General features: G+C 35.1%; 1 protein-coding gene across 3 annotated transcripts; it reads right to left on the bottom strand.

Moving 5' to 3' along the window:
* Positions 1 to 65,911: 65,911 nt before the first annotated feature.
* On the bottom strand, positions 65,912 to 510,079 carry LOC150103247 (uncharacterized). Of its 3 annotated transcripts, XM_090397399.1 has the most exons (15): positions 509,541 to 510,079; positions 457,980 to 458,142; positions 435,791 to 435,884; positions 416,442 to 416,585; positions 333,747 to 333,938; positions 295,256 to 295,398; positions 256,113 to 256,263; positions 243,290 to 243,430; positions 188,136 to 189,454; positions 159,463 to 159,591; positions 137,245 to 137,343; positions 120,562 to 120,705; positions 100,653 to 100,745; positions 74,125 to 74,271; positions 65,912 to 66,156 (listed from the first exon to the last, which is right to left on the bottom strand). In XM_090397399.1, exons 2-15 carry the CDS (start codon positions 458,103 to 458,105, stop codon positions 66,142 to 66,144), a joined length of 2,937 nt encoding a protein of 978 aa, XP_090253525.1. In that variant the 5' UTR covers positions 458,106 to 458,142; positions 509,541 to 510,079; the 3' UTR covers positions 65,912 to 66,141. The 3 variants fall into 3 exon arrangements, with proteins under 3 accessions (XP_090253525.1, XP_090253523.1, XP_090253524.1); XM_090397397.1 differs by lacking the exon at positions 65,912 to 66,156 and having other exon boundaries at positions 74,092 to 74,271; XM_090397398.1 differs by lacking the exons at positions 65,912 to 66,156; positions 509,541 to 510,079 and adding an exon at positions 509,237 to 509,352 and having other exon boundaries at positions 74,092 to 74,271.
* Positions 510,080 to 526,645: the final 16,566 nt, after the last annotated feature.

Genomic DNA, 526,645 nt, shown 5'->3' with positions numbered 1-526,645 from the left:
AATATTATAATACATATTTATCAGCTTTTGGAAGAAATTTAGAGCTTTGTAGGCCCAGAACAAATAATGCCTTCCCTCTCCCAATGAATATCATTAAATAAGAAATAGTAAGAGCCTACATACAGATTTGTGCAGTAAGAAATGTTATTCTTGCCTTTCAGCCTTTTTTGGTGTGTATAAAAAATGCTGTCATGCAGAATTAATGAATCCTGTGTGCATGCATCTATGTGTATTAATTCCACACGAGGGTTGCAAAAACCTGTAGCACATCAGTGCTGTGTGGTGCATAAGTGGTTAAGGAGAAACTTATGTTTCTTGACCAGCTTGAAGTTGTAGTCTTTAGAGTTAAAAACAGTGAAGAAGGCTGTTTCAAATAACAGGAATAGATGGAATTACATAAAGAATAAGAAGTTGGCTTGATAGATTTGAAGCTGACAGTGAATGAGTATTAAACAGTAGTTACTCATGTTCTTAGTCTTAGTAAGGAAAGTGGAGCAATGATAGTGACCTCTTCAGCATGAAAATGCTATAGAAAGGGAAGAAACAGAACATCTGTAAAAATGTGATTGGAGAGTGAATTTTTGAAAGAAGAATAGTCTATTAAGCTTTTTTGTTTATTTTTACTAAATTTTGCAATCGTTAATAACTTTCAAAGAACTGACAGTTGGCCTCCAGTTGGAAAGACCTGATTCAAATCCTATCTGGGATGTAGGGATCTTTTGAAGATGAATTAATCTGATACAGAGTTATCAGGCAACAGCACATGCATTATTGACCTTATGACTTTAGTTCCTTCAGCTATATTCCAGCCAACCTGCCAGCTTACTATCAGTAATTACTGAACCAAATCTTTGTTAGGTTAATTGACCTCAGTAGATTCTATAGATATGGTGTCAAGTTGATAGTGAGTTATATTACAAGATTAAAAGCTTTTGTATATTGAAGGAACTGCACTCCAGGAAACTGATAAAGCTGGAGATTTGGGGTTATTCATGGATAAGAAGTCGAAGGTCAAGGGACATATTACAAAAGTGATTAAAGTAACTTATGGATTAATTGGTTACTGAAAAAGAAACAAGCAGAGATAAAAATAAAAAATAAAAAAAAGTTATCATTCTTTTAGGCCATATATAGGGAGAATTCCACAAATGATCTTGGAACTCTCCCTACATGGTCAGACTGAGAGCTTGTGGGTTGCAAAAGTTGGTTGATACGTGCGAAAGAGAGTAGCAAATATGATAGAATTGTTTCAGTTATTAAAAAGATTTTTAGTATTGATGCAGAGGAAATTTTTTAGTACTGGATTGGAGGGGACAGAACAAAGGGGATCATCCCTGATAATTGAGCAAGAGTGTAGTTGGGTGGAGCACTGAGATTTTTCACCCAGAGAGTGGTGAACGAGTGTAAGTGCTTTGTCAGTGAATGTGTTCAAGTTGAGTTATAATAGGAATTGTATGGATAAAGTTAGTCTGTGCCTTCCATGATAAGACTTCAGACTCTATGGAAATAAATGCCTGTGCAATAATAATAATAAAGGCACATGATCATCCTAATAAAATTAATGCAAGTCATTTCTTAGAACTAAAATGAAGGGAACCATTTAACTTTTGTTATGTCACCACTTTCGTGGCTTTGTTTTATTTTATACTTGTTTTCCTTATTTAGATCTAAACTTTGCTTTTACCCTAATTACTTTCAAGATCCAAACCTAAAATTTGCCTTCAGTACACAATATAGAAAGACTATCTATATATCTGGCCGATTTCTAGATTAATCACGTGTATCAATTACTCGGACAAAGGGTTTACCCTTTGTTAGTGACAAAATCCTTTGTGATTACTGTCTGAGATTGTCTCCCGATCAGATACTGGCAAATTTATTTGTTACGCTGCGGCAGCCAATATCTGTAGATTAGAAGGAATTCTTAACCAGGGAAACTCTCGCAGATAACATACAGAGATGAAGAATCTAACTTTTATTCTTAGTACCGAAATTCTCAACATCAACTAAGTTTAATATCGTTTGCAATCGTGACTTGTAAACATCTATTCTACTCCTCTTGGGTTCCGTTTTTATGAGTGGTAATTTGAATTCATTCTCAGGCTAATGTCAGGTACAAAACATAAAACACATTTATTGAGATCTTAAGGTTATACATTTACATTCATGCATTCAGTCAATTTCATGTCATTCTAAAGTAAAGAACTAGTTAAACCAACTAAAACACAACTGGATACAATCATTAACTCCTTCACTACACATTATACAAGTCTTAAATTTCATCCATTCAGTTCTCTTCAAAAATACGTTAGTTATTCACATAAATTAATAAAATACCTGTTGCAAATCATCTATAAACTTTCTCTAACAAAATGCTGTGGAGTTAAGCCTTTGCTATCATCGTTAACCACCGAAGAGTTCTATACTACATTGTCTTGTTCACTAACTATATAATATTTCTTCACTCTAAGTGGGAAAGGAATAACAAAATTCTGTACGTTACCAGCTCTTGGGAAGATTAACAGATCCGTCACTTAATTCGCATTTTCGTCTTAAACAGCCCAATCCTTCTTCCTTGAATTGGGGTCAGAACATCTCCTCTTGGCCTTTATCCACGTGGTCACTCATAGAGGTCATCCTACTTGGCTTTCCCCGAACGTCTGGCGATATGCCCACATCTGTCTGGTTCTGATGCCGCTAGTCTTTGTCTGAGCTGCCGGTTCAGCTATTCCGTCCCGAGGAGATAGCTAGTCAGGGCACTGGAACTGCGGGTGCTGACATCTAGCATCTCAGGGCGATCCGGAATCCATCCAAAGGCGAGAGAGAGAGAGAGAGGCCCAACATCCAACCACGTAAAAACACCCAGAAAAGGTCAGGAGAAAAAAACAAAAAAGCCTTGAGAGAGGGGAGCAAACCCCTTTTATTCTGCATCCTTGGCGCCCTCTTTACTGCCACGTTCTTCCGCACGACTCGTCTCCTTTGCCTGCAAGATGATCCGGTATACCACGTCTCCTTGTGTAGCGTCTTCCAGGAAAATGAGCTAGTGCCACTTTCCGTGTAAATGCTTATGCCTCAAGCCAAACGTTCACCTGAACAGTTCGCCTGCAAATTTTGGACTTTTGTTTACATCTTGATAAACATTTCATTTCACTTAGAATACCCTTTTATAGTTACATTTTACAAACTGGAAATCTTTACTTAGATTTGAATAAACAAGTTTTCTTTTATAATTCTACATTTAAAGGTATTTATAGCCCTATTTACAATCCTTTTGTTTGCCTAAGTACAAGTTTCTCCTTGTTGATATGTTAGACTTGTTAAATCTTGAATGAATTAATTTTTTTATAAATTCTCCCTTTCAAGATCTAACCTCTTTCATTGTCAATGCTTGTCTTTCTTCCTCTGATGGCTTTGTGCCAGATCTTTTTTTTTCAGAGTTAAACGTAATTTGTTATTTCTTAAGTAATTGCAGTGGCATATTGGGATTACTTTCTTGATTCCTCCCCCATCTGCTCACAAAATATGCACATTCTACCTATGCCATAAAGAGAATCTTAACGTTCTCAGAATGTATGTTTTTTGTTTTTAAAAATTTAGCTATTTGGCGATTTTTAATTAGTTTTTTTTGTCTCTACTCTCTATACAAGGCTTGGCTTATCAGAAGCATGCAATTGGTAATATGAGTGAACTTTACTTTGTATCCATAAAAATTGTCACAACACATTTTTATGTATACTTGCTTCTTTTGGGCGAGATTTTTAAAATCATGCTTGACTAACAGAATAAAAATATCTTGGCAAAACACAGGTATGACTCGGTTTACAGTGCTTCAATTTACACCTACTTCACTTTTGTGCCTCTCATAGATCACGATTGGAAGGGGATGGAGTCACGACTCTGCCCGACTTCCTAGCCATCGATTGTCCCAACACTGTAATAAAACTGTAATACCAATTGGTTAAACTACAGACTAAAATTTAAATAATTAAACAGAAAAGAATATAAAATGTGCCAAGAAAAAGCAAATTATATTAACCACGGATTAAGGACTGCAAATGAATGGACAAACATGCACTAGTGTCTAGACAACAGGATGCCGAAAGGTTGTCTGACTGATCCTACTCCCACCCTTGACAGCCGCCACTCCTACTACTCTAGTGTTTTAAAAAGTGCCTCCCTTTATCAGAAAAGAAAACCAAACAGACATCTGTTTTATTGTTTTTTAAAGAAGTAAATTTCCTTTCTTTTTCTTAAACATACAATTTTCAATATGCAAATTTCATAAAATAAAATTTTTCAAGTATTTTGTCGCTTAATGGAATGAAACCTAATATTTACGTATGTTCTCATTATATTTTTGCTTCAATTTACATCACTTCATTTTACATTGGAGCTCGGGAACCTAACCTTGGCATAAACCAAGTGATACCTGTACATATTTGTTAAAAGCAGATAGAACTCCATGCTATTAAACAAAGCAAAAGGCCAAATGATGAGGAGCTTGTACCACCTGTGCATGAATTATTCTAAAATAGAAAATGTCAGAGTAACTTAGCACAAGAGGCTCTTGTTTACTAAGTTATCCCTATCAAAAATTTTGATTACTTAGTGCAAACCTCATGCTTTTCTATTTAACTTACTATAACAAACTCCTGAAAAGTCCTAGCCAAAGCACTATAGCATCAGTGGTGTGTCAAAGGAAATTTGCTATAGCAAAGCCATTCATCATACCAAAGTGTTTATTCGGTTTGAATTTGCTGTAATGAAAGTGGACTGTATTTACAAATACATAATCAGCATATGCAGAATTTTTCTTAACTGAGGTCCATGTGCTCTGATTTTCCTTGATGTCTAGCTTGTATATAATTTTTCCAGATATATAACAAGTGATGATAATTAAACATGATTACTACTAGCTTCTTACCAACAGTTATCTTTCAAATTAACCTTTTTTTTTTTTTTTCCTCAGTGTAAGTTTGATATTTCTCTCTTTTAGGCCCATCCTTTACTGTGTTCTTCCTTTGGGCTTTTTTTTTTTGCTAATTTTTTTAAATTTCCTATTCCATAAAAAACACCTTAAATCAGCTCTACTTACTTGCTTACTTACATACTTGAATGCTAATAATATTCTGACAGCTTCATTTTATTGTGGTTCTACCACTAATGCTTATGTTTGTTACCATAATTATTCTTAAATAGAAAGTGAATTTGGATGGTTTCATACAGGATTTTCCTCTGGAAGCTCAGATTTTCAACCCCAAAACAGAACTGGCCAGAAGACCTACACTCAGCAATCACGAGAGTCCACACAGCATTAGTTATCTAGCTGTAATTGAAACCAAATCTCAGAACGACTCTTGTATTTGATTATTTGTAACCCTTTACAAATAGGTTGTAAAGTGCTGGGTTAAAAATAATCCTTTGATTATTTGTAACCCAGCACCTTGGATCCATACATTAGAATTACTTTGAACACTACCTTCTGTGCTGCATGTTTGGTGTTTTGACTGATCCTCTTGTTTGCAAATAGTTTACAAATTCACTTTTAAATTTTCCTTATTATGTTATCTGTTTTCATATCTAATTTGTCATTTTCATTAAAAATAGTGTCAAAATAGCCAAAATATTTTATTTGCATTATAGAGAAAGTGCAGTTCATCTTTTCTGTTTTCTTGCTATTTTCATAGTTTTTCTTACTGCTAATTTTAATAAAATAATGAACTGGCTTACAACTTCCAGTTTTTATTAGATTTAGAATCACTTTATATAATGATATCCCTAATCCTAGGGAATTTTTCCACCCCCTTTCATTGCAATAATTTTTAAATAATTATTAGGATAAGTATTTTATATATCTAAAAAGTATTAATAAATCTTATATAATTAATACATATATATTGCAAGTAATAACTGAGACTAATCACATTGTCCTTTACATAATTCAAAAATATGTTAATATTTGGACTTTTTTTCAGTACAGTTTCCCATATTGTAGTGTTCTCATCATTTCTGACATGTATCGTGGGGGGGGGTGTATAGGATATTGTGATAGTACTGCATGAAAAGATTACATCATTACTAAATCCCTGTTGACAGTTTTCCTCCAAATTAATCTTATCTGTCAAGATTTTGGTATTGCCAGATCTTACATTTTGTTCTTCAAGGACACTTATTGTATCAGTCTATCAAAATCTTAGTATTTCTCAGGGTCTTTTTCCCTGTCATCCTGCAAAAAACACTTGTTCTGCTAACATTTTCTCTCCCATTCTATTTAAGTGACTATACCACTTGATCTAGATGCTCGACTCACACATTCTTAAATGCTAACAATGTCAGGTTCATTCTTAATATCTTCATTTTTAATGATACTGCATTGATGCCATGTGTTAATTTCCTAATCTTTCTCATAACGCTCATTATTTATGGTCTGCAGTCTTTGATTAAATGTTTTATTTCTGATCAAACTTAAGATTCATAAGTTTAAAATTGGTTTGTATGCTGTCTTGTGTATAGCTAGTTTGGTGTTTTGAATAATTTCTCTTATTCTGTATAAACTTATTTGGTTGATTTCTTATTATACCAGCTTTAGTAATTTTGTTGTATATTTTCATATTTAATATTGATATTGTCGTGACGACTCCTTTCTGTCGTGTTCTAAATCTATCTAGTTTCAAGTCACTTTTATGAATAATACAACTAATTACGAAATGATCACCGATCCAAAAGTAGGGAAATTTATATTTATACTGCGCCACCCTATTCTTAGATTAGTCTATATAAATAGTAGGATCAGTTCTAAATTAAGTTAACAGTCATCTCATTAGGCCGAATCATCAATTATCATTTTTACTTGGGGTTCCCGCAAGATTCGAACATTTATGAACGGTGCAATAATAAGGAATTCAGGCAAACACAATATTTAGATCAACAAAACAAAACATTTAATATATGATATGGTTAACAAATACAAGAACTCTATTTTAAAATGGAACTATACAATTAACTTAACACATCTTCTTAGGTCACTGATGCTAATTCAATGTTCTAACTTTAATATACTATTCACAGTCCCAAAAACACAAATCTTCTTATCTCAAGTTAATATAACAATTTCACATCTTATTCAGTCTTCACAAATCTATCAGCTCAATGTTTATATTCACAGCAGGCAATAAACTACGTAAGCTATATTCCAAGCAAATATATTCCCGGACCTTGAGCATCGGAGGTATATTACAGTTAATGCTAGAATAGAGAAACTTATACAACCACTCTTACCAGACAAATTCTTCAATACATCAAATTATTGAGAGAGCACTTATGAATTAACTTAATTAACATTAGCGGAACACGCATAACAAATATTCTCCATAGTTTAAACTGTATTACTGTAAGTCGCACTTCACTATTCCAAACAACAGTAATTAGGTACTAATATCTTTTCCTGTTCACTTTTCTCCAAGTAACCAATATAACCTTTTCCTAGGGCAACATAGAATTTAATCGTAATCCAGATTAACTGGAACTAATCAGAATTTTCGCATTGACTGTCCAGTTTCCTTTTATCTGATTATGGCATCAACCTTTCTTCATAATAACAGCAGATTTCGCTTATAACATTAAACTTTATGTTTCACTACTTATAGGTTCACTTCCGAACACTATACTCATAAATCTCTGCCCTGAGGATTATATATTCTTGGTTCCGCAAAACTCTCTCCTCCTTCTTAATAATAATTCTTCTCTATCTCTTTTCTTTTCTATGACCTTCCCTCTTCTCTATATATCTATCTATCTGACCTTCACTCCCACCTTACGTTCGAACGCCACGCTCTCTTCACTCGTGGTTGTTTACGCGTGCGTCTCCATGACAACAGACTGCACGTAAACATTTCGCTAATGTAATGTATGGTCTAATATTATTCATGAGTGATTACATAACATTAAATATTTCACAAATAAAAACAACAGAATATTTAAGCTACTTCTTTAACTTTTTGATTACGTATATAGTTAAATATAAATTAACACTTTATGTTACACCACATATATTTAGTTATACAAAATTCTAAACATATTATTTTATAAGTTAATAGCAGGTCAGATTTTGAGTAAATATTTAATTAGTAATTCTTAATTAAGGAATAATAAACAATTTTATATAAACCATGATTAATATTTAATAAGCAATGTTAAATGTGAATGAAAATAATAAATTACATAACATAGCTTCATTCACAATTTAACATAGGCTCACCCTTTCTTTGAAAAATTTTTATTATAAGAAAAATTTTTCTTTTTACACTAGGCTCCTTTAAAAAAACTTGATTACATATTTCCTTTTCGATTTTTCAAGTAATAGCCAGTTTTACTAAAACTTGGTTCTTTATTATGTTTTGTGCCTTTATTCTCTTTCACTTTATCATCAATTCTCTTATTACTATTATTATCACTTTCTGCATGTCTTTCAAGTTTGTAGTATAGGATTCTCTTCTTTGAAATAAATTCACGTTCTCCATTATTAGAATTAAGTCTTTGTTGTCTCACAACCTGGCGGTTTGTTCTACGATATAGATTAGACATTTTACCAAAATTGACTTCAACCTTTAGTTTACTATCAGTGGTAACTTCTGATTTGGGCTTTGTCACTACTACTTTTTGTTCATCAGTAAGAAGAGGAGTATCAGATTGAATATGTACATAAGAGTTATCACCACTATCTCTATTAGATGATTGATTCACAGCTGATTTTTCTTCAGTAGATGGTCCTGATTCAAGTGGCAATCTAAGCTGTTTTGTTTGATACTTAGACTTATCATAATTATGAATTTCATTTCTTCTAGTACACTTCCTTTTGTTCATCAGGGTTATTTCCTCCTTAGAAAAGTCACAAGAAAATTTATATCTTGCTAAGAAGTTTGTTCCCAAGATAATGTGAGAACTTAGATTGGAAGTAGTGGGAACAACAAGTAGGTCTTGCCACACGTACAGTCCAAATTCTGGCAGGTATATTCTTGCTCGAAGCTTTTCATATGCCACAAAGTTTGAGTCTGAGAGAGAAGTAATCCTTACAGGTTGTCTCAGCTTGGCAGTGCTCTTCCACAGTTTGTTTTTTAATGTTAGGAAATAATCCATCCTGATGGTAGAGGCATTGCATCCTGTATCTAATAAGATATCACATTTAGAACCCAGGATTTCTCCTCTAACTGTCATCATTCTTTCATTAGGTGCCTGGTGTTTCTGAATTCCATTATTTCTTCTGTGGTTCACATATCCAAATTTTGAATTCCATCTGTTGTTATAGTAGTTTTCTTTGTTATGGAAGCAGTTCCTGGCATAATGTCCAACTTTGTTGCAATTGTAACACCTAAGAGGATTTCTTTGCTTTATCTCTGTCTTGGATTGAGGAATAGCAGACATTTGTTGTCTAACATCATTTAATCCTCGCATTACCCTATCTAGACAACTTAAAATAGGTTGACTTTGTTGTTCAACTTGATGTTTGATCATCTCATCAATTTTATGTGTAGTAGGGTTTTGATTTTCTTGAGATTTCAGAGTAATAGCTGATAACTGTCTCACAACTTCATTAAGACTATCCATTATAGGCTGATTTAACTTATTCACTTCCTGGTGAATTAAAGTTTTTACTTCTGTCATCAGTTTCCTGTCCAATTGCTCTTTGCTCTCTGTCACGTAGTTTACACTATTTGAATTTTCTCCAGTATTCTTTGCTTTTCCCTTTTCAACTTTACTTCTCCTTTCTATTTCTGATTGGTTGAATGAACTATCAGTTTTATTCACGACATTCACAAGACTTGCATTGGTTGAGGGATAAAGGTCACCTAGTATTTGTTCTTTTTCCTTAACACTTTTGAGACACTCTTCTAAAGTAGAAATTTTCTTCTTGTAGGCTGTTTCTCTTAATTCTTGCCTAACACCTTGTCTAAATTGTTGGATCACAGCCCAATCTAAGTGAGGTTTATCTTCACCAGTAACATTCAAACTGTTGGCCAATGTTAATAACCGATTGTGAAAATCAGTAACAGTCTCTTTATCCTTTTGAACAATTTTCTGCAATTTCCACAAGTTAGGACCTACACTTCTAAGTTTACAAAGTTGAGACAATAAGGTGTCTTTAAATTTGGAATACTCAAAGGTTTCTCGAAGTATTGGAGAAGAATGCAAAAATGTTTTTGCTTTACCTACCAATTTACTTCTAATCAGAACTAGCAATTGAAAATCAGTCCAACCTGCAATTTCTCTAAGTTTTTCAACATAGGTAAAGAAAAATAGTACATCATCTGATTCTTCACCTGAATATTGGGGAAAAACCTGTTGCGGGTTTACCGTACGAAAGAATTCACTGTCATTCATTTCAGAGCTTGATGTGACAGCCATAGTGATTAATAAATTACTATCTCAATTAATTCAATTTTTTTACTTTAAAATTAACTTTTATCTTTGCCTGAGTCCAGATTATAACCAGTTCACTGTGATTTAATTATTTCACTTTCTAAAATTTCAGGGAGTAATTCTACGATTATTATCACTAAACTTAAATTCAATTTCTTATCTTATAGTTGTTAAATTTAATTCCTACCTATTAAATCACATCCTGTCGACTGCTGCGCCATTTGTCGTGACGACTCCTTTCTGTCGTGTTCTAAATCTATCTAGTTTCAAGTCACTTTTATGAATAATACAACTAATTACGAAATGATCACCGATCCAAAAGTAGGGAAATTTATATTTATACTGCGCCACCCTATTCTTAGATTAGTCTATATAAATAGTAGGATCAGTTCTAAATTAAGTTAACAGTCATCTCATTAGGCCGAATCATCAATTATCATTTTTACTTGGGGTTCCCGCAAGATTCGAACATTTATGAACGGTGCAATAATAAGGAATTCAGGCAAACACAATATTTAGATCAACTAAACAAAACATTTAATATATGATATGGTTAACAAATACAAGAACTCTATTTTAAAATGGAACTATACAATTAACTTAACACATCTTCTTAGGTCACTGATGCTAATTCAATGTTCTAACTTTAATATACTATTCACAGTCCCAAAAACACAAATCTTCTTATCTCAAGTTAATATAACAATTTCACATCTTATTCAGTCTTCACAAATCTATCAGCTTAATGTTTATATTCACAGCAGGCAATAAACTACGTAAGCTATATTCCAAGCAAATATATTCCCGGACCTTGAGCATCGGAGGTATATTACAGTTAATGCTAGAATAGAGAAACTTATACAACCACTCTTACCAGACAAATTCTTCAATACATCAAATTATTGAGAGAGCACTTATGAATTAACTTAATTAACATTAGCGGAACACACATAACAAATATTCTCCATAGTTTAAACTGTATTACTGTAAGTCGCACTTCACTATTCCAAACAACAGTAATTAGGTACTAATATCTTTTCCTGTTCACTTTTCTCCAAGTAACCAATATAACCTTTTCCTAGGGCAACATAGAATTTAATCGTAATCCAGATTAACTGGAACTAATCAGAATTTTCGCATTGACTGTCCAGTTTCCTTTTATCTGATTACGGCATCAACCTTTCTTCATAATAACAGCAGATTTCGCTTATAACATTAAACTTTATGTTTCACTACTTATAGGTTCACTTCCGAACACTATACTCATAAATCTCTGCCCTGAGGATTATATATTCTTGGTTCCGCAAAACTCTCTCCTCCTTCTTAATAATAATTCTTCTCTATCTCTTTTCTTTTCTATGACCTTCCCTCTTCTCTATATATCTATCTATCTGACCTTCACTCCCACCTTACGTTCGAACGCCACGCTCTCTTCACTCGTGGTTGTTTACGCGTGCGTCTCCATGACAACAGACTGCACGTAAACATTTCGCTAATGTAATGTATGGTCTAATATTATTCATGAGTGATTACATAACATTAAATATTTCACAAATAAAAACAACAGAATATTTAAGCTACTTCTTTAACTTTTTGATTACGTATACAGTTAAATATAAATTAACACTTTATGTTACACCACATATATTTAGTTATACAAAATTCTAAACATATTATTATTTTATAAGTTAATAGCAGGTCAGATTTTGAGTAAATATTTAATTAGTAATTCTTAATTAAGGAATAATAAACAATTTTATATAAACCATGATTAATATTTAATAAGCAATGTTAAATGTGAATGAAAATAATAAATTACATAACATAGCTTCATTCACAATTTAACAATATCTTCACTAAAAATTGTGCAAAAATAGCTGAAATGTTTTACTTGTTCTGTAGGTTTGCCATTCAAGATGCAGTTGTTTTCAATTTTTCTGCCTGTTTTCATAGGCTTTGTTTTTATATTGCTTGTTTTCATATCAGATTCATTACAGTAGTTGGGGAATCCTGCAGACTTATTCTCTCTTAACATACAAATTCACAGAGTATTGAGGTTAATGCACATAACTGGAATGGTACTATAGGTTCAAACCTTTATTACCATCTTATATTGAGTGCATATTTTTGTTTAATGTTTTTTTATGGTATGATTTATGGTTTATTTCCATCTTATGGAAATAAACTTTATTCCCAAGTATGCACCTGTCACTATAGACAATGCAAATTTGCACTTGTTTCAATTGTGTGTGTGTGTGTGTCTGTGTGGAAGACTATTGTGCCGTATGGATTTGACTTTGATTGCGTAAATGTATCACAGTAATGCAGATGCTACATTAAACAGATAATCAGTGTATTATGATTTCCTTTTTTCTCCATTGTGAGATTTTTGTTTCAATGTGTTCCAAAAGAAGAATCACAATAATGCAGATTATCATGTTGAGAAGATATCCAATGTTTACAATTTCCTTGTTTCCCCTTAACATTTTTCAGATTTTAATTATTGTCTCTTGTTTAATGAATCCCTTAATATTCTCTTTTCATCTTAATATTTTTCCTGATTGTTTTATTTATTTCTTTAAGTTCTGTTATATATATTTTTTTTTTCATTCTTCATTCAGCATTCATCTTTGAAACATGTTCATTTTCTTCAAAATGAATAACTTTATTTTCCATATATATATATTTTTTTGTAACCCTTATCTATATTTCCTGTAATTTTTAAACTAAGATCTTTGTACTGTCCAGTTAGATTTCTTTGATCTTGTAATTATTTTGCAGTTTCTTCTTGGTATCATTTTGTGATGGTTGAATCAGATGAATTCTGTTCATAATAATCCTGCACATAGAAAGTGACAAACCTCTTATTATATTAGCACTGTGAGTGGGCTAAGAGTTAGATCATCAAAGACTCATGCTCTAGAGACTAAAGGCTGGCCTGTTTAGCAAATCTGCTCTTCAACCAAGCAGGCTGCAGGTTTGAATCCTGCTGTGAGCATGGATTTTTGTGATTGTTCTTAGGTGGGAGATGAATTTCATTGCCTGGTGTGAGACCACTGCACCTCTTATTGAACTGAAGTGACTTGAAAAAAAAAAGTTCTGTGTTTTTGGTCTCTAGAGAAAGGTTTCTGGATTATATAAAAAAACAGTAACAATACAAAAATATCATAAAAATTAATAAAAAATTCATAGCCTGCTAACAGGATGGTAGTGATGGTCTTATACTGTGCAGGTGAAAATCATCCGTCACCTAAAGATATTCATAAAACATTGTACCACAATGGGCTTCAAAGCCTATAGCCTGTTGGAAGGAGAGAAGAGACATGATCCACACATCAGACTGATAAAAATATACTAAAAATGTTCTATTTTTAGTATATTTTTTGCCAGATTGAAAAAACTGCATATGCATGGATTGTTGTTACTCAATAATCCAGTCATTTTGCTGAAATAGCATTCCTTTCTCTTCTGCCCAGTGGCAGAAAGTATGCTTCAATATAGCCATTGAGTGTGCTTATGTAATTCAGTAATTTATTTTATTTTTTTTTTTGCTAGTTTATTTAAGTGTGTGTGTCCATAATAAATGTGTGTCCATATTCCTTGGGTGTGACTAGGTGAATTTTATTGAGATTTGATATTTGGAATTTACAAAAGTTTGTAAATTCCAAATATGCAAGCTATCTCAGGTTTTGTTTCAGACTATTTGCATGTACCATTTTTGGTAAAACATGTTTTGACAAAAATGATTTAAAATTTTTAAATTAAAAAAAAATATAAAGCAGTAATTCCACTTTGTCCAGATAGCAATTAAATGAAATTTGGTATATTCAGGATAAACAATGAAATGTATCAATTTAGCTCAATTTTTGTTTCATTTGAAGCATTTTTTTCAGAAAAATTAGGCAAAACTGCCTGTCTGCACTAAATGATGTTATTTGGTTCTTGGCTATTTTACCAGGTAAATTTTATTGAAATTCTTTGCTTGGAATCCTGACTTTTGTCAGTCATTTTAGTTTTTGTTTTATTTTGATTGTGTGCAGGGAGAAAATCTGTCAAAATGTTTTGATATTGTATAAAGCAATAACTCTTCTCTGCTGGCTGGATATTTATAAGTTGGGATTTTAAGTTGCTGAAGATACTCCCATTCAGTTTTGGTTTCAATTGAAATAATTTTATTGGCAAAAAATTTCAAAATGATTTCAATAATACTGCTCCTGGCTTGATGAAATTTCATATTTAGAATATTTACTGAAGTAAAGTCCAGTCACCTGAGTTTTGGTTTTAGTTGAACCACTTTTAATAGCTAAATTGGAAAAAACAAATATATATATATATTGGGGGGGGGGCTCTTACCCCCCCCCCCCGGTGCCTATGGCGCCCAACCCCCGAGTTCCGGGCTGGTATATATATATATATGTGTGTGTGTGTGGTTGCAGTACATAGCAAAAAACACTTTAGGTTCAGTTGTTGTGAATGATGTTGTTATAAAAGAATGTTATTATGAAGTGAACCATTTTTATCTCTGTCTCAGATTATTTCTTTACTTGTTTAATTATACAGATAATAAATATCTAGTAACCAAACATTATTTTTCCAACTACAGGCAGTCCCTGACTTACAGATGGGTTGTATTCTGGAGATTGTCCATAGTTGGAACGGCCTCAGAAGCTGATCATATACAATAGAAATTCACTGTATAAGTTAGAAACATTTATAATTATGTTGAGCTAAAAAGAGAAATTTAAAATACATGTGCATGGCGAATAGTATAAATAAAATAAACAATCATAAATTTAAAACATGGAAAGTACAGTTTATAAAAATAGAAATTTTGTAAATAGAAACACCAGTTTATTATATTATATATACATTACCTTAATCATGAAATAACTGAAGCCTGTGAATTTAGTGATAATTATCTATTTCTTTAATTTAGTGTTATTTATTTAATTTGTTGATGAACAAGGAGATCTTGCAGTGCCTTGATCACCTTCATACTACTTGATGATATTCATTTTCATTTCCTGATCGGTCTTATTACATTTTTGAGTAGGTGCACTGCTCATATCACTTGGTCTTTTAATTGCCATTATTTAAACCTGTTAAGGAGAAAAAAAAATGCAACAATACTGTAGCTATCCAGTATTAGAGACTACATTGAACAAATGAGCCTGTCATGAATTGGACAAAATGCTGCTAGTCTCCAAAATACATAATTTCATGGGAGCTTGACTTAGATTGTCTGCAACTCTTGATTGGCATAAAGTTACATTGTTTCATTGAAAGCTTTCCTGACATTCTCTAACTCTGGATCAGCATAGGTTGGGGACTGCCTGTACAGTGATTTCCAGGGAGGTAATTCATACATTCAATAAGGATAGGTTATGCACTAGCAAATGATTCAGGTATAATAATAGTATCTCAACCTTAAATTCCTTTGAACATATGTAGAATCATTTAGAAAAGCACTTTTTGAGATTTTCAAGAAATAAGTTTTTTTTTTGTTCTATTATTCAAGATTGATTAGCTTGTAATCACTCTAAACCAGTGATTTTCAACCTTTTTCATAATATGGCACACCTAGACTAATTATTAAAATTCTGCGGCACACTAAAAATATATTATTTTCATTTTTTTTGATGATCTGACAAAAAATAGGCATAATTTTGATTGATTTACACAGATAGAATATTAATAATAGTAATTACTTATCCTTTTTGCTCAAAATGCTTTTTGCTTTAAAAAAATTTTAAACTATATTTTTGATATTTTGAGTAAGAAAAACAATACTCAAAATTATTTTTAAAAATTTGTATTGATTTTTCAAATGAATATATAATATCCATGTTAAAGGAATACTATTGAATAAAATTAACTGAATGAAAAAAAAAACAATAAAAAACTTACCAGTTACCTTAAAAATATGTAAAAATTAAAAATATGTAATATTTTTGTATTTTCCTGATACATTTAACAAATTTTAAACTATATTTTTGATATTTTGAGTAAGAAAAACAATACTCAAAATTATTTTTAAAAATTTGTATTGATTTTTCAAATGAATATATAATATCCATGTTAAAGGAATACTATTGAATAAAATTAACTGAATGAAAAAAAAAAAAACAATAAAAAACTTACCAGTTACCTTAAAAATAAGAGAATTAAATGAAATTATTTGAACACACTTATCAAAAGATTAAAGCTAATTAACACACAATTTTAAACCGATTCACCAACCGTAAGTTTCGTAAAATATAAATAAGGGAACTTCAGGTGTGGATGGAAGATCAGACACTAATAAATAAAAGCACAAATTGAAATAATTTACAACATTATTTCTTTCAATTAATTTGTTTTCACAAATCTCGCGGCACACCTGAAGACCTCTCGCAGCACACTGGTTGAAAATCGCTGCTCTAAACATCTGTAGCATATGGGAAGTAGCATTGCCAAATTCTAATTAGGATGTCTTATTAGAAGATGGTGAATATGTAATATTTTTGTATTATCCTGATACATTTAACAAAACAGTATATCATATTATTGTTTGATACATTGTTCTATGCTATTGACTACATGCCATAATAAAATGTGAAGGTTTTCTTTAGCTAATCCGATTGATAATATTCAGAACAAGATCCATATATTTTGTGTCTTGTGAGGATTTTATTTATATCTAAATATGGAAACTCATTACATGAGTATGCAAACTGGATAAAATACATGCTCAACATAAAACTTTTCTGTGAATCTCAAACTAAGTATTGATTATGTAGATTCATGTGCAAGATCTGGCTCATTATATTTTTACCCAATTTTCTAGCATCTGCTACCCTTAAGTGATATACCAGATATAGTACTGTCACTATAGTGAATAGCTCACAGTGTACCGTACCTATGAGACTTTGATCAGGACTTTTCAAGTTTTAATGAATAGGTTTGTTTGGTGTGTGTATGTGTTAGCAGCATTGTGATAATATGCCACAATCAGTATATTATAAATAGTTTCCTATTAACAATTTTCTTGCAAACCAAATTGAAATTTGAAAAAACTGAAAGTAAGAGTTGATTAACTGCTACTTTTCATTCTTGTAAAACATTCCTGACTGCATCACCCTACATTTATCTTGGACTTTCTCTGGATTATTTCCTCGTTTTTTGCTTCAAACATATTTGAATAATCTTTCATTTCCCATTCTGTTTATTATTGATGTATCATTTAAACTGGTTCTGCTTACACATTTGTGAATATATTCACTGATACCATTTCTTCACTGCTAATTTTCTGTAGAATTCTTGTATATGTGGCTCTTATATCTGGTCTTTGAGAAACCAACCAGAAAATGTGCAATTAAGTAACATAATAACACTGACCTCCATAACTTTGGCTTTAATTCCAATCCTTGATTAACCATTTTATTTAAACCAGTGTTTCTCAACGTGGGGGTGTATGCCCCACAGGGGGGGTTGAATATTTTGGGGGGCAATTAGAAAATGTGCATATTTATACATATTTATATTATACTTTTTCAGAACTTGGCTGACTATTATGCTGGGGGGGGCATCAAAATCTTTGAGACGTTGAGGTGGGGCATGATCTAAATAAGGTTGAGAAACACTGATCTAAACCCAAACTCTCAGTTCCATTCGTTAAAATTGGTAACTGTTTTCTTCACTTTTAGTGTTTTGATTGATTTTTTTCCTTTCTTGTTCATCATATTTATTCAACAATTAATATTTTCTGTTTTCCTGACTTTTACATTGGTTTAATCTATTGCTGATTTTCATTGCAAATTTGTCTTAGCAATTATTTAATTTAGCTAATAATGCTTGAAAACTTGCAGCAAGTTTTTAAAAAGATAAAATTATAAGTAAAGCTTAATATTTCCTGAGTTGAGATAGGTTTAACATCACTTTCCTTTCTATATCGATTATAAATTATGGTGTGAGTTTTAAAAGAGGTAAACCGTGAGTAGACATAACTATACATAATAAATAACGGAAAAACTCACGTAGAAATATTATTTAATAGTATAATTTTCGCCTGTGTGTCACAGGCATCTTCAGTACAATTAGGCACAAAAATTAAACATTAACTGACAATTCCAAAAAGCGCCACCTAAGTAGCTGGTGTAAGATAACTAAAAAGGTCAATAACTTTCCTAAAAAAAAAAAAAATAATAATAATAATTTAATACAATAAAAAGTTAGGAAAGATTAGCTGATTTGTAAAGTACTATCTCCCATAAAGGGGATAGACGTAAGCCGTCGGATCTGTTTAAGTTAGGAGAATGAAGTAGAGTTTCACATGCTTCTTTATAAAGGCGTTCCATGAGAAACTGACTTTTGTGAAGAACTCTTGTCTTTCTCCAATGAACTCTGTGTCTAGTGAAGATGGCATGTTCTGCAAGTCCAGACTTTTCAGGTTTAAAGTATTCAATATAAGATTGGTGTTCTTCTAGCCGAATGGAGGCAGATCTTCCCGTTTGTCCGAAATAACATAATCCACAAGAGCACGGAATCTGGTAGACACCTGGATGATTAAGATGTGGAAGCTTGTCCTTTGGAGAAGCGAGAAAGGTGGAGATTTTTCTAAACGGTCGAAAGGCAACAAAAATATTCAGTGGTTTTAAAATTTTTGCTATACGTTCACTGATGCCTTGTATATAAGGGATGGTAATGCGCGTTATTTCCTCTGTGTTTCAAGAGGGAGACATATTAAATCTACTCAAAGTTCTTTTAATGAAGCAATTCTTATAGCCATTAGATAGAAAGGAAGAAGTTATATATCGTATTTCTTTCTGTAAAAGATCGTCTGTAGAACAAAAGGAGTGGGCCCGATGAACCAGTGTTTTAATAGTTCCTGCCTTTTGACTGGGATGGTGATGAGATTCCGCATGGGTATAATGGCCTGTATGAGTCTTCTTTCTATAAACTGAGAAATGTAGGTTACCATCTGGTTGGCGAAGAATTAGAAGATCTAAAAAGGCTAACTGCTTATTTGATTCTACTTCTAGGGTAAACTTGATCCTAGGATGAAATGCGTTTAACTTATTGAGAAATTGTTGAAGTTCATCAGAAGAGCCATTCCATACAGCAAAAATGTCATCGACATATCTGAACCAATGAGTAGGTCTGGGAGAAATATTGTCAAAGATACGTTGTTCAAAATGTTCCATAAAGAAATTGGAGATAGCAGGAGAGAGAGGATTACCCATTGCTGTTCCTTCAATTTGTTGATACAACTTATTTTTAAAAGAAAAATAACCAGAATTTATTACAAAATCAAATAAGTTTACAATGTCTGAAGGAAATTCCTGTTGTAGTAATTCAATACTTTCCGAAAGAGGCACATTTGTAAATAAAGAAACAACATCTAAACTGATCATGATATCAGAAATGTCCAAATGAAGATCTGAAATTTTATTTTTAAAATCCAAAGTATTTTTTATATAAGTATCAGTTCTTCTAGTTGAAGAGGAGAGTAAATTAGATAAAAATTTTGAGATTTTGTAAGTTGGGCAACCTATACAATCTACGACTGGTCTTAACGGAATGCCTGGTTTATGAACTTTTGGAAGACCATACAATCTAGGTGGACGACCGAAGAAGGTTTTAAGTTTTTTCTTTTGATCTTCATTCCATGTAGATACATTATCTATAAGAGAATTAAGTCTCTTCAATTGACTCCGGGTAGGATCCGATGTAAGAGGCCTATAAGTTGAATAGTCACGAAGTAAAAGAGACATTTTTCTCTCATATTCCTTCCTATCTTGAATCACTACAGCCTTCCCCTTATCAGCTTTCGTAATTATTAAATTATTGTTATTCTTCAGTGATTTCAATGCTTTAAATTCAGAGTAAGAAAGATTAGGACGAGGAGGCTTGATTAAGATGTGGAAGCTTCTCCAAAGGACAAGCTTCCACATCTTAATCATCCAGGTGTCTACCAGATTCCGTGCTCTTGTGGATTATGTTATTTCGGACAAACGGGAAGATCTGCCTCCATTCGGCTAGAAGAACACCAATCTTATATTGAATACTTTAAACCTGAAAAGTCTGGACTTGCAGAACATGCCATCTTCACTAGACACAGAGTTCATTGGAGAAAGACAAGAGTTCTTCACAAAAGTCAGTTTCTCATGGAACGCCTTTATAAAGAAGCATGTGAAACTCTACTTCATTCTCCTAACTTAAACAGATCCGATGGCTTACGTCTATCCCCTTTATGGGAGATGGTACTTTACAAATCAGCTAATCTTTCCTAACTTTTTATTGTATTAATTTTTTTTTTTTTTTTTTTTTTTTTTAGGAAAGTTATTGACCTTTTTAGTTATCTTACACCAGCTACTTAGGTGGCGCTTTTTGGAATTGTCAGTTAATGTTTAATTTTTGTGCCTAATTGTACTGAAGATGCCTGTGACACACAGGCGAAAATTATACTATTAAATAATATTTCTACGTGAGTTTTTCCGTTATTTATTATGTATAAAATTATGGTGTGAAATAGTTGCACAATCCCATCTTATGTTTGATTTAACATCAAATCACCTTGTGCATAATTCATTTCTAATTTATAACTAAAGTACAAGTAATAAGGTTCTATTTACAGCATACAGATTTACCAGGATTATGATAAAATCCTACTCACCATAAAAAAAAATGCACTTGCCCAAGATCCCCCATGCACACACAATTTTTTTAATAATATATCTCAGTAATTCAATAAGACTATAAAGTGATTAGTGGTGCTGTTTTGTTGTTTGGAGAACAATGATGTAAAAACAGCATATATTAGAAACAACATTGATTTTTTGGAAATATAATTCATTACATTAATTTTTATTACTGGAATAATCTTTTATATTAAGCATATTCTGTGAAAGATTTTGTTTAGGAAGATATTTTTTTTATTAAATATAAAAAATATCGTATTTTGTCCAGGCAGCCACTTGCCTGGAGAGCTAATATTTTGAACAATTCTTTCTGGATCAGTGAAGCTTATATAGAGATCCTTATTATATTCCAATGATTTCACGACTGTCTTATAACAAAAATTTGGTCTCTGCAATCCATCTTTAGTTGAAATCCTGATTGTTCCTTACTAGTCTTCCCTTATAACTCTTTCCTAGATCATTTAATAGGGAAATACCTTTATAATCATTATCTTTTTGTTTTTATTTTTTAATAGTACATTCATCTGCAATTCGACTCTGATCAAGCCTCCTAAATGTAGTTACTGTCAAACTATTGTTCCACCATATGAAAGGCAATTCATATTGAATATACCTCAGTGGCGCACTCAGGATCTAATCTTGGGGGGAGAGTTAAGTAGACGATTTGAGAATACAAACTACGCATCACATACGACCTATGACTAAGCATCTGCAATGATCGCTAATTCATAAGTAGCATAGAAATAGAAGACACAACGCAACATAAATAAAAAAAAATGAATTTTAATTAGGAAAAGATTTTTGGAAAATTTTCTAGTGTTTTTTTACTTTTTCTTTTGGAGGGGGGCAGGGCCCCTTGGCTCCCTCCCTGGGTGTACCACTGATATACCTACCCCACTGCTCTCTACATTTCAGGTTTCTAATAATTTTTTGTTTCTCAGATATTGAAATATGCCCCTCATTTCATTTCTCTCACTTATCTTATTAATTTTTTATACTTTTACTTTATACTTTTATACTAACAATTACTCCAGACATTCAGAATATTTCTGTTGTCAGTTTTTGTTACTATAATATCTTTGATTTTTTTTTTTGTAGTACTGTTTCCACCATTTCTAAACTTCATTAAATATTTTGCCACATGGGTGGTATTTATCTTCTAATGTTCTTTTCAAAATTTTCTCTTTATATTCTTTTAGAGCACATGTTGACCTTATTAACAAGAAACAAATGATTTCCACTTCTCATGGATTGTTTCCTTAAATTCTATTTTTAATGTGGAGCTCTTATATTTCTATTCTTGTAGGCATCTTCACCAGATGCTTCTCTGTAAGTCAATCAATACTGCCTTCAGATTGAGGTTTGGTTATTGTATTCACTCTTGCTGTTTTCCCAGATATCTGTATATTTGAGTCCACAACTGGTTTATAAAAGTCGTTTAACTTATAAACCTTTTGTGTGAATCTCAAACTAAGTATTGATTATGTAGATTCATGTGCAAGATCTGGCTCATTATATTTTTACCCAATTTTCTAGCATCTGCTATCCTTAGGTGGTATACCAGATATAGTACTGTCACTATAGTGAATAGCTCACAGTGTACCTATGTTGATCAGGACTTTTCAAGTTTTAATGAATAGGTTTGTTTGGTGTGTGTGTTAGCAGCATTGTGATAATATGCAACAATCAGTATATCTTAAATAATTACTTTTTGTAAACTCAGATGTTTCCTTTAAAAACTTTCTTACATGTTTTCTTTTCGGTGCGTTATTCATTTTTATTCTGCTCACCAGCAGTAGATGCTCACTGCTATTTCAAGTCCTATGTGTATCTTTGAACAATCTGATATACAAGAGCATAGGGGAAATTGGAAACTAGAAACTGGCATTGATCAAAATATTAAAAGGACTAAAGTTTTGAAAAGAATGATCACCATATATATATATATATATATATATATATATATATATATATATTTTTTTTTTTTTTTTTTTTTTTTTTTTCATATGTTGGTTTTAGCAAAAACTTATATCTGTGGATAGTAACTTATTCTCTCTAGGTTTAGTAACATGAAAAATAAAAGTAAAAAATGAATGCCATTAATAATGTTTGTTATTTTGATATTATTTTAATATTCCATTTTTAATTTTTATTTTAAAAATGTACCATAAAATGCTGTGATATCTAATGCATCCATTTTGAGCATGACAGTTTTGATGGCATAACCTAGATTCAGTTGCTGATTTATAACTTTATAAACAATACTAAAGTACTGTATTTGCCAGCGTATAAGACGCACCCCCTTTTTTGTACGCATTTTTTATGAAAAAAACTTTATCACTGAATATTATAATGAATTTACAGTATTTCAAATATAAAATAATAAGTAGATCTACTTTCAACAAATACCTAATCTAACTAGGAAAAGTACCCACCTTTTAATCTTTTACATCAAAACCCAGAAATTCATCCCCAGAGCTAAATGAAGAGACACTTGAAACCTCTTCTAAATTAGAATCTGAGTACTCATACAACAAATTGTGCATTACTAATGCACAATTTGTTGTGTATGAGTACTCAGATTCTGATTTAGAAGAGGTTTCAAGTGTCTTTTCATTTAGCTTCTTAGATGATTTAACCACTGTCTCAATTTTCACAGCATCCCATGAAGCTTTGACCAACTCTCAAACTTGTGAAATGCTAGGCTTCTTCCTGATGGCATAACCACAAAATCTGCATCCAACTGTTCCACTTCTCCTTCATAAATCCCTTAAATGGTTTATTAATGCAGTCATCTACAGGTTGAAACTGACTAGTTAGACCTCCTGGAATTACAGCTAACTGAGTTTTCAATTCCTTGAGTTTATTTTTAACATCTTCAGTTCTATGAAAATGAAACTGATCCCAAAATAGCAGGGCAGGCTTCTTCAACAGTCCACCAGGGCGAATAGACCAAATTTTATCTATCCATAACTTCATTCCTCCTCCATCCATCCAGCCTGGAACTGGAATGCTCTCACACACTGCAAGAAAGCAAGAAAAAAATCGCTTAACTCTGAACAGAGAAAATTTCCAGAAATGAAAGTAATAAAAAACTGAGTATCGGCGTATAGGACGCACCCTGTTTTTCAGACCTATTTTCAAAGAAAAAAGTGCATCTTATACGCGGGCAAATATGGTAATTTATTTTGGCAAATATTTAATTATATGCATTTTTAGGTAGGGCTACATTAGACAGTCTGTATTTTTCTGCCATAAAACAGGCGAACCAACCTGTGTACACATTTTAGGCTTTCTTAATGGCATGCTCACAAAAGATTGCAAACCTACAGAACATCAGCACCACAGGGTAGGTTAAAGATTAAATAATCTTGGAATAATATGATTCTTATATCATATTTCTTATACGTATTTCATTTGTATAATTATATATAGGTATGAAATGTATTTTTATTATAAAAAAGTGCTTTTATTTCAGTATTAAAAAAATACAGTATGTATGCAATTATTTCACTTATATTTTAGTGTTGTGATTGTAGAATATAAACTCAGTAAGATGCTTGTTAGTTTTTATAATAATTTTTGTCATAGAGAAAATTGTTGTTGTATATGAAATATACTTAAATCATACTGAGAGTTATGTTATTTAAGTATTACATATAGTAATTGTAATACTTGTTTATACTTGAAAGTCTGTACAGGCAAATGAATGTAACTTGAAGTGACAATTTTATTTTCAAAAGCTTGAGATTTTTCACTGTCTATATACAACTGAAATCATAATCATCTTTTTAATATGAAATAAATTGGAACAATTAACGATGCTGTGTCTCCTCCCTTTAAAAAAAAAGTGAAATGTTGTTGATATACATAATGTTTTAGATATGTGCTTGCTTTTTTTTTTTTTTTTGTAGATAAAGCTTTATATTTTTATAAAAATATTTACCATTAGTTTTTATAATGTATTGTATTTTTTGAAATAGAAATATTGTAAAAATCATTAGTGACTTTTTTTTCCCCAAATAAAAGCATACCACTGCTCTGTAATGAGTATTAAGTAATTGTGCTTATTTTTACTCTTTTTAATTCCAATAATTCTAAGACATATCCTTATAGATTTCCAGTGAAAGGACTAAGTTAACCATGTTCTCCTTTCTGGCTCATTTTCTTTTATAATTTAAATTTAAAAAATCACATGAAAAACTTCAGGTTATTTGTTTCTTCAGTTGAAGTTTCACCAGAATTAAATAAATCTGCTAATGCCTTTTATTCCCATATAAGGGAATAAGTGAGGCAGTTTTAGCCTTATCTAACTGTTGGAGACTGAGGGAGCAGTTCAATCTCCACCATTAGCAATCAGATGTAGTTGGCCCAAGACTATCACTGCTATTTTATAAAACTAATTAATGATGGAACACTTACATAAAAATTGTTTATTTGTAGAATTTTTGGCTATGTTTCATAACCATTTTCAATACATGACATAAAGAACAATTTAATTGAAAATGTGATGATATATGTTCTATTGGATGTAGGGGAGTACTTCATCTGAATTAATAGATAACAAGAAATAACTTAAAATATTTTTAATAAACAATTATTACAATTATTACTTTGGTATTGTTCCACTGAATTCTGTGTTTTGTAGATAAGGTGTGGTTTGCTAAACTGGATTTATTGGCTCCTTAAGTGAAATATATTCTTCATGTTCTTCAAGACGAATTTGTGCAGAACAACCAGTCTTTCAATAATAACGTAAGCCATAAGAGCAGGAGATTCTCTAAACTCCAGGATAAGAAAGAGGAGGACATTTGTCTTTTGGAGAGAGATAAGGAATTTATTTAGTTTATGAACTAGATGGAAAGAGATTTGTAAGTAAATTTGGAGAAGTTGCATTGTTTTCTGAAAGTCCTTTAACATATGGAAGACAAATTCTGGAAATTTCTTGAGAATGATTAAGATGAAGGCCATAATTATTGATTATTTTATTGATAGTTTTTATATTATAACTATTAGAGTTAAAGGTAGCACTGATAATAGACAATTCCAATTCCTTACTTAGAAGAGAATCTGTTGACTAAAGATTTGACTACACTATATTTCTGACAAGAGTGATATGAGTTAGAATCAATGTATTTGCCAGTAAGAGTTGGTTTTCTATATACTGAGAACTGCAGACTGCTGTTTAAATGATATAGAATGAGACTGTCCAGAAAAGGAAGACATCTGTTTACTTCTACTTCTAGAGTAAACTTGATTCTTGGGTTTACTGAATTAATTTTCTCAAGAAATTCATGAAGATTGTAAAAAAGAGGAGTTCCATACAGCTAAACCATCATCAATATATCTGTACCAAATTAGTTATTAAGTGAAAAAACTTCAAGAATATTTGTTCAAAATGTTCCATAAAGAAATTAGCTAGAGTAGGGGAATTGGGAGACCCCATAACTGTTCCCTCCTATCTGCTTGTATAATTTGTTCTGACAACTGAAGTATTCTAAATTAATAATAGTCAGATAATTTTACAATATCTGGAGGAAAATCATTATGAAGTAATTCAATTGTATCAGTCAGAGGGATATTTGTAAAGAGAGAGACTGCATCAAAACTTACTAGAAGATTTATGGATTGTAAGGATAATCCTGAAATTTTATTCTTAAAATCTGTTGATTTTTTTATGAAAAAAGCAGTTTCCTGTAAATGCAGAGAGATTAATTAGGTATCTATAGATCTTAATGGAACATTTTCTTTATATAATTGGGAAGGCCATTAAGTCTTGGAAGAAAAGCATGATGAACTTTTGGCCTTTTGTTTTTTCATCCTAGGAATGAACTTCATCTAAGAGATTTGAGTGTATTGATTTGCAATTGAGTTGGATCTTTATCAATGCATCTGTATGTAGTCAGAGTAGATCTCAATATTTTCTAAAGTAATTGTTCTTATCATGAACAACTGTGTAACTTTTGTCAGTATATCTTTATCAGAACATAGTTATTACTATGGCCTTATTACATTTCAGGGAAGATAAGGCTTGAAATTCTTTAAATTCAATAGAGATTGAAACTTCTGTATATGATGCTTAACTGTCATGAAAACTCCGTGTTTAGTCAGATGAAATCTTGCAGGCAGTATAGTTCTTCAATAGATAGGATATTAGATAATTTGGTCATAATAGAAAATCAATATTATCATTGATAAAAAATAATGTTTCTTTGCTTCATGGATCTGATTAATTATGAAAAACTTGCACACCTCTAAATGCAATGCGCTAGAGAGGAATGAAAACATTTAATTTTGCAACAAGTTGGAATTAACTGTACTCTCCTGCAGCATTTTAGAAAAGTTATTCTATTTACAGGGCTGTACTTATGTGCATGAGGATCTAGCTGGGGGTCACAAAAAATTAGGGCCAACTTAAAGGCCCAAAACAATGATGCGGAGCACTCTAGTATCTCGGACTCTGTCATCCGCAGAAAAAGTGCAAGTACAGCCTGATCTATTTATATATTTAACTCTCTTTAACAGAGAACCTGGGTGGTGAGCAAATTGAAATTGGCATTTTGAATCAATACATAGTCTTCCACTCTGAATGTGTTTGCGTGAAGGATACTTGTGAAGCATACTTTGCCTGAGTAGCTTTACCTCATCTTGAGAAGCAACCTGCACACTATTAGTCCACTGGCCATAGTGCATGGTCCTCCTATATTGTGGAAATTTTGACATAATATGAAAATATATTGACTATCCAGGAGCTTCAAAAACTAGCAGATAGGCAAAGAAGCAGTTATTAAAAGAGTTATAGGATTGACACTAAAGACTTTTTTCCAGCACATGGTAAGAGGAGAGAGAACAAGGGGTCACCAGCAGAAGTTGGGTAAGCATGTTGTTAGCAAGGATGTTAGAACTAGATTTTTTGCTTGGAAAGTGTTATGGGTGCTTCATCAATGAATGAGTTTAAGGAAAGGTATGCTAGGTATTGTGTGAATGAAGGTTAAGGTATGAATAACCGATCTCCCACGATGAGTCTGATGCCATGGAGATACCTATACAATAACAATTATTTTGTGCATCGGCACCACGATGCATAATAGAGTACAAGAAAACAAATATTAAGCCTTTGAAAGTTGCAAAATTAACCACTGTACCTTTAGCTTTAATCAATCAAACACTCAAAATAATGCAGAAAGAATGAGTTAATTATCACTAAATACTTTCAAAAAGAACTTATCTTTCATAACCGAAAATCACCGTGTGTAGAATCCTCTGCCTTCTCTCGGCCTATATATTATTATTATTATTATTACTATTATTACGGGCAACTCCAGGGAGTCGTTAGACTCATCGAGGGAGGCCCCAAATCATATTCATCACAACTATTTGACATTCATACAGTATCTATCATACCTCGCCTTAAACTCATTCACTGTCACAGCATCCACCACAGACTCAGGGAGCGCATTCCACTCATTCACTATAAAAGTAAAGATAACACCTTTACTAACCACACTTTTGCCCAGTTTCCATGGATGTCCCCTAGTCCTCCCACAACCAGCCCTGTTCTCAAAAACATCATCTGAATTAATTTTATAGAAACCCTTCAGTAATTTGAATGTCTCAATCATATCTCCCCTCCTCCGCCTATCAACCAATTTTTGCAACCCACAAATCCTCAACCTGTTCTCATACGGTTCATTCCACAGACCTGCTATCATCTTGGTCACTCGCCTCTGGATCCTCTCCACCTCCTCCCCATCAAGAAGAAACCTAGGTGACCAAATCTGAGCATAGTAGTCTAGATGGGGTCTTATCAAGGCTCGATACAGAGGAACAATAACCTGCTTGTCTCTGCTTGTCAACGTATTCTTCAGCAACCAAGTGATTTGATGAGCTGTTTTGGTCACTTTTGCAATGTGTCCCCTATGCAATGTGTCCCCTAAATTTCAATTCCTTATCTACCAACACTCCTAAATCTCGTGCCTCATCAATTTCCTGGAGCAGGGATCCACCAATGCAGTAAACTGCCGCCAATCTTTTCACCCCAAAATGCATAACCTTACATTTTGCCACATTAAACTGACATCCATTCTCCTTAGCCCAGACCTCCAATCTATCCAAATCATCCTGCAAAATTTGACGTCATCTGCATTCACTATTGCCCTACCCAACTTCGCATCATCCGCAAACAAATGAACTGTTCCTCAGATCATTTCCTATATCATTTATGAACAAAGTAAACAGCAGTGGTCCAAGAACAGATCCTTGTGGCACACCACTAGTCACAGGCCGTCTTGTGGACTCTACTCCCGAGTAAACCACTCTCTGATATCTCTCCGTCAACCACCCTCCTATCCATCTCACCAACCCTATGTCCATTCCCATATGCTGCAATTTACTGATTAGAATTCCATGTGGAATCCTGTCAAAGGCCTTGGCAAGGTCCAGTAGAATCACCGTAAACCCATTACCCTTATCCAGTTCAGCCGTCACTGTGTTATAATACGTGAGCAAGTTACTGAGGCATGACCTACCCTTCACAAAACCATGCTGTCCCCGATACAGTATCCCATTTTCTTCTATCCAATCTTGTATTTTCCTCTTGACTATTTTCTCTAAGACCTTGACAATGATTCCTGATATGCTAATCGGTCGGTAATTTACAACAGTAGTCTTGGAACCACCTTTATGCAGTGGAACTATTTTCCCCTCTTTCCACCCGCTCGGAACTAACCCAGACCCGAGACTCAAATTAAACAAAATGGTCAAGGGTACAGACAATTCTTTAGCTGCTTCTCGTACAACGCGAGCTGGTATACCATCCAATCCCACAGATGTATTGACATTGAGGTTATGCAATAGACTACTCACCTCGACTTCATTAACCACAATTCCCGTATAATCTACTGATTTATTCGTTCCTGCAATGTCACCACCTGGATGATATACTTTTGCAAAGTGCTCACTCAACTATCTCAACTGATTCATTTACCTCCCTACCATCGGCATTCTTTAAAATCAATCTGCCATGTACATTTTTCCTTTTACTTGCTACATATCTAAAAAACTGTTTAGGATTCTCTTTAGCCTGCATGGCCAATGTTCTTTCGTAATCCTTTTTTGCTTTTCTTACCACACTCGTTACCCTTCTGGCCTGCGCTTTATACCGTTCGTGTGCCTGCCGGTCACCTTTCTCCTTAAATTCCCTCCATAGTTGTTTCTTTTTTTGCAGCTCAAGCTTAATGGTGCTATTCATCCATTTAACCCCTACTTGATTTATTATTCGGACTCTAGGTCAGCCATTGCTTCAAGCAAACACTTCTTAACTTCCTCCCATGCACTATCGACTTCTAGTCCTTGCAGTTGTACATGCCATGACACTGAACCAATCAAACTCCTAAGCTTGTCATACTTTCCAGCCCGATAATTCCACGTGTACCCTGTCTTAATTGAAAATTCTACACCTTTAGCCACCTCCCAAGTCAAGACCCTATGATCACTCTCACCGATTGGTGGCAATGTGGTCATATTTGTTACAGTCAAATCCTCAGATGTAATTACTAGGTCAAGCACTCTCTGACCCCCCTAGTATTTTCCATTACATGCTGTCGCAGATAGTTATCCCTTAATAACCGCATAAAATCCAATTCCTTCCTCCCGTGTGTCCTCTCCTCACTCCAATCAATGCGACCATAGTTGAAATCTCCCATAATAATCACCCTCCTTCCACTCATTTCTGTCACCACCATCTTTTCCATCACCTGGTTTATAGCAGCACCCAATTGTATATTTAGTTCTGCTAGCCACAATCTCACACCAAATGGCCTCAAATGTGCTCTTTTCTATATCCTGCAATTCAACTTCTATTCTCCTTGGCTGCAGCTCATTAGCTATCATCAACAATACTCTTCCCCCCATTTTATTCTCCCTGTCATTCCTGAACACACTATACCCATCACATTCAATCCCACTAGCTATATCACCTACAGTCAGCCATGTTTCACTAATACCAATAACCTGTGGTCTGGAAGTGCCAACCATGGCCAAAAACTCTTCCTTCTTGTTCCTAATACTCCTAGCATTAGTGTACATGAATTTAAGACCCCCATTAGCCACAACCCTACCTTGATGCCTTATATTAACTATCCGACTCTGATTTGTTGTCCTTATTTGCTCGGGCATATTATATTCATTCTTACATTCAACTGCCTCCCTAAGGACTGTATATCTATTCCCCCCCCCTTAATAAATCTAGTTTCCCTGAATTTGCACATCCACCACATTCAGCAACACTTTCTCAAGTCTTCTTACACCGTAACCATTCAAATGCAAGCCATCCATCTTATATAGATCCTTTCGCCGTCGAACTCACTCCACATGTCCACAAATTCCACACCACTCGTCATACATAACCCACGCATAAAGTCATTCGCAATTATGGCCCTCCTTTTAAACATTTCACTGTCATACCGTGGCAAAAGACTAATCATTCTAACTCTTTCACTCTTTTCTTTTGCTACCTCAAACAATTCATTCAGGTCTATCATTTCCATTTTATCTCCTTTCAAATCATTCGTACCTGCCACAACAATCGTTTCTTTCACCCTTTCCTTTTGCTCTCTAATAGACGCAGTTACGTCCTTTATGGTCGCACCAGGTTGGTACGATTTTGTCAAATCCTCTACTAACACACCTCGTACTAACGAGTATCCATACAGCACCCTATTCTTCATTTTGTTCATGTTCACATTCATACGTCTATTTTTCCTGTCATACCTTTTATTATTGGTTGGATCATTCAGTCTACTTTTGTTCATGCACTCTAGCTGCTGTTTTGCTCTTTCTATCGCACTATTCAACAACGCGATCTCACTCAATGCATCTATCTCATCTTTTTTGCTCTCTGAGAAACCATTTATACTATCATTCACACTTTCTACATTCACACTCTCACAATTTTCATGTACAACCTTGCCGTTTCTTGTCATATCCCTATTTCCTTCATTCTGAAGGTTGACAAAAATATCACACTCACGATCCGAAATACACTTCAATTCCGCATTCTCCCTACATTTTCTACACACATTCAATCCTTTATTATCATCTAACCACACTCTGACCGCACTCCGCAAAGCGTACATTTCACAGCTAGTACACTGACTCATTTCTTTTATGCTACCGTTCTTTGATAACGATGGCGAACCTTCATTACTGGCCGCCATTTTCCTTCGCACAGGTGCCATACTTATCTGTAATGTGTTTTGTCAAATTATACGTTATAACACACCAAAAATAGACGCACTAAAATACACAAGGCAAACAAAACAAAACTACACAATATTAAGTAATTTGTATCGATAACTGAAAATGATACTTATCTTATCTGGAGCTTGCATTAACACTACACATTACGAATTCATCTAGCGGCGACTTCCCGACATAGATTATGTTATAAAACACTTTAGTACACTAACCACGCTAATAAAGCTCCAATAATATACCAAAATTAAACACTTAAGTCCATTAAATTGAATCCAAAACACTAATAAATCAACAAAAACACAAATCTCTCAGGAGCTCTCCGATAGCACGTCCGTCCGATATGTTTAACACTCCCGAGGAATTATTATTACTTGACACCTCCAAGAACTCGTTGCCAGAGGGCACTCTACTTTCCTAAATACATCTCACCCTCTCCACTACTTAATTCTCCTGCTACTACCATCAATGCCATCACGAACATCAGTATTTTTTGTCTAAATTGTGTGTTCTGAAGGCCGATTTGTCTGTGTGCAGGATGAAAAACCTGAGTTTTTGGGAGGAAAAAACCCTGCTATCTCAGTATGAGAGACTTATCTGCTTTATTTTCTTGGAATAATTAGTTTTTATAGTAATAAATATTTACTGATGATTTTTGTGTCTATAGTATTTGCTATATTTCCTGATATCTTGGAATACCCTTACTGAGGTGAACAGGGCCGGCCATCTCTGGGGTACAATGCACCCGAGCCCCACGATCGAGTGGGCACCGTCGATACACATTTGCGGAAACGTATTTTTTATTTTATTTTATTTCTTATAATTTTGCTTATAACTAAGGATTTCATCGATAGGAGTTTAGGGCCCCTGGTATTAATAATATCTGTGTTTCTCTGTTATATTAGTGTTTTGTGTTCAGTAAACGTTATGTTAACCTGTTATATTTCGAATGTGCTTTTTTTTTGTTTTCCTGTGCCAAAATCATTTGCAAGTAAGAGGTTTTACAATACGTTTATTTCGAATCCTTTAATTTTTACCTTGGAACAATATTTTAGGTTCCCAAAAGGTTTCTTGCACCCGGGTCCCTTTACAGAGAAGGTCGGTCCTGGGAGTGAATGCTGGTTTTGAAATTCACGCTTGCACTTGTTATCATTCAGGGAGTGAGAGGAAAGTGATTGAAGTCTGATTAGCAGAATAATGAATTACTGACCATTTAAAACTATACTGTATTTAGAAATTTATGTACATTTTATCATACCAATACAACATTTATTTTACAAATGATATTCTGTCTTTTTTAATTTAGCTACTTGAATACAAATTCTACCCTATGGTTCTTTTTTATGAACTGGTCAATAACGTCATAAAAAGTTGGTTGTAACTTAATTTTCCACAGCAACACATGCACTTGTAAAGGCTGGCTGAAGCTCATTCGCTAGAGCTACTTTGACTGTGTATGGCCTGTGTTTAAGATGACGTGAAGGGAGTGGAAATGGCTATGCGCGCGCACATGAAATCACAGTGCAGCAGCAAGGACCTGGAAGCTCCGACAACCGAGCAAGCAAAGGTAGCTTTGACTAGACGTGCAAGCATCGGCCTTTGATACACAAACCAAAGCTCAATTATTGTCGCGCAAGATTAAGACGTCTTCTGTCTACAAAAATAAAAGCCTAAATGGAATGCTTATAAATGGATGCATTTATTAACAAATAAATATTACTTCAATTATTTAAATTAAGGGATATTACATCCCATATTGTTTCACCGCCGAAGGTCTTCGGCACGAAACTCAAGGAGTTTCATGCCGAAGAAACTATATATAAAGTTCGGCGAGTCCAAGCGTAAGCAAATACCCGGATAGTGCAACACAGGGCAACTCATAGTAAGGGTGGAGCAAGCTCCGTTCACTATTGGTATTTTCCCATAATGTGAAACCCAGCTCCTAGGAGCTGTATTACTGTTCTACATTATGAGAGGTCACTACCCAGACCAATTTCAACCTTTATTGAGGTCTCATCAGTGAGTAGCTAGACCTAGATAATACCAAGTTTGTAGCGAACAGAACTTACATACCCTACTATAAGAATTGCCAAGGAGGTGTACTAATAAATTACTAAATATATGAAGAGCCAAAAGCTTGAATTCGGTGACGTAAAATTATTTAAATTAAGGGATATTACATCCCATATTGTTTCACAGCCGAAGAAGAAACTCAAGGAGTTTCGTGCCGAATATAGAAAATATAACTATATGTGTTCACTATCCAGGTATTTGCACAATATATTTAATGTCTGAAAATAGTGTGGGTTCGACGGCTGATTTTCTTGAGTTTATGGAACGAAAAACCCGAGTTTCCGGGAGGAAAAACCCGTTAGCCCGTGCCAGAGATCGACTAACTCTGGAACCGGTCGAGAAAAGGCTTAGAAAAAGTTCCTCTAGTCGGAGACTAGAGTCGAACGCCTTTCGTCGTGCGATCAAGCGCTGTAGAGTGCAAACGCCACTTCTACCGAGCTACACAGGCTCCTCAACTAACAAATAAAAAAAATTTATAATTTTTCTTAATTTTCTATTGTTTTTAATTTAATTTTTCAATTAACTACATTGCTGTTCAGCAATGTAGTTATATTTATATTACCTTGTCAGAAAATTTAAAAAGATACAAAAGAATCAACTGACATTACAGACCAACCACAATTAGCAATTTTTATTCATTTCGTTCTTGAGGACGAAGTGACGCGAGAATTATTAAATTTAACAGCATTAAAAGATAGTACTCATGGCATTGATATTAAGGAAGCTTTTGATGTTGTCCTTAAAAACGTTCCAAAAAGTAAATTTGTGGCTCTTAACAATTTCTAATAGGTAACTATGGCTCTTGATGCAAAAACTCTGGCCACCCTTGTTATATGGTATGGAAATCGAATAATAAAATATGCGATTGGTGACTGATTACTTCCAGTTTTCATTAAGAACAAACGATTTTTTGTGGTGTGAGCTAAAGTATAAGAAAGGATATGAAAGGGCTGTTGTAGTAAACGTGTAAGGAGTGATAAAGTGAACATGGTATATTAGCTATTAATGATAGAATATAGAAATGAATTTTAAAAAAAATAAGAGTACTGTATATGATGGCAAACAATTAGATTGTGTTTAAAAGAATGGTTGCAAGTATTTGAATATATGTGGGATGGATTGCTATCTTCGTTACTTCTTCTTCTTCAACCTTCTGGTTCTGTCCACTGTTGGACCACGGTCTCCCCATGATTTTCCAGATCACTCGGTTTTCTGCCTCTCCCATCCATCTCACTCCTGCAATTTGTTCCAGTTCATCTCTACACCTTCTTCTCAGTCCTCCTCTTTGTCTTTTTCCATCCATTGGTCTTCACTTTGTTGTTTTTCTAGTCCATCTCTCATCACTGCATCTGGCAATATGGCCAGTCCATCTCCACTTAACATGTTTAATGTATTTTACAATATTCATGACACCTGTTTGAGATCTTATCCAGATATTTGGCTTCCTATCTCTTAATGTTATTTTTAGCATACTTCTTTCCATGCGATGTGTTGTTCTCAGCTTTTTGTTTAGGACTTCTGTTAAAGTCCATATTTCTCCTCCATATGTTAGGACAGGAAGTATGCACTGGTCGAAAGTTTTCCTTTTTAGATAGGGATGTTACTTCTGAATATGTCTCTCATTTTCCCATAAGCCATCCATCCAAGGTGAATTCTTCGTTCAATCTCTTTTCTTTGGCACTCCTCAAAGGATAACAATTGGCCCAAATATACATATGAAGTAAATTGTTCTATTTCATGGTTTTCAACTTTGATAGTTCTATGGTTTATGTATTCATTTATCATTATTTTTGTTTTTTTTCTCTATTTATTTTTAATCCAATTTCTCTGGAGGCTTCATTTAGCTGATTTAGCCTTTCTTCCATATCTTCAATATTATCTGCTATCAGGACAATATAATCTACAAATTTCAGATGATGCAGCCTTTCTCCATTTACGTTTATTCCTTTTGTTTCCCAATCAAGGCTTCTAAAGACTTCCTCTAGTGCAGTTGTAAATAATTTGGGAGATATGGTGTCACCTTGCCAGATGCTTTTTTTGTATTGGGAACTTTTCACTGTTTTTATATAATTTAATTACAGAAGTTGCATTATTGTAAATATGTTTTAGTTTTTCAATGTATGGTTTCTCAGTTCCCTTGGTATCAAGTGCTTTTAGTGTTGCAGATGTTTTAACTGAATCAAATGCTTTTTCATAGTTTATATCAGTGGCGCACGCAGGATTTAATCTTGGAGGGGGCCGAGCGCTCAGGATTTAACCTTCGGTGGGGGGGGGGGGGCCGAGGTGAGTAGACGTTTTCCGAATACACACTACACATCGCATACGACCTATAACTGAGCATATGCAGTGATCGCTAATTCATAAGTAGCACACAACATAAATAAAAAAATGAATTTTAATTAGGAAAAGATTTTGGGAAATTTTTCTAGTGTTTTTTCCTTTTCTTTGGGGTGCCCGGGCCCCCCTCTGGGTGCGCTACTGGTTTATATTGTGCTTGAATGGAACCGACTTGCAAGCTGACCTGCCATGATGTGCCGATTACCTTTTGCTGTTATAATCAAACATTTGTCTTCATGCTTCGCAGTAGAGTGCAGGTGACCTCTTAGCAAACGTCTTGAACACAGTCCATTGTTTTGAAAGTTTCTCAGAGCCTGGATGAAACGCTATGTAAGATTCCAAACTCTGGTAATTCTGCGGCCTTCAAGCTTTCCAATAATTCTTTGCCGCGTGAAATCATCAAAGTGACATCTTTGAGACATTACAAGTCATCCAAATTTGCGACTTGATTCCTTCACGAAAAGAGCTTTCAAACACAATTCGCTTAGCGCAGCCTTTTGTCTGTTATCCTGTTGAGTGTCACCACGTGATCGCTTTGCGCGCGATTCGAAAATTTGAATGTGTACCGCTTTCTACTCGAAATCATAGAAATACAATTTGCCACAAGCTGATTCGTCTGAATTTGTGGTTGTAATCTTCAGTAATATTGTTCGTCCTCAGGTTTTGGACACCAGTGGATTAACGAGACCTAAATATCAGAGGCAGATACCTAGTATCAGGGTTTAAAGGGTACATTATTTTTAGGAATGATAGATATAACAGGAAAGAATGAGTGTGCTGCTAATGATACTGAATGATTTGAATCCATTTACGGTAGAAAGTATGACTGCAATACTAATAAGAATTTTTTATGTGGCAGTGAGCTTGAAGCCATCTAGTGTGAGGTGGATTCTAACAAGATCAATCAAGTACACGATGGGATGCTGTTGCACTGTTGTCTTCAGTAATATTCTTCGTCCTTAGGTTTTGGACACCAGTGGATTAATGAGACCTAACTATCAGAGGCAGATACCTAGTATCAGGGTTTAAAGGGTACATTATTTTTAGCAATGATAGATATAACAGGAAAGGATGAGTGTGCTGCTAATGATACTGGATGATTTGAGTCCATTTACAGTAGAAAGTAGGACTGCAATACTAATAAGAATTTTTCATGTGGCAGTGAGCTTGAAGCCATCTAGTGTGAGGTGGATTCTAACAAGAACAATGAAGTACACGGTGGGATGCTGTTGCACGCCTAGTGCATCAGTTGCGAGTGATAACGAAATGTGTTACCAAATAAACATGATGCGTGGGAAACCAGTGACCATCATGGATGACTTTAATTGTCTAAACATTGATTGGAATAACAGTGAACTCTCATGAGAAGAAAGACACCGAATTTATTCAGCTGTTGCAAGACAACTTCCTCGAGCAGTATGTGACAGAAGGAACTGCAGGTGAAAGAGTGTTAGATTTAATTATAGTGTCCGAGGAGAATTTCAAGTAAAGACGCGATAGTCATTATGCTATATTGACTTGTGAAGTGGCTAAGTTCGTGGATGTTTTGTTCAGAAAATGTTACATGCTGAACTACAAGCAGGTAATTATGACCAACCGAGGAATATACTTAATATAATAATAATAATAGTAATAATAATAATAATGATAGATACATTGATATAGAAGAGAAATCGGGAGAATAAATGTTGTTTGATTCAGAATCCAACATAATTTTCCATCACAAGGGCTACGTTTGTAAATATTATTTAATGTAAATAACATAAATTATAATTTGATATCATATAACCACCTTAATTATATCAAATATTTAATTATTTAATCAAAGAAATGTGTTAATGGTAATAAGATTCTGTATTAAATATTATTAAGCTATTCTATTTATTGTTATGTCAATATTATAAAAACTTGTATTTGCAACATTAACTACGCATTTATTGAAAAGCAAATATTCTAATTATTCCTATTTGTGTATAAAGCTTAACGGTTGTAATGACTCAATGTAGTAGTATATCCTTGTCTAACATTGGCGAGAATGTTTATGTTCGTCTGTTGTCATGGAGACGCGTGAAATAAACGAGTGCGAGTGGAACAGAGCGTGGACTAAAGAGAGAATAAAAAAAAAATGTAAAAAGTAAGAAGAGGGGACAGAAACTTGCAAGTGAGAGGAAGGAAGCAGGGTGATAAAATAAAGAAGTAGAAGTAAATAAAAGGTTCTTAAGGGTAGGAGTTAAGTGGATAATTTTTATAAGTGAGCAAGAACGTAACGAATTTATAGTTAGCTGAAAGTGAAATCAGCAGTAATAATAGAAGGGAAATTAAAGCTACAATCGGATAAAATAAAAAGCTGAACATTCAAGGAAGAATTCTGAATAAACCCAGCTGATCTAGTATTGCAGCTTATTTCCGATTTGCCCTAAAGAGAACCTCACAGTGTTTTAATTAATTTATGAGTGGTAATAAGGATGGTTGAAGTGCCCTGTAATTGATGTCAAGAATTCTGAAGCGTAATTGATAGTGCTTTAAGTATAACTGCGGATAAGTTTTGTAGATGTATTTTTTTCTTTAAGTGTGATAAGTGAATTCCAGAAGTTTGCTCACAACATAATAGATGTTCTAGGAACCATTTCCGGTAAGGTCTATCATAGTGTATTATTAACTTTAACTGTGGAAACCCTTCGTGATTGAGAGTTGGAGATAGGAATTGTTTGAAAGATATTTTCAGCTATTAGATCCTGTAATATTTTGAACTTATAGCATGACTGAAAAATGTGTGAAAAATAATTAGATTGGATGTTCAGTTATATTCATTTAAGTGTAAAAACTTTATAACCCAGAAGCTAAGAAGGTGTATGTGAAGACTTGGAAGATTGTGCTAATGTAATTGACTTGACTTAATGTTTGACATATTTCTATTGTTTAAAAATTAGAAGTAAAATTTAAGTAAGTGTTATATGACCTATATTAAATGTTTTATTTGTTAACCTAACTGTTGTATTTGCCTGAAATTCTTTTTACTGCACCGTTCACAAAAATTCGAATCTAGCGGGAATCCCAAAGAGAGAGAAAATAAATACTTCGGCCTGAATGAATGATAAGACTGCTAACTAACTTTGAATTGATCCTACTATTTCATATAGACTTATCTAAGGATAGAGTGGCGCAGTATAATAGAAATTTCTCTAACCTTAGATTAGTGATCAATTTACATTTAGTTTTCTTTTATTTTATGAAAGTGACTTATAACAAGATGGCGGATTCGAACATCAAGAGAACAACGTCACGACATGTTACATGCTGAACTACAAGCAGGTAATTATGACCAACCGAGGAATATACTTAATATAATAATAATAATGATGATAGATACATTGATATAGAAGAGAAATCGGGAGACGTATAAAACAGGTGAAATTGTTGACCTTAAAATAAATATGCCTAAACAAAAGTTCTTAAATTGAACAACAAATGCCACACAAAATAAATAAATAAAATAAAATCAATCAACATGCACTAGAAAACCTAAGAATTTTTACATACTTTGAAGCAAATGTTACTGATGGTAGAACTAACAGAGATAAAATGCAGATACTGACAAAACTAAATATCCTTTCAGAAAATTTAATAATATATGGAAGTATTCAAAATTCCATAATAAAACCAAAGCAAAGATCTTCAATAGCAATGTTAGGAAAGCTATCGTATAAATTAGAGACATGGAAACTAGCCAAAAAAAAAAAAAGGGAGTAACTTTCACATGGATCCCAAAAGAAAAAGGAGGAAACCTAAATGAACTCTACAGAGAAAAGCAAAGAAAATGGCTAACTGGGGGAGCTGGAGAGAAGCTGAAGTGCTGGCAGAAGACAGGTATCTGGAAGAAACGAATCTTAGTCTTATGTGCCATGAGTCACGAAAAAGGTAAGAAAGGAAGAGGAGTATACTAGGTTCGATCCCATGGAATCATTCGCTAGATGGGAAGGATATCAGCAGTGCATGTGAAACATTTAAAAATGTATAAATGATGTAATATCGGAATATGTCGTAAAGTTCGAAGAATAAATAGGGTGGGAGTGAAATAGATGTGTAATCTTATTAAGAGATTTGTAATAAAAAGAGGATGGGAAGGAATATTGTGTGTATAAGGGTGATGTCAGTTATTAAAATTATAAACAGCAGGCAATAAATAATGTTAATTGAAAGGCTAGTCTAATTATGAAAAAAGCTGGCTCTGCAGGCTAAAGAAAATTGAATATCATTCTACTGCATGTAAAAAAAAATGAGCATGGCAAAACTACAGAACTGTTGTAAAAACTGAATAAGAATCTGCAATAGGGACTGATGGGATATCAGCATGGATTGTGAAAGTGTGCTCAGCCGAACTGGCTGTTCCTTTTCTGCAACTATCTTACGTTTTATAATGTTATCGAGTTGGACAATGGAAATAGATACCCACGATACTTTTACTTTGATAAGGATTTTGACAGGATACAGATGGAAGACTGTTTCATGAAGTAGGACTGGATTATAAAATATTAGTGTCGATCAGAGGATGGCTGACTGACAGATATCAAAAAGTCATATATGGCGATGTGAGACTGAAAGATTGAAGGTAACCAGTGGTGCACACCAAGAATCAGTTCTTGGTCCATTGTTATGCAATCTGTACATTTCAAGTGGTATCAGAATTTTGTCCAGACTGAAGGAGGTGTGATTTTTTAGGAACTCTTACGATTTTTTTGAAGTGTGGCATACAGCGAGATCCTGTTGGAAGAGGAGTTCTTTGTCTTTCTGAATCTGTGGGACAACTCTCTTCTCCAATATTTTTATGTAGTGGTCACTTTTCATCATACCGTCAACAGGCACAAGTGATCCTGGACCGTCACGTGTAAAACAACTTTAGAATATCTTTTTTAGGTAGATGTTTAGGAATTTGTTGAAGGTGGACGGAACGAACATAGGATACCCGCTCTCATTGGAGAAAGAAATGGCTCACGTCTGAGAATATGTCCTTACACTTCATTACAGTCCAATCTTTGTACACTTTTGCCCTGGAGCCTTTTTTTTCTGCATAGTCTTCATGACCAGTTGTTTCTTTTTTTGTCTGTGGGCAGTCCTCCCTGCTTCAATCTTGGACTATCATGTCCAAAATATTAATCCCATTTTGCTTTTACTTAATAGTAAATGATTTTGAGTAAGTGTAGTTTTACTTTTTCACTCACGTTTTTCTTTTCGGTCAGGAGAAAAGTTAGCTGCCTTCCTAAACCAATTTAAAATCCTATTAACAGTACCCAAACCAGCAACACACTCATTGGTAATTTATCTTTGAGTCATGGTGTGTGCTGAGAAAGAGTACATATTTTTGAATGCTTTCTAGGAGATGTATCCTTTTTATAGCTACACAAAATGAATAAAATACTGAATGGTCATTTGCTTACACTATTTATACGGGAACAAAAAGGCGTTAGATGATTTTTTTTATTAATAAACATCATAGAGAAATTAAAACACGCAGAACTAAAACAAAATAGTGATCTGAAACAAAAACCAAACCCAAACCAAAAACTTTATGAAATTTCGGCATGTTCGGATTAGTTTGTTCACTATTGTTATATATATTAAAGATACCAAGAAATTATATACTTGGTTTTAATCAGTGGTGAGCTATGGAAATTTTAACGAAGGGCTCACATCGTCGGAAAAAAAAAAAAAAGCCTAACTTAGCCCTTATAATACTTCTGTTTCGACTTTGTAGAGCTTCTGGTATGATAATTCCTCTAGGATAGGGGTGTCAAACTGGCGGGCTGCGTGTGGTCCCCGACGCCTCAAGGAAAGATTTAAAAAAAGGATGGTTGCTTTTTTATAATAAAACAAAAATACCGTATTTACTCGAATATAACTCGCCCTCGCATATGACTCAAACCCCTGTACCCTGATTTTACTTTATGAAAAAAGAAATTAAAAAGTTTTGCATGACTGCATGTATATCGCACACGAAAATAAAGTTTAACCACTTCCACGTCAGGATGAGAACTCGCTCCCCACGGTAAACAGCACACCTGCTCCACCTGCGATTAGAGACAACTGGTATAAAAACGGCACTAACTAATGAATCGCATGTCCCCTCCCACATTAACCATGCTGTTTAGACTAAAGAAAAACCATATGTTTCACCGGCAAACACAGTATCTAACTAAAATCTACGGTTTTTAGATAGATGTGTGTGTGTGCCCCACTAACGCAAACAGAAAGCTACAATAAAATTCCTAAACGTGTTAAAACTAAGACATATAGAGCGAATGTTGTTATGACAGTTTCAGATATTATGGAATTTGGTTGAAGAAAATTAGCGTTTCAGCTCAAAAATGTTGGCGTGACTTTCTGTTTTGGTAACGCAATCTTTTGTTAATACCACGCCAATCATATTCCACATCTTCATCTCTATTGGCCTACCATTACTGTCTATTTCGTTTTGCTTTCACTTCTCAGACATTCGTGAAGGGTGTTCATTACGTATCTAAAATCTTGTAAATTGCTTGTAATTTTTACTTGGAATAATGAGAAAGAAGATGATTCTGTTTGGATAGATGACTTTGACAATGCACACAAGGAAACCACTCTCGAGGCAGGAAGTAACTATAACGAAGAGGAGATTCTTGGTAAGTCATCCACATTTTCAGTTTTTCTTCTGAAAAGTTTCTGGGGATTTTTAGAAACTGAAAACTTTAGTTTCTAAAAATCCCCGCATATACCTCGCACCATGATTTTTTAGCTTTAATTTTGATGAAAAAAGTGCGAATTATATTCGAGTAAATACGGTATCGATTTATTCGTTTTCATACGACATTTATAGTTATATGGATGCAACAACCTGCTATAATATAATTGCAGTAATAAAAATTTATATCGCAATTTCAATGTTAGATCCAATCCTAATCAATTGTAAACTATATTTATGCTTTCATTGTTAATTTATAGCACGCTGCTGGTAGCGGAAAAAGTTGAATTCTATTGGCTATCAGCTGTTCACATGACGCGCACTCATGGGAATTCCGCTGAGTTTATAATTGCCTGCTACAGTCAATCAGTGATCTTTGAAGTCAGTGCGCCAAACACGATTCAACGACAACATAGCAGTGAGAGAATTCCTTTTATTATTATATTTTATTTTTATTTGCAATAGTATCGTGCACTGGTCTAGTTTTGTGCGTTTTTATTCAAACGTTTTTATAAAAATTGTTAATTATATTAATAATATATTTATTCACAGAGCCAATGTCCCTTTCCAAGCCAACAAGAAAAAGAAAAATTGCTGATGAGAGGAGAAAATTTCAAGAAAAATGGGAATTAAATTACTTCTGCACTGAAACAAAGGACAAAATTGTGTTTATTTGTAACGAAACAATTAGTGTCGCCAAAGAATATAATATAAAAAGGCACAACGATAAAATTCACAAAGAACAATATTCACGCTTTGAGGGTAAACTGAGAGAAGAAAAATTAAGTATGAAGAATTCACTTCAAAGTCAACAAGTATTTTCAAAAATTATGAAAGATAATGCATCAGCAGTGAGAGCCAGTTATGAAATCAGCTATTTATTGGCAAAACATTCCAAACCATTTAGTGATGGTTCCTTGGTTAAGGAGTGTATGATAAAAGCAGCCGAAAACGTCTGTCCCAAAAATGTGCAAGTATTTCAGGATATTTCTTTGTCCAGAAATAGATAATCTGCTTGACCAGTTGCAAGAAATATCCGCAAACGTACGGTGCTTTTCAACTGCACTTGACGAAAGTTTCGATATTTGCGACGACAATATGAATGACAAAATGACAATACGAAGAGTTTTTGGAAATGATTCCCATCCATGGAACCACTACAGGGGAAGACATTTTTGAAAAATATCGACTTCCTCTGAACAGGCTCATAGCAGTGACAACCGATGGGTTCTCGAGCAATGACAGGCAAAAACAAAGGTTTTGTGTCAAGATTTGCAGCAAAGTTAAAGGAAATGTATCCAGACATTCCAAAACTGCAATCTTTTCACTGCATTATTCATCAGCAGGTCCTGTGCTCAAAAGTGTTGGAAATGAGCAGCATACTCAAGCCTGTGACAAATGCAGCGAAAAGATCCAGAGGCCTCAATCCAGAGTGAAAAGATCCATCCGATCCAGAGGCCTCAATCACCGCTAGTTGCACAATTTCTAAAAGACTTGGAGAGTGAATTTGAAGGGCTACTTTATTACACAGAGATTCGTTGGTTATCTTGTCATAAGGTCCTAAAAAGCATTTTTTTTTTTAAACTTTTAGAGATCAAATTGTTCCTAGAAATGAAAAATCATGGTGTTGCATTTCTTAATTATCAGACATGGGTACAAGATCTAGTATTCTTAGTTGATATTACAGGACATTTGAATGATTTAAATATCAAACTTCAGGGGAAAGATCAGTTAATAACACACATGTATGATGCACTGACAAGTTTTAGATGTAAGTTAGTTTTGTTTCAAAATCATTTAAAAGAGAATATTCTAAATTACTTTTCTATGTGTGAGCAGTTGAACAATAAGAATCAAAGTTTTATCATTTCTCAATATTGTTCCAAACTAGAAAAGCTAAAAAAAGAATTTGATAGGCGATTTAAAGATTTCAAGGAGTAGCAAGAAGCTTTTTCGTTTTTTACGGATCCTTTTTCCTTTAATTTCGAAAAAGCTCCTATTTGTATTCAAATGGAATTTATTGATTTCCAAAATGATTCCATTCTAAAAGCGAAATACCAAGAAATTGGTGTACCAAAAATATACAGTCATTTAGGTCAAAAATATCCGGAAATAAAAAAAGTTTGCAGCAAATATTGTATGTTATTTTGGAAGCAACTTTTTATGTAAACAATTATTTTCGTGTTCACATAAAGATAACAAAAGATAATTTTGTTATCTTTCATGTATGAAAGATAACAAAACAGCCCACAGGTCAAGATTAACCGACGTCAACCTTTCTGCCATAATCAGATGTGCCATTGACTGATGAGAGTATAGAGATAGATGAAATTGGGGTGCTTAATATATTAAAGAACCTTAATACTAACACTGCCATTGGGTTAGATGACATAACGGCCCATGTGTTACGAGAATGTGCAAGAGAATTAGCAACTCCTCTAACCAGGATGTTTAATTTAAGCCTCAGTTCTGGTAAAGTGCCAATAGAGTGGAAAGAGGGGAAAATAGTTCCATTGCACAAGGGAGGCTCTAAGACTGATGTTGCAAATTATAGACCAATCAATATATCTGGAGTGGTGGTTAAGATTTTGGAGAAATTAGTTAAAATTAGAATTCAGGACTGGGTGGACAGCAATATGATACTTTATAAGGGGCAACATGGTTTTGTGAAGGGTAGGGCTTGCCTAAGTAATTTGCTTACGTTCTATAATAAAGTAACAGTGGAGTTGGATAAAGGAAATCCTTACTCAGTGATACTGCTTGACTTTGCAAAGGCTTTTGACAGGATTCCACATGGAACTCTGTTACATAAATTAGAGCAAATGGGTTTGGATCCGAAGATGGTGATTTGGATTAAAGGATGGCTGGTGGACAGATATCAAAGAGTGGTTTACGGAGGAGCTGAGTCCAGGAAAAGGCAAGTGACTAGTGGTGTACCTCAGTGCTCAGTTTTTGGTCCTCTATTGTTTAATTTGTACATCAATGATATTGGAAATACCTTTAATGGAAATATCCACTTGTTTGCTGATGATGCAAAATTGGGAAGAGCGATAATCAATTCAAATGATGTCGATATTTTATAGGATGACTTAAATAGGCTGACGCTATGGACTGAGGTAAATGGCTGTCAGTTCAACGTGGCTAAGTGTAAGGTGATGCACTTCGGGAGGATGACATCCCATGCTGTTTACTATATTAACGGAACTGAACTGCAAGAAGTTGATGAGACAAGAGACCGGGGAGTTATTGTGGACAGAGAACTTAAGTTTAAAGGGCATATTGCAAAGATTGTCAAAACATCACATCAAATTACATGGTTGTTGAGGAGCACACTAACAAGCAGGGATAGGGAAGTTGTTGTTCCACTCTATAAGGCATTAATAAGGCCGCATTTGGACTATTGTGCACAGATCTGGTCGCCAGGATTTCTTGGTGATGCGGAAGTGGTAGAGGATTCAGAGACGGGTTACAAAGATTGTTGCAGGTCTGTGGGATGTTCCCTATGAGGATAGATTGATGATCTGTGGGCTCCAAAAACTAGCTGATGACGTAGGAGAGGAGATATGATAGAGGTATTTAAATTGATAAAAGGGATTTTACAGGATTGATACTGATGATATTCTTAAGACCAATGCAGGATGTGAGAGAATGAGGGGCCATTCCTGGAGATTGTGTAAGAGTGTGGTTAACAAGGGTGTTAGGACTAGATTTTTTACTTGGAGGGTTGTGAATGGGTGGAATGCTTTGCCAGAACTGGTTGTGAATGCTTCAACTGTGAATGAATTTAAGGAGAGGTATGACAGGTATTGTGTAAATAATGGTTAGTGTGTCAATGTCGGGTCTCCCGCGATGAGTCTTTTGACTCCATGGAGACACCGTTAAAATAATAATAATAATAATAATGAAGATAGTATGCTCACAATCTTTGAGTCCAAATTTTGACAGGCTGGTTAATAATAAACGTTGTCAAGTGTCGGCAAAAAAAAAATACTGAAATTAAATTACTATAATAGTCCTTATAAGGACTGGCTTAAAGGGGCGAAGCAAGAATGCTTTTCATCTTCCCCGTTATCTGTAGAGGACAGTGTAGGGATAAGGTGTTATTGAGCTATTAAAGCTCTGATCATGGCAGGATGGTAATAGCAATAGCCGAGCCTCAGTTGGAGCTTCATTGGCTACAGCATTGCATACATTACCCTCCAATGGTAGTAAGTCAAGGTCAAATTCCCATTCTAAATTACTATAATTATATTATGCAAGTATATATATACATATTTTAACCCGAAAATATTTTCAATAACATTTAAGAACTCCTTTAAAAATTCAAAATATAGCCCCTCCCCACAAAAAAAATATAGAAGTTTAAGTTAAGGGATATTACATCCCATATTGTTTCTTAGCCGAATAAGAAACTCAAAAGAGTTTCATGCCGAATATAAAAATTATATAAAGTTCGGCGATTCCAAGCGTAAGCAAATACCTGGATAGCAGCAACTGACCCTTAAGGTAGTGCAAACTGAGGCAACTCATAGCAAAGGTGGAGCAAGCTCCGATCACTATTCTTGATATTTACCCATAATGTGAACTTAGCTCCTAGGAGCTGTATTACTGTTCAACATTATGAGAGGTCACTACCCAGACCGATTTCAACCTTTATTGAGGTCTCATCAGTGAGTAGGTAGACCTAGTTAATACCAAGTTTGTAGCGAACAGAACTTACATCCCTTCTATGAGAAGGGATGTAAGTTCTGTTCTCACTGATGAGACCTCAATAAAGGTTGAAACCGGTCTGGGTAGTGACCTTCTCTCATAATGTTGAACAGTAATACAGCTCCTAGGAGCTAAGTTCACATTATGGGTAAATATCAAGAATAGTGATCGGAGCTTGCTCCACCTTTGCTATGAGTTGCCTCAGTTTGCACTACCTTAAGGGTCAGTTGCTGCTATCCAGGTATTTGCTTACGCTTGGAATCGCCGAACTTTATAATTTTTATCTTCGGCATGAAACTCTTTTGAGTTTCTTATTCGGGTAAGAAACAATATGGGATGTAATATCCCTTAATTTAAACAAGTTATATGTCGCCGAAATGAAGCCTTTGGCTCTTCATATATTTAATTAAATATAGAAGTATTTTATTTCAACACAAACAAAAAATTTCAAACTAACAGGACGCTCTGTAAATTTTTGTGACGGTTATTAATGAGGGTTTATACTTTTTTTTTAGAATGTATAAATATATAAATATTTGATTTATTCAAATAAAATTTAATTTAGGTTTAATTTGGATTAAATGCTATATATTGTAAATATTAATATAATAAAAATATTCTTTATATTATTTTTTTTTGAGTTGTTATAATCATTATACTATTATTTTATGTCTTGTAATGCTTAGAATAAATAAAATTTTTGTTATTAATTTTCCAATTTATTTATACTCATTTTTTCATTTCCCTTAGATTCTAATTAGCGCGAGTTTTTTTTAGTCGAAAATCTTTTGCGGCCCACTTGAGATGCAGTTTTATAGTATATGGCCCGCGGTCCAATTTGAGTTTGACACTCCTGCTCTAGGATATCAATCATTAATGCTAGATCGTCTAAAAATTCCAAATTGAGAAGTTGGATTAAAAAGCCCTTATATTTATCGTTCGATTCAAAATGCTTGCATAAAGCTGGGTAATTTCTCTACAAAGCAAGAGCGGTTCGTAAACTGCAAGCTGCCCATTGTGGTCCAAACACACGGCCGATCTTTAAAATTTCGATACCAAGGTCTTTTGAAATCGTATTTAATTCTCATTGATTTTTTGGTGAGTGATGATAAAAGGCATATAATTTATCCAATAAATATTTCAAAATGATTTATTTCTTTAATGTTTTTTTTTATCGAATCGTCTAATGCTAAGTGTAAACGATGAGCGCAATGTCAAATCACAACGTTGGGAAATTTTTGTAGAACTCTGATTGCAACACCAGATTTGTTTCCTAACATTACACTAGCTCCATCAGAACAAAATGTAGTGAAATAATTTTTATATAGTTATCAGAAAATCCATATGAATTTAAAGTAGCAATTATAGTAGCATGTATACATTCCACAGTGGTATTTTCTAGTTCTACAAGATTATTAAACAAGAACAAGGTGCTCGCAAATATGAGAAATATTTAACAAACCAGTGGTGAGCCCCTTATAGATCACCACTGATTTTAATCCTTTTCCACAAGCAAAACAATGTTTTGTGCGTGAAATATATTCGTCAAATTACAAGTTAAACCATGAGACTTTGGCATTTTCAATACATTTCGATATGGCATTTTTTTTTCGAAAAAAATCATAAACTAGAACCACGTGTAAGAGATGTACATCTTTTCAGATTATTATTTAATAGTTTCCCAAATAGAAATAATACTACAGGTTTTGGTGGAAGCCACGCTTGTATCCTCTGCACTAGGCTGCCCGAAATAGACTTCAATTCAAGTCTAGTAGCTGACTGGAGGACCTTTTTCTTAGCATATCTTCGACCGGTTCGGATTAATTTATTCATTGTTATTTGCTCCCGAGTTCATTGATCTCTGGCACGGGCAAGGGTTTTTTTTCCTCCAGGAAATTCCAGTTTTTCGACCCGTAAATTAAAAAAAAAAATCAACTGTAAAACCCACATTACTTCAGACATGTTAGGGTTAGGAGCAAAGAGATGGTAGCACTTGTTTGTCCATCTGTTTAACGGTTACTGCTTATAATCAGTGATAGTCATGGACCAGCTATCTCTAATTGGCTACCGGTGGAAGTTGAACTGCACACTCAGTCTCCAAAAGTTAGGCAGGGTTTAAAGGCATCACTTACTCGCTATAAGGGAATAAAAAGCGATAGATTATTAGATATACTAACAATATCAAGAAAAGAAATAAACAGTGAGAAAAAACATATCTATTACAAGTAGGGTTGCCACCTTTTGGTAAGTCTAAAGAGGGACACACTTATCGAATATGAAAGTTTTCTCCTCCTCTAAATGCATAAAATGAAAATGCCAAAGTTGAATATGTAATTCGAACCTTATAAAAAATTAAAAGATTGAATACATTGGTACCGGTATTAGTGATTTAACAATATTTGTATTTTAAAATTTAATTTCTACGATTTTACCTTAAAAATGAACAAAATTCACTATAATATAACTTGAAACACTTTTAATGGGAAGAAAATACTGAGGAGCACGAGTCTACCTGTTCTTGAAATTGATACTTCTTATTTGATTTAGCTGCTTCTAAAAGCGGTCTGTTTTGTTTCACTCTCGCAAAATAGTTCTTGAAAGTATGTGTAACATTTTTTGAAATGATTTCACTTTTTATGAGGTCAGCTGAGCACTTGTTTCTTGAGTCTGTCCATTTTAAGTTCATAAGAGAGAACATCCTTTCTACAAAGGCATTACTACTAGGAATGCTTAAAACAAATCGTATGAGCTTATAGAGACTGGGAATCTTTACCAATATTCTGAATAATCTCCTTCCATTTCATACTCAAGGTCTCGCCTCCTGTGTAGTCCACTTTAGTGGTATTTATTGTCACAACTCAAGCAGAATTCCTCGTATAACTCATCCAGGCTAATGTCGGATTCCAGATTAAGTGCCTTCAGTCTCTTTGAGATGCTTGAAAGACAATTCACTTTGGAGGTTAAGTTCTTCAGCAGACTAAAACGATTGTTTTCTGTGAAGTCATGATTTCTCCAAATAGCTTAAAGCTTTCTCATAGAACTTAAGAAAGTCTGACATGCACTGATTGCTTTCTTGAGGGATCATAGCTTCTAATACCGCCTCAGTGGCATTTCCGAAGAACATGTCCTCTTGTCTTTTAAGAAGTTTGTTTCTTAAAACACTGACTACTTCAAATGCTTCTGATGCAGTTAAATCTTCTTTTTCTATGAGTTTAATACATTCTTCAAAAATTGGCTTGCTGGATGGCTTTCTTGTCATCAAATAGTTTTCTCAACAAAACAGGACATTCTTCAATGCTTTTAAAGTAGCTCTCAGTGGCATCCCAGCTAAATAAAAGTCTATCAGCTGCAGGTTGCAAAGAAAGCCATCTAGTACAAACATACCTCAGAACCTCTTGCCATTCTAAATGAACAAACTCAAAATGACTCTTCTCTCCTTTTGGCGGAAGAAGAAAAGTAGTTATAAACTTTGAGAACTGTTTCTATATCTATATTTAGTGCATCACATGCTTGCTTACACGTGTTATGTATGATGTGGGCTGAACAATTGGCTTTTATTATTTTGTTATTTGCCTTAGATAATAACTGATACACTGAATGTTTCCTCCCAAAATTAACATCGGCATTGTCTGCGCTGTAGGTTGTGACATGTCTAGGACTCTAGGCTTAGGAAATGCTCTTAAAGCCTACTTTTTATATTTTAAAAAAATAAATCTGAAGTCTCTTCTGGATCCTCATAAAAATCAAGAACCTTACATTCAATGCCCTTTTCAGCTGTGAACTAGCTTACACACAGCTTTCTGTTACTTGCATCAGTAGCTACTTTTAGATCTCTGGTAACTTCGGAGACTCATGCAGAGGCCATTACATTGTAGACAAGCATTTCAGCCTTTGTCCTACCACACTGAACCTTTAAAGCAATTTCAGAGTAATTAAATATAACAGGACACATTTTATTGGCACAATCCATACTTCAGTATGATAAATTATACTTCACTGTGTGATAAACCAAACCTAATTCTACAGCTGTTACTGATTTTCTTTCCGTTTAGGATGATACGAAAAAAATCTCTAATTTCATTCCGTTTGCTACTGTTCTCTTTCTTTGTTTGGATATCACTGTTTGAATGTTTTTTAGCATCATTTTCTCCGTCATGTGCAATACTGAATTCACGGAAGCAAAAATTACAGAATGCTTTAAGAGTTTGTTCCACATGGCTTCAACATGGATATTTCCCTTCCAAAACACTTCTATACACACATAAACGCTTCATTTTTTTTGCTTTTCTTCTCTTTTTCACTGTCACCTGAGGAACTAGACATCGTGAAAGTAATGTTATGCAATACTCCAGTTCACTATCGGTGACTAATGTTGCGGAGAAAGCAATTCTGAAAAAAAAAAAGAAAAATAATAGTAGTATCTCAGAAAACTTAAGAGCACGCTACCTCTCAATCATCGATCATAATAATAACTTACCTCTTTCTCTGAAAAAATGCCACAACTTCTCTTTTAAACAATGAAAATTCAAGTCAAACTCGATGTAAAAAACAACCGACTCAAAGCGTTCATTCGTTCACGTTCAGCAAAGTCATATGTATCTAGATTTTAGAAGGCTATGATAATATATAACATCACTGGTAGTAATTTCACTGCTGCCAACATAACATACAATAATTATGGTAATAAATCACATAAACACATTACATAGGCCATGAACGCGCTTATTTCATATTACAAGTAAAGATTACAAGTTAATCAACTTACAATGAGCATTGCAATCTACATCATCTAAGCAGAATTTGACCAATGAGCCCCCCCCAACAGATATTTTTGCATGGTGCACATTATGGATACAAACTTACAAATGTCGCAAACGCTCACTAAGAATTTCTTTCGCATATTTTGCAAGTCTTTGGGATAATTTGGCACCTCTCGCCATATAAGTTTTCCTGCTTAGGTGTAATTCGGGACACTGAAAATTTTCTTAAAATTCGGGATGTCCCGCCTAATTTGGGACAGGTGGCAACCCTAATTACAAAAAGGTATTAGAATATAGCTGTTGCGTTTACCTAAAAGAAGTCAAATTTATGAACAACTAGAAAAAATAATGAAAAACTAATAAAGATATATAAAAAAATAAAATCAGCTAATGCCTTTTTGTTCCCATATAGGGAGTAGGCGAGGCCGTTTTAGCCCTATCTAACTTTTGGAGACTGAGTGGGCAGTTCAATCTCCACTGGTAGCCAATCAGAGATAGCTGGCCAAAGGCTCTCACTAATTAATCGGTACTCAGTGAAGGTGGCGGCTAGCAAGTGCCGCCATCTCGTAGTACCTAATCCTAACACAATATTTTTAATGTCTGAAAATAGTGAGTTCGACGGTTGTTTTTCTTAAGTTTACAGGATGAAAAAACCCGAGTTTCCGGGAGAAAAAACCTACTTGCCCATGCCAGAGATTGACTAACCCTGGAACCGGTCGAGAAAAGGCTTAGAAAATGTTCCTCTAGTCGGCGACTAAATTCGAACGCAAGTCTTTCGTCGTGCGGTTAAGCGCCATAGAGTGCAAATGCCACTTCTGAGTTACACAGGCTCTTTTATGGAACAAAAATATAGAAAATGAAGTAAAAGAAAAACAATCAACATACATATTATTCTTTCAAAAATAAATGAAACTAAAGAAATATATAACTAAAAGCATAGCAAAGAAAGCTCAATCTCATCTTCCTAGATTCTTGGGAGAGAAAAAAATCAGCTAACGCTTTTAATTCCCTTATACCCTGAGAAATGACTATGTGAGGGGAACAGAAGAGGACTTGAGGATGAAGAACTTGGATGTGTGACAGCCCAAGACAGGAGGAGACTCATCATCAACAGTGACCCCATTTAAGTGGGAGAAACTGCAGAAGATACCCTATCTAGCTTTTGGAGACCTAATGGGCAGTTCAATCTCCACTGGTAGCCTATCAAAAATAGCTCGCCCATGTCTATCACTAATTATAACAGCCACCGATTAAAAGGCTGGCAAACAAGTGCTGCCATCTCTTAGTACCTAACCCTAACAAGATATGTTGCTGTCTGAAATAATGTGGATACTACGGTCGATTTTCTTGAGTTTACAGGATAAAAAACCACCGCTTGTCCGTGCCAGAGATTGACTAACTCTGGAATCGGTCGAAGAAAGACTTAGAAAAAGTTTCTCCAGTCGGCAATTTGTCGAGTCAAATTTATTTTGACTTTGTTGCAATATTCTATCTTTATTTCTAAATTTTAATAACCATTTTGACAAGCAGTTATCCCCAAAGGTTTTTTTTCCTAGTCCAAAGAGAGCAATGTCATCATTCTAAGTTCAATATTCATGACTCAAAGTGCTTTGCCCTTCTCTAATCAGTGTTCAAACGACAAGAAATACTGAGGTGTTTGCTGTTAGTGACGATATTAACAATAAATGTCCTACTTACTAGAATACTGGCTAATCCCTAGTATCTTCCCAACACTCCAGATCTTTTCGTAACAAGCTTTCTTCTTCATGCACATTTCCTTTTCTACGGAACATTTTCACCTATTAGCCAGTATGAATGGATACTTGATCTACTGCAAAACAGGCAAACTAGCTGGAATACACACTGAGATATAATATAATACATCGGTCTTCTAGTTGCTTCGTCAATGTAATAATAACAGTCATTTTGTGCTCTTTGGCACAGTAAAATAATCTGTTAATCTTTCCTATTTTTTAAGGTCTTATTGTTACTGCTGTTCTGGACATTGACTAAATCTTTAAAAATGACCATTCCTGGAATAAAAGCTTTTAACCCCACTCAATCCAAACTTTAGTTCTCAAGCAACTGACAATAAAAATTCGACATTTCTCTCAAAAATTTCAAGCTGAAATCTTTAGTTCACACTCAGCCTACACACCTGCCAGCAAGATCTGTAACATCCAAATCTGGTAATGAATGGATCAAATGCAAAAATCTCGGTGCTTTTTTTTTTGTCCAAATCATGGTCAAGCATTCTAGTGTCCTTTGTCAAGGAGCCGTGGGCAAAACTGCCTTCCAGCTCTCACATATCAAAATGTACCTTTTAACACGTTCATTGCCAATCACGCGATGCGAGTTCTCACCAAACGGCCGATCACGCGTTATCGCTAACTAAATAAAAAAAAAAAATTGACCACCACACGAAATTCCAATTTTCAGCTTGGCAATGAACGATATCGCGCGATTACGCGATGCGAGTTCTCACCAAATGGCCGATCACGCGTTATCGATAACTAAATAAAAAAAAAAATTGGCCACCACACGAAATTCCAATTTTCAGCTTGGCAATGAACGATATCGCGATGCGAGTTCTCACCAAACGGCCGATCACGCGTTATCGCTAACTAAATAAAAAAATATGGCCACCACACGAAATTCCAATTTTCAGCTTGGCAATGAAAGTGTTAAAATGCATGGTAAATCACCACTTATTACACGAAGAACAGCAGCTGTCTTCTGTGCACTGACCAGAAAAACGAAATTCTTAAACCCACAAGTTTCATAATCCTGATGGCATCGCCCTTTGTATTCAAAATTGATACCTCCAGAATCTTAGTCTGTAAAAGTTGTCATCTCATCTGGCATCTCCCTGACAGCATAGAAGAAATCACATATTCAGCCCCTCTCAAAATAGGATATTGAAATGGAATAAGGAACTTGCCATTTCAAAAGTTATCTTCATCCAGAGAAGAGGAATAATTAGTGGGGTATATGATGTCTGTTTCTTTTTTTTGTTTACTATTTTAATTACTTGTTGTTCATGCGAAATTATATAAGTTAAATAAATCTTCATTCTGCCAAACTAATTTTGTATTGTTTCTTAATCTCGGAAGTATAATCTCCCAATCCATCTGTTCATTGGGCATCGATTCAGATGCTCCATGTGCCACACCAGTTCTTGCCAAGTGGTCCTGTTGTATACTTTTTCTGGAGACCAACACTAAAGATTATTCACTCCAGACATACCATCCATCTCATCAAGTCCATTCCCTTCTTTTTTCCAGGAACTTTATCTTTTATTACTCTTTTACTAACCTTAAATCCTATTCATAATTCTGCTTATTTGCTACTTTCTAGTATTCAAATATTTGAAGATTCAAAATGCTCCACAATCAATGTGTTAAACATTGATCCTTTGTATCTTTCGATGGAGTGAAAAGAGTTCGATTAATTTCAGTGCTATTAAAATAGCCTAATTTCTCATAAGATGTTATTTACTTACAATACCCAGATCTTAGGTACAATCACATTTCTCTTCTTGGGAAGACTCGCACCTTCAGATTTTAGTGGCATAAACACAATATCCATAGCTTTCCAAAATCTTAGTATCCTTTTCCGCTCAAGACACTTTTTTTGTAACTTGTACAATTTTTTTTAACAAACCACATAAATCCCACATTTGCTCATCCTTGGAACACTATTTTGTGTTGGTGGTGCATTATTCCCTAAAAATGGTTGGCTGCTATCCTGAAATATTCACTCCAACCACTCTTCCTCATAAATCTGTTCCTTATACCTTTTCTAGTTATTTTCATGAGTTTATTCCACCAGTATCCCTCCATTTTCCTGTATGTAAAATCCAAGCAATACCGGTTAACATTCATATGTAGCTCAGCTTCAAACTCACTTAACTTATTGTCTTCTCTTTCACATCATTCACTCCAGCTATTCAACAAACACACCAACACAGGTTCCTTTTTTCCCTTAACCACTTGCCAATGCATTATATAAGTTTCGCAACCTCTCGTGTGACATACGTATCAAATTCAGTGATATGTATACCAGTGGCTGGTATACGTATATCACTTAACTAGAAACCTTTATGCAGATACACGTATACATCACATGGCATTTATGCAAAAATACTCAGCCACAAGCGTCATCATGTACTGCAAACACCTATTTAAGAATGCAGCTAGTCAGTAATCGCCAATAGTATCAATCATAATCTTTCAGAGTTCGATAAAGGACTTATTGTGAGTGCCTCTCTGGCTGGCGCCACGATTTTGAAAACAGCAGAGCTGCCTGGTTTCTCAAAAGGGAAGATAAACCCCGGTGTTAAGCAGTTGAAAAATAACCAACATTGCTTATTTGAAGAATAACTAATGCTAAAAACGAATAACTGTGATCTAGTTCTGAACAGTCACCGAAGCATTTAATGAAGGCTGTTCCTGACCATATCTCACCAACTATGCGCAAGGAATTGAACAGGATCAGTATTGGCAGTCACATGCAACATGGAAGCCACCGATTTCTGTGAACTGGAAAGTTCAATAGTGGTGTCACACATTACTGAACACTGGAAAAGTCATGTGGTCCGAGTCACAGTACATCTTGATCAGTACCAATGGCAGGCAGAGTTTGGCCAGATGAAGCAATGAACTAAGCTTGCCTTGTAAACATAACTCAAGGTTCTGGAGGTAGTGCATGTTCTGTTGGCATAGAACGGCCATTATCACTGGAAGGTTGGGTATCATCTAAAGAACATTGTTGCCGATGAAGTTGATCCTACAATGCTGGCTTTTTATTCAGCAGGCAACAGTTGTTTGATGTACAAAACTGCTACTGTTCATTACATAAGAATTTTCAATAAATATGACAGTGACTTCCACCATCTTTCCTGGCCACCACAAAAGCCTGGATCTGAACCCCATCGAGAATGTATGGACATGTTAGATAAACAGATCCAGGAGTCAAGTCCTCTTCCTTGAAATCTGAGGCAGTTAAAGGACTGTCTGGAAAATGCCTGGTACATCGTAGATGCAATCTGACACCTTTATAAATGCAATACTGTCCATCAGTGGTTGTTAATACTTGGTCTAATATTCTGTTTAATGAATTGATTATAACTTTTAGGATATCTTTAACGTATTCCAATCCATCTGCACTACTATCACCCATTAATTTTATTTGAATTGCTTCCAGTGAAATGTTACTGCAATGTTTAAAATTGCAGTACAAGATCATTGGAGAAGCTGATCACATAATTTGTGAAAACTGGTTGACCTATTAAAATTAAAACGATTTTCATAAAATAAATATATCCAGCTTTTAATTTCAATGCAAAAGTGTCAAGTAAAATAATAGTGGTCATGGTCTGACACAGTAATCACAATGTAATTCTAAACTCTACACATTGCACCACTTATTCCAAAGAGCTCATATATTCACCTTTTATCAGTCTTACAGCCAACTCTCAATGTAGAAAGCTTTGTTACAGTAGACAGTCTGACTATAACTGTGTGGTGAAAGTAGTGATTAAAATTCATGGCATCAAGGTTTATTCTAAAATTAATTCATCACATAGCCAACTTAGTATAATACTAGAAATACTATAATACTTATTTTCTATGAATTCACTGTAGTAATTACGATTCCACTAGCCTTCATATCTGTTAATCAAAAGTTCGAGAGAAATCTGTGATGCAACACAGCATTTGAGAGTAAAAGGTGGATATATTCAGATCTCAAAAACAATTGCACTACCCTCACGCATATCTAATGGCTCTTGACAAATGAACAGTTTATACATTGCTGATTTCTGCTTATGAATAGCTAAAATATTCATAATGCATACAATGTCTTAATAAAACAAATGAATTTTAGTAAATGGAATAAGTTTATTTTTAATAATATTAAGTGACCAAAACACTGTTCAACTAAAATACATCAGTTTATTTACAACCAGAGAGTATCACAAATGCAAAATAAAAAGAAACTAAGTTTACACACTACATTACTGTCTGTATGCACCCATGTTTCAGCTGCACATTAGGTAACAAAGTATTATCTCTAGAAGTAACCTGATGATGAGTATAATACAATTCATGAGAATGAGTTTGGCATTGCCAAATATATGCATGTATTTATAATATTTATATAATATATATACAAAATTCAGGCAACAGTGTTCACTATACATCTCTACGACTTAGGGTGATGCCCTGCCTGTGCTGACACCTATGGCGCAAAGTAAACAAAGATCACCTCAAAGGGATGGGAAGACTAGTAATTCTGGAAGAACTAGCTCATTCTTCTATAATGAAAAATACTGGAAATATACAAACTGAAATGTAATTTCATGCAGAAATTACAAGACACAATCTAAAACTAGTTTTTTTTTTTTTTTTTTTTTTTTTTGCACACACATAACTTGGCACTTAGACTGACTTTAATTCAATTTATCATTAATGAAACAAAAAATAATATGATGAAATGAGTTATCTATTATGAAGCAACTAAGTTGCTAGCCCCATTTTTTTAAACATTTAATAACTAATTTTAGTGTTCCCTTCCCTTTAAGCAAAAAATTATATAATAAAAAATGTCCCCACAAGCAGGGCCATAACTATTCATTTTTGTCTATTATCAGGAACTGCACATTATTATGAGGTAATATTTGGAGTTTAAACTAAAATTATTTATACCCCCACATATTTTTGTAACATTTACTTAGTATATAACATTTTTCGAGTTAAAACTTAAGGCTAATACTTTTTTTTTTAAAGTTTCAGCTATTTAAAATTACAATGCTTTGAAATTATTACATCATTACAATTCACGTTCTGAATAATATTAGACAGTTTTTCTAGTTACTCAATTTGTGACCATTTTAACCATCCTTAGTTCAGAACTATGTATGTGTGCCATCTTTTAACCATTATTAAATGGTGTGTAGAGAAAAAAACAAATAAATGTAAATCCAATATTAAGTATTATAGGTTATTAGTATATTTCCCATATTGCAAATTTAAACACAAATAATGCCAACAATTAAAGTTTTTTTCTTCTTTTTCCCCCAATAATTAAGTTGGACATTTCCGTGGTCAATTATTAAATTAAAAAGATGTCCAGATCAGTCAGGCTACAAAACAGCAAAATATACATAACACTTCGAAACCAGATAATTACAAATAAACTCCATAATTTTTTTTTTTTTTTACTGTTCTACTACTATGACATTGAATGTTTCCTACTTATATTCTAATGATTGCATCACAATGGTTTATCATTGGAAGTGATAATTTGTAAACTCCTTTATTTTAAAACTTGGTTAAGTTTTTATTAGTAAAATATGCAGAAAAATGATATATATTTTCTCTAATTCACAGTATAATTTTTTCCCCATCTTATACTTGTTTTTACTGAATAACCTAACACCCATTATACTTTTAAAATTGATCTAGCAGTTTATGTAATCCTATTAAGAGTGTGAATCAAATCAGTTTAAAAGAGAAACTTATTTCTGCAATTTATTTTAAATAATTTCATTTACATTAAAGAAACTGATTTCTTTGGGAGTGTGTCTTAAAAATATCACTCACACACACAATATATATATATATATATTACTTATGCTACACACAGGTTATTAAGTCTCCATGTTGCTTTGGAAGACAAACTTATGTGCCATTTAATCAGATCTTCTACAACAAATGTCTGGGTATATTTTTTAATTCATGTTAGAAACAGGTTCAGTCTCTAAAAAAGGATGAGTAACTGGAAAAAACTCAGAACTGAAATCTATTTCAGATTTTGCTATTTATTTGTTTATGAAATTGTATTTTCACTAATTTATTAACTAGACTCAACAATGATAAATTATGATACTTGCTGCACAGCTAACAGAAAAGCAATCTGCATTAGAGAATATGAAAATAAATCAATTAGCTGTAATGCTGATTTTATCAATGCAAAATAAAGAATATTAGAGAAATATCCCACATGACAAATAGACTGACAAGAATGAATGTTAATATCCATTTCAAGAAAATCTGTGCCAAAAACTCTTGTGCTCTATACATCAGCATTTATAAACATAATAGGCTGGATTAGTGTTATTTCCTGGATGCCTCTTTTGGAATGGCATTCTACAACACAAGCAAGGTTCAGATTCCAATTTCCATTTCTGTGAATATACTCTTCATCATATATAATGAGAAAGTTATGGAATTTGATTCAAATAAGTGTTCCATGATATCAGAATCCATTAGAACCAGGAAAGGTAGATATATTGATGTGCACTTTTGCTGAGAAATATCAAAAAACAAGAAATGTTCTGAGCCATTCTTCCCAATTTGTTTATGTTCTAGATAGTACTGCTATATTTTATTTCACAAGTCAAATTTAGACTACATCACATTTCCTTCAATTATCTAGTTCGTTTATTCTTGTAGGCTTAAAGAAGTATATATATAAACAGCTCTGACTAATATGCCACACTACAAAATATGAAAAATGGAGATAACCATTTCCTAGAATGGCAGATTCTGTGTGTTCCTCTACTCAGCTGAGAAAATAACCACAAGAAGGGGTGAAGACAGAAAAAAAACTTTCTTTACTTCCATGAGATTCCAAAAATTTGAACTCCTTAAATTATGAAAATCTCAAATGTGATGAAACTTTTGTGTTGCTGTAAGTCTTTTATACATGTTACACAAGGAAGAAATGAAATGTAAACGACCAGTGAGGCAAAGAAAAGGAGAGTAACAAGATGAAAATGCAGATGTGTTAGTCAAATTATGTAACAATAAGTGAAAAACATTAGTAGTTCAATTAGGTTTTTTTTAAAACAAAATATACTTGAGAATATACTTAATGAAACTTAAACTATGAACTGAAATAAATGAGGTAATAAACATAAGGATATTTGAATATGTTTGGCTTTCACTCTCTCTCGATAAGATAACAGTATCCTGTAAAGAATGAAAGCCAAATATATTTCTGATGGGGTAGGAAGTAATTTAAATTCCTTAAACTTGTCTGATTTTGATGCATATAGAGTACAATGCCTCAAATTTAATATTTCAAAAACAGACCCACCCCACTTCAAGATATTTGGAATTTGGATTTTTTTTTTTTTTGGCAATGCATTTGAAATAAAAATAACTTTAAACCATACATGAACAATTAGGGCATCCTTTTAATACTATAATCAGCATCCAGTTGATTTGTGTGTGATGTAAATTCTGTGGTACTAGCTGGAAACTACATAAGCATATCAAAACCTTAAAAAAATGCAGAAAAATAATAATAGTGTTTCTTAAAACCTAACTCCTCATATATATATATATATATATAAAAAGGTTTAATGACTATTACCGAGAGAAAAGATATATTTAACAAGATACTACTAGTTTACTAGTTTCGTTACATGAACATCCTCAGGTATCATAATCAAAAAAGTATATAAAAAATTACAGAGACTTAAAATTGTACTAACAGAACAAGTATAAAAAACAGTAGCGTATAAAAAATGCAAGTATGAGTTCCAAACAAACGAATACTATGCGCTGTCGCGAGTGCGCCAGTACCGAACAGAAGCAACGTGTGCGTCAGAGAGATTGTAACTCAGGCTGTTGTTGATATGAGAGGAATCTAGAGAAATTTCCCTAGATTCAACAATCTTTCTTTCGAGTTCATCGTAGCACACATGGATGTTAGTAGTTTGAGTCCAGTTTACAATGTGCTGGCGGCCTTCGTCTGAGTTAGCTGAAAAGAGAACGTGGCTAGAGAGAGCGCTAGCTCTAGTCCTGTTATAGGAGATATCTCTACGGTGTTCATCCAAACGTAGAAGGATGGATTTAGCAGTCTGTCCATAGTATGGCTTTCCGCAATCACACAAAATCTTGTATACTCCTGGAAACTGAGGGAAGATGTTTCTGTTTATGTTTGCAAAGTAATGAACGAAGTTTTGGAAGCGTAGTGAAGCATATTTTGAAGTTGAATTTCTTGAGAATCTTTGCCAGTTTTGGTGAAAGAGAGTGATGTAAGGCAAGGAGATGAAGGCTCTTGGGGAAGAGGGATCTTCAGAAGTAATCTTCTCAAGAAATTCAACTTCAAAATGTGCTTCACTACGCTTCCAAAACTTCGTTCATTACTTTGCAAACATAAACATCTTCCTACTCAGTTTCCAGGAGTATACAAGATTTTGTGTGATTGCGGAAAGCCATACTATGGACAGACTGCTAAATCCATCCTTCTACGTTTGGATGAACACCGTAGAGATATCTCCTATAACAGGACTAGAGCTAGCGCTCTCTCTAGCCACGTTCTCTTTTCAGCTAACTCAGACGAAGGCCACCAGCACATTGTAAACTGGACTCAAACTACTAACATCCATGTGTGCTACGATGAACTCGAAAGAAAGATTGTTGAATCTAGGGAAATCTCTCTAGATTCCTCTCATATCAACAACAGCCTGAGTTACAATCTCTCTGAAGCACATGTTACTTCTGTTCAGTACTGGCGCACTCGCGACAGCGCGTAGTATTCGTTTGTTTGGAACTCATACTTGCATTTTTTTTTAACACGCTACTGTTTTTTATACTTGTTCTGTTAGTACAATTTTAAGTCTCTGTAATTTTTTATATACTTCTTTGATTATGATACCTGAGGATGTTCATGTAACGAAACTAGTAGTATCTTGTTAAATATATCTTGTCATCTTTTCTCTCAGTAATAGTCATTAAACCTTTTTTTATAATATTCCAACTGAGTAAAAATGAATTTTGAAAAAATATATATATATATATATATATATATATATATATATATTATCTTTCCCCATTATTTTAACATGTGAAAGTTATTAAACTGTTATGGCAGCCATAAATACATGCCATATCATTACTCAGCTACTGTCTTTCATAATAAAAGATCAATGTTCAATTCCCTAAAATCTTATCCAATTTTATTAATCAGTCAGCCAAACAAAATTTTTCTAAATTTATGTGTTTGAAACTCAGGTTATGATTTAGCACAGAGATTAATTAACAGTTTAACTTTAATTGAATTCATTATTTAATTTTTTTTAATTATTCATAATTTTTAAAAAATTTAAAATATATTTAAGAATAATTTACTTTGGTATGCTATTATTTTCACTTCCTTAACTGTAGCTGTTAGATGAATTACTATAATTAAAATTCTAAACTAGGAACCTCAGACAGTACATAACAATCTTTTCAATGTGGAGATGCACAGAACTACCTGCATAAGCATGTCCCCCCCCCCCCCCCCAATGAAAGTAAACATTCAGAAGTTTGGCTCTAAAAAACACTCTTTTGTATATAAAGCAATACTCTGGTAAAAAGTTCTTCTCAGTTAAAAAAATATACTTAGCAGTAACTTGCAAAAATTATCCCTTTGCCAATTCTTAGTTATGATGTTACTAATGTATCATTATCTACCTTAGTAACTACGAATTTTTACTTGCTTGCAATTCCATTCCATTAATCAACAATTTCTCTCATGTAGAGAAAATAAACAGAAAAAAAAAAAGTACAGTATTTTTTAGTACACCTTTACTGGCAATTTCACATACCCAAAAATGAAATTAGAAAAATATTTATCAGCATGTCAAAATAATGGCACAACTGATTTCACTTATCTTTTAACATTTTTAAAGGGTATGCAGAACACCGAATTTTTATCTTCTTTTATGTGAACAGAATTCCTCATCTTTCTCACATTAATCTCCTCTAAAATTAAATTTCAAGCTGGTATGGATTTAAATTAATTTGCTTAAGCTGCAAAACCAATGAAAACATCTCACACACTAAACAATTTCTTAAGTTTAAAAATTGATGCTTGATTATTCAGGAAAACAACTCTATAAATATGTTATTCATGATGAAAACAGAATCCCTTTTTTTTTCTTTTCGAAAATGGCATTATATGGTATTCTCTCGGATAAATGCTAATTTATTAAAGCTACATTAAGGTTATAATACTATCAAAGAATTATAACTTTAATACAAAATTATGAGGACGGGCAATTTATACTTCAGACATGATAATATATTGTGACAAAATGCTCATTTAAAAAAGTAACATTATTGCATTTCTTTAAAAGAAATAATGATTAACAGCAATACACCTTTAAAGATCTTGAATTTACTATTAAGCATGAACAGCTTTCATGCAATGCTGTTTTATACTAAGTATAAAACAGCATTGTATGAAATTGTGCATATCAGTATTTTCTTAACTAAAGCAAACATATAGTAATAGATTCTATAAATGACTAGCAATTATTACTGCTGTTTTATCCAAGAGAAATGTTCTGCATTATGATGAAGAATTTTCTTATGTAGAATCTAAATTCAAGTCAAAAATATGCTATCACTAAGGGTTATGCAAAATTCCTCCTTTAAATACTGCCAGTGCAATTTTAAAGTGGAAACACCTAAATCCACTTTTCACTTTTAAATTAAATAATCCACACAATTATGGATACTTCAAGATTAGCGATAAAGTGGCTATGGCCCATAGCATATAACTCTTGTGTAAGAAGTGCTAATCTGATCATCAAAAATCTTTTAACAAGATGCATTTTTTCCAAAATTAATGTATGAGCTCATTTATAAACTCACATAGTTAAGGATTCATTCTTAACTATATAATCAGTCTGAAGCTGATATAAACATGGAGACAGCCTTAATGAAGTCGAATTACAGTTCAAATACCATTTAGTGAAGAAGAGAAAAATCAGTGAGAAAATTGATTTTATCCTTTATCAATAAACACAAGAAGTCAAGCACATTATTATTAAAAAAAAAAAAAAAAAAAAGCAATGGGGTTATCATTTCTTAAATTTTTTTTCATACCGCCTAGGCTTTTTTTTTATTTAAAAAAATCTAGACCACATTATATTCCAAAGGGGGGAGGGGGGGAGTAGCCATATTTAATGCTGATACCAGATGTTTTGTATTACATGGGGGGGGGAGAGGAAATAGTAATCTAAATTTGATGTTCTACTTTTTTTTTTTTTTTAATTCCACAACTTTGGGAATCAAACACTTAATATTCACCATCATCCAACTTGCTTTGCACTTGAGGTTTATGAGCATCAATAAACAGATGTATTGGAAGATAAGGTCCCATTCTTTGACACTCCAGGTCACCTGACCTTCTATTACTTGACTTCTACCTATAGGGATATATCAAAAGCCAATATAACAAAATATTTAACAGAGGATTTAAAACAAAAAATAACAGATGAATTCGCACATGCCAAGAACACTTCCTGTGAAGTTTTGTAAAATTTCTTTTCTATATGATTTATGTTAGTTTTTATAAAATAGCTTGTTTAATTTTAGTATTTTTTAAAGTCTAAAAATATATACAAACAACTGCAGTATTAAATATATCAAAACAACAAAATGTTTTGATAGTTTAACTACCAAAACATCTTCTTAAGAGTAAATGTTTTGATAGTTAAAAAAGTGACAGCATATAAAATAATCTTAAAAAACAAGAAATTAACATACAGATCCCTCCTCCTCAATGTGAATTTGGATTCAAAGAAGAATTAGAGATTAACTATCTTCAATTATATGTTATTAGGAACAATATAATTTAGAGACATACAGTTGAACAGAGGCAGTATGTGTACCTGTTCACTCCACTTATAACAAAGTTTCATGAATGTTTGATCCTACCTCTCTCCTGATGGAAAAATCAAAATAATAATAATAAATTACAAGACAGTTTTGAGGTGAAGTTGGTAAGAATCAAAGTGTAGTTTTTTTTTTTTGCACAAACCGAAAAAACACTAATCACATTGTTTATATAACATTCAAATGGCTACCTAAGTAGAAAACAGTTTGGGTATTTGATCTTTTCATACCATATTTGGCCTTGAACATTTTACATAACATAATACACAAAAATGCCACTGGAGAATGAAGTCAGAGAATGGCTGAAAAATAACTGCAGACACAAAGGCATACTCTTAGCTTGTTATAAATGGCACAACATATATGTTATATATACATACAGTATATATATTTGATCCTATTTATGAAGCCATGATTCAAAATTGCTCATTAAAGATGAAACAATACCAACATAACAGGACGTCAGCCCTTAATCCTCTGCTTAATATTTATAAACCATAAAAAAAAAAAACCTGGCAGATCAGCAATTAAAAATATAATATCTTTTCAGCTACATATCTATTCATTTAGATAATTGGTTCTGAAAGAAACTTTGAGTTCTAAGTTAAAATTAGCAAAACAACATGCTCATAGGCTGAGGTAAACCCATGTGTATATGCCAGCAATCTGAAATTTATGTCTATCCACTTTTACCTAACACACATAATTAGGAAAGTTTTTTAATCCAGGCAACAGGAAAAATAACACTGTTATAAAAAATAGATTGAGATAAGCTTGTCAACTCTATAGACATGACTGCTTATATGTACCACTAAGAAACACCACAAAACTTTTTTTTTGCACAGGTATAAATATGTTAAGCGTATATCAATTTTATTAATTTATAGTGATTATTACTTATGCATAGCAAATACCAGTTTGGTAACTTATTTTAATTTTATAAACTACGGGTTTATAAAGCAATTTTATGTAAATACTACTAATTATCAATAAATATGTGATATTTTTATCTTTCTTAAAGAGTTAAAAATTTAGGCTTATAATAATAATTAACTGTTATCAACATCATCACTCAAACAATTCGATTTGAATTTTATAAGCATTTAATTATGATTATGTATGGTGGAATTCAACTAAAACAATTTCATTTTTGTATTTTTTTGGAATGGTTATCAATGCTAAAAATAAGTAATGTTCCATTGCATTACACATATTACCAAACTTAGATATTACGTGATATGAATGAATCCTTAAAAAAAAAAAATCTTACAGAAGTAATGAAGTCCTTAATATAGCATTCAGCAAATTGCTAGGACAAAAAAGTGCTGTTTAACTTTGACCTTTTTAATAGTGCCAGAATGAGTGAAATTTTATTTTAAATTTGTGTAATATTATTTTCTGATATATCAATTCAGCATAAATGAAAGCCACTTATGGGAATGTTCAAATGTGATGATTATGCTATCATTACATCTGTGTTAATTTCAGTACACATATGTGTTCAGGTCAAAGAGATTATCGACCATTTTTTTTTTTTTTTAAAGACAAATAATTGAGACTATGTAGCTGAGCTGATAAAATGACTACTCTTTTGTTTGACTGGAAAGACCTGGGTCCGAGTCCCATCTAGGATGTCAAGAATTTTAAAGGTCTTTTCAAGTGAAGGCAGGTTATCTGGTTAGAAAGGTTTTTCTCAGGAAAACTCAGTTTTTTTTTTTTTTTTTTAATCCTGAAAAACCATAAAGATGCCAAGAAGCCAAGTTATTTAGTCATTATAAAGCACTGAGCTTAACACAGGGGAAGATAAGACAAATAGTGATATTATAAAGACATACCAAGGATCTATTTTTAAATTTTGCAGATCTAGAAAAGATATATGACAAGGTATTAAAATAAATTTGTTCAGAATGCTACTAGTTATATATATGGAACATTCTGCAGAACTATATATATAGGTTAGACTTATGTCAGCAATTAGAAAACAAAGTGCATTCTAAATGATGAACCTATAGAAGCACATTTCGGCACAAATGTTTTATTGAACATGGCAAAGTAAATTTGGAAACAAGATAGAACAAGCAAAGCTGGTACTGCAGGGAGATAGATTAAATTTCTATGTCATATCAGAGAAATAACAGACATTCAGAGAGAATTGGGGGGAGGGGGCATCTGTGGCAAAATCACTTTAAAAGGAAGGTACTGGAAAGTAACTTGACATTACTGGCATACAAGAAGAAAAAAATAATAATCTAAGATGATATGATTACTTGGACAGAATGGGAGATGAAATGTTTGCTAAGTAAGCATTTGATGCCAGAAGAAGACTAAGATCCTGATGAATCAAATCCTGACAACACATTAACTGTGGAGAAAATTGTTGATAAGAAGTTAGCAATTATGTCAACTTAATTATGTAGTACCATCATAGAATCTTATGCACCTCTTGAGGGTACATATCAGGAAGTAATGATTATATATTTACTTTACATGCTTGGTTTTTCTACTTCACAAAAACAACAAAAATGCTAAGACTTGATATAAATTAATAAAAATAATATTATAAGGATTAATGTTTTTTTTTTTTTTAATTTTAATCAGAACATACTGCTTTAACTGATGATACCATGTGGACTTGGGTATTTTCAGAAAGGAGAGGACAGGATATTGCTATATACAGGAGTTATTAATACTGATATATAACAGATGTGTAGCTCTCTTGCCTATTTCTACAGCTGGCTATCACTCTAATAACATTTAAGTTCAGTTATAGAAGTGGTAATAATTTGATTTTCAGATTTAAGTACTATATGCCTGATATATATACATGTGCAGGAGTTGGCCATCTTTCCGATTTATAAGACAAAAATCAGAGCAGTTCAAAAGCTATAGAAAAGTTTCTCAAAGAAATAGTGTAACTATAATTAGTTTTCTCCTCTTCAGTCACTGGTCAAGGCAATAACCATCAAAATAAACTATGGTTTCCATGGTAGAACTTTCTACCACATTAAATTTATCATAATATAAAATAAATTAAAGATACCAAGAAATTATATACTTGGTTTGATCCTTTATCCAAGTGTAAGCAAACAAAGTTTGCACCTGAAGTAATTTCAGGACTGGGACAACTCGTGGTAAAGGTGGTATGACCATAATGCAAAGCACATCTCCTTGCGGACATGTATAATGCTATGCATTATGGGAAGGGTCACTACCCAGACAGGTTATGAGGTCTCGTCAGTGGAAGCCAGATCTAGAGGTGATACCAAGGTTGAAGTAATGTAGAAGTCATATTTTCATATACCAGTTGCCAATAGGTGTCACACTTTATTATTAAAATACTCTGGATTAGAGATAGTTAGTTGTTTAAAGTTTTTCCACTTGGTTATACTGCAAATTAAAGATACCAAGAAATTATATACTTATATAATTATAAATTATATAAAGTATATAATTTCTTGGTATCTTTAATTTACAGTATAACCAAGTGGAAAAACTTTCAACATTGAACAACATTTATCATAATATATTTAAAGCTTAAGTCAGACAATAGAATAAAAGATAGCAAAGCATCATAAGACAAGTGAAAATGAAAAGAAAATAACAGAACATTGCATTTTGTCAGTAATTATTATTTTTGAAGAAAAAAAAAAACAAAAAACATTCTACCTAACTATTTGTTAACGAAAATAAAAAGTTTATGGTTGGCCATTAAAAGATATCCATATAATTAAAGTAATTTCTAAGCTTGAGGCAGAAGATGTATGGATGAAACCATGAAATGCACTGACACGATTATAAAAGATGCCAATCACTATAATGTATAAAAATTACAAGAACTTCATTTAAAAATGTCTAATAATGTTTATCACAGCTTGCAAAATATTACAAAGCATCTAACTCATAGGATACAAGGAATGGTGAAAGTTAAATGTGGGATTCTGTATCTGCTCACAATCAAATCCATGTCTGATATGTTAATTGAACATCATTCAGTAAAAATATCGGGCATATGAATTACTATCTCAATGCTTTCACAAAACACAATTTGAATATACTGTGCTTTTACTAAATTCTTTCTCTCTCTCTCCATCATACTCTGTGTAAGGGGGGGGGGGGGGAAGAGAGAGAGCTTATGGCAACTGAAATAAGTTTTCATATAATTTGCATATTAATTATTAGACCACAATTATATTGTACTCAGATATGGCTACTTAACTTCTGTGGAGGACAGTGAAGAAAATCTGAAGATAGTAATAAAGATGTCAAATTTTGAGAAGATATTCAGGAATGCAGCTTTAAAGTTTGGTAGCTAGATCAAAGAAAGAGGGATACAACAGAAAATACATGTTGAATGGATTTAATGATACAGATGTAAGGTAATTTTTTCAATACATGGAAAATGGGAAGAGAATACAGGGACTATCCCTGGAAGTTGAGTAAGAGTGGTGGTCAAAGTGCGAAGCTGGCTTTTTTTTTCATGGCACATGTTACATGAGCAGAATGAGTTACTGTTGGTTGCAAAGAATATTTCTTCATTCATTACTAATTTACATAATTTCAGTGAATGAGAAAGGGAGGTTTTGCTGAGTGTGTATCAAGAGGCCTAACAGAAAATATTGTTGAATGGATTTAATGATACAGATGTAAGGTAATTTTTTCAATACATGGAAAATGGGAAGAGAATACAGGGACTATCCCTGGAAGTTGAGTAAGAGTGGTGGTCAAAGTGGGAAGCTGGCTTTTTTTTTCATGGCACATGTTACATGAGTAGAATGAGTTACTGTTGGTTGCAAAGAATATTTCTTCATTCATTACTAATTTACATAATTTCAGTGAATGAGAAAGGGAGGTTTTGCTGAGTATGTATCAAGAGGCCTACCAATGAATCCATGGAGGTGACACAACAGTACAATAATACTATAAATAAAATTTGTTAACATACACTCATTTGAATTACTATTGTTTTTTTAGAGCATTAAAGAAACAAACCAAGTACTACCAAGATATATATATATATATATATATATATATTGAAGAAACTTAAACACTAAAATTATGTTGCTCCACGATCTGAAACTTCTCTTATTGGATTCTCCGAAATGATGACGCTATACCCTATTCAGATGTGTGAAAATCATTGTTTCACACCAAGTCTATGATTTCATATCAAGACTGAAAATTATAAAGAAGGACTGCAACTTGAAGAAAGCTACTTTTAAAAAAATGCTTTAGATATCTACTTAAAGGATCTGAAGAAAAAATAAGTTTGTCAGATGTTACAATTCATATATTGAAGAGAATGTCCTTTAATAATATCAGTAATGTATATATATAATATGTTTACTAATATAGTATGAGAAAATAAATACCATTTTGGAATTAGCTACAAGGATCAAGTGAAGAGTGATGAAAAAATAAACAAGAATCAGAAATTTTACTAAATCATGGGAATAAAATTAGTTATAAAAATGTAATGAAAAATGTTATATATGTAGGGAAATTTGAAACAACTATTTATGGAATGCATAGTTACCGCTATAATCAAGAGAAATACTATATTCTTGTAGAGACAAATATTTTTCCAATCCCCTCCACAAACATCTAAAACCACCATATGTTGCTTGTTATTATTCTTAGACAGTATAGCAATTTTCACTCCCCCTTTCTTAAAAATATTTATGCATAATATATCATTTATGTTTCTGATACTTTTAACACATATATTATTATTCCCCCCCCAATGCAAATTCTGTTACAAAATTTGGGGTGCACATTGGGTATCAGCAAAATATAGTATTCAAACTGCGAGTTTATTTCTTTCAGTATCATGACCATAAAAATCAATGCATATCATTTATAGACATACAATATAAATATCTTTTTTCTGTTAGTTTATTTAATTTCAAATTTCATTATCATTAGGTAAATTTCCTAATTAAAAGAAAATTCGTTCACAATAGATATCTCTTCAATACAGATAAATGCATTCTATTACAGCATATATATTATATAAGCTGTAATAGAATTTTTAAATATTATAAATTATATTAAACTGTCACTATTCTAAAATCTAATTATTTGCAAAATAATATCCTAAAACACAATGAATGTTCTTCCTAATACATGAAATTAACTTCCACTAATTCTCAATTGCAACTGAGGTCATTCAGTGTCTGTATGCTGGGTTAAAACATTATCACTCTGACATATATCACCAAAGTGATAGGTTTCTACCTCTTTAAAAATTAAATCATGAGAAATAATGAAAGGTATTATAGTTAAGTAGTAATGGGCTATATTTATATGATAAAGAAAGAACAATGAACAAATTTTGTTTAATTCAATCTATTATATAGCCACTTATTTATGCATATAATGTATGCTTCTCAAATAGTGTGTGTACCCATGTTGAGGCACAAAAACTTCTCAAATTTTTGTATGAGAAATTCTAACACTTGAGAAATTTATATATATAAGACTATAAATGAGCAATTATGTTCTAGTTTGATTTTAAGATTCTAAACTGAACGTGGATTCATTTTACATAACTTATGGTAGAAAACTTGCTGTCTGTAAATTACAAACATAAGAATTTCCATGAGAATTTTATTTTATTAAGGGTAATAAAAAAAAAATCACAGATTCTGCCAAAAGTACTATCCAATTATAATGATGTATAATAACTCACAAGAATGACTTCAATTTAAATTTTGCCTACTTTTTGGACAAATACTACCACATATTAGTGTCTTTTCACCTGTTATAATACATATACCCTTTTCCCCGTCCCTCAAATTTATCCATTATTTTCAGTTGACAATATAATTAGTAAAAACAAGAAATAACTAATAAATGTCTGGAAAATGAATATGCACAGAATGCATCCCCCATTCATAAAAAAAATAAAAATTAAAGTGCAAAACCATAATGCAGATTTATATTATTTCTTACTTTTAACTTTATGGCTTCATAGTATAGTGGAGTCTAATGATAAAAAGTGGTTGTTCTCTTTTCAAAAATTAAAAAAAAAAGCAGTTTAGCTAAAAAAAAAGTATTTAAGTTTTAGAAACAAATTTTCAATGTTCTATTTCCAAAATTACCTATTTAAACAGAAGTAACAATGTTAAGCATAAACAGAATAAACTTTATCCAATACACCACAAACTCTTAAATTATGCATTCCTAAAGTATTAATAAATTATTTATCATCACATTTATGCATTTTATTATGAAGTGATATTATGTAGAGAACAGAAGGACAGAGGAGAGAAGTGTCACCATTACTAAATACGTTGTATCTAAAAGACTTATGAAGCAAAAAATATAATCATAACTCAAAATTTAGTTATGTATCGTACAGAACAGACTGAACTGGACTTCTTTTCCCCCTCCCCCATTTCCCAAAAAGCAGCCTATGCCAGATTTCTTTAACAGTAAAATGTCAATTTCTATTAACAGAATATTTGTTATGCTGGTAAAAGGTCAAAATCATCACTAACATGCACCATTGGGACATATATGTCATCTATTACTGGTGTAGCTTTTACATCACACATTCCTAGTTCTTTCATTTTCCATTCCCAATCTAATTTTTGGACAGCATGTAATGACTCTGCTTCATTATGATGACGAAGTAGCATGGCTTCCTAAATTTACAACAGAAGAATAGAATTAAACAGTGTTAATATTAATTAATATTTAATACAAAATTAGAATGAACTATACTTGAAGGTATATAATAAATAACATTAAAAAAAAAAAAAGAAAAAAAAAAGACATCCGTTCTTGGGCATTGTGAAAGAAATGAATCTTAGAACTATATAACTGCAGGGGAAAAGGTTAATACAAAGAAGTATTAAATAATCATACATTAATATTGTAAATATATTAATAATTTCTACAAGACAAAGATAAGCAATGATTTTTAGTAATAAGAGTGGAATAAAAGTTTAAATACCACAGTACTTTTGGTCAGAAAAAAACATTATTAATGCATTGTAAAATATTTTTATATGATTATCTTCAGAGAGTCAAAAGATTCATCATAGGAGATGTATGTCAACCTTCATACACACAATACCTATCATAATTCCATTTAAATTCATTCACAATCAGGGCACTCAACTAATTCCACTCACTCATCACTCTCCAGTCATCCCTGCAATTGACTACAAGACTACATTGAATTAAGAAGATAGAACCATTTAAAAAAACTGTCATAGCAAAAATAGACAGAATTTTAATCCCCCCCCCCCCCCCCGGTGAATATTACATAATGTGGGTGGTCTATACAAATAGCCAAAAATTTGATATTTCCTAGAATGCTTCTTTCTAAATATAAAAATCGTCTGACTGAACAATAAAATTTCCACAATACAATATTATAAAGCATTGGGATATCATATTGCTGGTTTTCAAATCCATGTTTCTTTCTAACCTTCCACAAATTCTTTAATTTGTTAATTATAAAAATCAAAATTCTCTTCCCGTTGCTGAGAGGTGGTGGGTACTGCAAAAAAAATAAAAATAAAAATAACCCGTTCTGTTGTAAGTAATGGAAATGCCCAACACATTACATAATCTGTTCCAAATACTCAGGGCAAGAGGACAGCTGTAGAATGCATGTTCAACTGTTTCCAATTGGTAAGAGATGTCACAGATTGGATCTCTGATGTTAAAGTACCTCCATTTGATGATACTGACTGGAAGGCGATCATGTGCAATTCTCCAAGTAAGATCCATCCTCTTAGGGCATCCTTGGAACTTCAAATAAGTTATGAAACCAAGTGTTATTGTCAGTACTCAACTGCAGAAGTTGGTGGTGAAAGAGATTAAAATTTTCTTTATACTAAATTTTACTTTTTTTTAATGGAAAGAATGTTGATGCCAGAGTGTTGTAGTAGTCTTAAAGTTAAGCACAGAATGTTGAAGTATTCAGGAACAATCTCAGCTTTTGGACCTTTATAATCATTTACACCAAACAAGGAAAGATGAAAACCCAGGTAGTAGAGGAAAAGGTCTGCACATGTGTGATTGCTCTACATGTTGATGCCAGAGTGTTGTAGCAGTCTTAAAGTTAAGCACAGAATGTTGAAGTATTCAGGAACAATCTCAGCTTTTGGACCTTTAGATCATTTACTCCAAACAAGGAAAGATGAAAACCCCGGTTGCAGAGGAAAAGGTCTGCACATGTGTGATTGCTCTGCATGTTGATGCCAGAGTGTTGTAGCAGTCTTAAAGTTAAGCACAGAATGTTGAAGTATTCAGGAACAATCTCAGCTTTTGGACCTTTATGATCATTTACTCCAAACAAGGAAAGATGAAAACCCAGGTAGCAGAGGAAAAGGTCTGCACATGTGTGATTGCTCTGCAATCGGCACAGGCTCCTTTGAGAACGGATAGCAGCTTTTTACCCACACCTATTTGCTGGAGGATGTGGAACAGAAAGGGATGCTGGACATTATCAAATGCTTGAGTAAGATCTACTGATAGCACTGCTATTGACTGCTTTATTTTATTTTATTTTTTTTTTTATTAACTAAGTGGAGTAGATCAATTAGCAGAAATAGACTAAATTCTAATGCTTGGCCTGGAACTTCATACACCTGTGTGCTTTTAATTATGTATTTCATTCCCACTTTGAGTTTGTTAGAGATAATGCAGAAAAAATAGTATTAGAGTATTAGAGAGTATTAGTCAGTTTTAGAGAAATAGGTCTCTAGCTGCTGATTAAGGTGTGATTTCTTTTTGGAATGAGGACTGTATGGCTTGCTACAAACTCACTTGATATGTGTCCTGACGAGAGAAAAGAAACAGTATAACCAGAATGGATTAAACCAAGAATATAATTTCTTGGCATCTTTAATTTATAGTATAACCAAGTGAAAAAACTTTTGACTACTTGGTTATACTATAAATTGTAGTATAACCACAATTTATAGTATAACCAACTATAAGGAAATATGACTTCTGTACCTACTCCAGAATAATTTTTAAGTGAAGATGGCAAATTCAATATGAAAGTAAACAGAAAACAAATAAAGCTGGTACTGTAAGGAGTTCGGCACTGTCAGCATTCAGGAAATGTGAGTAGAGCTAATCTCAGATGTTGTCATGAAAACAGAATGAAAGAGAGAGGAGAAGTTAGTAAAACAGGTGTCATGGCAAGAAAGAGACACAGAGAAAGATCAAGATGTAAGTCGACTGATGCAGTTAGAAATGCATTAGAAGAAAGAAATATAAAATCTAGCAATGCTAAAATACTGACAGATAACAGACAGACTAATCTGAAGAAAAATTGCTGATAGGAGTTATTACTACATGAAGAGTTTACATTATTACTATCATAGTATTCAGTACACTCTTTGATGGTACAGAATGCATTTGCAGATATGATGATAATGCAGATGTTGCATACTGCAATATAAGTTGAGTGTTAGAAGATTTTCTTGGACCAGCTTGGCAGACTCAAAGATCAATGCTTATATACTGTTTTGCAGTTGTGGTAGATGTACAAACAAAATAAAACTGGCAAGAATTATTTCAGTTATTTGGTCAAAGTAAATGATATCAAGAGAGACAGATCCATAACCAGAAGAAGAAACTATAAAGGTGAGTCTGACACCACTGACACAAATTTGAGAGTGATTGAGTGAAGGATGTTCTGCAGAAAAGATAACTAGGACAAGGATACTGCCTGAGTTACAAAGAGGAGAGCAGACATCTTCAGGAGCTGGCTATGAAAAGTCCAGGGTATTGAGAGGATTATCTGGTATTCTAGTAAATATACGAATAATTTGCATTCAATCAATGCTAACAGGATATGCTATAGAATTCATTCTAGCTTAATGGAACTTGAGAAGGGAAATCAGTATGACTTGTGAACAAACATCCCAAGAAAGGATACCACTGTTTGAGTATTAAGATTGCAAGAAATCATACTTAAGAAATAAATAATTAAAAAGGTAAGAATGGTTACCAGAATATGGAGAGTAATACAAACAGCAAATGAACAGAAAAGTATAGAACAAGGAAATTTTGAGTCACAGCAGCCCAAAAAGGGAATTCAGTTTTTATTCTCTGACATGAGATGTTATATCTATCAAATGCATAAACAAAACAATATTACTGCATTTCATATCTGCTAAAATGGATTGAAGGTAGGTAGGTGTATTGTGTGTGTAGAGTGGAATTATTGTTCCCGAAGAACAAGTAACCTTTCCATATTTTATTTGAGAATATTAGGTTAACTTCTTGTAGTTATAGTTTTAAACAGGTATGGAATTGACTGAGTTACTCAGTTTGTAAGTAAACATATATATATTTATTTAAAAAAACAAAAACAAAACGTTATTGCTGGCAGCAATATTGTATTTGTGCGTGGACAAACAATGGCTGCAAAGAACGTTGTCAGGTGTTTTGAATTTGTCGAGAAAATTAAGGAATATGTGGAAGGAAATTGAAACTGGAGAGATAGTGTGTATTAAGTGTTTCAAAAGCGAGTGTCTGTTAGGTGACAAGAATGCAGGAAATGCTATTAATGTCAAACATGCAGCAATGGAAATAGAGGAGAACAAAATAAACATTAATAAAAAAATTGCACACTTGAAAGTTATCCTTCATAGAACAAAGTGCCAAACTGAAAAATTGCAGAAGCAGCAAGAGATTACTAGGTGCAAAAATTCATGATATTAGCCATGCCATCTGAATGCAAAAAGTTGAAGGAAATGATTGTCTTGGTAGTACAAATTATTTGAAAGGCGAGAAGTATTCTATGAGGAAGGATGTAAAGGAGTTGTTAGAAGAGGCAAAACTGAAGTTGAAGCAGCAAGAAGGTAAAGACTGTAAGTCTCCTACAATGCTATGAAAGAGGCGAACTGAGGAGGAGGGCATTGATAACCAACAGGTCCATATGTAGATTGTATAGAAGGAATGATGTAGAATTTAAGGATCTGTGGTCTGTCTTTGACGGAAAGAAGGATTTGTACAATGCAGACAGACTGCATTTAAATGGTTTTGGTGCTAGGTGTCTAGGAGAGAAAAAGAGAGAGAGTTTTGTTCACTGAGCATGATGAAGCACAAATTCAGGGAAACTTAAGCAATTAGGGTGGAAGCAAGTAAGTTTGTGAGAAGGCACATGAAGCAAGTGTGTGAGGATGAATTTAATCTCTCTCAAGCCAAAATATTGAATAGGATAGTCACAATTCAGGAAGTAAAGGTGGGTGGGAGTCTAAAGTGGTGTTGCAGTTTCTATATACTAATGCCAAAAGTATCAGGAACAAGAGGAAGGAATTTTTAGCATTGGTTAGTGCAACCTTGCCAAAAGTTATAGGCATTAGTGAGACTTGGCTAACAACAGATGATGTAGTTACAGGGATTGAATGTGAAGAATTTAGTATTTTCAAGGAAGACAGAGAAGATAGGAGGAACGGGAGGAGTACTACTGATGATATCAGATGAATTGCAACCAAAAAGAATAGGAGACAGGTGGGAGGGTGGCTGTTCATTTGAAGCAATCGGGTGTGAGACTGGTAAGACAAAATATACAGTTGGTTGTTGCTATAGATCAGGGAGTTCCACAGATGATCTGGAAGACATCTATTAGTGCAATGAGTACAGGTTGAATGATCATTATGAGGAACTTCAACTATGGAAATTTAGACTGGAAGGAAGAAAGATCACATGGCAGGAAGGAAATAAAATTTACACCTACTAAGAGATAATTACTTAATGCAGCATGTGATGGAAGGGACTAGGCATGGGAGAGTATTACAGCAGTACCTGGTCAGAGGATCAGAAGAGTTATCCATAACCAAGGCAACCACATTGCCTCCAATTGGTGAAAGTGACCATGTGGTCTTAACTTGGGAGATTGTAAAGCACGAGGAATATTCTGTCAAGAAGGGGTATGTATGGAACTATAAGACGTGATTATAAGCACAGGAAGAAGCTTAAATCTGTATCATGGCATAAAACAGTGGAGGGTAAGGATGTTAGTAGCAAGTGATATAGTTAAGTGTCATCTAGAGGGAGCAGTATTAAATTGTATACCTAAGGTAATCAGGGTTAATCAGATAGGAGTTAGATGGATGAGTACTATCATTAAGCATGAGCTGCAGAAGAAGAAAATGCTGTGGAGGATATATAAAGAGAAAGGTGACCTGCATGGCAAGGAAGGCAAAATCAGATTATGAGCAGAATCTAGCAAGCAAGCCAAAGGAAATCCCAGAGTTATTTTGTTACGTGGCAAGTAAGATGAAGAATGACTGTGAAAGAGTAACCTTAATGAGTGATGATAATGGTAACAAGGAGCCAGAATCAGATAAAATAATTGAGTTATTGAGTGACCACTTTGTACGGGTATATTATCCTAGTGAAGTTACAGCTTTAACATATGTGACAGATGCTAATACAGGAACAGATTTGGATGAATTAGAGGTTCTTAGGATATTACTGAATCTTAATTTAAATACAGCTGTGGGATTAGATCAGCTCAGGTTTTGCGAGAATGTACTCTGACTAGGCTGTTAATTTAAGCCTCAGCTCTGGTAGAGTTCCAACAGAGTGGAAAGAAGGTAAAATAATTCCCTTGTATAAGGAAGGTTCTAAGTCTGCAGTGGCAAATTAAACACTAATCAGTATCTCATGGGTAGTGTTAATGATATCCACAACACCAGCTGGCTGTCTCCCTTCAAATGCACAGATCAAGCAGTAGAGAGGCTGAGACTTTTGCAATCACAAATGATCTCACACAAATTTTCCACATTTCCCAGAATACCAGACAATCTCAACTGGTCCCCAAACACTTTGAATGTCTTCCTCACTAGTGACCTATTGAAGTACACTGTGAATGTTGTCTGCCCTCTAGCTCAGACCATAATATAGTGCAGATCTTTTCCCCCATGGAGCAACACACAAAATCACTCACATCCACGCATTGTATGGCATTGCCAGAAAGTCAAGTGGGACAATCTTCACAGCTTCTACACTTAATTTCCTTGGATCAGATTACTGTTTCTTTCCAGCCACCTAAACCGAACCTGAGTGAAGAAAAAAGAATCACTGAAAATTCTCATTCGCATGGAAACACTTATTCCCCACTTCACCCTAAATAATCCTTGGTCTCCCACAAGCACCAAGGCTGTACAAAAGAAGAGTCATACCACAACTGGCTTGCATCCAAAACTCCATCTTCCTATACAGCCTACAACAAAGCCTGGAATAAATGCAAGAAATTTATCACCACATCGAAAACTGATTTTGAGAGAGCTAAAAGCAGGAAACATGAATCCTTGCCCAAATGCAGCCATACCTTCTGCCCAACACTACCTCCACCACTATTACACCCACCAACAGAAAAAGCCAACCTACTGGTTTCCTACTACTCCTCTAAGTCTTATATAGTGATCATGATAAATGTCCCCCATCTATTACAAACACCAAACACTCAATGCTCTGTTTGACCTTTTGCTAGAAGGAGACCAGAAAAATTTTGCTCAAACTGGATATGAAAAAATCTCCTGGCTCTGACGGCATCCTTTCAAATGTTCTAAAGGTCTGTGCCCCGGAGATAACTCTCACTTTCTTATTCCATTGGTATCTTATCCTGCAGTTTGGCTCATATACAACCTATTCCTAAGAAAGGTGACAAATCCTTACCTTCTACAGATAAGAAGTTCATCTGTAGAAGAGGCATAAGGCAGAAACTGAATTCTATCCTCTTCTGGATAGAATTGAGCAATCTTAGAGAGGATTTTAGTGCACCATCCCAAATATGGGAGCAATATTCCATGGCTGGGCAGATTTGGGCTTTGTATAGAGTTAGCAGCTGTGAAGTAGTGTCTTGTGCAAAAAAGTATACCAAGTATTTTGGCAGGCAGTTGCAGAAGCTATAGTTGAAATATGGGTGTGTGCCAGAAAAGATCGAAAGTGCAAGTCAGTCCAAGAAGAGAAATCTGATTGTGTTTGGATATCTCAGTATTACTGAAGCTAAGGAGGAGGGACGTGAGCTCTTTCTTGCAAGAGATCAGGCAGAACTGGATTTTGGTGGCATTGTAGATCTTAAGGATTCTAATACTTGAGTACTTACAGGTTTGTCAGATGAAAAGGAGGAATGGAGTGCACTATCATCGACAAAGCTATGGATAAAATTGGAAGTCTGTGAGAGCAGGTTGTTTATATACAAGAGGAAGAGAGTAGATGAAAGAACAGACATTGGTGGGGAAATTTGAGGAGAGAAAACCATCCACCATGATACATAGTGAGGAAGGCAGACCATAGGATGGCGGTTTGGTGAGTAGGCCCATGTCAAACCCACTCAAATGCCTTTAAGATGCTGAGGGCAACCATGTGAGTTTCTCCATGGCCTGTGTCCATAAGTGGGTGGTGAAAGCAAGAAGATCAGCTGTAGATCGCTAGTGGCAGAATCCATACTGCTAGTCACTGATTAGTTGATATGTCTAAGTGGTTCAAGAGTTGGTTGTGGATGACCCTCTCCATAATTTTTATGAGAATAGAACTGAGAGCAATTGGACGGTAATTCAATGGTTGACTTTTTTTCACCTTTTTTTGGGATGGGTTGGATGTGGACCTGTTTCCATGTTGTTGGGTAGATGCCAGTGGAATAGGATAGATCAAAGAGACTATCTTCTTTTTGTCGGAAGACTATGGGAGACATGGAGGGAGCTGTTCTTTGTGAGTGGAGGAAACTTTTCCCAGGTCATCAACGCAGGAATTGGAAGAAAAGAGCGATGCAAATAAGTTGGCCTTATCTTTTGGTGTGGTGACTACAGTACCATCTGAATGTGAGAGTTATGGAAAACTGGGTGAGCAGAAGTTGTGCCCAATGGCCCTGGGAAGGGACCAGAAGGAGAAACTGCCATTTGGGCAGGAGGCAAGTTTGCAGCATTTAGTCCTTTCAGGGTCTGACTTAGACTTGATGATGATTCTTTTGCAACTGTTGTGGGCTGCAGTATAGGCAGAGAGGGCAGCTAGAGTTTTGGTCTTGAGCCAATTGTGGTAAGCAGGGGTTTTTTCTTTTACAGCATTGGCACACTGAACAAAGTTACCGTTGAAGAATTTCAACTGGAAAATGTGGAACACTTCACATATCTTGGATGCCATGATGCATGACTTGGATCCAAAAAAAAAGAGGTAAAAATTAGAATAGCCAGAGCAACAGCTATCTTAAAAGCCATGGACAAAATAAGGAAGAGCTGAGCTAAAAAGATACACATTAAACTGCGCATTGTGGAAACCTGTATCTTCAGCAGCATGCTCTATGGATGTGAGGCCTGGGTACTGCTGAGAGAATCTGAAAGGAGGATATTGGCATTCGAGAGGAAGTGCTATAGAAAGATAGTGAGGATAAGCTGGATCCAGAAAGTGAGCAATGAGGAAATCTGTAGAGGAATACAACCAAAAGAAAACCTGATACAGAAAACAATCAAAAGGAAACTACATCTATTTGGCCATATATGTAGAATGAACGATGAGAGAAAAAAAACGTTGTTGTTTGGAATGATTGAAGGAAAGAACAAAAGAGGAAGACCAAACAGAGAATGGGAGATGACATTGTCAAATGGTGCGAAAATCCTATACATAAACTGAGTCATCTTGCGCAAAATAGAATGCAGTGGAAGAATTTTATCAAGATGGCATCAGACACCTACGGACGTTGAACCCATGGTTGTTGTTGATTGAGCCAATAGTGTTATAACAATCAAAAGAATTATAGTTCCTTTTATGAAATCTGTCATTGAATGGCATGCTGAATTTCTCTAGAAAGCCAATATTTTGTACATTATCAACAGTGGGGATATAGGCTTGTAATTATTATTTTTACTTTTTTTTTTAATGCAATAAAATTATTACACTGGCTTATAGGTAGTGGTATTTTGCATTGCTGGAAAATTAAGTCTGGCAGTTTGGGATTATTATTATTATTGAAAAAAACAGTAGTGTGTTTTGATATCCCTAGGGCTTAAACATTCAAATCCAGGTTTAATTTATTGATTTATTGCAGATATTTCGATGGTATTCTAACCAGCATCTTCAGACCCAAAAAACACTTTGTCACAGTGCGTGAGACAACAACAATCTGTTGTAACAATGGGATTAGTTAGAACAATTGTAGCTACAACACAAAGACTCAAATCCTAATCAGGTGCCCTCTATGTTTTATATATATATATATATATATATATTGTTGAAATTAGGATTTACTCGGGATGTATACATTTATAAAAATAAATTTAACTGACTAGAACCCGAGAAAGTATAACAAAAACCTTTAATACATCACAACTAGTTTCATCGGAGCACCGATGAAACTAGTTGTGATGTTCTAGTCAGTTAAATTTATTTTTATAAATATATATATATATATATTTTCAAAATTCATTTTTACTCGGTTGGAATATTATAAAAAAAGGTTTAATGACTATTACCGAGAGAAAAGATGACAAGATATATTTAACAAGATACTACTAGTTTACTAGTTTCGTTACATGAACATCCTCAGGTATCATAATCAAAGAAGTATATAAAAAATTACAGAGACTTAAAATTGTACTAACAGAACAAGTATAAAAAAACAGTAGCGTGTTTGAAAAAAATGCAAGTATGAGTTCCAAACAAACGAATACTACGCGCTGTTGCGAGTGCGCCAGTATTGAACATAAGCAACGTGTGCATCAGAGAGATTGTAACTCAGGCTGTTGTTGATATGAGAGGAATCTAGAGAAATTTCCCTAGATTCAACAATCTTTCTTTCGAGTTCATCGTAGCACACATGGATGTTAGCAGTTTGAGTCCAGTTTACAATGTGCTGGCGGCCTTCGTCTGAGTTAGCTGAAAAGAGAACATGGCTAGAGAGAGCGCTAGCTCTAGTCCTGTTATAGGAGATATCTCTACGGTGTTCATCCAAACGTAGAAGGATGGATTTAGCAGTCTGTCCATAGTATGGCTTTCCGCAATCACACAAAATCTTGTATACTCCTGGAAACTGAGTAGGAAGATGTTTCTGTTTATGTTTGCAAAGTAATGAACGAAGTTTTGGAAGCGTAGTGAAGCATGTTTTGAAGTTGAATTTCTTGAGAATCTTTGCCAGTTTTGGTGAAAGAGAGCTGATGTAAGGCAAGGAGATGAAGGCTCTTGGGGAAGAGGGATCTTCAGAAGTAGTTGAGTGACTGGGGGAAAGAAATTTGTCAATTTTCTTTGGAGAGAAACCATTGTTAATAAACGTTTTTTTAAGAAAACGGAGTTCATTTTCAATTTCTGTTTCTTCTGTAAGTAATGATTTGGCTCGGTGGGCTAAAGTGGAAATAATACCACATTTTTGTGGGGGATAATGATGGGAGGAAGCATGAAGGTATCTGTCAGTATGAGTAGGCTTTCTAAAAATTGAGATTTTAATGCTCTCAGCACATCTGGTAAGTTTGAGGTCTAAAAAGGGAAGGCAGTCATCTGATTCCAGTTCGAGGGCGAAAGAGATTTTTTCATGGCACTTGTTTAGGTGGTCTAAAAATAAATAGAGGTTATTGACGCCGTCTTCCCAGATGAGGAAAATATCATCAATATAGCGGTACCAGACTTTTGGTTTAAAGTGAAAGGAGTTAATAGCTTTTCCTTCAAATTCGTTGAGAAATATATCCGCAAGAATCGGAGAGAGTGGGCTGCCCATAGCCAGACCTGAGTTTTGTAAGTAGATCTTGTTTTCATATTTGAAGTATCCTGACTTTATGCAATGGGAAAGAAGAGCAAAGAGTTTTTTTGATAATTTGTTCTTGAGAAGATCGAGGACTTCTTGAGCAGGAACATTTGTAAAGAGAGAAACAATATCAAAACTGGCCATTAAATCTGTTTTTTTAAGTTTGACGTCCTTGATTTTAGAAACAAAATCTGCAGAGTTTTTAATATGTGAAGAAGAAATTCCAGAAAGATTTCTTAGAAAACTCGCTAGAAATTTGGAGAGATTATAAGTGGGAGAGTGTATGCCCTCAACTATAGGTCTGAGTGGGCAGTTATTTTTGTGAATCTTGGCAAGACCATACAGTCGAGGTATCAAGGGATGAAGTGACTGAAGAGAAAGCCGAATGTTTCTTTGTAACTCTAAGGTGGTTTTTAATAAATTATTAGTTCTATTGTGTAGTTCCATCGTAGGGTCATTAGCAATTTCTGAGTAGGTATCACTATTTAAAAGTTCCAAGATTTTATTATGGTAATCAGACTTGTTTAAGATGACAGTTGCATTCCCTTTGTCTGCCGGAATGATAACTATGTTACTATTATCTTTTAAGGACTTGGTAGCTTTCCTTTCAGAGTAAGAAATGTTGTCAGGTGGCAGTCTAGCTTTATTTATACAGAAAATTGCTTCCATACGGAGGAGGTTAGCGTCTTTGTTTGGTAATAAAGAAGCTGCCTTTTCTATCTTTGTTAAGAGATGTTCTCTAGGGATGGATGTAGGAGCAGTGACAAAGTTGAGACCTTTAGCAAGTATGCTTTCTTCTGCCAAAGATAATTGATGGGAAGACTTATTGATGACAACTTTTTTTAGATAGGTAGAGTCAAAATGAGAAGTTTTGCTATCCTGATTATATTTAAGAGAATCATATTTTCTAATGAGTTTTATTTTATTTAAATTCTGTATTTTAGAAGCCTGAAGAGTGCTAATTTCTTTTAAACGGTTCCAAGATGAACTGTCTAGAGAATGAGAAAAACGTGTTTCGTGATAGGTCTTCTTGGAAAAATAAGCAGCAAGACGTTTGGTATCACAAATGCGTTCCGATAAAAGATCCAGTTTTGCACTCCTATAAATTCTTTCAGCTCTAGCGGTTTTTATCGATTCTTTAAAATTAAGGAAGCGTGGAGTAATAGAATTGCACTTACATCTTTTTAAGAAATACAAGTCTGTTGATGTACAATCCAATCGCTCTGAGATTCTTCTGATATTCTTTGACCAGTGAATTTAATTCCTCGTCATCAGGAAAGTAGATATTTTCAAAATTTTCAAAGACGCTAACCTCCTCCATATGGAAGCAATTTTCTGTATAAATAAAGCTAGACCGCCACCTGACAACATTTCTTACTCTGAAAGGAAAGCTATCAAGTCCTTAAAAGATAATAGTAACATAGTTATCATTCCGGCAGACAAAGGGAATGCAACTGTCATCTTAAACAAGTCTGATTACCATAATAAAATCTTGGAACTTTTAAATAGTGATACCTACTCAGAAATTGCTAATGACCCTACGATGGAACTACACAATAGAACTAATAATTTATTAAAAACCACCTTAGAGTTACAAAGAAACATTCGGCTTTCTCTTCGGTCACTTTTCAGCTAACTCAGACGAAGGCCGCCAGCACATTGTAAACTGGACGCAAACATCCATGTGTGCTACGATGAACTCGAAAGAAAGATTGTTGAATCTAGGGAAATTTTTCTAGATTCCTCTCATATCAACAACAGCCTGAGTTACAATCTCTCTGACGCACACGTTGCTTCTGTTCAGTACTGGCGCACTCGCAACAGCGCGTAGTATTCGTTTGTTTGGAACTCATACTTGCATTTTTTTCAAACACGCTACTGTTTTTTTATACTTGTTCTGTTAGTACAATTTTAAGTCTCTGTAATTTTTTATATACTTCTTTGATTATGATACCTGAGGATGTTCATGTAACGAAACTAGTAAACTAGTAGTATCTTGTTAAATATATCTTGTCATCTTTTCTCTCGGTAATAGTCATTAAACCTTTTTTTATTATATATATATATATATAAAAAGCGAGAGATAACAGGTATTAGTTATATCTTAAGATGACTGTCTTCCAAATCTTAGGTAATTTATACAGCCATACTTGTTGAGGTTCACAGTATGTTTCAAGGCTTCTGTACGTACTTTAGTTTTCTTCCAGTTGATCTGTGTGCCGAGGTATCCAGAGCATGGTCTGCTAGACCCGACTTGCCATAGTGATAGTGGGATGTATTTTCTATGTTCACTAACGGCTAAGATTTGGGAGACAGTCATCTTAAGATATAACTAATACCTATTATCTCTCACGTTTTTTTTTTTCTTAACATAAGAAAAAAAATATATATGTGTCTCTTAACATAACTTAAGAGGGGTGCCTGATTAGGACTTGTCTTTGCTATCAAAAGCAGATATAATAATTGGCATTGGGTGTAAAGGGGACAGTAGTTTTAGAAAGGGAGGATAGGATAATAGAGGAGGGAGGGGGGGGACATGCTGCTAATGATACTGGATGACTCGAATCCAGTTAGAGTTGAGACCTGTTGACTGTACTATTAGTAAGTTTTCATGTGTCAATGTGTATGAAACAATCTGGTGTGAGATGGAGTCTAACAAGATCACATACATAGTGGGGAGTTGTTATAGACTTAGTGGATTGGTTGCTAGTGATGAAGAAATGCATCACCAAATAAAGATGATGGGTGCAAAAAGAGTAATCATTATGAAGGACTTTAAAATTATCCAAACATTAATTAGGTAGCAATAAAATCTCATGAGAAGAATGAAATTGAATTTAATAAGCTGTTGTGAGGCAATTTTCTCAAGCAGCATGTGGCAGAAGGAACTTGAGGTCAGAGTGTTAGATTTGATTACAATGTCAGAGGAAGTTATTCTGCCTCTGGGTGGTGACAGTGATCATGCAGTACTCACTTGGGAGGTGGCTAAGTTTATGAATGTTCCATTCAGAAAAAAATTACATGCCGAACTACAAAGCAAGAAATTATTACCGTCTGAGGAGTATCCTGGGTTCCGTGCTATGGTATTAGTTGTTGGATGGAAAGGATATCAGCAATGCATGGGAAGTGTTTAAAAATTACTTAAATGATGCAATATCAAAATGTGTTCCTAGAGTTCAAAGAATAAATAGAGAAGGAGTGAAATAGATGTGTAATCTAATTAAGCAAGAGATTTGAAATAAAAGGATGATGTGGAAGGAATACTATGTGCATAAGGATGATGTCAGTTATAAAAATTATAAGAAGCAACCCAGAAGAGTCAAACTGGTCTGCAAGCTAAAGACAACTCCAAAGAATTTTATTGTTATGCTGCAAGTAACAGAAAGAAACAACGTGGGTGTCAGATACAGAAGAGGTTGTTCACTAGTGAGTGTTTTGCTAAAAGCTATCAACATCGTGAATGCAACATTGTGCTCACTGTTACCTCGTCACTGGATGAAGAAACTCAGCTGTATGAGGAGGAGGTATCAGAGCTGTTGTATAAACTGAATAAAAATTCAGCAATAGGACTGATGAGGATGTCAGCATGGATGTTAAAAGAGTGTTCAACTGAACTAGCTATTTCTTTGAACAGGGTATATAATATGAATCTCAGAACAGGGAAGATTCCACAGGAGAGGAAAGAACGTATGGTAATCCCGTTGCACAAGGGTGGAACAAAGACTGATGTATCAACTATTGACCTATCAGTATCTCTGGAGTGGTGATGATGATTTTGAAAAAGTAATATGACTTTTCAAGGGTAAGGACTCACATTCAGAAATAAGTTGACATAAAACCTCTACTCTGAAATGAATGCTATAGGTTTACTAAATGAAGGTTATGTTTCAGCAACTTGCTCACATTCCATATAAAATGTTAACAATGAATTAGACAAGGGGAATGGATACACCACAGTAATTTACTTTGATTATACAGTACTTGCAGAATGATTTGAATATGCTAGAATTTTCACACACCCATAATTCTTATGGGTGTGTGAAACTGGCTGCAGTTTAATATAAGTAAATATAAAATAATGCACACTTTGGTGTGATTAGTTATCCAGTGTCATATTATATTTGTGGAGTTATGCTAGAAGAAATTGATCAGGCCTAAGGATCTTGGAGTTTTAATAGATTAGAAGTTGAAGTTCAATTGCCATATAGCAAAGATTGCAAATACAACACAGGGGATAATTGCAACGCTGAAACAAACTCTGACATATAAAGATAAGGGAGTCATTTTGCTTCTTTACAAGGCTAGTGAGATAAGATCTCACTTGGACTATTGTGTGCAGGTCGCCTGGTTTCTTGTATTTTCTGTGGTGATTCAGATACAGTGGGGGGAGAGAAAGAGAGAGCAAAGAAGAGTGTTAAAAATGATATTAGGATTATGGAATACAATTATGAAGACGGATTGAGACTTTGTAGACTGCAGACACTAGCAAAAAGGAGAAAGATGGGCGATATGATCGAGACTTCTAAATTTCTGAAATGTTCATAGAGGATTTCAGTAGATGGAATTTTTCATTTTGATGAATGCCATCAAACAAGGGGTGGGGGCAAGATTTTCACTCAGAGTGGTGCGTGATGAATGGATTGCCACTGGATTTTGTGTTTGTAAGTAATTTGAATGAATTCAAGAACAAGTATAACAGTAGGTGTGGGGAGTATGCAACCTCCCTTGATGAATTCCTGACTCTCCAGAGGTGTCTCAATAATAATAGATATAAAGAGAGATTTTCTTCCTTTTGTTGGCCCTTTTTTGGATTAGGAGAAACAAATGATACGGGTATGAAACTGATAGAATTTGCTTTGCAGAATGATCTCACCATAACCAATACATTTTTTCCACATAGAAGATTACAAAAATGGACTTGGATCTATCTCCCAGATGAAAGAACTCAGAATCTAATTGATTATAAACTTATAAAAACTAAATATAAAACATGTATAAACTCAGAAAGAACTAGATCTTTCCCAGGTGCTGACACTGGAAGTGACTATAATTCAGTCGTAGTAACGTTAACGTTAAAATTTGGAATTAGAACCACACGAAAAATAAGACAAAAGTTTAACTCTACATGACTGAAATAGTTGATTTCAGTTATGTAGAGTTAAGAACTGTTTAAACTAAATGTTAAGACTAAAGAACTATTTAAAAACAAATACTGCTTCTATTTCTGAAATCCCTTCTGACTCTCTCAATCCTGATATCTCTTACAAACAGTTTTTAAGGATGTTTATTGAAGAAGCAGCTAAAAATATCCTAGGTAGAAAATGCAGTATTAACAAGCCTAGAATTACCCAAGAAATATTAGAGCTTTGTGATTAGCAGAGAAGATCACAAGCAACAATTCAGCACATTGGGAACAACAATGAACAGCATAATTATCTGAATAATGCAAAGAAACTGAAGATAATCTTCATAGGAATAACCATACAGCAGTATACCAAATAATTAAGAAATTAACAAAGCCTTTTGATTGTAAAACTGGATAACTTAGGATGAGGATGGAACAAATATTATTGATCACGAAAAAATTGAAAGGATGATATGATTATTCATGTAAACTATTTGAGTATGATGATAGCTTGGACCAACAAAAATTAGAGAAAACTGTTTCAATGATAATAGAGAAAAGTGATTATTCTATGCTTAGAGAAGAGGAAAAAAAAATCCATCTTATTATCAAAAACAGGAGGAATTGACAATATCCAATCAGAATGAACAGAATCTATTGTTAGTGTGCTTCACAAAACTTACCATCATTTTAGGACAATTAGCCTCATCAACCATCCAAAAATATTTTTGGAAATTTTACTCTCATACATCGAAGAAAACATGGAATCCAATTTTTTAGACTTACAGGCTCGATTCAGAAAGAACAGGAGTACAACTGACCATATATTTACACTCCATATTATTGGAGAAAAATACATAGAACATAAAGTAATGTGTCATAATTTTATTGACCTACAGAAAGTCTTTGCCTCTATTTGGCATGATGCCCTTTAGAAAATTCTGCAATATGGAATAGATGGCAAAATAATGTCTGATTGAATCCCTGTACACATTTTCTGAAACAGTTGAAATCAAGGGTAATAATAAATACTCCTTTTCCAATGGAGTGAGACAGAGATGCAAATTATCACCAATGTTATTTAACTGCTTCCTCAAATATGTTATAAATTAAGCCCTGCAGAACTGGGATATTATAACAGTAAGAGGAAGAAAAATAAACCATTTAAAGTTTGCTGATGATATTTTTCTCTTAATAGAAAACAAATTAGATCTTCAGGAAATCACATCTGTTTTTGGAAATCAAAAACAGATGGAAAGAATACTCTGAGGAATTGTACAGCAGAGTGGATAAAGAAAATGTTGAGCCCTCTCACAGGAAAATTTTGATTTGGAACCTCCTCCACTCAGGCATGAAGTTGAAAGAACAGTTAAGCAGCTTAACAGCAATAAGGCCCCAGGTGCAGATGAAATCCCAGCAGAGTTAATTAAGGCCACAGGGGATGGAGGGATAAGAATGTTTCATAGATTGATTACAAGAATATGGGAGACAAGATCATGGCCTAGAGACTGGCAGAAGTCAGTTTTCATACCACTACATAAGAAAGGTGATATGAAGGCATGCAAGCAAAGTTTTATTAAAGATCATGCTAAATAGGATTGAGGTCAAAGTTGACACAGAGATGCCCGAGGAACAAGCAGGTTTTAGGAAAGGTAAGGGCACCAGAGATGAGATCCTTTGCCTTAGACAGATCATAGAAAAATATAAAGAATTCAGACTCCTTCTGGTAATGTGTTTCTTAGACTACTCTAAAGCTTTTGACTGTGTTGAGCATGTGAAACTGTGGGAATTAATGAAAAGAATGGGTTTTCCTCAACACACTATCAGGTTGATAGCCAACTTGTACAGGGAGCAAGAAGTCACAGTAAGAACAGGTGTTGGATAGACTGATTGACTTCAAATTGGAAAAGGAGTTAGACAAGGATGTTTACTTTCTCCTCACTTGTTTAGTATATATGTGGAGGACATCATAGGTGAATCACTGAATGAGCTCAAGACAGGAATTAGGATAGGAGGTAGTTTGATCAGTAATCTGAGGTATGCTGATGATACAGTACTCCTTTGTAATGACATGGAAAAACTAGGACTAATTCTTGACAAAGTTAACAAGATCAGTAATAACAGAAGACTTCAACTCAATCCTAGCAAGACAAAGATTATGGTTCTTAAAGGAAATACAAACAGAGAAGCTCTTGAGAAACAAGTGTACCTTAATGGAGAGAGAATTCAGGAAGTCAACAAGTTTGAGCACCGGGGATTCATTATTAATGTGAAGAATTGCTGTTCAGAAGATGTCAGAAAAAGGTTAGGAATGGCTAAAACAACAGTCAGAGACCTGTCTAAAATCTGGAAGGATGGATCTTATCCATAGGAAGAAAGTTGAGGATTTTGGATGCAGTTGTTTTTCCAATAGCAACTTATGAATGTGAGACTTGGAATCTAAAGAAGTCAGATAAGAAATGGATATCTGCTTTTGAGATGTGGTGTCACAGAAGGCTGTCAAGGATATCATACACTGAAAGGAGTACAAATGAATGGGTGTAAGAAAAGATCAGCAGAACTTTAAGGATGTTGAGAGAAGAAAGTTAAAATATTTTGGACACATTTATTTATTCATATGGAGTTTCCTCCCTTTTCTCCCCCATCCCTATTGGGGCGAGTTGAGCCCCCCCATGGGGGTGTTTTGACCAGTTTAAATACCTAGGCAAGATCTTTAATAAAGATGGAAGATCATGACAGGATATTAGAACAAAAATAGCAAAAGCAACACCACCATTCCAAAAACTAAACCACTATGGACATAAAACAAGCTGACAATTACAAACAGATTATGTCTTATTGACACACTAGTAAATTCAATACTTCTATACAGAAATGAAACTCAGACCCTTCCCTAAAAGAAGATGTGGCATTTAAAATGAGGTGCAATAGATCAGTGCTTCTTAAACTTTTTCTACTCGTGACCCTTTTCGCCCGAGAAATTTTTACGTGACCCTGGATATATAGGTATATAAAACAGGTATACAAATCAAACATTTACTGATGATAAATCATAAAGAAATTTATTTTAAAAACAGTTCTTTGGTATACATATAATTTTATCATTTTCATAAAGAATTACAAACAATAGCCTTGAATCTGAATTAATTTTTGGTCGTTGTACATTCAGAAACCTTTTACTGTTGCCAAATTTTTCGCGACCCCCACATTCGGTTACGACCCACAGTTTAAGAAGCTTTGCTATAGATGATTCCTAAAGATATCGTAAACTGATTATGTCACAAATTTTGAAGTAAAACAAAGAATCAGGTCTTTTGCCAGTCTAAGAAATCACATCATAACTAAGATTCGAAGTTAACTTATCTGGCTTGGTCATATCAGCAGATCAATAGTCTTCCAATGCAAGTTCTTGAAGGAACTATTCCAGGAACTTGAAAAAGAGGCAGACTTACAATAAATTGGATAGACAATATAAAATATTGGACAGGTACTTACTTCACAAATTGTCAATCTAGGACTGAATGGAATATTTCCTGATATCTACTCGATGGTCCTTTATGGACTATCAGAAAATCTTTCAATACACTTTCTTCTTTTCAATGACTGACTCTCTTACTATCTGATTTTTTCTATTTTTGCAGACAACTTCACTAAATGATTCTATTGCTACGTTTTCATGGTTTCATTCTTGTTTTCAAAGTTTTTTCCCCCCTTCCGGTAACATTTATTTGACTCTACAGTTCACCTTTGAAAGCTGCCTAACTTCGATCTTTTTTGAAGCTTTTGTATATTATATTTCTTTTCAACACAAAGTTCAGTTTTGTCCTACTCAAAACTAAATGGTGATCACTTCATATTTCAAATATCCTGCATACTTGTGTCATGAACCAGCTTGAGTTATTGCTGTGAATAATAATGGCTCGTGAGACTTTTCTTGTTCTCATGTCTATTCTCTCTCCATATAAATTTATTAATATTATTAATAGAGACCTCCAGGAAGTCTGGGACTCATCAAGAGAGGCCACGTACTACATGCACCAGCTATCACACTTGTTCTTGAATTCATTCACACTACATCCAATGGCAATCCATTCCAATCACACACCACTCTACGAGAGAAAAGTCAAGATTTCACCACATTCTCAGCTTCCAAGGATGTCTCTTGTCTTTTCCCCACTTTCCATAAAACAAAAAATTCCATTAAAGGAAATCCTGTATTACCCTTTCAGAAGTTTGGAAGTCTCAATCATATTCGCCCCCTACTCTTTTCTCCTGTTTGCTAGTGTCTGCAGTCTACAAATTCTCAATCTGTTTGCATAATCAGTATTCCACAATCCGGATATCATTTTTAACATTCTTCTTTGCACTCTGTCTCCAATGTATCAGAATCACAATGGAAACCAGGAGACCAGACCTGCACACACCAGTCCAAGTGAGGTCTCATCACGGCCTCGTGAAGAGGAATAATTGACATCCTTATCTTTACATGTGAACGTTCGTTTTGCATTGCAATCATCTTTTGAGTTGCAATCTTTGCTACATGGTCCATGAACTTCAACTTCCTATCATTTAAAATTCCAAGAATTTTAAATGATAGGAAGTTGAAGTTCATGGACCATGTAGCAAAGATTGCAACTCAAAAGATGATTGCAATGCAAAACGAACGTTCACATGTAAAGATAAGGATGTCAATTATTCCTCTTCACGAGATCTATGGCCTGATATCTAATCATGCAGAAGTGAATGACTTTGCATTTAATGACACTGAAGTGACATCCAATTTCCCATGCCCACAATTCCAGCCTATTTAAATCAATCACTCCACAAGTACTGCATATCTGGTAATCAGGAATGTTCATTCCTAATTACCCTTCCTATCTTTGAATCATCAGCAAATAGCTTATGTCACTTGACAAATGCTTCCCAATAATCATTAATCTACAGATTGAATAGTGGACCAAGCACTGACCCTTGTAGTACACTAGTTACCTTAAATCTTGCATTTGCATCCCCAGTATATCACTTTTTGATATCTGTCAGTCGGCCATCTTCTTATCCAAGCTAATATTCTATAACACAAACCCATTTTTTTCCCCAATTTATGCAACAGTCTACCATACTGTATTCTGTCAAAAGCCATAGCAAAATCCAAAAGTATCATTGTGTATCTATTCTCCTTGTCTAGTTCAATGGTAACGTCATCATTATCAAATTCCTGACATTTACTCTCAAGGGGTGTACAGGATATGATAGTACTACATGAAAAATTAACATCATTACTAACTTCCTATCTACAATTTTTCTCCAACTCAATCTATTACCTGTCAAGGCTTCAACATTGGCAGATCTATATTCTAAGGCACTTTTTACAGTATCAATCCACCTTTATCTTGGGTCTTTTTCCTGCCAACCTGGCAGAGAACACTTGTTTTGCTAATCTTTCTCACCCATTCTATTAAAGTCACCACCTGAAATTAGCTCTGATAACACATTCCTGAATGCTAACAATGTCAAGTTCATTCCTGATATCCTCATTTTTAATATGATATTGCCATTGATGCCATCTGTTCACACCACTAATCTTTCTAAGTACTCTCATATCTGTGGTCTCTAGTCTTTGGTCAAGTGTTTTACTTCTAACCCAGCTCTCAGAACCATAAGTTAAAACTGGTTTGAACACTGTCTTGTATACAGCTAATTTAGTTTTTTGGCTAATTTATCTCTTATTCCATATGAATTTATTCAATTGACTGCCTACCATATCAGATTTGTTGATTCTGTTGTCTATTTCCATATTTAATTTACCATCTTCAGTAAAAATCATGCATAAGTAGCTGAAATGTTTTACTTGTTCCACAGGTTCTCCATTCACAACACAGTTGACATTTTCAATGATTCTGCCTATTTTCATTGTCTTTGTCTTTTTAATGCTGACCTTCATACCATATCTATTACAACAGTTATTCAATTTAATCAGGGAATCTTGCAAACTTGTAGCAGATTTATCTGCCTACAAGTTTGTCCGCATAAAGCAAAGATCTGACATTAACATCTCCAATTCTGATGTCATATTTAATACCACTTTCCTTCATAATGTGATCCATATAGATAATGAATAACAGAGGGGATAATGTACATCCTTGTCTCACACCAGATTTAACATTAAACCATCCTCCTGTACTTCCTTGAATTCTAAATGCTGATGCTGACTTATAACTCAAATAAAGACTAAGTATTGCTTGACATAACACCCCCACTGAAACCATACGATTGTAGCGTTTTGAATAGCTTCTCTCTTGGCACCTTGTAATATTGCCTTTTCCAGATCTACAAAACTTAAAAATACAGATCTTTGTTACCTTTTCATGATTTCTCAACTATTTGTTGTAAAGTGAAAATCTGATCCTGACAGTCTCTATTTGGACTGAATCCAGCTTGTTCTTCACCAAACTTCTCTTCCACAATCCTTCTCAACTGTTTCTCAAGTATATCTCATAAATCTTACCAGTAACATTCAGTAGAGAAATACACCTCTGTAATTCTCAAATTCAGTTTTATTTCTCTTTTTATATATGGGTACTATGAGAGCTCTACTCCAATCATCAGGAATTCGTCCCTCTGTCCACGCACTCTGAACTATGCAGAGCAACCACAGTAATACTTTTATACCTCGTACTTGAGCATTTTTGGATGAATATCATCTAATCCAGCTGCTGCCTTTCCAGATTTCAGGCCAGTGTCACTGTTTTTTTATCACTATGCCAGCATCACTACTAGTTTCATTTAGCAATTTTTCAAAGTAATTATTCCATACTTCAAGGATATCCTTTTCTCCAGTTTTCATATCGCCATTATCATCACTAATTCTGAGTTTCTTCAACAACCTCAGAATATCTTGCCGCCTTCTTGATATTTATTTTCAATGTTCTTACTGAAGTCTTCCCATGACTTTCATTTAGCTAGTTTTACACGGTGTTCAGCTTTCTTATATTTGTCTCTGTATTCTCTAAGAGCATAATCTGACTTATTTGCAAGGAACTTTTGATATGCTTTCTTCTTTTCCTTCACTGCCTGTGTTCACCATGGAGTTGTGATTTTTCTATCTTGCACACAACCTCACCACATGCCTCTCTGGCTGAATCAATCAGTTTTCTTCGGCGCCTGCCACTGAATCTCCAAGGTTTGATTCTTGTTCTCAAAGTGTTTCATTTTTTCTTGACTAATGTTTGTGTTTAGTCTACAGCTTACATCTGAGAGCTGCTCAAACTTTTATTCGCTTTAAAACTTTCTTACATGTTTTTCTTTTCAATATGAAATTCAATCTTATCCTGCTCAAGACTAAATATGATCACTTCCAATTTCAAATCCTCTGTACACTCTAGTCTCCTGCACAAGGGAGAAAACATCACTATCAACAATAACATAGTCAGTGAGACTTTTCTTATTCCTTGCATGTTCTCTCCATATGAATTTGTGCACATTTTTATATTGGAACATAGTGTTAGTAATAGCCAGTTAATGTCCTGAGCAGAAATCCAACAAGTATTTGCCATTATTATTAACTTTGCTCTTTCCTCAAAATTTTCCCATAATATTTTTGTATGTCTGACAATCATTTCATACTCTGCTATTTATGATCACCAACAAGGACCAACTTTTCCTTTTTCATTGTGTCAGTTTCTTTCTCTAAAGCCTCGGAAATTTCATCTCCTTTTACCTTAGTAGAATCTTCTGTGGGACCATAGGCGCAAATAAGTCTCATTGTCCAGTTCCCCATTCTTATATATCTCCACATCACTCTACTTGAAATTGCCTGCCATTCAAGATTAGTCTCGCATTTAGTGCTGAATACTACAGCTACTCCTTCTTTTCCTTGATTGTCATTGCTTGAATATAAAATTTTGTATTTATTGCTCAGAAAGATCTCACCAGTGTTTGTCTTTTTTGTTTCAGTCACCCTATTATGTCAATCTATTACTTATCCAATTCCTCGGTAGCGCCATTTCGTTGTCATTCAAGCTTCTTATGTTGATAGTACCAATCTTCAACTCTGGTGATATTGAGTTGGGGTGTGTTTTAAGGTTTGTTCCAGTAGCTGATTTTTCACTGTTTGCCCTGATTCCTTGGTGAAAACAATGGGGGACCTTGTTTATCTGGGCGACACCCCATCTGGCATGAAATTCTGTTATGTTGTACCATTATTTAACATTGTGGTTTAAGCCAATAAGAATACAATTTGGTCAACTAAATCCCAAATTGCAATCCCATCCTTGTTCATTCAGTATCCAGGTAGATACCTAACAGGGTGCACCATGAGAAGGTGAGGATTGGGCATTAGGTCAGAAGCCCTGGTCGGTTCTTTGCATTCCTTTAAAAGCTATGTGGAAGTCTCCTCTCAGTTATACAGCTTTAACCCTTAAGCAAACATTGTTATAGAATGTGAGCAAGTTGCTAAAACATGACCTTCCCTTAGTAAAAACATGTTGCTCATTGCAAAGTAGAGATTCTTTGTCAACCCATTTCTGAATGCAAGCCTTAACCAATTTTTTCAAAATCTTCACCACCACCACTCCTGAGATACTAATTGGTCGATAGTTGGATATATCAGTCTTTGCATCACCCTTGTGCAATGGAATCTCCATACAATCTTTCCATTCCTGCAGAATTTTTCCTGTTCTGAGACTCATTTTAAACAGCCTGGTCAAAGGAATAGCCAGTTCAGCTGAACTCTTTTTTAGCACACTTGCTGATATCCTATCAGTCCCTGTTGCTGAATTCTTATTTAGTTTGTGCAACAGCTCTAATACCCCATCCTCATAGAACTTAGTTTCTTCATCCAGTGAAGAGGTAACAAAGAGCACAATGTTGCATGTACCAGGTTGATGGCTTATAGCAAAATGGGGGGTGGGGGTTGCTTATATCCGTCCATCCCAATAGCCAATTCAGTTACTATGAAGGAAACATACGAAAACATGAAAATAGTGCTGGGAAACATTAATTATGATGCCTACAATTGGAACATCTGTGCTGATCTTAAAGTCATTGCCATTTTGCTTGGGTTACAAATAGGATACAGTAAGCACTGTTGCTTCCTTCGTAAATGAGAGAGAAGGACCAGGAGTAATCATTATGTTGTTAAACAGTGGGCTTTGCATACACATTTCGCACCTGGAGAAAAAGAATGTTACACATGTATCACTGGTAGACACAGAAAAAATCTATTTGTCACCACTTCACATCAAATTCAGATTCATGAAAACCTTTGTGAATTAGGAAGAAGCAGGATGTCAGTATTTGCAACAAAAATTTCCAAAAATAAGTGATGAAAAGGAAAGCATTTTCATTGGGCCAGAAATCAGATTGTTAATGAACAATCCCAAATTTGAACAAGTTCTAAACCAAAAGGAAGTTAATTGTGGAAAACTCTTTGCGCAACCACAGATTCAGATTACAAAGAAATCATTTCTAAGCATATCATGACATGCGATGCAAGATGTCTCTGAAAATACACTATCTGAAATCACCTAGACTTTTTCCCAGAAAATCTCTGGGTCCATAAGTGATGAACACGGTGAAAGGTTTCATCAGCAGATTATGAGGATAGAAGGCAGGTATAAGTGGAAGTGAAGTTATGCTATATTAGCTGATTACTGTTGGGAGGGGTCTGAAACAGGAAACACCAAGTTCATCTCTTATAAACAGAAGGTGTTAGGACAGTCATTCTATTTGATTTTCATTCTGCATGTATGATATTGTTAATAGTGTTTATATCATAAAAATGTATAGACTTGTTTCTCAACTATAAGTGATAGGAAAAAAATTAAAATCATATTTGAAATCAGCATGAGAAATTGAGTAAGAATTACGTAAAGCTGAAAAGGAAACAAAAAACCTTAAAATGTCGGATAGTTGGAGATAATTATTACTCCAATGCAGTGGAGACTCCAAAATCTTGCCAGAATGAAAAATTAAGATGGCATGCTTCATAAATTTTTGTAAGGATTCTAAAATATCTAATAGTAATAAAATGCATCCAATCAGAGTCCAGGAAAAAAAAAAAAGAAAAAGAGATGGATGAGAAGAATAAATCTAATGAATAAAGACACAATTAATGTACCCAGTTAATGATTAAGGCAACATGAAACTTTGCAAAAAACTACTTCATAAATGTCATTTAATGGTGTTTATCTTACCTTAATTTTTTCCCACTTGTCATCAACATCTTGTAACCAAGAAAGGAAGAGTCGCCCATTATAACGTGATCGGACATTTTTATCTTTGTCTTCCTACAAAATATATACAAATTAGAGCTATACTGAGATTATTTAATGCTGACATTATAAAAATTCTTAATATGATATTAAAAGAAAGGCCTTGAAGTGTTTAATTAGCTAAGAGAAAATATTTTGATCACACACATATGCACACATGATGTATATGTATGATCTAGTGTTATTACCAGGCATCTACAAAAAACCTTTTATCTTTGTGATTTAAGCATAAATTACCATTATGCACAAAATTTCATGATGACCCTCCCCCCATTCAGCTTTGATAATACACTGGTGCCAAAACCTAAGGATGAACAATATTTCTGAAGATTACAACTGCAAATTCAGATGAACCAGCTTGTGACAATTTATATTATTGACAATTTCGAGTAGAAAGTGGATATACATTCACATTCTTGAATTGCACGCGGTAGAACTCAACAGGATAACAGGCAAAAGGCTGTGCTAAACAAATTGTGTTTGAAAGACATTCTTTTCGTGAAAGAATGCAGTTGCAAATTTGGATGACGTAATGTCTCAAAAACATCATCTAGATGATTTTATATTGGGAAGAATTAGTGGAAAGCTTAAAGAGGGCCACAGAATTACTGATATTACCAGAGAGGATGGAATTTTACATAGCGTTGTATCCAGGCTCTGGGCAGCTTTTCAAATGTTTGTTAAGAGGTCGTCTTTGCTCTACCACAAAACATGAAGACAGATTTTTGCTTATAATAGCAAAATGTAATCGACAGACCATGGCAGTTCAGCTTGCAAGTTGGCTCTATTCAAGCATGGGTATGGAGATATCTTGATAAACTGTGAGAAGTAGGCCTACAGTCTGTGTTCCTTTATCCACAGCTCATTGTAGAGAACATTTTCAGTGGTGTTGTGCCCACAAAAATTGGACAAAATGCCAATGGTCTAATGTACTCTTTACAGATTAGTTGTTTTAGTCTTTCCTCCAATTCTAGATGACACTTGTGATGTGAAAGTGGTACTGCTTAGCATCACGAAAATGTTCTTGAAAGGGATAGTATGGCAGTGCTGAAGTCATGGTTTGGAGGCATTATGCTTAATGGGTGCATTGAGTGACAAGTGTTGGAAAAAAAGGTACTATGACTGATGAACGATATTGCAATGAAGTTCTTCAACATCATGTTCAATTGTTCCATGGTGCTGTAGGCGAAGAATCCATTTTTATGGATGACACAAGCAGTGGAGATACTTCTGGAGACTGAGGATATTAATAGTACAACATAGATCTTTCCTGAATCATTTGGTGCTAAGCATGTTGCGATGATATGAGAGATACAAAGTCATTCGGGGTGAACATATTCCATACTGAAATGTCTCTCTGCATAGTTTTCTGTAAGCATTGAATATTAATTCCTTAACTATGTCCTTAGGAAATTTGTAACTTTTGCCAAAAATGTAATTGCAATTTAATTTGTATGAAATTTATAACACATTTTTTGTATAATATAATTTATTAGTGTGCTGGCAATAAATTTATATCCACATTTGGCTGTAGCCATGAAAATTTTTTCATATACAGGTAAAAATATAGTTCATCCTTAGCTTTAGGACACCAGTGTATTTACTGTGAAATAACAATTGTGTTGGACTATTACAATAACCAGTTCTCCCCATGGACAGTATATGATAAAAATGATATTTCTGTATATTTTCACTTGTTGTTTATTACATCTTTGTGTACAAGAAAAAAAAAATTCCACTGCAGGTTAGAAATTACCTTTAACCTATCTGCAAAAAAAAATATCCTGTAAAATAACAAAAAAGTCAATTATAATCCTCTGCACAAGACAGAGATGATTTACTAAAGGTAAATACTATATTTATGAATTAAATCCAAGGTTCTCAGCTTGGATTTCATTTAGCAGAAATGTACAAATAAAGAAGCATCATATGCCTGAAGAGAGTTCTAGGACTTGCTGCTACAAAAAAATTGCCATATATCATACAAAAACAGCAATTTTTAAGATGTGCTGATGCAGTTCCTTAACATATTCATGCTGGACTATGTTTTGCACATCTGGCAGTAACTCACTTGACCTTGTAAAACATTCCTACTGCTGTTGGTGGGGTGGGCACAATTTTACACTTCTGGTATGATAATAAACCTAATTTGCTGAATGCCGGAGAATTCTCTACAGAGAAATATCATCATATCTAGAGATTTCAGTGTTTTTGGAAGTAAGACTGGAAGGAAAGAGTTTTTTTTATGAGAAACAACACAGGAGTGAGTTTGACTAGCACTTAAATTAAATTTATCCCAACTTCTGAATAGTTTGGAGAAAGTTTCTTGGAAGTTTTGGTGATTTGTGTAGTGCAAGGGTTGTTGAATGAGAAAAAGAAGTATAATATACCATAATCAGTTTTCATTCTAGGAAAACTGGAGATCGTTCTTGGTTGCTTTCTCTTTATAATCTTCTTCTAAGCCCTCTTCATAACCTCTTTTGGTTGTAGGTTTCTCCAACCATCTCCACACCAAAAGGTCATCTTTCCATCTTCTCTCAGATCATCTAGGCATTTGTCTTCCTTCATATGGATGGCACTGGGTGAATGGCATTACCATTTATTGCTTTTCACCCATGCAATATGCCCTATCTAACTCCATTTTAATTTTAAAATCTCCCTCCTATGTTCAACACTTGTTTCTTTTCTTATGTCTTCATTCTTTGTCTCACAATTTTATTTATTCTTTATTTTGTCTGATGTTTAGCATGGCTCTCTGCATTCTACACTCAGTTTTTGCATTCTGTCCAGCATTTGTATGGTTATTTGGCACATCTCTGATCCATATAAATGGGATGACAAATTGGTTGCAAAGTTTGGCTTTATATTCATAATTACTTTTAAAATACATGGTATTTTATAGAAATTAAAATACAAAACAAAACAAAAAATAAATAAATAAATAAAAAGATAAAATAAAAATTAATGATTATCCCACCTACTTAATACTTTATTTTTATTTGTATGGGGTTCCTCCAGTTCCTCATCCATCCCTTAGGACTGGTTGAGCCCTCCTATTGAGGGATTAAGCATCTCTTTATGACTGTAAATGTGTGTGTGTGTGTGTTCATGGCCGGTTTGGCTGTTCTGAGGGACGAAAAACCTGAGTTTCTGGGTGAAAAAATCCTCTGCCTCCATATGAGACCAGCTAACTCAGATTTAGTTGAAAGAGACCAGATAAAGGTTCCTCACATCACAGACAGGAATTGAACCCAGGCCTTTCTGACCACAGGGCTTTGTCTAAACTGACTGAGCTATGGAAGCTTACTAATGTACTATAAGTATGCAATGCTTTGTGGATAAGGATAGCAATACTGGTAAACAGGTTTAGTGGTAAATGGTGCAAAAATTCTTTAAAAATTTATCAGTAATTTGGTGTTTTCTACTGGTTTTTCAGTAAATAAAAAACATTCTTAATGCACACTGTAGTAATTTTAAAGTTGACTGATTTAGTAAAATAGAGTTCCTTATTTGAATAAATCACTCGATTTTAATTAGCTTTATGGCTGTGTAGCTACATGCTTATGTCAGAAGTTGACTTCTTGCATTATCATCTCGAATATTTCATGTTTATTTACTTTGCAGTACTAGTAACTCCTAAAATTAATACGTTTATGCCAGGCTGTGTCTTGCATGAGTTGTGTATCAGGTGAGAACTTGCTTGACTGGATAACATGTCCCTTTGCTAGGCAGGTGCATTTTAACAAATGGTTAAATATATATGACATGTTAATTTCAATTCAGTAGATGAATCATCTTAATGGTATTGAAAATCCAAGATGTAATGTTATCTTATTTCAAGTCATACAAAAAAGAAAAAAAAGCAGTATTTGCTTTACATAGATCTGTTTGTTTTTGCACTTAGTGAAGTATGTATATGAGTTAATAATTTTATTTATTTATTTATTTATTATTATTATTTTTTTTTTTTAGCCATGGATAAAAATTCACCATGGTATTATTTTGAATGAACTGAAGGAGAGAACAATGCTAAAAATCAAAGCAGGTGGAGGAACTAGTGGCTTACAGAACCTTCTTAAAAGTCAGTGCAACATTATTAACTTATTAAAAACAGGGAGAGAAAAGGCTGATGATACAATACCTACAAATGAAATTATCAATGCTAATGCTGGTTTAGATTCTTGATCAAAAATTGCCTTATATTTTAACAAACCAATGACTTTTTTTTGCTGTAGTAGAATGTGACAGTAGGGATGGGTTTCCTTCTAGTAAATTTTGTACATTTTAAGGATCTGTGAAAGTTATTAATTGTGAAGGGATATAAAGGCATTCCTAAATCTTCACACATGATAAGAAAAACTGTCAAGGAATATGCAAAAAAATTAGCAAAGTAATCAATAAAATATCACAGCATAAATTTTGGTAAAATATTTAGTTTAGCAATTGATGAGTAGACATATGTTAAGAATTAACCCTTCTTCAAAATAAAATGAAAGAATTTGGTTTTTTGAGGTATTGTATCTATTACAACAGATGAAACTTCAATAATGAAGAAAGTAGTAAAGCTAATCAATGCAAATCATCGATTATGTTTAGCTCATGGCATGCAATTAGTCACAATCAGAGTTCTGTATAGTAAAAATAATTTACAAGAAAATAATGTTGACAAACAGGAAAAGAGAGCCATTGAATTAACTAAAACAAATGACTGTAACAACTCCCATGATGATAATCAAATTTTTGATGCCTTAGAGGTGATGTGTGATGCATCTGTATATTCTCAAATTCTATACAAAAATGTACAAATGAGTTCTCTGTTAGCAAAGATGCAAAACGTATTTTATAATATTCTGTAGATTATAGAATATTACAAGTGATATACTCCCAAAAATAAAGGAAGAATTTGATAATGAACTTTCATTAAGATTTTCAAAACTTGTTGGATTAGGTTGCAGGTTATATTGAAGTGCTTTTCAGTGGTTAAAAACTGTGTCAGAAAGTCATGTATTTGGAATCATGAGTGATCCTGCTCAAGACTAAATGGAAGTGATCACCATTTAGTCATCCGCAGAATAAAATTGAATTTCATATGAGTTTTAACGAACTTGAACTGCTCTCTCATCTAATATTATACATTACAATGCTATAGAAGCATTATGTTGTGAAAACGTGAATTTGTACATTGTTGATGTAACATTAAAATTTATGCTTGATGAACTAACAAATAAAAATGCATTTTTAAGCTAAACATAAAGATACAGTGATAGCTCACATAAAGGAATAACAAACATCTTATTATTGTTGAATTCTGAATATATAGAGATTTAAGTAATTATTATTTGCTTCAGAATCCAACATGATCTTCCATCACAAAGGCTAGACTTGTAATTAATAATTAATGTAAATCACTTGTTTATAATTTAATATTCATATAACTACCTTTAACTTTATTTGATTTTTAATTAATCAAAGATATATGTATTAATAATGAAAAGACTGTATTAAATATTATTAAGCAATTTTATTTATTACTATATTAATATTATAAGAACTTGTATTTGATAATTTAACTGCGCATTAATTGAAATGTAAATATTCTCTATTTATTCCTATTAGTAGAAGTTTAACGTTATGCAATAGCTCAATTTTATTATGTTTTGTTGTCATGGAGACGTATGTAAATGAGCGAGCGCAAGTTTGGAACAGTGCGTGAGGAGAATGTTGAAAGTTTATTGAAAAGCATTTTAGTTAAAGAGATCACGAGAACAATTTAGGCAGGAAGCACAGATATATAAGCGAGGAATGCTGAAAAGATTAAGAGAAGGTGAGAGAGAAGGAGATAGATAGGAAACAGAGAGAGAGAGAATTGGCATTCGGTTGGAATTGGGGTATTCAGCATTCGGGGAATCAGAGTGCGATATTAGAGAGTCGGCAAGTCACTCAAGCAGCTAATTTAAGTCTACTAGTCGAGAAGCAGTTAGCTAATAAGTTGTAGAATAACAATTATAGCTACGGAAAACAGCTGAGAGACTATTAAATAGACTAGCGATACTTGAGTTGAGATTTAATTTCAGCGCTGACCTTTCAAGGACATATGCAACCTTGAAGCAAAGCACGAAGTTACTAGAGAATAGTAGAGGCTGTAAAGTTGAAGTTTACCATTAGCTGTGTTTAGAATTATAGTGCCTAAAGAATTATTTGAATGCAGAAGGAATGAACAACTGTGCATATAAAACCTCAAGATAACAAATTATTGTGTATTGCCTTAATTCATGATCAGCAGTACTTCATGCAAGAACGTTTGTTTATGTGTATTGTGACTGATGATTAATTCAGTTATTGCTTAGAAGATTTATTTTAATAAGTGCTGTATACTGTTTAAAATGTTTACGGTTATAAAAAGTGTTTGTGTGTAAGTCGATGAAGAAAGAAGATTATCGATAAGATTATTCCAACCATTAATATTCCTATACAGAGAAGTGTGTGAGTTTCATCCTAGATTTTCCCTATACTAACAGTAACTATTGCGGAGAATTAGCTGAAGTCTAAAATTAAAGATGTTCGTTTGTGAAGAGGTGTTACTGCAATTTTTATTGTATTTTGCAACTTAAGGAACTGTGAGAAGACTGTATTATAGAGATAACAGATTTACCTTTGTCTGAGTCTGTATGATTGAACTTATCAGAGAAGATAAAATGTTTGTGATATCTTAATTACTGATTTGAACTTAAGTGTAAAATTTGTGATTCTAAAATTAAATGTTTGTTTTTATTAATCAAAAGTTATATTTTGCCTGAATCTCTTTTACTGCACCATTCATAAAACATTCGAACCAAAGCAGGTAAATTAAGTAAGTTAAATATTCTCGGCCAGTATACATAATAACAACATATAAAGGAAAGGTAGTTGAGAGTTGGTTTTTCTTCAATTCTTGAACTAATTCAGATATAAAGTGCCGCAGTCTTTAAATATAAATTTTCTTTATATTTGAATTAGAAATCAACTTGCAACCTATCAACTAGTTAAGAACATCGTAATAACTATATATCGGATCCAAAGCATAGATTGAGAAGAAGAAGGATCCAACATTATCATGTTTTGCATTACCTTTATGATCCCCAAAATCAAATGATGATGATGATAAATCTGGATTTCCTGAAACGCTTCCCGCATCACTTTACTTGAGATTGCCTGCCATTCAAGAAGATTAGCCTCATATTTAGCGCTGAATACTATGGCTACTCCAAGGAAAAGAAGGAGTAGCCATAGTATTCAACACTAAATAGCTAAAAAAGCTAAAAGAGGCTAATCTTCTTGAATGGCAGGCAATCTCAAGTAGAGTGATGTGGGCAAATATGTGAATAGGGAACTGGACAATGAAACTTATTTGTGCCTAAGGTCCCACAGAAGGTTCTACTAAGCTAGAAGTGGAGGAATTTTTTTGAGGCTTTAGAGAAAGCAACTCACAATGAAAAAGGAAAAGTTGGTCCTTGTTAAGGATCTAAACAGCAGAGTAGGAAATTATTGTCAGACATACAAAAATATATTGGGAAAATTTGGAGAAAAGAGCAAAGCTAATAATAATAATAATGGCAAATACCTGTTGGATTTCTGCTCACGACATGGACTGGTTATTACTAACACCATGTTCCAACATAAAAATGTGCACAAATTCACATGGAGAGAAGACGCAAGGAATAAGAAAAGTCTCATTGACTATGTTATTGTTGATAGTGATATTTTCTCCCTTGTGCAGGACACTAGAGTGTACAGAGGATTTGAAATTGGAAATGATCACCATTTAGTCTTGAGCAGAATAAAATTGAATTTCATATTGAAAAGAATAACATGTAAGAAAGTTTTAAAGCGAATAAAAGTTGAGCAGCTCTCAGGTGTGAACTGTAGACTAAAATACACAAAGATGATTGAAGAAAAAATGAAACAGTTTGAGAACAGGGACCAAATCTTGGAGATTCAGTGGCAAGCCCTGAAGAAAACACTAATTGATTCAGCGAGAGAGGCATGTGGTGAGGTTGTGTGCAAGGATAGAAAAATTAGAACTCCATGGAAGTTAAAGAGGTAGTGAAGGAAAAGAAAAAAGCATATCAAAAGTTCCTGGCAAATAAGTCAGCTTTTGCTCTTAGAGAATACAGACACAAATGCAAGAAAGCTAAATACAGTATAAAACTAGCTAAACAAAAGTCATGGGAGGACTTTGGTAAGAACATAGAAAATAAATATCAAGAAGGTGGTAAGATATTCTAGAGGTTGTTGAAGAAGCTCAGAAATGGAGGAAAGAGTGCTGTGCTGTAAAAGGAATTAGAGATGACAAAAGGTGACATGAAAATAGGAGAAAAAGATATTCTTGAAGTATGGAGTAATTACTTGGAAATATTGCTAAATAAAACAGGCAGTGATGACTGCACAGTGATAAAAACACTGACTAGGCATGTAGTCAAGAATACATATCCATACTCGTAGTAGAAAAAGCCATCAAAGGCTTGAAATGTGGAAAGGCAACAGGAGTAGATGATATTCGACCAGAAATGCTGAAGTATGGTGGTATAAAAGTCTTACAGTGACTGCATAGTTCAGAAGGTTTGGACAGAGAAACAAATTCCAGATGATTGGAGTAGCGCTCTCATATAAAAAGAGGGAAATAAACCTGAATGTGAGAATTACAGAGGTATTTCTCTAATGAGTGTTCCTGGTACGATTTATGCAAATATACTTCAGAAAAGGTTGAGAAGGATTGCGGAAGAGAAGCTTGGTGAAGAACAAGCTGGATTCAGGCCATGTAGAGAGGCTGTCAGGATCAGATTTTCACTTTATGACAACAGTGGAGAAATCATGCGATTATAACAAAGGTCTGTATTTAAGTTTTGTAGATCTGGAAAAGGCATATCACAAGGCCAAGAGAGAAGCTATTCAAAATGCTACAGTTATATGGTGTCAATGGGGCATTATATCAAGCAATACTTAGTCTTTATTTGAGTTGTAAGTCAGCAGTTAAAATTGAAAGAAGTACAGGAAGGTGGTTTAATGTTAAATCTGGTGTCAGACAAGGATGTACATTATCCCATCTGTTATTCATTATCTGTATGAATCATATTATGAAGAAAAGTTGTATTAAACCTTATATCAAAATTGGAGATGTTAATCTCAGCTCTTTGCTTTATGCAGATGATGTTATACTTCTAAATAAATCCGCTACCAGTCTGCAAGATTTCCTGACTAAAATGAATAACTCTTGTAATAGATATGGTATGAAGGTCAGCATTAAAAAGACAAAGACAATGAAAATAGGCAGAAACATTGAAAATATCAACTACATTGTGAATGGAGAACCTATAGAACAAGTAAAACATTTCAGCTACTTAGGCACGATTTTTAGTGAAGATAGTAAATTAAGTATGGAAATAGACAACAGAATCCACAAAGCTGGTATGGTAGGAAGTCAACTGAATAAATTTATATAGAATAAGAGAGAAATTAGCTGCATACAAGACAGTATTGAAGCCAATTTTAAGTTATGGATTTCAGAGCTGGGTCAGAAGTAAAACACTTGACCAAAGACTAGAGACCGCAGATATGAGAGTCCTGAGAAAGATTGGGGAATGAACAGATGGCATCAATGGCAATATCATATTAAAAACTAGGATATCAGAAAAGACTTGACATTGTCAGCATCCAGGAGTGCATTAGTTGGTCACTTGAACAGAATGGGAGAAGAAAGATTATCAAAACAAGTATTCTCTGCCAGGCTTTCATTAAAAAGACCCAGAGGAAGACCAAGATATAGGTGGATTGATACGGTAAAAAAGTGCCTTAGAAGATAGAAATATAAGATCTGATAATGTTGGAGTCTTGACAGGTAACAGACTGATTTGGAGGAAAATTGTAGATAGGAAGTTGGGAATGGTGTAATTTTTCATGTAGTACTATCATATCCTGTACACCCCTTGAGGATATCGATAAGGAATTTGATGATGATGATGATATATATATATATAATATATATATATATATATATATAAATCAACTGTGAATAATTCCATGTCTGAGGGTGCTACAATTTCAGAATCATTTCCTTTGACATCATTTAAATCAATGAAAGACGAATTTCAACTGAGATTAAATAAATAAACTGAAGTAACTTGTGAAGATCCAACTCAAAACCAAAAAGCCCAGAAGACCTGACACAACTTGTTGGAAAGGAACTGACATATTTCTGAGAATTAAAGAGGAGAAATAGCAAGAAGAAAATTGCTTAATGACCAGCCAACCAACATGTGTCAAACGTGAGAGAGCTTTTCCACTGCTGGATTAATTTGTACAAAACTTAGTTCACATTTAGGGAACCATAGGCTCAAGAAATGATGTTTTCTATTGACTCACATTTAATAAAAGCAACACTAAACAAAAAAAAGTTTGTTAAATTATGTAAGTTTGTGTTTTTTTTTATCATTGAAGTTATTGACGTTGTGAAATAAAAATTTTGTTTTATGATTGTCTTTCGATAGAACTTTTTTTTGGAAAATGTAACAAATTATCAGTAATTGAAAAAATTCAGTAAATTTAGAATCTCTAAGTGGGTTGAAATCATATAAAAAAATATTACACTTCATATATAAATGATGTCCAATGAGAGCATTGCTGTTGATCTCACTGGTGTATTATTTTTCATATTCCACTTCTTCTATATCATATATTTCATAAGTGCCTAGTGTGTAGGTGAATGAATCATTTCTTGGTGAGGACAGGTTTTCGTAACTATTTTACGAAATGTAACACATTACGGTTTTCAGCAAAAAATGCCTTTTCCTGGTTGTGTGAAAGGTTAAGTCAGATTTGTGTGTCCCCTTTCTTTCTTTTTTTTTTTTTAAATATGTACATTCATGAGTTTCTCCCAAGTACCCAGCCTAACATGACAAATTCTGTTAGGCATATAGCATATCATCATCAAATCCCTGAAATCTGCCCTCAGAGAGAGTACAAAATATTATGATAACGCTACATGAAAAGTTACATCATTCAGGAATGCTGACATTGTTAGCATTCCTGAATGCTAACAATGTCATGTTCTTTCTTAATATCCTCATTTTTGATACTGCCATTGATGTCTTCTTATAACTCTCTTTTAACAGTATAAAACTTTTATACTTATTATAAGTCAGAAGGTCATATTCTGGATGGCTGTAGCAGAACTCTTAGTCCCAGTATGAACTAAAACTGAATTACAGAGGAATTTTCCTACTGAGTGTTTATAGTAAGAACATAAGTTATCTTCATAACTCTGTTACTCGTATGTTCTTTTTTGTAATTATATCAGTTGCTTTAACATCATTTTTGTTCTAGGTGCTTATTCAAATTTTTCGTCCCCCCCAATACCTGAAACCACTGTAATAAACTATATATGTACAGTCTATATATTAAAATAATCCAAAAACTTAAGCAGTCAGTCAATTTATAACTGGTGTCACTGCCAATTACAAAGAGGAAGAGGGATACAAGTGATGAACATTAGGAAGCATTGGTCAGCTGCTAAATGGAAAAACCTAATGATGGAGAGATCACATAATAGTTTTCTTAGAACTGTAAATTAAAGAAATACAGCACAATATAAAGTATTTCTTATGTTGTTTTGTGTTCTCTATATTGTTCCTACCAATTCTTTGTGTTTTTTTCATCAATGGATGATTTTGTATAATTTCCTTTGTTTACCGACTATAATGTCATCTGCAGTAAATGACATTACAGTCAATAATGTCATTTAACATGAAACTTTTACTGTCAGTAACAGTGAGGCGGGTTCAGGACAATATAGTTGCCAAGATGGAATTTTTACTTTAAAAGAAACATCGAAAATCATGGAAAAAAACAGGATCTATGTTGAAATTTTGTAGATTTGGGAATAACACATGATAAATGAAAGAGATAAAGATGTTCAGAATGCTACAATTATATTATGTAAATCGAATATTATGCAGAGTAATACACAGTTGGGTCTCCATATTCATGGGGGTTATGTGTTAACACATCTCGCTAAAATGTGAAATTCTGTGCCAGATGTTTTCTGTATATGCCTAAACACTTACGCAACCATTTACAATTAAGGAAAAATGTTTAAATGTCTTTAAAAGGTTTTAGTGGTGTTTTACGTTTTAGACCTGTTTCAAAAATACTGTATTAAAATTTATTACACTTTTGATTTCATTAGGCTTTGTCCCATGGCCTGCTGCATTGCTACAAACTAGCAGTGTAACCAGTGGTGAGCTATGGAAATTTTAACAAAGGGCTTACATCGTTGAGAAAAAAAAAAGAAAAAATGCCTAACTTACCCCTGTACTTATATTGCGACTTTGTAGAGCTTCTGACAGATATGATAATTCCTGTAGGATATCAATCATTAATGCTAGATCTTTTAAAAATTCCAAATTGAGAAGTCTGCTTAAAAAGCCCTTATATTTATCGTTCGATGCAAAATGCTTGCATAAAGCTGTGTAATTTCTTTACAAAGCAAGAGCCATTCGTAAACTGCAAGCTGCACATCGTGGTCCAAACACACGGCCGATCTTTAAAATTTTGATACCAAGGTCTTCTGCAATCGTATTTAATTCTCATTGATTTTTTGGTGATTGATGTTAAAAAGCATATAATTTATCCATAAATATTTCAAAATGATTTATTTCTTTAATGTTTTTTATCAAATCGCCTAATGCTAAGTGTAAACGATGAGCGCAATGCCAAATCACAACTTTGGGAAATTTTTGTAGAAGTTTGATTGCAACACCTGATTTGTTTCCTAACATTACACTAGCTCCATCAGAACAAAATGCAGTGAAATGATTTTTATATAGTTATCAGAAAATTCATATGAATTTAAAGTAGCAATTATAGTAGCATGTATACATTCCACGGTGGTATTTTCTATTTCTACAAGATTATTAAACAAGAGGAACAGGAGCTAGCAAATTTGAGAAAAATTTAACAAAGGGCTCACGCTAGCCCCTTATAGCTCACCACTGAGTGTAACCCAATCTCATGCTGCCTTGAATCTTTGGGGCCTTCTGTTCGATGCTATATAGGTGCGCTGAGGCTTCTTCTTCTTCCAGAATAATGCCGTATCATCAGCATCGAAACCTGTTAAGGTTTATATCCCTTCTCCTCCATGAGCTTCTTGAGTTGCATAGGACAGGCCTTAGCAGACTCGTGATAAGTGAAGCAAACTTGCCCTGTAATCGTTTACATTACAGAGCGAATAATGCCTTGAATTTCTGGAGTTACTCTTTGCTGCAAATGAAATGGTTTCTGCGCTACATTGATACCAAACACGTGGCCTAAAGCTGCATATGTGAGCCCTTCTCGACATTTATAAAGAATCTGCACTTTATCATTAAAAGTCATCACTTTCTTAGCCCCTTCAGGCTTTTGTCCATCACTAGATGCACTTTGTTTAAAACCCATGAGCATTCAACGTAAGCACAATAATATTTTAAGCATGAGTAGTCTAATGCTGAAACACACATACAATACAAAAAAAGCCACCCTACTCGGATGATGCTCACTGTGAGATTGAAGATATGTGGTTTTGCAACCACCAAGTCTCCATATTTGTGTTTTCACAAATATGGAGACCTGGCTATATTTAAGTTGTTAGCCACAAGGTAGAAGTGAAAGTGTTCAGTAAGATGATTTGATACTAAATCAGGTGTAAGACAAGGATACATACCATTTACACTGTCACTCATGAATTTACAAGGATCAGTGGCATTAAACCAGATACTGAAATTGAGATGTTTAATCTGGCTTCTAACTTTATGCAGATGTGGCCATCTTCCTATATAAATCTGAACCTAAAACAAAGCATCAGCAAGAAACTCTTTGATTGCAATCTTTGAGTTTCTTATTGGGTTTTGAAACAATGTGGGATTTGATATCCCCTTAATTTAAAATAAAGCATCAGGATTCTTTAACTAAACTGAGTAACTGCTATAACAAATCTGGTGTGAAAATCAACAATAATAATAATAATAAAAAAAAAAAACTAAAAGGCTGAAATATGGAAAGCATCAATTACATTCTGAATGAAAAAATGCATCAGCAATTTAGGTACAAAGATAGCAATTAAAATTTGAAAATAGATAATAGAAAAAGAAAATGGGGTGCTTAAGGGTCAAAACTGTATAACCGAGAAGAGACCACCACGTAGCCTTTAAAGGAATGCGGAGAACCACCAGGGCTTCTGACCAAATGTCCAATCCTCACCATTTCATTCTGGATACCTAATGAAATAGGATGGGATGGCAATTTGGGATTTAGTTGACCAATACAACATGACAGAATTTCATGCCGGATGGGGCATCACCTGGTTAAACAAGGGCCCCGTTGTTTTCGCCAGGGAACAACAAAAAGTCAGCTACTGGAATAAATCCTGAAATACATCCCAACTCAACATCAGCAGAGTTGAAGATGGTACTATCAACATAAGAAGCCTGAATGGCAAAGAAATGTAGCTAGCTGAGGAATTGGATATGTATCAGATTGACATAATTAGGGTAACTGAAACAAAAAAAGACAAAAACTGGTGAGATCTTTCTGAGCAAATAAATACAAAATGTTATATTCAGGCAATGACAATCAAGGAAAAGAAGGAGTAGTTGTAGTATTCAAAACTAAATATGAGGCTAATCTTGAATGGCAGGATTTCAAGTGCCTATGGTCCCACAGAAGGTTATACTAAGGTAGAAGTGGAGGAATTTTTTGAAGCTTCAGAGAAAGCAACTGACACAATGAAAAAGGAAAACTTGGTCCTTGTTGGGGATCTAAATAGCAGAGTAGGATGCGATTGTCAAAATATTGGGAAACTTTGAAGAAAAGAGCAAAGCTAATAATAATGGCAAATACCTATTGGATTTCTGCTAACAACATAAAAATGTGCATAAATTCACATGGAGAGAAGAGACAAGGAATAAGAAAAGTCTCATTGACTATGTTATTGTTGATAGTGATGTTTTCTCCCTGGTGCAGGACACCAGAGTGTATAGAGGATTTGAAATTGGAAATGATCACTATTTAGTCTTGAGCTAGATAAAACTGAATTTCATACTGAAAAGAATAACATTTAAGAAAGTTTTAAAGCGAATAAAAGTTGAGCAGCTCTCAGATGTGAACTGTAGACTAAAATACACAAAGATTATTGAAAAAAATAAATGAAAGAGTTTGAGAACAAGAACCAAACCTTGGAGATTCAGTGGCAAACCTTGAAGAAAACCCTGATTGATTCAGCCAGAGAGGCATGTAGTGAGGTTTTCTGCAATTTCTCAAGAAAAATCAGAACTCTATGGCAGACACGGGCAGTTAAAGATGCAGTGAAGGAAAAGAAAAAAGCATATCAAAAGTTCCTGGCAAATAAGTCAGCTTGTGCTCTTAGAGAATACAGACACAAAATGTAAGAAAGCTAAACACCGTTTAATGATAAGAACATAGAAAATAAATTTCAAGAATGTGGCAAAATATTCTAGAGGCTGTTGAAAAACTCAGAAATGGAGGAAAGGAATTAGATGATAAAGGTGACATGAAACTGGAGAAAAAGATATCCTTGATGTATAGAGTAATTACTTTGAAAAACTGCTAAATGAAACAATCAGTGACAGCACAGTGGTAAAAAACACTCAACAGGCATGCAATCAAGAATACATATCCAAACTTGAAGTAGAAAAAGCCATCAAAAGCCTGAAATGTGAAAAGGCAGCTCGAGTAGATGATATTTGACCAGAAATGCTCAAGTAAGGAGGTATAAAAGTCTTACAGTAGCTGCACTGCATAGCTCAGAAGGCTTGGACAGAGGGACAAATTCCAGATGATCGAAGTGGAGCTCTAATAGTACCTAGAGACTGCAGATATGAGAGTCCTGAGAAAGATTAGTTGTATGAACAGGTGGCATTAATGCCAATATCATATTAAAAACAAGGACATTAGGAAAGAACTTGACATTGTTAGCATCCAGGAATGTGCTAGCAGAGCTAATCTCAAGTGGTATGGTCACTTAAAACAGAATGGGAGAGGAAAGATTAGTAAAACAAGCAAGGTTGGCAGGAAAAAGACCAAGATATAGGTGGATTGATACAATAAAAAGTGTTTTAGAAGACAAATATAAGAACTAATAATGTTGGAGTCTTGACAGGTGACAGATTGATTTGGAGGAAAATTGTAGATAGGAAGTTAATAACGATGATGTAAGTTTTTCATGTAGTACTATCATATGCTGTACATCCCTTGAATGTACATGTCAGAAATTTGATGATGAAAAAGAAAATGATGGGCAGCCAATCAAAAAATTTATATGGAATTTGAAGAAACTAGCAGTATGCTAGACAATTTTTGAACCAATTTAAATTCATGATCTCTGAGTTAGACTAGAAACAGAATAGTTTACCAATGATCACAGGTATGAGATAAAAAGGCGGGAATGAATACAATTTCTCCAAAAAACCTAAATTGCTCCCTTTCCAAAATCCAGATCACAAAAAAATCCATTGCTGTCCCTTATATTTGGAGAACTTCGGAAAAATTTTATATGCATTCAAAAGATACTCAAATCCTTCAAGTCTTACCAAATATTAGCTACCCTTTCCAAAAGATCCACTCCATCACCTAGATATAGTATACAGGCATCTAATTCCTTGTTCCTGAAAATTAAAATATTCTGGTCAAACTGGAAGAACAACGAATATTAAACTTGAAGAACAAAGAATTTATGTGAAATATTTACACTACAGCTGCTCTGTAGTTGCAAACCATACCAATATACAGACCACAGAACACAGTGAAGAAAAAACACTTAAAAGTAAATATAAATTTGAGAGAGTGTGTCTTCAGAATCTGCCACAGCTGTACAATATTCTCCTAATGGGAATAAATGTGTTTGCCTTTACCAAAAATCTGGGAGACTGTTAGCAGAACAATTAAGATCCCCTCCCCATGCAAACAGACTGGCCCCAGTTAGGAATATAGCATGCCATTTTGAACTTAGTCTGTGTTTGCTTTCTGCTGTTATGTCTGTGTGTATGTGCATATCTCACATCACTGTGCATATGAAAATGGCTTGTTGACTAAGCCAAAATATCAGCTAATAATGAGTAAATAAACACTAATTATTGTCCCCAGATGTTTATTTCCTCTGTTAAAGAAAAACATGAGTAGGTGAGGAAAGGTTAGCAGAACAGGTATTTGATGACATGTGTATCTGACAAATAACAGATGACCAGATAAAGGAAGGAGGTCATGCCTGAGCACACTGCTCATATTTTATAATAATGTTATGGCTGAGTTGGATAAAGGGAATGACTAAACTATGATACTGCTAGACTTTGCTAGGGCATTACAGAATACCACACAAAAGGCTTTTGCATAAACAATGGGAACATGAGATTGAAATATAAACAACTGATTTGGATAAATGGTTGGCTGAGGGACAGGTATATCAGAAAGTGGTATAATGGGGATGTAAATCATCGTTTAAACCATTGTTTTTCATTCAATCGATATATTAATGATATTAGAAAGGATCTGACAAGAGATGTTCAGTTATTTGCTGCTGCTGCTGATGATGCAAAGGAAGGCAGAGAAATCAGATATGCTACTGATATACAGAACTTACAAAATGATTTGAACAGGTTGGAAGTGTAGGCAAAAGATAATGGCTGTCATATCAATGTTAATAATTGTCAAGTTATGCACTTTGACATGATGAGACAATGTTTCAACTGGGAGTTATGGTAGAGAGGGATTTGAAGTTCAAATGTCACATAACAAAGATTGCAATTACAACTCAGAGAATAATGAAATGCAGAAATGAACTGCCATGTGAAGATAACGAAGTCATTATGCCACTTTACAAGGCTTTAATACACTGCACACATTTGGTCTCCTGGATTCTGGAAGCTGCGGAAAGATTTCAAAGAAGAACTACAAAGATGGGATTATGGAATATACATTATAAGGACAGACTGAGAGTTATGTGAACTGCAAATACTGGTGGGCAGGAGAAAGAGGGATGACAGAGGTCTTTACTTCTGAAAAGGGTGTTGTAATTTTCTCTCACAGAACAGTGATTGAGTGAAACAGTTTGCCTTTTTAAACAATGGGTGCATCTAGTGTGTAAGTGTCTGCATGCACATGTGTGTGATGTATGGCCTTCCCTTAGTGAATCCTTAAATTCCTGCAGATATGATGTTTCTTTCAATAATTTGAAAGAAAATTGTGAATTGGCTACAGCAAGCTAGTAATAATGTAAACTTAATTATAGTTTTTTTCCACTTGGTACTGCTTGTTTCAATGGAAAGGCACAATTATAATTCGTGGTGTGGCTGCTTGGTACATATAACATGACATGAACCTGTTAAATCATTCATAAGGCAGGTTTGTATAATATCTCCACTGCTAATTATGATCTACATTATAAAGGAAAATAATGAAACCTCATGTCAACATATGAGATATTACATTTGACTGTTCAGGTGTGAGTAATCAAGCATATTTATCTAAAATCAGAATAGTCACCATCTATGATTTTAGACAGACATAACATCTTTATGATAGTGGTTCAGCAAGATATTTATTTTATTAAATACACAAGTCAGTATTATATCAAAGAAATTATCGTTTCCTGATATATATATATATATACTGTCAAGTGTTTACCATATATTATGATAGCCTAAAACACAATTACTGTTTCATATTCAGTTTCTCGTCAACAGTTTTTTTTTTTTTTTTTGCAAATTGGACTGTTATTGATCAGACTGTTCTCTTCTAATGCTCTCCTAACTTCATAAACTCATCTTTGTCCTGTTCTTTCTCACTACATTTTTACTTTAAACCTCTCCTATGACCAATGAACTCTTTTAGATCTAATCCGAGAGATTTATTTGTTAAAACTGCTTAAATTATTATCTTTTGTCTTATATACTTCTAGCTTGTTGTTTTAGCTGATCTCTCTCTCTCTCTCTCTCTCTTATTCTTATTAAAGTCACATTTCATTAACATCTTGAATGCAAATTCTGCTTAAATAGCTAAAATGAGCCATCTGTTTTGTAAACACATTTACTAGGAATGGAGTGGCTTCCTTTTTTCACATAACAAATTTATTTGCTATTTGACCTTCTGCACATCAGTGGTTGGTGGTGTCCTACTATTAACCTATTACCCTGTAGATTTTTTTGAACTTTTGGCTGAGCATTTCTACACTGAACTGTCAAGATTTCTTTACAACACTTTTGAATATTTTTTGGGTGTTAGTTTCATGTATGTTTCAGCTGAGGCGGTACCCTCACATTTCTGCTGATAATGTTGACTATCATTCATTTTTGATAATAATGCAGTCTTTTACCAGTTTCATGAATTTATTTTGTTTGAAAGCAATATGTTTCATTCTAAAATGGGGGATGCCACAGTATGATTTATGACATCAGATCATATCTGTTTTAGCACAAGTGGAAAGGTCTAAATTACTGTTTTGAACAACTGGAGTAGTGCATTCATTTGTGATAATGACGAATATTCATAATAAGAATATGCTGTACATCGTTATTATACCATTATTATGGTTATTTTGTACATCACAGGAGGATCCTCTTCCTGTGATTAACAAAAAGCATTTGTTGAGATAATATTGAAGCAACTTCATCAGGAATACAATAAATGAAGTCACCAACTTGTAACATCAATTATGACAATTTTGTTAACAGCATGTTTAGTTTAGAATATGATTATAAATTTCTTTCAAACAAAAATACTTAACAGCTATATAACAACAAGCAATGCTTACTTGTTCTACTTCTAAGACATTATATATCTCTTCATCTTTGAGAATACTACAGACTGAAAGAGGAACTGTCTGATTAACCATGGCACGTGCTGCTCTTCCATGAACCCTCAAGATTTCTTGTTCAGCAGACAGCACAAGTTTTTCCTACAAAATTGAGAATAAACTGATCGATATAATATTTTCTGAAAGAATATATTTCAGAAATTAAATTAATGTATATACATAAAAAATTTGAAATGCAAACAAAATCTGAAATATGTAGAGTAAATTACACATCAATATAAGATGGATCTGTCAAACATGTGGTTTATTTAATATATTGTATGAGGGTTTTAATGTCACCCCCCCCTTTAGCTGTTGTAAAATTTAATAAAAATATTTTTGTTGTCAAAAAAGCATCCTACTATATTGATAATAGATGTGCCATGTGTATGGTTCATGGCATTCTCTGATCTTTTCATGTAATTCTCTGCTTCTGTGTTTTCTATCAAGGTTTTTGATATCTTTACATTTATTCCTAATCCATTCCTCTTTGGTTTTCCTGCATTCTTTTTTATTTCTTTATTCATACTTTTATATTCAGGTTTGTGCTTTAATTTTTTTCTTTGTTCCATCAACTTCAATATTTTTTCATTTATCATTTCCTTTTCCTTATTAACTGTAGGAGTGCATCCCCGGCTGCTTCGCTGATGCTATTTTTGAATGTTTGCCAGTTCATGTTAATTTCATCAGTTAGCTTTTTATTTCGACTAAACATACGTAACCACAGTAATGAGATTTTTTACTAAGTAAATATTTCGTCCTAAGTATCATAGGACATCATCAGTAAGTTAATTCAAATGATACTAGGAATCACATACAGTTAGGGAGCATGATTACAATGGAATCCCTCTATGCATGAAGTAGCATGTTATAGAATTAAATTAAAATATATCTGGGGAAAAAAAAAAAAAAAAAATACCATTAAAATGAGATAATTATTTTAGACAATTTTGGATGACAATTTCCCAGACTTTACGGATGGTAAGAATATCATAATGGTTCAAATTGGGACTGTGACGTAGGGCTTCAGCACTTTCTTTATATAAACGTTCATGTTTATATAAAGATTTATGAAGAAGTTTGGTCTTTTAACAATGGATTCAATGGTTTGGGTTTTCAATTCCGTGTTGTGCGAGGCCAGATTTCTGCAGTTTTATAAGACGGATATGGTCTTGATGTTCCAAAATGTGTTTGCTAATAGATCTACCTGCCTGTCCATAGTAGGACAATTTACAGGAACATGCCAGGTACCATCAGAGGTGAGTTAGGAGAAAATAACCAATTGTAGATCTGGTTGATTGGTTTGTAGGTAGCAGTCAATTTATATTTCTTCATAATTTTTGAAAGACGTTCGGAGATGTCTTTGACATAAGGTATGGGAATCCTACTGGCTTGTTCTTGTCTAGGTTGATGTGAGGGGAAGTGACTGTTGATTTTTTGAGTTGTTTTTGTATTGTATTCATTTTGTATGGCTGTATTTTTGATTATTTCCAATTCTTGGTTTAAAGATTCTTCAGTGAAACAGAATTTGTTGCTCTGATTACTAATGAGTTAATGCGAAATTTTTGAGATGGATGATGAGCCAAAGAATTGTGAATGTAGCGACCTGAAAATATTGACAGAAGTGGAGATAGGACCATCTTCTTTTCTTTGGATGTGTACACCCAGGAAGGAGATATTTGATGCGAGGATGAAGAAGGTTTATTTTATCTAGAAACAAATGCAGTTCTTGTTCAGAATGACCCCAGACATCAAAGATGTCGTCGATATGTCGACGACATGTGAAAAATATTTCTTCAAGGTGTTCAAGAAAAAGGTTGGTTAAGTTTGGTGATAACAGAGACCCCATTGCTGTTCCTTCCTCCTGCTTGTAAATTTTCTCTTTCCAAGTGAAGTATCCAGTGGTAATAACAAATTTGAATAGTTCAACAATATCGGATGGAAATTTTTGAGTTAGCAAGTCTATTGTTTCCTTATGGGGAGTATTAGTGGAGAGGGAGACAATGTCGAAGCTAATTAGCATGTCAGTTTCCAACATTTGAATGTCTTTTATTTTTGCATGAAATTTTGTGCAATTCTTAATTGATGAGGCTCAGTGATCTATGAGAGGAAGGAGAAGGTTAGATAAAAATCTTGATAATTTGTAAGTCGGGCTGCTAATAGAATCCACGACAGGTCTGAGGGGAACATTATTCTTGTAAAGTTTAGGTAAACCGTATATTCTAGGAGGCCTAGCATGGTATATTCTGTTTTTTCTATTGTTTCTTGAACTGTCTTTTTGTAGGATCATAATCAAGTTGGGTATATGTATTTCAATCTCAGAGTAATAAATTAATTTTTTGGTCATATGAATTGGTATCTAGGACGACAGTGGTATTTCCCTTGTTGGCTCTGGTGATGATTATGTTCTATTACATTTTAAGGAGGTAAGAGCTTTCAATTCTATGGTGAGATAGTCAAGTCCGAAGGTTTGGCACCATAGATTGTTTTTGCAATTCTATATACTTCTCGCCTCTCAAATCATTTGTACCAACCAAGACAATCATTTTCTTTAATTCATGATATTAGCCACGACATCTGTATGGCGTGGCTAATATCATGAAATTTTGCACCAGGGAAACATGATTTTGTCATACTTTCCTTAAGTACTCCCCTGATTGATGAGCCTCCGTACATAATTTTCTCCTTCACTTGTTTTTCTTGTTCGTTTGGTCGGTCTTTATTATTCTTTCAGATCACCTGCTTCTTTCTTTTTTTTCAGCCCTGCTGAACTTTTGTTGTTTCTGCAATTTTGCACTTTGTCCTATGAAGGATAACATTTAAGAGCGGTATTTCTTTTATTAATATCCATTTCATTGGCTTCTATTTCCACAGCCACATGTTAAACATCATTTTCCATCTTACTGTGGGTATTTGTTGTATTCTCGTCACCTAACAGACACTGAGTTTTGAAACACTTAATACATACTCTCTCTCTCCACTTTCAATTTCTTTTCACATATTCTTTAATTTCCCCGAGGAATATATTTCACACACTGCACCACTGAATAATATCCCGCAAATTCAAATCACTGAATTTGCGGGATATTGCTTAAATGAGGCAGTATCTGAATGTATTCCTAGTGCTTGAAGAATAAATCGGTTGGGAGTGAAATGGATATGCAACCTTATTTAAGCAAGGACCCATAAGAAGAAGATGATGTGGAAAGAATATCATCAGAATAAGAGTGAGAGGAGTTATGAAATATAGAAAGCTCAGGCCAGAAAAGTAACAAGTACTGTGCAGAAAAAACTAAATCTGAGCTTGAAAAGAAATTGGCTATGCAGGCTAAAGGCAATCCAAAGGAATTTTATTGTTATGCCACAAGTAAAAGAAAGAATGAATGTGGAAAAATAACTTTAACTGAATGCAGATGGTACTCTAGTGTCAAAACCTAATGAGATTGTTCACAGTTAATGAGTGCTCACTTCACTAAGATATATCAACCAGTTACAATAGTCACCTCCCTTTATCTGCAGGCAATATGTTCCAAGACCCTCCCCCCTCTGTGGATACCTGAAAACCGTGGATAGTACCAAATCCCATATATACTGTGTTTTTTTTTTCCTATACATACTACATACCTATGATAACTAATAATAAAATAGAACAATTATAGCAACATACTGTAATAAAAGTTATCTGAATATGAATGGAATCTTAGCAATCTCAGCATATGATTTTTATTATTTATTTATTTTATGAAGTCGAGAACTTTCACCTTTCAACTTAAAAGAAAGCACTTTACGGCTTCTCTTTGGCATATCCGAATTGCCAGCATCACTACTCTTAAGCTTTGGGATCATTATTAAGTAAAATAAAGGCTACTTGATCGACTGTTGCAAAATCGCAAGCCGATCTGATAACCAAGAACTACTCAGAATGGCATGCAATAATTGTTGATTTCTGGAATTTAAATATTTTCGGAGCCATTAAGTGACTAACAGGGTAGCATATATGGTACAGCATGGATATGCTGGACAAAGGGGTGATTCACGTCCCAGGCAGGAAAGCATGAATGGTGCACAATTTAAAACGTATAAATTGTTTATTACTAAAAGAAAGAGCCATAGGCTTCATTTCAGCAATGTAAAATTACATAGACAAAGTGGATACAACATTATTTCAAAGCCGAATGTTTGTAAAATCTATGAAAGTTTTTGTAAGTTGGCCTGAGAGCTTACAAGAATACTTAACTCAAGTAGTGCAAGCTAAGGCAACTCAGGGATGCCAAGGATTGTGTTCTCATAAGTTCTCAGGTCAACTTATGAAACTTTCATAGTTTCTACAAACATTCGGCTTTGAAATAATGTTGGATCTAGTATTCACTTTGCCTATGTAATTATAAATTGTTTATTTTGGGAATTTTCTATTTAATATTTTTGGGCCAGGATTGATCAAAGATAACTGAAACTACAGATAGTGAACCCGCAGATAAGGGTGGGCCAACTGTATATGTAACATGGTATACAAGAGCTGTTGAATAACCTGGATAAGAATTTGTTAATAGGGAGATGGAATATCAGCACATTTGCTAAAGGAATGTTCAACCAAACTGGCTAGACCTTTCATCTATTTGTATAACTTGAGTCTCAGCTCAGGAATTATACTGTCGTGACGTTCTATTTTCATGTTATGATCTAAATCCGCCATCTTGGTTCAAGTCACTTATCAATATAACAACTAATTGCAAATTGATCACCGATCCAAAAGTAGGGAAATTTATAATTATACTGCGCCACCCTATTCTTAGATTAGTCTATATAAAATAGTAGGATCAATTTTTAATTAAGTTAGCAGTCTCCTCATTTATTTAGGCCGAATTATTTACTATTCCACTCGGGGTTCCTGCAAGATTCGAATATTTATGAACGGTGCAATAAAAAGGAATTCAGGCAAACACAATATTTAGATTAACAAAATAAAACATTTAATATATGATATATATAACAAATACAAGAATTCTGCTTTAAAATGAAACAATACAATCAACTTAATACATCTTGCTAAGTCACTCATGCCAATTCAATGTTCTAAACTTTCACACACAATTCACAGTTTCAAATCACAAGCTTTCTTGACCCAAGTTAATAAAACGAAACTTCTTATTTAATCAGTCTCCACATATCCATCAGCTGTACTTAATGTTTAAAATTCACAGGAAGCACTAATCAAGGTAGACAATATTCCAAGCAATCTTATTTCGGACTTTGAACTTCGAAGATATGTTAATGTTAGAACAAACAAACAAGTATGACTACTCTTACCAGATACAATCTTCAATACATCAATTAATTGTGAGCACACCTATAAATTAACTTATTTACGTTAGCGGAACACATTAATAAAAATTCTCCAATGATTTAACTGAACTACTGTTAGATGCGCTTCACTACTCTAAAAAAAGGCACATCAATAAGGCATTGATAATTCTCCTTGTTTACTTTTCTCAAACTAGTTAATTTCAATATAATTCTTCTCAGGGCAACATAGAATTAAGACGTAATCCTAGACTAACTGGAACTAATCAGAATTTTTCATTGAATGTCCAGTTCTTTATTTATCCGGTTACGGCATTAATTTTCCTTACAACACAGCTGACTTCACTTGCAGCTAAGTATATTGTTCACTATGTTTTGGCTCACTTCTAAACACTATTCTCATGAATTTCTGCCCTAGAGAACTTATAATTTTCTTCCACTTCCTTTGCTTGTATCCTACCTTCCTTTCTGCTCCGCAAAAACTTCCTCTCTTCTCTCTAATTAAAATTCTTCTGTCTTTTCCTCTCCTTTCAGTCTGAAGGTCACGCTCTATTCGACTCGTGCTTGTTTATTTCATGCGTCTCCATGACAACAAATGAAGCAAACACTTCGCTAATGTAATACAATGCTGTACAACTACATGAGTGATTACATAATGTTAAATTTTCACAAATAAGAATAAACAGAATATTTAAGCTACTTAATCAGTTTTTTCATTACGTATAGAATTAATTATATTAATACTTTTCGTTACATCATATATATACTTTAGCTATTATAAATTCTGCACATATTATTGCTTAATAAATTAATAGTAGGTTCAGTTTAGAATAAATATTTAAATAGTAATCCTAAATTAAGGAATAATAAATAATTTTTATACAAATCAAGATTAATATATAATAAGCAATGTTAAATGTGAATGAAAAAAAATAAATTACACAACATAGTTTCATTCACAATTTAACAATACCACAGGAATGGAAGGAATGTATGACAATTCCATTGCACAAGGGTAGTGCAAAAACTGATGCATCTACTACTGACCAATCAGTATCTGTGGTGTAGTAGTGAAAATTTTAGAGAAGTTGGTAAGAACTTGCATACAGAAATCAGTAGACAAACAAGCTATACTCTGAAAGCAGCAGCATAAGCTTACTGAAGGAAGGTCATGTTTTAGCAATATGCTCATATTTTATAATAATGTTAGGTTTTTGCTAACACACGAAAGGCTGTTGCATAAACCGGAGTCAGGGGTAGGAACTTCAACAATTTCAGGTATGCAGATGACAGTCCTTATAGCTGAATCTGAAGATGATCTTCAAAACTTATCACAGAAATTTACAACAGAAGCTTAGACATGGGATTAATTATAACCTAAAAAAAAACAAAGTGCATGATTATATCAAAAGAACCAACAAATAAGAAATTAGACATAACTGTTAACAAAAAGAAAATTGAACAGGTTCAGTCTTTTATATATTTGGGACAAATGTTTACAGATGGAAGAAATTCCCTTAAAGAAATAAAAAGAAGAACAGAGATAGCAAGAAAAGCCTTTATTGATATGAAAACTGTTCTAACATCCAGAGACATTAACATAGACACAAGAAAAAGATTAATAAAATGCTATATCTGGTCAAGTCTTCTCCATAACAGTGAAACATGGACTCTAAATAAAGAAGCAGAGAAAAAATTAGAAGCTTTCAAAATGTGGACTATCAGAAGAATGCTGAAAATATCATGGACAGAGAAAATAAAAAATGAAGATGTTTTAAAGAAAGCAAAAATGAAAAGAACATTAATGAAAATAATTAAAGAATGAAAACTTAAATATACTAGACAAAAAGGTATTCAGAAATTAATATTAGAGGGGAAACTGGATGGAAAAAGAGGGCTAGGTAGACCCAGGGGAATGTGGTTTGAATACATTAAGGATTGGATTTGAAGAAGAAGTAGTGTAACTAAGGGTCCAGTACTTGGACTACTGTTCTTCAATCTATACATTAATGACGGGTCTAACATGGGAATGTGGAATTGTTTGCCAATGTTGCAAAGATGGTAGGGCAATCTGGGATACTACTAATATCCAGTACTTTACAAAATGATTTGAATAAGCTTGAAATTTGGGCAAATGAAAATGACTAACAGTTTAATGTTAGTAAGTGTAAAGTTATGCACCGTGGTGTAATGAGATTTCCACCAGCATATTATATTAGTGGAATTATGCTACTAGAAACTGATGAGGCTAGGGATCTTTGGCATAATGGTAGATAGGAATTTGAAGTTCAAAGGTCACCTAGCAAAAGTTGCAAAATACAACCCAAAGGATAATTTCGATGTTGAAGCGAATCTCAATGGAAGTCACACCTGGATTATTGTAAGTGTTCCAAGAGGATAACGAAGCAGTAGAAAGGATGCAAAGAAGAGTTACAAAGATTATATCTGGAGCAGGAGAACAGATCGCAAGTATATAGATTACAGACTCTGGTTAACAGAAGAAAGAGGGGTGATATGATAGGAGGTTTATAAACTTCTCAATGGGTGTTATAGGATATAGACTGGTGAAATTTTTTGTTATATGGAAGGTAAGGAGAGAATACAGGGGGAGGAATCCATGGAAGTTAAGTTTGTTCGCAGTCAAGAAAGGAGTAAGAGGATAACGAGGTTTTTCTCTCACAGATCAGTGTGAGTGAAATTTTACACTAGATATTTTACAGAATAGTTTGCCTTTATAGATAGTGAGTGCATCTAGTGTGATGCACTCGCTATCTATTTAATTTAAGGGAAGGTATGACAGCTGGTTTGGGTGATGTATAGCCACCCTGGGGGGTCTCAGATAATAACTTCAGACTATACATAAAATATTCTGTTGCACTCTGCTGAATCAGACTCAGAAAATGCAATGAAGAGAGAGTGAAGAAGGGGAGAACAAATACATGAAGTTATTTTACTATTAGAGTAGAAAAAGAAACATATCATGGCACAAGTATCTGTTAAACAACAATTAATAATCCTTCATAGGAAAGAAATAACCAAGACTGATAAACTTGGAAAATTATCAGTGTTACAAGGTAAGCTGCGAGCTAGGATTTCCTTTCTCAAAAAATGCTACGATCTCAATATTATTTCAAATTTTGCAAAGCTGAAGGAATTGATCAAGTCCCCAAGTGCTCATAATATTTATTTCAATGCAAGCCTATCACTCATCTGCAATCAACTATGAGCTGCTAAATGTGAACTAGCTATTAATATACATCTTATTTCTGATCTCCAGAATTTTATTATCTCGACTGTAAACTCTCAACGTTCCAATATAGTTCTCACTGTGGCTAATTGCTCTCTGCACCATTCATTTAATCAACACAACAAACATTTAGATTGTACATTCAATTCCCTTGTCATGAAGTAAAGCACACCTCATATTGCTCCAGAAAATTGGTTACTACCCAATATGAGGTAAAAGTAAAAGTGAAACCGTTATTCTTTCAAAAGGACATGACTTCTCCATAGTTTCTAAAAGGATACCTTACTTGGATTTCCTGTTCAACATTGAACAGAACTTATTCACTCTATCTAGTGAGGATGCTAATAGACTTCATTTGGAAATTTCATTAGTCATACTGAAATCAAAGCTTCCATCTACAAGCTGGCCTGATTGGATGAGTGGTTAGTGTATCTGCTCTCCAGACAAGAGGCTATAGGTTTGAATCCCACCAAGGGCATGGATGTTTATGATTGTCCTACTAAGCTATCACCATATGTACTGCTATGACCTGTGTCCTAGTGCAGTATGACCTTTGATGTCTTTGTGTCATAAAAATCCCCCTACAAACACCACTTTAGCTGAAATGAAAGTGTTGCAATCCTTAAGACACAACAGTCATCTCATTATTACTAAGTCTGACAAGGGCAATACTACTGCTGTTATGGATTCTGCAAATTATAAAAGAAAAGTCGCTCTTTTATTATGGAATCAATCAACATCACCAAGAATTGGATCACACTCCCACTAACAGACAGCTCAGAAAACTGAACTCTTTACTAGATGAAGTTGCAAGCCTCGATGGAGACATCACAGAAAAACATAAAAAAATTTATTTTGCCCAAATACCAAAGTTCTATGGTTTACTCAAGGTACATAAAAAAGATATTCCTCTTCATCCAATTGACTGTAGATTCACCTATTTACTGAATAGCCCACCTATTGAAAGATAAAAAATAAAAATATCTAGAAAGATATTTCTAGATAAAGTAAAAAATGTTTCTCTACAACCCAATGATATAATGGTTAGCTTTGATATAGAATCTCTTCACAAATATTCCTCTTGAGGACACATTAAATCTACTTTCAGAAGCATATCTACAGGATATATTGAAATTATTCGACTTTGTTATGCACTGCAGACATTTTATTTGTCAGAATAAGTTTTATAGACAAGTTGAAGGAATCACAATGAGAAGAGTCCGCTCTACCCCACACTTACTTTTATTTACAACATTTAGAAGATATCCTTTTCTTGTCTGTATACCCTCAGCCTTCATTATATAGAAAATGTTTTGCTATCTGGCCACATAATGAAGACACATTATCTACTTTTGGTTTATTAGTCCCATAAATATTAAAAGATCTACACAATTATCAACAAGTTTCACCAGCTATTCTGTCTGGCTTCTTCAGGACAAGAAAGTCGGTACAACAACGTCTGCTAGTAAAAAAGAAGAATGGAGTAGCACAGTCAAATCCATTTGACTGTGCTACTCCATTCTTCTTTTTTTTTTCCTGAAAAAAAAAAAAAGCCAGACAGAATAGCTGGTGAAACTTGTTGACAATTGTGTAGATCTTTTAATATTTATAGTCGACTAATAAACCAAAAGAATATAACTCAATTTCAATGTTAAGTGACCAAATAAACAATCTACATCCATAAATTAAATTTACTATAGAAATGGAAAAAAACAACAAATTGTCTTTTTTAGATATTCTACTCCTTTGTTCACTATCTGGTGAATTAATTACTTCTGTTTATCAAAAGCCTACTTTCAATGGCTGCTACATTCAATAGCAATCAGCTCACCATCCATCATAGAAAACTGGAATTAATAAAAACTTTACTGTAATGTGTTCATACTATTTGTTCTAAACCTCAACTATTACAGCAGGAACTCTTAAACATCAAAGAATATTTAAAACTCAATGGCTTCTCAGAAAGGACCATGCATCAGCTTTTTAATTCCTATAATCCTTGCTCAAATAACAAGGAAACAATACGTTGAATTCCAATTCCTTACATTTCTGGTACCTCGGAACCCATTTCCAGAATTCTTAAGAAATGCAATTTAGTGGCTACTTTTTTTTCCTATCAACAAACTTCCATCTTCAAAAGATAAATGGTATCCTCTAGCTCTCCCTGGTGTCTACCAAGTTCTGTGTGACTGTCACTGTTCTTACTTTGGAGAAACTGGTTGCTCTGTAGAAAAGAGAATACAAGAACACCAATCGTACATTAGCAACAGTAAATTTGAAAAGTCTGGCTTGGCACAGCATTGAATAGATATAGACAACAACATCTAATGGCCTGAAACACACTTCATCATGTCAATATAAATTTGAATGCTTGCTTAAAGAAAGTGCTGAGGCCTTACTTCACCATTCGAACTTAAACAGAACTGTCTCTCTCTCTATATCTAAGATATGGGAAAGTCTTATTTTGATCACATATCAATTAAAAAAAAAAAAAAGCTAATGAATTATTAATATTGCAATATTTGTCAGTTATACTATTGTGTTTTATGTATAACATAAAACACAATAGTATAACTTTCTACTTTGTAATTAGCTATTATCACCACTGATGATGGCCTATAATATTCAGGCTGAAATATATGGCCTTAAATAAATAGTATTACTTATCCCTAGTGTTTTTTTTCCTGTGTTAATTGAAGAAACACATACAGAGTGATAGTCAGTGTTGTTAAGGGGTGGGAACAAAAAAGAGTAATAGTAATTCAGTCAGATTGCACAGGAAGATTCATTTTATCAATTAAAAGTTAATTTAATAACTTTTAATAATTTAATATTAAAAGTACAATTTCAGGGATCGGTTGACTTACAGATCAAAACAATGAAGGAGACTGCTGTGTTCAAGGCTGAATAAACAGTAAATTACTGTATATGATTCTTCTCCTTCTCAACTCTGCTTTTATAACTTTCTGTATTTATCAAGAAATTCTCATGTTTCAATTATATTTCACTACCAGCATTCATTGCTGAGTCTTACAAAACATTTTCTTTAGATTATGGCATTCATTATCTAAAGTTTGATTCTTATCAAACAGCGACACTTGGAGTATGCATGGTGCATCCACAAATGTTTAGCATGATATACACACGCTCAACAATGAAGTAATAATAAAACTTTTTCTCCTATCTTGTTATTAAAGACCTTCATATGAATTTATACATGAACATGTTAGTGCTAGTAGCAGCAGGTATTTGCTGTTATTATTGTAATTATTGACACCCCCCCCCCCCTTCAAAGAAGCATTTTCTAGGTTAAGGTATCATTTCCTACTCTGTTGCTTAAAAAAATCGCCAATTCTTTTTTCAATAATGATGGCTCTCCTTTTTTAACCAAAACTTAAAAAGAATCAAAAGTTTCAAAGAATTATATTCTATTTGCAGACTAATTCAAATTAATTCCATACTGCCGATGGAAATGCTGATGATGTGGCGATTTGCACAGTCTGAGCAGGAAGCAAAAGGACTTGAACAATGGAGGAAAGCTTTGGAAGACAGCGGTTTGAGGATCAGTAGAAATAAGAGTACATGTGTTGTATTGAAGCAGCATCAAGTATAACATTGCAAGGCATAGGCATGCCACAGGTGTCTAGGTTCACATATCTAGGATTATGTGTCCACAGTGATGAATATCTGGACTCAGAACTCAACAGGAGGAGCTAATCAGAGTGGATAAACTGGAAAAAGGTTTTGGGTATCTTGTACAATACAAAAGCGTCCAGTAAGTGGTAGCAAGATCTGCACTGATGTATAGCAGTAAGACCTAGCAGATGACCAGGAGATGGGAGAAGAGAATGGACGTAGCTGAAATGAGAATGCTGAGACTTACAAGTGGTGTAACAAGATTGGACAATATCAAAACCTCACTGATCAGGGGAATAATGAAGGTAACCTAAGTATCTGGAAAGATTAGGTCAAGGCTAAGGAGGTTTTGGTCATGTTATGTGGCAAGATAAAAGCTACATGGGAAGGAGAGTGCTAGAGATGAAACCATCAGACAAAAAAAAGTAAGGGGACTAAACAACAATGGTTGGATAACTTGAGAGGGGACCTCCAAGACCTCAGACAAGAAGAGAAAATAGCCTTGGACAGAACAGGGTGGAGGAAGTTAATCTGCTGCAGTAACCCTACTTGAGTGGGAATGAAACTGAAGAAGTATTTTGATACCAATTTATTTACATTTATTGGATACCTGATATTATTATAAAAACTTGGTCACTGTAGTCATTTGTGTGAGCAGGAAAAATACCTAGCAGGAAGAGCAGCTGAACCTCTCCCCAACATCGAGAAGAAAAAGAAAATTCGTAAGAAAAGATGTGTGTACAGGTAAGTACTTAAAAAAAAAAAATGTAGTTAATAATATTAAGTAAATAATAGCTTTAATGGAACATGTGCACTGGACATGCAAGGGTGGTCTGAAAAGTTCTCAGCCTAACAATGACAAAACGAATTTCATTATCCTGTCTCTGTAGTGGTTTACAGCAAGATCTGCAAAATACCCCTCTACAACTGCAATCATCTCTTGATTTAAAAAAAAAAAAAAAAAACTGCTGACCAGCGAGGAAGAGTTTTAGTTTTGGGAAGAGATAGAAGTCAGAGGGAGCCAAATCTGGGGAATAGGGTGGATGTTCCAACAATTCATAGTGCAGATCCCTTAATTTTCCAATTGCCAAAACACCTTTGTGGATAGGTGCATTGTCCTGATGAAAGATGATTTTTTTCTTCTGCAAACCAGGTCTTTTCTCACGAATTTTTTTGTCTAGCATGGTTAAAAGATCGGAATAATATTCCCCAGTTATTGTTTTACCCTTTTCAAGATAATTAATAAATGAAACCCTTAGCATCCCAAAACACTGATGTCATGACCTTTCCTGCTGATGGAACCAACTTTGTTTTCTTTGGCACTGACCAACTGGCTTCTGTCCACTGTTTTGACTGCTGTTTGGATTCTGGTGGGTAATGGTGTATCCAAGTCTCATTCATAGTAATAAATCGACGTACAAAATCAGTTATATTCTTGTTAAAACGCTCCAAGCACTGTTTACAGATTTTCATGTGAGTGCATTTTTGATCTGCTGTGAGCAAGTGTGGCACCCATCTGGCACAAAGCTTTTTCATATGCAATGCTTCATGCAAAATATATCTTACATGTTCTTTTGAAATGCCTATAGTCTCAGCAATTTCACGAACTTTGACATGTTATCCAATACCGTATCATGCACTTGATCAATGATTTCTGGTGTTGCTTTTTTGGACGTCCTACATGTGGATCACCTTCAAGGCTGTTACGGCCATGTTTAAACTCAACAGCATATTTCTTAATTGTCGAAAAGGATAAGAGTGCCCATAAGCTTTTATGAACTTCAAATGAATTTCTTTTGGTGTTAAACCCTCTTTTACAAAGAATTTTATAACTGCACGATACTCAATTTTATCCATTTCAAGAGATACAAACAGCTTATAAAACAAACTACTTGATAGAATGACTTGCAATTTCCCATAGATGCTTATGACAGATGTACCAACTTAAAAAAAAAAAAAAAAAAAATCTTGCCGACAGTGTTGCCATCTATGGTCGAGGCCGTGAACTTTTCAGACCTACCTCATATTAAAGTAACCTTCATGTCTTATACATGTAACAAAAATTATATAGAATTTATTCAAACCTCCAATATATTTCATCCAAAGTTATGTGGACATTAATTTTAATATTAAGTAAAATTTATTGTAATTTTTTTGTTTTATATACACATGTGATAGAGCGTTTATATTTAAGAAAAACTTGTATATTCATATTAAAGTAGATACAGTTGGTATGGCACCATATATATAGCAGAACAATGGTTGCCAAGATGTCTTTGTTGGGTAAACTGAAAGTGCAAGATTTTATTCAATACAGTGTGTATGAGATGTATTCATTGCAAGAGTTTAAAGACTTTTGGAAGAAAAGCGAGACTGATGAACAAATATGAAGTAAGGGTACTGAGAGTGAATGCAAGTTTGGCAAAGAGAGCAAAACATGTGATAGTAGTGTATGATGATATTGACAGAAGCTTAAAAAAAAGCTAATGTTAGTGATAATGTTAAAAGTGCAGTGGTGAAAAGTCAACAGAATGAAGAGGACCTCAAGAAGGAAAGAGTGCCCTTAAGTGTAGCCCTTCATAGGAGAAAGCACAAAATTGAAAGATTGTAGAAGAACAAGAGGTTAGTAAAGCTGAGAAGAGAAAAGAGTAGGTAAGAAACAGCATTGTATGAATAAAACAAGAGGATAAAGAGAAAGTTTTTTTACGATTCTATGATAAGAGGAGTACTTAATGAAAGCATGACTAAGTATTATTTCCCTAGTGTAAAAATTTATAAATATTAGTGAAGCAGTAAAGATGTAAAAAAGTGAAAAAATATTGTATGAGAGAAGATTATTAAAGAAGAGTGGGAAGGTGAAGACTAAGTCTGCTGCCATGCTATGATAGAGGCAAATTGAGGAGTTGGTGCAGAGGATGTATTTCCATGGCTGATCTCAGGGTATGACCATAATAGGATAAGTTGCAAGAACAAGGAATCTTGGAAACATCTGGAACAGAGAGGAAAGGAAGCATATCCTTATGAGAGCTGATAAGTGCAGCCAGCTTCAGATGAGGTATGAAAGCAGTGCAGAGATATTTCTTCCAAGTTCTAGGTATTTTTTTGAGGTGTCCTGGTTATAGAGAATAGTAACAGCATTGCTGCAATTTGTTATGTTGAGAGGGATGTGAAGATATGGTTGATCTTTTTGCATTGCAGCCACTAGATAGGAAGGTCCAGTGAATAAAGGATAGTTCAGTTATAAGGGAAGCCTAGTTGGAATAGAGGGTGGAGGAAGTTCTGTTGCAAGGGTTTAATAATGCAATATTGTTGAGAGGAGAAGGGAGATGATGGGATAAATTATGTATGTATCAACCAGTGTGGGTAACCCTTCTTATTAACCTGAGTTAAAGATCTCCGAAGACTATAATTTTTTTTTTAAGTGTTTTTCTTTTATTTTTTACAAGTAGAATTATCAGTGACATTATTCTTGAAACTCTAATCGCACATCTTCCCAATGCATCCTTTCTTTCTCAGTTTACAGCTATCACGCAGGTATGTATGATAAATGTCCATCTCATCTCCATACATCTCTCTCAACATACAGATTATAGCAAAGCTATTACTATTCCCTATATAACCAGGATACCTCAGAAAAAATACCCAAAACTTTTAAAGAAATATAATCTCTGCACTGTTTTCAAACCTTGTCAGAAGCTATCTGCACTCGGTTGCCTAGGGATGAGGATATAGTGGATAGGATGCAGAGGTGAGTGGCCAAGTGGTTTGTGGAATGCTCTCAATGACAAGAGATTGAGGGTTTGTGAGTTGCAAAAGTTGGTTGATAGGCAAAAAAAGAGGGATATGATAGAAACACTTATGCTTATAAGAGTTTTTGATGCTGAGGATATATTTCAGCATTTGACTAGAGAGGCCAACAAGAGGTCACCTCTGGAATTTGAGTAAGTGTGGCTAGCAAGGGTGCGAGGACTAGATTTTCTGCTCAGAGAATGATGAATGAGAGGAATGCATTGCCAGTCAGTTGTGCTTTGTGTGTCGATGGGTTCAAGGAGAAGGTATGATAAATATTGCATGGATAGTTTGGGTCTCCTGAAATAAGTTTTTGGATTTGAATAATAAAATAACCAGAACAGTATAGGTTAAACTCTTTTTCCAATTTTTTCTAATACCAAATATTTTCTTCACATTCATGGCCACTTCCCATACTTCAATGTATTACTGAAAATTCACTGCTAACATTTTGTCTGATTATCCTGTGAGTGTTTGTGTAAGTATTAAATGGTAGTACTGAAGAAGATCTTAGCTGAAGAAAGGATGGATATATGGCTGAGTAAGGCTGAAAAGCACTGCTCTAGAATTATGATAGAGGAGCTAATATAGTTATTTTTGTCATTTATATATAATTATAATCAGAACATAGTAAAGACATCAAGTAAGCATTATATTAATTTGCTTACCCTTTCAATTAGATGCTGAAGCCTTAGCCTATACCTGTCTTTTTCTTGAAGTACAAAGAGGTCTCTCATAGAGCCAGTCAAGGATTGCGGAGGAGGAATCTACAAAAAATTATGTATATATGCAACTACAAATGCACGCACACATACTAAGGCAACATACATTTTATGTATCTGGAGTTAGACTAACTTATGGATTAGAGAGATAATTTAAGTAATACAAGTTGAACGATTATAACATAAAAACTCATATCGTGAGATACTATTCTTGTAGAGAGGCTTATACGCTGGTTAAACACGATAACTAATAATTAAGGAATTGATAGCGTACACTAAGAAATATAAATTAAATAAACTTTAATATATACTTTCCGATATTTCGACAAACGTCACGTGCACACAAGTACTACATAACAGCAAATGAGAACCAAAGTTGGAAGCTAACGTTTTCCTAAAGTCCTGATGGTGCCCCCTGGCAGGCTATATTGGTAGTTCTTGGCCTTTGGGCTGAAGTTCTTCTGATAAATGTTTCCCAAATTTGGGGCAGTCTCGTGCATCCAAATTTGTTGAGGTTTGGCATGTTCCTAAGGGCCGAGGCTGATTCCATGAATAGTCTTCATATTTGAACTTGCCGCGGTGTATTACTGTGGCTTTCTTCCATCTTATTCTGTGGCGAGTATCCAGAGCGTGGTCTGCAAGCCCAGAGTGGCTGTACTGGTGAAATTGGATGTAATCCTTGTGTTCTGAGATTCCGATATTTGCTGTCCTGCCTGTTTGGCCAAAGTAGGACAATTTACAGCTGCAAGGGACCTGGTATACACCAGGTAGGTCTAGGGGAAGTGGTTGGTCTTTAGTGGAGCAGATAAGGGATGCCAATTTTCTGTGTGGTCTGTAACAAGTGGTCAAGTCATGTTTTTTTAAGATTTTGTTGATTTTTTCCGAGGTGCCTCGGATGTAGGGAATGGTGATGGATTTAGAGTAATCTTTTTTTGTGAAAGGGGGGAGAGGAAGGTGGGTTGTGGATAACTGGTTTAAGTATTTTTTGGATTCTTTTGGGGGAGTAGCCATTGGCTGAGAAAGTGTCATGGATGTGATTTAGTTCAGTGGTTAGGGCTTGATCATTTGAACAGATTATTTTTGCCCTATTGAATAGTGTCTTAATAACTCCATATTGTTGTGAGGGGGGGGGGATGATGGGATTGTTGGTGAATGTATCTGCCTGTATGGGTGGGTTTTTCTATAAACTGAGAAAACCAAGGTTCCATCAGGTTGGCGGGTGACTAGTGTGTCTAGGAAGGGGAGGTTATTGTTTTCCTCTTTTTCCAGGGTGAACTTGATTCTAGGGTGTTGGTTGTTTAAAAGTGTGAGAGCACTTTGGCTAAATGCTTGGCTAGTTTGTAAGTGGGGAAATCAATGCCATCCACTATGGGAGGTAATGGCACATATTCTTTATGTATTTTAGGGAGCCCATATATGCGGGGGGTGGTCTAGGTTTCAGTCTGTTGGTAATTTCCACAGGCCAAGAAGTGACCTTCTTAAGGAGCCTATGGAGTTTTCTAATTTGAGAGTTGGTGGGTTGGTTTATGGAGACTTTTGAAGAGGAAGCCTTAAACTCAGCCCCACAAAAACCTACCATATGGCTTTGCTACGTTGATGATGTGTTCGCTATTTGGCCACATGGCCCGGATTCACTCCTCTCCTTCCTAACACATTTAAACAACCAACACCCTAGAATCAAGTTCACTGTGGAAAAAGAGGAAAACAATAACCTCCCCTTCCTAGACACACTAGTTACCCGCCAACCTGATGGAACCTTGGTTTTCTCAGTTTATAGAAAACCCACCCATACAGGCAGATACATTCACCAACGATCCCATCACCCCCCACCCTCACAACAATATGGAGTTATTAAGACACTATTCAACAGGGCAAAAATAATCTGTTCAAATGATCAAGCCCTAACCACTGAACTAAATAACATCCATGACACTTTCTCAGCCAATGGCTACCCTCCGAAAAGAATCCAAAAAATACTTAAACCAGTTATCCACAACCCACCTTCCTCCCCCCCCCCTTTTCACAAAAAAGATTACTCTAAATCCATCACCATTCCCTACATCCGAGGCACCTCTGAAAAAATCAACAAAATCTTATAAAAACATGACTTGACCACTTGTTACAGACCACACAGAAAATTGGCATCCCTTATCCGCTCCACTAAAGACCAACCACTTCCCCTAGACCTACCTGGTGTAAACCAGGTCCCTTGCAGCTGTAAATTGTCCTATTTTGGCCAAACAGGCAGGACAGCAAATATCAGAATCTCAGAACACAAGGATTACATCCGATTTCACCAGTACAGCCACTCTGGGCTTGCAGACCACGCTCTGGATACTCGCCACAGAAAAGATGGAAGAAAGCCACAGTAATACACCGCAGCAAGTTCAAATATGAAAGACTATTCATGGAATCAGCCTCGGCCCTTAGGAACATGCCAAACCTCAACAAATTTGGATGCATGAGACTGCCCCAAATTTGGGAAACATTTATCAGAAGAACTTCAGCCCAAAGGCCAAGAACTACCAATATAGCCTGCCAGGGGGCTCATCAGGACTTTAGGAAAACGTTAGCTTCCTAGCTTCGGTTCTCATTTGCTGTTATGTAGTACTTGTGTGCACATGTCTTTGTATTAAGTTCCCAAGAAGATGGCAACGTGACGTTTTCCGAAATATCGGAAAGTATATATTAAAGTTTAATTTATATTTCTTAGTGTACGCTGTCAATTCCTTAATTATTAGTTATAGTGGGATACTAATGGATCAGTGAAGTGCAACATATTCTCTCAGTCAACTGCCCACTTCACCCTTCTTGTAGTATGTGGTCTCTTGCAACAAAAACAGTTCTGGCATGTGCTACTAAAAGCAACATAATGAGCATTACCAAATAACTTTTCCTTATCCTTCAACATCAGTGATCTACTTAGTCATTTGCAGTTAACTCCAAAGTTAGGGAAAAAGGAATCTCTCCAACAAAAGACAATGCATTATATAATAAAAAAAATAAAGTCAAACAAAAAATTATCCTCACATCTATGGTCCTAAAAACATAAATAATGTTTAATTATGAAATGCTACAACAGAAGCATGCAGTAATGACCTTAAAAATCGATTTTAAGGTCGTTACTGCTGTTGTAGCATTTAATGTTAATGTAACCATTCTCGTCCTGAAGAAGCCAAACAGACCCAAGCTGGCGAAACTGTTTGACGATTGTATACATATATTTATATAAAAAATCACGGTCCAATAAAATCCAAAGAAAATATCTCATAATTTGTAAAAAAAAGGACCAAATATCAACAATCAAAATAAATAATGTTTATGAACCTAGATTTTCTGTTAGGAATATTTATGCACTTTTGCATTCACATGCTCTACTGTTCCACTTTTTGAACTTCTTCGGTTCAAAATTTTTTTGCATTTAGAAATAACCATGAATGGCAACAAATAGAAAACAAGATATGAAATAATAAGGTCATAAAATTTGGATTATTGGTTATATAAGAAAACAGAAAGAATATGTCATGCAATTTGAAGAGTTCTACTTTTAATGCAATATTCTGAATACTATTATTATTGAGCTTACATGATAAACTTAAACAAGTGAATCAGTTAAAACAATTATTGGAATGTGACAATTGAGTAGATTAATTGTTGTGAGAAGTGGGAGGCTCAATATGAAATAGTTTTGTTAAATTAAGCACTAAGTAATGAGATGAGACAAATAAAAAAATAAATTTAATAACAAACATGTACCTTTTATGAGTTGAATAAAATTAAGACTATATCTCACTTACACTCTGCCATCTCCATGATATGTTCCAACTCACCATCAAGGATTCTAAATTCTGCATAGACTTCAGCTGAGGAACAGTTTGTTCACAGGTACAAGTTCAATAATGTTAAATAAAGAATTAAGTTATATTATAAATTTAAACCAAAAGCAAGGTAAGTTCAGTCTACAAATTAACAAATCACACAATCCTTTTATGAGTAAACTGCCATTCATTACTGAAGTTTTGCAAAGTGCATACTACTGTTATATATATATGGTCAATGAAATGGAAACAAAAACAAATAGAAATCTACATATACAATTTAATAAAGCTGTGAATGGAATAACTATTTCTTAATTAACTTCTTTAAGATTAGATATCGTATCATTTATTTATTTTATCATTTTAATGGTAATAATCCCATCCAAGAGAAATTGTTCAACCTCTAGCACATTAGTATCATGGATGGGTAGAATGGCTAGAAGAAACCTTTTAACACTGGATTTGAAGACCTGTCAGATTGTACTCCTTAAGCATTACATAATTAAGACCATTTCAAAAGACAATACTGAATCAAGATGAAACATTTGTGATAAGTTTGAACAGTGAACTTAATCTCGAGGAATTACTGATGCCAATTCTGATGAACAGAATCCATGTAGAAAATGTAATCAATAGAACTGAATACCTATTTCATATTTCAAAGAGATTGGAGTATATCAATGAGAGATGGGTCATTAATCAATCTAATTGCTCTCTTAAGGCACCATCTGAAATGTGAGAACAGCATTCAGTGGGGTTGGATTTGTGATTTGTAGAGTTAATAGCTAATTCTGAAATAAATAAAAATAAAATAGTTAATAAAATATTTTTAAATTTAACTAATTAATTATAATTTATGAAACACATGAATGGTGAGCATTAGTTAGGATAACTTCCCAAAATTGAGAAAATTTAAGGCAGTCTTTTCTGTTAAGGTTGGAGATTGTGAATGTGTGCTTCACAGCTTTCTCTGTACAGGCTTTCCAGAAGAAAACAGCTTTTGTGTAATACTTGAGTATTGTTCCACTGAATTCTGTGTTCTGCAGATAAGACCAGGCTTGCTAAAATGGATTTATTGGTTTCGTAAAGTGAAATATATTCTTGATATTCAAGATGAATTTGAATTCTGCACAAATTGACTACTCAAAACCATCATTAATAATATTTATGGCCATCCTTTATCCCAGGGTTTCCCAAACTGTGTTCTGTGAAAAATTATCAAAATTAATATGAGCCTGGAATGGCTTTAAATGCTGCGACAAGTTCAAACATGTTTGAAAATCAGGTGCTCCTCATTTTGCATGTGGATTGTGCTATTAAGGCCAGTGCATGCTGGCCTTGACTCAGCCTTCGGTTGTGGACATCTCCAAGCAAGGTCAATGCGATGCGATACAGCCTGCTTCGGCGATAGTGAGCACTTAGCTTTGCACTGAATACGAGACCGATGATACTCAACTCTAACTAAGGTGTCCCGTTAAAATTTCAGGATTTGTGAAGTGTTCGTCATAGGAAAAATTTGGGAAATGTTGCTTTATCCAATAATTATCAAATAATATATCAATATCACCATGGACTTTATGTATAATGTAGATAAAGGCCTTTGTAACTGCTCATATATTTTAGTTAGTAAAATTAATTTCAATCAGTATATATTTTATTTAAATTAATATCCACTCAAAGCAATCTATCTAAAAAGAATTTTAAGTCTTATCTTCTCTGAAATGTAATAAGAGTATAGTTATTACTAATTACCAAATGTTGCACAGTTGTTGTTCATGATAAGAAAATTACTTTAGAAAACTTAATCTTATACTTCAAGATCATACTACATACAGAAGCACTGATAAGGACCAAACTCAAAAACAAATCAAATCCATAACCTCAAGAGTCTCTTATACAATGTTCATTCCTGGGATGAAGAAACAATAAAAAGGCTAGAAGTTCACATGCTTTTCCTCCAAGACTGGCCTTCCTAAATTACATCAAGAACATGTTCTGTTAAGATCTATAGTGAACTGCATAAGATCTCCAACTTATCAACTCACAAAATATCTATCTAATCTTCTCTCTGCATTTACAGGAAACTCTGTGTCTTTCATAAAAAATTCAATGTATTTTAAGAATAAATTTTCAGGTTTATCCTTATAACCCACAGATGTAGTAAGATTTGGTGCAGTCTCACTCTTTACAAACATCCCTCTGACTGATATAATTGAGTTACTTAATGATTTTCCCCCTGTTATTGTATATTTATTTGACTTATCATTAAGCTATGGGATCTCTCAATTCCCCTATGAAACATATTCTCAATGTTACTTCACCTAAACCATCAATTTGGTACGGATATGTTGATGTTTTTGCTGTATGGAACTCCTTTTTGCCTGATCTTCATGAATTCTTGAGAAAATTAATTCAGTAAATCCAAGAATCAAGTTTACCCTAAAAGCAGAAGATAATAAATAGATGTCATCCTTTTCTGGACATTCTCATTCTAAATCAACCAAATAGTAATCTGTAGTTCTCAGTATATAGAAACCAACTAATACTGGCAAATACATTGATTCTAACTCACAGCATCACTCTTGTCAGAAATATAGTATAGTCAAATCTCTAGTTGACAGAGCTCATAAAATAGCTAACAGATTCTCTTCTAAACAAGGAACTGTATTATCAAAGCTCCCTTTAATCTAATGGTTATAATACAAAAATTATTGAAAAAATAATAATTATGGCCTTCACCTTAATCCTCCTCAAGAAGAAGTTCCTAAATTTGTCTTCCATATGTCAAAGGACTTTCAAAAAAAAAGAAAAAAAAAAAAACCAGCAAGACTTCTTCGTCAGATTGACTCACAAGTCTCTTTTCATCCACTTTGTAAACTAAATACCATAGTTCCCCCCCCTTATCTGCAGTCAATCCCGATCCGAAAATATTAAATGGAAAATTCCAGAAATAACCAGTTTATAATTACATCGGCAAAGTGGATATTAGATCCAACATTATTTCAAAGCCGAATGTTTGTAGAAACTATGAAAGTTTCACAAGTCGACCTGAGAGCTTACAAGAATACGATCCTCAGCATGCCTGAGTTGCCTTAGATATGTAGTCAAATAGCGCAAGATAAGGCAACTCGGGAATGCAGAGGATCATATTCTCGTAAGCTCTCAGGTCAACTAAAAAAACTTTCATAGTTTCTACAAACATTCAGCTTTGAAATAATGTTGGATCTAATATCCACTTTGCTATGTAATTTTACATCACCAAAATGAAGCCGCATGCTCTTTCTTTTAGTAATAGACAATTCATAAGTTTTAAATTGCATGCCATTCTGAGTAGTTCTCAGTTATCAGATCGACTGTTGCGGTATCACATTGCATGTGTTCAAGTAACTCTTGAACACATGCTATTATTAAGTTACATTATTTTACTTAACAATGGCCCTGAAGCACAAAGAGTAGTAATGTTGGCAATTCGGATATACCAAAGAGATGCCACAAAGTGCTTCCTTTTAAGCGAAAAGGATGAAAGTACTCGACTTAATAAATAAATAATAATAAAAAAAAGTATGGTGAGGTTGCTAAGATTCCATTCACAATCAGATAACTTTTATTAAAGTATTTTGTTATATTTGATCTATTTTATTCTTAGTTATTGTTGCTAATCTCTTACTGTGCTGCCTAATTTATAAATTTATCATGGTATGTATGTAAAACATAGTATACGAAGGTGTTCTGAAAAGTTCTCGGCCTAACAATGAAAAAACGAATTTATAATTTCAAAATTATTTTTATTTTTCAACATAATCTCCCTTAAGACTAAAACATTTATTGCAGCGATGCTCCAGCGCCATTATCCCGTCCCTGAAGTGGTTCTCAGTAAGATCTGCAATCACCTCTTGATTCGAAGAAAAACGCTGACCAGCGAGGAAGAGTTTTAGTTTTGGGAAGAGATAGAAGTCAGAGGGAGCCAAATCTGAGGAATAAGGTGGATGTTCCAACAATTCATAGTGCAGATTCCATAGTTTTTCCATTGCAAAACACCTTTGTGGGCAGGTGCACTGTCCTGACGAAATATGATTTTTTCCTCCTGCAAACCGGATCTTTTCTCACGAATTTTTTCGTCTAGTCTGGTTAAAAGATTGGAATAATATTCCCCAGCTATTGTTTTACCCTTTTCAAGATAATTAATAAACAAAATGTCTTTAAGCATCCCAAAACATCGATGCCATGACCTTTCCTGCTGATGGAACCAACTTTGTTTTCTTTGGCACTGACCAGCTGGCTTCAGTCCACTGTTTTGACTGCTGTTTGGATTCTGGTGGGTAATGGTGAGTGCAGGTCTCATCCATAGTAATAAATCAAAACACAAAATCAGTGTTATTCTTGTTAAAATGCTCCAAATACTGTTCAGATTATCATATGAGTGCATTTTTGATCTGCTGTGAGCAAGCGCGACACCCATCTTGCACAAAGCTTTTTTATTTGCAATTCTTCATGCAAAATATATCTTACATGTTCTTTTGAAATGTCTATAGTCTCAGCAATTTCAGACACTTTGACTCACTGTTCATCCAATACCATATTGTGCACTTGATCAATGATTTCTAGTGCTTACACTTTTTGGACGTCATTCACGTGGATCATCTTCAAGGCTGGTATGGCCACGTTTAAACTTGGCAGCCCATTTCTTAATTGTCGGAAACGAAGGAGAAGAGTGCCCATAAACGTTTATGAACTTTGAATGAATTTCTTTTGGTATTAAACCTTCTTTTACAAAGAATTTTATAACTGCACGATACTCAATTTTATCCGTTTCAAGAGATACAGACAACACTTTTGCTTCAGACAGCTGTATAAAACAAACTACTTGATAGAATGACTTGCAATTTCACACAAATGCTTATGAGAGATGTACTAGGGAAAAAAAAAAATCGTGACGATAGTGTTGCCATCTATGGTCAAGGCCAAGAACTTTTCAGACCATCCTCGTATATAGGATTCAGTACTATCTGCGGGATGTCTTGGAAGTCCCCCCCCTGCAGATAAGGGGCGACTACTGTACCTTCCTTATCTCTCCAAAACAAATATCTTACTCTTTGTTATCTGGAAGTTTATGAAATCCCGCTCTTGCAACTTATGTTATTATGGACATTCTGCACAAATTCACCTTAAAGAACATCAAGAATATATTTTATTAAGGAGACCAAATAAATCAAGTTTAGCAAGCCATGCCTTATTCTACAAAACATAGAATTCAGTGGAAGAATACCAAATTATTACACAAAGTTGTGAGGCACATATTCACAATTCTAACTCTAATACAAGTGATAGTCATAAATAAACTTTTTCAATTTTTCACCTTATCCTAACTAATACACACAATTCATGTGTTTCATAAATTGTAATTAATTGTTTAAATTTAAAAAATATTTTATTTTTAAGTTACACCCTCTGTCCAAAAAGAAACTGAACTTTTTGAAAATAGAAGAAACTAGTGGCGCCACCTGTTGAATCTTTTTGTTGTCGAAAGTGGCAACCTTCATTAGTGTTGTGTCAACTGTTTACGACATTTGTTTCATTAGAAGCCGAGTTATAGTGCCAAGAGTAACAGTGTGTTTTGACGAACGAGAAGGACAAGAATGGTTGGAAAATGAGTTTCAAACGGAAAGCTGTGATTGATTTTTGTGTTAAACTTGGTAAAAGTTTTACCAAAATGCATCAAATGCTTCAAGAAGCACACGGTGATGAATGTTTATCCCATACTCAAGTTTATGAGTAGTTTAAGCCATTTCAAAGTGGTTGTGAGACTCTTGAGGATGACGAAAAGCAGGGCCACCCGAAAACTGGACTGAGTGAAGTAACATCCAAAAAGTGCATGATTTCATCAAAGAAAACCCGAAATCATTTTGACTGAGAGTTTGGGGCCTTCGTAAATTGAAGTCGTGATTTGTTCCCCACAAGTTGACCGAAGACCAAAAAATTCGATTTCAATTCAAACCTCATTAAAACTGCTTGTAAGAACTCAATTTTCTTTGAAACGATCTTTACTGGTGACGAAACAAAGTGCCAGAGTACTGAGTGGAGACCACCAGAAGAGGGGCATCTGGAAAAAAGTCACTTGGAAAAGTCAAAAGTAAAGACCATGCTGATTTGTTTCTACGATTCCAAGGGCATTATCCACAAAGAATTCATACTGCCTGGACAAACGGCCAACAGTGAGTTTTTTATCTCGTTTTGAAGCGATTGACAGTGAGAATTCATCGCGTACGGCATGAATATTGTGCTGCAGGCAGCTGGTCACTTTTGCATGATAACGCACCATCTCATCATTCGAACATTGTGAGACAGTTTTTGAGCAAAAACCGAGTTTGTGTGTTGCATCACTCGCCGTATTCACCTGATTTAGCACCCTGTGACTTCTTTCTCTTTCCCTGATTTCATTTGCCGATGAAAGGAAAGCGATACGACACCATTGAAAGAGTTCAAGCGGCAGTAACCATGACCCTCAGCAGTATCCCAAAAATCGATATAAAAAACTCATTTAACGAATTAATTAAACGTACCAAACGCTGTATCGAAGCTGAGGGAGAGTATATTGATTGAAATAAATGATTTGAATAATTATAATTGTAATTATATGTAAAGCATCATGTCTACACAGAAAAGAATTAAAGTCCAGGTAGTCTCAATATGCCCGGAACAGTGGTGTCAGGGTGATATATTAGGCCCTGTGGTATCGTCAGTCTGTGACTGCTATAAAGAAACTTGACACAGAAATTGCTTGAATATTGCTACTTGGAATGTAAGAGGATTGAATAAATACGGGAAATTGGCTAATGTGATGAGAGAGAGATAGAGAGATTGAATATTAGTATACTAGGAATAAGTGAAACTTTTTGGAAAGAATCATCAGATTTTGAGTTGAAACTTCCAAATGGAAAGATATATAAATAATATATATACGTTAGGTGGTGAAATATCAAGAAGAGGTGTAGCGCTTAGAGAAGAAAACTAATAAAAACATTATCCATATAATCAAAAAATCAGATTGAAGTCTAAACCTAGAGATATGCTGATCATTCAAATATATGCTCCTACAGAACAGAATGAGGAAGCAGAAATAGATATCATGTATAGAAATAGAATGGTGCATAAAGGAAGTCGGAGGCAAGAAAGATCGAGTTATTTGTGCTATGGGTGACTAGAGCACAAGAGTTGGATCAGAGAGAAAATCTGCTCACGTCAGTCCATTTGGACTTGGAATTCGGAATGAGAGAGGAGAAAAGCTGATAGCTGATTGATTTCTATAACAAGCACAGTCTCATCATAACTAACATTTATTTTGAGCAAAAACCAACAGCACGATACACATGCGCAAGTCTGGATGGAAGATACAAAAATCAATTAGACTATATTGTGGTCAGTAAACATTACTTCAATGGAATACGGAACTCAAAGGTGTGCCAAGTGCTGACTGCAGATCTGATCATAGACTGGTCTTAATGAAGATGAATATTAGTCTGAAAACAATAAAATATAAACGAAGTCAACCCCTAAAATGGGATCTGCAAATGGTACAAAATCCGATAATAAAATCAAAATTTAATGAAAATATTTCAGAACTGTCTGCACAGTTGCAAAACGAAAATGAACCCTCTCAGTGGAATAGACTACAAACAACTATCATAACATCTGCTAAAAACCACATCAATAAACAAGAAGAAAGAAAGAAAAAAACATGGATAACTCAAGAGATAATCAACCTTATTGATGAAAGAAGAACATGGAAAAGAGGAGCAAATGAAGAAGAAAGGTTAAGATATAAAACTTTGGATAAAAGAATCAAACAATTATATAAAAGATTGAAAGAAAACTGAATAAATAGGCAGTGCACTGAGATAGAAGAATTACAAAATAGGAACAAAACCAGAGAAGCATTCCTGAAAGTGAAAGAACTTAATGGAAAAGCAAAACGTACACAGTCTAATAACATCAAGGACAAAGATGGAAACATACTCATTGATAAGGAAAAGATAAATGGAAGATGGGTGGAGTACTTATCAGATCTCTATGATGATGATAACGGTAACATGTTAGATAGGGTTTAAATATTTTTGAAAAAAAAAATACGGGACACTTTCGGTTTGAATAAATCAACAAAATTTTATTGCTTTTCTTACTTATGAACATCAGCAAAGGGAAAAGAATTTAATTAATTATAGCAATCTTAAAATTGAACTTGAAACAATACTAAATCATTGCTCTTTGCCTGTGATATACTTCTCAGATGACTGTATTATCTCAAGTAAAGAAAGATTATGCTTTACCAAGTTATGAAATTCCACACAGTCCTTATTGAAAAACACTTTAACAATAAGCATAGCTTTCACAGTTTCTACAGAAAACCTATTCTTTTCGTTTGTCCTAAGGAGTTCATCTGGGAAAACAGTCTTTCAATACTAGCATTGTGCCAGGAATGCAGCAGAAGAACTCAACAATCTTCTTCAAATTTATTAATTCATTTACTCCAACACTGTTGAATAATTCATACCACATTTCTCCTGTAGATTTTGCTTTAATTTCTTCTTTCTTCTCTGTAATTGCCTTTTTCAAGATCATCACCTCATCAAATAGTTCAGTTTCATTGATTTTTGTGTTTGGGCAGATTTCTTCAATAGTTGTTACACTTTTCCAACTGAGATTGGCTTCTGGATTCTTCAATAAAATCCAAGACAAACTTTCAAAAGTAAGAGTGTCAGAAGACCATTCTTGGATGTATTCTATACAGGTGTTATAAAACTCATTTTTATAATTACCATAATTCTTCTCAGTGATGAGTCCATCTTCAATTAATGCTTTCAGTAAGGACTGTTCTTTCCTTGTTGCAAAATCATTATCTTGTCTCTGCTGAAGTTTCTCTAAGAGGCTTTCAATAATGGATTTTGCCTCAGCAAGAGTGACCTTCTCACCTTCAATTGCACAAAATGTTGCAAGAAACATTTCAGATCGGCATTCTAGAAATGTGGCTATTAGCTCTGAAACTGGATTACTAAAGAAATATTTTAGAAGCCATGGTGGTTTATCAAGTGAAAGAACATATGATTCGAGAACTTCGTACATCTCATTCATCCTTTTGAGAGCAGGGTACAGAGACAACCATCGTGTTTTTTTGAGTGCCCTAACACTGTCTTGTACTCAGTATTTAAAAAGTCACAAAAACCTTTGAGTGTATGCACTCTAACAGTATAGATATAAAAATGCTGATATAATTTTTCAACAACAGCTTGAATGTCCATGGGCAATGTATCAGCTGCATATTGTATAGCATTATTTATGATATGGGATGAACAACCAACCCCTATCAATGTACGATTCAATTTATGAAAAACACTGTTCTTTCCTCTTCTGGAACTTCCATCAACATTTGTATTAGTATTATCTGCTGACAAGGCAACAACTTTCTTTTCAAAATTCCACTTATAGTTGAGTTACTTAGTGAGCACTTTGCAAGTATATATCAACCAGGTGGTGACATTGCAGAAACGAATAAACCAGTAGATTATACGGGAATTGTGGTGAATGAAGTGGAGGTGAGTAGTCTATTGCATAACCTCAATGTCAATACATCTGTGGGATTGGATGGTATACCAGCTCATGTTGTACGAGAAGCAGCTAAAGAATTGTCAATACCCTTGACCATTTTGTTTAATTTGAGTCTCGAGTCTGGGTTAGTTCCGAGGGGGTGGAAAGAGGGGAAAATAGTTCCACTGCATAAAGGTGGTTCCAAGACTGCTGTTGTAAATTACCGACCGATTAGCATATCAGGAATCATTGTCAAGGTCTTAGAGAAATTAGTCAAGAAAAGAATACAGGATTGGATAGATGAAAATGGGATATTGTATGGGGGACAACATGGTTTTGTGAAGGGTAGATCATGCCTCAGTAACTTGCTCACATTTTATAACACAGTGACGGCTGAACTGGAGAGGGGTAATGGGTTTACAGTAATACTACTGGACCTTGCCAAGGCTTTTGATAGGATACCACATAGAACCCTAATCAGTAAACTGGAGCAGATGGGGATAGATATAGGGTTGGTGAGATGGATAGGAGGGTGGTTGAAGGAGAGATACCAGAGAGTGGTTTATTCAGGAGTGGAGTCTAAAACACGGCTTGTGACTAGTGGAGTGCCACAGGGCTCTGTTCTTGGACCACTGCTTTTCAATTTGTTCATCAATGATATAGGAAAGGATTTGAGAGGAAGTGTTCACTTGTTTGCTGATGATGCAAAGTTGGGTAGAGCAATTATGAGTGCACAGGATGTCAAAATTTTACAGGATGATTTGGATAGTTTGGAGGACTGGGCTAGGAAAAATGGATGTCAATTTAATGTGGTAAAGTGTAAGGTTATGCACTTTGGGGTGAAAAGATTAGCAGCAGTATATCACATTGATGGAACCGTACTCCAGGAGATTGATGAGGCCAGGGATTTGGGTGTGTTGGTGGATAGGGAATTGAAGTTTAGGGGCACATTGCAAAAGTGACTAAATCAGCTCATCAAATCACTTGGCTTCTGAAAAATACTTGAACATGCAGAGACAAACAAGTTGTTGTTCCTCTGTATCGAGCCTTGATAAGACCCCATCTGGACTACTGTGCCCAGTTATGGGCACCAGGGTTTCTTCGTGATGGGGAGGAAGTGGAGAGGATCCAGAGACGAGTGACGAAGATGAAGATGATAGCAGGTCTGTGGAATGAACCTTATGAGAATAGGTTGAAGATTTGTGGGTTGCAGAGATTGGACGATAGGCGAAGGAGGAGTGATATGATTGAGACATTCAAATTACTGAAAGGTTTCTATAAGATTGATCCAGAAGGTATTTTTGAAAATATGACTGGTGGTGGGAGGACTAGGGGCCATGCATGGAAGATGGGCAAGAGCGTGGTTGACAAGGGTGTTAGAGCTAGGTTTTTTACTTGGAGAGTGGTGAACGAGTGGAATAAGCTTCCAGAGTCTGTTGTGGGTGCTACGACCGTGAATGATTTCAAGGCAAGGTATGATAGATACTGTGTCAATGTCGAATAGTTGTTCTTGACATGATGTTAGGGTCTCCCTCGATGAGTCTGTCGACTCCTTGGAGTTGCCCAGAACAACAACAATAATAATAATAAAGTATCGAACTAGAACTGGAACTATTTTCAACGCACTGTGGTTAGAACTGTCTATCATTATTGACACATAATTAGCTTTCTCAAGTTCGTTTCTGAAAACAGCCATTGCATAAGGTACTAATACACTCACAATTATAGCTCGAGTCTTCTTTTGACTGCAAGTGAACTTTTTGTCATATAGTTTCCGGATTATTTTCGACGTGCAGTCCATCGAACTGAAACTCTGGTTGTGCATGCATACATAATATGCAAATATTGCTTCATCAGCTGCAAGATTTCTTTCCATTTCACGCATTGTTTTTTTAGAAAAATAATCTGACACTTTACTACTTACACTTGCATTTTCTACTAATTTGTGTCTCTTTGTAGCAATGTGCTGCATGATGTCTGACCGACCGCCGTGTTGTATGCTGAATGCATTACATTGTGTACATTTCACTTTCTCGTCGACTTTGCCATCACAATTACATGTTATAATAAAAGGGTATTCAGTCCTTAGCTTTTCTGTGAGAACACACTTTCTCTTCGGCATTTTAAAGGCATATAAAATAATAAAACTAATTACGTTTCATAACAGATCTGTGTCACATCAAATAAGCCGTGCTTAGTTATTACAAAGTCTGCTAGTTGCACTATTCTCGCAACATGTCAGTATTGTCAATTGATAAGACAATTTTATGATCAATAACTAATATCAATTTCTTGGCAATTACATGTTTTATGTTTAAGAATGGGAATGTTAAACACAAATCCACAAATTACTGGACAATTCTGTGTCCTGAAGCGTTTTATCGGGATGCCAGGACACATACTCGTAATAGGGGAAGGGACCTGTAAAATATGGAAGGGACGTATACGAACCCTAATGTTAGATGATTCATGACACCGTAAGTTAAATGTAACAACAGTTACCACTCTACCCACAAGAAAGGAGGTAGAACTCATAATTAAGAATCTTCCTAATAATAAATCCCCTGGGTGTGATAATTATTCTGGCTGAGCTGCTGAAAGCTTTGACTGGCAATAATAATAACTATTTAGTGGAATCCATTTAGGACATCTATAAAACAATACAATTACATATGAAGCATATGTAAATAGGAACATTTACATATGCTTCATAAACTTTCAGAAGGCTTTTGACCAGGTAAAACATAATAAAATGTTCAATATATCAGATAAATTAGACACAGAAGATCATGTACTTAAGTTTATAAAAAATTTACACCAAGCAGAAAATGCAGCTGTTTAACGATGAGACTTCTGTAGTGAAAATAAAAAGAGCAGTTAAACAAGGTTGTATCCTTTCACCAAATCTATTTAATATCTATAGTGAGACAGTGATGAAAAAGATTGAAAAACAAAAAATAGGAATTAGTATCAATGATATAAAATACAACAATCTTAGATATGCTGATTATGCCATTCTAATAGCAGAAAACAGAAACAAATTAATCAAATTACTGCTGCTACTAATTGAAGAAGGTAAAGAATTTGGATTAGATATAAATGCAAAAAAGACCAAATTTATGAAAATCTCAAAAGAAAGCAGATCTGAGCGAAATATTCATAAACAATATGAAAATTGAATATACAACAGAATACAAATATTTAGGCCTACTTTACTGCAGATGGAAAACAAGATAAAGAAATAAAAATAAGAACAGCCATAGCTAAAGATGCATCCTGGAAAAATAAAGATCTGCTCAGAAGTTCTGTGAGTATCAAAACAAAGAAAAGAATGATAAGAACATTAGTGGGGCCAATTTTCACGTATGGAATGAGACCTGGATATTCAAGAAGAGAGTAAGGCAACAGATAATGGCCTTTGAAATATAGTGCTACAGGAGAGCTCTGAAAATCCCATGGACAGATCATGTGACAAATACAGATGTCCTACAGAGAATGAGAACACAGAGATCTTTATTACAGGAAATGATCCAGAGAAAGATGAGATTGGCAAAACATGTACTGAGAGGTTCAGCAGGACAGAGGATACTAACAGTTTTAGAAGGAAAAATTATGGGAAAAGGATCAAGAGGTAAAAAATGAAGGACATGGCTTGAAGATATAAGATCATGGACAGGATCACATGGCTATGCAGAAACAAAAAGGAAAGCCACCAATAGACAGAACTGGAAGGACATGGTGCTGCACCCTCTCACTGAGGAACCTACATGAAGAAGAAGAATTATAATTGGCATATGTTTTATTTTCTATCAAAAGTTCGGTTTCTTTTTGGACAGAGGGTGTATTTCTTGATATCTATTAATGCAGGCAAAGTATTCTTCTGCAGCTGACAGTGCATATAACACATTTTCAATTAAATTGCTGTTCTCAATCTTTTTTTATTATTATTATTTTTTGTTGTTATTTTCCTGATGTACTGAAAATGGCTATGAAACATACCCAAAAATTCTACAAATAAACAATTTTTACCTAAGTGATTTCTGTCATTGTTAGTTTTATAAGGTAGTTAATCCTTAAGTAGTTACATATAATTATGTACATAATGCGTTTTATTATAACTTTTCCCCAAATCAATGTAATCTGTAATCGTTATACTAATGGCCATGCCTAGTGTTCCACTTGAATCTTTGTGAAGGACATGAGTGCACACCTTGAGTGAGCAAATACTCCAGAACTACTGCTCTGAAAATAAAACAGAACATTTTTAAGCCATTTCGATCCCCAATAAGCAGCGGTGGTCTCAGACTGGGAGATGAAATTCGTCTTCTACCCAAGACATTTATAAATATCAATGCCTGGAGTGGGATTTGAACTCCTGACCAATTTTGGTTGTCAAGCAGAGACAATATGCAAATAAAATAAAAACGAATATTAAAGGTATAAAATTAATAGTATGCAGTAAAAAATTAGAAAATTGAACAAAACTGTAAAAAAGATATTAACTGGTTTATATTGCACAGGATTTCAAAACAGCACCTTCAGAGCACACTACATGTTACCGTTATTGTGATAATGAGTAAGTGACCCAATTCAAACTTGAATGGACAAAAGATCTAAGTCCTAATTTGGCACCCATTAATGCTATAAAAAAAAAAAGAAGTATTACAGCTATGTAGGAGTTTTTTCTTAAGATAAGTCTCCTAAATTTTTGGCAAATTAATGCAACCATACTTTTTCAGGTGCTCCATAGCCATGACTGACTCTAAAAATAGTCTTTCTGATCTGTAATGACTTCTATATAGCACATTGGCTTTCTTCCATCTAATCTCCTGTGAGGAGATGTCCAAAGTATCATCTGCCAGTCCAGATTTGCCATAATAATGGAAGACAATTGAATTTTGTACATATAATACAAACACATTATACCAATGTATTTAGCTACTTCAAGTCAGATGTTAATAGATCTTTCTGTTTGTCCATAGTAGGCTAAATCACATGGAACTTCATATACTCCAGGATATGGTAAGGGATGGAGTCCATCCATAGGAGAGCAGATCGAATTGCTAATTTAACATGTGATTTTAATGTGGTATGAAGGTTATATTTTATTAGTACTTTGGCTAACTTTTCAGATGTACCTCAGACATAATAGAAATAATGGTGTTCTGTACTTGGGTGTTTGAGGAGGGGAAAGTAAGAGAGCTGTGTAGTATTTTATAGTATTTTATCTATTTGTAGGAGCTGTAGCCACTGACCAGGAGAGTATGGCAAAGATTTCAATTCCATGGAAGGAGCTGCATTATTAGAACAAATAGCCTTAGCTCTGTGTGTAAATGTTTTTAGAATACCATACTGTTGGGGTGGATAAATGATGTGATTGTTTATGTAATCTTCCTGTATGTGTATTGGCTTTCTATAAATAGAAAAAGACAGTGAACCATCTGAAAGCCAGGTGACTAATGTGTCAAGAAAAGGCAAACAACTATTAGATTCTTTTTCTACTGTGAATTTTGAATGTTGGCTAAACATTTAGGGTAGGTAACAAAAGAAACCAGTGTCGTCCATAGGGCCAAATGACAAACATATTATGAAGAATGCATACAAGCCCTTTGCATGGTTATGCTTTCTTCATAATAGCTGAAGGGGAGAGAGAGAGGAGGGAACCCACAGCAGTACAATTAGTCTGTTTGTAGATTTTTCCTTGGAATATAAAGTAACCTGCATGCATAGTAAATTTGAATAATTCCAAGATATGGGGGAGGGGGGATTAGACTTAAATCCAAGAGTGTCTATTAGTGATAGATTAGTGAATAAAGATGTGGCATTGAAACCAACCATTATCTCAATTTTTAAGGATGTGATTTGAAATGGACATAATTTTTTTACAAAAGTAGAGGACTGCCAGTAAGGAGGTGCAGCAACTTAATTAACTGTTCAGTAAGTTTATAAGCAGGCCTGTCTATGCTATCAACTATAGGGCAAAGGAGGATATTACATTTGTGAAGTTTGGGTATCCCATAATAGGATGGTTTAACATGAACAGGTTTTTATTTTGTCAATGATATCTTTGGGTCAAGAAGTCATCTTTTTCAATAATTTACACACTTTTTCTTTTAAGACATAGTGGGGTCTCGATCAATAATTTGGTAAGTAGAACTCACTTAGGAGATCCTGATATCTATCCTTTGTTGGTTACAATTTGAATTGTTTCACTTACACATTGCCATGTGTTAACTGTAACATGGAATGTGCTCTGAAGATGCTGGTTTGAAATCTAGCAAAATATAAGCCTTAATAAACTTTTTATTATTATTATTTTTTTAGAATTTAGTTCCTTTGGTATTATAATACCATTAAAATAAGTTATGAATTATTAAGGCTATTTTTTGCTATATTCAAAGAAACATTATAAAAGATCTTGTTAGAAATATACTGGTGCAAAAATCAAGCATATAATGGAACATGTCAAATTACAATTGCAAAAAAATGTAAAGTCAAACTGAGGTACTGGTGTACCTCAGTTTGTAAGCCTTAGCCTTACAGATGACAAACTTTTTACTGAGTCAGTCTCAGCCCTAAGAAACAATCCAAACCTCAACAAATTTGGTTACATGAGACTGTCCCAAATTTGGGAAACCTACATCAGAAGACTTTCAGTCCAAACGGCCAATAATACCTACATTGCCCACTAGGGGGCACCATCAGGACTTTTAGGAGAAAGAATAGCTTACCTGCTTCATCCTCATTTATTGTGTATTGTGCTTGCGTGCACGTGTCTTGTTTCTAAGTCCCTGTGAAAATGGCAATGTGACAATTCCGAAATATTGGAAGTGTATTAAAATTTATTTTAATGTATACTCTATTGTACGTTGTAATTTCCTTAAGCTATTTAGTAAGACAAACTTTTTAGTTGTAAAAAGAAGATATGACAGAACAATATGAGTTACTAATGGGGTTTTATAGAGCAGATGCTAAAGAGATTTTACAATTCATGATTGGAATGGAGAGAATAAAGGATCGGCAGTGGAAGTTGTGTAAGAATGTGTTTAGCAAGGGCATAAGAACTACATTTTTAGTTCTTAGCTTAGAGGGAGACGTATGTGAGTGAAAGAGGTTGCTAGAGATGACTGTGAGCTCTTTGTCAGTGAATGACTTCAGGAGTGATATGATAGGTACTGTGTCAAATCAATAATTGTTAGTGTAGCACTCCCACAATGAGTCTTTGGATCCTGTGTACAATCATAATAAAGTACATTATGCAAATTATGGAAACAACTACGTGTTAGAGTAAAACTTTAGTTTAATATAAACCAAAAGAAACACTTGACGTTTCGACCTTCACATTAAGGTCATCATCTGGAGTATACACATATATACAAAGAAACAAGCTGCACTACAATCTACATGCCATGCTAAAGTTACTGATCAACCTTTATAACTATTGGCCTGACCTCTAGTGGGAAAAAAAAACTTACTACATCAAAGCTCGAGTCCTATTATTATTATTCATTAGGTTACAAAATTAAATTAAGCTGGAGAGTAACATGTTTACAAAAGGAAAAAAAAATAAAACTATTACTTGTATAAGTATACATATAAATTACAGCCAACTGGTATAGACAGTGGGCCAATAAAAGCTGAAAAATTGCTTCAAGTCCTAAAGTCAGGGTTTGCTGGAAACTAAGTGGGCTGAATGTGTGCCATCCAAATTCTTGGGATTTTTATGCCACCATTATTGTTAAGATTGGGGGTGGTTAATCAAAATTTCACAGGCTTCTTTAAATTTCCTTTCATACCAGGTTTTTGTATGATGTAATGAGCAAGTACTTTTCCAATCAATTTGGTGTAGGGTGTAAAGAGCGTGAATAATATATTCTGATCACTGTGTAAGCATGAAGGAAAGGAATAATATAGATAAGTACGAACTGATTAGTCTCAGTGAGTGTTCTTCAGGGTAAGCAGAGGACTGAAGATTATAAAGTTTTTGGATAACTTAATGCAGCTGCCAACTCTAGAAACAGCTTTTCAGACTTGAATAAGATGAAGGATTGCATTACTTCTATCTGGCTGTGTGTCAAGAGGAGTCCATATCATCCAGTCTTGAATAGACATAATAGTGGCAGCACATGTCTTGTGACATTCTTCAAGATGGATTTGAATGGTCCCCCCCCCCCCCAATTGTTGTCGCCAGCATGTAAATGGCATTCTATACCTAAAGATGGAGTACATCTGGTGAACAATATGCTGAAGAGATGATGCAGGGTAAATGAAGAGCACATAAACAAATTACCAGCTTAATTCTTAGCAAGTGATTTAGTAATTTCATATAAAAAACAATATACTGGGCTCTCGTTTGATTTGGAATTTTTTCATATTTAATATTTTCTTTGTAGAATGATTGGCCTGCTGTTATTCTAAAGAAGGTCTAAACAAACAATAGATAGTAGTACATGACAGTACAATATATAATTAATTTCTGCTTGACATCTAGCTTTTCTAGTTATTGAATAAACATGATGTTATTTAATAAATATGGACCAGAAATTCTTGAATGAAGAGAGAAAGAGATCTCTCACTCACACACACGATTCCTTCCCAATTGTATACCAAATGCCTGTTTTGGTGGACTGGTCATCTGTCAAAGTAATACAACTAAAAGCTACAACCGATAATGTAGGGTTGTTATTTTTAGATCCATTCTAAGACTTTTCATTAATGCTCTTAATGATCAAAAAGGTGCTTATCTTCAACATACATTATCACTTACCATTGGAACAGATAACCGACTGGCAGCATTTCCTTCTAATGCATATGAGCACCTATTTAAGAGGTAGTCTTTAAATCCTTGAGGAGGTTTAGGATGTACAATGAACATTGACCTTCTACGTTTATCCACCTGGTAAGCACAATAATATTCCATTGTGTGATGCCATGTAATTTCACAAGTTATTTTCTATTAACAGACTCTTAATAATTTTTTTTCCTCTAAATACATAGTAATACACTCACCAATAGTAGTATAATTTTTATTTTACTATAAGGACATGATCATTTTATGCACAAAATACCGTTTTGTATTCTAAATAATAATATTGAAGTATTATTATTTCAATAATAATACTTCAATATTAAGTAAGAAAGAGATCAAAGGTTGAATAAGTATTATATGTGTGTGTATGCACATCACCTGGGCAACTATTTTGAGATATATATATATAAAACTATAACAAATACCTAACTTCTGCAAAACTAATCAAGCAATAGCATGCTAAAACAATATGCAAGATTAGATTTGTTACAGAATATATACTGTTAAAAAGAACTTGATCTAATTGTTCTGATATCTTACTTCCAGTGTTTTTATACTTCTATTTGTAAACATTTTTTGAAAACATGCACCCACACACACACAGTGAGTTATAAGATACATGGACAACTCACCACAAGCAGTGTGCGGTATAACTCAATTTCCATATGTTACATTAGTTTATTAGAATGACATTTTTCCCAAGACACAATTACTTGTATTATGTATCACACTTGCACACACAAGAAGTTCAGAATCTATTAATGTATGTGGATTTTTTTTTTTTTTTTGAAGACATGGAGGCTGTAGTCAATGAGAAATATTCTGTAACAATTTTAATTTTACAATAATTTTGTATTCTGTAACAAATAAAATCTTCATTGGGGGAAAGTCATTCCAGAGAACAGAATGAAAGATCAATGGACGTAGCAGGTGGAGAGCAAATGAACTGTGTATCGATACTGGAACAGTTCATGTTAGCAGAAATGGAGAGAGGGAGGGTGGAATGGGAATGATGGATTCCAATGCTGCTGAATGGTGAACATGAAAACACTGTGTAAAAGACACTGATGATGTATGATTCAGGACACATCCATTGATTTCCTTACATCCCCCAAAAATTATTACTATTATTATTTTTAGTAATAATATAGGTGCCCTCCCTCAATGAGTCCTTTGACTCATCGAGGGAAGGCACATGCTCTATAACCCCGTCTCCACCATTCAATCACAACCTGACAGCAAATACACCAATGCCATCTCCCATCGATATTTTTCCACAGACAATCACAAACATCCATGCCCACGATGGGATTTGAACCAGCAGCCTTTTGGCTGGAGAGAGGATACGCTATCCACTCGGCCAACCAAGCTGATAAAAAATATATAATAAGAAATGTATGAATTACCATTCATACATTTTTTTTTTTTTCAATATAATTGCACAATACAAGATATATACAGTAAAAACTTGCAAACATGACACAGTCATGTTTTTTTATGTATTTATTTTTAAAAATTTTTTAATATGGGAGGTTTGAAATAGTAAATTTAACTTTTAGTGGCATTCTGAACCTGTGTTTCATATAGTTCCTCAGAAACTGATGTATGATTCAGGACACATCCACTGATTTCCTTACATCCCCAAAAAATGGTGAGACCATTTTTAGAAAACAATCAAACCAAAACAGTTTTTCACCCAATAATTTTAACAGCATTTTAAATTGTACACACTTATAATTTTTACAATGATTTTGGGTTTCTTATAAGGTCCTTTTAAAAATTTTATTTTTAACTCATTATTCCTCTTTTACAATTCCTATTTTTAACAGTATTTTAGATTATACACACATTTTTTACTACATTTTCAGGTTTTCTTATGTTCTTTGTCACTTTTATTGAGTTTTAAGCACATTTTGACTCCGAGTTTTACTTACTAAAATTTCTGTACTATAGTTTATATCCTTTTTACTACACTTTTATTCAGTTTTTAGCACATTTTGAGTTTTAATTTAATGTTTTCCATAATATATATAATTTTAAATCTTATACCTAAATGACTCTCTTCAAATGCATCTCAAACCCAAAAAAACCCATCGTGAGTTAATTTTCAGAAAATCTGCTGTTCAGAAAAGAGGAGTTGACACTATAAAGGTAGGCTGATGATATCATAATAATAAGATTATTATTATGGGCAACTCCAAGGAGTCCATAGACTCATCGAGGGAGGCCCTAACATCATGTCAAGAACAACTATTCAACATTCACAGAGTATCTATCATATTTCGCCTTGAACTCATTTACAGTCATGGCACCCACAACAGACTCTGGCAGCTTACTCCACTCATTCACCACTCTCCAAGTAAAAAAACATAGCTCTAACACCTTTGCTAACCACACTCTTGCCCAGCTTCCATGTATGGCCCCCTAGTCCTCCCACCACTAGTCCTATTCTCAAAAATATTTTCTGAATTAATCTTATAGAAACCCTTCAGTAATTTGAATGTCTCAATCATATCACCCCTTTTCTGCCTATCAACCAATTTCTGCAAACCCACAAATCTTCAACCTATTCTCATAAGGTTCATTCCATAGATCTGCTATCATCTTGGTCACTCATCTCTGGATCATTATCATTCAATCATTCACTTCAACAGTTCAATGAAAATATCATTATTTTCATCGAACAACTTCCCTTCCATTAATTTTATTTTAAGCAACTGTAACCAAAAAATAGTTTATTATCATAGGGAGCTCCATACAGTAATCCCTCGATTAATGCGTCCCCGATTCGTGCGTTATTTTTTTCGATACCCAAATTCGATTAGTGCGCCTATATACATCTTAAAAGTAAATATTACAGATGTTATAAATTTTCTATCTATACATTTTTATGGCTAACTATTTTAAAAAATCACTCCCAAGAATGAAATAATTTAGTTACCAATTTAAAACATTTTACAAAGTTATTTTTAATGGCATACTACACTACTTCCATGTACATTATGTATACTATGTTACAAGTTTTTACCACCAAATTTATGTCGTCTGCTATAGTACGCCCACGGATTCGAGACCCTTAGACACTTGTACGCATGTCACAAAAAGGAGAATCCATTCCGATAATAGGATAATTAATCCGTCTTCTGGGATGAGTTGTTTATTATTACACGTAGGAAAATTAACTTCTCTTTTATGATCATTGTAGTTTTTAAAGGGTAACTATTTTGCTTGTATAACAGTTGGGAAATTTTATCTATAAAGCACGTGATTTCACGTGTTGGCGACCAATTCCTTCATTTCTTTCCCCTCTTCAATGATATTGTCCAAGAGTTAATTAAATCTCATTCTAAAGAATTGAGTGATTCCGACCTGCTAAATTTAGATGCACAGTGGGAAAATACCACTGATAGTCAGCCAAATGAGATTTCACAGAAACAATTTGAAAATATTTTTCATACAATCAAAGTTTTTAAGCAGCAATGCTTAGAGGCTGACCCTGATGAAGAAAGAAGCAGTAAAATTTGCAGAAGTAGAAGAGGCAATAGGGCCATACTGTCGGTTATGAAAAAAAGAAACAAAATGTCCGCCAAACTAGCTCAATTCTTTGTTAAGTAGAATAATAAAATTTATATTCTGAATATGTTTTATTGTGTTTCAGCTTCATGGTTTTCCTTTAACTAGGCCCTGAGATCTTAATTCTTTTATAAAAAAAATGAAGGTTCAGAAAAGAAATTTGAGGAATGAATTATACTTTTTCCCATAGGTTATTATATTCGATTAGTGCATTTTCGATTAATGCGCCTGTTTTAAAGAACGCATTAGGTCCACTAATTGAGAGATTACTGTATTAAACGAAAGCTTGCTTGTCATTTTATACTTTTAGAATACCATTATGTCTTTTAAGGTACTTTGTGTTTGCAGTAAGTGAAGACTACAGTATTATTGTAATAAAACCAGAGGGGTCATATGATGGGTAGGAGGAATTTTGCTGGAGTAGAAACAAAAATATATTTAATCTCCCTCTCACAAAAAAAAAAATTGCTGAACAAGGGCATAACACTCACAATTAACTCCAATGATTGCAGTAATTACTGAAATTAAAACAAATTTGCTACAAATAAATTTAGAAATATATTTTAAAAGCAAAATATATATTTTACACATTTTTAAAATTTTTTAACATAAGGAAGGAAGAAGTTCAAAATTCAACCCTAAAAGTGTGACATCATTTAAGAATGCTCTATTAATGTATATATATACTAAATAAATATACAGTGATTTCTAAGTTATCCAGCCTGCAGTTATTTGACATTCCACAGGTTTAGCACGAAACAGACTTCTGGTATATCAACATAAAAACGAACATTCAATTAACTGACCAGTTACCTGTTTCCTCATATGATGAGATAACGGAGAGATTGTTATATACAAAGTTTTTCCTCAACTGAATTGAGGAAATGAGTAAGAATGTACATCTATATGAAAATAATAATATAAAAAAAGTGACATCACACATAAATAAATTCTGTGTGATGATACAGCGTTCCCCCTTTATACGGGACCCCAAATTTTATCCGGGCTCTGGAATCGGCATAAGCTGACAAATCAGATCTATCGCTGGGTCAGTATTCCTGACTGTAATCCATGCGTGTCCTCGGACGGTTTGCCTGCTTGCAAGCAAATTGAACTGGCGGAAAAAACCCTGCTGTCCACGCCCAAGACTGGCTAACTTGGCTATGGCTGAGAAAGATCCTTGAGCTCCTCACGTCGTTGACAGGAATCGAACCTAGGACACTCCTTCCCTAGGCATATGGTTGCGAAGTGCAAAGCCACTAGGCTAACTGCTTGGATATTATACATAATTCCTGCTATGTATAACAAAGGAAAACACAGGACACCATGACAGCACTGCATGATTACTAGTTTTTTATCAACAATTTTCTTCCAAACCCATTTGTAGCTACTCCAATATTATTGAATATTAATGAGAATACATTTATTTCATTTTGGATTAATTTTTTTTTTTTTTTTAAATTATTAACCAGTAAGATGGTGAAACTAAGCCTGATGAAACATCACCACCCTGCTCATTGTAGTTATGAAGTGGCTAAATAAACATACAGGGATTTCTAAATTATCCAGCCCTCAGTTACCTGACCTTTCACATGGATATATATATATATATATATATATAAAGCACTATTGCCAGTACTCATTCTGTGCTAGCAAGAAAAATTAAAAGGTTATTAAAAGAAAACTAAACATTGTTTACTGATGTTTTTACTTGATAGTATGCTAATGTTTTTGGAATAAGGATAGCAAATTATAATTATAGGACTAAATTTATTCTAAAAACATAAAAAAAAGTAGAGATATATTTTTAATAAAAATTTTATATGGTAAATATTTAAAACAACAGATGTGGTGAGAAAATGTCTTCTTGTTCTTCCTAACATGGAATTTAGTCCAAGTGGCCTGTTCCGGTCTCATGCCATCTCTTTCTTGGTCTACCGATTCTTCTTTTTCCACTTATTTTGTATAATATTTGTGGCAGTCCGCTGTTGTCCATTCTATTTAAATGTTCTATAGCCATTTTTGTTTATATTCTCTTATGTAGTAATTAATTGGTTTTATTTTTCAGGGATTGTAAGATTTCTTCATTTGTTTTGTGGTCCCACTTGGTATATCCAGCTGTTTTTCTGAGGAACTTCATTTCTGCTGTTTGAATTCATTTTTCATCTTTCCTTTTCATGGTCCATGTTTCACTTCCGTATAGTAGAGTTGGTTTTGACAAGACATTATATAGTCTGATTCTAGTGTGTTTTTGTACTAGGGATGGCTTAAATATATTATTTATTATGCCATTTACTTTGACAAAGTTTGATATTTCAGTGTCTATGTCTTTTTCTTCTTCATATGATAGATCACATCCCAAGTATCTGAATTTTATCATCTATCACTATTTTACTTCTTATCAGGTTTTCTCTTTTGAATGCCATTATTTTTTCTTCAGATATTGTTGTATTATATTGCTTTGAGATATCATTTAATGATCTTTGTAAGTCATCTTCTGATGTAGCTAATACTATTTGATCATCTGCAAATAGTAGTATATCTATCTTCATTTGCAGGGTCATTTGTATAGCAAATGGGTTATGCTGTTTCCAGATTGTTATAATTTTATTTATATATATATTGAAAAAGCAGAGGTGAGAGGGTACATCCTTGTCGTACTCCTCTTGATATATCTTTCCATTCTGAGATGTGTTCTAATTTAACCTATTTTATTTCCTGTATATATTTCTTGAATAGATTGTAAAAGCTGGTTTGGTATGTTTAAATCGGTTAATATTTTAAACAATTTTTATCTACTAATTTTGTCAAGGGCTTTTTCATAATCAATAAAGGCCATGTGTGTTTCTTTTTGAAATTCTCTTCTCTTTTCTATTAATAATTTTAAAGTAAAAATTGGATCTATGCAGGATCGGCCTTTTCGGAAACCATTTTGTTCTTCTAGTAATTTGTTTTCTACAATGCTGCTTAGTTTCTCTTTTAATATTCCTGCATATATTTTATATCCTGTATTCAGCAAGCTAATTCCCCTATAATTATTGCAATTGTCTTTATTTCCTTTTTTATAGATTGGGATAGCCAGTGCTTTTTTCCAAGATTTAGGGGTTTTTTCGGACATCCAAACCATATTAAAAAATTTCGGAAGTCTTTCATTAAATTTTTCACCTGCATTTTTGTATAGTTCTATATTTATATTGTCTTCTCCTGGTGTTTTCCTATATTTCATCTTCTTTATTATATTTTTCAGTTCTAACATTGTGATATAGGTCACCCATTTTTCTAAATCTATTGATTGTATTTTTATCTTTTCTTTTATTTCTTTATTCATGTATTTAATTATGTCATAGGTTTTGGGTTGTGGCTTAAATAAATCCTTTTCTAGTTCTGTTACGAAATTGTTCCATCTTTCTCTATGTTTTTTTCCTTACTTCTCGTTTTGCAATTGCACTATTTCTTTTATACTCTATTTCTCCTTCTATTGTTTTGGAATTTAGCCAAGTGCTGGTAACTGCCCTTTTTGGTTTTTATTATATTTTCTATTTCTTTGTTCCAGTCTCGTAGTCCTCTTTTTCTAATCCATTTGTGCTTTATTCCTAAGGTTTCTGTTGCTGCTTTTGTGAGAATTTGTTTCAAATTTTCCCATTCATCTTCTATGTCACTTGATTCATGTGTGGTTTCTGTTTTTAAGTTTGTGCATTTTTGATATTGATGTCTAACTTGAGGATCCTGTAATGAAGAAATTTTGTAGCTTGGCTGGTAAGAATTTTCAATTCTATGTGTTTTTAGCCACTTTGGTTTAAAACGAATTTTTGTTGATACCATATAATGATCAGAGTTTAATTCAAAGCCTCGATATGCTCTTACATCTAAAATTAACTCCGCTAATTTAAAATTTGTGATAACGTAGTCAATTACTGATTTGTATCCTCTGGCTGACCAAGTATATTTATGTATTTCCTTGCATCTCCTCTGTTTCTCTTCACCTCTGAAACATTAATATGACAGTCAACCCAAATAGAACTTACGGAGTTTGAAAGAGGCACTATGATAGGAGGCCATGTTACAGGCCAATCTATTCAGAAATTTTTGACAAATTGGACAAACCAGTAATACGAGATGGAAGTGCAGGGAGTCAACTGCAAGTGCTACCTGCAGTGGACAATCCACCACATCCACCAAACATGATTGCAGGGTGCCATGAAGGATAATATGTAAAATAGGGTTGAGACAATGCACTGTGTCATAAGGCTGTTGCTGTAACTACATGGTTGGTGGAGAGATGAATATCACCACACTTCACTGGCCTCCACAGAACCCTGATTTCAACCCTATTGAACAGTATGAGGTGAACTGGAGTACTAAATGCAGTACTAAATGACATATTTACAACTTTTTATGGATGGCAATCATATACAAAAATAAAATAAATGAAACAATTTTAGGCCAGGAAGAAAATTCTCAGGAAGCAGATATAACATCGTTTGAAGCAGGATATCTCAATAAAATAATATACAGTACATTAAAGCTGATAAAATTAAAGGCCAAGAAAGCCCATCAAAGCTCACTTAGTGACAACAATGCAATCTTGCAAAACCTGGGTTCAAATCTCATGTAGGATGTGAAGAACCTATAAGAGCCTTTTTTGAAAGTGAGAGATCTCAAATGGAGGTGGTGAGGATTTTTCCTCTAAGAAACTTGAATTTTTCATCTCACAAATCAAATAGGACAGAATACATGCAATTGAATGATACTGCCGACAATACTGATAAGAGTAACTGTTCTATTATAACTTAGTTTTCTAGAAGCCAAATTAACTGAGATAAGCTGCCAAACCCAACAGTAAAGGAGATAAGATTTTTAAAATCCTATATATTGTTAATGCATGACGGACAATAGTTACAAATGATACATGGAGTCTCCGGTTTTCAAAACAACTTACATATGTGAATTTATTATGTTGCCCTTATATGCAGTAAAACATTATGGAACTAGAATTGCCACTTAAAAAATATGCAAAATGGATTATCATCATCTCCTCAGTTTTTTTGAAACATTTAGATAAGCTTGAGAAAAAATGATGCAGGGTGTCAATTTTAACACGCTTAGTTTTGCATGTTTGCTTTTATTCAAGGTTGTTTGCACCACTATTAGTTTCTCTAGTCTATCCAGATAATTACAGTGCTTTGTATAATTACAAAGCACTGTAATCATAGGGCTTGTCAGCCAGTTCATAACAGCTATTATCTTTAGTAACTTAAGTGACTGCTGAATATGTTGCTTTAAACTTATATACATGTAATGTTAATCTTATTATTGATTGGGGAAGAAAATGTTTATAAGACTGATGACTAGTTTAAAATGTTTCAGTAAAACAGGAGAGCTACCCCTGAATCAGCTATGATTCAGGGGTAGCTCTCCTGCATCACACTGATACAGGAACATTGTTATCTGCTTTCACTCTGTGCAGGATTCATGAAGGTGGCATGTATGCTAGGCAACCAGTAATCTGAACCACACCACAGGAGAGAATGCTTGAAATGGATCAGGCTCCACGTCAACTTAACCACGACCGATGGGAGTTAGTACTGTTTACAGACAAGTCCCGATTTGCTTTACAATGTAATACTACGCATGCTTAGATCTGGACAGAACCAGGAACATGTTATGATACCTTGAAAGAGACACTTAGGGTGGTTAGGGAAGGCATCTCATTTGGTGGATGCACTGATCTGTTATGTGCTTCCTAGTGGAACCATAAATGCTGCAACTTATAGAGATGAGGTCCTGGATCCCTTTGTACATCTGTATGTAGGTATGATATTAAAGATATTTATCCTACAAGATGATAACGCTCATCCTCATCAAACGAAGCTTGTGGACCAATATCTTCAAGAGACTATCAAATGTATGGTCATGCCAAACAGGTCTCCCAACATTAATACTACTGAGCATGCTGAGGATATTTCATGTGAATGTGTTACTGTTACTGAATATTGGAATAATGTGTAGTGGAGTCGAGAGCATTCCTTAACTAAATTAGCAGCTAAGTTGTGTAACCATACAAGTATTGAAAAAAAATAATAAAATAAAATAATGACAATAACATATTATTTCAATTTCCATGCAAATTTCAATTTGCATGGAAAAGTGTTCTGCAAATTTCTTTAATTTTGCTGAAGCAGTCAAAGCAATAGGAAGGCAGGTAAATACTCCACTGGCATCTAATAAGACACCATTTAGTTAACAGATAACTAAATCTAATCTACGCTAGCCAAGTTGGCCAAATAATAAACAAATCCACTTGCCAACCAATGGTCTGTAAGTTCATTCTCTGGTGGTGAACAATACACTATTTTCTTGAGCCATCACTCCAAGCGCATCCTGAACATACACATACAACTGTAAACAGTGTCATTCAGAAATCTTTAAAGGCAAGATAAACATGTACTGTCATAAACTATTAGTCTCCATAACTTTTATATAACTCTTCTGACCCACATTCAAAGCACTGGTCCTCATATGTTCACTCTTTTACTATCTTTTGGAGTATCGGTTTCTTTAGGAATGTCTCAGCTCCACTACACATTATTCCAATACCCTCCCACCCATCCTAATTAACAGCTGCTCTGAAACATATACAATCAGTTAACTTTGCATTAGGAAAACTCACCTAATGCGTTGTCAACACCTCTGTGCAATATCACGGGTACAGACGCCTAAGAACAGATTCCACAAGGTGTCGAACATCCTCCATGCCTGCTCAGCAACTCTGTCAGTTCACGATCATTCTGTGGAGGAGAATCAGCGCACGCACACACACACACACCGTTCTAGCATATCCCACCCATATTCAATTGGGTTACAGTCAGGGGAGTTTGGGGACCACTGCAATGTGAAAAATTTGTTGTCGTGTTCTCCAACCACTCAGTAGTTGTACGAGCCTGATGACAAGGTGTGTTGTCCTGTTGAAAGATGACACTATGGTCGGGGTAGACTTCCTTCAGATATAGATGGTTGGCTAAGAGGATCCTGTAGCATTCACCATTCAGTGTTTGTGGGATGATAACCAACAGACCTAGGGCATGCCAGGAAAACTCCCCAGACCATAAAACACCTAAATTGACATGTTCAACCATGCTGTTTACGCCAAATGCAAACCTGGCCATCAGCATGGTGCAGCAGGAAATGGGACTCATCACTCCAAAAGACTTTCTTCCATATGTTGAAGGTTCATTTCCAATGTTCCTTGGCCAATGCGAAGCGTTGTTGGCAATGCCTAGCCACCATCATGGATACTCTTATTGATCTCTGGCTGTGGAAACCCCAGAGGAAGCAAGGTACAGTGCACGTGAAAATGGGTCAAACCTCTGTTGTTCTACTGGTGGGTGAGCTGTGTGACTGTTGCATATTGTTGCTGAGATACCAGTCATGACACACCTCTAGGATCAACCATGCATGGCTGACCAATGTGAGCCCTTCTGCTTGATGTCTTCATGGTTAATCCAGTACTGGTACACCCTTGATACAGTAGTATGGGCGCAACCAACAGTTGCAGCTATTCCAAAACCCGCTCTTGGGAGCCCAAACTATTTGTACATGGTCAAATTGGCTTATGTTGCCATGTTTCCCCATTACTGGCAAACGTTTATTGATTACGTACAGAGAATAGACGTGCCCATTTATATCAGCATACGTGATGCTGATATCGTGTGGTACTTTGTTATTGTACCGAATATGTAAATCGAAGAGGTGTTCCTAATGCAAAATTAACTCAGTGTATGTTCTCTTAATCAAATTGACAATTGATTCCCTTATCTTTTGCAACAATTCTCAGAATCTGCTAATGGGAAACTAAATTGTTAACTTTTGTGGATTTCAAAAACAGTCTAATATGTTTCCTTCCCTTTGTCTTTTTTGTATGATGTCTTAAGATGAAAATATTATGAATACAGGATTTTCCAGCAGTAAAGGCCATTGTGTTCTTCTAACACACAGAAGGTCATATTCTTCTCTAACCTTGTGGTTATTTTACTTACACCCTACTCACAGAAGCAGCCCACTAATGCTTCTGCAATTTGAAGGATCATTCTTATTAGCCCCTCCCCCTTTTTTTAAAGACAGCAGTTATAATGATAAAAAATCAATAGGAATCACATATTGAACTTGATACACAGCCTATCCATAAATACTGTTACAACTTGAACAGTGCATAAACCTTTAATCTATCAGTAAATCATTTACAACTTTCAGCACATGCAAACCACATGTATAACATATAACAGCACTCAATGTTCAAAATGTCCCCCTCCCCTTTACATTCACACACACTCCTGCAGTCTGTGAGGCTACATATTTATGACAGCACGCACAGCATTGAACAGAAACATTGCCACTGCTTACTCCAAATCCATCTTCAGGTAGGCGAGGTGTCATTTCTTGCAGGCCACTCTCTCTCAAGTTTTGACCACAATTTGAAGTGCAAGGGATCCATGACTTCTGGGCATATTCACCTCCAACCACTGTTGTGTGGTCCTCACCTTGTGTGCAAGGGGGGGGGGGGGGCTGAGTCCTGTTGGGAAGTCCACTGTCTACTGTGAAACAAAGTATTGCTCAAGGGGATACCACAAGTTTCAGCACGGTGTCTTGATACACTGCAGAGGTTTTGATCCCTTTCTCACAGAAATGAAACTTGAATACCCCCCCCCCCCCAAACCAAACCATTCGTGATGACCTCTTTGAATCCCAGGTGATATGGCATGTTATGTGTGACCATCTGAAACATATACCCAATCTTCCAAATATAATATGTGCTTAAAAGAGAAAATTAAGTACTTCTAAACTTATATTTTTTTTTTATTTTCTTTCTTATTGGAAATATTAATGCTTATTGTAACCATGAACTTTGACATGCTGTTTTTAAATTTTATGATACATAACATACAGAATCTAGAGGTGAAGATTCTAATCTCTGCAACTTTATTCTAGATTCAAAAATTAAAAAAAATAAATTTGACCTTGTATTTCTAGATTCAAAAAATCTAGAAATACAAGGAAAATTTATTTTTAAACAATGTAGCATTTTCAAACTTATTTATTGCACTCTTTTTACAGATTAAAGATTGAATTCATGACGTTACATTTAGAAGAGCCAATTAAGAAATTTCATTTTTTCATCTCATATACAGGCAAACTGGCCATGAAAACATATGTAATTTACAAACTAAAAAAGTACTCCCGTATTTACTCAAATATAACTCTCACCCCCCCCCCCCCCCCAAATTAAAGCAAAAAATCGCGGTGCAAAATATATGTGGAGATTTCTGGAAACTAAAGTTTTCAGGAAAAAAACTGAAAATGGGTATGACTAACCAAGATCTCCTATTCGCTATTGCTATTTCCGGCCTAGAAAGCGGTTTCCTTGTGTGCATCCTACCCAAATAGCATCATCTTCTTCTTCTTTCCCATTATTTCATGCAAAAATTACCAGTTATTTACAGACTTGAGATACATAATGAACAATCCTTCACACAAGACTAATGAGAAGTGAAAGCAGAGTGTGAAACAGACAGTAATGGTAAGCCAGTAGAGATAGAGCAGCTATGAACATGTGCATATGATTGGTGTGGTATTAACAGTTTTGAGTTAGATACTGTGTTTACTGGTACAGCATATGGTTTTGCTTGAGTCTATACACCATAGTTTCTGTGGGAGGGGACATGTGATTTATTAGTTAATGATGTTTTTATCCCAGTTGTCTCTCTAATTGCACTATTTGTTGAGAAATATATTACAGACTGCAAATGTCTCTGTACTTTATTCAGTGATACAATAAAACTACTTGTTTTTTCTTGTATCTGCAGTATAGTGGCTGTTGGGGGGGTACATGTTATGTATCGTGGGAAGCGAGTTATCGCCCTGATGTGAAAGTGTTTAAACTTTTTTTTTTTGTGTGTGTGCACAAGGTATATGCGAAACTTTTTAATTTCTTTTTTCATAAAGTAAAATCAGGGGTGCAAGTTATATTTGAGTAAATATGGTATGGTAGATGGCATTGTGTGTTGATGGAAGTAGTGTTGTGTAAAGTTGGAGGATTAAGTAGGGGAGACAAGTTGTGTGTAATAAGTAGAGTGATTTCCCACAATGCGTTTTGATTCCTTGGGGTGTCATGTAATAATAATAATAAGACAAAGTTTTTCATATTAGATTTACAAAACATTTCAGTAAAGGAAGGAAGGATAAATGTCAATGTCTTAGCTAAGTCAACAGTCTGGCTGGCTAAATGGTGAGCACTATATGTTCTCCAACCAACAGGCTGTGGATTTAAATCTCGCCATGTGAATGGATATTTGTCAGTCTTTAGGTGGTAGATGAATTTCATTGCCCAGTGTGAAACTAGCATCCTGACCACTGAAGGCCTGAGATGGCTTGATAAAGTTCCATGTTTAGGTTTCCAGACTATGTACAAATAAAAGATAAAACAATAAAGAAATAAAATAAAAATCTTTAATTCACTCATGGTGCTCACATACTACAAGTTTACGATGTGCATTTCTTAAATAATCATTCAAATAAAACACATTCTGTTAATTTATAAATATCTTATTTTAATGTATATTTGTGCTGTAAAATATTGATAATGTCAAAGTGGTTAAGACTGAAAGTATAGAAATATAAAACAATACACAGTTATGTAACTGATATTAGGTTATCAATTACCACTGTTGACATGGGAGCAGAGCAATTCAAAACCAAAACTAATTTTCTTCAGTGTGTGGAGGATTTCTAGATACACAAGGCAAAGAAAATACTGAAGTGTAATAATAATATTTCGGTGAAGTTTGCACCTGAAGTATTTTTAGGACTAGGGCAACTCGTATATAAAAGCTAATGACTTCACATCACTTGCCTTAGTATCCCATAATGCAAAGCACATATCCTTCTGGGTAAGTACAATGCTATGCATTATGGGAAGGGTCACTACCCAAACAGGTTTTAACCTTTATTGAGATCTCATCAATGGGAGCCAGACCTAGAGGTGATATGAAGGTTGAAGTAATGCCAAAGTCATATTTTCATATACGAGTAGCCAAAAGGTGTAACACCTTATAATTAAAATACTCCAGATTAGAGATAGTTGTTGGAAGTTTTTCCACTTTTAACTATAAATTAGAGATACCAAGAAATTATATATGTGGTTTAATCCTTTATCCAAGTGTAAGCAAACAAAGTTTACTGACGAGACCTCAATAAAGGTCGAAACCAGTCTGGACAGTGACTGACCCTTCCCATAATGCATAGCATTTGTGCTTTGCATTATCGGATACTAAGGCAAGTGATGTGAAGTCATTAGCTTTTATATATGAGTTGACCTAGTCCTGAAAATACTTCAGGCTTGTTTGTTTACACTTGGATAAAGGATTAAACCAAGTATATAATTTCTTGGTATCTCTAATTTATATTAAATTTGATGATTGTTGATGCTGCTCAAGTTAATACTAAAACACTGAGTTTTTTTTTTTTTTTTTTTTTAGCATTATACAAGAAATTTATAATTTCTTTAGTGTTTTGACTAAACAATGGGATGTACTGAAAAAGTACACCAAAATTGCACTTAAAAATTTATCAGATACTATATGGGAAGAATTGAACGCTTTGTTAGCTTAGATATAATATTGGAGAAGTTTTAGATTCTTTTGTGGAAATTTATGATAAAATTTACAATAGTACAAAATATGAAGCAAAAATATTAGCTCTGAATAAAAATTATGAATTTTTGTGTTCACTTATAATCTGGTATGAAATTTTGTGCAGGATCAATGTAATGAATGAAATGCTTCAGAATCCAAGCACAAATTTAAGTGCATCCAAAAACTCGTTAAATAATGCAATGGACTTTACTAAAGAATTTAGATCGGATGAAAATTTATACTTGAACTGGCAAAAGAGTTAGCATTAGATTTAAAAATTTCTTCCGAGTTCAAAAGCAGTACATTACATACGCGTAACAAAAGATCGTTCAGTTAGGAATGTTCGACGAAGTGCCAGTTGATCTGCAATAGAACTTGACATTTTGTCAAATATCCATGTCAAATATAACATTACAGTTACATTTTTTTTTGTTCCAATTGTGGACATTGTTATTGGCTGAAAGGTTTGATCTCTTGACAAGTCACTTTAACATATTTCGGTTTTATTCAGTTTCAAGGAAATTTCTAATATGGATGAGGCAGTTTAAGAAAACACTGTGATGATTTACAAGTTGTGCTGACTGATGGTGAAGAAAAGGATATTTGTGCCACCAAATTACATAATGAAATAAAAATTCTAAAGGAAATCATACAGGATAGTGATAGCTTAGACACACTGAAAATACTGCAATATATATGCAAATGATTTAGATAGCATCTTTATTAATTTAACAATTTCTCTTTGAATATTTTTGGCACTTCCAGTTTCAGCATCAAGAGGCGAACAATTATTTTCAAGAAAAACTAATTAAAACATATCTAAGATCTAGTATTTCACAGAAGAGACTGGTTGGACTGTCAATGATTGCAACAGATGGCGATATCTGCGAGAAACTAGAACCAAATGAAAATTTGGATTAATTTGCTTCCATAAAATCAAGAAAAGTAAATTTTTAAATCATTTAATTTTTTTATTACATTTCTTTTTCATTAAAAATTAAATGATTCTTGTCATTGTGTAATTTTTATTGTTTGTACATCTCTAGTTATAACAGCACATAGCCAGTAATCAGCAACTTATGTATCTGTAATTCTAGTCTTTGTGCATTTCTGTATGTATTGCAATTTTTGCTGTGTGGTTAATATATACATATTTTTCCAAGTACACAGTTTTGCATAAAAAAATACGTGTTTTTAATTTTCAATCTTTAAATTTTAACTACATTAAAAAAAAAAGTAAGGGGCACTCAACTTAAAATTGCATCAGGACGCCAGCACTGTGCATAGGCAAACAGCTCAGTTTGACATCTCCAATTCTAATATCAGGCCTAATGCCCTTCTTTCATAATATGATCCATATAGATGATAAATAAGAGTGGAGATAATGTGCATCCTTATCTTACCTCTGATTTTACATCAAACCATTTTCCTATAATTCCTTCAATTCTAACTGCTGACTTGCAACTTAAATATAGAATGTGTATAATGCTCTGTATAATGTTCCATTTACCCCATATAATTGTGGTGTTTTGAAAAGCTTTTCTCTGGGCACTTGTCATATGGCTTTTTCAGATCTACAAAACTCAAGTACAGATCCTTGTCATATTCCAATGATATCTCAACTATTTGCCTTAAAGAAAATCTGATCTTGACAACCTCTATTTGGCCTGAACCCTGCTTGTTCTTCTCCAAGTTTCTCTTTCACAATCTTTCTCAACCTCTTTTCAAGTATGCTTGTATAAATCTTACCTGGAACACTCAGTAAAGAAATTCCTCTGTAATTCTCATTCAGCTTTATTCCTCTTTTTATAGATGAGTACTGTGAGAGCTCTACTCCAATCTTTGGAAACTGGACTCTCTGAATTATGCTGTACTTTTATAGCTCCATACTTAAGCATTTCTGGTTGAATATCATCTATTCCAGCTTTCTTTCTACATTTTCAAGTTTTTGGCATCTTTTTCTACCTCAAATACTGATATGCACTCCTCTTTGCATTCCTCTTGAAAATTTTCTAGTATGGTTCTATTACTGCTTGGTTCATTTAATAGTCTTTAAAAGTAATTACTCTAGACATTAAGATATCCTTATCTTCAGTTTTAATGTCACTTTTGATTCCTTTTACAGTACTCTTTCCTTCATTTTTAAGCTTCTTCAATAGCTTCCAAAACATTTTGCCACCTTCATGATATTTATTTTCCATATTCTTACTAAAGTCTTTCCATGACTTTTCTACTTTTATTCATAGCTTAGATCACTTACATTTTTCTCTGTATTCTTTTAGGGAATCTGCTGATTTATTTGCTAGGAACTTTTGGTATACTTTCTTCTTTTCTAGGACTGCTTGTTTAACTTCTCATGTCCACCATGATGATGCTCTTATTTTTCTATCCTTGTAACTTCACCACATACTTCCCTAGCTGATTCAATCAATGTTTTCTTCAGTTTTGCAACCGAGACCTCAAAGTTTGGTTCTTATTTTCAAACTGCTTCAAATGTTCTTCAATAATGCTTGCATAGTTGAGTCTACAATTTACCTGCAAAAGCTGCTCAACTTTAACTTTCTTATATACAGTTCTTTTTAATGTGATATCCATTTTTATCCTGCTTAGTACTAAGTAATGGTCTCTTCCAAATTCAAATCCTCAGTACATTCTTGTATCATGAACCGGCATTATGATATCACTATCAAGAATGACATTGTAAATGAGGCTTTTATTTCTTGTGTCTTCTCTCAATGTGAACTTTTGTTGCACCTCTTTATGTTGAAAGATGGTGTTAGTAATGACCACTCTGTGTCCCGTGTAGAAGTTCAGTAAATACTTACCATTATTATTAGCCATGCCCCTTTCTCCAAATTTTTCCAAAATGTTCGTATATGCCTGGTGGGGTTCATTTCCTACTCTGCTGTTCAGTGGTCCTTGTTCTCCAACAAGGGCCACTTTTTCCATTTTCTTTCTGTCAGCTTCCTGTTCTAATGACTCAAAAAATTTCTGCACTTCTTCCTTAGAACTTTCTGTGCAACCATAGGCACAAATAAGTTTCATTATCCATTTTGGGAAGTTTGCCCACATAACTCTACTTGGAACTGCCCTCTAATCAAGAAGTTTACCTTCATGTTTGGTGTTGAATGCTATTGCTACTTCTTCCTTTCCTTGATCATTACTGCCTGAAAATAACATCCTATACTAATTTTGTAAGATCTCTGTTTTTGTCTTCATTGTCTAAGTAATGCCAATTATGTCCACATGGTAATTTTCCAATTCTTCTGCAAGTCTGATTTCCTTTCCATTAATACTCCTGATATTGATGGTTCCTACCTCCAGTTCTTCTGATGTTGGGTTTAATGGATGACATCCCAGCCATCATGAAATCTCATCATGTTGTACCATCATATGCATTTGTGGTTTAAGCCAATATAAAAATACAATTTGGTCGGCTAAGCCCCCAAATTGCCAGTCCATTCTTGTTCGTTCAGTAGATATCTACATATCCAGTAGATATCTACATAACAGGACGCACAATGTGAAGGTGAGGATTGGTTTGGAAACCCCAGTTGATTCTCTATATTCCTAAAAGGCAATGTGAAACCACCTCCCAGTTATTTGGCTTTGATCCTTAATTATCTTAACTGACCTGACCCTTAATGTAATTATTTAAATCTACCATATGGGTAGTTACAAAATAAAATGACAAAGTGGCATTCTGGCATGTGGCTCAACTCTGTAAATAGGATTAACGTTCTTTGTTCTAGCTTCACCTTGAGATTATGCTGATGTATTGATGATGGCCAGTTAATTTCTGGCAATCATCAAGTATTTGCAATAATAAAAATTATTATTTTTATTTTTTAAATTCTTGTGGATATGTGTGTCTATTAATCTTTACTATGTCACAAGTACCATTAAAACTTGTTTAATAATAATAAAATTTTATATAAATTAAGTGGATATTAAATCCATTTTAGTAAATAATAAAATTTAATTTTTTTCCATATAAACTAAAATGTAAGGTTCATTTTAGTTCGCTATGTACTATATTTATATTATCACCAGAACATACATAAAAATTCTCAGCAAATATTAAATAATAAAATAACATTTTCAGGAATTCTTGAGAATTCTCAGGAACTATCATTTCCCATTCCAGAAGATAAAAAAAAAATATATATATCAGGCATTTGGAAACTCTAGTGAGGCATTTATATGCGGCCCACAGAAAACTGAAATTCCGCAGTAACACTTTTCACTAAGACATTTATGCTTTGGTGTAGACACCAAACAACAGTGGCATGCTAAACATTTTGCATGGACATGATGACCTGTATCAAGGATGATACAATATTCTAATCAATAGTATGTTTCACTGAATGCATCCAGATAAGCAAACAACATAATATCCATACTATATCATTCTGAAAATACACACAGTGATTCGACATTCATGAAACAGTCTAAAAGTTAATGTTTGTGCCCCAACATGTGATACTCTATGGATCTTTTGTTGCTGTTGTTGAAAAAAAAAAACAGTACTGCAATATGCTAGAGGTATGATTACTGCCACAGCCCCTTGAGGACAAACCCAAAACTTTCTTCCAAAAAGATAGAGCATACTCCTTATATCTATGATGTTCGAACAACCCTTTTGAATATGCATTGGTCTGGTTGATGGGTAAAACCTACAGCCTATTTGACATGGTCATCATATCTAACTCTGATTTTTCCTTTGAGATTACGTCAAGCACTGTGTATGTACAACACTTCCACGGAATGTAGATGGCCTGAAGAATTTCAGGCTATCTATGCCTGAAAATCAGTGCTGCTGCTCAACTGAATACCAGAGGTTATTATTATATATATGGCAGGAAATACAGTATTGTTTTAAACTGTGTATACAGAACGATTTTTATAAGCATCATAAAAATTGAGTAATAGTGTAAGTTTCATATTTTTGTGCTTAACACGTTTTTTAATAAATGTATCTAATTGCTCACTTTATTTAGACTTGCCTTATAATTTGTTGTATTGGCTTTTATCGCATATACAAAGGTGTCACGATTAAATATCTGGAATACATAAAAGCTATTTGCTTACCTGCAGACCCACGGAAGTGAGACATGGGCAGCAAATAAAAAACAGGAAAATAGGTTGTGTGAAGACAGATGGCCCAAAGAGCCTTAAAGAGAAGAATGCTTCACATAACAAAATGGGGTAGAATAAGAAACACTAGAACTAGAGAGATGTCTGGGATAGAAGATATTGTGATGGGCTGGCCATATTAGTAAGACTACTAGATGAAAGGTGGGCAAGATTAAGCACTGATTAGATACTGAGAGATTGAAAGATCACCACAGAACAAGATGGAGGGATGATCTACGAAAGCTTGACATGAGATGGTGGACGCTGGCTAAAGACAGAACTGGAAAGTTAATTGGGAAGCCTATATCAAACAGCAGATAGCAAGAAGCCAAAGAAGACTAGTGGCTACTGTTGCCTTTGAAGTAATCCCCATGTGTAGCAATGCACTTAGATGCTGCTGCTATTTTTTAAAACATTTCTGGAACTGTTCTTCTGAAATGCTTTTTATTACTGTCACGTAAGTGGATGTCAAAGTCTGCATCCTTTCATGGCATTCTTCAGTTCGAGGAACAGCTGAAAGTTGAACACAACACAACACAGGGCCAAGTAAACACAGAGGACAGTGCAGTTTTACGAATGATTTTTTAGCCAGAAACTTACAGTTACTGCCTCATGTGCAGGGGCAGTGTTATGATGGGTAATCTAGTTATTTGTCCAAAGTTCAGATTTCCTATGAACAGTATAACATTGTTGGTTCACTGTTTGTTCTTGTTTAATGAATTTGAAATGAACTATACCTTGGTGAAAATGATGTTTTACAATGCATGCTTTGGTATTTTGCATCAAAATCATATTGAAAACATCAAGTGTTATCACCTGTAATAACTATCAAAACCTCTACGTGATGAAAGATCAGAACAAACATCAAACCACTGCTGTTTTTACTTTTCATTCAAAATTCATAAAAACATTTTTGCAGAAATTTTGATCCTTCAAAATCTTCCTCTGTCTGAATATAATTCTTTTTGCTGGCCTGGTTGGCTGAGTGGTTAACATACCCACTCTCCAACCAACAGGCTGCAGGTTCGAATCTGGATGTGGCCATAGATGTTAGCAATTGTTTTTCAATTAGAGATGTTTCATTGCCTGGTGTGAAACCACCTCTCCACTTATTGGAGGCCCGAAGTGGCTTGAAAATATTCCATGTTTGGTCTCTAGAGCAGGGTCCAGACTATGTAAAAAATAGAAAAATACCATTGGCCCACCCATGGTACAAAATGTACTAGAGGTTTGCAAATAACTTTTTGTGGGTGGGAGCAACATAAAAAAAAATGTACACTTGTCAGTGTAGCTCAAACTAAATGCCAACTCTTTTTACATTTCCACTGATGAGTTAGTGGTCACCCCAGTTCTTTCATATCTTACATCTTCCCAACCCTCTGTAAACCTCTTATGCCACTCAAATACATTACACTTTTTCATGGCAACATCACCATAAAAGACTCTTAACATGTCTACAGTTTTGCTTGTGCTTTTGTGTAACTGTACAAAACTTGATGGGAATGCATTATTCTAAGTTCCATTTATTCATTTTTCTGCCAAAAGGAATGACTTGATTGTTTTGATATGACTTAAGGTTATTATTATTATTATTGTTCCGGCAACTCCAAGGAGTCGACAGACTCATCGAGGGAGGCCCTAACATCATGTCAAGAACAACTATTCAACATTCACACAGTATCTATCATACCTTGCCTTGAACTCATTCAGGGTCGTAGCACCCACAACACTCTGGAAGCTTATTCCACTCATTCACTACTTTCCAAGTAAAAAACCTAGCTCTAACACCCTTGTCAACCATGCTCTTGCCAAGCTTCCATTCATGGCCCCTAGTCCTCCCACCAGCAGTCATATTTTCAAAAATATCTTCTGGATCAATCTTATAGAAACCCTTCAGTAATTTGAATGTCTCAATCATATCACCCCTCCTTCGCCTATCGACCAATTTCTGCAACCCACAAATCTTCAACCTATTCTCATAAGGTTCATTCCACAGACCTGCTATCATCTTCATCTTGGTCACTCGTCTCTGGATCCTCTCCACTTCCGCCCCATCACGAAGAAAGCCTGGTGCCCATAACTGGGCACAGTAGTCCAGATGGGGTCTTATCAAGGCTCAATACAGAGGAACAACTTGTTTGTCTCTGCATGTTAAAGTATTTTTCAGAAGCCAAGTGATTTAGTGAGCTGTTTTAGTCACTTTTGCAATGTGCCCACTAAGCTTCAATTCCCTATCCACCAACACTCCCAAATCCCTGGCCTCATCAATCTCCTGAAGTATGGTTCCACCAATGCGTATACTGCTGCTATTCTTTTCACCCCAAAGTGCATAACCTTACACTTTACCACATTAAATTGACATCCATTTTTCCTAGCCCAGTCCTCCAAACTATCCAAATCATCCTGTAAAATTTTGACATCCTGTGCACTCATAATTGCTCTACCCAACTTTGCATCATCAGCAAACAAGTGAACACTTTCTCTCAAATCCTTTCCTATATCACTGATGAACAAATTGACAAGCAGTGGTCCAAGAACAGAGCCCTGTGGCACTCCACTAGTCACAAGCCGTCTTTTAGACTCCACTCCTGAATAAACCACTCTCTGGTATCTCTCCTTCAACCACCCTCCTATCCATCTCACCAACCCTATATCTATCCCCATCTGCTCCAGTTTACTGATTAGGGTTCCATGTGGTATCCTATCAAAAGCCTTGGCAAGGTCCAATAGTATTACTGTAAACCCATTACCCCTATCCAGTTCAGCCGTCGCTGTGTTATAAAACGTGAGTAAGTTACTGAGGCATGATCTACCCTTCACAAAACCATGTTGTCCCCCATACAATATCCCATTTTCATCTATCCAATCCTGTATTCTTTTCTTGACTAATTTCTCTAAGACCTTGACAATGATTCCTGATATGCTAATCGGTCGGTAATTTACAACAGCAGTCTTGGAACCACCTTTATGAAGTGGAACTATTTTCCCCTCTTTCAACCCCTCGGGACTAACCCAGACCCAAGACTCAAATTAAACAAAATGGTCAAGCGTACCGACAATTCTTTAGCTGCTTCTCTTACAACACGAGCTGGTATACCATCCAATCCCACAGATGTATTGACATTGAGGTTATGCAATAGACTACTCACCTCCACTTCATTCACCACAATTCCCGTATAATCTACTGGTACATTTGTTTCTGCAATGTCACCACCTGGATCATATATTCTTGCAAAGTGCTCACTCAGTAACTCAACTATATCAACTGATTCAGTTACCTCCCTACCATCATCATTCTTTAAAATCATTCTGCCATGTACCTTTTCCATTTTACTTGCTACATGTCTAAAAAACTGTTTAGGATTCTCTTTAGCCTGCATGGCCAATGTTCTTTCGTCATCCTTTTTTGCTTTTCTTACCACACGCGTTACCCTTCTGGCCTGCGCTTTATACTGTTCATGTGCATGCCGGTCACCTTTCTCCTTAAATCCCCTCCATAGTTGTTTCTTTTTTTGCAGCTCAAGCTTAATGGTGTTATTCATCCATTTAACCCCTAGTTGATGGACTCGCTCTAGGTATACAGCCAGCCATTGCTTCATGCAAACACTTCTTAACTACCTCCCATGCACTATCGACTTCTAGTCCTTGCAGTTGTACATGCCATGGCACTGAACCAATCAAACTCCTAAGTTTGTCATACTTTCCAGCCCGATAATTTCACACGTACCCTGTCTTAATTGAAAATTCTACACCTTTAGCCACCTCCCAAGTCAAGACCCTATGATCACTCTTACCGATTGGTGGCAACGTGGTCATATTTGTTACAGCCAAATCCTCAGATGTAATTACTAGGTCAAGCACTCTCTGACCCCTAGTATTTTCCATTACATGCTGTCGCAGATAGTTATCCCTTAATAACCGCATAAAATCCAATTCCTTCCTCCCATGTGTCCTCTCCTCACTCCAATTAATGCGACCATAGTTGAAATCTACCATAATAATCACCCTCCTTCCACTCATTTCTTCTATTTGCTTGTGCATACTGTCACCACCATCTTTTCCATCACCTGGTCTATAGCAGCACCCAATTGTATATTTAGTTCTGCTAGCCACAATCTCACACCAAATGGTCTCAAATGTGCTCTTTTCTCTATCCTGCAATTCAACTTCTATTCTCCTTGGCTGCAGCTCATCAGCTATCATCAACAATACTCCTCCCCCATTTTATTCTCCCTGTCATTCCTGAACACACTATACCCATCACATTCAATCCCACTAGCTATATCATCTACAGTCAGCCATGTTTCACTAATACCAATAACCTGTGGTCTGGAAGTGCCAACCATGGCCAAAAACTCTTCCTTCTTGTTCCTAATACTCCTAGCATTAGTGTACATGAATTTAAGACCCCCATTAGCCCCAACCCTACCTTGATGCCTTATATTAACTATCCCACTCTGATTTGTTGTCCTTATTTGCTCGGGCATATTATATTCATTCTTACATTCAACTGCTCCCCTTAATAAATCTAGTTTCCCTGAATTTGCACATCCAACACATTCAGCAACACTTTCTCAAGTCTTCTTACACCATAACAATTCAAATGCAAGCCATCCATCTTATATAGATCCTTTCGCCCATCGAACTCACTCCACACGTCCACAAATTCCACACCACTCGTCATACATAACCCATGCATAAAGTCATTCGCAATTATGGCCCTCCTTTTAAACATTTCACTGTCATACCGTGGCAAAAGACTAATCATTCTAACTCTCTCACTCTTTTCTTTTGCTACTTCAAACAATTCATTCAGGTCTTCTATCATTTCTATTTTGTCTCCTTTCAAATCATTCGTACCTGCCACAACAATCATTTCTTTCACCCTTTTCTTTTGCTCTCTAATACTCAGTTACATCCTTTATGGTCGCACCAGGTTGGTACGATTTTGTCAAATCCTCTACTATCACACCTCGTACTAACGAGTCTCCATACAGCACTCTATCCTTCATTTTGTTCATGTTCACACTCATATGTCTATTTTTCCTGTCATACTTTTTATTATTGGCTGGTTCATTCAGTCGACTTTTGCTCATATGCTCTAGCTGCTGTTTTGCCCTTTGTATCGCACCATTCAACAACGCGATCTCATTCATTGCGTCTATCTCATCTTTTTTATTCTCAGTGAAACCATTAATACTATCATTCACACTTTCTACATTCACACTCTCACAATACTCTGGTACAATTTCGCCGTTTCTTGTCATATCCCTATTTTCTTCATTCTGAAGTTTGACAAAAATATCACACTCACGATCCAAAATACTCTTCAATTTCTCATTCTCCCTACATTTTCTACACACATTCACTCCTTTATTATCATCTAACCACACTCCGACCGCACATTTCGCAGCTAGTACACTGAATCATCTCTTTTATACTACCGTTCTTTTATAAAGATGGCGAACCATCATTACTGGCCGTACTTACTTGCCACGTATTTTATCAAATTATAAATTATAACACACCAAAAACACACAAAAAGATGCACTAAGAGACGCAAGGCAAACAAAACTATGCAATATTAAATAATTTATCAATGATATTTATTTATTGCACTTGATTGCACAGACATCTTCCAAACATGCAGTGACATAGATCTAGCTGACTCCCCATACTTGTAAGATCATTCTGGGAATTTGGAACATCTCAGATAATCTCCAATGCATTACATTCCTTCACCTCATCTTCTTGCTGAGTTTATATTTATATATATGTATAACCTAAAATACACATGTTTTCTTTTTTCCCTCCTCCTGATCAAAATTTTACACAAAAGTATATCTAATGCATTCATACAGATATGTTAAACAATGCAGCCCACTATAGAAATAACTTAGCACCAGAACATGGCATTTATGCAAGAAGCCAGAATTATAGATCTTTCCTGCATAATGTTTCCTGATAGAATTTGAATGGTTTCATGGTGTACAGTTGCTGTTTGAGAGAGCATTACAATCACAGTTGTAAGTTAATAAATCATATTTGAATTTCAACAGCATGTTTTTTGCATCCTCATAACACAAAGATGTTCCCTGAATTATGTTTTACTCTTTCTCTCTCTCTTTTTTTTTTTTTTCTCTTAAAAACTACCAACTTGATTTCTAATGCTCAGATACATTTGATGACAATTTAAAATTTAAAAGTTTATATTGCTGTTAGGAATTGCCATTCCTTATGAAGAAGGGAAATTAACTAGTGTTAAGGAGTGTATAATACTGAAAAATGTTCTATGTAAATCTCATCTAACTAAGATGTTATCTATATCAAAGAACACTTCCAGTTAGTTCTAAAATGTTCAGATCCTGAAAATTTAATTTACAGTAAACGTTAAGTCAATTTTATCATATTTTATTATTTCCTTCAAATATAATAGTGCATGTGCAGCGTGCTAAAATATTGCCCATTTTTTTTTTAAAAATCCACTTTAAGAGAATATCTGTGGCATAAACGGAACTCAAATGCAAAGCATAAAGAAGGCAGTAAGTAGCATAGTGTTCTGATTGCTGAGTGACTAAAATCTGAAATTATGCTGTGAAGGGAAAATTAAGTCAAATATGTCTTTTGATTCAAACTATATATATATATATATTTTTTTTTATACAGAATCGTAGTCAGAACCTGTCCCCCAACTCCTTGAGAGCTTGATCCACCTTTACCATGAGTTGCCTCAGTCCTGAAGATACTTCAGGTACAAACTTCGTTTGCTTACACTTGGATAAAGGATTAAATTAAATTTATTATAGTCTAACCAAGTGGGAAAAAAAAAAACTTCCAACATCCTTCTCTATATCCAAAGTAATTTAATAATAAGGTGAGACATCTTTTGGCAACTCATATAGGTAAATATGACTTCAATAATATAAGCACGCAAACACAAGAAAGATATTTAATTAGCCAAATATTTCGGTCTGAAAATTGCAGACCATCTTCAGTGGCACTACAAGAACAGTTTTAAAAAAATACAAGGTGGAATACTAACAATAGATCATTTAAAAAATAGAAAAAGCCGAGTGATGTTATTTCACTAAGTATTAAAGGGAATATTATTAAGCAGAGACATGATTGAAATAAAGATATTAATTAATAATATTAAATAACATAAAATCAATATGAATCAATGAGTTATCCTGATTAGAACTTTTTTAAATAATGAAACCTGTGGTGCGATTATAATTAAAAGAAACACACGTATTAACCACAGTGAAAATTATTTAATTATAAATATTTCATCCTAAGTATCTTAGGACATCATCAGTACAGTACTTTAAAACAATAATAGGAATAACATACAGTTAGGGTGCATGATTACTACAGAATCAAAAAAAAAAAAAAAACAATAATAATAATAATTATTTAACACAATTTTGTATGATAATTTCCCATACTTTAGGAATAGTAAGAATGTCGTTGTGGTTTAAGTTTGGTCTGTGTAGTAGGACTTCAGAACTTTATTTGTATAAACGTTCATGTTTATATAAAGATCTATGTAAAAGTTTAGACTTTTCCCAATGGATCCTATGGTTTGGATTTTCAATTCCATGTTGAGAGAGGCCAGATTTCTGCGGTTTAAAAAGACGAATGTGGTCTTGATGTTCCGAGATGCGTTTCTGAACAGACCTACCTGTCTGTCCAAAGTAAGACTATGCATGAGCATGGAATCTCATAAATGCCAGGCAACATCAAAGGTGAGAGTTTGTCCTTAGGAGAAGGTAACAAGTTGTAAATTTGGTTGATAGGTTTGTAAGCAGTGGTAAAATTGTATTTCTTCATAATTTTGAATACAGTATCATGAATGATACTGTATCATTTCTTTACATAACTACTTCTGACACTTACGAGAAAGACAAAATTAAAATATCTTCTAAGCCTTTTCATTCTCTAAAAGAAGTTAGGTGGCAATCTTTTAACTTTACATTTTTTGGAACCTTATCTTCTTAATGTCCACCTTTTAGCACAGCAAGTCTGAATGCACTTTCTGCAGTATAAAGTTTACACGAACACAGTGGACAACTGCCCCATCACAGTTTAATCCTAAATACTAATTAATTAGCATAATATATATATATATATATATATATATATATATATGTAATCATGGGTGTGTTCTATGAATGTTTTCTTTTTTCAATAATAATACTAAAGATACCTATAATATAAGATAATAATACCTACCTGCTTTCTAATGCTCAGATACATTTGATAACAATTTAAAAGTTGATGTTGTTGCTGGGAATCTTCATTGGAAGAAGAAGCAGAAGATGGTTGCTGTGAACTACCATCCCCATTATCACGAGGTCTCAATTTTCTTTTACGTGGATGAAATTCAGCTTGAGTTTGATGGTGCTCATCTGTTGAGCTTTCTCCAGAATCTCCCTTCTGTCCACTTGAGGAGACCATATTTGAGTGAGCACCAGAGTCTGTATTGTGACACTGTGTAGAAGAACCTGCCATAGCTGCTTGCATGCGGTGACTACTTCTTGTTACTCTTTGGAAGCGTTCTTCAGGAGGGTGGGTATCTTCTCTAAGTTTAGATGAAGTTACTTCAGTCTTTCCACTTTCTCGACTATTATCATGAAGAGAGTTCACTGTTGACTCTACAATTCCACTATCTGCTGTTTCAGTTGTTGTATTTACAACATAAGGTAAGGCTTGTTTGGAGGATGACACTTTGTTTCTTTCTCTGGTTTCAGATTCTAAATTTCCTGAACCTGAGGGTAATACAATTTTTAAAGGAGGAACTTTAGGTGAATGAGGTCCACTAGATGGAGCTCCATTATGATGAACAGAAGATGATTCAGATAATAAGGTCCTTTCTTGTGCCTGAGCATCACCATCACTCTGATTGCTTTCAGTATCTGAACTGGATAAACTTCCACGTTTTCTAGATTTCGGACTGCGATCAGTATGTACATCTTGATGACCCATCCTACAACTCTGACTCCTGTGGGATCTTTGTAAATTACTATGAACTGAAGCAGAATGTCTGTTTGCAGAATTATCACTACTTTTTCTCCTTTTACGTCTAGTCTCTTCCTTTTCAGCATCACTAGTACAATCATGTTCTCTAGTACTACAATCAGCTGACACTCGACCACCATTTAATTTTGAATTTCCTATCTCTGTACTTTCAACTTTCTCAACATAAGTAGGTTGGTCAAACCCATCAATATTCTCACTCATCTTCCTGCAGTCTTTCATGTTTAAAGATACATCGGTCTCTTTTCCACTACTGCTACTTACAACATCAACTTTAAGCTCATATAATTCGCTATCTGGTGTGGAAGCTGAACTCTGTGTGGAAGAAACAGATGCATCATCTTTTCTAAATTCATAAACATCACCCTTAGTTTCCATAGTAACACAATATGATTGATATTTTGGATGTGATGAACTAATGTCATTAACTTTGGAGCCTCCAGTGTTTTTGTCATCCCTTGTTCTAATAGACTGGAATCTAAGTGTTAATCTTGGAGAGGTGGGTTTATCAGCACCTACACAGAAATCAGAAAAGAAAAAATAATAATCATTATTCACTAAATAACTATGCATGATTCAGGAAAGAGGTATATGCAATCTCTCATAGTTATGTTAACAATATGTTAGTATATAACATATTAGAATTATTTTTATGAGAACTATAGAATAATTAACGCTAATTAGGTTTACCATTAAAAGCAGATAAATTAACATCTTAAGTCTCATCTGAAATTTAGATAATTTATGCTGTTCTGCAGGCCATTATTACTACTTGGGACTATCCTGATTCCCCCTCCCCCTCCCCCCGCTCGACTGTTGAAACCTTTCCTAAACTATAGCAGAAGAATTATCAACATCATGATAGTACTTGAGAGAATACACCATTTGCAATACCAATACTGTTAAACAGTATTGGTATGGCAAAGTCTTGAAATACATTCAAGACTGAAAACTATTTGGAGACATTCGCATTCTCTAAGAATTCAGGAGATAACTGGCAAGGATATGTTCCACAGAACCGCCACATGACTCTGAAACAAAACATGAACAGAAGAGGGATATGCAAACCATAGATATGCATCTTAAAGAAGTCATGAAACATTCAGGTAGAGAAATTTAAAAGCAAAATGCGATACTTTGAAAAAACTTATTTACTATCACAGATATGTTTGAAATTTTCTTCATGGAAAGCAAGGTCACCTTTCTTACAATACTAAAAATTAATGATTTTCACTGAAAATGAATTCTAACTGAAATGCATTACAAACTTTTTGAGTCTCCATCAAAGAGAATATCTTTAATTTTTGCAATGGTTGTTGTGGTACTCATCATTTGCTTTCACTTAGTTTTGTGAAGTGAAAATAAACTACTTCAATACACAAAATTCATTTCTTTCTTATTAAATAAATCCTGGCATAACAATAAAATTAAGACTTAAAAAAAAATATTCTACTACTTTCTTAAGCACTATCAATTTTAATGATGAATCTTAAACCACCATTCCATTAATGTTGGTTCATATTTCAAGATTTATTCTGCTTTTATAAAGTATTCAATTTGTTCGACTAAATGCTTGAAAAAGCATGCCATACTGTGTAATAAACTAGTAGAATTTAAAAAAGTTTGATTATATGTTTCAGAAAAGGATTTATTTAATAAGATACACAACATCCAACAGAAGAATAAGCATCTGCTTAGTCTTCAAATCTGATTCTTAACTAGCATATGAAAGTATCTGGAATCCAAAATGTTTCTGTTAAAAGGACATTCATACTTGTGTTTGTTTCCATGTATATAGTATTTGCATCCATAATATGAACAGTATTTTTTTTTCTAATGGGCATGTAATACAAATTACAAACTATTATTTGGAATTACATCAAAAACATGGGAATCACTAACTGCACAGATGAAAAATGAGGTAGGTGGGATGTGATAGTTTGCACACCATCTAGATAATATTGGCTTTTATTTTTACATATATATATTTTTTTTTTGTGCAGAGGGAATATCACAAACCACAATATAAATAATAAATGAACAATGAATAATTAATAGCGATAACTTTCCAGATGGATACTGCTTTGCCAAAGAACACTTCAACAGCATAAGTAAGAGAGAGACATGATTCTGAAAAGAATATAACAATATTGTTAGTTCTTCTCAATATGAAAACAAAACATACAGATAGGAAAATAATCCTGCTGATGAGAGCAATAATTTATCACGAGGCAGAACAATGTAATTCGCTATAAAAGATTAGGCATTGAACACTAGTAGCCTCGATTTCACTGAAATCCCAACATATATAGCTTAAAAGCCTTACACTTCATCTAGCCAGTAAACACTCCTCGGGAGTGTTTACTGGCTAGATGAAGTGTTTTCCTGTTGGCAAACTTTTATGAATAGGTCCCACAGCAGGTCAATTCCCTCTTCCCCTAGTGCCTTCCGTGCCTCCTGTCAGGGCCCACCCATTTTCCATTCTCTTTATGACCTCCTTCACTTCCACTCTACTGATGTTCTGCACCATCTCCTCATAAAGCTGCCCATCTTCTCTGTGAATTCTCAGATTTTCCTCATTCAAAAGCCTTTCAAAGTATATTCTCCATCTGTTTCTTATATTCACCTCCAGAGTCTTTGATATGCCTGACATGTAAGATGTCCTTTGATGCCTTATTTCTACATTTCACCAATCGATAAATTTTTCTCTGTCCTTCATTTGTTTCTAATTGATCATAAAGATTTTGATATGCCATGGCCTTCGCAACAACTCTCTTGGCTTCTCGCTTTCTCTCTGCCCTCTTTCCACTTCTGCTTTGCCTTCCTCTTAGCTGTCACTGCTTCTTGTACATTATTATTCTACCACCAACCCTCCTTCTGCTCTCTAATCTTTCCAGATGTTTCGCCAAGCACCTCGATTGCACAGCTTAGAATTGCTTTTGAATTATGTCTCCATCAATTCTTGCACACCTTCTAGTCCATCCGAAATCCTCTCTAACACCCTCTTCCTAAAATGGTTCCTCCCACTCTCTTCTTTTAAGCGAAACCACTTAATTGTCTTCATCCCATGGCTTCCAAAGATTCTTATCTTCGACCTTATTTTAAAGACTGCGCACAGCAGCTGGTGCTGTTGGGATTACCTTACAATTCGTTACTTCCTTAAGATGTTTTCTTCTAGTCAAAATGTAGTCAATCTGTGAACTGTTGTTACGTCTAAATATTATCAAACGTTCTTCCCTCTTGCAGAAAAACGAGTTCACAATTGTCAGACCAAACGCTATTGCGAAGTCCACAATCCTCTCCTTCCTGGTCCATTCTCACTCCATGGCCACCATGCACCTTTCCACAGTTGCTATTCTGTCTTTCTATGTGTCCGTTCAAGTCTCCTCTGCCAATTTTGAAAACTCGACAGGGGATACCCCTCCTGTCGAGTTTTCAAAATTCGACTCATCAGAATTTCAAGAACCAGCCTACCAGTCAGGAACTTGGGGGGGGGGGGGGGGGGGGGTTTGGACAGAACCCCCCTTTGAGTTTACAAAATTTGAGTCATCAGAATTCAAGGAGAACCGGCCTACCAGTCAAGAACTCAGGCGTCGTAGGCACCGGGGGGGAGAAGAGCCCCCTTTTAAAGATTCGGCACTCAGGGGCTACCATAAGTGTTGAGTCTTCAAAATTCGAGTCATTAGAATTCAAGGAGAACTGGCCTACCAGTCCGGAATATGGGGGGGACGTAGGCGGAGCCCCTACTTTTCTTATAATAACCATTACTCACTATCAGTGATGAGTTAAATCTACCTCCTATTTTTTTTTTAATTTTCAATTACTCAAGAAAAATGGATAAAAAAACAACAAACAAAAGTATTAGAGAAAAAAAAAGAAAAATAGAATTACATACTTAGATATTATTTGTATGAATATACAAGGCCTATAAGGCCTTACTCGAACTTCCGCTCGAGGATCTGGTCTCTCCACTATATCAGAATCACTGTGGTGATTCTGATATAGTGGGGAGAGAGAGAGAGTACAAAGGAGAGTATCAAAAATGATATCAGGATTGTGGAATACAGATTGAGAATCTGTAGACATTGCAGACACTAGCAAACAGGAGAAAGAGGGGTGGTATGATTAAGACTTACAAACTCTGAAAGGGTTATAAAGAATTTCAGTAGATGGAATTTTTCATTTTATGGAAGGTGGGGAAAGGATGCAAGGGTATCCATGGAAGCTAAGAATGAATGCTGTCAAGAAGGGAGGGCTAGATTTTTCTCTTATAGAATAGTGCATGATTGGAATGGATTGCCGTTGGATATTGTGTGTGTTTGTGTGTGAGTAGCAAGAATGAATTCAAGAACAGGTATGACAGCTGGAGCAAATATTATGGCCTCCCTTGATGAGTTCCTGACTCCCTGGAGGTCTTTCTTAATAATAATATGTTTGTATAAACTACAATACACTTAATATTAAACAACTGATTTCTCTATAATTAAAAACAGTACATTCGTTTGCTATTATTGGATCTGCAGATTGAGATTCTCCAATAATTTTTGCATAAATGATGTACTGATTTTTAAATAGATCCAGCCAACTATTGTTACATACAAAATCACCGTGTACAAATTGTTTAGCAAATTTTTCCACTTGAGCCTTTGAGATTAGACTGTGTATTGAGAATCCAGCACTTCTTTGTAGTGAACCATTGAAGCAAATGTTTCATAAACGTTTGTAAGCTCGAACTTTCTAAATTTTTTTTGGTTGTTTTCTAGTGCCAATATATAAACATCTGTATTTTTCACAATGTCGATACTGTTGAAGAGGACAAAGAAAGACATAGTTGGTACTATGTTGTAACTAACAAATAATTTCGAAATATTTACAAACCAACAGAAGGGTTTGTTTTTAACTGATTTTACAATCGCAGTAGTGTTTGGGTAAAGTAAAGAAAGAGGGATAGACACTGGAGAGGTAAGCAGAGTGGAAATGGATCTCAAAGGGACAAAGATTAATTTAATCTGAAGATTAGGTTATAAACTAGTCTATAATCCAACACAGATGGTGATAAAAGTAGTCACTCCCTTTCAATTTTGTCTATTCCAAGAAATTTTTTTTTTTTATATCCCACAAACCTGAGCAACTAAGACTATTTGCATAGTTACCAAAAATTGTATGGTATACCAGTGTAGTACGCTTATTATAAAAGTGAGTAACTATATGTATGGGAATATGCATAAATTAAAATCATTATGACATTATGCTCATTACAGCTGTGACCTCGTGATTTCTGTGCTCATTGCATATATATATATATATATATATATATATATATATATATTCGTTGTACAGCAAACAGAAGATTATAAGTGAAATATCTTCATGACTACATTATTTGTACGTTGAGGCAGCTGACTAGAGAAGTTTTGAGTATTCTAGGGAGTTCTGTTCCTTATTATGGTAACCTGAATTACATTTTATGAGAAAACTTATTTGCCTGTGCTCAGAAATGAAAACAAATTGTCAAGTACAATTTATTTGCCATCCTAATAAGAAAAACCTACTATAATTATCTGTAATCTAGGGTATTTGTAATAACATGGCAATACACCATTTTACTTTGTGTATAAGGAGATATAGCTTCTTTCAATGAGTTTAGCTTCCATTATCAATAATGACATTTATTAAAGAGCATGAGAGAAAGCAATTACTGTGGACAGAAACAGGCACTTGCCTTAAAGAATCAAGGTTCAGTGTCTTGTCTTGCAGCAAAACTAAAGAAACCCAGCATTCTGGAGTATTCCAGATGGAACAATAAGAAATCTTTTCAGATCACTTCACAAGGTTTACAGAAGAATGACAAATTTCTTCCAACTCATACAATTTTTGGAACCCCAGTCACAGATTTTGAACAAATTTTCTGCCTGAATAACAGTTGAATTGTAGTGACCCCTCTCCTAATAACACATAGCATTATTCCTATCCAAGCAGTGAGTAGTATGCTATGCATCATGTAACACAAGACAAACTTAATGTAAAATCAAGTGATCTAATCAGGAAGATATTTCATGTACGAACTTCTCTGTTCTCGCCCTTCAGTAAAACAAGTATGAAAACAAGAATATAACTTCTCGTCAAACATAATCTAATCCACCTTGTTTACTGGGAACATGAAATGGCTGCGGTCAGGCATGGTCTTTGCAAGAGCAGGCACTTTGGCTGCTTCTATCATTTCTTTCTTATCTTACATACAGTTATATACCCTTCAAGGACATATCAAACATACTGTAGAGACCCATAATCTCCCGCCTTTATAATATAATAGTAGTCAAGGAGTTTCACAAGCCAGCCATTATTTAATATGGATGAGAAGACTGAACTGATGGAAATGTATCCAGGAAGTTTCAAGACCAGCTAATGCATAATTCTGCTACTATTTATTCTGGCAGAATCATGCTTTGAGGAAGCATGAGCAGTGCACAAGGGAAACTAGGTCTTATCATGGCCAGTGGACAAGATGCTAGTACTGTTCAACTCTCTTGAAAACTAACACAATTAATTGTAAAGTTACAATTCAGTTCTAAAAAAAAAAAAAAAAAAAAAAAAAAAATCATTTTCCAACCTACAAAACATAAATACCACCACTTAGACAACCAGGCACTACCTCCTTTCTTTCATAGTATTAGGCCTGTTATGGATTGTCACACACATAATCTCTTTAAAGAATCTTCTGCTTCCTTCTTGTTTATATTTCAGTATTCTTTTTGGTAGTCTATTCAGTGACTTTTATATTAATGTGCTGAATCTATTTATTTCTATAATTCTATTGTTTGTAAAGTTGAATCTTGTATTTTTTTTTGAAAATCTAGTTTAGTATAACCTATTGTTCTGAAAAATTTCATTTTTGCTGAATTAAAAAAAAATTTTTTTTTTTCATTGTTTGTTTCACTCCCCCAAAATACAAGAGGTTTAGCTAAAACACGAATATTTTCCTAATACTGTACTTTTTTGTACTAAATTTGGTTTTAAAGATATTGGTAATAATGAGTATCATTTTTGATGAATTTATTAATTTTAAGTTCTGGATCGTTTCTTCAACTTAACATATTACAGCCAAGATAGTTAAAATGTAATAACTTTTACAAATGGTGTGTAATTTAAACTATTGTGCTTCTCATTAGTTCACTTGATTTAAATACTACAACTTTTGTTTTGTAAGAAGATATTCTCATGCCATATTATGTAACAATTTTGTCAGGGTTGTTTAGAGCTAACTGTAGTTCATTTGTATTAGCAATTAAGATTTTATCATCTGCATATAATAATGTATATAGGCTATAATTTTGACAAATTAATTTCATGTTTTGGATCTATTACTTCAATGTAGCATATTACAGCCAAGATAGTTAATTTTAACTAATTCGTAGAACTGGAAACAAGCTACATCCCAGCTTTACTCTTCAATTTATTCCTAACAATAAAAATGCAGTGCAGGTGAAGGCTTCATGCTCTCCACATTGTGATCTCTTAACTAGGCAGCCAGAACCTCCTACATTTGAGGGTGCAGCTGTAAAGCAGTTTCTGCAGGCCAATCACCAGACACATGGGACTGAACCTGTTGGTAACTCTTCAGGAGACTTCCCAATTAGCTGGAAAAGTAATCCTGCTGCTTACTTTACCAGATTGTACCCAGAAGGAGTTACAGTAGAGCAGCTTGCATGCATGTGTGTATGGAGAAAGGAACACTGTCTGTGGCTACACCGGGACTGGCGTCTGGGTACTTCCTGTGTGGAATGATGACCTCCCATATCTTTCACTCCTGCTCTTTTAATATCCAATTATTTCATTTGCTACCATGATAAACACAAAAAAAAAAAAAAAAAAAAGAAAGGATGTGTGCATTTGTCAAGCCTGATATTCTATGGTTATCTAAACTGGAATCATTTATTAGAAGTTTAATAGCTTCACACATGTAAGAGAAAACAAAATATAATTTATTACTCCATATTTCACTCAATATGCCATAAACTTCTTTCAGGGAGAGGGCAGAACTAGTAAAAACACCTAAATTCTGAATACAAGAATGAGTGATACAGTAATCAGCTGCAACCAAGACATGATTATTATGTGGAGTATGACTCGTTCTTGTATTCAGAATATTACCAATTCTTCTGCCTTCTCCATGAAGAAAGCTCATGACATAGTAATAAATTATATTTAGTTTTTCTCATCCATGTGTGAAGCAGTTATTGAAAAATTATATTATGAATCCCCTTTATATGATCTGTTGTGGCTCAATATTTCCTTACTTCACTTGTTTGACTTCATTTGAACACTTGGATGAAATGGAGAGCACTGCCTGGAATATTATATGACAGAAGGATGCCAGTATGAGTAAAAGGGAAAATATATAAAATGGTAGTAGAGCATCACATTATAAATGGTGTGGAATGTTGTCCTCTTAAATTAAAAATGCTAAGATATTATATTTTTGTTTAATACTTTACTCAGGTGTAAGCAAACAAAATTTGTGCATGAAGTTACTTCACAACTAGGCTACTTGTATATAAAAGCTAATGATTTCATATTAATTGCCTTATCTCATAATGCAAAGCACACAGCCTTTAGGGTGTGTACAATACATTATGGGAAGGGCCTCTGTCTAGAATGGTTTCATAGCCAATGTTAGCTCTTCTCTTGGCAAGTGTGATCATAACCTTGTCAGTGTCTCCATTTCTATGGATTTTCCTTATCCTGGTCATAACTCTCGTATTGTATATTATGGTACTACACTGGTTACAAGTGGAATGACCTTCGGGATTTCTATGCCTCATTTCCATGGTCTGATTATCACTTATGCCCTTCTGATTCTAGCAACTACCCTTTAATAGCAGAAGTTATTTTCTACTGGGATGAGTGCTTTTATTCCTCACTCCACTCAAAATTCACCCTCATTTTCTGAAGTAGTCCAGTAAAAAAAATCAACATATGCCCAATGGCTCAAAGTCAAACTCTCCACCCTTTCACTCAACTTATACTATAGCTCAAATCAAATACAAAAATCATTAACAAATTACAAATCCATACCTTTGTAAGAGCTAATGCACTAAGCTTATCTCCTTTCTAAATGGCAGTCGGGTCTTCTGGTCCCTTGCCAAGAATGTCAGACACAACTCCAATCCTTCCATGTTTCCACCTCTCTCTCATCCTGATGGTACAATGGTAATATCTCTTAAAGATAAGACAGTCTTCTTGGTATCAGTTTTTTTCCCTTCCAACTCTTATGCAGATAGCTAAGGCACATCTCCTCCCACAATTCCACAAACTCTCCACAACCTCTTTTGAAATTTTCCCAGAAGATACCCTGATGGTATTCCTCCAGTTGTACTAAATGCTTGTACTCTAGAACTAATACCAATCTTTCTCTTCAAGCTATCATACTTATCTGGCATCTCTATCCAACAGCTTAGAAGAAAGCTTTTAACCGGCTTGTTCCCAAAAAAGGGAGATAAGAATCAACGATCAAACAATTTCCTTACTGCTCAGACTTCGTTACTCGCAAAAATAATAGAAACTGTCACCAATCTAGGCTGTTTCACTAATTGGAAACTCACCAATTACTTGGTGATCACCATTATGAATTTAGCTATTTTTGTTTCACAGCAGATCTCTTGGTCAACCTCACCTGCCTTTGAATGCAGGCCATGGAAAAGTTCAGGGAAACTGAAAGGGTCACTCTGCATATTTGCAAGGCATTTCATGGAGTCTTGCAATGTAGCCTTCTTACTAAGTTTCAATTTTATAGTATTCATCCTTCTCTATATGAATGGTATGCCAGCTTCCTCTCCAGTCATTCACTGTGGATTACGGTGGATGATTTCATTGGATTTTTCTATTAATGCTGGTATGCAGGGCTTAGTTTTGTCACCTACAGACCTTCCTATACAACAATGATCTTCTCTCCCTCACTCTTGGATATCTAAACCTATTCATCAGCAAAGCTAATGACAGTACTCTCTGCTCTTATTTTTCATTTTCAAAACCTTGTAGTGCTGTATATTCATGATTCAAGACCTCCTTCTTCAACCAATGCCACAGAAATGGTGAATTTTAATGCTACCAAAATGCAATTCTGTCTCATTTGCAGGAAGACCATGCCCTTGCCCATAGCCTTTTCAGCCTCCAAAAAGATTGGAATACTTTTCGTTCAAAACTGTACTTCTCTCCCTAAATCCTGAGCACTTTATAAACCTCAAATCTACCCAACCTTCCTCAGAATGACTGACTGTATTCAGAAGAGAACAATTCACTTAATTGATGACCTCCCTTGGTGACTCCTTCCAGCTGCTTTTCCACAGATACTCTGCTGCTGCATTATGTCTCTTCTACAGGTATTTGCATGGGCAGTGCTGTAGTGAAATGGCCATTATCATTCCACAATTTTCCTCTATTCATATGTGAATGAACACAAGCAGCTGCTAGTTAACATCCATGTACAACTCCAACCTCATCAACAAACTTCTCACCCACTGCCTTCATTCCCTACACCTCTGCTCTTTGGAACAGTCTTCCTTATAATACTGTTTTTCCTGGAGGCTGTATTAGAGTACAACCTTCAGGTCTTCAAAAAACACATCAACATATTTCTTTCTTTCTTTCTTCCAACCATCTGTCATAGATCTTGGACTTGTTAAAAAAATAAAAAATAAATAAAATTCTGTAGATGTGTCACAGTGGTTTTCATGGTTAGTGTTTTTGTATATATTTCCTGCTGCTTTCATCAATTGTACAGTTAATTCAATTTTAATATTTCTAAGAGTTTGTTTCTTTTTACTACATCTCCCATTACCTGTCGTCCTATTACACAAATCAAACCACAACCTTGCACTACAATCAACCATTTCCTTCTGCCACAAGGGTGACAACTGTGCCTTTGCATAATCTGAAATGCAGTGTCAAAGTATGCTAAATCTGAACTTTTTTTGGATCATCTCTAGCTCGAAATTTTATTGTATATTGGCTCATGAAAAAAAAAAGTAACACATTAACTGTCTGTTGATGTTAGTACAATGTGGTATTGCTGGCTTCTAATTAGCTGAACACTCGTTTCCTGCATGAGAAACGAGTTTATTTAATTTATTTGCTTGTTAAAAATGTTTAGTCCAATTTCACTATAATTACTACATATGCCAATCTTCCATTTTCTGAAATACCAGCATCAGAAATGAATTATCGGGTAGTCTGCAACAATGTTCAGCAAAAAATATGATACAAGATAACTCGTAGACAGCAACATAATTTAGATGATCATCTACAAGTTAAATCATAGATGGCAGTTAATGTATTTTAAAAATTAAAATATAGAGCTCAATGATATTCCCAGAGTTCTTAATAGTGGCAAAGACTGAGTTATCGAATAAAAGAAGAAAGATTAACAGGTTTTGAAAACAAGTGTTTCAGAAAAAATAAAATAGATAAATAAAACAGCATGAACTCAAGAATTAAACTATTCCATTCCAATAACAGCAAGAATCAAAGTAATAATAATACATTGCATAGACATTGTCTATTGAAAGGTTCTACAATTTCTCAACAATAGAAATTATTAAATAAGTTAGACTGAACACCTGCAGAAAACCATATAACTCTACTCTCAGTGAACTATGCAGATTTGACTGGATGGCTATTATTCATGACAATCTCAACCTGCCTTACACAGATAAGGATGATGTTTCTATCCATATGATTTTTTTTAAAATTACCAAGAACACACACACATACACACACATTATATCTAGTAATAAAATGCATTCTTATGGCACTCTGCCTATTTTATGGAATGAAAAATCCAGCCACCTGTGTATAAATACAAAAGGTTTGAAACACGTTATACATTTAATACTGGTGTAGGTGGGATAAGGGTTAGATAATGAAAAAATCCTCTCCAGACCAAAATAGTACTTTTTCAAACCACTTCTACCCTTAAGAGGACAATGGTTTTATTCTGAGATTTTCACAAACATTTATGCTGTAGTCAGATTTGAAACTGTAATCTACTGGATTGCGAGCAGAGAAGCAGAGACAAACCAGGCTTCCAAATGTACACCTTTTACGTTGCATGTCATCCCCCCCTCCCAAATAACTCAAACAATTTACCATACTTCTCATTGGCTGCTCATACATAAGCACTCCAACCCCCCCACCCCCAAGGAAAAAATTAAACTTTGTTTGTATTTATAAATAATAACAATGCTTACAACATTATATAAATGCAATACAACATGTTAAAGGTTACAGCTTATGTTTTGGCACTGTTAATGATTGGAATTGTTTGATTAACGCTTTAGATTATGACACAAATGCACTGTGATTTAACACAGTGTCGGAATTATCACATTCGGCCAATTGCAGCTAGACTCGCCGATATTCATTTGCACTTCTCATTGCACGTTACAAGTGATTCCGACACTGCTCGTTTGGGCAGTGTATCGTATGCTTGCGCACGTTATTTTTGTGAGAAACAAAACTTTTATTATTGGTGCGTGTTTGTGGTGAACTATTTTTTGTAAATCTTATTTTATTTTGTTAAAATAAAATATAATCATTTATTTATTATAGATACAAGGCTGAATTATGATGAGTGTCACTGTTGAAAATACGAAAAGAATTATATTTTTTCAATTATCGTTATACAAAATAAATGCACTGTGATCTAACGCAGTGTCAGAATTATCTTGCCAATTGCAGCTAGACTTGCCGATATTCGTTTAAGCTTGTCATTGCACGTTACAAGTCATTCTGACACTACTCGTTTGGGCAGTGTCGCTTACAGATAAATTGTATGCATGCACGTGTTATTTCTGTGAGATACGTGTGGTGAGGGTGAAATATTTGGTGAGGGTAGATATGTGGTGAGGGTGAAATATTTTTAATATGTAAATTTATTTATTAATAAATTGGTTACTGATTAGGAAAAAAGGAATTTTTTTAAATTTTTATTTGTATATGCAGCACCCCCACTTAAAATTTTCACCAGCTGCCACTATATATACACTATATTGGAATCTTCAGATGCAAATAAGTTGCATTTTACAATTTTTAATTTTGAAATTCATTCACATCACTGCCAGCCACCAAAGCAACATATCTTCTATTAAGTGAATACACAGAGTCCCTGAGGATGGATTATGTTTTGCAAATATTAGGTAACTCAAAATTTACATCAGTTGGATTTAATCCCATAACTTGTTAATCACACCCTATTGCTTAGGTGTTTACAGTACATATTTTAAATATTATTTCTGTGAATTTCATTCACAGGATGCACACAGAAATTAGATTTCAGTATATAAATATTAATGCAAAGTAATATAATAAAGTATAAATAATGAGAAAGTAGGGAAAAGAAAGTGCATTTTGCCAAACAATCTTCCGTATGAAATTATCAAGTAAAACAGGCTTCTTTCTTTTCATAAAATTCCTCAATAATAGGCTAAAAGTGCCATCTAATTTCCCTTTGGACTTCAAAGACCATGAGGCATTAGGACCCATCCTCCAATTGCTTGGCCCATTTCATATTGATGATAAAGATTTCTTTACTAGCATTATAAAGAAATTTTGTCATGAAAAAGTGTTACCTTATGGAAGCACCATGTTCAAAAACTTCAAAATAAACTTCAAAAACTTCTAAATATGATCAAGACATATTACATATCTGATACACAATTTTTTTAAAAATTAATTATCAGACAAGTACCAGATAATTTTTTGTCTCTATATTTTTCATCTCTAGAACACTTTGGTTTATGCATTGGCTATTTTCCCACTTCTTTTCCTTTTATTAGTGGTGATTGTACACTACCTCGGTGCATACAAACACTAAAAATGATGAAAGTATATGAAACAGCAGCACGTTTACGTTCAACAGTAGGGATGACACACACATGCATCAGAAGTTGCCTGCCTTGCAGATGGTTCTAGATGAGATTAGAACCATGTTCTAATCTCATCTAAAATATGAAAAACTTTTATCAGGGCTTTTCAACTGAAAGTGAGTTAGCCAGCCCAGGTGAAATGGGCTTTCATCCCACAAAACAGACAAACTGGCCATAAGAACATGCATAATACACTGGCATCATATCCTGAGTTTCTTCGGTCATAAATCCAAGACAACCAACAACTCTGCAGATGACAACAGGTGCATGGTGACATGTGAGTAATGTATATACCATAAGTAAAATTTTTATAAGTTGAATTTTTTTTTATACAATTTCAGGATAATTTGCATAAGTACAAATTTACATAAGTCAGGGGGTTGCTTCTTCCTTTCTATAGTGATTATCACTACTTCCAGAATAAATAATTTTATACTTAATGTTTAGAAGGATCTCAGTTCTTTCAATTTTTTACTGCTGAGGTTATTCTAGTAGCAGACTTGTCACTGTCCATCAAATACAAGTATATGCATGTGTGTGGGAGGAATTATTTAACCATGCAATGATAACAATAATTATGTTATACTATCATAATGCATACAACTAAGATAATATAACTAATACGAAATGCACCTTTGATCAGCTAAGACCCAAACCTGGCAATCCATTCTTCATTTGTTTAACATCTAACTGGATAATTACTAATATGGTACACCACAGGAAAGAAACAACTTTTACAGGTAAATTGTAGACTCAACTATGCATACATTGAAGAAAATTTGCAGCAGTTTGAAAACAAAAACCAAACCCTGGAGTCTCAGTGGCAAACTCTGAAGAAGACCGAATGATTTAGCTAAGGGGTATGTGGTGAAGTTGCATGCAAGGATAGAAAAATAAGAACACAATGGTGGACACAAGAGGTTAAAGAAGCAGAAAAGAAGAAAGCATACCAAAACTTTTCAGCAAATAAGTCAGCAGATACCCTAAAAGAATACAGAGAAAAATGCAAGCGAGCTAAGCTATGTGTAAAAGTAGCTAAACAAAAGTCATGGGAAGACTTTGGTAAGTGTATGGAAAACAAATATCAGGAAGTGGCAAAATGTTCTAGAGGCTATTGAAGAGGCATAGAAATGAAGGAAAGAGTACTGTAAAAGGAATCAAAGATGATATGAAAGGATATCCTAGATGCCTGAGTAATTGCTTTGAAAGACTATTCAATGAACCAAGCAGTGATAGAACTGTACCAGAAAATTTTCAAAAGGAATGCAAAGAGGAGTACATATCGATACTTGAGGTAGAAAACAAAGCCATCAAAAACTTAAAATGTGGAAAGGCAGCTGGAGTAGACAATATTTGACCAGAAATGCTTAGGTATAGAGGTATAAAAGTTTTGTAGTGTCTCCATAGCATAATTCAGAAGGCCTGGAGAGAAGGCCAAATTCCCAATGATTAGAGTAGAGTTCTCACAGTACCAATCTATAAAAAAGGGAATAAAGCTGAATGTGAGAATTACAGAGGAATTTCTCTGAGTGTTCCAGGTAAGATTTATATAAGGATACTTGAAAAGAGGTTGAGAAAGATTGTGGAAGAGAAACGTGGAGAAGAACAAGCAGGGTTCAGGCCAAATAGAGGTTGCCAAAATCAGATTTTCACTTTAAGACAAATAGCTGAGATATCGTGGGAATATGACAAGGATCTCTACTTAAGTTTTGTAGATCTGGAAAAGGCACATGACAAGGTTCCCAGAGAAAAGCTTTTCAAAACACTACAATTATATGGGATCAATGGAACATTATACAGAGCACATAATCTGTATTTAAGTTATCAGTCAGCAGTCAGATTCAAAGGAAATACATTCATCTATACAGATCACATTATGAAAGAAAGTGGAATTTGGTCTGAAATTAGAATTGGAGATGTCAAACTTAGTTTTTGCCTTATGCAGATGATGTTATAGTCCTAAATGCATCTAGTCTCCAGGATTCTCTAACTAAGTTGAATAACAGCTGTAACAAATTTGACATGAAAATCAACAATAAAAAGACCAATAAGAAATAGGCAGGAACATAGAAAACTTCAGCTGCATTCTGAATGGTGATCCTATAGAACAAATAAAATATTTCAGCTATTTAGGCACAGTTTTTAGCGAAGATGGTTAAATCTGGAAATAGACAATAGAATAAGCAAAGCTGATATGGTAGGTAGCCAGCTGAATAAATTTATATGGAATAAGAAAGAAGTTAGCCAAAACAACAAACTAGCAGTATATACAAGATCGAGTTCAAACCAGTTTTAAGTTATGGATCTGAGAGTTTTGTTAGAAATAAAGCACTCGATCAAACACTGGAGACATGAGGGTTCTAAGAAAAATTGTGAACCGATGGTATCAATGGCAGAATCATATTAAAAATGAAGATATTAGAAAGGAACTTGACATTATTAGCATTCAAGAATGAATCAGCAGAGCTAATCTAAGGTGGCATTGGACACTTAAATAGAATGAGTGAGGAAAGGTTAGCAAAACAAAGTTTGCTGCCAAGATGGCAGGAAAGAGACCCAGAGGAAGACCAAGGTTAGGATGAGTGATTCAGTTAGAACTGCCTTAGAAGAAAGAAATGTTAGGTATGACAATATAGGAGTGCTTACAAGCAACATGGCTAATTTGGAGGAAAATTGTGGATAGGAGATTAATAATAATGTAAACTTAATCATGTAGTGCTGTCATAGTAAACTTTAACACCCCTTGGGTGTGTGTGTGTGTGTGTGTGTGTGTGTATGTATATATATATATATATATATATATATCAGAATATTGATGGTGATGAGGAAAGAAACAAGAAATCTGGTTACAATTCTCCATATATATACAGGGGGTTCGGGATAAATTTGACATATTTATAATTAATTATATTTTTCCGTAAGTTACATGTATTAACACACACTTCTCTTCATTTAAAAGTTTGGGACCCTTCTTCCATTCATATACAAGATGTCAGAAAGGATGGATAGCTGGAACCCACCTGAATCATGGAAGAGAATAACTTGTATCATGATGATTCGTGCCCGCCATCAAAATAAGGATATTACGACTGCTGCCCAATGCTCCCTGAATACAGTAAAAACAATCAGGCATGAACTAGAGACTTGCAATGGTGACTACGAGGATGTAGCAAGAAGAAAGATCCCTAGCAGACGATCTGATTGCGTTCGTACAGCAGAATTCCCTCGCAAATCTGCAGGAACAGGTGTTGAAGAACCCTGGCATTGGAATTCGGGCTTTGTTCGTGGAGTTGCTAACTGTAGTTCAAGCCCTGGATAACAAGGGTAGGCCGTATGTATGGCAGCAGGATTCGGCCCCTTGCCACACCTCTGGGAAAAGTCAAAAATGGTTGTCTGAAAATTTCTACGACTTGACCAGTCCAAATGTTTGGCCTCCAAACCCCCCAGACCTTAACCCCATGGATTATTTTGTATGGGGCGCAGTTGAAAAAAGACACCAATCGCACTTCCAGTAATACAAAAGCCCAGTTAATGGATAAAATTAAAACAGTTTTTGGGCGGCCCTTCCCAGGGAGACTGTAGCATCAGCTTGTTCGAGGTTCCGAAGCAGAATTGAAGCTGTGATCGATGCTAATGGTGGTTATTTTGAGTAAATCTTGTTGATAGTATTGTAATTAACTCTGCCTGTAATGCTTTTTTTGTCAATTCATTAAATTTAATAGATACAAAGAAGATTTTCTTTTTCCTTACGAAACTGTCAAATTTATCCCGAACACCCTGTGTATATATATATATATATATATATATATATATATATTTTAAAGGAGATCTTTAACCAGTTATCTTGTTTTGGCTCGTAAGAAATCCCAGTCTAATATTTAATACATAATTAATGTCCATAATATCTATCTATCCCAATGGCTTTAACAGGCCTTTAAGGCCCACAACCTTCCAAGCATGCTTGGATTTCGTAACCGAAATATGAGGATAGAATGGTCACTCCCATGCCTCAAGGTATTCTTGGCTGTATCCTTGTGTGTTCACGTCGCCGGTTTGCCTGCTTGCGGGATGAAAAACACCAGATAAACTGGCGGGAAAAACCCTACTGTCCGCGCCCAAGATCAGCTAACTTGGCTATAGCTGAGGAAGATCCTTCAGCTCCTCACGTCTCCGACAGGAATAGAACCTAGGACACTCCTTCCCCAGGCATATGGTTGTGAAGCGCAAAGCCACTAGGCTAACCGCGCAGACAATGTCCATAATATCCATATATATATATAAAAAATTTGTTTGAATGACTATATACCGAGAATGAAAAAGAATAAGGTTTAATGTTAAGATACTACTAGTTTTGTTGAATAAATCAACTTCTTCAGGTATCACAGGCAAAGAATTATATAAAATAACAGAGACATGATAAAATTACATCAACAGATCTAGCATAAAAGACAATAGTACATTTTAAAACAGGAATGCGTGCTGGAGGTCCAATTGAAGTTGACGACATGTGTGCATCAGAAAGACTGTAGCTAAGGCTGTTGTTAATATGGGATGAATCGAGGGATATTTCTCTAGATTTGATAATCTTTCCTTCGAGTTCATCATAACACACATGGATATTAGAAGTTTGCGGCCAGTCTACGAGGTGTTGGCAGCCTTCATCCGAGTTAATAGAGAAGAGACGTGGCTAGAGAGAGAGCACTGGTCCTATTGTAGGATACGTCTCTGGTGTTCTTCCATACGCAAAAGGATGGATTTAGCTGTCTGGCTGTAATATGGTTTGCCACATTCACACAAAATCTTGTAGACTCCTGGATATTGAATAGGGAGATATTTCACTTTAGGTCTACTTAGTATGGAGCGAAGTTTTAGAAATGTAGTGAAGCAAGTTCTAATGTTGAATTTCTTAAGAATTTGTGCCAGTTTTGGGGAGAGAGAGCTGATGTATGGCAACGATATAAAAGCTCTTGGGAGAGAAGAACCTTCGATAGCAGTTGAGCGATGGAAAGAGAAAAATTTATCAATCTTTTTAAGAGAGAAAAACCATTGTTGACAAAAGTCCTTTTTAGTAAATGGAGTTCATTTTCAATTTCTGTTTCATCTGTTAGTAAAGATCTGGCTTGATGTGCCAGGGTTGAAATAATACCAAATATTTGCAGAGGGTAGTGATGGGAAGATGCATGAAGGTATCTGTCTGTGTGTGTGTGGGTTTTCTAAAAATGGAGATTTTGATATTTTCAGCACATCTCGTAAGTTTTAAGTCCAGAAAGGGGAGACAGTCGTCAGATTCCAGTTCGTAGGTAAAATTGATTTTCTCATGAAACTTGTTGAGGTGGTCTAGAAAAAAAAATCGAGGTTGTTGACACTGTGTTCCCAGATGACGAATACATCGTCCATATAATGATACCATATTTTGGGTTTAAGAGTTGAGGAATTAATTGCTTTTTCTTCAAAATCCTTAAGAAATATATCAGCAAGAATCGGAGAGAGCGGACTGCCCATAGCCAATCCTGAGTTCTGTTTGTAAATCTTGTTTTCGAATTTGAAGTATCCTGAATTTACACAGTGAGAGAGTAAGGAAAAGAATTTCTTGGATAGTTTGTTCTGGAGAAGATGGAGGATTTCTTGAGTAGGTACATTCATGAAGAGAGAAACTGTATCGAAACTTGCCATTAAATCTGATTTGTTGAGTTTGATGTCTTTGATTTTGAACACAAAATCAGCTGAATTTTTTATATGAGAAAAGGAATTTCCAGACAGGCTTTTTAAAAAGGATGCGAGGTATTTAGATAGTTTGTAAGGGGGAGTTTATGCCTTCAATGATTGGTCTGAGTGGAGAGTTTAATTTATGGATCTTTTGGAGTCCATATAATCATGGGATTAGCGGATGAATTGACCTGACGGAAAGACGGATGTTTCTTGGTAACTCTGAGGTGGTTTTCAGTAAATTGTTGGTCCTATTGTGCAGTTCTTTTGTAGGATCACTATTTAGTTCAGAGTAAGTGTCAGTGTGTGTTTAGTAGTTCAAAAATTTTGTTATGGTAATCAGATTTGTCTAGGATGACAGTAGCATTCCCTTTGTCTGCAGGGAGAATAATGATGTCATTATTATTTCTTAAGTTTTTAATAGCTGATCTTTTAGAATGAGAAATGTTGTCAGATGGCGGTCTTGCATGATTTATGGTGAATATAGCTTCCACACGAAGAAGGTTTGCTTCTTAGTTTGGTAATAAGGATGCTGCTTTTTCTATCTTGTGCCTATCTGGAAATTCCTTTTCTCATATAAAAAATTCAGCTGATTTTGTGTCTAAAATCAAAGACATTAAACTCGACAAATCAGATTTAATGGGAAGTTTCGATATAGTTTCTCTCTTCACGAATGTACCTACTCAAGAAGTCCTCCATCTTCTCCAGAACAACTATCCAAGAAATTCTTTTCCTTACTCTCTCACTGTGTAAATTCAGGATACTTCAAATTCGAAAACAAGATTTACAAACAGAACTCAGGATTGGCTATGGGCAGTCTGCTCTCTCTGATTCTTGCTGATATATTTCTTAAGGATTTTGAAGAAAAAGCAATTAATTCCACAACTCTTAAACCCAAAATATGGTATCGTTATATAGACGATGTATTCCTCATCTGGGAACACGATGTCAACAACCTCAATTTTTTTCTAGACCACCTCAACAAGTTTCATGAGAAAATCAATTTTACCTACGAACTGGAATCTGACGACTGTCTCCCCTTTCTGGACTTAAAACTTACGAGATGTGCTGAAAATATCAAAATCTCCATTTTTAGAAAACCCACACACAGAGACCTTCATGCATCTTCCCATCACTACCCTCTGCAAAAATTTGGTATTATTTCAACCCTGGCACATCGAGCCAGACCTTTACTAACAGATGAAACAGAAATTGAAAATGAACTCCATTTACTAAAAAGCACTTTCGTCAACAATGGTTTCTCTCTTAAAAAGATTGATAAATTTTTCTCTTTCCATCGCTCAACTGCTATTGAAGGTTCTTCTCCCCCCCCCCCCCAAGAGCTTTTATATCACTGCCATACATCAGCTCTCTCTCCCCCCCAAAACTGGCAAAAATTCTTAAGAAATTCAACATTAGAACTTGCTTCACTATGTTTCCAAAATTTCGCTCCATACTAAGTACACCTAAAGTGAAACATCTCCCTATTCAGTATCCAGGAGTCAACAAGATTTTGTGTGAATGTGGCAATCCATATTATGGCCAGACAGCTAAATCCATCCTTTTACGTATGGAAGAACACCAAAGAGACATATCCTACAATAGGACCAGTGCTCTCTCTCTCTAGCCACGTCTCTTCTCTATTAACTCGGATGAAGGCTGCCAACACCTCATAGATGGGCCGCAAACTTCTATATCCATATGTGTCATGATGAACTCAAAAGAAAGATTATCGAATCTAGAGAAATATCCCTCGATTCATCCCATATTAACAACAGCCCTACAATCTTTCTGATGCACACATTGCCACTGTCCAGTATTGGTGCACTCGTGATAGCTCACACACGTCGTCAACTTCAATTGGAACTCCAGCACGCATTCCTGTTTTAAAATGTACTATTGTCTTTTATGCTAGATCTGTTGATGTAATTTTATCATGTCTCTGTTATTTTATATAATTCTTTGCCTGTGATACCTGAAGAAGTTGATTTATTCAACGAAACTAGTAGTATCTTAACATTAAACCTTATTATTTTTTATTCTCAGAATATAGTCATTCAAACTAATTTTTTATAACATTAACTACCGAGTAAATATGAATGATAATATATATATATATGTATATATACAGGGTGTTCGGGATATATACAGGGTGTTCGGGATAAATTTGACAGTTTCGTAAGGAAAAAGAAAATCTTCTTTGTATCTATTAAATTTAATGAATTAACAAAAAAACATTACAGGCAGAGTTAATTACAATACTATCAACAAGATTTACTCAAAATAACCACCATTAGCATCGATCACAGCTTCAATTCTGCTTCGGAACCTCGAACAAGCTGATGCTACAGTCTCCCTGGGAAGGGCCGCAAAAACTGTTTTAATTTTATCCATTAACTGGGCTTTTGTATTACTGGAAGTGCGATTGGTGTCTTTTTCAACTGCGCCCCATACAAAATAATCCATGGGGTTAAGGTCTGGGGAGTTTGGAGGCCAAACATTTGGACTGGTCAAGTCGTAGAAATTTTCAGACAACCATTTTTGACTTTTCCCAGAGGTGTGGCAAGGGGCCGAATCCTGCTGCCATACATACGGCCTACCATTGGCTACCCTTGTTATCCAGGGCTTGACTACAGTTAGCAACTCCACGAACAAAGCCCGAATTCCAATGCCAGGGTTCTTCAACACCTGTTCCTGCAGATTTGCGAGGAATTCTGCTGTACGAACGCAATCAGATCGTCTGCTAGGGATCTTTCTTCTTGCTACATCCTCGTAGTCACCATTGCAAGTCTCCAGTTCATGCCTGATTGTTTTTACTGTATTCAGGGAGCATTGGGCAGCAGTCGTAATATCCTTATTTTGATGGCGGGCACGAATCATCATGATACAAGTTATTCTCTTCCATGATTCAGGTGGGTTCCAGCTATCCATCCTTTCTGACATCTTGTATATGAATGAAGAAGGGTCCAAACTTTTAAATGAAGAGAAGTGTGTGTTAATACATGTAACTTACGGAAAAATATAATTAATTATAAATATGTCAAATTTATCCCGAACACCCTGTATATATATATATATAATAAATTTAAAAAAATGCTGGAAACAGAATAAAGACAACAGCAAGTTGTACATTGTGGGCAGAACACAAAGGTTTATTAGGAATCATACATAAAGCACACATAAAAAGTACAAATGCAAACAATAATAAGAAATAACTTGAAAGGCAGGAAATTATAAGTCTAGAATTGATGCTTAAATGTTGAAAGGTTAATATTACTTACCTGAAATCTTCAATGAATCTATAAATATGTGCAGACTAAAAATTTAAGTTGTTACAATTAAAAGTTTATTTTTCCCTTGGTTAGAGAATAATAAATTTAGTTTAACCCTTTATCCAAGTGTGAGCAAACAAAGTTTGTGCCTGAAAGTATCTTCAGGACTGGGTTAAGGTGGTACAACACCAGAGGAACTCGTTGCAAAGGTGGAGCAAGCTACCAACACTCCTATAATGCAAAACACATCTCCTTGCGGATATGTCTAATGTTATGCATTAAGGAAAGGGCCACTACCCAGACTAGTTTCGACCTTTATTGAGGTCTCTTCACTGGGAGCCAGAGATTTAGTGGGATATAGAGAAAGATGTTGAAAGATTATTTTTAACTTGGTTAGAGTATAATAAATTTAGTTAACCCAGTCCTGAAGATACTTTCAGGCGCAAACTTTGTTTGCTCACACTTGGATAAAGGATTAAACTAAATTTATTATACTCTAACCAAGTGAAAAATAAACTTTCAACATCTTTCTCTAAATCCAGAGTAAATTATTAAAAAAGGGTGGCACACCAATTGGCAATTCCTATAGGTGGAGATGACTTGCTTAATGCTTCTGCCTGATATCTCCACTTGGGCCTGGCTCCCACTGAAGAGACCTCAATAAAGGTCGAAACTAGTCTGGGTAGTGGCCCTTTCCTTAATGCATAACATTAGACATATTCGCAAGGAGATGTGTTTTGCATTATAGGAGTGTTGGTATCTTGCTCCACCTTTGCAACGAGTTGCCCTAGTGTTGTACCACCTTAACCTAGTCCTGAAGATACTTTCAGGCGCAAACTTTGTTTGCTCACACTTGGATAAAGGATTAAACTAAATTTATTATATTGTTACAATTAAAATCAAAAATGTAGGTTAAAAACTCAAAGATCCTAAATTATAAATTTAGAATTTTTTACCTTAGTCTTTTAAACAAAATTAGCTGCTACCCAAACAAATATCTTAACTTTTACTTAAACTTTGAATTTATAAAACAAAACAACAACAACAAAAAAAAAAAAAAAACACTGTATATCATGCGACATTTAATCTATAGTTCCAAGTGCATCGATATATATCGCTGAATCTCTATCCAATCAGAATACTAACACCAGCTTGTATCACTTCTATAACTTTTCCCATCCCCTCAGACTACTATTCCCTTCTTTGTAATTTTCAAGTGAACAAGATGATTAACCACTGAAGTTTTCAGGTTATTTTTGATTATAATGATACAGACTGCACATATTCAGTTTATGAAGATTTTAGGTAAGTGGCATTAATTTGAGCTAATGTAACACACCTAATCTTTCTACTTTGGCAATATGTGTGCTTTATGTATCCGTCGTCTGTCATTAATGTATGATTTTCTACCACTTCCTCTGTTCATTTTTTCATTTCTTTTTTTTTTTTTTTAATTTCCTTTCTTCTGTTTTCATTTCTCACAAATTGTTTTCTTTTATTTCTAGCAATTTCCATGATTCTGTTATTTCCAGTGATTTCTTTCAATTCTTGAGATTTTTGTTCTGTTTCTGGTGACTTCCTTTATTTCATTTCATGCAATTTTCTTTGTTAGGTTTTGGGAATTAATATTTTTACCATAAATTAGCTATATAGTGAATCTTGTGCAACAATGAACTATCTCTCTAGTCCCTAGGGATTTGCTATAGCAATCATCTGTCTAATACAAACCCTATTTAATAGGGAAAAGCAGGAACATTTTTTAAGCCTCTAAGTGCATTGAAGTAATTTCAACAAACAATGTGATACTGAATCTAATGCTGCCCTCCCCTCCCTTTTTTTTTTGTGTGCACGCGCACCAACTTGGGTTTTTGTATCTGGTTTCCAGTTCTCTTGCTAGTCTAATTACTCTTTTTTGAATCAATTCCAATCTTCTCTCTTTTTTTAAATTTTTTATTTACTTGATTATGAGTTCTAATTGACATTCTTCACAAATCTTATTTTTTACTCTAAATTTTTTTATTAACTATTTTTCTTAATGTTTTCATTTCACATGTGTATTTATCTATTGTATTTTTGCTCTTTCCATTCTTGTTTCACATGCATATGTCAATATTGGTTGGAAAACTGAATTTATATATTTTTTACTTTTGTTAGATTTTTAGTTTTCCATGTAGATGAATTAAAATATTCAGATATTTTATTAACCTTCAAGGATTGTTCTTTTACTTCATCCTGTGTTATATTTCCACTATTCACAATTATTCCTGGGTATTTAAATATCAATACTTGTTCCAGAAATTTTCCATTTAGTTTTAATTTACATCTGATTTTTTTTTTTTTTTTTTTTTTTTTGGCAGTTACCATTGTTTTGGATTACTCTGTTGATATCTGCATGTTAAAACTGCAGCAATTTTTCATTTTATGCAAGTAATCCTCTGATTTTTATTCTATTTAATTTCTGTTTTTAAAATTCTGTTATAATTTCATCCATGATTATGTTAAATAAACATGAACTTAAAGAAAATATACAGAAAATCCCTTTCCTTATAAAGATTTTCTGCATATCTGAGTTCTGATATCTTATTACACATTCATTTTTTGTGTATATATCTTTTACAATTTCAGCAGTGGTATGTTTCTGTATGCTAGTACTTTCAGGACATCCTGTAATCTGATTATGTTAAAAGCCGTCTACATAAAAATCAATATTTGTGTTCATTGACTTATAAGTCAATGAACACAAATGCTGATTTGTTAAATTCCCTTATTTTATTTATTTGCTTTATAACAAATATAGCATTAGTACATGTTCTCTCCTTATGGAATCCTTGTTATTCATCGCGTAGATAGGCTTATGTGTTCGTCAGACATGTTGTAATAGATTTCACAGTATGATATGAACACTGATGGATAAGAAAATAACTATTTATTAACTTAAAAGCTAATATTTCGCTGGCATTATTATTATTATTTTTTTACATGTAAAGGGAAAATATACAAACAATTAGATGGGACAGCTATGGGTTCACCCCTTTCTTCCCCCTTAGCCAACTTCTACATAAAACATCTGGAAAAATTAGCTATCAACACAGCCACTCTCAAACCTAGTCTCTGACTACGCTATGTTGATGATGCATTTGCTATTTGGCCACATGGCCCAGACACATTGAATACATTTTTAGTACATCTAAATAGCCAGCACCCTAAAATCCACTTTACAATGGAACTAGAAGTCAATGACTGCCTGCCCTTCCTGGACACACTGATCACACGTCTTCCAGAAGGTTCCTTATCATTTTTGGTTATAGAAAACCCATACATACAGAGAGATATTTACACAAACAATCACACCATCACCCCTTCTCAACAATATGGTATCTTAAAAACACTAACCCACAGAGCTACAGCAAACTGTCCCAATGACATTGCTCTCACTGCTGAACTTTCTCACCTATCACACCTTCTTAACCAACGGTTATAATCCCCATAAGATAGATAACATACTAAATGCTACCTAGAAATCCCCTCTATCTACCACAGAAGACTACAACAAAACTATCACCATCCCATACATTAAAGGCACATCTGAAATGATATCTAGGGTGCTTAACAAACACCAACTACGCATAGTATTTAAACCTTATGTAAAATTAGCAACTCTCATCCGTTTACCTAGGAACAAATGCACTCCTTTATCACATCCAGGAGTCTATGAAGTGCCCTGTTCTTGCCATAAAGCCTATTACGGACAGACAAGAACTGTGGACATCCACCTCAGTGAACACAAAAAATATATCCGACACTTTCGCTATGGCAAGTCGGGTCTGGCAGACCATGCTTTGGATACCCCTGCACACAGGATCAATTGGAAAGAAACAAAAGTAATGCACAGAAGCTTCTACAAGTCAGAGCGGTTGTTCCTGGAATCAACAGAAGCCTTCTCCAAACCTTAACAAGTATGGCTGTATAAATCTACCAAAGATTTGGGAGACAGTCATCCTGAGACCAAATTAATATTTATTACTTTTATTTTATTTTTTCAAACTTTCTAAGACTATCATTTGGACTACTATTTCAAAACTTTGTACTTTTTTTTTTTTTAAACCTAGATGGCACCATATTAGGACTTTAGTCTTGTGTTGCACGCTGCAATTACTTATACTAGCCCCACTGTTACACAGGATTGTGGTTGTCTTGTATTTGTAACAAACTTTGTGTTTGTGTGCTCTGAAGATGCTGGATATAATACCAGCAAAATATTAGCTTTTAAGTTAATAAATAGTTATTTTCTTATCCATCTGTGTTCATATCATACTGTGAAATCTATTACAACTTGTTATTCATCATTATAATTTAGTCTTGATTCTAATTCTTCTTTGATAATTTTTGTACATATTCTTAGGTTAGTGAACAATAAGTTTATTCCTTGATAGTTCTTGTGTTCAGATTTCGTTTCCTTTTTAAATACAGTCGAATGTAGTTAATTAGACCAGGCATTTATTTGGGACAAATCTTAATGAATAAAATCAAGAAAACTTCGAAGTTTTCTTGATTTTATTTAAATACACATTGTTCTATTGTAATTCATTTGAATAAGTGATTTGCTCAGTGAAATATTAGTGTGTGTGTCTTTTTTATACTATTTAACTCTTAACATAAAACTTGGCATAATTGGGCCAAAATGTTCTAGTCAGATTTATTCTAATACACCAGAATACACTGTATTGGTATTCTAATATTCATTCCCATTTGTTGGAAATCTATCGTTTCTCAAAGATGTTTCAATTAAATTTATGTTTTCAGCCATTTCTTTATCTCCAAATTTTAGCATTTCATTATAAATTCTGCCAGTTTCAGCCATTTTTCTATTTTTGAAACTCGACATGACTGATTAAATTAAATTATTTTATTTTAGTTGGCCATAGCATTTCAGACATTTCAATTTCTTCTTTGCTTTCATATAATTTGGTAAAAAAAGCATTACCTGTTCTCTTTCTGTGACTGGTATATTTATGTATTCACAAATTTCTTTTCTTTGATTTTCATAATTTTCCACACTTGTTTCTGTGCTCTAAAGGTCATATTCCAATTTAGGGTAACCTTCGCAGTATTTTACTTTATCAGTCTCATTTTGCTATTTCATTTCTTATTCTTTCATACTCTCCATATTTGGCTATATTAGTTTTATCATGTAAAATTCTATCAAATGCAGATTTCTGGTTTCTGATAATGTCTTTATTTTTTTCAGTATGCCAAGGAGTTAATCTTGTTTTCCATTTTGTTTCTGTCTCAATGCTTCATGAAATTATCTTCCTCATTACAGCTTTTAATCATGGATTAAACTTGCATATGTACATCACAGGAGGAGCAAAGCAAAATAGCCATGTTATATATGACAGATTTACATTATATTGCTTGAATGAAAATCCTGCAAATGTTTTTTTAGATCAAATTAAGTTTATTAGCAAGCACCTTTTTGTCATAAGTTAACTACAAAATATAAAAATCACTAAGAACAACACACACATATATGGAGAAAAGATAGTAATTTGACATACTGATGAGGATGTTCCCATCCAGGCCACAACCAGCTTTAGTGAAATGAACAATCAATTTAACTAGGAAAACTTTTTGCAAAAAAGTAGGTAAAATAAACTAGTGTAGACCTTCTACTTTTTTTTATTTATCAAGGAAAAATTACTGAGTTTAGGGAAATAAAAGCTACTGGATATAGTAGAATATTGTGGAAAGGAATATGCCACACAGAGGTAAATAATGCCTATGTCTTAAGTTAACTTAATATTGGAAATTAAGATAGTAACTACACTTTCTACTTAAAGAAGAAATTCTGCTTGAGATGTTAATTCCCCCCTCCCCTTAAATATGACAATTCCACCCACTAAAGGTTGTAAACATATTGTACACATTAGCATACACCATAAATAAACTGAGGGGCAGATATTCAGAAAATCAAGCTTTACACACCAGACACTTTTTCAAGACACCAAAATAAGTAAGGGTGATAGTGGTTACATTATATAGCAGGTGATGAAATTCATCTATGATCCAAAGACTTCGGAAAATTTGTGCCACAACTGGATTTGAACTTATACCCTGCTGTCTGGACAGCAGATACTGCCACTTGGACAACTAGGGTATATATATATATATATTAGTATTTCCTCTGGTTGGCTATATTCACCAGTTTGAGTTTAGTAAAATCAGTGCTCCATCAAACCTGATGATATACAGATTTTAAACTGACCTCTAAAGGGAGAGGGAAAATCAGAAGTATATATTTAAAATATATAAGGAAAGTAAAGAGATGCTTAAGGGTCAAAGCTGTATAACTGAGAGGAGACCTCCACATAGCCTTTAAAGGAATGCGGAGAACCGACCAGGGCTTCTGATCTAAAGTCAGATCCTCACCTTCTCGTGGTGCACCCTGTTAGGTATCTACTTGGATACTGGGCTTGCAATTTGGAATTTAGCGGACTAAATTGTATTCTTATTGGCTTAAACCACAATATTAAATGATAGTACAACATGACAGAATTTCATCCCAGGTGGGGTGTTGCCGGTTAAAGTTAAACAAGGCCACCATTGTTTTCGCCAGAGAACCAGAGCAAACAGAGAAAAGTTAACTACTGGAACAAACCCTAAACCACATCCAAACTCAATATTACCAGAGTTTAAGATCGGTACTATCAACATAAGAAGCCTGAATGGCAAAGAAATGGAGCTAGCTGAGGAATGGGATAAGTACCAGATCGATATAATAGGGGTTACTGAAACAAAAAATGCAAACACTGGTGAGATCTTTCTGAGCAATAAATACAAAATGTTATATTCAGGCAATGACAATCAAGGAAAAGAATGGGTAGCCATAGTATTCAACACTAAATACGTAGCTAATCTTCTTGAATGGCAAGCAATTTCAAGTAGAGTAATGTGGGCAAATATGAGAATGGGGAACTGGACAATGAGATTTATTTGTGCCTATGGTCCGACAGAAGGTTCTATTAAGGTAGAAGTGGAGGAATTTTTTGAGGTTTTAGAAAAAGCAACTGACACAATGAAAAAGGAAAAGTTGGTCCTTGTTGGGGATCTAAATAGCAGAGTAGGAAATGATTGTCAGACGTACAAAAATATTTTGGGAAAATTTGGAGAAAAGAGCAAACCAAATAATAATGGCAAATATCTATTGGATTTCTGATCAGGACATGGACTGGTTATTACTAACACCATGTTTCAACATAAAAATGTCCACAAATTCACATGGAGAGAAGAGGCAAGGAATAATAAAAGTCTCATTGACTATGTTATTGTTGATAGTGATGTTTTCTCTCTGGTGCAGGACACTAGAGTGTACAGAGGATTTGAAATTGGAAGTGATCACCATTTAGTCTTGAGCAGGATAAAATTGAATTTCATATTGTAAAAAAAAAAAAAAAACATGTAAGAAAGTTTTAATGCAAATAAAAGTTGAGCAGCTCTCACATGTGAACTAGAGACTGAAATATACAAATATTATTCAAGAAAAAATGAAAGAGTTTGAGAACAAGAATCAAACCTTGGAGATTCCATGGCAAGCTGTGAAGAAAACACTGATTCAGCCAGAGGGCATGTGGTGATGTTGTCTGCAAGGATAGAAAAATCAGAATTCCTTGGTGGACAGAGGAAGTTAACCCGGCAGTGATGGAAAAGAAGAAAGCATATAAAAAGTTAATGGCAAATAAGTCAGCTTGTGCTCTTAGAAAATAAAGAGACAAATGCAAGAAAGCTAAACACTATGTAAAACTAGCTAAACAAAGGTCATGGGGAGGACTTTGGCAAGAACATAGAAAATAAATATGAAGAAGGTGGCAAAATATTTTGGATGTTGTTGAAGAAGCTTAGAAATGGAGGAAAGAGTGTTGTAAAAAGAATTAGAGATGATAAAGGTGACATTAAAACTTGAAGTATGGAGTAATTACTTTGAAAAATTGCTAAATGAAACTAGCAGTGATGACAGCACAGTGATAAAAAATACTGACCAGGCCATGCAATCAGGAATACATATCCATACTTGAAGTAGAAAAAGCCATCAAAAGTCTGAAATGTCGAAAGGCAGCTGGTGCAGATTACATTAATCCACAAATGTTCAAGTATGGAGGTATAAAAGTCTTACAGTGGCTGCACTGCATAGTTTAGAGAGCCTGGACAGAGGGATGAATTCCAGATGATTGTAGTGGAGCTCTCTCATAGTACCCATATATAAAAAGGAAAATAAAACTGAATGTGTGAATTACAGAGGTATTTCTCTACTGAGTATTCCTGGAAAGATTTATGAGATATATTTGAGAAATGGTTGAGAAGGATTGTGGAAGAGAAGCTTGGTGAAGAACAAGCTGGATTCAAACCAAATACAGGCTGTCAGGATCAGATTTTCACTTTACGACAAACAGTTGAGAAATCATGGGAATATAACAAATTTCTGTATTGTAGATCTGGAAGAAGCATATGACAAGATGCCAAGAGAGAAGCTATTCAATATGCTACAGTTATATGGGGTCAATGGGGCATTGTATCAAGCAATACTTAGTCTGTATTTGAGTTGTAAGTCAGCAGTTAGAATTGAAATAAGTGCAGGAAGATGGTTTAATGTTAAATCTGGTGTCAGACAAGGATGTACATTATCCCCTTTGTTATTCATTATCTATATGGATCCCATTATGAAGTGGTATTAAACATGATATCAAAATTGAAGATGTTAATGTAAGTTCTTTGCTTTATGTAGACGATGTTATACTTCTAAATAAATCCGCTACAAGATTCCCTGACTAAATTGAATAACTGTTGTAAAAGATATGGCATGAAGATCAGCAATAAGAAGACAAAGACAATGAAAATAGGCAGAAACATTGAAAATATCAACTGCATTGTGAATGGAGAACCAAAACAAGTAAAACATTTCAACTACTTAGGAATGATTTTTAGTGAAGATGGTAATTAAATATGGAAATAAACAACAGGATCAACAAAGCTGGTATGGTAGGAAGTCAAGTGAATAAATTTATATGGAATAAAAGAGAAATCAGTCAAAACACTAAATGAGCTGTACACAAGACAGTTCAAACCAAGTTTCTTATGGATCTGAGAGCCGGGTTAGAAGTAAAACACTTGACCAGAGACCGCAGATATGAGAAAGATTAGAGGTGTGAACAGATGGAATCAACAGCAATATCATATTAAAAATGAGGATATTAGGGAAGAACTTGACATTGCTAGCATCCAGGAACGTGTTAGCAGAGCTAATCTCGTGGTATGGTCACTTAAACAGAATGGGAGAGGAAAGATTAGCAAAGTGGTGTAGTGTTTTCAGAGAGCTCCTGAAAGCTAAGTATAATTTTGAGTGAAAATTGGAATATTGGTTTAAATCATAATGTAATATTGTCTAATTTTGGTAACTTGCGCCTGTGTGATTTTGGTGTGAATCCCATTTTATTTAATTCAGTATTTTAACGATACATTTCATAGAATAGCACATGGCACCAATGCGATGTAAGATAATGGCATCCAAAAATACGACGCCTTTGTTCAAAAACTGTAATGTGAGGGAGTTTGTTAAATGTGATGTGTATGGAATGTATGCATTCCCGAATGAGGCTGGAGTTTGGATGGAATGTGATAGTGGTGGGAGAACGTGCAGAAAGCGTAAGCAAAGTGAGGAATTGAAGTATGTCAATTCAGGTCGTGAGATAGTTATGGTTGAAGAAAGCCAGAATGCAAGTGAAAATAGTGGCTTGAAAGGGAATTGTGATGATGCACAAGATGACAATGAGAGTGGTGATCAAAGAGAGAGTGAAAGCAACTATACAGAGAGAAAAAATGGTTTAAATGATGAATTAAATGAGGAATTATTTGTAGGGAGTGAGATTGCTAGGTTGCATGCAGTGTTACACAATTCGCAGCAGTAATTAGAGCACCTGCAAAACTCTTTCCAGAGTGCCTTGGATAACGGAAATAAATAAGTGTTTGAAAGGAAAAATAAGCGTAAAAGTGGGAGAGTTTCTGAAATGAAGGAAACAGTGTTGTATGGTGACTCGTTATTAAGAGAAGTGATAGATGGAAGTTTAACTAAATCTTACTTACTGGTTGTGAAATTTAAGGATGTAAGTGAGAGTATTAAAGCGCAAAAACAGAGGGTGAAAGAATTGATAGTTGTGGCAGGTACGAATGAATTGAAAGGAGATAAATTTTTTATGAGAGAGGACTTGAAAGTATTGTTAAAGGTAGCAAAAGAAAAGAGTGACAGAGTTAGGATGGTTAGTCTGTTGCCGCGGTATGACAGAGAGGAGTTTAGAAGGAGGAGGGCCATATTCACAAATGACTTTATGCGCAGGTTATGCAGACGGTGTGGTGTGGAATTCGTGGACGTGTGGAATGAGTTTGATGGGCAAAAGCATTTATACAAGATGGATGGCCTGCATTTCAATGGATTTGGTGTTTGGAAACTGGAAAAAGTGTTGCTGAATGAAGTGAAAATGGATGTGCAGAACCAGGGAAACTATAACTACCAAGGAGGGGGGAGAAGTGGATATGCGGACATTAGTGAGACAGTTGAGTGTAAAAATGTATATAATGTACCCAAGCCAGTACTAAAGACAAGAAATCGGAATGGGATAGTTAGAATAACGCATCAAGATAGGGGTGGGACAAAGGGACCTCTGCATTTCATGTGTACTAATGCCAGGAGCATTAGAAACAAGAAGGAAGAATTTTTAGCCTTGATTGGCTCTTCCTGGCCACAGGTTATTGGCATTAGTGAAACATGGCTGATGGAAGATGATATAGTTAGTGGGATAGAATATGTAGGCTATAGAGTGTTTAGGAGGGACAGAGAGAATAAAATGGGGGGGAAGGAGTGTTATTGATGATAGCTGATGAACTGCAGCCAAGGAGAATTGAAGTTGTATTGCAGGATAGTGAAAAGAGCTAATTTGAGGCTATTTGGTGTGAGATTGAGACTGGCAGAACAAAATATACAGTTGGGTGTTGCTATAGACCAGCTGGTGGAATAGATGGTGGAGGTAGTATGCATAAACAAATTGATGAAATGAGTGGAAAGAGGATAATTATTATGGGGGATTTTAACTATGGTAACATTGATTGGAAGGAGGAGAGGACACATGAGGAAGGAAATGGATTTTATTCAGTTATTAAGGGATAACTATCTGAGAAAGCATGTAATTGAAAATACTAGGGGTGTGAGAGTGCTTGACCTGGTAATAGCATCTGAGAATTTGACTGTAATGAATATGACCATGTTGCCACCTATTGGTGAGAGTGATCATAAGGTCTTGACCTGGGAGGTGAATAAAGGTGTGGAATTTTCGATTAAGACAGGGTATATGTGGAATTACCGTGCTGGCAAGTATGACAAGCTTAGGAGATTGCTTGGATTCAGTGCCATGGCATGTACAACTGCAAGGGCTGGACGTCGATAGAGCATGGGAAGTGGTCAAGGAGCATTTACAGGAGGTTATGGCTGATTGTATACCTAGGGTCCGAATAGTAAAACAAGTAGAGGTTAAATGGATGAATAACACCATTGAGCTTGAGCTGCAAAAAAAGAAACAACTGTGGAGGGAATTTAAAGAAAGAGGTGACCTGCAGGCACACGAACGGTATAAAGTGCAGGTGAGTAGGGTAATGAGTGTGGTAAAAAAAAAGCAAAAGCGGATTATGAAAGGAAACTAGCTATGCAAGCTAAAGAGAATCCCAAACAGTTCTTTCAATATGCTGCAAGCAAAAAAAAACTGTACACGGCAAAATGATTTTAAGGAATGATGATGGTAAGGAGGTCACTGAATCAGTCGATATAGTGGAATTACTGAGCGAGCATTTTGCAAGAGTATATCATCCAGGTGGTGACATTGAAAAAAAGAAGAAACCATTAGTTTACACGGGAATTGCGATGAATGAAGTGAAGATGAATAGTCTATTACAGAACATTAATGTGAATACATCTGTGGGATTGGATGGTATACTGGCACGGGTCTTACGTAAAGAGGCTAAAGAATTATCAGTGCCCTTGACCATGTTGTTTAATCTGAGTCTCAGGTCTGGTTTAGTCCCGAAGGTGTGGAAAGAGGGGGAAAATAGTTCCACTGAATAAAAGAGGATCCAAGACTACTGTTGCAAATTACTGACCGATTGGCATATCAGGAGTCGTTGTCAAGGTCTTGGAGAAAGTAGTCAAGGGAAAAATACAGGAAAGGATTGATGAAAATGAGATACTGTATGGGGGACAGCATGGCTTTGTGAAGGGTAGATCATGCCTCAGTAACTTGCTCAAGTTTTATAACACAGTGATGGCTGAACTGGATAGGGGTAATGGGTTTACAGTGATACTGCTGGACCTGGCAAAGGGGTTTGATAGGATAGCACATGGAATTCTAATCCGTAAACTACAACATATGGGAATGGACATAGGGTTGGTGAGATGGATAGGTGGGTGGTTGATGGAGAGATATCAAAGAGTGGTTTATTCAGGAGTGGAGTCCAAAAGGACGGCCTGTGACTAGTGGTGTGCTGCAGGGTTCTGTTCTTGGACCACTGCTGTTTAATTTGTGTATTAATGATATAGGGAAGGATCTAAGAGGAACAGTTCATTTGTTCGCTGATGATGCAAAGTTGGGTAGGGCAATAGTGAATGCAGAAGATGTCAAAATCTTGCAAAATGACTTGGATAGATCGGAGTTCTGGACTAAGGAGAATGGATGTCAATTTAATGTGACAAAATGTAAGGTTATGCATTTTGGGGTGAAAAGATTAGCAGCAGTATACCACATTGGTGGAACTGTACTCCAGGAGACTGATGAAGCCAGGGACTTGGGAGTGTTGGTGGATAGGGAGATGAAGTTTAGGGGGGCACATTGCAAAAGTAGCTAAATCAGCTCATCAACTCAGTTGTTGAAAAATACCTTGACGAGCAGAGACAAGCAAGTTATTGTACCTCTGTACCGAGCCTTGATAAGACCTCATCTCGACTACTGTGCCCAGATTTGGTCACCTAAGTTTCTTCTTGATGAGGAGGAAGTGGAGAGGATCCAGAGGCGAGTGACCAAGATGATAGCAGGTCTATGGAATGAACCTTATGAAAACAAGTTGAAGATTTGTGGGTTGCAGAAATTAGTTGATAGGTGGAAAAGGAGAGATATGATTGAGACATTCAAATTGCTAAAGGGTTTCTATAGGATTAATTCAGAGGATATTTTTGAGATCAGGAATGGTGGTGGGAGAACTAGGGGACACCTATGGAAGCTGGGCAAGAGTGTGGTTAGCAAGTGTGTTAGAGCTGGGTTCTTTACTTTTAGAGTGGTAAATGAGTGGAATAAGCTGCCAGAGTCTGTTGTGGGTGCTATGACGGTGAGTGAATTCAAGGCAGGGTATGAAAGATACTGTGAGAATGTCGTATAGTTGTGTGGACATGATGTTTAGGGCCTCCCTCGATGAGTCTAAGGGCTCCTTGGAGTCACCCGTAATAATAATAATAAAACAAGTGTCCTCTGCCAAGTTGGCAGGAAAAAGACCAAGATATAGGTGGATTGATACGATAAAAACTGCTTTAGAAGATAGGAATATAAGATCTGAGAATGTTGTTGCCTTGACAGGTAATAGATTGATCTGGAGGAAAATTGTAGATAGGAAGTTAGTAACAATGTAAATTTTTCATGTAACACTATCATATCCTGTACACCCCTTGAAAGTAAATGTCAGGAATTTGATGATGATGATGATGAAGGAAAGTAAATCATAGGAAGACAAACCTCAGTTTGAGAGGTAGACAGCCAATTCAGAAATAATATCAAGAATCTTTTCTCCCACATGTAGGAACCTAAAGCATACCAAATGAAAAGCAAATACTTCAGGGTGTGAATTTAAAATGAAAATATTCATCCACACTTCAGAAAGGAAGTAAGCAGATAATGGTAAACATGATTGAAAAGTTTTGAATGAGACAAATTTATAATTAACCATATACCACATTATAAAACAATAACAAAATTGATGAGAGAAAAATTACCTTATGAGGAAATTAGTCAATTTTCTGCAGAAATTCTAAGTCAAAATATGTATACATAAACAAATTTTATTGATTACTGTTTCAAATTTAATGTTTTTGTAGGCTGTGCAAAAAAATTGAAATAATTTCTGTTTAACAAATTCTATAAATCATTTGTTCTTAAAGTGGTGTACATTTTTTCCTAATTAAGTGTTCCCTGTTCTCTTTTATTTTGAATGGCATTTGTAAAGTGGATTTCTATGTGATGCAAATGCCGGTCACATTTACTATAAAACTGTACTGTTTTCACATAACAGTCAAGCATCTATGAAAATTCTATTTCTGATAAGAAAGCCTACTTTAATGGACCATTGATTTCACAATTTACATTTCCATGTTAAATGCTTAACTTAAAGCCAGTTCTGTTCTTCAGTTTCGATCACTAGTCGTTGTTGCTACTTGAATTCTCCCCCACTCTTTTTTTAATTACTGGCCTCTCTGATCATCAATCACTGCTGACTTGTTCACCCCCACTTTTTTCTTATAGATATTCTTTTTTTTTTCCTTTAGAGTAACTCAGATTCTCTAAAGATGATACTTTATAGCTATGCAAAATTGCATTGATAAAAATCAAAATAAGATATATTACCACAAACAGCAAAAAACCTGTCTGCAGTTCAGTATGATCTGAATGATGGTTCATCAATTCAATCCATGGCAGTACACACACTGAAATAAAATATGAAAGCACTAGTTTTGGTATAAAATAATATCCATAGTTACTTCTTTAATATTTGTAATATATTTTTTCTCTAATTCTTTAACCCAATATTTTTCTATATTCCATAACCTATAAATGTAATTAGACTAACTGAATTTCATACTAATCAGTGCATCAGCACAGGTGATGTGATACTATGCAGAACAAAGTAAGGGTTCATTAAACTTAAACCACTTGTTTAACTATTTCACGTGTTCTTTATTTTTTTTTTTTGAAGAGCATGAAAACATCAATTAAAACTAACTATAACCATATGTATGATATCAAATAAGCCATTTAAAAAAAAAAAACCAAATTAATTTTAATGCAGCTCGATAAGGAGTACCATGCCTAGTTTATTTAAGCAGACCCACTCTCTCTAAACAAAGAACCAGACTATGTATAACAAGAGAGACAGTCTCCCTCAAGACATACTGTTTCCCCCACCACCACCAATGCCAGACATTCTAGGACATGTCATGGCTACAATACTGAATGCTCCCTTGTATTGTGACATTCTATATATACTTGTTCTGCAAATCCATACAATAAAATTTCAAGATTATCATGACAGGAAAATGAAACAAATGAAAACACAAGAAACCTTACAAAACATAATAATAATAATAAATAAATGAAAAAATGAAAAATAACTTTTACATCCACTTCAACATTTGCTGCATAAATGCAAACTTAAAGCATCCACAGACTGACCTTTGTGTTTCCTGTCCCACCCCTTCAAAAAAAAAAAAAAAAAAAAAAAAAAAAAAAAAAAAAGCCACCACAATCACAGTCAGTCCTAACTTGTAAACCAGTCACTGATAGTAATTCATCAATGCATGCATGCATCACCTGAGTGAAAAACGTATCCGACAATAACAAGCAATTTTTGTAAAACTGGCTATTACTGTGGTTTGCTAAAGGATTTCAAGTAGACTGAAAGATGTGGGCAAATTAAAAAATTCATACTGTACTGATGATTCCACAAAGATGTTGCAGTAGAGAAGCAGAGGAATTTGAATTATTAGAGAGGAAAGATGACAAAGAAAAAGCTGTTTGCTGTTGGCGAGTAGAAAATGAATCATGAGGAACTTGTTTGCAAGGACAACAAAATCACACTTTATGCTGAAGACCTTAAAGAAGAAATCATAAAAACTGCATCACCTGCTGTAACCATGTTTTTTTAGCAATTAAATTTGAATGCTTATTTAAAAAATGGATAATAACACAATAACTGTCACAAATAATGAAGAAGGCAATATAACATTTTTATTTTTGATTAATAATTGGCTCTTTTTTAGTACAAGATATGACATAATTAGGAAATGACAGCAACTTGACAAATTTCCAAATATTTCAAAATGGAGTGAACAGTGATATTTTCACTAGCCTGCGGCTTCTTTCGTTGCTCTGATCTGTAGAGGTGGTGGCGCATTAGCAGCCCTTCTTATTAGAAGGCCAGCATCTAGAAGCCATTCGTTGATGAACAGATACTACACTATATCTATAGCAAAACACAACTTTGTGGCTGCCAACTCAACCCTCAACACTTCCCCCTTTCAGCTAATCATTTTCCCATCCATCATTACAGCTTGGCATTGACAAAATTAATTTTCTGATGGATGCAACTCATGTCAATTCATGGTTTCATGCCCTTATAATGGCTTCTTGCAGCTCCTGAAGTGTTTTTGGCTTCTTCTCAATTTGGTACTGCAAATTCTAAATGGGGTTGAGATCTGGGCTGTTTACTGGCCATGGTAGTTGCTGAATCAAGTGTTCATTAAAGCACTTATTAACCTGCAACAAAAATTAAAGCTTTTTAATGAATTTAGTAAAATTCAATTTGTATGGTACATTTTAGGGTTATAATAGCATTATTTACACTTTTTGCCCTATGACAAGGGGCAGAGTCATCCTAGAAGATATAGTTATCATTATGGTAAAATGGTCTCTCGTAGTAAGCAATTCTTCTAAAATTTTTTGGTACACTTGTGCATTCACTGAATCTTTTGTGAAATGCAAGCGACCAACACCATGATACGATATGCAGTCCCAGGTCATCTGACTGGTTTAGAATTTGACTGTTGACATAAGAATAGAATTGAATTTTCCCCCTGATCGTCTTCAAACTATGTCTGCCATCGACTCCATGCAGGTTGAACTTATTTTTCCTTGTCAGAAAAATTACTCTTTTCCACTGATCAGGGTCCATTTGCCATGCTCTTTGCACCAATTTAACTGAGCCAATCTCATTTTTTTGGTTAACAAGAGCTTCATTTTAGGGCACTTGGCTATCAGTCCTTTTTGAACGAGTCTTCTCTTGACAGTTACAGAGCTTGCCACAACTCCAGTTTGTTCTTCCCAGCCCCGTTTCAGTTTTCCGGATGATGCATGTAAATTTTTTAGGCTGAGCCATTTTAGAATTCGATCTTGGCATGGTGCAGACAGTGGCTTTCTTCCTGTTCCCTTCACTTTCGACAGCAGCCGTACCACAATAGATTGACTACAGCACATGCTTTTAACTATTTCATGAGAGGAATGGCCTTTACTATTCAAAACTTGAACCACACTTTTTCTGCAGGGTGTTAACTGCATGTAGCTAGTCATAGCAATCTCAGCACAAAAATGAAAACTAACTCTTGCTGTCTATATATAGCATAAAATATTCTGATGCAATAGTAGCAACTATGACATTATAGAGAAACCCGTGGGAGTGATAGATGAATGCAATACAATGAAATATCTAATGATAAACCAATGCATATGCCTATTTAAATACTAAAATCTATGTTTATGTCCGATTATGTGGTTTCTATGAACACGAATGTATGAATTAGCATGTGTCCTTGGAGTGGTGTTTAAACTGTGTTCTGCAGAATTGTAGTGTTTGGTGAACATTTGCAAGAGTTCCCTATGGGATACAGTAGATGTCTCTATCCCATAGGGATTAAACTATGTCTAATACCATAAAATATTATGGTATTAGACAGTTTCTGGAAAAAAAAAAAAAAAAAAAGCTTCAATGACTGGATTAAATAATTATTTATTTTTATTAAATTGCCTAATTATTCATTTTTATTAAATTGCCTAAACAGTTACATTACTTCATTATTTGTAATATTATGAATTATAAATACACTTGATTAAAATATTCTGCAGGTATTGGTTCATTCCTTATTGATAATTTATATGAAAATTTTGATAGGGGATTCAGCAGTCTCAGAGTTTAAGAAACACTGCTCTAGAGAATACATATATTAAAAAAAAGCTATGTGTGTAAAATCAGGTAATTAGAAGCCATGGGAAGACTGAAAAGAATAAGAGATATAATGAAGATTACCTAATGTTCATGGCTATAGTAAAAACTGCAAATAAAGATATTCTGGATGCCTGGAGTAATTACTTTGAAAGCTATTAAATAAACAGCAGCACCAGCAGAAGGTAGAAAGAGCTTTCAGAAATCTGAGAAGTATGTGGAATAGATGATATTCAACTAGAAATATTCAAATTATGGAGATATAAAACAGACAGATTAATTTGGATGAAGACTGCTAATATTAAGTTAGCAATGATGTAACTTTTTATGTAGATTAATATCATAGTCTGCACATGAGAGCTAGACTATGTGTACAGAATATTAGAATTTCCTAATTGTAATTCTATACAGAACATGAACTTAATATCAAAAATAGATGTATTGGGTATGTTTGTGTACACACCCACCCACCCAAATAGATAGATTATAAGGAATTTTATGGTGCTGCTGATGATGATAGTATGTATATATATTGATCATATAGTTTGAATCATTATTATTATTGAAAAGTTAAGCACAACAATCCGACACAACCAAGTAACTTGACATCCTATAATGGGAAAGTCACTATAGTTCAAATACATGTGTTCTATGGCTGATTTTGCCATTTTGCTTTGCTCCACATATAAATGGGATGCTTATAGAGGTTTTTTTCAAGTGGTTATAAATTAAATTAAAGATGCCAAGAAATTATGTTCATGTTTAATCCTATCCAAGTGTTGCAGCTACTGCAACAAACTCAAATCAACACATCTAGATGGAAACGAATAAAAGAACTGAAATAGGAACCCTTTTAGTTTTACCCTTTTATTAATACTTCAATATAAGAAGTATTAATGGAAAGGAAATCAAAACTTGCAAAAAAAAAAAAAAAAAAAAAAAAAACTGGAAAAGTACCAAGTGGACATAATTGGCATTACTCAGACAAAGAAGACAAAAACAGGTCAGATATTACTAGATAATAAGATGTTATATTAAGGCAATAATGATTAAGGAAAGGAAAGAGTAACAATAGCATTCAACACCAAACATGAAGATAAACTTGATTTTGAGAAGCAGTTTCAAGTAGTTATGTGAGCAAACTTTAAAATGGTGAAATGGACAATGAAACTTATTTGTGCCAACAGAAGGTTTTCCAAAGAAAGAAGTGGAGAAATTTTTCGAGTCATGTGGAGCAGCCACATGACGAAGAAAATGATGTATAGTCATTGTTGGAAATCTGAACAGCAGAGTAGGAAATTAAATCACATAGAAAATGTTTTGGGAAAATATGGAGAAAGGGACAAAGCTAATAATAATGGTAAGTATCTGCTGGATTTTTGCTCGGGATAGGATACAGACTAGTCATTAAATACCATGTTCCAACATAAAGCATAAAGATGTGAACAATTTCACATGGAGAGAAGATGAACATGCTATTGTTGATGGTGATATTTCTATGCTGGTTCAATTCCTCTAGAGTATATACAGGATTTGAAATTTGAAGTGATCATGATTGATATGTACTCCTGATTTCATTCCTCTAGAATATTTCCCATCAAAGTGCTTATCTCATTTAATAATCTTTCAAAATAATTAACTCCAGACATCCAGAATATCTTGGATATTTGTATTACCTTTGCCTGATTCCTTTTATGGTATCCTTTCTTTTTATTTCAAAGCTTTTTCAATTAGCCTCCAACATTTACTTTGAGAGCCAACCTGAAATTACTCTATTTTCTTCAACATAGCACTTGCATACATCACCACAGAACAAAAGTTTCTAATATGCTATAAATTAAATATGCTAAGAAATTATATTCTTGGTTTAATCCTTTATCCAAGTGTAAGCAAACAAAGTTTGCACCTGAAGTAACTTCAGGACAGGGCAACTCGTATTTAGAAGCTAATGACTTCACATCACTTGCCTTAGTATCCCATAATGCAAAGCACATATAGTGCTTGTTGACTTTTTACCAGTGTATGTTTTATATGTGATAAGAGACAACTTTTGGTGGATTGTAGACAATCAATAATACTAAAAAGAATGCATAAACCGAACAAAATATAATGTATCGTGTAATTTAACGAAACTGTCATCAAGCACAATGGTGAAGCATAAAAAGAGTTCATGTGACTTTCTGAGTAAATAAAGAAATCTAAGAAAGTGGGATACAATGTATTATAAAAACATGAAGTCCAGTTATTAGGTTATATGTAAGATTAATGTGAAAGCAGAGTATTATGCCATGTCATCAGAACAATTGTCTACTTTGCAAGAGGCAAAAACCCAGGAAAAATATTACTGCCTTTGTCTCAGGTTCTGTCAAAATAGTCTAGAAATTTTTATCCACCTGGGTTCAAAACCATATGAGGAAAGACTTGGATTTAAACCCATTTTTCAACTGTTAAAAGTTCCAGGTAAAGGGAACTTTGGTATACTTTTGACATCCCATGGGAAAAAAAAAAAAAAATCATGCCCAACATTAATCATTGGTCAGCAGTCAAATGAATACATTTTTATAGAATAAGAGAAAAATTATTATCAAGTTATCTAAAAAAAATTGTTATACATTACCTAAGATAATAAATTAGCAGCATACCAAACAGTCTTCAAATTAATTTTCAAGAGAACTGAGTTCAAAATAAAACAGCTGTTCAAAGACTAGACACCACAAATAAAAAGATATTAGAAAAACTTAAGAATAGAACTAATCTTAGGTGGTATGCTTCCTTAAATGAAATAGCTTACCAAAAACAAGTGTCTGATGAAAGAAAGACCAAGATGAAAACTAAAATATAACATGACAAATAAGAAATACAGAAGAAAACTGTTGATAGTAAGCTAGGTAATAAGGTACGCATAATTATGTAGTACTATCAGTGTTATGAGAGGTAGTCTGAAAAGTTCTTGGCCTAACTATGAAAAAACAAATTTATAATTTCAAAATTATTTTTTCAACATAATCTCCCTTAAGACTAATACATTTATTTACGCAATGCTCCAGCACCATTATCCCATTCCTGTAGTGGTTCTCAGTAAAAGCTACAAAATATCCCTCAACAGCTGCAATCACCTCTTGATTCAAAGAAAAATGCTGACCGGAAATGCTTTTGGGAAGACATAGAAGTCAGAGGTAGCCAAATCTGGGGAATATGGTGGATGTTTCAACAATTGATAGTGCAGATCCCTTAATTTTCCCATTGCCAAAACACCTTTGTGGGCAGGTGCATTGTCCTGATGAAAGATGATTTTTTTTTTCTGCAAACCGGGTCTCTTTTCTCACAAATTTTTTCGTCTAGTCTGGTTAAAAGATCGGAATAATATTCCCCGGTTGTTTTACCCTTTTCAAGATAATTAATAAACAAAATGCCTTTAGCATCCCAAAACACCGATGCCATGATCTTTCCTGTTGATAGAACCGACTTTGTCTTCTTTGGCGCTGAACAACCGGCTTCTGTCCACTGTTTTGACTGCTGTTTGGATTCTGGTGTGTAATGGTGAATCCAAGTCTCATCCATATCTCATCCATATTTATTGTTAAATTGCTCCAAGCACTGTTCAGAGATTTTCATGAGTGTTTTTGATCTGATGTGAGCAAGCATGCCACCCACCTTGCTCAAAGCTTTTTTTCATTTGCAATTCCTCATGCAAAATATACTCTACATGTTCTTTTGAAATGCCTATAGTTTCAGCAATTTCACGCACTTTGACTTTCCAGCCATCCAATACCATATCGTGCACTTGATCAATGATTTCTGGTGTTACACTTTTTGGATCCTTCACGTGGATCATCTTCAAGGTTGGTACAGCCATGTTTAAGCTCGGCAGCCCATTTCTTAATTGCCGAAAACGAAGGAGAAGAGTGTCCATAAACTTTTATGAACTTCGAGTGAATTCCTTTTGGCGTTAAAACCTTCTTTTACAAAGAATTTTATAACCGCACGATTTCAAGGGATACAGACAACATTTTTGCTTCAGACAGCTGTATAAAACAAGCTACTTGATAGAATGACTTGCAATTTCACACGGATGTACAACTTAGAAAAAAATATCTTGCAAATAGTGTTGCCATCTATGGTCCAGGCCGAGAACTTTTCAGACCACCCTCATAATTTTATAGTCAACTGTCTTTTTCACAACATAAGTGGTAGATATGAAGGCTTCAGTTATTTACTAAGCAGATTGTTAAATGTTATGAGCTGTTAAAATTCTGCAAATTGTAGAAAACTGATAAAAGGATAGACCAGTAGTGTGTGTGTATTAAGATTCTGTGACAGTTCACCCTTAAGTGTTTTATTTTGAAACTGTGAGTTGTTTTTGTACAGCATCTTGCTTTCTTAGAAAGGCACGAACAGTCTGTTGGTAGTTCGCTGTAAAACATATTGGCAAAATTACATTTTAGCTTAAGCTGAATTGTGCAGTTAATAATATGATGATCCTGGCATCCATTTAAGAAAGCTAAGTGGTTTTCAAAATTCTCAGTAATTTGTTGCAGTTATCTAGCTTTTTTTTTTTTTAGTAGAATTTCTATAGATATTTAAACTTAATATGCCCCTTCCCATCAATCATTACAATTTCAAGAGATTATTGAAAATAACATGGACAAGTGATTCAAAATTACTTATTTTTACAATATATTGGTGTTTGCAACTAGTTTCAGCACCATCACTATGTCTGGTTTTGTGATAACTCTCAACTTTGTTGGTGTTAAGAATCACAAAGACAAACTCTAGTAGATCTTGCATTGCCATCCTGGTCTTAGGATAACTTCTAACAGTATTAAATGAATGTCCGAGCCAAACTTGGACATGTGGTCACCCTATTTATAAAATAAAGCTCTTTGATGCAGCAAATATGGTCAATACTATAAAATGCTATATTAAAAGTTGTCTCTACTATAAATTTAATTTTTTTTTTTTTTTTTTTTTTTTTTATGAATGAAAATTCATAAAATAATCCTCTAGAGCATAATCCTCTAGAGAAGGGTGCTCTACTATTACCAGTGTGTTGCACTGATAAATGAAAAGAGGTATTTTTTGAAATCATTGGTGTTTGCAACTAGTAATTAAACATAACTGAATACAAATTGGAAACACAAAGAGTGATTCAGATTTGTAGAATTAATTTAAATAAGATTTCAACATGTCTTATCTACTTGATTGATGACAACGTTTTCTGAAAAATAATATTTTTTTTCAGTTTGGTTTCAAATCTGCAAGAGATTTGAAACTTTTCTATTGTAGTGTGTCTCTCACATTCATGTTTGTAGATCTGTGTTTTAGACAATCCACCTCATGGTAAGTAGCTTTTAAATTTATTAATAACTTAAATATGAAACTGTAATGTGAATGAAAATTAAAAGTGACTTATTCCTGAACTAGTTCACTCAATGCATATAATACCTATCTTACCTCCCCCCCACCCTGCCATGAAGATATGTTGCCCAGTTTGTAATGTGAATATTCTGAAGAATATATCCATTCAAGTAGTTCTACATCTTATATCATGATGACAATACATGATATGAATATGAAACAAGGTCAAAAGGTACTCTTGTAGAAATGGCATTTGCTTCCACAACACTAGAAGTTCCATTCTTCTAGTCGCCAAATAGAGGAATCCCCCCCCCTCTAGATCTTTTTTTCAGCTGGTTGACAGGTTAGTTAATCTCTGGCATGGGCAAGAAGGAGTTGTTCTCCTGGAAACTCAGGTTTTAATCCTACAGCTCATGAAAAATCAAACACAGAAGTCTGTTTCAGACAACAGTTATAGTGTTAGGACTAAGATGGCAAGAGTTATCTGCTGTACTCTCCTTGATGACTCTGGATCACTGATCTCGAGCCAGCTATCAGTGGCAGCTGAGGCTGGAGAATGATTGGCCACCAATCATCAAAAAAGTTAGTCAGGACTAAATCAGCCTTGCCTACTCCCTTTGAGGAATAAGAGACATTAGCAGATTTATTTATGACAAGGTAAAAGGGAAGTTAACGATGCAGCTTGTTCATTACCATGATATATGGGACTGCTCATATAAATATCCTTTGTTTCTCCTGCACAATTACCCCCCCCCCAACTGTTCATGCCATAGCATTTCCAACTCTACCATAATTTTCTGTTTGTAGTTTTAAACATATAATTTCCTCTCTAATATGACTAGTCCTCTATAATGGAACAAATGGATACCCAACTCCCAACTAAAAGGTAGAATGGCAATTCATTTGTACGTCCTCCAATAGTATAATATGCAACACTCTTAATTTTCATCCATTACATCCTGTAAAAGCTAATTATTACCCTTCACAATCTCTCTCTCTCTCTCTCTACACATACAAAGTAAGTTCCAAAAGTTTCTGGCGCCTGAGATACACAATTTGTGGCAATTTTAAAATGTCACTAAGTTCCGCAGATAGATACCACCATCTATAGGGAGCTTAGTGTACCAGTTTCAACTCTCTACCTGCATCCTTCAGTTGGAGGCACTCATTTAACTAACAATGGCATGCTAAGTGACTGTAATGTTTTTCAAAGAAGTGCTTGCTCCAAGTGCTATCAAACAGCGACTGGATGGTGTTTATGGAGAAGCTTCTCCATATTCCACTGTGAAGGAATGGGCTAAACAGTTTCACCTAGAGAGAGAGAGCACCGAAGATGATCCTTGTGATGATTGGCCTGTGGAAGTGATGACTGAGGAAAATGTCTCTTTTGTTGAAGAGGAACTGCTCAAAGACAAATGGCTGAAGCTGAAAGAAATCTCAGCAAGGTTGGGACTGTCTATAACAAGCATCTTTCGTATCATTCATGAGAAGCTTCACATGATGAAGGTAAGTGCAAGATGGGTGCTCTGACTTCTCTCTTCAATTCAGAAAGAGCATTGTGTGACCTGTTCCTGCAAGTTTTTATAGAGCTTTGTCAAGGGAATCACAGAGTACTGGAATCTATTGTCACTGGGTGAAACCATTGCCCTTTATTATGATTCTCTTTACAAAAGGGAATCCATGTAGTGGCACAAACAGGCAAAGCATCACCGAGAGAAAAGTCAAGGTCATTCAAGTCCACTAAGATCTTGGCAACAATCTTTTGGGATTGCCAGGAAATTCTCTTGATTGACTACAAGGAAAAGAATACCACCGTGAATGCAGAATATTATGCTTCACTCCTGCACAAACTGTGCAACACCATAAAGGAGAAGAAAATAGGAATGCTGAGTCATGGTGTTTGCCTGCTAAATGACAATGCTCCAGTCCATATGGCTAATGTTGCAGTGAAGGACTGTGGCTTACAGGAGATTGAACACCCATCCTACAGCCCAGATCTAGCACCCAGTGGCTAGTACCTCTTCTTGAACTGAAGAAAGATCTTCAAGGAAGAAAGTTTGTAGATGACAATGAAGTGTGTTGAAGTAAAGGAAGATTATGTTGAAAAGTGACACAGTTGTTTTCTTTCTATCACCTCTAAAAGTTAACCCGGAAATTTATGAAACCACCCTCATATATACGTTATGGTTAAAGTGATAAATCCGGTTATTATTAATAATTACCGGTTAAAGTTAATAATTCCTAGAGGAGTCTGGTAAATGTAATAAAAACATGTTTATAGGTTTTGTATATAGGTTTTCATTCTCAATAGAAATTATAACAGCTTAGGTTAGTTTATAATGAAAAAAGTATTTCTTTTGCACTCGATGAAATTAGAAATCATTATAAACTAACCTAACCTGATCTAACCTAAACTAACCCAACCTTTATTGGTTAGGTTAGTTTATAATGAAAAAAAGTAAGGAAAGTACTTCTTTTGCACTCAATGAAATCAGAAATCATTATAAACTAAACTAATCTGGATGTCGCATGTCGAACTAGAAGTCATAGTTTGTTGTGAGCAGATTAATGGGGATGAAAGATAAACGTTCTTGTTGGCTGAGCTTAATGATTGCAGGCAGATAAATGGGGATAACAAACAAAAGTTGTTGTGGATAGATGGGGATAATAGATAAATCAGAGAGGAACTGATCAGTGTTTTTTCCATTGATGAGGAAAGAGGTATAGCAACAACGTTTATCTATTATCCTCATTCATCTGCCCACAACAACTTTTATTTGTATCCCATTTATCTTCCCACAATCATTAAGCTCAGCACACAATAATGTTTATCTATCATCCCCATTAATCTGCCCACGACAAACTACGACTACACTCTGATTCAACATGCAACATTCAGGTTAGTTTATGATTTCCGATTTCATTGAGTGCAAAAGAAGTACTTTCCTTAACTTTTTCATTATAAACTAACCTAACCTAACCTAACCAATAAAGGTTAGGTTAGGTTAGTTTATAATGATTTCCAACCGATAAAGATTAGGTTAAGTTAGTTTATAATGATTTCTGATTTCATTGAGTACAAAAGAAGTACTTTCTTTACTTTTTTCGTAACCTAAGCTGTTATAATTTCCATTGAGAACGAAAACCTATAAACATGTTTTTATTACATTTACCAGACTCCTCTGGGAATTATTCACTTTAACCAGTAATTATTAATAATAACCGGGTTTATCACTTTAACCGTAACATATATATATAAATATGAAATAAAAAACCAAGCTATTTATGGCGATGGAGCAGCAGCATGGTTCTTTGTAATCTGTTTATGGGGCTCTTGGAGGCCTCTTAAAAGTTATATTTTTGAAAGCTCTTGTGATTGCCAAAGCTGTAGCTTGTCTAGCTGATGTGTGAATCTAGCCATCATGCCCTCATTATTACTTCAACCTCACATCATTTACTTTTACTAACATCAATAACATTCCTCCAAACTTGTCCTATTAAATTTCTCTAGAAAATATCATGAAGTCTAGTCTGTCAACTGGTCCACCAATAACAAACTACACTAATTCTCCCCCCCCCACACACACACACACTATCCAACAATGGTGATGGTTATTCTCTTTCTGAAATCTGACTTCATGGTTAACTGAGTGGACAGTATTACCTTTCAAGTCCTTTCACTCCTTCCATCTATGGGAACTTCCATAGGTCAGTGAGTATCAATGATGCTGAAAGCTTTTTTCACTTGGTTATACTTACTATAAATTAAAGATGCAAAGAAATTATATTCTTGGTTTAATCTTTTATCCAAGAATATAATTTCTTGGCATCTTTAATTTATAGTATTGATGATGCTTAATTGTTGATCCAAGTTGGAATCCTATCTACGATATCGAGAACATTTATAAGAGCCTTTCAACTGAAGATGAGTTAGGCACTCTCATACAGATGCAGCAGACTTTTCCCTCCTGTACTTGAGCTATTTCTATGACATCTCCTAATTTTCTTTCCATGTGGCCAAATCATGTCAAGAGATTTTCCTGCATCTTTCCTCAAATAGAAGCCATTATTACTTTAGTTTCCAATCGTTCCACAGGTTGCTTTCTTTGCAACCTCTTATCTTTGCTTCATCCAAGCATTTAGAATTTATTTATAACCTTACTATGAATTTCTCCATTCTCTTTAAAACTGAGTTTAAGTACATAAACTGTTCTGTGACACACACACACACAATCTACTCAACAAGCCTAACCAAATACCATCTACCATATTTACTTGAATATAACTTGCACTTTTTCCCCAAAAAAATTAAAGCTAAAAAATCGTCAATTTTGGCATGAAGCACTTGCTTTGCTAATCTTTCCTCTCTCTCATTTCTATTTAAATGACCATACTGCCTTGGATTAACTTTAAAACATTCCCCTTCATAATATCTTCACTTTTAATATGAAGCTGCCATCTGTTCACTCTGCTAATCTTTCTCAGAACTCTCATATCTGTAGTTTCCAGCTTTTGGCCATGTTTTATTTCTAACTCAGCCCTCAGATCCTAAAGTTAAAATTGGCTTGGGCACTGTCTTGTATACAGCTAGTTTAATGTTTTGATTAATTTCTCTTATTCCAACTAAATTTATTCACAGTTGACTCCCCACCATACCAGTTTCTGCTGTTTATTTCCTTACTGGATTTGGCATTTTCACTAAAAACTGTACCTAAATAGCTGGAATATTTCTAGTTCTGAGTCCTCTATTCAGAATGCAATAATTTTTCCTATGTTTCTGCCTATATTCATACTGTCGGTCTTTTTATTCCTGGTTTTCATGCGATATATATATTATAGCAGTCATTCAATTTACTTAAGGAATCCTGCAAACTTATACTGGATTTATTTAAAAGCCTATCTGTACCACATAAAGAGCTGAGATTAACACATCTAATTTTTATATCAGGTTTAATGCCTCTTTCCTTCATAATGTGATTCACATAGATGATGATTAACAGTGGATATAATGTGCACTCTTGCCATTTCACATCAAACCATCTTCCTGGACTTCCTATAATTTTAAACACTAACTTATTAAATACAGACTATGTATTGTCCAGTATGATATCCCATTTATATCATGTAATTGTACTGTTCTGAACAGATTTTTCTTGGAACCTTGTCATATGCCTTTTCAGATCTATGATTATGGTAGAAATAAGAAGTGACAGACAAAACTTAAATAAATCCTTATTTATATTTCCATGATTTCTGTTCTTAAAGTGAAAATCTTAATCTGAACCTCTATTTTGGTCTGACCCAGCTTTTTCTTATGCAATTTTATCTTCCTCATTTATTCTTAGCTCCCCAAGTATGCTTACATAAAGCTTACCAAGAACACTAAGTAGGGAAATTCCTCTGTAATTCTCACATTGTTTTATTTCCTTTTTTTAAATAGATGGATACCATGAAGTGCTACTCTAATTGTCTTTGTCTGTAATTCAACTTCCTAATCAACCCTTCTGAACCATGCAGTGCAGCTACTGTAAAGCTTTTATACTTCCGTACTTAAGCATTTCTGGTCAAATATCATTTAATTCAGCTGCATTACCACATTTTGGTTTTTGATAGCTTTTTCCATCGAATATCGACATACTTCTTGAAGAATTTCTCTAAACGTTTTGTCTCTTATCTTTAAACCATAATTCTTATTTCTATCATAATTTCAACCATAATTCTCCAATATTTTTTTCTACTCACCTGCTATTCAACAGAACGAAATGTCAGTCATTCAAATATGAACTATTCTACTGGAATAATTCATTTTGAATAATACTGTTACTTTTATATATCTGACCATACCATACCATACCATTTGCAACTCACTTCATACCATTTCTGGTAGTATACACAGATTCTCAGTGTTCTTATTGCAGAACTATCAACAAACAATCAAAAACTAAGAATGAAACCAAATCGATCACCTTCACATCATATCTCCAATAACACATCCTTTTCACCTTTATTTGATAAGAGCTTCATAAGCTCTTATCAGATTCCTGTAATCTTAAATCAGAATCTTAAACAGATTCCTGTAATGGTCATCAGCAATCAGGCTGCTGTCTTCATGCAGGCTACTGCATTTCATCTGAGATTTAGCAATTTTTGAAAGAAACCATACTTCTAATGAAGAATCTTCACACAAATACTTGTCTCATGTCACCTTGTCATTATTATTATTATTATTTTTAACCCACATACATACACACATACCTACTTACCAGTTTTTCAATTATTTCTAGCTTGAATTCATAATAATGAGCAGCCAATTTCATCCTTGCCTAATTGGACTTGTATTGTGATCAGTTCACTCTTTGCTTTCTTATATTTTATTAATTTCAAAACAGAATCATACCCTCTCTCTCACACACACACACCTTTCGTTATTCTACCTTAGAACGACAGAAAGCACCGTCTATCATTCTATCTTGGATTAATGATGCCACATCAGTGTTTTAGTAAAAATATTTTGTGAAAGTTTTCTTCATTAATTAAATAATAATAAAAAAGTTCTACTTTCTCTATTCATCAGCTACTTCACTACGTGGTAAATTCTACTCATCATGGATGAGTATATTTGTTGAGCCCTGATAACAGAGATAGGCTAGTACTACTTTGTTTGAACAAGGTAGAAGAATTCTTTCTGTAATCTTCTAAAATGTTGAATGCCTCTCTCTCTCTCTCTTCCAAACAGTCACAAAAAGAATAAGAAATTAAGCAATTCTACAAAAGCACAAACTTCTCAACTTTACTACAATTCATTGTTTTTGTAAGGTGCAACTTGTTTTTTTACTATATAAATTCGAAACAATTTGGTGCATTTAATTTTTGTAAACTTGACTATCTTAAGATAAGTCAAATATAACTTACAAATTGGTCTAAACAAATATTCTGCCACATTTAAAAACTACAGCAATCACTAGTCATCTGTGAGTTTAGCATGGATAAGACAGTTTGCACATGTGTGTATGTGTTTCTGTAGTGAATTACTAGGCTAAATTCGAATATGTTAAAACAAGCTGAAGCTAGGGTGATTAGTACCAGTATTAGATATATTTACAGCATGAGAACAATATCTGTTATAATCTGAATTGTGATCAAGACTTAGTGATAGTCCACCTTCATGATCTATCTACTTCTTAGTGTAACTAAGAAACAGCTGGAAATAAAAAGTAGTGAGTGAGACTCAAGCCAAGACATCTTGTTATCCAGTTCCTAATTAATCATCACCCAAGTAGGCAAATTGAATACAGGTTTTCCACCCAAATGATACACAACTGATGCATCTCTCTCTCTCTCTCTCATCAGAGGATTGAGGAAGTGATGAGAGTGTGCATGGATTTCTTCCAAAAAAAAAAAAAAAAAAAAAAAAAAAAAAATACAATAAACTGCATGATTACCTTTATTCCAGAGTATCTTGATAGACCAATAGGTCGGTGGGTGGAAGGGAAGCAAGCAAGAAATACAGTATATGAGAATGTATTCTGTTATATGAAGTTTCTTTTGGTGGAAATTTCATGTATTATCATTTCAGAATAAAGATTATTACATATATATTTCAAAGAATGCAATTTTATATATATTTCATATTTATACAGTTTATATTAAAGGGAAAGAAATAATTAGGAAAGGTGATAATGATTATTAACATTTAGGTACAGACCTATATAGATATTCTAATTTAGAAAGGATATTTTTTATTTAATTTTTTTTTTTTTTTCAGATGGGAGAAATACTAAAAAATCTTTGACATTTTAGGGAGAGCAATTCAATTTTGGGAACAAAGAAACTTGGATCTCACATGCAACTAGCTGCATCTCTACAACTGCTAAATCCTGAAAATATGTTATATTTTGGTATCTCAAAATGATGATACACATTTTTACCTAAGATTACAAGGGGAGGGGGGAAGAGAGGAAAAAACGAGGGAAAAAAAAAAGAAAAAAATGAAAGAAAAACAAAGAAAGAGAACAACAATAGTAACCTTTATGAATTTGATTTTGTGGTGAGTTTTTTCTCATGGTAGGCTGGCAAAAATTTCTGGAGGAATGGCAGGGTGATCTTTCGCTCTGCCGTAGAGTTGTCCTGAGAACTGCAATATGCTTTGTCAGGCTTTTGGGTGATACTGAAAAAAAAAAAAAAAAAAAAGAAAAAAAAAGAAAAAATTTAAGAATCAGTAACTTTATGTAATGAATTTCAATTCATGCCTACATTCCACTTTCTTTGTTGGTGTATATAAAGCATCACAAGCTTATGCAACTTACATGTGCCAGTTTAAAATAATTCACATCACTAAAGTCAGTAACAAACTGGAATCTTTACTAATGTTTATAAACTTATTACTTGATATTTTCATCAAGTAGTAACACATCAAGCAGTAACAATGCTATAAATGAAATTTTTCCATGTGAGGGTGGGGGGAGAAATATGGATTGGATAATGAAAAGAAGAGATATCTACAAAAGAATGTCAATAATGTCAAAAAAGAGTTAAGAGTGTCAATAATGAAAAACAAAATGATAGACAGGGCAATCAGAGATGCTATTGATATACAGCATTAACAGGATAATTTGAATCTGCTGGAGATATGGGCAATGATAATCGCTGGCAATTCAATGTTTGTGTGTGAAGTTATGCAATTTGTGTGATGAAATATCCGGCATATTATACTGGTATGATTATGCTTGGAGTAACTGATAAGGCTAGAAATCTTGAAGTTATAGTGGAATTGAAGTCAAAGTTCAAGGGCCATATAGTAAAAATTGCAAATACAACTACGATATGAAAGCCATTTTACCTCTTGACAAGGCCTTAACACATCTGCAACTCGACTACTGTGCAATTTGATTTAATCTCCTGAGTTCCAAGAGGATCCAAAAAGGTGTGGAGAGACGGCAAAGAAGAGCTACAAAGATATCAGTTATGGAAAGTAGATTACATTGACAGACTGAGAGCATGTGGACTGCAGACACTGGTAGACAAGAGAAAGAAGGGTGATATGATAGAAGTCTATAAACTTAAGAGAGGATATTATTGGATATCAGTTGATGAAGAGAGGACAAGGGAGCATCCATGAAGTTAAGATTGTGTACAGTTAAGAAAGGAGTGAGAGTTAAATGTTTCTCTTCTAGGACAGTGAGTGAGTGGAACAGTTTGCCTGTTGAAGTAGTGAATGCATCTAATCTGAATGAGTTTAAGAGAATATAAGACTGCTGGTGTGGGGTGTGTGTGCATATTCCCACTTTAGTCTTTGACTTAAGTGGGAACACACACACTTAAATCAAATAAGTCTTAAGGAGGTCTAATGATAATAATAATGTGAATAATGCTGACATATGAATAAGGAGATGATAGTTCCACTGCACAGAGTACTAATTAGGCTACATTTGAATTTCTGTGCATAGATTTGGTTACCTGGCTATACTGGTGATAAGGGAACATTGGAGAGAGTGTGTAGAGGCGAATAACAAAATAACTCATGACCAGAGTATTGAGGATGAGGAGGGATGCTGTGATTGATAAGCCTTATCAGATAGATAATGGGGAATCACTGCATAACATTTTATACTTTACAAAACAGTTCATTTTATACTACAAATAACATGGTGGATTTTCTATATGAAATTAATAGCAAACTTCACTGATAGGTGATGCAAAAACAAAAGGTCATCCCTGGAAATTGTACAAAGGTCATGTGAGAAAGGAAGTGTAAAGGATGTTTTTTGCATGATGGGTGGAGTGGTCAATGAGTGAAATGTACAGCTGGAAATAGTGGTGAGTGAATCAACATAACAGCAAAACTGGTTATGAAAAATTACATTCTGATGTGAAAAAGTACCCCATGACATTAGTTTATTATTATCAAGAGAAATCTTATAAATCACAATAACCAGGAGTCAAAATTTGCACAATTTAGTGATATCTGGTAAAGAAAGTTAATAAAAAAAATTAAAAAAACCTGTAAACCTGTTACGTATTCAAGTTCAAAAATAAGGAAAAATAAGATTTAAAATAACATAAAACATGGAGAATAAATTGAATATAAAAATTCTGAAGAAATGCAAAACTAAGGAGACTTTGGAAATTTATAAAAATACAAGCTCAAATTAAGCAGCCAACATTCAACATGGCTCAATGCTTAATCCAAACTTTACTTTTATAAATTTCCCAACTCCTCTGCATTTCTTTTGATTTTTTTTTTCTTAATATTCCTCAACCTGTAATCTTTATTTAACCTAACTGGCCACCTAATATCGACCTGTCAACTTTACAATTAAGGTGAGAGAGGTGGGTGCTTAAGGGTCAAAGTTGTATAACTGAGACCTGCACATAGCCTTTAAAGGAATGCGGAGAACCAAACAGGGTTTTTGACCTAATGTCGAATCCTCACCTTCTCATGGTGCACCCTGTCGGGTATCTACCTGGATACTGAACGAACAAGGATGGGCTGACAATTTGGGATTTAGCCAACCAAATTGTATTCTTATTGGTTAAACCAAAATACAAAATGATGGTACAACATGACAAAATTTCATGCTGGCTGGGGCATCACCCGGTTAAACAAGGTCCCCATTGTTTCCGCCAGGGAACCAGGGCGAACAGCGAAAAGTCAGTTACTGGAACAAATCTGAAAACACACCCCCAACTCAACATCACCAGAGTTAAAGATCGGTACTATAAACATAAGAAGCCTGAATGGCAAAGAAATGGAGCTATCTGAGGATTAGATAAGTACCAGATCGACATAATAGGGGTGACTGAAACAAAAACGACAAAAAGTGGTGAGATCTTTCTGAGCAATAAATACAAAATGTTATATTCAAGCAATGACAATCAAGGAAAAGAAGGAATAGCCATAGTATTCAACACTAAATAGGTGGCTAATCTTCTTGAATGGCAAGCAATTTCAAGTAGAGTAATGTGGGCAAATATGAGAATGGGGAACTGGACAATGAGATTTATTTGTGCCTATGGTCCGACAGAAGGTTCTACTAAGGTAGCAGTGGAGGAAATTTTTGAGGCTTTAGAAAAAGCAACTGACACAATGAAAAAGGAAAAGTTGATTCTTGTTGGGGATCTAAATAGCAGAGTAGGAAATGATTGTCAGACGTACAAAAATCTTTTGGGAAAATTTGGAGAAAAGAGTAAACCAAATAATAATGGCAAATATCTATTGGATTACTGCTCAGGACATGGACTGGTTATTACTAACACCATGTTCCAACATAAAAATGCACAAATTCACATGGAGAGAAGAGGCAAGGAATAAGAAAAGTCTCGCTGACTATGTTATTGTTGATAGTGATGTTTTCTCCCTGGTGCAGGACACCAGAGCGTAGAGAGGATTTGAAATTGGAAGTGATCACTATTTAGTCTTGAGCAGTAAAAAATTGAATTTCATATTGAAAAGAATAACATGTAAAAAAGTTTTAAAGGGAATAAAAGTTGAGCAGCTATCAGATGTGAACTGTAGACTAAAATATACAAAGAATATTGGAGAAAAAATGAGAGTTTGAGAACAGGAACCAAACCTTGGAGATTCAGTGGCAAGCCTCGAAGAAAACCTTGATTGATTCAGCTAGAGAGGAATGTGGTGAAGTTGTCTGCAAGGATAGAAAAATTAGAACTCCATGGTGGACACGGGAAGCTAAAGAGGCAGTGAAGGAAAAGAAGAAAGCATATCAAAAGTTCCTAGCAAATAAGTCAGCTTGTGCTCTTAGAGAATACAGAGACAAATGTAAGAAAGCTAAACACTTTGTAAAACTAGCTAAACAAAAGTCACGAGAGGACTTTGGCAAGAACATAGAAAATAAATATCAAGAAGGTGGCAAAATATTCTGGAGGTTGTTGAAGAAGCTTAGGAATGGAGGAAAGAATGCTGTAAAAGGAGTTAGAGATGATGAAGGTGACATGAAAACAGGAGAGAAAGATATCCTTGAAGTATGGAGTAAATACTTCGAAAAATTGCTAAATGAAACAAGCAGTGATAGCACAGTGGTAAAAAATACTCAACAGGTATACAGTCAGGAATACATATCCATACTTGAAATAGAAAAGCCATCAAAGGCTTGAAATGTGGAAAGGCAGCAGGAGTAGATGATATTCGACCAGAAATGCTGAAGTATGGCGGTATAAAAGTCTTACAGTGGTTGCACTGCATAGTTCAGAATGCCTGGACAGAGGGACGAAAATTCCCGATGATTGGAGTAGAGCTCTCATAGTACCCATATAGAAAAAGGGAAATAAACTGAATGCGAGATTTATTACAGAGGTATTTCCCTACTGAGTGTTCCTGGTAAGATATATGCAAGTATACTTGAGAAACGGTTGAGAAGAATTGTGGAAGAAAAGCTTGGTGAAGAACAGGCTAGATTCAGGTCAAATAGAGGCTGTCAGGTTCAGATCTTCACTTTACGACAAAGTCGATAAAGCATGGGAACATAACAAAGATCTGTATTTAAGTTTTGTCGATCTGGAAAAGGCATATGACAAGGTGCCAAGACAGAAACTATTCAATACGCTACAGTTATATGGTGTCAATAGAAGATTATATTAAGCAATACTTAGTCTTTATTTAAGTTGTAAGTCAGCAGTTAGAATTGAAGGAAACACAGGAGAATGGTTTAATGTTAAATCTGGTGTGAGACAAGGATGTACATTATCCCCTCTGTTATTCATTATCTATATGGATCACATTATGCAGGAAAGTGGTATTAAACATGATATCAAAATTGAAGATGTTAATGTCAGATCTTTGCTTTATGCGGACGATGTTATACTTCTAAATAAATCCGCTATAAGTCTGCAAGATGCATTGACTAAATTGAATAACTGTTGTAATAGATATGGTATGAAGGTCAGCAATCAAAAGCCAAAGACAATTAAAATAGCCAGAATCACTGAAAATATCAACTGTGTTGTGAATGGAGAACCTGTGGAACAAGTAAAACATTTCAGCTACTTAGGCACGATTTTTAGTGAAGATGGTAAATTAAATATAGAAATAGACAACAGAATCAACAAAGCTGGTATGGTAGGAAGTCAAATGAATAAATTCATATGGAATGAAAGAGAATTTAGTTGGAACACTAAATTAGCTGTATACAAGACAGTGTTCAAACCAGTTTTAACTTATGGATCTGAGAGCTGGGTCAGAAGTAAAACACTTGACCAAAGACTAGAGACCGCAGATATGAGAATCCTGAGAAAGATTAGAGGCGTGAATAGATGACATCAATTGCAATATCATATTAAAAACCAGGATATTAGGAAAGAACTTGACCTTGTCAGCATCCAGGAATGCGTTCGCAGAGCTAATCTCAGGTGGTATGGTCACTTAAACAGAATGGGTGAGAAAGGAATAGCAAAACAAGTGTTCTCTGCCAGGTTGGCAGGAAAACGACCCAGAGGAAGACCAAGATATAGGTGGATTGATACGGTACAAAGTGCCTTAGACGATAGAAATATAAGATCTGATAATGTTGGAGTTTTGACAAGTAACAGACTGATTTGGAGGAAAATTGTAAATAGGAAGTTAGTAATGATGTAAATTTTTCATGTAGTACTATCATATCCTGTACACCCCTTGAGGGTACATCGCAGGAATTTGATGATGATGATGATGAAAATGTTGTTTCTTATAAATTTACCACAGAAATATTTGCTGTAAGAGTCTCTGTATCTCAATTGGTATACTGACAATGTCCTTTGAATGCAAAGACCTGGGTTCAAATCCTGTCTATGATGTAAAAAACCAATATGAGAGCTTTCCACTAAAGGTGAGTTAGCTGGTCTCATACAGAGATGGCAAGGACCCCCCCCCCCCCCCACACACACACCAAAAAACTTGGGGGTTTTCATTCCGCAAAACAAGCAAGCCAGTCAGAGGAACATATGCAATTTACAGACATGTTGACAACACAGATAGGATTAACTGGTTTCTCTATCATTGCAGCCACTGCTGTTAATTTTCTGGATAGTTAAAATTACAGACTTGCTCAAAATATAATCAACAACCAAGGTGGAGTCTTGATGAGTCCTTGAAATGCATATATATATTTAGTCTTTTCCTGGTTTATGATGAGCCATAGGTTTATTTGTTTTGATTAAATGTAGTTTGTGTAACATCCTGATGAGTCTTCAAGAATAAGACTGTCATCAGTATAAGCCAAAAGGATGCTGTTTCCATTCATTTCCATCTTCATTAGAATCGATATGAGAGAGGGGGGGGGATATTTATTTACTTTGTTGTTCATGTAATTTTGCCAATGCACTATTAGTACACTCCGAGTGGTTAAAAACTCAAACTGAATAATAAGAAAATTTTTTTTTTTTTTAAATTTGAAACTAAACTCATAATTAACCTTGCAAAGAGATTCATATCCCAGAATCTCAAATAAACATCTTATCTTCTGAACTAACCCAATAACCATATACCCATTTAAGAGAATGTCTTCAAACACTGTGTAACCAATAAAAATCTTCAATTTACAAAAACAAAACACAATTATATACAACATCATATCAATACTATTTAACTACACAAGCACCAGTACTTTCTTCAAATCACAATTCCAAACAACATGAAAAACATTTTAGCTTCACAGCTTCTTTTTAAATATTATAAGCTAACAGTAATTATCCTATATGGGCAAAACTTTTGCTTCCTACAGAAACTTTTATTCCTTCTTGAATTCACACAGGAGAAAGACTAACATAAAAATTGTTCTCTATAATGACAGCAACGAGTCAAACTTTTCTTACATCTGAAATCATGAAACACTGAAGAAAGCATATCGTGTCTTCACCCAAGAGTTCAGTAATTTGGTTCATTTTCTATATGAAAGTGATATCAAACTCTACTAAATAAATTACTAAGAACCTTATCAACAGTTTTATCACTTCAGAACAACCTTGCCTTATATGAAAGCTTCTGAAGAAATAACTAAAACCATGTTAACTGACTCAACTATTGAACTGGAGAACAATAAAGTTGCTTTCAGCTTTAATGGAAATAAATTCTATATGGATTAATGACTACAAAAACTTCACACTTCTCTCTATTAAAGATTATTATCTGCCTTCCATTTCCAATTCTTCTAATTTCTCTTCAGCCTTCATACTATATCGAACATGTGGAAGTGCACAATTTTTCTCTTCCTGTGTTCCTCTCCTACTTCCAAGTGAGTGCTTGGCAACATCACAATGTTCTTTTCACTCCTGCATGCTCAAAAATGCAGCTGAGTAACTTCCCCTCCAGTCCACTTTTGTGTGCCCATCATTACTGCACTTAAAATAATGATGGGTTTCTTTACACAGTGTAGGAAAGTTACTTAATTCTAATTTCATAATGAATCAGCCAGAATTTATAACATTTCATTGTTTCATAAGGTTTATGTGCTGAGGTACATTCACTTATTTTCATAATGTGAATACAGTGGTAGTATTTGTTATCTCTCATCATTAACAACATTTGTCTAGATACAAACACCATCATTACAAAATTTTTGACACACACAAAATTATAATTATCCTCTAACAACTAATTTTAATAAATTTATTTCATAACTAAGCAAGACTTCAGGAGCCAAAAATAAAAACATCTCAAAATGTCTTGCTTGCAACATACAAAAGCAAACAAATGTTTAAATAAATGTTTTTATAAAATGCCTTTTAACTAACTTCATAAATCAATTATTTTTTAATTTGAGGAGTATTGGAATTTCAATACATCCTACAGTTCACTTAGGTGTCATGACTTTTTTCCAATGCTATTGGATTGGCACATAAGTTTGTTCGGTTTTTCAGAGTGGAATGAAACACTTTATTTAATATATATAATACATACTAGTCACCCTCTTTATCAATGACCTCTTGTCATTGATAAAGATCTGTCCACCAACTTCATTATGACACGTTCATAAAACTCCTGAGGTTTACTGTCGAAAAACTGATCCAGGTGTCTTTTGACAACCTCCTCATTGGCGACGATTTTCCCGTTCAGAGAATTCTGCAACGATTGGAATAAGTGGTAATCGGAAGGTGACAGGTCCGGTGAATACGGAGGATGCGGCAAAACATCCCACCTAAGATGTAACAATTTACTCTAGGTTGTTAACGATGTATGGGGTCTGGCGTTGTCGTGGTGGAAGACAACTCCTTTCCGATTTGCCAATGCAGAACGTTTTGTGCTAATTGCACGGGCCAGTCGCATTAACTGTGAGCAATAGACAGTTGAATCAATCAATCTGCCTGACGGTAACACCTCGTAGTGGACAACACCTTTATAATCCCACCACACAGAGAGCATGATCTTCTTTGGGTGCAATTCCGCTTTCGAGGTTGTTTGCGGCGGTTCGCTCTTGTGCCCCCATGATCTTTTACGCACCATATTATCGTACACGATCCATTTTTCATCTCCTGTAATCTTCCGCTTCAAAATGGATCGTTTTCTTGGCGACGTCGTAGCGAATCACAGATGAATATGTGAGCAGTGATATTGGCCTCAGTTAATTCATGCGGCACCCAAACATTGAGTTTTGAAACATATCCTAGCTTGTGCAAATGGTTTTCAATGCTTGTAGGGGATATGTTCAGTACTGCAGCAATTTCCCACGCTGTGTGTGACAGATTTTTGTCAACGACATCCTTCAAAACACTCGAATTAACCTTGGTCGGGCAACCGGCATGAGGCGCATCACTGATGTCAAAATCTCCAGAACGGAATTTGGCAAACCACTTTTAGCATATGCGTCCTGTTAAGGCACCATCCCCCCATATATGCTGCATATATATATATATATATATATATATATTTTTTTTTTTTTTTTTTTTTTTTTTTTTTACGGGCCTCTGCAGTTCGTTTGCCTTTTTTGAAATAAAAGTACATTACCAGCAAAATATGCTGGTAATGTACGTTATTTCCTTCCATTTCTAAAAATATGTTACACACATGCAACTGAAGTAGGCCAAACGAAAATTCACTGAAAGGTTATGTGAAATGTCGCCTTTCAACTGCAGAATAACGATAAGCGAAGCGGCATAAACTTGTACAAACGCATAAACTGAACGAACTTATTTGCCAACCCAATAGATTGAACAAAGCTGGTGAGAGAGAGAGCGAGCATCTTTTTAGCAGAGTCCAGATTTTATTTCAAAACTTGAATGTTCCTAGAGGAAATGAATCTTGCAGAGGTTGTGATGCTTACCAAGTCATATCACACAACATGATTTTGTTGTCAACAAACTATAGCCATGAAGAGCAAAATTAATCTTCTTCTGTAAGTGTTATTTCCTAATGGAGTTCAGTGACCACCTTTGCAAATTTACTTCTACCTGGTGGCTCTGATTAACAAATGTGCTCAGTCCAGTTTTTTATACTGTCTAGCTATATTTCTCATCTTCATTGATTTTACCTTCTAGTATTGCCTGGAGAATGTTATGTTTATGTTTTCTCATCAGATGTCCTAAGTAGGCAGTTTTTCTTTTTTTCACAATATTGATTAATTCTAGATTTATATTTATTCTTCAAAGCTCTTCATTTGTCACCTTTTCTGTCCATGGGATCTTGAGCATCCTTCTAAATATTCACATTTCAAAGACTTCCAGTTTTTTTTATTATCTGCCTTTAACGTTCATGTTTCAACTCCACATAGTAAACTTGACCATACATAGCACGTCATCATTCGTACTATTTCACAAAATTAATAATTATATTACACAATATATAATGGACATTAACCCATATCCTCCATAATAAAATGTATTTCAAAATTCTGGCACGGGCTAGTGGTTTTTCCTCCCGTAAACTCAAGAAAATCGGCCGTCGAACCCACACTGTTTTCAGACATTAAAAATATTGTGTTAGGGTTAGGGACCACCAGATGACAGCACTTACTAGCCGCCTTCTTCACTGTGTGCTGATTGATTAGTGATAGCCTTGGGCCAGATATCTCTGATTGGCTACCAGTGGAGAATGAACTGCCCACTCAGTCTCCAAAAGTTAGATAGGGCTAAGAAATGGTCCCGCCTACTCCCTATACGGGAACAAAAAGGCGTTAGCTGATTTTTTTTTTTTTTTAAATTCTAAAAGTATTTTGATGCCAAGAATGGAATCTTGTATTTCAACATTATTATCTATGTTGAAATATAGATATTTCTATATCTATAATTCAACTAATATAGATAGATATAGAAATATAGATATATTTCTATATCCATTATCTATGTCATTTATGTTTACCAAGTGCATTTCAGGTAAACATAAATTACATGACAAAATGTCACAGATAATAATGTTGAAATATAAGATTCCATTCTTGGCATCAAAAGTACTTTTAGAATTATTAATTTTCAAAGATTGACAGGGATAAAAAAGTATATTACCAGATTTACACTTCATTTTAACTTTGTTTGGATAAGTAGAAATAAAATTCAAACTTTCACAAGTCCCACATTCAGTTAGGGAAATCAATGAACAACAAGGGGGGGGGGGGGGGGAAATGCCTATGTTATATTAACCTTCTCAGTGATAAGCAGTGTATATAAGGCATAGGTTCCCAAAGTGGGCGCCGAAGACTTCTGGGGGGGGGGGGGGGGCTATAGTGGGATCAGAAGCATTTGGGGGACATTCAGGCGGTCTAGGGGTTGGTGGCTCTTTATAGAAGAAATTAATAATATATATTTAAAAATTAATTACTTTTGTGATTTTGCAATTAGATAATCATTTAAAATTTAAATATTGCATTTTAATTCATCTTATACCCGTCTTACACGATCAATTTTTTTATCAATTTTCTATGTCAATGAGAAAATAGAGCATGTATATGTGTGTGTGTATAATGGGGGGGGATTACAAAATTTATGTCTTGCAAAGTGGCGGTGGCCCGAAAAAGTTTGGGAACCTATGATATAAGGGATTAAGTAAATATTCCCAGAAATAGGAGCATTCTGAGCTTTCTATCAGCCTTTTCTTTAATACCATATTATATTTTTTCATTCAAATCAAAAATGTTCACCATTATTGCAAGTGATTTATAATGGTATTGTATATCAAATACTGTATTGAAATGACAATGAATGTAAATTCAAGAAGGGAATTCTACCTTCATTTTCATAATATGCTTAAATGTTCAAGAAACTTTATCAAGCACTATATTTTAAATGTGATTGAAACTAGCTGAATGATAAGTAAAGATGCCTGAGGAGTGTATAGAGAAAGAAAAGAACATTTTCTATATTTTGCTACTTTCAAAGTATTCTAATTAACTGGATATGACACCAAGGGCTTCTGGTTTTCAGTCCAATTCTCACTTTTGTGTGTGTGTGATGCCTTTCTATTAGGTGTCCAACTAGATACTGAACAAATGAAAATGAACTGGAAATCTGGGACTTGGTTGACTCAATAGTATTCTATATGCAAAAACACAAAAACATGCAGCTGGAGGCATCGTCCAGTGATCTCCTTCAGTTCTAACTGCTGACTTACAATTCAAATCAACTATGTACTGCTCAATACAATATCCCACTTACACTATAACTACATTATTAAATTATTATTAAAACACTTAAGGAATATAAATTAAATTAAACTTTAATAAATATTTTCCGATATTTCGGCAATGTCACATTGCCATTTTCTAAAGGAACTTACATAAAAAAGTTATGTGCAACGTAGGCACTACAACACAGAAACTGGGAATTAAAAGATGAAGCTATTGTTCTCCTAACAGTCCTGATGGTGCCCTCTAGCGGACAAGTAGGTGTTCTTGGCCGTTGGGCTGAAGAAAATGGCAATGTGACATTGCCAAAATATCGGAAAATATTTATTAAAGTTTAATTTAATTTATATTCCTAACTACGTTGTTCTACTCCTTAAGTGTTTTAATAATGCATAACCAACGTATAAGCCTGTCTACGAGAATCAACTATAACTACAATGTTTTGAACAGCTTTTCTCTTGGCCCTTGTTAAACATAACATAATTATTCAAGTAAAGCCAAAATTATGTCTACAACATAAGGAAAGCTAACAGCTCTAATTTTATCTTGCTTAGCAGGAGTGCCAAGGAAGGGCAGACAGCTATTAATTTCTTTTTCAATTCTGAAGTTAATATTTCTTTTTTGTTTTTATTAAATCCATACAAATTATCAACTGTTCTCATGAAATGTGAAATTCTATACAGCAGCTTACACGAGAAGATGAAAGCCGTGGATATATATTATTTTAGTAAATAGATGTTTAAATTACAAAGGATACAGCTTGCATGATAATTACCTAAAACTGAATAAGAACTATACAGTTTTAGATAATATACTAAAACCTAATACCAAATAATTCGATATACTTTCAAACCCAAAATGGATATGATATCCACCACAGAATAACTCTTTTAGTTCTGTTTCCACTGTGTCAGTTTATTTCAATTTAATTCAAAGTTCAATCACTGATATAGTTTGATTAATTTACAAGCATAACATACTCAATTTATAAAGGAGTTCCAGTTTTCCTGTTTGATATGAAAGTCAATATTCATGACCTGCATCACAAATCTAGATATCATGTATATAAAGTTAACTGGAGTGTTTAATTAATTGGATGTAATCTCTCAAATGAATATATATCAAAGTTCATGTTGTTACTTGACATAAATAACACTCTATAAACTGAGCATCTTACATATTAACAGACAAATGTTAATATGCAATATACTTACTGTCAGAGCCTAAAAAAGATTACCAAACTGCACAACACTGGTTATAGGAAAAATGACTGAAAATGGAATTGTATTAAAATAAATTAATACTTACCACGTTCTTGTTGTGGTGAGGTTTGGCATATAATGCCAATTTTCTTTAAGGATTCCAGGACTTCCTCTGACTGTATAACATCAAGAGGTGTCCTCCAGTTTGCATTTTTTTGAGTGAGATCAGCACCATATTTTAGCAAAAGATGAATAACCTATCAGATATAAGCATGAATTTAGAAATCTCAATTATGAATACTATATGATTAATATTTAACTGAGTACTTACAAACTAAACTTCTAAATATCAGTAAGATTTAATCTGAAGACCAGAGGCCATCAATCAGTGACTTCAAACTATGTGAATATAGATTATGCAAGCATTTATAAAATTTCTGGTTTATGTTAAAAAAAAAAACTATGAATAAATTTTGAGTAACAATATTATTTTTAAGTACTTATAAATATTTTAACTGAGGGAGGCAAGGCAGCAAATAATAATAAGAATTATTTAAAATGTTAAAAATATTTAAGTTATTAAATAACTTTTTTGTCAAATACATAATTTTGGTTTAAATTCGATATATAAATTATCAGGTTGCTATTTCTCCACTGAATTGCAGTCCATAATAAATGTTAAATAATAATATCATAAAAGTTTTACTTATTTGTAATTATTTTATTTATTTCAATATAAATTTGGGAATAGTAGATTCTTCTTCATTAGCCTTTTTCCATCCACTGGTGGATACAGGCCTGCCCTTTAACTCTCCAGTTCTGCCCATCTTTGGTCACTGTCCACCATCTCATGTCAAACCTTTATAGATCATCTCTCCATCATGTTCTTCAGTTAACCTTTCCTTCTCTTGGTATCCAATCAATATTTAATTTTGTCCACCTTTCATCTGACAGTCTACTAATATGGCCAGCCCATCACAATATCTTCTACTCCAGTCATCTCTCTAATTCTAGAATTTCCTATTCTGCCCCTTTTTATTATGTAGAGCATTCTTCTCTCTAAGACTCTTTGAGCCACATGCAACTTACTGTTTCTCAGCTGTTGCCCATGTTTCACTTCCACAGGTAAACAATAGAATATATTAAAAAACCTTTTTAGGCATATAGATAAATCTCCTGACAGATAATCTTTATACAGCCAAAATGCTTTGTTTCCTTGTGCGATTCTTCTACTTATTTCTTTATCTTGTTTTTCCTTAAAACTAACTGACCAAGGTAAATATAGTCCTCCATAATTTACATATGATTATTTGTTATTTTAGTTCAATTTGAATTTGTCATTGGTTTTGTTTCAGTTAATCTTTAAATCCTTTTTTCTGCTTTCTCTATCAAGGTCATTTAAAATTTCCTGGGCTTCTTTATTTTTTTGCTAAAAGTACAATGTCATCTGCAAAACATAAGTTACAGATTTTTTTTTTCATTGAGGCTAATTCCATAGTTTTCCCATGAGATGTTCTTGGAAGACTTCTAATGCAGCAGAAAACAATTTGCCTTAATCCCTTTCTGGTGTTCTAGCTTTATATTGGCTGTTGAGTTTTGATATAAAATTTTTAATAATCTGATATGCTTTGTTGAGATGACTTGTTTTAAATTGTTAATTATTTCTGACTGATATAGAGAATCAAAGCTTTATCTAAATCTACGAACACCAACTATGCAGGAAGAATATATTCTTTGCTTTTTCTATTTACTTAGTTAATAGTATGGATATGATCTATTGTAGAGAATTCTGTTCTGCATCCTCATTGTTCATATGACTAGGAACCATCCAAAAATCTTATGATCCTGAATGATATATGCACGTAAACACAAGAAAGATATTTAATTAACCAAATATTTCGATCTGGAAATAGCAGACCATCCTCAGTAGTATTACAAGAACAGTTTAAAAAAAAAAGAAAAAAGTACAAGCTAGAATACTAACAATAGATCGTTAAAAATAGAACACGCTGCATGATGTTATATCACTAAGTATGAAACGGAATATTTTGAAGTAGAGACGTGATTGAAAAAAAAATAATAATAAAAATAAAAATAAAAAAAAATTAATGAGTAATCTTGATATTAGACTTTCCCAGATTTTTGATATAGATATACAGTTATTACGATTCAGGTTGGGAGGATGGAGCAAGGCCTCCACGCTTTCCTTGAACAAATGTTCACACCTATAACAGGATCTATGCAAGAGGTGAGTCTGGGAACAAAAGATGCTGTGGTCAGTTTCAATCCCGTGTTGGGCCAATCCAGACTTTTCAGGTTTGTTGTGAAGAATGGAGGATTGATGTTCTTGGATTCTACTAATTGTTCTACTTTTGATTAATTTCCAGACCGAAATATTTGGTTAATTAAATATCTTTCTTATGTTTACGTGCATATATCATTCAGTCTTATGTCACAAGTATCCTTAAAACAGCAAATTCTTATGATCCTATTTAATATAATGGATATAAACATTTTGTACAAATGTGATAGCAAACTGATTGGCCTGTAGTTATTGATATCATGTCTGCTGCACTTTTTATGTAATAAGATAATCAAGGACTACTGCACTGAAATTTTTTATACTTAAAAAATCATTTAACACATCCAAATATGACCTTATAAAACTGCAAACCTCCTGATTTTGTGTTCTGCCATTTTCTTCAGGATGTTCTATTATTTTCTGCTGACTTGAGGGCTTTCCATAATTCTACCATCAACAATGGTGATTCCACATCAGCGTCAACTAAATATAGTAGATTTGTATCTGTTTTCTTGCACGTGTATAGGTTCCTATAAAACTCACTACATATTTTCAGTGCTTCTATATTGTATTGAACTATTCCTTTCTTATTTTTCAATTTTGAAACTATATTTTATTTCAATGTAACTCTTGTTTGATCATTTTCAGAGATTTTTGGTTTTCTATTATGTTCTGAATTATTCTTAAATTATATTTTCTAAGATTGTTTTTGAATTCTTTTCTACCTTTTGCATTTCCATAAATTTAATTGTCTTTGCTACTTTTGTGTCTCCTTTCCCTTAATTCTTCACTTTTTTTAATTAGATCAAGTGTCCGTAAAGTAAGTTTTTCTCTAGAAGTTCTATTTGCTGGTAATAATTTTCTTAATCTTTTAGTAACTTCATTATCCTTTGAAGCTATTTCCTCCATTCTATCAGAAAAGCCTGATTTGTCCCCACCCCTTCAAACTTTCCTTACATTATTTCCTCAAATTTTGTTTTATGGTTTATTATATCATCACCTTATAGTGTGGATTTTTTCATGAAAAATTTCATTCTCTTCCTCTTGATGTTCATTTTTATCCTTGCTTAGACTAGTTTATTATCACTATTAATAAACTGGTTGAAAATAGACATATCTTCTAGTATTTCCACGTTGTTCCACACAACATAATCTGTTTTGTTAAAAACTTCTCCACTTAGTGATCTCCATGTCCATTTTTGTTTAATTCACTTTTTTTAAAAAAGTACTTCCTAGATGCAATCCCTCACTTTTTGCAAATTTAACAAGTCTTTGTCCTCTCCCATTTCTTTGGCCCATACCTTGCACACCTAAAGCACTTTCTCCCTATTGTTTCTTGCCTACTTTACAGTTAATGTCGCCAATTATAATTTTCCGGCAACACATACTATCTCAGAATGTTGGAGAGATCCTCATAGAAATTAATTTCTTCATCTAAATGGCTGGAGGTGGGTACATGGTAGAGATTATTAATTATTGTTGACATGGAAAGCTTTTTCCTGTTTAGTTACAAAGTAAATTATACTAGACAAGAAATTATATTATTGTTTTAATCCTTACCCAAACATAAGCAAACAAAGTTTGCAGGTGTAGTATCTTCATGAATAGGCTACTTGTATATAGAGGCTGTTTATTTCATCTTAACTGCCTTACTTATTCCTCTTCACCCCATTGAGAGTACAGGGCCTTGACCACAGATCTCCATCTGATTATTTTGAGCCTCTTTCTTCATCTGTGTCCAACCTTTCCATGCTCTTGTTCTATTCCTCTCTACAAGCTCATCTTTGGCTTACCTCTCTCTTCATCTTTCCTTGCAGATTCCACTCCAATGCTCTAGATGTGTTTTTCAGGTTTTCTTAGTCCTATTCATCTCCATTTTCTCTACAATTATTTCAAAATGGACTACTCACTTTCTTTCAGATATATAATGCTGTGCATTATAGGAGGAGCTGGTTTTAACATTTTTAGAGATCAAAGTAGGAAACAGGCCAAGGAAGATAGAATGTCAATCAATACAAATGTAATATTTTTGATATGCAAGTAGAAAATATGTTGAAGTAAAGTATTCTGGATCAGAGAAAAAAAAAAAAAAAAACTTTCTACAACTATCTCCATTGCATTTTAATAATTTAGTGATACACGTTTTACTATTTGCATATGGAAAACCATAATTTCTACATTAAACTCGGTAACTTGTGAAATCTCAACAAAAGTCAAAACTGGTGTGGCCTTTGATATCATCCATAACAATATATATATATATATATATATATATATATATATGAGAGGAAGCACACTGTGCGTTACAGGAAACCGAGGAAATTGATCGGAAGTCAACAACATGAAGATACTTCAGATGCAAACTGTTTGCTATGTTTGGGTAAAGAACTGAAACAAGAATATAACTTCTTGGCTAGTATTAGTGTTAAGTTCCTCTTTCAGGCTAAACACCCATCATATTTTTCTTTAAAAAAGATCAAGAATGATATGATAGGTACTTAGGCAGTAGTGATGTTGGAAGTTTTTTCCCACTTGGTTAGACTATAAATTATATATTTAGTTTAATCCTTTATCCAAGTGTAAGCAAACAAAGTTTGCACCTGAAGTATCTTCAGGACTGGAGCAACTCTTTGCAAAGGTGGACAAAATTCATATCATAATTTCATAATAACCTCATAATTTATCACTAGCTTTAGTATCCCATAATGCAAAGCACACCTCCTTGTGGACATGTATAATGCTATGCATTATGAGAAGGGTCAGTACCCAGACCGGTTTCGACCTTTATTGAGGTCTCCTCAGTGGGAGCCAGATCCAGAGGTGATACCAAGGTTGAAGCAATACAGAAGTCACATTTACTTTTGCATTATGAGATACTAATGCAAGTGATGCGAAGTTTGTCCACCTTTGCCACGAGTCCTGAAGATACTTCAGCCGCAAACTTTATTGGCTTACACTTGGATAAAGGATTAAACTAAATATATAATTTAGAGTCTAACCAAGTGGAAAAAACTGCCAACATCTTTCTCTAATCTAGAGTATAATAATAAGGTGTGATACCTTTTGGTAACTCGTATAGGTAAATATGACTTCTGCATTGCTTCAATCTTGGTATCACCTCTGGATCTGTCTCCTGCTGAAGAGACCTCAATAAAGGTCTAAACTGGTCTGGGTAGTGACTCTTCCCATAATGCATAGCATTATACATGTCTGCAAGGAGACGTGCTTTGCATTATGGGATACTAAGGCAAGTGATGTGAAGTTTGTTCACCTTTGCCACGAGATGCCCCAGTCCTGGAGATACTTCAGGTGCAAACTTTGTTTGCTTACACTTGGACAAAGGATTAAACTAAATATATAATTTGCAGTAGTGATGTAATGAATTCACATTATTTACTGGTAGTTCATTCCACATACCATAAGCTGGATGTGAAATGCTTCCTTACTCAGTTTTGGAAGGACCTTTAAGTTCTCTCTTTCATTGGCCCACAGCACCAGTTTATTCAGATCAGCCTATAAGAAGTCTGTAGACATGTCTCATATTACATTTCCTAACTTTTTATCATCAGCAAATAATTGTATATTACTATCCAAAACCAGTCCAATATCATTAATACACCAGTTAAAGTACAATGGCTTAAGTAACTGTAGTATCTCCTAATCACTCTTTTCCTCCTCAAAGGAAAACTGTGGTTGCTCCAGCAGAGCAACCACAATATATCACTTTCTGATATGATATGTCAGTCAATCTCCAATTGATGTCACAAGTTTATTTTGGCAAATCCATCCTTGTGAGTCTGTATAACATATTAAACATGTTATATAGTAGGATGGATATATCCTTTCCCCTTATTCAACTCTGCAGTTACACACAGTGTGAGCAAATTGCTAAAGTGGGGCCGACTTTTGTATTGAAACTAAAGTAGGATAACGAAGTCAGAGGCACTTTTAATTCCTTTTCACATTTCGCCAGCATATCTGCAGATAGCTCATCCAATTCTGATGGTGCATTCAAATTGAGTGCTTGTAACAGTGTTAATACTTCTATCATCTAAGTCCATTCCAGCATCTAGATTGCTGATGTCATTAAATGCAAATCCCAACCCATGAAAGGTGCTGTTAGCCTATAATAAATTGTATTTAGTATTAGTATTATTACTACTGTGGGTGGACTAAGGATTAGATAATCTAGAAATCCTGCTCTAGAAACTAAACATGGAACTAATTAATATGAAGGATATTATTAATTTATCACTGTTATGGCCAAATAGAAAAAAAAATTCAAAAAAATTTAAAAATCTGTCTTTGGCAGATTTTTAAATAAGCTACCATCTTCAATCACATTCATTCTCATTTGTGTCACTAGCTTGTTATATTAGCTCATGCAGCTCTATGTGCCTAATTAGAACATATTTCCAACATATTCTCATACCATTCTCTGCTTCCTCCTATAAACTACTGACATTTGATAATTAAAATACACGTCAAACATGCACACATTGCAGAAAGCTACTAATAACACAGTTAAATTATAGACTAAATGCCTCCATTATTAAGTCATAGCATGTACTAAGCTATGTTCTCATTTAATTATAACATTCAAAATAAAAAATGATGGTAGAACATGACAAAATTTCATGCCGCTGGGGCGTCAACCGGTTAAACAAGGATCCCGTTGTTTTTGCCAGGGAACCAGGGTGAACAGCGAAAAGTCAGCTACTGGAACAAATCTGAAAACACACCCCAACTCAACATCACCAGATTTAAAGATTGGTACTATCAACATAAGAAGCCTGAATGGCAAAGAAATGGAGCTAGCTGAAGAATTAGATAAGTACCAGATCGACAAAATAGGGGTGACTGAAACAAAAAAGATAAAAACTGGTGAGATCTTTCTGAGCAATAAATACAAAATGTTATATTCAGGCAATGACAATCAAGGGAAAAGAAGGAGTAGCCATAGTATTCAACACTAAATACATGGTTAATCTTGAATGGCAAGCAATTTCAAGTAGAGTAATGTGGGCAAATATGAGAATGGGGAACTGGACAATGAGACTTATTTGTGCCTATGGTCCCACAGAAGGTTCTACTAAGGTAGAAGTGAAGGAATTTTTTGAGACTTTAGAAAAAGCAACTAACAAATTGAAGAAGGAAAAGTTGGTCCTTGTTGGGGATCTAAATAGCAGAGTAGGAAATGATTGTGAGACATACAAAAATATTTTGGGAAAATTTGGAGAAAAGAGCAAAGCTAATAACAATGGCAAATACCTGTTGGATTTCTGCTCAGGACATGGACTGGTTATTACTAACACCATGTTCCAACATAAAAATGTGCACAAATTCACATGGAGAGAAGAGGCTAGGAATAAGAAAAGTCTCATTGACTATGTTATTGTTGATAGTGATGTTTTCTCTCTGGTGCAGTACACCAGAGTGTACAGAGGATTTGAAATTGGAAGTGATCACTATTCAGTCTTGAGCAAGATAAAATTGAATTTCATATTGAAAAGAATAACATGTAAGAAAGTTTTAAAGCGAATAAAAGTTGAGCAGCTATCAGATGTGAACTGTAGACTAAAATACACAAAGATTACTGAAGAAAAAATGAAAGAGTTTGAGAACAGGAATCAAACCTTGGAGATTCAATGGCAAACTCTGAAGAAAACATTGATTGATTCAGCTAGAGAGGCATGTGGTGAAGTTGTCTGCAAGGATAGAAAAATTAGAACTCCATGGTGGACACAGGAAGTTAAAGAGACAGTGAAGGAAAAGAAGAAAGCTTATCAAAAGTCCTGGCAAATAAGTCAGCTTGTGCTCTTAGAGAATACAGAGACAAATGCAAGAATGCTAAACACTGTGTAAAACTAGCTAAACAAAAGTCATGGGAGGACTTTGGCAAGGATATAGAAATTAAATATCAAGAAGGTGGCAAAATATTCTGGAGGTTGTTGAAGAAGCTTAGGAATGGAGGAAAGAGTGCTGTAAAAGGAGTTAGAGATGATAATGGTGACATGAAAACGGGAGAAAAAGATATCCTTGAAGTATGGAGTAATTACTGTGAAAAACTGCTAAATGAAACAAGCAGTGATGACAGCACAGTGGTAAAAAACACTGACCAGGCATGCAGTCAGGAATACATACCCACACTTGAAGTAGAAAAAGCCATCAAATGCTTGAAATGTGGAAAGGCAGCAGGAGTTGATAATATTCGACCAGAAATGCTGAAGTATGGTGGTATAACAGTCTTACAGTGGCTGCACTGCATAGTTCAGAAAGCCTGGACAGAGGGACGAATTCCCAATTATTGGAATAGAGCTCTCATAGTACCCATATATAAAAAGGGATATAAAATTAAATGTGAGAATTAGAGAGGTATTTTTCTACTGAGTGTTCCTGGCAAGATCTATGCAAGTATACTTGAGAAACGGTTGAGAAGAATTGTGGAAGAAAAGCTTGGTGAAGAACAAGCTGGATTCAGGCCAAATAGAGGCTGTCAGGATCAGGTCTTCACTTTACGACAAATAGTCGAGAAAGCATGGGAACACAACAAAGATCTGTATTTAAGTTTTGTCGATTTGGAAAAGGCACATGACAAGGTTCCAAGAGAGAGAAGCTATTCAATACGCTACAGTTATATGGGGTCAATGGGGCATTGTATCAAGCAATACTTAGTCTGTATTTGAGTTGTAAGTCAGCAGTTAGAATTGATGGAAGTACAGGAAGATGATTTAATGTTAAATCTGGTGTGAGACAAGGATGTACATTATCCCCTCTGTTATTCATTATCTATATGGATCACATTATGAAGGAAAGTGATATTAAACATGATACCAGAATTGGAGATGTTCATGTCAGTTCTTTGCTTTATGCGGACGATGTTATACTTCTAAATAAATCTGCTACAAGTCTGCAAGATTCTCTGACTAAATTGAATAACTGTTGTAATAGATATGGTATGAACGTCAGGAATAAAAAGACAAAGACAATGAAAATAGGAAGAATCGTTGAAAATATCAACTGTGTTTTGAACAGAGAACCTGTGGAGCAAGTAAAACATTTCAGCTACTTAGGCACGATTTTTAGTGAAGATGGTAAATTAAATATAGAAATAGACAACGGAATCAACAAAGCTGGTATGATAAGAAGTCAATTGAATAAATTCATATGGAATGAGAGAGAATTTAGTTGGAACACTAAATTAGCTGTATACAAGACAGTGTTCAAACCAGTTTTAACTTATGGATCTGGGAGCTGGGTCAGAAGTAAAACACTTGACCAAAGACTAGAGACCGCAGATATGAGAGTCCTGAGAAAGATTAGAGGCATGAGCAGATGGCATCAATAGCAATATCATATTAAACGAGGATATTAGGAAAGAACTTCACATTGTCAGCATGCAGGAATGCGTTAGCAGGGCTAATCTCAGGTGGTATGGTTCACTTAAACAGAATGGGCGAAGAAAAATTAGCAAAACAAGTGTTCTCTGCCAGGTTGGCAGGAAAACGACCCAGAGGAAGATCAAGATATAGGTGGATTGATATGGTACAAAGTGTCTTAGACGATAGTAATATAAGATCTGATAATGTTGGAGTCTTGACAAGTAACAGACTGATTTGGAGGAAAATTGTAGATAGGAAGTTAGTAATGATGTAAATTTTTTTTCATGTAGTACTATTATATCCTGTAAACTCCTTGAGGGTACATGGCAGGAATTTGATGATGATATAAATAGTAATAAAAAAAATAACATCTTCAGAACAACAAATGCCTAAATTATCATTAAGTACCCTCAAACCCAATCATTATGCTATGCTGTTAGCTAACATGGCCATAATCTAGACCAGTGCTTACCAAACTTTCAGTACCTTTATACCTCTTTTGAAATTGTAGTAATGCTGGCAAACCCACAAGGCAGTTTGGGAGAAGTTATAATATTTTATTTAAACACGAATAATCATAAAAGATATTTATTTGTAAATATTTGCACTATAACAAATTATAAGTATGTGAAACAATTTTTTTTGATTATTAAATACATTTTAGTTATATGAATGCAATATACGTACAGTAGAAACAAAAATTATAAAATTTAAATTTCCAATAATAAAAAAAATTGAATGATTGTTTCTGTTTGGAAGAAGTTAGGTTTATGAAATCTATTTATATATTAATTTTAGTTGCAGATAGTGCTCTGCTCTACATTAGTTTTTTTTTTTTTAGGTATACAAGTGCAAGAAAACGAACACTGTGCATATAATGTGAACATCTGTCGTAACTTGTGATACAAGCATAATTAAACGTGTAGATGCACACACAGATGGTGAAAGAATTACCGAGGACCATTATAATTTAAGATACAAATGATTCCAAAATTTACTGGAGAATTCTGAATGTGTGGTCCAGACTATTTTAATTCAAACTTTTAATGCAGTTTGAGCCATGTGGGTGGAATGTGATCTTGTTGCCAACCAGATGTGGCCCTAATGGAGATCTGTTGTAAATACCAAGAGATGTTTTATTTAAAACTCCCTTTACATTTTTTAGTTATTGAAAAATTAATTATAGAATAAACCCACACTTATCTGCTACAATATGATAACAGAAATATAAGTTTAAAAAAAAAAAAAAAAGTGCCTTGTAAAGACCTTTTGTATAATCCCAGCATACCATACTTCAGGAAACACTGATCTAGAGCGATCCTATAATGAAGCCAGTATATCACATCTGCTACTATGTGTTTTCCAGCTTGTTTTGCAGGGATAAAAATCAATTTTTAAGAGACAAAGCTCTGCAATGTCCATGTGAGCCCATTTCTCTGAAGGAAAAATGTTGCACTTTCCTTATGACCTTACTTGAGGTACCAGTGCATTGCAAACAGACAGACACTAACACGTCATAGGAGGGTAATGTTAAACACATAATGCAACTTTATGTGCTAAGTTACTGGATTCCAAACTATTGTGTACAAAGAGATGCTCAAGTAGAAAATTAATATTAATTAATATCATTAATTATTAACATTATCAAAGCAAAACTTATATAAAATTACTAATACAAATAAATAACATGTTTGTTACAGTAGTTAACTTTGAAAATTATTTTTAATAAAAAGGAGCAGAATAAAAATTTATCAGTATGGGAAGAAGATGCCAGTACATGAAGGACTGGAAATCAGAGCATTAAGCAGATAATTTTCCCCCCTGCAGGGGTGGGGAAAAATTAAATGCCTACTGCTAAGGATATATGGCTTTATAGCTTCAGTGAAGTAAATACTGCCAACTTGAAATATGAATGAATAGAAGTTTTGCAGGCATAATTTAGAAAATTTGGTCACACCATGTGATTAGAGTGGAGCATGAATATAAATGGAAAAAAAGAATTATAAATGAAAAAAGAAATTGCAACAATGTAAAAATTATATATGAATTTTTCTTACCATTCCAGGAAAGACTAATGCATATAATCCTCTGATACGATTATCGTTTTACCATTTTCACCCATCAGTATCATTCTCCTCCTATAAACATTCTTTCATCTGCTGGATACATATCAAAACAATTACCTAGTTTTATTTTTTTTTTTTTTTATGTAAGGCTTCATTAGCTAACTGTTGCTGGTACTGCACTTTTGTTACCCTTACAACCAAGTCACCTTCCTTACCTGTTCTCAATATTCCTAATGAACTAATTATTACCACTCATCTTATGCTGCCTCTATAATGCCTTTCATCCTGCTGGCTTCATGTTTAATCCCTTTGTTGATTCATTTCAAACCAACCTTGTTTAACCTTTTGACCCCTGGAATACATTTAGACATTGCTTCTGCTAGAGTTCTTGAATAGCAACCAAGCAGCAATGATCTCCTTTCCACCCAACTCCTCAATCCGTGATAGGGTTATAAGCTGTCTGCTGAGTTTTTCATAATCCCCAGTTATAGTTTCACACATATCCTTTCTTTACAGAAGTTCTCATATAGCTAGCAACCACCCAGGCAATCATTTCATGGTTACTCTCCTCAACCAAAGGGAGATATGATACTTCATTTATAATGATGATGAGATAATTATATCTAAAATCCAGTTGTACATGAATTTTTCTCAACACTTCAGGAAAGAGCAATGTAACATAATGTAAACATACAGTTAAGAAAAGACTAAGAAAAAAATTTTTTGAAGAGCATGTTAGGTTTGAGCCAAACAGTAGCAAATTATAAAATCTGATATTTAGAACAGATTTTTAGTGTAAATCATGGGAAATATAAGAATCTCTGTTTAAGTGTTTTTGATACTTAAAAACAAACCATAAAATAAAATAATGGGGAAAAATTGTTCAAAACATCTGTATGGTGTAAATGAACAATACAACTATTCATATTTAAACTGCCTGGTAGTTTAAAGTAAAATATATATGGGAAGATGATTTGGTTATATAAGGTTTAAGTTAAGACTATCTATCTATCTCCACTGTTCCTTGTAAAGGCCACAATGTTAAGGTAAGTAGTTTTAAATCTGACATCCATACAGGGAATATTAATCTTAGTTGTTTACTGTAGGTAGATGTTATTCTCTTAAATAAATCTACTATAAGCTTCAAGTAGTCTTTAGTCACATTAAATAATTTCCATGACTATGAAAATAGGCATGAAAAGAGAAAACATCAACTGCATTCTTAGGAATGAATTCAAGCACAATTTTTCTGCCTATGGCAAAACATGGAAATAGACAACAGAATAATTAAGGCTGGTTATAATTCACAAGTCAGTTAATCAATTTCATGATACAAAAGAAGTGGCTAAGAGCACCAGCCCAAGAAGCAAAATCTGGTCATGACAAAGCAGGTTGTTACTAGAGGCAAAAAAAGGAGAGCTAATGATTTTTTTCCTCTTCTTTTTTTTTTTTATTTTTATTATAAACCACAAAATTATGAATTGAAAATATTGAAGACTAGGTTGTTATCATCCCATTGAGGAATAGCATAAAGATCAGTGTTTAAGACACTAATAGTATTGAATAAAATCTCTTATGGTAAAATAAAGAAAATTTTTTTCATCTATATCGATTTTACATAGGTCATAAAATATATGAATTGAGAAGTGTATATAACCTGCTTTAATGTATTAAATTTTGCATTATATTGTGAAAATAACTGAGTGTAGTACTACAAGCATATATAACTAAAAGGATTAGACAGGATTATGCTAGTGAGCTGGAGGTGAACAATAATCTCTAAGGTCACTGAAATACAGAAGTTTTGCTGTCAAGACCTAAAGTAAGCGTAGGTGATGTCACAGTACTTCTGGAAAATCCGAGAAGTTTGAATGGTAAAACAAAGAATATTGAATGATATAAAAGGACATGATTGGGTGGGAAAAGAGGCTTTTTTTCCTAATTTTTCTGGAGTCTTGGGAGGAGAAGAGTAGGGAGTCGTCTGGGAGATCTTGGGAAGTTCGCTGGTAGGTAACTCCCCAGTGTAAGGGGGGGAAGGGAGAGTCAGGAGAGGCCTTATTCAAAAGGAACCTTCCGAGATGTACTTCGACGAAAGTACCGATCCACGTGCATGCTGATATGCTGCAACTGGAGCAGTTGCTAATATAGTTCTTTGGCAATGTTCTTCTTGCAAGTTCTCGCCAAAGGAGAGAACTTGCAAGATGACAACCATTGAATAGTGCCCGATCGCAGCCATTTTGCAAGAATGAGGAAGGAGTCAGCAGAACTCATCCATACTCCCCTCCAAAACCCTAGGACTTTACAAGATACTGAGAGCTAGTAAGTAGATTGCTCTATGTTAATGTTCAAGATTGTTTGTGTAGATAATCGATGCTAGTCTTGCTTAAACAAATTGTAGTACATAGCAAAGAAGTTAGAGAGCTGAGTGTTAGTCTGTATATGCATAAATGAATGGTATAAGTTTGTATATTGCTTGTGTTAACTGATGCATAGAAAGTGTTACACATAATTTGTCTTAATTTTTTGAAAATTGAATGCAAGGCTTTGCGAGCTAAGGACCTGTCACGTGATAAATACGTTGAGCGTGAGATTTCTTGTTTAATGTCTCAAGTGATTAGCTTTACTTCATAAATTGATTCAAGTACGTAATATGCCCATTGCTGTTTGTAAAATATTTGTCTTAGTCAAAATAAACATGTTTTGTCTTGTAAATAGCTTGCCTGATCTTTGTTAACCAATGTGCACTGTCGCACAAAAACTAATCAGACCTGTGTGACCAAGGTATAACTGCCACGACTGCACAATTCAGAGTTGCTTGAGGTTAATGAACAAAGGGCTCTTATATGTGCTTAGCAGATAAATTCTCGTCTTTGTAAAGAATATAAAATTTACATAGTCCTTGATGGCACAGTTGTTAACTGATATAAATTTTTCAGGGACTATTAAACATGAGCATTAGCAATCTAAATCAAGGATTTTGCACTTAACTAGAGGTTTTTTTCCCTTATTTTATGACCCCGCACATATAAGGGTATACCTTAAGATGTTGAGGTGGGGGGAAAGAGTAAGTTAAGCAGATTACAAGTGGACTAAGGTCAAGAAAGTATCAGACGTGAGTTTTAAGATTAGAACATTTTAGGCAAAGTTACCGTATCCGAAGGAATTTAACACAAACTCAAAGCAGACACAGATATCAATGTAAGGGGAGGAGGATTAATTAAAGATAAGAGTAACTAGAAAACACAGACAATTACAAAATGGCGCAGTCAACATCACAAGTTAAATAATTAATAATATCTACAGTATGGTCACATATAGCAGTGAAGCTTGACATGTTTAAGCATGTTGGATCCTACTTCGTCTTAATCTGTACCTTGGATCCGACATGTTAATTACTACGATGTTCTTACCCTAAAAATAGTTGCTAGTTGGTTTCTAATTCAAATATGGAGAAAATTTATATTTAAAGACTGCGCCACTCTATATCTGAATTAGTTCAAGAATTGAAGAAAAATCAACCCTCAACTATTTCAACCTTAATATATATACTGGCCGAGTATATTTGACTTACTTAATTTACCCGCTTTGGTTTGAATATTTTATGAATGGTGCAGTAAAAGGGATTCAGGCAAAATACAACTTTTGATTAACAAAAACAAACATTTAATATAAGCTATATGACACATACATAAATTCTACCTCTAATTTTAGAGGTAATAGAATAAAGTTAAATAAAGTTAAATCACAATAGAATAAAGTTAAATATTAGGTCAAGTCAATCACATTAGTTCAATCTTCCAAACATTACATACACTTTCTCAGTTCCTCAGCCACAAAATTCCTACACTTAATTAAATACAATAGAACTTCCCATCTGAATGGTTTCCACACAGTTCTCAGCTATGCTATAAGTTTAAAGAACACCGCAGGCACTAATTGCTGTAAATATCTCTCAACAATTCTTATTTTCAAATTCTCATTCGCAAAGAATTTCCACAGTTAAAGTTAGGTCAAACGTAGCGTAACTAACATTCAATTCTTCATACATTGAAAATGATCAATATGTCAGTGCTTACCAGAAACAGTTCCTAGTACATCAATTACATTGCAAATAACTTTCAAAATATATTTGTTGCACTTAAGAACACATTTATAAGACTTCTCCGCAGTTATAACTAAAACACTATTAATCACGCTTCACGACTATGGATATCAACTGTAAGGTACTTTGATTATCCTTGTTACCACTCATTAAATAATTAAACACTGTGCAGTTCTGCTTAGGGCGATTTAGAATTAAGTCGCAATTCTAGATTAACTGGGTTTAATCAGAATTCTTCACTGAATGTCCAGTTTCTTCATATTATCTGATTGCGGCATTAAATTTCTTTAATTATCACTGCTGACTTTACTTTCAGCTAACTATAAAATTCACTTCGTCTTTTTTCGCTTATAATTATTATCCCCTTTAACTTCTGCCCTTGAGAACTTTTTATTTACTTCCACCTCTCTAGTTTATACCCTTGCTTCCTTTCACTTCAAAATTTCCGTTCCAACTCTCTCTTGTTACCTCTATATAATTTTTTTATTATCCTAGTCCTAGCTCACACTCTGTTCCACTCGCGCTCGCTTCTTCATGCGTCTCCATGACAACAAATAAAATATAATAAAATTGAGCTATTGCATAACTCTAAACTTCTATAACAGAAATAAATAGAGAATATTTACATTTCAATTAATACGCAGGTAATATTATCAAGTACAAATTCTATAATATTAACATAGTAATAAATAAAATAACTTAATAATATTTAATACAGTATTTTCATCATTAATACATATATCTTTGATTAATTAATTTAATATTAGACAAAATTAAGGTAGTTATATGAATATTTAATTGTAAAATAAGTGATTTACATTAAATAATATTTACAAGTTTTGCCTATGTGATGGAAGATCATGTTGGATTCTGAAACAAATAATAATTACTTCAATCTCTATATAATCAGAATCCAACAGTCACATATAGCAGTGAAGCTTGACATGTTTAAGCACTGCAAGGTTTGTCATATGAACAGGAGGAATGGTAAGCAGTATCATCAGCAAAACTGTGATTAGGGTTTGAGATCAGTGAGAGAAGGTCATTATGTGTATGAGAAAGAACATGGAGAATAATAGCTGTGAAGAATGCCTGCATTAATAGGAAAACATCCCTAATAACAATCCAAGAGAAAAAAAAAAATTAGCAATCCATAGGCAAACCATAAGATGGCATTTTGCTGAGAAACCTTCAACACCAAAACCAACTAAATGCCTTAGAAATGTAAAGTGCAAAAGCACGATTTCTTGAAATCTATACATGGTAAGTGTTCAGAAATGGGTAGACAGGAAGATTTGCTGTGGATTATGAGTGTAATTTATATCGATGGTCACTGATTAGATTAGTTTGCCAGGACATGAAGTATCAGGATAGAAGCCTTTCTGGAAGACTATTTTTAGAATCAGCATTAGCTATGATGCATTCTTGCAACCTCATGGCTGCATTAATTTGCTAAAGATCTGAAAGACAGTCATTGTGAGATCAAAGATAACCAGACTTTTCCAAATAAACCTTATGGTTATCCAAGCCAACTGAGGGCATTAGTTCTTTTCAGTTACAATTTGAACTGTTTCCACAAACATCTAATTGAGTAATGCATCTGTCACAGTTGTAATTGTGCTGCAACAATACTGGGTAGAAGACCAGTATTCTACCCAGTATTCAAATTTCATACCAATTAAAACCCAATTTTCAGGTATCTTATTTAAGTAGGTCGAAAAAACATTGATCAGTATTTTGTGTGTTTTTTAGATATTTGGCTTTGGCTGAATGGGTAGAAAGATTCCTGTTTCATGCATCAAAACAAACTCGACCAATCAGGAAAAGCCTCTTCTTATTTTGCAAGACTATTCAAATAAAAGGGTTTCCAAGGCTAATGAGTAAACTTCTTCTGCAGAATAATTTCTCAGAAAAATTCTTTTGGCCCTAGCTACTAGCTAAAGTTTTTTTCATAAGCCAATGAAATATTTATGAAGAAAGCAGATGCATGCCACTCTCAAAATTGCTGAAAAATTCCTTTTTTAATTATAATTTATTGTGAACTCATTTTGATCATTAAATCCATAATTATTCTCTATATTTCCCAATTTAAAATAAATTCAGTTATTTGAGGAAATAAGTGCAATATTTTTTTCTGATTTTTATGCTCTGCTGTTTTCTAAATGCAATTCTGTCTATGAAATTAAATGTAGTTTTATTATATCAAAATAGAGAATTTTATGGATCTACCTATTAATTTTTATATATATAGTTTTATGAAGAATTAAATGACTAGAACCGAGATTTAAGTAAAAAGGTTTTAATATAAACATACTACTAGTTTCGGCCTGTAACAGCCTTCTTCAGGTGACATTATAAAAGAAAAAACACTAAACATTGAGGGTTAAAAGACTATGAACAACACAGACAGTCTTTATACATAATTAGCATGAAAACGTTGTAGTTGTATTCGTTTGTTACATTGTTGAGAGAGTGCGTGTTTGCAGCATCACGTGAACGCCAGTACATGATTACAGCTGAATGACTATCTGGGAGGTTGTAGCTTAAGTTGTTATTTAGATGAACAGGATTGAAGATGATTTCTCTAGATTCCACAATTTTTCTCAGTAGACTTTGTGACTTTGGTTATCATCATTAGGATTAGCTGAGAAAAGGATATGACTTGATAATGCACCCGCTCACTGTCTCTTGTAAGTAATGTCTCTTATGTGTTCTTCCATACGCATTTCGACAGATTTGTCTGTCTGCCCGAAATAAGGAATATCGCGGTCACATAATATTTTATATATACCAAGGTATTTGAGTTGATGATGACAAGGTTTTGGGTGGCTAATTAAGAAACGGATCTTTGGAAGTGGAGTGAACAAGGTTCTGATATTGTATTTTCTTAGAACTTTTGCCAAATTGTGTGAAACAGTACTTATGTAATGAATAGATATATTGCCTTTGAATCTATTTGCTTCTTCTGAGTGATGTCTAGGAGGATTAAGAAGGAATTTGTCAATGATTTTCTTGGAATATCCATTAACTTCGAAAGAAGTTTTCAGATGGTTTATTTCTGTAAGCAGTTCATTTGGGTCATCAAGAAGAGAATGGGCTCTATGTCCCAAGGTGGAAATTATTCCAAGCTTATGAGGAGAGAAATGATGAGACTGACTGTGCAGATATCTGTTGGTATGTGTGGGCTTTCTATATATCGATATTTTTAGTTTACTAGAAGAGCGAGTCAGTTTGACATCAAGAAAAGGCAAGGAATTATCCGTTTCAAGCTCAGCAGTAAACTTAATACTTTGATGTCGGCTATTGAGATGTTCGAGGAAAACCATAAGGGATTCATGTCCATGGCTCCAAACAATGAAGACATCATCCACATAATGTTTCCAAACTTTAGGTGTTAAAATAAAGGAAGAGATAGCCTTGGTTTCAAAATCCTCTAAGTAAATATTTGCGAGTACAGGGGATAAAGGATTACCTATAGCCAGTCCATGATTTTGTTTGTATATATTATCTTGAAATTTGAAGTAACCGGACCTGATGCAATGTGTAAGCAAGGATAACATTTTTTTTGGATAACTTGTCCTTGAGTAATGTTAGGACTTCATCTGTAGGGACATCAGTGAACAAAGAAGTTATGTCCAAGCAAGCCATGATGTCATTTTCATCAACTGTAATATCCTTGATGTAAGTAACAAATTCTGTAGTGTTCTTGATAAAGGATGGTGACTTCCCTGAAAAACTTTTGAGGTATTTGGCAAGATATTTTGAAAGTTTGTATGTAGGAGAATCGATACCTTCTACAATTGGGCGTAATGGGGTGTTCTCTTTATGGATTTTAGGAACACCATATATGCGAGGAATTAACGGATGGAGAGAGCGTAGAGATAAACGAACGTTTCGGGATAATTCAGTTGTTTTTAATAAGTTGTTTGTACGATTTTGAAGTTCACGAGTTGGATCTCTCTCAAGTATTGAGTAGGTATCATTATGTACTAATTCAATCATTTTATTCTGGTAATCTTCAGCATTCAGGATGACTGTTGCATTTCCTTTATCCACAGGGAGGATGATTATATCTCTGTTGTTTTTTAAACTTTTAACATCAAGAAAAGGCAAGGATAATTCCTTCCCTTTTCTTGATGTCAAACTGACTCGCTCTTCTGGTAAACTAAAAATATCGATATATAGAAAGCCCACACATACCAACAGATATCTGCACAGTCAGTCTCATCATTTCCCTCCTCATAAGCTTGGAATAATTTCCACCTTGAGACATAGAGCCCGTTCTCTTCTTGATGACCCAAATGAACTGCTTACAGAAATAAACCATCTGAAAACTTCTTTCGAAGTTAATGGATATTTCAAGAAAATCATTGACAAATTCCTTCTTAATCCTCCTAGACATCACTCAGAAGAAGCAAATAGATTCAAAGGCAATATATCTATTCCTTACATAAGTACTGTTTCACACAAATTAGCAAAAGTTCTAAGAAAATACAATATCAGAACCTTGTTCACTCCATTTCCAAAGATCCGTTCCTTAATTAGCCACCCAAAAACCTTGTCATCATCCACTCAAATACCCTGGTGTATATAAAATATTATGTGACTGCGATATTCCTTATTTCGGGCAGACAGACAAATCTGTCGAAATGCGTATGGAAGAACACGAGAGACATTACTTACAAGAGACATCGAGCGAGTGCATTATCAAGTTATATCCTTTTCTCAGCTAATCCTAATGATGATAACCAAAGTCACAAAGTCTGCTTGGAAAAATCTACTAACATCTTCCGTTGCAGTGACGAAATAGAGTGAAAAATTGTGGAATCTAGAGAAATCATCTTCAATCCTGTTCATCTAAATAAGCTGAATTCATCTAAATAAGATGAATAACGCCAGTACATGATTACAGCTGAATGACTATCCCAGATAGTCATTCAGCTGTAATCATGTACTGGCGTTCACGTGATGCAGCAAACATGCACTCTCCCAACAATGCAACAAACGAAAGAACAGCTTCAAATAAACTACAACATTTTCATGCTAATTAGGTATAAAGATTGTCTGAGTTGTTCATAGTCTTTTAACCCTCAATGTTTAGTGTTTTTTTCTTTTATAATGTCACCTGAAGAAGGCTGTTACAGGCCAAAACTAGTAGTGTGTTTATATTAAAACCTTTTTACTTAAATCTCAGTTCTAGTCATTTAATTCTTCATAAAACTATGTATGTTAACCGAGTCAATGATCATTCTGTCATATATATATATATATATATATATATATATATATATAGAGAGAGAGAGAGAGAGAGAGAAACTTGGAGAGTTTCAAATAAACAACACTAGAGAGCTTATGAGAATACATTCCTCTGCAATGGAGTTGCTTCAGCTTGCACTTAAGAAACTTTCCAACTTTCTTAAGTATTGCATGAAATATGGACTGATCTTTGTATATCACAATGCCAAAATAAATACATTTAGGCTTTTCTTTGATAATTACCCTTAAGAACAGACTACTGTTCACTTATGAAAAATATAATTCGCTGAAACGGAACTGCTTTGGTATTGAATGAAGGTTCGTGTCATTTTAAGGTTTATGCCCGATCTACGATGAGAATCAACAGTTCGAAACAGCTGTCAGACCAGTGAAACCTTAATCAAAAGAACTAATAAAAGGCAAATATACAGACACGTTGACCAGGATCGTGTGTTAAGTAGTGCAATGTAAGAGAACTTTGATGCCAAGGAGTGTATTCTCACAAGCTCTCCGAGTCAGTTTTTGAAATGATCAAACTTTAAATATATCATCATCATCAAATTCCCAGCATGTACCCTCAAGGGGTATACATGATATGATAGTACTACATGAAAAATTTACATCATTACTAGCTTCCTATTTACAATTTTCCTCCAAACCAGTCTGTTACTTGTCTTCCAACATTATCAGATCTTATATTTCTATTGTCTAAGGCACTTTGTACCGTATCAATCCACCTATATCTTGGTCTTCCTCTGGGTCGTTTTCCTGCCAACCTGGCAGAGAACACTTGTTTTGCTATTCCTTTCTCACCCATTCTGTTTAAGTGACCATACCACCTGAGATTAGCTCTGCTAACGCATTCCTGGATGCTGACAAGGTCAAGTTCTTTCCTGATATCCTGGTTTGTAATATGATATTGCCATTGATGCCATCTGTTCACGCCTATAATCTTTCTCAGGACACTTATATCTGCGGTCTCTAGTCTTTGGTCAAGTGTTTTACTTCTAACCCAGCTCTCAGATCAATAAGTTAAAACTGGTTTGAACACTGTCTTGTATACAGCTAATTTAGTGTTCCGACTAATTTCTCTCTTATTCCATATGAATTTATTCAATTGACTGCCTACCATATCAGATTTGTTGATTCTGTTGTCTATTTCCATATTTAATTTACCATCTTCAGTAAAAATCATGCATAAGTAGCTGAAATGTATTACTTGTTCCACAGGTTCTCCATTCACAACACAGTTGACATTTTCAATGATTCTGCCTATTTTCATTGTTTTTGTCTTTTTATTCCAGCGATTCATACCATATCTATTACAACAGTTATTCAATTTAATCAGGGAATCTTGCAAACTTGTAGCGAATTTATTTAGAAGTATAACATTGTCTGCATAAAGAGCAAAGATCTGATATTAACATCTCCAATTCTGATGTCAAGTTTAATACCACTTTCCTTCATAATGTGATCCAAATAGATAATGGATAACAGAGGGGATAATGTACATCCTTGTCTCACACCAGATTTAACATTAAACCATCCTCCTGTACTTCCTTCAATTCTAACTGCTGACTTACAACTCAAATAAAGACTAAGTATTGCTTGACATAATGTCCCATTGACACCATATAACTGTAGCGTATTGAATAGCTTCTCTCTTGGCACCTTGTCATATGCCTTTTCCAGATCGACAAAACTTAAATACAGTTCTTTGTTATATTCCCATTTTTTCTCAACTATCTGTCGTACAGTGAAGATCTGATCCTGACACTCTGTATTTGGCCTGAATCCAGCTTGTTCTTCACTAACTTTTCTTCCACAATTCTTCTCAACCGTTTCTCAAGCATACTTGCATAGATCTTGCCAGGAACACTCAGTAGGGAAATACCTCTGTAATTCTCACATTCAGTTTTATTTCCCTTTTTATACATGGGTACTATTAGAGCTCTACTCCAATCATTGGGAATGCGTCCCTCTGTTCAGGCTTTCTGAACTATGCATTGCAGCCATTGTAAGACTTTTATACCACCATATTTCAGTATTTCTGGTTGAATATCATCTACTATTGCTGTCTTTGCACATTTCAAGCCTTGGATGGCTTTTTCTACTTCAAGTAAGGATATGTATTCCTGACTGTATGACTGTTGAGTGTTTTTTTACCACTGTGCTATCACTGCTTGTTTCATTTAGCAATTTTTCAAAGTAATTACTCCATACTTCAAGGATATCTTTTTTTCCCTTTTCATGCTACCTTTATCATCTCTAACTCCTTTTACAGCACTCTTTCCCCCATTTCTAAGCTTCTTCAACAACTTCTAGAATATCTTACCACCTTCTTGATATTTATTTTCTATGTTCTTGCCAAAGTCTTCCCATGACTTTTGTTTAGCTAGTTTTACACAGTGTTTTGCTTTCTTACATTTGTCTCTGTATTCTCTAAGAGCACAAGCTGACTTATTTGCCAGGAACTTTTGATATGCTTTCTTCTTTTCCTTCACTGCCTCTTTAACTTCCTGTGTCCACCATGGAGTCCTGATTTTTCTATCCTTGCAGACAACCTCACCACATGCCTCTCTGGATGAATCAATCAGGGTTTTCTTCAAGGCTTGCCACTGAATCTCCAAGTTCTCAAACCTGTTCTCAAACTCTTTCATTTCCTGTTCTCAAACTCTTTCATTTTTTTCTTCAATAATCTTTGTGTATTTTAGTCTACAGTGCACATCTGAGAGCTGCTCAACTTTTATTCGCTTTAAAACTTTCTTACATATTATTCTTTTCAATATGAAATTCAATTTTATCCTGCTCAAGACTAAATAGTGATCGCTTCCAATCTGAAATCCTCTGTACACTTTGGTGTTCTGCACCAGGGAGAAAACATCACTATCAATAATAGCATAGTCAATGAGACTTTTCTTATTCCTTGCCTCTTCCCTCCATGTGAATTTGTGCACATTTTTATGTTGGAACATAGTGTTAGTAATAACCAGTCCATGTCCTGAGTAGAAATCCAACAGCTATTTGTCATTATTATTAGCTTTGCTCTTTTCTCCAAATTTTCCCAAAAATTTTTGTATGTCTGACAATCATTTCTCACTCTGCTATTTAGATCACCAACAAGGACCAACTTTTACTTTATCATTGTGTCAGTTGCTTTTTCTAAAGTATCAAAAAGTTCCTCCACTTCTACCTTTTTAGAACCTTCTGTGGATCCATAGGCACAAATAAATCTCACTGTCCAATTCCCCATTCTGATATTTGCCCACATCACTCTATTTGAGACCTCATGCCATTCAAGAAGATTAGCCTTGTGTTTTGTGTTGAATACTATGGCTACTCCTTCTTTTCCTTGATTGTCATTTCCTGAATATAACATTTTGTATATATTGTTCAGAAAGATCTCACCAGTTTTTGTCTTTTTTGTTTCAGTCACTCCTATTATGTCGATCTGGTATTTATCTAATTCTTACTAGCTCCATTTCTTTGCCATTCAGGCTTCTTATGTTTATAGTACCGATCTTTAACTCTGGTGATGTTGAGTTGGGGTGTGCTATATTATTATATTTATGGCTATTTTGAGTGCTTCTGTTTAGGAGTGCCCCTGTTTAAATGTCATTTAAACAGGGGCACCTAACCATCCTAACATAGCATCCACTTCCTCTATGTGTTTAGATGCCGACCAAGCATAGTCGAAACGGACAGCACCCCGTCAACCCCCCCTCTAAAAATCAGTTGCTGTTTTCAACCCATTTTCACTCTTTCCCACCCTATATAAATATACACACACCAAGTAGTTTGCACATTGCACAAAGAAGAAAAGCTGCAACACCCAGAAAAAGGTATGTGTAAATTTCTCTTCCTTTATACTACATATATTTACTGGTAAATATACATCTATAATGCCCTAAGAATCCGTGAGTAAAAAGCCAATGACATTTAAACAGGGGCACTCCTAAACAAAAGCAGGTAAAATAGCTGTAAATATAATAGTTTGTTAAGAGGAGTAACATGGGAGTTTACCCAGAAATAATATCCATAATATATATATATATTTTTTAAAAAAAATTTTTTTTTCATGTCGATTAGATGAAGTATAATTACCTTTTTTTTTTTTTTAAATCTTTCTTCATTCTGAAATTTTGTAAGTGCTGAATATTTGGCTGAAACGTAATTAAATTTTAAGCATTACAAATGAAATTTTATAAACAAATGTTTTGTAAGGTATCCCCCACCAACCCAACAGCAGTTGTTTATAAAATCTAATTTGGTGTGCTTTGGCCAAATCTGGGTTCAGTGCATCCCTACTTAGAACATTTAATATATTAATTATACATTTTTTACCTCCTGGTGCTGTTTATACCACAAAGCACTGTTATAAAACTCAATATCTCAGCCTTTCTAAACATGAACAGGAAAATAAATAAAAAAGCTATAACATTTCTTTAACTGATCCCCAACAAAACAAGCACTCCAGATTGCATAAATTAATCCTTCGATTAATGTCCCTAATGCGTTCTTTAAAACAGGCGCATTAATCGAAAACGCGCTAATCGAATATAATAACCTATGGGAAAAAAGTATAATTCGTTCCACACTTTGTAGAGTTTCGCTTGGCTTGGTGCCAAGAATAATCGATTTATGCTGAAGGGAGAAAGAAATGAAGGAACTACGTATTGGTCGCCAACACACAAAATCACGTGCTTTATAGATAAAATTTTCCAATTGTCATACAAGTAAAATAGTTACCACTTTAAAAACTACAATGATCTTAAAAGAGAAGTAAATTTTCTGACATGTAATAATAAACAACTCATCCCAGAAGACGGATTGATTACCCTATTATCGGAATGGATTCTCCTTTTTTGGGACATGAGTACAAGTGTTGAAGGGTCTCGAATCTGCAATCACGAATAGAGCAGACGACAAATTTTGGCGGTAAAAATTTGGAACATAGTATACATAGTATACATGGAAGTAGTGCAGTATGCCATTAAAAATAACTTTGTAAAATGTTTTAAATCGCTAACTAAATTATTTCATTCTGGTGAGTGATTTTTTCAAATAGTTAGCCATAAAAATGTATAGATAGAAAATTTTTTAAATCTGTAACATTCATTTTTAAGATGTATATAGGTGCACTAACCGAATTTGGGTATCGGAAAAAAAAAAAAAAAAAAAAAAAAAAAAAAACGGACTAATCGAGGGATTACCGTAGTTTATAAAAATGTCTGAAAATTAAAAAAAATTTTTTTTTTTTTTTTTTGAGGAAAGGAGGTGGGAATATTTTGACTTCTGTATCTCATATACTTCTTTCATTTCTGATCTTAAATGGTCTGAATTGCCGTTCTTTTTATAACATTTAAAGCAAAATGCATGAAGGTGTGTATAGCTAGCAACACTTCATCTTATCCTAGCTGAAGACTAGAGAAGCTACATGTTTCAAAATAACTTAAATCAGTTCTTATATTTCTATTCCAGCATAATATCCCCTCCCGATAAATCAATCTGATTGTATTTAAAGAACATAATATAGCTTAATATCATCATGATCATCATCAAATTCCTGCCATGTACCCTCAAGGGGTGTACAGGATATGATAGTACTACATGAAAAAAATTACATCATTATTAATTTCCTATCTACAATTTTCCTCCAAATCAGTCTGTTACTTGTCAACACTCCAATATTATCAGCTCTTATATTTCTATCGTCTAAAGCACTTTGTACCGTATCAACCCACCTATATCTTGGTCTTCCTCTCGGTCGTTTTCCTGTCAACCTGGCAGAGAACACTTGTTTTGCTAATCTTAACTCACCCATTCTGTTTAAGTGACCATACCACCTGAGATTAGCTCTGCTAATGCATTCCTGGATGCTGACAATGTCAAGTTCTTTCCTAATATCCTCGTTTTTAATATGATACTGCCATTGATGCCACCTGTTCACGCCTATAATCTTTCTCAGGACTCTCATATCTGAAGTCTCTAGTCTTTGGTCAAGAGTTTTACTTCTGACCCAGCTCTCAGATCCATAAGTTAAAATTGGTTTGAACACTGTCTTGTATACAGCTAATTTAGTGTTGCGACTAATTTCTCTCTTATTCCATATGAATTTATTCAATTGACTTCCCACCATACCAGCTTTGCTGATTCTGTTGTCTATTTCTATATTTAATTTACCATCTTCAGTAAAATTCGTGCCTAAATAGCTGAAATGTTTTACTTGTTCCACAGGTTCTCCATTCACAACACAGTTGACATTTTCAATGATTCTGGCTATTTTCATTGTCTTTGTCTTTTTATTGCTGACCTTCATACCATATCTATTACAAGAGCTATTCAATTTAGTCAGAGAATCTTGCAGACTTGTAGCGGATTTATTTAGAAGTATAACATCATCCGCATAGAGCAAAGAGCTGACATTAACATCTCCAATTTCGATATCATGTTTAATACCACTTTCCTTCAATATGCGATCCATATAGATAATGAATAACAGAGGGGATAATGTACATCCTTGTCTCACACCAGATTTAACATTAAACCATCTTCCTGTACTTCCTTCAATTCTAACTGCTGACTTGCAACTCAAATAAAGACTAAGTATTGCTTGATATAATGCCCCACTGACACCATATAACTGCAGTATATCGAATAGCTTCTCTCTTGGCACCTTGTCATATGCCTTTTCCAAATCGACAAAACTTAAATACAGATCTTTGTTATATTCCCATGCTTTCTCGACTATTTGTCGTAAAGTGAAGATCTGATCCTGACAGCCTCTATTTGGCCTGAATCCAGCTTGTTCTTCACCCAGCTTTTCTTCCACAATTCTTCTCAATCGTTTCTCAAGTATACTTGCATAGATCTTGCCAGGAACACTTAGTAGAGAAATAACTCTGTAATTCACACATTCAGTTTTATTTCCCTTTTTATATATGGGTACTATGAGAGCTCTACTACAATCATTGGGAATTAGTCCCTCTGTCCAGGCTTTCTGAACTATGCAGTGCAGCCACTGTAAGACTCTTATACCACCATACTTCAGCATTTCTGGTCGAATATCATCTACTCCTGCTGCCTTTCCACATTTCAAGCCTTTGATGGCTTTTTCTACTTCAAGTATGGATATGTATTCCTGACTGCATGCCTGGTCAGTGTTTTTTACCACTGTGCTGTCATCACTGCTTGTTTCATTTAGCAGTTTTTCAAAGTAATTACTCCATACTTCAAGGATATCTTTTTCTCCTGTTTTCATGTCACCTTTATCATCTCTAATTCCTTTTATAGCACTCTTTCCTCCATTCTTAAGCTTCTTCAACAACCTCCAGAATATTTTGCCACCTTCTTGATATTTATTTTCTATATTCTTGCCAAAGTCCTCCCATGACTTTTGTTTAGCTAGTTTTACACAGTGTTTAGCATTCTTGCATTTGTCTCTATATTCTCTAAGAGCACAAGCTGACTTATTTGACAGGAACTTTTGGTATGCTTTCTTCTTTTCCTTCACTGCCTCTTTAACCTCCTGTGTCCACCAGGAAGTTCTGATTTTTTTATCCTTACAAACAACCTCACCACATGCCTCTCTGGCAGAATCAATCAATGTTTTCTTCAGAGTTTGCCAATGAATCTCCAAGGTTTGATTCCTGTTCTCAAACTCTTTCATTTTTCCTTCAATAATCTTTGTGTATTTTAGTCTACAGCTCACATCTGAGAGCTGCTCAACTTTTATTCGCTTTAAAACTTTCTTACATGTTATTCTTTTCAATATAAAATTCAATTTTATCCTGCTCAAGATTAAATAGTGATCACTTCCAATTTCAAATCCTCTGTACACTCTAGTGTCCTGCACCAGAGAGAAAACATCACTATCAACAATAACATAGTCAATGAGACTTTTATTATTCCTTGCCTCTTCTCTCCATGTGAATTTGTGGACATTTTTATGTTGAAACATGGTGTTAGTAATAACCAGTCCATGTCCTGATCAGAAATCCAATAGATATTTGCCATTATTATTTGGTTTGCTCTTTTCTCCAAATTTTCCCAAAATATTTTTGTACGTCTGACAATCATTTCCTACTCTGCTATTTAGATCCCCAACAAGGACCAACTTTTCCTTTTTCATTGTGTCAGTTGCTTTTTCTAAAACCTCAAAAAATTCCTCCACTTCTACCTTAATAGAACCTTCTGTCGGACCATAGGCACAAATAAATCTCATTGTCCAGTTCCCCATTCTCATATTTGCCCACATTACTCTACTTGAAATTGCTTGCCATTCAAGAAGATTAGCTACGTATTTAGTGTTGAATACTATGGCTACCCATTCTTTTCCTTGATTGTCATTGCCTGAATATAACATTTTGTATTTATTGCTCAGAAAGGTCTCACCAGTGTTTGCATTTTTTGTTTCAGTAACCCCTATTATATCGATCTGGTACTTATCTAATTCCTCAGCTAGCTCCATTTCTTTGCCATTCAGGCTTCTTACGTTGATAGTACCGATCTTTAACTCTGGTGATGTTGAGTTGGGGTTCATTTTCAGATTTGTTCCAGTAGCTGACTTTTCGCTGTTCACCCTGGTTCCCTGGCGAAAACAACGGGGGCCTTGTTTAACCGGGCGACGCCCCAGCCGGCATGAAATTTTGTCATGTTGTACCATCATTCTATATTTTGGTTTAACCAATAAGAATACAATTTGGTCGGCTAAATCCCAAATTGCCAGCCCATCCTCGTCCGTTCAGTATCCAAGTAAATACCCAACAGGGTGCACCACGAGAAGGTGAGGATTGGACATTAGGTCAGAAGCCGTGGTCGGTTCTCCGCATTCCTTTAAAGGCTATGTGGAGGTCTCCTCTCAGTTATACAGCTTTGACCCTTAAGCACCCCTATAGCTTAATATAAGCAGTAAATTACACAGTCCAACACAATTTTTGCTGACTTTTATATGAGACTTGTATTTTTGCTAATTTGGGTGCGCTGATTTCAAATATCAAACCCATTTTTCTCTATCACGTCAGGTTTTTCCTCTAATGCATTTTCTTTTTGCTAATTTGTAAGTTTTTGATAGTTTTAAGGAGGCAGTACTATTTAGAGGATCAAAAAAATCGATTTTTTAATATTATTTTCTGAAAGTATGTACTTTTAAAAATCTGTTCCTAACTTTTTATCAAGAAATTCGAAAAATTCCTGAAGATATAGCCTATTATTCAAAGAGGTGCGCAGATCAGAATCGGAGCACTCACCGCTCTCGCTTGTTAGTAAACGAATAAATGCGTAAGAACCTGCAACGGCACGTACTGGTGCTTTGAATGCGAGAGAGGCCGATAATTAGATACATAACTACTTAACAATATTCATTAAAAATTACAAGAATATTTATAAAAAAATAACAATTTTACTTACACATGAGTTTCAGGAATAAATTTTTGTTTGTAGCAATTTCTGCTGTGTGTTCTGTTTTGGCAATCCCATTGAATACTCCAACAGTAGTTGGCCATCATGTGAGAATCCCATCTTCCTTGGTACCGATCATCCATAGTTTTTAAGTCTTGATGAAATCTTTCCCCTTGTTCATCGCTTACAGCACCTAAATTCTCAGGAAATCTATCAAGATGACTGTATAGGAAATGAAGCTTTATGCTCATGTTGCAACCTAGGCGCTGGAAATTTTCAAGTATTGTTTCCACTAGATCTTTGTAATTGCGCGCTTTTTTGTTTCCAAGAAAATTATTCGCAACCATCGTAAATGAAGTCCGGGCTTCTTTCTCAATTTCGTTCATAGAGTTGATGAAATTTGGGTCTCTCATTAAAGTTCTAATTTGCAGTCCATCAAATACACCGGCTTTAATTTTTTCATAACTAAGTCGTGGAAATTTTTCACATATGTAATGGAAACAGTCACCTTGTAAATCTAAAGCTTTAACATACTGCTTCATAAGACCTAGTTTGATGTGTAGAGGTGGAAAAATGATTTTTTCTCTGTCGATTAAAGGTTGATTTATAACATTCTGTTCTCCAACATTAAAGGATATTCTAAGAGGCCAATGTTTCTGACTCCAGCATTGGTTTCTAGCTCGACTATCCCAGAAGCATAGTAAACACGGAAACTTTGTATATCCTCTTTGAAAGCCAAGTAAAAAGTTCACCATTTTAAGATCCACACAGATGATCCAGTTATGGTCTGTATATTTTAAAAATTTCAGAACCTTTTTAATGTCCTCATATGTTTCCTTTAAGTGGACTGAACAGCCAATAGGAATTGAGCAATATACATTCCCATTGTGTAGTAAGACACACTTGAGACTTCTGCTTGAACTGTCGATAAATAAACGGCACTCATTTGGATGATATTGTACAACACTCATTTCAGTTAGTAAACCTGACACGTTGGTACAGTAAACAAACCCACACTCGTGTTTAAAATATTGTACAAGATTACTTTCCCTGCTACGATAAAAAGTTATCTTCATATCTTGCTCCAGTAAGTTTTTTTCATTTAATCTTGAAGCTAACAATTCCGATGATTCCTTTGATAGCCCCAAATCTCTTACTAAGTCATTCAATTCTGCTTGAGTAAAACGTTGCGGTCCAGAACTTAGAAATTAAATTTTCATTGTCTAAATCAACATCCGGGTCTTGCTCCTCAAGAACATCTGGCATATCGCGATCATGCTTGTTCTCAAGTAAAGGAAGTCCTTTATAAATTGGCACGGCTATTTCATTGGAATGAGCAACTGGCCGAATTGCTGAGTCGAGATTTGGATACACAATTTTTTTCTTATTCTTCTTATTATAACCAGAAGTCTGAACTAAACAAAAATAGCAATCATCTATGTGATTTTTCGGTTCACGCCAAATCATTGGAATGCCAAAAGCTAATTTTTGGCGTTTTCCCTTGCTTCACTGTTGTAAATTTTCTACACATGACTTACACACTTTATTTGGAGCCCATGAATTGTCCTGATCTGCAAGTTTTACGTCAAGGTATGCAAAGTACACTTTCTTAACGAAATCAGTGATATTTGTCCTTTGACTGGGAACAGTAAAGCTGCCACAAATGTAGCAGAAGGAATCTACACTATTGACATATTTTCGAGTAGTAGACATGATGTATTTTCTTCACTGCCGACTAACATGCAATTAACAAGACAAAAAAAAACCAGAGACTTTATTGAAACATTATAAGCGCTCATCATACTTTCACGATCGATTAATGATTGACATTTCGATCGTTCTTTGTCCGCTATGATGCATATAGCATTCATTTGTTTTAGGCAGTTGTCATCGCCTACTTTTCATCACCTAAATGTATTAGGTCGGTTATCGGCCTCTCTCACATTCAAAGCGCCAGTACGTGCCGTTGCAGGTTCTTACGCATTTATTCGTTTACTAAAAAGCGAGAGCGGTGAGCGCTCCGATTCTGATCTGCGCACCGCTTTGAATAATAGGCTATATCTTCGGGAATTTTTCGAATTTCTTGATAAAAAGTTAGGAACAGATTTTTAAAAGTACATACTTTCAGAAAATAATATTAAAAAATCGATTTTTTTGATCCTCTAAATAGTACTGCCTCCTTAAAACTATCAAAAACTTACAAATTAGCAAAAAGAAAATGCCATAGAGGAAAAACCTGACGTGATAGAGAAAAATGAGTTTGATATTTGAAATCAGCGCACCCAAATTAGTTAAAAACAAGTGTCAGATCATAATCAGCAGAAAAAAAATTTTTTTTTGTTGGCCAGTGTTATACATCATGATATCTGATCTGATCCTGTGGCTTCCTCTCTTTGAGAGGGTTGCAGCTGATTACTAGGGAGATAGTGGCACTACCTCAAATGTATCAGCAGTATACTAAGACCTAAGCATGTCTAGTTGACAGGCTTAGGTGTCGAACATTATTCATATTTTTTCAGGATTTACCCATACATGGTACTAATGCACTATAGGTTAAGCTACCAACCTCTTGTGTATGGTCTCAAAAAAAAAAAAAATAAATAAAATAAATAAATAAAAAAAAATTGGCTTATATTTTGCAAGGATAAAATATCATGATATTCACAGAGAATTTCTGTAATGGGTTTTCCAGTATTGCTTGAAGGTGTTAAACCACTCTTTTGCATGATGTAGAATAAAATAAGTCTCTTCTGAACTTCACCATACTTTGTATGATGCACTGAAATGTGTAAAAATGCATTTTCAGATAACTGAGACCCAATGCAAGTGCTCAGAAAATTTCTTGAACAGCTCGAGATTGTAGCCTTTGGGGAAAAACAAAGGGGGGTGGGGTCATCAATTAACTGACTTGCTCTCTTATATTTTAGGGAAGTGTTGGCACTACTTCAAATGTATCAGCAGTATACTAAGACTTAAACATGTCTAGTTGACAGGCTTAGATGTTGAACATTATTCATATTATTTTTCAGGATTTACCTATACACGGTACTAATGCACTATAGGTTGATCTACCAACCTCTTGTGTATGGGCTCAAAAAAATAAAATAAACAAATTTGGCTTATATTTTGCAAGGATAAAAGTTCCTAGTGCCTGCAGTTTAGCATACTTTGGACAAACTCGTTAACATCTGCCTTTAAGAACATAAAAATTACATCCCTGATCATCTGTATTGCAAATACAGACTGGCCAATCACACTCTGGATACTCCTTCACAAAGAATGAAATGGAAGAAGACATCTAAAAAACTATTTTTAGAATTAGTACTAGCTATGAAGTGCTCTTCGAACCTTAACATGTATGGATGCATTCATTTGCTAAAGATATGGGGAACAGTTATTCTGAGACCTGATAGCAATCAGGTGAATTTGGAGAAGTCAAGCTATCTGACCATAGAGGGCACCATGTTAGGACACTAGTTCATTTTTTGGTTACAATTTGAATTATTTCTATGAAATATTAGTAAATTCAATAAATAAATTTTATTTTTCCTCTTGGTGCGGTTATACTGTGAAGAGCTATTATAAATAATCAGCAAAGTTATGGATTGGTCAGTGAAAGAATAATGTGAAAAAGTAGAGGGATGAAATGAAATTAAAACATTATGCAGCTCTGTTAGTTTACTGCTTTTGCTAAATAGTAATTATTAAGAATATAACAAGTAAAAAATAAACGAACTAATGTTTATGTTTATTCTAAAGTTTAAAGCCTTATCTAGTCTGCTAATATTAATAAACTGTTAATTCAAATAACCATTTTCAGTTCACAATATGCTTGTTATTGTGCACTGAATACAAACCATAATCAAGTTTTAGAGCAGAAATATTCAAATTCTGATGTAAAGAGCTGGAAACTAGTGAGCATAATCTAAGAATAGAAACAGAGACTGCCCTGGCATGATCTGAAGGTGTTATAATTAGAATGCCCAAAATTTTTGAGGATAACTTTAATGTGGCAACTCTCACCTGTGGGTGAGATATATTCTTCTCTTAGAATATTTCAGAGTTTAGTTTATCAGATCCCTTTTCCTGAATTCTTTCCAATTTCATGCAGACTGCTTATTCATAGACATCCTTTGATCTGAACATATGAATTACATTCATTTTCTTCAGTGTGGTAATGCAGAACATAATTTTTTTCCCACTAGCCACAGGATCCTTTGGAATGTCATATTCCTTGAAATATTTATAAAATTTGACAAATGTTTCAAGAAATGATAGGAAAGATAAAAATGAATATTATATTGAAAATAAGAATATGTAAAGTACTAAAATGAATCCAAATTGAACTGTGAACCTTTAGATGAAATGCATATTATTCAAGAAAAAATGAAAGAATTTAAAAACTTAGTGGCAAACTGTGAAGAAAACAGTGTGATTAATTAATTCAGCCAGTGAAGCATAGTAAAGTTGTTTGTTAGTAGGATTTGTTTCAGAATTCCCAGGAAATTTTTGAATCTTTGTTTTCAAGTCTTGGGAAAAAAGTTTGAAATTCTTCTTAAATCTACAAATATTTAAAAACAGAAAAGTGTCAATTTATTCTAATTTTAGCAAAATAAGTATTGTATAACAGATTATAGATGATGATTAAAATTTTATTACAAATTAATGAAACTGATGAGTGAATAGGTATGTAATTCATTATTTTATACAAATATGTGTTTCTTTTAAGCAAAATACAATAATGTTATATGATGTGACTATAAAACCAAGTGCAATAAAACAGCCATGTGATATACATTTTTATTGCACTTATCTGCCAAGTCAGTATTCGTTTACAGATTAGCTCTCTTATCAGGTGGTTCGTTAATTAAAAGAAAATAAACAATCACTACAAGTAGCAAAGTGACTATCATGCTGTAATGTATGCTGAAGTTACTCCTTCATTTTGAAATCTGGATCACATTTGATAATTTGCTGAAAAGATAAAAATTATTTTATAATTTTAATTTTTCTCAAATTTTAATATTTTCATTTTAGCTTCAAAATAAAATTAATCCAAAGTTTGAAGCACTTAACTGAGGAAGCAGGTCAGTGAAATTATTGTCAAAAGCAGATTTCATGTAAGGGATCAAATGCTACTGGATTTAATGGGACATTTAGAATGTATGCATGAATTATGTTTTATAGGAAGCACTGAAGCAAATATGGAACCTTCAAGTAGACCAAAAAGAATTAAAGCTGATCCATGAATTTTAAACTTTAAGTGAGACTGTATGTAGAATGGCTACTAAAGATGAAATCTCAATCCAAACAAATGCCAATAGTTCTTTTATATGCAAAATAATTTCAATACAGAATTATGTGTTACCAAAGAAACCAGTCAGGTATTTTAATTTTGGCCTTCTATGAACATAAAAAAAGAAGAGCAAATAGCAAAAATTAAAGAATTAACAGAATCGGGTGTTTTAGTCTTACTCTGGATGAACGAACCAGTATTAAAAAATAAAAGATAGTATTGTTGTTCATTCAGATGACAACTTTTTTTTTTTTTTTTTTTAAATTTCGGATTAGTTCATACATTCAGAAAATGTTTATCTACTGATATTCAAAATATTGTGGAGACTGCAAGGATGATGCAAAAATTTTGAGGGAGCTTTTAGGAGCCCTACTCCAAATATGAGAACAGTATTCGATAGCTGGGCGGATTTGTGATTTGTATAAGGTTAACAGCTGTTTAGAGGTGAAGTAACGTCTTGAGCAAAAGAGAAATCCTAGTTTTTTGAAAGCTGAGGTTTGATGTCAGGGTAATTTTGAGAAGAGAAATCTCAACTTGTCTGGAAATTTGGGTGTTGTCAAAAATAATACCGGGAGAAAATGGTTATTTTTTTTATGAGAAATAAGACAGTAATGGGTTTTATTAGCATTGAAATTGACTAGATTATGGCTTGGAGATCAGAATTGAGGACAGTGGTGGTTAATGTTCTGTAGATTGAGGTGAGTTGTGTGGAGTAAGGTTTATCAAAAGAAAGGGAGGAGTACAATGTGCTGTCGTCTGCAAAACTGTATATTGGGTTGGAGGTCAACCGAAGTACGTCATTCATATGCAGAAGGAAGAGGGTCGGTGAGAGAACCGAACCTGGTGGGACCCCAGCATTAGTTGGATGGTGAGAGAATAGGGAATCATCTACCATCACACACAGTATGCATCCAGACAGAAAGCTGGCAATCCATCTGCAGAAGTCCTGAGACAGTTCAAATGAGGGAGTTTACTTAGTAAGCCTTTGTGCCAGACCTGGTCAAAGGTTTTACAGATATCAAGTGCAACCACTTGGGATTACCCAAATTTCTCCATGGCATTTGTCCAGAGGTGGGTGATATATGAGAGCAGATCACCTGTTGATCAGCATCGACGGAATCCGTACTGGTGGTCGCTTAATAGCTGGGTACCTTCAAGTTAGAGTAGGAGTTGAGAATTGATGGTTTTCCCCATCAACTTTAGATAGGACTGAGGTGTGTGTGTGCAAAGGGCAGTAGTTAGATGGCAGCAATTTGTCACCCTTTTTAGGAATGGGTTGAATATAAGCCAATTTCCAGGCTTTGGGATATACCAGTAGATTAAGAATGTATTTACACACAGCATAGGATAGGATAGGAGTCAGTTCTGCTGCACAGACCTTCAGGACAATTGGAGAAATGCCATCAGGGCCTTTTTTTGTGTCTAATTTAGACAACAGCTTTATGATCTCTTTCTGGCAAAAGGATACAGGGAACATTGTATGTTAGGTAGTTGGAATGGCTGGGGGACATTTGCCATTGTCAGTTATGCGTGAATTGGAGGCAAAGTGTGAAGCCAGGAGATTAGCTTTTTCTGTGGGTGATGTTGCAATTGAACCATCTGGGTATGATAGGGGTGGGAATAGTGTAGGGCAAAAGTTACGACCAATTGGTGAGAGACCAAAAAGCATGGCTGCTGTTTGGACAGGCTGCAAATTTCCTGCTTTTTTCCCATTCAAATTCTGTTTTGGAAGCATTGATAATTTTCTTGCATCTGTTTCGGGCTTCAGTACAGGCACTGAAGGAGGATGGAGTTCTTGATTTGAGCCAGTTGTGGTATGCCTGATTTTTTATTTGCACAGCCTTGGCAGAACCAGGGTTTGGATAGGGGATGGCAGTTCAGAGAAGTGTGGGGAATGTATGTTTTCATGCTAGTGAGGATTATTTTGGTGATACGTTCGGTGTATGTGTTTGGATTGGAAGACCAGAAACAATAGTCCAACCATGGGAATGAAGCAGAGTAGTCTTGGAGGCTGTCCCATTTGGCACTGTTATAATGCCAACCTATTCGTGTGGGTGTGACTGTGTAAGCATTGTTGCATGGGGGAGATGGGCACTAGGTTTTGGCCAGAATTACCCAGGGGGCTCACTACATTCAATGCATATTTGGAAGAGTCATTAGTAAGGAAAAGATCTAGGATATTTGGGTGATTCAGGTTATCTGGTTGGCTTGTGAACAATTTGTGTAAGGTCATTAGTGATGGCAAATGTTTCAGCATCTCTGCCTGTAGGATCTGTACAGCTGGAAGAGGAAAGCCAGTTGGGTGTTATCGACATGCTTAATGGGAATTTTTCATGCATGAGGAACAATTACAACACCCTAATCCCATCACGACAAAGATTGGTTGGGTTATATGCAGTCTTACTGGAGAGTGAGTCCTTCAGTGACTGAATATATGACAGAGATATTATTGTCTTCAAATCTCAAACTTTTGTTGATTAATCAAAACATTGTTAGCAAAATCTTTCACAGCAGTCTGTATGTGATGATCCAAGAATTTCACTCCTAGCACTACAATCCAAATGCCTGTATCTCTTAATCATTTCCTTGTATTCTAAAAACCAACAAAGTAGAACCTCCAATTAAATTATTCTATGCACTATTACCTTTGGAATTATGCCCGTTTTAAGCACCAATTTTTTCGAAATAAATTTACCAGTCACTCATAACATTGCATGAAAGGAATGAAAGGTAATAAGCAAAACGTCCACCTGGGAAAGGAATCTAAATACGAAAACTTTAAATATTTGCAATATGAGCAGGAATTGCAGTCAGTTACAGGATTTAGAGGTCTCCAATTATAAGGCTCCAACAGAGCCTGTATTGTAATTTTTATTCTATCTCCTATCTCCATCATGTGGTATCCATTGCTTTGCTTACTTGCAGAAAACTGGGACTTTTCTATGGAAGTAGCCCCCCTCCCCAAAAAAAAAACTCGGGTTTTTTATAATCAATCACTCTATTAGGGCATTAACCAGTTTTCTATGAATGCTAAGTGACTTAGCTTCATAGAAAGGCCACTGAGCCTAATATGCTATTGGAGAATAAGTAAAGAGATACAAGATTATGCAATCTGCTCAAATTACGACCACCAGGAATTTCACAGATCAATGCCAATTAGTGTTTCTTATTCTGGCACAACATAGTTTCTAGAATGATTTTAGAATAATTTCTTGCCAAATCATGTTTTGACAAGATAGCTCACTTTCTCATTGACTTGTTATAGTGAAAAGGAAAGTGAGATATTTTACCAAACATAAGCCTACCTCTTGTTTTTCAGTACAATATGAAAAACTTCAGTGTATATCAGCAGAAATAGCAATCCATATTTAATTATTAATGATGAGTTTTTATAAATATAAACTTATCAGAGTCATCTTTTAGTTTGACAAAACATTCTGACATACCTTAACATGACCATTTGCAGCAGCATCATGAAGCGGACTGTCCTTACCAAATCCTTGAGAATTAACATCTGCTCCAAATTTAATTAAAAGCTCTGCAACCTCAAACCAGCCATGGTTACATGCCTCATGCAGAGGCGTCCATCCTAATAACAAATGAGGAAGGGAGAATATATAATATGTAACTACACACATGCATGCATTTCAATTTATAAATGCCATATAAAGGGAAAGTTGTTATACAAAATGTTCATAAAGTATTCTAGCATTTTCTACTTAACAATGTGAAGTTAAAATATCATCACTATATCCATCAATTCCTAATATGTACTATCAAGCCGTGTACAGAATGCCATAAACATTACTCATCGCTAGTTATCAACAATTCTTTAACTACAATTTTTTTGTGAAGTCTAATAATGACATATCATACATTTTGATTTTGTAAAGTGCTAACTGCATCAGTTCATTCACCTAGATTTTGGACTTTCTCTGGATCTCCCCCACCGACATAAACTGGTTTTGCTAAAAACTTTCCTCCACAATCTTTTCAGGTGACCATCATAAATTAGCTCCTTGCATATTCTTAAATGCTAATAATGTAAAGTTTATTTCATTTTAATCTTCATTTTTAAAATGATTCTGGCATTCATATCATCTTTCACTCTCCTAATTTTATCAAATGCTAATTTCTAGTCTTTGATGATTATGACTAACACCAATTAAATCCATAAGGTAAAACTTGTTTTAACAGATTACATGGAATAAGTTTTTTAATTACTTCCTATGACTTAGAATTAAAAACAGACTCTCCATAATAACAGTTTTGCTTATTCTATTATCAATTTCACGTTTATTTTACCATCTTCACTTAAAACTATGCCCTAAGCAGCTGAAATATTTTACTTGCTCTATAGGTCTGTTCATCATGATATTGTAGTTAGTCCTGTCTATTATCATAAGGGCCAAACTCATTCTATAACCAAATGACACATATTATTGCTAAGTTTAATATTAGATTTTCATATCAAGTTCATTACAAGAGTTAATCGGTAGTTTAATCCTGAAGTAAAGAACCAAACATTCGATTTTCATGTCAGATTTAATGCCATTTTCCTTCATAATGAGAACCATACAGATGATGAATAACAGCAAAGACAGAGTGCATCATTATTTTACTCCTGTTATATCAACCCATCTTACACTATATCTTCAATTCTAGTTTCTGATATCCAGTTTAAGTATAGGTCATATACTGAAATGTAAATACAATTTAAAACTAACTCTAAACCTAGAATTTGATTTAAATACATAGATGATATATTCATCATCTGGCTAGGCTCCAAAGAATCTGTTTACAATTCCACCTTACTCCACAGCTTAAACTAAAAAATCCAATTCACAGCAGAAGCTGAAAGAAATAGAACAGTTTCTTTTTTGGATTTTTTTTAAAAAATCTCACTTGTGAATGATGGGAAATGTTGTAATGTTCCGCTGAAGTATACAGACAAAAGTTCAACAATGGAAGATGCCCAGTCCAGAAGCGAGGTATACGATGATCAAGTGAAGAGCACACAATATAAAATTACTTAACATTGTTGCTCTTACAACAGATTCTCACAATTCCTCCCATCAGAATTCAGTTTCCCTGATTCTGTGTTACGTCTTATATCAATTAACAATTTTTCAAGACACTTGATGCCAAACGCATTCAAGTGTAGGCCATCCCTCTTATAGAAATTCAATCTTCCTCACTCACTCCACACATCCAAAAACTCGCATCTGTTCCTTCCACACAGCCTACACATCGAATAATTTGGCATCATAGCCCTTCTTCTTAATTGATTTTTATCATATCAAGGTAAATATACTTAATATTTTCACTTTCTCACTCTTGCCTCTTCCAACAACTCTTTCATACTGAACTTATTGCTAGTTAAGTCATTAGTACCTACTACAATTACAATCTTATTTACTTTTCTGTTTTTGAATTGCTTGTGTTATATTTTTAATTTTCATCATCATCATCATCATCATCATCATCAAATTCCTGCCATGTACCCTCAAGGGGTGTACAGGATATGACAGTACTACATGAAAAAATTACATCATTACTAACTTCCTATCAACAATTTTCCTCCAAATCAGTCTGTTACTTGTCAAGACTCCAACATTATCAGATCTTATATTTCTATCATCTAAGGCACTTTGTACCGTATCAATCCACCTATATCTTGGTCTTCCTCTGGGTCGTTTTCCTGCCAACCTGGCAGAGAACACTTGTTTTGCTAATCTTTCCTCTCCCATTCTATTTAAGTGACCATACCATCTGAGATTAGCTCTGCTAACGCATTCCTGGATGCTGACAATGTCAAGTTGTTTCCTAATATCCCCATTTTTAATATGATATTGCCATTGATGCCATCTGTTCACGCCTCGAATCTTTCTCAGGACTCTCATATCTGCGGTCTCTAGTCTTTGGTCAAGTGTTTTACTTCTGACCCAGCTCTCAGATCCATAAGTTAAAATTGGTTTGAACACAGTCTTGTATACAGCTAATTTAGTGTTCCGACTAATTTCTTTCTTATTCCATATGAATTTATTCAATTGACTTCCCACGATACCAGCTTTGCTGATTCTGTTGTCTATTTCTATATTTAGTTTACCATCTTCAGTAAAAATTGTGCCTAAGTAGCTGAAATGTTTTACTTGTTCCACAGGTTCTCCATTCACAACACAGTTGACATTTTCAATGATTCTGCCTATTTTCATTGTCTTTGTCTTTTTATTGCTGACCTTCATACCATATCTATTACAACAGCTATTCAATTTAGTCAGAGAATCTTGCAGACTTGTAGCGGATTTATTTAGAAGTATAACATCATCCGCATAAAGCAAAGAGCTGACATTAACATCTCCAATTTTCATATCAGGTTTAATACCACATTCCTTCATAATGTGATCCATATAGATAATGAATAACAGAGGGGATAATGTACATCCTTGTCTCACACCAGATTTAACATTAAACCATCTTCCTGTACTTCCTTCAATTCTAACTGCTGACTCACAACTCAAATAAAGACTAAGTATTGCTTGATATAATGCCCCATTGACACCATATAACTGCAGCGTATTGAATAGCTTCTCTCTTGGCACCTTGTCATATGCCTTTTCCAAATCGACAAAACTTAAATACAGATCTTTGTTATATTCCCATGCTTTCTCGACTATTTGTCGTAAAGTGAAGATCTGATCCTGACAGCCTCTATTTGGCCTGAATCCAGCTTGTTCTTCACCAAGCTTTTCTTCCACAATTCTTCTCAACCGTTTCTCAAGTATACTTGCATAGATCTTGCCAGGAACACTCAGTAGGGAAATACCTCTGTAATTCTCACATTCAGTTTTATTTCCCTTTTTATATATGGGTACTATGAGAGCTCTACTCCAATCATCGGGAATTCGTCCCTCTGTCCAGGCTTTCTGAACTATGCAGTGCAGCCACTGTAAGACTCTTATACCACCATACTTCAGCATTTCTGGTCGAATATCATCTACTCCTGCTGCCTTTCCACATTTCAAGCCTTTGATGGCTTTTTCCACTTCAAGTATGGATATGTATTCCTGACTGCATGCCTGGTCAGTGTTTTTTATCACTGTGCTGTCATCACTGCTTGTTTCATTTAGCAGTTTTTCAAAGTAATTACTCCATACTTCAAGGATATCTTTTTCTCCTGTTTTCATTTCACCTTTATCATCTCTAATTCCTTTTACAGCACTCTTTCCTCCATTCCTAAGCTTCTTCAACAACCTCCAGAATATTTTGCCACCTTCTTGATATTTATTTTCTATATTCTTGCCAAAGTCCTCCCATGACTTTTGTTTAGCTAGTTTTACACACTGTTTAGCTTTCTTACATTTGTCTCTGTATTCTGTAAGAGTAAAAGCTGACTTATTTGCCAGGAACTTTTGATATGCTTTCTTCTTTTCCTTCACTGCCTCTTTAACTTCCTGTGTCCACCAGGGAGTTCTGATTTTTTTATCTTTGCACACAACCTCACCACATGCCTCTCTGGCAGAATCAATCAATGTTTCCTTCAGAGTTTGCCACTGAATCTCCAAGGTTTGATTCCTGTTCTCAAACTCTTTCATTTTCTTTTCAATAATATTTCTGTATTTTAGTCTACAGTTTACATCTGAGAGCTGCTCAACTTTTATTCGCTTTAAAACTTTCTTACATGTTATTCTTTTCAATATGAAATTCAATTTTATCCTGCTCAAGACTAAATAGTGATCACTTCCAATTTCAAATCCTCTGTACACTCTGGTGTCCTGCACCAGGGAGAAAACATCACTATCAACAATAACATAGTCAATGAGACTTTTCTTATTCCTAGCCTCTTCTCTCCATGTGAATTTGTGCACATTTTTATGTTGGAACATGGTGTTAGTAATAACCAGTCCATGTCCTGAGCAGAAATCCAACAGTTATTTGCCATTATTATTAGCTTTGCTCTTTTCTCCAAATTTTCCCAAAATATTTTTGTAAGTCTCACAATCATTTCCTACTCTACTATTTAGATCCCCAACAAGGACCAACTTTTCATTTTTCATTGTGTCAGTTGCTTTTTCTAAAGCCTCAAAAAATTCCTCCACTTCTACCTTAGTAGAACCTTCTGTGGGACCATAGGCACAAATAAGTCTCATTGTCCAGTTCCCCATTCTCATATTTGCCCACATTACTCTACTTGAGACTGACTGCCATTCAAGAAGATTAGCCTCGTATTTTGTGTTGAATACTATGGCTACTCCTTCTTTTCCTTGATTGTCATTGCCTGAATATAACATTTTGTATTTATTGCTCAGAAAGATCTCACCAGTTTTGGTCTTTTTTGTTTCAGTCACCCCTATTATGTCGATCTGGTACTTATCTAATTCCTCAGCTAGCTCCATTTCTTTGCCATTCAGGCTTCTTACGTTGATAGTACCGATCCTTAACTCTGGTGATGTTGAGTTGGGGTTTGTTTTCAGATTTGTTCCAGTAGCTGACTTTTCGCTGTTCGCCCTGGTTCCCTGGCGAAAACAGCGGGGGCCTTGTTTAACCGGGCGACGCCCCAGCCGGCATGAAATTTTGTCATGTTGTACCATCATTTTTTATTTTGGTTTAACCAATAAGAATACAATTTGGTCGGCTAAATCCCAAATTGCCAGCCCATCCTCGTTCGTTCAGTATCAAAGTAGATACCCAACAGGGTGCACCACGAGAAGGTGAGGATTGGACATTAGGTCAGAAGCCCTGGTCGGTTCTCCGCATTCCTTTAAAGGCTATGTGGAGGTCTCCTCTCAGTTATACAGCTTTGACCCTTAAGCACCCCACATTTTTAATTTTTGACATGGGAAAACTTGATGTTATAACCTGCTCATCAATTGCATGTTTTATGATAGTCACCATACCAAATAACATCTTTCATTTTATAATCAACTTTACATATATAGAGGGACAGGCTACATAAATTATTCATAATTAATTATATATTATACATAATTTATTCACTACTTCATAAATACAAACTTTATTGCTAAATGTATACAACAGTATTAAATACAGGTTGAATGAATTGTTTTCTCATTCCCTGCCTCTTTTTCTTAGCTCAAATGACGACTTTGCAGGATACTTAAAAATATCTTATTGGTGTGATGTTACTAATTAAAATTTGAAAAATTTCTTAATTTTTTTTAATGTTCTACAGAAGATATTTTTTGATTTTGAATTTTGAATTTCCCAAAATATTTTGCAAATATTTTGGGAAATTTCGTATAAATTTCCCAAAATATTTGCATAAGTGCTGTTGTAATTTTCATCAAAAATCTATAGAATTGTTGCTGGCAATAAGAATAATGCATTTTGAATACAAAAATAACATTGTTTTATTAAGTGCTGATTATAAAACTATAGAAATTAAATGATGATGGGGGGATGAAACTGTTTATTATAGAAACTACAAGAATGGAATGAGAATTTTTTAGTGATTTCTTTGAAAATTTTCAGGAAGTCACAGTGAGAGCGCCCCACCCCCCCCATCCTAGAAGCATTTCTTAAACTTTGAGGTCATCTAGTGGACATTTTTGAAACAAACTCTAGAGAATTACTGATCAAGCTAAGGTGTTTTGTGTAATATATATACAGTATGTCAAGCAGTTGAATTTTGAGTTGACAGCAGTTGATTTTTTTAACACGTTCATTGTCAATCACGCGATATCGCGTGTACATCGCTATCAAGTAAAAAAATTTGGCCACCACACGAAATTCCAATTTTCAGCTTGGCAATGAACGTGTTAAATAAGAGAAACGTCTCTCTCCCTTTTTCAAATGTTATGAAATCTAAATGTTGTATTATTTCAATGTTTTCTTTCTCAAAAAAAAAAAAATAAAAAAAAAATAAATAAATAAATAAATAAATAAAATAATAATAATAATAATATTCATTGTTATTTTAAAACTGGTTTTACTCCATTCCCCAAGTAAGCAAACAGATAAACAAGTCAAGTTTGCGCCATTTATATACCCAAGGTAAAATACTTTCTACAAATAATATTCATTGCTGAGTTTATAGTGTAATTTTCATTTATTACTTTTCAATAAATTATTAAACAATGCATTGTTATTGTAATTTTTTTTTTGTTAAAGTTTTAAACCAGTGTCATTATTGCAATAAATTTGATGGTATTGGGATAAAACATGAATAGTTACAAAACAGCATTGAATTTATTCAAACAAATACTTGTTCTCTTTTGTAAATACTAAAATCTTCAAAATCAACACAATCACTGTAAAGACTAAGGAACAATGAAAAACAAGTTAAGCATATAAATTAAGTTGGAAATGCAAAAGAACTTCTCGTTCTCTTGCAAAAACTTACTTATAAGTATACATACGAATCAAATTATTATACAATCCTTATTTAATAATTAAAGTTAAATTAATCTAAGTTAAAGAGGCAGTGAAGGAAAAGAAGAAAGCATATCAAAAGTTCCTGGCAAATAAGTCAGCTTGTGCTCTTAGAGAATACAGAGACAAATGCAAGAATGCTAAATACTGTGTAAAACTAGCTAAACAAAAGTCATGGGAGGACTTTGTCAAGAACATAGAAAATAAATATCAAGAAGGTGGCAAAATATTCTGGAGGTTATGGAAGAAGCTTAGGAATGGAGGAAAGAGTGCTGTAAAAGGAATTAGAGATGATAAAGGTTACATGAAAACGGAAGAAAAAGATATCCTTGAACTATGGAGTAATTACTTTGAAAAACTACTAAATGAAACAAGCAGTGATGACAGCACAGTGGCAAAAAACACTCAACAGGCATACAGTCAGGAATACACATCCACACTTGAAGTAGAAAAAGCCATCAAAGGCTTGAAATGTGGAAAGGCAGCAGGAGTAGATGATATTCAACCAGAAATGCTGAAGTATGGTGTATAAAAGTCTTACAGTGGCTGCATTGCATAGTTCAGAAAGCCTGGGGAGAGAGAGACAAATTTCAGATGATTGGAGTAGAGCTCTCATAGTACCTATATATAAAAAGGGAAATAAAACTGAATGTGAGAATTACAGAGATATTTCCCTACTGAGTGTTCCTGGCAAATCTATGCAAGTATACTTGAGAAACGGTTGAGAATAATTGTGGAAGAAAAGCTTGGTGAAGAACAAGCTGGATTCAGGTCAAATACAGGCTGTCAGGATCAGATTTTCACTTTACGACAGGTAGTTGAGAAAGCATGGGAATATAACAAAGATCTGTATTTAAGTTTTGTCGATTTGGAAAAGGCATGACAATGTGCCAAGAGAGACGCTATTCAATACACTACAGTTATATGATGTCAATGGGGCATTATATCAAGCAATACTTAGTCTTTTTAATTGAGCTGTAAGTCAGCAGTTAGAATTGAAGGACGTATAGGAAGATGGTTTAATGTTAAATCTGGTGTGAGACTAGGATGTACATTATCCCCTCTGTTATTCATTATCTATATGGATCACATCATGAAGGAAAGTGGTATTAAACATGATATCGAAATTGGAGATGTTAATGTCAGCTCTTTGCTTTATGCGGATGATGTTATACTTCTAAAAAAATCTGCTACAAGTCTGCAAGATTCTCTGACTAAATTGAATAACTGTTGTAATAGATATGGCATGAAGGTCAGCAATAAAAAGACAAAGACAATGAAAATAGCCAGAATCATTGAAAATGTCAACTGTGTTGTGAATGGAGAACCTGTGGAACAAGTAAAACATTTCAGCTACTTAGGTACGATTCTTAGTGAAGATGGTAAATTAAATCTAGAAATAGACAACAGAATCAGCAAAGCTGGTATGGTGGGAAGTCAATTGAATAAATTCATATGGAATAAGAGAGAAATTAGTCGGAACACTAAATTAGCTGTATACAAGACAGTGTTCAAACCAGTTTTAACTTATGGATCTGAGAGCTGGGTCAGAAGTAAAACACTTGACCAAAGACTAGCGACCACAGATATGAGAGTCCTGAGAAAGATTAGAGGCGTTCACAGATGGCATCAATGGCAATATCATATTAAAAACGAGAATATTAGGAAAGAACATGACATTGTCAGCATGCAGGAATGCATTCGCAGAGCTAATCTCAGGTGGTATGGTCACTTAAACAGAATGGGCAAAGAAAGATTAGCAAAACAAGTGTTCTCTGCCAGGATGGCAGCAAAACGACCCAGAGGAAGACCAAGATATAGGTGGATTGATACGGTACAAAGTGCCTTAGACGATAGAAATATAAGATCTGATAATGTTGGAGTTTTGACAAGTAACAGACTGATTTGGAGGAAAATTGTAGATAGGAAGTTAGTAATGATGTAAATTTTTTTTCATGTAGTACTATCACATCCTGTACACCCCTTGAGGGTACATGGCAGGAATTTGATGATGATGATGATTTAATAATAATGGAAACAAGTTAAGCTACTTACAAAATGTGTGAAAATGCCACAGAACTGCTCTTTCCCTTTTAAAATTATGTTGGTGTACAGAGGGATCTCCACAAGATTCTTTGAATAATATGACATGTCATTTCCAGCCATTTTTAATATATGGCAGTCAGTGGTTAAGACATGGTCACCTAGTCTTGACATTTCATGAACTTGATATTGGTTATAATTTATATGATGTTTAGCCTCACTTGAGCAGATTGACTAGTCAGTATGTCCACAGTAATGAAGAACAATGCCATAAAATTCTGTAAACGGCTACTGACATATTTTGTCTTCGATGGAAAGAAAGAAAGTGGAGGAAACTATGCACTAATAGCTCTTTATTTGAGCAAATAACATGGATGTGATGGGCAAGTATTTTAATGAGACAAAATAGGCTAAACAGATTATGGGAGTTCACAAATGCCTTTTGTCAAAGAGTAGACTTTTTTCTAAATGCCAAAATTTAATGAATTTAAAAGTCCATGCATGAGACAATCCAAAAAATATATATTGCCCTGTGCAGTTTGGGCATCCTGCCTTGAAAATGAGCTGACATGAGATACACCTTCTATGAAATAATAGTACTGGAGAAGAATATTTACAAAGTGATTTTTTAGGGGGAATTATGTAAAAATTTGCTAAATTAAGCAACAACAGGGCTATTCACTTCTCTTTCAGCCAGCTGATGAAATTTTTCCCTCTTGCTTTGGACACTTCTGTGGATATGGAATAGGCTGAATGTTTATGTCCAGAATCATAAATTATCCAACTAAACAGTGTCTCTTGCGACCTTTCAAACTTCATTCACCACTCAAAAGAACTTGGAGAATACAAGATCATTTGCTATGTGGGACAAACAGACTTTTTAATGAAAGAAGGATGTGAAAGGAGGGGGGGGGAGCAGGGATGGAGAAATCTATATTATCAGCAGAGACAACATAGACTAGACAAAGCACTATGAATATAGAAATGGCACTGATTACAATTGTTAACAGAGTCCTGATAATTGAAACAAGATATAATCCTACATCATGTTTGATAATCTTTCATCAAAAACCTGACACAATGCTGATATCACCAACACACTCCCTGCATCACAGCACTATGCCATCATAATAATTTGAATTGATACAGAAAGTTGTTTTAAAGATTCTGAAGTACTATTACCATTAATTTCTTTATTGATAAATTCAGCATAATATTAGTTTAGTTTTCTATTTCGCTCTTCTGAAGAAGTGTACTATAATATACATGAAACCAGTAAAGTTTAAAAATATAAGAAAGTAATTGTTTAGCAATTTCATGTAGTATGTATACTGGACATACTAGTTTTGTGGGAAACTTGTGCCACAGTATCATAAATTATCTGCATGTAAACACAAGAAGTAATATTTATTAAATATACTGCCAAATAAATCAGTTTGAAACTAATAAACTATTATCAGTTGCCTGCACAGCATTTTTTACAAGTTAGAATGCAAACAGTTGAATTATTCAAAATAGTATGAGCCACGTGATGTTAAATCATTAATAGCATTATACTTCACTGAAAAAAAAGGTTAATCATAAAAGTTATTATAAAATAATTATATAATGTATATTTTCATCAAAAAAAAAAAAATTTATATCATACTAAACAGATCATTAGATAGATGTGGTATCCAGTGGTTTCTTAGGATCTATCTTTGTAAATATCACTATTGGCCTTAATTAAAAAATATTAATGTGTTATTTGGACCAAACTTTCCCATATTTTTGACAAGGATAGGGAGCCATTCCAATTCAAGTTAGGGCAGTGAAGTAAGGCCTCAGCACTCTCTTTGAATAGGCTTTCGAATTTATAATGACATCTGTGTAGAAGGCAAGTTTTAGACCAGAGAATGTTGTGGTCCACCTCTATTCTGTGTTGCTCCACCCCAGACTTATTGGTTTTAAGGCCAATAGTGATATTTACAAAGATAGATCCTAAGAAACCACTGGATACCACATCTATCTAATGATCTGTTTAGTATGATATAAATTTTTTTTTTTTTGGATGAAAATATACATTATATAATTATTTTATAATAACTTTTATGATTAACCTTTTTTTTTCAGTGAAGTATAATGTTATTAATGATTTAACATCACGTGGCTCATACTATTTTGAATAATTCAACTGTTTGCATTCTAACTTGTAAAAAATGCTGTTCAGACAACTGATAATAGTTTATTAGTTTCAAACTGAAATACTTGGCAGTATATTTAATAAATATTACTTCTTGTGTTTACATGCAGATAATTTATGATACTATGGCACAAGTTTCCCACAAAACTAGTATGTCCAGTATACATACATGAAATTGCTAAACAATTACTTTCTTATATGTTTAAACTTTACTGGTTTTATGTATATTATAGTACACTTCTTCAGAAGAGCGAAATAAAAAACTAAACTAATATTATGCTGAATTCATCAATAAAGAAATTAATGGTAATAGTACTTTAGAATCTTTAAAACTTTATTCAAATTATATTATGATGGCTAAGTGGTGTGATGCAGGGATGGGGGGTTGGTCATATCAGTATTGTGTCAGGTTTTTGATGAAAGATTATCAAACATGATGTAGGATCATATTTTGTTGCAATGATCAGAGCTCTTTTCCCAAATTTGTGAAGCTTGCATCATGAGAACATCAATCAAGACAACCTAATTTAGCCCGTCAGAGGGCACCTTTAGGACTCTAGGAACAATGTTAGTTATTCTCTATGGTCACATTTGGTTGTTGTTAGTGCTTGCATGCACTTATCATAGTTTTATGTTCTCATGAAGATGGCAATGTAACATTGCTGAAATATAGGAAGTATTGATTAAATGTTCTTTTAATTAATATTTAGTATACATTGTAATTTCCTGAAATAACTTATAATAACAGTCAGTTAATAAAATACAATGTTAATAGCATACTATCATGGCTAGTAGCATGACACACAACTCAGTGAATTTAGCGCTCGTGCAAAATTAGTGATTTTTGTCTGTTTTATTGTGTTTTTACCCTTAGAAATTAGGGTTTTATAGTATATTAGTGTAGATTTTCAGTAATAAGTATAAGCTTAATATGGCACCAAAAGAAAAATAATGTAAGAGCAGTGCAGTCAAGAACAAGAAGGCTAGCTCTGCTAACAAGGTTAATGAAAATGAATTAACCTCCAAAAACAACAAAATGGGGTGCTTAAGGGTCAAAGCTGTATAACTGAGAGGAGACCTCCACATAGCCTTTAAAGGAATGCGGAGAACCGACCAGGGCTTCTGACCTAATGTCCAATCCTCACCTTCTCGTGGTGCACTCTCTTGGGTATCTACTTGGATACTGAACGGATGAGGATGGGCTGGCAATTTGAGATTTAGCTGACCAAATTGTATTCTTATTGGTTAAACCAAAATATAGAATGATGGTACAACATGACAAAATTTCATGCCGGCTGGGGCGTCGCCCGGTTAAACAAGGCCCCCGTTGTTTTCGCCAGGGAACCAGGGCGAACAGCGAAAAGTCAGCTACTGGAACAAATCTGAAAATAAACCCCAACTCAACATCACCAGAGTTAAAGATCAGTACTATCAACGTAAGAAGCCTGAATGGCAAAGAAGTGGAGCTAGCTGAGGAATTAGATAAGTACCAAATCGACATAATAGGGGTGACTGAAACAAAAAAGACCAAAACTGGTGAGATCTTTCTGACCAAAAAATACAAAATGTTATATTCAGGCAATGACAATCAAGGAAAAGAAGGAGTAGCCATAGTATTCAACACAAAATACGAGGCTAATCTTCTTGAATGGCAGTCAGTCTCAAGTAGAGTAATGTGGGCAAATATGAGAATGGGGAACTGGACAATGAGACTTATTTGTGCCAATGGTCCCACAGAAGGTTCTACTAAGGTAGAAGTGGAGGAATTTTTTGAGGCTTTAGAAAAAGCAACTGACACAATGAAAAATGAAAAGTTGGTCCTTGTTGGGGATCTAAATAGCAGAGTAGGAAATGATTGTGAGACATACAAAAATATTTTGGGAAAATTTGGAGAAAAGAGCAAAGCTAATAATAATGGCAAATAACTGTTGGATTTCTGCTCATGACATGGACTGGTTATTACTAACACCATGTTCCAACATAAAAATGTGCACAAATTCACATGGAGAGAAGAGGCTAGGAATAAGAAAAGTCTCATCGACTATGTTATTGTTGATAGTGATGTTTTCTCCCTGGTGCAGGACACCAGAGTGTACAGAGGATTTGAAATTGGAAGTGATCACTGTTTAGTCTTGGGCAGGATAAAATTGAATTTCATATTGAAAAGAATAACATGTAAGAAAGTTTTAAAGCAAATAAAAGTTGAGCAGCTCTCTGATGTGAGCTGTAGACTAAAATACACAAAGATTATTGAAGAAAAAATGAAAGAGTTTGAGAACAGGAATCAAACCTTTGAGATTCAGTGGCAAACTCTGAAAAAAAAACATTGATTGATTCTGCCAGAGAGGCATGTGGTGAGGTTGTCTGTAAGGATAAAAAAATCAGAACTCCCTGGTGGACACAGGAAGTTAAAGAGACAGTGAAGGAAAAGAAGAAAGCATACCAAAAGTTGCTGTCAAATAAGTCAGCTTGTGCTCTTAGAGAATACAGAGACAAATGCAAGAATGCTAAACACTGTGTAAAACTAGCTAAACAAAAGTCATGGGAGGACTTTGGCAAGAATATAGAAAATAAATATCAAGAAGGTGGCAAAATATTCTGGAGGTTGTTGAAGAAGCTTAAGAATGGAGGAAAGAGTGCTGTAAAAGGAATTAGACATGATAAAGGTGACATGAAAACGGGAGAAAAAGATATCCTTGAAGTATGGAGTAATTACTTTGAAAAACTGCTAAATGAAACAAGCAGTGATGACAGCACAGTGGTAAAAAACATTGACCAGGCATGCAGTCGGGAATACATATCCATACTTGAAGTAAAAAAAGCCATCAAAGGTTTGAAATGTGGAAAGGCAGCAGGAGTAGATGATATTCGACCAGAAATGCTGAAGTATGGTGGTATAAGAGTCTTACAGTGGCTGCACTGCATAGTTCAGAAAGCCTGGACAGAGGGACGAATTCCTGATGATTGGAGTAGAGCTCTCATAGTACCCATATATAAAAAGGGAAATAAAACTGAATGTGAGAATTACAGAGGTATTTCCCTACTGAGTGTTCCTGGCAAGATCTATGCAAGTATACTTGAGAAACGGTTGAGAAGAATTGTGGAAGAAAAGCTTGGTGAAGAACTAGCTGGATTCAGGCCAAATAGAGGCTGTCAGTATCAGATCTTCACTTTATGGCAAATAGTCGAGAAAGCATGGGAATATAACAAAGATCTGTATTTAAGTTTTGTCGATCTGGAAAAGGCATATGACAAGGTGCGAAGAGAGAAGCTATTCAATACGCTGCAGTTATATGGTGTCAATGGGGCATTATATCAAGCAATATTTAGTCTTTATTTGAGTTGTAAGTCAGCAATTAGAATTGATGGAAGTACAGGAAGATGGTTTAATGTTAAATCTGGTGTGAGACAATGATGTACATTATCCCCTCTGTTATTCATTATCTATATGGATCACATTATGAAGGAAAGTGGTATTAAACATGATATCAAAATTGCAGATGTTAATGTCAGCTCTTTGCTTTATGGAGATGATGTTATACTTCTAAATAAATCTGCTACAAGTCTGCAAGATTCTCTGACTAAATTGAATAGCTGTTGTAATAGATATGGTATGAAGGTCAGCAATAAAAAGACAAAGACAATGAAAATAGGCAGAATCATTGAAAATGTCAACTGTGTTGTGAATAGAGAACCTGTGGAACAAGTAAAACACTTCAGCTATTTAGGCATGATTTTTAGTGAAGATGGTAAATTAAATATAGAAATAGACAACAGAATCAGCAAAACTGGTATGGTGGGAAGTCAATTGAATAAATTCATATGGAATAAGAGAGAAATTAGTCGCAACACTAAATTAGCTGTATACAAGACAGTGTTCAAACCAGTTTTAACTTATGGATCTGAGAGCTGGGTCAGAAGTAAAACACTTGACCAAAGACTAGAGACCACAGATATGAGAGTCCTGAGAAAGATTATAGGCGTGAACAGATGGCATCAATGGCAGTATCATATTAAAAACGAGGATATTAGGAAAGAACTTGGCATTGTTAGCATCCAGGAATGCATTAGCAGAGCTAATCTCAGGTGGTATGGTCACTTAAATAGAATGGGCGAGGAAAGATTAGCAAAACAAGTGTTCTCTGCCAGGTTGGCAGCAAAACGACCCAGAGGAAGATCAAGATATAGGTGGATTGATACGGTACAAAGTGCTTTAGACGATAGAAATATAAGATCTGATAATGTTGGAGTGTTGACAAGTAACAATCTGATTTGGAGGAAAATTGTAGATAGGAAATTATTAGGAAACTACGCATCAAATCTTTTGCCATCAAAGAAGGGCTTTGATGGGAAAAGATTTGATGCGTAGTTTGTGCAGAAGAAATGGATGAGAGTTTTTGGATGTGTTGAGTAAGTTTGAGGGGAGATTGGATTTGTATAAGAGTGACGGCCTACACCTGAATGAATTTGGAATTGGGGAGTCTTGAAAAAAAACTAATAAATGGTATGAGACCTAACACAGAGTCAGGGAAACTAAATTATAAAGGAAGGAATGGTGAGAATATGAGTGTAAGCGCAACAATGTTATATAACTGTGCTAATGGGGGGGGGGGGGTGTTTATCATGGAAATGTGGATGAGGAGAACAATTTTGACTTTGTGTTTGCCTGGTTTGGACCTATTAAACGTGTGCAAAGATGTCTACGCTTATAAGGCATAGAGAAGAATAGAGATTTACAAGTTTTCCAACTGTGTCATGCCTACTGAAGACAAGAGTATCCAAATGAAGATGCAGGTATATTATTGTCTGTACACAAATGCTAGGAGTATCAGAAATGAAGGGACAGAGCTTGTTGCCTTGGTCAATATGTTGGGACCTCAAATTGTAGGCATTAATGAGACTTGACTATCAGAATCGGACATAATGATTGTTATCAGGCGTAAAGGTACAGTATTTATAGGAAGGATAGAGAGAAGGGGAGGGGCATTCTGCTAATGATATCGGATAACTTGAATCCAATTAGAGTTGAGATCTATCTATGATTGTAGTACGGCTACTAACAGCATTTCATGTGGCAGCAAGTTTCAAGCCATCTGGTGTGAGGTGAAATCTAACAAGATCAATTACATAGTGGGATGTTGTTACAGACCTGGTGGATCAGTTGGTAGTAATGAAGAAATGCATTACCAAATTGAAAAGATGAGCATGATAAAAGTAATCATAACTGGATAACTTAATTATCCAAATATTGATTGGGTAGCAGTAGAATCTCATGAGAAGAATGAAAATTAATTTATTGAGCTGTTGTGCAGCAACAGTGCATGAAAAACATTTAAACAAAACTTAAATGATGCGATATCAGAAGGTGTCCCAAGAGTTCAAAGAATAAATAGGGTAGGAGTCAAATGGATGTGTAATCTTATTAAGCAAGAAATTCGTAAGAAAAGGATGATGTGGAAGGAATACAGTGTGCACAAGTATGATTTCCTTTATGAAAACTTTAAGCTGCAGGCTAGAACAGTCTCAACTGTTGTACGGAAGGCAAGGTCTGAGTATAAAAAAAACTGGCTCTGCATGCTAAAGACAACCCACAAGTAAAAGAAAGAATAAATATGAAAGAATAACTCTTCTAATGCAGATGGAGTAAGGATAAAAAATGCAGAAGAGGTTGTTCAACTTATGAGTACCCATTTTGTTAAAAGCTATCAACCTGATGTACGTGACATTAAGCTCACTGTTACCTCTTCACTGGATGATGAAACTCAGGTGTATGAGGATGAGGTATTAGAGCTGTTGCACAAATTGAATAAGAATTCAGCAATAGGGACTGATGGGATATCAGCACATGTGCTAAAAGAGTGTTCAGCTGAACTGGCTATTTCTTTGACCAGGATGTTTATTATGAGTCTCAGAACAGGGAAGATTCTGCAGGAATGGAGAGAATGTATGGTAATTCCATTGTGCAAGGGTGGTGCAAAGAACCAATGTATCCAACTATTGACCAATCAGTATTATCTAAGGATTGGTGGTGAAGATTTTGGAAAAAAATAGTTAGGATTCACATTCAGAAATGGGTTGACTGAATCTCTAACTTTGCATTGAACTTGGATTTATTAAGGGAAGGTCATGTTTTAACAACTTGCTCACATTTTATAACAATCTTACTATTGACCTAGACAAGGGGAATGAACACACCATGATACTTTTGGATTTTGCTAAGTCTTTTGACAGAATACACCATCGTCAACTGTTGCATAAATTACAGAATATGGGTATGGGTTATAGAATATTAGCATGGATAAGAGGATGGGTGACTGACAGATATCAAAAAGTGGTATACGGGAGATGTGAGTCTGCAAGATTTAAGGTAACCAGTGGTGTACCACAAGGATCAGTGCTTGGTCCACTGTTATTCAATCTGTACATTAATGATATTGGGAAGGATTTCACAAGCAACATACAGCTATTTGCTGGAGATGCAAAGGTAAAGTAATCAGGAATGCTGTTGATATGCCGAATGATTTGAATAGGCTGGAATTGTGGGCATGGGAAAATGGATGTCAGTAAAGGTAGTCATTCACTTTGGTGTGATTATATATCCAATGTATTATATTGTGGGATTATGCTAAAAGAAACTGATGACGCTAGAGATCTTGGAGTGTTAGTAGATAGGAAGTTGAATTTCAGGGGCCAAAGATTGCAAATACAACTCAAAAGATAATTGTAATGCTAAAATGAACTTTCACATGTAAAGATAAGGATATCATTTTTGCCTCTCTGCAAGTGAGGTCTTATCAAGGCCTTGGCACGACCTCACTTGGACTATTGTACACAGGTCTGGTCTGGTCTCCTGGTTTCCGTTGTGATTCTGAGTGGAGAGAGTGCAAAGGAGAGTGTTAAAAATGATATCAGGATTGTGGAATAATGATTATGAAGATTGAGAATTTGTAAACTGCAGACACTAGCAAACAAGAGAATGAGAGGTCGATATGATTGAGATGTACAAACTTCTGAAAGGGTCATACAGGATTTCAGTTTATGGAATTTTTCCATTTATGGAGGGTGGGGAAAGGACAATAGGGAACGCTTGGAATGAATGCTACGAAGAAGAAGGTGAGGGCTAGATATTTCTCTCATAGGATTGTGCATGACTGCAATGGATTGCTACTGGATGTTGTGAGTCCAAGGAGTGTGACTGAATTCAAGAATAAGTATGACAGTGGTGCGTATAGTATATGGCCTCCCTCGATGAGTCACCAACTCCCTGGAGGATATATCAATTTAATGTTTTTCTTTACTTTTTCTGAAGTGTGATATAATGCTCAGTAGACTTTAGATTGTGCAAAAAAAAGGAATGATGTAGAATTTGTTGATCTGTGGCCTCTGTTTGATGGAAAGAACAATTTGTATAATGCAGATGGACTGCACCTAAATGGTTTTGGTGTTTGGAGAGAGCTTTGTTCATTATGCATGCTGAAGTGCAAATTCAGGGAAATTTAACCAATTAGAGTGGAAGCAAGTAAGTTTGTGTGAAGGCACCCATGAGGCGAGTGAGTGTGAGAATGACAAATGAGAAATCTAGTCTCTAAAGCAAAAATATTGAATAGGGTAGTCAATTCAGAAAGTAAAGGTGGGCAGGGGACTAAAGGGATGCTACAGTTTCTATATACTAATGCTAGAAGTATCAGGAACAAGAAGGAGGGAAGAGTTTTTGGCATTAGTTAGTACAACCTCACCAAAAATTAAAGTCATTAGTGAGACTTGGCTAATAGCAGATGTAGTTACAGAGATTGAATGTGAAGGGTTTAGTATATTCAGGGAAGATAGAAAAGATAGAATGAGGGTAGGAATACTGTTGATGGTAGCAGATGAATTGCAAAGAATAAGAGATAGGCAGGAGGATGGCTGTTCATTTCAAACAATCTGGTGTGAGATCGAGGCTAGTAACACAAAATATACAGCTGGTTGTTGTTGTTATAGGCCAGGGAGTTCCAAAGATGATCTGGAAGACTTGTATTGCCAAATTAGTACAATGAATACAGGTTGGGTGATTATTATGGGGGACTTCAACTATGGAGATGCAGACTGATAGGAAGAAAGATCACAAGGTAGAAAGAAAATAGATTTCATACACCTGCTCAGAGATAATTACTTAATGCAGCATGTGATGGAGGGGATTAGGGGTGGGAGAGTATCAGACCTGGTCATATGATCAGAAGAGCTATCCATAACCAAGGTGAAAACAATGACTCCAAACTGGTGAAAATGACCATGTAGTCTTGACTTGGAAATTGTAAAACATGAGAAATATTCTATCAAGAAGGGATATTTGTGGAAACTACAAGGCAGGTGTTTATGACATACTTAGGAAGCTTAAATGTGTACAATGCCATAAAACACTGCAGGGTAAGGATGTTAACAGTGCATGGAATACAGTTAAGGGTCATATCCAGAGGAAGCAGTATTAAATTGTATACCTAGGGTAAACAGGATTAATCGGGTAGGAGTTACATGGATCCATAAGCATGAGCTGCAGAAGAAAATGCTGTGGAGGGAATATAACGAGAAAGGTGACCAGCATGACAAGGAAGGTAAAATCAGATTATGTGAAGAATTTAGCTGAGCAGTCCAAAGGAAATCTTTCGTTGAAAGTTTATTTTTCACTTGGTTAGAATATAATAAATTTAGTTTAATCCTTTATCCAAGTGTGAGCAAACAAAGTTTGCACCTGAAAGTATCTTCAGGACTGGGATAAGGTAGTACAACACCAGGCAACTTGTTGCAAAGGTGGAGCAAGCTAACATCACTCCTATCTCAGTATCTCCCATAATGCAAAACACGTGTCCTTACGGATATGTATAATGTTATGCATTAAGGGAAGGGCCACTACCCATACTAGTTTCAACCTTTATTGAGGTCTCTTCAGTGGGAGCCAGGCCCAAGTGGAGATACCAGACAGAACCATTAGCAAGGTCATCTCTACCTATAGGAGTTGCCAAACGGTATGCCACCTTTTTATTAAATTACTCTGGATTTAGAGAAAGATGTTGAAAGTTTATTATTCACTTGGTTAGACTATAATAAATTTACTTTAATCCTTTATCCAAGTTTGAGCGAACAAAGTCTGCACCTGAAAGTATCTTCAGCACTGGGGTAAGGTAGTACAACACCAGGCAACTTGTTGCAAAGGTGGAGCAAGTTAACATCACTCCTATCTCGGTATCTCCCATAATGCAAAACACATCTCCTTGCGGATATGTATAATGTTATGCATTAAGGGAAGGGACACTACCCAGACTAGTTTCGATCTTTATTGAGGTCTCTTCGGTGATAGGAGATACTGAGATAGGAGTGATGTTAGCTTGCTCCACCTTTGCAACGAGTTGCCTGGTGTTGTACTACCTTACCCCAGTCCTGAAGATACTTTCGGGTGCAAACTTTGTTTGCTCACACTTGGATAAAGGATTAAACTAAATTTATTATAGTCTAACCAAATGAAAAATAAACTATCAACATCTTTCTCTAAATCCTGAGTAATTTAATAAAAAAAGGTGGCACTCAAACTTGGTTTTTATCAAAAACTGTCTCACGATGTTCGAATGATGAAAGATGGTGCATTATCATGCAAAAGTGACTAGCTGTCTGCATCACGATATTCATGCCATAAGCAATGAATTCTTGCTATCAATCACTTCTTCAAAACTGAGATAAAACTCACCATTGACCGTTTGGCCAGGCAGAACAAATTCTTTGTGGATAATGCCCTTGGAATCGTAGAAACAAATCAGCATTGTCTTTACTTTTGACCTCTCCAAGCGACTTTTTTTCGGATGCCCCTCTTCTGGTGGTCTCCACTCAGTACTCTGGCGCTTTTGTTTCGGGCTCATACTCAAAACACCATGTTTCGTCACCAGCAATGATCATTTCAAGGAAGTTTGAATCCTCAAGAGTGGTTTTAATGAGGTCCTTGCAGTGTTCAATTCGATACTTTTTTGGTCGTAGATCAACTTGTGGGGAACAAATTGCAAATTCAATTGACGAAGGCCCAAACTCTCGGCTCAAAATTTTGAACAGTTGATTTTGGAATCCCCAATTCACCTTCAATCAATCTCACGGACGATTTCGGGTTTTCTTTGATGAAATCATGCACTTTTTGGATGTTAACTTCACTCAGTCCAGTTTTTGGACAGCCTGGGTTTGTCGTCATCCTGAAGCGTCTCACGAAAGCTTTGAAATCGCTTAAACCACTCCTAAATTTGAGTACTAGATAAGCATTCATCACTGTATGCTTTTTGAAGCATTTGATGCATTTAAGTAAAACGCTTACCAAGTTTAACATAACAGTCGATCACAACTCTCTGTTTGAAACTCATTTTCTGACCGTTTGTCAAAACCCACTCTCACTCGGCTTCTAATGAAATAAATATCATAAACAATAGACACAACACTAAGGAAGGTTGCCGCTTTTGACAACAAAAAGATATTCTAATTCTGCTGCATATTTCCATATTTAATTTGCAATCTTAACTAAAAATTATGCCTAAATAAATGTTTCACATGTTCTATAGGTTCTCCATTAAGGATGAGATAATGCACCATCTCATTGTTCGAACATTGTGAGACAGTTTTTGATCAAAAACCAAGTTTGTGGGTTAGATCACTCGCCGTATTCACCTGATTTAGCACCCTGTGACTTCTTTCTCTTCCCTCGACTTCATCTGCTGATGAAAGGAAAGCGATAGGACACCATTGAAAACATTCAAGCAGCAGTAACCACAACCCTCAACAGTATCCCAAAAACCGATATAAAAAACTAATTTAAAGAATTAATTGACACCATGCCAATTGGCGTATCGATACTGAGAGAGAGTATATTGATTGAAATAAATGATTTCCAGAGTTAGTCTATTTTCATAGTCTTTTTTGGTTTTTCATTCCTGAAGTCTAGTACTTAATTTATTTAGGAATATAACATAATCTAAATAAAGAGCTAAGTAAATAAGTTGAGATTAACATCTCCAATTTTGATATCAAATTAATGCTACTTTTCTTCATAATGACCCATAGAGATCAGGGGTCACAAACTGGTCGCCCACAACCTTAACGATTTCTTTTCTAAAAATCAATGTTTCTAACATCCTGGGGGATTTAAAAGATTTTCTGATTTCAACCAGTTTGAAAATGAATTATTATTATTCAGTTCACCTTTTTTAATCAATATTGAAAATGTTGACGAAGAATTACAAATGGAAGTAATTGAACTCCAGTGCAATACTGAACTAAAAAATAAATATAATGAAGTTGGCATACCAAATTTTTACAAATACCTCTGCAGTAAATATACCAAATATAAAATTTATTGTGCAAAAATGTTGTCAATCTTTGGAAGCACCTATGTATGTGAGCAATTATTTTCAATTATGAAACTTAATATGTCAAAGTTCCGCTCGCGGATAAAAGATTCTAGATTAAATGCAACACGAAACCAAAAAGCAGTTATTGACATATTAGTACAGAGGAAAAGATGTCAGGTTTCAGGATCAAAATCAAATTAAAAAATTTTGTCCAAGTATGAATACAATATAATTGAACTTGTATTTTCTCAACTTGTTATATTTTTAAAATTTAAAAATAAAAATGGTTATAAATTTAAATGGTGGTGTAACTGTTTACGTAAGTCATAAAGGCCCAGCAACAAAAGGACCTTTGTTAGAGCCTTTCGTTTTTTAGTTTATGTTTTGGTTCACAGAATAATACTGAATACTGCTCACGTCAGATATACATCTAATTGACTGGCCCTTTGCAGAGTTTGAGACCCCTGATATAGATGACGAAAAAAAATAATAGAGATAATGCTTATCCTTGTCTCATACATGATTTAATATCAAATCAACTTCCAGTACCTCCTTCAATTCCAACTGCTGAATTACATATCAATGTAAGGCTTAATGTGATGTTTCACTTACAGCATAATTGTGTTTTGAACAGCTTTTCTAGGTATCTTGTCTACCTGTTCTAGATCTACTAAATCTAAAGATTCTTGTTATATTCACATGATTTATGAACTATTTCTCTCATGAAGTGAAAATCCAATCGTGACACCCTTTACTTGGCCTTAGCCAAGTTTATTTTTCTGCAAATTTTGCTTCTACAATTTTTTAGTTAAGTATGCTTATATAAATCTTACCAGGAACACTCATAGGAGGAATATTCCTCTGTAATTCACATTGTTTTATTTCCCATTTTATAGATGAGTACTATGAGAGGTATAAATCAATCATTTGTAATTCTATCCTCTGTAAAATAAATTTAGTTTAATCCTTTATCCAAGTGTAAGCAAACAAAGTTTGCGCCTGAAAATATCTTCAGGACTGACGTAAGGTAGTGCAACACCAGGCAACTCCGAGCAAAGGTGGACCAAGCTCTCGTCACTCCTTGTCTCAGTATCTCCCATAATGCAAAGAACATCTCCTTGCGGACATGTATATACTGCTATGCATTAAGGGAAGGGCCACTACCCAGACCGGTTTCAACCTTTATTGAGGTCTCATCAGTGGGAGACAGACCCAAACGTGGAGATACTAAGCCAGAAGCAATAGGAGAGGTCATATTTACCTATAGGAGTTGCCAACAGGTGTACCACCTTATTACTGAATTACTCTAGATTTAGAGAAAGATGTCGAAAGTTTATTTTTCACTTGGTTAGACTATAATAAATTTAGTTTAATCCTTTACCAAGTATAAGCAAACAAAGTTTGTGCCTGAAAATATCTTCAGGACTGAGGTAAGGTAGTGCAACACCAGGCAACTCCAAGCAAAGGTGGACCAAGCTCTCATCACTCCTTGTCTCAGTATCTCCCATAATGCAAAGCACATCTCCTTTCGGACATGTATATACTGCTATGCATTAAGGGAATGGCCAGTACCCAGACCGGTTTCAACCTTTATTGAGGTTGAAACCAGTTGGACCTCTCCTATTGTTTCTGGCTTAGTGTCTCCACGTTTGGGTCTGCCTTCCACTGACAAGACCTCAATAAAGGTTGAAACCCGTCTGAGTAGTGGCCCTTCCCTTAATGCATAGCATTATATACATGTCCCCCAAAGAGATTTGCTTTGCATTGTGGGAGATACTGAGACAAGGAGTGATGAGAGCTTGGTCCACCTTTGCTCAGAGTTGCATGGTGTTGCACTACGTTACCTCAGTCCTGAAGATATTTTCAGGCGGAAATTTTGTTTGCTTACACTTGGATAAAGGATTAAACTAAATTTATTATAGTCTAACCAAGTGAAAAATAAACTTCCAACACCCTCTGTAAAACTTTTATACTTCCATATTTGAATATTTCTGGTCAAACATCATCTACTTTAGCTCTCTTTCCATACTTAAGGATTTTGATGGCTTTTTCTACCTTAAGCATCGTTATATACTGCTGATTATATCCCTCGTGAATATTTTCCATCATCACCATTTCTGCACGGTTAGCCAAGTGGCTATGCACTTTGCAACCATATGCTTGGGGAAGGAGTGTCCTAGGTTCGATTCCCATCGGAGACGTGAGGAGCTTAATGATCTTCCTCGGCCATAGCCAAGTTAGCCAGTCTTGGGCGCGGACAGCAAAGTTTTTCATCCTGCAAACGGGCAAATCAACCCCATAAACACATGTGGATACAGTCAAGAATACCTAAGACAATCCGTCCAACCATAGATCTGAATTGTCAGTTATGCCTGTCCCAAGCCCACATAAAAATAAGGGAGATTAAGGTGGTGCTGTACCTCCCCGTAAAAGGGCTCACGGCAGTTGAATCGCCATACGAAATAAATAAAACCACCACCGTTGTCACCTACTGATTCATTTAAACTCCAAATTCTTTATTTTTCCTTTATAAGATCACCTTTATCACCTCCAATTCCTTTTATAGTATTCTTTCCTCTATTGTTAAGCCTTTTCAATTTTTAATTAAACATCAGTAAGGCAGCATAATATTCTTTAATATTATGCTACCTTCCTGACGTTTTATATGTTCTAAAGTCTTTCCAAGATTTTTGTTTACCTGCTTTTATGCAATATTCCACTTTTTACATTTTTTCTCTCTATTTTCTCAGAGCACATGCTTACTTGCTAACAACTTTCTTCTTTTCCATGACAGCCTCTTTAATTGTCTCAGTACCATGGGGTTCTGATTTTTTTTATTCCTCAGACAACTTCACCACATGCCCCACTTTTTCTCTCTTTTGCTGAATCAATATTTTCTTTGGTCTCCAATTCTCATGTTGTTTACAAGTTTTCTTTTTTTTTTTTTTTTCTTGAATAAATTTGTATATCTAAGTCTACAGTTCACCTCTGAGAGCTGTTCAAATTATTATTTTTAAAAATTCTGCACTTCCCTTCCCATACCGGTATTCATATTTATCCTATTCAAAATGAAGTGGTGATAATTTCCTAAACTGGCATGAACACTGTTGTGTCCCATTTTATGATTTTTATTCTATCTAGTAATTTCCTCTTATCTATGTTCTATTATTATCTATGCTCGAGATATCACCAAAATTTTTACTAATACTTAAGTTAATTCTCCCCTTAGTATCCCTAATATTTGTATTATGCTGTGCCTTTTGGGACATTTAGTTTAAGATATTATATACAAAAACAAGGAGAAAGAATTAAAATATGTCAGAAAGTGTAACTATGTTGCAGTCGTGACACTTTATCTCGTTTCTTAACACATTAATTTCCCGCGTGATTAAGTTCATAATTTTTCAAGTGGTGCATTGGACAGCAATTTCAGACAACTGTTTTATCATTGGACAAAAGGTTTATTAAATTCCTTAAAATGGTACAATTCAAATATTAGTTATTACTCAATTTAATGCTATACTAAATATTTACAAACTGACATTAGCTTATCATAAATAATTAAGCTATGATCCTATAATGGGTATTACGATCATGCTGCCATACACATTCAACACATAAATTCATTTGACACGGACACATAAGATTAATTCACACTATTTAACTATCCAAACTTAAGTAGATTAACTAAACCGTTTACTGCACTGACACATAACCATGACATTTAAACTTTCTTATACAATATATTAGAAATGCAAAATTCTCAGGACGCTTAATTACTCATATAATATTAACATTAGTAAGCTTACTTTCATTATATTCTGTCATATACTAAAGTCCTAGTATTGTTTTCTTGGTCACTTCAACAGTTCAGTATTAGAATAATGATAACTAATACAGACGAATCTTAGTTAACACGAGATATATTTTACAGTACCTTTCTTTCTTGAATTTTCCATATGGGCCTCTACCTTTTTCTGATCGAACTATCTTGGTATAACCTCTCCGAAAATCTGTTTCTCTTATGTTTCTTTTGGAATTGAACTATGCTGACGCGGTCTTAACCTCTCGTAACTTAGGACACACTTTGAATCATCTATATAACGACTGTACAACTCGTGACGTGGGCATCGATTTCTTTGCAGCTTTCCCTTTTTTGTGGTTGTCACTGAAGTTGAAACACAAAGAATATGCTTTCTTTTCCTCGACTATATGGCATTCTTCGCTTCTTACATAGGAAATACGGAACCGAAACCCCGCTCACTTTCGTTTCCGTGTTGTGACGACGGAGATATAACCCCTATCTCCCCACTCAGGAAAACACTGTGAAATCCATACGAAAGAGCTCGCGAAGAACTCTCCTGGAACAGAACCAAAACCCAAAAGGAGTCCCCCTCCTTAAAAAGCTCAAAAGCCCTTGGGGGGGGGGGGATTCTACCCCTTTTATACCCTCTCTCCTAACCTTCTCTAACTTCTTTTCTCCGCCCCCCTTTTTGACTTGACTTTACCGACAAATTAGGGTGGCGTTTTTCTGCCAAACATCATTTGATCGGCGAGCCTGTAAAAGTCTCAATCTGGGAACTGACCCTAAGCGATTGTCTGTTGTTTTTCTTGTGCTAGCCTCTAATTTAATCCCCTCTCCAAAAATTTTTCTATGAATTTAATCTCTAGCCTCTCACATACCATCTTTTATGACTAATCCTTTTCTGTCTTATTTAGTTAAATTTTCTTATTTATACCATATTACAACATTAATATATTCTTTCTTTTTTGTTAGTTAGTTTAACAAACACCTTTATATTTTATATATTTTATTGGATACAAGAATATTTCTTTTTCTTTTAAATAATTCATCTATTATCTCTTTTGCAGAGTGTTTAATTTATTTATTCTTCATGTTACACCATGATAGCTGAGAATTCTACATTCTTAAGATATCAGGTGTAACAACATAACTTTCAACAATACCAGTCAAGGCGAATTTTCTCATTTCTTGACTTCTTTCCATGCAAATTATATGCACAGTTTTATGTGGAAACATTGTGTTAGAAATGAATAATCCATGTCAAGCAGAAATGCAGCAAGTAGTTACCATTATTACTGGCCTTGTATTATGAGTCCAGAATGGCATCTTACTCACTGGTGTAGCTAGAGCATTTGCCGCCCGGGGCAGTCTCTGAGTTTGCCACCTCTCTTAATACACACCAAAAATACTAAAAAAGTCAAAATGATGTATAGGGAAATAAATTAAAACACTATGCTTATTTTTGAAGTTAAAATTTAATTTCAACATTCTAAAATGTTATTTTTCTTGCATTTCTTTTAGCAAAATCGATGACATTGTCGAAGTCATTTTATAGTAATGTAGATAATTCTTAATCAATTTTATTTAGAAAAACTCCTCTCACAACTAGCAACACTTACAGCAATTGTGAGGAAAATTCGCCGTTGGTATTACAATATTTTGAACTGAGTTCTCGAGACTGTATTTCAGAATTAACTGCAAAAGTTCAAAATGCCACCCAGGACAGACTGCCCCCCCCCCCCCCCAAATCTTAATATTGCATGTAAGGCAAGCCAGGGAAAACCATATGACCGTACATAATTAGACATATCTGTCATATTATCTTCTTGAAAGAAATCAAAACAATCAAGCTAGTAACTGACAACTTGCGATTAAAAGAATTATAAAAATGGAGGAAAAAACTTCTGTAAAAAACTTCATTAGCATAGAATTTTTGCCTTAGTATCATAGGCATCATCAGTAGAAGATCACAGAAAGGCAAATGAACAATAACAGACTTCTAAAAATCACTGCCAGAGTAGCTAATGTAAGATAACTAAAAAAGGTCAATAATTTCCTATTTTATTAAAAAATAAATACACACACAGAGAAAATAAGGAAAGATTAGCAGATTTAAAATCTACTATTATTGGTATTAGTGGAACAAATCTGAAAACACAACACAACTCAACATCACCAGAGTTAAAGATCGATACTATCAACATAAGAAATTGAATGGCAAAGAAATTGAGCTAGCTGAGGAATTAGATAAGTACCAGATCGACATAATAGGGTTGCCTGAAACAAAAAAGACCAAAACTGGTGAGATCTTTTTTCTGAGCAATAAATACAAAACATTATATTCGGGCAATGACAATCAAGGAAAAGAAGGGATAGCCATAGTATTAAACACTAAATAAGAGGCTAATATCTTCTTGAATGGCAGGCAGTCTCAAGTAGAGTGATGTGGGCAAATATCAGAATGGGGAACTGGACAATGAGACTTATTTGTGCCCATGGTCCCACAGAAGGGTCTACTAAGGTAGAAGTGGACGAATTTTTTGAGGCTCTAGAGAAAGCTACTGACACAATGAAAAAGGAAAAGTTGGAGACCTAAATAGCAGAGTTGAAAGTGATTATCAGACATAAAATAATTTTGGGAAAATTTGGAGAAAAGAGCAAAGCTAATAATAATGGCAAATACCTGTTGGATTTCTGCTGAGGATATGGATTAGTTATTACTAACACCATGTTCCAACATAAACATATGCACAAATTCACATGGAGAGAAGAGGCAAGGAATAAGAAAAGTCTCATTGACTATGTTATTCTTGATAGTGATGTTTTCTCTCTGGTGCAGGATACCAGAGTGCACAGAGGATTTGAAATTGGAAGTGATTACTATTTAGTCTTGAGCAGGATAAAATTAAATTTCATATTGAAAAGAATAACATATAAGAAAGTTATATAGCGAATAAAAGTTGAGCAGCTCTCAGATGTAAACTGTAGACTAAAATACACAAAGATTACTGCAAAAAAAATGAAAGAGTTTGAAAACAAGAACCAAACCTTGGAGATTCAGTGGCAAGCCTTGAAGAAAACCCTGATTGATTCAGCTAGAGAAGAATGTGGTGAAGTTGTCTGCAAGGATAGAAAAATTAGAACTCCATGGTGGACACAGGAAGTTAAAGAGACAGTGAAGGAAAAGAAGAAAGCTTATCAAAAGTCCTGGCAAATAAGTCAGCTTGTGCTCTTAGAGAATACAGAGACAAATGCAAGAATGCTAAACACTGTGTAAAACTAGCTAAACAAAAGTCATGGGAGGACTTTGGCAAGAATATAGAAAATAAATATCAAGAAGGTGGCAAAATATTCTGGAGGTTGTTGAAGAAGCTTAGGAATGGAGGAAAGAGTGCTGTAAAAGGAGTTAGAGATGATAATGGTGACAGGAAAACATAAAGCAGTGATAGCACAGTGGTAAAAAAACACTCAACAGGCATACAGTCAGGAATACATATCCATACTTGAATTAGAAAAAGCCATCAAAGGCTTGAAATGTGGAAAGGCAGGAGTAGATGATATTCAACCAGAAATGCTGAAGTATGGTAGTATAGAAGTCTTACAGTGGCTGCACTGCATAGTTCAGAATGCCTGGACAGAGGTACGAAATTCCCGATGATTGGAGTAGAGCTCTCATAGTACCCATATATAAAAAGGGAAATAAACTGAATGAGAATTATTACAGAGGTATTTCCCTACTGAGTGTTCCTGGTAAGATTTATGTAAGTATAGTTGAGAAACGGTTGAGAAGAATTGTGGAAGAAAAGCTTGGTGAAGAACAAGCTGGATTCAGGTCAAATAGAGGCTGTCAGGTTCAGATCTTTACTTTACGACAAATAGTGGAGAAATCATGGGAATATAACAAAGATCTGTATTTAAGTTTTGTCGATTTGGAAAAGGCATATTACAAGGTGCCAAGAGAGAAGCTATTCAATACACAGTTATATGGGATCGATGGGGCATTATATCAAGCAACACTTAGTCTGTATTTGAGTTGTAAGTCAGCAGTTAGAATTGATGGAAGTACAGGAAGATGGTTTAATGTTAAATCTGGTGTGAGACAAGGATGTACATTATCCCCTATGTTATTCATTATCTATATGGATCACATTATGCAGGAAAGTGGTATTAAATGATATCAAAATTGAAGATGTTAATGTCAGATCTTTGCTTTATGCGGACGATGTTATACTTCTAAATAAATCTGCTACAAGTCTGCAAGATTCTCTGACTAAATTGAATAACTGTTGTAATAGATATGGTATGAATGTCAGGAATAAAAAGACAAAGACAATGAAAATAGGCAGAATCGTTGAAAATGTTCTCTTTTTGAACAGAGAACCTGTGGAACAAGTAAAACATTTCAGCTATTTAGGCACGATTTTTAGTGAAGATGGTAAATTAAATATAGAAATAGACAACAGAATCAACAAAGCTGGTATGATAGGAAGTCAATTGAATAAATTCATATGGAATAAGAGAGAATTTAGTTAGAACACTAAATTAGCTGTTTACAAGACAGTGTTCAAACCAGTTTTAACTTATAGATCTGAGAGCTGGGTCAGAAGTAAAACATTTGACCAAAGACTAGAGACTGCAGATATGAGTCCTGAGAAAGATTAGAGGCGTGAGCAGATGCATCAATGGCAATATCATATTAAAAACGAGGATATTAAGAAAGAACTTGACATTGTCAGCATTGAGGAATGCGTTAGCAGAGCTAATCTCAGGTGATATGGTCACTTAAACAGAATGGCTGAGGAAAGATTAGCAAAACAAGTGTTCTCTGCCAGGTTGGCAGGAAAACGACCCAGAGGAAGACCAAGATATATGTAGACTGATACGGTACAAAGTGCCTTAGACGATAGAAATATAAGATCTGATACTGTTGGAGTCTTGATAAGTAACAGACTGAATTGGGGGAAAATTGCAGATAGGAAGTTAGCAATGATGATGTAAGGTTTTCATGTAGTACTATCATATCCTGTACACCCCTTGATGGGACATGGCAGGAATTTGATGATGATGATCATATTATTGGTATTATTATTATTTATGTTAGGACAATGAAGTAAGGGTTCACATGTTTATAAAGTTCTATGAGGAAATGACTTTTATGAATGACTTGTCTTGTTCCAGTGAACTCTGTTGATCGCATGCTCCGCAAGTCTAGACTGTTTAGGCTTATGGTATTTAACATAAGACTCGTGTTCTTCTAGACAGTGTTTTCCCAAAATCTGGTCCACGGACCCCTGGGGGGAGGGGGAGTTAACGAGTAATTCATAGGAGGTCTGTGAGATAGTTTATTTTCATTAAACTTTATCTTATCATGTTGCTCACACCTGTTGTTCACACCCGGCCTAATTGACATGTTCATGTTCTTCCGAATATATCCATTTATAACAGTATTGCATTGTCATAAATGACACATTTAGTGTTGTAAAATTGTAATTTATTACTTCATCTTTATGATATGTAAAATATAAAAAGTTTCCATTTTGGATTTTATGGAGGCTGCGGTGAATTAACATTCACTGCATGGGGTCCGCGACATATTGACATTCACTTCAGGGGGTCCGTGACGTATTAACATTCGCTTCAGGGGGTCGGCGACATCAAAAAGGTTGGGAAACACTGTTCTAACAAATCTTCCTGTCTGTCAAAAATATCATAATCCAAAAGAGCAAGGAATCTGGCAGACTCCTGGATAACTGGAATGTGGAAGCTTTTTCTTAGCGAAAGTGAGATTTTGGTGGAGATTTTTCTGATAGGGCAAAAGGAAATAAAAATATTTAGTGGTTTTAAAACTTTCACTATGTACACTTCTGTACTGGAAGAAGTAGAGGTACCATAACTGTTAAAAGCTTTTTGATGAAAGAATCCTTAAAGCCATTAGACAAAAAGATGGAATTAATGTTTTAATTCTATCTGAAAAATATAAAGAATAAGCATGATGAACTCAAGTCTTAATAGTTCCAGCCTTTTGACTAGGATGGAGATGAGCTTCAGCATGGATATATGACCTGTATGATTCTTCAAAAACTGAAAAATGTAGGCTACATCTGGTTGATGAAAAATTAGAATTAAAAAGACATTAATTGGTTATTTACTTCTAAAGCAAATTAAATCCTGGGATGAAGGGCATTTAATTTAGAAAGAAACTGCTGTAAACTCAGAGGAAGAGCAATTCCAAATTGAAAATTATATCATCCACATATCTATACCACTGTGTAGGCCTAGGTGAAATGTTATCAAAAATACGCTGTTTAAAGTATTCCATGAAGATTCGCTGTTCCTTTGAATTGTATAAAATTTGTTTTTAAAGGAGAAATAACCAGAAGGAATTACAAACTCAAATAGTTTAACAATATCTGAAGAAAATTCTTCTTGTGGTAATTCAATGATATCAAATAAAGGAACATTAGCAAACAAGGATACAACATCTAAACTAATCATAATATCTGAAGCATCCAGATGATCAGAAATTTTACTTTTAAAATCCAGTTTTTTTTTGTTTTTTTTTAAATAGAAGTAGCAGTTCTAGTTGAAGTAACAAGTAAATGAAATAAGAATTTAGAAATGTCATGAGTGAGACATCCTACACAGTCTACAACTGGTTTCAATGGAGTACCTGGTTTATGAACTTTGGAAGACCATACAACCTAGGTGGACAACTAAAGAAAGTTTTAAGCTTATTCTTTTGATCTTCATCCCAAATAGAAACATTATCAATAAGAGAATTAACCCAGTTTAGTTGATTAAGTAGGATCAGACGTGAGGGGGCCTGCAAGCTGAATAGTCTCAAAGTAATAGACATATTTCTTTCATAATCTTTTCTATATTGAACAACAGCCTTTCCTTTGTTAGCCTTAGTAATAATTAAATTGTTATTCTTCAATGATTTCAGCACTTTAAATTCAGAGAAAGAGAGAGATTAAGATGTGGACATTTGGCAATGCCTACATCTATCCCCTTTATGGGTGATAAAAAAAGATTAGTAAGGTAACTTTGTGTCTCTCTGTCTGTGTGTGTGTGTGTGTGTGTGTGTGTGTGTGTGTGTGTGTGTGTGTGTGTGTGTGTGTGTGTGTGTGTGTGCGCGCGCGCGCGTGCGTGCGTGCGCACACACACACAAATAGATAAAATAAAGTTAGTAAAATATATATAGTCCAAATGGAAAAACTAGTGAAATTGACTTTATCCTCAGCAATTAGAAAAAATCTTTCAAGACCGTTCTATAAACACTTCAACATTGGAAGTGACTATTGTATGGTATGCAGTAAAATCCAAATAAACTGCCCAAAAAGAAAGAAGAAAACTGTTTTGGAGATCAAAGCAAAACATAGATGTATACAAACTCAACATTAAAAAAGATATTCCAACACAAACTAAACAATAGATTTAAATATCTTATTATAGATGACAATGCTGATCTATCAGAAAGTAATGACATTATTACCCAAAATCTTTTATAATGCTCACTTGAAATAGAACAGAAACAAGAAATCTCTCAAGAAACAAAACGAAGAGAAATGAAACAATCAATTAACCTACAGAATAAAATTTAATACAGCAATCCCTCGATTAGTGCACCTAACACGTTCTTTAAAACAGGCGCATTAATCGAAAACGCACTAATCGAACATAATAACCTATGGGAAAATGTATAATTCGTACCTAAGATTTCGTTTTTGACCCTTAATTTTTTTTATAAAAGAATTAGGATATCTCAGGGTCTAGTTAACCAGTTAAAGAAAAGAAAACCAGTTAAAAGCTGAAAGACAATAAAACATATTCAGAATATAAATTTATTATTCTACTTCTTAACAAAGAATTGAGCTAACGTAGTCAGGCAGGCATTTTGTTTCTTTTTTTTCATACAACCGACGGTACGGCCCTATTGCCTCTTCTACTCTTCTGCAAATTTTACTACTTCTCTCTTCATCAGGGTCAGCCTCTAAGCATTGCTGCTTAAAAACTTCAATTTTACGAAAAATATCTTCAAACTGTTTCTGGGAAATCTCTTTTGGGTGACTATCAGTGGTTAAATTTTCTTCATATTCTTCAGGATCTTCCAGCTGTGCATCTAAATTTAGCAGGTCGGAATCACCCAATTCTTCAGAATGAGATTTAATTAACTCTTTGACGTTATCATTGAAGGGGAGAAAGAAATGAAGGACATAAGAATTGGTCGCCAACACACGAAATCATGTGCTTTATAGATAAAATTTTCTAACTGTTATACAAGCAAAATAATTACCACTTCAAAAACTACAATGATCATAAAAGAGAAGTTAATTTTCCGACGTGTAATAATAACAACTCATCCCAGAAGAAGGGTTGATTACCCTATTATTGGAATGGATTCTCCTTTTTGTGACATGCGCAGAAGTGTCAAAGGGTCTCGAATCTGTGGGCGTACTATAGCAGACGACATAAATTTTGGCAGTAAAAATTTGGAACATAGTATACATAGTGTACATGGAAGTAGTGTAGAATGCCATTAAAAATAACTTTGTAAAATGTTGTAAATCGGTAACTAAATTATTTCATTCTGGTGAGTGATTTTTTAAAATAGTTAGCCATAAAAATGAAAATTTTTAAAATCTGTAATATTTATTTTTAAGATGTATATAGGCATATAGGCGCACTAATTGAATTTGGGTATCGAAAAAAAAAAATGACGCATTAATCGAGGGATTACTGTACACTGAATTGTGCAAAACGATCAGGAAACGTATCACAGAAGAAATAAGAAAATTCAATTGTAAATTCATACAACAAACAATTGAAAACAACTGTAGTCTCAAAAAAGCCAAACAGCAATTGATGAACAGCAATAAACAGATGGTTGCAGTCAAACCACAAGATGGGATCATCACCAGAGATAGACATGCTATAGCAAGAAGAGTTGAAGAATTCTACTCAATATTATATCAGGATTATGAATTAAATGAAGAGGAAGACAACTATGTCATAGCTGAAGTACCGTAGATTTTATCAGAAGTTATGTGGAGCATCCAAAGCTTCCAAAATGGGAAAGCTGCAGGCGAGGATGGAGTTATAGCTGAACTTCTAAAAACAGTCGGAGAAATAATCTACAAACTCTTATCAAAACTATTTACTTTATGCCCGAGGAAAAATAATGTACCAACAACATGGAAGAAAGCTACCCTAATTCTGATACATAAAAAAGGTGAGATAGAAGACGACGAACTACCGACCTATCAGTCTACTATCAGTGGCTACAGAGTGTTTACAAAAGTCAGTTGATAGGCTTTGTGCAACTGTAGACCTAGCACAACCAAAAGAACAGGCAGGCTTTAGAAGGGACTTCAGTACAATGGACCATATTCAAGTTGTACAGCAGATTATTGAACAGCGTAATGAATATCAATTATCTTGGTTTTATTGACTATGAGAAAGCCTTTGATTCACTTAAAACTTGTGCAATATTTAAAGCATTACGAAACCAACAAGTGGAGGAGCCATACAACAGAACCATCAAATCAGCATACACCAATGCTACAGCAACAATTCATTTCAATGGAAACATCCTACTGTGGAAATACAAAAAGGTATAAGACAGGGTGACACAATATCTCCAAAATTATTCACAGCGTGCCTAGAAGAAATATTCAAACTCCTTGATTGGGAAGGGAAAGGTCTGAAGATATATGGAAGATATTTAAGCCACATACGCTTTGCAGATGACATAGTTATCTTTACTTCAACTGTGCATGAATTACAGACTCGTATCCATGAGCTCCAAATTGCTAGCAAAACAGCAGGCCTAAAGATAAACCTACCCAAGTTATGTTCAATAGCTATGTCCAACCAGAAATAATAAAAATCAATAATGAGGAAATTAAACAAGTAGATCATTACATATACTTAGGACAACAGATATCAATGGAACAAAATATCATGGATGAAATTAAAAGGCGCACAATGCTTGGGTAGAAAGCATTTGGAAAATTACATTAAATATTCATTTGTTTGAAGAGAAAAGTTTTTAACCAGTGTATTCTTCCTATACTGACATATCGCTGTGAAACATGGACACTGAATGCAAAGGAAATTCAAAAATTTAGTATAGAACAACACAATTTAATACGAAAAGGAGTACGCTTGGTATCACAAGATTGGATCACAAAAGGAATGCATGGATAAGAAATCAAATCAAAGTCTCTGACATCATAGGAAGAGTGAAACATCTGAAGTATCAATGGGCTGGGCATATTGCTCTAAGACAAGATTAACAATGGACAAAAAAAGTACTGGATTAAATTCCACTAGAGGAAAAACGACCACGACGCTGACCTAAATCACGGTGGATTGATGATATCATCAGATTTGCAGGAGTGACATGGAAAAGGAGAGCAACGGACAGAGAGTTTTGGAGTAATCTTGGAAAGACCTTCATCCAGTAGTGGATCAACAATGGCTGATGATGATGATCATGATAAATAATTTTTTTTTTATTATTATTAAGTTAGGAAATTAACCTTTTTAGTTATATTAGCTACTCAGGCAGCACTTTTTTAGAAGGGTTTGTAATTGTTTAATTACATTTCTGTGATCTTGTTGTGATGATGCCTATAGCAAAGGTTGGTCGATTGGTAGAGCCTCTGCTACTAATGGCTAGCAAAAAGTTAAGCAAGTTTGAGCATGGTTAGCAGTTGGAAGGGGTTCATTCAATGCTGTTGGCACACTCTCCCTTGATGAGTCTTTAGACTCCTTGGAGGTGTCACATAATAATAATAATGCAGATCTACGTTAATCAAGTTTTTTACATGAGCTTTCCTCTGTCTTAATAATTCTTTTAATTATGCCAACTCACAGTACTTTGTTATTGAAACAATCTCTGGTAGAGTTTACATCCATGTGCTTGTGATTTGGGCAGAAAAATGAGAGAACAGAATTTAAAAATATCAAGTTAGGTGCAAAGTCAGGTAAAAGCACAAGTAAAATTGTAGACAGGTTAACAGTGGTTTATGGTGAAGATGCCATGAGAAAAAATTTGTGCATTTGAGTGGCATAAAAGATTTAAAAAGAGAAGACATCAGATATGATGAAAGAACTCGGTGACCACTAACTTAGTGACATGAAAATGTGAAAATACTGTGGCAATTAGTTCAGTCCTACAGACAATTAAGTGTTCAGCTAATGGCACAAGAATTTAATTTAGACAGAGAAACAATGAGGAAGATTTTGATGAACAACAGGAATGAGAAAAATTTTTGCAAAGATGGTCCATGATGTTTGATCTTATTTTTCTTTACAATTGGCTGTTTTTGTTATTACTGGTGATGAAACTTGGTGTGTTCAGCTCAACTCTGAAACAAAATCTGAAAGTATGCAATGGAAAAAAATTTTGATGCTTTCCGCATGACATGACCCTGAAACAAAATGGTAAAACATGCAATGGGAAATATCTTCACCAAGACCAGAAAAGACATGAATGACACAATTACAGATCAAGACAATTCTTGCTGCTGCTGCTACTTTTTTTTTGTTTTGTTTTGTAAGGGTATAGTTCGTTTCAAATTCATTAAAGGAAAATCAGTATAATGACATTGCTATTTAGAATTACTGGCAAGGTAACGTGCAGCTGTTCCATAAGAAGAGATTCTGAATTTTGGCTGAACAACTGGACCATTCATCACAACAATACCCTACCACATAAGACAACAGCTGCCTGCAAGTTTCTGGCTAATAATTTACAAAATTGGACCATTCACTTAACCTGTTGCAACTTTTGGTTGTTCCCAAAACTGAGAATGTTGTGAAAGGATGCAAATTTTCTGACATTTCTAACACGCAATGTCATGTGGTGTCAGAAATGTCAGTAATAAAAAACATTACAGAAGACAAGTTCCAGAAATGTTCTGAACAATGGCAGCATCATCTAAATGCACTGCTATGCTAAGAAATTACTTTGAAGGTGACAGCAGCCACTAGTCTACATATAAGTAAATATAGTTTTATGTGCATTCTGGGAATTTAATTGTCACACCTTGTATATTTAAGAACTATAACAAATCATGTAAGCAGTAAGCAAAAACAATTGCATGCATGTACACATAATATATCATAAAATCTTCTAAATATACAACTTTTACCTGCAAAATCTCTAGCATTAACACTCACACCTTCATGTAACAACTGCCTGACTTTAAATAGATCACCTCGTATAGCTGCCAAGTGAAGGGGTGTTTCACCCCTTTTGTTTCGTTTCTCAAACTGGTGGCTAATATTATTGTGTGCAACTGAAAAAGCCTTACTGTCTTCAGATACCAGTGGTGATAATTCTGCTATTAATGAAAAATAAGTAAAATAAATATAGAATACACATACAACAAATTAGAGATATTACAGAAATATACAAAACAATGATCCTGGTAGCCTTTAACTTACATATATAAATACAAGCGGGGTGCTTAAGGGTCAAAGCTGTATAACTGAGAGGAGACCTCCACATAGCCTTTAAAGGAATGCGGAGAACCCACCAGGGCTTCTGACTTAATGTCCAATCCTCACCTTCTCGTGGTGCACCCTGTTGGGTATCTACTTTGATACTGAATGAACGAGGATGGGCTGGCAATTTGGGATTTAGCCGACCAAATTGTATTCTAATTGGTTAAACCAAAATAAAAAATGATGGTACAACATGACAAAATTTCATGCCGGCTGGGGCGTCGCCCGGTTAAAGAAGGCCCCCATTGTTTTCGCCAGGGAACGAGGGCGAACAGCGAAAAGTCAGCTACTGGAACAAATCTGAAAACAAACACCAACTCAACATCATCAGAGTTAAAGATCGGTACTATCAATGTAAGAAGCCTGAATGGCAAAGAAATGGAGCTAGCTGAGGAATTAGATAAGTACCAAATCGACATAATAGGGGTGACTGAAACAAAAAAGACCAAAACTGGGGAGATCATTCTGAGCAATAAATAAAAAATGTTATATTCAGGCAATAACAATCAAGGAAAAGAAGGAGTAGCCATAGTATTCAACACAAAATACGAGGCTAATCTTCTTGAATGGCAGTCAGTCTCAAGTAGAGTAATGTGGGCAAATATGAGAATGGGGAACTGAACAATGAGACTTATTGGTGCCTATGGTCCCACAGAAGGTTCTACTAAGGTAGAAGTGGAGGAATTTTTTGACGCTTTAGAAAAAGCAACTGACAGAATGAAAAAGGAAAAGTTGGTCCTTGTTGGGGATCTAAATAGTAGAGTAGGAAATGATTGTGAGACATACAAAAATATTTTGGGAAAATTTGGAGAAAAGAGCAAAGCTAATAATAATGGCAAATAACTGTTGGATTTCTGCTCAGGACATGGACTGGTTATTACTAACACCATGTTCCAACATAAAAATGTGCACAAATTCACATGGAGAGAAGAGGCTAGAAATAAGAAAAGTCTCATTGACTATGTTATTGTTGATAGTGATGTTTTCTCCCTGGTGCAGGACACCAGAGTGTACAGAGGATTTGAAATTGGAAGTGATCACTATTTAGTCTTGAGCAGGATAAAATTGAATTTCATATTGAAAAGAATAACATGTAAGAAAGTTTTAAAGCGAATAAAAGTTGAGCAGCTCTCAGATGTGAACTGTAGACTAAAATACAGAAAGATTATTGAAAAGAAAATGAAAGAGTTTGAGAACAGGAATCAAACCTTGGAGATTCAGTGGCAAACTCTGAAGAAAACATTGATTGTTTCTGCCAAAGAGGCATGTGGTGAGGTTGTGTGCAAGGATAAAAAAATCAGAACTCCCTGGTGGACACAGGAAGTTAAACAGGCAAGTGAAGGAAAAGAAGAAAGCATATCAAAAGTTCCTGGCAAATAAGTTAGCTTTTACTCTTACAGAATACAGAGACAAATGTAAGAAAGCTAAACAGCGTGTAAAACTAGCTAAACAAGTCATGGGAGGACTTTGGCAAGAATATAGAAAATAAATATCAAGAAGGTGGCAAAATATTCTGGAGGTTGTTGAAGAAGCTTAGGAATGGAGGAAAGAGTGCTGTAAAAGGAGTTAGAGATGATGAAGGTGACATGAAAACGGGAGAAAAAGATATCCTTGAAGTATGGAGTAATTACTTTGAAAAACTGCTAAATGAAACATGCAGTGATGACAGCACAGTGATAAAAAACACTGACCAGGCATGCAGTCAGGATTACATATCCATACTTGAAGTAGAAAAAGCCATCAAAGGCTTGAAATGTGGAAAGGCAGCAGGAGTAGATGATATTCAACCAGAAATGCTGAAGTATGGTGGTATAAAAGTCTTACAGTGGCTGCACTGCATAGTTCAGAAAGCCTGGACAGAGGGACGAATTCCCCATGATTGGAATAGAGCTCTCATAGTACCCATATATAAAAAGGGAAATAAAACTGCATGTGAGAATTACAGAGGTATTTCCCTACTGAGTGTTCCTGGCAAGATCTATGCAAGTATACTTGAGAAACAGTCGAGAAGAATTGTGGAAGAAAAGCTTGGTGAAGAACAAGCTGGATTCAGGCCAAATTGAGGCTGTCAGGATCAGATTTTCACTTTACGACTAATAGTCGAGAAAGCATGGGAATATAACAAAGATCTGTATTTAAGTTTTGTCGATTTGGAAAAGGCATATGACAAGGTGCCAAGAGAGAAACTATTCAATACGCTGCAGTTATATGGTGTCAATGGGGCATTATATCAAGCAATACTTAGTCTTTATTTGATTTGTAAGTCAGCAGTTAGAATTGAAGGAAGTACAGGAAGATGGTTTAATGTTAAATCTGGTGTGAGACAAGGATGTACATTATCCCCTCTGTTATTCATTATCTATATGGATCACATTATGAAGGAAAGTGGTATTAAACTGATATCAAAATTGGAGCTTTATGCGGATGATGCTATACTTCTAAATAAATCCGCTACAAGTCTGCAAGATTCTCTGACTAAATTGAATAACTGTTGTAATAGATATGGTATGAAGGTCAGCAATAAAAAGACAAAGACAATGAAAATAGGCAAAATCATTGAAAATGTCAACTGTGTTGTGAATGGAGAACCTATGGAACAAGTAAAACATTTCAGCTACTTAGGCATGATTTTTTCTGAAGATGGTAAATTAACTATAGAAATAGACAACAGAATCAGCAAAGCTGGTATGGTGGGAAGTCAATTGAATAAATTCATATGGAATAAGAGAGAAATTAGTCGGAACACTTAATTAGCTGTATACAAGACAGTGTTCAAACCAGTTTTAACTTATGGATCTGAGAGCTGGGTCAGAAGTAAAACACTTGACCAAAGACTAGAGACTGCAGATATGAGAGTCCTGAGAAAGATTATAGGCGTGAACAGATGGCATCAATGGCAACATCATATTAAAAATGAGGATATTAGGAAAGAACTTGACATTGGCAGCATTCAGGAATGTGTTAGCAGAGCTAATCTCAGGTGGTATGGTCACTTAAACAGAATGAGCGAGGAAAGATTAGCAAAACAAGTGTTCTCTGCCAAGTTAGCAGGAAAACAACCCAGAGGAAGACCAAGATATAGGTGGATTGATATGGTACAAAGTGCCTTAGACGATAGAAATATAAGATCTGATAATGTTCGAGTCTTGACAAGTAACAGACTGATTTGGAGGAAAATTGTAGATAGGAAGTTAGTAATGATGTAATTTTTTCATGTAGTACTGTCATATTCTGTACACCCCTTGAGGGTACATGGCAGGAATTTGATGATGATAAACACAAGCTCTCTCTCAAAGATACAGATTGAGATTTTATTAGTTATTCCATGAACCAGATGGAGACAAGGTCATTTAGTCTGTCAGTGCATACATAGGCATAAAAAGCAACATGCACAATTCCAGTAATACAACTTACCAAGTCCACTCCACTAATTTGTGTTGTGCACCACTGAATAAAGGAATATTTAGTTCTACAAGCAATGTGAAAATTTCAGAACCATGATAATTTTCTTTCTTATGGAAAGAAATTGTAAAATCACAATGTTACTGAATTACACCATTAAGCAAATACATATTTATCTACTATGAACATGAAAATTTCACATTTGTGAGAACAAGACCTTAAGTCCCTATTTTTGATTGCTTGCTAGATGGTGGGTGTTAAACCCAAACATTGTTTTACAGGAGTTGGAGAATGTACTACACAGAGGAAAAGGAATATCATGATTATTAATAATAATAATAATAAAAACCTTCTTCACCATGTCCTTTTCTCAAGGACATGGTGAAGAAGTAAAGGAAGATGGTCATCCATGAGATAGCACAAAGCATCAGTACCCAAAATGAACATGAAACTACCCAACCATCTGGGAGTGAGCAAGATTTGCATATGAATCAGATGTTAAGATCAGAACAAATCATCATTAGTAACTTATCATGACTACCTATTACTCCAGGAAAAGTACAGCAAACATGTTGTAGCATTGAATTATCATAATGAATAATACATGAAGGTCCTATTTCAGTTTAGAGACAAAAGCATGTGACAGTGAGTTATGACCAGTGTGAATTAAAATGAAGTATTCTTTCTCAATTATTTGCCACATCGACAGAACTGTCTGTATACAAACAAGTTTGTCTTATTCACACTTGCTTACAAAAAACTGTATTCAAACAGCAGCTTAAAGTTTAATTCTACTTTTTTGCAACAGAAAGACTGCACACTGCACATACTACCTATATTATAATGGAAGTGATTGTAGACCTAAGGGTGAGGAACTGCTCCTGCATTTTACCTACCTATCTGCCAAGACTCAACATCTCAACTGGTTCAGTAAACTGAAGAGACCTCACGTGAGTAAGACATTCTTCAAGCTGCCATAGGAAAATCTTTTTTTGTAAGACTGTTTTCAATTTTAATTTGGAAAAAGTGTAATAGATATCTAAAAAATTTGGACATAAAGCTATAGCTAGAATTACTTGACAGATACTGCTTGAGAATAATTAGTAATTTTTTGCAGCATATGTAAATTTGCTGTTTCATTTTTATATTTAAAAGTGTGATACAGTCAAACTTGGTTATAGTGAGCACCAGACTGACAAAATTTCCTTGTTATAACCATTACTTACTCTATGTGTGATGAGTTAAATCTACCTCCTATTTTTTTTTTTAATTCTCAATAACTCAATAAAAAAATATTCAAAAAAAAAGTATTAGAGAAAAATAACATAATTACTTAATATTAAATATAATTTGTCCATAATTTTAAAACCATATAATTTATTTCACCATACAGAGAAATAAATTGTTTACTACAATTTATTTCTCTGTATTAAAACCAATACTAATTAATAATGAACACAATTACAATTAGTCTTTAAAAACTGATATAACATAGTGGTGTTGGTTTTTAAATTGATCCAGCCAATCATTGTTATACACAAAACTATTGTGTCCAAATTGTTTAGCAAATTTTTCCACTTGAGCCTTCAAGATTGGACTTCTAATGAGATATAGTACTTTTGTGTAGCGAACCACTGAAGCAATGCATCATCAACATTTGTAAGCTTGCTCTTTCTAAATTTTTTTTGTTTTGGTTATGTTGTTTTCCAGTGCCAATATGTAAACCTCTTTATTCTTCCACAATGTAGATACCACTGAACAGGAAAAGAAATTTTTTTTACATGCTTCAATATTTTTGCACCAAGTCTGAGAACTCATGAATAATTTCTACTTTTTCACAAACCAAAAGACACTTTCTTTAGCAGATCTGTTTCTGACAGAAAGGTTCATCTTTAACTGATTTTACTGTCGTAGCAGTGTTTGGGTAAAGTGAGAGGAGGCTAGACAATGGAGAGTTAGGTACTGAGAGGATGGACAATAAAGACAAAATTAGGTTATAAACTGGCCTGTAATCCGATGCAGGTGGTCATAAAAATGTGCATAAATTAAAATCATGGCTTGTTACTCCTTAACAGTTGTGATTTTTGTACTCATTACAACAAAGTTTGACTGTACACACGCAAACACATTAGCCTTTTGTGTATTGGATGATTTGAGTCCAGTAAGGGTAGATAGCTATGATTGCAAATATTAGTAACAGTCTTCCATATAGCAGTACGTTTGAGGTGGGTGCAAAGTGGAATCTAACACGATTAAATACTTGGTGAGATGTTGCTACATACCTAGTGGATCAGCTGCTAGTGATGAAATGCATCAAAATATAAATTTAATAGATACTAAACAATGAATCATCACAGGTGACTTCAATTATCAGAACACTGATTGGGTCAAAGTGTAATCTCATGAAAAGAATAAAATCAAAATTTATTGAGCTATTGTGTGAAAACTTCCTTAAGCAGCATGTGACAGAAGTAACTTTAACTCCAAGAATATTAGATCTGATCATAGTGTGGGTGGGTGGGGAAGAGTCAATAAAAACATGACTGTTCTGCCTGAAGTGGAAAGTAGCAAACTGTATGGATATTCCATTTAGAATAGGTTACATGCTAAACTTCAAAGCAGGAAATTATGACCAAATGAGGAGAATACTAGGTTCAATCTAATGATTTTTTTTTTTTTTTTTGTTACATGAGAAGGATATTGACAGCACATGGGGAATATTTAAAAATTACATCAAACAATACTGGAATATGTCCCTAGAGTTTTTGAAGAATAAACAGGATGGGTAAAAAATGGATGTGCTATCTTATTGAACAAGCATTCTTAAGAAAAAGATAATGTGGAAGAAATACTGTGTGCAAAGGATGATGTCAATTATGAAAATTACAAGACTCAGGTGCAGAAAGAAACTGGCTCTGCAAGTTAAAACAATCCAAAAGAGAAGAGAGATTGTTCAACTAGTGAAACATTTTGCTAACAGTTATCAACTTGGTGTATGCAACACAGAGCTCAATGCTACCTTTACACTAGAGGAAGAAATTCAGTTGTATGAAAAGATACTAGGGATGTTGCATAAATTGAATATGAATTTGGTAATAGGGACTGATGGGATATCAGTATGGATGCTAAAAGAGCATTAGGCTGAACTGGGTGAATAATTTGAATCTTCAACACTGGAAAGATTCTATAGGTGTGGAAAGAATGTATGATAATCCCACACAAGGGTGATGCACAACTGATGTGTAACTTACAAACCTATCAGTATCTTTGGAATGGTGGTGGAAGATTTTGGAAAAGCTGGTAAAAGATTTCATACAGAAGTGGGTTGACATGGAATCTATAATTTGCAATGAAAAGCTTGGGTTTAGTAATAGAGGGACATATTTGAGTAACTTGCTCACATTTTATAATAAATGTCACGATTGAGCTAAATGAGGGAAACAGATACATGATAATTTTGGACTTTGCTGAAGCTTTTGACAGTATTCAGCATGGAGGGCTGTTGCATAAGTTGGAGGATATAGGACTGGGTTATAAATTACTAGTTCGGATAGGAGGATGGCTGACTAACATCAAAAAGTGGATGGGGGATGCAAGTCTACAAGATTTAAGGTGATCAGTGGTGTACACTAAGGATTAGTCCTTGGTGTACACCACTGATTTAGCAGGACATATAGCTATTCGCTAAAGATGGAAAGATAAGTAGGATAATCAGGAACGCAAATGACTTGCAGTACTTGCAGAATGATTTGAATAAACTGGAATTGTGGGCATGTAAAAAGGGTTGTCATTTCAATGTTAGTGATTGTAGTTAAGTACCTTGACATAATGAGATATCCAATGGTACATTTTATCAGCAAGGTTATACTAGAAGAAACTGCCCAGGCTAGGGATCTTGGAGTTTAAATATTAAAAATATTTAAAATATTAAAAAAGAACTCGACTTCCAAACCAAAACTACCAACCAACACTGTAGTCAACCTTTCTTCAGTTATTTTGAAGCCTGAAACGCTCTTTCACGTGGCCACAACTTCGTCACTGCTCCTAGGAAAATACCGAGGAATTAATGATCTAAATTGAACGCGGGATTCGACACCCTCCAAACCACATCGCCAACAATATCAGACTGGTTGAAGCCTGTGTTCTCATGAAAGCAAGACCGCCAAGTGATTATAAGTCTCTACAGGAAATGAAGATAAACAAAGAAATAGTAATCACCAAAGCTGATAAGGGGAATGCCACCGTGGTACTCAACCATACTGACTACACAGGTAAGCTTTATTATTAGATCGAGCTACTTACCTCCCTATTGAATACAATCCCACCAACTCACAAATTAGAAAACTCCATAGGCTCCTTAAGAAGGTCACTTCTTGGCCTGTAGACGTTACTGACAAACTAAAAACCGTTTAACTCTAGATCCCCCCCCCCCATATATGGGCTCCCAAAAAACACAAACAAAATGTGCCATTACATCCCATAGTGGATGGCATTGATTCCTCCATGTACAAATTAGCTAAACATTTAGGCAAAGAGCTCACACACACCATCACACATAAAAAACTCAGCTCACTTCAAAGCCAGTGTAAAAAACCTTACACTCCAACATACTAACATTATGGTCAGTTTTGACGTCTCCTCCTTATTCACAAATGTCCCACTCTAGGAAACCTTAGAGCTAATCCAAGCAAAATTTTCTCCCGATATCTCAGCCCTATTTCAGTTTACAATGAACTCAGGCTATTTCGTTTGGCAGGGAAAATTCTACAAACAGATAGAGGGGAGAGCCATGGGTTCATCACTTTCCCCACCCTTGGCCAACTTCTTTATGGAGACTTTTTGAAGAGAAAGCCTTAAACTCTGCCCGACAAAAACCAACCATATGGCTTCACTATGTTGATGATGTGTTCGCTATTTGGCCACATGCCTCTGAAACACTCCTCTCCTTCTTAACACACTTAAACAACCAACACCCCAGAATCACGTTCATCCTGGAAAAAGAGGAAAACAACAGCCTCCCTTTCCTAGACATACTAGTCACCCACCAGCCTGATGGAACCTTGGTTTTCTCAGTTTATAGAAAACCCACCCATAGAGGCAGATACATTCATCAACAATCCCCCCCCCCCTCACAACAATATGGAGTTATCAAGACACTATTCAACAGGGCTAAATTAATCTGTTCAAATGACAAAGCCCTAACCACTGAACTTAATCACATCCTTAACATTTTCTCAGCTAATGGCTACCCCACCCCCCCCCAAAATACTAAACCAGTAATCCACAACCCCCCCCCCTTCACAACAAAAATTACTCTAAATCCATTACCATTCCGTACATCTGGGGCACCTTGGAAAAAATTACCAAAATCTTAAAAAAACATGACTTGACCTCTTGTTACAGACCATATAGAAAATTGTCATCCCTTATCCGCTCCACAAAAGACCAATCACTTCCCCTAGACCTACCTGGAGTATACCAGGTCCTTTGCAGCTGTAAACTGTCCTACCTTGGCCAAACAGGCAGGACAGCGAATATCAGAATTTCAGAACAGAAGGACTACACTGGTTTTTTCACCAGTACAGCCACTCTGGGTTTGCAGACCATGTTCTGGATACACACCACAGAATAAGGCAGAAGAAAGCTACAGTAATATACCACAGCAAGTTCAAATTTAAAAGACTATTAATGGAATCAGCCTCAGCCCTTAAGAACATGCCAAACCTCAACAAATTTGGATGTGTTAGACTGCCCCATATTTGGGATACATACATCAGGAGAACTTCAGCCCAACAGCCAAGAATACCTAATATAGCCCGCTAGGGGGGGGGGGCACAATCAGGACTTTAGGGAAAAAATGGTAGCTTCCTTGCTTCATCCTCATTTGCTGTGTATAGTGCCTGTGTGCACGTGTCTTTATCTTAAGTTCCCATAAAGATGGAAATGTGATGTTGCCGAAATATTGGAAATATATATTAAAGTTTAATTTAATTTATATTCTAGTATATGTTGGGAATTCCTTAAGTTATTTAATAATCAAATTTGTAAGTCGGGCTGCTAATAGAATTCACAGTGGGTCTGAGTGGAGCGTTATTCTTGTGAAGCTTATGTAAACCATATATTCTAGGAGGCCCTAGCACATACTGTGCTAGGGCCTCCTAGAATGAGTTTTTTAATTGTTTCTTCATCTAAGGAAGTGGTTTCATCAAGTAACTTGTTCAGTTTCTGAAGCTGTCTTTTTAGGATCATAATCAATCTTATTATAATCGATCATAATCTAGCCGTCCACTAACAGAAGATGAATTAAATGTTCTAGCAAGAGGTCATAAGTTTTGCCATTTCACCTAAATGATTTCCATATTTAGATTTTATACACAATACTGAAAGAAACATCGGCCATCTTTCCAGTACTGAAGCCAACAGACTTTGTTTCGAAATAGCCAAAATAATCTACGATGCCAAACCTTCGGACTCGAATATCCCACCATCAGAATTGAAAGCTCTTACCTCCTTAAAATGTAATAAAAAAATAATCATCACCAGAGCCGACAAATGAAATACCACTGTTGTTCTAGATACCAATTCATATGATGAAAAATGAATTTACTACTCCGAGGTTGAAATACTTACGCCAAACTTGATTATGATCCTACAAAAAGACAGCTTAAGAAACTGAACAAGTTACTTGATGAAACCACTTCCTTCGATGAAGAAACAATTAAAAAACTCAGGATATACCATGCTAAGCCTCCTAGAATATATGATTTACCTAAGCTTCACAAGAATAACGTTCCACTCAGACCTGTCGTGGATTCTATTAGCAGCCCGACTTACAAATTATTAAGATTTTTATCTAACCTTCTCTGTCCTCACATGGGCCACTCAGCCTCATCAATTAAAAATTCTGCAGAGTTTCCTGCAAAAATAAAAGACATTCAAATGTTGGAAACTGACATGCTAATTAGCTTCGACATTGTCTCCCTCTTCACCAATATTCCCCATAAGGAAACGGTAGACTTGTTAACTCAAAAATTTCCATCTGATATGTTGAATTATTCAAATTTGTTATTAGGTCTGGTTACTTCACTTGGAAAGAAAAAATTTACAAGCAAGAGGAAAGAACAGCAATGGAGTCTCTGTTATCACCAAACCTGTTGTTAGAATACCTTGAAGAAAAAATTTTGACGTTTAAACCCAAACAAAAAATTTCCCTACGATATGTAGATGATGTCTTTGCTGTCTGGGGTCATTCCGAACAAGAACAATACCTGTTTCTAGATAAAATAAACCTCCTTCATCCTCACATCAAATTTACGCTAGAAAAAGAGTCTCCACAGGGTATCTCCTTTCTGGATTTACACATCCAAAGAAAAGAAGATGATTCCATCTCCACCTTTGTCAATCTCAAGCTGACATTTTCAGGTCACTACATTCACAATTCTTCTGCTCATCATCCATCTCAAATATTTGGCTTCATTAAATCATTAGTAACCAGAGCACACAGATTCTGCTCCTCTGAAGAATCTCTAAACCAAATCGGTGACTTCCCCACACATCAACCTAGACAAGAACAAGCCTATAGGATTCCCATACTTATGTCAAAGGCATCTCCAAATGTCTTTCAAAAATTATGAAGAAATACAAACTTGCTAGTACCTACAAACCATTCAACCAGATCTATAGCTTGTTACCTTCTCCTAAAGACAAACTCTCACCTCTGATGCTACCTGGCATGTACGAGGTTCCATGCTCTTGTAAATTGTCTAACTATGGACAGACAGGCAGGCAGGCAGGCTGTTCATAAATGCATTTTGGAAGATCAAGACCATATCTGTCTTATCAAACCGCAGAAATTTGGCCTTGCACAACACAGAGTTGAAAACCCAAACCACTGGATCCATTGGGAAAAGACCAAACTTCTACATAGATCTTTATATAAACATGAACGTTTATATAAAGAAAGTGCTGAAGCCCTACTTCACAGACCAAATCTAAACCGTAATGACGTTCCTGCTATTCCTAAAATATGGGAAATTGTCATTCAAAATTGTGTAAAATAATTTTTTTATATATGTTATCTTATTTTAATGTGATCTGTTTTTTTTTCCCCCTTCCAGATATATTTTAATTTAATTCTATAACACACTACTGTATGCATATCAGGATTCCACTGTAATCATGTGCCCTAACTATATGTTATTCCTAATATTGTTTGAATTAACTGTACTGACTATGTCCTAAGATACTTAGAATGAAATATTAACTTATTAAATCTTATTACTGTGGTTATTATGTGTGTTTGTTTAGTCATGAATTCTCCATAGGTTTCATTTTACAATAAATGTTTATCAGAATGCAGTTGCAGCAGTTAGAATAGGTGATTATTTGGGGAAATGGTTTAGATTATATCCAATATCCCCAAGCATTTTCATCTCACATTTAGATAGAGCAATGGATAAAATGAAGAAAGATGCAAAAGGAATATCAGTGCATAGGATGAGAATTAACAGTCTGAGATTTTCAGATGACATTGTTATTATTGAAGAAGACAAAAGAAAACCACAAAAACATAGAAACTATTAAATGAGGAGGGAAAGAGATTTGGACTTGTTATGAACTTTGAAAAAACAAAGACAATGGTATTTGGTGAGAAGAACATGAAACAAAAGATATAAGTGGATGGAATTGATACAAGAAATGTAGAACAATTCACATATTTGGAAAGTAAAATGACGTACGATTTAGACTGTAAAAAAGAAATAAAGATCAGGATTACAAAGGGAAGAATAAATCTGAAGGCCATGGATAACATCTGGAAAAGTAAAGTGATCAGCCTGCAAACAAAACTAAGAGTACTGGAAACATGCATCTTTAGCAGTGTACTATATGGATCTGAAATGTGGGTAATAAAATAAGAATCAAGAAAAAGAATTTTGGCATTTGAAAAAACTTGTTACAGGAAGATTCTAAAAATAGGATGGGTACAGAAAATTACAAATGAAGAGCTCTATTGGAAGATATAACCAAAAGAGAATCTAATGCAGAAGATTATAAAACGGAAGCTGCAATAATTTGGACACATCTGTAGAATGAGTGAGGGCTGGAAGATAAAGACGTTTATGTTTGGTATTATGGATTGTGTAAATAGAAGAGATCGACCATACAGAGAATGGATAGACGACATAAAGGACTGATGTGGAATGGGCGCACAAAAACTGCGACACTGTGCACTGGACAAAGAAAGGTAGAAGGAGGCATCGGATACCAATGGGCAATGAGTCCATGGTTTGTGATGATGAAAGCAGAAAGACGTGGAATGCTAATACTTCCTATTACTTGTTAATTATCAGTTATATAATATATAATATATTATATTAATATATTATATTATTTAAATGCATATATAATATATATATGCATTTAAAACATCACATGCCAATCCTTATTTGAGGTCATCTACTCCAGCTTATGTACCAAACACTAAAATTCTCTCTTCATCATCTTTGCCACTATCGTATAATAAAAACTGCTCACCATTTTCTAGAAATTTATACTCATCTGGAATTATATATCCACTTCTTTCAGTTGGGATAAGGGTGCTTGGCCTTTCTTTTGCCTCCATCTAATATTATGATGAAATATCGGCAATTAAAGATGAAACAGAGATTTGTGAACTAGTAGCTAATGATTTTAAGTTTGCCATTGCTTGATAAACTTTAGATTTCCAGGGTTGAGAAAGATGACAATGCTCACCGAATGTTTTACATAATGGAGTTAGTGTATAAAAATATTTATCCAAGGAAGCACACAAACAGACTAGAAAGCTTAATTTTAAAGAAATTACCTTCTTCTAACTAGTTGGTTGATAAGGTCACCAGACTGTTAGTTTAAATGTTTGCGGCAAAATTTCCAGCCACGCTGGAATACTGTGCGAGATCTGGTCTCCTGGTTTCTGTGTTGATGCAGATACAGCGGAAAGGGTGCAAATGAGTGTTAAAGATGATATCAGGACTGTGGAATGTACATTATGAAGCAAGATAGAGAAAGAATACGTGGACTGCAGACACTAGAAAAGAGGAGTGATATGATAGAGACCTACAAACTTTTAAAAGGGTCATACAAGATACTAGTAGATGAAATTTTTCATTTTATGGAAAGAGGTGAGAGATAGATTTCTCTCTCATGGAGTGATGCATGACTGGAATTGCTTGCTTTTGGAGGTTGTGAGTACAAACTGTATGAATGATTTCAAGAGAAGGTATGACATGGTGTTAGTGACTTGTAGCCTCCCTTGATGTCTTTTGTATTTCTGTGTCACTCTTGAGTGAACCCCCCCCAACATGAAAAAAGGGCTAAAGTTAGTGTAAGAAAATCACAGTAAAAACAAACTTACCTCATCAAACTGGGGGCAGAGTATCAACTTAAGGAATGCACCTCTCTACCTATTTTTTCCAATCACAGAGTATGAATGCAGTACGGATAAATTCATGCCACATTTTTAAAATTGATGCAATAATACAGTTGCACACAGGATGCATAAAACCAACAAAGGTGAATGACCTCTACTGGCCCTCTAATCTCAGCAATTAGAAGAACCATTCTCAGAAAAGAATGCACACAACAAATGAAAGACCAGATCAAGTGTATGGACAAAATCCAGACAAACAATAACACATCTTACAGCACAGTTTCCTCTCTATTATAGAACTACTTGGTAAACCAACAGCAACCATCAAGCTATTAAAAATTCACTTCATTCAACAACAGCTAAAAACAGTTAAAACTGCCACTATCAGAGGAGCTACAAACTCGCAATCATTCTAGAGCAGGACACTCTGAAGAACTTGATCAGGCTATTCATTATCATTGAAAAATCCAAGCATATTCAAAAATGGGGGTTATATTAAAGCTTAAGAAACAATCCATTAAACTTTCTGAAATATCCACAACTGGATAAATTTTGAATAACTCGAGATTTGAGCCAAGTGAAAAAGCAGTGTGCAAAGTTTATTATTATTATTTAATATATAATTATTTCATATAGAGTTGGTAAGACATGAGTCACTGATCAATCTACCCCTCCTTTGTACTGAGTCAAGTATTTTGAGTGACGGAATGATTTATGCTAAGGGATGTTACCTTATAGTTGGTAAAATTATAAGGCACCTTTTTTGCACTACCAAAATGAAGATGCTTTATATAGAATTCACCAGGGTATGTTGCATGATACCAGACTGATTATATACTAGTCAAGCAGAGATACAAAAACCAACTCAGTCATGCTATAGGTACCCAGGAGCTATTGCAAAGATAAAATCAAATATAAGGAAATGCATAGAACAAGGAGAAAATGGAATATTGGACTACTGGAAACTTCAAATAGAAGAAGAAGAAGAAAAAAAAAATTTTAAAAGACCAGATTGCATAGGAATTACAAGAGATACTTAAATTTAATAGAAGAATGAAACAAATCAAAGAAAAAAGACTGTAGAAGGCAAGGAACAATACTGAAAAAGGAAAAAGAAAGCCAAGAATATGGATAAAAGAAATGTAAAGCTGAATATAATTTAAAAACAGGAGCAGCTAACATGACATATCAAATAATTGTTGTGTACACCTGTGATCCCAAAATAAAAAATTAAGTAGTACAAGACAAGTATCAACTGACATCTGTTAGAGTGCATTTAGATGATACATCCAAACACACCTTAACATTCCATCCAGGTAGTTCAAGCTGTCTGCATTAAAGTTGATATTGCATTGCATACAAAAGGTCAGGAAGGTAAAATGATGAGTATTATCATCATCATCAAATTCCTGCCATGCACCCTCAAGGGGTGTACAGGATATGACAGTACTACATGAAAAAATTACATCACCACCAACTTCCTATCTACAACCCTCCTCCAAATCAGTCTGTTACTTGTCAAGACTCCAACACTATCAGATCTTACATTTCTATCGTCTAAGGCACTTTGTACCATATCAATCCACCTATATCTTGGTCTTCCTCTGGGTCGTTTTCCTGCCAACCTGGCAGAGAACACTTGTTTTGCTAATCTTTCCTCTCCCATTCTATTTAAGTGACCATACCATCTGAGATTAGCTCTGCTAACGCATTCCTGGATGCTGACAATGTCAAGTTCTTTCCTAATATCCTCATTTTTAATATGATATTGCCATTGATGCCATCTGTTCATGCCTCTAATCTTTCTCAGGACTCTAATACCTGCGGTCTCTAGTCTTTGGTCAAGTGTTTTACTTCTGACCCAGCTCTCAGATCCATAAGTTAAAATTGGTTTGAACACAGTCTTGTATACAGCTAATTTAGTGTTCCGACTAATTTCTTTCTTATTCCATATGAATTTATTCAATTGACTTCCCACGATACCAGCTTTGCTGATCCTGTTGTCTATTTCTATATTTAGTTTACCATCTTCAGTAAAAATTGTGCCTAAGTAGCTGAAATGTTTTACTTGTTCCACAGGTTCTCCATTCACAACACAGTTGACATTTTCAATGATTCTGCCTATTTTCATTGTCTTTGTCTTTTTATTGCTGACCTTCATACCATATCTATTACAACAGCTATTCAATTTAGTCAGAGAATCTTGCAGACTTGTAGCGGATTTATTTAGAAGTATAACATCATCCGCATAAAGCAAAGAGCTGACATTAACATCTCCAATTTTGATATCAGGTTTAATACCACATTCCTTCATAATGTGATCCATATAGATAATGAATAACAGAGGGGATAATGTACATCCTTGTCTCACACCAGATTTAACATTAAACCATCTTCCTGTACTTCCTTCAATTCTAACTGCTGACTCACAACTCAAATAAAGACTAAGTATTGCTTGATATAATGCCCCATTGACACCATATAACTGCAGCGTATTGAATAGCTTCTCTCTTGGCACCTTGTCATATGCCTTTTTCAAATCGACAAAACTTAAATACAGATCTTTGTTATATTCCCATGCTTTCTCGACTATTTGTCGTAAAGTGAAGATCTGATCCTGACAGCCTCTATTTGGCCTGAATCCAGCTTGTTCTTCACCAAACTTTTCTTCCACAATTCTTCTCAACCGTTTCTCAAGTATACTTGCATAGATCTTGCCAGGAACACTCAGTAGGGAAATACCTCTGTAATTCTCACATTCAGTTTTATTTCCCTTTTTATATATGGGTACTATGAGAGCTATACTCCAATCATCGGGAATTCGTCCCTCTGTCCAGGCTTTCTGAACTATGCAGTGCAGCCACTGTAAGACTCTTATACCACCATACTTCAGCATTTCTGGTCGAATATCATCTACTCCTGCTGCCTTTCCACATTTCAAGCCTTTGATGGCTTTTTCTACTTCAAGTATGAATATGTATTCCTGACTGCATGCCTGGTTAGTGTTTTTTATCACTGTGCTGTCATCACTGCTTGTTTCATTTAGCAGTTTTTCAAAGTAATTACTCCATACTTCAAGGATATCTTTTTCTCCTGTTTTCATTTCACCTTTATCATCTCTAATTCCTTTTACAGCACTCTTTCCTCCATTCCTAAGCTTCTTCAACAACCTCCAGAATATTTTGCCACCTTCTTGATATTTATTTTCTATATTCTTGCCAAAGTCCTCCCATGACTTTTGTTTAGCTAGTTTTACACATTGTTTAGCTTTCTTACATTTGTCTCTGTATTCTGTAAGAGTAAAAGCTGACTTATTTGCCAGGAACTTTTGATATGCTTTCTTCTTTTCCTTCACTGCCTCTTTAACTTCCTGTGTCCACCAGGGAGTTCTGATTTTTTTTATCTTTGCACACAACCTCACCACATGCCTCTCTGGCAGAATCAATCAATGTTTCCTTCAGAGTTTGCCACTGAATCTCCAAGGTTTGATTCCTGTTCTCAAACTCTTTCATTTTCTTTTCAATAATATTTCTGTATTTTAGTCTACAGTTTACATCTGAGAGCTGCTCAACTTTTATTCGCTTTAAAACTTTCTTACATGTTATTCTTTTCAATATGAAATTCAATTTTATCCTGCTCAAGACTAAATAGTGATCACTTCCAATTTCAAATCCTCTGTACACTCTGGTGTCCTGCACCAGGGAGAAAACATCACTATCAACAATAACATAGTCAATGAGACTTTTCTTATTCCTAGCCTCTTCTCTCCATGTGAATTTGTGCACATTTTTATGTTGGAACATGGTGTTAGTAATAACCAGTCCATGTCCTGAGCAGAAATCCAACAGATATTTGCCATTATTATTAGCTTTGCTCTTTTCTCCAAATTTTCCCAAAATATTTTTGTATGTCTCACAATCATTTCCTACTCTACTATTTAGATCCCCAACAAGGACCAACTTTTCCTTTTTCATTGTGTCAGTTGCTTTTTCTAAAGCCTCAAAAAATTCCTCCACTTCTACCTTAGTAGAACCTTCTGTGGGACATATAGGCACAAATAAGTCTCATTGTCCAGTTCCCCATTCTCATATTTGCCCACATTACTCTACTTGAGACTGACTGCCATTCAAGAAGATTAGCCTCGTATTTTGTGTTGAATACTATGGCTACTCCTTCTTTTCCTTGATTGTCATTGCCTGAATATAACATTTTGTATTTATTGCTCAGAAAGATCTCACCAGTTTTGGTCTTTTTTGTTTCAGTCACCCCTATTATGTCAATCTGGTACTTATCTAATTCCTCAGCTAGCTCCATTTCTTTGCCATTCAGGCTTCTTACGTTGATACTACCGATCTTTAACTCTGTTGATGTTGAGTTGGGGTTTGTTTTCAGATTTGTTCCAGTAGCTGACTTTTCGCTGTTCGCCCTGGTTCCCTGGCGAAAACAACGGGGCCTTGTTTAACCGGGCGAAGCCCCAGCCGGCATGAAATTTTGTCATGTTGTACCATCATTTTGTATTTTGGTTTAACCAATAAGAATACAATTTGGTCGGCTAAATCCCAAATTGCTAGCCCATCCTCGTTCGTTCAGTATCAAAGTAGATACCCAACAGGGTGCACCACGAGAAGGTGAGGATTGGACATTAAGTCAGAAGCCCTGGTCGGTTCTCCGCATTCCTTTAAAGGCTATGTGGAGGTCTCCTCTCAGTTATACAGCTTTGACCCTTAAGCACTCCCATGAAATAATAATAATAATAAAAACATGGACGGTATATAAGGAGAAAGGTGACCAAGCATAGTAAGGAAGGCAAAATCAGATTATGAGAAGAAATTAGCTGAAAGGAAATCCCAGAGTATTTTTCCTATATATAACAAGTAGGAAGAAGAATGGCTTAATTTCCTTTCATAGTCATGAAAGGAAATTAAGTCATTTCCTTTCTGCCATAACAGTATCTTCACTTGGATGATATACCCTTGCAAAGTGGTCACCCAGTAGAAGATACTGTTATGGCAGAGGTGACATTGGAGGCACATAAGATACTGCACAATCAAACTGCAAATACAGCTGTGGAATTGGACGAGAAACTGGCTCGCATTTTAAGAGAATGTGAAGGGTAATAGCGACACCTTTGACTAGTCTTTATGTGAATTTAAGTCTCAAACTAGTCAAAGGTGTCGCTGTGAAGTCATTATCCTCTATATACGAGTTGCCCAGACCTGAAAATAGTTCATGTGCAAACTTGTTTGCTTACACTTGGATAAAGGATTAAACCAAGAATATAATTTTTTGGCATCTTTAATTTATGATGTATACTATCATAAATTTGTATACTGTCTATAAATACTAGATGTAATTCTTTATCAAATTCATAATTTTTTTTAACAATTTTCAGAAAATGAAAATAAGAGAAACTGTTGACTTTTCCTTGAAGAAGCCACACTGATAGTCACCAATGATGTCATAAGTCTATACACTGTTTTCCAGATAGTATTTTGTAACAAGTATCCAAGAGGAAGACAATTCTATATTGAATAGTAATCATGAGGTCTCTCTCTATATATACATTTTTTTTTTAAAATAAAGGCAGTATGGCTATATTCCAATCAACTGGGATTTCTTCTTTTTGCCATATTAGCTTGTACATTATTTTTTTTAAATTAATTTTTTTGTGGATCCATAAAGATTTAAGGAATTTTTACTGTCCCACAAATCCAAACACTTTTGACAACTCTTTTGATGCATCTTAAACAATACTGGAAAAGCAGCAAGGAAGGCCTTCAAAGCTGTTAATGCATTTTAGGACTGTCTGGAATCTAGAAGACAAGCTATAGGCATACAAAGACATGGGATGCAACAGATACACTTCCCATATTTAGATTTTTCTTCTTTATGTGGATGCCACAGTGATGAACATGAAATGTCTATACTTTATGGGCTCCTAGAAAGATAGTTACTCTACAGGGGAGATCCTTGAATTAGTGGAGATGTTCTGGAAGAATCAGAGGAGATGAGAGGTGAAAGAGTCATTTGGTATGGCAATAGTATAAAACATGAGGCAAGAGTTGGATTTCTTCTCAATAAAAGAGAAAGAGAAGAATTATTAGGATACAGACCAGTAAATAATAGAATAATAATGGCAAGATTTACTTTGCAGCAAGACAAGTTAACATCACAGCAGTTCAGGTTTATTCACCCATTTCCAAGTACTGAAGAAGAAAATAGTAATTCTATAGCAACCTTGGAAATAACCTTGAAATGAGTACCAAAGAAAGATATACTAATTATGATTGCAAGAAATTGGAATGGAAAGACTGAACTGGACAATGAAAGATTGGAAAGAATAATGGGCAAATATGGGTATGGAGAAAGCAACGAAAGAGGAGAAAGAATGCTTTAATTTGCAACACATATTTCTGGCAAAAAAAAAAAAACTGCAGGAAGAGGACATGCTAGACATGATACTCATAAACAAGAGATGGGCCACACCAGTTCAGCAGTATTAAACATTTCAAGGAGCAGACACATGCAATTAGATCATAGCTTAGTTATTGCCATTATCAAGCTGAAATTCAAGCAAGAAGCAAAGGCACATAAATTAAAAATGCCAAGAAATCATATTCTTAGTTTAATCTTTTATCCAATGTAAGCAGAGTTTGCACGTGAAGTATCTTCACAACTGAGCTACTTGTATATAGAAGCTAATGACTTCACATCATTTGCCTTAGTATCCCATAATGCAAAGCACACATCCTTTTGGATGCGTGTGTGTAATGCTAAGCATTATGGGAAGGCCACTACTCAGACCATTTTTGATCTTTAGTGAGATCTCATTAGTGGGAGCCAGACCCAGAAGAGATACCAAGGTTGAAGTAATGCTGAAGTCATATACTTCCCATATACAATCAGTGAAAAGGTGCATCACCTCAATATTAAATTATTCTAGATCAGAGATAGGTGTTGAAAGTATTTTCACTTCTGCATTACTTCAACCTTGGTATCCTTTCTAGCTCTGGCTCCCACTGATGAGACCTAAATAAAGGCCAAAAGCAGCCTGGGTAATGGCCGTTCCCATAATGCTTTAGCATTACGCACACCCAAAAGGATGTGCGCTTTACATTATGGGATACTAAGGCAATTGATGTAAAGTTATTAGCATCTATATACAATTATCCCAGTCACAAAAATACTTCGCATGCTTACTCTTGTATAAAGGATTAAACCAAGAATATAATTTCTTGACATCTTGAAAAGGCTTTCAACAAGTAAAGGAACAATGTCAGAGTCAGAGAGATATGAAGACACTGATGAGTGCTTGACTCCCTAGAGGTCTCAGATAACAATAATATTCAGAGAGAAGAAGATGAAAATGCAAATAAAGGTCAACCGACAAGACATGGAAGAGATTATGAACTTAACATACCAAGTTAGCAACATAAACTGTAAAAAAAGGATAGATAGCAAAAGCTAAAGTAAACTGTAGGTTTACTTTAGACTTTTTACAGACGATGGACAAGATATAGAAAAGTAAATCAATGAAACTTCCCATAAAGCTGAGACTGCTGGAAACATGAGTCATGGTAATGATCAAAGACTCTGTGAAATGAATATTGGCTTTTGAAAGAACATGTTATAGAAAACTTCCACAAACTGGATGATTTGTACAAAAGGTAACAAATGAAGCACTGTAACACAAAGTAAACTGTAAAGAAAATCTAATGCAGAAAATAATTCCAAGGAAACTAAAGTTCTTTTGGACATATCTGCAGAATGGATAACAGTGGAAAGATCAAAAACCTTAATGCTTGGTACAATAGATGGCATAAATGAAAGAGGATAGAAAAGATGAGAGTAGGTAGATGATGCGAAAGAGTGGTGTATCAAGTTTGTAGGATTTGAGTCATCTGCCAATGGACAGAGAAATGACAAAGAATGGTGAAACAAGCATCGGAAACCAACAGATTTTGAATCCATGGGAAATGATTATAGCAGTGATGAATGTGCAAATAATCCAGGATGTTTCCAGATACTTGAGAAGTGCAACTCAAATATGCTTGATTTGTGATTGTTCTTAAAGAATCCATTATGCAACTATAAGCAGAAGCCTTTTTAAACTGTAAGTAAATTTGTATATCCATATACTATAGGTTTATTAAAAAAAATGTAAATAATATGTATGTTATATATATACGTTTAATACTCAACTAGTTTCATGAAATACTATGTTTTGCATCTTCAGGAGATGATAGCAAATAAAACAAACAGTTAAGCTATAATTTTAATGTATAATTTTAAGATTCCTGAAAATCTGGAGTGATAGGGATATTTTAAGCTTATATTCGACTTCAGTGTAATCAATGACCAAATGTACCTGATATTTAACTGTGATTTTAATATGCTTTATTTACCAAGGTATCAATCATCATGTGTATTTATAAACTGTACAGCACAATGAGATTTAAAGGCTAGAAAATGAGAACTTGAATATGGAATAAAATTTCATTTCAATGACTTCTGAGGTGGGGGGGGGGGTGTATCTAATAATGCTGCTATTTCAATCATATAGGACAAATTCGTGGTTAAAAAATAAATAAATAATATATATATATATATATTTAATACTCAACTAGTGTCATGAAATACTATGTTTTGCATCTTCAGGAGATGATAGCAAATAAAACAAACAGTTAAGCTACAAGCAGGTAATGTTCACAATGTTAAATATTTATTATAACATTTGATGATTGGTAGTGTTGTGAATGCCACTGGACCAAATTTGGTATAAGATCATGCCCTGTTTCAGTACTTCCACTCAAACTCCTTCTCCTTATCAATGACCTGTCTCTGACTTCAAATCGTATTCACAGTTTAGATGATGACAGTACTCTTCATTCTTCTTTCACATTTGAGAAATCCTGAAGTAACTGAATGGCAAAAGCCTTCCACCAGTAAAGATCTTGAGGCTTCCATCATCTTAAATCTCCAGTGACTTAAACATTGATCTCCTATCACAAGAGAGATCCTATTTCACTCCCTCTTCCTTCTGATTATGTTCCAATTTCCCTTCAAGATCAGCTTTCTCTTCTTGGGCTGACAGTCGCATCCAGTTAATTCTGGCACAAACATATTACATACAGAGACTCTTCAAAAAACTTGGTGTTCATTTCTGATCATAAAATTATTCCTCTTCCTCTCAACTCCTAACACTTTATAAGTCTCAGATCTGGAAAACCTTGGAATACTGTTCCAACATTTGGGGTGCACTCAAAATGTAAGAATTCTTAATAATATATAGAAGAGGGCAATCTGCTTAATAGATGACCCTTTTCTCACAGACTCCCTTCAGTCACTTTCTCATAGGTACTTTCATGGGCACTGGTCCTCTGAATTGGCTGCTACTATTCCTCCACTTTCTTCTAACCATGTAAGAACTAAGCAGCTGCCAACACCCATACACTGTAAAAATTTAGTTTGATCCTTTATCCAAGTGTATGCAAACAAACCTTGCGTCTGAAGTATCTTCAGGACCGAGGAAGTTCATGGTAAAGGTGGACCAAGCTCTCATCACTCCTTGTCTTAGTATCTCCCATAATGCAAAGCACATCTCCTTGAAGACATGTATAATGCTTTGCATTAAAGGAAGGACCACTACCCAGACCAATTTCAACCTTTACCGAGGTCTCGTCATTGGGAACCAGACCCAGAGGTGGTGATACTAAGGTGGAAGCATGGAGAAGTCATCTTTACCTATACGAGTTGCAAAAAAGGTGTCTCACCTTATTATTAAATTACTTTGGATTTAGAGAAAGATGTTGGAAGTTTTTTTTCCCACTTGGTTAGACTATAATAAATTTAGTTTAATTTTTTATCCAGGTGTATGCAAACAAAGTTTGTGCCTGAAGTATGCTTCCACCTTAGTATCACCACCTCTGGGTCTGGCTTCCACTGACGAGATCTCAATAAAGGTTGAAGCTGGTCCGGATAGTGACCCTTCATTTAATGCATAGCATTCTACATGTTTGCAAGAAGATGTGCTTTGCATTATGGGAGATACTAAGACAAGGAGTGATGAGAACTTGGTCCACTTTTACCATGAGTTGCCTCAGTCCTGAAGATACTTCAGGTGAAAACTTTGTTTGCATACACTTGGATAAAGGATTAAACTAAATTTATTATAGTCTAACCGGGGGGGGGGGGGGGGGGAATCTTCCAACACCCATACACTGTCCAACTCTAAACATACTGAAAAAACTTCATTCTGTTCAACTATTCTTTGAAACAAACTCCCCTATACTGTTTTTCTCACGAAATAAAACCTCCACCTCTTTAAGAAACATTTCATAGTGTTATAGGTCCTGTGGCCTTTAATGTGTGGGATCATTTAAAAATAAATAAATAAATTTTCTTGTTCATTTGATGGCTAAGGAGTATGATGCAAAATTTTATTAATCAGTGTTCTGTTGTAACTGTTCTTTAATGGGATGGAACTGGGGTATTCTAGTTCTTGATTTCATTTGTCTATACCAGTGTTTCTCAATGTTTCTAAGCCCAAGGACCAGTAAAATGCCTAAAACAATTCTAGGGATCCCTAAGTTATGTACTTTTTTTTTTAAAATGCAGAGTTTTTCCAAAATGTTACCAACATTTTGGAAAAACTGTGCCTTTTATAACATAATAAATCTAAAAGCATGTTTTAAATACATATGGAAACATAATTAAGTTGGAAGTAAATGATTAAAAGTGTATCATCACTGAACAAAGTTTTAATTTTTATTAAACAAATAAATGGGTATTTCAGAGCCATCCAGCTGACACCCCCCCATTCATCTGCCCCACTGCAACTTTTATATTTTATGTGTTATCCCCATTCACCTGTCCGCACTCATTGTAGGGTGAGCACTCATAAGATCACCCCACAACAACTTTTTAGCGGCGTTGGTACCATGGGCAAATGAATGGGGAATGTCAGTGCCGTCCCGCTGATGCCGTCATCCATCTGCCAACAACGACGTTTATCTTTAATCCCCATTCATCTATCCACAGCAACTTTCATATTTTATATGTTATCCTCATCCATCTGCCCATACTCATGAAGCTAGCCCCACAAAAACTTTTATCTTCAAGCACTCTCTGATTTGACCTGCGACATGTAAACTGTTCCATTTGCTAAGTGCGCTGTGAGACAAGGGAAAAATGTTGTTCTTATCTTACTCCAATCATCATAATACTGGATACGAACTTCTTGACATCCATGGATTCCATCATGGATGGCATCCCCTGTCCTGTCCAAACCATCCCCTGCATATACTCAAAAATTTCACTCAGAACATCCCAAAGCCATTAATGCCCCCCACCCACCCACAAACACACACATTTCCGGTCGATACGAATCGCCTTACCTCACTGACGAGTTTTCCATGACCAGCAAAAAAATTTAAGACAGCCTGTTATGTGAGGTCCTCCCTGATATCTATAAACAGTCCAACCGACGACGTCAGTCACAAAGTGCCATTCACGTGCATTTTCCCGCCAGCGACTGTATGCCGTATGCACGTGATTTGTGCTAATCGTGTTATGATGGTGGTTTTAATTATATTGGTCCTGTTTTATTCAGAGGCACACGATTAATGAATCTGACAGATTCATTAATCGTGTGGTGTTTTATTTATATCCGTCCTGTGTGCTGCTTGTATTCGTTATGTTGTGATGTGTGGTTCTGTATAATCCATGACCAAACGGATGTTGTTGTTGTTATCTACAAGTGGCAGATTGCGAGTATATGCAGAAGAGCAAGCAACCATACGAGATACGGAACTTCGCTAAACTTCTCCTCGCCAGCAGAGCTGAGTCTCACTGTGACATCACTTTGCATAACTTTCGTTTCATCCCAGATTTTGGAAATGGATTAATTCCAAAACCAGTAACAAAAATAATCAGAAACTGTAGTACAAATAAATAATACGATATAATTATGTTACTACTTATTTTTAATGAGATGATTCAGCTTCTCGGCCTTTGCAGCGTTGCTGGATATCTGGCTCAATATTGGTCAACTTCAGTCGAAGATTGGCACACAAACACACACTAAGAAAATTTCTGTATTTTTTTTATTTGAAGGAGCGATGAAAATCCTTTCTCACAAAAATAGGTTGTAGAAAACTGCATGACGATTTTCAGTGCTTCTTCAGATAATTCAGGAAATTCACTTCTCACTGAAAGCGAGATCCAGAATCGAGTCAAATCAAGATCATGGAATTGCATTTTAAGCCCACTGTCACTTGAAAGCTCAATAAACTGTTCTTTTTTCGATAACGAAAAAAGAGCAGTTAATTTTTTCAGGCTAATAGTTCTCATGACTATTAGCCTGAAATAAATCTCGAACCCACAGAAATTTCTTATAAAAGTTATTCAGAAAATGTTTCAAAACTCTGTTTCAGAGTTTTGAGGTGGTGACAAACCTTTTCCAGAAACTCAGAATCAACAAAAATATAATTGGAATCCTAAAAAGGATTCCAATGTTGGAAAAGGTGCAAATTATATGTCTTTTACATAACTAATGCACAACACAAGTTTTTTTTTCTCTCGAATGCCTTTATTTTGTCGTAGGCATCAAGAACAGTTAAAGAATTCTTAATTTCCCTGAAGGGAGAGATTTAGTTCATTTAATTTTGAAAAAAAAATGACAGGATAGTGTTGATAACCATGCTTCATCAACAATGAGTGATGCAAAATTAGAATTACATTCATTTACAAACAATAAAACTTTGTGTTTTAAATGAAATAATCTTGTTAGTACTTTTCCCCTGGAAGACCAGCGAATTCAGAATGAAGCAAAAGTTGTATATATTCACTGTCCATTTCATCGCAGAGTACTGAAAATAACCAGTTATTTAACAGTCGAGCCTTAATAAAATTAACTAGCTTTACAGCATTGTATAGCAGTTTTAAATTCTGGTGGCATTTCTTGGGAGGCCAACCTTTCCCTTCATACATTGTTTTATAAACAATATACTCAATTCATATCCGGAGCCACTTCCTTGACCAGAGAAACAACCACCAACTATGGCTGCCTGTAAGGGCATGAGCTCCATCCGAACAAAAGCCCATGCATTTTTCCCGATGGATCCCTTTGTGTATTATGTAATTATTGAGAGTGTGAAATATTTCTTCTCCAGTTGTTTGGGATGACAAAGTTCTACAAAACAGAATATCGTCATGAATGTTGTTATCATGCACATATCTTATGTAGCATATTAACTGTGCATCATCTGTAACATCAGTAGGTTCGTCTATTTGTAACGTATAATAAGGGCCCTTCTTAACTCTTTCGATTAACTGAGATTCGACGTCAATTACCACATCGTTAATTCTGCGACCTGCAGTGTTATTGAAAGAGGACTGAAATCAACATCTTTTAGTAATTTGTTGCCAAACGTAGTTTTTAACCACATCTTTTATAGCTGGAAGTAGTAAATTTTCCCAGATAGAACGAGGTTTCCCTGTTTTCAATATGCGCAAACTTAAGAGATAGATGCTTCCAGTGCCTTGCTATTATTAATCGAACCCATGGCTGAAACTATATTTTTCCCATGATTTAATGAACCTAAGTGTCGCTGAAAAAATTCAATTGGCTTATTTTTCACATCACAAGGTTTAGTTTCTAAATGTCATCGGATTTTTGCAGGTTTCATGCATTCATTCGATAACACTTCATAACACAAAACACACTCAGGTTTCTGTTCACTTTCATCTCCATACCAAGTAAACCCGAATTCCAATATGAACTGTTATATTTCCTACTGTATTTTTTCTTTGAACTGCTTGTTTCTTCTACTTTAATAGTATCAGATTTACTCGCCATTACAACACGTGTATAACAATTAGGGTTAGCATCACCTGTTTCATTTGCTCTTCTTTTCAAAGTCCTAGTTCTAAGCCACTTTTCCATTATTATTAAAAAAAAAAAAAAAAGTTTTCCGAAAAATAGATAAATACTGGGATTAACTCATAACACACTTTATCCAAGTATCATTTAGCACTTCTGACGGTATACTGAGTCTTGGTTGAAGGAGGAAAACCTTCAGTAATAAAAATCAACAAGTAACAAGCAATTGGTTGAAATGTGGATAACACATGTTCACTTCAGATCTGACAAAACAGCAAGGGAAGGCAGAAGCAATAAAACTATATTGTTGTTCACTTCACCCCTCTTATTATTCATTCATTCTGCTGCTACAAATTATTGCAGTGCCAGAATGACGAGTAATAAAAGAGGGGTAAAGCGAACAACAATATCGTTTTATTGCTTCCACCTTTGAACATTCTGATGCTGTTTGTTGTTGTTTTTTTAATCCTGCGGAGGTCGCAGCTGATCTGACACATACATGCAAATTGTTTATATAAATATTCTTACACATATCCAGTGTATAGCTTGGAGGTCATGAATAGCTGTGCATTCATATATTATGAGTGATATTCCACACGGTTTATGCAGTCAGTTTTGGTTTAGCATGTGTTATGTAAAGATTTGTGATATTCATAGTAAATTGTATCTGAGAGATGCCGCAACCTCTGATAGTATAGTATTGGTTTAGTTTTTTTTTTTTTTTTTTTATTTACCACTGAAAATGGCTGGAAAAATATATCGACAGGATAATCCATCAGATGTTGAAGAGATTCAGCGAATGTTACTCGAGTCCGAAAGCGATATTTGATAGTAAATTGTATCTGAGAGATACCGCAGCCTCCGATGTCAGTATAGTATTGGTTTAGTGTTTGTTTTTTTTCTTTGTTCGATAATTTCTAGATTGTAACTGAAAATAATAAACCATCATGTATTATATTTGCAGTGTTTTTTTCTAAGTTTTTATTGCATTTTTGCACATAATAGTAATGAATCTATCTCTCAGATACATGCGACCTATGCCACAATTTTTTCGGCCGCGACCTCCACAGGGTTGTCTCCATTTGATTTCAATAATTTTTACTTACTTATTCAATTTTAATTTGTTTGGATAACTAAAAAATATATATTTATTTATTAATTTAAGTCTGCCTGCGGACCACAGTATGAGAAACACTGGTCTATACTACAAGGATAGAAAAATATCTGAAGTTCATAATACACTCAATAAGATGAAGTTCTAGCTATCATATCTAAAAATGATGGTATGTAAGGATGCCCTGAAAGAATATGGAGCTAAATGTATAACACCTAAGCAATGTATAAAAAAAAGGAGCTGAACAAACCACGGGAGGACTAATTAAGAATACCGAAAATAAATATCATGAAAGTGACAAATTGCTATGGAGGCTATTAAAAAAAGTGTAAAAGGTAACACAAAAACAGATGATAGTCTAGATATAATTACTCTTAAAGAGTATTAAATAAGCAAAGAAAAAACAGTGGAAGAAAATATTCAAGAGGAACATAATCAAGAATATATATCAATACTAAAAAAAAAAAAAAAAAAAAAAAAAAAGCAATCAGAAACCTAGGGTAGGTGATAGTTGATTAGAAAAGTATAAAAGTTTTACAGTGGCTACAATACATAATTCCAAAAGATTGGTTAAGGTCAAATTCCAGATAATTGCAAATAATTTTCATGGGAGATTAATAGGAGTGAATTTCTCACAAGTCCCCTTCTTAACTATCCTATATCAGCCATGAGATCTTCCTCTTGCGCCTTATCCCACATATTTGGAGGGTCAGCGTTCCTACAGGATGCAACTTTACGTGCATGCAATCCCAAACTGACTTGTCGCAGAGCCTGATGTTGGGGGGGGGGGGGGAGTTTGAGGTATTTATGTCTGTAGGATTGTGTATTCACAGGGCTGGTTTGCCTGTTTTAAGGGATGAAAAACCCAAGTTTCTGGGAGAAAAAAACACTACACATCTCTATGATACTGAATAACTCACCTTCAGTCGAAAGATACCAGAGACAAGATTCCTCACGTCATGGATGGGAATCAAACCCATGTCTTTCATACCAAAGTGCTTCATCTATACTGACTGAGCTACATGGCTGATAAGCCATGAGATATTTTATTGATATATTTATCAATTTTGTTAATATAAAGCAGATTTAACTTACATAGGTAATTTTATTAATATAAAATTTTCACCTTAGTATCAAAGGGATCTCCAGTATGACTTACAAATTAAACAAGAGAAAACAGTAGATTCAAAAACTGACATATGCAATCTGCACGTACATCATAAGATATAGAACATCATGGTCTAATTATATTAATGTTCTAGTAAAAAATAACTTTCATATTTAATAATAATTAAATAATTTAAAATATATAATTAAATTTATGTTAATTCCAGAATTTGTGAAGAACTTTATTATCCATAAAAAGGAAGTCTATAGTCGGCATCATAAAATTCCTAACATGTACCCTTTATTACTGACATTACTTTATTACTATCATTACTAACTTCCTGTCAACAATTTTCTTCCAAATCAATTTGTTATCTGTCAAAACCCCAACATTATCAGATCTTATATTTCTGTCTTCTAAGGCACTTTTTACTGTATCAATCCACATCTTGGACTTCCTCTTGGTCATTTTCCTGCCAACCTGGCAGAGAACACTTGTTTTGCTAATCTTTCCTCTCCCATTCTGTTTAAGTGACCATACTACCTGAGAATAACTCTGCTAACTCATTCCTGGATGCTAACAATGTCAAGTTCTTTCCTAATATCCTTGTTTTTTAATATGATATTGCCACTGATGCCATCTGCTCGTGCCCCCTAATCTTTCTCAGGACTCTCATATCTGTGGTCAAGTGTTTTATTACTAACCCAGCTCTCAGATCCATAAGTTAAAATTGATTTGAACACTGTCTTGTATACAACTAATTTAAGAGTTTTGACTAATTTCTCTCTTATTCCATATAAATTTATTCACTTGACTTCCTACCATATCAGCTTTGTTGATTCTGTTGTCTATTTCCATATTTAATTTACCATCTTCACTAAAAATCGTGCCTAAGTAGCTGAAATGTTTTACTTGTTCTATAGATTCTCCATTTACGGTGCAGTTGATATTCTCAATGTTTCTACCTATTTTCATTGCAACAGTTATTCAATTTAGTCAGGGAATCTTGCAGACTTGTACTGGATTTATTTAAAAGTATAGCATCATCTGCATAAAGTAAAGAGCTGAGATTAGCATCTCCAATTTTGACATCAGCTTTAATACCACTTTCCTTCATAATGTGATCCACATAGATGATGAATAACAGAGGGGATAATGTACATCCTTGTCTGACACCAGATTTAGCATTAAACCATCTTCCTGTACTTCCTTCAATTCTAACTGCTGACTTACAACTCAAATAAAGATTTCAGTTGTATTGCTTAGTATAATGCTCCCATTGAATATAACTAGTTTTGTATTGCTTTTCAATTGCCACCTTTTCATATGCCTTTTCCAGATATACAAAACTTAAATACAGATCTTTGTTATATTTCGATAATTTCTCAACTATTTGTTGTAAAGTGAAAATCTGATCCTGATATGTATTTCTGATTGAATGCCTGTTGAGCATTTTTTACAATGTGCTGTCATTGCTTGTTTCATTTAGCAATTTTTTGAAGTAATTACTGCATACATCAAGGATATCTTTTTCTCCAGTTTTCACATCTCTAAGGCCCTTTTACAGCACTCTTTCCTCCATTACTGAACTTTTTCGACAGCCTCCAGAATATTTTGCCACCTTCCTGATATTTATTTTCTATGTTCTTGCCAAAGTCTTCCCATGACTTTTGTTTAGTTAGTTTTACGCAGTGTTTAGCCAGGGTTTCTTAAATTTGTCTCTATATTCTCGAAGAGCACAAGCTGACTTATTTGCAGGAACTTTTGATATGCTTTCTTCTTTTCCTTCACTGCCTGTTTAACTTCCTGTGTCCACCATGGAGTTCTGATTTTTCTATTCTTGCAGACAACTTCACTACATGTTTCTCTGGCTGAATCAATGTTTTCTTCAGGGCTTGCTACTGAATGCCCAAGATCTGGTTCCTGTTCTCAAACTCTTTCATTTTTTCCTGAACAATGTTTGCATATTTTAGTCTACAGTTCACATCTGAGATCTGCTCAACATTTATTCACTTTAAAACACGCTCTTACATGTTCTTTTCAATGTGAAATTCAATTTTATCCTGCTCAAGACTAAATGATGATCACTTCCAATTTCAAATCCTCTGCACACTCTAGTGTCCTGTGCCAGTGAGAAAGCATCGCTATCAATAATAACACAGTCAATGAGACTTTTCTTATTCCTAGCCTCTTCTCTCCAGGTGAATGTATGCATTTTTATGTTGGAACATTGTGTTAGTAATAACCAGTCCATATGCTGAGCAGAAATCCAACAGGTATTTCCCATTATTATTTCAGACCTTGTTGGCTGAGTGGTTAGCGTATCCGCTCTCCAGCCAAAATGCTGCAGGTTCGAATCCCACTGTGGGCATGGATGTTTGTAATTGTGATAATACTAGTGGTGTTGGCAGCCAATTTGTTGTAGTTGGTGGAAACAGTCGTAAAGTAGGGTCCATCCCTCGATGAGCATTGGACTCCTTGGAAGTGCAAGTAATAATTATTATTAACTTTGCTCTTTTCTCCAAATTTTCCCAAAATATTTCTGTATGTCTTACAATCATTTCCTACTCAGCTATTTAGATCCCCAAAAGGACCAACTTTTCTTTTTTTCATTGTGTCAGTTGCTTTCACTAAAGCCTCAAAAAATTCCTCCACTTCTACCTTAGTAGAACCTTCTGTGGGACCATTTAGTGTATTAGGTCTATAGTTTTAACTCCTCATGGATTCCATTATAAATTCTAAACTAAATATATTAGAATTATATGTATATTATATATTGGTAAGCAGATTAACTCAGTTTCTAGACATGTTAAATGTTATTTAATGACTGAATTCCGAGATAATAGGGAAACAAGTAAATTTAATATAACTACACAACTAGTTTTGTCGGAATGTCGATTTTATCGGGTGTGGTAACATAAAAAGCAAATAAAAGACTGTAAAAAACATTGCACCATTTCAACAACAACAGAGCATTAAAAACTGTAGTTATGTTTGAATTGGAGTCCGAGCTACAGTTCTACTGTTATGTACATGTGAGTGTATAACTTCACGAGTTCGCCAATACCAAATAGCAGAGCTATGCGAGTCTGACAGATTGTAACTGAGATTGCTGTTCATGTGGGAAGAGTGAAAGATTATTTCTTCTGATTCCAGGATACAACATTCTAATTCATTGTAACATTTATGAATGGTGGATGTTAAATCCCAATCTATTTGATGTTGGCGACCTTCAACATTGGAGTTAACTGAGAACAAGACATATATATATAATTTATTATATGTATTAGCTTATATACATAATCTAAATTTGGTTGAATTTTCACTTTTTATTTTTAATTGGATTTACTATTTCAAATTTGGCAAACAATGTCCTTGAATACTGTCAAAAGTGAGAGACTGATAATATCAACTGAAATAATCAAATTTAAGTAGTGCAAATTCTCATTCTGATCAATCTTAACAACTGTCAGTAACTTAAGACTATACTGCTTTGGCTAACAAGTTACTATTGCAACTCCTGATCATAAAGAAACCACCTATGAGACAGTCAGTCACATTATACAGCCATCCATTTTCAGTTGGGAGAGGGGATGAGTTCCAAGCAAGGAGATGAGGGAGTTGGGGTGAAGAGGGTTGAATGATTAAACACATTTACTAATTCAATCAGTCACTAAGACATCATCAGGGAAACAATACTAAATGCAAAAACACCTATTTTCTTTGAACTTCCATATTTGTGATCTAGTCTTTGTTCAACTATTTTACTTATAACCAGCTCTCAAATCTGTAAGTCTAAATTGGTTTGCACTGTCTTGTATAGATACTTCATTCTTTTCACTAATTTCTTATTCCATATAAATTTATTCAGCTGACTCTTGACCATACCAGCTTTGCTAATTCTGTTGTCTACTTCCATATTTAATTTGCCATCTTCACTAAAAACCCTAAAAAGCCAAAATGTTTCTTATTCTATAGGCTCTCCATTCAGGATGAAGATGATGTCTTCAGCGCTTATTGATTTTCACAGTATCTTTTTTATTGCTAATTTTCATACCAAATTTAGATAAGACTTAGATATTTGATTTAGATGAGAATCCTGGAGTCCTATACTAGTTTCTAGATTACGTAAAAAAATAAATAATAAATATTAAAAATAGTTTAAAAAATACTTAGACCACCTACAGTACAAATGCACTATAACAATGACAACTGTAGATCTGAGCACATAAACAGGTGAGGTGGGCGAGCAGAGAAATAAGATAGAAGAGCTTGTGAATGGAGAAGTGAGTAGCAAGAATGAAGAGAATGAGAGGGCAGGAACACAAGACAGACAGGGAAAATAATAAGATTGGACAAGCAGACTCCTGATGATTACCAGATTTTGCAGAAAATTTGTTGATTGGCAGGAAGCTAGGTTTATTATAAACTTATAGCATCCAGTTCACTCCTTGAGGGAACATATCAACATTTATACCCATTTGTGAATTTCTGGAAAATTTTCCATGTTACTCCTCTAACTAAATATTAATATTTTATGGCTATTTTGGTTTAGGAGTACCTCTTTTATGGTATCATTGGCTTTTTACTCAATTTTTAGGGCATTACTGATGTATTAAAGATATAGATATATAAAGAATATAAGGAAGGAATAATTTTCCAGAAATTCACAAATGGGGTATAAATGTCGATTTACTACCTACAAAGGTAGGACCAAAATTATTCCTTCCTTATATTCTTTACATATCTATATCTTTAATATATCAGTAATGCCCTAAAATCTGATGCCAATGACATCATAAAAGAGGTACTGCTGAACAAAAATAGGCAAAATAGCTATAAAAGGTTAATAAAAAAAAATCCCTTTCCCAGGTAAAAAGACCAAGGGAAAACTATTCCTATCATAACATGATGTATAGGAACATAACACATGATAATTAATAAATAACATAAAAATATATATGTATTATATTATTAATTTTTATTGGTATAAAATTTTCACCCTAGTATCAAGAGCATCTTCAGTATGACTTTCAAATTAAACAATAAGAACAGAAACAGGTATATTCAAAAATGATATTGCGCAAACTGCACGAACATGATGCAGAGCATCATGGTCTAATTAATTTAAGGTTTGAATAAAAATAACTTGAACAAGATTAAAATATATATATATATAGAGAGAGAGAGAGATAAATAGATAGATAGATAGACAGGCAATTAAATTTAATACTGGAATTTGTGAGGAACTATTTCTCATAAAAGGGATATTTAAGTACATTTCTATTTACATTCGGTTGATGCAGCAAGGTCTCAATTCTTTGTATATGTGTTCCAATAGATTATTTTATGGAGAATCTTTAAATTTTCTTCCAAAGAACTCAGAGCCTGGTGGTGATAACATGCTCTGCAAGTTTCAATTGCTCTCGCTCATGAAACTTAACATAATCGAAGTGTTCATTAGAATGCACAGCTGCAGATATACCTGTTTGGCCAAAATAGGATAATCCACACTGACAAGGAATTTGATACACTCCGAGGTGGCTCAAAAAGCAGATGTTTATCTTTAGCTTGAAAAGTAGATATCTTGTTGATTGGACAGACACTTGTAGGCCAATGGACCTAAGTAGTTTACCTATACCTTCTGAGATGCTTTTAACATAGGATGCATTTGGAACTGTCAAATTAATGTATTCCTGTTTTTTTTTTTTTTTGAGCAATTATTTTTCACCCCTACTTCAGAAAAATAAAAAAAAGATGCATTAAGGAAACTTGCTTAAGAAATTAGAAGACATATTCAAGTGAGTTCTTTAGCTACTGTATTTAAGTTTAAGGAATTTAAGATAAAATAGATGCTGTAAAGGAAATTTCCATATGGTCAAGTGAAACTACAGAAGTTTGGGGTGAATGCTGTGTTCAGTTTGTTTTTGTATTTGATGTTATTTCCTTATAACTGAATTTAACTGAGTCAGAAAGTGAGAGAATTTTCTGTGAGTTCATACTGAGTAATTCTTAGAATGGCCATTTAATTATTTACATGCATATAAAAGTTAGATATATAAAATAGTAGAAATTAATTTACTAATTACAGTTCTATAGAGAAAACAAATGTCTCTCCTTAGGGAGAATTACTTATTATAGAGAACTGTATCTGTTGTATATATTTATATGTTTACAGTAAATATTTTAATTTTTTATATACTAGAACTTCACTCTTTGAATACACATACACACTAATTCTTGATGTACCATTGTGAATACAAATCTGAAACATTCTAACCAACTGAAATAAATTTATAAATAATACATTACTATCTTACTCTGCAACTGATTTAATATACAGGTTGCATATAGGTGGGAAATAAGATAGTTGAAGCAGTCATGCTTCCAAAAATAACAAATGTAGTACATTGAGCACACTCTTTGCTCCACTGAACTGCTGCTCTCCCAAGAAATAAATCACATCAAGTCCACCTTCCTTACTTTTTGGCACATGTCACTGCTGAGTATATTGGTTTATGTTTAATTTGAAAGTCATACTGAAGATGCTCTTGATACTAGGGAAAAAATTTTATACCAATAAAAATATATACGCAAGGTAAATCCGTTCTGTTATTTATTAACCATTCCTATCCCTTACTTCCATAGTATAGCATAAAAAAATAAATACATAAATAATAATATCCACAACATTTTCAACCACAGAAACTTGAAACCCTCATCCATCGTTCTCTATCACTTCCAGGAGTGAATAAAGAGCTCTTTGCTTGTACTTCGGTCTACTGAAACAGATAAGTATAAATACATCTGCTACCATCATCATGACAAGTTCTCATCACACAGGTTCAGATGCAAGAAAACTACAATGCTGTATGACAAGTGAGAGGGGCTGTTTAGTAGCCAATGAAGCACTTAAAAAGCATAGCTCTATTAATTTACCAAAAATTTGGAGACCATTTTAAGACCAACTCCAACAGTTATACATTTTATTTCAAACAACATTAAAGTGTGCCAAAATAGGCCATTAATTCTTTTGCTTATGTCCATCACAACTTTTAACTGTTTTAACAATTATTTAATAGTAGGTATCTAGGTACTTTTACAAGTTGTCTGTGCTCTGAAGATGCTGGTTTGAAAATCCAGTTAAATATTAGTAGCTAAATAAATCACTTATTTTGTGCTTGTGATATTGTGTTTAGTACTTGCTAAACTTAGGATAAATAACTACCAATAGCTAAACCTGTCTGTATATCTAATTAACATAACTACTAAATGTTTCAAAAATGGCAATTTGTATCTTCCAAATAACTTAAGTTTTTTTTAATTTTCAAAGTTATTTGCTAAATCTATGAGTACATAATAATAAAGGCTCATATATATATATATATATATATTTTTTTTTTTTTCAGAATTCATTTCTACTCAGTTGGAATATTATGAAAAAGCTTTAATGACTGATACCGAGAGATAAAAAGATGACATGATATATTTGAAAAGATACTACTAGTACACTAGTTTCGTTGAATTGATCAACATCTTCAGGTATCACAATCAAAGAAGTATATAAAGAATTACAGAGACTTAAAATTGTAATAACAGAACAAGTACAAAAAGACAGCGTGTTTGAAAAACATCCATGTGTGCTATGATGAACTCGAGAGAAAGCTTGTCGAATCTAGGGAAATTTCTCTAGATTCCTCTCATATCAACAACAGCCTGAGTTTCAATCTCTCTGATGCACACGTTGCCTCTGTTCAGTACTGGTGCACTCGCAACAGCACGTAGTATACGTTTGTTTGGAATTCAAGCTCGCATTTTTGTTTTCAAACATGCCACTGTCTTTTTTTTGTACTTGTTCTGTTATTACAATTTTAAGTCTCTGTAATTCTTTATATACTTCTTTGATTGTGATACCTGAAGATGTTGATCAATTCAACAAAACTAGTGTACTAGTAGTATCTTTTCAAATATAATGTCATCTTTTTATCTCTCGGTATCAGTCATTAAAGCTTTTTCATCATATATATATAAATTTATATACAGGGTGGTTCAAAATTCCAAGTACAAACTTTGAGGGGAGATAGAGAACATCAAAATCAACCATATTCACATAGGAAAGCATGACCAGAAATGCTACCCGAAAGTGATAGGTGGTGCTGTTCGCCAGCACTCCAGGTGAGCAATTGGGGCTTCCTCATTCAAGCTTTCGACGTTGTACGAAGAACATGCATCATTTTATGAAAGCTGAGATGGCAGGCATGCACCTCATTTGCTATATTATGTATCCAACTACTATTGAACTGTTCAGTTACACCTAATAAAGTTTTTTACACTACTTACTGCCTTGTGTTATTTCTGTATCTTTGTGTTCCAGTTAGTACCTTCCGGTGGCATTTCAGGTCATGCTTTCTTATGTGAATATGGTTGATTTTGATGTTCTCTACTTCCCCTCAAAGTTTGTACATGGAATTTTGAACTATATATATTACGGATTCAGAAAATCTGATTTCTAGAAATCAGCCTGTATTACTCAGTTCTCAATCCACAATCAAAACTGTCAGTAAACATAAAAAACTGAAATTTATCCTTGTCGTTGACAAAATACAAATACAAATACAGATTAAATTAAGATGTGAAAGGAGGGGGGGGTATACAATGTTCTTCCAACTATTGTGGTTGGAAGAACATTATATATCATGTGGTAGAACATAGTGATGTGAACGCTTATGTACTTCGGCAGACATACAATGGTTTTATAAATATAATTATTACCAAATTCAGACTGCCTTATTGGAAATGAGCTCAATTCACTTTATAGGTATATTTATATATAAGATATTTTAATATTTTTCTTTAAAAAGATCATTGAAACATCAGTTTAAAGCACAACATTTTAAGATTACATTGTTTTCAGCACATCCAAATCTGTATATTCATATAACTTAATAAACTTCTTAGAAAGAATACATTAAACATCTCTTTGTGGAATTATTCGGAATGTTACTTCCCAATATATTTAAACACTATTTCGGAGGGGTGGGGGGCTATTTTAATCACTAAAAATCTTCGGTTGGACTTGCCTTCTTTTAATACAAACGAGCAAATGGAAAATTAACCTTTACACTGGCTATACACATACACAAACAAAGCGATTTAATTGTAATGCATATTCAAGGTTTTCTTAGCGCGCGCACACACACACACACACACACATATATATATATATATATATATATGGGGGGGGGGGGCCGGAAGGCACACATAACTTCAGAATAAATAACTGCTCCTAATTCCATGTGTATACCGCCTGTGATAAAAATAAATGCATATATTTGAAATTCTAAAGTATCCTTGCTTTCTGGTTATATCCTCGAGTATTCATTTTTTTTTTTTTTTAATAATTTGATTAAAAATGACATCAGTTACCCACGGCATTAATGTACTGGAAACCAAATATGTAAATAACTGGTGTAATAACTTATGTGGATACTTGACGTACCATTTGTTAGTTTTATTAATTTGATTTTGCAATAAAAATCAACAGGACTGGGCCTCTATAAAACAAGCTTACAACAGGTAAGCTACGCTAAGCCTAATGTGATATCAACAAACACAATAGGAAAAAGAATAACAGAATGCCAAGTTGTTTGGTGTAAACTCTTAAAAATGTATTTACCAATTTCCCTTGAATTTTTTTATCCTTGTGTACTTGTATATCCAATAACGGGCTGATGCCAACAATATAAAGTAACATTAAAAAAAAAAAATCTCATTTACTATCTAATCGCCACAAAGAAAGATTAGCCCAACCTCTTTGATAACTGGGCTTTTGCTACAGCTTGAAATGATAAAACGGGGTGGCGCTCTCTATCGGCAAAATAATTCGTTTATTGCAGTTAAAAACACTCGGTAAGGTGACATGTCTAGCAGGATTATTTTGAAGGTTTGACAAAATATTTAACCATTTTCATTACTAAAACCGAACAACTGCCATCAATAATTCCTCTTTCTATTAACTGCACACAATAATGTTCCCACTCGGTACCAACAAACTCAGCAAATTACAAGACTGTAACACTGGGTGTTCGTGAATTACGCCGTTCGAGAAAAAGTGACTTTCAATTATGTTGTATGAAAATATTTGGTAAATATTGTCTTCAATTGTAGCAGTAGTATTAATAAATAATTACCTTTATAACTTAGTAAAATGCAGTGGAATTTGTATATTCTTTCTGTTGTAATAGGGAGAAGATCAAAGTTGAGATATACATGTCGGATAGCAGATTTTTTCCCCCTTCATTGAAAAATTACACAGATATGTATACTATTCATCTTGGAAGACGTAGGTCTAATGTTTTTTAAATATACTGACCAAAAAAAAGTCTAAACAATATGATTATTACGAAAAAGTATCGAAACTTTTAAAATGCACTTGGAAGAGATATAAGGCCACAGATATTATGATGTGATATCTCCAACGCCTCCAAGATATTGTAGTATCAGTTTCTTAATATATTTCAGAATAAGGCTATATATATATTATCTCCTCATTCCCTGGTTACTATTGACATAAGTTTATATTATTAATATCTTCCTATTAATAACTATCTTCAAAATGAATATTATTTCTCAGGTTACCAATATTATCAGATCTTACATTCTGGCATTCTATCACACTATTACTTCCATCAGTCTACCTAGATCTTACTCTTCCTTATATATATATTATTTTTTTTTATTTTTTTTTCCCCCTGGCATCAGACACCCATTTTTCTAATATTTCCTGTACAGTCTTACTTATGTGACAATACAGTCTTAGATTAGTTCTTCCCACTCTTCATTTTTTACTCTCATTCAAAACAGATACATTACAAAGGACCTTCACATAATATGCTAGCAATGGATGTTCCTTTCTAATATTAATAACAATATTTAATCACACTATACACATCACAATGTGTATGATTTATTTTATTAATTTTAATTAATTGATTTGATTAATTAATAACTAATTTATTAATTATCAATGTATCTTAACACCTTTAATATCTCATACAATGATAAGATTTCACCGTGATGCCACTAATAGGAGAGGGTGGTCATGGGGTTCTGACATGAGGAGTGGCTAAGCAGGTACAGTAGCAAAGAAATTAATCTGAACAAGCCGAATTTTCATCAAGATTTTAGTTTTGTTCTGGTTTTTGTTTTAGTTCACTATTTTGGTTGAGTGCTGCACATTTTAACTGTCTATGATGTTTATTAAGAGTGTGTTGACATTCATAGTGTATTATTTGTTTTGTGTAGCTATAAAATGGATACATCTCCAATAAAGCATTCAAAAATATATGCGCTTTCTCAGCACACATCCATGCCTCAAAGACAAATTGCCAATGAGTGGGGTGTTGGTACTGTTAATGCAATTTTAAAGAGGTTTAGAGAGACAAGTAGCTTTTTTTTCTCTCTTGATAGAAAAGGAAAATTACACTTACTCAAAATGAATCCAGGATTGTCTGCTTAAGTAGAGACTTGGCAGCTAGTGGAATTAATGTTTTAGACTGCCCACAGATAGAAAGAAAGAAAGAAGGCTATGCATAAAAGGAGGCTCCAGTGTACAAAGATTGGACTGTTGAGAAGTGGAAGGTCATATTCTCATGTGACAGCCATTTCTTTGTCCAAGTAGAGCGAGTATTGATGTTTGTAAATCAGCAGCTGAGAAGACTTCTCCTGCCTACCTTCAAGAAGCTCCTAAACACCCAGCTAAAAATATGTTTTGGGATTGTTTTACACATGATGGTCCAGAATTACTTGTGCCTGTTGACGGTATGATGAAAAGTGATCAATACAAAAATATTGGAGAAAAGAGTGGTCCCACAGATCCAGAAAGACAAAGAACTCATCTTCCAACAGGAATCTCGCTCATGCCACACTTCAAAAAAATGAGAGTTCCTCAAAAATCACAACATCCAATTGCTTCAGTAAACAGGTAACTCTCCTGACATTAACCCAACAGGAAATTGGTGGGCCATAGTGAAAAGAGACTTGGAAAATTAAATTGTGATACAAAGAATAACTTAAGACAATTCATTATAAAAGTATGGTTATGAGATGTGTTCTAATAAGAAAAAATGTGTTCCACGTTGGTAAAGTCCATGCCTAAGCGAATTAATGAACTTATTAGAAATGGAGAAGCATGTAAATTATTAGGTAAAATTGGAAATTAATTTTTATACTTATTTTCTTGCAAAATCAAAATTTTTCTTTAAAATGCAAGTGTTTTGCTTAATATGTTGCTACTGTAGAAGTGTCACAGAACAAAAGAGATATGTGGAATTACAGAGCAGGGGAGTGTGATAAATTAAGTAACACACTGGTGATGTGCAATGGCTTGATCTGAAATAAGTCATTATGGCAATATCAGATTATATTCCTAATGTTATGAGAATAAAGTAGAGGTGAAATGGCTGAATTTGGAATTATGCAGAAGCTTATGAGGATGTCATGTAGGAGATATAAAGATCAGAGTGTGCCTCAGCAGCACCATGATGAGTGTAATGAGAAAGAAGAAATTGGCATATCAAAGAAGACTGACTGAAGCAGTAAAGCAAAACTAGAGAATTCTACATTTATGTCACCAGTAAAAGAGAGGGTGAACATGAAAGACTAGCTTTAATTGAAAGAAATAGAACATGGATCACATCTGCTGAAGATGTGGAAACATTCAACGAGTATTTTGTTAGGAAGGAGAATAGAACATTGACAGTTAAAGAATGGGAATGTTTAGAATATCAGGTAACCTTGGTGTTAATAAGACTACAGAACTGCATGGGATATCAGAGCATATCTTATGGGAATATGTAAAAGAGCTAGCAGTGTCCTTGACGTGGCTGTTCCACAAGAATCTGGCAAACAGAAACAGTCCTAGAACAGTGGAAAGAAGAAAATAGTGCCACTGCATAAGGAAGAATCCAAATCAGTGATGTCCAATGATATGCCAACTGTATATCAAGTATAGTGGTTGAAGGTGTTAGAGAAGTTGATTAGAGACAGAATACTATGGATGGTTAGTCATTTGGTTGCTTGGCTAGAGGGATGGTTGACTGATAGGAGTCAATGAGTTGTGTATGGAGGTGCAGTGTCTGTCCAAAAAAATAAACAGGAAAGTGATGAGTGGGACACCGTAAAGCACTGTTCTGGAATCCACTGCTGTTTAATTCAGGTGTGAGAGGAGATATTCAATTCTTTGCTGAATATTTTTTTAAGTGTAAAGTTATGCAATTTGGTCAGAGAAAAAGGAATGAGGTTTATCATACTGGAGGAACTTTTTTTTAATGGGATGGAGGCAGCAAGAGTTGGTGTATAGGGAACTGAAGAGGAGACACATCACAAAAGTTGTAAGGGTTACCCAGAAAATTGCTGCCGTGATGCAAGAAACCCTCACAAGTATGAATAAAGAGGAAATAATTCTACTATAAGGCACTAATCAGGCCTCATTTGGATTTCTTTGCACAGATCTGGTCACATGGCTATATTGACAATAAGATATCATTGGACATTCAGTGTGTGTGAGTGAGAGGCAAATAACTAACGCTGTCTCAAGACTGGAATGTTGAGTATGAGGAACTGATTAAGGGAATGTGATCTGCAGAGTTTGGTAGATTAGAGGAGAGGTGATATAACTGAGACATTAGCAAGAGGAACCTATCAGATAGATACAGATGAATTACCTCATAGGGTAATGAGTGATGCAAGAACAAAAGGTTATCCTGGGAAACTGTACAGAGGTCACATGATAAAGAAGTGGATGTGACTCCAACGGCAAACATCTTCAAGGCAAAGTATGTGAGTGTTCGATCCCCATGATCAGTCTTCAGGCTCCATGGAGACTTGGAATTAATAATACAGTAATACCATATCTTCATCTGTAGTAAGCTATCTGTTTATTCTGCTAACTTTTCTCAGAACTCAACATCTGTGGTGTCTACTCAACTGTTTTATTTGTAACCCAACTCTGAGTTCCATAAGTTAAAATTAGATTGAATACCATGTTATATACAGCCTGTTTTATGCTTTGGTTAATTTCTTTCTTATTCTACATTCAGCTGGAATCCCACATATCTTTGCTTGTGTTATTATCTATTTCCATATTTAATTTGCCATCTTTACTAAAAATTGTGCCTATATACATAAAAAGTATCTAGTAGATTCTTCGTTGAGAATATAGTTAATGATTTCATTGTTTGTCTATTTCCATACGTTTTTGCTTTTTTTTTTATTGCTGATTTTCATGCTAAATTTGTTACAGCAGTTATTTAATATAGCTAAACACTCCTAGAGACTTTAGATTTATTCAGAAATATAACATCCTCTGTACAAAGTGAAGAGCTGAGGTGAATATCTTTAATGTCCGGGTTAATGTTACTTTCTGTCATAATAATCTTGATCCTATACAGATGAACAACAGAGACAGCATGTCATGCTTGATTTTACATGAAATCATCTTCTGTACCTCCTTCAATTCTAATTGCTGACTTACAATTTAAATAGAGATTTCTACTCTACTGTCTCCACAGCTCAGCAAATGACTATGTCTTTTGATTGGAAAGACCTGGGTTCAAACTTTATCTAGGATATGAAGAATCTTTAAAGTGCTTTTCAACTAGAGCTTAGACAGCCTCATACAGGGGTGGCAGAACTTTTCCTTCTAGAAACTCAGATCGTTTTTATCCTGCAAGAGAAAGAGAGACAAATGTACCAGACTACTATGCAAATAGGATTAACTGACCTATCATAGCATTAGTAAGTTTCTATGAAGCCAAGTTACTTGGCCATGATAGGCCACTGAGCATAATATGTAAGGGGAAGAACTTTTTCTTTCTCCTCCTTTCATGAATCTAAGCCAGGTGGCCAATTCGGTCTCGGCCCAGCATTTCATTGGTCTGCATCTGTTTTTATGATCTTTTGGTTTGTAATTCATCTTTCTGGGTATTCTATCTAGATGCTCTTTCCATTTGGTTCTGTAGTTTTCTATGGTTTGTTTCCATTATTAGTGTTTGGTTTAGTTTTTTCATTATGCCTTAATGTCTCATTTTATTTATCTTATATAACCTACTGTTCTTCTTATATATTTCATTTATGCTGCAATGATTCTTTTATCTTTTTCTCTTATTGTCCATGCTTCACTGCACTATAGTAATGTTGGTTTGATAAAATATACATTCTAAATTTTATACCTCAATATGTGAGCATTTGTGATCAAAACCTAGTTGCCTTTCCATATTTCAGATTTCTGATGGCTTTTCTACCACCACATATTTTCATCTTTGTAATTTTTTTTTTTTTTTTCAATATTACCATGAAGGTGGAAAAATATGTAGGTTATGATAATGGAAAAAAAAAAAAAAGGAAAAAAAGCTTAGAGATGGAAGTAAGAGTACTGTAAAAGTAATCTGAGATGATAAAGGTAATATAAAAACTGAACATATGGAGTAATTATGTTGAAGATTGTTAAATGACATATGCAGTCAGAGAACAGTGGCAGAAAATATTCAAACAGGATACAGTCCATACCACATATCAATAATTAGGGTAGAAAAAGTCTTCTCATGACTTTTTGCTTAGTATTATTATTACAGATAGCTTCCTTACATTTTTCTCTGTATTCTCTCAGCACACCTGCTTAGGAACTTTCAATTATGACTTTTTTTTTTTTTATCAGGACTATACTTTTAACTTGTCAGTTGAGCATGAAGTCAATTTTTATCTTTGTGATCAACTTCATTTTGGTTGACCCAATCAATAATTTGTTCAGATTTTATCAGTGGATCTCAAAGGTTTGGTTCTTGCTCACAAACTCTCATCCCCCCCCCCCGCAAAAAAATACAACATGTGTATTTGAATCTGTAATTTGTGTCTGAAGAGTGGGCAAACTTGGTTTCTTTTTACAATATTCATATTTATTTTTCTTTTAAAATGGGCGATTCATTTTTATTCTGATGAAAACCAAATGGCGAATCATATTCTATTTCAAATTTGCTACATGCCCTTATATGAGGGTGGTCTGAAAAGTTGTTTGGCCTCTATCATAGATGGCAACATTATCGGCAAGATTTTTTTTTTTTTTTCTAAGTTGGTACATCTGTTATAAGCATCCATGTGAAATTGCAAGTCATTCTATCAAGTAGTTTGTTTTATACAGCTGTCTGAAGCAAAAGTGTTGTCTGTATCTCTTGAAATGGATAAAATTGAGTAATGTGCAGTCATAAAATTCTTTGTAAAAGAAGGTTTAACGGCAAAAGAAATTCATTCGAAGTTCATAAAAGTTTATGGGCACTCTCCTCCTTCATTTTCGACAATTAAGAAATGGGCTGCTTGGTTTAAACGTGGCTGTACCAGCCTTGAAGTTGATCCATGTGAAGGACATCCAAAAAGTGTAACAACACCAGAAATCATTGATTTCTGGTGTTGTTACACTTAAGTGCATGAAATTGCTGAACCTATAGGCATTTTAAAAGAACATGTAGGATATATTTTGCATGAAGAATTGCAAATGAAAAAAAAGCTTTGAGCAAGATGGGTGACATGCTTGCTCACAGCAGATCAAAAACACACTTGCATGAAAATCTCTGAAGAGTGCTTGGAGCGTTTTAACAAAAATAAAACTGATTTTATGTGTCAATTTATTACTATGGATGAGACTTGGATTCACCATTACACACCAGAATCCAAACAGCAGTCAAAACAGTGGACAGAAGCCGGTTGTTCAGCAGCAAAGGTCATGGCATCGGTGTTTTGGGATGCAAAAGGCATTTTGTTTATTAATTATCTTGAAAAGAGTAAAATAATAACCGGGGAATATTATTCCGATCTTATAACCAGACTAAATGAAAAAAATCATGAGAAAAGACCCAGTTTGTAGAAGAAAAAATCATCTTTCATCAGGACAATGCACCTGCCCACAAAGGTGTTTTGGCAATGGGAAAATTAAGGGATCTGCACTATGAATTGTTGGAACATCCACCCTGTTCACCATATTTGGCTCCCTCTGACTTCTGTCTCTTCCCAAAACTAAAACTCTTCCTCGCTGGTCAGCATTTTTCTTCAAATCAAGAGGTGATTGCAGATATTACTGAGAACCACTGCAGGGATGGGATAATGGTGCTGGAGCATCGCTGGAATAATGTATCAGTTTTAAGGGAGATTATGTTTGAAAAATCAAAATAATTTTGAAATTATAAATTCGTTTTTTCATTGTTAGGCTGAGAACTTTCATTCCACCCTCATATTCTGAAGATAAGATAGTATTATTGACAATAAAAAGTCAGTGAGACTTATTTCTCGTGTGCTCTCACCACATGAATTAACATGACGTTACAGCATCTTTATGCTGTAACGTGGTGTTAGTACCAGTCCATATCCTAACATAAATTCACCAAGTACTTAGAATTATTATGAACTTTCCCATTTCTATGTCTGGAATTCATTTCTTACTCAGCTATCTTGTAATGATTTTTTTTTGTGGGGGGGGGGAGAGAAGAAATCCTTCATTTCATATTTTCTATGAGAACAAGATACTTGATACACTGTACAACAACAACACTGTACTTGTCTGATATTCAACGAGTTAAAATCTTCCTATTTAGTGTAAAATACTACAACCACTAGTGTCAAAATATAATGTTATTATTTAGCAAGCAGTATGTCACATTTTAATTTTTAAGCCTCAGTAACACAATTTATGTTAACATGGTATTTCTCTAATTTGTTTGTAACTTCCATTTCTTTTCCACTGATATTTTGAAATTTGATGGTGCATAGTTCCCTGGCAAAAATAGATGGGACTTGCTTAACTGCAAGGTACCAAGGACCTTGGCATGACATTATGATTCTAAGTAAATAAATTGCATAATTCACTTATGTTGGAAATAAATATTTATTAAGAGCATCATTTTTTTATCTGGTTTCAAGACTATTCTCAATGCAAAACACAACAGAATAACAATGAAAAATTATACTGCATGAACAAAAGGATATAAGGATCAAAGCTATAAATTAAAGATACCAAGAAATTATATACTTGGTTTAATCCTTTATTCAAGTGTAAGCAAACAAATTTGCACCTGAACTATATAGAAGCTTACAATTCGCATCACTTGCCTTAGTATCCCATAATGCAAAGCGCATATCCTTACTAGTATGTATTATGGGAAGGGTCACTACCCAGGTTATAGTATAACCAAGTGGAAAAACTTCCAACAACTATCTCTAATCCAGAGTAATTTAATAAGAAGGTGTGACACCTTTTGGCAACTCATATATGAAAATATGACTTCTGCATTACCTCAACCTTGGTATCACTCTGGGTCTGGCTCCCACTGAAGAGACCTCGATAAAGGTCGAAACCAGTCTGAGTGGTGACCATTCTTTTAATGCATAACATTATACATACCCGTAAGGATATGTGCTTTGCATTATGGGATATTAAGGCAAGTGATGTGAAGTTATAAGCTTCTATATACGAGTTGCCCCAGTCCTGAAAATAGTTCACATGTAAACTTGTTTGCTTATACTTTTGATAAAGGATTAAACGAAGTATATAATTTCCTGGTATCTTTAATTTATAGTATAACCAAGTGGAAAAACTTCCAACAAGGATCAAAGCTGGATAATTGGGAGGACATCTCCATGTAGCCTTATAAGGAATATAGAGAACTGACCAGGGGCTTCTGATCAATCTTCACCTTCTCATGGTGCACTCATTAGTAAATATCTACCTGGATACTGAACATACAAGGATAGACTGGCAATTTGGAAGAGAACTAAATTGTATTCTTAGTAGCTTAAACCAAAATAAAATGTTACAACATGATAGAATTTCATGCTGGTGAGGGACATTGCTCACTTAATCATCAGGTGAACATCAAAAAGCCAGCTACTGGAACAAACCTTAACTCAACATCAGTAGAGTTCGAGATTAGCACATCAACATAAGCATGAACATGAAAGAAATCAAACTAGCAGAAGAATTGGCCATACCAAATCAACATAATAGGTATTACCAAAACAGAAGAAAACACAAGTGAAATTTTTAAGCAAAAAAACACAAGATGTTATTATATTCAGGCAATAATGAGCATAATCTTAAATGGCAAGAAATATCAAATAGAGTGATGTGGACAAATATCAGAATCGAAATTGTGCCTATGGTTCCACAGAAAATTCTACTAAGGAAGAAGTGGAGGGATAAGAGAGGACACCTGACACAAAGGAAAAGCTGGTCCTTTTTGGAGATCTAAACAGCAGTGTAGGAAATTTTAGAGTCAAAGTCGAGCAGCTTTCACAGGTGAACTGAACTGAATGCTCAAATAAGGAAACATTCACGAAAAAATGAAAGAAGTTATAAACGATAACCAAAAACTGGAGATCCGGTAGCAGACTCTGAAGAAAATATTCAATGATTCAGCCAGAGAGGCCATGTGGGTGAGGTCATCTGCAAGAATAGAAAAATCATAACTCCATAAAGTTAGAAACAGTCAAGGAAAAGAAGAAAATTTACTGAAACTTCCTGGCAAGTAAGTCAGCATGTGTATTGAGAGAATGCAGAGGAAAATAAAAGAAATTAAAGTAGTATGTAAAACTAGCTAAACAATAGAAATGGGAAGACTTTGGTAAGAACACAGAAAATAAATATCAGGGAGGTGGCAAAATATTCTGGAGGTTATTAAAAAATCTTAAAAATAGAAGAAAGAATACTTAAAAAAGAATTTAAGATGACATAAATATTGAAGATAAAGTTATTCTAGATGTCTGCAGTAATTATTCAGACTGCAAAATGAAACAAGCAGTGACAGTATAGTGGTAGAAAACATTCAAGAAGAATGTGTTCAGGAGTATATATTAACTACACCTGAGTTAGAAAATACAATCAAAAACCTGAAACATGGAAAGGCAACTGGAGTAGATGATGTTCAACAAGAAATTCTTAAATACAGAAATGTAAAAATTTTACAGTGGCTATGCTGCATGCTTCAGAAGGCCTAGTCAGATTGTCAAATTTGAGATGATTCGAGTAGAGCTCTCATAATACTATCTGTGAAAAAAAAGGGAAATAAAACTGAATATGAGAATTACAGAGAAATTTACCTACAGAGTGTTGCTGGTAAGATTTATGCAGGCATGCTTGAGAAAAACTAAGGATAACTGAAGAGAAATTTGGAAAAGAATAAGCTGTTTTCATGCCAAAACAGTTGTCAGGATTAGATATTCACTTTAAGACAAATAGTTGAGAAATCATGAGAATCGGATCTGTACTTAAGTTTTGTAGATCTGGATAAAACATATGACAAGGTACCATGAAAAAAGTTGTTCAAAAGGCTTCAATTATATGATGTAAATGGGAAATTATACTGAGCAGTACATAGTCTATATTTGAGTTGTGAAGCGGCAGTTAGAATTGATGGAGGTAGAGGAAGACAGTTTGTTGTTAAATCAGGTGTGAGATAAGGGTGCACGTTATCTCCACTGTTATTCATCATTTGTATGGATCACATTATGAAGGAAAGTGGCATTAAACCTGATATCAAAATTGGAGATGTTCATTTTAATTCTTTATGCAGATGATGTTGTATTCTTAAATAATATAAGTCTGCAGGATTCCTTAACTAAACTGAACTGCTGTAATAATGGTATGAAAATCAGCAATAACAAGGCAAAGATTATGGAAATGGGTAGTAATAGATATAAACGTGAATCCTGAACAGAGCGAGAAACCTATAAAACGAGTAAAATTCCAGCTATTTAGGCACACTTTTTTTTAGTGACAATGGCAAATTAAAGATGGAAATAGACAAGAATTGGCAAAACTGGTTTGTTAAGAAGTCATCTGAATTAAATTTATATGGAATAAGAGAGAATTAGTGTTACAACCAATTTGAACTTATGAATCTGTGAGCTGTATTAGAAATAAAATACTTCATCAGACAGGAGACCATAGATATGAGAGTTTGTGAGAAGAATAAGGAAATGAATGTATGAAAAACATTCCATGGACAAGTTTTCAGACTCGTGTATGCTAGCCAATGTTCATGATAGCGAAAGTCGCAGCCACAAACTCTTAATTTAGAATGCCTAAAATTGGTGACAAAATATTCACTTTTCACTGAGAAAGGTGGATGCTCCGAGAGGAGGTGAGAGCATGTGTAGACAGGAAAGAAATAGGATGACCTGGGATCAAGAGGAAACAGTTGGAATTGAAAAGGGTTTTAAAATGAATAAGCAGAAAGGGGAAATGGCCCCAGTCGAGCATGGAGAGATCACATCGAGTGAGTGGTATCAGTGAAACTAGCTGTAGATCAAGAAATGAGCTGTTGTGATTGTATACAAATGCTAGAAGTATAAGAAACAAGGTAGATGAAATGGCTGCATTAATTGCATCTGGTCACCCAAAGATTGTTGGAATAAGTGAGACATGGTTGGAAGAGGACGACATCCTGACAGGAATAGAGATGGAAGGCTATGATGTGTTTTGTGAAGATAGAAGGGGTAAAAAGTGAGGGGGAGTACTATTGATGATAGAGAAAAAGTTATGTCCATAGAAAGTAGAGATGCAAGAGGGAAATAGGGCCAGTGGTTTTAAGGCAGTATTGTGTGAGATAGAGATGAATGGAATCAAATACTTGGTTGGATGTTGTTATAGACCAGGTAATGTGGATGGTGGTGATAGTGAAATGTATAATCAAATTAGCCAAGCAAATAAGAAAAGGGTGATCATTATGGGCGATTTTAATTATGACAATATAGACTGGAATGAGGAGATAGTGGAAGTAAAGAAAATGAGTTTCTTGAATTTTTGAGGGATAACTAACTCGGACAGTATGTAACAGAGGGCATGCGAGGATTGGGGGTCTTGGATTTGGTAATCTCATCAGAGGATGTAATTATAGATGAGGTGTCAAATCATCCACCAATTGGTGAGAGTGACCATGAGGTGATTACCTGGGTGGTTGCCACCAGTGTGAGGATCTCTGTGAGAAAAGGGTATATGTGGAACTACAAGGGGGGGGGGGGATTATGAAGAGCTCAGGAGACAGCTTGCAGGTGTAGCATAGAATGAGGAGTTGGCCGGAAAAGAGATCAATGCAACTTGGACGATTTTCAAAAACTATCTAGTAGATGCAATGTCTAAATGTATTCCAAGGGATGAGAAGGTTAAATAAGGTATGTGTGAGATAGATGAATAAAGAGATTAAGCATGCGATACAGGGCATTGTGGAGGTAGCATAAGAGAAGTGGAAATAACCAATTCCATGAGGTCTACAAAAACCAGGCATGGAGGGTGACTTGGTTGGTGAGGTAGCTAAAGAGAGGTATGAACAGCAGTTAGCTAATGAAGCCAAAAAAGAATCCTAAGGAGTTCTTTCGATATGTAGCCAGCAAAAGAAAGAATGATTATGGAAGGATGACATTGATAGGAGAAAATGGTATAAAGACAGCTGATGCGGAATGTGTGGTGGAGATAATGAGCAGTTCATAAAGGTCTTTCAATCTTGTAAATGTGACTTGATGGAGAGATTGAGAGCAGTAGATGATGGGGAGGAGAGACAGATTGTAAGTGAGCAAGAGGTGTATAGAGAGTTGAGTAAACTAGATGTTAATAAGGCTGTGGGACTTGATAATATATCACCATGTATTCTGAAGGAATGTGCCAGGAAGTTGACACCTGCTTTGACATATTTTTTTAATACAAGTCTTGCACTTGGTAAAGTTCCTAAGGAGGGCAAGATTGTGCCACTTCATAAAGGAGGTGATCGAACTCAAGCATCAAACTATAGGCCTATCTGTGTGTCAGGTGTTGTGGTTAAGTTGTTGGAGAAGCTTGTGAGAACTAGGATCCAAAAGTTGGGTTGACAACAATGGTATTATCTTTGATGGACAGCATGGATTTGCTAAAGGGAGGTCATGGTTTAGTCATCTACTTATCACAATAAAGTGACTGCTTCCTTGGACAGAGGATACACAGTAATATACTTAGATTTCACAAAGGCTTTTGATAGAGTACCTCATGATAAATTGATAGTCAAACTACAGCAGATGGGGTTGGATATTAGATTAGTGCATTGGATTGGAGACTGGCTATCTGATAGGTATCAATAAGTTGTGTATGGGGCAGCGATATTCAGGAAAAGGAAAGTCGCTAGTGGAGTGCCTCAGGGGTCTGTTTTAGGGCCATTACTGTTTAACTTATATATTAATGATATTGGTGAAGATTTGGATGGAGATATTCAGTTAGTTGGGGCGAACCATGAAAGTAGCGAAGATGTTGTGGCCTTACAAGAAGACTTGAATAAATTGAGTGATTGGGCATGGAAATGGAGGATGTGAGTTCAATGTCGCAAAATGTAAGGTTTTAAAATTTGGAAAACAAAGATGGGATGCAGAATTTATGCATCCCATCTTTCATCCATGTTCCAGTCAGTGAAACACCTATCAATGAAGCAGTAAAGTGTGTCACAGACTACACTGTGCAGGCAGCAACAGCCTCGATTCCAAGAATGGCACCTTGATTTCCATTATCTAAAGCCTCGGTGGAAACACAGAATGCCAGACAGCCAAAACATATCAACATTGGGGTATATTTTGTAGATACCCCACCACATTAAACATAATAGCTTTTAAGCAATTATGCAAGGTAAAAGCACATTATGTGAGACATCAGAGTCAAAAACAATCTTGGATCCATCCAGTTTACCTGATCAATTAATCAAGCAACAGCACAAAAATTGTATGAAATAAAATCCAGAAAATGAAAGGTAGAACACACTCTTTGTGTACCTTAGACAATAATGGTTGTGTTTGCTGATTCCAAAGCTATTGCAGACACTTTGGGAGAAAAGTTTGCCTGAATCTCAGCAACAGCTTCATATCCTCCTGAATTTTTAATATTGAAAAAGCAACGAGACAAACAGCAGCTAAATTTTTCATCTGATATCAGTTGATGATATCAGATGAATTGTAACCAAAAAGAATAGGAGACAGTATACAGTTGGTTGTTGCTATAGGCCAGGGAGTTCCACAGATGATCTGGAAGACATGCATTGCCAAATTAGTACAATAAGTACAGGTTGAGTGATTACTATGGGGGACTTCATCTATGGAGATACAGATTGTAAGGAAGAAAGATTGCAAGGTAGAAAGGAAATAGCTTTTATACACCTGTTGAGAGATAATTACTTAATGCAGCATGTGATAGAGGAGACTAGGGTGGGAGAGTATTGGACCTGGTCATAGGATCAGAAGAGCTATCCATAACTAAGGTGACAACATTGTCTCCAATTGGTGAAAGTGACTGTGTAGTCTTCACTTGGGAAATTGGAAAACATGAGGAATATTCTATCAAGAAGGGATATTTGTGGAACTGCAAGGCAGGTGATTATGACATACTTAGGAAGTTTAAATCTGTACCATGGCATAAAACACTGCAGGGTAAGGATGTTAACAGTGCATGGGATATAGTTAAGGGTCATCCAGAGGAAGCAGTATTAAATTGTATACCTAGGGTAAGGAGGGTTAATCGGGTACGAACTAGATGGATGAGTAATATCAATAAGCACAAGCCGCAGAAGAAGAAAATGCTGCGAAGAGTATATAAAGAGAAAGGTGACCAGCATGGCAAGGAAGCAAAATCAGATAATGAGAAGAATCTAGCCAAGCAAGCCAAAGGAAATCCCAAAGAGTTATTTCGTTATGTGAAAAGTAAATGGAAAAATAACTATGGAAGTTTAACCTTAATCAGTGATGATGGTCATGAGGAGACAGAAGCAAATAAAATAGTTGAGTTACTGAGTGACCACTTTGTAAGGATATATCATCCTAGTGAGGTTACTGCTTTTACCTATGCGACAGATACTAATGTGGGAACAGAGGTGGATGAATTTGAGGTTCTTAGGATATTGCAGAATCTCAATGTAAATACAGCTGTGGGATTAGATGGGATATCAGCTAGGGTTTAGCAAGAATGTGCAAGGGAACTGGCAATACCTTTAGACTAAGCTGTTTAATTTAAGTCTCAGCTCTGGTAGAGTTCCAAGGGAGTGGAAAGATAGCAAAATTATTCCCTAAGACTACAGTAACAAATTATAGACCAATCAGTATCTCAGGCATGGTGGTAAAAGAACTAGAAAACTTGGTAAAAATGGAGAAATCGAGAATGGGTACATAAAAATATGATACTGTATGAGGATCAACATAGCTTTGTGAAGGGTTAGTCATGCCTTAGTAATTTTACTAACTTTTTATAGTAAAAAAGATTTTGCTGGATTTTACAAAGGCATTTGACAGAATACCACATGGAAAGCTGTTACACAAATTAGAACAAATAGAGATGGATATGACACTGCTTAAGTGGATAAGAGGGGAGTGGCTGCTGGATATCAAAAAGTGGTATATGGATGAGCAGAATCGAGGTGAAAACAGATGACTAGTGGTGTGCCACTAGGTTCAAGTGCTGGGACCATTGCTGTTTAATTTGTACATAAATGATATAGGATAATCTTAAAGTAAGTATTCAGTTGTTTGGTGATGGTGCAAAATTAGGTAATAGTTAATCAAGCATTGTGGAGAGCTTGCAGGACGATTTATATAGGTTGTCAGTTATGGGCATGGCAAACCTGAGGTACCTGATGCTGGACCATGCCTTACTTCATGTAATATACATCTGTTATATTATCTGTAGACTGGTCCCTCCCCTTCTTTCTTTGCTTCTTTCTTCTCTTCTTGCTCCTTACCTCCAATGCTTTAGAGTATTCGAGGGCTAGGGGTGAATCTTTCCTATCTTGCTATGTCATTTCACCTTATGCAGCCACAGAAGGGGGCAAGCTAGCCCCAATAGGTGCCAGTCCCAACCCCAGATAAATGGCAAGGGCTTACATCAGGAAGGACATCCGGTCGTAAAACTTCACTGCCAGCCCTAGCAATGATCAAATGAGTTGAAAAGAAAGTGATACAAGGGCTAGGCAGGGCCAGCCATCTCGGGGGGGGGGGGTATAGGTGCAATGCACCCGGGCCCCACGATCGAGTGGGCACAGTCGGTACACATTTGCGGAAACATTTTTTTTTTTATTTTTTATTTTTTTCTTCTTCTAATTTAGCTTATAACTAATGGAATTTCATCAACAGGAGTGTAGGGTCCTCCCCCGGTAATAATATCTCTGTGTTTCTCTATTATATTAAGGTTTTTGCTTAACCCTTTTGATGCATTTATGTAGTGTATAAAAATTAACAAACATGATTTCGTTTTTACCCTAAAATGCTAAAATACCTGATTCATCATTAGTTTTTTTCTAACCTGTTACACATTTATATCATTTGGCTCGTTATCGAAACCGTTGAAAAAATATTTATTATATTCTTTATATATGGTTAGTCTAGAGCAGGGGTGGACAACCCTTAACATGCCTGCCAAACGTGGCACCTCAATGACTTTTTTCTGGCACGCAACCCAGGGCTCATCTTAAAAAATAATTAAATAAAAAAAATACATTTCAAACATCTTCGCTGACACATACTTTAGCTTAATATAATACAATTTTATTAAGTACAGCTATACCAAATAAAATTGCAATAATTAATTAAACTGTACCAACTGTTTCATAATAATAAGTAATAAAAAATTAGAAACAAACATCCTATTTCCAAGCCATCGATATATCTCCGCGATATACTGATGTACAAGTTTTGTCCAGTTCAGTTGTTGCATTATTCGTCAGGCATCCAGATGTGGCATGACTCTTTTACCATCATTTGATATATCTTTTCATGTTTTGTAAAGAACGTATCCGTTTTCTAAAGTATATTTGGATTTGGATTTTATTAAATCGTAAGTCATTAAAATATGGATTGGAAGTATTTATTGTCAATTAATATGTTTAACTTATTAGATATAAAAGTAAATTTCCTTTACATACTAAAGGTTTCAGTTTTTTTCATAAAATCCCCGCATACATTGAAATTGCAATTTCCTGCCTAGATAGCAGTTTCCTTGTGTGCATCCTACCCAAATAGCACCATCTGCTTTCCCATTATTTCAAACAAAAATTAGCAGTAATTTACAAGACTTGAGATATTTAATGAACAATCCTTCATGAATGACTAATGAACAGACAGCTATGGTACTAGGCCAGTAAAGATACGTGCATATATGATTGGTACGGAATTAACAAAAGACACGCGAGTCAAAGATAAAAGTCAGCAGACAATTTTTGAATTGAAATACTAATTCTCTTCAACCAAATTCAGTATCTGAAAGTGCCATAACAATATCCACTATATATTTCCTAGCTTTAACACGTTTACCAATTTTAACACTTTCTGTTGATTTTTATTGTTGCTCTGCATTTGAGCTGGAGGGACTGACTCCCACACATCTAGTTTTTAGTGTTTGCCAGTGCAGCATATGGTTTTGCTTACGGCTAAATGGCATAGTTTTGGGAGGAAGGGACATGCGATTCATTAGTTAGTGCCATTTTTATCCCAGCTGTCTCTAATTGCACTATTTATTAAGAAATATATTACACAGACTGCAAATGTTTGTACCTTATTCAGCGATACAATAAAACGACCTACTTTTACTTGCGTCTGCAGACGTATTGGCTAGTATGAAGGGCGCGTGGTTTGCCACGGGAAGTGAGTCACTATTGCCATGAGGTGAATGTGATTAAACGTTTTTTTCTGTGCGAGGTTACGCAAAACTTTTTAATTTCTTTTTTTCGCAAAGTAAAATCAGGGGTGCGAGTTATATGTGAGGACCAGTTATATTCCAGTAAATACGGTAAGTTATTTTTAAAGCTTTGTGAAATGTATTATCAATATTCAGGATTATGAAGTGTTGTCTGCACGTGATTAGATCTCAACTATGTTAATTTCAACTCAGTTAATAGTGATAGATAAGGGTGAAACTGATAAGTAAACAAACGAAAAAAATAAACACATTCCTCGAGTGTTTCTAAAATTTTGTAATATTGTAAAAAGTATGTACATATTTAACTTTTTGTTAATTCATGGGATAAAAATAGTTAATATTATTTACTTTTTCGACAGGCCAAGCCTTATCCATAATGTCCATGCCAAGAAAGTATCCCTCTGGGTGGCAAAAAAGGAAATCAGCAGAAAAGAAAAAAAGAAGAAAAGCAAAATCTCAAAAAAAGTCACAAGTTGATTTGTTTTCATGGCTACAAAATAAATCTGAACGAAATTGCTACGACTTCAGCAGTTGCAATTCAAACTTCAACTGAAGAAGAAAACTGGGATTCGTCAAAAAAGATGCGTCTGATTATACAAACGTTTTGGATACAGCAAATAATGATGGTGATCAAGTGAATATAAATGATCCAGGTTTGTGGCCAAATATTACAACTGATATATTTAGATTATTTTGTGTTAAAACTGGACCAAGATGCATTCGTTAAGAATGTTGAAGGTAGATCATTTTCTACATCATACTATTTAAAGAAAATGCCAAATGGTGAAACTGAGCTTCGCAGCTGGTTAGTTTATTCAAAAGCTCAAGACTCAGTATTTTGCTTTTGTGTATTATTTTCCAAAAGAAGAGGAAAAGATCAATCAACACGATTTATATATGGTTTTAATAAATGGAGAAAACTGTCATCTGTAATTCGAGATCATGAGCTTTCTGTTGGTCACTTATTCTTTTATTGCTTGGCAAGAATTATTAAAAAGGCTTAATTTATGTTCGACTGTTGACAGAACAAATCAAATTAATATAAATAAAAAAACGGAATGTCTAAAATTATTATTCCAAAGGATTGTAGATGTAATTCTATTTTTAGCAAGTAATAATCTGTCATTTCGAGAATCCCATAAAACAATAGGAACATCGAATAATGGAAATTTTTTAAGTTTAATAGAATTATAAATATGATCCTGTGCTAATGGATCATGTAAACAGAATTAAATACAAAAAAAAAGAATTGTGCATCATTTGGCACATAGATTTCAAGAGGAAATTATTGCTGCATTAGGTAATGAAGTCCTTAATAAAATTAAAGACGATATAAAAGCAGCCATATATTACGGTATCCAAATTAATTGTACTTCTGATATTTCTCACAAGGAACAAACTTCAATAATTATTAGATATGTAAATTTTGTAGACAAGAAATTAATTATAAATGAGTCATTTATAGGATTTATTGAAGTAACTGATGTGACTGGTTGAAGGACTAGCAAATTCGCTTTTAAAAAGAATAGGTAAGCTTGATTTCGATATTATGAATTGTAGAGGGCAAGCATAAGATAATGGTAGCAATATGAAGGGAACATATAAAGGCGTACAATCTAGAATAATTAGTTTAAACCTTCATGCAATTTATGTACCTTGCTTATCACATTCTTTTAATTTGATAATTTGTGGTGCTGCTTCCAGTAGTATATATTGTAAAAAAATTTTCGGAATATTGTAACGTTTATACTGCGTATTTTCTGTATCTACAAAAAGGTGAGAAATTATACAAAAGTATTTAAATATTACGCTTAAACCATTATGTGATACTCGATGGGCAGTCAAACGCAGTCAAAGCAGTGTATACACAGTTTGAACAAACTTATAATGCCTTAGAAGAATTCATTGGTGCAATTAACGATAACACAGCAGTATCCGAAGCTAAAAGTCTACTAGATTCATTACAAGAAATGCCATTTATTTTAAGCTTATCGGTGTGGTTTACAATATTGTCAAAAATTAATAGTATCAACAAACTATTTCAAGCAAAAACAATTGTTGACTGCTTTTAATTTAGTGAATAAAATTAAAAATGAAATCCAAAATTTAAGATCAAAATTTAACACATTTTTAGACGACGCAAAAGTGATAGCACGAAACTTGAATATTTCCGAAGCCTTCCCTGAAAAAAAGAATTCGAAAAAGAAAAAGATCATTTTCCGAACTAGCAGAAGATGAAGTTTTACTAAACCCGGTAAAGGAATTTAGATGTCACTTTTTCAACGTTGTGATTGATACTGTTATTGTACAAATAGATGAGAGATTTAAAAATATACCCAATGTTATTTCTTATTTTAAATTAATCACTGATATAAAAACATTAGGAAAAAATGAACTAGAAAACTGCTCAAGGGATTTTGTAAAATATTATAGTAGAGATGTAAATGAAGACTTAATCCAGGAAATTGATTTGTTATGAGAATTGATCTTGGACCAAAAAAATGTAAATAACGCGCAAGACATATTGCAATATGTATTAAATAATAGTTATAATGAACGATTTCCAATTGTGCTAACTGTATTGAAAATTTTCTTTACTTTACCAGTTACTATAGCAAGTGCAGCGTGTTCTTTTAGCAAATTAAAATTGATAAAGAATTATCTTCGGTCAAGTATGTGCGAAGAACGCTTAAAGACACTTGCTATATTAAGCATCAAAAAGGAAATTGCAATTTTTTGGAAATGATTAATGACATAGCAAAAAAAATCGCATATTTAAATAAATACATATTAAGCAATATACATGTTAGTAAAACTAGGCCCCTAAATAGTAAACCTATTTATTTTTTGATGTGCTTAAATTAATTTTTTTATTACTTTAAACAATAATTAATTGCAAATCGTTTTTGTGCACTAGTTGGTGAGCCAGGTTACTTGTGTTAAATATTTATTTTAATTATTTAATACTTTTGTTTTGTGTTCAGTAAACGTTATGCTAACCTGTTATATTTCAAATGTTTTTTTGTTTGTTTTTGTTTTCCTGTGCCAAAATCATTTTCAGGTAAGAGGTTTTATGATGTTTATTTCAAATCCTTTAATTTTTACCTTTGAAAAATATTTTATGGCCCCAAAAGGTTTCTTGCACCCGGGCCCCTTTATAGAGAAGGCTGGCCCTGGGGCTAGGGCATACCCCTTAAGTGATGCGCAGCCACATCGCCCTACAGCTGTGAGAAGTGGACGAGGACTACTACATCAAGTCGAGTGCAGTTAAAGAAACAAGCCCAGCAAGTGGGAACATTGAATGTTGAAAGCATGACTAGAAGGGGAAAAGGGGTGGCAGGCATGAAGAGGAAGTTGGACATTTTATGCGTGCAGGAGACAAGGTGGAAAGGGGGAAAAGGCGAAGGAACTAGGAGACAGTGTAAAATCTTGCGAGAAATTACTTTTTTTAGAGAATTTTCACTAAGGATTTTCCAGTTTTTTTGTCTAAAATTAAAAGAAAAAAATGTGCTTATTAAGATATAGAAATATAAAAGAATAAATTACTGTTAGAATGCACCTCCACTTTAGACTTGTTTGTAAAAGCTTAATAGGAGTTAAGCTGGATTCGCGCAGAATATCACCAAAATTGTAACGTCAAGCGACCAGCGATGATGTCAATTCTTTCATTACTTCTGGCTAATCCGGGAATACTCTTACTTAAGAACAAAAGAAGGAAAATGGAATAAAAGGCAATGCAGCACGTGGTTCTGGGCTTTTTGGTCCTTGGTTCTTCACCTACGAGCTTCTTCCCTAGTTCCAGGATGATCGTTCTTCCTGCCACCAGCTCGCTCTAGGATCTGGGTAGCTACGGCAGAACCCCAGTGCTTCCGACGAAGGAAAACTCTCGAGGATTGACCGGACGGAAGTCTGTGTGATACGGAATAAATCTGAGTTTCCTCTTGAGTTTGTTAGCAAGTAAGCCATTATTTTGTTTGTAGTATATTATATGATTGTAACTTGAAATCATAAAGGATTGAGAGAGGTTATTTGTTAACTGGCAGTTATATTAAATTTTGAATAAGGGAAGAACTTGTATTGTTAAGTATGTCTAATTCATAAGTTGCTTGTGATAATGTCTGAATTACTATCAGTTAAGTATTGGATGTGTTGGAAGAAAGTTAATGTAATCCCTCCTGGAATATTTATGCATGCTTGTAAGCCAAGTTGTGTCATAGAAGACACCTTTATATCAAGTCACAATGGGTTTTTCTGTTAGTGAAAGCACTATAGTTTCTGTTGCTCAGATAGCAAGTAATTTTGTGTGTTAAAGTGCCTTTGATTAAGTTAATCTTTAATCAAGTTTTATATGCTCTGTATCATATCTTTTAGTTTGATAATAAACATGTTTTTGTTTTGTAATTACCTGGTTCTCATTCCTTAGCCACTATCCCGAAAATATTAATGAGCCTGCAGGAATAGAGAAAAGTTATGAGCCACGACTTGCATATAAAGATATTGTATAGAAGTATTAACTTATTTTTTGTTATCTTCTTGCCCTGACTTTGAAACTTAAAAGGATCAATTAAGTAGTGCAGTCATTAAGATCAAATAAATTTCTTAATTGATATGGTGCAATTGCTCAGGGACTGTTACGTTGGATAGACTTATTACACGAGGTCTACCTAACAGCAGAAAAAAAAAGGGGGGGGGCAAGAAAAAATTTAAGTAAGGAAGTAGACTGACAGATAAAAGATAGATAAGTATTAATATAAAAAAACGTAAATATTTTACAATGGCGCAGCCGTCGGCAGGATTAAATACACATAATAAAATTCAAGTGAAGTGGGGATAGTTTTGGCTTAAGGAACATGTAAAGTTTAGCAAGTAGCATTTTTTTGCAATTTGAAATTGAATTTATATGAATAGTGATATTACTGATTGTAAGCTAACTAGCACTGACATAAGAATGGATGACAAGGAGTTTTTTTAGGACTGTAAATCCTCGCCTTGTTATTCCATCGTTCTCTGGGGATGATAATCCCCAGATCTACAAAACTTAAATACAGATTTGTTTAAGTTAAGGGATATTACATCCCATATCGTTTCTTATCCGAATAAGAAACTCAAAGTTTCATGCCGAATATAGTAGAAACTATATAAAGTACGGCAATTCCAAGCGTAAGCAAATAACTGGATACTGCAACAACTGACCCTCAAGGTAGTGCAAGCTGAGGCAACTCATGTCAAAGGTGGAGCAAGCTCCGATCTCTATACTTGATATTTACCCATAATGTGAACTTAGCTCCTAGGAGCTGTATTACTGTTCTACATTATGAGAGGTCACCACTCAGACCGGTTTCAACCTTATGTATAGGTGAAGTGGGCTCTAAAAATAAGACGATCCTGAAAGATCGCCCAACTCGGCGTTGTTCCACTCGATGACAGTCTCACCCCGTCACCGAGAAGAACTTCTCAGCATTGGCTCTACCCACTGGCAGGCTCACCCCACCACCACGCAGAGCCATAATCTCAGCGGTGGCCCCACTCAGAGACAGGCAAAAACCTACCTCCAAGTGGAGCCTCTCAAAGCCAGATCTGCCCCGCACCAGTTTCCACCCTCATTGGGGTCTCATCAGTGAGTAGGTAGACCTAGTTAATAATACCACGTTTGTTGCGTACAGAACTTACAACCCTTCTATGAGTATTGCCGAGGTGTTCTAATAAATTATTAGATATATGAAGAGCCAAAGGCTTCAATTCGGCGACATATGACTTGTTTAAGTTAAGGGATATTACATCCCATTTCATTTCTTAGCTGAATAAGAAACTCAAAGAGTTTCATGCCGAATATAGTAGAAACTATATAAAGTTCGGTGATTCCAAGCGTAAGCAAATACCTGGATACTGCAGCAACTGACCCTTAAGGTAGTGCAAGCTGAAGCAACTCATGTCAAAGGTGGAGCAAGCTCCGATCACCATTCTTGATATTTACCCATAATGTGAACTTAGCTCCTAAACAAGTCATATGTCGCGGAATTGAAGCCTTTGGCTCTTCATATATCTAATAATTTATTAGAACACCTCTCGGCAATACTCATAGAATGGTTGTAAGTTCTGTTCACTACAAACTTGGTATTATTAACTAGGTCTACCTACTCACTGATGAGACCTCAATAAAGGTTGAAACTGGTCTGGGTAATGACCTTCTCTCATAATGTAGAACAGTAATACAGCTCCTAGGAGCTAAGTTCACATTATGGGTAAATATCAAGAATAGTGATCGAAGCTTGCTCCACCTTTGACATGCATTGCCTCAGCTTGCACTACCTTAACGGTCAGTTGCTGCAGTATCCAGGTATTTGCTTACGCTTGGAATCACCAAACTTTATATAGTTTCTACTATATTCGGCATGAAACTCTTTGAGTTTCTTATTCAGCTAAGAAACTATATGGGATATAATATCCCTTAACTTAAACATCATATGTCGCTGAATTGAAGCCTTTGGCTCTTCATATATCTAATAATTTATTAGGACACCTCTCGTTAATACTCATAATACGGTTGTTGTAAGTTCTGTATATTATTTCTGGGGAAACTCCCATGTTACTCCTCTTAATAAACTATTATAATTACGGCTATTTTGCCTGCTTCAGTTTAGGAGTGCCCCTGTTTAAATGCCATTGGCTATTTACTCACGGATTCTTAGGGCATTCTAGATGTAAATTTACCAAAAAGTATATGTAGCATAAGGAAGAGAAATTTACACATACCTTTTTCTGGGTGTTGCGGCTTTTCTTCTTTCTGTGATGTCCAAAAACTACTGAGTGTGTGGGGGTTGGGGGAGGGTAGTCAATTTGGGAGAATTAAAATAGAAAAACCCGGGTTTTTTCAGTAATATATATATAAACATATATATAGGGTAGGAAAGGGTGAAAGGGTTGATTTTTTTATATCGGGAGGGGGGGAAGGGCGTTGACTGGGTGCGGTCCGTTTTGACTATTCTTGGTCGTCATCTGAACACATTGGGAAAGTGGATGCTATGTCAGGTCGGGTAGGTGCTTCTGTTTTTTTTTGAAGTGTTAGTGTTATCACCTATTGGTCGGGGTTGTGACCTCAATTTTATGTTGTGAAGCTTCCAAACCTCGGAGATTATGTAGGGCCTGTGTACGTTGATAGAGTTCGCGTCACATTTTATGGCTATTGTTTCCGATATTCTAAGCATTGTTTCATCGTCTTGTCTGTCTACTATGATGGCCTTGTCGATCTGTGGGGTATGTTTTTGTTCAAGGGCGTGAACATACTGATGTTGGCATTTTTTTTTAATGTTTAAATGTTCTGGAATAGGGATGTTACAATCATGGAAGTGTTCTTGTAGTCTTGCCCATAAAGACCTGATGGTGGAACCTGTGTAGGTGATATCGCAGTCTTGTTGGCAGGGAAATTTATAGACTACATTGTGATGTTCAAATATTTCTTTCTGTGTGTGAGGTTTGGTGGGTTTTAGGAGATTTGCCAGTTTTTGGTTTGTGGTGAATACCAGTTTGTAATCAGTATGTTTGAAGATGTATTTATAGGCTTTGTATGTGTTTTGGGTGTATGGTAGTTTGATAATTTTTTGTGTTGGGAAGTTCGTTTTGGTACTTGGGTTGTTTTGGCGGTTTTTTGCCATCCTGTTTGCGTAGTTAATCAGTTGTGATTTATGAAGATCTGTGTTAGTTTTTTATTTCTCCGTTTAGATTACTCTGATTGGTTGAAAATTTGTAAGCATTATGAATTGTGATAAGATGACAGATTTTTTAACAGAATACGGATAGTATGAGTGAAAATGGAGGTAGTTTCCGATATGCGAGGGTTTGTGGTATACTTTCGTGGCTATTTTGTTGTGCGTTCTGGTTAATGTCAAGTTTAAGAAATTGATGGATTTGTTCTGTTCGGTTTCTGTGGTGAATTTTAGTCTGTTGCTGTAACCATTTAGAGATATTTTTAAAGTGGTGATGTGTGTGGGATTTCCAATGCACAGAATATCGTCCACGTATCTGCCATAAAAGGGGATGCCGGGGGGAAGGGAAGGGTGGAGTAGGAGTGATTCTATATGTGCTAGGAATAATTCCGCTAGTTGTCCGCTGATGTTTTGGCCCATGGGGAGACCGAAGATTTGAATGTACATGTTGTTGTTGAACTTGAAGAAGTTTGCCGAGATTATTAGTTTTATTAGGTTAATAATGTCAATGGGCATTAGTTTAGTACGAGAGTGTAGGGTGTGGTCTTCTGTGAGTAGTGTGTGTACGATGTCTAAAGTTCTGGGGACGTCCACGTTAGTGTATAAAGAGGCCGCATCCAATGAAGTGAGGATGTCTTCTTGGTTTTTTTTTATTTTTTTGAAAAGGTCGTCCGTGTTTTTTATCATGAAGTTAGACGTAATTAATGGTTTGAGAAGTTTCGCTACGAATTTTGATAAAGGGGCTGTGGTGGTATTTTTGTAGGAGACTTGGTCTCATCGGGTACCCATCTTTGTGGGTTTTTATTTGTTTGAACATACAAGGGGTGCGGGGGGTTGTGTTTTTCAGTGTGGTTTTGTCTATTTTATTTTCATTTTTTAGGATGTGTAGGGTACTGTTGATTTGTTTTATGAAGTCGGGAGTGGGGTCAATTTGTATTTTTTGGTAGGTGTGTTGGTCGGTTAAGATGGCTGTTATTTTGTTGTGGTAATCGGTTTGGTTTGTGATGACTGCTGTGTCCCCTTTGTCAGCTTTATTGATAATAAAGTTCGGGTTCCTCTTTAGGGATAAGAGGGCTTCTTGTAAGTTGGGGGTGATGTTTGGTTTAATTATTATTTTACTGTTTATGATGTTGTTAATTTTCTGGAATATTGTTTCTTTGTTAGGGTCATATTCTAATTTCGCTTGCATTTCGGTAATGTCTCTGTTTTGTATGTATTTTGGGGATACACCAAAGTTTAATCCTTTGCTCAGGATGGTGATTTCGTCGGGCGTGAGGTTGTGGTGTGATAGATTGATGATGGAATTGTTTTTTGTTGGTTCTAAGGCAGAAATATCCAAAGGGTTGGAAGCAACGCAATTGTTGTATTGGGTGTTTTAATGCATACCATTTCTTTGCATGTCGATCTTCTAATAATAGCGTGTAGTCATTGATGTGAGATTGGGTATTATCCCAAAAGACCATTCGTTTGTGGTCAGTAGCTTTTATAATCTGTTTTTTGTTTTGTGACTGTACGAATATGCTTGTTGTTTCTTTTTAAATCTGTTGTTTATGGCTTGTTTTTTTGAGGGCACAGGATGCTCAGTAGCAAATTTTTTTGTTTCCGCGAATCATGCTGTTGCTGTGTACTGTCGCGAATTTTGGTGTGATGTAGTGCTCGAGGCATTTTTTGAGGAAAGTTATGTGTATTTTTTGAGCGGTGTATGTTAGGATGTTTTTTTTGGTATGTACTTTTTGTAAAGTTTATGCACTCATTGAACATGTGACGTGCGACCATGACATATGCTTGTGTTGGTATGTGCGTTATGTGAAAGCTATTTTTAAGGGTGTTTTGTGATTGGGGGGGGGGGGTTTGGTGGGGAGGTTATGAGTAGAGAGTCAATGATAGGGGTTGTATGGTTCACAAACCAAAAACTGGCAAATTTCCTAAAACCCACCAAACCTCACACACAGAAAGAAATATTTGAACATCACAATGTAGTCTATAAATTTCCCTGCCAAAAAGACTGTGATATCACCTACACAGGTTCCACCATCAGGTCTTTATGGGCAAGACTACAAGAACACTTCTGTGATTGTAACTTCCCTATTCCAGAACATTTAAACACTAAAAAACACAACATCAAAAAGAAAAATCTAATACAAAGCACAGGAAAAACGGAAATAGCTGTTCACGCCCAATGTGACGCGAACTCTATCAACGTACACGAGCCCTACATAATCTCCAAGGTTTGGAAGCTTCACAACATAAAATTGAGGTCACAACCCTGACCAATAGGCGATAACACTAACACTTCAAAAAACAGAAGCACCTACCCAACCTGACATAGCATCTACTTTCCCAATGTGTTCAGATGACGACCAAGAATAGTCGAAAAGGACTGCACCCAGTCAACCCCCCCTTTCCAATTCCCCCTCCCTATATAAAAAAACAACCCTTTCACCCTTTCCTACCCTATATAATATAATATATATGTTTATATATATATTACTGAAAAAAACCCAGGTTTTTCTATTTTAATTCTCCCAAACTGACTACCCCCCACCTCCACACAGTCAGTAGTTTTTGGACATCGCAGAAAGAAGAAAAGCCGCAACACCCAGAAAAAGGTATGTGTAAATTTCTCTTCCTTATGCTACATATACTTTTTGGTAAATTTACATCTACAATGCCCTAAGAATCCATGAATAAATAGCCAATGACATTTAAACAGGGGCACTCCTAAACTAAAGCAGGCAAAATATCCGTAATTATAATAGTTGTAAGTTCTGTTCGCTACAAACTTGGTATTATTAACTAGGTCTACCTACTCACTGATGAGACCTCAATAAAGATTGAAACTGGTCTGGGTAGCGACCTTCTCTCATAATGTAGAACAGTAATACAGCTCCTAGGAGCTAAGTTCACATTATGGGTAAACATCAAGAATAGTGATCGAAGCTTGCTCCACCTTTGACATGCGTTGCCTCAGCTTGCACTACCTTAACGGTCAGTTGCTGCAGTATCCAGGTATTTGCTTACGCTTGGAATCGCCGAACTTTATATAGTTTCTACTATATTCGGCTAAGAAACGATATGGGATGTAATATCCCTTAACTTAAACAAGTCATATGTCGCCAAATTGAAGTATTTGGCTCTTCATATATCTAATAATTAAATACAGATCTTTATTATATTCGCATGATTTCTCAACTACCCGTCGTAAAGTGAAAATCTGATCCTTACAGCCTCTATTTGGCCTGAATTCAGCTTGTTCTTCATCAAGCTTCTCTTCTACAATCCTTCTCAACCATTTCTCAAGTATACTTGCATAAATTTTACCAGGCACACTCAGTAATGAGTGTGCCTGGTAAGATTTCTCACATTACCTCTGTAATTCTCACATTTAGTTTTATTTCCCTTTATATATGGGTACTATGAGAGCTCTACTCCAATCATCTGGAATTCGTCCCTCTGTCCAAGCCTTCTGAACTATGCAGTGCAGCCACTCTACAATTTTTATACCTCAATACTTGAGCATTTCTGGTCGAATATTATCTTCTCCTGCCTGCCTTTTCACATTTCAGGCTTTCGATGGCTTTTTCTACTTGAAGTCTGGATATGTATTCCTGACTGCATGCCTGGTCAGTGTTTTTTTACCACTGTGCTGTCATCACTGCTTGTTTCATTTAGCAGTTTATCAAAGTAATTACTCCATTCTTCAAGGATATCTTTCTTCTCCTGTTTTCATGTCACCTTTATCATCTCTAATCCTTTTTACAGCACTCTTTCGTCCATTTCTGAGCTTCTTCAACAACCTCCAGAATATCTTACCACTTCTTGATATTTATTTTCTATGTTCTTGCCAAAATCCTCCTATGACTTTTGTTTAGCCAGTTTTACACAGTGTTTAGCTTTCTTACATTTGTCTCTGTATTCTCTAAGAGCACAAGCTGATTTATTTGACAGGAACTTTTGATATGCTTTCTTCTTTTTCTTCACTGCCTCTTTAATTTCTTGTGCCACTATGGAGTTCTGATTTTTCTATCCTTGCAGACAACTTCACCACATGCCTCTCTGGCTGAATCAATTAGTGTTTTCTTCAGGGCTTGCCACTGTATCTCCAAAGTTTGGTACCAGCTCTCAAACTCTTTCATTTTTTCTTTAATAATATTTGTGTATTTTAGTATACAGTTCACATCGGAGAGCTGCTATACTTTTATTCACTTTAAAAGTTTCTTACTTGTCATTCTTTTCAATATGAAATTCAATTTTATCCTGCTCAAGACTAAATAGCGATCACTTCCAATTTCAAATCTTTTAGGGCTTCCCTCGATGAATCTTAGGACTCCAAGGAGTCCTAAGACTCGTCGAGGGAAGCCCTAAAACCCATCATTTCCCACACTGCTATTTAGATCCCCAACAAGGACCAACTTTTCCCTTTTCATTGTGTCAGTTGTTTTCTCTAAAGCCTCAAAAAATTCCTCCACTTCTACCTTAGTAGAACCTTCTGTGGGACCACAGGCACAAATAAGTCTCCTTGTCCAGTTCTCCATTCTCATATTTGTCCACATCACTCTACTTGAGGCTGCTTGCCATTCAAGAAGATTAGCCTTGTATTTAGTGTTGAATACTAAGGCTAATCCTTCTTTTTGTTGATTGTCATTGCTTAAATTTTGTATTTATTGCTCAGAAAGATCTCACCAGCTTTTTGTCTTTTTTTGTTTCATTCACTCCTATTATGTCGATCTGGTACTTATCCAATTCCTCCACTAACTCCATTTCTTTGCCATTCAGGCTTCTTATGTTGATAGTACTGATCTTGAACTCTGGTGATGTTGAGTTGGGTTAGTTTTAGGATTTGTTCCAGTGGCTGACTTTTCGCTGTTTGCCCTGGTTCCCTGGCGAAAACAATGGGGGCCTTGTTTAACCGGACAACGCCCCAGCCGCCATCATTCTATATTTTGGTTTAAGCCAATAAGAATACAGTTTGGTTGACTAAATCCCAAATTGCCACCCCTTCCTCGTCTGTTCAGTATCCAGGTAGATACCTGACAGGGTGCACCACGAGAAGGTGAAGATTGGACATTAGGTCAGAAGCTCGGGTCGGTTCTCTGCATTCCTTTGAAGGCTATGTGGAGGTCTGCTCTCAGTTATATAACTTTGACCTTAAGCACTCCTGGTAGTTCAGTATGTTGCCCAGATATGACAGTGATGGGTTGAGGCAGAGAGAGCAAAGCATGCAGTTTGTGAATATGAGGGATGGACAAATGGAACTCGATAAGAGTGATGGACTGCATTTGAATGGTTTTAGTGTGTCATCTGGAGAGGCTGCCACTGGAAGGGGACCAATGACTGCAGGGAATGGATCTGATCAAATAACTGGCATGGAAGAACAGAAGAGTAAGGCATGAAGGACTGAAAAAGTGCTTATGAATGGAGAAGTGAGTAACATGTGTGAGAAGAATGAGCGAACAGGAATGCAAGACACGCAGGGCAACTTGTAAAATTAGGGTCGATAAGGGGACACAGTGTAACAATTGATACTGGAAGAGGAAATGAATGTGTGAGTAGACAAGAAAGGATGATACTGGTTGGTGACAATTGCAAAAGGATAACCATAACAGAGAATATAGTTGAGATATTAAATGAGCAATTTATAAAGGTATTTCATCCTTGTGAATATGACATCATGCAGTGGAAAGGAATGAGGCAGGACTGACTGAGTGAGCAGGAAGAATATGGGGAATTCTTATGTTGTGCCAAATTCAAAAGGAAGGAAGGAAAGCAAGATTGTACTGCTTCATAAAGGAGGTGATAAGACTTCAGCTTCAAATTAATAGGCCAGTGTGTCAGGTGTTATGATTAAAGTGTTGGGGAGGTTAGTAAGTACAAAAATCCAGAATTCAGCTGACTACACTGGTATTATGTCCGATGGACTGCATGGGTTTGCTAAAGGAAGATCTTGTTTTAGTAACATGCTTACTTATTACAATAGGGTGAATTAGACAAAGGAGATGCATACACAGTGTTATACTTAGATTTTGCAAAGACTTTTGATAGATTGCCACATGATAAGTTAATAGTTAAATTGGAACAGATGGAGTTAGATCTGATAGGTATGAACTAGTTGTGTTACGAGGAAATAAGAGGTCTAGTGAGTGATGGTGGATAGGGACCTAAAATTTTGAGAAAACATTGCTAAACTTGTGAGAATACCGTCTCCTATTGTGATAGAGTTACATAATTTGTTCTAGGAGGTTAAGAATATGTTTAAAGTAAGGAATTGCTATCAATGAAGGGATTGTAAAAGATATAAATGCTATCTTATGTGGTTTGATTGAACTACCAAATAAATAGAGTTATTGTGATAATCATGCACGATTAAGGTATTTAAGGGTAAAAATAAGAAATCTTACTTCAGAGATTTTCAGTTTAATCAGTTTGAGTATACTTATATTATTGTAATGTTCTAATTCTATCCTGACTGTCAGGAACTCCCTCAAAGTGGGAATTAAGCTTATTGTATTGTATGTACACATTTATGATATCTAATAAACCTTGCTTTTGTACCCAACTAAGACTATCTGTGATTTCTGGAATCCGATGCACCGCTTATAAAAGAGTACTACGAACCTAGGCAGGAGACTAGAATAAGAATAGATTTTGGCCACGTCTGCAAAATTACAAGGTATCACTTACTGTCTTGAGATCACCTCTTGATTAATAATATTGTTTAATCTAAAAGCGTTAAGTAGCACAGCGAAATATAAATTTCTTAGTGTTTTACGAGGGGTTGATCTCAGACAATCTGATACTCTGTTATTGGCTCAATCCTGAGGCAATTCCTTTGTCCCCCCCCCCCCCCCCGAGGTACCACGTGATACACGAATAAGAGCTTAACGGGGATTTGACCCAAAGACTAAAGGATAGATATATGAGTAGAAAGTACGACACAACAAAATACAGAAGAAATAACTCATATTCCTATCCCTTGTGTGCAAGGCATTATTGAATGCATAAGGAAAGTTTTTAAACTACTAAATATTTTTGTGGATTATCTTATTTCAGACCAACAGGAAGATCTGGTTTTATTCGGCTAGAAGAACACAAGTCTTATATTCAATACCTTGAGCCTGTACAGTCTGAACTTGGAGAGCATGCTATGAATACTAGAGAGTGCATTGTAACAAGACAAGAGACCTTCACAAAAGTCGGTTCCTCATGGAATGGCTTTATAAAGAAACGTGAAACTTTACTTCACTCTCCTAACTTAAACGTCTGATGGTCTATGTCTATCCCCTTTGTGGGAGATAGTATTTTTTAAATCAGCTAATCTTTCCTAACTTTATTTTATCTGTGTGTGTAGAACCACGTCCTGAATTATGCTGATGCTAACGACGAAAACTCTATCATTCATCAAGTCTTATGGGACAAATTGGAAAATATCTTTTGATGCTATGATGAACAGGAAAGAAGAATTGCAGAATCTAAAGAAACTGTCCTCAATTCAGTACATCTCAATACTAACCTCAGCTATAATCTCTCAGATTGTCATTGCTCTGCTATCCAACTTTGGCATTCAAGAGACACTGAACACATGCACAACAATGAAGATATATACAGTACAGCTTCAAACGTTAATGCTTTAATGTATAGTTTTTTCTTTCACAATGTTTGTTGGTAGTTCCCTCATGTTATGCACCTGAAGTCTTATAAGAAGATGAAACCAGTTGTGCAATTTGCTTAATTAAAATAGTGTTTCTATTTTATCTCTCAGCTTATAGTCATTTAATCTATATTTTAAATGGATATAAATATATAATATATATTATATATTTTAATATATACAGTTAAACCTTGAAGAATGTGGGTTTGAACAGCACGGATCCACTTATACACAGGTTTTTACGATTAAACATATTGGAAATTTTTTTGTAGATTTGCAACAATTTAAAAAAATTAAGCAAAAGTTATGTCATGAATACATAAAATATATGTAGATACTGTCTGACCACAGATACAACAACCTCAACTGGCAATGTGCAAAGAAGAGTCAATTCATGTAAGGTGATGTAAGAATTCATCACCAACACATGAAATCATATGCTTTAAACGTAAAATTTTCCAATGTTGTACAAGCAAAATAGTTACCATTTTAAAATCTAGAATGTTCATAAAAGAAAAGCTAATTTTCCAACATATAATACTAAACACTCATCCCACAAAATGCATTGATTAACATATTATCGGAAATTCCTCCACTTCTACCTTAGTAGAGCCTTCTGTCGGGCCATAGGCACAAATGTCTCATTGTCCAGTTCCCCATTCTGATATTTGCCCACATCACTCTACTTGAGACTGCCTGCCATTCAAGAAGATTAGCCTCATATTTAGTGTTGAATACTATGGCTACTCCTTTTTTCCTTGATTATCATTGCCTGAATATAACATTTTGTATTTATTGCTCAGAAAGATCTCACCAGTTTTTGTCTTTTTTGTTTCAGCCACCCCTATTATGTCGATCTGGTACTTATCTAATCCTCAACTAGCTCCATTTCTTTGCCATTCAGGCTTCTAATGTTGATAATATGGATCTTTAACTCTGGTGATGTTGAGTTGGGGTGTGTTTTCAGATTTGTTCCAGTAGCTGACTTTTCGCTGTTTGCCCTGGTTCCCTGACGAAAGCAACGGGGGCCTTGTTTAACCGGGTGATGCCCCAGCTGGTATGAAATTTTGTCATGTTGTACCATCATTTATTATTTTGGTTTAACCAATAAGAATACAATTTGGTCAGCTAAATCTCAAATTGTCAGCTCATCCTCGTTCGTTCAGTATCCAGGTAGATACCCAACAGGGTGCACCAAGAGAAGGTGAGGATTGGACATTAGGTCAGAAGCCCTGGTCAGTTCTCCGCATTCCTTTAAAGGCTATGTGGAGGTCTCCTCTCAGTTATACAGCTTTGACCCTTAAGTATGCCAATTAGCTGTTATTAATTAGTTAAATTAATTAGCATAAAATAAATTTTTTATGATTCATTCAGTAGTGTATAAGCTAGGCTACCGCAAAGCAATCATATTGTTGCTGCTTCGTTATCACTGCATGAATCGTTATACTTGTAAATAAATACGAATTTCTTTTTCACATTATCTCTTCATTTTGATGTCTTATGTTAGTAATACGTAAAACATTGTTTTGTGTTTTGTATCATATAAGACAATACTGATATAGGTACTAATAGACAGACGATTAATCTTGTAAACAGACGACATAAACTTATGGTATCGATAAATAAAATACAGTGCAGGACTGTAAATGTATTTTCACTTCCTTATGATTTTCTTTTCTCTAGTTTACTTTATTGTAAGAATATAGTGCGTGCACACACACACACACACAATATCGGTAAAACTTCTGGTCAACAGTAGGCTATTAGTAGTTAAGTTTTGGGGAGTAAAATATATGTGGATTTTCGAACACATGGGCGGTCAGTGCCCCTGACCCCCACATTGTTCAAGGGTCATTGCACACATACACACACACACACATATATATATTTTTAAAATGCAAGAAAATTTAATAACCTTTTTTTTTAGTCATCTTACATTAGCTACTTAGGTGGCGCCTTTCCTTTTGGAATTGTCAGTTATTGTTCATTTAGCTTTTTACATGCACTGAAGATGCCTTTGATACTTAGACAAAAATTATACTAATAAAATAATATTTTAGTGAGTTTATTCCAGCATTATAAATTATTTAAACTCGTTGTAACTTCTGCTTTATTTTCCCAAAAGCAGAAATGGTATCAATATCACAACACAGTTTAAGAACGGCTACTCTGTTAAGATGATATGATATGCTAATTTCAACTTTCACTTGCTAAATTTTGTTACTTTTCAACATGGATGTGATATTATCTCAGTGTAGCATGGTCAGCCCTGTAACAAGGCCAGGATACTAGCTGTCATTACTTATTTCAATGGTATTAACTCACAACAACACAAGAATGAAATAAACCAGGTAATTAATTAACACATAATAATAATCTATTCACAAATTCACTGTATTTCAAATTCTAGCATTTTTGGAGAGCAAAGATATTTATCACAGAACACAATAATCAATTGTGGAAACAATTTGAATTGTATCAAACTGTTTCTGCAGAGGGGTACCAATACAGGATGGGTTTAATATAATTATAACTACTATGCTTGAAGGTAGCCTTAAAATAACACTCCCAAATTTGGATAAATGAATGCAGCCATTCTTGTTGGGATTGGTTTTGCTGCTGATGTTGTCTCCAAAAATAGTTTCTCAGACATGGTTCATACATTGTCAATTCTCGCTATCACAAACTGACCAAAAATCTTATAGATACAATGCTGTTATAAAGAATGCTACTGCAAACTTAGGTGGAAGATGAATTCCATCACCCATTGTGAGACCACTCTCCTGCATATCAGAGACCTGAAGTGGCTGAAAAAGTTCTATGTTTGGTCTCTAGAGCAGTGTTTCCAGACCATGTAAAAATAAATAAAAAATTACAAAAAATATATATAAAATTAACAAAAGAATGAAAAAAAAATATTTAGCCTACCCATGGCAAAAATGTACTATAGGTTTAGTAATAACGTTTTGTGGGTCTTCTACTCATATTCATAACTTATTTTAATGGATGTTTAACAAAACCAAATGAACTATTTTATAAAAAAAGATTAACTGGCTTATATTTCACTAGATTATTTCAAACCAGCATCTTCAGAGCACAAAGCAGCATGTTGTAATTTACATGTGACAATGAGTAAGCAAAACAATTCAAATTATAATAGACAAAAGATCTAAAAATATGTAATGTGTAACTTTAATGTAATATATGTAATAGATTAAAAGATCTATTCTTCTATTTTATGAATACTCTATAATAATATGTTGACTGTGTGTGTGTAAAGAACACTACTGCAAACTCTCAACTATATAAACTATTCATCTAAACTTAGCACCTCCGTAACGCAATTGGAAGAACGATGATACATTGCGCCATTCAATTGGAATATGCCTAAGTTCGATTCTCGTCGTGAAGGGAAGAATCTTTATGGGGACTTTTTCAATCAAAGGTGAGTTAGCCGATCTCATACGGAGGTAGCAGAGTTTTTTCACCCGAAACGCGGGTTTTTCATCCCGCATACAAACAAATTGCCCCTTCAGAACACATGCAATTTACAGACAAAAAAATACTACTCATGGTGGTGGGCGGTGGATAGCGTTGATTGGTAGTAGAGGTTCAGTGTAGTGGTAGAGACAGTTGTATAGTGGGTGTCCTCCAGCGATGAATCTTCAGACTCCTTGGAGGTGTCACGAATAATAATAATAATATTCTAATACTCTACAAGTACTCTATAATAATGAGTTGACTCTGTGTATGTATCTGTCCCACAAAGAAAATACTAAACCTCTGATGCAACAATTCTGTGAGTGAACAGGTGGTTAAAAGGAGGAATCTATTAATGTATTTTTTTGTAACAGCTGGAAGTTGAAGTCATGGGGAAAAATGGTACTGGGAAGAGAATGTCAAATAACAGAGGTCAAGAGGATGAGAAGTTAGTTCTATAATCTCGAAGTTGAATATACTAACGTTGACTAGAAGTTGTTCATGTTTTTACATGTTTAAAAGAAAGAGGAGGAAGAGAGGTGGCCAGGTATTATCATAGGCCAGTAGAGCATCTATGAGAAAGTGATGGTAGGGAATCTGTAAGAAAGGAGTTACATATTAAGCAGATTCCTATGGGTAGCATCAGGTAATCGAATACAAATCTTCAACTACTATTCAAGTCTTGGTTCTCCAACAGCCTTATCTAAATAGTCCAAGATAAAAATTCAGCATGCCTTAATCTTATCATGTCTAAAATCTTAGCTCCATATTCAGTGTATGCTACAGCTTTTAACATCTGTTAAAAAAGAACAAAAAATCAATGAATTTATTCTGGTAGCAGTTGTATAGGCAATAAAATGTTTTGAATCAAAGAGGACACCAAATGTTTTTACAAGCTCAATAGGCTATGAATGTGATGTCATTTCTACAAGAGAAATCTAGTCTAGACTAGATATAGGAATATCATCAAAGGTAACAGGGAAAGAAGTGAGTTCGTGAGTTCATTTCTTAAAATAAATGAAAAACAATTAAACTGTTGAAGTTTTAGATTTTTTTTACTCAGCTGGAGAATGGTAAGAGACTACTGGTTTAAGTCAAGAAAATCTTGAATCTGAGCAATGTGGGGGGGGGGGGGTTTGAATAGGATAGTTGAAATGTTAATCTACAGGAAGAAGAATGAGTGAGAAAGCAGAGTCCTGAGGTACCCAGGTGATTAACATAGAAATTTGAAGAGAGGAAAGGGGTGAAGCTACCATCATCTATATAAGACCAGGTCGGATGCTCTGGAAACATCAAAAATAACCACAGGAGATTTCTCCAAATATTTCCTAACTTGTGTTCTGTAGATGAATAAGGTTAACTACTAGATCTGTTGCTGAATGAGAATGGTGGAATCCATATTAGTGATCACTAACTGGTAGGCCACCAGCTAGTGGCATATTTAGCTGTTGATGATAATTTCCACTGTTTTGAGAGAAGTGAGACTGAAGGCAAGGGAACAGGAGTTCAATGATTCTCATCTGTTTTTAAGGATGAACTGGATATCTTTCATGTGTTGGGTATCTATCAGATAATTATCACAGCTTGAATAGTCAATATAGGAAAGAATTCTAAAACACACATTTTGTGTAGAAATCCAGCGCAAGAAGCATTTTGGTATCCAGAATAATAAAGATGTTAATGAAAATCTTTCTGTTGAACTATTTGATACATCAAATAGTTCACTGTAAGATGATCTTACAGTGAACTATTTGATGTATCACTGGAGTGAATTTTGTTGGTTTTCTATACAAGACTTGGAGGAGAAGGCTAATGTCAAGAGGTCAGCTTTGTCTTTAGTGATGATACTATGGTGACAAAAAGGCTCAACTGCCATTTGAGCAGGAAGCAAATTTTCTGCATTTGGCCCATGCAAAGTTTGATTTAAATTCATTGATGTTTTGTTCTTTTTTAACAGATGTTAAAAGCTGTAGCATACACTGCGTATGGAGCTAAGATTTTAGACATGATAAGATTAAGACATGCTGAATTTTTATCTTGGACTATTTAGACAAGGCTTGGAGAACCAAGACTTGGAAAATAGTTGAAGATTTGTATGGCGTGAGGGGTCGTCATTCCAGAAACCATTTTTTCAGTTATTATTAAATTAAATTATTATTAAATTATTAAATGTGTATAGATCAGCAGAAAGAAACAGTCATCAGATCACAAAAATTCTGGAAGCCATTCCATTTGATATTACCAGTGAAGTGCCAAAGGAAAATGTCATTGTTACCGGAATGAAGGTTGGCTTACAGTAAAGAAATGTGGACAAAGTAATGGTCAAATTTACCAAGACGAGAGCTAACATCTATAATATATTTGTAGGGAGAGCTGTTTTAAGAAAAGGTCCAAGAATAGAGAGAATGATGGATTATTTGGTATTCTGGTTACTAGACAGACAGATTGTGTTAGTTCATTATAAACAAATACTTTGGCACTCTTTTAGCCTGATTTGTGAAGTTGAGAGGGAAAGTGAGATTTGGATTACAAATATAAAGCCACTTAGAAGACTTCATCGGTTGATTAGATTACAGAAAATCCACATTCAGAGGTCAGTATGGTTAGGAGAGTGGCAAATGAAAGAAACAAAGTGTGACAAGGAATTTTTTGATTCTCATCATCATTAAATTCCTGCCATGTACCCTCAAGGGGTGTACAGGATATGATAGTACTACATGAAAAATTTACATCATTACTAACTTCCTATCTACAATTTTCCTCCAAATCAGTCTGTTACTTGTCAAGACTCCAACATTACCAGATCTTATATTTCTATCGTCTAAGGCACTTTGTACCATATCAATCCACCTATATCTTGGTCTTCCTCTGGGTTGTTTTCCTGCTAACTTGGCAGAGAACACTTGTTTTGCTAATCTTTCCTCGCTCATTCTGTTTAAGTGACCATACCACCTGAGATTCGCTCTGCTAATGCATTCCTGGATGCTGACAATGTCAAGTTCTTTCCTAATATCCTCGTTTTTAATATGATATTACCATTGATGCCATCTGTTCACGCCTCTAATCTTTCTCAGGACTCTCATATCTGCAATCTCTAGTCTTTGGTTAAGTGTTTTACTTCTGACCCAGCTCTCAGATCCATAAGTTAAAACTGGTTTGAACACTGTCTTGTATACAGCTAATTTAGTGTTCCAACTAATTTCTCTCTTATTCCATATTAATTTATTCAATTGACTTCCTACCATACCAGCTTTGTTGATTCTGTTGTCTATTTCCATATTTAATTTACCATCTTCACTAAAAATCGTGCCTAAGTAGCTGAAATGTTTTACTTGTTCCACAGGTTCTCCGTTCACAAATCAGTTGACACTTTCAACAATTCTACCATTGTCTTTGTCTTTTTAATGCTGACCTTCATACCATATCTATTACAACAGTTATTTAATTTAGTCAGGGAATCTTGCAAACTTGTAGCAGATTTATTCAGAAGTATAACATCGTCCGCATAAAGCAAAGAGCTGACATTAACATCTCCAATTCTGATATCATGTTTAATACAACTTTCCTTCATAATGTGATCCATATAGATAACGAATAACAGAGGGGATAATGTATATCCTTGTCTCACACCAGATTTAACATTAAACCATCTTCCTGTACTTCCTTCAATTCTAACTGCTGACTTACAACTCAAATAAAGACTAAGTATTGCTTGATATAATGCCACATTGACACCATATAACTGTAGTGTATTGAATAGTTTCTCTCTTGGCACCTTGTCATATGCCTTTTCCAGATCGACAAAACTTAAATAGAGATCTTTGTTATATTCCCATGATTTCTCCACTATTTGTCGTAAAGTGAAGATCTGATCCTGACAGCCTCTATTTGACCTGAATCCAGCTTGTTCTTCGCCAAGCCTTTCTTCCACAATTCTCAACCGTTTCTAGATTTAATAATCTCTGGCATGAAATATCAGATCTGACAAATGTACTTGTACCACTCTTCTTATGGTAGGAATCATGTGGAATGTAATAGGAGAAATCACAGATTAGGTCACAGAAACAAAAATATTCCGCATATGTTGTGGATTTTTGAGGAGGGCAGAGGGTTATTAAATCACTAAATCCGTACATCTCCCCACCTCCAAAAAAAAAAAAAAAAAAAAAAAATGTACATCATCACTTATTTTATCTTCTTTAAAGTCATCTTCCTAGGTGACCTTAATGTCTCCACAACTCCAACTGGTTTTGTTTTTCAATTCTATTGACTTAGCTGGGGTATTTGTTATAAGCAGTGATCTAATGCAAATTACACATCTGCCAACTTGAATACTTGATACCCAGTGGTGAGCTATGGAAATTTTAACAAAGGGCTCGCATCGTCGAGCAAAAAAAAAAAAGGGAAAAAAAAGGCCTAACTTGGCCCTTATAATACTTATATTGCGACTTTGTAGAGCTTCTGACAGATATAATTCCTGTAGGATATCAATGCTAGATCTTTTAAAAATTCCAAATTGAGAAGTCAATATAAAAAGCCCTTATATTTATCGTTCGATGCAAAATGCTTGCATAAAGCTGGGTAATTTCTCCACAAAGCAAGAGCCGTTCATAAACTGCAAGCTGCCCATCGGGGTCCAAACACACGGCTGATCTTCAAAATTTCGATACCAAGGTCTTTTGCAATCATATTTAATTCTCGTTGATTTTTTGGTGATTGATGATAAAAATTATATAATTTATCCATAAATATTTTAAAATGATTTATTTCTTTAATGTTTTTTTATTGAATTGTCTAATGCTAAGTGTAAACAATGAGCACAATGCCAAATCACAACGTTGGGAAATTTTTGTAGAAGTTTGATTGCAACACCTGATTTGTTTCCTAACATTACACTAGCTCCATCAGAACAAAATGCAATGAAATTATTTTTATATAGTTACCAGAAAATCCATATGAATTTAAAGTAGCAATTACTGGAATCTTTGTAATGTTAATGTGGATCTCTTCATGTATACATTCCACAGTGGTATTTTCTAGTTCTACAAGATTATTAAACAAGAAGAACAAGGGGCTCGCAAATTTGAGAAAAATTTAACAAAGGGCTCGCACAAGCCCCCTTATAGCTCACCACTGCTGATAACCATTTCCACTCTCCTGGTACCCTAGATCTTTTCTTAACCAGTTTCTCCGTTAAGTAACCACAGAGGTCACCTGTAGTTATATTGAATATTGGTAACTCAGATTATAATGTTTTGCATGTTTCTTCTCCCTCCTCTAATCATTTCCAACCTTTTGTCCATTGGCCCTGCAAGGGTGCCAAGTGGGATGATTTCTGGAATTCTAGTCTTCCTTTCTGTGGTCAGACTACTGCTTCTACACTTCTGATCAAAATACCTGCTCTGAGCAAGTTGCAGAAATTATCCTTACCAAACACAAATGCCTTCCCCTACTCTGCCCAAAATTTACCACCATTCTTCAAGTCATGGTGTAACAAGCAGGTGTACAAAGGCAGTTCAAGAAAGAAATTCAGCAAAGACAAAACAACTAACAAATTTAAATTTGACTTTGAAAGGCCCAATAGCAGAAAACTACTTCCTTCATGACTCCAAATGAGAGTCATGCCTCTGGGTTCTGTGCAACTTTTGCTTATGCTACAGCATACAACCACAGTTAACAGAACTTTTGAAATAATCCTCATAAAAGTAAATATTTTTCAAAACAAAATTAATTTTGGTTTATTTGCCTAAATTTAATTGCAAAATTCCTATACTGTTTCAAGATGTATTTCTTAGAATGACTAAACTTGTGAGTAAACTGGAATCTTTGTAATATTAATGTGGATCTCTTCATTTCTATTCTTACCTGCATTTGAATGTAAATCTGACTGTGTCAACTGCCTGAGCAGAGCAATTTGTTGACGTTCAGAGAGAGGAATAATATGTTCAGAGGGAAAAGGGCTGCTACTCCTCCTTACAGCTAAAGAAATATTCTCATTTTCTTTTGTATCTAAAATAAAAAAATGCAAAGTAAAATTAATTTGATTACTAAAAAAATACTCATATAAATTACAAGCAATCATACTAAATCTCTCATTTGGAGAGGCCTGAAGGGAACTGGGAATCAAGGAAGTAAATGAAGACAATATGAGAGAGTAGTGAGGAAGAAAGAGAGGCGAGACTGAGGATTTGACTGAATTGACAGGTATAGAAAAAGTGAAAAATAATATATAATAATAAGCAAGAAATAAAAATGGTGAATTTGTGGCTAATTAAGTTGGTTTGAAAAACATATGGGGTAAAGGAAACATTTTCAGGGCAATACATAGTCTATATTTAAGTTGTAAATCAGCAGTTGGAATTGAAGGGAATATAGGAAGATGGTTTGATGTGAAATCAGGTGTAAGACAAGGATGCACATTATCTCCACTCTTATTCATCATCTATATGAATCACATTATGAAAGAAAGTGGCATTAAACTTGATATTAGAATTAGAGATATCGAACTTAGCTCTTTTCTTTATGCAAATGATGTACTCCTAAACACGTTGCAACTCCCCAGGATTCTCTAACTAAATTGAATAATAGCTGTAACCAATTTGGCATTAAAATCAGCAATAAAAAGAACAAAAGTACGAAAATAGGCCAGAACATAGAAAACTTCTGCTGCATTCTCAATGGAGAACCTATAGAATAAGTAAAATATTTCAGCTGTTAGGCAGAGTTTTTAGTGAAGATGGCAAGTTAAATCTGGAAATAGACAATACAATAAGCAAACCTGGTATAGTGGTGAGTCAGTTGAATAAATTTATATGGAATACAAGAGAAATTAGCCAAAACACTAAGCTAATAGTATACATGATAGTAGTCAAATCAATTTTAAGTTATGGATTTGAGAACTGAATTAGAAATAAAGCGCTTGATCAAAGACTAGATACCATAGATATGAGAGATCTGAGAAAAATTAGGAGAGTGAACAGATGGCAGAATCATATTAAAAATAAAGATATTAAATTAGAAATGAACCTGATATTGTTAGCATTCAAGATTTGTGAACAGAGCTAATCTAAGGTGGTATGGCTACTTAAATAGAATGGGAGAGGAAAGGTTAGCAAAGCAGCTGTTTTATGGCAGTAAAAAAAAAACCACAGGTAGACCAAGGTCTAGGTGGATTGATTCAGTTAGAAGTGACAATATTGGAGTGCTGACAAGTAAACTAACTTGTAGAGAAATTATTGATAGGAGATTATTAATAATAAACTTAATCATGTAATACTATCATAGTAGTCTGAACACCCCCCCCCCTTGAGGGTACATATCAGAAAATTGATGATGAAAAAGTGAGAGGTGAGAATTAGGAAATAGATATGAAAGACAGACAGGAAAATAGAAGAATGGAGGTAAATAAGGAGATACAGTACACTGAAAGCAGCAAATTTGTGCATGAGGATAGTCAACATGAAGAGAGAATGACATGGACTACATAGGGATCAGTTGCATCTGGATAAAACAAAGTAGGTTACAGTAAAAGGATAAATTTATGGCTGACTTTATTTGAAAGACATTGGTAATAAATGAAACATGGTCAGATGAAGATGAGCAAATCAAACCATCTAAGCATTTTACTGTCATCGCCCTCCACATTTCCAAGCCTATAACAACACTACTAAATATTTACCATACTTCCTCTCAGCAACTGCTATATCCCCCCCCCCTCCACACACCATCTTGGGCATACACAATTTCATGCTGTTATCAAACCACTACCACCTCCTCTTCCTTTCTTAACCCTTATTCCTTTTCTTTAATATGTATTGCTCAATGATGGTAGCATGGAGCAATGTTTTTATGTTACTATGTTTTTGCACAGTTTGAGAACTGTTCCAAAAAGTTGGTTTTTAAGTTTGAAACTGGAAGTGAAATAGCTGTTGCCCAATAAGTGGGTGTGTGTTCATAGACTTAAAAAGTGGAGAAATGATGGTAGTCAGTTCAGGGGGAAACAGTGCCTATAAAAATGTCCAATTCACCTAATTTTGCTGATTTATTTTCAGAGGTCTTGATTACTAATAATTATGGACTACCATATCTTAAGCATACTCCATAGATATTTTAATAAATGCTTGTATTGTTCATTGTATCTCCATGAAACCAACTGTTTCACATGTATATAAAATAACTCATTTAATATAATCATTAAATATTTGAACAGGCAGTTCCCCGACCTACATAAATTTGGACTTACACAAATTGTCCTAAAAGTCGTATGAAAAAAATTCGTTATAAAAGTTTTTACTTACTGCATGCATGATACTTGCATGTCACCTAACAATAGTCATCACAGCCAGCTTGCGATTCATGTGTATGCCTTCCCTACTACTAAACATGGACATGCTGTGTATTTGTATTTATACACTTTCATAATTTTTAGTGTTCATATGCATTGAGGGTGGGGTACAATCATGATTGGAAAAGGAACAAAAGTGGAAAAAGTGACCCCATTCATAAATGTACCAAAATTGATCTAGAAATGAATATTATAAAGAAAAAAAAGTATTATCTGGTACTTATAATTATCTTTTAAAAATTCTGTACCAAGTAGATAATCTATCCTGCCACATGTTAGAAGTTTTTGAAGTTGATTTTTGTATCACAGCAAGCATTAAAAATGTCCTTCCCATAAGTTATTTTTTATTTGTGCATGCAACACTATTGAATGTAATGATTCCATAATGTAATGCTTTTTTTCATGATGAAAATTTCTGGATAACACTAGTAAAAACATTTTGTAACATAAAAATGAAGATGGACAGAGCAACTGGAGGATGGATCCTAATGCATCATGGTCTTAAAAGTCCAAAGAGAAATTATTATTATTACTATTCAGGCCTCCATGGAGTCAAGAGACTCATCGTGGAAGGTGCTTCTTAGGAAACACAAAGTCTATCATACCATTCCTTGAACTCTATGACCATTCTTGCTCTCACCACTATCAGGCAATGCATTCCACGGTTCAACCACCCTCCATGCAAAGAAACCACTCCTCACCCTATTGCTCATAGCTTCCTTTTGCAACTTCAAGGGATGACTCCTTCCTGCTGTTCCACCAAGTGCAAGAACTCCCCAGTGTCAATCCTGTAACTACCTCTCAACAGTTTCAAAGTCTCAATCATATCAACTCTCCTTCTATCTACCAAACTCTGCAGTCCACATTCCTTCATATCAGCCGATCCTCATAACTAACATTGTACAGTTCTGGAACCATCTTTGTTATCTGCCTCTGTACCGTTTCCACAGTTAATTTATCCCCTTCAAATCCTGGGGACCAAATTTTAGAACAGTAGTCTAAGTGTGGTCTGATCAGGGTCTTATACAAAGGAACGATAGCTCTTTTATCTCTGCAGGTTAGCGTCCTTCTTATTTGTATTTATACACTTTCATAATTTTTACTGTTCGTATGCACTGAGGTGGGGTACAATCATGATTGGAAAAGGAACAAAAAAATGGATGGTACTTTTAGAATGTTATTAAGGAGCTTTACAAAGAGAGAAGAAAGAAGCTACTATTGTCATCACTTGATAATTTCATTTGGAAGAGTTAACAGCCAAATGAAAAAAAATTTGTTGTGTTGTTGTTTTCTCATATAAATTATACTTTATTATATTACTTTGTGTTGATAATTACATACTGAAATCTAATTTGTGTGTGCAAACTAACAGATAACCTTTAAAACATGTTAATACAGTACTGGACTTCTACTCAGGACATGGACTAATACTTACTAACATGTTTCAACATAAAGATATGCACATGTTTACATGGAGAGAAGAAACAAGAAATAAGAAAAGCCTCATTGACATCATTGTTGATAGTCAATGATGTCAATCTTGTATCCTGAATACATGCTGAATTCAGGATACAAGAGTGTTACAGAGTATTTGAAATTGGAAGTGACCATTACTAAGACTAAGAAGGTTAAAAATGGATATCACATTGAAAAGAATAGTATGTAAGAAAGTTTTAAAAAGAAATAAAGTTCAGCAGCTTTTACAGGTAAATTGTAGGCACGACTATACAAACATTATTGAAGAAAAATGAAACAAATTGAAAATGAGAACGATACCTTGGAGTCTCAGTGGCAAACTCTGAGAAAGGCATTTACTGATTCAGCTAGGGAGGTATATATGGTGAAGTTGCCTGCAAGAATCAAAAAATATAAGAACACCATGATGGACACAAGAAGTTAAAAAAAGCACTACCAAAAGTTCATAGCAAGTAAGTCAGTAGATTCCCTAAAAGAATACAGAGAAAAATGTAAAAGAGTTAAGCTGTGCAAAAGTGGCTAAACAAGTCATGAGAAGACTTTGGTAAGAGTATAGAAAATAAATATCTGGAAGGTGGCAAAATGATCTATAGTCTATGGAAGAAGCTAAGAAAGGGAGGAAAGTACTGTAAAATGAATCAAAGATAATAAAGGTGACATGAAAACTGAAAATAAGGATGTTGAAAGTTTTTCCACTTGGTTATAATATAAATTAAAAATGCCAAGAAATGATATTCTTGGTTTAATCCTTTATTCATGTGTAAGCAAACAAAGTTTATGCATGAAGTGACTTCATGACAGGACAACTCATATATAAAGGTTAATGACTTTGCATCACTTGCGTTAGTATCCCATAATGCAAAGCATATATCCTTATAGACATGTGTATTTTAGTAATAGTGTTACACCTTTCGGATACTTGTATATGGAAATATGATTTCTGTATTCCTTCAACCTTGGTATAATTTCTGGATCTGGCTCCCACTGATGTACTTTTATGCCGAAGTGGTTGCTTTCCCTGAGTGGATATGAGCGGCTCTGCTCAGTGGTGGGGTGAGCCTGCTATTAGGCAGAGCTACGCCTGAGGATTCTTATTGGTGATGAGGTGAGCCTGTCACTAAATGGAACTACAGCTGAGTTAAATTATCCTTCAGGTCACTCACTGTTGGGTAATCTTGAGGGATCGCATGAGTTTTTGGAGAGGTATTATTGCATTAAACATACCTCAATAAAGATTGAAATTAGTCTGGGTAGTGAGATTAGCCTCTATATACAAGGTGCCCAGTTGTGAAGTTGCTTCATGCAAAAACTTTGTTTGCTTACACCTGGATAAAGGATGAAACCAAAAATATAATTTCTTGGCATCTTTAATGTATGAAAATAGAAAATTTAATGTATGAAAAGATATCCTAGATGTCTGGAGTAATTACTTTGAAAGACTGTTAAACAAACCAAGTAGTGACAGAACCATACTAGAAATGGTTGATGGAAGTTTTTTCACTTGGCTATGCTACCAATTATATATTTGGTTTAATCCTTTATCCAAGTGTAAGCAAACAAAGTTTGCACCTGAAGTATTTTCAGGACTGGGGCAACTCGTGGTAAAGGTGGTATAAGTTCTGATCACTTGCCTTGGTATCCCATAATGCAAAGCACATCTCCTTTTGGACATGTATAATGCTATGCATTAAAGGAAGGGTCACTACCCGGTGGGAGCCAGACCCAGAGGTGATGATACTAAGGTGGAAGTAATGCAGATGTCTTATCACCATATACCAGTTGCCAAAAAAGGTGTCAACACCTTATTATTAAAATTCTCTGCATTAGAGATAGTTGTGCTTTGCATTATGGGATACTAAAGCAAGTGATCAGACCTTATACCACCTTTACCACGAGTTTCCCCAGTCCTGAAAATACTTCGGGTGCAAACTTTGTTTGCTTACACTTGGATAAAGGATTAATTCTTTGTTGTACCTTGAAATGGAAAGGCAGCTGGAGTAGATGAAATGGAAAGGCAGCTGGAGTAGATGAAATTCGACCAGAAATGCTTAAGTATGGAGGTATAAAAGTTTTGTAATGGCCACACTGCATAATTCAGAGAGTCTGGTCAGAGGTTAAATTCCCAATGATTGGAGTAGAGCGCTTATAGTACTTAAAAGTCTGCGCGGTTAGCCTAGTGGCTATGCGCTTCGCAACCATATGCCTGGGGAAGGAGTGTCCTAGGTTCGATTCCCATCGACGACGCAAGGAGCTTAAGGATCTTCCTCAGCCATAGCCAAGTTAGCCAGTCTTGGGCGTGGACAGCAGGGTTTTTTTCCACCAGTTTATCTGGGGTTTTTCATCCCACAATCAGGAAAAACCGGACCCATGAACACACACGGATTACAGTCAGGAATACTGACCCAGCCAAAGGTCTGATTCATCAGCTATGCCGGTTCCGGAGCCCAGATAAAATTTGGGGGGATTGAAATGGTGCAGTACCTCCCCATAAAGGGGGGAATCACGGCCATGTATCATCATACGTTTAAAAAAAAAAGTACTTAAAAGGGAATAAAGCTGAATGTGAGAATTACAGAAGAATTTCTCTACTAAGTGTTCAAGGTAAGATTTATGCAAGCATACTCAAAAAGAGGTTGAGAAAGATTGTGGAAGAGAAACTTGGAGAAGAACAAGCTGGATTCATGCCAAATAGAGGTTGTTAAGATCAGATTTTCACTTTAAGGCAAATAGTTAAGAAATCATGGGAATATGACAAGGATCTGTACTTAGTTGTAGATCTGGAAAAAAGCATGTGACAAAATGTCCAGAAAAAAGCTTTTCAAAACACCACATATGGAATGAATGGAACATTATACAGAGCAATACATAGTCTATATTTAAGTTGTCAGTGAGCAGCTAGAATTGAAGGAAATACAGCAAGATGGTTAGCAGGGGCATGCCGGCACAGTGTGCAATGTGTGCGACACACACAGGCGCCTGGATAGTAAAGGCACCCAAGAGGAGGAAATACTTAAAAAAAAAAAACGGTTTTTTTTTAAAGTGATTTTTTTATTGGGCAGAGGGGGGGGGGGAATAGAGGCGCCAACTAAAGTTTTGCACACAGGCACTGGACACTACTGGTGCACCCGTGATGGTTAGATGTAAAATCAGGGATAAGACAAGGATGCACATTATCTCCACTCTTATTCATTATCTATATTGATCATATTATGAAAGAAAGTGGCATTAGGCTTGATATTTGAATTGGAGATGTCAAACTTAGCTCTATGCTTCATGTAGATGCTCTACTACTAAACATCTAGTGTAAGTCTCCAGAATTCTCTAACTAAACTGAATAATAGCTGTAACAAATTTGGCATGAAAATCAGCAATAAAAAGACCAAAACTATGAAAACAGGCAGTAGCATAGAAAACTTCAGCTGCATTCTGAATGGAGATCCTATAGAACAAGTAAAATATATCAGCTATTTAGGCACAGTTTTTCTAAATTTATAAAACTGAATAAATTTATATGGAATAAGAGGAAAGGGCCAAAACATCAAACTAGCAGTATACAAACTAGTTCTTGTATACTGGTTTGTATACTGCTACCACTTCAAAACTTATTCAAACCAGTTTTAAGTTATGGATTAGAAATAAAGCACTTAAAGACTAGAAACAACGGATATGAGGGTTCTGAGAAAAATCAGGAGAGTGAACAGATGACATCAATGGCAGAATCATATTAAAGGAGATCTGAAACGAACTTGACATGATTAGCATTCAAGAATGTGTCGGTAAAGCTAATCTAAGGTGGTATGGCCAATTAAACAGAATGGGTGAGGAAAGATTAGCTAAACAGCTGTTTAACGTCAAGATAGCAGAAAAAGAAAAAAAAAAACTTTTCCTCTGTTCCTTGTGGGTTCACTAATGAGAGATGGTTTTCCTTCTTTGTTGTACCTTGTATAACTATAACATACAAGCTTCTGCTCCATCTCATTTCATATCAATAGTCTTTACTATAGTCTTCGCTACAAGCTATGAAGTATCCAGTGTCTCTTGATGAAGCCATAAACTTACTGCATTATTTACAAGAGTTGTCACTTAGATGCAATTCAATTCTTATTGGAATCTTCACCTGTAAGTAGGTGAGTCCTCAGAAATACCATGCCATTTCAGTAGCAGAAGTTTTTGTGTATGTGCACTATAGATGCGACAACCTTACACGAGTAGGGCATGCATGCATGCCCTACTCATGAAAGGTTGTCACACCTATAGTACACTAGTACCATGAGTGGGCTGCGAAGTATCCATTGTGTGCCCTGATGATGTAAGTCAAACTTGCTGTATTATTTACAAGTGGTGCCACTTAGATGCAATTCAATTCTTATTGAAATCTTCATCTGTAAGAAGGTAAGCCCTTAAAGATACCATGCCATATCAGTAGTTTTTGCACCACATCAGTTTGACTGTATGATTGCATTTTTATTGATGTATGAAAGTTTTAAGAGTGTATAGCACATCAATACTCATCTTACTTGGTCTAATGAAATTAATCATAGAATTAATTTCATTTTGAATACTTTAATTTATGAATTAAATTATAAACCATTAAGAAAAAGAAAACCAGGACGTTCTCTAAAGATGACCAATGACTTCTAAGGCTGGAACAGGCCACTCTAGGCCTAAATCCTTGATGATGATGAATTTATCAATTGTAACCAAATATCTGCACAGTGTGTGTGTGTGTTGGGGGGGGGGACAACAATATATTTGTTTTAAGATAACGTATATTAGAAAACAATAATGAAGGAGAATGCTATATATTTGGTTGGTATATCTGAATTACTCAACGGTTTGAAATGTGGAAGAGGAGGAAAGGCTTACCTCCTTCAACTACAATACTGTTTCCCATTGTAAATATGGGCATAAAAGTTATAAATTTATCAAAAATTATATATAAAAACTTGCCTACCACATGTCAGTTCACACTTAACGCACGCAAAACAGATAAAACTCAATAAACAAAAGCAACAACTCACGACAAATGACAACGTTCAATTGGATTGGTTGACATAATAACTAATTACAGCCTTGAGGGTGCTATTGTCTCTGAGCTCACCTTCTGAGCAGTTTAAAACTACTAGAACACTAAGAATCTGACCTTCTGCACTGTCTGTACATCTTTTCAAAAGGCTCAAAGGTATGTATTTTGAACGCACACTCGGGCTATTAACGTGAATGTGATGCTCTCTCTTCATGAAAAGTATCCTCTTTATGAAGCATTAGTATACTGTGTTTACTTTTAGGAATCATGTGAAGTCTGGAAACAAGGGAATCTTTAACAGGAATAAATGCAAAAATATAATATCGGTAATATTGCTATTCAGTGGATGAGCACCACACACCCTGAATATTTGTCCCCAGTGTGTGTGCACGCACTGGGGGCAAACTGTGTGTGTGTGTGTGTGTGTGCTGAGACAATAGCACCCAGAAATCAGTGGCTGCAATTGATTATTGTGCCAACCAATCCAATTAAACGTTGTCGTTTGTCGGTAGTTGATGTCCATGTTTTCTGAGTTGTCTGTTTGGTATGCATGAAGTATACACTGACGTGTTTAGGACACTGATATAGACAAGTTTTCTATAAATAATTTATAACTTTTTTGCCCATATTTACAATGGGAAACAGTGTTGATGATCTACTGAATGTCCTGTTTTCTGCCAGAGCTTTCACAGATTGCATGATTATAGTCAAAGGAGGTGGGAATGTGTATAAATAAGTAAACGAGTTATTTCAGTCTTTTTTTTGGTTCAATCCGGAAAAATAATTTCTTAAGCGATTACTTTTTCCAATTTCTGTACATATATGGTTGTATTTTAATATTGTATCAAAATTCAAATTATCCATGTTGCACTCTAGTATTTGCCAATGATCTAATCTCACCACGAAGCATAAATCCTTTGTGCCTCTCACATATACGATGCTCACGAAGCATAACTATTGTTCATCTGACCATTATGCTTTCCATATTTGAAATTATATTAATTGATAAATTAAAGTATTCAAAATTATCCTACAATTAATTTCATTGGACCAATTCCAACCAATATGGCTCTCTGCATGTTCGAGGTAATCTGAAAGCACCAAAGGAATCAGCGGCCAACGGGGAGGAATCAAGATTGCAAACAAATGTTTTTTTGTTTTTTTTTATTGGACCAATTAAGATGATCACTGATACGCTATCCACTCAAACTTTTACATTGATAAAAATGCAATCATACGGTCAAATTGACGTGAATTTTGTAGCACAGGTTGCATAAGCCACATGACAGCACACCCAACCTAAATGGGCATGCGATGCCACTGGTGATTATGTGTTGTAAAGACGTGTTGTAGAGTCAGTTGTCCTTCAATCCAATAACTCTCTATTTAGTAGGTGCCATCCACAGCGATAACATAAAGAAATCAGATAAAATGAAGCTTAACATGTGAAAACTAGGTTAAACAAAGAAAACAAAACATTTACATCTGCCTTGGATCAAAATTTCCAAAACATTCAGCATGGATAAACTATCACATTCCAATATTAGAATGTGTAAGTGGATTTTAGAACTCTTTCTGAATAGGAATTCATGCATAAAATGCCTTCTGTGTGAATGAGTTTTGCATTTTGCATCATTCACAAAGAAATCAGATAAAATACAGTTTAACATGTGAAAACTAGGTTTAGTTCAGCAATAAATTGTCAGACATGCAATGAACCTAGGATCAGATTCAGTGTCGATGCCATGCTGAACTAAATCAAATATGTTTATGACCATACAAGAAATGTAGTCACCTCTCATAATTTTGGCAAGCAAGCTATTCCAAAACTACATCATTTATGATAAACCGCACATTTAGTTTGGCTCAACATGATAGTGATACTGAACATGGGATCTTTTGAAAAGACCTGAAGTTTGTCCACATTAGCCACTTTAGACATAAATGCTAATTCAAAGAGAGCTCTGAGATCCTATCATATTACCATAACTAGAATCAGAATGGTGGCTTATTCATGAAAAATAATGGAAGAATATTCATTTCTCAGTTACATGCACTAGAATCATGATAAAGAGCAAGTAGGGGAAATCACTTCTATCTGCTCTTTAACTATGAGATCTTTGAAGTACCAATACTGTCATCAGTAGAAATTGCCAAAAGCCAATTTATTAAAAAAAAAAAAAAAAATTACTACATTAAATTAATATTAATGTTACTTTATTAGGTCAACTGAATAAATAATGTTACTTCATTAGATCAAATAAAAAAACTAGGAACATCATGTAAGACCTTCCATGATATAAGGTCTACCGAAATCAAGCTTCCTTTAAGACCAATAGTCGATTCTTCTGCGAGTCCTACTTATACAATCACCAAATTCTAAGAGTCTTTTGAACTCCCATCACAAATTGGTAAAATTCATATAACTATCACAGAATTTCTCTTCAGAATAAGAGATTTACAAGTCAATCCCGCTTTCTTGGCCAGTTTTGACACCTCCCTCTTCACTAATGCACCTCTGGGTGACACTCTGGAATATTTATTGTAGATTTTACAGCTGACAACATGGTGCTATTCTGGCCAACTATTTTGTAGACTATTTAGAAAAAAAATTTTGAGCTCATCCCAAAAGCATTCTGATGCATCTGTTATGTCAATAGCATTTTTACCATTTGGTAAATATAAATAAATAATCTTGATTCTAAGAAAGAGCGCTTAAGGGTCAGAGCTGTATAACCGAGAAGAGACCTCCACATAGCCTTTAAAGGAATGTGGAGAACCGACCAGGACTTCAGACCTAATGCCCAATCTTCAACTTCTCGTGGTGCACCATGTTGAGTATCTACCTGGATACTGAACAAACGAGGATGGACTGGAAATTTGGGATTTAGCTGACCAAATTGTATTCTTATTGACTTAAACCAATATACAAAATGATGGTACAACATGACAAAATTTCATGCCAGCTGGGGCGTCGCCCGGTTAAACAAGGACCCCGTTGTTTTCACCAGGGAACCAGGGCAAACAGCAAAAAGTCAGCTACTGTAACAAATCTGAAAACACACCCCAACTCAACATCACCAGAGTTAAAGATAGGTATTATCAATTAGAAGCCTGAATGGCAAAGAAATGGAGCTAGCTGAGGATTAGATAAGTACCAGATCGACATAATAGGGGTGACTGAAACAAAAAAGACAAAAATTGATGAGATCTTTCTGAGCAATAAATACAAAATGTTATATTCGGGCAATGATAATCAAGGAAAAAAGGAGTAGCCATAGTATTCAACACTAAATACGAGGCTAATCTTCTTGAATGGCAGGCAGTCTCAAGTAGAGTGAAGTGGGCAAATATCAGAATGGGGAACTGGACAATGAGACTTATTTGTGCCTATGGCCTGACAGAAGGCTCTACTAAGGTAGAAGTGGAGGAATTTTTTTGAGGCTCTAGAGAAAGCTACTGACACAATGAAAAAGTTGGTACTTGTTGGGGATCTAAATAGCAGAGTAGGAAATGATTGTCAGATATACAAAAATGTTTTGGGAAAATTTGGAGAAAATAGCAAAGCTAATAATAATGGCAAATACCTGTTGAATTTCTGCTCAGGACATGGACTGGTTATTACTAACACCATGTTCCAACATAAAAATGTGCACAAATTCACATGGAGAGAAGAGGCAAGGAATAAGAAAAGTCTCATTGACTATGTTATTGTTGATAGTGATGTTTTCTCCCTGGTGCAGGACACCAGAGTGTACAGAAGAATTGAAATTGGAAGTGATCACTATTTAGTCTTGAGCAGGATAAAATTGAATTTCATATTGAAAAGAATGACATGTAAGAAACTTTTAAAGCGAATAAAAGTTTAGCAGCTCTCAGATGTGACTGTACACTTAAATACACAAAGATTATTGAAAAAAAATGAAAGAGTTTGAGAACAAGAACCAAACCTTGGAGATTCAGTGGCAAACCTTGAAGAAAACTCTGATTGATTCAGCTAGAGAGGCATGTGGTGAGGTTGTCTGCAAGGATAGAAAAATCCTTAAAGAGGCAGTGAAGGAAAAGAAGAAAGCATATCAAAAGTTCCTGGCAAATAATTCAGCTTGTGCTCTTAGAGAATACAAAGACAAATGTAAGAAAGCTAAACACTGTGTAAAACTAGCTAAACAAAAGTCATGGGAGGACTTTAGCAAGAACATCAATATCAAGAAGGTGGAAAGATATTCTGCAGGTTGTTGAAGAAGCTAAGAAATGGAGGAAAGAATGCTGTAAAAGGAGTTAGAGAGGATAAAGCTGACATGAAAATGGGAGAAAAAAGGTATCCTTGAAGTATGAAATAATTACTTCGAAAAATTGCTAAACGAAACAAGCAGTCATAGCACAGTGGTAAAAAAAAACACTCAACGGGCATTCAGTCAGGAATACATTTCCATACTTGAAGTAGAAAAAGCCATCAAAGGCTTGAAATGTGGAAAGGCAACAGGAGTAGATGATATTCGACCAGAAATGCTGAAGTATGGTGGTATAAAAGTCTTACAGTGGCTGCACTGCATAGTTCAAAATGCCTGGACAGAGGGACGAATTCCAGATGATTGGAACAGTGCTGTCATAGTACCCCATATATAAAAAGGGAAATAAAACTGAATGTGAGAATTACAGAGTATTTCCGTACTGAGTGTTCCAGGCAAGACTTATGCCAGTATACTTGAGAAATGGTTGAGAAGAATTGTGGAAGAAAAGTTTGGTGAAGAACAAGCTGGATTGAGGCCAAATAGAGGTTGTCAGAATCAGATCTTCCCTTTACGACAATTAGTTGAAAAACTATGGGAATATAACAAAGATCTCTATTTACGCTTTATCGATCTGGAAAAGGCATATGACAAGGTGCCAAGTGAGAAGCTATTCAATATGCTACAGTTATATGGTGTCAATGGGGCATTATATCAAGCAGTACTTTGTCTTTATTTGAGTTGCAAGTCACCAGTTAGAATTGAAGGAAGTACAGGAAGATGGTTTAATGTTAAAACTGGTGTGAGACAAGGATGTACTTTATCCCCTCTGTTATTCATTATTTATATGGATCACATTATGAAGGAAAGTGGTATTAAACATGATATCAGAATTGGAGATGTTAATGTCAGCTCTTTGCTTTATGCGGACGAATACTTCTGAGTAAATCCACTACAAGTTTGCAAGATTTCCTGACTAAATCGAATAACTGTTGTAATAGATATGGTATGAAGGTCAGCAATAAAAAGACAAAGACAATGAAAATAGGTAGAATCGTTGAAAATGTCAACTGTGTTTTGAATGGGGAACCTGTGGAACAAGTAAAACATTTCAGCTACTTAGGCACCAATTTTAGTGAAGATGATAAATTAAATATGGAAATAAACAACAGAATAAACAAAGCTGGTATGGCAGGAAGTCAATTGAATAAATTCATATGGAATAAGAGAGAAATTAGTCAGAACACTAAATTAGCTGTATACAAGACAGTGTTTAAACCAGTTTTAACTTATGGATCTGAGAGCTGGATCAAAGTAAAACACTTAACCAAAGACTAGAGACCACGGATATGAGAGTCCTGAGAAAGATTAGAGGCGTGAACAGATGACATCAATGGCAATATCATATTAAAAATGAGAATATTAGGAAAGAACTTGACATTGTCAGCATCCAGGAATGCGTTAGCAGACTAATCTCAGGTGGTTTAATCATTCTGTTCACTTGAACAGAATGGGCGAGGAAAGATTAGCGAAACAAGTGTTCTCTGCCAGGTTGGCAGGAAAATGACCCAGAGGAGGACCAAGATATAGGTGGATTGATGCAGTACAAAGTGCCTTAGACAATAGAAATATAAGATCTGATAATGTTGGAGTCTTGACAAGTAATAGACTGATTTGGAAGAAAATTGTAGATAGGAAGTTAGTAATGATGTAAATTTTTTGTGTAGTACTGTCATATCCTGTACACCCCATGAGGGTACACGTCATGAATTTGATGATGATTCTAAGATGAAGGTGACTAAGTTTTTTTTGTAAGAATTTGTACAAAAAATCTCAATTGTCCTCAAATTCAACCTAGATTCAAATTTAATCTTGAAAAGGAATCACAAGGAGCATTTTTCCAATGTTCACTTCTCCATGTGAAATTGATGGTGCTTTTTTTTTTACATCCATCTACTACAAACCTACCTACCCACCTCTTCTGGATGCCCCCCCCCACACACACTCAAGTCTGTAGATGATCATTCATCGCAAAAATATGAAACAAGAGTTCATAACATATACTCCTTTGAAGCACTTTATCAACAGGAAATCCCAACTATTAAGCAAGTGTTGTTTCATTTGCTATAACCCACTTTTTAAGGATGTATTCTTTCAAAATAGTACCATGTGTAACGTGGAAAAGATCATGTTTATTATTTTCAGGGTTTTAATATGACCTAAAAACAGTTTACAAACGATTCAAACTAATTGGACCCTCATTTCGGTAAATAACAGTTCTACATCTTTTGACCAGACACTCTGAATTTAAACAAAAATGACTACATCGAAAACTGGACATTCATATTAAGTATAGAAAAGGAACTCTATGAGATGCAGCTTGTTTAAACAGTGATATATTATGATAGACCAAAAATCAGGCCTATCATCATATATCCCCTCCCCCCAAAAAAGGGCCAGAGATCATATGCTTTAAGCTCAGGTGCTAGTTAGAAAAAATCACAGATAATAAAGTGTAAATAGAACAAGAGAGACATTAAATTGGAAGCATTAATAATGCTTCTAATAATAATAATAAAAAAAAGTCTTTCATATCTGAATTTGCTGTGACAAAGCAGTGCTCCTTCCATTTGATTCTGTGCGTGTGTGTTGTCTGCTAAACCTGCCTGACTAGTCATGATAACAAGTGGATTGTTTTTTTCAAGCAGATTTTGGCTGATCTTCACTCTGCTCAGAGTAGGCCAACTTGCAGGAACAAGAACCCTATATATATTAGAAACTAAGAGAGAAAGGAGTTAATTCCTAGTGGAACAGATAAGGACAAAATGTTTCAAGTAGCTTTGAAGGCAGTGTCAGATCAGATAGTGCCTTTTTTTTGGGACAGTATGCAACAGTACAGCATATAGTACCTTTTATTAACAGTGATATGTTACATATGGATGTGGTACATTTGGAAATTTGTAATATTCAGTCATTTTTTTCATTTATCTAGTATGCAAATAAGCTTAGTTTATGTAATTAAATTTACATTTTTTACTACATATATTGTTATATAAAACTGTTTTTATATTTACTATATAAATTTATTAAAAATTATGATACACATTATACATATTTTTATATGCTTCTACAATAAATTTATGCCTAATAAACTGCATCATACTCTTAATTTTCTGTTCTTATCCCAAAAAAATTTATCATGCTATGAAGTAAATATTAGTATTTTTTTTAAAGTTTTATTTTTATGTCCTTCTAATTTTCAATTTTTTTTCCTTGCTAGCCAAGAATAATGAATACAGGCATCTTTTAAAAAAGCACTGGTGTTAGAGGTTGTATTTTTTAATTCTGGCTATTTTCTCTAATATATCCCATACGTAACATATAGCAATTGCATTACTATAATTTGTATGTGTAGACAAAGTAGATGATTACAGGATGATTAAGTATTTTGTAAATTCTATTAGAATTGTAGCCATTAGATAAGACAAGCATAGGATATATCATTTAGTTCAACTGGGAATGACATCTCATTGCAAGACTGATGGTTCTATTAGTTAGTTTTTATCATCATCAAATTCCTGCCATGTACCCTCAAGGGGTGTGCAGGATATGATAGTACTACATGAAAAATTTTTATCATTACTAGCTTCCTATCTACAATTTTCCTCCAAACTAGTCTGTTACTTGTCAAGACTCCAACATTATCAGATCTTATATTTCTATTGTCTAAGGCACTTTGTACTGCATTAATCCACCTATATCTTGGTCTATTTATTTATCTCTGGGTTGTTTTCCTGCCAACCTGGCAGAGAACACTTGTTTTGCTAATCTTTCCTCGCCAATTCTGTTCAAGTGATCATACCACCCGAGTTTAGCTCTGCTAACGCATTCCTGGATGCTGACAATGTCGAGTTCTTTCCTAATAGTACTTTTTCTTGCCATTTTCTTGGGAAATCTCCATTAATTCAGACTACCCAAGAATTTTGGGAAGCATGTATTTTAAAGTTCAATGGCAAGACTAATAAAGTTTTCCCATACTACTGACACTTTTTTCTATGTATATCTGATTCATTCATTACATAAGTAATATCTCTGCAGATGTTTTATAATTAATGTTAGAAACATTTTGCTTGACCTATAATTTTAAAGTTTGAGAGAGAGAGAGAGAGAAAAGAGCATTTTTTATATATTTTTACTATTTTTTATAAGTTTATACTAAGTTCACATACATACTTTGATGATAAAATGCTGAAAAAACATTTCAGTTTGATTCCTTTAAATGCCTAAAAATGTAATCTTAAATTTTAAGTATGTGTAACATAGTAAAACACCAAATACATGAGAATGGGGATAAGACCCTGTTTAGATGAAACCAAAAAAAAAAAAAAAAAAAAAAAAATCAGTAAGTAGATCAACATAAATGGTGAAGTCATGTGAATGAGCTGATCTCACATGGAAGTGGCAGTTTTTATTTCCTGAAAACTCAAACCAAACATCACAGAAGACATTCAATTTGCAAACATCCAGATTTTTTTTTTTTTTTTGATACTCACCCATAAAAGGTTGTAAACTTATAATACACTGGTACTAGGTTCTTTTTTTTAATAATCTGGAAGCTTGGCTGCAATTCAACATCAAACTTTCTAATTATTCTAATTTCTATTTCCTTACTAAAATAGTAAGGAAACTGATTAACAGTTAACTTTTATCGCTGAAAGTATGAACTTATGAAAATATGGATCCCATTAGTGATCTACAAGGAGAGCTTTCTGCTTATAACACTCGCTTTTGGCTAAACATGGAAAAATCTGGAGAAGCAGCTTATTGTTCTTAAGAACATATCATCTTCTGAACTATTTATATTTAATACTCACTATAGGTAACTATGCTACAGTGAAATCACTTACCATAAACTATTAAAAAAGTCTCAGCCAAACTTCAATACCTTCAATATGAATCTAAAACAAATTCACTACAGCAGACTTTTCAACTATATAAACTATTCCTCTGTTCCTTGTGGATTCACTAATGAGAGATGGTTTTCTTTCTTTGTTGTGCCTTGTATAACTGTAACATACAAACTTCTGCTCTGTCTCACTCCATATCAAGTCTTTCCTTGACTCTTACCATAAGTCAAGAGCCTAACACCTTGACTTCTACAGTTCTTCTAACTGTAATGCACTGCATTTCTCTTATTTCATGAACTCAATGTTATAAACAGTACTTTCAGAATATCTATTACTAACTCTTTAAATAGTGATCTCTACATTTCTACAATGAAGAATGGTGGGGGGTGGAAGAGAACATAGTCTACTTCAGTTCTCAAAACAAACATCTTGCTCTTTCTGTCAAACCACGTAAACTTCAATGATACTTCACACCTTCAAGCTGTGAAGTATCCACTGTGTCCCTTGATGACATAAGCCATAAACTTACTGCATTATTTACAAGAGTTGTCACATAGATGCAATTCGATTCTTATTGGAATCTTCATCTGTAAGAAGGTAAGCCCCCAAAGATACCATACCATCTCAGCAGCAAAAGTTTTTGTGTATGTGCATGTGTGCATGCACACCCCATCCATGAAAGGTTGTATAACTTATGGTACTATTGTACTATAAGTCAAAAATTTTAAAAAATCCTTAGCCAACTACCATGAGTGGGCTAAGGATTTTTTTTTAAATTTTTTTGTACATAGTTAAGGGACCAAACATTGGACTTTATCAAGCCACTTCCAGACCTCTAATAAGGTGCTTATTACTGGTAACGCTTACTGGTAGCAATCTCTGATTGCTACCAGTAAGAGTTCCTTTTGCCTAAAAGAGAAATTTATATCCCTTAACTAATTAATATTACATGTGTAACTCGACATACATACAATTAAAATTTAAATCATAAATTCTTTATTTCAGCAGATAGTTTTGTGTTACTGTGGGAAGAGAAACGACTTTAGGTACTACAGAAATCAGTCAACTATCACTTACTCTGCCAAAGAAAACAAACACCTGATAATTAATTTATATATTAGTCCTGTTTAAGTTTTTTTTTCAATGGACTTGTTAAGAAGGAAGATATTTAATTTACCCTTTCAGAGAAATATTCAGAATGAGATTTTGTATATTAAAAAAAATCTACTAACCTAATTTTCTGTCTTCAGAAGATACAAAAAGCTTTCTTTTAAGATTTCTTTTCCTGGTTAATGCTTGAGAAGTACCAATAAGAGTTCCTTTTGCCTAAAAGAGACATTTATATCCCTTAACTAATTAATATTACATGTGTAACTCAACATACATACAATTAAAATTTATATTGTAAATTCTTTATTTCAGCAGATAGTTTCGTGTTACTGTGGGAAGAGAAACAACTTTAGATACTACAGAAATCAGTCAACTATCACTTACTCTGCTAAAGATAGTATTAATTGTGTGAATAACATTTTCTTGTTTTACATAAATTTCCATCTCCAAAAGGTTGCAACCCTTTTGTACAGGCAGGAAGAGATAATCTGATTCCCCTACTCTACAGAGCAAACACTGAACTATTCACAGCCACTTAAGACCACATGTCAACAATGTGAACCCAGAGCCTACAGAACGTGGAGATGTTGCCCACTAGCCAACAGACAAAATACTTAACATGACTATGACAATATCTTTTACCCCTTTATACCTTAATCTATACATACAAGCAAATTTTTATTGTTTCTTCAGTAGAGAATTTTACAAAATGCTTTTTCACACCAGTGAAAACTTTAATAGTGCAAAATCCAAGTAATCACATAATTTATGTATGTTTAATGAAGTGAGATAAAATCCTATATTTTTTAATCAAGTTAAAGTGAATGGATATCCAATTTAATAATCTTCTTGGTATATATCATATTTTATAATAAAATACAGATAAATATGTTTCTCTGATTGCTGTCATCAAGGTCACATTACATACAATTGACTGGAAAGGCACCTGCTGTTACATCACACTAAAATGTGGTATGAGTGTAAATTTAAGGAGGCCTGCGAAATTGTTATCAACCACCCTAATCTTAACAATAATAGTGGTCTACAAATCCCAAGAATATGAATGGCACATATTCTACCCACTCAACCTTTTGGTCTAAGAGTTGATTATAATTAGGACTGTAAGCAATCTAGGATACTAACTCCTAATATAACAACTGTTGTTAAATTATAGATTAGGCCACCACTTTTGCTGTATTAAAACTATCTATTGAATTTGTTCTCTGATGATGTTATAAATAGAATATAGCTTTAATGTATTTTTTTTTTTCCCACTAGAGATGGCCAGTAGAATAACGATTGTTCAAATCAGCACTTTGGCATACTGTTTGAAATGTAATGTAGCTTGTCTTTGTATATACATGTGCATACTCCAGATGATGACCTTAATATGAAAGTTGAAACGTCAGGAAATTAAAGTAATTATTCCTAACATGGTTATAGTCTCTATAATTTTACTGAAATGAATGCTGATCACCATGTAACACTAAAGGAAAGAAAAGGATTAACTGAAAAAATGTTAGCATAACTGCAAGGATATGGCAAAATTTGATTGCCATATCCTTGCATTACTTAAAACACATGATAGATTTCCCCCCCCCACACACACACACACACAAACACGCAAAGTAACAAGAAGAATAGTGATTAGCAGACATAATGCACTAATATTAACTAAGTAAAACTATGGAGTAAACTGGAAGAGTAACAAATGAAGGAATTTTATGAAACATATTTTGAAACTTGTAGTGATATAAGTTTTGAGGCTAATTGTAAGTCTGTTATAGTCCCCTTCATAACCCACTTTTTGATTCCTGTTACAATACTCATATTAACAATTTGATGGAATGAAATTAGCATACAGGAGTGAATTAAAAGTTTAATGATTCCAACATTTTTATCTCTGTCAAAGATGCATCTTCAGTGGTATAATATAAAAACTGTAATGTGCACACAAGCAACACAAAATGAAGTGGAACTGTTCACTTTAGCTCTTCAACGTATAAACAACACCAAGAGAATAAAAAATAAATACATTTATTTTATTTATTGGTCTGGCTGTGCTATGTTGTTGATGTCTTTGCTACTTTACCTCATGGTCCAGACACATTGGATACATTTTAGAAAATCTTAACAACAACATCCCAAAATAAACTGAATGATAGAGGAAAAAAAAAGTGACAATTGTTTCCCCCTTTTCTAGATACACTAGTGACATGACTTCCTAATGGTTCATAATCCTTTTCCATTTACAGAAAAACCCACACATATAGGAAGGTATTTATATAAATAATCACATCACCACCTATCCCATCGAGTACAGCATCCACAAAGCCAGGACTATTTGTTCAAATGAAAGCTCTAGAAACTGAGCTCAGGGACTTTTTCAACACCACCACCTTTTTAGCTAATGGCTACAATCTTTGTAAAATAGATAAAATACTTTATGCACCCCCACCATCCCTCCTACAACCAACACACAAGATCACAACTAAACCATTTTTGTCTCTTATATATTCAGTGTTCTCTGGAAATATGATTTCCATGTGTGTCATCAGTAGTTATTAAGATCTTGGAGAAAGTAGTGAGGGACCGTATACAGCATTGGGCAGATGAGGGTAATGTTATCTGTGAGAGTCAACATGGATTTGTGAAAGGGTGCTCTTGTTTTAGCAATATGCTAGCCTTTTATAATAAAGTTACAAGAACATTAGATGAGGGAAAGGCATATACTGCAATTTTCTTAGACTAAGCGAAGGCATTTGACAGGGTGCCACATGATAAGCTGATATTTAAGTTGCAGCACATGGGTCTGGATGTAAGATAGGTCAACTGGATTCAGGATTGACTGTCTGATAGGTATCAGAGAGTTGTGTATGGTGGAGCAGTTTCAAGGAGGCAGAGGGTTACAAGTGGGATCCCACAGGGCTCAGTACTAGGACCTATATTGTTTAACCTTTATATCAATGACATTGTCAATGGATTGCAAGGGGATATTCAGTTGTTTGCAGAAGATGCGAAGCTGGGAAGGATTATTAGTAATAGTGCAGATGTGGTAGCCATGCAAGAGGATTTGAATAAGCTAGATAGATGGGCAAATGAATGGGGTGTCAGTTTAATGCAGCAAAATGTAAGGTCTTGAGGTTTGAGAAACATCGATGGGATGCTGCATTCTCTATGGGAGGAGTTATACTGGAGGAAGTAGGGGAGACAAGAGATCTGGGGTTGATGATTGATAGAAACCTGAAGTTTAGGGGACATATTGCAAAGGTGGTGAAGGTAACACAGAGGATTGCTGCAATTATGAGAAGGACACTGACCTGCAGAGATTAAAAGGGTTATTATTCCGTTGTATAAGTCTCTGATCAGACCACACTTAGACTATTGTTCTCAGATTTGGTCCCCAGGATTTGAAGGGGATAAATTAACTGTGGAAAGGATACAAAGACGGATGACAAAGATGGTTTCAGGACTGTACAAGGATAGTTATGAGGATTGGCTGAGGGAATGTGGACTGCAGAGTTTGGTGGATAGAAGGAGAGGTGATGATTGAGACTTTAGAGTGAGGAGTGGTTTCTTTGCATGGAAGGTGGTTGAACCGTGGAATGCATTGCCTGATGGAGTGGTGAGAGCGAGAACGGTCATTGAGTTTAAGGAATGCTATGATAGACTTTGTGTTTCTTAAGTGGAACCTCCCCTAGATAAATCTTGACAGACTTTATGTTCTTAGGAAGGACCTCCCACGATGAGTCTTTTGACTCCATGGAGGCCTGAATAATAATAATATCATACCCACTCATTCAGTTTGCTACCTTCATCTGTTCTCCTAAGGATAAAATTAATCCTTAGGAGAACAGTGGCACCTGTGGTTTAGCCCAGTGTGGACAGACTGGTAGATCACTTAACATTTGCCATGAAGAACACAAAAATTGCATCTTTGATCATCTGTATGCCGAGTCAGGACTGGACCATGTTCTGGATACTCCTTCACGTAGAATTGAATGGAAGAAGACATTGGTACTACACAGAAGTCATAGGTCTGAAAGACTATTTTTAGAATCAGCAGTGGCTATGAAGTGCTTACCCAATCTCAAACAAGTATAGCTGCATTAATTTGCCAAACATCTGGGAGGCAGTCATTCTGAGACCAAATAGCTGACTTCTCCAAATTAACTTGACATTATCCAGTCCATAGAGGGCACCATGTTAGGATATTAATTCTTTTTTTTTTATTTTATAATTTTAATTGCTTTTAAGGATTTGCTTGAGTGTCAGTATGCTTGTCACAGTTATAATTTAAGCTCTGAAGAAGCTGGATAAAAAACCAGAAAAATATTAGTAAGCTCAGGAAAAAATAAATTTATTTATTTTTTTCCTCTCTTGGTGTTGTTTATACTGTGAAGCACTATTCTGAATAATCAACGACACCTAAGCCTTTTTATATGAAGTGGATTAGGCTTAAAAGTATAACAGCCTAAGAAGAGTACTCTCTATGGACATTGATAGTTGGCCCTGCTATTATGGAGAATTACAGCTTTCTGTATTTTACAGTTATGAATTACAATTTTCTGTATTTTAGGCAGTTTCACACAGCCATATTTATTTAAGTTAGGTTGGTTTTTAAGAGAAATTGCAGAGTCTAAAAAAATTTCTCACAATTGTGATGAAGCACAGTAACTTCTTCAATTTCATTCTGTGAGTGGTGTCTAAGGCATGGTCTCCTAGATCTGAGTGCCTGTAATAGTGGCAGAAGATATATTTCTTATAAGAATAAATTAAATATGGGTGACATGTTAAATTATTATTTGTAGAAAGTCTCCAGTATTAAGACCACATGATTTTAGGCAAATAATGAAGTTAACAAAATAAACAAATATAACTCTACAAGTGTCGTAAGTCATCAGATTTACACTGTCAGGACTACTAGCAAAAGTTATACACAAAAAAGATTAGAAACAATTAATTATACATAATAGATGTTATCAGAACTTCACAACTGTTGATATGTGCCATGCTACAGAATGTCGTAGCATTGTTCCAACAAACAAGTAACCAGAATTTTAAAAAATGTTTTAAATTAATTACTGTATATGCATTCAAACAATGCTATGATATTCTGTAACCTGGCAAGTCATATCTTAGGTTCATGGTAATTAGATATTTAATGAAAGCAGACAAAAACTTAGTGTAGGATTAAGTCTTGATTTTTGTTACATTGTGTGAGGATCCTTAGCATTTGGATCAGGCCAATACATACACAAAACTTCCTATCACCACCCAACACAAAAACTAGGTGTTATAAGCACCCTTAAACACAGAGCTCAAACCATTTGTTCAACTGAACAAGCTCTTAACCATGAATATGAGACCATCAAACATACCTTTATAAAAAAATGGATACAGTATAAAAACCATTCACAAGATCCTCCACAAAGATACCACTAATAACAAAAAAGATTTCAAGAATGCTATTGCTGTACCATATGTTAGAGGCATTTCAGAAAAAATAGAACACTAAACAAATACAACATCAAAACCACCTTCAAACCCCCCGACAAAATTAAGGCACCTACTCAATTCTTCCAAGGATCCCCTGCCACACTTAGCCCACCTGGGGGTTTACAAAATAGATTGCACTTGTAACATACCGTACATAGGGGAAACAGGACAAACCATCCCAATCAGAAAGGATGAACACAAACGTCACATAAAATACCTCCATTTTGGAAAAACCGGCCTTTCTGACCATGCACTCCAAACATACCACAGAATTGACTGGAAAGGTACCAAGTCCCTACACCGCACCAAAACCTGGTTTGAGCGGAAATTCAAGGAAGCATCTGAAATGCTCAAACATGATCCGAATCTGAATAAAAATGATGGTCTAACAATTCCAAGAATGTGGAGGACCCATCTACAACCTTCATAGCAACCACAAAGAAAAATCTCAATACAAGACCCAGTGAAGTGTTTTTTTTTTCCCCCTTGAACATTCAATAGCAACTGTACAAATCCAGAAGATAATCGTAATATAACTGCATAATTCCAGAAGAATCCTAGTACATGAGGACTTTAGCAGAGTTTATTGTAGTTTTTTTTTTTATTTTTTTATTTATTTTATTTTTCCACTAGAGGGCAGGCTAAGAGAAAAAAAAGATTAGTTAACAACGTAGATGTAATTTACTTGTGTAGTGTGCAACAGCATGTAGCTTGTTCTTATACTTCTGAATGTATCCTTCTGAAGATGACCTCAATACAGGGGTCGAAACGTAAAGTTATTATTTTATTTGTAATCAGTAAAATAATCTTTTTAACACGTGTGTTTTGTTTCCCTAATTTAATTAATATGAGATCAGATAAATGTTCCTCACATCATGGACAGGAATCGAACCGGTCTTCCCAAGCAAAGGGCTTTTTCTATACTGACTGAGTTATAGAGGCTCTAGATAGACTATTAACTACATTCAAAAAAACGAATAAAAATAATGAGCCATAAACCATATGTGCATTAGTGCATGTCTCAGTTGCAGCTGACGTATATGATATTACACTATTAGAGTTCAAAGGAAAAATTGTAAGTTGCATAGATTAAATATATATATATATAAAAAATTAGAATTGAAGGAAGTACAGGAAGATGGTTTAATGTTAAATCTGGTGTCAGACAGGGATGCACATTATCCCCTCTGTTATTCATCATCTATATGGATCACATTATGAAGGAAAGTAGTATTAAACCCGATATCAGAATTGGAGATGCTAATGTCAGCTCTTTGCTTTATGCGAACGATGTTATACTTCTAAATAAATCCACTAAATCTGCAAGATTCCCTGACTAAATTTAATAACTGTTGTAATAGATATGGTATGAAGGTCAGCAATAAAAAGACAAAGACAATGAAAATAGGCAGAATCATTGAAAATATCAACTGTGTTGTGAATGGAAAACCTGTGGAACAAGTAAAACATTTCAGCTACTTAGGCACGATTTTTAGTGAAGAAGATAAGTTAAATATGGAAATAGACAACAGAATCAACAAAGCTGGTATGGTAGAAAGTCGATTGAATAAATTCATATGGAAAGAGAGAAATTAGTCAGAATACTAAATTAGCTGTATACAAGACAGTGTTCAAACCAGTTTTAACTTATGGTTCTGAAAGCTGGGTCAGAAGTAAAACACTTGATCAAAGACTAGAGACTGCAGATATGAGAGTCCTGAGAAAGATTAGGGGCATGGACAGATGGCATCAATGGTAATATCATATAAAAAATGATATTAGGAAAGAATTTGACATTCTCAGCATCCAGAAATGCATTAGCAGAGCTAACCTCAGGTGTTATGGTCATTTAAACAGAATGGGAGCGGAAAGATTAGCAAAACAGGTGTTCTCTGCCAGGTTGGCAGGAAAAAGAACCAGAGGAAGACCAAGATATAGGTGGATTGATAGAGTAAAAAGTGCCTTAGAAGACAGAAATATAAGACCTGATAATATTGGAGTCTTGACATTTAGCAGACTGATTTGGATGAAAATTGTAGATAGGAAGTTAGTAATGATAAATTTTTCATGTAGTACTATCATATCCTGTGGACTATAATAAATTGAGTTTAATCCTTTATCCAAGTGTAAGTAAAAGTTTGCGTCTTAAGTATCTTCAGGACCGAGGCAACTCGTGGTAAAGATGGACCAAGCTCTCAACCCTCGTCTTTGTATCTCCCATAATGCAAAGCACATCTCCTTGTGGACATGTATAATGCTATGCATTAAGGGAAGGGCCACTACCCAGACCGGTTTCGACCTTTATTGAGGTTTCGTCAGTGGGAGCCAGACCCAGAGAAGTCATATTTATCTATACGAGTTGCCAAAAGGTGTCTCACCTTATATTAAATTACTCTTGATTTAGAGAAAGATGTTGGAAGTTTTTTTTTTACTAAGACAAGGAGTGATGAGAGCTTGGTCCACTTTTACCACGTTGCCTCAGTCCTGAAGATACTTCAGACGCAAACTTTGTTTGCTTACACTTGAATAAAGAATTAAACTAAATTTATTATAGTCTAACCAAGTGGAAAAATCCAGAGTAATTTAATAATAAGATGGGACACCTTCTGGCAACTTGTATAGGTAAATATGACTTCTCCATTGCTTCCACCTTAGTATCACCACATGTGGGTCTGGCTCCCACTGATGAGACCTCAATAAAGGTTGAAACCGGTCTGGGTAGTGACCCTTCCCTTAATACATAGCATTATACATGTCCACAAGGAGTGCTTTGCATTATGGGAGATATTAAGACAAGGAGTGATAAGAGCTTGGTTCACCTTTACCACGAGTTGCCTCAGTCGTGAAGATACTTCAGGCACAAACTTTGTTTGCTTATAATTGGATAAAGGATTAAACTAAATTTGTTATACTCTAACCAAGTAGAAAAAAACTTCCAATATCCTGTATACCCCTTGAGGGTACATGGCAGAAATTTGATGATGATGATACAATAAATAAAATAATTATTAAAAAAAAAAAAAGCTTAGGAATAATAATTAACAGTGATCACTTCCCAAAACTTCTTGGATAATGACATTCAGTCTGATCAGTTCAGGTTCAGATGATTTCTTAGTATTTCAAAGAAAACGTGACTGAATTTGAAATTGCTGGAGTGAACAAGTTTTGTCTGGTTCCAAAGAACTCTGTACCTAGTGTCAATAGTGTGAGAAGCAAGGCCAGGCCTCTCAGATTCCAACAATATAACAATCTTGATGTTCTTCAATTCTGATCAAAGCAGAATGGTCAGTGTGTCCAAAATAGGAAAGATGGCATAAGTAGGGTACTTGACCTGGTAAAGAAAGAAATGGTAATGTAATTATTATTATTATTATATCAAACCTCCAAGGAGTCCAAAGACTCATCGAGGGAGGGCATCTACTCTACAACTCTTCATCTCGCTACTCCACCAACTTTCATCTACCGCCGACTACCACCACTAGTACTTTCACAGACAATCATAAACATCCATGCCCACGGCAGGATTCGAACCTGCAGCCTTTTGGCTGGAGAGCAGATACGCTACCCACTCGGCCAACCAGGACAGCTTTTAATTTTATTCACTTTATCTAACAAAAGGGGATCAGAAGAGCAGATCATATGAGCTCTGTGTACAAGACTCTTGAAATAAATACAATCTGCTCTTCTGATCCCCTTTTGTTAGATGAGCTGAATAAAATTAATATAAGCAATATAAGACATTTTCGTTTGTTGCCAAACTACTTGATGTCCTGTGTTTAGTTGTATGGGATGCTAAACCTGATTTATGCAGTCTTCTTTTTTTTTCTACCTCTGTTACTTGTTCAGACATGCAGATCTCTCTCTCCCAACCTTCCTGTCTGGCCAACACAGCATATGCTGCAAGAGCAGTGAATCTCATAGACACCTTGTTTTTTCATGGGATGCTGTGAAGGTTTTGGTGGGTGTAAGAACCTGGAGATTTGATAGAATGGTAAAAAAAAAAAAAAAACACCACTTTAAATTGTAATCATGGAGCAATGCTGCTACTTTACAAAATTCTTGATGTAAGGTAACGTGATTACATTCTTAAAATCTTGTTTAAGTAAATGAGCTGTCAGAGATGTGTTAAAAATTTTGTTGATTGTCTTGGGATCAATAACTATTGAGAATAAGAGTATGTCTCAGGTAGCAGAGTTCTTCATTCTAGTTAACTGAGATGCTGGAAATATCTTGTGCTCTATCTCAGCAGTCGTCGATCTTTTGGACCTCACGGACCACTAAACTCACAATTTTGAATCCTGTGAAAACGTATAAAATAATGATCATAAAAGTTGCATTTTATTAATATGAAATGCACTTGTTTAATTATAAACAAAATTATTAGCGTGATATATGTTGCTGCTCGTTTGAAATAAGTTTATGGATTCTTGGCTCCAATGACATCACTGCAAGACGGAGAGCCATTTCTATTTCAAGCCAACCACGGTACTTGTTTTTAATTGCTGCAACAGATGAGAAGGTCTTTTTACATAAATAGGTTGTTGCAAATGGAATCAAAATTTTGATGGCTTTTTCACTCAGCACTGGGTATTCACTTTTTACTCAGAGCCAAAAATGATGTCTTGATGAGGACGACTAGAATTTAGCTTTGAGACTGTCATCGTATGATAGATCAATTAGGCTTTCTCTTTCTTTCACACTCAAATTACTATCTTCAATTTTCACCGAAAATGGATCCGTTATCCACATATTGCCATGTCTGGGGTCCTCTTCCTTTGGGTAATAACGGCCAAAAGATTCCGTAAGCGACTTTAAGTGCTGGTGAACAATGGTTATTACCTGTCGGTTGACATCCTCTTCTTTCATATGCTCATCAAGATTCGGGAACATTTGCAGATCTTCTTCAGCCAACCGCATTTGCCACAGCAATATTTTCTTTTGAAATGCATCCATTATACCTCGCAGTGTGAACACGTCTGTAAGCTGTCCTTGCAAGGACATGCTTAGCTTGTTTAACAGTGAAAAATATCTGCCAGGTATGCAAGCTTGGCTAGTCAATCATCGTCGGACAAGAGATCTAGAAATTTCGATTTATTTTGTTGCTGGAAAAATAACTTGACTTCTTGGCGCAAGTCGAACAACTGGGTTAGTATTTTGCCTCTCGACAGCCATCTCATCTCAGCATGAAGGAGATGAGTAGATTGAGAGCCCATTTCTTCACAAAGTGCCTCAAATATTTGAGAATTAAGCGCTTTGTGCTGAATTTCATTTACAATTTTAATTACATCAGCGAGTACTTCATGCAGTTCTGGAGACATTCTTTTTGCCACAAGTTGCTCACGATGTAAAATACGAGTAAACAAGATGTCTCGGTGTCCAACATCTTTCACTTTTGTAACAACTCCTGAAAGATGGCCGGTCATGCTTGTGGCACCATCTGTGCATATCCCAACACATTTCTTCCATTCAATACCGTGTCTCAGTAAATAACCATTAAGTGCATTGAAAATCTCAGAGCCGGTTGTTCTACCCGGCAAGTTGAGCAAACAGAGGAGTTCTTCCTTTAGGTCTCCTTGACACTCAAACCTCACAAAACAAAGGAGAACTGTCTTTTTAGTTATGTCTGTTGATCTGTCGAGTTGAATTGAATAAAACATTGAATTTTTCACCATTTCTATCACTTGATTTTCAACATCTTCGATTCTGCACTTCACGGTGTTAGCAGACATAGGAATTACTTTCAGTCTCTGGACAGCCTGTTTCCACAAAACCTCTTTGCAGGCAGGCTTGTAACAAGCAAGGCTTAATTAATTCTTCTCCAATCGTATACGGCTTTTTAATTTTCGCGATTTGAAGTGTTATCAAATAAGAAAAGCCTTTACTAGGGACTTATCTTCAACAGTCATTTTTGCTAATGAACTTGTTTGCTTTTGCATACTTTCACGCATCCTTTGAAAATATTCAACTGGCTTCTTAGCTAAATCTGAGTGTTTTGACTGCAAGTGCCTGGCAAATTTCGAAGGTTTCATGGCATCATTGCATAAACTCTCAGAACCCACGACACAAAGTGGCCATGGATCCAGCTCACTTCCAGGTTCTTGAATAAATCCAATCTTCAAGTAGTCCCCATCATATTTTCTTGAAACCTTGAACTTTTTTCTTCTCTCTGCCTCCAGATGGTGCCTGGCAGGGGCTGTGGAGGCTCTGATTCATTGATCATCTCACGGTTACGCGAAGTATTACCGAAGAAATGCAAAATGCTTGGTTGCTTTTTCTCACTCATTGTGGGTTTATTTTATTCGAATCTTAAACCAAACAAGAAATGACAGTTATCAAACTCGAGCTCTTCAATGCCATTAAATATCACACTGTGCACAGTTAAAATAAAAACATCACTGGTCGCTTACCTAAGAAGAGTATTGTGAAGAATAAACACCAGTATAGTGTTGACAGATGACAATTCGCTTCAACAAAATAAAACAATCGGACGAGAATCGGTATTCACGGGGGGGGGGTGTGATTATTGTGACGGTATGTACGCATGCACCACTGAAGCCTGGCGCATGCGTACTAGCGTTTGCAAGCTACACTGCCAGTGGGTCGATGGTAGCGAGACAACAAAAGCGCCCCCTAGACGAAAATTGTCAGCAATCCTGTGTTGGTGCTCAAATTTCTCTACGGACCACCAAAATTTTCCCATGGACCACAGATTGGCAACCTCTGCTCTATCTCAATGTTTTATTCATGCCTATTGTTTGTAATGGATGATGTTTTGAAGTGCCATGTCAAAATCTTTCAGTTGTAATTGGTTTTTTTATATACTGAAAAGGCCAATATTTTTTCTTCTTTGTTTATTTCAACAAGGACATCAAGGAATGGGAATTTTTTATGATCTTCTACTTCAAGAATGAATATTGTTGGGATGCAAGCTGTTCAGATAATTCTTTCTTTTAAGATTACATGGTGGTGCATTCATAGTGAAGAATTTATGGAGAGACAACACACGTGTTAGAATAATTACTTAACATTAAGTAACATTCGACGTTTCGACCTCTGTATTAAGGTCATCATCAGGAAATATACACATAAGATCCAAGCTACATGACACTGCACTATATGAAGGTAAAATGAATCTAGGTGCTTGTTAATCTTTCAACCTAGCTTGACCTCTTGTGGAAAAAAAAAATAATTAAAATACAAATAAATTAAAGTAAAAATGGAACTACATTAAACATTCCTAAAGTCCTCTTATATTGAGATTTCTTGCCCTCCCCCACCCCCAGGCTTGTTCTGGTTGTTATAAGGGTTGCAGATGGATCCTGCACATTCTAGGAATGATTAATCCATCATTTTTGTTCAGGTTTGGATAATGTTTTAGCATTTCACAAGCTTCTTTGAATTTTCTCTCAAACCAAGTTTTGGTGCAGTGTAGGGACTTGGTGCTTTTCCAGTTGATTCTGTGGCAAGTTTGGAGTGCGTGGTCTGATAGGCCTGTATATTGGAGGTATTTAATGTGTTGTTTGGGATCGTCATTTCTGATTGGGATGGTGTGTCCTGTTTCCCCCTATGTAAGGTAGGTTGCAGGCACATTGGATTTTGTAAACCCCTGGGTTAGCCAGGTGTGAAAGAGGATCTTTGAAAGAGCTAAGTAAATTTCTTAATTTTGACAAGGGTTTGAAGGTGGTCTTAATGTTGTATCTAAGTATGTTCTGTCTATTTTTTCCAAAATACCTCTAATATAGGGTATTGGCTATGGTATTCTTGTAATCATTTGTGTTTTTAGTGGTATTTTTATGGAGGATCTTGTGAACTGATTTTTATTGTAGCCATTTTTTTTTTTACAAATGTTTGGTTAATGATTTCAAATTCTTGGTTCGGAGCTTGCTCATTAGAACAAATTGCTGTAATGAGCAAGCTCTGTGTTTGAGGGTGCAGATAACTCCTAGTTTTTGTGTTGGATAGTTGCATGAATTTTTATGTGTGTATTGGCTTGTTTGTATAGGTTTGTGGTAGACTGTGAAGGAGAGAGACAGCCTGAGGGAAGACGTGCGACGAGTGTGTCTAGAAAAAGGAAGAGTTATTGTTTTCAATTTCGATGGTGAATTGGATATGTTTGTGTTGTTTGTTCAGGTGGATTAGGAATGTATTTAATGTTTCGTGGCGGCCAAATGGCAAAAATATCATCAACATATCTGAATCAGACTTTGGGCTTTAAGCTGACCGAATCTAGAGCCCATTGCTCAATTTCTTCCATGTAAAAGTTAGCTACTGGGGGGAGTGGTGAGCCTGTGGCCATATCTTCTTTTTGTAGGTAACAGAGCAGAGTAAGTGGGCAAAGGGGGACATGATGTCAGGCGGAAATATGTTCTTTAAGAGAATAATAGTATCGATGATAGAGACATTGGTGAAAAACGGCAGTTATGTCAAAGCTGGCTAATAAATCTTTGTCATTGAGTGTGATGTTTCTAATCTTGTTTATGAAGTGTTGTGTATTTTTTCATTTAGGAAGGGGGGGGAAGGGGAATGACCTACCAACTCCTTGAGTGTGGCCACTAACTTCTTGGCTAAGTGATAATTAGGGCTGTCGATCCCTTCAAGTATCAGTTGTAGTGGTGTGTTTGTTTTGTGTATTTGGCAGACCATAAATTCTGGGAGCGCAGGCATAATGCCGTATTAGTTTTTTGGTTATTTCATCTGGCCACGTGGTCATCGATTTGATTAATTCTGTTGTTTTTTTTTTAATGTGGTTTGTAGGGGTTGTAGTTCACCATTTGTTACGTGTGGTGGTTGGATACCAGTAGATTCATTTTATCCAAGTATTGTTGTCCTTGTTCTAGAGCAAAAACCCTCTTTTCAGTATTGCAATCTCATCATCATCATCAAATTCCTGCCATGTACCCTCAAGGGGGGTACAGGATATGATAGTGCTACATGAAAAAAATTACATCATTATTAATTTCCTATCTACAATTTTCCTCCAAATCAGTCTGTTACTTGTCAAGACTCCAACATTATCAGATCTTATATTTCTATCCTCTAAGGCACTTTGTACCGTATCAATCCACCTATATCTTGGTCTTCCTCTGGGTCGTTTTGCTGCCAACCTGGCAGAGAACACTCGTTTTGCTAATCTTTCCTCGCCCATTCTGTTTAAGTGACCATACCACCTGAGATTAGCTCTGCTAATGCATTCCTGGATGCTGACAATGTCAAGTTCTTTCCTAATATCCTCGTTTTTAATATGATATTGCCAATGATGCCATCTGTGAACGCCTCTAATCTTTCTCAGGACTCTCATATCTGTGGTCTCTAGTCTTTGGTCAAGTGTTTTACTTCTGACCCAGCTCTCAGATCCATAAGTTAAAACTGGTTTGAACACTGTCTTGCATACAGATAATTTAGTGTTCCGACTAATTTCTCTCTTATTCCATATGAATTTATTCAATTGACTTCCCACCATACCAGCTTTGCTGATTCTGTTGTCTATTTCTATATTTAATTTACCATCTTCAGTAAAAATCGTGCCTAAATAGCTGAAATGTTTTACTTGTTCCACAGGTTCTCCATTCACAACACAGTTGACATTTTCAATGATTCTGCCTATTTTCATTGTCTTTGTCTTTTTATTGCTGACCTTCATACCATATCTATTATAACAGCTATTCAATTTAGTCAGAGAATCTTGCAGACTTGTAGCAGATTTATTTAGAAGTATAACATCATCCACATAAAGCAAAGAGCTGACATTAACATCGCCAATTTTGATATCATGTTTAATACCACTTTCCTTCATAATGTGATCCATATAGATAATGAATAACAGAGGGGATAATGTACATCCTTGTCTCACACCAGATTTAACATTAAACCATCTTCCTGTACTTCCCTCAATTCTAACTGCTGACTTACAACTCAAATAAAGACTAAGTATTGTTTGATATAATGCCCCATTGACACCATATAACTGCAGCGTATTGAATAGCTTCTCACTTGGCATCTTGTCATATGCCTTTTCCAGATCGACAAAACTTAAATACAGATCTTTGTTATATTCCCATGCTTTCTCGACTATTTGTCATAAAGTGAAGATCTGATCCTGACAGCCTCTATTTGGCCTGAATCCAGCTTGTTCTTCACCAAGCTTTTCTCCCACAATTCTTCTCAACCGTTTCTCAAGTATACTTGCATAGATCTTGCCAGGAACACTCATTAGGGAAATACCTCTGTAATTCTCACATGCAGTTTTATTTTCCTTTTTATATATGGGTACTATGAGAGCTCTACTCCAATCATTGGGAATTCGTCCCTCTGTCCAGGCTTTCTGAACTATGCAGTGCAGCCACTGTAAGACTCTTATACCACCATACTTCAGCATTTCTGGTCGAATATCATCTACTCCTGCTGCCTTTCCACATTTCAAGCCTTTGATGGCTTTTTCTATTTCAAGTATGGATATGTATTCTTGACTGCATTCCTGGTCAGTGTTTTTTACTACTGTGCTGTTATCACTGCTTGTTTCATTTAGCAGTTTTTCAAAGTAATTACTCCATACTTCAAGGATATCTATTTCTCCTGTTTTCATGTCACCTTTATCATCTCTAATTCCTTTTACAGCACTCTTTCCTCCATTCTTAAGCTTCTTCAACAACCTCCAGAATATTTTGCCACCTTCTTGATATTTATTTTCTATATTCTTGCCAAAGTCCTCCCATGACTTTTGTTTAGCTAGTTTTACACACTGTTTAGCTTTCTTACATTTGTCTCTGTATTCTGTAAGAGTAAAAGCTGACTTATTTGCCAGGAACTTTTGATATGCTTTTTTCTTTTCCTTCACTGCCTCTTTAACTTCCTGTGTCCACCAGGTAGTTCTGATTTTTTTATCCTTGCACACAACCTCACCACATGCCTCTCTGGCAGAATCAATCACTGTTTTCTTCAGAGTTTGCCACTGAATCTCCAAGGTTTGATTCCTGTTCTCAAACTCTCTCATGTTTTCTTCAATAATCTTTATTTTAGTCTACAGTTCACATCTGAAAGCTGCTCAACTTTTATTCGCTTTAAAACTTTCTTACATGTTATTCTTTTCAATGTGAAATTCAATTTTATCCTGCTCAAGACTAAATGGTGATCACTTCCAATTTCAAATCCTCTGTACACTCTGGTGTCCTGCACCAGGGAGAAAACATCACTATCAACAATAACATAGTCAATGAGACTTTTCTTATTCCTTGCCTCTTCTCTCCATGTGAATTTGTGCACATTTTTATGTTGGAACATGGTGTTAGTAATAACCAGTCCATGTCCTGAGCAGAAATCCAACAGATATTTGCCATTATTATTACTTTGCTCTTTTCTCCAAATTTTCCCAAAATATTTTTGTATGTCTCACAATCATTTCCTACTCTGCTATTTAGATCCCCAACAAGGACCAACTTTTCATTTTTTTTTGTGTCAGTTGCTTTTTCTAAAGCCTCAAAAAATTCCTCCACTTCTACCTGAGTAGAACCTTCTGTGGGACCATAGGCACAAATAAGTCTCATTGTCCAGTTCCCCATTCTCATATTTGCCCACATTACTCTACTTGAGACTGACTGCCATTCAAGAAGATTAGCCTCGTATTTTGTGTTGAATACTATGGCTACTCCTTCTTTTCCTTGATTGTCATTGCCTGAATATAACATTTTGTATTTATTGCTCAGAAAGATCTCACCAGTTTTGGTCTTTTTTTGTTTCAGTCACCCCTATTATGTCGATCTGGTACTTATCTAATTCCTCAGCTAGCTCCATTTCTTTGCCATTCAGGCTTCTTACGTTGATAGTCTATCCCACTGGCTTTAACAGGCCTTTTAAGGCCCACAACCTTCCAAGCATGCTTGGATTTCGTAACCGAAATACGAGGATAGAATGGTCACTCCTGTGCCTCAAGGTATTCTTGGCTGTATCCGTGTGTGTTCACGGGGCCGGTTTGCCTGCTTGCGGGATGAAAAACGCCAGATAAACTGGCGGGAAAAACCCTACTGCCCGCGCCCAAGACCGGCTAACTTGGCTATGGCTGAGGAAGATCCTTCAGCTCCTCACGTCTCCGACGGGAATCGAACCTAGGACACTCCTTCCCCAGGCATATGGTTGCGAAGCGCAAAGCCACTAGGCTAACCGCGCGGACCTTACGTTGATAGTACTGATCTTTAACTCTGGTGATGTTGAGTTGGGGTTTGTTTTCAGATTTGTTCCAGTAGCTGACTTTTCGCTGTTCGCCCTGGTTCCCTGGCGAAAACAACGGGGGGCCTTGTTTAACCATGGACGCCCCAGCCGGCATGAAATTTTGTCATGTTGTACCATCATTCTATATTTTGGTTTAACCAATAAGAATACAATTTGGTCGTCTAAATCCCAAATTGCCAGCCCATCCTCCTCCGTTCAGTATCCAAGTAGATACCCAACAGTGTGCACCACAAGAAGGTGAGGATTGGACATTAGGTCAGAAGCCCTGGTCGGTTCTCCGCATTCCTTTAAAGGCCATGTGGAGGTCACCTCTCAATTATACAGCTTTGACCCTTAAGCACCCCGTTTTGCAATCTCATACCAGAAAAATGTATTTGGCATAAGCGAACTCAGACAAGATTTCAAGAACCAAATGAGAGTTCGCTTTTCCAAAATACAACTTTCTGAAATGGGATTGTAGTAAGTAGAAATCATAATAGGGAAAGAACAGGATTCCTGCCCTATTAAGATTTCCTACTTGGTCTGTGATGAGAACCAGCAATCTGAAACAGACAGCAGGCCAGTGAAATCTTAATCAAAAGCACTAATAAAGGGGAAATAATGGGCTTTTAGGTGGAGATTGTCTTTTAGTAGTGCCATACCAGGACAACTCCAATGCCAAGGTTGTATTATTATAAGTTCCCAAGTTGATTTGAAGCTTTTAGTTTTAAATTTCAAATATCTGACTTGAAATAACTGTGGATGCATAGCATCGTTTTGTTTAATAGCTTTACATCATCAAACTGTAGGCTCCTTTCTTCAATAATCACATATAAATGATTAATGTCACTCATACCCAATTAAAAATGGAAATTTAAATTTCTAAAAAAAAAAATCACAAAAATTGTGCTAATGCAAAATCATAAGGTGTGTGTGTGTGGGCAGCATGTTATTTATATACTGTATGACTGAACCAATTCTATATTACCTTTTAACAGTTTCTATAGGTCCTCATCTGTCCTATTTTGATTATGCTAGCTGAAATTACTATTGATATATGAACAAGTATAAAGTATTGATATATGAACAAGCCTAAACAGAAACCAAGGAATGATCCTTGGTGACATCTGGAAATCACTCATAAGATCTCTCAGCACATCAGAGTTCAACTTTGCAGCCAATTATAGGATGCACCTACTAAACAATGACTGACCAATTGCTAACATACACACTCCATGTGTTCGTGTAACGGTACATATGAATTTGATATTTTTCATCCTTCGGTTATGTATTAGTTGTAATTTAAGCTTGTTTTTGTTCTTTAAGCTGTTTTGTATAGAGTTATCTTGCCCAGACGAAGCCTCCAGTTAGGTGGCGAAACTAGCAGGCTAATATTCTGTATCAAAATATGAACAAGTAAATAAATCATGACTATTTAGTATTATTTCCAGGATCATAATCCTTTAAACTACTTCAACATCATGATGACTAGCAACTCTTTTCCATTCTAAGGTTGCATTCCATCTTTTGACATATATAGGCACATTGCAAAGTGCCATTCATCTGTAAGTTGGCATATTTTGGATAAAATTACACATACTAATGATTATTTATAGCAAGTCATGGTTGGATTAGTTAGAATTATGACCAAAGCAACTAAGGCTCTAAGGCCAATGCATTATGTCTTGTTAATCACATGTACTCTTCTAAGCTAGTTTGGAAAATGAAAAAACCTAAAGTTTCTAAGAGGATCTAAATCCTCTTGAAACATTCAGTTGAAAAGCTCTTGTAAAGGTTCTTCCCATCCTATATAGTAGTGGTGTTCAACCCGACGATCGCGGAGCGATTTTTGGTCGATCTCTTGTTTATTCCTCCTTACTTACAAATTTAATTAAAACTGAAAACATAATATTTTATTTATCATTATTTTGTATTATTTTTTAATTCTCTTTAAGTGTATTGATTGTTTATTTATTTTTCGTTAAAATTGTCAAATCAGTAATTTTCTTATAAGTCCAGGTAAATGAATTAATTTGGATCAATGAAGTCAAACAGTGAGTCGAGTGAATACGATTATAAGCAAAGCACATCATATGCATTTTGTTTATAATCGTGTTTACTCATTACTACATCACACAGTTCTCGCTACCCACTGTTAGAATTTCAGTTGAGTTTCAGTTGCTCTAAATTTATCGTTGGATTTACCATTATTTTGTTCGCTAATTGATAAGTTATAAACATTTTTTATTTTAATAAAATATTTAAAAGTTATTTTTTTTTAATTTGAGGATAATCATGAGTGTATCAAAGAAATCGAAGACGTATCATTTTCACAAGGAATGGGAAACGGATTTTTTCTTTACAATGATCAATGGAAAGTGTTGTTATTTGATCTGTAATTCATCTGTAGCAATTCCAAAAAAAAGGTAATATTGAGAGACATTTTCGATCGCTACATGCAAAATATGATGAAGATTTTCCCAAAAATTCCAAGTTAATAAAAGAATCATTTCTTGCAGCAGCAGAATCTATATTTTCTGTTTTTAAAAATAAAAATGAAATCATTTCGAATATTAAAGATTTACAACTTTCCAGAACAACGGTTATGAGAAGAGTTGAAATTTAAGTGCTGATCTGAATACTCAGTTAATGTCAGAGTGTGTTGCGTTTTCATTACAATTTGATGAATCAAACGACTTCACTGATACTGCTCAGTAAATGGTATTTATTCGCATGATATTTCAAGATTATTCAAGTAAAGAAGAACTTTTGAAAACTGTACCATTATTGGGAAGGACTAGGGTAGAAGACATTTTTTTGGCATTCGATGAATTTGTGAAACAACACAAACTTCCGCTTTTTAAACTTGTGTCTATTACTACTGATGGTGCTCCTGCAATGATAGGTAATAAATCAGGTTTCATTTCGTTATGTAAAAACGATGACAAATATCCAGATATTTTAACATACCACTGTATTATCCACCAACAAGTACTGTGTAGTAAAAGATAAAACACAAAAGATGTTTTGGATATTACATTTAAAATTGTAAATTTTGTTCGAGGAAAAGCCCTGCAAAGGTGGTTATTTAAATTACAGGCAGATGATGATAGGGAACTTCTGTTGTACAATAACATTCGCTGGCTCAGCAGAAGTAAATTTTTAGAAAGATTTCTTGTATTAATTAATGATATAAAAAATTTTCTTGATGAAAAAAGGAGATATTTATCCACAATTGAGTAATAAAAGATGGTTGTTACACTTATCACTTTTAGTAGATTTCTGTACAAAATTAAGCAATTTAAATTTAGAGCTAAAGGTAGAGATAATTAAATTTCAATTAAATTTTTGACATGTTAAGTTCAATAAAAAGTTTCCAACAACACTTACTTTTATTAAAGAAAAATATAAATGACCACGAATTTAGACATCTCCCATATTTATTAAAATTTTTTGAACAAAATCAAGAAATGCTTTGCTGTGATTTAAAAGAATTCATTCGTGAAATAAAATTAGTTGTAACTGATTAATTAATTAGTAATAACCAAAATGGAATTAGTTGATTTTAATAAACTTGAAATGATTGTATCTTTTATCAATAATCCATTTCAAGAAAACTTGAACATCACAGAAATTTCAAATAAAATTAGTATCTTTGATATGGCTGTTTGATATAAACCAAGCTGAAGTAGAACTTGAGATAATAAACATTCAGAATAGTTTACATTTAAAATCAATAAACAATGAAGTCATTTGGAAGTATACACATGAAAAATTTCCAATATTAACTGATATTGCGCGAAAACTTCTGTCGTGTTTCGGATCGACATACTTGTCGGAATCCGCTTTTTCAAATATGAATGTCATAAAAAATAAATTAAGAAACCAAATTACAAATGATCATTTGGATGACTGTCTGCAATTGGCCACTTCTTCATATCAACCTGACTATGAAAATATTGCAAGGTCCAAACAATGCCAAATTTCACATTAACTTTTTTTTTAATCAACCAGCATTTCCTGTAACTTGCGAGTTTGTAATCAATCTGTTGTTTTTTCTAACTTTGGTTTTCCAAAATAGAGAAATAAATATTTTATTCCAATATATTTGTTTTATTTGTTGTATTAAAATAATTAAAAGTGATAAATAAATTTTTAAATACACAAATAAAGTTTTTAGGGCTGGGAGAGTGGGTCCTTCGAAGTGAGTGAGCGCATTTAACTGCATAGTTGTGCGTAATCAGATATCAGGTTGCAGGAACGTGATCTATATAAGAGAGTAGATCGCCGAATAACTTAGTATAGAAAAGTAGCTCGCATAGTAAAAAAGGCTGAACGCCACTGCTATATAGGATTCATTCAACCCAGATCATGTCAATCAGTGAGCATTACAATACCGATTTGAGTTACAGCGGCTATAATAAGTTGGGTCTGGCAGATCTCTGAATACCCCTCTTTTGCGCAGCATTACATAAAATGAAACATTATTACAATAGCTTCTCTCAGAATCCAAATGTGGATGGATATTTTTGTAAATAGTAGCTGTAATGAGTACCTTCTAATATAAGAATAATAATAAGTTCATCAAAAAGATATAATAAATATATTTACCCTACTAATAGAATAGGAGGATGGAGTATTATGAAAAAAGTTAGCCTCTGAAGGACTATTACAAGACTTCCATTTTGGCAATTTATCTAATCCATTTTTAGAAATACTTCTTTCTTTGCTATTCATTGTTTTGCAACATCATGATATCCACCATGTTAAATGCCTACAAATGTAAATAAATGAAAATACATTTTCAAGATGATTCTTGAGCAATAAAAAAAAAACCATAAAGGAAATTTAAAACATTAAGTCCTTCACAAATTTATAAAATGCAATTCATAACAGCCACATAACTAATTTGCAAATCCTAACCACAGAACACCAATCCTAGAAAATTCATATATATCAACAATTTCATATAGTTTAAGTTTAATGAATATTGCCTGTAATGATACATTTGTTTTTATGATTTTTATATATGCAGTCCATGTGATAACATTAAACAAGAATATTTTTGGCTATGATGCATATTCTCTTTCACCAATGAGCACTTTTAGTAATTTTCCAGAATCTTGTAAATCTATGACATCCAGTTTGTAACAGAGGGATTGGCTACAATATGTTTATATACTTTGGAACATCATGCGGCAATTTGTTTACCAACAGACTTATTTGGAACAACAACACTGACTGAGGAACAATTCAAGTTAACATGAAATAGTGTATGTTTAAATAATTAACATTCATGTTAATTATTTAAGCATATAACCCAAAGAAACCTGATATTTGAATGGATTTCAAAACAGCATCCTTGCTGCCAAAAGCACAAAAACAAGGTGCAGACAACCAAGTAATTACAGAAAGAACTCAGAATTGCAACATAGAAAAATAAAATAAAATAAATAAATAAATAAATTCTGTCTTATCTTCTAAAACTGGATTTAGAGTAGTTCACAAATGTTAGTCATTTTACTCTGAAAACAGCATTTTACATTTTTTAATGGCTTTGCTATAGTATTGCAGGGTTCTTCCATTTTATCCTGTGTGAAGGAGTAACTAACACATGTTCTGTCATTTCACTTTTTTTTTTTTTTTTTTTTTTTGATACTTCAACCTATATCCAATTTTGGCAGTAGCCTTTTCTTGTTTCATCACTTCCCAAACAAGTACCTTGTAATCACTTTCACAAACTGGCAGCGGTGTCAATAGTTCTTTAACAACTACATCTTGTGAAGTTATCACCAAATCCAAAACACTAAAGGCTCAAGCTGCTTCAGTCACATGCTGCTTAAGATATACTTGTTCCTGTATGGTTAAGGAAAATAAGAGGCCTGTTAATGTATTTCTTGACTGGCTGGAGTTTTGTAATCATTGGTGAAAACATGGTTTGGTAAGGCTGAACTGTGTACAGATGTTGACTAGCAACTACCCATGTTTTAATGTCCTTAAAGCAGTATCCATTAAATAACTGGTATAAGTGAGAAACAGAGCACTGATGAGAAAAGTGTTTGGAGTGAGTCTGTAAAAGAGGGGTCATCTATTGCACTGACTACCCTTCTCTAAATACTATCAAGAATTCTTAGGGAGATTTTTGATGCATCATCCCAACCATGAGAACATTATTCTAAAGTGAGATGAAATTAAGATTTATATATAGTGTTAGGAGTTGTATAGTTGGGATGTACTGTCTTGAATGGACACAAGAAATAAGACAGTAATGCACTTTGGTACTGAAGTTCACTAGTACCTTGCATGCTGGTTGTGGAGAATCTTGAAGCATGAATCATCTCAGCACAACAAGCAAACATTGCCAAATGTATAAGAGGAATGCAGGTGCACTAATATCAGCAAAACTAGGAATACATTTGAGGAGAGAGAGGGGGGGGTGAAGGGGTGTCATTAATGTAGAGGAGGAAGATCATGGGTGAGAATTCTATGGCTGATAGCGAAATACAAAAAAGAAAGCTTCCATGATGACATACATGTGAATGATCAGAGAGGAAACTGGTGACCCAACTGCAGAGGGCAGAAAGCAGACCAAAAAATGGTAGCTAGCAAGTAGGCCTGCTATGCCAGATCTGATGAAATGCCAGGGAAATGTCAAGAGCAAACATATTTCTCCAAACCTCTATATGGCTTATTGTCCAAATGTTAAGTCTGACTATATCTGCTGAGTAAGAAGATATGAACCTACTCTTGTTTTGATTTAGATGAGTAGAAAGTCTTTGGAAAGTGTCATATCCTGGCATTTTGATACACTGATCAGTGTTAATGCTGGTCATCCAATCTGATTAACCTGTATATAGAAAGGCTTATGTGTTGTTGGTTATTCAATAGTTCAATACATTAATTATATATATTTTTTATCTTTTGGTGTTTTTTATAGCATGAAGCACTATTATGATTGACTGACAAAATTGGTAGAAATGGATGTACCTCATGCTTAACCTCAGCAGAAAGGACCATTTTGACCATAGTAGCTAGGGCTTCTTGAGCAAGGGATGCAACATATTGGGTTGTTGCAAATGAAATGGCCATTGAATGACTGTCAGGTTTCTACTGGTTGCTGAAGAAAGCAAGCGCTGAGATATATGCAAATTTTTTATGTCATGTGACAGCGTCACACATGGGTGATGCAACTGTAGTATTTGTTTTGTTCAAGCATTAAACATTGAATACTACTGACATCAAGCCAATCATGGAACCCAGTCAATTAAGGTTGCTATACTTTTACGAGTTCAAATTGGGAAATTCTGCAGTGGCTGCAGTAAAAAACATCAATAAAGCATTTGGTGGAGGAACAACTAATGAGAGATCCACTCGCCGTTGGTTTGCAAAATTTCGCTCAGCTGATTTGAGGCTACAAAACGAACCCTGTGGCCATCGTCCTTCCTCTATTGATTCAAATGAATTAAAGGATTTAATCGAATCAGATCCACAATAAACTGTACGAGAAATCGTCCAGACACTAAATGTACACTTCTCAACTGTTTTACAGCACTTGGCAATAATAGGAAAAGTAAGGAAGCTTGACAAGTGGGCGCCTCACGAACTCACTGATGAAAACAAAGCACGCCATTTGGAAGTGTGCTCTTCTCTCTTAAGAAGTAAAGAAGAAAGGTTCTTGCAACGAATTGTGACTGTGGATGAGAAGTGGATATTCCACGACAATTGTACACATTCGTCGCAGTGGTTGGGGGTGAAAGAGGCTCCAGGAAGGACTCCAAAGGCACCTCTGCATCCAATGAAGATGTTTACTGTATGGTGGTCTTCTGCTGGTGTTATTCACTACTCATTCCTTCCACGAGGTGAAACGATAAATGCAGCTCGATATTGTACAGATATGCAGCAAATGCATGACAAATTGTGCCTTAAGCAACCAGCACTTGTGAATAGACATGGAGTCCTATTGCTTCAGGATAATGCCTGACCACATACGGCAGTGTCAACCATACAGCAAATCAACAATTTGGGATACGAAATTGTGCCTCATCCTCCATACTCTCCTGACATTTCCCCAACAGATTACCATTTTTTTTTGGCACTTGAGCCATTTTTTGTCCAAGAAATGCTTTGCCAACGACGCATCAATTTATCGGGCAGTGGAGGACTTCATCACTTCCAGAGACACTGATTTTTACAAATGTGGTATAAATGATCTTGCCACACGTTGGCAACAATGCATTGATGCTGCTGGAGATTGATTAAACAGGTATTCTTCTTCTTTTTCAATCATCCTTAAAATCGGCCATTTCATTTGCAACAACCCAATTCATGGAAGAGACCAAGGATGCACCTTGTCTTGACCTTATTTAGACTTTTCATATGTTATCTTCCTGACAGATCATTAAGCTTTTCTGTTTATGGAAAGCATACTTATATTTCTGCACTCCAAAATACAACACCTTCCACTTATTAATATTAAAACTACAATCCCATTCCTTCATCCAAGCCAAAAGTCAATTCAAATCTTACTAAAGCAAATTAATATCATTTACAAGTTAAACAGCAGGGGCCCAAGAACAGAACCCTGGGGCATGCAAATGGCTACCCTCCTTTTTTGAGATATTGCTGCATCATACAAAACTTGCTGGTATCATTCGGAGAGCCAATTTCAAATCCATCTAACCAATATACTATCTATTCCTATCATCCACAGCTGGTATACCAACTTATTATGTGGTAATCTATCATATAGAAATTCTATCTCCATGTAAAAAATCTAGTTCTTGCATCCCCCTCTTCAATACACTGTTATATAACTTTCATTCTTACAACTTACACTCTTCCCCTCTCGCCTTCTACTCTTTTTATAATCCTCTCTCAATTAATCCAATAAAATCACCTCACACGGAAAATCTACCAAATGGATATCAAAAGCCAAATACCATTATGCCTGAAGAGAAAAGTTTTTAACCAATGTTTTCTTCCTATACTGACATATGGCTGTGAAACATGGACACTAAATGCAAAGGAAATTCAAAAATTAAGAATGACACAAATTAGTATGGAAAGAAGAATGTTTGGTATCACAAAAGGAATACATGGATAAAAAATCAGACCAAAGTCTCTGACATCATAGAAAGAGTGAAACATCTGAAGTGGCAATGGGCTGGGCATATTGCTTGAAGACAAGAATCGATGATGGACAAAAGAAGCATTGAATTGAATTCCACGAGAGGAAAAACGACATTGACGCTGACCTAAATCATGGTGGATTGATGATATCATCAGATTTGCAGAAGTGACATGGGGAAGGAGAGCCACGGAGAGACAGTTTTGGAGTATCTTGGAAAGGTCTTCATCCAGCAATGGATCGACAACAGCTGACAATGGCTGATAAAACATTTGATGATGAATCTATCAAATGCTTTTGCAAAGTCCAAGAATATCACTGTATATGGTTCTCCTTTATCTAAGACACTTGTCACAAAATGAAAGTATGTTGCTAAAACAAGACCTATCCTTTACAAATCCATGCTGACTATCATAAAAAAATACTGTCTTTCAACCCAATATTGTATTCTATTCCTAACTATTTGCTCCAACACCTTGACTATAACTGGTTATACACACTGGTCTATAGTTGGAAACTTCTGTCCTGGAAGAACCATGCTTGTGGAGTGGTACTATTTTGCCTTCTTTCCATTTCTTGGCACCTCACCCACTGTAAGGCTTTCATTAAATACCCAGGTTAAGGACTTAGCTAACTGTTGTGCACATTCCTTAAGAATACATGGTGATATGTTATCCACTCCCACAGCCTTATTAACAACTAACCCATAAAGTGCTCATTCAACAATTCCACTATATCTTTCATAAAGGTCATTCTGCTGACATGACTAGTGTCAACCTGCCATAATTATTGTTTCTCTTGCTTGCCACATAGCAGAAGAATTCTTTGGAATTAACCCTGACCTGACCAGCTAATCTCCTCTTGTACTGCACCTTTTCTTTCTTCACTATGCTCACCACCTTCCTAGCCTGCACTTTATACTCTTCATGGATCCAATTGCCACTATGTACCCCCTCCATAGCAATTTCTTTGGAGGGGGTACATAGCTTGCTCGAGTTCATTGTTTATCCATTTCACTCGTACTCTGTTTACTCGCTTAACCCTTGGTATGCATTATTCAGATATTGCCTTATGAATTTCCATGTACTGTCAACATCTTTTCTGCACAGCTCATCTACCCAACGTATTGATGCTAGCTGACTACAGAGCTTCCCATAATCACCACCTTATACTTCAACCTATATCCAATTTTGGCAGTAGCCTTTTCTTGTTTCATCACTTCCCAAACAAGTACCTTGTAATCACTTTCACAAACTGGCAGCGGTGTCAATAGTTCTTTAACAACTACATCTTGTGAAGTTATCACCAAATCCAAAACACTAAAGGTTCAAGCTGCTTCAGTCACATGCTGCTTAAGATATACTTGTTCCTGTATACTATCTCCTCCTTCCATTCTATATTCAAAATTAAATTATTAAAGTCTCTCATCAGATTATTACCTTCTTTTTACATGCCCAACCAATTTGCCTAAACATTTCACAGTCAGTATTCTCTGCATTCCCTGGCCTATAACAGCATCCTATCAGATATACTAGCTTGGGCATACTGATTCAATCAATGCAAGAAACCAGGCTCTCTTATTTTGAATATGCCTTACATCTGTATACAAGCATAACAATCCCTGTATCTTTGAAGCCATTCTACCAGCACCAACATTCTCTACTCTAGCTGCTATACCACACCTCTCTCTGTCTTCAGTCTGACCACTCCCATTTCCTTGATCCTGACTCCAATTGCCATTCATACCCATCTCAACCTCACCTTTATGTATTCCGTCACCTTGTGATGCTACAACCATATCTTCAATCACGTATACATCTTCTGCCTCTCGTAAGGGTGCCAAACGACCTGTTTGGTACCCTTAGATTATTAGCTACATTAATGTCTTCAATCTGTGTCTTCTCAGCAAACAATAGCCTTTCTAAATGCCCAACACCAAACCCATTCAAATACAATCCATCAACTATAAACCATTTCAACTTTCCTTCGAATTCACTTTACAGATTTACAAACTGAACCCTCTTTGCTTCAGACCACTCAGCGATCTTGCTATTCATTATCCCTGCTTTCTTTCTTAATTCACTATTGTCATATCTGAGCAACAACACTATTAGCCTTTATCTGCCGCAACAACCTCCTCAAGTCTCTATCAACATTCCTTTTTTCACCCACTAACCAGAATTAGTAGTAGTAGTTGTGCCACAACTACTACTACTAATTCTGATGCCTGCTCTTTCCTTTTCTGCAAAAGCATCAGTTATTTGTTTCTTTGCTCCACCAGGAAAGAATTTTTTTGTGTACTTTATTAACCACCTCACCGGCCATTATGGATCAAATACGCATCCTCATATGCTTCGTATCCATCATATATTTCAATGTAATATCAATGGTATTACAATTTTAATATGCACTTCGCATCAATGATAAACTTGACGTGTATAGATATCTTAGCCGGTAGCGTGGTTAATCATGACACCTCTAATGATAGAGTTCCCATCCGATGATATACGATTATCCCCTCTTTCTTCATAACACTAACTTCCTCCTTCTCATTCACATCAGCCGATCTCTCCTTTAGGTGTTTAATCTCATCTTCCAGATGCTTAATTTCACTTTTTATTTTCACTAGCTCTTGCCTAAGCTCTTCTACAATGGTTCTGATCTAGCACCCATTTTGAATCACTCTAACCTATCAATATACTTTTCACATACGTTAATGCTTTCCTTCTTTTCATTCACTCTAACAGTCCACAAATCTTTCACATTTTTCAGTGCATACATGAATTTTTGCAATGCATCCACTGGGAAAAATCCAGGGCAGAACTTGACCTTCATGCCAAAGTTTCCAGTGCCACCAAGTCCACTTCTTTCCAGACACCATTTTCAGAAGAAGTAGGTTTCTTGCCTAATGAGCCCGTGTCATTTGCTCGGATAAGAATCTGCTAATGCATAATAATGCAAAAATGCCAATGGGGAAGCGGGACTTTTGATCAAGGTGGTATGTTAGTAAACAGATGTTCACTAATTTGAATGGTAAATGAATTTAATTAAGCTTGACTGAACATGTTTTTTCTTGGTTAAAGGAAGTGAGGATCCAAAGACAGGCGACCAAGATGGTAACAGGTCTATGGAATGCTTCCTATGAGGATATACTAAAGATGTATAGGCTACAAAAATTACTTAACAGGCAGTAAGAAGATGTTAAAAACATATAAATTACAAAAGAGATTTTTATAGGACTGATGCAGAAGAAATTTGTTAATACATGACAAGAAGAGAGAGAGAACAAGGAGTCATCCCCTGGACACGTACATGTAATTAATGAAGGTGTGAAGACTGGAGTTTTCACTTTGAGAGTGGTGAATGAATTCACTATGTACTTAATGTACTCACTCACTCTGTGAGTGAGTTCAAGAAGAAGTATGCCAATAGGAAACTCCAATGATTAGTCGTCACACACTGTGAGAGTACCTGTGTAATAATAATAGATCCTGAAAGACATAAGAAAATTAAGTTAAGACAAAATTATAGGAAGAAACAATGACTACAGCTGAGAAAGTTGCATGAATTGATTCTGAAAATATAATAGCAAAATTCTTGGGAACAACCAAGTCTGCGATTTCAAAAGCATACCTGAAAATATATAAAGAAATTTGAAAAGTTACTTTGAAAATTGATATTTGTCAAATGGAGTTTGCATTACATTAGATGTTTAAATGCAAACTCCAGTAGACAGACAAATTACATGTGGGCTTCGGTAATAAATGTTATTGTGAAATATACAAAATTGTTGTTTACACCATTTAATTCCAAAGTATTTTTACTTTTCCAGATGTTTAAATTGGTTATAACAAATATAATGATTTTGGGTTCAAGGCTACATTGTGATTGGTCAGTCAATTTAGTGCCTGTGTGAAATTGGTGATTTTTGTCTGTTTTATTTTGTTTTTCTCTTAGAAAATTAGTGCTTTATAGTATAATAGTGTAGATTTTAATGCACAGCAATACCTCGCATAGTCCGGGTGGGTAATCGGTTCCACCGATATCCCGGACTAATCAAGGAACTAAATACATACAAAAAAATGATAATTGGTTCCAAAAAAAAAATATTCTCCCTGTTTTTCAATAAATAAAATGAGATTAATAAATTCAAATGTCTTTATCAAAACTAATTGAACAAAAAATACATGTTTTTCGTAATTCATTTTTTATTCTCTAAAAATTGCAATATCGATATCTGCACATTTTTCTTCTTTGATTTTTTTTTCCTCTTCATACATTTCTTTGTAGCAACGAATTGCTTTGTTTATCGTTTGGCGAATTGTAAGGCTATGTTCAATATTGGGATCAACTTCCATAATATGCTCTGACAAGGTTTCAACCATTTCAATAATTTCTGATAGTTGTTCAGCTGTTAATTCTCGTGCAGGCACTTCAACACAGTCGTCGTTGTCTAAGTTGTCCTACCGCTCTTCATAAGCTCGTTGTTCATCCATGTTAATAAGTTTTCATTATTCGGTTCATTAGTGTTCGATTCAATGCACTCAATTACGTTGACGAAATCTAACTCTTTGAAACCAAGTTGCTGTCCAATTTCCACTATGTTATTAGTGACTTCAGCAAAATGAGTTTCAAAACCAATGAAATCATTTGAGCAATGTGGCATGATATGTTTCCATACTGCTCTCATATTGCTTGACGTTAATTCATGGCATGCTTCACCTATATTTTCGATAACGTTTCTGATGTTGTAGCTCTTCCAAAATTCCGTTAAAGTAGGCGGATTTTCTCCTGTTGTAGCTTTTATGGCTTGCGAAAAAGTGCAGAGCAAATAATAGGCCTTAAATGTCACAATGACACCGTGATCCATTGGTTGGATCACAGACATCGTATTTGGTGGAAGAAAAGTTATTTGTACATTTTCATTTAAATCACAAAGACCAGTCAGATGACCGGGGGGCATTATCTAAGATCAATAAAATCTTAAAATCTAATCCTTTTTCTCTGCAATAATAGTTGATGAACCAATCTTTAAATAAAACTTGTGTGACCCATGCTTTCTTATTGGAACGTCACAACATTGGGAGATTATTTTTTGATACATTTTTAAGAGCTCTGGGATTTTCTGCACGGTACACAAGCATCGGTTTTGATTTGAAATCCCCTGCTGCATTTCCACCATATAACAATATAAGACGGTCTCTTGAAATTTTATATCCAGGGCATGACTTTTCATTGGCTGCAATAAAAGTGCGTGATGGCAACTTTTTCCAGAATAATCCCATTTCATCAACGTTAAATATTTGTTCATCTTTGTAGCCACCTTTTTGTATGATTTCACTCAATTCCTTCAGATATCTTAAAGCAGCCTCTTTATCTGCACTGATAAATTCACCTACAATACGAACATTGCGAATACCGATTCGTTGCTTAAAACGAAAAAACAACCCACAACTTGCGTAAAATTTTCACTAGTTCCCTCACCTTCATTTTCTATATCATCAATAGTCTTCAAATCATTGTAAAGACTTAATGCTTTGGCTTGAATTTCCATTTGACTAAGTGGAATTAGCTTTTGAGTTAAGTCTTCAATCCATATGGATAATAGTCACTCCATATTTACCATTCAAGTGCTTCTGGTTTTAGTCACTATTTTTGATAAATAAGAAACCATAGCCATAACTTGCAATTTGTATTGTTTTTTTTTGATAAGTTTTCGAACTGATGACTCGTCCATTCCTTTTTCACTGCCTATTTTAGCAAAGGATGCACCTCCTTCACGAAGCTTGATTATATTGAGCTTTTGTTCTAAAATGAGCCATTTACGTTTCTTGGTGACAGAATCACTTTCACGTTTTCTTTTTGCACTCATTATGTAGTTTTTTTAAATGGGATTAAAATTTAATTATCACAAATCAAGTTTACTGTAGATTTGTGCATTGAAAACTGATAGACATAGAAGTTAATTCAACATTAAAGTTCACAAACGTCCACTTCTTACTCGTACTATACATAGCTTACGCATTAAGACATTGAATATACATAACTTTAAAACCGCACAAAAAGAGACTTGACTCTGCATGGGAAAGGGAAGGGAAAGAACTGAACATTTATGTATAAAAAAAATAATTTTGGGTACTAACTTTTTAGGATTTAAAACACCAGACTATAGTGAATCCGGACTGATCAAAGCCGGGCTATGCAAGGTATTGCTGTATTTAGTGTTTCATAACATCTTTTTGTTAAGACATTTCAATAATAAGTATAGTTTAAAATGATGCCAAAAACGCACAAGAAATGATTATTGAAGATATTGAGGAGGATGTTGAAATGAATTAACCTCTCCAAAATTGTGGAGTTAAAGCAAATTATCAGCAAGATGACGTGGAAATTACAGACAGTCGAAAGGCATTTAAATGAACATAGGGAGAATAAGAAATTTAAGCAGCAAAATAAGAAACAACAAATCATGAAATCAAGTAAGTCGGCAGTAATGAAAATCAGGTAAGTAACATTGTTTGTAAAAAGAAGGATGTTATTTGGTATGGGTGACTATCATAAAACATGCTGTTCATAAGTGGGTTATAACTTCAAGTTTTCCTGGAGCAAAAATTAAAAACATAATGCAAGCAATTCAAAAACAGAAAAGAAAAGTAAACAAGATCATAATTGTAGTAGTACCTACTACAATTACTAATGACATTACTAGCGATAAGTTCAGTATGAGAGAGGACATGAAAGGGTTGTTAGAAGAGGCAAGAGTGAAGAGTGAGAAAGTGAAAATAAGAAGTATATTACCTCGATATGATAAAAAATAAATTAAGAAGGACTATGATAGCAAACCATTCAATGTGTAGGCTGTGTAGAATGGATGCAAGTTTTGGGATGTGTAGAGTGAGTTTGAGGGAAGATTGGATTTGTATGAGAGAGAGAGAGAGAGAGAGAGAGAGGGCCTACACCTGAATGTATTTGGTATTAAGAGTCTTGTAAAACTAATAACCGGTATGAGACCTAACACAGAGAGCCAGGGAATTTAAATTATAATGGGAGGAATGGTGAGAATGAGTGTAAAAGTGATAATGTTATATAATTGTGCTAATGACGGGAATGGGCATTATCATGGAAATTATTACGAGGAGAGAGAGAGAGATTTCTACTTTGTATTCGTCTGGTTCAGACCCATCAAACGTGTGCAAAGATGTCTACATGTATAAGGCACTAGAGAAGAATAGAGATCTGCAAGTTTTCCAACTGTGTCATGCGGACTGCAGACTAGTGTATACAAAAGAACATGCAAGTATTAAAGTCTGTACATGAATTCTAGGAGAATCAGAAACAAAGGGAGTAGAGTTTGTTGTCTTGGTCAATATGATGGGATTTCAGATTGTAGGCATTAGTGAGACCTGGCTATCAGAATCAGACATACTAACTGGTATTGAGAGTAAAGGGTACAATATTTTTAGGAAGGTTAGACAGGATAGAAGAGGAGGGGGGGGGGGATTGCTACTAATGATACTGGATGACTTGAATCCAGTTAGTGTTAAAAACTATGATTGTAGTGCTAGTAACAGTATTTCATGTGACAGTGAGTTTGAAGCCATTTGATGTGAGGTGGAATCTAAGATCAATTACATAGTGGTGTTGTTACAGACACCACTGTAACAACAGTGGTGGATCAGTTGCTAGTAATGAAGAAATGCATTACCAAATAGAAAAGATGGGTGCAAAAAGAGTAATCATAATAGAAGACTTTAATTATTCAAATATTGATTGCGTATCAGTAAAATCTCATGAGAAGAATGAAACTGAATTTACTGAGCTGTTGCAAGACAACTTCCTCAAGCAGCTTGTGACAGAAGGAACTCGAGCCCAAAGAGTGTTAGACTTATTATAGTGCCAGAGGCTGTTTCAGTTAAAGACAACTATTCTGCCTCTGGTTGGTGACAGTGATCATTCAGTACTCACTTGGGAAGTGACTAAGTTTCTGAATGTTCCATTCAGAAAATATTACATGCTGAACTACAAATTAGAAAATTATGAACAAATGAAGAGTATACCGAGTTCAGTGGAATGAGATCGGTTGTTGAAGGGGAATGAATATCGACAGTGCATGGGAAGCATTTAAAAAATACTTAAATGATGCAATATCAGAATGTGTCCCGAGAATTCGAAGAATAAACAGGGTAGTAGTCAAATGCATGTGTAATATTAAGCAAGAGATTGCTGTGGAAAGAATACCGTGTGCATAAGGATCATGTCGGTTATGAAAATTATAAACAGCAGGCTAGAAACGTCACAATTGTTGTATGGAAAGGTAAGTGTGAAAATAAACTGGCTCTGCAAGTTAAAGACAACTCACAAGAATTCTATCGATATGCTACAAGTAAAAAGAAAGAATGAATATGAAAAAAAATCTCTTCTAAATGCAGATGGCGTGAGGGTGACAGATGCAGAAGAGGTAGTTCAACTAATGAGTGCACATTTTGTTAAAAGCTATCAAACTGGTGTAGCAACATCGAGCTCACTGCTACCTCATCACTGGATGATGAAACTGGTGTTTGAGAATGAGGTATTAGAGCTGTTGCACAAACTGAATAAGAAATAACTGATGGGAATCAGCATGGGTGCTAAAAGAGTATTCAGCTGAACTGGCTATTCCTTTGACCAGGCTATATGAGTCTCAGAACAGGGAAGATCCTGCAGGAATGAAAAGATGTATGGTAATTCCATTTTATAAGGTTAGTGCAAAGACCGGTGTATCCAACTATTGACCAATTAGTATCTCAGGAGTGGTGGTGAAGATTTTGGAAAAATTGGTTAGGGCTTGCATTCAGAAATGGGTTGACAGTGAATCTCTACTTTACAATGAGCAGCATGGGAAGGTCATGTTTTAGCAACTTGCTTTCTACAGGGTGGCCATAAATTAACTTTCCCTCTTTGGAGGTATCTGTAGCTAAAACTAATACATGGAATGAAACTACATTTTATACTGAGACTTTCTAAGGCAAGGGAAGATGAATTCCGCGAAAAAAAAGATTTAGTACCAAAAGTCCCCGATAGGGAAATTTTGGCGGTGGCAGAGCCGAAAGAAGTCAAATATTTGCAGTAAATGCAGGTAAAAAGGATTATGCAAATTTCACTGTGCGTATGTAATGGCAGCACCACCAATTCCACTTAAAAAGGGGATTGGGAACGTTCAGGCAGTTATTCGAATGACTGATGAATTGTGCTCAATATGTGTCATACCTTGCCTCAGCGTGCGTTACTTGTTAAGTTGTTTTACCTTAAATAGTGCAATGCCGTAGCTGCCCTTTGAGAATTTAGAAGGCTTCATAACCTACGTACAGGTCCTATGTCAGCTGTAGCACTGAGAGCTATGATTAAGAAGTTTGAAGAAAGTGGATCACTAGGAGTTAGACCTGGCAGAGGACAGAAAGAGGTGCAAGAAGAAACAGTAACAGATGTTGCTATTGCGGTGTTCGACGACACAGGGACCAGTACTGGTCCAAGCGCACATGCCGTAGCTCGCAAACTCGATATGGCTTATGGTACAGTCTGGAAAATCTTATGGAAAATGCTTCATTTCTATCCGTACAAGGTCAGTCGCATGTAAGCACTAACTACCGCAGATTATGATAAGTGCATGACCTTCGCGCTGTTTCTTGGCTGAATGGAGGTCGACAATGACTGGCCTTGGAGAATATTGTGGGATGATGAGGCTCATTTTTATCGGAATGGGTCGGTCAACACTCACAACTGCAGAATTTGGGTATCTGAACATCCTCAAGCAATCCAGCAAGTACCACTGCATTCTCCAAAAGTAACTGTGTGGTGCGGCTTCACAGCCGATTTCATAATAGGACCATACTTTTTTGAGCATATTGCCCCTATAGGTCCTGTAACCTGCTCCATTACTGGAAAGATTTATCGACGAATGCTGGAAAATTTTGTCATTTCTGCATTGCAACAAAGACAATGGACTCCAAAATTTTTATGCAGGATGGAGCACGACCACACATTGAATGTTCAGTACAGCGCCTTTTATGCCAGCATTTCAGTAATGAGAGGGTTATCAGTCAGTTCTTTCCGACAGCATGGCTGCTTTGATCCCCGAACATTACTCCATGTGACTTTTGGCTGTGGGGGTATTTGAAATCCGTTGTGTATGTTAGAGGCGTTCCCAACTTGCATAAAATGGGCTGTTATGAATATCCAATCCGACTCCTTATGCAGCTGTAGAGCATGTCGCACACCAGATGCAATTTGTTGTACACAAGAAAGGCCAGCACATTGAAAATAGTGTATGTGGTCCAGGGGACCACATACACGATTCCTCCTAAATAAAGCACAATAAATCAATAAATCACAAGGCTTTGTGAATAGTAGGAGGAGATTTATTGTGCATAACCTCTTTATTTCTGCATGTAAGGGTGCATTACTGCCATTATACGATGTGATCTTCACAACTTGTGCAATGTGGCCCCTGAATTTCAGGTCCTTATCCACCACCACTCCCAGATCTACTCTACCTCCTTTAAAGTTTCTCCACCAAGTATATATTTTGCATCCCATCGCTGCTTACCAAATTTCAAAACCTTGCACTTTGCAACACTGAACTAATAATTCCATTTATCTGCCCATTCATGCAATCTATTCAAGTCCTCCTGTAAGACCATCTGCTTGACTCTGCATTGCTTTCTCCAATTTTGCATCATCGGCAAACAGCTGTATATCACTAGTAAAACCCAACCCTGCCAATATCATTAATATACAAATTAAAGAACAGTGGTCCCAAAACTGACTCCTGCAGAACACCACTAGTGATATTACTATTACGACCTTCAAGGGGTCCAAGGACTCATCACGAGAGGCCACTCTATTCTACTCTGCTAACACATCTCACTATCACTCATACGATTTAATTCCCCAAACACACAAAACAACACTTCCACCAATGCCATTTACCCCCTAACAACAACAACACCAGTATTTTTTGTCTGTAAACTGAGTATGTTCTAATGGCTGTTTTACCTGTACGCTGGATGAAAAACCCTGAGTTTCCAGAAGAAAAACCTGCCTCCATATGAGATCAGCTAACTCACCTTCAATTGAAAAAGCCCATATAAAGATTCATCTCGTCACAATGAGAACTGAACACAGGTTTTTTCCCAAACAAAGGGTGCAGTGTTCTGTAGTTCTTCCAATTGCAGTATGGAGGCACTAATTTTCCTGAAACATTTAATTTCAAAAAAGCCAACAGCTTCTTCTCTACTTCTTTTTCTAAGATCCAAGTTTTTGCCTTGTAGAGAACTGTTGGTTGTATTATACTTTCGTATAATTTTATTTTTAGACTTCGAAGAATTCTGTTTTTTTTTCTTTTCAAATTTTATTAAGTTTATTCATCATTGACCATACCATGGAGTGTTTGTGTTTTATTGTTGCTGTGTCATTTAAATCGGAAGTCAAGTATGCTTCTAGGTAATTAAAACCATTGTTCTATGATTTCCTAATTAAGTGTTACTTGTTTATCTTGTGTCTTCCAATTTTCATTATCTTTGTTATACTTGAATTTATAATCATATTATAATTTCTGCAGGTTTCTTGTAATTTTGCAAGCTGATATTGGAGATTTTATTTATCTATTATAATTACTGCATCATCTGTGTATATATGTGTGATTTGTCTTCCACTGATTTTTAAGTTTTAAGTTTTTTAGTTGTGATATTTTTATATTGAACTATTGCACTTGTATTCTGATGGTAGTTTGAAACAAATCTAAATGTGTTTCAAAATCTATGTTTTTAATTTTGTTAATATAAGTTTTCCTCTATTGATGGAATAATGCTTGTTTAAAATCCACAAAACAGCAAATAAAGGTCTCTCTCCTTTTCATGCAATTTCGGCTGGACTATGAAGAGTAAATTCTCTTCTGAGTGTGAGAATGACCAAGTGCAGAATCTAGTCTCTCAAGCAAAAATGTTGAATAGGGTAGTCAATTCAGGAAGTAAAGGTGGGTGGGGGTCTAAGGGGATGATGCAGTTTATATATACTAATGCCAGAAGTATCAGGAACAAGAGGGAGGAGTTTTTGGCATTGGTTATTGCAACCTTGCCAAAAGTTCTAAGCATTAGTGAGACTTGGCTAACAGCAGATGATGTAGATACAGCGATAGAATGTGATGGGTTTAGTATTTTCAGGGAAGATAGAGAAGATAGGATGAAGAGGGAATAGTGCTGATGATAGCGTATGAACTGCGGCCCAAAAGAATACGAGACAGGCGGGAGGGTGGCTGTTCATTTGAAGCAGTCTGGTATGAGATCAAGGCCAGTAAGACAAAATATACAGTTGGTTGTTGCTATAGATTTGATTTCTATATGAGACATGAGGAATATTTGTCCAGGGAGTTCCATAGATGATCTGAAAGACATGCATCGCCAAATTAGTACAATGAGTACAGGTCGAGTGATTATTATGGGGGACTTCAACTATGGAGATATAGACTGGAAGGAAGAAAGATCATATGGCAGAAAGGAAATGGAATTTATACACATACTAAGAGTTAATTACTTGAGGCAGCATATGATGGAGGGGGACTAGGAGTGCAAGAATATTGGACCTGGTCACTGGATCAGAAGAGCTATCCATAACCAAGGTGACCACATTGCCTCTGATTGGGTAAAATGACCATGGAGTCTTGACTTGGGAGATTGTGCAACATGAAGAATATTTGTCCAAAAGGGGGCATATGTGGAACTAGAAGGTAGATGATTAGGAAGAAGTTAAATCTGCAAAATGGCATAAAATACTGCATGGTATGGATGTTAGTAGTGCATGATAGATAGTTAAGGGTCATCTAGAGGAATCAATATTAAATTGTATACAACATATCTAAGAAAGATACCCTGGTCCTCCAGGTTGGGAGTTTGCATAAGGCTTACCTTACCAAGTAAAGCTGGAACTGGAAAATTCATCGAACCGAAACAATGGAAAATGACCAAGAAAGAACAAAGGTAAACGATTAAGAATCTCTGACATTTTAAAAGTAGCCAAGTGGAATGTGCAAAGCATAACAACCAAGGAATTAGAATTGGTAAAAGAACTAAAAACTAAAAATATTAATATAGCTATGATAACAGAAACAAAAAGAATTTAAAGGGAACTAAAGATATAGATGATTTTACCAATTTTACCAACATTGTACTTTCATGTTCCATTTTTCCATTTAGTATCGATTAAAATGACCATACCACTAGAATCTCTGATTCAACTCGTATAGGTAAATATGACTTCTCCATTGCTTCCACCTTGGTATTACCACCTCTGAGTCTGGCTCCTGCTAACGAGACCTCAATAAAGGTTGAAACCGGTCTGGGTAGTGGTTCTTCCCTTAATGCATAGCATTATACGTGTCTGCAAGGAGATGTGATTTGCATTATGGGAGATACTAAGAGAAGGAGTGATGAGAGCTGGTCCACCTTTATGAGTTGCCTCAGTCCTGAAGATACTTCAGGTGCAAAGTTTGTTTGCTTACACTTGGATTAAAGATTAAACTAAATTTATTATAATCTAACCAAGTGGGAAAAAACTATCAACATGAGCATCCAGTTCCGGGTGAGTGATGGGTGGCTTTAGCACTTTCATAAAAGCCATGTTATAACGAATAGGCAAACATGTGGTGAAGCTCTGAACACCGATATTGAACAAGATGAGTCCTTCAGAACATACATCAATGAAGTCAGTGAATCTGAGGGTCTTATTTTGTCTGAAGTTTACAATGCAGATGAGATGCCTGTTCTATCATGCTGTTCTTGAAAATACTCTCGCGAACAAACATGAGATTAGAACGCCTGGCCAGAAATTAAACAAGAAATGCATTTCGGCCCTACTTTGTGCTAATGACGATGGTACGCATCGCCTCAAGCTGATGGTAGTCAAAAGAACACGAATACTTCCAGCTTTGAAGAATGCTATGAACCAGTTGCCCGTCATCTATTCCAGCTCAAGGAATGCTTGGTTTTCAAGTGACATTTTTTCCGACTGGTTTTTCAATCACTTCATACCTGAAGTGCAAAACTACCAAGAAGAGGTCCTGAAAATCTCTCCTGAAGATGTAAAAGCTGTTTTATTTCTTGATAATGCATTAGCCCATCCAAATGGGCTAATGCATTATCCATTATCCAAATGCTGAGAAGTTGGTTAGTAGGAATGGAAGAATAAAACGTATCTTCCTTCCTCCAAACACCACTTCTATAATACTGCCTATAGACCAGGGAGACATTGTTGCCTGCAAGAGGTTGCATAAGCAGTTTCTTGAAGAAGTTATGGTTGTCCCGGAGAACGAAAATGATCCCAAAGAAGATACAAGAGGAGTCAGGACACTTCAAAATTTGTGCACATACAACATCAAGTCTACCATCTTTAATTTTGCTGCTGCTTGGAAGGAGATAAAGATTACAACAGTGACTAATGGCTGGACCAAGTTACTGAACGGGAGTGAACCAGAATACGATTTCAGAGATTTTGAAACCTCTGATTTCTGTGAAACTTTGATGCAAGCTGGTGATAATGTCAGTGAGAGTGACATTAAACAATGGCTAGACATTGACGAGGGTGACCCAGGCTACCAAATACCAAAAGCCAGGAAGAGATTGCTGAAGATGTTCTATGAGGTGATCAGGAGGTTGACAACAAGGAAGAAGAAGAAAAAGTGGTTCCAGCTGTCAAAAACTATCGGTGGTTAGAGAACACATGGACGACATCATCTTGTTCATAGGTGCATCTTCAGATCCAGAGATGATTGCTTATTACAAACATTTTTGGCAATTTCGATTGTTAATTATTAAGAAACAGTATAAAAGTGGAAAGCAACTGAAACTTGATGCTTTTTTCAAGCCCAATCCTCAGTAAAATGGTATTTACATAAATATGTTCTCATTAAAATATATTAATACTGTGCCACTAAAAGTATTTTATTTTCAATACTATTCCTAAGATTCACGATTTAACGGACTTTCAATTTTATGGACAATCCTTAGTCCCTAATAGTCTGTTGAATCAAGAGTTCACTGTACTGGCAAAATGGAGAAAGGAAGTAAATAAGAAAAACAAGAAAGAGAACAAGTATACAAAGTATATCTATTACAAGAAGAAAGCATTAGAAGGCTATATCAATCACAATTCATAGATTACCTAAAAGCCCAAATCAGTGAAGATATAGAAGAAGAATGGAAAGCGTTAATAAAAATAATCCATAAAGCAGCCTCTGAAGTACTTGGGGAAAAAAAGTAAGAGAGGTGATATCGTTGAGACAAGCTGTCGAGAGGTAGTTACAGCATTGACACTGGGGAGTTCTTTCGCTTGGTGGAACAGGGGGGGGGGAGCGAGGACAAGGGGCCATCAAGAGGACAAGTGAGTGTTGCTGGATGAAAGTATAGTGTGTGGAAGTACAGTGTGTGATGTGTGCCAGAGATCAGAAGGAAGAGATGAAGAGAAAAATCAAGAGAGTGGTACTGAAGAGACAGAAGGGTGGACAGGGTGATATGGCATAGAGAGAGTGAATGTGTTATAAAGATGGAGTATATTGCAATGTGGGTGGAGAAGTGGAGACTGAGCAAGTATATGTGAAAAGAGGTGATAAAGGTGAATTGGCAGGTGTAGTGGGGAAATCACAACCAACATATGACTTGGATAGGACTAGCTATAGACCTAAAAATGAACTGTTGTGTTTGTTTAAAAATGCCAGAAGTATCAAAAATAAAGGGGATGAAATGGTTTCAGTGATTGAGTTTATTTGCCCCCAAATCATTGGAATAAGTGAAACATGGTTGAATGAAGATGATATCGTAATGGGAATAAAAATGGAAGGGTACAGTATTTTTCATGAGGATAGAAAGAGCAGGAAGGGAGGGGGAGTGCTGCTGATGATAGCAGGGGGAATTAGGTCCACATAAGGTAGACCTGAAAGGGGGAAATAGTGGCAATGGTTACGAGGGAGCGTGGTGTAACGTGAAGATTGAGAGGAAGACATATTTAGTCGGATGTTGCTATAGGCCTGGGAATGTGGAAGGTGGTGATGAAGAAATGTATAAACAACTTGGATTAGTGATCAAAAGAAGGGTAATTATTATGGGTGATTTTAATTATGGTGGTATAGATTGTAATGAAGAGATAGTATTTGGGAATAAGGAAAATGAATTTCTCGAATTCTTGAGAGATAACTATCTCAGGCAGCACGTAAAGAAAGGCACACGAGGATCAAGAGTTCTAGATCTCATCATTTCATCAGAGAATGTAATGTTAGAGGGGGTTTTCACATTTTCCTTCAGTTGGTGAAAGTGATAATGAAGTAATCACCTGTGTTGTGGCTAGTCACATATGCAGACGTTTGCAAGGAAAGGATATATGTGAAGTTATAAGGCTGGTGATTATGACAAGCTCAGGATACAACTTCGAACTATAACATGGAACGAGGAGTTGAGCGGTAAGGAAATAAAGGCTGCATGGGAACTTACAAAGAAATACATAACAGCATCAATGTATGAATGTATCTCCAAGGCCAAACGGCAGAATGTATAAAATGGATGGATGTGGAGCTTAAGCATGAAATCTGGAAAAAGAAAGTACTTTGGAGGAAGTACAAGATAGTACACGAGGAAGTACAAGGAAAAAAAAGTAGAATATGAGCAAATTGGCAAATCAGGCTAAGAAAAATCCTAGAGATTTTTTAGATATGTGGAAAGTAGAAGGAAGAATGATCATGGAAAGATGAAGTAAAGGGATGAAAGTGGTAGAATGGTAACTGCTACAGAAGACATTGTTGAGGTATTCAGTGGTCAATTTATAAGGGTGTTTCATCCTGATCAGGGTGGAATCATGAAGAACTCAAGTGTAGAGGAAATAGGAGAGGTAGCTTAATTGTGAGTGAACAGAAGGTATTTGAGGAAATAAATAACCTTGATGTTAATAAGGCAATAGGATTTGATGACATATCACCATGCATCTTAAAGGAATTTTCCAGGGAACTGGCTGTAACATTGGTATGCCTGTTGAATAAGAGTTTTGCAACAGCACAGGTTACAAGGGAGTGGAAGGAGGGTAATATTGTTCCACTGCATAAAGACGGTGATAAGGCTATAGCGTCAATTATAGACCAATCTGTATATCTGGAATTGTGGTGAAGTTACTGGAGAGATTGGTGAGAAGTAGGATACAGAAATGGGTTGATAACAGCAGCATTCTCTATGGTTATTAGCATGGGTTTGTTAAGAGGAGATCATGTTTCACTAACTTACTTATGTACTATAACAAGGTGACAAATACCTTGGACAAGGGAGATGCACATACAGTGATGTACTGGGATTTTGCAAAGGCTTTTGATAAACTGCTACATGACAAGCTCTTAAATAAATTGAAACAGATGGGATTGGATAACAGACTTCTGTGTTGGATCAGTGACTGGCTGTCGGATAGGTATCAGAAAGTTGTATATGGGGGTGCAGTATCTCCAAAGAGAAAGGTCACCAGTGGTGTGCCGTGGGGTCAGTTTTGGGGCCATTGTTGTTCAATTTGTATGTTAATGATATTGGGTTGGATTTAACTAGTGATATCCAGCTATTTGCAGATGATGCAAAACTGGGGGGGGGGGGGGGGGGGGAGCAATGCACAGTCAGGCTGATGTTAATGCCTTACAAGAGGACTCGAATAGATTGCACTTGGCAACATTGAACTGACAGTTCAGTGTTGCCAATTGTACAGTTTTGAGATTTGGTAAGCAACGATGGGATGCAAAGTATACACTTCGTTGGGAAACTTTAACAGAAGTAGAGGAGATGAGAGATCTGGGGTGATGGTGGACAAGGACCTGAAATTCAGGGCCACATTGCACAAGTTGTGAAGACATCACATCGAATAATGGCAATGATGCGGAGAACCCTGACATGCAGAAATAGAGAGGTTATGATTCCATTATATAAGGCCTTGATCAGGTCTCATATGGATTATTGTGCACAGATTTGGTTGCCGGGGTTTTCATGGTGACAATATGTTGGAAAGGGTACAGAAGATTCACAAAGGTAGTCAGTGTCTTTAGAATGTGGAATACAGGGACAGACTGAGAGAATGTAAGTTGCAGAGCCTCGTGAATAGGAGGAAGGGGGGGGAGGGTATGATTGAGACATATAAGCTGGTCAGGGGTTGTTATCAGGTAGACATGGAAGAGATTTTTCATAGAATGGGAGAGAGGAGTAGAACAAGAGGCCATTGCTGGAAACTATGTAAGGAGGGTGCGAGCAAAGGAGTGAGAAGCAGGTTCTTTGCATGGGGGATGGTTGGTGAGTGGAATGCGTTACCTGAGTGTGTTGTGGATGTGGACACATTGAATCAGTTTAAGACGCGGTTGGATGAGCATTGTATGCAATAGTGAGTACCTCCCACGATGAGTCTCTGATTCCATCAAATGTTAATAATAATAATATTTAAGAAAGGAGATAGAGACAACCTGTGGATATTATTATTATTACGGGTATCTCCATGGAGTCAGTAGACTCATCACGAGAGACCCAAACTATCAAAACAATATCTGTCATATCTGTTCTTTAATTCATTTACCGACGAAGAACTCACAACTGGGTCAGGCAATGCATTTCACTCATTCACAACCCTCCAGGCAAAAAACCTTGTTCTCACACCCTTGTTAACTACACTTTTCTTTAATTTCCAGGGATGACCTCTTGTTCTTCCATCACTATCACACAGCTGAAACATTTCTTCTGCATCAATCCTATAAAAACCTTTCAGTAATTTAAATGTTTCTATCATATCTCCTCTTCTCTGCCTATCAACCAACCTCTGCAATCCACAAGCTCTCAATCTATCAATGTAGGGAGCATTTTTTACATCACTCACCAACTTAGTCACTCTCCTCTGAATTCTTTCCACAGCCTCCTCATCTCCAAGGAATCCAGGTGACCAGACCTCAGCACAGTAATCCAAATGTGGAAGTATCAACGCTTTATAAAGGGGAATAATAATCTCTTTATCTCTGGATGTTAGTGTGTTCCTCAATAACCAAGTAATCCTATGTGCAATCTTGGACACCTTGGCAATGTGTCCCCCTGAACTTCATCTCCCTATCTACCGACATCCCTAAGTCTCTAGTCTCATCAATCTCTTGGAGTAACGTTCCATCAATGGTACACAGCTGGTATTCTTTAAATCCCAAAATGCATAACTTTACACTTTTCTACATTGAACTAACATCCATTTGCTTTTGCCCATTTTACCAGCTTATTTAAATCATCCTGCAAACTCTCAATATCAGCTTGATTTTTTATTGTGCTACCCAACTTTGCATTATCAGCAAACAACTGATTATCACCCTTTAAGCCATTTCTTATATCATTCATGTACAAATTAAACAACAATGGCCCAAGCACAGAGCCCTGAGGCACACACCACTGGTCACCTGCCTCATCCTGGACTCTGCTCCTCCATACACCACCTTATGGTATCTCTCCCTGAGCCATTCTCCTATCCATATCACCAGTTTAGTATCCATCTGCTCCAGTTTGCACAACAGTATTCCATGGGGTATCCTGTCAAAAGCCTTAGCAAAATCCAGAAGTACCACTGTGTAGCCATTTCCTTTGTCCAGCTCAGATATCATTCTATTATAAAACGCTAATAAATTGTTAAGGCAGGATCGATCTTTAACAAAACCATGTTGGCCCCTATAGAGTATCATATCCTGATCCACCCATTCTTGAATTTTGACTTTAACCAACTTTTCCAATACTCTTAACACCACTCCCGAGATGGTGATTGGTCTGTAATTAACTACAGCAGTTTTAGAGCCACCTTTATGCAAAGGAACTACTTTGCCTTCCTTCCACTCCCCAGGGACCATACCAGAGTTCAAACTAAAGTTAAATAACCAAGTAAGAGCCGTTGACAATTCCTTTGCACATTCATGCAACACCCGAGCTGGTATTCCATCAAAACCTACTGCAGTGTTCTCATTTAAATTTTGCAATATACTAAGTACCTCTGATTTCTTAACTTCAGTTCTCACATTAGTTATTGGTACAGGGATATTCTCACTTAGGTGATAGACTTTTGAAAAGTGATCACTCAGTAACTCTACTTTTACATCTGAATTGGTCACCTCGATACCTGCTAAGGTTATCCTTATAATAAATTTAGTTTAATCCTTTATCCAAGTGTGAGCAAACAAAGTTTGCGCCTGAAAGTATCTTCAGGACTGGGTTAAGGTGTGTACCACCTTAACCCAGTCCTGAAGATACTTTCAGGCGCAAACTTTGTTTGCTCACACTTGGATAAAGGATTAAACTAAATTTATTATACTCTAACCAAGTGGAAAATAAACTTTAAGGTTATCCTTCCGAAGTCATTCTTCCTTTTACTTGCCAGATAGTGGAAGAACTCTTTGGGATTACCCTTGATCTTCTTTGCTAAGGTCTTCTCATAATCTGATTTAGCTTTTCTTACTATGCTGATAACCTTCCTAGCTTGAGCCCTGTATTGCTCATGGGTGTACTGATCGCCTTTCTCCTTGTAAATTCTCCATAACATTTTCTTTTTTTTGCAGATCAAACTTGATACTACTACTCATTCATCTAATGCCTATCTTGTTTGTCTTCCTGACCATGGGGACACAAACTGATATTGCCTTCCTCAGATACCCGCTGATTTTATCACATGCACTGCTAACATCTTTTCCCTGCAATATGTTCTGCCATGGGACTGCTGCAAGCTCACTCTGAAGCTTGTTATAATTGCCTACCCTGTAGTTCTGTATATATCCCTTCTTAAGAGAGAAATCCACAAAAGGATCCACAAATATTACAGAGAAATCCACAAATATTACAGAGGAATAAGTTTATTAAATACAGGTTACAAAATTTATGGTAAAATCCTGAATAAAAGACTTAAAAATATTGCAAACAACCTACTCTCAGTATAGAACAGAATCAAGAATAGAGATGTATAGGCAATATTTATGTAAAAAAAATTATTGAAAAAAGATGAGAATTTAATTTAGAGACTCATACAGCCTTTATCGATTACGAGAAAGCTTTTGATAAAATACACACAGAAAAAAAAAGGAATATAATGAAAAAAATAAGGATATCTATTACATTTGTTACAAGTTATATACATAAAGATATACAAATACAGTTAGGTAATAAATTAACAGAAGAGACTGGAAAAAATGAGTGTGTCAGACAGAGATGTAGCTTATCTCCAACTCTATTCAATAAAACAAGATATCCAGTTAACCAGAAGAACTGTTATCAATACAATACTGTATGCAGATGACCAGATTATATTACAAGACAATGAAGATGACCTTCAAAAATCAAGTTACAAATTAAACAAAATAAGACAACAATACAATTTAAAAATTTCACAAAAGACAATAAAAGTAATGGGATTTAAAGCTGGGGATCATGTTAGATCAAAAATAGTTATAGAAAATAAAAGAATAGATGACATAGTTGAATTATTTAGACTGCATAATAATATATCTGAAAGATAAAGATATAGATGAAAAGTAAAGAAATTTCAGAAAATCTGTGGAACATTTAAAAGGACACTGAATAAAAAACAAGAGAAACTCAGCTAAAATTTTATAAAGTAATGGCCACTCCTACTCTGTTATATGGTTCAGAAACATGGACAATTAAAAAAGAAAGATGAAAGTAAAATACAAGCTACAGAGATGAGATTTTTAATTACAATTAAAGGATGCACAAAATTGGACCATATAAGAAATGAAGACATTACAAAAGAACTAGATATTTATAACATAAATGAAAAGATCAAGGAATATGGAGAGAAATAAAAAGAACGTCTATCTCGAATGGAAAGATATCAGCTATCAAAAGAGGTGGATAGATATAGACCAAAAGGGGGGGGAGAGGAAGACCAGCAATAAGATGGAAAGACTAGTGAGGTTGGAGCAGGCAAATGCCTAAATCTTGAAGAGAAGAAGATACTTAAAATAGGAAAGGTTAATCAAGTAGGTATTAGATGGATGACTAATATCATTAAGCACAAACTGCAGAAGAAGAAAAGGCTGTGGAGAGTATATATAAAGGGAAAGATGACCAGCAAACCCATGAACAGTAAAAGACTCAGGCAAGAAAGGCGACCAGCATGGCGTGAAAGACAAAATCAGATTATGAGAAGAATCTAGCCAAGCAGGCAAAAGGAAATCCAAAGATGTCTTTTGTTATGGGGCAAGTAAGAGGAAGAATGACTCCAGAAGATTAACCTTAATGAGTGATGATGGTCACGAGATGACAGAAACAGTTAAAACAGTCAAGTTGCTTAGTAACCACTTTGAAAGAGTATATCATCCTAGTGAGGTTACTGCTTTTAACACGTGACAGATGCTAATGCAAGAACAGAGGTGGATGAATTGGAGGTTCTTAGGATACTGCAGAATCTCAGTGTAAATACAGGTGTGGCATTAGATGGGATATCAGCTCGGGTTTTGCAAGGATGTTTAATTTAAATCTCAGCTCTAGTAGAGTTCCAACAGAGTGGAAAGAGGTCAAAATAATTCCATTGCATAAGGGAGCTTCTAAGACTGCAGTAGCAAATTATAGACCAATTGGTATCTCAGACACTGGAAAAATTGGTCAAAAAGAGAATTCAAGAATGGGTGGATAAAAATCTGATACTGTATAAGGGACAACATGGTTTTGTGAAGGGTTGGTCATGCCTTAGTAATTTACTGTCTTTTTATAACATGGTAACACCAGAGTTGGATAAAGGAAATAGCTACACAATGATTCTGCTGGATTTTGCAAAAGCCATTTGACAGAATACCACTTGGAACTCTGTTAATCGAATTAGAACAAATTGGGATGGACATGACACTGGTTAAGTGGATAAGAGGATGGCTGCTGGACAGATATCAAAAAGTGGTATATGGAGGGGCAGAATTGAGACAAAAAAAACAGGTGACTAGTGGTGTACCACAAGGTTCAGTATTGGGACCACTGATGTTTAATTTGTACATAAATGATATAGGAAATTGTTTGCTGATGATGCCATATTAGGTAGAGTAATAGTTAATGAAGGTGATGTGGAGAGCTTGCAGGATGATTTAAATAGGCTGTCAGTATGGGCAAAACATAATGGGTATAAGTTTAATGTGGAGAAAGGTTAAGTTATGCATTTTGGGATAAATGATTACAAGCTGTGTATCACATTGATGGCACTATACTCCAAGAAATAGACAAGGAGTTTAAGTTTAGAGGACATATTGCTAATGTACCCCCATAAGATTAATTGGCTATTGCACTAGCAAGTAGAGATAAGGAAGTTGTTATTCCTTTTTATAAGACCGTCCACATCTGGATTACTGTATTCAAGTTTGGTCTCCTGGGTTTATTGGGGATGAGGAAGTGGTGGAGAAGATTCAGAGGCGAGTGAGCAAGATGCTAGTGGTTTGTGGAATGTATTCTATGAAGACAGATTGAAGGCGTGTGGATTGCAGAAGCTGGTTGATAGGAGAAAAAGAGGGGATATGATAGAAACATTTAAGTTGCTTGAAGGGTTTTATAGGATTAATGCAGGGGAAATATTTCAGCACTTGGCTTGAGGGAGGGGGGGGGGTCATCCCTGGAAATTGAATAAAGGTGGGTTAAGTAGAGGAGTGAGGACTAGATTTTTTTTTGCTCTGAGAATTGTGAATGAGTGGAATGAGTTGCCAGAGTCAGTTGTGAGTGCTTTATCTATTAATCGGTTCAAGGAGAGCTATGATAGTTGTGTGGATAGTTTGGCTCTCCCGCAATGAGTCTTCACACTCCATGAAGGTGCCCGTACAATAATAATAATAAGTATATGGTCAATTTGACCTGTTTTTCTAAAGCCAGCTTGTTTTTCTTCTATTAGCTGTTTATAAATATTATTTAGATGATTCTGTATTATTTTTACAAAGATTTTGTAAGAGTGGCAGAGAGTAATTGGTCTATAATTATTACATTTTTGAACTTCACTTTTTTTTTTAATAGGCAAGATTTGCCTATTTTCCCAACATTTGGGATAGTCCCATTGAAAGGGATATTATTGAAAAGTTTGGTTAATTTTTTAATTAGATCAAGCCCACAATTGTTATAGAGCTCTGTGGATATTTAATCAATTCCAGGTGATTTTGATGATTTCATTTTATTAACACCCCAACCAGCCATGACGTCTATAGATGTCCAGCTAAATCTGGATATGATTCTGTAACATCCGTTGAATAATATGTATAAGAAGTGCAATTTGATCTCACTATTTCATCCACCTTGGGTGGTAGCAAAGTTAAGTGAAAGGATTACCTCTTCCTCTAGGATTCTGGGTGCTGTATCTTTCTCACTGCTCAATATATGTGGCTGAAAACTTTCTTCTATAAAGATGTTAGAGAAGTAATTATTATTACGGGCAACTCCAAGGAGTCCTTACTCATCGAGGGAGGCCCTAAACATCATATGAAGAACAACTATGCGGCATTCGCACAGTATCTATCATACTTTGCTTTGAATTCATTTCCACTCATTCACCACTCTCCAAGTAAAAAACCTAGTTCTAACACCCTTGCTAACTATGCTCTTTCCCAGTTTCCATGGATGGTCCCTAGTCCTCCCACCACCAGACCTGTTCTGAAAAATATCCTCTGAATTAATCCTATAGAAACCCTTCAGTAATTTGAATGTCTCAATCATATCACCCCTTTTCTGCCTATCAACCAATTTCTGTAACCCACAGATCTTCAACCTGTTCTCATAAGGTTCATTCCATAGACCAGCTATCATCTTGATCACTCGCCTCTGGATCCTCTCTACCTCCTCCCCATCAAGATGAAACCCAGGGGCCCAGATCTGGGCAGAGTAGTCAAGATGGGGGTCTTATCAAGGCTCGATAAAGAGGAACAATAACTTGCTTATCTCTGCTCGTCAAAGTATTCTTCAGTAACCAAGTGATCTGATGAGCTGATTTAGCCACTTTTGCTGCAATGTGCCTCCCTAAACTTCAAATCCCTATCCAACAACACACCCAAATTTCTGGCTTCGTCAACCTCCTGGAGTACAGTTTGACCAATGTGATATACTGCTGCTAATTTTTTCACCCCAAAATGCATAACCTTACACTTTGCTACATTAAACAGACATCCATTCTCATTAGCCCAGACTGCCGATCTATCTAAATCATCCTGCAAAATTTTGACATTATGTACATTCACTATTACTCTACGCAACTTTGCATCATCAGCAAATAAATGAACAGTTCCTCTCAGATCCTTTCCTATATCATTAATGAACAAATTAAATAGCAGTGGTCCAAGAACAGAACAAAATGTGTTGCACCAAATGTGTCCGATTTCTCTAATATTTCCAGATATCTTGTCTTGAGAATATTTCATTTTAAGTAAGTGGTGATGTAATGTAGTCTTTGGTAATCTATTTAACTGTAGAGTAGAGAAATTTGAAATCATGAAGTAAATAGGCATATGTATATCTGTCTGCTTTATCATTCAGCCAGTCTGTTTTCACATTTCAGCACATTTTGTCTAGCTGGTTTTGTAAGCTTCTGTAATATATTCTGTTTTGGTCATCATATTCAGATGTTTTAGTTTGTCTTTTCTGCTTCCATAATCTCATCACCTCAGGTGTCATCCAGTGATTATTTGGTTTTATTGTTTTTTTCTAAAAATCTGTCAGCTAAGCTGCTATTAATATTTTTTCATAAAGTTCCATTCATTTTCAATATTAACTTCTTCCATGTTTTGTCTTTCCTTTATGCATCGACTGATCTCATTCTGATATGCTGTTTTAACTGTATCCAAGTGGAATTTTTCCAGATTTGATTTGAAGTGCTTCACTTTTCTCTTTTTTAATTAGCTCTTGGCAGATAAAAGTTCATGATTTGTACCAGTTCAACACTATGAGGGGTTTTGATATTCAAAAAAAAAAAAAAAAAAAAAAAAAAAAAAAAAAAAAAAATCAGCTAACGCCTTTTTATTCCCGTATATACGGGAGTAGGCGAGGCCATTTAGCCCTATCTAACTTTTGGAGACTGAGTGGGCAGTTCAATCTCCACTGGTACCCAATCAGAGACAGATGGCCCAAGGCTATCACTAATTAAGCGGTACGCAGTGAAGAGAGATGGCTCAAATGTGCCGCCATCTCGTGGTCTCTAACCCTAACACAATATATTTAATGTCTGAAATAATGTGGGTTCTACGGTCGATTTTCTTGAGTTTACAGGACGAAAAACCCGAGTTTCCGGGAGGAAAAACCTGCTTGCCCGTGCCAGAGATCGACTAACTCGGGAACCGGTCGAAAAAAGGCTTAGAAAAATTTCCTCTAGTCGCCGACTAGACTCGAAACCAAGACTTCCTTCGTGCGGCCTAGTGCGGTGGTGTGCAAACGCCACATCCACTGAGCTACACAGGCTCTTTTGATATTCAAAACAGAGGATTTTACAGTTTTGCAAATTAGGAATTCTAATGATGAGGCCCTTTAAACCTCAGCTCAGGTATCTTGCCAGGGTAATCCAGTTCAATTATATTTATGCTTAAGACAACTTTTTTTCTCTCTCTCTCTCTCTCTCACACACACACACAAGAAATGGACTTGCACTTGCTATCAGTGCCACAAATTATGTTTGTGTTTCTTTTGATATCAAAAGCTATACAGAGGGAAAAGTTATTTTTATTGGTTAAAGGACTGACCACTGATTAAGAGAATTTCCAAATTTCAGTGGTATAGCAAATTAATCAAGAGTAGAGTAAATTACATGGAAACCACTAGTGGAAAGACTTGAATCACATATCTGCAAGTGAAAAGTTTAAGGTGGAAAAGAAAAATGAGAGAGAGAGATATTCAGTAGAGAAATACTCAATAATCTACAGGATTTCTATACATGAGTGATAAAATAATATATTAAGAAATGAATCAGCAAGCCTGTAATCTATATCTATGTCTGTGTGTGTGTGTGTGTGTGTGTGTGTGTGTGTGTGTGTGTGTGTGTGTGTGTGTGTGTGTGTGTGTGTGTGTGTGTGTGTATTCACACGAGGCAGATAAAAGATAACAGTATCACCACATGGGTGACACTAAGTTGCCGTTCTGGGAAATAAATAGTCACACGAGTAATTGTGTTTGTACATCTTTTAACTAATGTGTGTGTGTGTGTAAACCTCAAGCTGATAGAGCCATTTGCTAGTTGGCTATTGCATAAAACAATAGAGATCTGCAAGTAAACTTTGACGTAAAAATGTGTGATCGAAATTTGTAGCAGTGTGTTAACATTAAATTTTGTGTGAAAATCGGCAAAACTGAAACACTGGAGCTGTTTAAAGTGGCATATGGTGTGGATGCTCTGAAAAAGTGTCAAGTATCTTTGAGGCATTAGAGATCCAAAAGGTGGGCGAAAAGACGTGAATGATGACCCCAGAAGTGGGCAGCCAAAAACAGAAATGATGGATGCAAATGTGAACAGAGTGCGAGATTTGGTACAGTCTGCCAGAAGATTAAGTGTGTGATTAATGGCTGATGAATTGCAAATGAATTGAGAAACAGTCAGGGTAATTTTAACTGAAGAACTGGGTATGTGAAAGATTTCTGCAAAGTTTGTGCCTCGGATCTTGACAGATGAACAGAAGCAGCGACAGGTTCAAGTTAAAACTGATCTTTCTGCAAATAAGCACATGTTTCCGAGAGTAATTATGGGTGATGAAACCAGGTGCTTCCAGTACGATCCCGAAACAAAACACTAGAGCATGCAGTGGAAAACCCTGAGTTCACCAAGTTTGAAGAAAGCTTGCATGTCACGTTCGCAGTTCAAGACCACACTGGTGTGTTTCTTTGATCACAAGGGGATAGTCCACTATGAATTGTGGATCACCCATCATGACAATGCACCAAGCATAGTGTGCTCATCATGAGAGTTTCTGACCAAAAAATCGACTACCAAATTAAGTCATTCTGCTTATTCACCCGACTTAGCTCCCAGTGATTTCTGGCTATTTCCAAAATTAAAGAGTGCACTAAAAGGACGAAGATTTTCTGACATCGCTGATATCCAGCATAATGTAATAAAGAAACTCAAGAGTATTACGGAAAAAGAGTTCCAGGCCTGTTTCCAAAAATGGCAACACCATCTAAATCAGTGTATAAATGCACAAGGGGGGACTACTCCGAAGACAACAGTAGCAGCAAATGTATAGTTCTGAACATAGGTTTTTTACAGGTGCATTCGAGAAAATAAATTGTCACACCTCACATATATATATATATATATATCACTACTACCATGAGGGGCTACAAGGCCCTTCAGTAAATAAAATGTCGTGTAGGCTGGGGTCAAGAGCAAAATAATCCATTGATATATGAAACATGGCCATCCATGTAAAAGAGGTATTAAATGATTTGAAGGCAGCTCTGTAAGGGGATTCAATTACTGGGGGGTGGATGAATGAGAAAGTGCACGTCTTGTTTTCCTGGGGCAGAATGAGCAGAGTAACTGAGGCATTGAATATTAGGAGTAAGCAAATAAAAGAGTTAATAATGATGGTCAGAATGAATGATTTGATTGAGAATAAGGAGAATGTGAGGTTGGATATCAAGAGATTGTTGAGAAGCATAAAGATAACAGCATAGTTGGAAAGAGCCAATGTGCTGCCCAGCTATGACAATGATGAGGTGGGGTGACACGTAAAGATCATGAATGGCATGCTAGCAAAGCTATGCAAGGAGGAAAGAGTGCATTTTATGAATGTGTAGGATTAATTTGGGAGACAGATGGAATGGTATAAGAAACAGACTGCATTTAAATTATTATAACTGTGCTGAACAGATCTGAGGACATAAAAGGTGATATGGAGGAGCAGAGAAATAAAGTAGAAAAGCTTATGAATGGACAACTGAGTAGTTTGAATGAAGATAATGAAGGGGCAGAAACATGACAGATAGGGAAAATGAAGGGGGGGGGAGGATAGTATAAGAAGTGTGCATGCTGGATTTAGAAGTGAATGCATGAGTGGACAGGAAAAGCTTGAGATGGCCTTTTTATATACATTGATCCCATACAGAGCTGCCCTCATATGCACCCCATACATGAGAAGTTGAAGGACCTATAATGGTCCTTCAACTTCTCATGTATGGGGTGCATATGAGGACTGAGATCAAAGTTTATTGATCTTTCTTTTGAAGAGTTGCAGGTCTTAAGATATATGGAAAGTGTATGGGTCTGGTGGGGTTGTGGGATTGCTGGTGATAGAGAAATGGCCAGGGGAATATAAAGAAATCACATCCCAGAAGGTGTCTATGGGACTTGTTATAGAACTAGAAATGAGGTATTATGCCTCAATATAAATGCTAGAAATATCTGAAATAAGAATAATGAAACTGTTGGATTGAGTTCATCCTCTCCCAAAAATTGCTGGGAGCAGATAAACTCAGTGAGACATGGTTGGATGAGGAAGACATCTGACAGTAACATGTGGAAGAATATGGGCACACAAGGATCAAAGATCTTGGATTTGATCATCTAATCAGAAGACATTATAAATGAGGTGTCAAATCTTCCTCTAGTTGGTGGAAGTGTTCACTTGGGTGTTGGCTAGCCATATGAGGACTTTTGTGAAAAACGGATATATTTGGAACTATAATGATGATGATTATGACAAACTTAGAAGGCATCTTGAAACATATCATGGAACAAAGAATTGGATGGGAAGTAGATCAATGCTGTGGACCCCTACTTAGGAACTATCCAGTAAAGGCAATGTCTGAGCATATCCCAAAGGTAAGAAGGTTAAATAAGCTAGATGTAAAATGGATGACTGAAGAGGTGAAGAAAGCTGTCTTGTGCTGCCTCCAGAATTTCTTCTGCAAGAAGAATGATACTGGTTGGAGAAAATGATAGAATGATAACCAATGCAGAGGATATAACTGAGATATTAAACAAGCAATTCATAAAGGTATTTCATCCTTGTGAATGTGATGTTATGCAGAACTTGAGTGCACAGGGAGAGGAGGCACTGATGGTTAGTGAGCCAGCGATATATAAGGAACTGAGAAAACTTGATGTGAATAAGACTGTAGCTTGATGATATATCAGCACATGTTTTGAGGGAATGTTCCAGGGAGCTAATAACAGCACAGACACATACCTTTTTAACATGCTATAGATTCTGTCAAGTTCCAAAGGAGTGGAAAGAGGGCAAAATGGTTCCCTTTCAGGGAGGCGTGAGATTAATGCTTTGGATTATAGACCAATACATTTGGAGTTGTGGTTAAAGTGTCAGAGAAGTTAAATAAAGTAAAGTTTTTGAATCTTAGTTGCAACTAAGATTCAAAACTAGATTGATAACAGCAAATTCTCCTTGAGGGACAGCATGAGTTTGCTAAAGGAAGATCATGTTTTAGCAATCTACTCACTTATAATAAGGTGATAACAAACAAAATGAACAAGGGAGATGCATCAATGATATAATTTAGATTTTGCAACGTCCTTTGATAAACTGCCACATGACGAGACGGTAATTAAATTGGATTGGATGGGGTAGGATAGTAGATAAATGCACTGAATTGGAGACTGCTTGTCTGAAAGGTAACAGCAAGTTGTGTATAAGGGAGCAATATCTTTTAAGTTTATGTATTTTCTTGAATTTATGGGCAGCAAAATAGTGTTTGCCTAGAGGCAGCACATATCCTAACAGCAGTCAGCAGTCATTATTATTATTGTTATTATTACAGGCAACTCCAGGGAGTCATTAGACTCATCGAGGGAGGCCCCAAATCATATTCATCACAACTATTCGACATTCATACAGTATCTATCACACTTCGCCTTAAACTCATTCACTGTCACAGCATCCGCAACAGACTCTGGGAGCGCATTCCACTCATTCACCACTCTAAACGTAAAGAACCCAGCTCTAACACCCTCGCTAACCACACTCTTGCCCAGCTTCCATAGATGTTCCCTAGTTCTTCCACTACCAATCCTGATCTCAAAAATATCCTCTGAATTAATCCTATAGAAACCCTTCAGCAATTTGAATGTCTCAATCATATCTCCCCTTTTCTGCCTATCAACCAATTTTTGCAACCCACAAATCCTCAACCTGTTCTCATAAGGTTCATTCCACAGACCTGCTATCATCTTGGTCACTCGCCTCTGGATCCTCTCCACCTCCTCCCCATCAAGAAGAAACCTAGGTGACCAAATCTGGGCACAGTAGTCGAGATGGGGTCTTATCAAGGCTCGATACAGAGGAACAATAACCTGCTTGTCTCTGCTTGTCAATGTATTCTTCAGCAACCAAGTGATTTGATGAGCTGATTTGGCCACTTTTGCAATGTGTCCCCTAAACTTCAACTCCTTGTCCACCAACACTCCTAAATCTTGTGCCTCATCAATTTCCTGGAGTACAGTTCCACCATTGTAGTAAACTGCTGCTAATCTTTTCACCCCAAAATGTATAACCTTACATTTTGCCACATTAAATTGACATCCATTCTCCTTAGCCCAGACCTCCAATCTATCCAAATCATCTTGCAAAATTTTGACATCATCTGCATTCACTATTGCCCTATCCAACTTTGCATCATCTGGAAACAAATGAACTGTTCCTCTCAGATCCTTTCCTATATCATTAATGAACAAATTAAACAGCAGTGGTCCAAGAACAGATCCTTGTGGCACACCACTAGTCACAGGCTGTCTTTTGGACTCTACTCCTGAATAAACCATTCTCTGATATCTCTCCGTCAACCACCCTCCTATCCATCTCACCAACCCTATATCCATCACCATATGCTGCAATTTACTGATTAGAATTCCATGTGGTATCCTGTCAAAGGCCTTAGCAAGTTCCAGTAGAATCACTGTAAACCCATTACCCTTATCCAGTTCAGCCGTCACTGTGTTATAATACGTGAGCAAGTTACTGATGCATGACCTACCCTTCACAAAACCATGCTGTCCCCGATACAGTATCCCATTTTCTTCTATCCAATCTTGTATTTTCCTCTTGACTATTTTCTCCAAGACCTTGATAATGATTCCTGTTATGCTGATTGGCCAGTAATTTTCAACAGCAGCCTTGGAACCACCTTTATGCAGCGGAACTATTTTCCCCTCTTTCCACCCCCTTGGGACTGACCCAGACTCGAGGCTCAAATTAAACAAAATAGTCAAGGGCACTGACAATTCTTTAGCCGCTTCACGTACAACATGAGCTGGTGTACCATCCAATCCCACAGATGTATTGACATTGAGGTTCTGTAATAGACTAGTTACCTCGACTTCATTCATCACAATTCCAGTATAAGCTGTTGGTTCTTCCATTCCTGCAATGTCACCACCTGGATGATATACTCTTGCAAAGTGCTCGCTCAGTAATTCCACTATATCGACTGATTCGGTTACCTCCCTACTCTCAGCATTTTTTAAGATCATTCTACCATGAACATTTTTCCTTTTACTTGCAACATATTGAAAAAACTGTTTGGGATTTTCTTTAGCTTACATGGCCAATTTTCTTTAGTAATCCACTTTTGCTTTTCTTACCACCCTTGTTACCATCCTGGCCTGAGCTTTATACTGTTCCTGCACCTGCTGGTCACCTTTCTCCTTAAATTCCCTCCACAATTGTTTCTTTTTTTGCAGCTCAAGCGTAATAGTGTTATTCATCCATTTAACCCCTACTTGATTTATTATTCGGACTCTTGGTATACAGTCAACCATTGCCTCCTGCAAACACTTCTTAACCAAGTTATGTTAATCATGCTTATATGTTAATGATATTAAGGAAGATTTAAATGGTAATATGCAGATTATGCTAAATTGGGAACACTTATGGGGAGTAGAGCAGATGTAGCTTTGCAAGGGGACCTGAATAGACAGGCTGAATTGGCAAATGAGTGGGATTACCAGTTTGATGTTGCAAAATGATTGAATGGAGTGTGGCAGGTGGTTGGAACTAGTGATAGCGAGTAGGAGTTTCTTAGTAAGTCGCACCTATTTTCAGTTTTTTCCTGAAAACTTTAGTTTCCAAAAATCCCCACACATGTTTCACACCATGATTTTTTAGCTTTAATTTTTGGAAAAAAAAAGTGCGAGTTATATTCGAGTAAATACAGTACTTCATAGGGAATGCTGTTTCACAGAATTGGGATAGATGGAATAAAAGAAAGCTGAGAGTAACAGGTTCAGTGAATCTACAGTTCAGCAGTAAAAGGATGATTGGTTGTTGCTGCTGCTTGCATTCCTGTAGGTTCAGCAGAACTAGCATAATGGAAATTCTGCTGAACAGCAGTCATGGTATTTCCATGATTACTGTGCAGCAGAAATACCTTTATGAAGAGACACAATGCAGAAACTGTCCAGGAGACAGTGGCTGAAGAGAGTCTAAGAGAAATGTCATCAATCATCTGAAATGCTCTCTTCTGGACTGCATCAAGAATTTTTAAACAAGTTTTAGGTGTGCTAATCCAAATGAGAGTGCAGTATTCCAAGGTTGTCCAGATTTGAGATTTGCTCAGAGTAAGCAACTGGACAGAAGAAAAATATCTTAAGTGAAAAAGTATGCCAAGTTTTCTGGAAGCAAAAGATGCTACAGAAGCAATGTGATTATACCAGGAAAGATCAGGAGTAAGATTCAGTCCAAGATCTGATTTCATTATCAAAAGCAAGTTGAGAAGAACTATGTTCTATTTTGCAAGAAAAGAGGCAAAATTGTATTTCAGAAACACTGAAAATGATTAGGTCATCGTTGTTTAACCATTGCAGAATAGTATGAAAATCAATGCTTAGAGTACTTATTGCAGATGATCTTGAATCTTAAGCACTGAGATTTATGACATCAGTAGGATGAGTGGAGAGTGCTATCATCAGCAAAACTGAATAGGGTTTGAGATCAATGAGAGCAGATCCTTTATATATATAAGGAAGAGGAGTAGTGAAATAACAGAGTACTAAAGGACACCAGCATTAACAGGAAAATCTGAAAGGAGACATCTTTCACCATTACGTAACAGTGAATGACACAAGAAAAAGCTTGCAATCCAACTACAAAGAAAGGAGGCAGACCATAAGATGGCAGTTTGCTGAGAAGCCCTCAAATGTCATACTGTATCAAATGCAGCAGCACAGGTTTCTCCAAATCCATGGCACATGTTCAGAGGTGTAGGCCAGATCTGCTGTGGATCTTGACTAGCAAAATTCATACTGAGGTTAATTAATTGGCATTTTTCCAGATATAGGCGTTGACTGATGATGATGAACCTCTCCATTACTTTGAATAACACTAAAGTGACAACAATAGGTCAATAGTTCGATGTTAGCACTTACAACCAACTCAAAAAAAAAAAAAAAGTGATAAGCTGACTTGCTCCGATGCTGTATGGTGAATGCCAGTTGAGTGTACAGTAATATATTGTATAAATGATAAAAAACTGGTTTTTGTTCAGGAGTACATCTCTTGGACAAAACTGGTACGATTCCATCAAAACTGGAAGTTTATTTGGTGTCCAGATTGCTCAAATGTCTTTCTGGTGGAAGGCTACAGGAGGCATGAGATGCAGTGATCCAGGTACAGAAGAAGATGGTGATTTGCCTTCATCTATGTAGTAGTTGGATAAAAAGAATGATACCAGGAGGTCGGCCTTATCTTTAGGTGATATTGCAATGGTACTATTGGATGAGAAAGAAGTGGAAACATGGACAAAAAGTTGCACCCAATGGTTTTTTTTTTGTGAGGGACCAGAATGCACTTATAACAAGTGGCATCTACATTTAGCCATCTAAAAGTAAGAGTTTTTTTTTTTTAATGATGCTTTAATAAGTCTTCAATGTAGACTGTGACTGAAGCTGGGGTTTTTGTCTTGCACTACTTCTGATAAACCATTTTCTTTTCTTAGATATCTCCCCCCCCCCTGTAAAATCTTGCATGATAAATAATTTATGTTCATTTTTCCAAGTTTTTTTTTGTTAAGGAAATTACACATAAGGAATTGACATTGCTGTATTATTTATATACATTTTTTGTATGTAATAACCACAAGACTCAAGACTTGATCAAACTATCGTGGCATATGAAATATGATGTCACTATGTAAAAATGTAAATATATATCCATATATAGGAATTTCGAAAGATGCACAATGTGTGATGTCATCATATCCAGATGTTGATCCATGACCATATATGAAAGTTTCAAGAGATGTGTGCATGCGAAGTAGTCTTTATAAGCTCCAGCATCAGGAAGAAGGTCATCTTGGGTTTTCACCTGCTCTTACCTGGGTCTGAGGTCACGTGAGGTCCACTGTCAGTCATCGAAAGTGTCTTATGTCCTTACGCTCCTGTCCAGTTCATTCCCCGCTATGAGAAATCTGCTGTCAATCACCAGAATGTCTTGTTAGAAAAGAGCTACTCAGCTGTACAAAATCCAATACGGTTTTGTGTAAATATTTCTTGAGCATCAACAGTCAAGTTTAATGTTATTTTAAATGTTCCTTCTACTCCATGAAGCTTTATTCATAATGATTGAAATGTTATTGCTCTGATTTATTAGTTTTCCAAAAAGTTGTATGCTCCTTTCAGTTTCAGATGTGTGTTTGCAACAAGTAGGACCAGAAATCTAGATTGCAATATTATGGGCATAATATTGCAATCTAGTTTTAATTGCAATATTATGACCTAAAAAAGACTGTTTTTTAAAACTAAACAAGTACTAAAAAACAAACCCAACAAGTTTCGTTAGTCATCAGACTAACATCTTCAGGAGTAAAGAGAACTAACAGTTTAAAGCACAAACTATACGAAATTACGCAAAAAACTAGTTCATTTGTTGGTATTATGAACATCAAAAAACTAACGAAACTTGTCGGGTTTGTTTTTTAGTACTTGGTTAGTTTTAAAAAACAGTATTTTTTAATAAAAATGTGGTCACAAAACCGGAATAATTCAATTGACCTTCTTAACCACAGAACCCTCCACATGATAACAGCATTCTTTTTTTGAAGTTCTATTAAATATTTTGTGATTGAAAATGCTTGATTGATTTTCAATATACAGTGGACAGTGTTAAAAATTCTGATGGTACTTTATAAATGTTTTTTGTTTGCTTTATTGACATTATGATAAAATATTATTTTCAGAAGTTTTAATTATTTAAAATGCTTTATTGTGTGAAACCAATTTGTAATGTTCTTTTACTTTTTTCTTCATTGATGATCGCAAACTTGCTTTATTTAAACCATAAGTTTTAATAGAACATGATTGCTATCCTGATAAAATATGTAATTATTTAGCACTTTCAACTTTTAACAATACGTGTTCTTGAGCACACCATTCTGAGTGTCATTTGCGATCAACATTACTCCACTAGCAAACTGCTTAGAAACTGCTAGTAACAATAATAAGTCACTTATATTTTTTGCTGAAATAATCAAGTTGTTTTTCATCCCAGAAATACAAATTATTTATTTAATTTTGTACTAATTCTTGTAACAATATCAGAAGATTGATGTTTATGATACTTTAAAGCAACATCAAGAGACTTTAATCCAAACTTTACCATCTCTTCATTCTGAGTGCTCAATTTTTAATGTTCTGTCATAAAGTCTTAAATTTATAAATATCAAAATGCCACACTTACTCTTACACAAGAATTGCGATGCATTAACAATAAAACCAGAGTAAAAACCAAACTAATAAGAAGCAGTAGCAACTATGTAATTTAAGGATCATGATAAACTAGCAATTCACCTAAAGCATAGCATGCTTCCTAAACAATATGCAACATAGCAGCAAGGCTTATACGTTGGTCATACATAACTGGTAATTAGCGTATGGAATTAACAATGCATATAAAGGATATTAATTAAAGGCAACTTTAATGAATAACTTCAATATTTCGGCAACGTCACATTGCTATCTTCAGGAACATAGAAATATGGTATGTGCACGCAGCCACTAACAAAAGCAAATGAGGAAGAAGGCAAGAAACTAATATTGTTCCTAAAGTCCTAATGGTGCCCTCTGGCGGGCTAATTTGGTTGTCTTGGCCGTTGGGCTGAAGTTCTCATAATGTAAGTCTCCCAAATTTGGGGTAGTTTCATGCACCCAAATTTGTTGAGGTTTGGAACGTTTTTAGAGCTGCTGATGATTCCTTGAATTTAAGTATGAAAGATTATTCAAGGAATCATCAGCAGCTCTAAAAAACGTTCCAACCCTCAACAAATTTGGATGCATGAAACTACCCCAGATTTGGGAGACTTACATTATGAGAACTTCAGCCCAACAGCCAAGACAACCAAATTAGCCCGCCAGAGGGCACCATTAGGACTTTAGGAACAATATTAGTTTCTTGCCTTCTTCCTCATTTGCTTTTGTTAGTGGCTGCGTACACATACCATATTTTTATGTTCCTGAAGATGGCAACGTGATGCTGCCGAAATATTGAAGTTATTCATTAAAGTTGCCTTTAATTAATATCCTTTATATGCATTGTTAATTCCGTAAGCTAATTACCAGTTGATGTGCAACATAATCATACAGCATACATGACACAGGCCAAACTGGCAGATAGAAATGCAAAAATTTCTCTGATGTTGTTGTTATGACTGAAGCCAAATTATCAATGGTCACTACACCATCCCATGACAATTTAATCTGGACTAATAAATTTATTTTAGAATTTATATTATTAATTTTACTGCTTAGCACTGTTAATATTATACTATTTAATAATTGGTACAGAAGAACTTCAATAATTTTAACAACTAGTACAGCCATACTAGTGCATGGGGGGGGGGGGTTGAATATCAGCCCAGACTATAAAGCTCAACAATGATATTCCCTCAATTCTTCCTCATAGCCAGCATTAGATTTGACATCCTAGTAATTCTGGTGTTCAGTCTTGTACACTGATTACTCATAATGTTGTTTATGAGTTCTATGTTAATTTCCTTATTACTCAAAAGGAAATTAACAGACAATATAATAAATAAATTTATTTATTATTTCCAACGTTTTTCCAAAGTGAAACTGGCATCATCAGGGTAATAATACACTAGTATTGGTATGTGCACACAGGCACTACATCAGTAAGTGAGAATGAGAAATACAGGGAGGCCTATAGTCCTAAATTGCATCACCTAGTGGTTTTGAGGGAGTGTTCTTGGCTAGTGGGCCAAGAACAGCCAACATTCAAGGATCCAATTCACTACAGAAATAGAAAGTAACAACAGCCTGCTCTTCGTAGGTATCCTAGTTACAAGATGGCCAAATGGATCCTTAGCCTTCATTGTCTGTAGAACACACACACGCACGCACGCGCGCGCGCACACACACACACACACACACACACACACACACACACACACACTATATTCCCCCCCCCCCAACAGAAAGGCATTATAAAAACCTGGGCAAAATTAATTTGTACTGATAACACTGCATTTACTACTGAAGTCACCACATACAAAGTACCTTTTTTTTAGCCAATGGCTACATTTCCTACTAAGTAAAAAGAATAATAATGTCCCCCCCCCTGCTCCAAACAGACTACAACATATCCATCACCATCCCATATATCTGTGATATCTCCCTGAAAAGATGACCATGATCCTAAACAAATACAATCTTTTCTTCTTCTTCTTACTAGCATTTGTCCCTGCTTTCAGGCAGAGTCTGCCAATGGGCACTGCTTCCTCCATCTTGCACAGTCTTGAGCAATTCTACTGTTGATATCTGTTGTGTGCATGTCTTTAGTTAGGCAATCAAGCCAACGGATCTTTGGTCGGCCTCTTGGTCGTTGACATTAAGCCTCATGGCCGATTTTACCAGAGTCTTCATTGCTGTCATTTTTTACCATCATTTTATATTGCTGTATAAGTGGTATTAAACCTGATATCAAAATTGGAGATATTAATATGAGCTCTTTGCTTTATGTGGATGATGCTATACTTCTAAATAAATCCGCTACAAGTCTGCAAGATTCCCTGACTAAATTGAATAATTGCTGGAAGTTTTTTTCCCCCACTAGGTTAGACTATAATAAATTTAGTTTAAGCAAACTTAATTTTAGTTTTTAATTAATAAATAAATTTAGTGTAAGCAAACAAAGTTTGTGCCTGAAGTATCTTCAGGATTGAGGCAACTTGTGATGTGCTTTGCATTATGGGATCCTGAAGATACTCAAGGTGCAAAAATTTGTTTGCTTACACTTGGATAAAGGATTAAACTAAACTTATTATAGTCTAATCAAGTAGAAAAAAAAAAAACCTTCCAACATCTTTCTCTAAATTCAGAGTAATTTAATACTATGATGATACACCTTTTGGCAACTCGTATAGGTAAATATGACTTCTCCATTGCTTCCACCTTAGTATCACCATCTCTGGGTCTGGCTCCCACTGACGAAACCTTAATAAAGGTCAAAACTAGTCTGGGTAGTGCCCTTCCCTTAATGCATAGCAATATACATGTCAGCAAGGAGATGTGTTTTGCATTATGGGAGATACTAAGACAAGGAGTGATGAGAGCTTGGTTCACCATTACAACGAGTTGCCTCAGTCCTGAAGATACTTCAGGAACAAACCTTGTTTGCTTATACTTGGATAAAGGATTAAACTAAATTTATTATAAACTGAATAACTGTTGTAATAGATATGGTATGCAGGTCAGCAATAACAAGTCAAAGACAATGAAAATAGGCAGAAGCATTGAAAATATCAACTGCATTGTGAATGGACAACCTATAAAACAAGTAAAACATTTAGGCACAATTTTTAGTGAAGATGGTAAAATAAACAATTATTATTATTATTTAGGCCTCCAAGGAGTCAAAAGACTCATTGCCAGAGGTCCTTCCTAGGAAACATGTCTATCAAGACTCATCGTGGGAGGTCCCTCCTAGGAAACACAAAGTCTATCATACCACTCCTTAAACTCATTGACTGTTCTCGCTCTCACCACTCTATCAGGCAATGCATTCTATGGTTCAACCACCCCTCCATGCAAAGAAAACACTCCTCACTCTCTTGCTCACAGTTTCTTTTCGTAACTTCAAGGAATGGCCACTTGTCATCACTCCTTCCCACTGTTCAGCCAAGTGAAAGAACTCCCCAGTGTCAACCCTGTAACCACCTTTCAACAGTTTAAAAGTCTCAATCATTCACCTCTCCTTCTATCCACCAAACTCTACAGTCCACATTTCCTCAGCCAATCCTCATAACTAACATTGTACAGTCCTGAAACTGTCTTTGTTATCTGCCTCTGTACCCTTTCCACAGTTAATTTATCTCCTTCAAATCTGAGAACAATAGTCCAATTGTGGTCTGATCAGGGTCTTATACAACGGAATGATATCTCTTTTATCTCTGCAGGTCAGCGTTATTCTCATTATTGCAGCAATCCTCTGTGTTACTTTCACCATCTTTGCAATATGTCCCTTGAATTTCAGGATTCTATCAATCATCAACCCTAGATCTCTTGTCTCCCCTACTTCCTCCAGTATATCTCCTCCAATAGAGTATGCAGCATCCCATCGATGTGTCCCAAACCTCAAGACCTTACATTTTGCTGCATTAAACTGACATTCCCATTCATTTGCCCATCTGTCTAGCTTATTTAAATCCTCTTGCAGGGCTACCATATCTGCTCTATTACTAATAACCCTTCCCAGCTTCACATCATCCACAAACAACTGAATATTCCCTGTAATCCACTGACAATGTCATCGATATAAAGATTAAACAATATAAGTCTCAGTACTGAGCCCTGTGGGACCCCACTTGTAATTCTCTACCTTCTTGAAAACTGCCCCACCATACACAACTCTCTGATACCTATCGGACAGCCAATATGGAAATAGACAACAGAATCAACAAAGTTGGAATGGTAGGAAGTCAACTGGATAGATTTCTATGGAATAAGAGAGAAATTAGTCAAAACACTAAATTAGCTGTATACAAGACAGTGTTCAAACCAATTTTAACTTATGGATCTGAGAGCTGGGTTAGAAGTAAAACACTTGACCAAAGACTAGAGACCATAGATATGAGTCCTGAGAAAGATTAGGGGGTGTGAACAGATGGATCAAGGGCACTTGACATTATTAGCATCCAGGAATGTGTTAGCAGAGCTAATCTCAGGTGGTATGATCACTTAAACAAAATGGGAGAGGAAATATTAGCAAGAGAAGTGTTCTCTGCCAGGTTGGCAGGAAAACGACCCAGAGGAAGACCAAGATATAGGTGGATTTGTACAGTAAAAAATGCCTTAGAAGATAAAAATATAAGATCTGATAATGTTGGAGTCTTGACAGGTAACAGATTGATTGGGAGGAAAATTGTAGATAGGAAGTTAGTAATGATGTAATTTTTTTATGTAATACTATCGTATCCTGTAAACTCCTTGATGGTACATGTCAGGAATTTTATGATGATGTCTTCATTGCTATGTAGCACATGGTCATACCATCTTAGGCATGCCCAGTGGCGCACCCAGAGGGGGCCCGGGCAGTCTCCCAAAGAAAAGGAAAAAACACTAGAAAATTTTCCAAAAATCTTTTCCTAATTAAAATTCGTTTTTTTACTTAAATTAAGGGGATATTAAATCCCACATAGTTTTAAAACCGAATAAGAAACTCAAAGATTGGAATCAGAGAGTTTCTTGCCGAATATAGTGAACTATAAAGTATCGGCGACACTAGCATTAGCAAATGCAAGTGATCCTAGTACGTAGTACAATACCGGGGCAGCTCGTTGCAAAGGTGGAGGAGTTCAGATCGCTATTCTTAGGTATTTTCCATAATGTAAAAACACATTTCCTAGGAAATGTATGCTGTTATTACATTATGGAGGGAGGTCACTACCCAGACCGGTTTCAGCCTTTTTTGAGGCTTCATCAGTGAGTAGCTAGACCTAATACCAAAGTGTATAGCGAAAAGAACTTATATACTCTGCGAACGAGTTATCCAAACAGGTGCAACCATTAAGTCCATTTTTTTAATTTATGTTGTGTCATGTCTTCTATTTCTATACTACTTATGAATTAACAATCACTGGAGATGCTCAGTCATAGGTCGTATGTGATGCGTAGTGTGTATTCGCAAGTCGCCTACTCAACTCACCCCCCCCCAAAGGTTAAATCATGAGCACTCGGCCTCCTCCAAGATTAAATCCTGAGTGCACCACTGGGCATGCCTCTTGCATCTTCTCTGGTATTGGTGCAATGCTGAGGATCTTGTGTATGTCAGTGTTTGGTATTCAGTTGAGCCTGGTGACACCAAGTGTTCTTCTCAGCATTCTCATTTCCATGGTATGGAGGATTTGCTCATGTTTATTTGTTGTTGGCCAGCATTCTGCTCTGTACATAGCTACTGGTCTAATAACTGTTCTATAGATCTTTGATTTTAGGTATAGTGAGATCTTCTTATCGCGAAGAACTCCATCATCAGCATATAATATCATCAGCATATAATAGTGTCCAGGGGTGTGGCTTCTGAATATCCTATTATTACAGTGTCCATACAAAGGATGAAGAACACGGGGGGGGGGGGGGGGGATAGGCAGATCCCAGATGAACTCCTACCTTTATTGGGAAGATGCCAGCGTTTCCTGCTGCGCAGCATACTGTGCTGGTGAAGGTTTGATATGGCATTCTTATGCATTGCACATACGCTTTAGATACATAATGTGTTCTCAATGCCTTCCAGATAAGATCGTGTGGTATACAGTTGAATGCCTTTTCTAGATCTAAGAAAGCCATGTGTATGTTTTCTTTTTCTTTTCTAGATGTTTCTCTATTAAGAGCCAAATGGCACGGATTGCATCTGTTGTTCCACAATTTTTAATGAATCCACACTGATGTAGTGAAACTTCAACAATGGCTCTAGGCATGTTGGGTATTCATTCGAAAATCTTCATTGTATGCAAAGTAGCCAAATTGGTCTGTAGTCACAAATTTGGCTACTTTGCAGTAATCCCAATGTATCCCTTGCCTTTCCAGATGGGAACTGTTATACTAGTTAACCAGATTGATGGTATTTCATTTTAATTTATGATCTTGTTAAACAGCATTGTCAGCCATTGTGCTCCTTGTGGTCCCAGCAGCTTCCAGATTTCAGCTGGTATATCATCTGGGCTGGTGGCCTTGTTGTTTTTCATTGATGATCTGCAGTATGTACAGTGCTGATAAGGGGCACAGGCCCAAGGACTGCTGTGGCTATTTGCAATGGTTAAGTGTGGGAACTCTTCATTACTGATCTTATCAAAGTAGTTTCACCAACAATATGAAAGACTTTTCCTTGACCCTGCTTCTGCCTTATGAAACTATCCTAACCTCAACAAATTTAGTTGCATGAAACTGCCCCAAATTTAGGAAGTTCTCATCCTCTGTGCTTCAGCCCCAACAGCCAAGGACCCCAATTTAGCACACTAGACGCACTAGTTAGGCCTACTCTCAGTTGACATGCTTCATCTCATTACTTAGCATACTTAGCATGAATCTGTTTTTTATTCCCTGATGATGGCAATTTGACTTTGCTCAAATATAGTCAGTATTAATTAAATTTATTTTAGTTAATATAGTAGTCTCATTGTAATTTCCTTAAAAAATACAACTATGGTCCATGTATAAGCATATGTAGACAATGGTCTACATATAAGTCTTACCATCAGAATAAAGGATGCAGTGACTTATGTCTATACACGAATGTTAGGAGTATCAAACACAATGAGATAGAGTTTGTGGCCTTAGTGAATATGTTGGGACCTCAGATTTTAGGTATTAGTGAGACCTGGCTCCAAGAGGCAGACATACTAATTGGTATCGAGTGTAAAGGGTACAGTATTTTTAGGAAGAACAGACAGGAGAGGAGGAGGGGTGTGCTGGTAATAATATTGGATGATCTGAATACAGTTAGAGTTCACACCTATGACTGCAATACTGGCAATGGTTTTCAATGTGGCGGTGAGTGAGTTTGAAGCCATCTAATGTGATGTGCAGTCTGACAATCAAATGCATAGATGAATGTTGTTACACCCTACTATATATTTGGACTCCATGGAAGTGCCCTTACAATAATAATAAAAATGAAGATGGTGAGCACTAGATTTTTTCTCTCATAGAGTGGTCTGTGATTGGAATGGATTGTTATTGGAGATGGTGAGTGCAGGTAGTGTGAATGAATTCAAGAACAGGTATGACAGCTGGTGTGTGGTTAACATATAGCCTCACTCAATGAGTCCCTGAATTTCTGGGGGGAGGGAGAAGTCTCTCTTAATAATAATAATTATAAAATACATATACTGGAATCTATAGTCTGCAGTAAAGAGTAGGCAACATGCTTTCACAACAGACAGATAAAAAGAGGAGGTAAACAGGAATGTTTATTGGCATTGTTGTTTGTGATATTCTTGAAAAAGATATGCAGACGATACAGTACTAATAACAGAATAGAGGACTGGAAAGTACAGTTAATAAAACAGCTGTGATAAAATAATTGCATTTAAAGCAATAGATAAAAACCAAACATAAGCTTAAAAAGCCACACTACAGAACAAGTAGACAGATTTTATACATCTGGAAAGTCTAATCTCTTATGAGGGAAACTGTGAACAAGAAATAAAAAGAATACAAATAACCAAATCAGAACAGCTTTTCTTAACATGAAACAAATACTTACAAATAGAAAATTCAATATAAATACAAGAATAAGACTGTTAAGTTGCCACACACCTGCATTATAAATTCTACATCTATAAATATAAGAATATGAATAATGGCTTGCTATATATATATTCTACATTAATGTACACCTGAGAAGGGATCGATGGCTTTGGAGATGTGGTTGCTAAGAATGATGTGGATTAGTTGGATATGACGGTTATAAAGAAAACAAGACTTATAAAGTAAACCAAATAAGCATACTGAATGAAATCAAGAAGAGGGAAAATGAAATTCTAAGAACAAGAGGACTGACCAATATGATTATCAAAGGAAACTATGGGAAAGAAGAGGAATAAGCAATCACTTTATGAAGGACATGGAACACTGGTCAGGCAAAAGTACCATCCAGATCTATCATATAGATGTATAAGGCAAGAAACTGAAAATCATGGCTGCCAACACCTCTGGATCAGAGATGACACCTAAATGAAAGAATAAATGAAATTATTTAAATATAGCAATTTTGGCAGACTAATCCCAGAACAAATTCAGCTGGCAACTGAATAAAAATAATGCCACTCCTTCTGCAGACATGCCTTCTCATGGACTGCATAATGCATCCCCATGGCCGCCTAGTATAAATGTAACAAATTCATTCTGGATAAGATCACACCTCACATATATATATAGTTTAAAACTATACAGAGCAAAGAAAGAAAATCTAGATTGACAGATTGTCTTTACACATCAAAAAGGGCAATATACAGGATATAGTAATTAAGAAAGAAAAAACGTATTTAGTATATATCACTGAAACGTTTTTAAAATCACACCATGTATATAACTTCCATCTGTGATGATATTCTAAACAGTTCAAACGGTATGAATCATTTGATTATAAGGAAAGGTTATTAAATAATATCGTTTAAACTGTTTTAAAAAATGCATTATATGTTTAACTGCAGTAAATAATACACTAAAATTAAAATCTAGCTACAGGTTATGCTCAAGTACACAGATGAATTACTTTTATGTGCAGTATGACTAACAGCAGTTAATACGAACCTCCTCACACTGGATATTATTTCAGATGCGGTGTACGATACTAGTAATAGGGTTAATGTAAGGAACTAGATGCAGTAAACAGTTAACGCTGTTTATCGCCAACTGGATCTCTTAATTACTTTTTTGTATATCAAACACAGAAAAATAATAAAATTCATATTAAAGTTTATTGCAGAGCAAGATGTGCATAGAAACTGCAGGATGGGAGTTGTCAACGCTCAAACAAATAACAAAACAAATAAATTAGTTACTGGAAGTGCTGGAAACACTGAAAATACTAGTGCTTCGTTTTCTAATTTAGAAATCGACGCGAAGTATATATCATGTTCGGTGTGCTTCATCTAGCAAGAGAATTTCTAAAAACTTTCATCTCCTGATTAAACAGACCAGACAGATTGATATGAGACAGTATGACTCTCTCATATTTACATAAACTTCAGTTATTTAAATAATTTATTTTTTCTGAAATGCTGTTTGAAAGAAATGGCGAACTGCGTAATTCAGTCTGAAATATATGATGTGCGAATCAATACGTGATTTCAATCACAATCGCTTATTGATTCTCAAGTATAATACGCATTGTTATTAATACAACATGTCAAATGATCGCATATTATAAAATATGTACACAATAAAACACATCGTACCCACACAATTTGAAAACAAAATATTTTATGAAAAAGATCCAGGAAAAAACGGTCCAAAACTTGCGCCATTCTGAACCCTTTATATTTCTATTCCATATGAAACAGCATAATTATGTTCTATACAGAAAATATTATACTGAAATAGTCCTGGTATGATTATGAATTTTAGTTTCTGATTAGCAACCTTTCAGAGAGAGAGAGAGAGAGGAGGTGAGAAGATGAATTTGCAGTTTCGCTCAAAAGGAAACGTTTCATTAAGAGAAAACGCAATTTTCATTTGCACATAAATGTATTAATAAGCACATGGCTCATCAAACTACACATACCTGCCTAGCCGAAATTCATTACTTTTATACAAAACAAAATATTTAACGGGGGAGAAAATACCCTTCGATATAACGAAGAATCAGTTCTTCAAGTTATTTTATACCGATACAATTACACCTGGCAGCCTTGAATATATATACACTAAATGATTCGTCAACTGTCTAAAATAGTGGAAAGCAGGTGAATTAAAAAAACCATGTAGTATAAACATAAACACGCTAGTTAGTTAGTTAGTTATAAAACAGTAAAAAACCGCTAAATTTAGAAACAAGCGATCATTGTCAGCGCAGTCGCAGTACTTACATGAGAACAGCAGTTTCCGAAATGTATGTTATCCATGTTCAAAATTGACTGGAGATCATCGCTTAGAACAACATTGGACATCCCAATTAAGTCCTCTCAGTGAGTCGGTATTTTTTCAAAACATACTATGACAAGATGAAGAGATGTTCAATACGAAATGTCCGATTACAATCAATAACATTTCTCCTCTTCCTTGTGCAGAATAAATAGATACTAAACGTTTTATTCACAGTAGCGTTCCTAAGTGCAGGCCGCGTGGTTTTCCAGGCGGGACGCATTTACTAACTTTTGTTAGTAAATAAATAGAATTTTTTTTTAAATCTTAACTTGTAAATTTTAAGAACCAGGTTAAAATACGATCTATTAAAAATGATATTAATTAAAAAGGTCTTTTACAAAATTAGTTTGATTTCAGTATAATAATATGCATAATTTTCCCACATATTTCAACACGCGAGTGTATAGTAGTAATACGTAATGTCGTCCACTATGTGTCGCCATAATAAAACCAGAAATGGGCCGTGGAAACATAACTAGCAAAAATTTTTATAGGAATGGGAATTTAACATCTTGGAACTGAGCTACTGCGACCAAGCGGGTATGGGAATGGCGATCAGAAATGGTGGTTAGCTGCGAACACCAAATAAGCAGTCGCGGACCAATTGGGGGCATGTCTGGAGACCCTAAGATGGCATTCCCATCACCAGACTAGGCTGCGGATGGTTGGTAACCAGCCCAGCTGACAAATTCTTATACACGCAAATTTCAAGGGAATAAAAACCGAGCAGCCCAAACAGACAAGGGAACAGAAGTGGAAAAAAGGACTACGAACTGGATACTGATTGGAACAGTAAACATAAGAGGCATCAATCACAAGATTGAAGAAATACAAAAATCCCTAACAGAAATGAAACCAGAAATAGCAGTAATTTCAGAAACAAAGAAAAAAAAAATCAAACGGCTATACAGCACTTCAGGATTGCAGTGTAGCATACAGTGGAGAACCCAACGAGCAGCTGCAGGTATAGCCATAATGATCAGTAACAAATGGAAAAACAAAATTGAATCATATTTGGATCTCTGAAAGAATAATAATAGCTAGACTTAAATTAAATAAGAAATTTATTACAATCATAGGAATATGTGCATCTGAAGAAGAAAAAAAAAATCTGAAGTAGAAGAATTCTATAAAACCTCCAAAATGTAATTCAGAACACACATAAACAAGATTACTTAATCATTGCAGGTGATTCCAAAAGTAGAATTGGATCAGATACATTTAAAGATTTAATAGGTAATCAAGGAGAAAACACCATAAATATACATATACATGGAAAGCCAGAGGATATAAAAACATCATTGAGTATATAATAGTGAGTGAAAAACTAAAGAAGATGGTAAGAAATTGCAGATTATGCAGAGGATGAAATATTGACTTAGACCGTGATTTATTAATCAGTACTATTAAGATCCCAAACCAGAGAAATAGAAACAATACAAGAACACAAAAACAAAAGCAGGAGCAATTTTAGATGGAACTGTTACATTAAGATAGTATAAAAGAACTATATCAAAGAAGACTTAGGAATGATAACAAAGAAAATAAATGAAGATACAGATATAGAAAAATGAATGGTAAAACATTAAAACAATAGTAAAACAAGCAGCAAATGAAACCATATGAACAAAACTGCAAAGAAAAAAGGAAAGAACTCAGAACCTGTAACCCAGAAACATAATCTTGAATAAGAAAGAAAAAAGAAACGTACCTTAAATGGCTAAACGAGAGAACCATAGGAAATGAAATATAACAGAATAGAATATAAACAGAATGGAGGTGTAATAATAATAATATAAAAGAATAAGAGCAATAACAAGAAGAGAAACCAGGAAAATCAGAAGACAGGACTGGGAAAAGTTTGTATCAAGATAAATGGACCTCAAATAAAGAGCGCTATAAAATCATAAAAAATGACTCAAGAGACAAAGGATAATCTAAAATTAGAAGGTCCCTCCTCGAATGAATGGGGGGGTCAATGACTATACCCAGCTTCTAAACAATAATAATCTAATTGAAGTAAAACAAGTAATAAGACAAGATACAAATGAATAACCAATATAGTTTAATTATCTAAAGAAAATATTTTAAAAAATTAAAAAATAGAAAAGCTACAGGAGAAGATAGAATAAATTCAGAACCATACAAATACAGCTCTAAACAATTTTAATTACGTTAATTGAATTCCTAAACAGAATATAGGAACAAGGAAACATTCCACAAGAATGGAAGACAGCAAGTCATAAACATATTCAAAAAATGAAACAGAAAGGATTGCCGAAACTACAGAAGAATATCCCTAGTATATAAAATAAAATAAAATGTGCTATAAAATATATCTAGTTATAATTAAAAGTAAATTAACACTATGGGCCAAGGAAATTATTGGAGAGGAACATTACTGCTATAGGAAAGGAAAATCCTGCACAGATCCAACATTTATACTCAAACAAATTATAGAAAAAAAAATAGAATTTAACCTGCCAACATATATGGCCTTCCTGGATTATAAGAAAGCATGTGATCAACTTAACAGAATAAAATTAATTAATATGCTTTGTGAATTGAAAGCCCAACATCAAACCACCAAAGCAATATCAAATATAATGGAAGACAGCTATATTAAAATTATAGCTTTCTTAAAAGATAACAAAATAAAATAAAATAAAATAAAATAAAATAAAATAATATATATATATGAAGTTATTTTAAATATAAACCTGGTTTTTTTTACTCCATTTCCCAAGTAAGCAAACAGACAAGTCAGTCAAGTTTGCACCTGCAAGTGTTGCAAGTCTAGCTGACCCTGCACGTAGTGCAAGATCAAGGCAACTCATGGAAAAGGTAGAATAAGCTCTGATCACTATTCTTAATATTTACCCTTAATGCAAAGCACATCTTCGGAGGAGATGTATGATGCTATGTATTAAAGGCAAGGGGCCACGACCCAGACCTGTTTCGACCTTTATTGAGGTCTCGTCAGTGGGAGCCAGGCTAAGAAATACTAAGTTTTAAGTAATACAGAGCTTATAGAAATTTTACCAACACAAGTTCCCATAAGGTGCTTTGACCTTATTAAATAAAAATCTCAGGATGAGAGATAGATGTAGAAAGTTTTTACCTTGGGTATAATATACGTTAAAGATACCAAGTTATTTTAAATATAAACCTGGTTTTTTTACTCCATTTCCCAAGTAAGCAAACAGACAAGTCAGTCAAGTTTGCTCTTGCAAGTGTTGCAAGTCTAGCTGACCCTGCACGTAGTGCAAGATCAAGGCAACTCATGGAAAAGGTAGAATAAGCTCTGATCTGTCTGGGTGGTGGCCCCCCTTGCCTTTAATACATGGCATCATACATCTCCTCAGGAGATGTGCTTTGCATTATGGGTAAATATTAATAATAGTGATCATATATATATATATATATATCGCCAGACCGTGAAATCCATCCTCCTACGAACACCAGAGAGACATTGCCTACAAAGAACTAGAGCAAGTGCCCTGTCAAGCCATGTCCTGTTTTCAGTAAACACAAACAATGAAGGCCGCCAACATGAGATAAACTGGACAACAACTTCAAACCTTCATATATGCCACGACGAGGTTGAACGCCGCATAGTCGAGTCTAAAGAAATTGTTATGGACTCTCATTATATAAACAGTAACCTTAGTTACAATTTACCAGACTCATTCAACTCTGCTATCAGATACTGGCGCACTCGTGAAGTCACACGCTCACAGATGCCTAACAATAGAACTTTAACACGGACTGTAGCATCAGTTCAAAGTTAACTAAAGTTTATAATAGTCGAATTTCAATGACATAATGTTTCTTTATAGTGTTTTTTTATTTTCTTTCTGTGTTTCTTAACGCTTGAAGAAGTCAGCCCTTCCGACGAAACATGTTGCGTTGTGAATAAATTTAAATTTAATTGTTTGTTCTAACTCTCGGATCTAAGTCAGTATAAAAAAATATGAATACATACATACATACATACATACATACATATATATATATATATATGGGAATAAATTTTTAACTTGAGTATATTGTATATTAGGATAACCAAGCAATTTTATATGCTTGGTTATTTTAGCTCCTAATCCCAAGTATGCAAACAATTAAGTTTGCGCCTGAAACAAAGTTCAAGTCTAAAGATGGTACAACACCTGTGCAACTCAATGGGAAAATACTAAGAATAGTGATCAGAGCTTTACCCACCTTTACAATGAGTTGCACAGGTGTTGTACCATCTTTAGACTTGAACTTTGTTTCAGGCGCAAACTTAATTGTTTGCATACTTGGGATTAGGAGCTAAAATAACAAAACATATAAAATTGCTTGGTTATCCTAATATATATATATATCTTTATACAGTCATACTCCGACTTACACGATTCCGGAGTTACACATTTTCTTATATCTTATATTATTATTATTACAGGCAACTCCAGAGAGTCCTTAGACGCATCAAGAGAGGCCCGAAATCATGTTGATCACAACTATTCCACATTCACACAGTGTCTATCATACCTTGTCTTAAACTCATTCACTGTCACAGCACCCAGTACAGACTCTGGTAGCTTATTCCACTCATTCAGCACTCTAAAAGTAAAGAACACAGCTCTAACACCTTTACTAACCACACTCTTGGCCAGCTTCCATGGAGGTCCCCTAGTCCTCCCACCACCAGCCCTGTTCTCAAAAATATCTTCTGAATTAATCTTATAGAAACCCTTTAGTAATTTGAATGTCTCAATCATATCTCCCCTCCTCTGCCAATCAACCAATTTCTGTAACCCACAAATCCTCAAACTGTTCTCATAAGGTTCCACAGACCTGCTATCATCTTGGTCACTCGCCTCTGGATCCTCTGAACCTCCTCCCCACCAAGAAAAAACCTAGGTGTGATCAAATCTCGGCACAGTAGTCGAGATGGAGTCTTATCAAAGCTCGATACAGAGGAACAATAACATGCTTGTCTCTGCTCGTCAAAGTATTTTTCAGCAACCAAGTGATTTGATGAGCTGATTTGGCCACTTTTACAATGTGCCCCCTAAACTTCAACTACTTAACCGCCAACACTCCTAAATCTCTCTCCTCCTGGAGTACAGTTCCACCAATGTAGTAAATAAACTGCTGCTAATCTTTTCACCCCAAAATGTATAACTTTACATTTTTGCCACATTAAATTGACATCCATTCTCCTTAGCCCAGACCACCAATCTATCCAAATTATCCTGCAAAATTTTGACATCATCTGCATTCACTATTGCCCTACCCAACTTTGCATCATCCGGAAACAAATGAACTGTTCCTCTCAGATCCTTTCCTATATCATTAATGAACAAATTAAACAGCAGTGGTCCTAGAACAGATCCTTGTGGCACACCACTGGTCACAGGCTGTCTTTTGGACTCTACTCCCGAATAAACCACTCACTGATATTTCACCATCTACCACCCTCCTATCCATCTCACCAACCCTATATCCATCCCCATATGCTGCAATTTACTGATTAGAATTCCATGTGGTATCCTGTCAAAGGCCTTAGCAAGGTCCAGTAGAATCACTGTAAACCCATTACCCTTATTCAGTTCAGCTGTCACTGTGTTATAAAAAGTGAGCAAGTTACTGAGGCATGACCCCACTCTTCACGAAACCATGCTGTCCGCAATACAGTATCCCATTTTCATCTATCCAATCTTTTATTTTCCTCTTGACTATTTTTCTCCAAGACCTTGATAACGATTCCTGTTATGCTGATTGGTCGGTAATTTTAGGCCGCATTCGCAGTGTCGCACATGCTGTGAACAAGCACTGACGTATTCCGCGCGGTCTCCATTCATACACGATTTTTATAGTCTAAAAACCTTGCGATTGTTTAATATTATGTTCTTGATAAAACTTTTAATAAAAAATAATAATGTCGTCGAAAAGAAGCAAGTCCGATTCTTCTACAGCTAACAAGAAAAGAAAAACATTGACTTTGGAAACAAGTCCCAACATTATTAAGGATTTTGAAGGAGGAATGAAAATTTGTGAGCTAGCAAAGAAGTTCGATCTACAGGAATCCACAGTAAGAACAATCATAAAAGAAAGGTTTACAGATTTTGGAGGACATAGATTCTAACGAGGAACGAATTGTAGCCGCAAGGAATAAAAAAATCATTAGCTTCCTATGAAGAAATTTTGCATGACAAGAAAAATACATTATGCCGTCAGATGAATCTATTAGATTTTTATGAAACCATCGACATCGAAATAACTTCTTTTTTTTTGTACGAAAAACTACAATTATGATTATATTTCTTAAAAAATATAGGTGTTTTTGTAAACCTTTGGTCTTAATTAACTAATATTTTGTATGTTTGTATATATAAATTATATGCAAAATTATACCACGAGTTACGCAAATTCGACTTACGCGCTTTTTGTTGGTCCCACATAACGCATAACTGCAGGATATGACTGTGTTTGTTTATATTATTATTATTATTATTATTATTATTATTATTTGACACCTCCAGGAGTCGAAAGACTCATCGAGGGAGAGTGTGCCAACAGCATCGAACAATGGGCCCCATCCAACTACTAACCGCGCTCAAACTTACTTAACTGAGCCATTAGTAGCAGGGTCTGGCTCCCACTAACGAGACCTCAATAAAGGTCGAAATCGATCTGGGTAGCTGCCCTTCCCTTAATGCATAGCATCATACATATGCAAGGAGATGTGCTTTGCATTAGGGGATATACTAAGACAAGAGCTTACTCCACCTTTACCGCGAGTTACTTTAGACCTGAAATTACTTCTGGTGCAAACTTTGCTTACTTGCTTGTTTGCTTGCTTGGAAAAAGGATTAAAACCAAGTTTATAAAATTGCTTGGTATCTTTAACATGTGTGTGTGCGTGCGCGCGTGCGTGCGTGTGTGTGTGTGTTTCTTAGGATTAAATGACTGGGAAACTGAGATAAGAAGTAAATAAATAAATAAAGAAAAATAAATCAGCTAACACCTTTTAATCCCATATTGACAATTGACATTTATGTCTTTAGGGGTGAAGCAAGATGTTTTTCATATTCCCCGCTATCTGTTGTGGTTACAGTGAGGGTAAAATTTATGAGCAGTTTGCTCGCCCTGAATGGGCATGGAGATTATGCATCGCTATGGGATGCTAATATAGCTTTTGGTCTTCTATATTTGAATATTTCCGTTGGATCGTATGCTGCAGCTTGCTGAACCAAATCGTTGGGATGTGTGGACGTCTTTAGGAAAAACTTGGTTACTAAGGATTGTGGAAAAGAGAAAATATAGGGAATATTTGTGTCTCTGTGGAGTGATTGTTTCTAACATACCACGGGGCATTCAGAATCATTCTCAAGCACTTGTTCTGCACTCGCTGTATTTTGATAATGTTAGCATTAGAAGTGTGTGGCTCCAGGCCGGAGAAGCATAGGTAATTATAGGACGAATCGTCATCTGGTATAGTTGCAATTTGATTCTGTTGCTGAGCTTGTTATTTCTATTAATTAGCGGATATATCTGAGCTATGGCTTTAGATGCCTTTGTTCATGCAGACTTGGTGTGCTGATTGAAAGATAGCTTTTTGTCGAGAATTACACCCAGGTAATTTGTTTCTGTCTGCCAGGGGATTTTAGTATTGAATAGTAACACATCTCCTGCAGGAGACATTGGCCGTTTTGAGAAAAGAATGGCTGAGCTTTTCTGGGGGTTGTCTTCCAATCTCCATTTGGAGAACCAACCCTCCAGCTTTGGAAGATTTTCTTGAAGCTTTCTGGTAATGAAATGGGGTCTGAGAGAACTGGTTAGTATTGCTGTATCGTCCGCATACAGGGCCAAAATGGAAGTCATCGGATTGTGCGGGATGTCTGACATGTATAGAGAACAGCAATGGAGCTAGTAGAGATCCCTGCGACACTCCAGCAAAGATTTGACGCTGAGAGGATGTAGAACCGTTGATTTTTACTTGCATTGATCTATTCTGAAGATATGAATGGATTAAACGAACCATTTTTAGTGAGGTACCGGCTGAGATAAATTTGTGCAGGAGTCCAAAATGCCAGATTTTGTCAAATGCTTTGGATAAGTCTAGGAAAGCGCCTGTGCACTGACGCCAATTGTAGCTGGTGGTGATGTATTCGACAATTCTATGGATTTGCTGGGTAGTACTATGGTGTTGCCTAAAACCAACCTGGTTTCTTTAGGGAGGATGTTTAGGTCGTTTACTGAGGTTTGGAGTAGTGAGAGGATGACCTTCTCTGCAAACTTTCCCAGATTTGAGATGAGACTTATTGGGCGATAATTTTGCGGTAGGTGGGTCTTTGCTTGGCTTATGTATAGGAATTACGTCAGCCAGTTTCCAGGTGGAAGGAAAATAGTGAAATCTTAAGATTGCATTGGGTACTGGTCTGGTGGACTACTGCTTTTCGGGGCAGAAGTTTAATCACCCGATTAGTAATGCCGTCAGGCCAAGGAGCTTTTTTTGTTCTTTAATTTTTTAATAATGTCATATATCTCAGCATGATGTTGATGTTGGTGCAATAACGTCAGTGCTGGTGATAGGAATTTGAGTGAGTGTCTGACGTTGCTGTGAATCTTATATATGTGTGGTCAAAATCAAGGTTTCCATACGAAGGCCTGCATTGCTCCTCTAAGTTGTATACTATAACTTCTGCTTTGTCTACATCTGTGTGAGCAAGGGCCAGGTCAGAGAATATTGGGGGAAGGGATCTGTCTTGGTTTTTGATATTTTTCAGTAGTCCCCAGATGGAGTGATCAGTAGGTGAAATGAGGATAATTTTTCATCCCATACTTGGTCTCTATGAGCTTTGAGTGCATCTCTTACCGCCCCATTTAATCTGTTTAGATTTATTTTATCTTGTGGTGCACACATGTTACGGAATCTTTTCCTAGCTCTGTTTTTGTCTCTGATCAAGTTCATGATGTCTTCAGGCAAACGATCTGGCTTGAGGGCAGATTTATAGGAGGAAGCTACTTTTATAGCAGAATTAATTTGTTGTGTGAGATTTGTAACTGCAGTTTCTACTTCTTCTTTTGTACGTATGTCAGGAACAGGTCCAATATAATCCTTGAGTGCTGCTGACCGTCTTTCCCATGTAATGTAGGAGCGAGAAGGAGGACACAGGTATTCTTGATTTCCCAGATGATAGTTCATCCATAGATATGATGCTGTATTGAAGTTTAATATCCTGCAGGATAGCTATATCTAGGATGTCAGCAGTGCCGAACGTACTGAGATGAGTTGGTTCGGTAGGGCCTGCCACAACAGCGTTGCTTGATCCTAAGTAATTGGAAAGGATGCAACCATTTTTGTTTGTGGTTGTACAATTCCACGCAGGATGCTTGGAATTCAGATCCCGGCAATAACGGTGGGCTCTCTGATGCATAAGATGGCATTTAGATCAAAGTGAAGTAGAGATTTTTGGGGAGGGTTGTAAGCTGAGTAGATTTTCAGTTTGCCAGTGGAGCTGGTGACTACTACCACTCCTGTGATCTCAAGGTTAGTGGTTGAAGGATTGCTCACAGAGTGGTGCTTAATGTAGTTTTTAATGACGATGGCAGTGCCTCCGCCTCTGTAGAGCAGTCTGTCATTTTTGTGTAGGTGATAACCCCTTATTGTAGGATTGTCTGAGGGTCTTAAATGAGTTTCACTGATTAAAATAACATCTGGTTGATACCTGTATGTGAAATCCCGAGTTCCAGAATTTTGTTTTTGAGGCCATTTGCGTTCCAAGCAACTATCTGAAGAGATGCTGGAATGAGTTTGTTACTATTCATTTATGAGAGCTGTGAGGATGACCTGCGTTTCATGAAGAAATCTTTTAGTGGAGGTTTCAGTAGGGTTTGATAGGCTGAAATTTTGTATCATGTTTGCTAGTGAGGCCATAATAACAGCTGTTAGGTTTTTAAGTGCTGTTGGTTGATTTTGTTCTGGAATTGGTCTAATTGTACGGGTCACATCGGCATAACTTCTTGTGTGCTTTTGGGTGTCTCTATTATTGGAGGTCTCTGACTGTGGCCGCTGAGTCTCCAGTTTTGATGTCTGGGCCTCTGGTGTTCTTGTACTGTAGGAGTAGGGCTGATTGACTGCCTCCATCCGTCTGTTCTTTGGGTGCCTCATCCTTTTGTAGTTCGCAGGATGAGGGCCACTGCAGTTGGCACATTTGGCCGAGGTGGTGCTTGGCTTTGTGCAGGTATTTGTTGGGTGGCTGTCTCCACATTTCAAACATGTATATTCCGCTCTGCATAGATTCTGGCCATGGCCAAACTTCTGGCACCTGTGGCACTGCCCAGAAGATGATCTTTTACGGAGTGGTTCCGGTGTGACGATGAGACCACAGACTGTTATTAAGTTGTAGATGTCCTTGTATATTTTATGAATATCAACAAGGACTAATAGCATGGGAGTCTTGTCTGCTTTGTACATTTTGCTGACCTTGACTGGAGGCAGATCCTGAGAATTTAGGCCAGCATCTACTTCTGCTGTGTCAGTGTCTTCACAGACACCACGAAGGACCACTTTTAAGTTTTTTTTCGGAGCTGAGCGCAAAGGTATGATACTGGATGCCTCTGTCGTGCAGTTCTTTGGTCAACCTTCTATAGTCTGTCACTGTTGCTGGCTGGATCTTTATGCCTTCATCCATGTTTTTGGCCTTAATGAAGCCAATATGCAGAATGGACATTGTGGATCTTAGAGCTGCCCACTTATGCTTTTCTCTAAGGATGATCGGAGGCACCTTTTCTTTGGGAGAAATAGCGGCGCCCGAACCCTGAGAATCCTGTTCCATTTCAGTATTGTCATTGTGCGGTTTATCTGTTTTTCGCTTTTTTTGCGTACGTGCACTTCTAGAAAGTCTGAAGGAGTTGAAGGCACCGATTCTAAACGATCTTCAGCGACAACGTCTGAGACACATTCAGGGAGAAACGTGTGATACAATTTCACTTTTCCCGCCAATTATCACTCAGCAGCTTTCATAGTCTGAGGAATTCCATGTATACTTCCTCGAATTTTGTCTAATTCAGAAGTTTTGCCATTTCAATAATTTAAAATGTGTTAAGACACAGATGGAGAAAGAGTAGGGATTTCTCAGGTGTCCCGAGCAGGTAATGATAATCCTGTGGACTTTTGAGGATCCACTAGCAAATCCCGTAGACACTCTTTGGTGTCTACCAGAAATAAAATGTCACTATAATAAACAAAGGAGATACTATTGGCAGTAGACCTAGCGTATCACCCTGGTAATTACAAATGACTTACCTGGATAAAGCACTATGGAAAATAAAGTGAGTGTTTATGGTAGCAAGCAATTAACTATTATTACTAATGAATAAGCATAAATAAATCGCTAAATCGCTTTCGTCTTCTACAGGCTTCTTCAGGTGCAAAAATTAAAGGAAATAACCAACAAGAACTATAAAGGAATTAACTCCAAACAGCACTAAAATATTAGCGTATACATTTCAACATTAATGAGTTGATATTTGTGTATTTAAAAACAATCTCTCTCTGACTTCATTGTTGGGCGAACGCGTGCGCTCACAATTTTGTGTACGTCAATATTGAATAGCAGCACAATGACAGTCAGACAGGTTATAACTTTGGTTATAACATATCAATCAAATTCAAAATTCATCATCAATAATACACGACACGAAACACTAACACACGAGCCTCCATCTTTTACATCTTAATCCCATGTAGGGAGTAAGCGAGGCCGTTATACCCTATCTATCTTTTGGAGACTGAGTGGGCAGTTCAATCTCCACCGGTAGCCAATCAGAAATAGCTTGCCCATGTCTATCACTAATTATAGACAGCCATCGATGAAGAGGCTGGCAAAGAAGTGCTGCCATTATACTTAACTCTAACAGGATATGTTACTCTCTGACATAATGTGGGTACTGTGGTCGATTTTCTTGACTTCGATGAAAACCCGAGCTTCCGGGAGGAAAAACCTCTTGCCTGTGCCAGAGACCGACTAACTCGGGAATCGGTCGAAAATAGGCTTAGAAAAAGTTACTGCAGTCGGCGACTAGACTTGAGATAAGAAGTAAAAACAAATTTTAATGGGACGACTAGATTCGTCTTCAACAAGCTTCTTCAGGTGCAAATATTAAAGGAAATAACCAACAAGAACTCTAAAGGAATTAACTCTAAACAGCACACAAAAAAGTTAGCGTATACATTTCAAAATTAATGAGTTGATATTTGTGTATTTAAAAACATTCTCTCTCTGACTTCATTGTTGGGCGAACGGGTGCGCTCACAATTTTGTGTACGTCAATATAGAATAGCAGCAAAATGACAGTCAGACAGGGTATAACCTTTGGTTGCTGTTGAGATGTATAGGACAGGGATCCCAGATGTCCCGTAAAATACGGGGTTGTCCCGTTGTCTCGAGAAAACTCTTCGGGACAGCCTTTTGTCCTGTATTTTAGAGTTCAAGATTGAATAAAAAAATCGATGAGTTATAATTTCTATTCTATTACAAACATCGCTCTCCGTCATTGCAGGGAACTGTAGACGATTTGTTATTTTGTCAAGTAGAGTGATTGCAACAATAAGAAGTTCGTTAGAACAATGCGCATGTGCATTGACATTTTGGAGTGTGCCGTGATATTGGAAACACCCGAACCTGTTTCTCCAAGAGAAACGGGTTCGTGCTTGCAGAGTATTAATTAGTGTACGGCTGCTGTTAAAATATATGGTTTTTCAATTCTCCTGTGACTTGCATATGTGATGGATGCGCATATTAAACTTTCACCCTCAGTCATAAGTGTTCCGTATTGTTTTACAATGTATCTGGGATCCCTAGTATAGGATTAAGGATGACTTCTTTAGATTCTACTATCTTTCTCTCTAATTCATCATAACAACGGAAAAGATTAGTAGACATGTTCCATAGTACTGGATGAGTGTGGTTCTCGTCATTAGAATTTGTGAAAAACAGAACATGGCTCGACAGAGCACTGGCTCGCGTTCTCCCGTAACTTATGTCCCCCTGATGTTCTTCGATGCGTAACTCAATAGATTTCTCTGTCTGACCAAAGTACATTTATCACAATTGTACCAAATCTTGTAGACGCAGGGATACTTGAGGTGTTATGTCTAGGTTTAGGTCGCTCAGTAAGGAGCGGAGTTTCAGTAGAGGTGTGAATAAAGTCCGTATATTGCATTTCCTAAGAAAAGTGGCCAATTTGGGAGAGATGGAGCTGTATAAGGTAGTGAAACGTTATCTCTACCACTTGTGGTATCTTCATTATGGTGAGGGAGTGGAATAAACAGGAATTTTTTAATAGTTTTCTGAAAATAGTAGTTAAGGGAATGGTAAACTTTTCAACGATAAGTTACGGGAGAACGCGAGCCAGTGCCTTGTCGAGCCATGTTTTGTTTGCCGCAAATTCTAATGAAGAAAATTACGCCCGTCCAGTATTATGGGACAAGTTTACTAATATTTTCCATTGTTACAATGAACTATGAAGAAAGATAGTAGAATCTAAAGAAATCATCCTTAATCCTGTACATCTCAACAGCTATCTATGTTGTAACCTGTCTGACTGTCATTGTTCTGCTATTGGTGTACACGAGTTTGTGAACGCACGCGTACACCCAACAATAAAGTCAGAGAGAGAAAGAGAGAATGTTTTTAAAAACGCAATCAACGCATTAGCGTAGAAATGTATACGCTAACATATTTGTGCTGTTTAGAGTTACTTCCTTACCGGTTCTGATTGGTTAAATCTTTTGTTTTTTGCACCTTTAATTTAATCCTAAAAAACATGTACTTCGACAGAATAAATCAGTCTTCCAACACACACACACACACACACACACACACACACACACACACACACACACACACACACACACACACACACACACACACACACACACACACACACACACACACACACACACACACACACACACACACACACACACACACACACACACACACATCCTTTGATATGCTGACGATCAAGTTATTTTTGCTGATAATGAAGATAATTGAAGAAAATTCTACACTTATCGAACAAAACAATAGAACACTATCATATGAAAAATATCTGTAAATAAAACGAAATCAATAGCATATCAAAGTAAAGAAATTAAAAGGTGCAAACTAGTCATCCACAACAAAGAATTAGAACAAGTGAACAAATTTAAATATCTAGTAAATTACATAAGCCCAATGGAAAACTTGACATTGCATGTAAAAAGCAAAAGTTCCTAACAGTCATTGGAACTTTGAACAGACACTTCAGTAAATAAATGTCCAGAACAACCCAAATAAAGCAAAAAATGTAAAAAAATAGCTAAACCAATTCTGAAATATGGCAGTGAAATATGGACTTGGGTAGATCGATATAAAAGACAAGTGGAAGCTGCCGAAATAAAGTTCCAAAGACTGCTCGCAGGCTATAAAAGAATATACGAGAAGAAAGGAAGAAATAAAAAAAAACAATTATTCATAACTAATGAGGACAGATGGTCAAATATTGTCTGGAAATGTAAACCAAAGGGACACCGACAAAAAGAAGATACAGAAGAAGATGGGCAGAAGACTTTTTAAACCCTTGAAAATGTTACAGGCAAACAACTGCCTAATACGGGAAACCAAGAAGAAGAAGAAGAGAATTTAACATTTGAGCTTTACTATGATGATGTACAAAACGACCATTGTCAACGATTGATCGTATTGTGCGAAGTACAGGAATGCCGGTCAGTGCCGTAGCGATAGAGGCGCCCTCCTTTTTTTATGTTTGTACCCCAAACCTAGTTTGGGGTGCAAACGTAAAAAAAAAAAAAAAAAAAAATAGATATAAAAGTCCGTTATTTTATATTGTACTGGGGGGGGGGGGATACGGCGTCCCGGCACCTACGGCACCCAACCCCCATGTTCTGGACTGGTAGGCCGGTTCTCCTTGAATTCCGATGACTCGAATTTTGAAGACTCGACACTCAGCCCATGAGTTTCAAAACGTTTCAAAAAACGTGACATATAAAGGCTTATCATTTTATATATATAGGGTAGATTTTTAAATTTCGGCAATACGCGCTTTAGACACACAAATTCTGCTACACACTGCAACTCATTTTGATGGGGTTAATAGTAAGTATTTAACATTGCATTTAGTAAAATTTAACTTGTTACATTTAAATTTTTCAAACTTTTTGTCATATTGGGATTGTGGGGGATGCAAGTTAAAGACTTGCCACAGGCGCTTCATACCCTCGTTACTGTACTGATGCCGGTTGGCGATTTCATGCTTTCTGGTAAAATGTATTCACAGATTTACCAATGAAAACTGGTAAATCTGTGGATATCCATCCACTGAAACCAATTTTCTTTTCAGCATACAAGAGGTTTATGATCTAATATAGGCCACGTGATTGATTACAGAATGACAGATATCCTACATTGTAAGGGTCGTTTCAGATTTGAATAAATACTTTTAATGGAACATGTGCACTAGACATGGCTTAAGCATGAAACAGAAATGATATAACTTTATTCAATAACTCCAGTATATTTCATCCGACTTTACATGGAGATGTTCAGGGATTTTTAATTACATTCAAAACATGAATCACAATAATGCATGATTTATCTTATCAGTATCAGATACGCAAATACTTTACATTCAATGACATTTCTCTTCTTACTAATATTTTATTCACAGTGCGGTTCGAGTGGTTTTCCAGGTGAAACGCATGAAGTATGCACATATACTATATATACCCATAATTTATGAATCATTGTGATTCATGCTTTGAATGTAGTTAACGATCTGTCCCCTTGACGATGTCAACGAAATTCGATGATATATATTGGAGTTTTTAAATGAAATTCTGTATAATTTTGATACATGTGTAAGCAGTGAATCTTACTTAAAAAATGTGTGAATATTAAGAAGTGCAAAATGCGGCACAGGCCACTACCTGTTACATGAACAGCTGATTGTGAATAAATGGAATATAAGAAGAAATTATCAGGACCATGACATCACAGAAGATGAAAATGAAGATGAAAGCCCACTTTCATCTTCATTTTCATTTAGGACACCATGGGATGCTAAGACTCATTGCGGAAAACCCAAACTATTAACACAGTATCTAACACAGCAACACTCCTTAAAACAATTAACAGACAAAACAATCACAACTTACCCCCTGGTAATGTTATATTCATTCAATTCTCCCATCCATTTATTCATCCAGTGAAAAATCTAGTTTCTCACGACCTGATAACAAAATTTTTATTAAACTTCCAGGGATGACCTCATTTTCTGTCTCCCCTTTTCAAGTATTAAAATATTTCCTCTGCATCAGTTCTAAAAATTCTTTAAGTAAATAATGATTCTATCCTATCCCTTTTCACCCATCAATCAACTTTTGCAATCCACAAATACTAAATCTATCCTCATAGGGAACGATCCATAGACCAGTCATTATCTTGGTTGCTCCCCCTCTGGATCATTCTCATTACTTCCTGATACCCAAGAAATTCAAGTCCAGCACTCAGAACAGTAATCCACATGTAGTCGTATCAAGGCTTTATAAACATCAATAACCAAGTAATCCTGTGAGCTGCCCTCGCTACTTTTAGCAATATGACCTCTAAACTTCAACTCTCAGTCTACTGCTAACTGCAAATCCCTGGCCCACACCAAAACCCACAGATACCTATCTTCATCAATTTCCTGGAGTACAGTTCCTTCAATGGGATACAGAGCTTGTAATCATTGTATCCCAAAATACATAACTTTACACTTCAGAAAAAAAAAATCAGCTAACGCCTTTTTATTCCAGTATACGGGAGTAGGCGAGGCCATTTAGCCCTATCTAACTTTTGGAGACTGAGTGGGCAGTTCAATCTACACTGGTACCCAATCAGAGACAGATGGCCCAAAGCTATCACTAATCAAACAGTACGCAGTGCAGAGAGACGGCTCAAATGTGCCGCCATCTCGTGGTCCCTAACCCTAACACAATATATTTAAT

This window comes from Typopeltis vanoorti, chromosome 9, assembly GCF_054136105.1.
Source record: "Typopeltis vanoorti isolate ZY-2024b chromosome 9, IOZ_Tvanoo_1.0, whole genome shotgun sequence".
NCBI lineage: Eukaryota > Metazoa > Arthropoda > Arachnida > Uropygi > Thelyphonidae > Typopeltis > Typopeltis vanoorti.
The sequence above is the reverse complement of the archived record's forward strand: the minus strand, read 5'-3'. Positions and strand labels throughout refer to the sequence as shown.

What these genes read in the sequence shown, in the direction of transcription:
- LOC150103247 (XM_090397397.1), bottom strand. Translation starts at nt 458,105, where the DNA reads ATGAATAGCAAAGAAAGAAGTATTTCTAAAAATGGATTAGATAAATTG. An exon ending in CCTCCTATTCTATTAGTAGG is followed by an intron (nt 435,885 to 457,979) that starts GTAAATATATTT and finishes TGTCTCTTTTAG; the next exon opens with GCAAAAGGAACTCTTATTGG. An exon ending in TTCAGCATCTAATTGAAAGG is followed by an intron (nt 120,706 to 137,244) that starts GTAAGCAAATTA and finishes TCAATTTTGTAG; the next exon opens with GAAAAACTTGTGCTGTCTGC.